General features: G+C 39.5%; 2 protein-coding genes across 6 annotated transcripts; one reads left to right on the forward strand and one right to left on the reverse strand.

Annotated features, from left to right (window-relative positions):
- Positions 1 to 12250: 12250 nt before the first annotated feature.
- UNC5C (unc-5 netrin receptor C) lies at positions 12251 to 382644 on the reverse strand. Of its 5 annotated transcripts, XM_060779208.2 has the most exons (18): positions 381860 to 382643; positions 307206 to 307265; positions 163645 to 163866; positions 134257 to 134400; positions 111402 to 111505; positions 87637 to 87817; positions 83952 to 84119; positions 79875 to 80039; positions 59436 to 59492; positions 54273 to 54464; positions 51553 to 51897; positions 47130 to 47217; positions 41038 to 41206; positions 37309 to 37542; positions 31073 to 31222; positions 30618 to 30782; positions 20362 to 20540; positions 12251 to 18091 (listed from the first exon to the last, which is right to left on the reverse strand). In XM_060779208.2, the coding sequence occupies exons 1-18, from the start codon at positions 381984 to 381986 to the stop codon at positions 17926 to 17928; spliced, it is 2916 nt and encodes a 971-aa protein (XP_060635191.2). In that variant the 5' UTR covers positions 381987 to 382643; the 3' UTR covers positions 12251 to 17925. The 5 variants fall into 5 exon arrangements, with proteins under 5 accessions (XP_060635191.2, XP_060635192.2, XP_060635193.2 ...); XM_060779209.2 differs by lacking the exon at positions 59436 to 59492 and having other exon boundaries at positions 381860 to 382644; XM_060779210.2 differs by lacking the exon at positions 307206 to 307265.
- A 121899-nt stretch (positions 382645 to 504543) lies between these two features.
- On the forward strand, positions 504544 to 524060 carry LOC132765352 (uncharacterized). The gene is made up of 6 exons (XM_067468385.1): positions 504544 to 504643; positions 506122 to 506598; positions 509758 to 509901; positions 510339 to 510395; positions 514372 to 514462; positions 523604 to 524060. Exons 1-6 carry the CDS (start codon positions 504544 to 504546, stop codon positions 523809 to 523811), a joined length of 1077 nt encoding a protein of 358 aa, XP_067324486.1. The 3' UTR covers positions 523812 to 524060.
- Positions 524061 to 576716: the final 52656 nt, after the last annotated feature.

The raw sequence follows: 576716 nt of genomic DNA on the forward strand, positions 1-576716 counted from the left end.
AACAGACAAGATACTTGTCTGCTTCTCCCATCCCATCTTTAATTATCAGGAATTATCCAGGTTCGAGGGTTGCAGCTAAGAAAAAAAAAGGGGGAAATTTCCAGGTACTGTGTAGCCAGTAGAGAATTCCAATCTGTACAGTGACCAAATTATGCCATTAAAAATCATCAACAGGACACCTTCCAAGGTGTGGTTATTAAATTTGCTTCTAATGTTCATTGTTAAAATGGATAACATTTAGACCCATTTGGGAAGACTTAGACTGACACTTGAATGTCAAATGATATAAAAAAATGCCAAGGCTAATACTACTATGGGGTCACAACACTAAAGTTTTATGTATTTGATTTCAAAACGATACTTTAAATGTGCATTTTAATTTATTATAGTGTCCCAAATGCCTCTTCTGATTTTTATTCACCAATGAACATTTCAATTTTACTGCCACTTGTAGAGGAAGAGCTGTAGAAAAACAACATCTGGTTGTTGGCCCTACTGTGGTGGATGGAATAGGACTCAGTAGATGAAACGTTCAGACCTGGATGAGGGTGAACAAATTGAAACTGAATCTAGATAAGGCTGGCGTACAATTGGCCTCGCGTAAGACGAAACTGGGAATAGGGTTGCAACTGGAGCTGGACCGGGTCACATTCCCCCTTAAAACTAAGGTTTGCAATTTGGGGGTGATTCTGGATTCTTCCTTAAACCTCTAAGAACAGGTTTCAGAAGTTACCGGGGTCGCTTTTTTAACTGGTGAACCAACTGTGACTGTTTCTGGAAAAATCTGACCTGGCCACAGTGTTACATACCCTGGTTACATCCCACCTGAACTACTGTAACACACACTACGAGGGGCTGCCCTTGAAAATGGTTCGGAAACTCCATTTCATTCTAAGATCAGCCGCTAGGCTATTGTTATGGAGTGAACATAAGAGAACACACCACTCCACTCCTTAAACAGTTGTACTGGCTCCCTATTAGTTTCTGGGTCCAATTCAAAGTACTGGTGTTGACTTTTAAAGCCATACACGGCATTAGTCCAGATTACTTGAAAGACTGGGTTCCTTGGTATACCCTGGAGAGATCTCTTAGGTCTAATGGGGAATTGTTAGTATCCTCGAACATCTGAAGAGTGCTAGAGAGAGATCCTTTTCAGGAGTGGCTCCCTCCCTTTGGCATGCCCTGCCAGATTATATTAGATCTGTATCCTCTCTACTAACATTTAGAAAGTGCCTTAAAACCTTCCTGTTCAAGGAAACCTTTGGGGAATCATAATTCAGTGAACACAAAATGGCCAGGAAGGCCTATGGGTTAGCATAATTTATTTTATTGAACGTATATTGTCTAATATTTAACTTGTTTTTAACTTTTATATCATATGTTTTGTTGGCTGTAAGCTACTTGGGCCCTTAAGTGGGGAAATATGAGATATTCATTTGTTAAATAAATAAGTTGAGTCTAAGAGGTATGCCGTTTGTTTTTGTTTTTTTGTGCAATCACTTATTTTACTCTTTCATAATTGCATCTAATATAGATTAGAGTTCTTTCAGTATGCATTTTCATGTGTTCTCCTCAGAAAATCTGTCTAGGCATGTTTTCCTTCACCTTTGCAACCCCAAACAAATGAATGCCTTGCAACAATGAGAGAGACCCACTGCTTGCATATTTTCCACACACAACACCATACCACTTTGTCTGCATTCACTTGGCTGAACCCTGTTATTGATTTCTGTGTAAAACAGGCATTTGGTTGAAAGAAAAACACTTGAAAGAGATCAACGACAGGATGTAGGTTATAATGTTGGGGATGCAAAGTTTCATCAGTGGCTTAGGCCTTAAAGGAGCAAAAGACTAACAATATATTGGCAAGAAATCCCTGTGATAGGATCACTTTAAGGTTGCTATAAGGCAGAAATGACTTGAAATCACGCAACAATAACATTCACATTGCGAGTTGATAAAATCCCCTTTTCCCAGTAAAAATGACCAAAGGTCTGGGGACCTTGTCCTATGTGAAGCATCTCACCCTGCAGAAGAGAAGGTTGAGAGACGACATGATAGCTATGTATAACTATTTGAAAGGATGTCATAAGGAAGTGAGAACAGGCTTGTTTTCTGCTGCCAAGACTAGGACTTGGAGTAATATGGGTTGACATTACAGGAAAGGAGAGTCCACCTGAACATTAGGAAGAACTTTGCAGGCTTTTAAAAAGAGGCTGGATGTTCATATGTCAGGGATACTTTGTGCTTTTTTTCTGCATGGCAAGGGGTTGGACAAAATGTCACGGTCCCTTCAACTTTATGATTCTATTTTTTTATTGACATGAGATAATGGAGAAGGTTGTTTTTTATGATCTGGAACAGCCTTTGGACCTGATGGTTAGCAGTTTATCGCACTACTTTGTTATGTGGAAAAATGCTATAAAGAGAATCCACCAATAGAAAGAGTCTCCACCCTCTTGTCAAATCCATCACGTAGTTGCTACATGGGTGCACAACGTTTTCTACTAGATTTCTAGAAGAGAAAGAGCCATCCCGTGAATCTTACAACACCTTTTACTTAACATAGCTGCATGTATCCTTAGCTAAGTAGCAGAACCACTATGGAAACCTGTTAATAAATTGCAAACATGCATATTGGGACACTAGTAAGAGCGTCCACTTCATAGGATTGATGTGCATTCGTGTTTGGCATACATTGCACATTTTGCTAACCCTGCTACATAGTAAAATAACAACAGCCCTCCACGGGCTATGGACATTACAGAATAGACCAATTGTAATTTTCACATACATAAGGCCATTTATGAAGATATTGTTTCCATACACAATTCTGTCAGCATTAATGCCTTTAACCTAAGCGTAGTTTCCTAAATATAAAAAAGAGTCCCATTGATTTTAATGTTGGCTTAGTTGAGATCATTTCCTTTAAAAATATTTTAAAAATATTCCCCTTTTAAAAACAGGCTTTCTAATAAGGAAAGAGTATTTATACAAACATTTTCCAGTGGCAGAAACTCACCAGGCAGAACTCATAAGATTCCTCTATAGCTCTTCCATGCCATCCGGCTGTCTTTGAGAATTGCACTTTGTTATGTAAATTCATTCCCAATAGCCTTTTCTCAGTTGTACCTTTTACCAAGTAAATGTGCTTTCACACTGCTGGCAGGCCTTTCAGTGAAACGCAAGAGACATCATTTTCCATTGCACTCTCTTCCATTTTCCAGCCATATGTAGTGTTTGTCCTATACTACATTGAAATATCACCATGATGTGACATATTTTATTGATGGAAAACTTTTTAGCACTTAGCTGCATTGGATTCCCTTCTTTTGACTGTAGAATGAAAGGTAGTCATGAACTTGGTTGATAAAGCAGCATCTGGTAACTGTGGAACATTTTCCGCTTCAGAATCAACGTCAGAAACTTCATTTCCTCTGCAGTAGATAATTTGTCTTTACGGTTCGCACCCAATACATTTGGCTTTTCAGAGGAGCTCTGTTTTGTGTAATGTCAGAAGATTTTTTTGAACTTTTGCAGGGTTTGTAAGGTTACAGTAGTCTGAGGCCCCAGAGGAGGATAGTGAACATAAAGTATATAGTGCAGCCTGATGGATGGAAGATGTGGTATAGAATGTAATAAGATCCAAAATGACTCAAATTGCGACCCTTGCCCCAAAGCTCTGTGTGAGGTGGCCAGTTCTTTCAGATCTTTAAAGTAGTCTGCTCCTTGCCCTTGAAGTTACATGTCAACATGTGATGGGTTGGGAGGAGCTGTGTGGCCCCTTTGAACTTGCATTAAGCATTGTATAATTCCTATCCAAAGCTAGAAAATTTTGACATAGACCTTCTTCAGAACTTAATATGGTTTAGTCCCAATACCTGATTCAAGCATATTTCTTCTTTCTGCAGCAAAGATACATAGTTTATTGTCTTGTGGTTACTATGAAAGGTAGTAGTTATTCGCCCTTAAAGGGATTGCCAGTGATTCCAGAAAGGCTCAAGTGTTGATGTTAACCTATTTTCTTACCCAAACTTATTTTAAATACCTATGTGTTATGATGAAGGCTCTTAGGTTATCTATATAAATTGAAGAGGGAATATAATCTATTGATTACTCTTTTGTGTTTACATATGATAAAAATGTCTTAGACTTGTACTGCAACCAAGTTGCAATCCTACTCTTTGTACTGGTCTATACTAGGAATTTTGTCCAAGCATATTTCTATCCTGTCTGCAAATTTCAACATGAGACAAAAGTAGGAAGGGTTATCAAAATATCAGCTTGAGAAGCTACAGGTCTGAAATCCTTGGAGATAGCAGTGTTTTGGATTTCAGAGAGGTTTTGTTTTGTTTTTTGTTCTTTTGGTTTTGGAGTACCTTCTTATGTACATAGCCATATGTAAGAGATATTTTGGAGACAGGACTCAAATCTAAATATGAAATTCATTTATGTTTCATGATGCAAACCGGGCGCTACTGTAACATCCCAAGAAGTGAGAGATTCTGCGTATGGGGAGAACAAACAGTGGAAGATATTGAACATTTCTTAATTGACTGTCCAGCATATACTTAACTGCGAGACAGATATTTACTTCCAATATTATCCAACTGCGGGTCCCCCAACATAAATGATATTATGACATCCCTCTTGCAAGGTCAGGAAAGATCCACCATAATCAGAGTAAACCTTTTTATTCTGAAAGCTATTAAGAAAAGAGCAGATTTCCTGAAAGAAGAACCAGGAAAATAAGATTCTGACTATAAATAGGCCAGCTGCTGTCTTCAGCTTTTTGCCTTGTTTTTTACTTGTGTTTTATTTTGAAATTGTCATATGACTGGTCATCTAAATAATAATAATAATAATTATAATAATTATTATTATTATTATTATTATTATTATTATTATTATTATGTTTCAGAAATACCTTATGCACATACTACACATGGAGTATTTCAGATTTCAGGCTTCCAGATAAGGGATACTCAACCTTTTTTTTTGTTGCTTTTTTTCACGTCAGGAGTGACTTGAGAAATTGCAAGTCGCTTCTGGTGTGAGAGAATGGCCAGTGTGCAGGGACGTTGCCGAGGGGACACCAGGATGTTTTTTGATGTTCTTAACATCCGTGTGGGAGGCTTCTCTCATGTCCCCACATGGAGCTGGAGCTGATAGAGGGAGCTTATCCATGCTCTCCCCAGGTTGGATTTGAACTGGCAACCTTCAGGTCAGCAAGCCAACCTTCACGTCATCAGTCCTGCCGGCACAAGGGTTTAACCCACTGTGCCACTGGGGGCTCATTGTTTTTTGGCAACAGTGCATCATTTCAGATTTGCACTGCACATTGAAAACCACATGTATAGTATGTTTTCCCAACTCTGCAAGCCTTTGCATAAATGTGGGCTTTATTTATGCCCTTGCATGTAATCCCATAAATGAACCATTTGTTAACCCTAAGACGGGATTCTGTGGTAAGAAAGGATGTAGGATACTATACAGCCCTGGCGCTCTTTGTTCTGCCTCTTTACCCTGTCCTGTAGCCGGTTACTCAGTAGTCCTGGCATTGCATGACTCACTGATTAAAAGAATGCTATTCTTTCTTATCTTTGTCTGTTCCTGTGCGCAGGATTTCAGTACTGAAATTAACAAAATATTCTGCTGCATAGCTTCTTGGGCCAAAGGAGACTTTACTGGAATCCAAGTGGGAGATTTTGTTGCCTTATTAAATAAAGTTGTTGGGAACCTGGCAGGCCAAAATATACATTCAAACAGTCACAAATGATGTATGAGGGACAACACAAGTTTGAAACCTTCTATATGTGTTTTATCAAGTTATTGTGTGGGGAAGGAGTGGATCATGTTTTGGTAAATGTATGAGTTGTGTAGGGCTACTCCAAAACATCAACAATGAATGGCCCATTTTAATCCGAAGGATGGAAAATGAGAGTGGACAGATTGGTTCAAATGTTGCAATACCATGTGGTCTTACCATGGCTTCGAAAATCCCTTTGCTAAGGTATCCATGGTACATGCTAAAATGATGCAGGCACCGTTTCCATTAGAAATTAAGCTCTTGGTGAGTTTTTGGATGTGGGGTAGATTAAATTGCAATGGTTGGAAAGAAAGGGTGGCCACACCTTTTTTTCTTTAAATAACTTCTCCTCGCTTGATTTTCCCCAATTGGGTTCAGGTTCTGACCTAACCCTTGTTAAGGGATGATGGGAAAGGATAGATAGATTGAATAGTTCCAGGGAGATATAATTCTGGGGGCCCTTCCACACAGTCTTATATCTCAGAATATCAAGGCAGAAAATCCCACATTATCTGAGTGTGGACTCTGATAACCCAGTTCAAAGCAGAGAATGGGAATTTTTGCTTTGATATTCTGGGATATAGGGCTGTGTAAAAGCGCCCTGGGAAAATACTTTCTCCTGTTGCATGGGAAAGAGCCTGTTCTGCAAATGCCACCCACCCTCCCACTTGCATTATTTCTACAAGCATTTAACAATGACACCCAACCCACACATCCCAGATATTAACATATAGTTCGCAGCACCAATGCATCTTATATGTTACTCCTGCTCCAGTGTTTCACTGTGTTTAAGTGAAGACCATGTGAAAAAAGTGGAAGGTCTGTAAAACTGCAATAAGTAAACCAACCTGGGAACAGCATGGCAAAACAATCACTTTTTACTCTTACACACTTTTGATTCAAACAGAACAAAGCAACAGATTCGACTGCAACGAAAAGACTCAGGTGTCTTTCAAGTTTCAAAATTATTTCAAGTTAAGGAGTACAAAAGAATCTGTGTTGTTGGTGACTCCAGAGAGCTGACATGACTGGATAACCAAATGCCTAATTGACTAGTGGGATCAGGAGGCAGGGCAGGGTGGAGGCAGGTGCTGGATTGAAAGAAGTTCACACAAACAGCTCCAGATTTTTCTGTTAGAGGGGACTCCTTTCATGTATGTTCTGGGTCCCACTGATTTAAATGAGTTCTATTCATGTACAACTCAGCACAGAAGTGTGGCCTAAAAAAGCCCTGTAAAAACAGGAGTAATAATACATTGAAATCCTCAAGTCTCATTTTTCCACCAACTTTTAACAGATAGTTCAGTGTTCTGAGTTTAAAGATATTCTAGGGGAAGAAAAAAATATAGTGATAAAAACTGAAATGACCAGCATCTTTTCAGGAAAAAGGTGTCTTTGGCCTCATTATTCCTCTGCAGAACCATTAAATTTGACAGTGTATTAAAGAGGATGGGAAAAGTTTGGCAATTAGGTTTGCTCTCAGGGCCCAGACTTATGAAAGCAGCCTTTTCATGTGTGTGTGTATGAGAGTGTGTGTGAGTAAATGTGTGCTTTCAAGTTGCCTATTGACTTATGGTGACCACATGAATTTCTTAAGGTTTTCTTAAGCAAGGAATACTCAGAGGCGGTTTTGCCAATTCCCTCCTCCAAAATATAGCCTATTGTACCTGATATTCTTGGTGACTCCCAACCAAGTACCAACCAAGTTGGCTTCCAAGGTCAGATGAATCAATTATTTTGGTGTATTTAAGTTATTTTGCATTTGTAAAGGATATTTACAAGTTATTTACACTTATATTCTTCAGGCTCTGATTATTTAGGTTGTCTTGGCCTCTTTTAAAGGTTGGAATTGTTTTGGGGTGTTTTTTAAAAAATTGAGCCCTTGAATTTCTCCGGAATGCATGTATGTAATGGCTGACAACCTGTCAGTTACGGCGTTGTAATTTAAAATTAGACTTTTGTACTTGTTTGCTATTCACATTTACAATCATGGGTACCATAATCATGATCATAAATGACACCCTCGAAGCCACCTTGAAATCCAGCTGGTATGCTATGAAGAATTACATTCTGTGGCTCTGGCAAGTGGAGCATTGAAGGATAATATGCCTAGTCCTTCCTATCAGAAATGTGTCAAAAGAGTTGTGACCGGTCCCCAGGGGTTTTGCATCTTTTTTGCACTCAGGTGATAAATAGCAGAAGGGGACTGGACACATCATTCTTCAGTTCCTTGCTCACTAGCACTGTAGAACTCCATTCCTTGGTACACATCACTGGATTTCAAGGTGGATTGAGTGGATAGATTGGGAGACAGAACGCAGTCTATGTGTCTGATGAAGGTACCTGGTATAAAGTGTTTGGGTTTTATTGAGTAAAAAACTCATAGTTCCTGATTTGCTTCTGATACCTTTGCTCTGAAGTAGTTTTAGGCAGCGGTCTCTCTTTGGTACCAGTAAAGTTAACAAATGCCAGAAATTTCAATATCTACTCTACAATGTATGGCCTGCCATTTTAGTCTGTATGTCTGCCACCTACTTCTAAGAATCTTACACCCTTCTATTTAGCCTAAGGAAAGGTGTTGCACTGACTTTAGCTATGAGATCGCAACTTCATTGTCAAACTGCAAGGAGCTGAAGATAATTCTTACAGGGCCCCTGAGCACTATACTTGTGTGTGTACTTTGTTTGTGGTGAATGGAAGAATTTCACTCCTCCATCTGCATTGGCTCCCTCCAACTACCTGTCTGTTTTCTGTGGTCAGGGAAGGACAAGGAAGACAGACAGATAACAGATAAAGCAGGTGCTTCTTTTTGATCTGCCAGTGTGTCTCAAAGCCTCACCATTGTTTTAGCACACTTGAGGCTTTTGCACTGCCACTTCACAAGCCCTATGATTTCCCCTAGGTCACAGAAAAGTGACACTACTTAAGATGTGAAATTTTAGGCTTATGGAGCTGTGCACATGGTTCTTTGATCTTCTCCCTTGAACATTTTAGGGATCACACAAAGTTAGTAATGCCTGAGCCAATCATCATTGCAAGTTAGTTCAAATCCCCCAGAGGTTTACAGAAATTCACCTGTTCACAGTTCTCATCATCTACGATCTTGGGAATGTAAAGATGGTCTCCGCAGCTCAATAAAAGGACACACACACATTTTTTTGCTTGCTTATAAATATAATTTATAACCTGTTTAAAAATTCTTTCTTACACTTTGTACATGTCAGACTGACAGCATAAATGCAGGCATTTACAAACAGAGGGCAGAAGAAAAAAGGGAGAAGGGGACAGAGGCACACTCTGAACTAGTAAACTACATCTCCACTGTACAGCAATACAAAGAATGCAATGGCTAGCGCTTTGCTCCGTTAGTCTTAGTAATTCATTAGAAAAAGGAATTGCATAGAAGATACAGCAATAAGGGAGATCAAAATCAAACTGAACACTTTCCTGAAATATGATCAGAAATAATAATACTAAAAGAACAATACCTAGGCCCAGCATAAGATCTGAATAATACTTTTATGGTTCAGCTGTGAGATACAAGAAGCTAGGAAACAAGATTCTGCTTCTAAGCTCAGGTTCTTTCCACTCCTCACCCTCCATCCTCACTTTAGCCAGGGGCTGCTGCTGCTGCTTGTGTCTATGCTGAAGCTGGTGTCATGTCCCCTGTTCTCTCCATCCTTTTAGTGATAGATGGAAAAAGCGTTTCTCACTAGAGGAAGTCAAAGACGTAGACGCCATAATATCATCCCCAGGAGAACCTTATTTCTTAGCGATGATTATGTTCAATGCCCTCTCACAGAAAGAGGGGTTAGAGGTTCATGTGTGGTTTGGGATTTATTTTTTCTGAAAGGATGATTTGCAAAGGCCACATAGGGAAAATGAAAGCAAGCACCATGCAGCAGCTTTGCTTTGTATTTTCTTGTTTACTTGGTAGGTTATTTTTTCCCTTCACCTAATCCCCTGGGTTTATATTACCATCGGCTTTTGGAAATAGCCATATGGAGACCACACAGGCTCAGCTGGACAATGCAACAATATTCTTCCTTTCCACTGGCATTGAGATATTCCCCCTTCCCCACTCCTATCACTCTTAAATAAATGGAACTGTCAAAGAAAGTGGCATTTGGCTTCTCAGCCCTGGAAAGAAAACTAAAGTCATTAGATAAGGATGCCCCCTGTAATGTCCATGTCTGGCAAAGCTGGCTCTGCCCCTTGATTTACAGGGAAAGAAAATAATAAAGGAGAGAGGATAAGCATTCATATCTGTGAGCTGTAACCATTGCTAAAACCACAATACACATTTTCACTGACATCATAGAAAATGCTAAATTGCTTCCTCCATGGGAACACATTTGGACCAACTTGCTTCTTTTACAAAGTGCACATGTAAAAGAGTAAACCATTATACCAATCTGGTTTACATTAAATGCTATTTTTGATGTTTTATTTCATTGTCTGTTGTTCAAGTCAGACTGAAGTAAAATCCTTCTTGCTGGTTCCAAGCTGGGGTGATGGTGGAATGGGATAGTGATTGTTTTGTTGCAAACAGGTTGAGTTTCCCTTATCCAAAATGTTTGGGATCAAATGTGTTTTGGATTTTGAATTTTCTTATATTTTGGAATACTTGTATTTGCATATACAGTCAGCCCCCTACATTTGCTGGGGTTAGGAGGTGTAAGGTTCCTGTGGAAGTTTAAAAAACTATGAAAAAAATGCTATTCTTTAATCTGAAGGAACACTTCTCTAGGAATCTCAAGGTTCTCTAGTGGGATCCTATAGTCAACTTTCAATTTTGTGCATGAAACAAGATTTGTGCACATTGAATCTTCAGAAAGTAAAGGTTTCACTATTTCAGTGCTCCGTGTGAACAATTTTGGATTTTCTAATATTTTACATTTCCAAATAAGGGATGCTCAATCTGTAGTAGGTAATCTGAACCACCAAAGTGAGCTCTAGCCATGAGCAGTAGTCAACCATAGTCCCTCATGATTCCGAACGGGGATCAACGCTATTCATCCACCTCAAAAAGACACATCAAACTAGTTTACTGGGATCTTCCAGAGCATCATGAAACTGATGTGGGTATGCATTCAGAAGTGTACATAAAAATCTGTAGCATACGTACCTGGAGGATATTCCTTGCAGAATCACATGAGAACAATGATGTATGAGTGCCTACATTAGAAACCCTTTTGGAAGAATGACAGAAGGTGAGAAAGAGCATTCATCAAGCATGCACATGTTCATCAGTTGAATCATCAAACACACATGCTAATAAACACCTCCTTCTATGGTTCTCTGAGAAAGCATCTAAAAATGAAGTATATGTGTGCCAACATTGATGCCATTCTATATAATCCTTCCACTGGACCAGTTCTTTTCATAGAAAGAACTGGTCCAGATTATCAGTTGAATCCTATTTCCAACACTGTCAATAGGGTAGAGTCCTCTTCCTGCTCTACCATCAACACACCTGAAAGCAGTGAGATAGAACGTCATCAGACAAACCTCACCACTACTAGCTCAACACACTTTTTGACATCTGTCCCTTCAAACAAATTTCCTGACGCAACAGAAGTGGTGTCAGCCTATTCATGAGAACAGCCAAATGTGTGGCACTGGTTGATCATGTTTATTACTTGGTTGGATGTCCATCTCAACAACTCTATATGTGGCATGTCTGAAAAAGGTGAGTAGGCAAGAAAACTTACCCAAGCCAGAAACCAGTATACACTGTCACTGCTACTAGGTTAGGGGAATTGGACCAGAAGAGGTTCTCAGGGGGCAAGACTGAGGAGCATCAAGAGAAAAGGCCATGGCTGCAGCTTCCTTTAATTAGCACCTGACCCTCAAAGTGGCCATTTCCCTCTCTCTAATGGTAGGACTGGTCCTGTGGACTTTTGAAAGGCAACAAGAAGAGAAATTACCTTCAAGCAAGTGACCTGCTTGGCAACATTTAAGTCAAGAGGAAATTGCAGGGAGAGATCTGGTTCCTCATTTAGAGATTCTGATCAAACTGTGGCATGAGAATGAAAGGGAGGGACCCTACAGATGTCTGAAATTTACCCTAATTCTTGAATGTAGAAAAAAATAGTTAGCAGTGCTGTTTTCTACAAAATCCATGTGCCTTTTACATTTACTGCTTGCTCATTTGATTCTATTACAAGCATTCTGGTAATTAATAGAATCAGGATAGCCAGCATTTTAGACATGCTTTCAAGTGTTCAGTTCACTATTCATACTTTCTCTCAGTAACCCCTTGTCTGTCTCTAATTCTACAATTAGACCTCTTTTGTCAAACCAAATACTGGTGGAAAAGCAAGGCTGAAGGCTTGCTTATGGACTCCTTGTGAGTGTTAAGATTTCAGGAGTTCAGGGAAACTGCCTACTTCACTGCTCAGTTTTCTGTTTACTTTTACTATTGACATCCTTTTTAAAAAAAAGCATTGAAAGGATATGGACATTATGCCTTGTCTGATACCATCTTTGAGTTTTTGACTGCTCTGTACAAACAATGGTTCATGAGCACAACAAATGTAAAGGAAGTTGAAAGATGATGACCCAGTTCATAGACATCAACATGAGAAGATTACATCTATTGTATCAGAGTCCATAAAGCCCACCACTAAAGTAATGACAGGTGATTGGATTAAATTACTTAGCGTATCTGTATGTGAGATTGCATTGAACTACAGTGAATGAATGTATATCCCCAGATGCCTAGACAAGAGAATGAAAACATGGGGTAATTTTTATTTGAATGTAAAACTCAACAAAGAGAGAATATTATGTAGGGAAATGAAAGCCTGGCCTTTCTTGGTGTGCCACCAAGAAAGAAAAACCTGTTGTCAGGAATTCCATATTGATCTATGGAGCAACAATATTTTTGTTAAGCCTTGATGATTCCAAATATGATTCAGCAATATGCATATAAAACATGAGTTAAAATATTTTCTATCTAATGAGACTAGCAGTTGCTGTCAAGAAAAGGATATAAGAAGTCATCAAATAAAAGATGCTTCCTCAACATAAGACCTTAAAAATCAAAAACATAAAATGCTTCATTAATAACTTCCTAATCATGTTTATATAGATGAATATGTGTATTCATTTATAGATTCTACTTACACTACTAGCAGCTGACATATCAGAATGATGATCTGCATATAATAGACACACACACACACACACACACAAAAGAATAAACTGATAATGAACAAATTTAGTCATTCCTTTTCAAAATGATGCACTGAAAGAATACGGGAACTGTAGGGACTTAGAGAAAATTGCTGTTTATTTTCAATATGATCTTGGATTGATTCCTTCTGCTCATAAAATATTAAACTCCTCATAAATGCAGTTTCCCAAGACCTGAGCCCCCATGCTTCACTAGCTCTCGGTATGGATATCTTTTAAAAGAATGCAAGAAAAATATAAGAAAGGTTATTGAATGCCAAGATGAAAAACGGTTGACTTGATTTTTAAGCATTTAGATTATGTATGGACTCTGTCACTAGGTGGCAGTGGACTCAAACATTCAAAATCACTATGCTACTTTGATAACTTTCAGTGTTTCCTTTTCTTCTCAAAACTCCTTCTCCAGAACTTCTTGTATGGATTTGGCTTCATGACAAATACAGTTGTTGGGAGGCCATTTTGTACCCCCTTCTAACATACATATGACTCTTTACAGAGAGCTTCCTGTCGAATCTACACCTAAATTTCAGCATGCCTAGACTACAGCAATGTGCTGTTTGTAGTAATATCTTGTAAGGACACATAGAAGCTTGTACTAAGGTACTGGTCCACAATACTGAGGTTCTAGTTTGCCAATACTGAAAGATCAGTATTTCTTGCCAGCTGTTTTCTAAGCAAATTCCAAGGTGCTAGTTTTGACCTTTAAAATCTTGAATAGCCTGGTTTATGAGTCTGTCTTCATGCTAAGAACTAAAGGAGAAACCTTCTTGAGGAAAGCATTACTCACAGTCCAGCTTAACAGGCTGCCAGAATTTCTCCTATACTGTTCCCGAATGGTCAAAATGAAGTCCCTTCAGAATTTGAGTCAATTCCCTCTCATGCTGCCCTTTATTACTACAATATTTTACTAGCTTTACTGTCTTAAATTGCTTTTATCATGAATGTTAGTTACTGCTATTTATTCACAAAAAGGAGGGATAACCCACTTTTTGCAGCCTCCTTCCTGTCTCTTCTAACACCCAACAAGGTTTAATAACCAGAATAGGACAGAATGTGAAACTACGTCATTTCCAGTTTTCTTATGCTCACTAAACTTTTAAAATTATAATTAATACAATTTTCACCATTTCCTTTTGCATTATAAGGATTAAAACTGTAAAAAGCAAAAGACAGATTTTTTTTAAAAAAAGCTGTCAAACAATACATTGTTGTTTTTTTTAAAAAAAGGAAGACTGCTGATGAATGCAAAAAGAAATAAAAAGAAATGTTGAGGCACTAAGTTCCTGAACAGAGCTTGGTAACTTTATGACCAAACAAGATCCTACATAAAAGTGCTCTGCGAGGATATTTCCCATGAGAAACTCCAGTGAGATGCTTTGTTCATGACCAAACTCTTCCTGGCTATCAAACATATAATAATAATAATAATAATAATAATAATAATAATAATAATTATAATTATTATTATTATTTTGTGCCCGCCTCTCCTCACGGCTGGGATCAATCTCTTCCATTTCTTCCCATAGGACATAACTTGCACTACTCCCTTCATCCCAGCTCAGACATGAAGTGGTTGGGGAAGGCTAGGAGCAGCTGAAAAGCACCCAGCTAAGTCTCTCTAGCTCAGTCTTCCTCACTCAGCCTTTTGATCCTGGAAGAACCCTTAAAAGGTTTATTCAGGCTTCAGGGAACCCCTTCATAAAATGTATATTTACCACTCCCTCCCCCCAGAACAATCTTATGTGGAACCCCTACTGATCCTTTGTGGAAACCTAGGGCTTCAGGAAACCTGTTGAGTAACTTTAGTCTGGCTAGAAACACCACAGCAAAGGCATGTTCCCAGTACTATCTGGTGGTCTCAGAGGATGACAATGTCTGCATACTATCGACCCTGTTACTTCTCCTTCCAACTTCACTGCAAAAGGTAAATATTGAGAAGATGGGAGGAATATACTGTTAGTGAATTAGTGAAGTCCGCCTTCTGCATGGGCCACAAAAATCAGGATGCCAAAAATGGTCTCAGCAAAAAAGAATGGGTTAACAATAAATCAGGGGCATGTATGTGTGTCTGCATACATTTTAATTGCTTTAATTGGCATACATTTTAATGGCAGAAGTTGCTAATTTTCAATTTTTCCCATGAGAATCTCTAGGCTTAAGGAGTAGCCAAGCATGCATTTTCCTTCTACCTATATCAGTGGTTCTCAACCTGTGGATCATCAGGTGTTTTAGTCTACAACTCCCAGAAATCCCAGCCAGCTTACCAGCTGTTAGGATTTCTGGGAGTTGAAGGCCAAACATCTGGGGGCTCACAGGTTGAGAACCATTGACCTATAACTTTCCAACACAGCAGCAGTATCACAATGTCTCCTCTCCACAATAGATGAAGCTATATAATTATGATTAAATTGAATAGGCTGCTTCTCAGTTAAAAGCAATCAGCAGAGACATTAGTCATTAATTAGGGACATTACATTGATGAAATCCAACGCTGATTTTAAGAGCAACGTGAAATGTCATCTGATACCAGGGGTTGCTGAATCTGACTTCTGAGGGATACAGTTTGCCTCTGCATAAAAGAGTTGTGCTGGATCCAGGATCACTTGCAAATCCCAATTGCAATATTCCAGACTAAACCTTGACTACTTTTTTAAAAGACCCTGTGTCCACAATGAACTCAGTCAAAACCTTTTGCTTTTGGCTGTTCAAAGGCTGAAGGCCAACTACTTTCCTAACATAGAATGTTTTATGAACGGCTGCTCTGTGTTGAATAAAAAACACAGTCAGTAGGTGAAAAATAAAAGCCTGTGGAAATGTCAAGATGGGGAAAAGGTCAGACAAAATTCACCTTCTCTGTTAACCAATGGCATTTTCACGGCTACCGTTAGAAATGCCGACTGGAGAACCTTCAGAGAAATAAAATCCTGCTTAAGAATGCAAAGTGAAGATGAAAAAACCCTCCAAATATTTCTCAGTCTCATATATGTGTGTGTGTGTGTGTGTGTGTGTGTGTGTGTGTATGTGCTGGCCAGAACAGGTAGGAGACAGGGGAGGCTGAATACATATGCCAAAGTGGGAGGTTGTGATTTATTAAAAAAACAAAAAAGAGACTTTTCCAAGTGCCAAGCAAAGACCTTCCTCATGAGCCACAGTTAATGAACAATCTCCAATTTTTGAACAGGCCACCAACAACATATATCCTATTGCAATTCAGACCATACCCTGCTGCAAACACTTGCTATGCAGTGGTATCCAAGATAGCTGTTATGAATACAGATAACCATATACTACCCTTCTTCAAATGCCTAAGGATACCACTCAAGCAATCTATTAAAAATAGACATTTGCCTCTACTTTCAGAAGTAAATGCAAATATGAAACCCTAGCAATTTCTTCCTTTAGCATAGAAGTATGCAATAATCTGCAGAAAACACTTTTTAATGGTGAAGCATTTTTGTGTCAAGAGCAATCTTTGGAGGGACTCTATCCATGACAGTATTGGCATCCATTATTTCATGAAGTAGAAACATTCATAAGCTCACTAGAAGATGACAAATCCATTCAGGGCTCAGTGACTTGCATGGGACTGTGTTACCTTATGACAAACAGAAAGGAAAGCCAATATGACTACACCTTAGAAAACATGTCTAAATTAAGGATAGATTGATCTGCAACATTCCTTTCATGTGATTATTTTCCCCTGCATGAAATGTTCAATACGTAGGCTGAGCTCCCTTATCACCAAATGCATTCTTATCTATCTGTAATGGCACATGTGTCATAAGGAATGTTCATTACTTGATAGCAAACTATTCCTTAGCTCACTGAAACTGGCTTTAAGGTGAGCTCTGTGGCTAAAACAAAAAGGAAAGAGAATGAAACTTTCATTAGAAAGTGTTAGAGAAGATACTGCTGCCATTGCACAAAGATTATGCTGCAGAAATTTGGTAAGCAAAAAATAATACTACTAATAATAAGAAATATAATATTCCTTGCACTAGATACTATTCAGTAAATACTCATACAAGCAAATTCTTTTTTTTATTCATTTTTTCTTTTGGTTTTGGTAGGGTTTTTGCACCTGCTCAAACCACACCAAATTGCATATCACTCTCACACACATACACACACACAATTTTATGATGGAGGCAGGATATATCATGAGCTTGAAAAAAAACATCCCTGCAGTTTAAGTCACCAAAGGACACAGGCATCCCTGCGGAAGATTGGGAGAGGTACGTGCATTCCTGCTTAGCATCCACATTATCTCCTTGCCAGATGCAAGACTTTGAAACTCTGGCTTAACAACTCAATCTAGAAACAGCATTGTTTTAAGGATTATTTTAAGACACCTAATGGACAGATTTGCAAGCATGAAATGGATCTGCAATGGGTGTTAGGAAATGGTGTATCTGAAAAATAGCCACAACCCTGCTTTATCCACGGCTTGGTCTAGAATGGCTTTTAACAAAAGAAGAACAAGAAGAACAACAACAAGAAGAGCAGGAAAATATATAAAAAGAGAGCCATGGACAGTCATTTCCGTCCCGCTGCCCAGAATTTGATGTAAACAACGTTCATAGAAACTGGGATTGTTAAGAAAGTTTATCCATATATCTGGATAGCAATAAAAAGCGTTTCCTAGGAAACTGTAAAATCCTGTACCAAGCAGTGTACAGCCAAGCTGAGAGGGATGTTAGGCTGAATTATATTATCAAGGTAACAACTTTGCATGAATTCTTTCAAATCCTGTGATAATGTACAAGGAGAATATGCACGTGAGAAGTCAGGATTTTGTGTCTTTTTTCCCTCTGGAATGCCTCTTGTTTGAAAACAAATTAGTTTGGGCGTTCGGTTAGAATAAGTCACAGCTGACATGGTTAACATTCCTTCGTTCTCATTATAAGCTCGCTTTCTCAGTACTTTCCTTCTGCTGACAATGAAACGACTGTCTCATGCCTCCCCATTTCTTCGAGGACTGCGGCCAGCATGCTCAGGTTGCCATCAGGAAAATTCTGGGCTTCCCAAAGGTCTAAGATCACACCGGTGGGGCTTGATTTTGTGGCAAAGTAATTGAGGTACCTGCAGTGGAAGAAAAATAGCTTCAGTTAAGGATAGCGTGTCTCCTCTGAATGAATGCCTGGAGGAGGTAATGGGCTGGATGAGAAAAAACAAATTGAAAATGAATCCAGACAAAACAGACAAGCTTGCCATCAAGGATCCTAATCTGGGGATTGAGATGTGTCAACCAGTCTTGGATGGGACTGCACTCTTACTGAAATGCTAAGTTCGCAAATTAGAAGTGCTGCTGGATTCGTCTCTCCAAATGTCAGCCCAGGTAGCTCCAAAAGTCAGGAATGCTTACTATCAGGTGAAGCTGAAATGCCAGCTGTGCCCCTTCCTAGATTTAGAGGATCTTAAGATGGTAGTGCATGCACTGGTGACCTCAGGGTTGGACTTCTTCAGTACGCTTTACATTGGGCTACTTTTGTACCAAGTTCGGAAACACCAGTTGGTTCAAAATACAGCAGACAGGTTAGTTGAGGAACACCCAGTAGTAAGCATATCACTTCTATCCTAAAATTACTCCACTGGATGCCAATTAACTTCTGGGCAAAGCATATGGTGTTGGTTTTGACCTTTAAAGCCCTACATGATTTGGGCCCAGGTTACCTACAGAATCGCCTCCTCCCATACAATCCATCCCGTACATTGTGGTCCCCTGGAGGGCGTCTGTTCCAGTTCACCAGAATCCAACTGGTGACCATCACCCAGAAGACCTTTTCATCAGCTATGGAATTTAAGACACAAGTGAAGTTCTATCTCTTCTGGCAGGCTTACCCAGACAGTTTTAATGATAAATTTTAAACTTTCCTTCTATATCTAACTTTTTAATATTTTAATATGCATTTCATGAAAATATGTTTTAATATTTGTATTGTATGGAATGATTTTAAATGATAATGTGTTTTGATTATGTGTTTTAGCAATGTTGTAACCCACCTCAAGCCGTGAGGAGAGGCACATAAGAAATAGAATAATAATAATAATAATAATAATAATATAATTATAAAGGTAATGGTTAAGGATGCCGTTCACCTGATCCAACACTATATAAAACATACATGTCACATGCAAGGCCTACGTACCAAATTTGGCGCACCACTTCATTTCATGTGGCCTGTGAGACTTTCAATGCTAGGGCAACATTGTTACATTTATATAGTCTTACACTTACAAAACCTTTTGAACACAACTATAAAGCAGATGTGGCCCTTGTTGAAAATGAGTTTGACACCCCTATTCTAAGATGACGATATACAAAACATTCTCCAACCATTTCCCTGGAAGATGTGAGATTGGACAAAGCTGATCTATGTTGTCAGCACCATTGTCAGTGACTATCTATTGTCAGTGACTATCTATCCAATATGAGGGAACAGAGCAATGACTGGCCAATATTGTCACTTATGGGTGGGTATCACTGAGAAGGGGAAGAAGCAGAGGACACTGTGATACTGTAAGCAAGCAGTTGTTCAGCATGTGTATTGCTGCTGTAATCCTGCAACATGTGGGACTCTTCCCTTCATCTGTGGCACACTGCATGAGTAACATAGCCTAATCCAGAATAGATTATGAGTTGGTGAGCATCCCACTGATTCCATTGTGAAAGGCAGAAGCTGGGCAAAACTGGCTACAACCAACAAATCTCAGCTCATGAATGCTGTGTGTGGTGTATATTTGGTAATAAATGTGAAAACCAGAGACTCATTTATAAAAGTCTTGGAAAGTTTAAAAAAAGAGGGGGGGGGGGCAGAAGCAGATAGGAACGGATTACATCTTGAAAAGAATTGTATAGGAATCCATTTAGAAAGAGAAGAATGCGGAAAATATTTATCAGATATGGGAGCTGAGAGTATAGCAAGTATTCAGTATAAGTGTTATTTGCTATGTGTAATTTTCAACATTTCTGTCTAATTTTTAAATTTTTCATCATTAACTAGGGAGATTGGTTATGATTTATCATACTGAACTCACTCATCAACACATCCATTTATATAGTGGTTGCCTTGTGGCTCAAAAACTAGATCCAGGGAGGAATCCTAAGGGTAAAAGCACTAGGTAGATGATAACAGCCCAAACTGCAGGAGCAATCTGGTTGCGGACCCATCATGTGCATTGTGAGATGTAGTCACCTATCTCTATTTCTTGCACAACCTTGTTTGAGATAAATTTCAATGGAGATGGAACATCAGACATTCCAAAAGGATTGTGTCATGCATAGCTAGAAAATATATTCATGTATGTTATCTACTGCAGAATTGTGTAGTTTGGCCAACAAGCTCACCCACCTGTCCAGTTTTAGTTTATGGGCCAGCATCCGCCAGTCATGACCTCTCGTTTGGGGAGCATCCAGGCTACTGCAAAGCTTCTGACGAATTGGAAGAGGGATACTGAAGGCGCAGGGTCCTACAATAGAGGTGATGGTGTCTGCCGGATCCACAAGTGGATATTCAATGCCAGTAGGTTCCTGCATAATACAGAAAAATGTGGGGAAAATAGAAACAGTATTATTAGAGGAAAGAAAACAATTCATTTATGTTTTAGAGCAAGATGAATAAAATAGAAAGTAGAAAGGCAAAAGTAGAAAGGCATTCTATTTTTTCATAAATTAATAAAATATAATGTCCCTTATGGTGAACCAATCTTTGTGCATTGTCTATTACAAGAGGATGTTTCAAAGCCTTATAGAAAAGTATTTTCTAGCCAGAAATACCTTTCACTGGGACAGAGGGAATGTGGCCTACAACAAGATTAGAGCTGCCTTACTGTGTTTCCTTTCCTGCAAAGGGATAATGCCTCTAGCAACACTAGAATGACTGTCATGATTATTGAGTATGGAACTGCCAGATACCACAACCCTCTATCAAGCTATTAAATGTGTATGTGTATGAGAGAAAGAAAGGAGATGAAGAAGAGAGTAGACTAGTAAAAGTGTTTCACAACTATTATGTGATGTTCAGGAGTCCTTCACCCAATATCGTTATGAATGAGGTTCATGGTGATACTGAATGGACTCCCCAAATCTGCAAAAATGATAGTAAATAGGAGAGCCTGTGCAACTGATTACAAAAAAAGGAGAGTGCCACCATTAGAAAAACAGAAGCAATACAGGAGCACATAGCCATTAGCAAAAGAGCAGGTAAAAGATCTCCATGAAGATACATCCTAGGATCATCTGTACATTAATCATATGGTCTGCCATTGTACTACCATGTTCACAGATAAAAAACTAAGACAATGTGTGACAGCCTTGTCAAAGGAATGTGTTTAAACAACAAGAAGGCAAAACATATTGCAGAAACACTACTATTTTTAAGTAAGGAAACCCTGGAATTTATGTACCGAGTTAAGGAAAGTTGTGTGTGTGTGTGGGGGGGGGGGGGCGTTATTTGGAACGGGAACAATCCTCTTCTCTCCTTTCTTCTCTGCTAAGCTAGCTGGCTACAAACACTGCACTTTGAAATCAGTTTGAAGAAACAGAAGTAAGCTGAGGATGAAAGGAGGTAAGTAGGAAAAGAAAGAAACTGGGATATTTTAAAAGTGGTAGAGAAAGCAGGATACTAGAGGATTAACTGGGATCCTTTTCACACAGCTGAAAAAATCCCACATTTTCTGCTTTAAATTGGAATATATGGCAGTGTGGGCAAAGATAACGCAGTTCAAAGCGGATATTGAGGGATTTTCTGCCTTGATATTTTGGTTTTATTGCTGTGTGGAAGGGCCCTATGTGGGACTTTCTGCCTTGATATTCTGCGATATAGGGCTGTGTGGAAGGGCCCTGGATATCTCCTTGTCAAACCAGAACAATTGGAGGGTATGTACTATATACTTTTCACCCATGACATCTATTTACATGGCATGACCACTAGACTAGTGGCATAGTTTAGACCACTGACTTTTAAATAATGCAACTTTTTGACATACACACTTTGAAAAAGAAAACAAATACACAAACTCCTTACTCAGTAGAAAAAGTAAAATTTACACCTAAGCTAAACACTAGCTAGACTTACAGACTGTGTTTTCTACCAGTTCATTGCTAATCTGCCTTTCTTCCACCAACATCTCTGACAGATAAGTGAGAAATAGCGACCAGCCCAAGATCAGCTTTATGTGTGAATGGGGGCAAGAACCTTGCTCACTCATGCTCTACTATACTTGGGCCTGTTTTCATCCATAAAACCAACTTCTTCAATTTAAGTATTGTCTTTGTCAGTTTCCCTTTTCAAGCTTCCATCCCCTTATTCATCACACATTTACGTCTAATACAGCACTGGAAAGTTGCTTTTTGAAGAGGAAGCAGACCAGCAACTATTAAATGTTTTTATTGCAGAATGTTCAATTCTTTTAAAGAAGAAAGCTTTTCAAATATGCTAAGGCATAACGGCCTATATACTTCATGTTCCCAGATGCCACCTGTCTTCGCTTAAAATCAGAAAGAGCTCTGCAGGTGGCTGCCACCCATGTAAATCCTCAAGTAGAGATTAACATTTTGAAGGAGTCTGTTAAAAAGAGCCCTTTCTGCAAGAAGGAATGTCAAAATGAAAGAGACATTTCAAATTCATGGATAAAGCATATTGGGAAACAGAAAAAGAAAATAATAACAGATCCACATCACTGGGCAACTCTCACATGCAGCATCTCTAATTTGCAGTATTCCAAAATCAATACACGATGCTTAGCCACCCTCATCGATAGAGACAGGGGAATTGAGATCATAAGCTCACATCCACAATACAAAAAAACAACTCTGTAGCAGAACAAACAGCCTGAACTCTGCCTTGATTTTACTCCCCTCCCCTTCCCAAGATCAGCACCTTTCCCCCTACTGTTTTTGGCATGGGATGAAACAATAAGAAACCTTTTCTGTTTTCTTCGAAGAAAATTGGTTGACTAGGGGACTGTCAGAGATAGAAATACATATATTGTTGACACCTGTATTAAAAGCACATACATATCCATAAACAAACAAACAAATATATATGCATACATACTATATATATAGTTCTGACATTTAAAGCTGATGGGAACAATAAAAACATCATTTCGGGCTCTCACCTCTGAAGCAAAAGAACAGAAATTAATTTGGCCATCATACCAGCGGACTGGAAAAGCAAGGCAAATGTTGTCTGTGAACTACTAAAACAATAAAAGGGATCCGCTTTAAATGTCAACTCCTTTATATTTCAACTAGCTGCCTTGATATCCATGACATATCTAGCTCTCTACAATGCATTACCACAAATAAAACCACTTTAAAACTTGCCAAGGTCCTAGGGTATATGCGGCTCTCATCCGCGATAATAGCAAAAAAGAAGTGTGCCCAATTTCAGAATGCCAAGGGTCAGCTCAAAATACTTTGCTGCCTGAAAAGGCATAGCAAACAGCAAGCCTCCCTACAAAGCTTAAGCAGAGGTCCCAAGGCAAACCTGGTTTTCTTTTGCACCTGGAAAAAATCTCATCTCTCTCATAGTAAAATAATATAAATAAATATGCAGGTAATGAATTTATAACACGATTTTTATTATACTTTCCCCCTCCGCACAACATCTCACACATCTACTTGAAATGGTTGCTTCACTCCAACTAGCGATATGGCTGACCCTACTATTAAAAACAGTAATGAAAGTCAGAAATACACAATCTAAATTACTATATATGCAAGAGATGTCAGCAAAAAGTAAAACTTAGAGAAACTTATAACCCTTGCTTCAAAAAATAGATGAGCTTTCCTAAATTCTCAAAGGTCCTGAATGTCCCAAATCCACCCCCCCCCCCTTGCCGCCCTTTATAGCTGTCTTAAATATGATCTTATGAGGTGTAAATGAACAAGGGTGTGCCTTAAGAGTGCAAAATCAGAGGTGAGAACAACATCCTAGGCATAATTCAAGAGCAGATAGAATTTGTTCCTAGAAAGAATTTCCCATAGGACCTTCATGGAGCCTTTATTCGATGGAAGGTAAGAGAATAAAAGTGTGGAGTCCAAAGGCTCTTTTCTTCTCCGTTTCATAGCAGCTATAATAGCAATGAGGAAAGAAATCTGCAGATTTTCTTTGAGCTTTTGCATTGTCTTAGATAAGGTACCCAATTTCTTTCAATTCAGTTAATTTTGACTCAATCCAAAGAAATCTTAGTGTAGCTTACCCACCTGTGCCATACACTCATTTCTGGAGTCTCATGAGACTAGAATGCTGTAAAGCAAAATATATTACTCTCTTACTGAAAGTTGCAGGTACACTGGAGTTCACGAAGTGTTCTCAAAATATTATTTGACTAGGATGAGGGCAAACAATAATGTAATGAGTAGGAAATGTATCAAACAAATCAAACTTGAGAGTCTTGCATCTAAAGGTCCAAGAACTTGCTATGGTGTAAAATACGAACAAGTGAAGTGGAGGGATCTGGGCAGATGACATGTTAAATAAACTGGCAATGTTGAAATGAGAGTTATAGAATAATAAAGTTGGAAGTGACCACATCAGCCATGTAGTCTAACCCCTTGCCATGAGGGAGTTTTTATAAACATCCAGTTCCCAGAGTATAATTGTTTTCATTGGTGACTGTAACGACAGAAAGAAGGCAACCACTCTAGCTTTCCATAATCTGGGTGCAGCCACTAAGAATTACCTTTCTTGCATTGTCAATAGATGTTCTTGTAAGGATATCAGGACATGAGCAATCTCTTAAGAGAAAATATGGTCTTTGTTACTATGTCAAAAAGCTGGTAAGATAGCTAAAACTTAAGTGATATTTTCTTACTCCTTTTTTCCAACCCATTCTGTCAAATTTGCAGGACTAGAAGAAGATAATTTAGGGAGAAGGGCAGACTAGAAAGCAGTAGTTGTTGGTCAGACCAAATTTGATCCAGTTTCCCTACATCGAACCTTAAGACCTGGCATTTCTATTAAGATTATGGAGTCAGTCAATTGCCAACAAAAAGGAGGGTTGTGGGGACAAGAAGAAGCTTTTTAATGCAATGCTGAGCAACTTATGCTCTCCTCATCTTTAACTCTGTCAAGTGCAGCTAAAGCTAATTAATAATGGGAACTGCACTCCCAATACATCTGGAAATCATATGTGGGGCTCTCTAGCTTTAACAACTAGTCTCTTTAGGAAGTGTTGCCTTACCTCACAACCAAGTGCACAACCCTCTTATATTAGTGAATTGCTCTCACTATTGTTGTTGTTGTTATTATTATTATTATTATTATTATTATTATTATTATTATTATTAAAGCAATATGCTTGGATGCTATTGCACTGAAGGAAAACACCTTTGACACTGGTACACCAGTGTTCATGGGTGGATTTAGAAGTATAAAAATCTAATAGCTGTGGCCTTTTGGAAGATTACAAAGGGCAAAGACCACCACATCTTTCCTCTCATGACAGGGCACAACAGCAAGTCAGGCAAATGGAGAGACTGTGCCTTCACCTCTCCATCTTGACAGATATGAAAACGAAGAGTTTATCTGAGGGATTGAAGAGAAGTTAGCAAGGTGATATTTATGGGGGCTGTAAATGAAATTTGGAATTCTTGTCTGGTCTAGACATCCAAGCCAGATAAAATTTTTAAAACTTGTAAATCTTGCTTCTTTTTTGAAGTGTGCTTTTTCTAACCACTGATGTCCATTGTTGACTCTAACTCTGAAGAAAGTTATTGTCATCCTTGCTGCCAGGGAATACACTTGGATATTTTAAATATTTTGTGAGATAAGACAAAAAGTAACTAGGAAATATGTGTGGAAAATGTCAGAAGGTTTGAAGATATGGTTGATAGGAAGGCAAATGGAATTTTTTCTGAAAGAAAAGGCATGATTCAGATACATCCATGGTTCATAATCACAAATATAATAAACCTGTGCATATTCAATAAGTGCACGGAATATAAAAACTAATAATAAAATAAAATAAATCCCCTTTTCTCTTGTACCAGAGCTCATTATATAAGTCAAAATTATCTACATAATACAACTCTGCTAAAGTTAATATCCAGTCACTTTTTTGTTCCTTAGCCAGGTTAAATTTGATATGACTTCAGTGCAACATGTATTGTAATAATTGTTTATAATACTTGTTTTGCCATCTGCCTTTATAGCTATGGCGTCCCCTGTTGAATATATAACTTCAAACCCAATGACCACACAGATGTTATCTCCAATGATGCACATCACAAAATTAAGTAACTTGCAATTGTTATCTCATGGCTCTTCCACAGGGACCAAGAGCCCCACCTCCAATTCACTATTTTCTGTTAACCCAACACATCCAACCATGACTGTTTTAACCTGAAGAAATATTGAATTAATGATGAAATATTGAAATAATGATGTCTACTGTTCTTTATTTTAAACGTAGGTGGCAAGACTTTGTGCATATGTAACACTTATACAACAAGAAAGGACAGATTTAGTCATGTTACAAACAAATTATAATGACTGCATTAATGTGAAAATTAGTTACTGCTTTTGAAACTTTTCCACTGAGATGTTTTAAGAACAGGAAAGATTCAACAATAGGCTTCAGCTGGAAGAACAATAGAATTCAGCAAAATGAGAAAGGGGCAACTCATACTATGCACTGTCACCCCATAGACCCCCAAAACAAGGTCTGGAGGAGTAGGAAACCCTGAAAACCAGGGTTTTGTTTGGAATGGATGCGGGAATGTAAAATACAGTTCCATAAATTCTAACTTTGGAATGCTGGGTTTAGCACAATATAATCAACCGTGTTGACCTATTGTTTTTCCAAAAGGTAGACATCATTGTTATGCAATCGTAGATATATAAATAAACACTGAGATTTTTAAAACCAAGCTGTTTGTTCATAGTTTTCATAAATTTTAGGCATAACCTAGTTTCATACTTTTAACTATCTCTCTATTTTGCTCTATGATGCCAAAATGTCCACACTTAAAAAAAATATACACATATACTACATTCAGAAGCAGCTGCTTTGGGGACTCAATCGTTTAAAAAATGAATTTGTCTTTTCCTCTGTGTGCTCCCCATGTAATAAATTCACTGAAAACACAAACTTCATATATCAGAGAAAGATCTAGGACATGACAGCAGCTGACGTATGACCCAATTGTATGGCTTTCTATGAGATGAGGCGGCCATGGAAAACCTTTCAGATATGCAGTTATGAAGTGTTCAATTCCTATTTGGGTTGTACATTTAAGATAGCTGTGTCCCTTAATACGATTATTTAACACTGGGAGATTATAACAGTCATGAAGGATGTCATGGTGATCTGAATAAATCTGATCACACATGGGCATTTTGAGTGGCTAGTGCAGCCAATTGCTCACATCTTTTCACATGAAGACCACTATCCAATTTGCTAAATTAAAGAAGAAAGATTGGGTCCATAACTTGTTTGTGAGCTTCCTACTGGCATTTGGCTGATTAGGGTGAGGACAAAATAGTGGACTAGATAGGTCATTGGTCTGATCCATCACAGCTCCAGCAATGCTTTCTTTATGTACACAGTTGTAGTTGTTGTGTGCCTACAAGTTGCTTATGACTTATGGCAAGCCTTTTCTTAGTAAGATGACTGAGTGGGGATTCAGACCATGGTCTATAGAGTCGTAGTCCAATGCTCAAACACCCACACTACACTGACTCTCTACAGTAAAATGAAAATTAGGGGAAAAACAAGTATAAAGGTGCATTTAATACATCATGTGCAAAGCAACTCTCCATTTTGATAGCTTCATGTCCTCATGGCAAGTTATCTCATTGGGTTCATGGATAGTGGCATCTGCTATCTAATCAGACATGTCTGATAACAGAGAAAGCCTCAATTTTCTCCATTTACTTATCTCTCCCAGCTATTTTGCTATCTTATTTGTTTATCTAAAATGTCAGTAGCGGCTATCAAAACCTTATCAGCCTTTCTTCTATCCATTCTGTTTGGAGGCTCATCCTGCAGCAGACCCATGAAACAAATAATTCTTTATCCCAGAGCAACTCACTGGAACACTGGTGCCCTCTTTGAGGAATAACTTCTCCACAAAAAAGAGGATTTTCTCCTCCTTTTCCTTTGTTTTTTTCTGTCTGATCCACCTTCTCCTTTGTGCACACAAAATGAAAAGTATTCATCAGAGGGACAGCTCGCTCTTCCCCCTGATCTCCAAAATGGTGTTTCTTCAGTTGTTCCCAGAGTTGTCCGGTTATTGAACTTCATGGACCTGCTGGGTTTGGAAAGTAAAAACACCATCCAAAACCAGCAGGGGTAGAGCTGTGTGGCTCAGAGATATGGCTTATGGAATGAAAACTGCTGGCTGGTTGCTATGAAACCGTGACACCAGGATAATTCCTTATTAACGTCAACTGGGCCTTTGACTGAAGTTCTTTGTAAGTCAAAAAGGATGGTAAAACTCTGAGACACAATGGTGACCACACCACAGGAGGCTTCAGGGAATAGGGAGGAGGTCAAGGAAGCAGCCTGACAGACAACTGATGAAAATGAAGACAAAATCTTTCATTTTGTGTGGTTTTTGCACCGCATGGGAGAAATGGTAACACTTAAAGCACTTTGAAAATAAAATTACAGAGTGACAAAACTAACTCTGTCATAGCTTCAGTTAGGTTCCCATGCAGTCACCAAGTCAAATCCATTGCTCTAAAATCAAATGAGTTCCAAATAAATTTCTTAATATAATTCTGATTTTCCAAAGGAATGGCTGTTAATTGACAAAGGAATGTGTAAAACGACTGTAAAAATCGGCAGCAATTTGAAGTAAGGTTCTCACTGATTGCTCTAGATTGGGATGGCAACCAATTGCACACACATACCCCCCCCCCTTTTAAAAAAAATATGTAACTCAGTCTGGACCAATTGATCAAATGTTTGACACAAATAATTCAACCCTAATTGGTCAAGACTGCCAAACAGCAATTGAGCTGACACTATACCAGCTTTAGATTTGCTTAATCTAAACCACTGCAAGCTAAGAATATTTGAAATTATTTAAAAGCAATCCAAGCCCTGGTCTAACTTTATATCATTGTACTGACTATAGCCCTAGGCTGCAGCCCGGGGGGGGGGGGGGTATTGGATTTGCCATAACTCAGCTTCTCCTTCACTTTGCTCCTTCTTTGACCCTTTTTTACTCTTTTGTGTTGTACTGATTGAAGCAGTTCAACAGAAAAGGATAAAAGAAGCTTCGCTTAATCCCAGCTCTCTATAGCCAGTGTGTTAATGTGTTAATATTGCACTATTGCACTTAATTCCTGTTGATATCAGAGGGGATGTAGCAAGGGTTAACATTTCTCACTGATTTCAACAGGACTTAGTGCTGCTTACTTTGGATCAAACATATTAGAACAACCTACTTGTACTTCTACGCATATACGCATAACAGGTAAAGTAAACTGTGCTATTATAGCTGAATCTTACTTATAAAATTTAATATCCTATATCTCAGTTCAAACAAAACTTCCAGGATGGCTAAATGTGATAGAATCCATAAAAACAAAAGACAACCATATGAAAGAAAAAAAAGGGAATGTGTAATTAAGAAGGTACTAAAAGGATGAACTTGGAAGATAAACTTACTGTGTTATTTAGGTGAAAAGGTTACTTAAATAGAGCATTACCTCTAGAAAGGTCTTTCCCCAAATTGCCACATGCCTTGACTCAAAAAGTGAAGTCATTCTGAGATTATAATTTGAGTATCTAGACTGGTTACATGGGAATGAATGGTCCCAAACAAGATAGGTCTTTGAATACTAAGATCCAATATCAGAACTTCTACTTGGGAGCAAATAGATAGCCCAGTGAAAATTCTTAAGACTGGGCTTGTTTTGTCCAGCAGGTTCCAGCCAACATCTATATACTCAAAGTTGAAGGATAAGCTCCTATCCAACACAATGTGGGTGTTTACTTTGGGATTTGCAAAAGTAGACTCTGAACTCTCCTTCAATACAAGTCTTTAAAAAGAGGTTGGACAGTCATTAAAAAGAGGTTGGACAGTCATTTCTCAGGAGTGCTTTAGCTGTGTTTTCCTACTTGACAGCAGGCTGGCCTAAATGGCCCTTGGTGTTCCTTCCAACTATATGGAAGGATGTGATTTTCCTGTAAAAATAGTAACACCAGCTATATATTATGTGACTTATGGAACAGCAACCTCATGAATTAGGAGACCACAACAGCATACACTGTACTCTGCAATTTCTTCCATTGTTTTTTATATATTCAAAAATATGCCTTATATACCACCCGTCACTTTTAATCCTGTACCCATTACTCTGGCCCGGCCCAGTTTTATTGTGTCTTAGTGTACTGTTTATTGCCTGTTGTTTATATTGCTTTAATTGTTTTTAATTTGCCTTAGGTTTTGTATTGTTGTATTGTGTGTTGAGGCCTTGGCCTTTGTAAGCCGCATCAAGTCCTTCAGGAGATACTAGTGGGGTACAAATAAAGTTTAATAATAATAATAATAATAATAATAATAATAATAATTGTGTAGGTCAGCCTGGAGATTGAAATAATTTCTCCTTCATTCAGTGTTGCAGAGATATTTGAGTCTTCTTACCTCTGATACTGAGCAGTTGAGTTGGAATATCTGTCCCTCTCCTTCAACTTGTCGTATGCAAAGCTTGCACACCAGCTCCAATGTGCTCAGGCTGAATCTTTCCAGAGTGAAGGTACAATGCAGATTTCTTTGACACCCACTCCAAATATGGTAAAAAGGAATTTCCTGGAGAAAAGTGATATCATTTTAAAATAGATATACATCCCTATACATCCCAGTTACCAACATATTTCCAGCAAGTCTCAGCAGGTAATAGCCCCCAAGTTACTAAGTAAATGTAACTAGTGATAAAATAGTGCTGATTAACACATATATAATGTGTAACTATATACTGTTTCATGGCCTTATGTTTAAGGGGTTAAAAAGGATAGGGGATGCTGAATATTTCTTGTCCTTTATTCTTGCAAGCTTCCATTGTGCTTCAGTTGATATTTAGGGCTGTTGCCAAGTTTTACCTGGTATTTTGCCAGTAGTTTGCTCTTCCAGAGGGAGTGGGTGATGTCATGAATGGATAAACGGAGGTTATGAGTGCTTCCCTTAAAATGCAAAGCCTTTGGTTCTTCAAGGAGTTGTCCACCTATTTGCCTCTCCAACTGTAGTACTTCCTGAGTGTAGGAGGAAAAGCATAATGCATTGAATGTAAATGCATACAATATGTGGAAATAAATTTCCCCATTTTTTCCTTGTAAGAACCCAAGTTATTAAATTTTAATTTTCTTTAATTTATTTTATTTTCTCTCAACTTGGACCCAAAGTAACTTACAACCAGGTTAATATAAGGTAGAGTTAAACCTAGCAATAAGAAGGTTAACATACTCTTAAGCAACCCACAGTAGTAAAGTATGTTATAATCAGAATGTATACAATAAGCTTCAAAGCTGAAAGGGTTTTGCATACAAGTCTGATAACCATGTCTAAACCAGTGTCCACTACACTGTGGTAGCACTCCATATAAATCTAGCAATTTACTCTTAAATGGTCCATGAATTGAGCTGTCTGCTATTAAACACATACTTGAAAAACAGCTATTAAGCAACAGCATTACAGGAAGGACATCTGTTCTACAGCCCTATTCCAGAGGAAGGACACAAAGAAAAATCTGTTTCAATACAGAGGAGGATGGGCACAATTGTGTTGTCAATGGAACAAGTAGTATTATATAATAGACTGGTGTACTGCTATGGAGTTTGCTTAATTGCTTGAGAGACTCCAGGTCAAAGCCCCTGCACCCGATCATTGACAATGTGTCATGCTGGATACTGTTCAGCTTGTGGGGTCTTCCAGGAATTCTTATTCTTTGACTTCAAGATAGTTAAACTCATGAAGTTGTCACAAAGTTCATTTGTACGTGCCCTTTATTTAAATGATTTCAGAAGTTCGTCTCATGCTGTTTTTGCTTTCCAGTTACTGGTAATTAGAAATTGTTTTTATGGGGAGAAATTAGACCCTAAAAAGCATCCCAAAGAGTGAATGCATTATAAATAAGGAAGCAGAATTTGGACATAGATGGAACATGTTTCTTTAGAAAGGATATGCTTTAATGGGATTTTAAAAGAAATACATGTAAATGCCAGGTGGTCTTGGCAGTCTCACATATATTCTGAGGATTTTTTAAAAAGATAATAAATATGGTGTAAAGCAGGCCTCTACAACATATGCCCCGTAGGCAGGATTGTGGCCCGCAAAGGCCTTCCCCTGCGACCTGCAGGCGAGTTCAGGATGTTTCCCAGCCTCGCACTGCTTTACTGGGAATGATGCAAGGCTGGGGAGGGATGGGGCATCCTCCTCAGTGCTTGGCCCTGAACAGGCAGACATGCCAAGAGCTGAGGGTCAAGCACCAAGGGGAAACTCAGCCCCCTCCCCAGCCTTACAATGTTCCCATAGGAGCAGCACAAGGATGGGGAAGGGGTGAGGCTTCCCCATCAGCCGAAAAGGAATTCCTCCTGGCTTTCAGGGGGAAAAAATAAAATCTTGGTTTTGGGACCAGGCCTTCGGGCAGCAGACATAATTTGCACTTTAGTGGACACTGACTGGAGTGGCATTGCGGCAGATGACATTGTGATTTTGTTTTATTGTTTTATTTAATGCTATATGTACTGGTTTTAACGACTGTTTATATATTTGATTGTGATTATATTGTTGTAATTGAGATGTAGTGGCCTTGCACCGTTACTAATGTAAGCCGTCGTGAGTCCCCCTTCGGGGGTAGAGAAGAGACAGGGTACAAATAACAGAAATAATAATAATTGTAATAATAATAATAATAATAAGAAGAAGAAGAAGAAGAAGAAGAAGAAGAAGAAGAGGGGTGGCCCGCTGAAAGGCTTTGGGGAAAATCTTGGCCCTTCTAAAGAATCAAGTTGTGCAGGTTTGATGCAAAGAGACAAAATCTGGCAGATGGCTACTACATAGTGCCTTTTCAGTGTTGGCACTCTCTTCATACAACACCCTTCATTGGTGGTTCATCTGGCATTTAGCTTAAAGTCTTTTAGCTAAGATCTAAAGACTGGTTTATTTTACGAACATTACAGGTTGTTCTCTCTTAAGTACTTTTTAGATCTACTGTGATAATGTTAAAGTTTATTCTTGGTTTAAGTGTGCCACTGTTTGTTATTTCCAAGTTAATTTGCATTGTTTAAATATTATATGTGTTAACTGTCCTGAAACACCCATTCATATTAATCACATACTATACTGGTAACATCCATATAACACCACAATCAACCACATATACTATTGGTATGCTATTACGAATGCCCACAGACTAACAAATTGGAATAGGAGCAGATTATTTTAGGAAACATGCACCTCCCTATGAACCTCTTCATTCCTAGAATTAGCCACACAGGTTTAGGGTGTGTGACCCTCAGTTGAATTCATTATGGTCTTAGGCCAGAGGTGTTTGGGGTGGCCTCATCCTTTTGGAAAGTGCTACTTTTTGGATGCCTTGGCTAGTGCCATGGGCTCCCTAGAACTACTCTAAGGCAATAGCTGATGGCCTAAATGGATTTCACTTTGAAAAAAGGTACATGCATAGGTATGTAAAAACAGTCACTCGATATAGGAACACACAAAGAAAGAAAGCAAATATCTGAATTCTAATCATGGTGGTGCTTTTGCTTCAGCAGTGATCCACAGGAGCATCACACTATCCATGTTCATTGCTTATTTAGCCTAAGTGAGGAAGTTAGTGTTTCTCCAAGTAACCTGACATCTGACAAGATCTAAAACTAACATGGTGTCTGCTTTTACACTGTTAGGAGGAAAAGAACATAATTAGAAAGCTTTTAGAATTAAGGTTCTGCCAGTCAATCAGTACGGCATCTTCCATGTACATCTTAATTACCTCATGAAGATGCCTATAAAGCAAGTCAATAGCAATTATTTGATGACTATCAGTGTTAATTATGCCCAAATTATCTGCCAGGGTTGTCTAAACTAAAATTTGTTACATTCCCTTGCATCAGCATACTGATATATATCCTGCACAGATTGTATTCATGCCCATCAGCATCGAGTTTCACTTATATATAATATTTATGATCTTGTTTGTTATGCTGCTACCACAATTTATCATTTATATGGCATTTTAGAGCATTAAATCGATTCACATGCATTGTCTCAGTAACACTAACAACTTCTCTTAATGGGGTGATGTTACTTTTGCTCCTCTATTGAAGAGGAAGGCTGGGGTTGGGAAGTAGTTTGCATGCTTAAGAATACTTTGCAAATTAATTGGCTGTCTAAAAATTTAACAAAGGAGTTCTCAGCTTGAGGAATTTGACCTTTAAGAACTCCAGTATGAGAAGATCCAATCTATCTCTAATGCGCAGACTGAAACTTAAATATTCATATTTCTTTTATGCTTTCCTAAATACTGTGTCATAGTTCTCAGAAACATATCAAATATGTGTGTTTTGATATAATATTGATATTTAAATAAAAAAACATTTCCTTGAGTTTTTAAAGGAATTTTCCATACTTATTTAAATATTTATTTTGCATAGTTTTGTTTACATCATGCAGATGCATGTGAGATTTGAAGGGAATTATGAAAAACTTGAAAAACACGAATTTCATGTTTATACTGTGTATATATATGTAAATATAGGTATTTCCATAAACTTGAAAAACATTAATTTCATGTTTAAACTGTGTATATATATGCAAATTCAGATATTATCAAATCCCCCAAAAATCTGAAAACCAAAATACTTCTGATACAAAGCACTTTGGATATAGCATAACATTAACAGTCCAATCAACATATTGTGGATTGTCTAGTTCAATCCTCTGAGTGCTGCATCAGCATAACCACTGTATACCTATAACCATGTATCTCTTTCATTCATTTTTGTTGGGATTTACGAATATAAGGCTAAGCTTTCTGTGAACGTCAGGCATATCTGTTTCAGCATCTTTAAAACACACAGATTATCAGTTTTAGGAAATATCCAGATGGAATATTCTTCTGAGAGTGCACTGTGTTGATTCAGAACACCCAGAAGGCCTGAATCCCACCCAGCAGTGTTGCCAATCCCCTGCTGTTAACTGTTAGGCCAAATGGCAGACCAAAATCTAGTCAAATTAGCATTGGATGCACCATTTAATAGAGTAACCAACCATCACTGCAGCTGGCACCTCTTTCCCTACTTTCAGATAATGCTATGCTACTAAAATCCAACATGGCGGGCAATGACTTCCCGGAAACATTGTCAGGTATGGGGGCAGAGTGGATGCCTCTTCAGGCATATATGTTATATTACAAATTTGGGTTCTACTTATGAAATACTGAGTGAACTCATTGTATTACAGGACTTGACTAGTCCAATATGGTCCAATGGACCAATGTTTATATAGTTCAGAGTTTGCAAAAGTTATTTTTGTTGTGTTGTGTTGTTTTGTTTTTTTTGTTCAGGTGCCATGCTAGCTGGAAAATCTGGGAGCTGCAAACTTAGGTTCTCACTCCACACAGCAGATAAACAAAGAGGGAATGAAAAAACTTAAAATGTCTTTATGAAATACTGCAATACAGGGACTGAACAAACACAGGTAAGTATCTCAATTTCTAATTTTAAAACTTGGCTTTTGATGGACCTATGATATTCAAGACTCTTACAGCTTTCTGTGTATGTCAATAGGACAGATGCCTCTATTACTAATTCTCAAATGTTTACTTGTGTGAGAAAATTCCTGGGGAGAATGAGATGACACCTACACAGATTATGAAGACCAAGATAGGCAGATAGGAAAATATAATTTATCCTTGGGAGATTCAGACCTTGACATTGCTTAGAACTTAATCCCCTTTTAATGAGTTTGGGATGCAAGCAATAATATTCTGATGAATAAAATGCAGTAATTTTATAGCAGAAGCTGTCAAGACATTGCCCCAAATAAACCCTGTGCAGAGCACAAAGGCTTTGTTGGCTTGCATTCTCTGCCTGGAAGCAAAGAATGGGTTTTTCCTTCAGAAAGTATGAGTTAATATAACACAAACAGCACAAAACTGGTTTAATTCCTTCCACTCTTTGCCACTGCTAAAATAGGCTTTGCAGGTTTTTGGTGGACCACAAAAACCTGCAAAATTGGTTTACTTGCATATACATGCATCATATAACAGTGATTATTTTATATCACCTCCCACCTTGCTTTAACAACCTATATAGCTTACATTCAGTCTGTTCTTTTGAACATTTCTTCACTCTGTGTACATTTTTAATGACTGCAGAATTAGGTTTCTGGTATCTTTGATACAGAATATATAATGTTCCGGGAGGCATAGTGCCAAACAGCATTTAGAAAGGAAATGAACTTGAAATGCACTAAGAAATGCAAACTTCTTCTAGACAGAGTTTATGGATATGTTATGTAAACCTCTTTGCAGTAACCCAGTCTAGAGGCAATTTGCAAGTTAAGAATCAGATACTAGAAATATAGCCCAAAGCCTGATGTTGGGGAGCTAAGCCTCATAACACCAAGATACCACCTATGAAGGAACTATATTTGATCACTGGTTTGTGGATTATTCTGCTGGACACAAGCAGCATCTGTTTTTACAAAAAAAAATTACTCATGGAGTTACTAGGTGATGCATATATTACAATATCCTAATCCATAAGGTATGTGCATAATTAAATATGCATAACAGAATCATGTCTGTCAATACTGAAAGCAACAACTGTGGTTCATTTCCATTGCAAATTGTCAGTGCAAAAACTGCAGACAAAGTCATCTAACAAAGCAATATAGCAGCAGGCGCTTGATTAACAACCCCGGAGCTTCTTTTATCATTATCAACTATTTACAAAGAGGCATTTATATGTTTTGCATCTCTGGTGACCTGGCATGAAGCATTAAAAATACATGAATCACCAATGAAATTCTTGCACACCTTATGGCCTTTTAATAATGCAGAAATATTGGAATCAAGGTTATGATGTAGGTAAAAGAGAAAAAAAAGGAACACCAGAAAAAGAATTAGCCTACTGTGCATAGAAAGTAAAGCAAATTATGTAAATATTTAGCTCAACCTTCTCTTTTTCCTGCCTCATTATAAAAGAGTATACAGTATGTCCATCCTAACTCAACACAAAGTCTAAAAATATACAATACAAGCCATGTTTTGTTTTAAAAAAAAGTGTAAGAAAGGAAAGAGATAACAGATTTTAAAGAAAAAAATATAAATTACCTTAAGAGCATCCTGGGTGTCATCTAGACAGTAGACACGGATGTTATATTCCAAAGATGAGCAGATCAGTGGCCCAAAGATGGCCAGCTTAAGACGCTTTGCAGCTGCTTTGGTGATTGATTGCCCGACCAAGGCGTAGGTGCTAAGAGTTTCTGTCAGGATATGGCAGGCCTCTGGATCCAACTGGATGTAGCATGGGGTAGTGAAGTTTTCTTCTCCAACTACTACCACATCCTAAAATGGGGGTGGGCAGGGGTTTAGGAGTCAACAACATAGGGCAATGTTAGTGGTTTGGAACCATCCAGGTTTTAGGTTTTAATTATTCCCTGATCAAAGATGATACAGTGGTGGGCATTTCAGAAAGCAGATGGTAGAAAGGACAGTATATGAGACTAGTCAGAGGCATCACCATCGGGTTTACTTTATCTTCTTATTGAAAACATATTTGTGGTGAACCTATCATTGCAAAATTCAAGTTCAATAAATGTATTGCTTTTCAAGACAAAGTTTACATTAAAGTTGGGAATCATTTGGCTCTCCATTTCTCACTATTGTCTATGTTGATTTTTGGGAAGTTTGGTGTTGCAGATTAACCGTATCTGAAGAGATACATAATATCTATGTCTGGATTGAAGGGGAAAGTGCAAAGGCATATTTTCAGTGTAGGACTTTGCAAATAAGTGTTGTCCATTTTATTCACAAAGGCCTTTTAGAAGAGTTTCCCAGGTCATTACCCTACTTTTTGTTCACTTAGGATGGCTTCATCATGCTACTATATAATTATCCATCTTTTTCAAAATAACCTTTAAATTGATTTATTTATTTACTTACTCTATTTGTATCCTGCCTTAATCTACTCCAAAAGGGACTCAAGGTGGCTTTACGTATGGCAATTATTCAATGCCTTTGAACAACAAACAGTTAAAATACATTAAGTTAAAGATTTAAAATTAAAATTAAATGCACATTACAATCACTATTAAAAATCACACCATCCACAATTGTAATCCAGGGCCATTACAAAAGTCCATAGCTATTATTACACTGTAGTTAATCTCCAAAAGCTTGATCCCAGAGCCAGGTTTTCACTTTTCAAATCCTCTGTATTTATAAAATAAAAAATGAACAAAAATCAAGAGCATGATCCGAATCCTCGTGTATTCATTCACGGAGCTCCCTTTGTTTCCCACAAGGACATTGATCTGCACATTTGGGAAGATGTTCTGCTCTTGGTGCTACATGAAGTATATCACTGTGATATACTTCTATATCACAGTGAAAGAGTTGCAATTCCAACCAATAATCTTTGTTCCCACATGACTGTTTCAATATTTACCATAAAAAGGAATGTAAGCATGAAAGCTATAGGATAAGCTGATTAATGTTCTGCTAAAAGCATAATATACTAATACAAATAAATTATTGTTAATGGCTATATTTTTTTGTTTAATGTTGCATACATACAAAGGATGTCTTGCATATCTGGCAAAAAAGAACTGAACAGTGCACCATTTCCTATTCTAAATGTCATTTTTGTAAAACACAAAGCCCTGATGAATTCATGAAAAAACTTCTCTCCGTTGCCTCCAAGTAAGAAAGTTGGCAATACTAATGATATGAATTAACTACTGGATTTAATGCATTCCTAGCATGGGAACATATTCAAGACTCTTAGCTGAGGTCAGGGTGATGTTGCACATTGCAAAGGTAGCACCATCTTTCCTAAGGGGCAGGGAGAAAGGTATTATCTGCAATGCTGCTTCCACCAACCCCTGCTGTCCAAACCCTGAAGCATTTGTGCTGGCACTCATAAGATTGATTTGCCTCCAGCAATGCAAACATCTGTTCAATGAAGGGAAAGAAGCATAGTGATCTGTTCCAAAATGAAATGAGAGGATAAACAGAAGGATCAACAAGAAGTTTGGTGAACTTCTGCAAACTACATGCATAATGCCAGAAACCAATTTAGGACCTGCACTGTTCTGTGAATATGCCTATTAAGGACTGCAACCAAGAGAATCCCACAAACAATATGACTACAATATTTGGAACCCCTTCCATACAGCTCCTATATTACAAAATCTAATACCATATTATCTGCTGATCCCAGATTATCTGGGAGTGGAGGGATATATAATCCCGTTTAAAGCAGATAACCTGGGATTAGATCCTGGGATATAGGGTAGCGAAGTAGGGGCCTGATTTGTGCCCAAAAAACAGTAAAATGAAACAACGACATTAAATAATGGCTTTTCCTATCTTCTATGGGTTAGCTAGACAGTAAACTCCCTGTTGCATTCAGGAAACCAAAAGTAAGGACCCACGGTAAACATCTTCAAAAGGAGGAATCAGTGGATCCAAGTTTAACTTTATCAACAGGCTTTAAGAAAGACTAGAAATACTGCATACAAACTAGTACAGCAGAAATCATGAACTTGCATAATTGAACTTTGCATAAAATAGCTATCTGGACAAGGGATGGTGCCAGACTTCAGGACACCCTCAGATTCTGATGTTGTTACTCTTCTTTCCTACCTGCACTAGCCAGAAAGTGAAAATAACCTTGAGAACTAGTGTATGACGACACCAAAGAAAGTCTTCTTATCAAAGAAGAAAAACAAATCAAAACACAGATGATTCCTGCAAAACATAGATGATTCCAAGATGTAGGTGTAGTACAACCATCCCTCCACATTTGCGGATTTAACAGTTGCAGAATGTATTATTCATGGATTTAATTAATAAAACTTCTCTAGGTTGTCCAGCACAACTTTGTGGCCAACTTTAATTCAAACTTTGATTGGAGGAGGTAGCAATTCCTAGAGAGGTGTTCTACCAGGGTAGAAAAAAACCCAACATTTAAAAAAATCATATTTTTTTCATTTGCATGGGAGTCCTGTGCCCCTAACCTCAGTGAATTATAGGGCTAACTGTACAAGTTTATATGAAAACAATCTAGTACACTATTCATTACAAAACAAACCTAGTTAGATGAATTTGAGAATAATTAAGTGGGTGAATGTGCTCCAGTTCACTAATTTCCAGAGCTATTCATGTCCTAAACTAGATTGCAGAATACCTGGAAGGGTATTTTTCATTCTAGTTTTATGATATGAATTGATCTGTCCTAACCTGTCTTAGCTGTGAGATGTATGTCCAGTGGTAGGTATGAGTAAACTTATCACTAAATAGCTGCAAGTATTTCCACACTCAGCACCCTTCCACACAGCTGTATAAAATCCATACTGAACCGTATTATATGGCAGTGTGGAGTCAGATAATCCAGTTCAAAGCAAATGTTGTGGATTATCTGCTTTGATATTCTGGATTATATGGCTGTGTGGAAGGGCCTTCAGAGTATAGTCAAAATACTATTGTTCCTCTTTAGCTTGTATTGCCAATTTCTGGCATGTTTAGATGTCTCTTAAGTGGCCTCTTTTAATTTTTTTTTACTTTCAATGCTATTTTATAACGTATTGTTGAAGGCTTTCACGGCCGGAATCACTGGGTTGTTGTAGGTTTTTTCGGGCTATATAGCCATGGTCTAGAGGCATTCTCTGAGGATGCTTGCCATAGATGCAGGTGAAACGTCAGGAGAGAATGCCTCTAGACCATGGCCATATAGCCCGAAAAAACCTACAACAACCCATCTATTTTATAATTTTGATAATTAACTAAAAAGTCCTATTCTTCCAGCTAATCTATTACAGTGAAGATCTGTAGTCTTACCTCCCATTGCCCCTGGGCTGTTTGGTTCTTCAGCTGGATTTTCCAGTCTTCAGTGTTTGGTTCTGCACAATGGTGCATTGTTAGAATGACAGGCCGAGTCAGCAATGCTCCTGGAGGTCCACAGCTTACTACAGGCGTCAAAAGGGTTTGACTGTCTTCCACTGGGGGCCTGGCAGGGTTATAGGACAGAAAATCCATATGCATCAGATTATAATAAGGACTTTTATACAGATGAAATACATGGTTATTGCAATCAATGGAAAGTTTGGTACTAAAGTAAGACCTCTTATCTACAGGGGATATGTTCCTGACTGGGCTGAAACTGTGGATATGGCTGAACACCATTACATTACTTGACTTCTCCCAGCATACTGCACATTTGAATTAGAAGACCCAGAGATTACTAGAGAGATATCTTCTCTAAGAATTTGCTAGTCCTCCACTTCAATACTACGGTAAAATTCAAGTGAATGGAATTGCTTGGAGGATTTAATGAATTCCTTGGGAGACCATTTTCCCTTGAGCCCAGATAAGAGAATCTATGGACATGCTGCTGATCTTGTCAAAAAAGGAAGAGCAGGCTGATGGCTTCATGATGCATGGTTTTTTCTTTATTGACACCTCCATTATGGAACTCTTTTCCAAAGAAAGTAATGTGGAATGTGGGGAAAGCATCAAAAGTATTTTTTTACTGTTTGCAAAGTTTCCTTTTTTATTTGTGTCCCATGTTTTTTATGGAGGAGCCTTCATAGAGCTTAAGGACTTGTTTCTTTGTCACAAAGTTGCTCTACTGTTTACATTAGGGATATTCTCATAGACATGAAGGAATAATTGTCCCACTGCTAAAATATTCATCCAAAAGGTCTATTCACAGTTTGCACTTATCTAGTGCACAATTAATTTCTGCAAAAAAAATATATGCATTTTTGTATAGATTAAGTTCCAAATTGAGAAGGTCCTCAACCATCCAGCATTCTCTTCCTCTTGTTATCTGGCACTTAAGAAACAGACTTTTCATCTATCAATATTTTGAATATTCTTTTCATCCTCTTATCATTCTTCTCAATATTATAAAAACACACCCCCACCACTTCCAGACTAGATATGTTGTTCAGTCTATGCCCACAACCCTCAGCTATAATGAAACATCATGAGCCAGTCCTCCTTACTCCTTCCTCCCTGTCTATCTGTGAATTTCACTGAAACCAAAAATGGCATTCCCTTCAGGTCAGAGATTATATAAAGGCATGTGGACTGTGAGCTATAATAGCCTACCTACAACCTAGAAAATGGGAATGGATGCTTTTAATTACTCGTTTAGAGAAATCTTTGTCTACAAAAAGTAAACTGTGTTTACAGTAGTTTAACTTACATCATATCTCTGAAAGAAACCAGGGATCTGTAGTTTATATAAGGTTTTAAAATATACCATTAAGTGATAACATTCACTCTTCTCTCTAAGAGAACATTTTTCAGATTTCCCTAGAGGGTAGCAAGATAATCACTTTAGGTTTGTGGAGTACAGATTTCATTAAAGCAATTATGTTTGCTCTCTCTGTCACTCTGTCTACCATTTGGGTTGCAAAAAAATTGAAATTTGCTTTTTTTTTCTTTTTTGACTGACATGCAGTTTTAATAACTATGCTCCAAGAAAGTAAAGTGAAAGAATACAGAGTGAGAAAAGGGAGATGAATAACTCGCAGGAGCAGATGGTAACCCTTCCAGTCATGCTAAGTGAGGATTTTGCAAATCTAAGATTTTGTTGTCTTCCTACTGCTATTTTATGCGATAAAAATGTTTTGCATTTTACAAATTAAGATCAAGTCTGTCTCAAACATCCCATACCTGTCTGCTTTTTTCTCCTACATAGAACTTTCCTACTCTTTTTATCATTTTCATTTCCTCCTCTTTCAATTTTAGAAAAGGTGAAAGGAAGCAAAACAAAATGTAGCGCAGTTTTGTTTCCTATTGTAAATATACTAAATAGGGTAATCTTCATACATTTTTACTAAGGGCAAAGAGGCTTACCAATGTAATATTTACCAGTCAACCACAATGAGCCTCTCTATTTTATAACCACTGTCTAATTCTTTTGTCCAGCAAGGAGAGGCAATAAGGTTATAGTCGCACGGCGGCTACCCAGACTTTGGAATGCCTTCCTTAAGGAGGCTAGGATGTCCCCTTCATGTTTTCCTCTTATTAGCATGTGTTTTCTGTTCTGTTCTATTTTCTGTTCAGACGGGCTTTTAGGAACTAACTGTAACAAGTGGGCCCTTGGTATCTACTGGAGTTTGGTTCCAGGTCCATGGATGCTAAAACTGTGCTCAGGTTTCATTATGAACAATGGCATAGTAAAATGGTATCCCTAAGGGTATGTAAAATAATGAAATGAAGGTTTACTTTTGGGAATTTTAAAAACATTTTCAAGCCATGGATGGTTGAATTCATGGATACAAATTTGTGGATACAGGGGGCTTTTTATATAGGTTTTACTGTTGCGTCTATATGCATTTTAATCTGTATTTTAATTGTGTTGAAAGTTTGGACTAGGCCCAACATGGCCACATTCTCCCACTTCCATGGAAATCACCAGTTTTCACTACAAAAATAACTTGGGGGAGGGATAGCATGAACAAAATTATGGCAAAATCAAACTGTTATGTAAGAAAGAACACAAAGATGTAATTGCTGCAATGAAAACTGTTGTTTCTTTATTAAACAATGTTGGAACAACTTATCACCATAAAGTGATGTTAATCATTTAATTTTAATGTACTGTTACTAACATACATAGTAATTAAGAAAAGTCTCTCCACTATTATATGTAAGCATTATAATTAAGATGAGATTCATTCAAGAACATTTATTTGAAGTGACTAAGAGAAAATCAATGCCTATGTTTTCAAATACTTCCTTAGGACAATGGACCTAACTAATGTAAGACCGCAAAGAGTCCTTAAACTGGCTTTCTTTAATAAATTATCCTCCAAGGTTTTGGATGACAATTCCGTTCATCATGAACAGTCATCAGAGATTATGGGAGCTGTAGCTGAAAAATGCATCGTGTTGGAGAAAGCTGCCCTAAATCATGGTGAACTTGCAGGAATGTCCTTGCCACTAGTGAGTCTTCTTTGGTAGCAATGAGGAAAGAGTGTGCGACAGCCTGGGAGCAATGCCAGCCTTCCATATGGACTGTTAGGATTCCCAAGTTGATGGCTAATAGTAACACTTTCAGCAACACCCTCATGCTTTTAGATATAATCGAAGGAAATGCTCTGACACCCACAACCTTTACCCAGCAGAAAGAGTGGCTTTATCGAGCCACAGAGTGAACATTGTCAAACTCAAGCAGTAGCAGAAAGACAAGAGAAGGGATCTAGGGAGATCAGAAGGAGAGAAAAATGTTTTTGGAATGTGGAGGTGGGAAAACAAGGAGCTGGCACGTAGGACTCTGAGGAATAACACTTTTCGGCTTTTAGTCTGTGCTATTAACAGTTGCCATGTCATATTCTGAAGCAGGCCCAAGGGACTGCAGGTCTGCAGCAAGTGAGCTTTTTGTTCATGCCTCTGATGCTCACAGCATAATCCTTATGCCTGTTTACTTTATGCTCAGCCCTAAACAGGCATAGTTAAGTTTAAATCTCATTGAATTCAGTGAGCTTCATTTTCAAATAGCTGTGGTTAATGCTGGAGTTCTGTATTTACTTTTGTACAGTACAGTACAACCCTTGACTCTCTGGGATCAGTATCTGCAATTTCATTTATCAATATCCAACAAAATATGTTCCCTCTAGACATTTTCTAGGTCTTCCAACACAGAGCTATGGTATTCTTGGGCTGCATGCCCTTCCTTTCAATATGGTTTGCTATTATGTGCAATTTTTAATATCCACGAGAAGTCTGGAAATTAATATCCCATGGATACAAGGTTTGTACTGTAATGCAAAATCTCAATGGTAAAGTCCACTTAGCAATTTAGTTCTCAAACCATTGCCTCAACTAGAGATTCTTTCTGTTGGTTTTGGCTTGAAGAATCTACGGTCATGCTAAACTAGCCCTGATTTAGGGTTCCATGACACTGATCCACCATGTGCTGGGCTTTTAAGCCCAATATAGTTATTTGACAATTTTAAATCATATCACAGCATAATGAAAATCATGCTCACTGCAATGTCAACCCACTGCTAGTGGTTGTAGTAAAATGGTAGCAGTGACCTTTAGAGATGACTTAAGAAACCAACAAAATGATTACTAAGAAGATTAAGAAAAACCCAGACATGTGCTTATTGGGTTCGTTTCAGGAGAGAATTAACAAAGAAGATGTAGAAATTTATATGGCAGCGAGAATCATTATAGAGAAATCTTTGAAAGGGGGGGGGGGTACTTATTGAGAATTGGAGAAAAAATAGTAGAGTATATTCAAATGGGCAAAATCTCTAATGGCATAAGGGGAGGAAACAATGAAGAATTTACTAGAAAATGGAGACTGACCTTTGGGTATTGAAAAAAGAAAATAATATAGAATTTGAAATAGCCAAGGGGGGGTTTATTAATGATAAGGACAGATTTTTGTTAGATACTAGTTCCCTATGGTGTGGTGCTGGAAGTCATGGGTGGTGGTTCATGGGTGGGAATGGGGAGGTGGCGGGACAGGGGAAATAATACTTGCATTTCGTTGTTGAATCTTGAAGATTGTATATTTCTTTTTTTTCTCATAAATCACAATAAAATTATACAACAAAAAGTAAAATGGTAGAGATTAGGCTTGGGCAGTTTCGTTCGTTAATTTCGTAATTCGTTATTAATTCGTATTTAAATTAGCTTACGATCCAATATTGAGCCATGCAGGAATAGTGTGAGGAGTAAATTAGATTTGAAACAATTTTTTCAATTTATTTCGTAATTATTTCATAATTCTTTCATAATTATTTTCGCATGTCTGGTGCAAGTTTTATAGTTGTTGTTTGTTTTATCACACCAACAGTCAACAACAGAGGGAGAGGGAAGCTTCAGAAGTTCCCCCTGTCCCATTTGGAGGTTTTTTTAGCATATTGCGCAATTGCGTCCGCCATTAACAAATCGATTCGTAATTATACGAAATTTCGTAAATTTTGAAATTTTTAAAAGGAAAATTTCGGAATTCTTTTAAAAAACGAAACACGATGGATCCCTAAAAACGAAATGAGTTTAGAAACAAATTTTTCCATTGTTACCCAGGCCTAGTAGAGATGGTGTAACTAGTTATAGCAAAAAGATATTAAATACTTAGTCTGATGGACATCATATGATGAGATATGGATCTTCCCCTTCAACTGTAAAGATCCAACTGGACATGAAATCATAGAAACTTAAAGGACACCTAATCAGAGGAAAGAGGTTCAGGAAAGGGGAATTATGGGTGAGGACTACAGGAAGGTCTTTCTGACCATAACCTAATTTGCCACAAATTCTCAGCTACGTGCATTTATCTTAGCTAAGGTAAGTTATTTTAGAAGAAAAGCATTTGGTCAGAAGTCACTGGAAGGAAAGATAGGAGTGGTGTCTAAAACACCTCACCTCTGCTGCTAAAGAGTACAAAAATCCCTTTTGGGATGGTGTACAGAGGGCTATTGTGTTGTGTCCCAAAATATCCCACATGTTGCTAGTGTCAAGCCCCATAAGGGCTGATGCTGCTTTATCTTGTCAGAGGGAAGAATAAGTTTCGCATTTCACATGGTTGCAGCTCAGAGTGCAACATTTCAAGGTGTTAGTGACGGCAATTTACACATCGCATAGCAGTAATATTTTATGCAGTATTTAATTTTTTTAGTGTTCACTTTTACATGAATCAATTAAATTGCATCTAAGTAAGAAAAGCAAAGTGATTGTTAACACCATAATTTAATATCCATATTCCAAACTCAAACATCATATGGGAAAAGAGCTATCGTTAAATGTCTCCACCTGCACCTGCATCCCATTCCTCTTCTGACTCTGCTTCAACACCTCAGCAGCATTTCAACCTTGCTGCACACACAGAGAGACACACACACTTTGCTTTCTCCCAGCAATTAGTGCTAGAGCAAATGCTTTGTAAGCAGAACTTCTCTTACCTCATGTTCTCCTTGCGGTGAACTGTCACATACATTTCATACACTCTCCCCTGGGGAACGGCTCCAGCAGGAATCAGCAAACTTACTCCTGCAAAACAAAAACAACAGTAAGGCAGAAGCAGAGAAAAGACTGCAAAACAGAAGCAAGCTAGAAGCCTGTAAAGATGCAGCTAAGCATACCAACATCTCACTCAAACCATATAATGTGCCTCCTCCTGCTCCTGGTGTTTAAGCCTGGCAATTCATTACTTACCAGAGCCTCCTGGCCTTCTCTTCTACATTTTCCCCAACCTGTTTGTCTTATTTAAGGAACAAGCAAATGGCTGCTCTGCTCCTTTTATTGTACAAATTGTGGGAGAGTGGCAAAATTGTATTTCCTTTTCTATACAACATTGAGAGTTAACATAGTGTTGTGGTTTGAGCATCACTCTGGAGACAAGGGTTCAAATACCTGCTCAGCCATGGAAACCCACGGAGTGTCTTTGGCCTTACTAAGTCACTCTCTTTCAGCCTCAGAGGAAGGTAAAAACAAATTTGCTTTTAACAAACTTTGCTAAGAAAGCCCACAATAATGTGTCATTAGTCAGAAACAGCTTGAAGACATGCTACAGCAATAATTCTAAATAGCAGTAATTGGATTGTTTCTCTTTTCATTTCTTACTTAAAGAAACCGAGTAAGGGACCAGAATTGTACTATGAAATAGTAAGTACCCCTCACCCTTATCAACCCTAGCACAAAGATTGTACTATGTGTGTTGTACTATTATTACTATAACTCTAGATACCAGAATTCATATCTTCAATTATCCATGGAGACCCACTGGATGTCCTTGGACAAGTCACACTCTCTTGACCTCTGAGGCAGGCAAAGGAAAACCTCCACTGAACCAGACTTGCCAAGGAAGCCCAGAAGTAAGTTCTTCATAGGGTCACTATAAGTCATACATGACAACAATAGAGAGGGAGGGTTATGCTTCGTTCATATGATCTGAGAATTAGGATACAACACAGATTACAACTGTGAAAAAAAGGGAGCCAGCCATGGAAGTAAAGTATATTTTCTGCATGTACTAAGGCTGGAATAACAGAGATTAAAAATTAAGAATGCACTTAACTAGATCTAGAGGCTATATTCTCTAGAGAGGGGCTTTTGGAGAGATATATGAAATTGCTTCTGAGAGGATGGAACGGGAAATATTCATTCTACACAATTTACCAAGTTAACCTATCTTAGAAAGCATGCCTCTTCGGGGTGCCAATATGTCAGCCTTCCACAACTGGAGTCTAGTCAGGCAAGGACAATCATGCCCCAACTGGGTGTACCATGTTGGGGATATATTGCATGATACACTTGCATTGTAATGTTCTCTGTAACTATAATTGGCAATTCTCTCTTTCTCTCTCTCTTTCTCTCTGTGGTGCATGTGAGAGAGAATGTGAATGAGTGGGTCCACATGGCTGGCACTAGCATTAGATAGGAATAAAATTCTAGGAGTCACAGAAAGGATTCTATTTTGTTTTTTGTTTTTACTTAGTTCTTTTTGTGTTTGTCCTGCCACAGGTAATCAAAGGTCTTTGAGGATTTTCCATTCTATATTTCAAAATAATTTAGCAGGTTTCTGCTACAAAGTCACAGCATCAGATTTAACTAACTAAGGTTGGATGGGCCCAACCAAATGACAATTCCACATTGTCAACTGTACATTTTACTGAGATTCCTATAAATTATAGTACCTCGTGTAAAAAGAAACCAAATGGCTGAATTTAATTGTGTACCATGCTGTGGAGGGAATTTCTCCAGGTGATGTGGAATGTTGTTTGGGGTGGCCTGGTGTTTGTTTTGAGGAGCTTACCTGCAGTTAATGCATTAATAATTGCTGTGATCATTAAGCATTTATGTGTTTTGTGCAAAAACAAGACTAGCAACTGATGATGTACCTTGAAGAAGAGCATTTCCTGTCAATGGAGATTTGCGATATTGGGTTTCATAACTCATGTTTTGTGTTACTGGGTCAAATAAACTATTAAGGCTATTCATAGAGCATTTTGTTAGACAAAGAAATAAAGTGCTGGACACCACATCAGTTTTAAAAAAATGACAGAGTAATAACTGCAAGATCAACACTCATTTTTCCCTACTGCGAAGGTAAAAAAATAACATTCAATCATATTCAGTACACTTTGTGCCAATTTTGGTTCTTTGTTTGTGTGTTATTTCAATATGTGGTGGGTGGGTGGTTCTTATTTGCTGTTCTCATTCAGGTAGAAAAGTGCCAGACCAGTCACGTATATGTGCAGCTTGCATCATGACTTCACATCTTGATTTAAGACATGTGGGAATTCCCAGAGGTGCAGATATAAGAGCATATCTTGGTTGTCTTCATGCAATTTGGTTGCTTGCCTTGGGATGCAATCCCTTCCACCAAATGGAGTTGTTTTAGAACAGTATGAACATGCTTCATGGATCAGAGGGCTATTTTATGTGATCTCTTTGTAGACTCCAGTGGCACAGTGAAAATGGCATTTTGAGTGACCTGAACTAACTTTTCAACATTACAGAGGATAGTTTGGGCTGGTTGTTGAGTTCTTTTACTGGCTCTTCGTTGCTGGTTTGAGGGGCAAAATGGGTCAACTGAAGTCAATTTATTTATTTATTTATTTATTACTAGTACTTTTACCCCGCCCTTCTCAACCCCCGGAGGGGGACTCAGGGCGGCTTACAAAGAAGGCAGAATTCGATGCCTATACATAATAATACATAGTATACAAAAATATAAAAACAATATACAAAATGTAATTAAAACGATTATCACAATAAAACATCAACAACTGGTACCTAGGACATTGTATAAACATCATATAAAAACATCATATAAAAGTCATTCTTATAATCAGCGTTTCGTTTCCAGAGTTCCACATGACCAATCCGTTAGTCAATTTCCTAGCCATCAATGGAGTTCTTCTTTATTTACCCACTTGTCCAAATGCCTGGTCCCAGATCCATGTTTTTAGTTTTTTCCTGAAAGAAAGGAGCGTAGTTGCAGATCTGATTTCCCCGGGGAGAGAATTCCATAGGCGGGGGGCCACCACCGAGAAGGCCCTGCTCCCCGTCCCCGCCAATCTCACCTGTGATAGAGGCGGGATCGAGAGCAGGACCTCCCCAGAAGATCTTAGGCTCCTGGGTGGGACGTAGAGGGAGATCCGTTTGGACTGGGCCGGAGCCGTATAGGGTTTTATAGGTCAAAACCAGCACCTTGAATTGTCAATGCTTGGCAGATAAGTTGGGAGCAAATCTTTTCAGCTATTTGTTTCTATTAAAAATGTCCATATGGAGAGAACATGGAAGGGTTGCAGTAGGAATAAAGGCCAAAAGAGAAATACTAAAGAGAAATGGTTTCATGTGACCCATAGGCCACCCAATTTCTTCCCCAGCTTTAAAACATAAAGTACATCTTCCAGTTGTCCCAATTATGCAAAATGAGGCCTGATTACTCCTCTGCTGTCCTAAGTTCTTAGTGGCTTCTAATAGTACCTATTTTCTGTCTGCTCCTCCTACTTTCTCCCTTTGTCCTTAGAGTAAAGTGGAAAAGTCTTTTGCACTGAATTAACCCAATAGGGGAGAAAGGAGAGGAGATGGAAATATTGCCTCTTCCAGTAGACTCAAGAGCAAAAGTTTCCTAGTTTGTCTATTCTTCCTCATTAATAACTATTCCCATCTTGACCATTCTATCAGCAGTGAGTCCTGATTCCCCCCCCTCCCCAAATGCTGGAGGGTATGCCCACAGAAAGGGTTATTATCATTTTTAAAAGATCTTTGTGTTTCTTCTATTTTTTCCTGAACACCCAACACTGCATAATTGCTTTTTAAATAAATACACCAAAAACTCCAAAGAGTTAAATGCCAAGAATTCAGTGTTTTGCAGTGGAATCTAGGGCAAGGAAAAGAAAAAAAATCTGTTACATCCTAAACATGTTTCTTTCTCAGCACACTTATAAGAAGCAAATTGGAATTTGGAACAACTGATTTGTTTTCTAAATAATTTGTCCCTTTTATGTCAAGGCAGTAAAGGATTCTGCCTTGAAGCTGGGCATTTTCTTTTTCTCACCCTTTCTCTTTTGGTGCTACATGAAAGAAAAGGTCAAGGGTTCCTAATCCCACTACACAAGAAAGTTGGGAGGTCTAATGCATCTGCAGGCAATGACTCAGAACTTTGTAATTTTCTGCTAAGGAAGGCCAGGGCTTTGGGGAAAGAATATGTGTAATACTTGGGTAAACCCAAATGGGAGAAAAGCTATTCTTCAGTCTAAACATAGAAGATATACATTTCCAAAAATGACCTACATTTTTCTGCTTTTTTAAAACTGAGAAAATAATAGAAGACTTTTTTTGGAAATAGCAAAAGATGTGTGCATAAATGTTTACCTGAATTAGGAACAATCAGATGGCCACCAAGGGAGTTGAAGGTGCCAAAAGCTGTGCATGATGGATCTGTCTGTCGTGCAAGACTCTGGTTTTTTATGTTTAATGCTTCATTCTCCAGCAAGGACTGAGTGATCTGTGGGGAGAGTTTGGATGAAAAGTCGGAGAGCTCGTCCTGTGGAGTAACTGAACCTGAATTGTTGTAGACCTTGATCTTCAAGTTGGGCAGTGGATCAAGAATTGGAGAGTTGGTCATTGGAATTTTATCAGAAACGTCATGCAAGGCATAGACGGGCCCTCTGTACATGGCTGCAGCCGAGGTGAGGTCCGGAGGCACAGCTAGGAGATCTGCATTCCAAGCAAAAAGATGTCAAATAAAAAATATTTAGCATAAGCTATATTCTTTACCATTTAAAACATCATTTAGGATAAAAGAAAAATGTAGTGATCTAAATGACAGCTGAAAGTCAGAAAAAAAGAAAGGACCTGTTTTGCTTGTCATGTCTGATGTGAAGGGATTTCAGAGTCTTTGCTACATTGTTTTACTCATCCTAAATAAAAGAGTGGTTCCTAAATTTTGGGTTTTCAGATGTTTTGGACTCCCAGAAGCTCCATTTCTAGAAGTAGCAAAGTTTGAGAATCGCTGACCTAAAGGCACCAGACCCCATGTCATCATGAAAGCTAGTTAGGATCAGCCTTGGTTAATTCTTGGATGGAAAAACAACAATTACCAGATGCTAAAGGCGATATTTCAGAGGAGGGAACTGGCAAAACTACCTCTGAGTATTTATGCCTAAGAAAAGGCTGAAGTACCCATAATCCTCAAAATGTGCTAAGTCCTCAACTTCCATCATCCTTGACCATTGACTATGCCAGGTGATGGGAGCAGAAGTCCAATAATGTCTGGAGAGTTTTCCATCCTTGTTCGAATGAAGTGGACTACTAAAGCTATTTTGTAATGTCAAATTATATAAATCAAGAAAAAGAAACATTTCATCCACAAACAAATCAAAATAATGAAGAATCCCTTTCTGATATGTTTATTAAAACAACAACAAATTCTGCATACATACAAAACTACAGAAGGCATGAGATGAGACCCTTCTACAAGTTTAATGTATGATGCATTTTATTATTTTTAAAAAAAATAATAATAATATTTACGTACAAATATAATAATAACCCTGAAGTTCAGTACTGAAAGAATCTCATGAATTACAGTTTGAACTTTCAGATTTAGACACTAAAGTTTGCAAACTTACCTCTCCTGCACAACTATCAAAATGGGTTTTTATGCCTAAAATAACTAAAATGTAAAGTGTGAAAGTCCTAGTCTTTGCCATGAATATTTGCTTACTTTCTCTCTGGATCCAAATTGCTCTTCCACAGACATTTAAATCCATTTTTTAAAATAGCTAAAGTTGCAGAGCTTTTGCTATGTTGGCATTTTGTCATGTTATATGTTATCTGTATAGCACAAAAATATATACACTAGCAAGTTTAAATAACAACTACAACAGAGCAATAAGTCACAACTGGGCTGCAAAAGTGATGGGCAGAGCACAACAATTAACACTTAATCATGACAGCTGCAGTCAAATACAAGTGCTCTATAGAATAAATTTTTCTTTGGCATTTTTTGCAAAATGCTGACTGCAGAACATCAATCTGTGCGATCAAAGGAAAGAGAAAAAGAAAACACAGAATTGTAAACAACTATGAAATCATATATTTTATCATTCCTATTCAGAGCTGAATTGTTGCCTGTGGCATATCCTTGAATGCCTTCTGCAGGAGTGATTTTAATGAATTCTTGGCAAGCAAATTGCAGCTTTGCTAATCTTTTGCATTGGACAAAACTATGAGTGTATTTTCCTTCAAATTGATGTAACTTTAATTTCCAAAATAGTGCTTCATTTTTAAATGCATCCCTAAAGTCTGTTTTGGATCATATAGTCCTTCTTGGTTTCTATGCCTTCATTTTCTGATGGATCGGAGCCACAAACATTGAATAGATACCTGAAGGGTCACTTTATGCAATCAGTAAAATCATGTCCTATTCATTTATCATTTTATCACAAACATATAGAAACATATATTGAACAAACATAATTCACTTGAACCTGAAAAGGTCAATTTGTTTGCTTGTTTGGTTAGTTGCACACTGCAAGTCACTTCTGGTGTGAAAGAATCAACCATCTACAAAGATGTTGCCTAGAGGACACCTGGATGTGTTACCATCTTGCGGGGAGTGTTCTCTTATGAATGGTTTGTCTCAGGGGAGTGTGCTTGCTCCATCAATGGTCAACATTTACACAAATGACCAGACAATGCCAGAAAGGACAGAGAGTTTCATCTATGCTGATAATCTTGCCATCATCGCTCAAGCAGGGAGCTTTGAAATGGGGCTACAAAGTAGAGTCTACGACATAAGAGTGTGAAGAAGAGCAAACCACAGACTACTTACTACAATGCAGTCTGAGCCCTGTCACATGCACAATGGAGGACCTTCTTACAGCGACACCAGAGGCACTCCAAGTGGCCAGCTTCTGGTCAAAGGAAATTTAATATAATGCCAAGTTTTAACTTTGATTGTGATTTCTTTTTAATACATTATAACTGTATTCTCAATTTGCTTCTGACATGATAAATAAATACCTGAACCTGTGGGTGTTTCTGTATAGCATCTTCTTGAATTTGGTCAGTGTTGAACAGAAACTAACCTTGCCTTGCAGCTTTGATATTAACAGGTTGAAAACCACCATTTAGTGCTGAGGAATCTATAATGTCTGACTCAAAATCCCGATGGTTCTTCCGGTAGATGAACAGTGCAACGATTACTGAAATAGCCAGGCACACAATGACAGCTATCACAATGCCAACATAAAGAGCGACATCATCTGAGTCAGGAGCAGCTAGAAAAAAGAAAGCACAAAGTTATCAGGAATTTTCAGAAGTATATAATATTAATATCAGTTCCTACAAAATGCAAAATGTTCTTGTAGCCCCTTAGACTAAGGGTGCTGTAGGATTAATACAGCTTGATATGATTTTAATCACCATAGCTCAGTGCTGTGGAAACATAAGTATAGTTTTACAAGACCTGTAGCCTTCTCTGCCAAAGAGTGTTGATTCCACCAAACTACAGCTTCCATGATTCCAAAGCATTGAGTTATGACACTTAAGTTGGCATCAAGCTGCATTAATTCTACAGTGAGGATGCACCCTGAAATACTGAGGTTGTTAGCATAAGCATTTATAGACAAAAACTACTTCCTGAAATGCATCAAATAAAGTGCTTATAACAGATTGTGTGTGTGAATATCCATAGTAATGGAAATTGGTGGTTATGGATATGGAGTGATATGGAATGACTAGTTCACTAGTTCACTTTTAAAGATGGCAATTAAGAGACAAATACAGGAGGGAAGATGTTGCCAAAGGGCAAGATGAGTAGATAACCATATGAATAGTGGAAGGGGTTATTGGGATGTACTGTGATGCTCCCTGGGAACCAAAAAGAAGATGTGATAAACTGGCCAAGGGACCACTCATGAAGTTGGGGTGCTAATTAGTGTTGTAATACCTGTGGTCTCTGTTAAACCCACTGTTACTGGACTGGAGTTTATAGATATATTCCACTTATTCTCTTTCCAATCTTCCTTTGTAGTTTTTTGTTGGTTTTTTTGTTCAGGGATGGTTGTTCTGAGTTCAGAGATGAAATACCCAGGCAGATTGAGGTGTTCTGCAATAATTTTTGTGTATTCCCACTCCTAATGTCTGATTTATGTCCATTTCTCATCTGCCTCAGAGACCACATTGTTCGGCCAGTTTAGATATTCTGAAAGGCGGAGCTATTAGGGATCAAGATAGAATGGAATAAGGCCCAATTTTTCACTCAGAAATTCGAAAATAAAGAGGAATATAAGGAAAGTGAGGAAATAATAAAACATATGATAGAGGGAATTAAAGCCTCAGTGGCCCTGGGCTGGAAAGACCACAAGAAATGGGATACAAAAACCTGGTACAAATATTTAGCAGATTACCTTCTTCAAGATTATATTAGCGAAAGGAAAAGTTACTATATGACGGGTCAAAGCAAAAAGACATGGAAAGCAAAATGGAAGAGTCTCATATATAGAATAAAGGGGAAAGATAAATATACGGTGTTGAACAAAACTATTCTCATGATTGAACAATTGTAATAAACACAGCTAAAGTATCTATTTGTTCCCGGGGGGGGGGGGGGGAGGGGGTGTGTGCTGGTGGCGGGATTGGGGAAAAAACTGGTATTTTGAATGTTATTTTCAAAGATGGAATGTTTCTATGTATTATACAATAGTAATTTTGAATGTTATTTTCAAAGATGGAATGTTTCTATGTATTATACAATAGTAATAATAAAATTAAAAATAATAATAATAATAATAATAAAAGATATTCTGAAAGGCATTGTTGTCAGAAGATGGTATATATCACATTAGAGAATGACCAAGTGAAGACACCTCTAATATTGAGTGTGATGTGAATAGGTCCTGTGATGGCATTTCTGATGTATATGTGTGGACAAAGTTGGCATTTGGATTTGCTGCAAGGTCTCGTACTCATTTCTGCACCCCTGTTGTGTGCCCTTCTGAAGGTAAGTAATTATTTGATATTGGGAAACTGTCTGACACCAAGCGCATTTGAGAGAGCAATATTACTGTCCGAATAGGTGAAAGTTAATCTACTTGAGAAATGTCATTATAGGTCCTAATCACATAACTCACAATTGTGACTATCAATGTGTGTAGGGTGTATATATCATAAACAAACAAACAAATGCAAGGGCAATCTTGTCTGCTCTATATTTGGGATACCGTAATCATTTTTGTGACCGTAATCAATCAGTAGCTCCTTTTTGGATTTTGGTAACATAAATCACAAGGAAAAGTAGCTTTGGAGTTGAAAGCTCCCAATTCTGGTGTGCTAAAGTTATAACTGGCTATTATAATCCTTGTAACAGGCTGGAAGCCCTTGGGATCTGTCATAGTGTAACACATTTTTTTTAAAAAAATATTTTTTGCCTGAACATCATCGTTACTCCCAATAAAAAGTAAAAAAAAAAATGTCCAGCTCATGTTATTTGAAAGCAATTTTGAAGTAAAGTCCTCTGTATCTATGCTACTCATAGTTGTGGCTCCTAAACCACTGCAAACCTTTCAACATTTTATAGAAAAAAGGACACATATAACTAAGCAACATCAGAGTGTTGTCAAGATGGCAAACATTATTAACAGGAAAGATTACACAAGCTAAAAGGGCGATAGAAGTTTGCTTTTTCATGGGCCTATTGGGAATGTCACCAGTCTGCTAGTCGTCTTTCCCATCCCATACTAGGCCAATTGAGTAAAAACTGTTCTATACTTTGAACTCCGTTTCCAGCATTGGAGGAAGCTGAGGACATGAGTAGAATGTGGGAAGATGAGAGAGAAATTGGGACATTTTTAAGCCAGCTGAAAAAGTAGGATAGCAGAGGATTAGTTAGGACTGTCCATGCCACAATGGGAGAGTGGAGGGTATGCCATTGCTGGTCCCTCCCTGGGTCATTAGCTATCAAACACTGACAGGTTTCCAGGGGAAAGAAAGAAGCAATTGCAGCCAGTAGGCTAGTTCCTGGAGCAATTGAGAGGAGGGGGTGTGTGCCAGACCCCCCAAAACAATCCTCTACCTCCATATGCAAATAGACAGAATTCAAGAAGTCTGCCATCTCTCAAGCAAGGAAACTCTACAGCAACTGAGCAAGAACATAAGCAAAGCTAAGTAATGTTTCTTTCCCTTTGAATGTAGTCTGACAGACACAATCCAGCCAGCCTGGATTGAAGATAAACAAAAGAAGTGGCATCAACAACACAAAGTGAAATGTCAACATGCTTTGAATAACTTACTAGACTTGAGCCTTGAGATGAAGTAAGAGTTATATTCACGCAAAAGAGAACTAGGGGATGGTCTCCCTTTTGCTTTCTGTGCCTGACCATGAATTGAGTCCAGTGTTAAAAGCACTTTCCCAAATACCTTGGCCTCTGAAGCAAGATATGTGACAACCTTTGAAAGGATCATTTTTTATCCTTTGTGTCCTTATTTTTTATTTAGCCTTCTTTTTCCAGGACAAAGATACAATAAAACACATCCCAATAAAAAAAACACGATACATTTCACAAACACTAAATCAATTGTACTGTTGGAAGTGCAATTTAAAGACCACACTAATAATAAATACGTAAAATTATAACTACATCTATTTTAAAAGTCCAACACATTAATTTTACTATCTTTAGATGTTTCCTCACTTTAGTTTTTGCAGCATAAAAGTCCTTCCTTAAAGGAAATCCAGGCCACATATTATATCAAATGCTCATTTTTGAGCTCTCTTAGGATGTTTTGTTATTCTGGCATTTTCATTCAGTAATTTTGATTCTATAACAAAGTAATATTAAGTCCACTGTAAGATGCTTTTAACTTTTGCATTTCCTTTGGTCTTTACCAATGGGCATCATAAATCAAACAGTACAAGTATACAAACAAATAATGCACAGAAACATATTTTGAAGGTCCAAAGCGCTTCACATGAACTCTTATTCTTACTTGGGGAACCAAAACTCTTTCAGATGTTTTGAATTACAGTTTTCATAATCCCCCACCATTAAACATGCTAGTAGGGTCTTTCATGATCTGGAGTCCAAAATATTTCAGAGGGACAGAAGCCCTAGTCCAGTGTTGTCCAACCATTGGTACTTCTGGTATTTGGAACTCCAACTCCCAGCAGCCCTGGCCAACATGTCCAATAGTCAGGAATTCTGGGAAATGAAGTCCAAAACACCTGGAAGACCAAAGGTTTGACACCACTGCCAAAGTCTTTCAAGAATTCCATTAAATAGGCCAAATATAAGTATTTCCATATTCCAGATCTTAAACTGAGAAATGTGAGCTTTCCCATTCAACCTTTTCTACCTTATTCACTTAGTTCTATCTGTTCTCTGGTTTCAGCAGAGACTAGAATTCTATAAAATCTCACAAGCAAGACAGGGTTTTCTGTAGTTCTCCTGTGGGAACAGGGCCAACTTGAGAGACTTTGTGCTGTCTGCTTGTAACACATCTCCTTCACTAATCCCAGTGTAATACTTAATGCCACTCTTCTCCCTGCTGCCATCTCCCTGGATATCCTTCCAAAAGGTTTGATTACGTGATGTGAAACTTGATGCAGACTTTTGGTGTTAGAAAAAGAAATCCTATCATTATTATTTTTAAGCAGGCTGAGATTAGACAATGTAAATATATCAGTATCTTTTTTTTTACTTTCTGCCTACAGAGAGCATTAAAAATCCTAATCTTTTCAATGTTTTGTTCTCCACTTTCTTTAATTCCCAGTGGTGCAGCTAAAAACAGAGAGAAGTCCAAAAGGGAACGATCAAGTTCAATCTACTCTGCAGTAATGAAATTTATAGGCTCCATTTTGCTATTTATTGTATTCTACCTGTCAGTCAGTGGATATCTCATAGGAAGATGGAAGCAAAATAAACCAGGAAACTAGTTCATCTTGCTCTCTTCCCTTTCCGCAACCAAACCAAAAATCTGCAATCATTTTGTGTTTCCAAGTTTCCTACTTTGGCTGAGGATCTAAATACCCTAGTCTTCTGTAGTTCTTAGTTTCGCCTGGTTTCCTGACTATCCCCTCTTTTGGCCCATTATCTACACCATTTCCCTTATAGGCAATTTCATTAAAGCAAGCAAAGAACAACTCCCTCTGAATGCAGAACTTCTCTTCTCAGTGCACATAGAACTAGACAGAAAGTAAATCTTGGACCAGGAAATTAGCATCCAAGAACATAATATCAAACAGGACTTACAAGAAAATCCATATTCATTCTGTGTTCTCTGTTCAGTTGATATAGGGTAAATGAAACCTTTAAAAGAAAAAAAAAGATGGGAACAAAATCAAATTAATGAAGGGAGCTTTAAAAAAACATACACACATACATGAAGAATGGTTTAATTTAAAAGGAGAAAAAAAGAAAGCGAAACAAAACCTATGGTACTTAAAAATTCTGATTCAGCACAGTATTATAATTTTGCATCTCCTGTCTGCTCAGGAGTCTCACTAAGAATTAATAAGTAGGCAGATTGAATTTCAGAGCCAAAAATCGGTCTCGAGTCACTAACTTTGGAGTGCTTAAAGTCTTTCTTTTATTGAGCATAAACTCTAATGGATCTAATTTATTTCAGACATCAAGGGTCATTAGCATATGGAAAGTCTTCTTCCCTCCAATCTTTACCATATGCTTTAATTCCCAGGACGTGTTCGGCAAGGCTCTAAACAGGAGGATTTTTTTATTTAATTATAGTAGCTAGCTGTTGGACTAATAGAACAGAAAAGGGTTTGGCGTCATTGGTCAGAGGTTAAATGCCCATTTACCGAGAGCTCAACCCATGCAAAAGGCTTATTGCCCCACCTTCCCTTTCTCCTAGATTTCTGGGGGAATGGTTTTAACCTTCTCTTTAATAGAAATCCAATAGGAATTCTCTAGGGAGCAAGCAATTTGCCAGAGAGTTGAAAATGGAATGTGTTCTATTTGAGATCATTAGAAAATCAATAGGAGCCTTGAGATCATAGAGTAATTTATTTTAGATTGTGAAGGCTTTGCACAATATTGACAAAATCATAACACGATTCGCATTTTTTATTTTAGAGACAGAAATAAAAGAGACTTTGTTCCTGATTTCCAGTGATAATGCAGTGTATTAGCTCATTTAGTAACTCATGTGATGCAGAAAACATCTGTTTCTTTGGTTTATGCCAATAGAGAGACATGCTTGCTTGAAAAAGAGCTGTCACTCAGCACATCTGCACTTACTTCCAAATAATAATTTATGCATCTGGGGAAGCAGAAGAATAGAAGCTGACCCACTGGATCAAGAACACTGCCTGAAATGAATTTCACCCTCTTATGCTTGAATGAATTGTATCTGGGCAAACAACAACAGTGATGAGTGGTTGTCATTGAAGGTCAATGAACATGGACAGGTGAAAAATGGAATACTGGTTCTGTATACAACTCAAAAATGAAATGACAAAGCAATGAAATGATGAAACAATAAATAAGAAGCTGTGGATGTTTGTGCAACACAAAGAAATGGCAGAAGACCTCTTTTATCTTACAACTGAAAGATTTTTACCCTCTCAGCCTTTATACTCTCCTTAATTATTGTTTTCATGAGTCCCCTGAAGTTGTGTGGAGTCCTATAATCCCACCAGACAGGGCAATTTTCTGTTATATGCTGATTGCTCTCCCCTTTTGCCACAGAGCTCATTACACACCGCACATCTTCTAGCCTGGTTCCATGGTGAAACTAGAGAGCAAGTGGCATATGCCACCATCATGCCAGCACAGGAGGCTTCCTGTGTTGCCTTTGAAACAATGGAGAAGAAGCCAGGTGCTGGACACTTCCCCAATGGGATGAAGCCAGCTGTAAGTCAGGGTTCTCCATGCTGGGAGCCCATGGATTCACCATGATATGTGGTGAATCCATATGCCAATGTGATAAGGTCCTTAGTAGGAGAATGGAGGAAATAGGAGAAAAGTAGAACCTGCTTGGCTCATATGGAAATGCATTTCCTTGTGAGACCTTTCCTTCAGAGAGTCTTTGGTGGGAAGAGACTGAGAGGTCCAGGAAATTCCCCTGGAGCATGTTATTTGGGAAAACATGTGCCTGATGGGCAGAGTTTGGGGTGCAGAAATATGCCAGAATCCTGTTGCCATTTATACTGCTGTAACCTTATTTACCCCAACATTATTTTTTTCATAGATGTTGATCAAATTATTATCTAGTATCTCCTTGGACAATACCACTGATGCAGGTACACAAGGGCACCAAATAGTTCCTAGATGCAGCTCTATTCCCTGGGAGCTGACTAGTTGGGGGCAGAAGCAGCCAGGCACCATCACTTTTGCCCTTGCCGAGCTAAGAAAGAAGGAATAGACTTCACTCTTGTTCATCAAGGACAGCACCTGCTCTTCTCCCTTCTCCTATTTCCTCTATCAAGAGCAATAGATAGGCCCTGAACTAGAGGGCAAAGCAAGCATTCACCTCAGCCACCACCATTTTTCTCACACAACAATATACACAGTAAGATCTGCCACTCATTTCTTTTTTTTTCTCCCTTTCCTTCCAATACATGAACACAAATACAGCCTTCCTGCCACTCAGACTATACAGTTGCATTAGCATCACAGTTTTATCTCTATTCAGAGAGGCATAGCTGCATCTCTATCCCATTATGTCAGACTTCCCAACTGGAAAGAGCAGAGGAACTCACTGATTAATATTTTCTTCTCCTTTTCCGAGAGCCAAGTATGTTGGCTGGGGCAGGAACACAATTCATATAGAAAGTTTTGGCACTTTGTGATGAATCAGCCAGCTCTCCACCTAAATTGTATTTTTACAGCTCAGCAAACTGCTTTATGGTGAGTTGGGAGAGCATGATTGCAATAGAAAGGCTAATACATGAAGAGGGTCATCACTATGTGTTACCTTCTCCACCACAAGCTCCTACACTTTGGGAGGAAAGAGTATGTTTTAGCAATGGTGGAAGCATATTTTGGTGGTGATAGGGGGTTTCCACAGGAAAGGAAGGAAAGATTTGCAGGCAGCCTACATATTGCAGGCATGTGGACTGCCTTTGGGAAGTGGCTATTTTCAATTGTCATAGTCACATATGTGATTTTGAACCACTCAGAAGTAATTAGTCAAGGAGAGATCACACAATGCAAGTACTTGTGCGATGGGACTGTGAGACAGGGGAACGAAAGCACAAACTACTGTCAGTACTGGCAACTACAGCTTTGTAGCATGGAATGATTAGTACAAATGCTAACCAAAACATCAGTTTATGGAGTTCGTGCATAACACAGATGTTTTCTGGGATCGAAAATGTTCAAAAATGTGAATCTGCATCTTCTACATAAACATTCCTGAGGATGGAGGGGGTGCTCACTTTAAATCAAAGACTTTACACCTTTCTGAAATGCCTTTTAATTCTGATTTTTAATAGGCTAGGGAGTGGCAAGGAAAATATTTGCGGGACACAGGCAATTAGCAATTGATGTCTGTTTCTTCACATGATGTAAGCTGGCCACTTCTTTAGAAAGTTGTTTCCCCCGCCATTCTTGTCTATCTGATCTTTCTTATAATAAGAAAGGACATTTTCTTCAGATAATGAGGCAAATCTGCTGAGATTAGTACCTGTAATAATGAAAAATGACTTTCCTCCCAGCTTCAAAGTGAGAGCAAAGCAAAGCAGGGATTTGTTCTCCTTCCTTGATCTATTTTGCTCCTAGTATCAGCACTGCTGCATGGTAAGTACCTGAGGGACTTCAACTATCTCTACCATATTTCTTTGCTAGGGTAAATGTATAAAAAAGTGCCTCCGAATTTGACTCTACAATAGTTGCAGGCACGGCTAAAGGGTGCCTTGAGCAGCTGGTGTCATAGTCAGTAACTTGCTTTGAAACAAAAAAAGTAATTTAAGATGCCTCGAGTGGCTTTTGATGAAACAACCAAAATATTTTCAAAGGTTCTAGTGGTGTTTGTTAACTCCTTGTGTGTTTACTGCAAAAGGAGTTACACTGGCATTAGTTCAACACTTAGGTATGTTCTTGCATTTAAATGAACATTTCACAACATTCAGAGTGATGGGAATTAATTATTCCTGTTTTTGAGGAGAAAAACTAGGGCAAACTTAGATTTTAGGCTTTGTTGAAACTTCAGTTACCATTTATTCCTCACCCTCCTGATACTGACTTTAAAAAAACCCATTTCCTCAGTATCAACACTTTTCCTCCTTCCTATTTCAAACTTTGTAATGTTAGTTACATCTACAATTACTGAAATAATCTGGAGCTGTTCTGGATGCAGTACATGAAAACCCTGAAATCCCTTTGGTGTCTAGATGGCTAGCAAGGATGAGAGTGTTTTGGGGCCCTGCCATTGTTTCACCAACCAAAAATAGCTACCTGGCAGAGCCTTGTTGGTGACACTGCTTCAGCAAGGCACACAGCCAGCAAGGCTCTTCTTGGGAGCTGTTTCTAAACAGTGAAACAATTCTGGGTCTGTTTGAGGTGTGCTCACTGGATGGTCCATATTCAGAATAAATTATGGTTCTCTTCTTGCACTGGTTTAATAATTAGAAGCAGTGATTCTGCCACAAAGCCATGTGTACTCCTCACAGCAGTTGCAAGGTGAGGCTGTTTTATTTGGCCCATATAGACATGACTCCTGGAAGCTTGTAAAGAAGTATCACAATGAACAAAGAATAGAAGGGGGATAGTTTTGTTGTGTGCATGTCAGTTGCAAAGATACCTCATGACTAGTTTGGCTCTTGTACATGGCCCATAATCTTATGGGGGGCGGGGCTGAACTCCTCCTTGATGAGACCACGTTGGTGCCTTCAAGATGAACAAAAATAGGACCAAGATACAGCAGTGAAATCTGGTCAGGGGGAAAAATTGAACATATTGCCACTATTTAAAAAGGATAGTGAAAAGTAAGGGTATACCACTATCCTCACAACCACAAGGATTACACATATGCAAGTGAGAAAAACTCTTGAAGGAGGGACACAGCTAGAGTGGGACCACTCCATGTTGCTGACTGTACCTCCCAGCATTTGTGGCCTAAGGTCCCTTTCAAATAATTATAATTCTACTTTAAATGCTATGATAACATCCTCTGTAATCCTAGGATCTGCACTTGATTGTGAGGTATTTTGAACATTCAGCCAGAGAGCTCTAGTGGCTCATTAAACTTTTTATCATTTCATGGTGGGAAAAAGCCCTTGTGCTCTTGGCAGCTGCACTCTGATACCATCTGTAGAGTGGTATTCCCACCTGTGATATAAACGAAGTGAAACAAAACTCCACTCTGTTGTAAAGAGAAACAGGCAAGGAAGTATTGTTGCTGGATAGTAAATTTTATGAGCCTATTACAAGATTGGTGCAAAAGGGCAAATATATTTTGGTAATTTTGTTCAAGCCTATGTTTTGGTTACTACTGTAACATTTGCTCTTTTAGTGTGTTTTCATCATTCCTATTCATTGAAAAGGAAATTCAGGGGCTTTCTTGTTACCAGTAATTCTAGCATTTACTATCCAGAGCTTGTCTACACTGATGAAAACTTTCTGCTTAGCACAGTATTTTTCTGGTTCATATTGGCCCTGCAGTGATCCTGTTAATACCACACATCATGGTGAGATTGCAATAACCAGCTACACATTTTCCCCTGCTGAACACGTTGTTATATGGTGGTCCACATTTCCAATCCTTCACATTATTTTTGGCACCAGGGCCATGGACGTTCCACTCCCCCCCCCCCCCCAAGCCACCCGTTATGCATGTGAATAAAGTTCTGTTACCCAAAGGTGGGCTAATAATGACACAGACCTACTTTAAAAATGAAATTTAACCAGGGAAAGAACCATTTTTTTGGCAGGAATGCTTAGCTCCCACCAACCAGTTTTGCCCACCATTAGCTCCTCCGCAAAAAGTTAGAAGAGAGATTGTGAAAGGAAAACAGGAAATGTAATTTAGAACTGCAATAAACTGCAGCTGGCTTCCAAAATTAGTAATATTGTAGTAAACAACATTTAATTGGATTTTTAGGAATGGATGAATATTTTGATGTAGTTTTCTTTTGACAAAAACCGAATCCTGTTGAAAATTTGGCCAAGTCTGAACAAACTCGATTGATTTTTCACTTAATACCTCCATCGTAAATTAATTTTCTTACACAGCTTGCTATATACAATACAATACTGCACTGTAGACTTTGGTTTTTTAAAAAACTGTATTTCTTTGATCTTTCAACTGTATAATCTTGTACTGGATTTTCCCATAGTGTATTCAGTGAGTTGCCCAGATAAGTAGGTATAGAAATGCAGTATAAGACACACGCACACGCACGCACACACATACATATCCTTTTTTGTCTGAAAACTGCCAAAGAAGATTGTGGAACTGAAGTATTGATTTACTGTACCATTTAAATATTGAAGCAAGGCATAGGCATGCAGGATGATATACTAAGGAAAGGAATTTCTGGGGAGACTTTACTTATAGGCAGAAAAATTCCCTCTTCTCTGTGGGCTACAGGAAAGCAAAAATATATAATGCTTTCAAAGTAACTCCTGGTGGTTCTTTTATTAACATGCTATATTAAGTTTCTGTTAGATTTATGTGCCATGCATGGTAACAACTGCTGTTCATTTTAAGAGTTTGTCTTGGGGACCAGAGCCTCAAGTAGGTAATCTTTTATTTAGAGTAGTCAAATTTCAATAAATCAACTTAAAGTATGCTAGACCCGTCTGCTTCCTTTAGCGTATTCTGCACTTTTTCTCCCATACTTCATGCTATTCACAGTAGGATAGTGATAGTTGCATATCTCAAACACTGTAAAGGCTAAAAAACAAAACAAAAACAAAACAAAAACTTAGGTTGTAATTGGTCTATTTTAAATGTTTTGTTCTTCCATTTAGCCAGTGATCAGATTTATATTTATGTACTAAATTCAAACTTATTTGCACATGTAAATAGATTTTGTCCTTCCCTTAAAAAAGAATTTGGCTCTCTCTCAGCAAGTTTCCATTTCACAGTGGGTACCACATTTACACATTGTTTGTGTATATGTGTATCCAATCCAGATAAGGTCACTAGGTATTTAAGTTTGGATGGGGTACCAAAGAAAAAGAAAAAGAACCTAATGCAAGTCTAACAAATTATGTCCATTGAATAGCATTATTTGTCTTTCCCTCCAAAGATCTCCAATTGTTTTCAGACCCTCTCACCATTCTGAGACCATAAAAAGGAAATGATATTTAACAATTAGTCAAAACTATTCCCTGAATTTTACTCTCTCCTGTCTTTAATATTAAAAGAATAATAGTTACATTTTGTTTTTAAGTAAGACTGTTTATGAAATGGATGGATGCTTAGGCTTGGCAGGATGTGATCCTAATAGTGCCTCACATTGTTTCCTCTACTGATCACAGGAGATTTGGTTCTCATAGAATCATTGAGTTGGAAGAGACCTCGTGGGCCATCCAGTCCAAACCCCTGCCAAGAAGTAGGAAAATTGCATCCAAACCATCCCTGACAGATGGCCATCCAGCCTCTGTTGAAAAGCCTCCAAATAAGGAGCCTCCACCACACTCTGGGGCAGAGAGTTCCACCGCTGAACAGCTCTCACAGTAAGGAAGTTCTTCCTCATTTTCAGGTGGAATCTCCTTTCCTGTAGTTTGAAGCCATTGTTCCGTGTCCTAGTCTCCAGGGCAGCAGAAAACAAGCTTGTTCCCCCCTCCCTATGACTTCCTCTCACATATTTATACATGGCTATCATGTCTCCTCTCAGCCTCCTCTTCTGCAGGCTAAACATTCCCAGCTCTTTAAGCCGCTCCTCATAGGATCATTTTATTTGCCCTCCTCTGGACACCATCTCCCTTCAACTGTGGTGCCCAGAACTGGACAGAGTATTCCAGGTGTGGTCTGACCAAGGCAGAATAGAGGGGTAGCATGACTTCCCTAGATCTAAACACTAGACTCCTATATATGCAGGTCAAAATCCCATTGACTTTTTTAGCCACCGTGTCACATTGTTGGCTCATGCTTAACTTGTTGTCCATGAGGACTCCAAGATCTTTTTTACATGTACTGCTGTCAAGCCAGCATGTGTCCCCCATTCTGTATCTTTGCATTTCATTTTTTTCTGCATAAGTGGAGTATTTTGCATTTGTCCCTATTGAACTTCATTTTGTTAGTTTTGCTCCATCTCTCTAATTTGTTAAGATCATTTTGAATTTTGCTCCTGTCTTTTGGAGTATTGGCTATCCCTCCCAATTTGGTGTCATCTGCAAACTTGATCATGCCTTCTAACCCTTCATCTAAGTCATTAATAAAGATGTTTAACAGGACCGGGCCCAGGGTGGAACTCTGCAGAACTTCTGCATGACTTAGCCAGAGGATGTGGATGATGGTTCATCTGAAGAATCAGAATAAAGTGGTAGTATTGTTGCATGTGTCCCTCTTTTGCCCATGAAGCAATCAACTCCAAAAAGGCCTTTATGACAGTCCCAGTTCTATCCTGCTGACAAGCAGATAGGACAGTGGTGACCTCCCACACTTTTCTCCTGCTCACAAGTCTTCACAGTATACCTCTGAGTATTTGGATGCAGATAACATATGATGTTGTCTTTGGCTGAGTCAGGGTTCATCCACACCTACCAAAAAATCTGTTTTAAAGAGCTCTGGGCCTGCTTCAATGTACCTGGAGAATGTCCTCGGAAACATTTGGCAATCCACATGGCCAGCTAGTCTAAGGGCATTTGTGGACACATGGTTCAATGCCCAATGTGACATCACAAAAATACAATATTGCCAACAAGCCTGTAGGAGAAAACTACTTGCTCATGGGAAAGTTTTGATAGCAGATTGGGCCAGAACGATTCCTATCCAGCTATCTATACTCCTGAATCTGCAGAATTACACTGGATCTTCAAGAAAGCTCTGAAATAAATATTGAGATCTGCCATTGAGGATTAATTGCGGGATGCAGTGGTTATATTACTAAACCAACTGTGTGTCATAGCAACTGAGCAGTGAGTCAACTTTTCTTGTCTACATGGCCTCAGAGTACTGGTTTATCTAACTCAGTATGTGCCAACTCTGCTCTCCTCCTCCTCCCATCTAGATGCCAAAACTCTTCGACTGTTATTCACAATATATCTGTTAATGCTCCTGAAATGAATCATTATTTCACAATAAATAACACAAAGTGTATCTTTCCTGCAGTGACATAATATGAGAACATCATCTGTCCAAGAATATGTTTTCACTTTGGGAGAAAGAAATATTCCATTTGCTGTCAGAGTCAAATCAAAACAAGATTTATGTTTAGTGTTTGGCCAGTTTGCTTTTATTGTCAAATTATTGGCTGTTGTCTGGAGCATCCGCTTAATGATGTCATAGGGGAGGAGTGACATCAGCTATCCTATAGCTGTATCATAATCATTTGTCTTCTTTATGAAGTCCTAATTACTGCCAGTTACTGAGTGGGCAATCAGAATTGATTTTGAGGTATTGTTATTCATTGATCCAGGCTTTTCCTGAGGGAACAGGTTAAGTGGATATTGCATTTCTTTCATGCAAAAGGAATATTTATGAGAGTCCATATATAAATCAAAATTGTATACAGTTATGCATATAATGTCCCTTCAAAATCAATAAGTGGCACCTTCTGAATCTCTGCCCTCATTTTCAACTCAGGTAATGCTACGTTTTGCTCAAGGGTCACATCAAATCATACTTCAATTTGTTCTTCAGACAATTGATTTCAAACTTTTTAAAGAATTACTTATTGCACTTTTTGTGATGACACAGCTGAAAAGCAACAAAAGACCTAGACTGATCAATTTTTTGTAATATAAATGCAAGTTAAATGTTTGTGTGTGAATGTAAGAAGCTAGCATGGTAACATCTATACTGTAGGATTGATGAAGTTCAGCACCACTTTAAGCACAATGCTATGGAATTTTGGCAGTTGCTAAGACTATTTGGCAGAAAGTAAGGTTGCTTACCTGTAATCATGTTTCTTCTAGTGGTAACTGTGAAATTCACACCTGTGGTATTTCCCTGCGTCCACGCAGCTGACTCGGATCTTTCTTGAAAGCTTTTCCTAATTAGGGACTCCAGCCCCGCCCATCTACTCCTAATAAAGCCAGGCAGCGGGGCTTGGAGCCTTAATTCCGTACCGCGAAAGACAGTCGGAGATAAAAGGCATGACAGAATGTGGGGAGGATGGGCGGGTTGTGTGAATTTCACAGTTACCACTAGAAGAAACATGATTACAGGTAAGCAACCTTACTTTCTTCTGCGTGGTACTGTGAAATCCACACCTGTGGTAGACTAGCGAGCAGTCCCACGGATGGCGGGTGTCATGCTAGTGCAGAAAAAAGTACTGCTCTCCCAAAAGCCGTCTCCTTCTTGGCAGCTAAATCCAATTTATAATGGGAGACAAAAGTATGCGGTGTTGACCATATGGCCACTCGACAGATATCATGCAGAGGCACACTGTGCAAAAAAACCATGGAGGGTGCCAATGCTCTAGTGGAATGAGCATGGATCTGAACAGGTAAGTCCAGTCCTGCCATTTCGCAAACTAGCCAGATAGCTGCAACTATCCAGGCCGCCACCTCTGGGTAGAAACAGGAAGGCCCACAGTATCCCTACAGTACTCAACAAAAAGTCGTAGGGACTTCCGTAATGGAGCTGTGCGGTGGACATAAAAAGCAAGAGCCCTCCGCACATCAAGAAGGTGCAAAGACTGCTCCAGGGGAGTAGAAGGATTTGGAAATAAGGTTGGAAGGACAATGTCCTGAGACATATGAAACTATGATGCTGCCTTAGGTAAGAAGGAAATGTCTGTGCCCAGCATGACATCCTTATGAAATTTCAGGTAAGGACTATCGACTCAAGAGCCATAAGCTCGCTAGCGCGACAAGCAAAAGTAATAGGCACTAAAAATGCCGTTTTCCATGATAGATGGAACATGTCAGAAGTGACCATTGGCTCAAATGGTGGTTTCGTAAGGGCGAAAAGAACAACCTCCAACCTCCAAGGGGGGCACAGGCCTACTTGGGGCCAGAAATTTCTAAAGCCTTGCAGAAATCTCTTTACAAAAGGATCGGATAAAGGAGAGGGAAGAGAATGCTCACTTCTAAACGAATCTATATTTGCCAGATTGACCTTCAAGAATGATAATGAGAGTCCTGAATCTGACAGAGAGATCAAAAAATCCAGGAGGGAAGTGGAAGCAGACAGAGGCTGAACCCCTTGCTTTTGTGAAAAAATGCAAAAATGACACCACTTACAAATGTAACAATGTTTAGTGGCAGGGCTCAGGGCAAGGTCCAAAATGCCCTTTACTGGTTGAGAGAGGGCTGAGGCTGGAGCTGCCACGCCGTCAACCGGAACTGAGTGACCTGGGAGTACGGGACTGGGCTGTTGCTCATAGCCAGCAAGTCTGGTCTGAGTGGCAACTGAATGTAACAGCTGCCTGCAAGTTGGAGCAGAATGACAAACCATGGCTGGCAGGGCCACCATGGCGTGATGAGAATGCAATCTACCTGCTCTGCTTGAAGACGAGAGACCACGCTGGACAGCACTGGCAATAGTGGAAAGATGTACAGGTGGGTGGATGTCCAATCCAGGAGGAAGGCATCTCCCAACAGCCTGTCTGGTGGAGGCAAGACGTGCTCCAAAGACAAACAAGTCCAGAAGGGGAGTGTGCCATCTGACAAAGAGTTCCCATGCCTGGGAAGGATGAAGGGACCATTAGTGGTCAGTATAAACTGTCTGACTGAGGGAGCCAGCAAGAGAGTTCTTGATGAATGGCACTGATGGTTATGGTATACCAGTCCCCGATTCTGATGATGAGGGCAAGCAAATCACAATCGTGGTGGTGGTAGTAAGGTGGACAATACTGTCCATGAGCAAATGAGAGATAAGGTGCAGTGCCATTTGTACTGCGAGTAACTCCAAATAGTTGATGTGCTCCATGCCCTCTATGGCCGCCTAAGGACCATGGATGGTGTGACCCTTGAGGTGAGTGTCGGTTGCTAACATCGCCCACACAGAGATTGGAGCGATGAGTCCACTAGTTGAGAGACCTGTGGATGGCTAGAGGGACAATGACACATTCATTGGGCTCATCCTGCATGGGATGAAGTGCCCGAAGAAACCAATTCTGGAGAGGCCGAAGGTGCAAACAGGAGAAAAGAGTGGCAGCTGTGGTGAATGCCATGTGTCCCAAAAAGCACTGGACATCCTTGGCATGGATGTATGGCTTCTGCCAGACTCAAAGAGCTAATGAATGCAGATTCAGAAACCTGTCTTCTAGCAAGTAGGCTCTTGCATGCCAAGAGTCCAATACAGGCCCCATGAATTGGTTGTTTGGATAGGCTGAAGAGATTTTACCTTGTTGATAAAAAGACCAAGCGTCTGCTATAAAGAGAGTAAAGTGAATGTTCCTCTGTAGATACTCACAGGACTGTGCACCAGCAACCAGCCATAAATATAGGGGGAAACTACTACCCCGTGCACCCAGGGATGAGCCGGCATACAGCCATCTCCTTAGTAACACCTGTGGAGCTGTGGAGATACCAGAATGAAGAACTTGAAATGAAAAAACTTGACTGCTAGTAAAAAGTGACAAAAATCTACCGTCTTGTGGTCTAATACCACATGAAAAAAGGCATCCTTCAAATCAATGCTACTGAACCATGTCTTGCTGGATAACAGAGGGAGGATGGTTGGTAATGACAATACCTGAAATTTGCAATATGCAATATATGCATAAAATCCTGAAAGGTCCAAACCTGGCCAAAGCCCACTGCCTTTATTGGAAACCAAAAAACAGCTGGGGAAAAGGAAAAAGAAGGAAACATAGAAAGATGTAAAGAAGCTACTGCTCCTTTGAAACAAGTAATTACCTCCTGCTATAACACAGGAGGAGGAGTGGCCCGTAGAGTCCCTACTGGGGACAGTTTGAAAAATTCAATTGCATAAACATGCTCTGTAATCTCCAACACCCATGAGTGAGAAGAGATCTAATGCCATGCATCTAAAAATGATGAGGTGGAGCTCCAAAAACTGGAGCTGAAGGGTTGGAGGCTATTAAAGAAGAGAAAATGCATGCGAAAAAACTATTGGCCCTGATCTTCTTCTTTCTCTTTAGTTTGTTGTCACCCCTGGATAATTAAGCTGAGGGGCTGGCCACCACAATCTAGGCTAGATTGTGGTAAAAAGCCAAACTTAGAAGCAGGCTATGTTCTGCCATGGGCAGTTATCCTGCCATTGCTCTGCCTACTTTGGAGAGGGTAGAGGATCTACACATGCTGGTGGATGGCTGCTGCAACAGCAGCAAACACCTTAGTACTGTATCGGTGCTGTGCTTAGCCGTAGCGTTGTGATGAGAAGCTAAGGTGAGATACTACTGACAGAAAGCCCTTGGGATCTGTTGATGTTGTAGGGGAAGAAGATCCAAAGAAGGTGCTGAGCTACCTGAGAGGCTGCCAGACAAGCATGGCAATGAATCATGCAAGTAAGTAGGCTAGCAGTGGGGTGGATCTTCTTATCACAGTGGATTAAACAACTTTGACCACAATAAAGTTCAGTTTAGTAGGCTTAACTAACCACTCTGCTGAAAAGGTGCGTATGCAGTAAAGTGCAGTTACAAACTTAGAAATTCCAGACACAGATACAGGAGTTGCCCTTTGTTTTTCTCAAAGCTTAAGCGAATATGGAAGTGCTGGGAGAACTGGGAGAACTGTACTTGGAGCTTGTTTCTGCTGTTGCTCAACTGAGAAAAGCAGATCCTCTAAGCAATCAAGGAGAAAAAATTAGGTAACACATCCCCTAAGGAAGCTGGGATGGAAAAGTCCTCCTCAAGAGTAGGAGAAATCTGCTACTCATAGGAGTCAGAATCTACATCAGACTCATTGACTGGTTGCAGCTGAAGGAAGCACCAGAATGAGCTTAGGAAAAAGTTTTAATAAACTCCTGAAAACCAAAAGAAGGGACTCCAAATCCTTGAAAAGGAAAGGAGGGTGCAGTTTGCCTATGCAAAAGAGTAGCAACCTACCTGTTGAGGCATGGGCCAAGTGGAGATGGGGCCCAAAAGACACAGTACTTACATTCTGAGCCGTCACTGAAGCTCCCAGGCAGCATGACGCAGAGGGAGGATAGTAGCCCGAAGGCCCCTCCAAGGAGTTATATTCCATGGGCTTAGACCCAAAGCCTTGGCAGCCATCACTCACACAGGTGGCGTGGCTGCCTTGAGCCTCCCCTCCCCTGAGGGGGGCAAAAGCATGGCAGGAATTGTTGCAACCCGAAGGCCCCTCCAAGGCGTTATATGCCATGGGCGTGGAGGCAAAGCCTTGGCTAGCCATCACCCACACAGGTGGCATGGCTGCCTTGAGCCTCCCCTCCCCTGAGGGGGGGCAAAAACATGGCAGGAATTGTTGCAACCCAAAGGCCCCTCCAAGGCGTTATATGCCATGGGCGTGGAGGCAAGCCTTGGCTAGCCATCACTCACACAGGTGGCGTGGCTGCCTTGAGCCTCCCCTCCCCTGAGGGGGGCAAAAGCATGGCAGGGATCGTTGCAGCGTCCACTGCCTGCTGGGGTAAATGGGGCAGAGAAAGCACGGGCAGTGAGAGCAAGCTGTCCTTAAAAAACAGAGACAGCTGAGAGGCGTGGCTGCAACCCAAAACAAAGTTATTGGTACAAAGCCACAGTGGCAGTTTGTTGCCACAAGCTCTACCAGTTCCTGGGTCTGGAAGGGGTGGTAGGCTGGTAAAAATCTTCTTCCCTCCTGCTTTCTGAGCGAGGGGAACAGAAGAAAAAGAAGGTAAGTCACTGCCCATTGCCAAAGGCAAAAAAGCCTGCACCTCAGAGGACACGGCTTTTTTTTTTTTTTTTAGAGGGAGGGAGTGGGTTTGTCCTCCCACTAGCCTAAATAGGATAAACAAAGGTCCCAGAACAAAAGTTGGAATTGCTGTCTGTTAGAGTAGTCAAACTGGAGTCCTTGAGTCAAACCAATAGTTGTTTTAGGAGAGAACACCGAGTTGTTGCTGCTTTCGCGGACAAAAGGAATTAAGGCTCCAAGCCCCGCTGCCTGGCTTTATTAGGAGTAGATGGGCGGGGCTGGAGTCCCTAATTAGGAAAAGCTTTCAAGAAAGATCCGAGTCAGCTGCGTGGACACAGGGAAATACCACAGGTGTGGATTTCACAGTACCACGCAGAAGAAAAGACTAAAAACTTTCCAAAGCTTTAACTTCTGTGATTCCATAGCATAGCTCTTGCAGTTAAAGTGGTGTCAAACTGCATTAATTCCACAATGTAGATGTACCTCACGAAGCCATATAATCTATTTCCAAACAATGATCAGTCGCAGGCTTCTAAAAGTAACATGTGTTAAAGAGACAGGAGAAGAACAGTTTCCAAAAGCAGGGCTTGCCCTTCCAGTAAGCAGGTGAAGCAACTGCTCTAGGTGGCAAATACTGGGCACAAAAGTATCATTTCCCTCTTCTTTCCCATAGCTGTTCTCTGGTGTCACCTGTTATGAAGATTTGATTGTGAATCCATCTGACTACTATACATCGAGTGGGACATCTATATTACTAGTGTATACAGAAAATATATGAAGAAATTCATGGAGAAATTCATGAAGAAATTGATGAATGGCCCCTTTAAGAAATAAAACAGTGAAGAATTATATCCTTACTATTGGCCACCATTTAGTGGGAAGATGAGATCCAAGATTATCAATTATATAAATAATATCAGTATATGGCTGCAATTAATGAGAACATATTTACTCTACAACTTTCAGTTTTCCCTGTCATACTGGGTGGAAATAATGGAATTGTAGTCCAAAAATAACTTTTCCAAGTTCTAAATGAGATATCATTTGTATTCAGGAGAGACCATGTGCTCAAATAACTATGAATTTAACAGTATGATCTGAAAGTATTGTACAATTACACCTGTATCTATTCTGGAAAAAAGCTAGCATTTAGAGATATGTGTGCCACATTATGTGAATATGTAATGTGTATCAGAAGAGTACCTTTGTGCTTTGGAAATGTGAGAAGTTTAAAATATTAACAGCATGAATCTATAATCAATTTATATTGTAAGCAGAAAAGTACAGAGCACAGCAGATGCAGAGGTAAATAAATGAACTCTTCTGGATGGCAGCTGCCCAGATTTTAATGTGCCTTACAAAACAATACTGCTGAGACTCAATTAAAGCCATTACAATAATTAGTAAATTACTGTAAGGAAACTAGCTTAAAGATGTTATGAGCTGTGGACCCCTGTAATAATGGCAGTTCTAAATTTTTAGTACAGCTAGTTTTCTTTTCCAGTTCAGGCTCTTTTTCCTTCTATGAAGGCATGGTGGCTTAATGACTATTCATCCTTTCACATTGGGGAGGAAATACTAACTGCAGAATGAAAGAGTATGTGTACTGGCAAGATCATTAGCTTGAATAAATGTGACAGCTGAGCTGCACCAGAAATACCACAGTTAGCGGTAAGCACAAACTGCATGTTGGGGTGAAAAATACTGTAATTACAAAGGATGAGGTGGGGAGTGAGACACAACGGAGGCGTCTCAGTTTTTATCTTCAAAGAAATCGATAGCAGTTCAGACTGCTACTTTACACAGGAGTAGAGCTAGGTGTATGAAAGAGCTTATTGATTTGCCTGAGTGATGTTATTGTAGTGAATAATGGACTGGAAGAGAAAAAGGCTTGTAAATGCAAAGCAATCTTTTCCAGGATATCTGTATTTATTTATCTAGCTACCTCTTGTTGGTTGCATGTGTGAGAGAAGGACACTGCCTGTTTGAGTATTCTTGTGCTTGTTTATTCAGGCTGGCTTAGAATATCATTTTCCAGTTACTGGTATTTTGCTGGACAAAGTTACCCAATGATTTTAACTCAGCCCTTTCAGCTTGCAAAGTATGTCTTTAACCTTTTAAACTATCTTCCCAAGCGTAAGAAAATGAAATTATTGTTTAACATGAATGTCTCAGTGTTACATTTTAGCTCCTGCTGTATAAATCCAGGGCATGTGTGGGTATACAGCTGAAAGCACCTGGATTAGTCTATGTGGTCATGTACTTACAAATCATTTTTGACTTATGGTGTCCCTATGGTTAACCTATCATGTTGTTTTCTTGGCAAGATTTGTTCAAAGGGGGCTTGCTATGGTCTTCATCTAGAACTTGCCAACAGCTGAATGGCTATTCAGAGCTTGGTTTCCTAGAATTCAACTCCAGTGTTCCAACTGTACTGGCCTCTCTACCTCCTTCAAATGTATGGACATTTGTGAAATGGCAATAATCTGCAATTGAAATGGACATGCTACCAAGCACCACAAAGTGTCCGCCTTTACCACACCAGCTTGTTGTCTTGCAGCAACTATGTTACAGAAGCAAATGGAAACATATAATTATTGAAACATTCACTATCATGCTTCTCTGATTGGACTATGGTATTGCTTTGGCAAAACTTAGTTCCACGATCTTCTGCATCTCTTTGCTAAACCCCCTTCCTTTTGCAATTGCTCAATTATGAACAAGAAAAGAGAGAGAAAGAAAAAAAAATGAAAGAAAAGAAAAATGGAGGAAAATCAATCTCAACCTGCCTAGGAATAGTAAGAGGGAGAGGGAGAGAGAATGATAATTATGCCCATTCATGCCACATGACTGCCAGAAGATCAGAATTGCAGTAGAAGGAACCCATTGCAACACTGGAACAGAGCAATGTTTGGAGCTTTTTTGAGCCATTTCCATCAATACAAACAGATGATCCAATAATCATTGAAATGCAAAACAGCAATGGGAGAGGTGCAGTGTTGATTAATAAGTACAGCCAAACAGACTATTATCCTACTGAAATTGTGATTAAGTAGGCTTGTGTAAAGTCCTCAGTTCAACTGTGTAAAATGTGTATTATGAATTCCGCAGCCACCAGAGAGTCAATGCATTGTCTTTAGCAAGTTACTTTAAGATTTTTAAGCCACAAGGAAGGGATTAAAAACAAGCAAACAAATGATCAGCAAGAGAGATATTGGGAGAAGTCATACTGAAGCCAAAAGCAAGAATGAGGTAGGCAAAAGAGAATGCCTTGGCAGGAAAAATTGCCTAAGCAAGCAGAACTAAGTAGAACCAGGTGCTCCATTTCCTCACAAAAAAGGAACTAAGTATAAACAAGAAAAGATGGAGGAAAACAACATATTCACATTGAGGAGGGTCTGTTTTTAGAGCAAGGAATGTAGTCAGAGAGACTACATTCTGATATTGTGTAGTGCAGCTAACATGTCTCTTCTGTGACCCCATCCACTTGATATCTGATACTACTGGAAAGAGGAGGAAACTGGGTTCTTGGGAGACTCTGGTATAATTAGTGTTACTAGAGTGGGAACTGGACAGAATTATTTAAAAGTTGTGTAGAAGAGAGAATTTTAGCTTGTCATATAACAAAGTAACAAGCAGCACATGTTGATAACCTGTTCCACACAGCCATTAAAGGTACAGAGGCCCTGTCCAGTTTTCACTCTGGCTCCTCGAGACATGGTGCTTTGCTTCACCAAAGTGATAGCAGGTAGATTTGATCTGATGTGCCTTGCAGATGTTTTCCTCTTTGAAGGTGGAGGGAGGGATGGGACGATAAGCAAACCTTGACTTGATCCAAACCAGTAGGGAGGAGCTGATCACTAGAATTACAGTAATTGGTACTTTAGGGGAGAGTGACCATATAATGGTCTCACTCATGATTGTATGATGATTCATCATACATAAAATCTGGCTAATCAAGATGAACCATGAATTTCAGGAAAGCTGATTTTATTGAGCACAGAGAGATAGCCCATAAAACCCTTATTAGGATTTTGTTCCTGATAGTGGGACACATGAAGTCACTGCTGACACTGTTCTGCTGTCTGAAATGGGAGATTCCCCTGCCATATGGGAGGGCTTAACATGAATAAAAGTTTGTCAAGCTGTCATAACCTAATTTGGCTGTTCATACTGTCTTGTTTCTTTATTACTAGGTGTAATTAGGGTTGTTATGCTCTTTTTGTTTCTTATTTGTAAACACATATGAGGGACCCAACTCTGATAGAGCTGGGCAGTAGGCCTTCAGCTTTTGGTCCCTTTTGTGTAAATCTCAAATTTATGTAATCTGCACCATAAAAACCCCAGTAACTCTAATAAAATATCATTGCCATGATAAGCTAAAGATGTAATATGTGTTAGAGGTAGTACTTAGTCTAGCTTTGAGCAGCACCAGATTGCAGAAATGAATTTCACCAGACCACAACAACTTCATTTTGAGGAAAAGGAATCAAATCAGGAGTGCTGGGTTTTGCACATTTTCAAAGTGGGAGAGAGAAAAAGAGCCAGTCCAACAGATCCGTAGCCATAAAGTATGGCTGATGAATCTTTCTAGCAGGACTGCATCACAGAGCAAGACTACAAAGTTTACTAGTAAATGCACCCTTGAAGTATACAGACATTATTAAAGAGAAGCTAAGAAGGTCAGCATGAAACTATATACTTTTCCACCACTATTTGTTTGGTGTGTACATGTGTGTATCCTGAAATAGAGAGATTATCACTTCATGTTCGCTTGGAGACAGAACAGGTATTAAATTCAACAATCCCCTTTTTTGCAGCATCTACAATACATAATAGTAATAATAATGGAATACCTATAGGGCAGTTATGATTCCAAACCATAATACTATGCAGTCTCTCCCAAAATTACTACCTAAATGGTTTTCCTTTTTCAAATGCACAAGGAATGCACATGCCCGACTAAATATAATCTGGTAATATAAAACATAATATGCTTGAAATGGCATAAATGTCTTTTTCCTGATAATTTATCATAATGACTCATTCAAATGAGTGGAGTTATATGTACATTAGCTCTTCTACCTCCAAGACATACTTTGGAACATACTTATTTTTATGCAGTGTTTCTAAAGTCTTTCAAAAGTCTTTTTGCTTTGCTCTCTAAGAAGCTATTGAAATACAAACTGTTTTACAAGATAGCTGCCAATAATGTAAGGGAATATTGTTACTTCCTGCTATGTAATTTGAATTTTCATATTTCTGAGGTGCTCAAGGTACCACCTCAAAGTCTCTGAAAATTATAATTTGTAAGAAAATTATATATATATATATATATATATATATATATATATATATAGCACATATATAATGTAAACAAATTTGCAAATGGATGTATAAATGGGATGAAACTGACTCATCAATTAACACATGCAAAACTGGCACAAATAGAAATATTCTGGTCTGTGCATATCTACCCAAGGCAAGTATCTAATGGCATTTCCAGGCCATTTTTTTAGTGCAGTGGCACTCAAGATTCACAGGTTCCATGGAAACTTTTTCAGATCTCATAAACATTTCAGAATTCCACTTCTAGATGGGGGAAATTAATGGATGTAGCAAATCAGTGTAAGTGGCACAATTAAAATGAGTTATTTGCTATGCAAAACCCAATGCAAATTTTCCTGTCATTTGAAGGGAATATCACCTTCTGTATCCAGAGTTTTTCTTTGTTTTGTTTTTGGCGGGGGTGACTATATTCTTGCCCTCTCCCAAATCCCAATGTCAGCAGAGCAGCATTAAGGTAGTTCCACTTACTCTGCATACAAAGCCCATCTGTGCAGTTCTTAGACTGCAGAACAAGACCATCGCAGTCCTTGCCACCATTCTTTGGGGCTGGTGATGTGCATTCCCTTCTCCGCCAGTGGGTACATTCAGTTCCACATGTAGACCATTTACTCCAAGCTGTCCACCTTCCATCCACTGTAACCAAAAATAAATAAATAAAGACAAAATGGTGAGTGGAGGGAAGGGGAGATTAAAATAAAGATAAGATGTGAATTTGTTGTGTTTGAAGAGTTGTAAACTATCAAAGACCTCAAATACTTTCCCCAGGGCTCAATCTTTTCCCTTTTCTCTAATGCTATTTCACACCTACACAAAACAGCTGGGAGAGGTTACCCAGAGTTTTCCGATCACAGATCACTGGTATGCTGATGACACCCAGCTTTACTTCCAAGTCAACTGTCCCTGTGCTAAACTGATGCCTGGCAGTTATAATAGACTGGATTGGGCAAACAGACTGAATCTTAATTCAGAAAAGACAGAGGTGCTCTTGATCAATCAAAAGACAGATCTGGAAACAGAGACGCAGCCGTTCTTAAATGAGATTACCCTCCTCCATTACCACCACCCAACATGTAGGTTTGCAATTTCAGGAAACTTCTGGATTCAGTCCTGACCCTGGAAACCCAAGGTTTAGTAGTGACCAAGGTAGTGTAGTTAAAGCTGGCTGTCAACTGTACCCATTCCTGGAAATGTTGGATATGGCCATGTTGTACATGCCTTAGTTACGTCATCCTGTTTGGATTACTGTGATGTGCTCTATGTGAGACTGCCTTTGAAAAGTACTCAGTAATGTCATTTGGCCCAAATTGTTGTGGTCCATTTGTTAACTGGGGTTGGCTACTCTACTGCCTACCAGTCCATTTTTGGGCAGAACTCAAAATGCTGGTTATGACCTATAAAGCCCTATATGGCTTTGAAGGACCATATTTCCCTTTATGGACCAATTATTAGATAACCTAGAGAGGAATATTGATGGGAACTAAGATGAAGGCCTTCTACTTTGCTTCTGCGGAGGCAGGTAAAACATTTCTGTTCTGTTGGGCTGTTAATGCTGTGTGGTGCTTTCTGAAGGATTTAAAGGGGGCTTTGTTCATATTAAGTAGAATAGTTGAATTTAGAAACTGTATAATTGTTTTAATTGTATATTTATACTTTTACTCTATTTCTTTTTATTGTTATAATCTGTATTATTTTAGTATGTTGTTAGGTGCCATAAATTCCATTATGAGTAGAAAGGCAGGATAATAATAATAATAATAATAATAATAATAATAATAATAATAATATCTTGCTATTCAAAACAGACTAGATGGATAAAAAATTATCTCTACTTTAGCTAGGAAAGAAAAGACCTCAGCAATACCAAAGGATGACACTTCTGGTCACACTAATTTATGGGCCACTTGCCTAGTTCAAGAAACAGCCTGAATTTTTGGAATGCAGTGCTGTGATGAAGCCTCAGGAGGAATTCTTGGCAGTTCTGTCTCCAAGGGACAAAAATCAAATTCCATGCTGAGAGTTGCCAGTCTATGTACAACTGCAATGCCAACTATGAATACCCAGGAGACACTCTGGACTTCAATCCTGACATCATTGAATTCATTGAGGGAAGGATCAGGGGAATGCTGTACCCTCCTGTCATTTCAAAGTGTTTCTTGACTTTAACAAATGCTTGCAGCAAGCAGAAAAAGGATGCTGAATAGCAAACTGCGGGACTAACATCTTCATTAGAGTTTGCAGTGATAGTTTAACAATTTAGAGTTAATGTGAATTACATTGGTCTATATCCAGTTGTTAGTCCCAGCTAGAGTAGATTCACTGAATAAATAAGTTAAACCTATTCTGTTATTCTAATTGGAAGTAACAGTAGGATTCAGGCCATAATACTACACAATCTTCATTTACATTGAACTCAAATACTCAATTTGGTTCAGTAAACATGAGAACCAATTAGAAGTGGAAATATCCATGTTTTCTCTGCATAACTGTGGCCCTCCAGGTGTGGTTCTCCAACTCCACGTTCTTCCAGACATGGCCCAAAATGGGGGCCCTGTTGGACTTTTACCTGAGGTGTTTAAATTACACCTCAGGTAAAAGAGGATTCATTCATGACAAAGCAGGAAAACCCTGCTTTGTTCTGAATTATTTAGACACCCCAGTAGATCCAGGCCTTCCTGAAAGGCCCAGATTTAATGTCTGTCCCCATAGCCCAATTCGCTTCTTCAGTCTTGAGAAGCAAAGAGGGAACCCACCCTCTCTCCAACTCCCCCCCCCCCACCCCCAGAAGCCCTTGAAATAAGAAGAAACAGGGTGCCTGGCACATAGAAATGCTGTGCCAGTTTTTTTTGGCCTCTCCCTGTCTTCTGGCGCATCATTTCTAAGTGCTAGGAGCCCTCATGCTGCCTGATAAATTTATACTTATTTTAAGGGCTTTGAGGGTGGGTTTGGTGGCCCCATGCCGTGCTGGTATGGGGACACCAACCAGGAAAGCCCAGTTGTTTTGGACAGGGCACATTGAGACTTAAACTCACTTCAGAGTGGGTTACTTTAAGCCGCTCTGAAGTGGGTTTAAGCCCTGTCTGGAAGCACCATCCCAGAATCCGTAGCCAGCTTATCCAAGGATGAAGAATACTGGAAGTTGAAGTCCAAAACACCTGGAGGGCCTCAGGTTGTGCAGGCCTGCTGTACTGTGCTGGGAAAATGCTCTATATATTAGCTTAGAAGTCATCCATTCCACCACAATGGAAAACCCAAAGCTACATTTAAAGTTTCAGGAGCCTTCTTAAGACTTCACTATGTCATCAGGAGAGTGAAAAATTGTAGCACTCTATTCCACGCTTTCATGTGCTTTTATATCATGTAACATATCTAAAGTATCACATTCCCTCAAGTTATTTTTTAATTATGGCAACCTTAAGCCAAATCTATCATGGGGATTTCATGGTAAGATTTGTTCTTTTCCCTCTTCTGAAACTGAGAGAGTATGGCTTGCCTCAGATCACCCAGTGGAGTTCCACAGTTGAGTTGGGATTTGAACACCAATCTCCAGAGTCATAGTCCAATGCTCTAAACACTACACAACAGCAAGGATGACACTCTATTAGGTGAATAGGCAAGTTGAATGCCGGGTCAGTCCAAAACATAATCTCACTCAGTCACAATTTAATTGTGGATGAAAGGGCTGACTAAGGGAGCTTGGATGAATGTCTTTCTGTAATTCTGCTGTAATTCTGAGTACTGAGTCCCTTTCTATATAAAGCTTCTTCTTCTTTTTTTTTTTTTGGAGGTCGGGGGGCAGGGAGAAAGTTCCTCAGTCTTAATTTTCTTCCTCCTTTGTACAGTTGGACATTTTTTTAGCACCATCAACACTGGGAGGATGGTGGTTGGGATAGGAAAAGGAACAGATTCGGTGATGAGAATCCCAAAATTGTTTTAGAGCAGCTTTCTGCAACTGAAAGCTTCCAAATGTTAGAAAACAATGCTTCATAAACCATCACTTGTGAGGAGCCAGAAGTTATGATTTTTTTTCTAGTGTCAAAGACCAGTATTGCACTTGTGTGCATTGACTATAATTGTTTCATTCTGTCTGGAAACTCTCCAGGGTCTACAAGTTGATAGCTCGTAGACTTTCATCCAAATGCTTCAGGCCATATTTTTTAACTTTACTAACCCTTGCTTCCCCCAATTAACTGAGCTTACTAATATGTATTTGGCTCTGTATGATTCTTCATACTTAAATTCCATCTTATTTCCAGAGATTTCAACAGATCTGAGGTTTAAGTCTCTTAAGATGTTGAGCTTTGAAATGTTACGTAAATGCTCAGAATTACAGAGGATTGAGACGATGGGAAAGGTTTAATGCCACAATAGGAATTAATTTCACTGCTATTTGGGATATTTATATAACACAAGGCATTTATTTGTCAGTGGAGAAGGGGGGGGGGGGACAGAGAGCAAAGAAAGAATTCATATCTAAAAAGGTTTATTTTTGAAAAATAAGATAGCAACCAAATGCAGGCAAATAGATCATCAAAATGTGTAATATACCTGGACATAGGGTGGTACATGCTATTTTCTGTAAATTTTGGCCTTCACAGAAGGAACCCCCATTGAGTGGAGCAGGGTTGGTGCAGGTTCTTGTACGCTTCTGAGAACCTTTTCCACAACGGCTGTTACAAACTGACCATTCAGTCCAAGTTGACCATCCTCCATTGACTGAGAAGTGAAAGAAACAAAGATACTTAAGTAAGAACAGTCAATTAAGCAAGCATTGGCATCTTACTGATATACCATATATACTCATGTATAACTTGACCTCAGGGCAGGTTTGGGGACCAAATTATGGATTTTTATGTGACCTGTGAATAAGTTGAGAGTTATTCCACAGAGAGGGGAAGGCACTAATGCCACTGCCACCATTTCCCCACTGAGGCTGTTGAAAAGGCCAGAAGCGATTCTGGATGATGTATTGGGGATCACTAGGTCTTTCTTTTGCTTTTTGCCATTCTACTCAGAGAAGGGGATATATATATATATATATATATATATATATATATATATATATATATATATAAAAGGGTTAAGGTACAGCAGTTACACTGATCAATGGATAAATTGGTTCATGCTCTTGGGGTTGATTTTTTTTATTAAAATTTTCTAGAGTATAAGGTAGCGCAGTGGGTTAAACCACTGAGCTGCTGAACTTGTTGACCAAATGGTCGGCAGATCAAATCTGGGAAGTGGGGTAAGCTCCAATTGTTAGCCCCAGCTTTTGCCAACTTAGCAGTTTGAAAACATGCTAATGTGAGTAGATCAATAGGTACAGCTTTTGTGGAAAGGTAACAGTGCTCCATGCAGTCATGCTGGCCACATGACTTTGGAGATGTTTACAGAAAGCACCGGCTCTTTGGCTTAGAAATTGAGATGAGCACTATCCCCCAGAGTCAGATACAACTAGACTTAATGTCAGCAGAAACCTTCACCTTTACTACAGGGTCATGCTTTTATGGTTTCATACACTGTTGGATTTTCCTGCTAGCCTCTCCAATAAAGCAAATGTAAACATTCAAATATTGCTGATGCTTAATCACTATACTTAACTGTATTCATGAATTGGCATTTTACTTAAGCTCTTCTCCACTGTATGCCATGCAATTTCCTTCTCGATTTCCCACTGACAGCTAAACTATTCAGTAAAGTGTATATATTTCAGGCAACTATCCAGCCGATCTTAAATTCTCACAACAGAATGTTTATTTTTATTTCAGTTGGTACATGCAACAGAGACAGGTAAGAATGGATTCTAAAGAAATGAATATAAGTATACAAATGAGCAAGAAGGTAGCAAGATTTTGGCCTTCCAGATATTCTAGCCTACAACTTCTATCATTCCTTCTGCATAATCAATAATAAAAGATTTGTAGGAAGCATCATTCAGAATATCTGGAGGTCCAAAGTTTTCACCATCTCTTTCTTAGTAGATGTATTAACTTTGTTATCTTAATTACCCTTTGTTGTGTATCACATTATCAAATTATGTAGCTTTCCCTTCTCTTTTATTGCTATTTGCTTCATGTATGGCTTGTAGCATGCTTGAAGTAGGCTTGCTTATTCATATTGAAATGCAGACTTGTCCACATTGCTCTGGAACATAAGGCATCCTTCCAGCTTGCACAGATGGGCTACACCATTACTATGAGCAAGGCTATTTATTGTACTGATGGAAATTCACAAAACAAATAAGCAAATATTGTACTTGCCATGTGACAAAAGCCTACTGAGAACCCTGAAGGCTGGCCTGTCTTAGCCTATAGGCAGTCAACAGCAGAAATTAATGTGTTCACACATGGACAAAGAAGCCTCCAGCTTCCTTTCTCTCGGTTGTTTATCTCATTGCATCTCTTTCCTTAGCAGTTAATTTTCCACCCGGCTTCCAACTCCTAAGGAGCCCTCAGATTTCTCAGTTGCCAAGGTGCTCCCATATGGTGAGTATAATGTGCACTTCAGTTCTAATTTTATGCTGGATAAATGCATCCAGGATGCTTATTCCCGCTGCATGTTTTAAAGCCTTGGCAAGTGAAACAAAGTTTAAGTCATGGGTAGGTTCCTGAGGGCCTGACGCTCCACAGGCACAAGAAGAATTAGACATTGAACATGAGTATAATTTATTAAGCATCATAATTTATTCAGTGAAAGTAAAATCAAACATATTATTTATTTTCATGTTCTATGTTCTATTCCAGAGTCCCTTGCCAATGTTTTAACTGAAACAGGTCCTGTTAAATATATAGTATTTTTTTGTGCAACTCAACAGATGAACTGTTGTGTCATTCTCTTTTTGGAATGGTTGTCTTTCCTCCTTTTCTTTTAAAAATATAGTGCTAAATTTTTAATACACATTAAAATTGGTGCTAGAAAGCTTGTACAAGTTCCTAACTCTCTCCACATTCCTCACATTGGTTCAGCAAAGGACAATGCATTTTCAGTACCTAGTCAAGCATTGAGAAAAGAATGGGGAGAAAGAGGGAGAAGAAGGTAAATTTGCTCATGTTCATGTATGCCTTGTTCTTTCAGTCTGAATTGCACAGTGCTTATTTATGGTAGCATTATATAAAAAATACTGCCATGTTGTTACATGTCTCTGTTGCATCAGGTCTATTCAACCAATTTCCTATATAAAATGGAATTGAAGTTCCTCATTATGATTTCGCTGAAGCAACTGCTTACATTTAAACAAAAGGATACTCTGGCTTTGAAAGGAAGGTGAAAGCCCCATCAGTTTTGTAATTAAACTAATGACAATAAAATACTCCTAAAACATTAGCTATTATGTTATAAAAGCAAGACCGTATTATCACAATTATTATTACCTTAATAGACAATAAAAGTCATCTTATGCACTGCTCCAGTCACATGTAACACACCAGGAGACTTGTCTATGTTGGCTTGAAGCTCCACACAGGAGAGATTAATACATATAGATGCTTGATAAATGGACCCACAGAACTATATGAAAATTTTAATATTATTGGCACTTGCAAACAAAAATAATGTTTTGAAATAGAGAGGGGGGCTGTAAACACACATAAATAGAGTTATGGCCCTTTGCTTTAGGGAACAAAAGAATATCCAAAACTACTTGATGAATAATTAAAAATGCTATTTCTTGAGTCTCTGACAAGAAAAATCATTGATTGATAAGAATCTTTGCAGTTTAAGTCTTGTTTTGCACAAAAAATGATGCATTTCTGTGTGTAGGAAACAGTGCTTCCTGCAAATAAATGTTCTTCTCTGCACAACATACCATATGTAAAATTTGTGCAGAACAAGGCTCCAATGACAAAATCTTCTCCCAAATGAATTGGTGTAGAAATACTATTTTCAGTCCTAGAGAGAAAATGCCAAAAAACCCTCCAAAATAAACCCCCCATGTCTATCTTGAGTAGAATATGTTCCCAACAGCAATCTAAAAACTGTGAAGTTTTGAAGACTTTCTTAATGAAAACACTTGCTAAAAATACCAGTGTCTTTTTTTTGAGAATAAAATTACTTTGTTAGAGGTCTAAATGATGGATATATAGATTTTAGAGGGCATTCACACAACTAGGTGCATATTCATCTTGTAGGGTCCTGAAGAAAAATGGCAGTCTGGATGGTAAAATTGCATATAGGACATTTGGCAGATATTTCATGTGGCAGTTTAATGAACATGAGGCTGAACTATTTTTCTTACCATATACAATGACAGCAGCTGTTGTACTTTTCCTCTTTGCCACAATGTTTTTGGCAACACAAGTATAATTGGCTGTGTCAGAGAGACGTGCCTGCTTTATAATCAAGTTGTGGTCTATAGTAATGTAAAAATTCCGGTCTTCTACAGGATCAATCACTTCTTCATTTTTCAGCCATTCAACCTGTTAAGAGTTACAAATAAAATTAGGAGTTATCACTAAAACAGCCAAGGCATTTTTGTTGCAGAAAGACCATGGTGGGAATCCATTAAGCCAAGTTACAGTGGCCATAACTCCTGACTATGACAATTTGTGAAGAAAACCGTATGGCACATGATTATTTTCTCAGTGGGATGTTTTAATGTATGGAGACATCCTTTCTACCCATTCATGTGCCATCCTTACTGAGTACAAATGTATCCTGGCAGCCAATCTATGATTCCTACTGGAGAGTGAGGTATTCTTATGTATATGTGAGTGTGAGTGTGTGATGACCTCATGTGTAAGTCAAGGAAAGGCTTGGTCCGAAATTATGGATTTTAATATGACTCATGGATACAACTAGGATCATTATGTAGAGAGGGGAAAGCACTAGTGCTGATTCAGTGAGCTAGTTATCCCCAGTTGCTGTCACCACCATTTTCTCACCCAGGCATTCAAAACCGCCTTTCTTCACTCTGTTCAGAAAAAGGATTCCTTTTTTTATTAAAATCTTATTAAAGAAAGAAGACAAAAGATATTTGAATAGAGTGATGAAAGGAGAGAAATAATATGTTTGGGAAGAACCTAAAGGTAGTTTCTCCTCCTACCCTACTCTTTCCACCACAACCCCACTTCTGACCTTCTTGAATGCTTAAGTGAGACAATGGTGATCGAAGGAGCACTGAGAGAGAGCAGAGGGGTCAGTGAGTCTTTTTAGGTTCTCCTAAAATGGGCCAAGTTCTTACCTTTCACCACTCAATTGATGGGATTGTCCCACCCCTCTATATATACAGTATATACAGTATATGAGTGAAAGTACAGTACTTACATAAACTTGTGAATCAGTTAACCCAGGTTTTGAGGCCAATGTTTTTACTAAAATTCCTAGACTCATACATATAGTAATTTATTCATCTTTGTGAATCTATATTTATATCTACGTGCATATGTATCAGCAACATCTAGCCCTTGCAATTCTGAGAACTTCTGCATATGAGATGAGACAAGTTTCTTGGTGATCCTTGAGATGACTATTTCAAGCACTACATTGCATTTCCTGTCCTACTAAACCATTCTTTTCATTTGCTTCCCTCCTGAATCTGCTTCCTATCCTTTGTTTGCTTTGGAATTTCTGCTCCCTTATCCAGAAAACTGTGACTGTAAGGCTCTTGGGGTAAGGATATTTCATTCCTGCTATTTATAAACCATCATGCATATACATGTATTAAAATGACAAAATAAATACATTGGAGTCATTTGTGATGAGGCAAGTTAATGATGCAAAGGCTTAAAATGTAGTTTTGTACGCACAGGTTTCTCTCATTCAAATATTACACACAAAACATTTTGTAAGACAAAATGTGTATAGAAGCAAAAAAGAACATGTGTGAGCTACCCTTGGGTATATGTATATAGATCTTACAATCTGCGCATTATCCAGAGTCACATTTACAGGAAATTTATAGCTTCATGTATTATTCACTTATTTCATGTTTAAACAGTTTATAGAGAAACAGAGGGAAACAGTTAAGGATCTAAATATATGCTTTCTAGCCACACAATCCTCCATTCATTTCTCCTTTAAAAGAAGCACCTCATTCTCCCAGAGCTGCCTGAGGTAAGTTAGTCTAACGTAACTTGGCTGAACATTGAGTAGCTTATTTGCTTTTTAACTAAGCATGCTTTGGAGGCCCAAGAGTGATCAAAGCAGTGCCTTCATGTCACAGAACGTTAGAATGAATGCCCCACACTTTAATCTAGTAAAAAACAGGGTGGGGGACACAAAATATTCCTTGCACCCAGTCCGTTCTCACTACTAAGAAAGACCTGGTTTGTCCTGACAAAGATCCTTGTTAACTCTAAACCATTTGAACATCTGCCCAAGGGCACTGGAAGCCAAATAAATTTGGTTGATATTATTTCAGTCTTATAGAAGTGACTATGATCAGTCATCCGAGCAATTGAGCTCTTCCTGTTAGGTTAGCATAAAGCTTGGTTCATTTTTAGTAGATCCAGAAAAGTAGCCATTCCTAAATGATAGGAGTCTGGCCAGTTATTCCATTTTAGCATGTAAAATATTTTGGTGATAAATATGCAACATTTTCTACTCAGTCCATGCTATCTTATCATTCAGTATCTTATCATTTGATTAGCTTTAGCCAAATTTGTAACTTATCTTCAGTGGTTGCTATTGTGCTATTGAGCGGGTGTGAGGTTATAGCAAAAGTTCTGCTTGTGATCATCTTTTTGACATGTGCAATCACTAAGAAAGGAATATTCATTCATGAATCAACTCTTGGGTTTCTCTAAGTCTCGTGTTAGGGCAATCAATAATGAAAGGTCAGGCACAGAGCTGGCTTCTGTGTTGATATCTGGCTGCACTTATTCAGTACATGTCAGGAACATATTGCTATGCATTCATCACCCTAATCCTTTCCTGTTGGTCGTAGTGCAAACAACACACAATCTGTACTGGTTGTATAGTGGAAGCAACAGTCATAGGTGTTGTTCTTTCACTACTGATTACATTTGTTTTCACTTTGCACTGCTTCCCTGCACAGCCATCAAGCTTATAACAAAACTAACTAAAATTATTTTAAAGCCAGTGCAAGTTTTTGAGATATCCAGAACTTTTAATTAGGAAAACTGTTAGATAAAACAAGGCAGAAAGAGAAGGGAGAAGTCTATATTTTATGCACCCTCTTTCTAAACACAAAATAACAATAATACACTGTTTTTTTAATCTCCCAAAGGGGACTCAAAGCAACTCAACATAAAAGCATTAGTACACAACTTAAAATATACGAATACACAAAGATTATAACAGAATTAAATATAAACAATATTAAAAATACACAGTTAAAATGCAGAGTAATGTACTAATACTTGTCTGGATTACTAAAATGTTATAAAAGTGATGCAAATATGGGGAGGGGGGTGCAATTTCTTCCAGAATTCATCAATGTATAAAGTAGATGATGGAGAAAAAATGACAATTCCAAAATTACCACTGGGCTTTATCACATCAGACTGGTGTTTCTCTACAACACCAGCGATGCAGGGAATAGAAATATGACAGAGGAATTGTAGACTTCCACAGTAATGGAAGGTAGGAAAAGTGGCAGGAGGATGCATGTGGCATTTTATGATAACTACCAGCAACAGATGTTCTCCTGCTGCAGTTTCAGTTTGTGGCTGAATAGGTGTTAAATAAATGCCAGGGTTCTGTATGCTGGGAAGCACAGTTAATGACTTCTTTTCATCTCCACCAATTAGTGGACTGAATATTATCTTCTTCCAAAGCACAGAAACTTATAATTTTACTGGCACAGAGAAACATGACAGTTCCTACAGCAGCATAGCTAGATATTACATTTGGGTAGTACACAACATTAAAGTCATTTGCATCTGATTGTAAGTATCAGCTAGCACTTGATCTAAGTGGTGCACTTACTATGTTGCACCCTTTCCTTTTGGAAGTGTCCCATTGCCCTTGGTGAAAATAGATTATATATAGCACACGTATATCTGACCACTAGCAAACCTGGGTCTTCTGCAAGGAGACAGGTGATATATCCATTAAATATATTAATTTAAATTAAATATATTAGATAAAGAAATTAGTTGACGATTAAGAAAAAAAATCTTAGCTTGCTTCATTAATTGGCTCTAGCAACAAATGATAAAGACTGAAAAAAATATTTGCATACTTCAGTTGCTGCAGAGATAATACCAACGTGAACATCATACTCCTGGGAGATTAGCATCAACTCTAAATACAACAAAGTACACTGTGAAACACTAGGTCTACAAAAAGCACAGTGTGACATTTATTAATCCAGACAACATATAAGAAGCCAATTGTGATGAAGAATTTAGTGTACATTACAGAGCAGAGAACAAATTAAGGTCTTGGAAAAAGAATAATTTGCTCTTATTGCTGGCTGAAAAAACTATCTCTCTCTCTCTCTCTCTCCCCCCCCCCTTTTTTTTTTATCAAACCATTAAAACAACCTGCTAAAGTAGATTGGATAGTGCAGCAGCTGAGAAAATTTTAATATGAATATCCTGAAATAGAAAATTATCATGCCCCCCTCAGTTTAAATTGGCTGGAGAGGAGAAAGTAAACGAGAGTATAGAGATAAGGATACTAGAACTTGGACAGAAAAGAAATGGAAAAAGCAAGTATCTTTATGGCAACCATATAAAATCATGACAAAGACAGTGCAAAACTGTTTTTGGTTCTGAAACCTCTATAATCCACAGTAATACACTGTATTGTACACACGAAACATGGGTTTGCACAATTATTTTTTCATACTATACTCTCCTACTTCAATAAAATAAAACAAATAATAATAAAAAATTACAGAAATTCCTTTTTCTCATACAGTAGGGAGACTAAACTTTGAAATTATGAATTAGAAAGTACATATTTTATTTCTATAAGTACCTATACTTCTTAAATGAATCTCGCAAAACAGCTGTTTTCCCCTTTCCCCATAAAGTCAACATCTTGCAATGTCTTTAGAGCAGTGCTAATAATGTCTTCCAAAATGCAGCATCCACTTGCAGAGAATGAAAATCCAAACCATTTGCCAATGTTTTATGTGTGTAATTTATCACAAAAGACAGGATATTGCATTTTAAGCTCCTTGGGGCTTTGACCCAAACCACTGGATCTACTTGCAGAGTCTTTTAAAAATGAATCAGTTATAATGTCATTGGTAATAGTAATATAAGGTGTACAAGAAATGCTCCAGATAGAAAAAGTGCATTGCAATTATCTCAGGAGCATGGAAAGCTGGTCGCAATAAAAACAGTTTCATTTATAAAAAGCCCACAATGTCAACATTTTAGGACTCCCTATTAATACTAGATTTCTATGTTTTGTGCTTCCTTATATTAACCACCCTTATGCCATAGTCAAATTGTGGAAAAGAAAAATACTCATTTATTTATTAGTAGTTTTGTCTAATCTTTCTCTTAAAGCATACTTGGCTCTCTCCAGTTTCTCTGATCAACCATGCTATGACCTAGGTTGTCTGATATACAAGATCACCTTTCCTGTAAAAATTGTTTCTCATACAATCTAAGACTTAGAAGGAACCACAAAGACAATTCTAATCTAACCTTTACCATGTAGAAATACACAAACAAGGGACTCCTAAAAACTGTCAGTCCAATGTCTGTTTATTTATTTACAAGCACAGTAATAACAAGTTACATGTCCAGTAAAGGTAAAGGTTTCCCCTGATATTAAGTTGAGTCACGTCCAAATCTGGGGAGTGGTGCTCATCTCAGTTTTGATGGCATTGTCCGAAGATGCCTCCAAGGTCATGTGGCCAGCATGACTTCATGGAGCGCTGTTACCTGCCCACTTAAGCTGAGTCTATTGATCTACTCATATTTGCATGTTTTTGAACTGCTAGATTGGCAGAAACTGGGCCTAACAGTGGGAGCTCACCCTGCTCTCTGAATTTGAACCACCAGCCTTTTGATCAGCAAGTTCAGCGGTTTAACCAACTGTGCCACCTTACATGTCCAGTAGTCATCTTAAAAGATTTACTATTTTAATATATAAATTTTATTAAGTTTCCAAATAACATTTAAAGTGGGGGAACAATTGTTTGATATAGAAAAATGAGAAAGTACAGGGAGGAGGAGCAAAAAAAAAAAAGGGGGGGATCCATCTAGTCTCTTATACTTCTCATGCCAACTTTCTCTTTCTGTATTCTCTCTTCTTTCTTTTTAAATTCTAGAGGGATTGGGATATAACATCAAAAGAGTGAGAACAATTTTCGGATAGGAAAGTTTGAAAAAGAGATAGGGGAATGGATAGTGAAGGTAATTGATGTCCAAGATAATATAGGGATTCCAAAAAAGAAAAGGTGGGGAAAAATAGTATGGGGGAACACCAAAAAAAAAAAAAGAAAAGAAAGAAAGAAAGAAAGAAAGAAAGAAAGAAAGAAAAGTTGACTTCCTTTCTATTCGTTGGTGGTTGTATGAGCATGCTAATTGGCCTCTTTAAGGGGCTCTGTATGGCATTGTACTGTGCATCCCTGTGTCATCGAATCTTCTTGAGAGTCTTGGTGTTCTCATATTATTATGTCAAACTTTAGTTCCTTAAAGTAGTTTTTGACCGAATCCCAATTTTATGTTGTTTTTTTTTTTTTGGGATTCCTTGGTTTGGAGTGATCCAACAAGTAAGCTTGTCCATATTCATTATCTCTAGGACTTTCTTAAGCCAGTCTTCTTCTTTTTTTGGAGTTTCTTTCTGTCTCCAAGTTTTGGCAAAAGTGATTCTTGCCACTGTGACTAGATAATTAAAAAGTATCTCTTTATCCTTATCTTCTATCAAGTCTAACATACCTAGTAAATAATACTCCGGTTCTTTCGTTATTTTGATCTTTATTATCTTTTGTACGTCTGTGTGGATTTCCGACCAAAGTTTACTTTTTGAGCTGCAAGAGACATTTTAATAGATATCTCCATATCCACATATTCTGTATCAATGAATTCAACCACCTGTGGCTTGAAAATATCTATTTTTAAAATTCCACCCCCCCCCCCAATAAAAATTAATGTTGCCATTTTTATATAAGAGGCATAATTTTAATACACCTTTGTAAGTAATAGAACTTGATCATCCACTGATTTTGGTATCACAGAGGATCCTGAAACAAATCCTAGATCAAACCAAGGATCTACTGTAATGGTAAATGCAAGGGTAAACTTATGATATCCTGGATTCCATGAAGTTTAATTTTTACTGTCCTTTTTATTAGACCACACTTGGCCAAAACTGTGGATCCTGACTCCAAATGAGGTTTCCTCATGACAAATGTGACAACAGTTAGAGGTTTTTGAATGCCATCCATTTACACAAATCTGTTAGTCACAACGTGCAGTCCTTATAGTAGACTCTGCAGAAAATACTCCAGCTGTACTCCACAAAAAGGAAAATCGGCCTGTTTAGCAAGATTTGCAAATGCTCACTTATTATCATTAAATGTTTGATATTATACCTATGTTCTGTACCTATATATGTGAAGTCATGTAAAAATTTATTGGCGGAAAGGGTTCACAAGTAGAAAAAGTTGGAGAAGCCCTGATCTAAATGATCAGATGAACATTAATTGCAGGAAGCCAAGTATCAATTTATTTTGCATCAAAGCACCACAGCAAAATAAACCACAATAAAGTTGGACCTAAATCTTATTTAATTGGCAAATTGTGTGGAAGGTGCTGATCAAAATAGAATCAGCATATTTCGCATGGATACCATATCAAAAGTAGTCATGTCTAACGTAAGTAGTAGGGCCACACAGCACACATCACAATGTAGAGTTATTCCTATCCTCTCCCACAATACAGATTGTGACCAGATTTGACACACTTAGTAATTACATTTCCAGTTTAGATTGGATCCCGTGTTTTTAATATTACCATTTTGGGTATGGGAAAGGACTCTTACAACTTTAAGCCTGAACAGATTGAGAAGCAAGAACCATAGCACTTCATGAAGCTAGGTGAAGGTACCTGTTTGCCCTTATATTTCAACTTTGAACTTTCAGTTATGTTGTTTTCTTCCAAACATGCCTCTTGCCTCTCCTTTGGGAAGTAAGGTAAGAGGGCATGGAGGTGCCAGTGACAAAAACAGAGCTTGGCCCCTTTTTTGCTTCCCTCTCAGTTCTGTTGACTAGGGAGGCAAGAGACAAAAACACGGAGAAGACATTTCTAGCTATGTCTTTAAAGTAGACTTCAGAGAGATTCTGTTACTCATTATATTTGAAAGATATGCTTATTGCACTATCAAAAAAGTTTTCCTTATTATATGTTATTTTTGAGAAAAACTATTTCAGTATAAATAAGAAAATTGCATATAACATGACAAAAATACAGAAAGCCTTTGAAAATATCCCTGTAGATAAAGTAGAAAAAAAGTTCTTAATTGCACCAGATAACCTTTGCTTTTTGCCAAGCCAAAAACCCCTTTCTTAGGAAGACAACACTGAATTTTTCAAGAAGTTTCTATACTGCCACACCTACTGAAGTAAACTATAGTCCCAATAAAAGTGTTTTACCTCTGCTGGAGATATAAACTTCTGAGTTAGGTCCTAGTAAAATGCTCAGTTAAAAGGCATATTTACAACCTGCATTTAACACTTAACAAATTTCCCAACTCCTTATAGGGGGCCTTATTTCTGAGGTTGGATCCCACCATTTAGGAACTGATGACACACATGAAAAAATATTAACCCTGAACAACATTCTCACCGTAGTACATACCTAAAAATCTCCCTGCATCATTCTTCCAGTAAGGCATGTAAAGGAGAAAAATTGCTTGGTAATTCCTACCATCTCCATCTCTTATTCTTCTAATGCATTTGCAAATTGTTTTCAAAATTGTGCATTCATAATGAAGAAATGGATAATCCAACATGGCAGTAACTAGAGTGCTTTGCAACTTGCTTTTCTTCTCCTCTCCAAGTTATTCTCCCTGGTGGGAGACAGATGTGTTGTCTCTAATTATTTGCTGATTGGCATCAAGAGATATATTAACATAATTGGCACATTTGTTGTAATTAACAGAGGGAACCTGCCACATGCCACCCAACATGAAATGTGAGACCAACAGCCAACCGCAAGAGAGGAAGGCCTACAGTTGTCAGAAGGACACTCTCTTACCATCCTAATTCGATTCTTCTTTCTTTGGGATGTTGTAAGCAACACTTTAATGTTAAAATAATTAATTACATGTACAAAAGGGAGAACACAGAGCCAATCTTTGTTGTTTCTGATTTAATATGGTCTTGAATTATTGCTACAGTATTTGGCAAACTAATAAATTAGATTAATAAACTCAAAAGGCATTTCAAATTATTAGTTAGCATATATATAATTGTGAATCTTTTTTTAAAAAATGCAAGTATCTAACAAAAACATGGATAGCAATACTGACTTAGCAGTACTGCTCTGCTCATTCAGAAAATGCTTTTAAACACATTAGGTGTGCTTTGACTTGACCCATGTGTATCCCATAAAAATAAGAATCCTATTTTAATTGCTTTGCTTTCCACATTTATTTGATGCTGGCAGTGCTGTGGGAAATATTTTAGAGGACAGAACTGGCAAAACTACGTGTGAGTATTCCTTTCACAACCCTATGAAATTCATGGTGGCTTGAAAGCACATAACACATGTGATTTCTTTTCTCAAGAATAGCTACAGGTTGGTTTGTATCCTTCCTGTTACTAGGTTAACATCACAGTCAAGAGGTAGCTGAATGATTGGAGGAGGACTTTTCATACTAAGTGGCTTATTTCAGCATGCTAAAATAAACCAGTTATTCGTAAGATGCTATTTAATTCCTTCATTCTCCTCCCTCTTCAGTTTTACATGGAGTGCCAAACAACATAGGCAACATAGGATATCATTCATGAAACCATACAATTTTAAATAACAGATGTAGAGAATATGAGTCAGACTGGCATCCATTTTCCATTTTCCAGCAGTACTGCTGCTTAAACCATATGGAATATTGCTGCTGCATCCAAATTAACTTCATATGGACATTTTAGCATGATTTTCTATGGGTGCGCTAAGGAAGACTGGTATATGGCATATATTCTGTATCTCATAAACTAGAGCTGATGGGGAAATTGGTGCAATTTTTGGAATCAGCAGGTTAAATATACCCAGAAATAGGGCTAACATTTGAGGCACCAAAATGTGTGATGGTAAGTGTAATATATTGTTATATAGTGAAATTGTATTTGTTTTTGTAATATGTGAAAAATAAATCAATTTAAAGTAGAAATTTCTTGAATAGGAAGCAGAGATGGGAAAATAACCAAGGATATCTCATTTTCAGGGTTATACAGGCTAAGAGTAAATGGGGAAAATAGAAAGGTTAAATGAGTTTAAAACATAATGGAAAGCTGGAATGATGGAAGAAGAGAAGAAGGTAAGTCAAACTGGATCAAGATCAAAGAAGAGCAAGAGGCGCAAGGCACATGAGAAAACGAGGAGAAAGATTGAAAAGATAGGAAAAAAATGGAGTGAAGAAGCAGAAGAGCATTGGGGAGGACATGGAAAAGGTGAGATAGAGCCAGCTGGGTTCAGGGACAAAATGTGCAGGTTGGCACTCTGCCCACACAGTCATCTGTAGCCCCATTTTATGACTAAGTTTCCATTTGAAAATTTCCCTTCATATATCCACTAAGCACCTCACTTTTCTGTATAACCTCTTCTGTAACCTATTGCTGTACCTTCCAGAAGATGTACCCCCTACACACCACACAGCTCTGCAAGTGACAATGCCACTTCCATAACCAATCAGTATTCACAGCCACCTCTTCCTTCAAATCTCTGGTCTCTGTATAAAAGCTTTCCTTTTCTGAACAGAATACAAAATGCTGCCAGGTTGACAAAAGTGCCTGCATGGAAATGCATACACACAGGAGTTCCAATTAAGGGATAACGGCAGTGAAAACAGGAGCCACTCTCATCAAACAAAGCAAACAGCAGTTATATTAACAATCAATTAGATGCAGCAGCCACCTGATGCTGCATATTTGGATAAATCCCAGGCTGCTCTGAGCTTTCTGCCCAGACAATGCCAGCTGAGCAGAATTTGTGTCATGCTCATTCTGGCTTGGCAAGCAAACGTAATCACTTTGACTACCCCTCCTCCTCCACTCCCCTTGCATCTAACTCGATCTAAGCAGGTACAATAGTAGTTTTTAAGCCCAACTGGGTCACCAAACTTTACAGCTGATGCTCTCCAATTAAACTCTTAGGGAGAACCACCCCCCTTTATAATTAGAGAAGCAATTATCCTCTTGTTGAATGTGCAGCAAATCACAAATTCCAATGCAAAACTTCATTTAGCTGCTTATGGCATATTAACTAATCTTACATCTCACTGATGTTTTGATCTATAGCCTTATTGCAAGGAGTTAATTTGATGCAGCTGCCTCACTCTGAGACTATTTCTCACTCCCAAGGAGACTGGTTCATCTTTGAAAGAGTAAAAGTGATGAGAAAAGGGATTAATTTCACTAATAACTCTGCTGGGTTACTCTGGGACAATCTCAGGATGTACCCTAAGGGGGAAATGTTGACATTTAAGAAATATTGGTTTTTAAAAATTAGGATTTAAAAAAGATGGAAATAAAACTAAGTTCTACTGTAATCTTGCTTTACGCAATCCATCTCCACCGCATACAACATTGCTATGGAACAACATGCTTTACACAAAAGTTGAAAGCTTGGCCAGAAAAATTTCCAAATTCTAGCCTACAAACACAAGCACAAGGGATTCCAGTGCAGTTGAACTGTGTTATTTTATCACTGGACTTGTTCTTCATTGTAAATTATCAATGAAAATGTTTGTTTCAGATTTGAAAATGTGGTGGAGAACATACCCACAGGATGTTCACAGACAGTGTTAAATGGTAAAGGTGAAGGTTTTCCCTGACATTAAGTCTAGTGTCTGACTCTGGGCAGTGGTGCTCATCTCCATTTCTAGGCTGAAGAGCCGATGTTGTCCGTAGACACCTCTGTGGTCATGTGGCCAGCATGACTGAACTGCAGAAGCAGTGCCTATTGATCTACTAATATTTGCATGTTTTCCAACTGCTTGGTTAGAAGAAGCTGGCCCTGACAGTGTGAGCTCACCCTGCTCTTCGGATTTGAGCCGCCAACCTTTTGGTCAGCAAGTTCAGTAGCTCAGTGGTTTAACCCGCTGCACCACCAGTCTTAGATAAGTTATTTTCCACCAGTGCTATCATCACGGCTAACTAAAAATGGTTAAGTTTTAAGTTAGCAGTGATGATAGCAATGGTGGAAAATAACTTATCTAACACTGGTGGTGCAGCGGGTTAAACCACTGAGCTACTGAACAATGAGTCAAATTCATGTTCCAGAAAAATAAGGAAAGTGATGCTGATTATATACATTCAAATATGAACAATAGATTAGCTTCATACAACAGTAAAAGCAAACTTACATTGTTTGCAACCTGGAGTAGATTCTATATAATTTCAGTATATTATGGAGTATACACATGGCTCATGTTTCATCCAAACAACCAAATGTTCCATTGAAAAAGAGACAGAAAATAGAAGATGAGACAACAATAACTTGAAATCCAATAAGACAAAAAGTAAATGAAAGACAAAACATGTACTACTTGTATTCTAGGATATATCTTAGCCCCCATGAATTTCATTGTTCCTGAAGTGCAAGAAGTTTTATTTTCTTTCAAATGAGATTAAATTACTGTCAATCAAAGTACATCACCTCTGCTTTGCTGTATCATGGTTTGTTAGGGTAGAACATAATGGATTTTGGTTCTACTGTTATATTGGTCAAGCAAACAAAGTATTCTCATGGAGGTAAAATCAGTAGATTTGTTTGGATATCCTCCTCCCTGCCCTGCATGTTGTGTCCAGCAATTTCTTTGGTAATGGGAGGAGGAAACCTGTGTGTGGAAAGTGGCTGAAATTTAGGAATGTTATTCACAACTCTGCAAGTGATAAAGTTGTGGAATGTCTACATTTTAGGTTGAGTTCTATAGGGATTCTGCAACCACATATGTCTCTTACAGATTAAAATGTTGCATTGCAGTACAGGATCATAACCTTTAGGTATGATGTTGTAAATTAACCATTCAGTAAGTTTTACACTTTCTTGAATATTACAATATAATTTAAATGAAAATCTGAATTTAAATATTTCTTTTGAGACAAAATACATAGCTGAGCAGAGAACAACAAATAAACTTCTTTTCTTTTCTTTTTACTTAGAGTAACTTGAAGTACTGTTAATAGTACCTACCTAACTGTATATTGTTTATATTATACAGCTGGACTTGAAAGTCATGGCCAGAGATGGCTATCTGATATCCAACAGTTGCTTCTTGTGGTATTAAATACATATTAAAATAAAAGTGTTCAAACAAATTAGTGAAATTCTAAACAAAGAACATATTCAGCTCCAAATTAAAATAATCACATAAGCCTTCAACAGACCAAGTTATCTTTCATCACTCCACTTTTTCTTCTTCAAAACTTTATCTTGCCATTTACAGCTAGTGGCAGCAATAAAACCAAACATTAAGGTATTCATACTCATTTATGTTTAGTCCTTTGTTCTTTTAATAGCATTGGAAGGAGTCTACACAGTAGCTCTATTAAGCTAATCTACTATCTGGGTGTTTGATCTCCCTCCTGACTAAAAAGAAAAGAAAAGAGCTCTTTGGAATAACTATTGCCTACATGACTCTTGGACTTACCAAGTGTTAATTGGTGTCTGCCCCGACAACAGTACAAATAGCTTTCACAGCCAATTAGCTGGCAGTCATCAATCTTTTATGCTTGACAAAGTGAAAGTATGTGGCATGGTCTGGAAGAACACCAGATATTAGCACGCCAGCTCCTGACTTATAATTATTCTATAGTGTGTTAGAGAAACATTGCATGCTAGGAGGACTCAAGCTTGCCCACAAGGGATGGTCTCCAACCCACAAGCTTTCCTACCAAATCACAGATTGTGGGGTTAGGGACCAGACCTCAATGATTATGTGGTTGCAGAAATATGCCACATAAAAGAGCCATTGGCCTCTTTGTTATCATTTTATATGTTTCTGAGATGAACTCTATATTCACAATATTTTGATAGGAACACTTATACTGTATATTATGTGATAATCTCTAACACTAACTGAAGAAAAAAATCCAGGCCTGCAAACATTTAATGGGAAATGACAAAATAAAATCAAAACCCTGCTCTTGACTCTGTCTGCGTCACAAATGCGTTTAGCGGGGACGAGAGACAGGGCCTTCTCAGTAGTGGCCCCTCGGCTATGGAGCACTCTTCCTAGAGACATAAGATCAGCTCCCTCCCTTTTGACCTTCCAAAGAAAAAAGTCAAAACCTGGCTGTTCGAGCAGGCATTTGAAAAGGTAGTGTAACAGACATATGATTATGGAACAATTGGATTATGAGATTGGATTATGTTTTATCTAGGAAACGAATTTATTTGTTTTTTATAATTGTTATGGTTTTACTTGATATTAATGTTCTTAATTGTTTTAATGTTTTTACGATGTTGATGGCATTGGATTGTTGCCTTGTGAACCACCTCAAGTCACCTGCAGGCGGAGAGGGGCGGTATACAAATTTAGCAAATAAATAAATAAATAAAACCCAAAATGTAACAAATTCACTATTCTTAGTTACATGTAGGCTAAAACAGAAGGGGACTCCTTGCTTGCAAATTATACTTCATGTGCTTGCTTCGGAAGCACATATACTAAAATTAGAGTAAATTGTACTTCATTCATCAGCTACACAAAATTCATATTTGACTTTTGGCAATGCAAGAGACTATTTCCCAATGAGAAACTATGTCTAATACAAAATGCAGACATATATTGAATGAACCAATCCATCTTAATCCTAAGAAAGGCCCTTTTCTTAGATGAAAATAATATTTTACAATACTGCAATCTAATTGTTCTTACAGCAAGTCTTACATATCTTTAGTATATACTGTAACAGAAGGCAAGAGTTCTGAGCCACGTTGTGCAACTAGCGTAGTGTAGGGTTCCAGCTATCATACTTTTGCCGAGAACCCTTTTAATTCCATCTAAACACATTAATGTGTGAGGTGTACTGACAAAAATTAAGAAGCTAACAATCTCCCTCCTAGATCTTTTGTCTGAGATATACCATATATAGATTGTTGATGGGAGAATAAGTTGAAGAGTATACAAGATAAGAAAGACTTAATGTGCTGGCATGGCAGTGACAGGAGATTTAAATTTCTTTTTCTTTTTCTTACAAATTAATAGTTTGTATTAATTTATTTAAGCCATGCTTTTTGTAATCTGGTAGCTTCCTCAGGTTGCAGTCATAGGGCCAGCAACCTGGCAATCACCGTTAGAGTATTTAGATCTGCCCCTTTTCCCAGGGTTTTGGAGGCAAAGGAGGACCTTTGTTCAGTCTCACTGTTTGAAGCCTAACAGCAGGACGTGTGGGATTCTCTTTCCCACCTGCACAAAAGCTTCACTTCTCACAGCTCTGCTAGGGGAGTAAAGGGATAGTTCCACAGCTTTTGCTGGGGGAATACAGCCAGCCTTTGCTGGGGCAACAGGACTGTTCCTACAGCCTTCGTGGAGTAATCTAAAGGACACTTTTCAGCTTGGCAGACCTACAGCAGCCTTGTCTGGTAAGGGACCACTCAGGCTATCCATAAAGCAGCTTGGAGCCAGGAGTAGGGGCCTCATGCCAACAAGGTAAAGAAAGATTGCCCAGGGAGGGGTAAGAAGATTTCCCTAAGGAAGAAAGGAACAGTTCACCACCAGTTGCCTGCCCTTGGTGGCAGATTGAGGAAGCTACCGGTTTTCCAAGGTTATAAAGCATTTAATTCATTTGTTTGAAGATTTAAGCCCAAATAAAGAACTTTGTTGAACTTATTTTGAGCCTCAATAGAACTTTGTGTTGGGAAATCTAAGGGGCCCTTCAGCTGAGGCACCCTGGCGTTCCGTTGGGCATACAGAAGGTACGTCCTGTAAACAGACATTATTTCAGGCCCAGCATGCAACAGCACACTTAACATTGAACAATTTCAAAGTCATAATTGCCAGCCATCTATAGAGAAGGACCAAGATATTCACAAAATGTGAGCTCAAATGAGCTCAGATTTATCAATGGTATTACCATGCAATTAATAAAATATGTAAATACAGTTAGTACTTGTTAAAGACATAATCATATTAACCTAAACTATACGTACATAGGAGGTCAGGAGAGAAAGCACTTCATATTGGAGAAATATTATCATAAAGGTCAGATGTTATTACTGAAGGTCAGAACTTTTTAAAGGTCAGATGTTATTAATATTATTTTAATATGGTTATGAGATACCAGTAAATCTGCTTCTAATAATTTTGGGCTAAATGAAACCATATGGATTAGAATAATGAAACACGTTTATAATTCGTGGATAAATGCAGAAATCCTCTTGGCTTCTTGGATATATATATATATATATATATATATATATATATATATGCTGCCCTCAATCATTGAGCAGTTATGAAATTTGACAAATTATGTTAATGAATAAATTAACTTTAAAAATGTGTGGGAAGGGGAAAATCAATCCCATTGCCTGAAAAATCATAGCCATTTATAGTATGTTAGAATATGATCTGGTCTGGAGAAAATTAATGACAATTTAGTCAATTCAAGATGTTTCTGGCTGCCTAAATGTCCATCTCTATCAAATAGCTTGTATGGAAGTACAGTATAGAATTTCTGCACCCAAGATTTATTTTGTATTTTCTGGTTCTGCTTCCCAGTCATGTTTATTGGGAACAAGATTCTCAGTAGCTGCTCTTAGAATTCCTTTCCCAGAAATGCTAGGATGGCTTCCTCCTTGTTGCCCTCTAACTAGCAATTGTAGACACTCTTTTGTTCCAACATGGTTTAAAAATAGACTGAAATGGGCTTCAATTGTTCACTGCCTTGTTGATTTTTATCTTTTATATTTCATGAATGTTAAAGTTTTCATTCTACATAATATTTAATTGAATTTTAAAATAACCTTTAGTTCCTCTCTCTCTCTCTCTCTCTCTCTCTCTCTCTCTCTCTCTCTCTCATTCTTTTGTATCTTTATTGTTATTGTGTTCCTTCATTGTGCTTCTCACTGGCTCAGTGGGGATTTGTATCCTGGTTCCTAGAATCATAGTTTAATATTCAAAACACTGTACCACAGTTGAATCCTATATCATCTTAAAACAGGGGTGGGAAATCTTGGAAGACTTGTGGGCCGATTTTCCACTCCTAAGACTCGTCAACAAGTCACAGCAAACTCAAATACACAAATAGCCTTTTTCATTTACTTCAAAGGCAAAGACACCAGGGGGATGAGAGTCTTGGTATGAGCGAGGATCCTGATTTCTAGAACACAATTCTTGTGAAGTCTTGGCTCTGCCTTTTCTTCTCCGCCAGTTCCCCCTGTTTATAGGTTTTCCCAATAGTGTAGATACCTTCCTTTGTATTAGTTTTTGGGTGGAGTATAAAACCTCCCTATAGACCAACCTTAGTTGGTCTATTCCAATTGCCTGTACAGAGCTCTCTTGCTAGACTCCTCACTTTTTCTGCAGCAGAGCTACAGTGACCAGAGGCTTGGGCATTGCCTGGTAATCCTACGCCCAAACAACCCAAAACAGGTATCCTTAGCACCTGCATTCAGCCAGTATTCATATATCAGCATCCCAGAGACAATGTAAGCTTTTGACCAGCTTAAGCTTCACAAGAAAGAAAACTTAAGACAGTTTATGAGCACTAGCTTATTAACCATTACTTTGCACCAGAAGCAGGAGACTTTCAAAAACTCCAGAGTGATGACTGCAACCAGCAAAATCTCCTTTTGTAATGTATTGTTTTAAGCTATCTTACAATAGTCCCAAGTGGACTTAACCCTTTATTAATGTTCTTTTCAGTAAACTCATTTTGATTATCTTTTCACCTTGCCTAAAGTGCCTCTGTCTGTTAAGGGTCTTAATCTTAACAGAAGGTATACAGATAGTCCCCAAGTAAAGCCAGACACTATAGTTTTTCCCAAAGACTTGGGCGTGCCATCACAATTCTCTATATTTTAGCAACAATAAGAAGTATTGAAGGCTGAAAAAGCAGTGAAGGCTACAGAGTTGTAATCCAATGCTCAAACCACTACATCATGCTGGCTCTCATAATCTGAACTTGTATTGAGCAAAACGTAGGATGAAATAATGATGATGATTCACAGAATACACATGATAAAAGTATGACCTTCATTTTGTATTCATCATGCCACTTCTCTGTCCCCCACGCCACCCAGAATATGTCCAGGATGTCAATGAATTCTATTTTTACATTTCTTTGGACAGAGCTAGCTCTTAAAACACTGGGAGGTATGATCTGTATTATATGCATAATACTGTACATAGGCAATCATGAGTAATCTCACTTCCTAGCGAAGGTAATGAAGTCTCTAAGTACTGCCATGCATCTGCGATATGACGTGCCTGTTACAAATAATCTTGTCTCCTCGCAACAGCTGGCTGGTAAGATGTTCAGAGGCAAAGAAGCTGATAAATTCTCCTTGAGAACAGCAAACCGATGAATACTACAGCTATCAGAAATCTGGTTTATGGGGGAAAAAAAACCAAACCATCTCTCTAATAAATTATTAATCCTATCCCACACCAGAAAATAAAACAGCAAAGGAAGAAATGGGGAAATAAAATAAGGTTAATTGTACACTGTTTTACTCCCTGTTGTTTTCAGGCAGTTTTGCAGAGCTTGGATTCCAAGCTATGGCTACAGATAACACACAGAGTGTTGGGAGACATAGGCAACTAAAATGAGTGACAGGCCCCTTGTTATTAAACAATGGCATCCTTAAGTAAGCTGGAAAGATTTTTGCCTCTGACAGACAGAGAGGGAGTATTATGAAGTTTGTGTCTTTGTGTGGAGAGGGAATTAAGCATCATTAGCGATCAAGTTTTCTGCTGATCAGCAAAAGTGTATTTCCCCATTCTGTAAGCTCTTTATCATGGAAGAGTTCTGTCACTGAGACACATTCTTCAAATATATCTTTAGTACAAATTGCTGATATATACCTAGTTTGTAAAAATATGAAGGTAAGCAATTGTATGTGGGACTCAATAACTCAAATGTATTATGGCAGTTATTTCCCAAGTTAGTGGTATTTTGTGTATGAACAGCACAGCTCAAAGGCCAAAATCAGAAGGTCAAATTTGATTTTCATTGGTAGACATATTCAGACTTTCTCGAATGCCTCTTCCTGCTCCAGCTCCCTGTGGCACCAAAAACCAGTTCCAAAAACACCACTCTCCCCCAAATTAGATTTCTAAGTGTGCACAGGGTACATTATGGCAAAAATAACAAGAGCCAGGAGGCTCTGTGCCTGGATCATGATGAAAGTTTTAAATACCTCCCAAAATTAAGACAAAGTGAATTATTTATTTATTTATTTATTTATTTGGTACACTTGTATACCGCTAATATCTCAGCCTATGCGGCGACTCATTGCGGTTTACAACATATTTAAAATACAATATTCACTTTAAAAATATAAAATAAGATATAAAAATACATACATATACATACATAGTATTGGGCCACCAATACAGACCGGACATCTCATAGTTAAAGTCATAATCCAATTCGTTATCCTTGATTGCTAGTCCATGATCAAAACATCATCACATCGGAATTAGTTGAAAACTTGCTCGAACATCCAAGTTTTCAGTTTTTTCCAAAATGCCATTAGCGAGGTGGCTGATCTTATTTCAGTAGGGAGGGCGTTCCAAAGCCGGGGGGCCACCACAGAAAAGGCCCTATCTCTCGTTCCCGCAAGCCGCACTTGTGAAGCAGGCGGGATGGAGAGAAGAGCTTCTCCTGAAGATCTTAGGGTCCTGGTGGGCTGATAGGCCGAGATACGTTCGGATAGGTATGTAGGGCCAGAACCGTTTAGGGCTTTAAAGGTCAAAACCAGCACTTTGAATTGGGCTCGGTAGCTAATCAGTAGCCAGTGGAGCTGGTACAGCAGAGGAGTTGTATGCTCCCTGCGCCCTGCTCCTGTTAATACCATGGCTGCCACCCGTTGGACTAATTGGAGCTTCCGGGCCGTCTTCAAAGGCAACCCCACGTAGAGAGCGTTGCAGTAGTCAAGGCGGGATGTAACCAGAGCGTGGACTACCATGGCCAAGTCAGACTTCCCAAGGTACGGTCGCAGTTGGCGCACGAGTCTTAACTGTGCGAATGCTCCCCTGGTCACCGCCGAAACCTGGGGATCCAGGCTCAGCGATGAGTCCAGGATCACACCCAAACTGCGAACCTGTGTCTTCAGGGGGAGTGTGACCCCGTCTAACACAGGCTGTAACCCTATACCCTGTTCGGCCCTGCGACTGACCAGGAGTACCTCTGTCTTGTCTGGATTCAATTTCAATTTGTTCGCCCCCATCCAGACCATCACAGCGGCCAAGCACCGGTTCAGGACCTTGACAGCCTCCTTAGTAGCGGGTGGGAAGGAGTGACAGAGCTGGACATCATCTGCGTACAGATGACACCGCACCCCGAAACTCCGGATGATCTCGCCCAGATCCTGTGCTAGTTAAGGTTTGTACTCAAATTAGAAATATTTCAGTAGCACATTTCAAAATCCCTCTGCCAGAATGACTACTGGTCACTGACTACGCTAACCGGGAAATGTAGTCCAAAAAATTAACTTTTCCAATTTTCAGTTTTGGATACACTTACAGTGAATTCTTCCCCAGTAATCATCAGAACTTTGCTTCAGTCTATCTTAATAGTCTATTCATTTTAGTTCTATTTATTTCAAAGACTCAGGTAGAAATACACCTTAGTGAACAAAACAGATATGTTCCTGGGAATTACTTCTTTAAGAGAAAATTTGGTACTAGAACAAGATAAAACAAAACATGGAAAGAATAGAAATAGATTCCTATACCACAAAAATATTTTTCAGAATATTTTGAAATCCAAAACCAACATTATGCACATGTGAAATGAGCAGCCTTGAATCCCTCAAGGAAAAAGGCAGGGTATAAATAAAATAAAACTTATTATTTTATTGACACAAAAACACAGTATGTCACAGCAAATGAGATCTATATGCTAGATTTCGTATCACAAAATCTTAAATCGAACACTTCCCAAGTGTCTAGGATTGTGTGATGTATTTTCTAATGATACGCACAGATCTAAGTAAGATGGCCTTTTGCAGTTGACAGATTATTATTATTATTATTATTATTATTATTATTATTATTATTATTCTATGGTATTCTGGCAGAAGTTGACCAAAGTCATATTCAAGGACCTAGCTATGCAATAAAGGTTTTATCTCTATGCATTTTCTATCTCCTCCAGCACAATTCTCTGGTATGCTTCTGTCAGAAGTAGCTCATTATCTGTGGTTTCACATTTCTGCAGTAAATCCAGAAGTATACTCTTTGAAGATAGAAGATGATACTGTACATGCTTGACATGATATGCAACCCTTCTGGTGTACTGAGAATATGTTTATCAGGATGTCTTACACAGTGCCTTAATGTGCAGTTGGACTCATGGAGTTGTGATGTTTGTTGCATAATGGGGCTGATTGTACAACGGACATGCTGCTAACTCTGGTAGTGTAATGGCCCAAGACATGTAGCTACATCTCTTGTCCCCTCCTGAGAATACAAACATTGCCCCATAGAGCAATTCCCCCTGATGTGTTGTAAGTTGTTTTATGATTATGTAAATATCTAACAGGATACCAAGTACACTATTTTGCAGCAAGTGCCAAAAGTTAAGTTTTGATCTCATCAGACCAGAGAACCTATTCTTACATATTTGCTATGCCTCCCACATACATTTTTGCAAACTCCAAAAAACTTTTAAATGAGTTTCTTTTAGCAACGACTATCTTCTCACCACTCTTATATACAGTCCAGCTTTGTGAGGTGATAGCAATTCTGCCAGCAACATGCAGGTTTTCTTGCACCTGCACAGTAATGAGTTCCATGTGCAGCAATACCAAAGAAATCCATTTAAGTTACAGGGTGCAACTCAGCAAAAGGTGGAAAAGTAAAAGGAAGTTGACAATATCTCAAGGACTGCATGTTCATCCTTGTATCTTGCTCAACACAAGCACCCCAGTTTTCTATCAGCAGTCAGAGAAAGAAGCCTCCATTATTGTCCCTCTATTCTGTGTTGGTAAGACCTCACCTGGAATAATGTATTCAATTCTGGTCACCACAACTTAAGGAGAGATATTGACAAACTGGAATGTGTCCAGAGGAGAAAACAAAAATAATCTAAGGTCTGGAGATCATGCCTTTGAGAAGTGGCTTAAAGGGCTAACTATGTTTACTTGGCATAAGGGAAGGTTGAGAGAAGGCAAGATAACCATATATAAATATTTGAAAGTATATCATAAGAAAGAGGGAGCAGACTTATTTTCTGCTACCCTGGAGACTAGGGATCGGAGCAATGAGTTCGAATTATAGGAAAGAAGATTCCACCTGAATGTTAGAAAGTACTTCCCGAATGTAAGAGCTGTTCAACAGTGAAACTCACAGCCGCAGAATGCGGTACAGGCTCTTTTTTGGAGGCTTTCAAACAGAGGCCGGATTTCCATCTGTTGGGATGCTCTGATTGTGTTTTTCCTGCATGGCATGGTCAATTCTATAATTCTATTATTCTAATTTCCATTAAATGAGACAAAAAGCAATAGTATAAATAGTAAGGTTGTGTACGGATTCATTTTCAAAAAGGGTTTTCGGCTGGTTAAGCGGGCTCTGCCACCATTTTTTTTTGGTCGCAACCGAAAACTGGCTGCCGAAGAGTGGTTTCTTTCAGTTTCTTTTGGCTACACGTAGAAGGCAGGGAGGGAGACAGCTGCTAGAAGGGAAATGATCCCAGAAAGGGTGGTTATTAAGCCTGTTGCCTTAAACCCAAGTCTTCTTGAAAGATAGAAAGGAAAGGATTCCAGGAAGGAGTTTTTCTTAAGCCCTTGCCTTAAACCCAAGTCTCCTAGAAAGGCAGAAGGGCAGAAAGGGTAGAACGATGGAAAGGGGAGCCTCATACATTCCACATTGCTGCCAATAACTGGATTTTCCTGGATCTTTTGGTTGCCAAGCTGAAAACGGCTTTTTCCCATTAGTGGATTTCAGGAGGCTCTGGAAAACAGATCCGGGTACCCACCAAAATTCGGATTGTGGTGCAGCTGAATTGCACAACCTTAATAAATAGTGTAATCATCGTGAATAGAGGTGCATTTTTTCATTTTCCACAGGTGGACTTGCTCTGAACAAATACTGCCCCCACTTCTGCTTGGTAGGGTCACTTTCATATGGAAAATGACAGAATAACCTCCCCATGTGTTTTAACTGCTATCAAATAAAACAGGCATTGAACATTAAAAACCAGATTATTCTTCCTTTGTTCTATCTTTGTATCAGATCTCAGCATGCACATTCTTGTAGCTATGGAGCTTGAATGATGCACCATATGCACAGTCATAGTAAAACAAAGCAGTTTTGAGAGGAAAATATGACATCTCTTTTAAATTATGTATGTGAATGCTTGTTGTTTTCACTGCTAGCATGTAGGAAAGGGTGGGGATGGTTGGGTGGGAAGTAGCGCAGATGCATTAATAAATTCTAACTGGAGTTCTCTCTGAGAGATAACAGAATTTTTCTGTGCTCTTGGTTTCTTATAAAAGGAACGAAACTGAACTGCCTGTAGCTCTGCCTAGTGGGCCATTCTAATTGACTCTGAAGTCATTAATCAGTTCCCAATCAATCTATGCTACCAAGAGCAGGCAGTTAGATCTCCATTACTACCCATTTATCATGCCATTGCCTAATTCACTGCACCATTAGCCACAGATTAGACCTCAGTTAGGATAACTGTGTCAGCTCTCCCCCCACCCTACACCATTTCCTCTTTTAAAGAGTGCTGTCACTCACCTCTGCCACTGGGATTCCTTCAGGTGGGCGACACTGAAGTAGGACTTCCTGTTCCAAAGACACTTCTTTTCCAAGTGGCTCCTGCTCAAATGTCTTCCGTAAGTCTGGAATGAAAAAACAGAATGTATTTTGTGAAGGTGTTTGTGATAACCAGGGCTGGGGTTTCATCAGAACTTATAAAAAATACTCCAGCCTAATTTATACTTCCAAAACGACCATGTGGACTGGACCACAGTTTTACTTCAGACTGTTATTTTCTGAATTTTGCAGTATTCCTGGCAGCTCAAGAATTACCTGTGAATAAAGGCCTATTAGTCTCCATTCTATTTGTAAGAATGAAGCTTTAGGGGAAAAGATGAGGTATAAATATGAAAGCAATAAAAAGTAATAGAATATGATAGGGAGAGGTTGCATGCAAAATGTGTATATTAGAGACAGTTCACTGTGGGAAGAATATATTAGAGAAAGCTGAGTACCAAATACACAGGGAAAGCTGTAAATGAAAATAAATATGAATTTGTGTGTTAAAAAATGCAGACTGAGGCAGAAATTGGGCAGAACAAATTTATGAGAGTATATGTGAAATTCATGACTTGGAATGCACTATTCCATTTACTCTTACTTAAAGTACCAGAAATAAAATGTCCACTGTTGTGACAGATGTGGTACAAATGCAGAAATGATGTGGGGTCTTTGTCCTTGGCATATAACATCTCTTATTTTCCAAATGGGTTACTAAAGGGGAAAGGGAAGTATTACTCCTTGCTGTAAATTTCTAGGCAATGAAAGCCGGACTATCGAAGGCAGGGTTTTGCCGTCACTGCTATAGTCAAATCATCCCTCACAGGGATCTTTGCCAGGTATCTTTTATGAGAGAGAGTGAAGACTAAGGGGAACATAAAATACTGTGACTGCCTGGACTCAACTTGGGGTCTATTTCTGGTCGCTAAAGTAACAGAATCTTGACAACTCACTTTTTGTAGATATAAATTAACCTGAAATGCAGAGAACTTGTTGCAATGTACAATTCCTTATTTCCCAGGAGACAGCCAGCATAGTATACTGGTTTGAGCACAGGACTTATGATTCTGGAAACCAGGGTTCAAATCTCTACTCATCCATGTAATCTCACTGGGTGACCCTGGGCAAATCATACTTTCAGAGGTTTATATGATGACAAATCAAATATTGGAATACTTGTCCCTCTAATTTGTTTTTGAAATGTAATTGGAAACAATTTCTTAGCCAGATAAGAAGTCACTGGAGAGTGCTTCCCAGATCAGCTGCTGAAATGGCACAATGCCATTTTGCTTTATTGGCTTGATTCCATAATGCACTGAATGAGGTTGCTGGGTACACAGCACTATTAACAAATAGATGACCTAATGCCTTAGTATAATTAAATTACTTTTATCAACTGCGTTCAGTGAGAAACCACAGGAAAGCTGAAGCAGTGTAGAATCTACTTAGGTTCTTTATAAAATACTGTTTTGAAAAGGAAATTAAACTGCAGACACATAAATTGCAAGATTCATATCAACTTAAGAAGTGCAATCTAATAGAGGCCAGAGATAATATGGTCCTTCTGAAGTTCTCTCTTTTTTTTACTCTTTTAAACCTATCACCAACTACAGTTATGCCTCCATATTTGTGAGTTAAGCAGTCACAGATTTGATTATTTATAGATTATTGTAATTACCTCCACTTCCATTGTTGTCTTTATATGCTCCTGAGACATGTGCTTTGTCTAGGCATTTCTAGGTCCTCTGGTGCATTTCCACCAGAATTTGTCCATAGAATCATGCTGGAGTACCTAAAAGACTTATTGAAGTGTGTTCTCGCATAAATATATATTAGCAAGCATATATTTGTATTTTTCCTCCTATCACAGAGATCTTGTACTCCTAACCTCTATGAATATTGAGGACTGCCTCTACAATCCTACAGTTCTTAGTATCAATATTACTAGTTGAATGTAATGGTTCCCTTTTAATTTTACTTTGTTTTACTTAACTCTACTTATAAAATCTATTTCCATTTTTTTATCTGTTAGGCCAACATGGCTCCTGAACATTTCTTCAAAGCGGACCTTGGTCTTTGCCTTGGCCTTACTCTCCTCTGCTGGCATTTTCTTATTTCTCAAATATAATTCAACATACTACACATGTATTCATCCAGATTCTTCATTCTGCACAAAGAGCACTGAGTGCATGCTAGGGACCTCCTATTTTCATATTTGACATACGCAAAAATGGTTTTGACTAGCATTCTAACCTGAGCTATTTTCAGCAAAGTAGAAGGTGGATTCACTAAATGAAATGACTGCTTTTCTATTAGGGCTGGGCGGTTTCGTTTCGTTAATTCGTAATTCGTTAAAAATTCGTTATTTTTTTGTTAACGAAGCGATAACGAACCATTCTGGAGCAGCTTAAAAACGAAACGAATTTTTCAATTTGTTTCGTAAATGCTTCGTATTTCGTTATGTGTTCGTTTCGTTATTGGTTTGAGGTCGTTTTGTTATTATTTCCGCATGTCTGGAGCAAGTTTTATAGTTGTTTTTTGTTTAATTAGTGAAAAAAAATATAATATCACACCAACAGTCAACAACAGAGGGAGAGGGAAGCTTCAGAAGTTCCCCCTGTCCCATTTGGAGGTTTTTTAGTGTATTGCGCGGTCACGTCCGCCATTAACGAATCGATTCGTTATTGTTTCGTTATTGTTTTGTAATTTTTTTACCATTTACGAAATTTCATAAATATCGAACTTTTTTTAAAAAAAAAATTCGGAATTTTTTTAAATATCGAAACGCAAAAAACCCCAAAAAACGAATCGATTTTAGAAACAAATTTTTCCGTTGTTACCCAGGCCTATTTTCTATGGGTCTCAAATTGAAGAATGATTGTATTCAAGGACACTTTTGGAAGGCTGGCACAACCGTGAGACAAGATAGGCAACTGTATCACAGGGCTGTATTTGAGAAAGCATGCAAAATAGTATTGTTTTCCCCATTATAAACATTCTGTCCCCCATTAAACTGTCCTCAAATTTCTAGAATTGCAAAGAGATGCACTGCAAATCTCTCATACCCAGAGCACTTATATTTACTGCATTAACATTCTCTTGCAAACTTTGTTTGCTCCTTTTCTTCAAATGCCTAAATTGTATTTCTAAATGCACAAGTGAAGTTTATGTTACTGTAATGCTAGAAATTTGAGAAGGAAGATTTCATGGTAGTGGAAGGGAGAATTCTTATTGTGCCTCAACACCTTCATCTCCCTAAAGCTATACTGCTGAATTAAGAGATTGCTTCTAAAAACTGAGGAGTAGCAGTGCTGACCTCCCATCCTTCACATCTGCAGATTCTATCCACTTCATAACACAAGGACATTTTCAAGACACTTCCTTCTCAGAGCCTCACACCACCCATCACACGTCATGTGACTTCTGGCAGAGGAACTGCACCAACTGAGGTGGAAGCATCCTTGGACGCTTCCCTTCAAGTGATGAGGGGAAGCATCGCTGCACTGGAGAGATGCGTGGGGCAACAAGAGTTGCCCCCTTGCACCAACCATTTGCTACACTTGTTGGCAAAACAGTACCCAGAGGGTGGGGTCCCTCATATAAGGTCAATATGCATTCACCCTCTTGCTTACTTGTTTGAGACCTGGGGGATATCTGTCTGTTTTACTAAGTTGCTTTTCCCTCAGGCACAGCACAGATAATATCTGTTAGGATAGAACTTGACTAAGGTTGCTATATTCCACTACCTGCTATCCTGGCATATGATTTGATTTTTTTAATTCAGAAAATTAGCTTTGAATTGTAATAATGCAAATAATGTACATTAATTGTTGCATTTTTAATTTTTCCTTCAGGTTTCAACCATTACGCTTTTACTTTTTTTTTTTTTTTTGCAATTACTGTACAGGTAATCCCCAACTTACAAACAAGATAGGTTCTGTTGATTTGTTCTTAAGTTGCATGAATGGTAAGTTGGAACAGATAAAATTTAAAGTGTAACTCCTATCTATCTGTCTGTCTGTCTCTCTGTCTGTCTATCTATCTATTTATCTCTGGTGTTTGTTTTGTGTCTGTGCCTCTATTCAGAAGATTTAACCTCACTTTCTGTCCCTTTCTACGCTGCCAGTCACACTTCTTATTCTTCCTTCCTCCACATACCTTGGAACCCGCACAGTGCATCCCATTATCCTTCCCTTGTTTCTTGCATTCTGCTGCTCAAGTATTTCACTCTTTCCTTTTGCTCCCTCACCTAACCTTTATTCTCTTTGCAACTCACTCTTTCCTTGCTTCTTGAGTCTCTTGCTTGCTCACATTGGTGGAGTTTCTTCCTCCATCTCCTTTTCCTATATTACCTCATGCCCTCACAATGCATCCGGCCCTTTCTTCTGGCACTCTAGATGAAAATTCAAAGCAACCCTAGTTTTGACTCAATACAAGTAGAGTAGCAACCCCTTCAGGCTAATTGCACGAGCTCTCTCTCTCTCTCAATCTCTCTCTCTCTCTCTCTCTCTCTCTCTCTATATATATATATATATATATGCATGTATTATTCTACTCCTATAAGGTGATGCTACATTGCAGCATTTGTGAGCAGGTACAAGGAAGAGCAATGAGCAAAATGCTCGATGACAGACCTGTATATGGCACACAGCTCACCCTGAACTCTGTAAATTAACTTGATGCCCTTGAGTGGGGTAGAAATTACTATGAAATAAATTTAAGTGGCAGTCCAATTAGTAAAAAATAATTTTACTATGAAGTAAAATTTAAGTGGCAGTTCAATGGATTGCTATACTGGAAGAGTAGTGATGGTGGTCATTACCATGTAGCAAGATGTACCATGAGTCAGAGCTGCATTGCCTCTGTATAATCTACAGTTTTATAAAAGCAAATATTACTACAGCAGACTCTTCTATTAAACTGATGTAGCAAGTTACCCAATATGGCAAAAATAGTGTCGAGATAATAAACCACAAGTATTCAAGGTTACTGCAGTAAACGGAGCAGTAGTGTATGAAGAGCAGATAATAATGCAAGCTTGTTCCTTGGAGCTTGGTTTTACTTTTCCCTATCTACCTGCTGAAGCATTAATTTAGACCTGATGTTAATACACCAACCTTTTAAATCATGATGCTCTGGGCTCATAACACATTTTGTTTATGAAAGCACAATTTTGCTGGCAGCTTCATTAACTTGTAAGGCTGATAATTTGTTTTTGTTGCTTCCCAACAATCTAAATCCTGTTCATTATAAAGAAAGGGGGGGGGAGGCAACTGCAGATGGACACAGATAAAATCCTTTTCCCACCGATATCTCAGAGGAATTTAATAATTCCAAATCTTCTCCACCCTCCTTACATTACAGCAACCTGCTGCAACCCTAAAAAAAAAATACCATTACATTCAACTGAGTCAATGATGTACAAACTAAAACTACCCTTCACTACAAACCCTGACATAATAGTCTGTAATTTCTTAAAATAGCCATTAGAGACTATCAAGTAAATAATGCCCTTTAAGAAAAAGGAGGAAAAAAAATCTGTGTGCTTACAAAGCAATGGATGTCCTAGACACCACTTACTTCCTTATGTGTTCTGACAGCTAGACTCCACCAAGATATTTCTGAACCAGGAACATGCTATTTAGCTACGCACTGTTTGCCAGGCATCAGATACATTCATGCCAAGAAACATACTAGCCTATGTACTCATTTCAGAAATGCCACATAAAAAAGAAAAAGAAAAGAAAAGAAAGATTGGAATCAGTAAATAAATCAGAGGTACTAAAAATAATGGTTTATATGAAACAATATTTTGCTCATGTGCTTGGCTCCACTCTTTTCTCAAGATTATAACTACTACATTTTCCAAGCATTCAAAGTAATGTTATTTGGTCAAATACATGTATTGTATAGATGTTAGGTAGTATTGTACTAGTCCCTGTATAGATAGATAGATTTGTTTTTATGAATATGTAAATTTAAAATAATAAAATATATACAGAAATAAAAAGTCATTACATAGTAAGAATAAAAAAGTAATGTTATTGTTGTGCTGAGTTCATTTGTGTGTCTTTAACACAATGAGTGACAAGTGATATGATATTCTCTCTTTAAGTCTGTTGACTGTTTCATTAAGTTGTGTTATATATTTATACATTTCTTGGGAACCTATTCATTCTCCTACTGCATAGTTTCAAATACACCAACTTCCAGAGCGGTTGACAGATGCAAGAAAAATTGGCTTCTTACATTCAGATTACGGTTGAAAGGAAAAAATAAAGCCCCTTGATGACACTGGGGCCTATGTTTATAGCTGCAAAAAGAAAGGTATATAAGCCCCCAAAGAAAGGGTAAAGTAAAAGTAGCTGCACTTCTAAGAGTGCAGAGCTGCAGGTGGCAATTTTACTGTAAGTTTCTATGAATACAATTTTTGTACTTGAAATCCCTAGGCCACAGTGAGATTTTACTCTCTTTAATAAACAACTCAAATAAAGTCATGACTTGAGTTTAAAGCATAATAACAGTCAAGTTATGGACTTCATGTACTGTTCAATTATCCTGTACTAATATGTTCTTCTCCAAGGCTTTAGCAAATGCTCTTCCATTAGCTGACATAAAGAACATCCAGACACACATCATATAGAAATGTAATATCTGTTCATAAGTAAAAAAAAGAAGAAGAAGAAGAAGAAGAAAAAGTCAGTGAAGGATGTTGGCTCATGATTTAAGTGTTTTCTTTTACTTGATGTCCCTCAGAACTTCCACCTTCCCTAGCCATCACGACAATTGATGGTTGTTGTTGTTCACCCATATTAAAGATGCCAGTCTGAGGTTGATTGTGGTAACATCTACTATCTAATCAGACAGGCCGATTTGCCCGCCATATGCTGCTTCCCCTCCATTTTCGGCACAGAGCCCTTCACACGATGCGCAGGCATTTCCAGTCAGGCTCCATCCCACCTTCCCAGCAATGGGGGGAAGTCAGGCGGTGATGTTCCCCCTCATGGGATGAGAGGCAAGGTAAGATGGGCAATGCGGGGCATGGAGCGACAGCTTCTCCACACACTCCAGCAGGAGCCCATGGATTCTCCCCAGTGTGAAGTGAATGCATGGACCTTTTTGATCAGGTTCCTAAAGTTAAAGGCACCATTGCATACTGGAAGTAGATTTGTTTAGTCCAAGCTAGATTGTGAAGGAGCCCAATATTTTGTAAGGATATAATTTTAGCACATTTATAGAATATTTATTGGGTGAATAACAGGGAGCCCCCCGGTGGCACAGTGGGTTAAAGCACTGAGCTGCTGAGCTTGTTGATCGAAAGGTCGCAGGTTCGATTCCGGGGAGCGGCGTGAGCTTCCGCTGTCAGCCCTAGCTTCTGCCAACCTAGCAGTTTGAAAACATGCAAATGTGAGTAGATCAATAGGTACCGCTCCGGCGGGAAGGTAACGGCGCTCCATGCAGTCATGCTGGCCACATGACCTTAGAGGTGTCTACGGACAACGCTGGCTCTTCGGCTTAGAAAAGGAGATGAGCACCACACCCCAGAGTCAGACATGACTGGACTTAATGTCAGGGGACTACCTTTACCTACCTAACAGGGATCAGCTCTATATATTTTTTTAAATAAAGACAGGGCATTGCATTGATTTTCTTCACTTTCTAATACTTAAAACATTGAATGGGTTTGATATTTAATGATTAAAAATATTGCATTTTTGTTCATGCTACATTTCTATATACCCTTTCATTTTTTAAACTACTCCTTAAGGAATTCCCTTTGTGTGAAATTACCATTTAATCTCCTCTTGTTCTTTTGCTGGACTTTGCTATGATGGAAGTGGTTTGAGGATAAAACTTAAGGGATATCTTTTGTCATGTTCTGTGAAATATGATAAGAGGCAGGTGAGGTGCCTTCAAGGCAGTGCTAATGCAAGAATGACTAATGAATAGGCATGAAAAACAGACACTTGTCAGCTAGGAATTAAATGTAAACCAGGAACATACTGAACAATGCTGTATTACTGTCAAAAAAGATGGATTTCTGCCCTTGGTAGACCTTAAAGACCCCCTATTTTCCTCTCACGCTCTTCTCAATAGTTTTAACTAGTACTTTCTCTCTAAAACAAACATGGTAAGAGCCTAAAGAAAACAAAAGAGGCTTTTATATGATTTTTTCTTTGACTCAAACTTTGATTTAAGGCAAACTGATGGTGCTTTAGCACTTCTGCACACATTTGTTTTAAAGAAAATACCTTTTAAAGACCCCGAAGAATCATTCACTAAAACTTTCTTCAGATATTTGCAAATACATGTAGAACGGAGTCAAGATTTCACATTAGTGCAACTGGTACTTTAAAATCTTTATTCACAGGGTATTTTAAGCATTGGTTTCTTTTTGAGACATATAAAAATATTATTTTTCATCAACAATTCAAGTCCATTAATAAAATGAGCATAATTCTATTGAATTCTTCAACTACAAACCCAAAATAGAGATCTGGTCTTCTGAGATCTTCAGGAGATGCCCTTCTCTCAGTCCCACCTCCATCTCAAACTCAGTTGGTTGGAAGGAGACAGCGAGCCTTCTTGGTGGCTGCCCTTTGACTCTGAAACTCCCTGCCCAGGGAAGCCACAATGGCTTTCTGTTTGCTGTCCTTCCAGCAGGCTAAAATCTTTTTATTCAGGCAGGCTTTTAAAGATGGTGTTTAAGACCATCAAGGGCTGCTGTGATTTTGTGATGCGATTTTATATGATTTTATGGTTTTAACCTGGATTATTTTAATATTAATGTTGTTTAATACTGTTTTAATATTTGTATATTTATATATTTTAAGTTGCACTGAAAGGCTTTTAGTTGTGAGCTGCTTTGAGTCTCTGTATGGATAAACAAAATAAATAAATAAATACACAAGGTTTGTGAGTAGAAAGATATGGACACCAATGCATCACACATACAAAGAATCAGGGAATACACATTCATGTCTCTATCTCCTTTTTCTGAGAGCTGATACTTTTTATTAATTTAGAATTGAACAATAATGCCCTCTAAAGACTCAACATCTTCCTGCTTCTCTCCCCTTTACAGGAGTTCATAGGCAAAAACAGACATATGTTTGCCCTAGAGCAGTGGTTTTCAACCTGAGGGTCCTCAAGTGTTTTGGCCTACAACTCCCAGAAATCCCAGCCAGTTTACTAGCTGTTAGGATTTCTGGGAGTTGAAGGCCAGAACATCTGGAGACCCACAGGTTGAAAACCACTGCCCTAGAGGAAGTTAAAATATAAAATAGGCAGTGTGGAAAGTGGAAGTGAAGGTGTGAGACAAACACAAATCAGAATGATAATGGAAAAATGATTTGCCACATCTTTAAAATTGGCCACTTCAATTTAGATTGATTGTGCAGCTGGGCACTAAATTGGGAAGTATGCAGGTATCACAAGTGGCAGTGTGTCACATTGAGTAAGAGTTCAATGATGAAGGAGTAAGCGTCATAGTGAAGGAAGATTATGCAAGCTTTCCAATACAGATGGAGTATGCCTTTATGTGAAATGCCTGAGTCCAGAATTGTTTTTGGCTTTTGGGGTGTTTTTGGTGGGAATATCTTTATTTGTATATACAAACACCATGAGACATTCTGGAGATGGGACCCAAGTCTAAAAATGAACATTATTATATTGCATATACATCTTAAACACATAGCCTGAAAATAAGTTATGCAATATTTTTTAAAATATTTCTACACAAAACAGAGTTTGTGTACACTGAACGATCTGAAACCAAGGGTGTCACTATCTTAGCAACCCATGAGGAGATTTTTGGATTTGGGGGTATTTTGGAATTCTAGATAAGGAACGTTGAACTTGTACTCAAATTTGAGGTTTGTTCTGTTCAGCTTTGCTGTGTAAAGAGTTCACGACTCAAAACTTCATTGTTACAAAGATATCTCTGTGGTTAATTGTAGACACTTCCACTTCTCTTACTAGCTCCATTTCTTACTACTTTCAAAATCAATTGCCTTGAATGCCTGAGGAACAATGTCAGAGCTGTACAATGGATGATTCCACCTCACAGGAGATAACAACCTTGGGCTTATATAGCAAGGCAAGACATAAATCAGTTTAAACAATACAGTAAAGCTTCAGCATCTTTTAAATACTGGACATCAAAGGTAAAACTTTGTTACAAGCATTCCAATCCAACACAGATTGCATTTTATACATGATTTTATGTGGGGAGTCTCTAAAGGACATCTTTATAGTGATTGATGCATCTTTTCCATCTGGCTAAATTTTGGGAGAACAATTTATCTCAACTATACTTCATGCACTTACACTAGTTTTTCATCTGATTAAAAAGATTTGAGTAGGACCCTTAAGGAACAATATGTAATCTGCTCTTTAAACATTATATCAATTTTATACGATTATACTTGCCACAGTTGCATCCTATGGAATCCTGGGATTTGTAATCTTGTGAGACAAAAGACATCTGTGGAAGAGAAATGCCTAAAATACATCCCATAGGATGGAGCCAAGACAAAGTGGCATTGGAGTCTGATAACTGTATAGTATGAAATAGAAACATCTTTGCAGCTGATCGAATAAATTAAAATATTGTGAGCAGAGGTCTAACTTTCAGAAAACAATATTCTTCATGTTAAGAAAAAGGTATGGCTCCAATATGCACAGCCTCATATGATTAAAATTAAAGTGTGGGTAGATGCATATGCATCTCACCAAACTGTAATCTTCTGTAATATTTATAAACATATAGACATTATTTATATAAACTTTTATTGTTGGTATGTTATATACAGGCAGTCCCAAGTTATGAACATGATAGGTGTTATGAAGTTGAATTTGTATGTAAGTTGGAACAGGTACATTTTTAAGTGTAACTCCGTCCAATATATATATATTGTGTGTGTGTGTGTGAGAGAGAGAGAGCGAGAGAGAGAGAGAGCACAAGCGAGTGAGCTTTGGATACCACACAGGAGAGTGAACTGCCCTGTAGAGTTCGTTGTGCTGTCTGTGCCCCTGTTCAGAAGATTTCATTTTGTGATTATTGGATTATGAAAAAAAAATGTGAATGGTTGTGGAAACAAGGATGGGTGATAAGGCTCCAGTTGAGACACTTTTCCCCCATGATAACTCTTTCAGGAGTGAATTTCCCTTCCTAGAGGTAGATTTCTCTTACTTCCTGTCATCTCACTCCTGTTTGTAATTTTGAACCATTTATAAATTGAGGGCTGTCTGTAGTTGATACACTAAAGAAATCAAAGGAGAAAGGCTAGGAAGGAACTAGTTTCCCCCATAAATACTCCTCTTACCTTTTTGCAAACCTTGACATAACTTATCACCAAGAAATAAAATGAAGTGAAGAAGTAATAGTTCTTTCTCTGCCCTTCCAAATATGAAAGTAACACTAAATTACCTAGTAGCTATAATTTAGTGAGGGATAGAACTGCTACTATTTTGTTTTAGGGAAATGGTTATTCTGGATAGTGATAGAAGAACATCTCATGGTCAAATGTTCTCCTGCCTCTTGCTGAGTTTGCAAAGGTCTGAGGCTAACATTGTGTTATAACAGTTTGAGTAGTAGATTATGACTCTGGTGTTGTAAAAAATAACTTGCTTGGCCATGGAAACTCACTGGGCGATGTTGGGCAAATCACACACTTTCAGCACCAGAAAACCCTGTGATAGGATTGTCATAGGACCTTAAGTCAGAAATGACTGTTACGTATACAATGACGATGACAAAACCATGGGTAACAGCAATACATAGCTTTTTTTGAGCAATGTGCTTTGGAGTCAGGCTGTTTTAGGTACTGAGGTAGTAACATGATTAAAGAGTGGGTTTTGTACCATAGACTGAGGATTTATGCTATACAGACTTTTAAAAAAGAATCCAACAAAATTTAATGATCCCTAAAAATGTGGAAGCAAAGAACCATGTTCTAAAAACTGCAACAACAGTAATAAAATAACTTTAAAACATTTTGTTTTTGTGTTTGTCTTATAAGACCTTAGACCTTGAATTCCTAATCTTTACCTGTGCAACCCTATGATGGAAATTCAAAGGGTAAAATTCTAACGACAGCTCTATTGCTTGATATTTCTTCCAGTACCATCTTGTTTATTTTCAAATAAGCAGAGATTCTATTTTCATTTTTAATGGAAACCTCATTATGGAGACAAAATGTATTTAGGTTCCATTATTCATGTTAAATAAATTGCTCAGTTGTTTCCAAGGTAATTGTACAATATTTTCCAAATTCTTCCTAGTTAAGATAAGTTGCATAAATTGGAATTTGCTAACAGACAGAGAATCATCAAATACAAAGTCTATACCTGAAGGTAAATCTTTGTGGTAGAGTTTATTATTAAGCCCATACCTTCAGATAAGATCATGAATCCTTCCCAGCTTTCTATTCACCCCCCCCCCCCTCTTTAATGTTCTCTTGAGGGAAAAAAGTGTGCTGTCATTGCTTCAGTTCACTGAATTGATCATTCTCTACTGGTATCTTTAGCTGTAATCATACAGCTCAACAGAGACAACGTCATGACCAGATATTTAAAAAGAAATACCTTACTTCTGTGATTTATCAAGTATGTCAAATTCAGACTGAAGAAACACTGCAGAGGCTAAATAAATATTCATAACTCAGCAAAGATATAACTTGGGTTAAATAAGACACTCCATATTAACTGAAGACTTCTTGTTAATTCATTTGGTTTTGAGTAAACATTCTATACAATCTATATAAATAATTAAAATAATAGATAACAAGATTTTCAACTTACAACCATCTGACTCAAAGGGGAAAGATGTTAAGAACCAACCCTGTATGTATGTTGAAAGCAAATTAGAAACAGGCATTTTCAGCAGAATCTGATAGCATTACCTGGAACCCAGAGCACTCAATATTTTTGACAGTTGATTCAGTGGTATATTAATATACAACATGTTTTTACTTCTATTCAATTCCTACAGATGCTGACAGTGTGAGAATTCCTAACTCATCTGTTCTGATAGTGTTTATTTTAAAAGTTTGAGTGGTAGCCCCATGGTTCTTATAAAATGTAGTTTTAAGGGGAAGGACTACAATTGAAGATGGGAAGCTGTCCAGTAGCAACAGTCACAAAGCTGTCCAAACTCGCTGTAAAAAACAAAACCAGGTAGTACTGACTGTTCTGAGTGGTTAGCAAGAATGGAACAATTTCCAGATCCAGATAATAGCATGTTTAATGTACTGCTTTGGTGACAAACATTTGACAGCTCAAAGAACAACATCCTGTAAAAAGCAGTTTTAATCTCTACTGGAGTTTTCGTTTTGAAATGTAAATACTCAGCAGTAACATTGTTGCATGCAAGAAGACTTTTCTTCATGTCAGGGTAGATTACCCTGAGCATTTTCTATTTTTTTCCAATTTTTGAGCTTTTATTTCAAGTTTTGCAGAAAACATATCTTATGCAAAACAAGAATAATATGGGGTGGGGTGTGTGTGTGTAACCCAAATATTGTTTTTCAAATATTTGTTTTATTCCTTCTGTTGATAAAATATTGTGGTGGTTGACTCTTTAAAAATGAAGTATCTTGAGATATTGACAGTTCCTCTTTTGTTTTCTCAAGAATGGGAACATTTCTAATTGTTTATTCCAATGGGAACAGACTCACTTATACAAGGGAATATATGAAAGTGTTGACTCTACCAAAGGGCCTTTTGATTGTGGATAGCTACTCCAGTTGGGTCTAATAACTGAAAATAGGTCTTTGGTTGCAAGCAAGAGATAACTGAATTTTGACAACTCTGCTTTCATGACAGATAGTAAATAACTCCTACAACTTAGGCATGATTATTGTGCAACAGTACTCCATGATCAACTATCCATTACATTGTACATGGGTGCCTTTATATGTATTCCTGGACACTTCTTACAACTTTCAGAACGCAGGGAGTTCAGAAGTCATATTAGACTTCATCCTCTCCACTAATTTTATCTCACTGATGATGCTATAGTCCTTTACTATGCCGCAACACAATATTTTGTCTATTCATCGTGTTTTGTCTTATCGGCACTGTCACCATTATTTAAGATGTGGATGTGAAAATAAACTTCAGAAACCATAATGTATGAGCATCGGACTCTAAAAGAAAAACATCAGCAGAACAGTGACTGTTAATAATGAATGTGTAATTGTTATTTTTGGCTTTCGGGTTTTTTTTATATATAAATGCCTTTTCCATGAACAGAGGGCTAATCAATCAGAAAACCTCTGTGCTTTTCACTACCACATTCATCCTATCTGTGAAAAGTGTACTATCTATGAGTGGAAGCTACTATTAGAATTTCTTTTTTATTAAAACAAACTTGTGGAAAAGTGAGATTTTTCAGATAACTCTACTGAAAAAGATGCTTTTAAATCAAGTCCAGTAACAACAAATCATTAGGTGATATTGAATTCTTCCTTTAAAAGGCATTTATTGAGTTATTCTTCATTTGCTTTCTAGATGATCCATAAAGATGTATTTATCTATCTTCAAGGTATTTCAAAAGCACTATTTATTTGACAGAATTCTAAAATTATGTTGCTCATTTTCACAACCCAAAAAACATTTGCTTTTAATATTTGAAGTGAAGAAGGGATTGAAACTTGAACAAATATAATCTATGGGGAATGTACATACAGTATAGTTGTGTAGTTCTGTATGAAAAGCATAATAAACTAAGATGTGGAAAAAGGGCAAAAACAATGAGCCATAAAATCCAACTTCTTTTGCTTCCACTGACACTTGCACAGACACCTACAAGAAGATTTTGCCTCTTTCTAAAGAATAGTTTATTTATTATTTATTTATTTGCTTTATTTCTATACCGCATTTTTCAGCCTAAATTAGTTCTTAAATTAATTCTTTAAAAGACACAGAATAATCTGTAAAGAATAAGAATAATCTGGCTAAAGATGTTACTGAAATATGGGTTAATTTTAAAAAATAGATATGGCCAGGATTTTCTCCTCTAATTGCCACTGGCTACAATATGCTCCAGGTCTGAAGCACTTCAAGCAGTTATTATTAACATTTTAGGTCCTAAATAATTTTTGACCTTTGTGTTTGAAGACCAGTCTTTGCTTCTATATGTCTCTCTGTAGACTGACATTTACTGCAAGGGCCCTCCTACATACCCCATCAGTGGAAGAAATAGATTGTGTGGGGATATGGGGGAGGTCTTTGGGGCCTGATTATTTCAGTCAAATCTGCACATACCCATGGCTTTAACCTGTTTCAATCCGCTATGTATTTCATCTGTTTGAATTATCTTTTATTGTACACATTTTGAATTACTTTAAATTGTGTATCACATCTGAGAGCTCGTGTTGGAGTTTATAATAGGAATATTACAATAATCAACCAATGTCTTTGTGGATTTCTAACAGTCACAGCAATGCCGGTACAATGAAATTGTTGATGTGTCTCTCTCCAGAACCTAGAAGCTTCGTAATCAATGTAACAACCTCTGCAGGTTACATACATACAATCTCCCATGGCACATTATCTTCAATGCCTGGATCTAAGGAACAACTCCTGAGGAGTAGGCATCTTATTAATACCTCACATAAATATTTGAGACCCTTGTTACTTTCCACCCCATTTATGTTGTGACAAATTCTACATTTTAACTGATTGCATTGTTATATATTTTCTGCCTAGCCCTGTAATTTTTAAAACAAATATACATTTATGTTCAATTGAGTATTTCCCTTCATATGTTCAGATTAGATTTTCCTAGTTCTGTAAGATTTATGGTAGAAAAGGGATGTTGAAGGAATGTGAGTAGGTGACTTAATGGAGACTGGAAAAAGTCTCCATTAAAGAATACACATTAATTGTATCAACTCAAGAAATAGACATTATGGTGGTTTAAAATGGAGAGGAAAGTGACTCTTTCTTCTACATCTGCTGCAAAGCACTAATTATGTTGTAGTGGCACAGTGCAACTTGTGTAGAAATGGCTAGAACTGGCCATTAAGAGAAGCAATGGATGCAAGCCGAGTCCTTTATGCTTTTCTTTCCTCTCAGCAACTATAACTGCCTTCATTTAATGCACTTATTAAAAATGAAAAATCTCAACTTATGAGATAGAGAACAAGAGGAGTGTGCTTTCCCCCTCTCACTTCTTTGTGCTGCACACAATATTAACTGCGCTCTCCATCTGATATGCTCTAAAGCAGTTCCATTAATTTCTGTAGTGTTATTCTGGGGCAAAAAGACTAAGGGGTATGTGGCAGCTCTTGAAAAATAAAACATTCACTTTATACATTGAGAAATACTGGCTTTCTTCATATAGTTCTATTCACTAGTCAGGACTGAACTACTTCTGTGAGGAGTAGGGATACAATTTTTCAGTAATTTCACTCCCTGAGGATGTGACAAATAAGTGCAGAAATTTTCTTCAACAACAACACAGTTTTGAAGTTTATTTACAGACAATATTTATCTCTGCAAAATTCTCACACTACATTTTTGCACAGCAAATAGAATTTTCAAAACTGGGAAAACTAATTTTGCACAGAATATTACCTTTTGTACAAAAAAAAAAATTGTTTCCTGCACATAAAATGGTGTGTCAATGAAAAAAAAAACTCTTTTTTTTTTTACATAGAAAACATTTTAATGTGGGAAACAATTTTTTGGTGTGAGAAAATGCAGAGAATAGAAAACATTTTAATGTAGGAAACATTTTTTTTGGTGTGAAAAAATGCAGGTAATGTTGTGCAGAATAAATTACCCCTCTATTCTGCTTTGGCCCCCTCTATTCTGCTTTGGTTAGACCACATCTGGAATATTGTGTCCAATTCTGGGCACCACAATTCAAGAGAGATATTGACAAGCTGGAATGTGTCCAGAGGAGGGCGACTAAAATGATCAAGGGTCTGGAGAACAAGCCCTATGAGGAGCGGCTTAGGGAACTGGGCATGTTTAGCCTGAAGAAGAGAAGGCTGAGAGGAGATATGATAGCCATGTATAAATATGTGAGAGGAACCCACAGGGAGGAGGGAGCTAGCTTGTTTTCTGCTTCCTTGGAGACTAGGACACGGAACAATGGCTTCAAACTACAAGAAAGGAGATTCCATCTGAACATTAGGAAGAACTTCCTGACTGTGAGAGCCGTTCAGCAGTGGAACTCTCTGCCCCGGAGTGTGGTGGAGGCTCCTTCTTTGGAAGCTTTTAAACAGAGGCTGGATGGCCATCTGTCAGGGGTGATTTGAATGCAATATTCCTGCTTCTTGGCAGGGGGTTGGACTGGATGGCCCATGAGGTCTCTTCCAACTCTTTGATTCTATGATTCTATGATTCTATGATTCTATGAAATCCAGGATTCAGCATCTCATAGTTTCCAAAACCTTGAGAAACATGTTTTTCAAGCATTTTTGAATATTTTTCAACATTCTTTCCATTAGTCATCATAACCAAAGAAAAGTGGTCTTGCCTTCCTTCCTTGGTCTTTTGAATATCCTGAAAATTTGTTCTGTGGGGAAGAGAAATATTTTGAAATAGGTGTTTGCATGGAACCAGAGTTAAAAGCAAAAAAAGGATGAGTAAAACTTTTTTGTCATGCTAGCAAGTGCTGATGCAACTCTAGATTTAAGTTTTTATGCAATATTTTCTTCTTTACTGCCAATATATCTCTGATACATGACATTTTGACTGCAAGTCATAGAAACTGGTCTGGTTGTTATCTGAAAATGTACTTTTCCAAACCCCAAATGCGTCACAAGCTTCTTAATAAACATGGATCACATTAGGTGGGGGAACCTGCCTAAGGCCACACACTGAAACCATTACTCACTTGAGCCAGGTATCTGAATGCTTCATTTACTGCATCAATTTATATATTTAATTTAGTTAATGGTTGAACTAAACATCTAATAAACTCAAAAATGGCATTTCCCAAAGATGAGAATTTTCCCTGAGGTCCATTCCACCTGCATTATGGCAGATAGCTGTGCAAGCCAAAGTCCATGAAGCAGACCTTCCCAAGCACTCCAATGCAGATAATGGAGATTCACATTTCCAAACATTAAAGTTGTACTAACATCACACTTCAGAATTGCATAGTCATTTCCTCCAAGTTTTCAGTTTGTAGACTGACTAATACTGTATGCTTTACACTGGCACAACAATTTCTGGCTACTGCCATTTTTAATCATTTTCGTATTTGCTGTTCAGTGAAACAGAAGCAGCTCTTATTCTGAGCTAGACCATTGGCCTATACAGATTAGTATTCTCAATTCTGATTTATTTATTATTTATTTCCTATATTTATATCCCGCCCTTCTCACCTCTGGGGGGTGGGGGCTCAGGGTGGCAGTGACTCTCTAAAATTTACAGATGTAATTCTTACTTGTAGCTCTCCTTGAAGAAAGAAACATGTAATTTTCTTCCACTGCACTGAAGACTATTTCACAACTCAGGACTATTTTAAGCAAAATTGACATGTGTTTGTTTTGTACAGAAAATTTTATTTTCCAAGCAGGAAAAATAATTTTAAAATGAGTCTGATACCTACATAATTTTGTTTGTCATGCATCTGCTAGTTAGCCCTTGTGTTTGGGGAAATAATAAAAACATTCAATAAATTATTAAAATAGATATGATATTTATAGTGTTTACCTCCACAAAATGGGAACACAACTGGACTGCAAGTCACTGTAACTGGACAGTCAATCTCCCTTTTATGCTGAACAGCAAAAGTTGTTTGTTTGTGTTTTCACTGTCTAAAACATTTACACAACTTTAAATGGCAATTGCCAGCAAGCAGCTGCCAAATCCAACCCATCAGTTTAATTGCTAATTATTAGTGTGGGTTCAAAGAAAATATTTTCTTTAAAAATGCAGAAGGGCTATTAAGCATCTGTAACATTTGTAGTTTTAAACTAGAGACTTAACTAAGGGAAAATGCACCAGAATTTACTGTAAGTAGTATTCACCATTAACTAAACTTATTTTTTTCCTGCTGGTGCCATGAAATTATGACTGAGAAAGACTCAAGAGACAGCGAAAAAGCCAATGCACCAACCAAGCAAAATTTGATCAATGAATTTAAACAAAAATCACAAATGGAAAACAGAGTAAAAATAACAGAAATATCAGATATCATTGTCATTTTCTATTTAAAGTCTCCTACTTGAAGTATTCCAATAGTTTCTATAGTATTTTATGGAAAATGTATGCATCCCAGTAAAACATTTTTATTGAGGAACCAGCTGTCCCCTGCCACGCGTTGCTGTGGCCCAGTCTGTTGATCTGAAAAATAGAGTAACGAGGAAGTGTTGGTTTCTTATATATGTAGTTTCTTTATGCTTATGGGTAAACAGTATTTCTTGCTGTTTCTTTGTCAGTGTTGATGTGGAGAGTTTCTGTTTTGCCCACCCTGAGACATGCAAGATATCATTGTCCTTCTTTAAGGGTCCCTTTCAAATCTATGATACTATATCTCTCTGTGTGTGAATCATATCTATCTACCTATATCTATATCTATGGCTGGATGGCTCTGTGTGGGAAGTTTGCCCCAATTCTGTCGTTCGTGGAGTTCAGATTGCTCTTTGATTGTAGGTGAACTGTGAATCCCAGTGACTACAACTCCCAAATGTCAAGGTCTATTTCCCCCAAATGCCATCTTGGGCATATTGAGTGCTTGTGCCAAGTTTGATCCAGATCCATCATTGTTTGAGTCCACATTGTTCTCTGGATGTAGGTGAACTACAACTTCCAAACTCAAGGTCAATGCCCTTCCAGTATTTTCTGTTGGTCATGGGATTTCTGTGTGCCAAGTTTGGTTCAATTCCATCGTTGATGGAATTCAGAATGCTCTTTGATTGTAGGTAAACTATAAATCCCAGCAACTACAATTCCCAAATGACAAAATCATAATTTTTTGACTGATGGTCACTCCTTGTGTTGTGAGACGGGTTTTTTTTGCCAAATGTGGTGTGATTTCATTCATTAGTTCTTTTGTTTTCAAGGTACTCATTATGCACAGAGCATTTTTAGATAGATAGCTAGATAGCTAGATAGCTAGATAGCTAGATAGCTAGATAGCTAGATAGCTAGATAGATAGACAGACAAATTCATTTTTACTCAAAATGAAATATTTCATTAACCTGGTAGGCTGGCTTCTAGTGGGCATTCACCAAATGCTTTTCTGATCTGGTTTGACTAAGATAAAAATGTTCTCAAAAATGTACAAAACAAAACAAAACAAAAACCCCTGCCTCAATGTGTCTTGCTTCCACTGTAAGTCAGGGTAAACTCATTTCAGTCTACATATGGCTGGAATGAGAATCTGCAAAGTAAATACTGCATTAGGAAACACCTCGCTTTTGAGATTAATGAAAATTAAATATTTGTATAATAAAGTTAGATAGCTGTGTTTCTAAGAATTGCTCACCCTGAGTTCTTTTAAGAAAGCAGTGAAGTATAGATATGAAAGCAGAAGAAAGAATTCATTATTATTATGAATGTCAATCAGGTAAATATAGCATTAAATACTTTATTCCCTCTTTAATTAAGGCAAACTTAGCCACATATATTCTCTATTCATACTGGTAAAAAGTGAAATGGAATAGTTACACAGATCTCATCTACCACCATGAGATTCCATTTATCCTGTCAAAAGGTTTATTTAGGTAAAATAACTGTTTGTTTGACTGCAGACAATTTCTCTGGATTAAAGGCCATTACTAGCAGTGCACTTCAGATTTGACAGATTAATGGATCCACATGGTACAGCTCTTAAGTTCAAGTGTCTGTCAAGAGAAATAAATATCCAACTTTGAATTGTGAAGTTTGAGAGGAAAAAACCCAATTTACTTCAATTTCTTCTGCAGTGCCCAAAGAAATACTAACAATGGACTTCAGAATCCAACCAATTATCACAGGTTTCTGTTAGAGACATTTAGAAAATGAATACAGAAAAGCTAAGTAATGCACCTGAAAGGCAATAGTAATAGTAGCCAGAGTCTGAAAAGTTACGTTTTTGGATTACAACTTCCAAAATTTCCCAGTTTGCATTAAGAAGTTATCCAAAATTAATTTTCCCATGCTTTTCACATTTTCATAGAAAAGAATTGGAGCACATGTTACCGAGCTGCTTTAGTTGTGGTCAAGATTGGAAAGAAATATTGATGAGTAGAAACACATAAGACAGGAGATGCTGCAGCAGTTTGTATTTACCAGAGTCTTCAGGAAACAGTAAGACTCTGTCCTCTCCACTCCCCAAACTTCTTTTGAACTTAAGAGCTCAGTTTGCAACAATTAAAGTAAGTTAAGGGTAAAGAGAGAAAGTGATAAGAGGACACGGAAACTGGGACACTTTAAAAACAGTTGAAAAAACCAAACTGGGACAGATGGAGAGGGTATGTTTTTAAGCTAGATGAAGCTAAATTAATGCATTGCTATCACAAGCTCCGGTTATAGCTATGTTTATACAGCAATCTGTTTTTGATAGGCAATAATGACAAGGTTCTATTAAGGCCTATCCAAGACAATTTGTTGCCTGAAGGACATAAGATTTATTTTTGGAAACCACTTGGGGTCCCTTTGAGTATGGGAGAAAGGTGGCATATGTATAAATTAAAAAATAAAATAAAAAATAAGTAAAATAAATGAATAAGATGGCATTTCCTCCGGTTCCATTTCTCTACACCAGTAGTTCTCAATCTATTGGTCCTCTAGTTATGTTGGGCTTCAACTCCCAGAAATCCCAGCCAATTTACCAGCTGTAAAGAATTGTGAGAGCTGAAGTCCAAAACACCTGGAGGACCAAAGGTTGAGAAACATTGATCTACATCAATGTTTCTCAACTTAGGGTCCCCAGATGTTTTTGGCCTCCAACTCCCAGAAATCCCAGCCAGTTTGAGAACCAGTGGCCTACACAGATAAGCTGATATGAAATCTAATTTCACTACACTGTCAACAACAGCAAGTGCATCTGAACTGAAGTTGGTAAGCAAACTTAAGATACTGGGCAAGGATAGCTATATGAAGTCAGGGTGAATGGTAGCAGGAAGGATACTGCTATTGACTCATCCTCCAGTTTCAGAGGTAACTGGCTCACTCTGCCTAATGACAGAGCCAATCTTGTGAATAATAAAAGTAGTACAATGTGGAGTTTCATCTAGATTTTCAACATCCACCTTACTAAGAAGCCTTAATTTCTGAACTGAACTGGAGTTTAAGCGGAATGACACTTAGGCACCAGGAGTTATTATTATTATTATTATTATTATTATTATTGCTCAAATTACTTGGTACATTTAATGGAACAATTATAATAAGATTCTGCTACTAACAACCTTTACTTCTCATAACTACTTCAGAAACCATTTTAAAAAATCAAATAATACAGCAAAAAAACTCCACAAGTAGCCTTTTTTTCTTAACCTCAGTACATGACTGTACAGCTTCTGAAGGAATCTTCAAGAGAAAAAAAGATATATTGGAGCAGGGTAAACATGTTTAAAATAAGTCCATTTGATACAATCAATTTTCTTTCACACTTTCTCATTGTTGAGGATATACACAATTTAGGAAACAGACTAAGCATGAAATTCTGGGTTAAGGTTAACCAGTACAGATCTCTACATGGCTGAAGAAGTATGCAAAGAGTGCTTGCACAACATTATCCTTGTGATACAAAACTCCAAGAAGTCATATTCAAAGGTAAGCACTGATATTTGGTACTGCTGACTTTGGTGGCAGATTATTATTCAAACAGAGTAAGAGTCATGCAGATATCATAAAAATATACTAAAATAAAATACTTACATGCAATACGAACATAAGCTTTTCTGCTCTTAGTAGTGCCAGCTGAGCTCCAGGCAACACACTGACACCAGTAATCTTCAGGGCCAAAGAGTTCTTCAACTTGCTGGCGTGAAATCTCAATGCTTACTTCTCGGACAATCAGTCCTACAAAAACACAACCAATACTTTCATGTTTATTTCAGAACTTGGAGAAGCCATGCCAATGTCAAATGCAATAAATAAAAATCAGAAGACTTGCAAGAGTAATTGAGTCCTGTAACTTCAGCAAGACTACAAGTCTGATCTCATGCATCAAATGTCAATGATTCATATAACACAACACATGTGGATAATAAAAGAACAGGGGATCCATGAAATGACTAGGGAGGAAGGGGAATTATTCCTCTTTGGCATGACACTTCTATTTATCCTGTGAGGGGCCTGAATTTACTACACCAGTGTAAATATTCACAGCCTTGACTTTTAGTATATTTTGCTCAAAGTCCCTGTCTCCTCACACCTATTCCTTGTGTCTAGGTTTTGTTTTTGTTTTTTTGTTTTTGTCGTGTCAGGAGCGACTTGAGAAACTGCAAGTCACTTCTGGTGTGAGAAAACTGGCTGTCTGCAAGGACGTTGCCCAGGGGACGCCCGGATAATTTGAGGTTTGTGGGGACATGAGAGAAGCCTCCCACAAAGATGATAAAACATCAAATCATCCGGGCATCCCCTGGGCGTCTAGGGTTGAAAAACTTAAGAAAGTGTCAAGTATTTACTTTCTGTGCATCTTTTGAAAATGTGAAACTGCACTTCTCCCAAGAATCTAAAACATATCTTATTTCTATTTAGACGTCCCACTGCATTCTGGCTCAATACTATGGAATCATGGAAGCTGAAGTTTTACAAGGTCTTTAGCCTTCTCTGCTATAGAGTGTTGATACCTCAGGATTCCATAGCGTTGAGGTATGGCAGTTAAAGTGGCGTAAAATTGCATTAATTCTACATTACACCTCATGTTAGATAACTCTAAAACATTAAAAAGAGGTTAAAATTTACTCCCATATACATTTTGCCAAAAAACAACCCAAATTCTGTGTGTAGACTCACAGTAACTTCAAAGTGATGTTACTAGAACTTTATGCTACTTTCATTATTAAATATATGTATATTTTAAAAATGCATCTAAATTACACTGTTTGGACAGGCAAATACAATGATTATATATTATGCCCATTTTTCCAGTCTGAACTAACGGAACAGAGGTCTGTGATGTGTATGTAGATGAATTACAATCCTCTGACAGCAAACTGAATTCATCTCTGCACAGCTGTTTCCTCTCTGCCTGTCCTATGCAAGGTCATATTGTTAGCACAAGTATCCCTAATTGCTATTTGTGTTCTACAGCTGAAATCAGCCAAATCCTTTATTTTTGCCTCCAGTCTCAAAGAGGTTTCAGTGAGGTTATCAGCAATTAATTATTGTTTCCCTACAGTTGCATGCAGCCACTTATGAGGAGGATGTATGCCAATTCTATTAACAACAACAAACAAAAATCTCAGTATAATATTAGAAAACCTAAAATACATGAATACTACTGTTCAAACTGGTAGCTGGGGAAATGTGTTGATTTGAAACCTTTTTCGTACTTAGAGGGTTGTTATTATTTTAATATTATTAGTTTCATTTTCCTTGACATTTTGCACATATTAAATTAGGAACTGTTGTGAACTCCACATACTAGTATTTAACTCTGAAATGAACAAACCAAGATGGGGAGAGATTATATATTGGTTGGGGGGAGGGGAGGGTCGCCAGCATGCCTTCCTTTATTTGCCTTCTATCTGAATTCTAGCAAGAGGTCAAGGGATTTCCTCTGTCCAGTTTCTAGCATGGGGAAACAAACTAATCAATTTAAAGTATTGGCAGAAGCTACATAAGGAAAACAATTTAGCCTTAACCTGGCAAGGTGGAAGATGTTCCTCCCAATCCAATTTGTAAATTAGATCTTTTACATGCCTGCGTACTTTTAAGAAGATTCTAAAGCAAATCCACCCGTTTAAGGCTATGCATCAGGAAGAGCCTTTATATCTTTTCTTTTTAACTGTGTCTACCAATCAGGATTGAGATCAGAGCAAAACTGGATTGAGATCACAGCAAAACTGGGATGAAGGGGAGATGAGAAGGATATTCAGAGACTGTTTCTATCTAAGGTAGCCAGAAAGGGTCAAATCCATTTCTTTTCATTGCATTCCAAACATATGCAAAGTTTTGAACATTTGATGCCACGTGTACTTATAACACAGAGCTTGTGAATCTATACATCTTTGTTTCACTCTTTGACTCAACCCAGGGCCCAAAATGCATGAGCTCGTGCACTTTTACCTGAGGTGTTCAAACGGCGCCTCAGGTAAAAGGGAATTAATTTGGGACAAACAGGAAAATCCTGCTTAGTCCCGAATTAATTAGGTACTGGATTAGACCCAGGTCTCCCTAAGGACCTGAGTCTAATCCAGTATGTGCCGTGTGTGGACTGTCCTCTTGGAAGTCCTGGGACTTCTGAGGGGGCAATCTTCACACCTCTCTTGTGTTTTCCAGGATGAATCAGCTAGGAAAACCCTGAGGGCTGTAAACCTCTCCCCCAAACTCATTTTAAAACCCATTTAAAAATAAAACTGCTTAATTGGCCACCTTTCCCTCTTCACCGGAGCTCTCCTGGTACATAGAAATGATATGCCAGTAGAAGAAAAATTGCCCTTGCCCCACCCTCTTTCCCCTGGTGTGTCATTTCGACATACCAGGAGAGCTCTGGAGAAGAGTGACTAGAGGCCAGGTATGTTATTTTATGTTTTAAGGGGTTTAGAGGGAGGGCATATGGGTGTATCCATACCCTCCCAGAAGGTTCCAGGAGGGCATCTAGACACCCAGTGGCAAAAGTGTAGGTTTTTCAGACTGGTGGGGGACAAAAGTCCACCCTGACCTGGGTTGTCTTTCCCTATGTGGAACCAGCCTGACCTTCCAAAAACCAGCAGAGGTCCTGTTGAGCACAATAGGGGTTTCTTGAATCAAGAACTAACTCCTATTTCCTGAGAGTAAGCCTTTTTGTATTTAATCTGTATATCATTACACCGTGTGCTTTCAATCCTATACCCACTTCAGTGGGACTTATCTATGAGTCGACCTGTATTGGATTGTGCCACGAAGAAAAAGAAAACAAACTCTACATGTAAGCCATCTAATCTTTTTGGTGGTTCCTAAGGGCATGTAATAAGTATTTATATTCTTTACAGATGTAGCTAGAGAGGGGGAAACATAGCTGCAGTGAATTCCACTGCCATGTGAGTGATAACAACTGGACTGATGTGATGGGGAGACTTATGTGTTTTGTTTTTGCAATTCCAAGAGGAGCAAAACTGGAACAAGAACAATACATTTTGGAGGTGAGACAGAGATTCGGTGTATTTTGATTGTATTTTGATTATATTTCGAGTAGTAGTTCTGCCTAAGTGAATCTTTACCTGTTTGCACAGACCTAGCAGCAAAAGTATGATAGCTGGGACCCTATGCTATGCTAGTTGCGCAACGCGGCTCAGAATGAATGAAGGGAAGATGTGTGCAAGACAATGGAGAGAGTGAGAGATGCAGGTCTGACAGGATAGCAGTGAAGTAATTTAATTCAGGTGGGAGAGGATAAGGGTGAAGTAATATAAGACTTATTTAATGCTAATGATAAACAACGGCTTACGAAGATGGTAAACAGGGTAGAAATGTTGCCTCTCTCCATTTCTGGTGAACAATGTTGCCATGACTCTGAGCCAGCTGTGTCTCTCACTCGCTGCACTGTCTCGTGCATGTGTTCCCCTCATTAATTCAGACCCGCGTTATGCAATCAACGTAGGGTCCCAGCTATCATACTTTTGGATATGCAATCTTTGAAAAATAACAGCAAAACATTTTGATTCATTGAAAATAACTGCAGTAAGACTCTAGTCATATAAATCCAAGAATGACCGTGTTAACTAATGGACTTTGTTTTAATGCTCAGGGGTTGCAGTTTATGATTATTTGTTCAAGACAATGTTTTACCTTGATAGTTTTTTGCCTGGTTCATAATTTTACAAACTCCAAACAGCTCCGGGTGCTCCCAACTGCTTCAGAATTACTCTGACACTAGTACCCATATGTATGGTGGGTTCTCCTCAACTAAAAACCTTCAAGCAAAGTTTGGGCCTACTAGGATGTTTTCTTTATTGTTAAGCAAGGAGTTAGATATAGAGCCTAGAAGATTATTTCCAATTCTATGATTCCATAACCATAGGTATTCTTAAAACTTCATATAGTGCTGTCTATCAATAGTTAGGCATTTGCTAAGAAACGCACATGGCTAAAGTCTGCTGTCTGTATGCCTGTTTAAGCAATCAACAGATGTATTTCCAAAAGCTGTCAGTACATTATGAAGAGTGAACTCTAAATGGCATGTTAATGTTTTAGAATGCTCTGTAAACCTGTTAATGATATGCGCTACAAATGTTATATATAATATGCTGACAAGTCTCAGCTTGTCTCTGCTTACATCAATAAACCTGGCTTACAATTATGATGATAATAATAAATATTAAAATACACAGAACAAAGAAACATAAGACACAAGTGTAAAATTTGTGATTAAACCTGGCTGGGTAGGCCTGACAGAAGAAATAGGTTTTTAGTCGGATTTTAAATTCTGACAGTTCATTTAGCTGTCAAATTTATTCTGGCAAGTTGTTCCACTGTCTTGGGGTGGCTGATAAAAAGGTCTTTTGGGTGATGGTTGCAAGATGGGTTCTGGCAGGCTGGAACAGCTGCCCCCCCCCCCCCCCCCAGAGGACCTCAGTGTTCAGGGCAGATTGTACTGAAAAAGGTGATCTTGTAGTTAACCTGGGCCCAAACTATGTAGGGCTTTAAAAAGTCAAAACCAACACTTTGTGCTATGCCTGGAAATTAATTGGCAGCCAGTGGAGTGATTTTAACATATGTATAATATGCTAATTCCTGGATGTCCCTGTAACCAATCTGGCTGCTGTATTTTGAATGAACTGCAGTTTTCGAATGTGGTACAAAGGTAGCCCAATGTAAAGTGCATTGCAGAAGTCCAACCTCGAGGTTACCTACATGTGCAGTGGTAATCTCCAAATCTAGGAAGGGACACAGCTGGTGTATTAGCCAAAGCTTATAATAAATACTCCTGACCATCGCATCTACCTGGGCTGATATATGGAGAGACGGATCCAGGAGCACTACCATGCTGCGAACACAGTCTTTCGGGGAGAGCGTAACCATATCCAGAACTGGTTGACATCCTTCCATTTCTAGATTAGGACCCTTGATGTCTAGATTCAGTTTTATTGTTTCTCCTCATCCAGCCCATTACCTCCTCCAGGCATTCATTCATAGGCTGTTTCAGAAGACATGGAGAAATATATTTGGGTGTCATCGGCATAATGACCCATGCCTATAGATGATTTCTCCCAGCAGTTTCATGTAAATATGAAAAAGCATTAGGGATAGAATGACACCTTGTGAGATGCCACATAACAGCATCACCATCTGAGGGGCATGACTAGAACCACTACAGCATGGTGCCTCCAATTCCCAAACTCTTCAGGTGTTCCAGATGGATATCATGATCTAGAAACACCAACAGAGACCCACACTTCTTGTCAGTGCTCAGACCAAGATCATTTACTATGGAAGTCTCAACTCTGTATCCTGCTCTGAAACTTATATGAAAGGAGTCAAGGAAGTGTGCATTATCCAAGACTGTCTGGAATTGCAGGGCAATTGCCTTTTCAATCACTTTGCCCAAAAGTGTCATTGGCTTCTGCTCCAATGACAGTATCTAAGTCAGCTCATATATGAGAAATTTTATCTGTAAAATGGTTGCTAAAAGCATCACAGTGAGCCACTGAAAGTTCTAATAATGGGTTTGGAGGGGAGGGTACCTGGATTAAGCCTCTCGCCACTCTGAGCAGCTCAACTGGATGTGAATCTGCAATGCAATGCATGCAGAGATTAAAATTTCCTTCCCTGTGTATATTACCACCTTACTGGAACAGAGGTGCCCTCTATATAATGTCTTGTTTCATGAAAGTCAGGTTTTTCACCATCTGTGCTCTAGTTATAACCCTTCCCATTCCATTTCTCTGAGGGTCTCTGTATACCAGGAAACCTGATCTGTAATGGGTCTGAGACAACATTTGGGAGTGATTGTGTCAATAGTCCTGATTAGATTCCGATTCCATATATTGACCAGAGATTCAACAGGATCATAGGTGATGCCAGCTATAGAACCCCTCAAGACCTCCTGGAATCTCAGAGGATACATTAAGCTTTGAGGATGGGCCATTTTAACAGGTTCTCCAACCCTGCAGGGGTAGTTGTAGCTATTATACTAGCTCTGATCAGAAAATGAACTGTACATGATAACTCAAAGGTGTTCATCACCTCCGCACACAGATCCGTATGATCTGAGCTGAAAATCTCATCAAGAATATGACCTGCTGAATGCATCGGTTCAGAAACCAATTGGAATTGTAATGGGTTGCACCTGACAAACGGTCCTCCAGTGGTATGTTGAAGTCACCCAGAAGTATAAGTCTAAATAACTCTAACAACTCCTATGAGACCAGTTCCATGAGCTCAGCCAGGGAGTATGTTAGGCAGCAAGGTGGACGATACATTAACATAATCTCCAGTCTATCTCTGGTTTTCAAGTATATATAGTCAATGTGATTCAGCTCTCTAACAGGTAATCTGGTCAAGTTAAGATGGTATTTATAGACCACACCATCCTCGTTCCCCCAGCCTACTTTCCCTTAACTGCACACTGACACAGTACCCAGCTGGGGGGCCTGAACCCAGGTTGGAGCACTATTATTTCCCAGCCAAGTTTTAGTGAAGCATGCCAGGTTAGTTCCTTAATCTTTGAGAAGAGAATTGATTATTTTAGTCTTAATTTTCACTGACCTCGCAGTGTTTAAGAGCAAGGTGAGGTTTTGTGGGTGGTCTGGCTAACTCTCCAGGTTCCCCAGGCTGGCAGGATGACTAGAAGGTGAGATAGGCATTAAACACTTTTCTTTCCTTCTTCTATAAGAGCCCTGCTGTCATTGCTATATCTCCCTCTGCCCTGTATGATGTATTAGCTATACATATATATGCATTTTGTTACCCCTGAAACAGTTGTGTGCTTTAGAAAAAATAATTTATGAAGTTAAATATGTCTCGTTAGATCAAATTAGTAGATATCTAAACTAGCATTTAAGAGCAGCAAAAGGGATGTTTCTTAATTCTTGTGTTAACCTTCCTAAACAAAATCTTGAAATCACTAATAACAAGACACCATTTGAAATTTCAAAGAACTGCATAAGTATATGATGTGATATAGTGGACTATACAGAAAAAGTATAATTTATGTGATATCATACCAGATGATCCCAAATGCCACAGAAGATGAATTAAATCTTAAGACAGAGAAATTTTGTGTTGTATCCAAACATTTCTTCCAATTAGTTATACACTACATTTTCTATATCTATGGATATTACATTCCTGAACTTACGGTGGAAATAGGAAACCTATTGAAAAGAAATTTCCTAAAATGTATCCGCTTTAGAAATTTGCCAATACAAATATATGATAACTTATGCTGGAACCATACCATAAAACTGCCTGGAGGACATAGAAAATTCCCAAAGACGTATTTTAATGGATGTGAGTAGATGAAATGATGAGTACCCACAGGTATGGGGAATTGTACCATACAATGCTGGATTAGTTATGAGGAAATGTTGTTGCCTATTTTGATCCATGTTTATTTCTATTCACATATTCATTCATCGGGAACAGAAATATCTTTGGACAGTTCACTACTTCTATATGCTGACTAAGTACAGCACTGAGCAATTAAATGGGGTTGTTATGAAGAGGATATGAAACTGAGTAGTCTTGCACACCAGGAGATCAGCTAAGACAGGGGGAAAGTTTAAAATGAGTTAATTATTTCATCTAGTTGCTGGCAAAGGAGAATCAGAATCATCCATCCATTTATAGACACAAAATCTGCAAACTGAATAACTGCCAGTAACCTCTGAGAAAAACCCAGGAAATTGCAAATTTGCATACATTAATATATTTGCATAAATTCAAACACCAGGGCGAGAAGCATGTGCTTTCCATTTAAAGTTATGTCATAACAAACTTAATTGTAGGGGAATAATTGCATGAGTTTGCAAAGACCAGAAAGCTCAAAAAGTGCTGCATGCTGTAATTAAAAATGGGTAATGCAATGCCTTGTGCTTTCATTTAGGGCCCTGCTTCTATTGGTCTAAATACCCTAAAGGCACCAGAATCCGTCTGATCTTGGAAACAAAACATGGTTGGCTCTGATTAGTACTTGGATAGGAGACCACCAATGAATACCTGATGCCGTGAATTATGTTTCAGATGAAGGAACTGACAAAAACACTTCTGAGTATTCCTTGAGTAAGAAAACTGAAATTAATGGGGCTGTCATAAACAAACAGGCAACCTGAAGGTACATACATGTGAACTGCTTCTACTACTTGCCATGGTGAACAGGAAGAATACAAAATATTGTTCTGCCTATGGAAAGACTAAAGTTCCTAGGTTCTGTTCCTTAGTTTCTCCAGGAAAGGATGAAAAAGATTCTTATCTAAAATATGGAAAGCTGATCCTATAAATAAGGCTTGTGTCTGTGTGTTTGTTTGTGCACATGCATGCTAAGAAAATTCCACACTAGCTTCATATCTATAATAATTTTTAAAAATTATCTGAGCTACTGATGCTGTCCTGTTGGCTGTCGATTCTGGTGAATTAAACAACAAAGAATTAATCAACAAAGATAGATATCTACAGAAAAAATCCAACCATCACCCAGGTCAAATAAGAAGCACCATTAAAGCCTTGTCAGACCGTGCAAAAAGAATCTGTGAACCCCCCCTCCTTCAAGATGAACTGAACCACCTCAACTGGGTTCTACAGGCCAATGGATACTTCACCTAAGACATCAGAAGAGCTGCAAGACTGAGAACAAGCCACGAGAGTCAAGACAAAGATCCACCCAGAGGAAAAGTGTTCTTGCCATACATCAAGGGAACCACTGACTGCATAGGGAAGCTGATGAGGAAACACAACATACAAACAATCTACAAACCCACCAAGAAAATCCAACAAATGCTACGTCCAGCAAAGGACAAGAGGGATCCTCTCACCTCTGCAGGAGTCTACCGTATACCATGCAGCTGTGGACAAGTCTACATAGGGACCACCAAACGCAGCGCCCAAACAAGAATCCAGGAACATGAAAGGCACTGCAGACTACTCCAACCAGAGAAATCAGCCATAGCAGAGCACCTGATGAACCAACCTGGACACAGCATTTTATTTGAGAACACAGAAATGCTGGACCACTCTCACAACCACCATGTCAGACTACACAGAGAAGCCATTGAAATCCACAAGCATGTGGACAACTTCAACAGAACGGAGGAAACCATGAAAATGAACAAAATCTGGCTACCAGTATTAAAAAAAACTCTAAAATTACAACAGCACAACAACAGAGAGGAAACAAACAAGGACATCTAATCACCTCTCCACAAAGGTTTGCTCCAGGCTCTGTCAGGCCATTATATGCTAATCGAGGTGGTCAGTTGAAACATTCACACCTAGCTCCAGCGGACAAGAGTCCTTTGCCCCACTCTGGTCATTCCACAGATATATAAACCCTTTTTCCTAGTTCCAACAGACCTCACTACCTCTGAGGATGCTTGCCATAGATGCAGGCGAAACGTCAGGAGAGAATGCCTCTAGACCATGGCCATATAGCCCCAAAAACCTACAACAACCCAACAAAGAATGCCTTCTAAACCTGAACCTACATGAATTTTCTGGATGTGCTTCCACTATATGAAGCATGAGTGAAAAAACACAAAAAGTTGTGTTTGAAGCGTTCCTACAAGTTCAGTGAAAACTCTTCCTCAAAATTACTGGAATTTTGGAGCCCCTGGTGGTGCAATGGGTTGAACCCTTGTGCCAGCAGGACTGAAGGTTCAAATCCGAGGAGAGCACGGATGAGCTCCCTCTGTCAGCTCCAGCTCTCCATGCAGGGATATGAGGGAAGCCTCCCACAAGGATGGTAAAACATCAAAACATCCAGGCGTCCCCTGGGCAATGTCCTTGGAGACAGCCAATTCGCTCGTGACACACACACACCAAAAAAAAATGCTGGGATTTTGAGGAAGGCATTCAAATATTCTCCAGTTCCACTTTATGCAACATTCTGATGACTGCTCAAGCACATGAGAGAAAAAAAGGAAGCACCAACCTATTCATTTAATTAGACATTTAAGCAGCAGTGGTGGATGGAGTATTCATTATTGTATACTCCTTCAAAGTAAATGCACAGATAGAGCAATGGAGCCCAATGAAAAATGAAAAAACACAACCATCCTGCTTCATACCTTTGACTAGCATTCAGGAACATGGTTTAAAAAATACTCCAAAAATTTACTTGTACTAAAGCTGTTAAGCAGGTATGTTTAATCAAAGCATTGACAGTTCTTTCCTTAACCACATTTGCCATTGGTAGAAAATATTTGCATGTATGTAGAGTATAATTATCCAGTATTTTTTAAAGCAGTAAACCAAATTATTATTTTTAATCACTGTGGTCTTCTCCACATACTTTATACTACAACTCTCAGGATTTCTGACAATTGGTCATGCTGTGTAGAGGTCATGCACAATGCAATACAAAATTACTAGAGGACACTAGGTTGAAGGAATATCATCAGTAAATGGCACTGTTTTATCTTGTCTCTTGGAGCCTCTTTTGCTACCCCCTGTGTGTTTGCAACCCTCTTTTGCCTCCCTGCTGCTCTTCCTCCTTAATTGTTTACCCCTGAATCGAGAAAATCTTTAAATAATTTAGTTTTAAATGTAAAATATAAAGATGGCATTTCATTTGGACACTACTGCATTGTTAATTCTGCTTTATTTCTTTTTATTATTATCTCCTTTCTCTTGCTTTGCCTTCTTTTAAAAGATTGTTATAAAAGTGAGGAAGAACTGTCCTTTTTCTACAGTGACCTTGTTCCGATGACTGCTTCTCAGATTGCTTCTATGCATGCATTTTAGATGCCAGTTTCTCTCATGTTTGTGGCCAAATGGTCAGACAAAATCCTGGCATTTTGGTGGAGTGGCAGCTATATATCCTTCCGGGTCAATCGAGATTGACCTGGGGGGGAGGTGTCTCACCATCAGCCTCCAGCACCATTTACCCTTAAAACCTACCACAGAGGTTTGCCTCCATATGCAGGCTGTTAGTAGAAAGCTCTTGTTATGTCATTATGATATGGCCTAAGCTTTAGAGAGGAGAGGAAGAAAATCCCTCAAAGGCAGGCCTTTATGGTGGGCTTTAGTGGTATATGGGAGGAGGAGAGGGGAGGGTGGCACTTACACCCCTCTCCCCAGCTACTGGAGCTTGAGGAAGCAAGATGGGTCAGGGGATTGACCTTCAAGATCACGGATGGAGACCCTGACAGTCATTTATTATTATTTATTTACAGCTTTTATATTCCGCCCTTCTCACCCCGCAGGGGACTCAGGGCGGATTACAGTGTACACATATATGGCAAACATTCAATGCCAATTTTTGACATACAACATATACAGACAGACGGAGGCTATTTCACTTTTTTTTCCTGGCTGCCAGGGGAGCTGTCGCTTTCATCGTCCATCTGTGACACTGATGAAGTACTTCCACATTCCCCGCATGCTTTTGCTGAAGTCTTTATGGCTTCATAAATTTAGCCACCCCACACTTTAAGGTGGTACCTTACTTTCCTACTTGACAGATGCAACTGAATTTCGGGTTGCAAAGGTCGACAACGGGCTACACAATTGGTTGGAAACCCACTCCAACCCGGGCTGGCTTCGAACCCATGACCTTTTGATCAGAGTGATCTTAATGCAGCTGACACTCAGCCAGCTGCGCCACAATCCCGGTGCAGTTCCCACAGAGCCCATACTTGGGAAGGGCCATTCCTTCCTGAAAAGTCTGCACTTTTCCAGATATTTTGGCAAGTGTGTGGCAAGTGTACTGAGAACAGTTAGAATGGTCACACTTTTTTACCATTTTATTATTACTGTTACTATTATTAATTGTTGAATTGTTTGTATTTTGTATTGCTTGTCAATTGATTTGGGCATCTAATTGTGCCTCCACTGTAAGCCGCCCTGAGTCCCCCCCGGGGTGAGAAGGGAGGGGTATAAGTAAGTGAAATAAATAAATATTACTGCAAGTAGAATGATACAAATCTCAATAACAATCCCACAATAGAACAATCAAATAAAGATCTTCCACTTACACTTTATCTCTATTTGATGTGTCCTATTTTCTTAACCTTACCAATTCTACACGTATCTCCCACTTGTGTCCAGTAGTTTTTCTCTCCTCCCTCCCTCCCCCCTCCTCCTACTCTACATTTGTATTCTCAATTCAAGTGTTATTATAATTGATCAATTGTGAAGAGAGTATGATTCAATTTTTTATATTTCCTTTTACTCTAGCTATCAAAATTCCCCATTTCGAATCCCCATTCTTCTTGAAACGGCCTGTTGTGTATTTAATTCTCCTTTCGAAAATGTAATCCTGGAGCATGAAGTCTGCTAACTATTCACACCATTTTTAATTCCCATTTTCTCTGCTCTTTCCAACCCAGAGCTACAGTTGCTTGGGCAGCTTCTATCATATCTTTTGTGATATCAGCCCATTCATTAATGCTGTCCTTACCATCTATTTTCTGGGTAAAAAATGTCTTTTATTCAGCTCTACTTTTTGCCCTATTAATTCTTTTTTATTTACTATTCTAAAGCCTTTCACTGTGTGGATCATAATAAATTGTGGCAAGTTCTTGGTGGTATGGGGATACCGAGTCACCTTGTCTGTCTCCTGAGGAATCTGTATAACAACCAAGTAGCAACAGTAAGAACAGATCATGGAACAACAGACTGGCTCAATATTGGGAAAGGAGTATGGCAGGGCTATATACTATCACCTGACCTATTCAACTTGCATGCAGAACACATTATGTTTGGCTTGACGAATCCAAGACTGGAGTTAAAATTGCTGGAAGAAACATTAACAACCTTAGATATGCAGATGATACCACTTTGATGGCTGAAAGCAAGTCGGAGCCAGGAGCTTTCTTACCAAGATGAAAGAAGAAAGTGCAAAAGCTGGGTTGCAGTTAAACATTAAAAAAAAACAAAAAAACAAGATGATGGCAACCGGACTGATTGATAACTGGCAAACAGAGGGAGAAAATGTGGAGGCTGTGACAGACTTTGTATTTCTAGGTGTGAAGATTACTGCAGACGCAGACTGCACCCAGGAAATCAAAAGATATTTACTTCCTGGGAGGAGGGCAATGACTAATCTTGATAAAATAGTTAGGAGTAGAGACATCATACTGGCAACAAAGACCCACATAGTTAAAGCAATGATATTCCCTGTATCAACCTATGGATGTGAGAGCTGGACCATAAGGAAGGCTGAGCAAAGGAAGACAGACGCTTTTGCACTGTGGTGTTGGAGGAAAATTCTGAGAGTGCCTTGGACTGCAAGAAGATCAAACAAGTCCATACTCCAGGAAATAAAGCCCAGTTGCTCACTGGAGGAGAAGATATTAGAGGCAAAGATGAAGTATTTCGACCACAGGAAAGCTTGGATAAGATAATGATGCTGGGGAAAATTGAAGGAAAAAGGAAGAGGGGCCGACCAAGGGCAGGATGGATGGATGTTATCCTTGAAGTGACTGGCTTGACTTTGAAGGAGCTGGGGGTGGCAACAGCTGACAGAGAGGTCTGGCATGGACTGGTGCATGAGGTCACAAAGAGTTAGAAGTGACAGAATGAATAAACAACAAAAACAACATTCTTCCATCTCTTTCATTATTTTATATTTTTTGTGTCTTACTGCAGTCCCACCACATGTGCATAAAAGAACCAATTTCACCACTTAGAACATGTCTGGATGTAGATTTTGTACATGTCTGGATGTACAAAATCTACATCCAGACATCTTTCCTTCCCTGCCTCTACTGCCTAAACCTTGCCTGTCAGTTCAGTGTGTGTTGTTCATTCGTTCAGTCATTTCCAACTCTTCGTGACTTCATGGACCAATCCACGCCAGAGCTCCCTGTCGGTCGTCACCACCCCCAGCTCCTTCAAGGTCAATCCAGTCACTTCAAGGATGCCATCCATCCATCTTGCCCTTGGTCGGCCCCTCTTCCTTTTTCCTTCTTTCCCCCTCAGCATAATTGGTTTCTCTAAGCTTTCCTTTCTTCTCATGATGTGGCCAAAGTACTTCATCTTGGCTTCTACTATTCTTCCCTCCAATGAGCAGTCAGGCTTTATTTCTTGAAGTATGGACTTGTTGGATCTGTTCGGTGTGTAGGGTTCCACAAATTTAGAAATATAGCTACAGAATTGTTTATCTCCTGGGGCTCTTGTGTACCCGCATTGCTACCTGTTCAGATGATAAAGTTTGGACATAGGTGGAGAAGGAACAAAGACACTTATAGGTGTTCAATCCTATTTATGTAGATGCTATGGCATCACTATGTGCCAACGGATTAGGTTTATGTAGCCTACTTTTAATGATGTGACTCAGCCCTGGCTTGACCTTCTTGTAATTTGAGAGAGAAAAATATAAAAGCTTATTACTTTAAGGAAACGAATGTGTTTTTGATATTTAAAAGAGCTATCCTAATTTTTTTGAAAGAAACTTATCCAGAGTCTTCTAGAACACAGACCTCAGACAGCCATAAAGGCTTTCTGTTCAAATACTTCAAAGCATATATTCTGCAGCGTTTGCTATTCAAAAATTAATAAATAGGTTGAAAGCAAATAGGCTCCAGATGTAAAAAGAGAGAAAAATGTTGCTCAGGGAAAAAGAAAATGCTGTCTGCATCTAAAGTGGAGGCTGATTATTGTACACCGGCATCTGCCTCCAACACAACAAATTTTCCTATACTTATCAGCTGAGATCTTGAAGATGTTTCTTAGAGGCGGAAATTAACTTGAAACATGTTCAGATGCCCATGGATACTTTTTACAAGACCTTGGCCTTAACTGGTTAGAAGCAACATTGTTACATGTGAAGGAATTTCCTTCCTTCTCAGCACAAAAGGTGCAGTGAAGTTACATTTAAAAAGTAGTGATATGAGTGGAAAGTGTTAGTAAATGTTTAAAGGGCATTTTAGATATTTTGTAAATATTTTGATAGGCCATTTAACTTCTTGCCCTTCTTTTCTTCATGATGGAAAAAAATGGAATGAAAAATCATGGAAAAGTAACCAGTAATGGGGCTGTTTTGAGTTTTCTAGGCTGTATGGCCATGTTCTAGAAGCATTCTTTCCTGATGTTTTGCCTGTATTTATGCCAGGCATCCTCAGGCAAGTAGGGTTTATATAGTTGTGGATGTCCAGGGTGAGAGAAAGAACTCTTGTCTGTTTGAGGCAGGTGTGAATATTGCAACTGGTCACCTTGATTAGCATTTAATGGCCTTACAGCTTCAAGGTCTGGCTGCTTACTGCCTGGGGGAATCCTTTGTTGGGAGGTTATTAGCTGGCCCTGATTATTTCTTGTCTGGAATGCCTCTATTTTTGATTTACTGTTTATTTACTGTTTTTATTTTAGAGGGTCTTTTTTAATACTGGTAGCCAGATTTTGCTCATTTTCATGGTTTCCTCCTTTCTGTTGAAATTGTCCACATGCTTCTGGATTTCAGTAGCTTCCCTACATGTTTCTTCATCAGCTTCTCTAACCAGTAATGCAATGAAATACCTTTTAAACATTACATTGGCCAACACACATTTTGGTGCCTCAAATGTTAGCCATGTTTCTGTGTATAATTGACTTGTTGATTCCTTAAATGGTACCAGTTTTTCCTATCAGCTCTAGTTTTTGAGATGCAGAACATACGCTATTTACCAGTCACCATCTGTTCACTCATAGAAAACCATGATAATCATATCTAAGAAACTAGAGCTGATGTGGTCTATCCAGTGCAATTTTCGGAAGCAGCACCCCAATTACTCCCAATCTCAGGCCTAATAACTAAGACACCAAGAAAAAAAATCTGTTGGGCTGTGCTAAACTTGTAAAAGCAACATATTACTTTTCAAAGCTATACCAAACTCTGCAAGTGACTTTCCCTTAAAAAATAGCTTTCCAACTAAAGGTAAAGAACTAGTCTGATGTAGCTAATGTGCCCGGTTTTATACATTCAATGAAGTGGCATCCGGAGTCGAGAGCATGAGTCAGGAAGTCCCTGATTCAACTCAAGCCTTGGCTCCATTAAGTAGCTTTAGGCAAGACTTTATTTGACTGCCTCAGCCATTCCAGCTGCAACAGTAGTTTGAAGATACTGACTCATCTTTAAAAGGATGGCTAAATAATATATATGGAAACACTTTAAACATTCTAACAGTGTCATCCTAGAGTCATCTACAAAGAAATAAGCCCCAGAAGGTTCAACAGGGTTTACTCTCGGGCAAGTGTGCCGACAACTGCAGCCAGCTCTGGGAATACATTTTCCTGGCACTGTAAGATGCTCAAATGAGAACATCTGGGATATTTCAGGGATTTTATAGCTGTAGCAGAAAATGGGGTTTGTGGCAGAATGCAGTGTGCATCATCAAAGCTTTGGGACAATTGTGAGATGATTTCTTTAGGAAGGGGGCTGACACTGAAAATACCTGAGTGTTCAGGTATTTTCAGTGACTTTATAAAAAGAGATGCGAGTGTATGAGTCCTAAAACCTCTAAATCTAAACAACTATAGAATGACCTGCCAGAAGATATCTGACAGCTAAACCAGCTGTCAGAATTTAAAATGCATCTGAAGACTCATCTCTTCTGACAGGCCTATCCAGTCAAGATTTAATCATGACTTTTGATTTCCATTCTCTTGTGACTATATGTCGATTTTGTATCTGTGTTCGGTGCAAGTTTTTTTTGTTTTTATCTATGTAATTTATTTCATATTTTTATATTTATGTTTTTGACTTTGTTCTACCCTACCTTGAGCTATCAGGCAAGACAAGTAACAAATAAAATCTATTATTATTATTATTATTATTATTATTATTATTATTATTATTATAAACCAGCATTTTATCCAACTCTGATATGTGGCATTGCATATGATCCATAAGTATTTCACTTTTATTTGAGACAAAGGGAGCCAGCATAGTGTAATGAGGTGGACTTGAACACTAGAGACCAGGGTTTTCATCCCCACTCAGTCATGGAAACCTACCTCAGGCAAGTCATACCCTTTCTGCCTCAGAGAAAGGCAAACCCCTGTGAACAAATATTAGCAAGAAAATACTGTGATAGGTTCACCTTAAGGTCACTATGGCTCAAAAATGATTAAAAAGCACACAGCAACCATGCTGCTTTCTGCAGCAAATAACCACGTGCAAATTTTGTGCAGAGTAAGTCCAAACTGAACAGATCTTCAACAGCACAGGATTATGCTTGCAACCAATTGCCAGATATTCTACAGCTGGTGTAATAGTATGAAATATGAGTAGAGGTATGCAAGAAGACCCATGTTATCTATGTAATGTATTGCTCTTTGCAAGAACATAAAGTTAATGCTTGAATTATTATGACCACATAATCAAAAATTTCTATAATTTATATTTCTGTTGGAAACAATGAGGGCAGTAGTAGTAGTAATTGGTTGTGTCTGAGAGTGTTATGTGACTAGTCTGTCTGGCAAGTCCACTGACCTTGCAGATTACTATAAAAGTTGTCATGCTGTGGTGAAGATGGCCGCAAAACTTATAAATTGCACCAAAGCGGAACAGCACTGTTTGTGGGCAGAAGGTGTGCCAGGAGCACAAATTAATCTACACATGTGTGCTCAATATTAGGGTAAAAATTCCTTCTCATAGAGTTATCTTTGAGAGGATTGAAATGTTTTAAAATAGTCATACTAGTGTGACAGATGCAGAGCACTCTGAATGCCCAGTAATAGCCATATCAGATTTTAAGGTGATGATAATGCAAAAGCAGCGGTGCATCAGTGGCTCAACCAAAAACATTTTTGGCTGATGTCATTAAAAAGATTCTATGGTGCTGTGAAAATGCTTTGCAAAGGAAGATGACTATGTTGAAAAATTGTATAATTTGTTTTTGGAATTCTCAATAAATAGAGTTTTTAAAAGTGTGGAGATATTTTGAAGACCCCTCGTATTAATTTTATACAGACCTAAGTTCTGAAGTGGTGCTTTCCACGTAAAAATACTCCATTCTGGTGAAAAAAACAATAGACCGGGCATTAAGATAACATTAGATGCATAGTTATCTGGATGCAATACCAATGCCACATGCTCTATGCACATGACTATGGCCTAGCTTGCCAATAATTCCCAAAACAGTTAGAGACTCCAGTTCAGGAGTACAAATAGTTGTGTGACAAGCTGTCTGAGCTGCTTGCTGCTCTCTGTCATTCTTTTTTTTTTTTTACTGTAACTTTTGGAGATCCCTCAGTAATGCTTTGAAGGACTGGAACCGGAAGAAAAGTGCATGAGGAGGAAAGGTCCAACCAGAAAAATATGGTACAAGCACTGGTAATAGTTATGTTGACACTTGACAGAAGCCCTAAGGTGTTTATTCCTTTCTGGGGGGGGGGGGGGGGAAGTGTTTCCAAATGGCAGAGAAAGAAGATGGTTGGAAAGGGTGGAAAGGTAACTTAGAAAAAAAAACCCAAGTCTGTCTAAGATTTAATATCTTCCATAAATTTCACAGTCTGCATACTCTTGCATTGCTGGTTCAGTGCATTTACATGCTTTTCCCTCTCTAATGATCTGGGCCTTTGGTGTACATTCACTCCTCACTGCTCTCTTGCAAACTGAACTACTTTGAGGTACTTTAGAGCTGGAAGATGAATCTCAATGAGCGAAGAGAAAGCAAAATGGTTGTTTAGTACTGCTTAGAAGACGCTGGGGAAGTCAGATTGTGGTGAAATCACTACCACCGCTACTGGGACATTTGAGACCTTAAGATAATTTCGCAAAATAAACAGAGTTATTTCATTCTAGTGTAATTAAAGAGTGAAGATTCAAACCAATGTGATTTTGAACATAAATGGTGTTCTTCCTCTTTAAAAAAAATTATGCTACACACATTTGCAGACACTGTTTGATGGAAAGTGCCTTATTCCCATGCTCTTGGAACCATGTCACAGTTCAGTGACTGTTAGAAACATTGTGGGAATAAGTAAAACCAGCAAAATGACACAAGGGGTCACTAGGGAGCTTTATTTGTTTGCTTTTATTTCACAAAGTGCAAAACAGCAAGGCAAGGGTAGATATCTAAAATTGCAATTGCTGTCCTTTCTCTTCTGCTGTCAGTTAGGGATCATATTTCAGAGTTAACTTCAAATCTTGACTTTTAATTTTTTTTTTTAAAAAAAAGAACAAGGGTAGAAAGCAGCCACTTGCAAATAGCCCCTCCCCAGCTCTTTTCCAGGGAACTGTCAAGTAAAGTCACTTTCTTCAGACAGGCAGGGGCTTAGGGAAAGAATGCCTTCTCCCACATTTCAAACACATTCACATCTTAGAGTGTCCAGAAGTATTTAATCCCCCTCATGACTACAAAGGGGCAACATCTCTTGAAAGGAAATGAATGTGTTTGATATCTTCTGAAATTATTGACCCAAACGCATGGAAGAAAATATTGTTTGCCTACAAATCTCATGGTTGCCTGCACATTTCATTGACTTCATCGGGGTATAAAACTCGACTTCTGTGTTTTATTACCTTTAGGAAGCATCAGCAGTTCTGTTGATTACTTATAGAGTCAGTGGAGGTCAGTGCAGTCAGTGGAGAAGAGTAGGAAGGACATTTTAGTCCTGTTTCCAAGTGGAGTGATGGCAGTTTGGTGGAAAAATCCTGAAGAGAATAGCCAGCTTTGTTCCCAATTATTCATTATGACAGGCCTGTCAATTCCATGCCTGTTATACTTGCAACTAGCCTTGGGGTGGACCAGTTTGTAGGTGGTCCAATCTTTCCTTTATTTTGTAGAGGATGTTAATTTTCATATAGCAGTTCAGTACACATGCCATATCTACAGGACTAGCATCTGCAGTTTTATTTATTTTAGGCATTTTAAGGTCCTCCAGTGCATCAATGGTATTCCATCAGGGACTACTAGTTACTTCGAGGTTGGAGTAGGAAAGAGACCCAAAGAGATCTGTCAGTCCAAATTGAAAATACTGGGTTATATCAGCCAGTAGCCTGACTCAATATAAGTCAGCTTTCTATGTTCCTATGATAAACTCCATTCTATAATGGCCAGCAAGAAGGGTGTAAAGAAACCAGAAGAGGATCCTGAAAGACACTTAAAATGACAGCATATTAAATGTCAAACATGATAAAGGAAAGAAAGTGCAAGGATATATTTTATATAGAGTCAAAAAAGCTGCATTCCATATTTTATGGTTATGATCTTACAGGGGAATGATCATACTGTTGTGAAATATAGCTATCCATTGACAAGACAAATGGGAGCTATATTCTGCTCCATGTATACTGCAGTTTTGAATATCTTTGTCTAGCAGTTGGCATTATTACTCATGCAGGACTTCTCCCATTAAGTCTCTCCTTCTGTCTATGGGAACAGATGTATTTAAGGTTTCAGAACAAGATGTTTCAAATGTTATCACTTTGACAGATTTAAACTCAGCTGATTTAAAACACATAAGGTACACACTGATGTACTTATCTGATCATCTTGAAACTGAAGAGTCTCTGGTTGGTTACAGTTACATTCAGTACAGATCTACTTTTTTAACAGTTTTTTTGTAAACCTGTCAGACTGATCCAGTCATCTAGCTTAGTCACACTAATTCTTCAAATAAAATACCTTCTTAATCATGACCAGCAGGTTGTGGGGTTTTTATTTATCCACTAGCCGTCCACCTGCCACTCGTTGCTGTGACCCAGTCTGGTGATTTGGAAAAGTAAAAGAGGGCTTTGGTTATGTTTTCTTGCCCTGGCGAAGGGCAAGGATTGACTGTACCTGCATTCTCTAATAGAGCTGGAGTGTCATTTTGGGGGGCAGTAAATATAATCTATATAAATAAAAATGTAATGTTCATTTGTGGGATTAATAGAACTCAAAAACCACTGGATGAATTGACACAAAATTTGGATACTATACACCTATCAGGCCAACGAGTGACCATCACTCAAAAAATGATTTTGTCATTTGGGCGTTATAGTTGCTGGGATTTATAGTTCATGTACAATCAAAGAGCATTCTGAACTCCACCAATGATGGAATTGAACCAAACTTGGCACACAAAACTCCCGTGGGCAGAAAATACTGGAAGGGTTTGGTGGACACTGACCTTGAGTTTTGAAGTTAGAGTTTACCTACACCCAGAGACCGACCGCTGTGGTCTCAAAACAATTAAGGATCTAGACAAAAATTGGCAAGAATACTCCATATGCCCAAATATGAACACAGAAGGAGTTTGGGGAAAATAGACCTTGACATTTGGGAGTTATAGTTGCTGGGATTTATAGTTCATCTACAATCAAAGAGCATTCTGAACCCCACCAACGATAGAATTGGACCAAACTTTCCACATAGAACCCCCATGACCAACTGAAAATATTGCGTTTTCTGGTGGTCTCTGACAACCCTTCTGACACCCCTTCTGACACCCCACCCCCCAAGGGTCCCGACCCCCAGGATGAGAAATGCTTTCCTTGATTTAACTCTACTGGGAGGAGGCTGATAACCATGCAGTGGGTGGCTTTCCAAGTTTCTCTCGCAATTGGCAGGGGGAATGCTAGCTAGCTAGCATACAGAGTCTATCAACAGGTGTAGGTTTAAGACATCCTGTGATTATTCTAAATGTCTCATTTAGTGCTATATTCACCTGCTCCACGGGGAAGATTTATGCCAGACAGGGTGGGCATACTCAGCAGTTGAGTAAGACAAGGCAAGGGCTGATGTTCTAATTACTTTTGGGTCTGTACTCTATGCACTATTAGTAAGTTTCTGCAGGATTTTACTGCATGCAGCTACTTTGTGCTTTGTGTTTGCACAGAATTTCCTAAATGTTAATGTTTGGTCTAAGGTGACGCTGAGATACTTAGGATGGGAACAGTGTTCAAGCTCTTGGTCTTCCCAATAACCTTCAGTTTCCTGTTGGCTTCACAATTACATAGATGTAAAGCACATACTTGTGTCTTGGCAGAATTAGGCTTCAGGTGGCTATCTTTGTAGCAACTGGAGATATCTTTCAGGACATTAGTAATTCCATTGTACAGGACATATGTTTTTTTTTCCATGTCAGAAGCAACTTGAGAAACTGCAAGTCGCTTCTGGTGTGAGATAATTGGCCGTCTGCAAGGACATTGCCCAGGGGACGCCCAGATGTTTTGATGTTTTACCATCCTTATGGGAGGCTTCTCTCATGTCCCCACATGGGGAGCTGGAGCTGACAGAGGGAGCTCACCTGTGCTCTCCCTGGATTTGAACCTGTGATCTTTTGGTCTTCAGTCCTGCCGGCACAAGGGTTTTACCCATGGCACCACCGGAGGCTCCTAGGACATATGGTGATAAGTTTGACAATCAGGATTGTCAAACTGAAGCTGCTAAACACCAGTCACAAAAAAGAACAATTCCTTGAAAAAGCATCATGAGAAGCAACTTGCTTCAGATGGTACTATTAAGCTGTGAATCAGTGACTGAATGATGCAACAGGGTTTCTAAAGGCTCTTACAGGGAGGTGTGCCATTTGGGGTCTACTTCCAGTCAAAGAATGTCTTGACAACTCAGTTACTACGGAAGTAAAAATATCTAAGTATTACAAAGGCAAGCATCGTCACACATATCATGAAAGCTGGTATAAGAGCCTACTTTCATCACTTATTTTTCCTTTCCTTTTGTACTGTGTCCATTACACTGAGTCTTTGGGGAAACAATCTTATATTGCAATATCTATACAATTCTTACAGAATATCAACCACTACAAATGTAACAATAACTACCCAAAATGATTTCTGGAAAGGTAATCTAAAAACTGAACAGCCTCTCTAGTTGTTTTAAATAGCAAGATGGGCTCAATCATTTGAGGATACAAGGTGTTATTAATCTGTTAATTTATACCAATTTCCAGTGATCATATGGAATGTAATCTAGAGCACGGTTTCTTAAATTCTTACACTAGTGATCCCTGACAAATTTTTACATGCCCCTGTTATACAGGTATATAAAATAGGCATAAATACCAAATATATACTGTTAATAAATCACCATTTACAAGGGCTTGCCAAGGCTGTTTTTCGTTTTTATGAAGTACAGCTGAATCATCTTCTGCAGAGTCCACTATAACACTGCACAACAGATTTATGTAAATGTCTAAAACAGCCACTAGATGATGTTCAGAAAACTTCTGCTATTGACATTTTTGGGACCCTAACATTAAGCTGAGGGCATCCCATTTGTGGTCAGGACCCACAGTTTAAGAAACAGTGATCTAGATGAAAGGCACTGCAGACTACTTCAACCAGAGAAATCAGCCATAGCAGAGCACCTGATGAACCAACCTGGACACAGCATTTTATTTGAGAACACAGAAACGCTGGACCACTCTCTCAACCACCATGTCAGACTACAGAGAAGCCATTGAAATACACAAGCATGTGGACAATTTCAACAGAAAGGAGGAAACCATGAAAATGAACAAAATCTGGCTACCAGTATTAAAAAAAACTCTAAAATTGATACAGCACAACAACAGAGAGGAAGCAGGCAGGGGCATCTTATTACCTCTCAACAAAAGTTTGCCCCAGGCACAGTCAGGCCATTGTATGCTAATCAAGGCGGTCAGCTGAAACATTCACACCTAGTTCCAGCAGAGAAGAGTCCTTTGCCCCACCCTGGTCATTCCACAGATATATAAACCCTTTTGCCTAGTTCCAACAGACCTCACTACCTCTGAGGATGCTTGCCATAGATGCAGGCGAAACGTCAGGAGAGAATGCCTCTAGACCATGACCATGGCCAAAAAACCTACAACAACCCAGTGATCTAGATGTTCTAGAGTACCATCACAGCTGCATGGTTTCACGTTTACTGTCATAACAACATTCTATGAAATAGTAGAACTTGCTATTTAGAAAGGCATATTTGGGATTTTCAACTGTAATGCACCATAAAATGCTAATCCCAGGATTCCATAGGTAGTCAGTTAATGTGGAATCACAGTTTTATAATTGTGTAGAGTGAAATGGCCTGGTATGCAACTCTGTATTAATAAATCTGGTCATACTTTGCTGATCTGTTTTAATATTTGTTCTGCACAAAACTTATACTGGTAATAACTTTCTGTGCTCTATCAGCAAGTAGGTATAAGATTCTTCCTGTTAAAAATAATTGAGCCTCTGTGGACCTGCATTTCCATTATTCTCAATGGAAACTGGGATAACTAACCCTCAGCCTTGTCACTTAAAGCAGGGATAGAATATACACCGAACAGCTCTATTTATCACTGAGGAAAGTACATTTTCACCAAGAAAGAAAAAAAAAAGTAGAAAAGATGTACTACCGAATGTACCAATTTCATATGACTTGGCCCTTCCAGCATTTCCGAGTTCATGAACATGTAATCCTTCACAGCCCTTAAAGGCTTTCTCTCTCTTTCTCCTTCTTATCTCTTTACATTTTACAATCCCAGATAAGTTGCTATGCCAAGTATGTTCAACATTGCACCTTTATTTCACATCTCTGGTCCTCCGTCTCCCTAATCTCTGACTAACACCTGCCTTTTAGGGCAGAATGTGTGATCAGACTTTTCCACTCCATGTGTGCATTTTGCTACTTGCTTGTCTTATTTTCCTTGTCACTGCTTACTATCTGGGGGCTTAGAAGAAAATCTGCTTCTAAGATGGCATTTCAGGAACAACTTAAGATGGGCTTTGCTTCCTGTTATTTGAATGCTGCTGCAGCTATAGCAACAGGAGGGAGAAATGGAACTCCATCTCCCATCTCTGGTTAACAGCTAACATCAGGCTGGATGGCTGTTTACAAGCCTGCTTATTAAGAATTTAAGTATCATTGGGAAAAATAAATAAAACAGCATCCACAGGCCGCCTTAAATGTTACATAATCTTGATTTATTTTCTGCCTTTCACATGCAGCACAGACAAAAAGATTGTAATTTCACAATGCTTTCATATACAGCACAAACAAAAAGGCTGTAATTGCACAGCTATATTACATGGGGAAAATGATTTGGACTGCTTAAAGAGAGATGTTTACAGTAAGAACTGGGATTCCTATAGACGAGGGAATGAACTTGTGCTTTTTTTGGCTGGAACATCTCAGTAAGCCATATGATTTGACTAGGGAACTACTGATACTTTCTAAGGACAAAAAGTTTTGTTAAAAAAGTTATATTAATACTTCTAATTTCTTGTGGATTTAGCATTTTCTGAAATACGCAAAGCTGTCAGTGAAATGAAAACACATGACAGGAAGGGCATACAACATTTGCCTTGTCTGGTGTCAAGAATATGTTTTTGTGGCTGGAATTTAGTTCATCAGACACATGTAGACATCTATGCAGATATTCAGTTAGACATGTCAATTAGGTACGCTCTCTGGCTGAAGACTGACAGCTCATCTACAATGCTCTTCTTTTTATTGTATTTGACATGCTTTGGAGAAGAGGTTGAAATGAAATAAAATGGTTTTATTCTTTTTCAAAGAAGTCATGAATTTCTGAAATCTGGCCCAATGCAAGACTCAGCTACTTAGTTTTTCAGTGGAAAATGTTTGATATTTTTCATAGAGGACTCACTAAAGAATCATACATTGAAGTACCACCTGTATTTGTTGTCATCCTATAATTATTAACATTTGTTCTTTTGTTCCTTTTGTTTTGGGCCGGAGCACAAAACAGGACCCCCCCCCCCCCCCCCCCCCAATGAAAATTAGCCTGAAATGAAAGAAAGCAGGAGCAGGTATTGTTTCCTTGCCTGCTTTTCGCAAGCACAGTTTAATCTTTTTTTTAATCCTTAGCAAACAAAAATTAAAGTCTCATTTATTCTCCTCTTCCAGGAGGCTAGCACTCTTCCTTGTCTGAAAGTGGGGAGACTACTGAAAATGCCTTGGAGAGTGTGTGGCTCCTTCTTAGCTCTTGGGGCAGCCATCTTGGGTCATTTGTTGTTGCTTCTGCAGTGCTGCCTCCATCTCTCATGCGAGGAAGGCACCCCCTCCAGCCCCCCTCCTCTTCTTCCTTCACACCTCTTACTCTAGAGCAGTGCTTCTCAACCTTGGATCCCCAGATATTTTTGGCCTACAACTCCCAGAAATCCCAGCCAGTGTTCCAGCTGTTAGGATTTCTGGGAATTGTAGGCCAAAAACATTTGGGGACCCCAGGTTGAAAACCACTGCTCTAGAGTAAGCCAGACAGCAGCAGCAATGACCCAAGGAATCAGTGGTAGCTCCAAGATCAGAGGAGGAGGGTAATAAATCTAAGGAGGAAGAGGAGAAGGGATGGAGGTGACTTCCTTTCATGAGAGATGGAGGAGGAGGAGGAGGGTGCCAAGCACAGCAGCAATAGCAGCAAGCAAGGACCCAAGGTGGCAACTTCAAAACAAACCATGCCATTGCCAAAAATGATGGGAAGGAGAGCTGAATTCTCTCCTCCCCCCCCCCCCCAATTGCCACTAGTTAAAGAAGAAGCAAGTGGGGCTGAGCATTGGGCGATGTGTGTGGAACATCATTTGGCAGGAAGAATGGTGCCCTGCCTGCCTTCTTCCTTCTGCTGCTCCTGGAGAAGTTAGAAGGTGGGGCCAGTGGAGGAAAAGAGGTAATGTTTTTAGGGAGATTTTATTTATAGAAACAAAAAAAATTCCTAAAAATCAGGGGATGATCCAAACACTTTAAAACTTGGTGGGCTAAGGATTATATATGTGCCCTCCATGTGTGGCAATTTTCACCCATCTAGCCCTAAAACTGAGGAAAAGGGGAGCCTGGAAAAGCTGCCCATTTTGACCAATGGTCTGAATTTTTTTTTTTGGACCTGGAACAAAAATGTTCATTCCCATTTTCGGGAGAGGCACTCAAAAATGAAAGCAGGGCATTATGAATGAAACAAACAGAAATGGATAGTGATTCTATAAAAATGCACAAGACTACTGTATATGGTTGTGTGTTTGTTTGTTTGTTTTTTAATTGATTAAATGCCATAATACGCCTGGGGTCTTATCATGCTATATTGGCATCAACTTGAACTGGGTACTTGACCATTTCCATTATATTGTGATTTTTTTCTCATGTATATTTGCCGAATAATAAAAGTATTACTTCTAAGGGCAGTATTGATTTTTTTCCCATCAAACTGATTTCACAAGTGGTCCCACTATAACATCTCACCATTTTCTTAAGCTAATATTATGTGCACCCCTGCATTGTTAAGGCTGTATGTTTGGGAAGTGCATGCAAATAAATATGCTGAAGGAAATAAAACCTAAGAGATTTACAAGTCTTCTAGCAGAATTTTTTTTTTTGGGGGGGGGGGGGGTAATTAGTCCAAGTAGTGGTGAAATTCTTATGAAAGAAACCCCCCTGCTTAGCACTGAGTGATTTTTCATTGCTGTCAAACTGCACTAAGATCTGCCTCTCTATCTTACTTGTGTCTCGGTGTATTGATTACTAATCTTTCAAAACAAGAGAAATCGCATCATTGGCACAAATATGTCTATAGCTCATGGGATATTTGGTAGGCGTCTTAGACTGCAAACTGATTTCCACTCACCTTTGCATTAAATGTGGTTAATGAAAACCCTGTAAAATTGTTACTGTGTACATGTACTTGTCATGCATTAAATCAACAAATGTAAACCTGGACCAAACCTGTGTAGACCTTTATAGCACTACTTTATTGTATATGTGGGAAGGTCGCAATTAGTATGCCAGGTCTCATGCCTTTGGTTGATTTCCTCATGGCTTGGTCAATTATCTGATTTTTACCTCAATAACAACAGATGAAAGAGAGAACTATGAATTTTATTTGGAAAAGAGGATTGAATGGCAATGCATACCTGGACAAATGTAGAATGGTACTCTTTTGATTACTTTCATCTTCAGAGGCCAGGGGACTATGCATGTGGCCCAAGGAACCAAAATGCATCATGTGATGGGGGTTAGCCATATATTGTTTAAGGACTGGCCACTCCCTCATGTGTCTTTTTGGATCATTTTTGGATCCTTGCAGTGTGCCCCACCCTTACACCCTCAGTGCAGTGTGAATTTTCTGGTTGTTTTGGAGCTAGATAGGAATATTCTCTTAGAATCATAGAGTTGGAAGAGACCTCATGGGCTATCCAGTCCAACCCCCTGCCAAGAAGCAAGAAAATTGTATTCAAAGCACCCCAGACAGATGGCCATCCAGCCTCTGTTTAAAAGCCTCCAAAGAAGGAGCCTCTACCACACTTTGGGGCAGAGAGTTCCACTGCTGAACAGCTCTCACAGTCAGGAAGTTCTTCCTAATGTTCAGGTGGAATCTCCTTTCTTGTAGTTTGAAGCCACTGTTCTGTGTCCTAGTCTCCAGGGCAGCGGAAAACAAGCTTGCTCCCTCCTCCCTATGACTTCCTCTCACATACTTATACATAGCTATCATGTATCCTCTTAGCCTTCTAAGCTATCCATTTTGGTGATGGGTAGGTCTCTGGAATGGCTTCTACAGTTTCTGGTACCTGGTGAGATGCAAAGGGGGTTGACTCTTGAGACTAACATTTATAATGCTCTCATTTATAATGCCATGGGACTTGTTCTGAGTTTCCAGGAAGTGAATGGCAGGGGAGCAACCCAACTATTGAATTTATCTCCTCTTGTGTTTGGTTCAAGGGAAGGATGAGGAGGGTAGTCTGAGGTTGACACCTGGCCTCAGTTGGGCCTGCATTTCATTGCCCCCCCCCCCATCCTTTCTCCTTTCACACCCAATTCATTCAAATAGGTCAAATAAAGTGGCCCCTTTTAGACCAACTTTCTATTCTATAGTTGGCCATCAAAAGAGTATTTTCCTAGAGTATACTTATGATCAAGATGCACAATGAAGCAATGAGATAACTGATTTTTTTTAAAAAAAAAAAACCCTGAAAAAGAAACAATGTTGCTTCACCCACTCCCACAGATTTTATATTTATTTTCTCATTTGCAGCTGAGTAAGCAGAAATGCCATAATGTAGTGCTCTTTAAAATAGTCTACCCAGCACAGTCATTAATATATTTCCTTGAAACAACAACAGCTTACCAGATGTTTCATCAACTCTTTCATCTACCACATGGTCCTTTTGGTGAACCCATTCACTGTTGCATTTGAAGTAGATCTGGGTAGCTGGGCTAGCTTTACAGTAAAGGTTCACAGGCTTGTTCTTCACAATGTAGGCTTCTTCAGGCTCAATGAGGAAATGTGGAAGGGGCTCTGGAGGATCAGAAGGAAAGCTTTCTGGGAGCTCATGAAAAAAGTCATCATCTGTAAGAAAGAAAACAAAGGGAAACATTAATGAACAGTTAATAACCCTAAAATTTAATCCGATCTAGATAAATGATGTTAAGCTTTTATTTCAAGGGACTATAAATGACATAACTACAATAGAGACTCTAATCCTTATATAAATAACAGCAATCATTAGAAGATTACTCTATGAAGGCTTCAAATAAATCTTTTGTGAAATTTGGCAAATTTAAGAAAGCTTTGCTGCGTTAATGGCTGTCTATTTATATAACACATGCAAAATTACAACAAAATAAGCAAAGAGGCCAATTTATTTTCCCAACAGCACGATTTACTGGCTACCAATTATAAAAAATATTGGAAGCAACAAAATATTGGAAGCTACACTGGACTTGTAGCTTATTGGTATCGCAAAATTTTCTAGATAATTATTCTTTTTAGATCTAGCAACACTGATTTAACTTTAGTAATGATAAGCAAGGATTTGCATTGTTGTATTAAGCTGTTTAACATTGTTCCAAGCACTCATTCTCTTTTCACAGTATGGTTCATCAGTAGAAAGAGTGATAAATGTTAGTATGTTACTACTGTGGGATACGACAGCTGATTAAGTACAATCTGGTCCTATATCATCGTAAATCAAAATCTACAAGGCATTAAAACTAAGTAAGTATTGACCATCTCATTCAATAGGATGAATACAATATTCTGATTCAAGTTCCCAATCAATAGTACCTTTTAATCTTTGTATATATACAGAATATTTCTATATGAGTTTATAGAACCATTTCAATGAAATGCTAACATGTATCCTTGGCTGCAACCTCATACTTAGAAAATTAATTCTCATCAATCTCTTTCACAAGTTTCATACATGTATGTTCAAGTTTGTTATGCTTCAAATCTCCAAGATGCTGAATGCTACCAGATGATAACAACAGGACACCTGCATGTGGAGACCTTGGAGAAAAATCACAATGTGAATGCTTTTGCAAGGAGATGTAGAAGGTTCTTCATTAGAAGTCATTTCTAATGCAGAGCAATGAAATGTGTCCAATTGTAAGGAGCCTTTGAAGAAGTGGGACAGGTCTCTGTGAACTAGGACTATAGCCACATAACTCAGCAGGGATGATTGAGGAAGAAGCATCTTTAGAAAAAAATAATCTGATCTTCTAAGGCCAGAGGTCTATCATTATCATTTATTTAACTTGATCCATATTTATGAAAAAAATGCTGTTACTGTATTCATGATTATTTCCTAAATTTTGATATTTCTTTTTCATTTTTACTTCCAGAACAGTCTGAGTTTGATGTGGTTAGGTAGGGAACAGAATAGGATGGAGTCACATACATGACCAGATTGAGAGTACTGTATATGTATATTTGTAGATATATATGGTGTATATGTGATGGATATCCATTTTCATAAATACTACCACCTACTATGGCTACAACTCATTTCAATTCCATGTATAGATATCTCTTTTAATGCTCTGAAAATCATATTTGTATAACTAACAGTCTTGTTCTATGTTCTAATAACAACTGTTGGGCTTTTTTCTTGGTATGTTAAAAATGAATGAAGTAAGTTTTACACAGAGGAACCAGCAAAGCCGATGGAAATGAACTGAATTTCCAGGCAAGCTTGTTGTTAGAATCTGTGAAACACAGACATTAATTCTGCTTTTTAAAGAGGGGAAATTATCGCACTTCACTTGCATAAGCTCTTTGCATTGACTTTAAACTCTTCTTGTCGATATGCAGGAACATTTGAGATACCCAAGACAAACCTTTCTCACAATGGTAAAAGGATGAGGGAGCAGTAACTATTGACAGATCTATCAGTAAGAGGCTGACAATCCTGAAGGCCTTATTCAATCTCTTCTTTTCTGCCTCTGAAGCAGTTATCGTTATACGCAGTGACGGACGCCGGTGATGATCAATAAAGCGCCACAGAATATCAAACTAAAAATACTGCAGAAAGTTAGCTCTCCTCATCACGTCAGTCTTCGTGAAGATTAAATGTCAGACAACTACCTTTCTTTACCCTAGATATACCTATATTTTCCTCTGTCCAGAATTACAAAGGATATGAAAGAGTTTTCCTGCAGCCACAGCTCTTGTAGAAAGACAGATAAAGAACAAACAATTATAGATGAAAGGGATTGGATAGATTGCTACCATGATATCTATCTTCATAGCTAGAATTACACCATGTCTTTATTGGACATGGGTAAATTGAGAGGTTTGTGGTTTCATGGACCTCCACTGCAACACAACCTATATTAGAAGAATACAAACCTTTCTAAAGTCATTTAAAGGCACAGTCTTTAACCATTTATAAAACCAAGGCTAGTTTCTTAAATGGATTCTAATGAACACAAATGCAAGAGTCAAGACCACTGTAGCCAAAGTCAAGCACAGGAAAAATTGGATAAACAATTAAAAATAAATATTGTTTTTATTGAATAAAACCTACACAAAATAAAAACTGAATGAAGCATACAACAACAAAAGTACTAAAAAGATGACACACAAAACAACCGAATGGATGCAAACACAAACCACCAAAATATAGGAAACAACAATTAACAAAATAAATGGGGAGTGACTTTCAGTGATCCCTCCTGCAGTTATATTTTAACTCCTACACACCCGCACTCTTTCTACTTTGTTTAGAAAATATACCTTATCTATATATTGAACTGATATTACCTAACAAAACCATCAATCATCACATCAAATCATTTTTTGTCATAAAGTTAGTCAAATAACTTTACCGGGCACAATTCAAGGTGCTGGCATTAGCCTACAAAGCCCTAAACGGTTCCGGCCCCACCTACCTCTCCGAACGCATCTCCTCCTATGAACCGACACGGACATTAAGATCGTCCGGGGAGGCCCTGCTCTCGGTTCCGCCTGCGTCACAGGCACGGTTGGCGGGAACGAGAGACAGGGCCTTCTCGGTGGTGGCCCCTCGGTTATGGAATGCCCTACCAAGCGACATCAGACAGGCCCCTTCGTTGCTGGCATTTAGGAAGAAGCTCAAAACCTGGCTTTTTGAGCAAGCGTTTGGCTAATCAGCGCAATTGTACACAGAATGACGGTAAACTGAACATAGGAACGGTATAAGGATACGAGACTGGATCTTGGTTGCGATCGAGGCACTGTATGAATGGTTGTGTGTTTGTTATTGGGTATGCTGTGTTTTAATTGTTATTGTTGTGGTAATTAATATTGTGTAAACCGCATTGAGTCACCTATTATAGGTTGAGAAACGCGGTATAGAAATAAAGCAAATAAATAAATAAATAAATAAATAAATATGACTAATTAATTATTTTAAATCAAAATAGCGCCTGTTATGGATGTCAAAAGGAAACATTAGAATGTGGACTGGTCGTCACATATGTACATGCACAAAAAAGTCAGAAATGAATCAGAGGACACATTTATTTCTTCTTCTATCATTTAATTGCAAATCAGCCATTTTGATTCACAGCTCCCAATACATGTATTGATAGTGCTCATCATCATACTATCCAGGTAGTACCCTCAAGTTGGTCTCTAGTGACCAGAGTGCCGTTTTTTCTAATTCATGATACATTGAGTTATGGCAAGGGCCCTTGTCTTAAAGGATGATCCCCCCCCCCCCCCAGACAGATCCTCTACTGTGATTTACTACAAAACTCAGCTGATTTTGCCAAGTCACACAGAACAATTAGGCAGTACATATTATATGCCTCTCCCAAACATCTGAAGAAACTATCGGGACGTTTCCCAATTTAAAAATAATCAAATTTAATTCAAATTCCCTGCCACTGTTTAGTATGGGTGGCTTCAATATATCATAATATTCATTATTCTTCAAAATAATTATCCAGTTTCTGCTTCCGCCCTGTTCAGTTCCCACCACTCTATTTGCTTGTTGAAATAGCCTTTCAGTCAGATTTAATTAACCAATGTTGTGATTGAAGTAATATAAACTGTGTGCTCCAACAGGACCAATAAAAACCAACCTACTAATAAGTCTTCGGTTGCCTTACGCATGCTTCTAGACACACTTTGGACCTTGTTTTCTGTACAGGATGGGATGATGGTAATCATGGTTTGGGGAAACTGGTTACAGTTCCGTTGTCATGGACTGATCATTACTTGGTCAGGTTTAGACTCACCAGGACTCCAAACCTCTGGGCCTTCAACTTCCAGAAATCCTAACAGCTGGAAAACTGGTTGGGATTTCTGGGAGTTGTAGGCCAAAACACCTGGGGACCCACAGGTTGAGAACCACTACTCTAGATGGTTCAAGTCTAGGCTATTTGGCCAATTGCTTCCCCTTGTACAAACCTGTCTTCACCCTGAGATTTTCAGGAGAGGTCTTTCTCTCGGTTCTACCTCCATCTTAAGCTTGCTTGGTGGGAACAAGAGAGAAGGCCTTGGTGGCTGTCCCTTGACTCTGGAACCTTTTTATTCAGGCAGGCTTTTAAAGATAAAGAGGTTTAAGATCATCAAGGGCTGCAGTGATTTTGTGATGTGATTATATATGTTTTTAAGGTTTTAATATTGTTTTAATATTAATGTTGTTCAATACTGTTTCAATATTTGCATATTTTACGTTGTACAGAACTGCTTTTAATTGTGAGCCGCTTTGAGTCTCTGTATGGAGAGAAAAAGCAGAATACAAATAAACAAAATAAATAAAAATACATAAACCTGAGCAGACACAATTACTTATTATTATCTACTGAAATTTTCCATTGGCAGGAGAACTGAATGTACACTAATATCCCTAAAAACATGCAAAGCCCCTTTTACAAACCTGAATGTTATTTTTTTCTAGGTAGCATCTTTCTTGTGACCTTGAAAAGCTGCAACCCTACATAGTTATGATTCTGCACAAAATCTACCCATCTGACCTTTGAGGTCTCTTAGACTACATCTGCAAATGTTTGCAGTCGTCACCTCAGCAGGCAGTCAAACTTAATGGCAACTCTCTTTCTAAAGGTGTTTGATGACTACTTTTTCTGTTCAGAGAAATATTTTTTACAAAAAGTATTGCCCTTTGTCGTTTCCAGAATACAATGTCAGTGGCCTCCTTCAAAACAATCAATAAAATTTTCACATTTGGTGAACCTTTTAAACTCTGAACTTCCAAAGTATGAAACAATTCCTCAGTTATCACAGGTGCAGCTAAAGCAAGTCACCTTGCACCTTTTCCAAGTATTTAAAGTTATGCTCTGTTGTCCTGTGCCAACACACCAGGATTCCATTTAATAGGTTCCAGGACTTTTTTAAAAAGAAGTTACATGCACCCTAGAAATCATTTATATCCCCAGTGACCACATGGAAGGACAAAGGATGACATGTCATGCCTCTGCTTCTTCAGATACACGCATTTACTCTGAATATAACCAACTGGGTTAATTCTGTATGACAATTCTGCATGGGTCAAAGTCTGGAGCATCATATAATGGAATAAGCATAAGGGTCTAAAATGGGGCAGGAGAAAATTACCACATTTCCAAGACAGTGATGTAATAGATATGATCAGAATCAAAAGGAGGTCCCCATTAATACCTGATGATCAGTGTCTAAAGGTGCCCAATTGGACCACTTGGATATTCCCTCCAACTGTCCCAGTTTGGCAGGGACTGTCCCAATTAATCCTCTATCATTTCAGATTTTCACCTGCTTTAGAAATATTCCAATTTTTCTCTCCTTCTTGCTGTCCTCAGTTTTCTTCAATTGTCAAAGTGCAAAGGAGTGGGACAGATGATGGAATCATGCTCTTCCCAGTAGGCTATGGCAAAAGCAAACTGACACAGCCTCTTCTAACTCGTGATTAACAAGCTCATTAACAACTTTTGGCATCTTGATCACACTCTGATGTTATTTGGTGACATGTATCCCATATCTATGAACATCTATGAAATGTTGGAGGGTATGTTTGCATCTATTTAGTTATTATTTTTATTACATGTGTATCCTGCAGTTAACCATAAAAAGAAAAGCCATGTCCATCCACATATTTTATACTGGGACATTCTCATCCATTTTGCAGGCTTTATATTTTTCTTCATTCAACAAGATAATAATTTTGTGTAAGAGAATGTTTAACAATGAAAAGATGATTGGATTTTGCTATATCCTACAAAAGGAGAGACAGACAGAGAACTCAAGCCATCAGATGCCATATTTTCATCTCTATCAGCATTCTAGGCCTTTAGCTACACATCTGCTGCACACCCCTAAGAAGTAATAGGCAAGCCTTATCAGATGGATGAAATCACTGCGGTAAATGTAGTTTGAGCTTTTCTAAATTCCCAGATGAGATTAGATTTTTTTTGCAACTGGAACACACAATGTTATTTCCTTCTCTCACAGACAGACAAATTGTATCTTTACAAGTCCCATTCCTGTATACATGCTAGATAGACACCTATATTTGGGCACTAGGGAGAGGAATTGCAATTTGATGTCCTCAAACACAGTGAAAACATACATGCCTTTCTCTCTGGTGCTATGGGATAGCGACGCAATAATCCCACATGCATTGGGACATTTCTCTGAATTAAGGCTCAGAGAATATAGATGAAGTGATTGTTGTGTGCATGCATAAAATGCCTATCATTCAATAAAACAAGACACAAAACCAATAGCTTCTCTATTTTTACTGACCAATACCTGTAAAGATGAATGAACTATTCAATCATTAACCATGTTTGTGATATTTTTCACTTGCAAAGACCATACATGGGGGAAAGTCTGTAAGTAATTCATTCCCATTCCTTATGATCATGATTTAAGTAATTTAAAAGGATGATGATGATGATGATGATGATGATGACGATGACAGGCCATGCTATTCCGGACCTTATATTGCTATGGAGGAAGAAGATTTCAGAATTGTGGTTGGGACAAAACCTGAATGCAGATCAAGTCTACTTTATTTGGAACTCCGAAATCCTAAATCCTAAAATTGTCCAATCAGGTGGCTGAGAGAGTGATGCCTTTGCTATCTGGTAGCTTAATAAACTTTTTTTGATGCACAAAATTATTAAAAGTATTTTTTATAAAACGACTTTTATGTTATGTGTATAAGGTATATAGGAAGCATACAATAATTTTGCGTCTAAACTTGGGTCCCAACTGCAAGATATCTCATTATGTATAAGTAAAAATAGCAATTTTTTTTTTGGGGGGGGGGGCAGGATCCAAGATACAGAATATTTCTGATCCCAAACATTTCATATAAGGACTACTTGACTTATATTACATTCTCTGTTTCCTAAGCATATTGTGAATATGGAGACTTATTCCTAGGATTTTCCAGACCTTCAGTTTAGTCTAAACGCCATAACAATAGTATGACAATGGAATCCCTTACTTAGCACCAGTTTAAATCAGAGGCATTCCGAAATGAAACTTTCTAAAGGAATATGTTTGATCCTTCAAATCAGTGTTCTCTCTACATGGTTCTTTAACCTTCTTCTGTAAAAATAATCAAATTCATTTACAGATGAACAAAACAAAATCCAAACCAATCCTGACCTTTGTCACACCAACAATGTCCTTGAATTTCAAAGCCAAAGTCACAGTCCAATGTTGCTTTCCTGCCTGGATCAAATACTAAGTGCAGACACATTCAGGAGAATTCTCCAAAGCAATCACAGAAGCTGAATGAGCACAGTTATTAGCGCCTTTCTGGAAAATGTCACATTTTTTTTAGTTTTATGAAATAAAGCACAAAACTAAGCTGATGTTGTTTGTAGCTCTATGCCACCTGGACATCTAGGTGATTATGAGCCAAACTGTTTCAATTCATATAATTTTTTATGTAAAAGGCAAAATTTGAAAACAATTTAGCCCTGCAAATTGGAAAGTGTTTAAAAATGTATTGTGAATGCATGGTTGAGATCTGTAGTCCTTTGTTTTCTTCCAAGTTTTAGCATCCTACCAGAATATGCTCGAAAAAGAATATGCTCCTCGTCTGAAGACATTGGAGGTGTCAATATTATCAAGAGAAACAAATAAAAAACCACTAGTCATGCTATGAACATTAAACACAAATATATTGAAAACTGAGAATATAATATACCGCCCTGAGTTGCCTTCGGGCAGAAATGGGCGGGATAGAAATAATGTAAATAAATAAATAAATAAATAATACTTTTTAGGCATATCACTTTTTATTTTGAAATATGTTTAAAGGTAGTTATTGCCATAGCAGATAAATCAGTTTTATTATTTGTTACTAATTAGCAATTTAATTGACTAATTTTAATATTTATTTATTAGTTTATCACCAGCCATTGTTGTACTGCATTTGAAAAGAGTTTACTATTGTGCTTCGTAAAGGTAACAGAAAAAAAAATGTACATGTGCTATTATTGCGCAGCATTAGGTACAATGGAAGGCCACACTGAAATACATGATTTTTTCTTCACCATTTAGTGAAATTACCCCTATAACTAGAAAAATAATTAAAAGCTAGCTAGATGCACCACCTACCTAATATTCCCTATATAAGAAAAATCTAAGAAATTCATGCAATTTCCATAAATTTCTTAAATTCAAGGTACACACACAACAAAAAAGCAAACTGTTCTTCTTAAAGCACAGTGTGACGTGGCTAGTTATACATAACTTATTTCAAAGATTACTGCTTACTAAGTTGGTACACACAAGCTCTAAGAAGAGAAAAAATACCGTATTCTTTACATCCCTCTACTAATCCTTACGTTGCCAGCTACAGATCAAGAGAGCATTTTCCTCAAGCTCTTTTAGCTATCTTGGTTTCAAAGTCTAGAGATGAAATTATGCTGTCATATATATGAAGATTATCTCTTTGCCGAAATCTAAAGTAAATTTTCTCAAATAGAATTTACTTTGGAATGCTTCAGGAGCAATTCACAATGAATAGCTGCCAAGATTATTCCATTCATTCACATTTGGACTCTCATCATTCATGAAATCACTCACAATGTATTACAACAAAGGCAGCTGGAGTTAATGGCATTTTAGGGATCTATGTTTCATTTCTAAAATGTTGCAGTTAAAGGTTTTCCTGGAACAACAAATCCTGTTTTGTGTGAAATTAACAGCAGGTGCTTCTTTGGACCGACAGCTTTATTAGATAGTTTTGGTTCTGCTTTTTCCCCAAAGAAAAATGCTAGTTATTTTATGGATAGAAGTGGGGTTTTTTGAACGAGTCATTCCTTGGTGCACTGTCAATGGAGATAGGCAAATATATGGCAAGTATATCTTGGAAAATGCAAACAAAATGCATGGTTACAATTATGTGTGATGCTCATGCAGTAAGTTTTTAACTTTATGTTAAAGGTAAAGGTTTCCCCTTGATATTAAGTCTACTTGAATCCAACTTTGGAGGGTGGTGCTCATCTCCATTTCTAAGTCGAAGAACCAGTCTTGACGGTAGATGCCTCCAAGGTCATGTGGCTGGCATGACTACATGGAGCATCGTTACCTTCACGCTGAAGTGGTACATATTGATCTACTCACATTTATATGTTTTCGAACTTCTAGTTTGGCAGAAGCCGGGGGTAACGATGGGAGCCCACTCCACAGATTCGAAATACTGACCTTCCAGTCAGTAAGTTCTGTAGCTCAGCGGTTTAACCACAGCCCCTGTGTTTAGTGTAAGGGTTTTTTTTTCCTGCCTTGTTATTATTGCAGGCCTTGCTGCATACCCTCTAATATTTCGCATATGAAAACTAGGCATGTGAGGCCAAGAAACGTGAGAGTGAGATCAAGACAGCAAAAGTTCTTAATAAAGAAGTACACTCAAGCTAAGACAGGCTGCAGCCATTTGCTTGTGCCTAAGCTCAGTGGGAAGAACAAGGTTCTTGGATGGTATGACATTACTTTTATTTGCATTGTTTTACTAATACTGTTTTATTAGTATTCCTCTAGTGAAGAAGAGAATTCTTCAATGGTCTAAGTAGTAATATTCCATTTAATGTCTATGATTGTGTGGCATTATTGATATAACACATAAACAGGCTGACAATCTGAATGGTGGCAGCAGTCTCCCTGGAGCAGAACTCATACTTTACCCTCTCCATGGAATGACCATTGACTTATCCATCGGTCCTATCAAAATCCATAATTTTGGCATCAAAACCTGTCCTTGACATATACAACAAGACGATTTGACCTATACATGAATATACAGTACAGTACAGTCTTGCTTATCCAACATAAACGGGCCAGCAGAACGTTGGATAAGCAAAAATGTTGGATAATAAGGAGGGATTAAGGAAAAGCATATTAAAGGACAAATTACATTATGGTTTTACAAATTAAGCACCAAAACATCATGTTTTTCAACAAATTGACAGAAAAAGCAGTTCAATACATGGTAACATTATGTAGTAATTGCTGTATTGATGAATTTAACACCAAAACATCACAATGTATTGAAACAACTGTGGATCCGGGCAGAAGGCAGACTATGTTGGATAATACAGTGTTGGATGAGCAAGGGTTGGATAAGTGAGACTCTACTGTATACGGTAATACATTTGTACATAAAATCTATTTATACATACTTCCTCAATCCACTGCATACTCTTTCAGCTAAATAAATCATGATTTCTTTGAACTGTGCTTCTCTTTTGTTTTTTGTTTTTCGATTTTACTCTGCCATAGTAATCATTTCCCACACTATGGTCCATCCAAGTTTTTCTTCTAATTTGCATCCCACACCATGCCCTTCAACTGTCTTGATCTGGCAGGGGCAGTCTGCATTAATACTCTATCATCACACTTTTAAATTAGATGTACCTAGCCAAACAACATTTTATGACACATTTTTTGCAAGGATGACATAGCTTTGGCAAAAGAAAATATCTGCCTGCTCACATTGCATGCTTAGTTCAGATTGCCAGTTCTCTTTGGGTGCTTATAAGACACTTCTGATGCTAGGGTAGCAATTTAGTTAAAACTCTGCCCATATTGAGTGGGTTTGGCTCAGATTATAAAAAGCACCTCATTTGAAAAGAAAGCTTTCCATGTCTATTTAAGCTGGGGTGGGTGGGGGGGAGTGCTATGGAAACTTCCTTCTAATTATTACAAGCCTTTTCGTGGTTATTCTTTTGTGCTGTCACAATTTCTTTTCATTTGTTTAAAACTAATGAAATATTTAAGCTCTAAAAGAAATGGGTCACAAATTGAGCAAGAAACTTTATCTGTACATCTTTTTTCATGCAACAAAAGCACTGTCTTTAGTTTATAAGAGCTCCAAGTGTGAGCTCCGGGCACTTTATCTAATTAAGAAACTGACACTAGTCAAACTAGATGTGCTCTTGATGGCAGGTTATGAGCAGTTTGGAATCATTAATATATGGTGTTCACTTTACTTGAGTAACTGAATGTTGGATTTGGAGTGCCAACAACTTGGCAAAGGCATGCGGGGTCAGAAGATAAGATCTCATCTTTTCCATTTGCTCATAAAGCTTAAATGCATTATTCCATTTAGCTTTAGATTGTTTTTTTTAAAAAAAATCAGACTGATCTCTAAGCAGCCTTAGCTTGTGAACCACCTGCAACACATGAACACAAGAAACATTTCAGCCCCCCACTGCCATTAGTAACTCAAATGGTTGACATGGGGTCAGAGAATTATTGCACCTCTAAGCAGCATCATTTCCTTCATAGTGTAAGGCTTCATTTTTCTTTGACACATTAGTCTTGAAACAGCTCCAGGCTCTTGACCCTCCTTTAACCTTGGTAACTAATTAAAGATGGACAAGGCTTAGGCTAAAATAGTTTTTGTTGAACCTATTCATTCATCAGCCCCCTAAAGGCACGCTTTGGCACTTAGGGGAAAGGCTGAAATTCAGTCTCTAGAGCCAAGTAGGGGAAACCCACCAGATCAATGGGACTTTGATAACTCAACACTTACATAAATTCCAATGATTTGAGGGTTCTGGTCTATTGGTGTCTAAAAACTAGATTTAGGCTGCTGTGTAGCATATCTGCGTGAAGATGAAAGGTGATGTAAGAACTCAACAGACTGAAGTGCAACATTTCTCATGAGTATGGTACTGTTAATGATGATGGTGCTACATGTAATACTACAATGTAGTTTAACACTCTAAATGCCAGGAGAAAGTTACTGATAAATATTCTTAAACATAAACTCAAAAATTTTATTTTATTTCATTCTTTACAGTCAGAAATAAGGTTACTCCCCTTGATATCATCTATAAACACAAAACTCTGAAAAATGTAAGTTTTTAAAATAAAATAAAATAAATGCAACATTAAGTCGATTCATTATTATTATTTTATTTCTACAAGGAAACATAACATTTGCTCAGACAAGATATATTTTCCAGAATATGAATCCTGCTCATGTTAAACATGATATCCGATAGAAAAATAGTAGACTACCTGGGGACCATTTTCAAATGAGATCAATAACTGAGACACCATGCCACTCTGTCAATGTTCCTCCTGACTGGCCAAAATTAAAGCAGTGTCCAAAGTATTTGCTTTGTCCATGAAATTATAATAAAATTTAGTGGGAATTAGAAGGCAAGCAATTATCTTTTAGCACAACCCACTATGTTCCATAACCATATAAATAAATAAAAACAATAAAGATATTTTTATAAACCTATGTAAGTTTTTCTTTTTTCTGCAGAAGATTGCAAAAAATTAAATATGCTATTAGACTGGGGTAATTGCATCTTCTCTTCAGGGCATGTTTTTCCCTGAGTCTCTAAAGAGACGACAACTTATTTTCGTTCAGTTTTATATACCAGGTAGCAGACATAATTCTAGAGAAGAGAATACAAAAGGCAGTCTGTTCAAAATTGCACACTAAGTGTCTTTTTATAATTAAAGTAGCTTAGTTATAAATGCATGCTTCTTCTGTCCAAATGCTACTTTTTAGATGCCAAAGCATTTCTTTAATTCCCAGGATTCTGATGGTATGCAGTATCTAGTTCACCTACTGCCAATTGTGCAATACTCATAAATCCTTCTCTTTGTGACTGATTTATTGCTGCACATGTCTCAATTGCATTAGAAGTCCATTACTGACATTCTGAAGAGTCTAGTAAAACCCCCACATCTTACTATTAAATTAGGCAGATGGATGATCACGCAAGTTGTTAGCTCCAACTCAATATTAGACATCCCATTAGAAATGCAGTGCAAAACAGGACCAACAAGCACACTACAGTGTCCAGTACAAAACCTGGAGACTTAGTTTTCAGGGCTGCACCTCAGAATCCCTTGGGCCATGTTGGCTGAAAAATTCTTGGAGTTGCAGTCCAAAAAAGTAACTTTTCCAATCTTTGGCCCAATATTAAACAGTAATGCTGTTGCGTGTGCATTTTAAAGCTATGGTTTCAAGTATGCTCCATTGAAATCAAAGAAAATTAGACTCCAATTCTGCAACAGTTATCTAGAAATAAGCTTCACTGAACTCTGTCTGTAGATATGGCATCTTCTTGTACATAGTGCACCATGATACTAAAACATGAGTGATATAAATACATATAACATTCCAGTCTATTTTGTTTCTTCATAGAGTGTTCAAATATACTAGTGCTCAAAAACATTTCATGACTGACCCTCCTTTTTGTAGAGCAGATTCATCAATCTAGGAGGATATTATAACACATATCTTTCTGCCTTGTATATTCTGTTTTTAAAAGCTCTGCTTCTTCCCAGCCACCAACAGATTCAGCAAAACAATCCGGAATACAACTAGTGCATTGATATAAACACTCTCTGGCTTCTCCAAACCTTCCAAATTCAATGGATTAATTTGAAGGCTCACAGTGGGGCAGTACAACTCCATCTGGCTCTTATGACTTACAGAAACAGTCTACAGCCAGAAAGCTAATAGTTCACATAATTGCTGTAATGTATGGCAGTATCTGGTTACATAGTGCCATGTTTTGCCCCCTTGTAGTAACTAATTTTGTTGACTTTCCTACAAAAACCTTGTTGATTTGCTAGTCTCCCTTTCCATTCCCTTGCTACCACAAAGTGATTTCATTTAAAGGAAGTCATCAAAGTCAAGAAAGTGATCCACCTCTCAGGCCTTGCATTCTCCTCTGTACACAAAAGTTGTACTCAAATTCTTACACAGTTTGAGACTTTTTGTGTGTGTGTGGCTGACATCAAAGCTAATACCAAAGAGAACCTGTGGTGAGGGGTATAACACATTCTCTCTAAAAGGAGGCACATGTAGGATATCATGGTCTTTACATATATTAGAAAAATGCTTCTGAAAAAAACACTGGCTTGTTAATCTCTGGAGAGTTTCAACAATGCTAAAAGAAAATATACACCATTCTCTTCTAGATGCTGGCCCCCTCCCCAAATAAATTTCTTTCTTAGGATGCTTTCAAAACATGCACAGAAATCCTTTCAGCATCATACAAAAATCACCTGAATTAACACTGCTTGCCTAATGCCTTTACCACTAGGGCTGGGCAGTTTCGTTTCGTTAATTCGTAATTCGTTAATAATTCGTTAATTTTTTCAATTACAAAACGATAACGAACCATTCTGGAGCAATTATTAAAAAAACAAATTTTCAAAAACGTTTTGTAAATGCTTCGTATTTCGATATTGTATTCGTTTCGTTATTGTTTTGAGGTCGTTTCGTTATTATTTCCGCATGTCTGGGCCAGTTTTATGGTTTAATTAGTGAAAAAAAATTATAATATCACACCAACAGTCAACAACAGAGGGAGAGAGAAGCTTCAGAAGGTTTTGGAGGTTTTTTAGCGTATTTCGCGGTCGCGTCCGCCATTAACGAATCGATCCGTTATTGTTTCGGAAATCGATTCGTTAATTTTTTACCATTTATGAAATTTTGTAAATATCGAACTTTTTAAAAGGAAAATTTTGTAATTATTTTAAATATCGAAACAAAAAAAAAACCCAAATACAAATCGATTTTAGAAACAATTTTTTCCGTTGTTACCCAGGCCTATTTACCACTACTTAAGGAAACAAACCTCTTTGTATACAGATGGGTAAAATCAGTTCATTATAAAATACATATTCTGCTCTGCAATCCAATGTTCAAATATAAATAGTTTACTGGACAGTGAATTAAAGTTCTGTGTGAAAATGTATAAATTGACCTCGTGTATAAGTCAAAGGCAGGTTCTGGGACCAAACTTATGGATTACAATATGACCCATGGGTAAGTTCGAGGGTCATTATGTGGAGATGGGAAAGCATCAATGCCAATTAAGGGGCCAACTGCCCCTGGGAGCCATCCCCATTTCCTTATTTGGGCATTGAAAAAGATCAGAAGCAGAACCATGACAGACAGAGAAAAGGAGGTCAGAGCTTTATTCAGGTTCTCCCAGAATGGATTAACCTCTTGCCTTCTGCTACTCTACTCACATAAGGGAATGGTTCCTTTCTTGAGAAGTGTTTAGATACAGTACTTACATTCATCTGTGGAAAGCTATGCAAATGTTTTGGGGGTTTTTTTTCTAAAAAAACAAACCCTTCTAGACTTATACAAGTATATAGGGCATATTATTATAATTATTATAATTATTATTATTATTATTATTATTATTACCACCACCACCCTAGGTTGCATAAATCTTATCCACATATTTCTTAGTACCAAAGTGTAGCTCCATCATCCAATGACTTTTCATCTCCTTTACAAAATGTGTGTTCGAATTTGTACTAGAATTGTATTGGTGCACCATAGTAGTACTGTACTCCACAGCACACACTTTTATCTGTTGTGCTGTGAGGGAAGGCAGGCAGCTTATTCATTTTAGAAGATGGCTGTGAGTTTCAAACAGCTTGTTTCTATAATGCCAGTTTTCTCAAGGGTCTTCAGATCTAAAAGCAATCTGGAGATGGCTTGCAAAACTACTGCTATACTCATGTATATGTTGACCTCATGTCAAGGGCAGCTATTGGAGACAAAATTATGGTTTTTCATAAATCAAGTCATTCTGCAGAGAAGACAGAACCAATGCCTCCTCAGGGGGCCAGCCACTCCTGGCTACTGCTGCCACTTCCCCACCTCTCACTACCCCTTCTAGGCCATGTCTCCCTGTTGGAGAGAAAAGTGTGGTATAAATAAACATAAACATAATAATAAACTAGACTCCTTGAACTGGTTGAATGTTATCACCACATGGGAAGTTCTGCTGGGACGATAAAGTAACCAGAATAACATGTGACTCCAGTAAGCAACCAATATGACAGCATGGGCTAATTTTAGTCTGAGATGTGAGTCCAGTTTGAATGTTCAATCAATAGTCAAGCTTTTGATTAAGCATGTGGACTATTTCTCTAAGAAGCATAAAGATAACGCCAGTTAAGCCAGACTCATTCAGCAAATTTGTAATTTGCAACTAACGGAGCAAAGCAATGTTATATCAAATTTCAGCAAGTTTAAGATAAAAGGTCACACTGAATGGCTACATGGACCTTGAGGAGGAGATGGCTTGAGGGAACATATACAAGTTTAATTTTAAGTAACTGAACAAGAAGATTTTCTACTCAAAAGGTCATTTTTCTTGATCCGCTTTTCTTTTCAAAACCCCTTCATCTTTAGTGGTAAAATCACAGCATAACTAAATCACTACCTAACTTTAAAAGAGTCAATTCTCTTAGCTTTATTCCCTTAGTAATATCCAAAGAAATTGCATTCAGAAATGCATTTTCTTTTTCCACTTTTGCAGGGGTTAGGGAGGCAAAAGTGGAAAAACTGTCAATACATCCAATGGGGAATGAGGTGTCATCACTGTGATCCCAAGGAACTGGGGAGGTAAATCTGGTTCACACACTACTTCTCATACCCTGTGGATCAAAGCATCTTCTCCTTTTCCTTCATGGTGTGTGCATCTTCTGCCTCGACAAAAGAAGGAAGAGGGGGACAGGTAACACATGGCAAACAGGAAGAGGAGGAAGCAGAACCTTGTGGATTTGATTCCTCCTCCTTTTCTCTGTTCCCCTGGGACCTCTCCTTTGTCCGAGCAGAACAGAAATTCTTGGTACACAGGAAGAAGAGCCAGATCTGTCATAGAAGTGCTTCCTCTTACTTGTGTGCCACCTCTCAAACAACCTCTTGCTCAGCAACTTTGCAAGGCAGCACATTTCAAACTTGTGTATAATTAACCCACTAAAGTGGAGAGACATGAATGTGCATGTGAAGTATTCATATTTTCCATATATATATATTCTCACAAGATATTTCCACATCTCTGGCTCTTGAGTCTGAGACATCAAGAGGTATTACTGTGATGATTTCAGCTCAATTCATATGAGACATAAAGGTGTGGATAAGGATGATTACTCCAATTTGTCTTGTTAGACTTGAATATGCATTGGTTTGGGGGGGGGGTGTGGGTTGCAGAGAGATGGGGTATAGGGTGTGAGTTCCTGCTTGATCATGAAAGCTACTGGGTGGTCTTGGACAAGTCACACACCTCAGAGGAAATCAATGGCACACCTCATCTGAACAAATCTCACCATGAAAATCTTGTGATAGAGTAATCTTAGAACTGCCATATTTGAAGGCATACAATAACAAGAAATTGCATTACACGTCATAAATTAAATTCTGTGGTTGACAGAACTGTATCTGATTAGGTACCATTTTAAAAATCATGTCCAGCTGAATTTGTTTGGTTGAATTTGATTGTGGCATATTAAATCAGGCACAGAATTTGAAACTACCATGAGTATCCCTCATTTTCCAAATGAGGTTAACGTGGAAAGATCAGAAGTTCTATTGCTACTCTTCTAATGGAAGTTGGTCCATCTGAATAAAAGAAGTTTCGATCTTATCTGTTTTGTATCTGAAAAATCCTAATAGGTACCTGAAATAGACACCACTGAGAACCTGGTGAGGAAGGACTATTAGGAAATATGCAGTAGCTGTATGAACAATGAGTTGCTCCACATGACAGTTCATTTCTGGAGAGCTAAGAAGATTAATGTCTTCACCTGCCACTCATGCATTACTGTCGCCAGCTATAAAGAGATGAAATGTCCTTATGTTCAGCAGGTGCTCTTAACTGCTCAAGTGGGGAAGGCTTGTGAAATAGGTGCTCTGCTTAACCCCAAAGTCATGGAAAATAATGTTTAATTACAAAAAACATGAACGCAGAGTTAAAATTTCTATTTAAATCCTTTCTATGAGAAGCCCATATACAAAAGCCCACATCCACTTCTCTTCCTTAGCAAGTGCTCTATGCAGTCATCATCAATGACCTTATGCTACATGAATTTTCCCAATACATTTTATGTAGTCATCTAATGTCTGGTGTTCTCATATTCTATATTCTATAGACCAACATTCATATCTTCCCCCAGGATGCCAAGGTCTACATCTTTGTGAAACTACTTTGACACAAAGAAAGGATGGAAATATGCTATTTTCTCTCTCTTCATGTTTAGTACCTCATTCTCCATTGTTTAAATTCCAAGGCCTATATACTACCTCTTCCTTCCCACTACAATACTAAAACCCAGTCAAGACTGATTCTACATTATCATGCCCTCCTGGTTATGTTAGTTAGCCATGCCTATAATACCTTGGTTCTGTGGTATGAGCTTATTGTCAACTGCCTGAGGATACACATAGATAGAGTTGGTGACCGACACAGGTTTTATAATCCAGGTGCTACTAATACATGCAAAAATTCTGCCAAGTCAAAATCATTGTTATTATACTGGAGGTGGAAACAGTGATTGTGGCACGTACTTGTTGATGATACCCTAGATTAGGAAAATCATCCACATGAATCTCTGACACAAAATTTATGCTTGTATTTTAACTGCGAGGCAAAGAGATTTTCTCAATGGTCTTGTAAGGTTTAAAAATATGAGAAGTATTTAGGATCTATTACTTGGTTCATGAGAGTTGTGATTAAACTCCTGATTATTAAATGTTTTAGCTCTGTAATAGGTATTTCATCATGCTTATGTTTACAACTATGCTTCAGACTAAAAACCAGTTTATGATCGATTTAATAAATATAATAAAGAAATGAGCTGCTTAAACTGACTCTTTCAGCACAAGAAGATTGAACATCATAAACATAGTTCCCTTGTTGCCAAAATACATAACTGGTCAGGTGTCCTTTTGGGCAGTAATGTGAACAAATAGGCACCCATTAAAATGCTTCAGTTCAAATATTAAGTCTAGATGTACTTTCCATTAATACAAAAGGGTGTGTGTGTGGGGGGGGGGGGAGTAATAACATCAGAATAATAAAATTGTGATTGAAAATAGATGTGAAAATAAAATATTTAATTTGGATACCCAATAACCACAGTTACTGATAATAATTACAGCGGTTATAGTCATAGAAGTTAAAATAGAACCAGCTGGAAAAACAACAACAACAACAACAACAACAACAACAACAACAACAACTTCCCTTGTCCAGTTTTAGCACAATTTTCCATACAGAAATAAATGTGCAGATTGGGTAATGAAACTCATCTTGCATTAAATATTAACTTACTGCCAACTCTCCCATTCCTTTCCTGTCAATAACAGATATGTTTCTGAAGCAATAACATATGCATGGCTCACTGTACTTTTATTCTGATATAAGTACAATTCAGGACATGACACTAAAAATAAAAGAAAGATCATGAAAAGGTAGTTATATATAGTGCAGGTACTTCTTCATCACTATTAGCAAAACCGTGCATACATGTCTGCCTATTGGTTAAAATAGTGGTAATACTACATATAATAAACTGGTAATACTACGTATCAAGCATTCCTAAGATAATGACACAATACGTCACAAACATTCTGTTGAAGGAGTTTCTGAAATACAGTTTGTCTGGTTTGATGTTAATCACATGTTGCATACAATTATCTGAATAGGCCACTAAAATTATAACATCATTTTTCAATATAGTTGAATACTACTAGTAGAAATAGCTAATCAGCAAGGAATTTGGAGCCCCCAGTGAGCTAAACCCTTGTGTTAGCAGGATTGTTGACTGATAGGTCAGCGGTTCAAATCCTGGGAGAGCAGGTTGAGCTCCCTCTGTCAGCTCCAGCTTCCCATGTGGGGACATGAGAGAAGCCTCTCACATGGATGGTAAAACATAAAACATCCGGGCGTTCCCGGATTCTTGTCACTCCTGACATGAAAAAAAGCAAGGATTTTGATCTCTAAAACAACCATCCAGGGAAGATGTCATTGAGTTGTTTGATTGCTGGCTCATCTATTCACATGCCAAAATATCAATAGATGAGTCAGCAATCAAGCATGGCAATTAAAGACACGGTAAGCAAATGTTAACCACCCCTTCAAATACTTGATCAGAGCAGAAAGAAATGGTGTAATGAGGGCGATATCATCATTATTTCAATTTGGATATATGCATGGAGCAAGTAATCTAACTTTCAAAATGACAATTTTAAAACCAGAGGGGTTTTATATTCTTTCTAATTAGCCTGACAAAATACATTTCCTCTTAGCAGGTGCTAACACCCACAACGTTGCAACAAAAGATCAACCAGCTCTTGACTCCAAGTGGTTGTCCAGAGCACATCCTTGATGCCAGATGAATTATTTCTCTCAGAGTTCCTCTGGCACATATACAATTGAATATTAGCAACTCTTTTGCTCTGTCTCAAAATATCGAGGACTAATTCACCTGAAATGCACTCTAGGAAGCATCTGCAATATAAATTGCTCTATTCAGTTCCTTTTACAATGGTGTCTAAAAAAGATAAAAACTCACCTCTCAGATCACCAATAAACATCTTTACTAAGACTACACTGAGACTGACCTGTAGTTTGCTGAGTTCCTTTGAAATTGGATCATTAGTACCTTATTAACGCCAGCCACCACTGAGCAATTAGTCATTCATTGATATGCTTCAGCTGCAGTTCAGTTTAGGCCACAGCTCAAAAATTAACCTCAGCTTCATGTGGTGCATCCATTGCCAGCAATGGCTATTCCCATGCATGAAAGTTCTATTACCAAGAGCAAATACTAAGCACCAGTGAAATGGAGGTGGAATTTTTATGCAGGAATAGCAAAAGGAAAAGTTGAAGAGCCAATGAGCAACTTTAAGCTATCATGCTTGTGGAGATGAACAAATTTGGATCAAGGACTTAAATACTGAGAGCTGGGTTTCACCCAAACTGACCTCATGTCTTCTAATACATGATTTAATATCCACCTACCTGCCATCTATTTATTTTTGTAATTCAAAGAAGAGGATTCCTTCCTAAAAATCTTAAAACTCTGACCCAGGTTTGATCTGAAATGGTGCCTCATCTGTCCATCTGTTGGGGGTGCTTTGATTTTCCTGCTTCTTCACAGGGGGTTGGACTGGATGGCCCATGAGGTCTCTTCCAACTCAATGATTCTATGATCTTTGGAATTGTCCTCCCACTGAAGCTCAGGAGTTACCAATACTGTACTCAATTTGGAATTGGACTGCAACATATTTTCCTATGCATTTTAAAACAGAATAATGGTTTCAGCTTAGCATGTTCTTTCTACATCTGATTTTTTAAATTATTACAGTGCTGTTTTATGTTTTCAGAAGTCTACTTTGCATATCACCATGCTTTCACTTTAGCAAATTGCCTTGTCTCCCTTGAAGATAGTGTATCTTTGGTGTTGAGGAATGTATCTCTTTTTCACACAAGTAAAGACTTTTCTGTTCTGACAGGCATTTGATGTGTGACTATATAGGGATCATCTTATACTATGAACAAAATATTCCTAATTGTTGTGACAATGTGCATGTTTTAATGATGGATGCTTTCATCTGATTTATTTAATTTTATTTAATCTTGTTTTAACTTGTGTATCTTGTGGATTTTAACAATGTCTTTTTAAATTGTTGCAAATTGTTTTGAGTCCTGAGCTGGGAAAATAGTGGGACTAAAACAACAATAACAACAATCAGTAGTGCTATCTTTTATTGCCTTTGTCTATATGTTTGATGTTCCATCACTTGGTGGAGAGTATTATAAAGATTGTTGTTGTTCTTATTTTGCATTGAAAAGGCTCAGTGAGCTTTTTGGAACTGTATTTCTGCTCTATAAGATGTGTGCAATGCATACTTTAATGTTATGGAATTCTTTATGTTTAAACTGTTAGATCCCTTGGGCAACTAGTCGGGTGGGATTTATTTATTTACACTTATTTACAACAAGTAAATGAGAAGAATCGGAGAAACAATAAATATAGAGAAGCTGAAAAAGCCCAACTGCCATATCTCTTTTTTAAAAATAGTTCTCAACTTGTGTATCCACTCCCATTTTTGAATGTTTGCAGGATGAGTCCCACATAAGATATCACACTTTCAATGACTGAAGCAGTACTATTCTACTTGAACATTTTACAATTGATTAGCTGCTTAGTACAAAACCTACTATAGTTACTTCCTTTAACAATCCACACACATAATCGTATCAGACTCTACTGACTAACGTCTGTTGTTTAATGCTAATTTTCTAGAGCTCACTAAGAGAAATTGCTATTGACTGCTTTCATTAGGCAACTATTGACCCTGCTCCATTGGAGCATCTTGGAGAAGAAATTCTCTAACTGCATCCATATATCATCTTTTGAACATCAAGGTGCAACAGTCATGCTGAAGGATATGGTTTATTTAATCCAAAATTAAAATTTTATAGGCTACATTACCTAAAGTAAATTGCTTAATATATTTAGGAGAACAGCTGCTTTTATAAAGCTGCTTTGAATGTTACTGAGACTACTCTAGGGAGTGTCCTTGCAAGTCATTCCTGCAAGGTAAACCCAGTAGAAGAGAGAGTTGCACGCACCTCCATTTGCAAGTAGGCAAGTGAATGTGAACTCACTTTCATGTTTGTTTCATCTTTCGAAGAATGCATGAATCTGACAACAAACATCATTCCTATCATAAAAGGTCCCCTCTAGGATTATTATTTATACTGTACCAATTCTTACTAAGGTGAGAACAGAAGAAAGCATTTTCAATTTTATACAGCATCTCTCTCACGCACACTCCAGAAGAAGCTAGGCAAAATAAATAAAAAAAATATGAAACATTTTCTGTACTAATGGTAGTTGAATCCGGCCCCCTCTCCCTAAGTGAAATGGAATAAGGATTCTGTCTCTTATTCTGCTCTATGAAGTCAATAAAACCATGTGAGCAAGTGGTAGCTCAGCAGACATTATTGGACTATAAGTCCCATCATCCTTCATTACTCCAATGCTATTTAGGGCTGATGAAAAATGTAGTCTCATTAGATCTAGAGGTCCATTTAGTTCAGTGTTTCCCAACCTGAAGGTTGGGACCTCTTGGGGGGGGGGGGTCATGAGAAGCATGTTAGAGGGATTGCCAAAGACAATTAGAAAACCCTTTTTTTCTGTTGAACATGAGGGTTCTGTGTGGAAAGTTAGGTCCAATTCTATTGTTGGTGGGGTTCAGAATGCTCTTTGATTGTAGGTGAACTATAAATCTCAGCAAATACAACTCCCAAATGTCAAGGTCTATTTTACCCAAACTCCACCAGTGTTCTCATTTGGGCATATTGAGTATCCGTGCCAAGTTTGGTCTAGATCCATCATTGTTTGAGTTTACAGTGCTCCCTAGACGTAGGTGAACTACAAAATTCAAGGTCAATGCCCACCAAACCCTTCCAGTATTTTCTGTTGGTCATGGGAGTTCTGTGTGCCAAGTTTGGTTCAATCCATTGTTGGTGGAGTTCAGAATACTCTTTGATTGTAGGTGAACTATAAATCTCAGCAACTACAACTCCGAAATGACAAAATCAATCACCCCCACCCCCCCACCCCACCAATATTCACATTTGGGCGTATCGGGTATTTGTGCCAAATTTGGTCCAGTCAATCAAAATGCATCCTGCATATCAAATATTTACATTAAGATTCATAACAGTAGCAAAATTACTGTTATGAAGTAGCAACAAAAAAATTATGGTTAGGGGTCACCACAACATGAGGAACTGTATTAAGCGGTCTCAGCATTCGGAGGTTGAGAACCACTGATTTAGACTTTTGGATCGAGAGATGGGAAACCTAGTTCAAATCTTTTTCTGGATGGCTTCAGTTTGTAATAGTATCTCTCAACCTACATTAACTCATATAATTATCCTCTTGGTGAACTTATGAATACTAGTGCTAGAAAAATATATTTGTAGTTTTATATTTTCCAGTTTCACCCTCCCAAAGGCATTGGCATTTACCTTATGCAAGCCATTCTGTTTCTTTGCGTCGTTTTGTTGTTTGATAATTGCATGTAAGAGCAAGTCTGCAATTCTACAGAGCTATTTGCAGTTGCACAAAGGAAGAAATGCTCTCTTAGCCCGGAGGTGTCTTTGAACTTGAAGCCACTTGCTTGACTTCAGAAACCTCTGGAGCTTGCCTCTGGAGTATTTCCAGCAGTGGCTTTAGAAACCACAAAAGCCCCCTCCAACAGTATGTATAGTTTTACATCCAAGTAGTCATACCACTTCACAGAACTATATATTATTCATTCATTTATCACAAAAGATTAAAAGATAATGTGTCAATTCCCATTATTTACTGGCTTGCCCACACAAAATTTCAAGTTCCATCTGCATTTGAACTTGGCCAAGCGACAGATGTCATTCTCAGTGCTGGTCTCATGGGGGATATATTTTCTGTTTTCTCTTCAGGTAAACAGTAATATCAGATAAGTGGTGGTATCAGGTACTGTGTAGCATGACTGTCCCCTATATTCAGCTATAAAATGCACAAATGATAGTTTGGAAGAAACCACAGTAGCTGTCATTCATCAATCACTTGTATCCTAAAAGCTTTGCACAATGTTATTTTAAAATCAGAGAAGCCCCAACACATAAGATCAATTTTGCTGGAAATTGCTGTAAGTCAAGCAGTTTCAGGGCTATATATTATTTAAATAGCATTTAATTGTCACAACTATGTGACAGAGAAAACGTGTGATGGCATACCATCCTCACTTCAGACTCAAAAAACTAGGGTTTGGATTGACAAGCAATCTCACATGTATGAGAAATTTTGATTTGAAGGTTAGTGTTGAAGGATCACATTGTGACTATATTCATATAATCATGACTTAGCTTAATAAACTAACTACTTTATCACACTAGAGAATGAATCCATTTTAAATCCAGTTTCTGCCTCATGCAGAATTCTGGGGCTTGTAGCTTAGTGATGCTGTTAAAGGTAAACTACAAACCGCAGAAATTTGCAGGAGGCAACAACCGGATTTAAAGTGGATTTATTCTCTAGTGCGATTAAGTCCTTATTAGATAGGAACAAATGTTTTGGAATGCATCGCCAGCCTTTCCCCTCTCTTTGAACCAGGAGTAAAGAAACTGGGAAGTCCTCTACTGAATAGGTAAAGGTAAAGGTTTTCCCCTGACATTAAGTCCAGTTGTGTCCAACTCTGGGGGTTGGTGCTCATCTAAAATTCTATGCGCAGCGCCACTGTTGTCCGTAGACAAATCCAAGGTCATGTGGCTGGCATGACTGCAAGGAGCGCTATTATCTTCCAGCCAGAGTGGTATCTATTGATCTACTCACATTTGCATGTTTCCATGCAAATGTGTTAGCTGGGGCTAACAGTGGGAGCTCATGCCACTCTCCAGATTTGAACCTGTGACTTTTGAGTATGCCTTATCCAAAGTGCATATCAAAGATATTTGATTTGGTGTTGTTTTTATTTTTTTAGATTTTGAAAGTCTTGTATTTGCATACACACACTCACACACACCATGAAATATCTTGGAGATAAGACCCATCTAAAAAAATAATAATTTATGTGTCAGATAAACGTTTACATATAGTCCAAAGATACTTGTGTATAACATGTTTAATAATCCTGTGCATGAAACAAAACAAGCTCTCAGAAAGCAAAGGCATCACTATCTCAGCAAGTTCAGATTTTGAAGTATGGTATTTCAGACTTTGGAATTCCAGATAAGGAATGTTCAACCTATATTTTAGTCAATTAAACAAATGCAATTATAACATACTGTTTTTTAAAAAGACTCAGGTTTAAGCAAATGAGTAGCAAACAAAATGCTTGCCACATAGCAGGTATCCATTTTCTCCCTCTGGAAGGCTAGTAAGTACGGGAAGGTAAGCAGAGTAGAAAAAGAAGGACTTTTGTGGCATGGTGTTGGCAGATTTGCCCAGTATATATTGGCTTATGCTTCAATTGGTGAGCTGAGACAGAAGGTCATCCTGGGGATTGTTCTTTGTGCAAAGGGTTTACATCAAAGTTCAGCCTACAGGCTGTATCTGTATATATAAGCCAGCATCTGCCAACACTGATAATGATTTTCAAAGTAAGGTTCTCTACTGAATGATCTGCACATTCTGTCTGAGTAACAAAACAACAACAAAAAACCACCCTATTAGTAATTTTCTTGCAACTGCCATCACACCTGGGAGCTGGATAGTGTGTAATATAAATGATCTGAAACATTTACTTGCATCAAACACACTTATCTCTCCTGCCACTACCACTGCTGCCTGTTAGGCATATAAAAGCTACCCAGCTGGGAAAAATCTGGGAAATAAACACACTTGCAAACCATCTCGTTTATTCACACTCATCCTTTTAGGAAAAAAACCTGGCAGATATTTACTCCCTTGTTCCATTCAGTAATAAAACACTTTATTTCTATAGAGTGCATGTGACCTTTACAGCAAAAATGATATTAGTATTGTCTTTCCTCTTTGTTTTGTACTCATTGGGAAGAGAGAGAAAACCCAGAAGCTATTCAATATTCTTTAAGGCAAGGTAGAAAAAAATATTTATTTTTTTTTTACATGAGAGGGGGACAGAAATTGTTTTCAACTTGCATATCTTTTCATTGCATTCAAGTATTCTAGAGGAACTGTTATCAACGTTTAGCACCAAATGGACATCACCCTAATGGAATCACCACAACTTGTGGTAGTTCCAGCATACCAGTAGTAGTATCATAAATTTAGAATTGTGGTCCTTTATGTCCCATCCTTTGAAGCAGTAGAAACCCAAGAGAGAGCTTTCTCAGCCACAACACCCCTTCTGATGGTAAAAACAGCGCCTTGATTTTAATGCTATGTGAAATCCAGTCATTCACTACTTGGTACCACCCACAGAATTATAGCAATTCTATGGACTTCTGAGATTTGTAGTTTGTTGTAGCACTAGAACTTTCTGGCAGAAATGGGCAAATATTTCACTAAATTACAAATTCCAGAATTCCATAGTACTGGGCCATGGCAGTTAATGTATTATCAAAATGCAGTGAGTACAGCCCTAGTGAAACCAACCTAGTTCTAGTTTTGTTTTGTTTAAGTTATTAACTAGTTTAACCGAGAAGGCTCTCTATCTCATCCCTACTAGCTGGTCTTGAGATGAAGGTGGGACTGAGAGAAGGACATCTCCTGAAGATCTCAGGCCTAAAACCAGATTGAAATTGATCTAAATAATCTGTTTCATCCAGAAATCACTGGAGTTGGGAGGCCCCCACACACTCCAGAATGTTTCTCAGAAATGGAAGGTTGGGCAGTGGCTGATAGTTGTTCAGGGATGGGTTTTTAAATATAAGCCTCACAACTGCCTCCTTTAGGCAACTTGGAACTTTGCCTTGTTCCATAGAGACACTGACCACCACCTTCACCCACTCTGCCATGTTCCCTCTGGCCTGTTTTATCAGCCAGGAAGGACAAGTATCTAGAATACATGTGGTAGCTTTCACTTCTCCAAGGATCTTGTTCATATCTTTAGGCTGCACCAACTGAAAGGTATACATCAACACTGGACAAGAAGGAGTCAAAGTTAGAAAGTTACACCCATCAATAACAGCATCCAAGTCGGAATGGATCTGAGCGACTTTATCTGCACAGTGAGCTGCTGAGTAGTCAGGGATTTCTCATTGAGGAATAGTATGTAATAGCCCTCTTACCACTTGAAACAGCTCAGCTGCACAGTTCTTTGTAGATGCAATGGTGGCAGAAAGGAACAATATCTCTGCTGCCTCTATTGCCATGGATTAGGCTTTCAAATATGCTCTGTCAGATTTTCTTTGAATTGACTCTCAATATTGCTCTCTTGCTTCATTGCCGCCAACTCCTTGGAAAACAATGGAGGGTACATTCAGAAGTGCTTCTGTCCACTGCCCTGGCCATTTCCCCATTCCAGAGGTCAGCCAGAGCTTCAACAGAATTGTCTGTACAGGCGACGGGAAAATCCCCAAGAGCTGCCAGGAATCCATCCAGACCCATGAGCCTCCTGGGGTAAACGATTTTAATTGGTCCCCCACCCCTGTGTAGTTTTGGAGTCTCAGAAGTTTAAACCTGAACAAGTAGTGATCAGTCAATGACAATGGGACTGTGACAAGTTCTTCCACACCACTCTATTATCCCATCCTGCACACAAAACAAGGTCCAAAGTGTGTCTCACAGCATGGGTAGGGCAAGACACCATCTGGGACAGATCTATAGTTGTCATGGAGGCCATGAAGTCCTGAGCCTCTCTCGACAGGGCAGTCTCAGCATGGATATTCTTCTGGTTCTGAATAGGAACCCACGGAACATTGTATACAGCCTGAGATACCTGACTATCATGTGAAAGAGAAAATATTCCCCTTTCTCCTTCTCCCCCCCTCCCCAAACAATACTTGTACAGTACAGCGTACCATCTACATTGTAGATTAGCTACTCAATTTTTGCTGTCTTCTAGTTCCTTAGAGGTGACAAACAACTCTCATTTCAACTCCACATTTAACATGACGGAGTGCGATTTCTCTCTGTATGTGGCCTTTTCTAACTACTCCACTATAATGGAATATTGCAAACATGTACTTTTTGCCTGCCAACATGCCCTAGGATTCACTGTCCTCTAGGTCCTGTCATTTGGGACCAAGCTAGATGACAAAGGATAGCAAGGGAGTGGAGAGGTTAGAACAAACTCTGCCTATATTCATTGAACACCCTTGAATATAATTAAAGATTTAAAAATAAGTCTAAAAACATGTCCTACAGGGAGCTGGCTCTGTTACTGACTTGGATATTTAGAATATCCAAAGCATTTTTCTCCCCTTAGGCACTGTGGTGAATGTATATTTTAGAAGGATGACATTAGAATGCCTGACCCCATTCTTAAACTTAATCCATTAGAGCAGAAAAAACATTAGTTTCAGTCAGGCAGCACTACAGCTCAATGTTAGGTTAGATTTCAGAGATTGGAACGTGAATGAATAATTAGCTATTGCTCTTAATGGCCCCAGGCCAACGCCAGGTAATATTTTCAGAATCCAAAACATAGGTCACCCTTTCCTTACTTACATAAACACAGTTGGCTTCATGCCAAATCAATTCCAATAAGTACTCAGGGTAGTTGCAAATGTGGAGTTTTCAAAGTGGTACCAAGTTTATATTCATTTCTCAAAGGAAATCTATGGTAAGGATAGCTTTAGAAATATAGTCTTTACACAGCCTGGTCTTGCATGTTAGGATCTAGGAAACCGCATACTACTACACTGTTCTATTGCTCTATCCATTGTAAAGGTGGGAAATTGCCAGAGTGCAAGAACCAAATCCAGTCATGTCTCATGTAATCACACATACATCTATAGCAAGCTAAAGCAGTTCTCTACAGTTTGTCTAAAGTGGTGACTGGAAGTAACATGACATCACTTGTTGTCATTAGACTGAAAGGGATTGCAGAGGAAAAAGAACGTAATAGTGGGATAGTAAACTACTGTGACGTCTCTCTGTGTGTCTGAGTATGTGTTTTCACGTGTTTCTATGGTGCTTTGTAAGACTTTGAATGCTTTGGATTCTGCAGTTGCCTAATACAGTTTCAATCTTACTTATATATGCTGTTAACAATGTGAAATATGTATATGTGCTTTAATTGCATTTTTGCCATTTACATTCTTGTCGAGGAAAGCAAAGATAGAAATAAAGAGGTAGATGGATGTTTTGATGCATTTGAAGTTTTCCGCATGATTTGGAGACAAACATTGTTCACCTTTGGTGCAGCAGAGCATTAGGAGATTGTGGGAGACATCAGAGGCCAGAAAGCCCATTACCAAAGGAACAGAATGAACCTTCAGAGAAGACTACTTAATCAAAGTGTTGCTTGGTCTATAGAAACAGCTACCAGCATATTAATGTTGCGTTTTTGCACCAGAAGGTATCCCAGACAAGACTGACTTCAATGTGCCTGAGATCCACACTGCACCACATAGTACCCCTTCATCATTCTCCCTTCCAAAATGAGAATGGTGATAGATGTGGAAGGTAAAGAAGGGTAACCCCTTTAGTTCATGCGGGTAACACCACTCCTTTCTGCAGAAAAGAAGTCCCTTGTTCAAAAGGAATACACTGTACTTACACAAGACATTGGGCCCCTTCTTCATGAAATCACTCTTTTGAAAGAGTGATCAAAGCAGCTGGTAGAATGATCCATGCTGAGACACCTGATGCTTCCCCTCAAGGAATCTTGAGCATTTAAATAGTCTACTTAACATGCCTGGTTTATTTCCTCTTGGGCCATTTTCAATTAACACATCTGTAAGGTTTTGGATCCACCTGTTACCTTGTCATAAACTAGAACTATCCGGAATACTTCAGTAACAAACAAAAATGGGACTGCACATCAGGACTCACACTACTTGATATAGAAGATCTACATCTTCAGTTCTGTGTGTACTGCTATTGCTTTTAAGGGTGTCTTTAAGAGTATAATGAACCATGTTTATAAAGAAAAGTATAGCAATTTTATAATGTTCTTGAAATGTTAATTTCAATGGGACTCATTCCAGGGAGAAGACTGCTGAGCAATACCCAGCCTATTCAATTCTACAGAACTAATAACACATCTATAAAAACTGTGCTTCAGCTGTGAAGACTAGGATTGGGATGAAATTTCATTGGACTTGACAGTCTTGATGAAAGTCACATTTTCACACCTCTTGAGACTTGTCGCCAGAAAGTGAACACCTTACATCAAGCACTTGCACATTTGTAAAGCTTATGAAGTGTTCCCAAGAAATAAAGTGAGCAGAAAACAATATGCATATCTTAAAATGTGAATTGCCAATTTTTTCAGGATTGAAAAATATGTGCACTAACACACATGAAGGACTGAAGTTAAGAGAGGGAAAGAAAGTTGCATAAATGAGCCAAGTTGTATTAATTAATCACAAAAAAATGAATTGATACCATTTACAAATCTAAGGACATTAAGCTAAGATGGAAAGAAAATGCAGCTGAAAGTCAGAGAAATGAAACAGTAATTTCTGAGAAATCATATAATCCAGTTAAATAATTCTCTATTTAAAAATACAGATTGAACAAACTACTTCAGAACATTAAAGGAATGATAATGGTAACTGAACACCTAAACACTGCAGTGTATTTCATTTCAATTAAACAGTAATTTAATTTCACTTCAACAAGTAATTTCTCATTCAACATCAATACAACCTTCTCTCTTCTTCTAATAAGGGCACTCAGCACTGTTTAATTGTATTTCTCTGTTTTTCAAACCATGTTAACCTGATTCTCCAACTGAAATATATACCTTTACAGTTGGAAATACAAATCTGAAATACTTTGGGAACGACTGACTGCAGGTAGATGTTGAGGAGAAAGATAGTTAAGAAGAAAGGAAAAATGGAAGGAAGGAAAGAGATTACTCACTACGAAACTTAAAACCTTCTCGGGAGACCCTGATCTTCAAGTTCATTTGAGCCTTAACAAACTTTACATTTCAAATCATATCTTGCAGGACAAGTGATGGGATTACACAGCTAAATCCATAAGCATTGATTTTGTCTCAGTCACAGATGCACAGTGTGCAGTATTGGAAAATCCGCTAAGAAGATAAGGTTATGACATACAGTAAATAGCATGCAGCTACAGTTTAGATAAACCTGACTATATCTGAGTTTCACATCATCTGGAAAATACAAATGCAACTGCAAGAATATGGAGATTTTTCTTAAAATAATGGTACAGAACATTTATTATCTCAGTCATGGCATTATTGACAAAGACTTGAAGGCTTTGCTGTGTATATCTTTCAACATCTTTCAGCATCACTTCATCCATGCTCAAGCTTTTAGAGATAGGGAGAGAGAAGGAGGGAGGAAGATTTCTCCATAATTCCTGGCAGACATTTGGTAAGTCCAGTATTACATTATCAGTAAAGCCATGGCTCATTCTTACCAATATTTTCCCCCTGAATTCACTCAGGCTTTAATCAGCTTCAAGCTTTCCTTGTGGAAAGCAAGTATTCATTTCTTGAATAATGTCAAGTGAAAATAAGTCAATAGCAAATAAGCACTTCAGAGTGACTGTAATCCTACTATGGTATATGTACGAAACAGTGAAATGCATTATCAGGAAATAGTTTGGAAGACAAACACAGATATTATGAGTCCGCATAGTCTGCAGATGAGGTGGATAAAACTGTTTCCAGGCTATTATAACTTCAACTGAAAAATAATATATTTATTTAGTTTTCTATTATTTGTATTTTATAAAAAAGTTGTATACAAAATGCAAGATTTTGTTAGACCACTGAGAACAAACTATGAAATTAACACCACCAACAAAATAAATCAACAAAAAGTCAACTTAAACTTTGTTTAGAAAAGAAAAAGTCTGTCTTTGAATAGACAATAAGAAAAGGGCAATGATCATCTGAGGGAGAAACTGCAAAACACTTGATCCTTAGCAGAACTCTCACTTGCTGATCTTCATTATTAGTGTTACAATGCTGAAAACTCTTCCACTTCAATAGATCCCTGAACAACAAAGGGCAATTTACGAAATTCGGTACAGTCACTAGATTCTCTATTCTCAAGAAAGAGGCAGGTTCTGGGAACATTAGTCAAGCCCAGAAACTACATTATATGGGGTCCAGCATTTTCTATGAAACATTTCTTTACTTGGACCTGTCCAAGAATGAACATTTTGAATAAACTTTCATGATGTATCTGCACAAAACTGAAACAGACTAAATTGTTACAATATCCCTAGTAGCCATGTTGACATATTTTGCACTAACTGCATGATCCTTACCTAATTTACACATCTCCTTACATAATTTACATATCTCTATGGCTTGGAGTAAATTATTACCAGGTATATGTTCTGCTATTTAAATAGCAATGCATGGAAGTGGAAGAAGACAACAGAATAGGAAGGACAAGAGACCTCTTCCAGAAAATTAGAAACATTGGAGGTAAATTTCAGGCAAAAATTGGTATGATAAGAAACAAAGATGGCAGGGACCTAACAGAAGCTGAAGAGATCAAGAGAAGGTGGCGAGACTATACAGAAGATCTGTATAGGAAGGATAATAATATTGAGGATAGTTTTGACGGTGTGGTGAATGAATTAGAACCAGACATCCTGAGGAGTGAGGTTGAATGGGCCTTAAGAAGCATTGCTAACAACAAGGCAGCAGGAGACGACGGGATCCCAGCTGAACTGTTTAAAATCTTAAAAGATGATGCTGTCAAGGTGATGCATGCCATTTGCCAGCAAATATGGAAAACACAAGAATGGCCATCAGACTGGAAAAAAATCAACTTATATCCCCATACCAAAAAAGGGAAATGCAAAAGGCTGCTCAAACTTCCGTACAGTAGCCCTTATTTCTCATGCCAGTAAGGTAATGCTCAAGATCCTGCAAGGAAGACTCCAGCAATACATGGAGCGAGAGTTGCCAGATGTTCAAGCTGGGTTTAGAAAAGGCAGAGGAACGAGAGACCAAATTGCCAATATCCGCTGGATAATGGAGAAAGGCAGGGAGTTTCAGAAAAACATCTACTTCTGCTTCATTGACTATTCTAAAGCCTTTGACTGTGTGGATCATAATAAATTGTGGCAAGTTCTTGGTGGGATGGGCATCCCAAGCCACCTTGTCTCTCTCCTGAGGAATCTGTACAAGGACCAAGTCGCCACAGTAAGAACTGACCACGGAACAACAGACTGGTTCAAGATTGGGAAAGGCGTACGGCAAGGCTGCATCCTCTCACCCAACCTTTTTAACTTGTATGCAGAACACATCATGCGATGTGTGGGGCTGGATGAATGCAAAGCTGGGGTGAAAATTGCTGGAAGAAACATTAACAACCTCAGATATGCAGATGACACCACTCTGATGGCCGAAAGTGAGGAGGAGCTGAGGAGCCTTCTAATCAAGGTGAAAGAAGAAAGCGCAAAAGCCGGGTTGCAGCTAAACGTCAAAAAAACCAAGATTATGGCAACAAGAATGATTGACAACTGGAAAATAGAGGGAGAAACCGTGGAGGCCGTGACAGACTTTGTATTTCTAGGTGCAAAGATTACTGCAGATGCAGACTGTGGCCAGGAAATCAGAAGACGCTTACTTCTTGGGAGGAGAGCAATGTCCAATCTCGATAAAATAGTAAAGAGTAGAGACATCAGATTGGCAACAAAGATCCGCCTAGTCAAAGCCATGGTATTCCCTGTAGTCACCTACGGATGTGAGAGCTGGACCTTAGGGAAGGCTGAGCGAAGGAAGATCGATGCTTTTGAGCTGTGGTGTTGGAGGAAAGTTCTGAGAGTGCCTTGGACTGCGAGAAGATCTAACCAGTCCATACTCCAGGAAATAAAGCCCGACTGCTCACTGGAGGGAAAGATACTAGAGACAAAGTTGAAGTACTTTGGTCACATCATGAGGAGACAGGAAAGCCTAGAGAAGACAATGATGCTGGGGAAAGTGGAAGGCAAAAGGAAGAGGGGCCGACCAAGGACAAGATGGATGGATGGCATCCTTGAAGTGACTGGACTGACCTTGAAGGAGTTGGGGGTGGTAACGGCCGACAGGGAGCTCTGGCGTGGGCTGGTCCATGAGGTCACGAAGAGTCGGAGACGACTGAACGAATGAACAACAACAACAACATATGTTCTGCTTCAAAAATCTTTTACACAGATCAGTATTTGTTTAGAATAGAAAAATCATAGCTAAGCTATTCTGAACAGCAGTAGCAGCAAAAACAACAACACCCCTAACCCTATTGTTTTAATTGGGGTTTTTGGTAACATAAATGTTAATTCTACATAAAATACTTGTAATTAGGATGATTTATAAAGGTTTAAATTCAAAATCACAAGTGCAATGCAAAAAAGGTATAACATAATATTAGAAGTTTGAACAAGCTGACTATCACATATAATGTTCAAGATAGGTTCCTAGTTTTTAGACATACAGAAATGGATAAGTAAATGCCATACATGAATAAAGGAAAGGTACACTGCTGATGCCTAGGCTCAAATTCCTAGGGACTCCACATCTGTGCTCTTAATTATTTGGGTGAAAAAGATTCATAGTTAGTAACTAAATAGTAAGCATCAGTTTTATTAAAGAATTGTGCATTGAGAAAAAAATTATATATTTTCACACAGAGATTATGGAGTTAGAGAAATCATGAAATGTTTAAACCCTGAAGTAGAACAGTGGTTCTCAACCTGTGAGTCCCCAGATGTTTTGGCCTACAATTCCCAGAAATCCAACCAGTTTACCAGCTGTTAGGATTTCTGGGAGCTGAAGACCAAAATGCCTGGGGACCCACAGGTTGAGAACCACTGATGTAGAAGAATAGGGCATTTTAGTGGCCCAGAGTAACATTTTATTACAGAACACACAGAATGGGGCCTACAAACTTAGATATTCTGTGACACTAGAACAGTTGTGAAAAATATCACCCAACTTCTGTTATTTGTCATATACAGGTGGTTTTATTTCCTCCACCCCAAACAATAAACTCATCAAATACAAAAAACTGAATTCAATAAAGACTAATAAAAACATAAATTTTCCAGCAAACCATGATGCAGCAAAGTAGAAGCAATCTGACTTCACTGTGATTAGGTTGGCTATATTTCGAGGGAGCCAAGAGTAAAATGTTCAGGATATTTTAGAAGATATCCAACAACTCACTAAATGCATTTTCCTGATACATGATAATTCATTTGGTACACTAATTGAACATTACTCTTTTAATCTGAATTTATTCATAAGATGCTGTTATACTAATTATGGAATAAACATATGTTCCCCATTCTTCATAATCAGAAGGAGCAGGACATGGAACATGGTTCTTTTGTTTAACAAAAGATCTGCATATATACCTAGATAATTCTGTTGTCAAATCATATAACCCCTCCCCCCCAAAAAGATCTAAAGTTTGCCAAGGTCCCCACAATAAATATATTATTATTATTTAACTTCCTCAAACTTTTGCTGATTTACAGCAGTGGAGATTGTGGATGGACCGGTGGTAACTTCTCCCCCACAAAAACTCCATCATTCCAACCCTTTAATAAAATATATCTATTTTTCCTGACTTCTGCCTAACTTATATCTGTCTATATACTGTGTCAATTTCTTTTATATGAAATGTATAAACTTCCTTTAAAATGTAGCAAAATCAGCACAGAGACATTCAGCTCTTTGTAACTCTGCTAAATTTTTCACTCTCCCTACCTTTTTTATTATCAAATATGACCAATGATTTCTTTCAGGAAGTCCCAGAAAACTTGCCTAATTTCATCTTTTATGCAGCAGGATATGATTAAGACTACACATAAAGCTAAACCTTCAATCTGGCTATAAAACTGACATTTCTAGGGTTAACGTTTTAACTGCACAAAGCTTAGAAGTACTGTATCTCTCTTTAACCAAAATCCTTTGGCCATAGCAAAAAAAGGTCACTGTCTTGTCTGATTGGAAAATGATTCCCCTATTTAGCCCCTGCTTTATCAATGCTTGACTGCATGTAAAACTGAGAGTGAGATGCTTCCCCAGGGTGCACTGTTCTTGATAGGTTAGCTGTCAAACGCTCCATTGTCCAAATTACACCACTATTGCAGATTTCCTGCTAAGAAACAATTTACTGCAGCACTGTGCCATCCATCTTTTGGGCCATCTTTTTCCAGTGAGTTTTTCAAGTATCAGAAGCTGATTGACTTCCTGGAAATATATGAACCCTTTTGTGATACTCTTGCTATTTGTTTTCCAAAAATTCCATTTGCTTTGTAATTGGCAGGTTGTGATAATAGGGAAAAGATGAAGCAAATCTTTGCTTGTCATTTAAAGCACATGGCTAAAATTAAGCTATTATTTAATAAGATCAGACAAACAATGCATTAATTGAAAAATAAGCTTTACTATGAAATAGTCTTTAAAAACCCTACAACTTCATCATGACATGCTCCTTTTTCTTACAATTTTAGTAAGACTCTACAATAATTTTAGAAAGGTTCTAACAATAGTGTCTTTCTTTCCAGATAATATGATAAGCATCACATTTAAGTTCAGTCACTCTATTGATTTTTTTTAAAAAAAAACTCCTGACAGAAATAAAATTGGTGCAAATGAGCAGTATGGCAGACATTTTAATCTTCTACAGTGTCTTTCAGTACATGTTCTCTGTCAAGAGTACAGTCACATCTTAACCCACATTGTGACATAAATCAGACAGAAAGTAACAAACAGTTGAGGTCAACCATGGTTCTCCCATATGCAAAAACTGGTAACTAAGGGTGCATCTGCACTATAGAATGAAGATAATTTGACACCACTCCAACTGCTATGGTTCAGTGTTATGGAATCCTGGGAGTTGTAGCTTGGTGAGAGACCAGCACTCTTTGGCTAAAATAGGCTAAAAGTACCTTGTAACACTACAACTCCCATCAGCCATGGCAGCTAATGTGGTGTCAAACTGTATTCATTCTACAATGTAGATACATACTTAGTTTCCATAATAGTCACATATGGACCATTTGGAGGCCAAATGCTAGTTTAAAGGAATATGGATGTCTCATGCTAATAATCAAACAATCACAAAAATGATCATTATCAACAACAAAAAATAAAGCTGGGCCACCTCAGTAGCCATGCAGCAACATAATATATTACATTTCAGGGTAACTATTATAAATTCATTTATCATAGCAGAAGCGAAATGAAGGTACAGCTTTAATGTATTTAAAAAACACAACGTTGAACAAACTTGGCATTATGCTAAATGTCCTGTGACTGGTAGCTGGCCACTTGGGAGTCTTCTGGTGTGCTATGAGAGAAACCTCCCCGCAGGACTGCAACATATCCGGGCATCCACTGGGCAACGTCTTTGTAGACAGCTGATTCTCTCACACCAGAAGCGACCAGAGGCAACTTGTAACATGCAAACTATTATGTATTGCTGATACATAAGAGGCTGCCTTATTCTAATTTAGACTGTGGTCAATGTAGAACAGTTCTGACTGGTGTGGCAGTGGCTCTGTAGAACGCACATAAATGCATTTCATAATTTGACAAAGTTCTCTCCTAGCAGTAAACTGGAGATCTCTGGCATTTCTGGTGGTCTCGCATTGAACAAGTAACCAGGTCTGACCCTGCTTAGCTTCTGAAACCAGTCAAGTTCCAGTAAGTTCATTACAGGATTCTGTGTCAAATTATGAAATACATTTATGTGTGTTCTTTTAATATAAGAAGCCAAACCTAAGGGACTGGGAACCTGCAATTGTTTGTTTGTGTGTGTGTGTGTGTATCCAGCGGTTGAGCACACCTTTCATAACTCATATGATAACTTGGCTATATTGCAGAATAAAATGGTGTAAGAAACCAATCTCATGTTTCAGAAAGATTTAAATGGCACATTTGATATTTTCCTTTAATGATAAGTTTGAAAAGCAGTTTCTGCTTCCATGAAAAGTGAACTAGTAATCACTACAAAAGTCAGAATGATTTTCTGTTTTCCATTACCCTTTCATCTACGAGCACCTGCTCTTACAGGTATCTAAATTTACAAGTGTGTTTATCTTAAATATGCTTTTCTTTTGTTATTTCATTTCATCTTTCTCACCGTAACAGCAGTTCATATTTCTTGTTAACTATGCTACATGTATCTTTGCCATTCGAAACCGCTTTGTTATTTGATCAAAATAAACAAAATGAATATGAAGCTGCCTCACACAGTTCTGGGCTAAATTTGTGATTTTCTAAAGGAACAACACATGCTTTTCTGCCAAGGGAGCTTCTACACAGACAATATAATGCAGTTTGGAGGTGAATTAAATCTAAAAAAAATTGCTGAGCAGATTCTACATAAACACCCTCGGAAACTAGGACTGAGACAGTGGACGAAGTATCCACTGATTGTGGATCTGGACTGAACCCAGGAATCACAGTCTCTGCAACTAGGTAGCCTCTTGAACATGCGAGTTTTTTCTTACCCAGTCTACTGAGATGTACTGATGCGCATAGCTATGTCCGTTCAGGATCTTTGCTAGTCCATGACAGAGCACAGGAAATGAGAACAAAGGGGCAGAAAGTGAATGTTCCCATGGTTTGCTCTTCTGGGGAGTAATTGTTTTTTTAATGTGCTTCAGCTCTAGCAGTGACTTGACAACTGCTCCACATTTTTTCAGTCTCTGATTCAAGCCCTGCATGAGATATATTCTTGTCTGCTACAGAATATCATCTGGTTTATTTAAGACTTTCTGCTGAGCTTTTAAATGCACCCTTTTTGGCTTGATCTGTGTACATTTTGTGGATCTTGAGCTGACCAAACTCTAATTTAAAACAGAATTTAAAAAAACAAAACAGTCACTTATGTAAATATGCACAAACATCCATGTTAAGATGATGTAATTCAATACATAGGTTTAATTCTTCACCATTCTTTTTGTCCAGCTGTACAAAAACTGCTGTTATTCTGTTTGTTGCCTTCAACATTCCATTAAATAATTCTGTGTACAGTTCTCATTCTGTTTATTTGAAAATAGGTCAGCCACAATGAGTTGTTTTCAATATGAGTGTGATTGCTTACCCATTGAATATGAATTATTGTTCAGGCTGGTACAAATGTGAAGTTTCGCTACACTGCTCTGTTTATCTACTTAACTGTATTATAATCATTGCCTGCAGTAGTTCATGTATTTTTCATGGAAGTCAACCACTTAGGTTGGAAGGTCCCAAGATCTATAATAGAGAGATGATTTAAGGTAGTGTCTCTGTGTGTGCATGCATGTGTGTGTGTCATAGAGAGAGAGTGTGATTCAAGATGAGATAATAATGTAATATGCATATAGCATTGCATCTATCTTGATAATTATTCATTTACTGGCAACAACCTATGTTCTTGGGGCTGTTTTCAAATATGCCTGGGAATATATTAGCATATTTAAAAACAACTGAAGCCCCAACAGATCTCACAAGCAAAACAAACACAGTAGATCAGTCAATATAGTGTTAAAATGTTAAAACATCATACTGTTAAGAATTAAAGATGGCACACTAATAGTAAGCAAAGATAAAAGTTGAAATCAAGGACTTAATATTTGCCAAGTGATCAGACAGTCCACGTGAGGATGCATACTACTGAGAAGGCTTTTCTCCTTATAGACACCCACTACCCCATTGTGCAAAGTGGCACCCTGAGAAAATGCTATTTATGATATAAAGGTTGGCATCATATTGGGAGTTCTAACTCATGTATGCCCATTTAATCAGTTATTGAATGGTGAGACACACAAGTAAATCCAGTTGTTTCAAGGGCTCTTCTTTTGTTGGGACTAAGAAAAGGATTTATGCCATATTTCGGGGGTTTTTTCAGCAGGAGGGCAATCATCCATAACTTTTGTTGTCTCTATACTGTTCTTTGGATACAGGGCAGACTATCATTTTAAATGGTATTACAGACATTTCATTATTATTCAACTGTGAGTTACAGTATAGGAGAATATGTCCTTGCCTTTGAGAGGGTAGTGAACAAAGTAAACAGAGAAAAGGACCACAAGTGGCAACATATCCAAGGTCCACTAAGGTCTGGCGCCACCAATTTGGTGAATGGAGTTGTTGCAGATCTCTCAATGACTTTGGAAATGATTAAGAATGTATAGTTTTAATTATAACAGCAGTGTATGTACCAGGTTTAAGGAACCAAGACCTCCTTTATTACAAAAAGTTACTCACCTCAAAACATTTTCCTTCATATGCAGCATGAAGGTTCAAAGTTGAAGATGTGTAATGGTGCCCCCCCCCCCCAATCTACTGCATTCACTGTCGCCTCGTTAAACAACTTCTCCGTACTGAGAACTTTCCTACAGAATTAATTTAAGCATGTTCTGACAAGTCTTTCCAAGCTGGTGAATCAAAAGAGGTCTTTTTGATGCAGCAAGCGGTAGACTCTTTTAAGGAAAAGTATAGCTGTGTTAGCAGTACTCATTCTAATACTTATTCACTTAGTGGACTTAGCAGCTTTACTGCTGCATTCATGATAAATGTAAATGTACCAAATGATTTTTGATATTGCACTTCCCTACAGGAATTTTCAGTATTGATTCAGATGTGTTCTGTAGTTCCTCCTCCCTGTTTCTGGACACTATGATATTGTAAGAATACAATCAGAAATTCTTTTAGAACTACTGAGTGGGTGCAAAATGAACCTTTGCATTTAGGAAAGCAAAATGTAACAGATTAACCTTGTTCCCAAATAAATTTCTGAGCGAGTCAATTATTATTTCCAGAAAATTACACTTATCCCTTAAATGTGCACTGTGTATATATAAGCTGCTAACCTTCTACCTAAAGTGATAAATCTTAGAACCCACTAAGAGAGGGGGACACAGAAATCGTCTAAATACAATGTAAATATCACCTACGGCAGATAATTGAAATCAACACCTTCAATTAGTTATGTCTTGATTCTTATCAATTTAACTGGACATGGCAGGGTTCAAATGTTTAGGAAGCTCATCAGGCAGGGGGAATTTAACATCTAGGATGCTTTCACTCTATCTAATGGATGGAGCTCCATGCCAGCTATCACGTGATGTCGTGTGACTTTCGGAGAAGGTGGACGATTTCGCCACAACATGGGAGGCATTGGAGCCAGCATGAGGTCTCGCTGGGAGGGCAACACTTCATCCCTGTGATGGGGAAAGCAACAGCAAGAGGGCACTGTGTGCAGGGTGGCCAATTTGACCCGCTACCCCACTTCTGTTTTGGCAAAGACATGTGAAACATTCCACTTCATCTGGTTGTATTGATGAGGCCCTCTGATTATATCATTCAAAATCTGAGAATATGTATTTGCATGTTAACTGGACCAATACAAGTAGTTTAATTTGTTTGCTATGTGTTTAAGAAATTAAGAAATTATTGTATGTACTAATGAAGGATAGACTTGGGTTTATTTAATTGCTTATATATAACTCCAGTCTTCTTCCAGTCCTGATATGTAGGGTGAAGATGCAAAAACACAGAGATAAGATTAAAATACAAACAACTCATAAGATTCTAAAAAAAACGAATAAATTAGTACAATGGGTTTTCCTCTTTTAATTTCATTAGATTGTTATACATCAAATAAGGTCATGTACTGGAGACATTTCATTCACTGCAGATCTACAGAAGTTCAGACCAGGCATCAACTAACATTCTGCAGCTGGGAAAGGACACAAAAGCAACATTATATTTTCTGCTGGCCAAATTCCAGCTGTATCAAGGCAGAGGTGAACACATTTTAAAACTATGGGGAAGCAAGGAAATTCAATGCTATATCCTTTAGGTCATGATCTTGGAGAGATTCCCTGTCACCCACACCAGCTTTAACTCCTTTTCTGTGTACAAAGAAATACAAGAGAGGGATGACACTCCTCCAGCAGATTTTTCCATGCTCTAATAGCTCTACTTTATGGCCAATGCAGGAGCACAGCAGCTTTACTTTCTCTCAGCACTCAATTAGCAACCCTAAGAAAAGCCACTGAAATCACCACAAGCAAATTCTTGAGGCTTCACAAACAGCATATAGTTTTCCACGAAAACGCTATTACACCTGCACACTTCAGCTGGGTCATGCTTGAATAATCACTTCATAGAGAACAGACTGTTAAAGATGATGGCACCCAAAATACAGAATAAGGCACAAGAAGCAGCAAAGCAGTTAAGTGGTATACTAGAATAAGAGCAGCTCAGAAACAGCAGGCCTTCCCTCCTCCTCACAGCGTCAGGGACCAAATTCACACATCTATTTTTGAAGTCCCAAAATTTTCACCTACAAACATGATGCTTTCATTGTCACACAGGGAGACATTTCTGTGAAACAGCCCCCGTGTGAAAAACTGAAGCTGACATGCTTCAGAAAGACTGTCTTTTCTTATATAACAGATTTTGAAAAAGTTTTTCAGATTTCTTTTATCAGACAAAAGCCATACTATGTAAAAATGGTAATGTATATGGGAGGTTTTTACCTACCTTAAAAAGAAATGTCTATTTAAAAAAATTCACACTTCTACTCTGCTCTTTCTACAAAATAGAAAAGCAGAAAGGGTTATTTTTGGTTTATTTTCACAATGTCCTTTTTAGGAAGGTTAAGGGTCCTATATCCCAGAATATCAAGGCAGATAATCCCACAATATCTGCTTTGAACTGGGTTATCTGCCTCGATATTCTGGGATATAGGGATGTGTGGAAGGGCCCTGGGAAACACAGTAACTAGATTAAGTTTAACATAGTGAGATTCATGATTCTGAGGGAGTAACTCAAGCTCAGATATAGGTTGAGTATCCTTTATCTGAAATGCTTAGGACCAAAAGGGTTCCATATTTGGGATCATTTTGAGATTTTTGACTTCATCAGACAGGGTTGAATTTGGCAGCATATACTGGTTCCTCTCCAGTTTAGCCACAGAGCCCACCAGCTCCCATCCCATTCAGCTTCTTCTGGTGGGACTTGTGGCTAAACTAAAATGAAACTGGTGTATGCCACTGCAGCGGTAACATGGGAGGCCTTCTGTGTTGCATTAGCAACAATGGCGGGGGGGGGGGGGAGATGGGCAGCAGATGCTTCCCTTGCAGGATGGAGTTAAGTGTAAGTTGGGCAATGCATGGCATGGGTGACAGGTTTTCCCTGCCAGGCACCACTGGATTCTCCATAATCCATGGTGATTTCGGTGGCCAATGTGATAAGATCATTAGAATACTTGCATATACATATGATACCTTGGAAATCTAAACATAAAATCGCTGTACACTTCATATAGAGCTTCACATAGCCTGGAAATAAATGTATACAGCATATTTTAAATAATTTATTACATGAACCAAAATTTGTGTATATTGAATAAAAAAGCAGTGGTGTCACTATCTCAACCACCCATGTGACCAATTTAGATTGTGAAGCATTTTGGATTTGATAATTCCAGATAAGGAATGCTATCCTTATAAAGTCCTCTATCTGAAGTCCGTTACTTCTCCATTTATTTCTCTAATGTCCAAGAAGCACTTTCCCTGACCATGCTCTGACTTACAAGAAGCACTGTTTGACTATCAAACAAAAAGTGGGTGCTAGAAATAATATCTTAAGAAAGCTGACTGGCACAACTCTAGGGATCACAACCAGATGCAGTGAAGACATTTGCCCTTGAACTTTGCTACTCTGCTGCTGAGTATGCATGCCCAATATGGAATACATCTCACCACGTTAAAACAGTGGATGTGGCTTTTAATGAGACATGCCACATTATCACAGGATGCCTATGCCCTATACCACTGGAGAAATTATACTGTTTAGCTGGTATTGCACCACCTGATATTTGCTGGGAAGTAGCAGCCAGCAAAGAAAGGACCAGGGTACGGACATCTCCGGCCCATTCTCTGTTTGGATATCAGCCAGCATCCCAATGTCTTAAATCAAGAAACAGCTTCCTGTAGTCCTAAGATCTAAAGCGTTACTCGCAGGAATGCCTCATCAAATGAGAGGACAAAAATGGCTGATAAAAACCTGGAATCTGATATGAGATGAGAAACTCCCTCCTGGGCACACAGAAGTCTGGGCAACTTGGAAGGAGCTGAACACACTGCACTCTTGCACCATGAGATGCAGAGCCAATCTTAAGAAATGGGGCTATAAAGTGGAGTCCACCACATGTGAGTGTGGAGAAGAGCAAACAACAAACCACTTAACACAGTGCAGTCTGCACCCTGCCACATGCACAATGGAGGACCTTCTTACAACGACACAAGAGGCACTTGATGTGGCCAGGTTCTGGTGTTTTATATATTATAACTGTATTCTCAGTTTGCTTCTGATACAATAAATAAAGTTAATTTCTCGAATAAGTCAGATACATACACAATGATCAGGGAGATGCATTACAAATCCTTTAGACTGAACTGTGACATTCATACATCTCAGTATTCACAGACTGAATAAGTAAATCTGTAAAAGAGAAGACTGAGTCCCCCCCCTCGAGGGTTGAGAAGGGCGGGGTAGAAGTACGAGAAATAAATAAATAAATAACACTATAGGTATACTACTCTATATGCACAGACTGTTACAAATCCAGGAATTCCAGTCACTGCATCTGAAAAGTCCAAATGCACCTACATTTGTTCATAGATCAGACCCATAATTCCAAATCAGTTACAGAGCCTACAAAACTCTCTCAGATTAAAATATATTCAATACAATTACTGTTCCACAAGCATTTTCAGGTCACTTCAGTTGGCCTTTTATCAACAAGATGTTTCATTAAATAATACAAACTAAAAGCGTATGGTGACCCATAAATACATGCTCATGTATGCTTTCTGATAGTAAAATCTCTTATTGTGATAATCATAGGTAGTAACTAAATGGATCTTTATTACTCCAGAATGATCAACCACCACCCTTTTCACATTGGCTGTCAAAATGTCCTTGGACTTGCTGATATAAATTACAGGGAAAACACAGACCATTAGTATCTTAAATTAATAGTCTAACAAAAGTCTTTTTGAAGACGGCGTTTTCTGTTCTGCAAGTGATGATCACTTAGCTATTCAGGCAGGTATGCTTGGGATAATTGGTTTGGGTGTCTTACTTCTGATCTGATTTCTATTGGCAATTATGTGATCTGAAAGTGCTTCCCAAAATGGACCCCCCCCCCCCCCAATTTGAAAAGTAAATACAGAAAAGCCAATAATCAGAACCTGCACATTTCTAATTGCAGAAACATGTTGTGCAGATATATATTTTCTTCCCCGTAGCACTTGTTTATTTCAATTTCAGGATACAAAGAGAAGCTTTATTTTGTTTTATATGGACAGCTGTTATATAAATTACAAAAGGATTTTATAGGCTACACGAAGTGATTTTCATGCAATCTGCTTCCTTAAAGATAAGTTAACTAAAGTTCTTTTCTCTAGGCCTGGAGGCTTGCAGGCAGAATTGTGAATTTAAACAAGATTAAAGTTATGATAATGGTCTCCCATTATCAAATCTGTTGCTGGCTAGTTACACAGAAGGAGGAAAGCTGCAGTGTGCCTTCACTGATTTCTTTCATCTTTAAATATGCATTAAATATGCTGTTTGTCCTTTTATTTAGTGAGATAATAATGATATGGTGGAACAAATGTATTGTGTGATGCTGAAACTCTCTTCCCTGTTTATTGAAGTAGTGTACAACATATTCCTAGCATTTAAATTAGCGACGAAAGTAAATAGCTCATTTATAATACTTCTTGACCCTAACAGGCTGTGCATGCATTTACATCTATAGGGAAAAAAATGAGCTCCTTGAATTTTTAAAAAACCCTCTCTTAATCCTTAAATGCAATCCCACTTTTAAACAGAGATTAGTGTGTTGGAATTTTGAGATCTAAGTTCTAATTTTCACTCATCCATAAAACTCATTGGGACTTTTGGGTGAACTACTTAAGGTTTGATGGACTTCATAGGGTGGCTGTACAGATAAAGTAGACATGCATACCACTGGTTTAACTGGATGAAAATCAATATACAGAGGTAATGCATTAAGAAATAATTTCTTCCAGGAGGCAGAAGTCATTCTAGATAGCAACAGAAGACGTTAGACTATAATGTATGTAGATGGTTAAAATGAAGTGTGGTGCAGTCGTTTGAGTGTTGGACTAGAATTCTGGGAATAAAGGGTCTGAATTCCCATTCAGTCATAGAACCCACTGGGTGACCTTGGAGTAGTCACACTCTTTCAAAGGAAGACAATGTCAAACCTCCCAGAACAAGTATTACCAAGAACACATGACTCTTAATTTACCCATCCCTCCCTATAACATAATAGTATTAATCTTTTCTGGACCTTGAACAGACTAATTAAAAATGGCATTGCTATGATTTGGAATTTGGCTGAATCAATCATGCAACCCTAGTTCACAATGAACTAAAATTCACATAATGCTAAGTTTGTTGACTCCTGTGGTTTCCCACACTATATCTAGTTGAGAAGTAGAAATGCACTGTCCCACACTAACATCTGTTCAATAAACCAGAAATCTACACTCTACAAATGGGGAACAAGACTGAAATGTCAGGAAGCTGGAATTGGACTGCTGATTCATCTTCTGAACCCCCTTTCCTGATAACTCTGATACTATCCTGCTCCCTGACTGAGGAACTAGCTGCATGAATATTTTTCATCTAAGTAAAGAACCTGTTTTGCTCTGGCTTTGAGAAGTCTGGACAAAATAAAGTGAGATGCTGGCTGAAGATGCACTCATTCAGGGAGCAAGCTTACTCCAAGTTTGCCTTTTCTCACCAGGAAAATTGTGAATGGATTAAAACAGACCTTGCCAACAGTTGGAGGACCTCTTTTTGACCTGGCAGCTCTGAGGGTTGGACTGGGGAGACCTAGTTGTCTCAATGTGGCCTCTGGGTCACAGGTTACCTATGCCTTGCTGTTTAACAGTGTTTTAATTTACGCTTTTAGCCCCACCACTTCACAAGCCATCTTTACAGCGCAATAAAGAAAAACATTTCAACCAGAACAGACACATAAATGAGTCTAAATGAGTCACAGTTCTCCTACCATACAGTGTTTTTTGTGTCAATCAGCAGAAGAACACAGAGCCAGTTTTAGTAATATCGTCTTGTATTGTTTACACTTCAGCTATGCAATGCTTACTATACCTATATGTGGAAAAGTGAAGGTTTTCACCACAACAAAACAGATTCTTAAGTTTTTTTAACCTGGAAAAGGACATAAATATGTAATGAAAATGTCTAAACAGGAAATATCCTTCTGTCATTATCCACCCTTTTTCCATTCTTGCCAGGCTGTGAAAATAACTCTCCTGTTTTGACTGAAAGCAGACAAATTCTGTTATAAGGTAAAGAATTAAAAAGCAACTACATTGTGCTAGCAAAACCACACACACACAGAGTTGTGTGCTTATACAACAACAAAAATAATTGATCTAACTTTGCTATAAAGAAGTGGCAATGGAAACCATAAAAGAATAAATATGTATTATTTCTCGAACAACAACAAAAAAGACATAACCTCACCCTCCAGTATTCTCAGCACCTAAAACAACAGGCTGTGAAAATGGTATCATTAAAAAATAACAAGCACAGCCTCACTAGGGGATAGGTCAGGGCAAACCAAATAAAAAATTCTTCAATCATTGCTCAAGTAGGTCAACTAGAATTAATTCAGAGGGCAAACATTCAAATTGAGCCTGCTGCTTCCCAGCCCCCCAACCTGTGCCAGGCACACGCCGCTGATACTTTGACACGACCCAAGGAGAAAGCTTGACATAACCCATTATTTGATTTGAAGAAAGAACCCAGGATGCGATCCTGGTGACTTCCTCTACACATCCTTATAAACGGAGCGAACAAAACCATTTGAAGTCCATGAAGTGCTGTTTCATTCCCATATGAAGGAATTCTCTTTGATATCTCCACATTCAAACCATTTCATTCTACTTCGCCTACAAATTATAACAATGGGTTCTACATTGTGCACCTATTCATGTAAAACTCTGATGCAAAAGTACAGGCAGTCCCTAAATTACAAACAAGATAGGCTCTGTAGATTTGTTCTTAAGTGGAATTTGTACGTAAGTTGAAACAGGTACATTTTTAAAGTGTAACTCCAACTAAATACATATCTTTTAGCTTTGGATAGCATAGGGAAGGGTTAATATCCCTGTGGTGTTTGTTTTGATACCTGTGCCCCTCTTCAGAAGACTTCACCTCACTTTCTGTCTCCCTGATAATTGGATTTTGAATCATTTGGCTTGTTATGGAAACAAGGATTGGCGAGAAAACTTCAGTTGGGACATCTTTTTCCCATGATTACTCTTTCAGGAGTTAACTTCCCTTCTGATTTCTCGAACTTCCTGTTGTCTGACCTCCATTCTTAACTATGAGTATTTTGTAAGTTGGATGTTTGTAACTCAGGGACTGCCTGTATATCCCCCTTTTTGCTCTTTCTTTCTTGGCAATGTGGAAAAGGTCAGCTTTGTTTAGAAGCCAAGTACAACCCACTTGCTCAGGAACTGTGTTGCATAAAGGAGAAATTTGTTGTTAGAGAGAAAGGTGCAAAAGAAGCTTCTTTTGGTTCTTTATTCTCCATATTTCATGCCACCATATTCAGCAAGGGCCCAAAGTGACTGTCATATTTGCTTGTTGCCCAGAATTATCACAATTAATGCTGCAAGAGCCAGCAAAATCTATCTATTACTATTAAAACCATGAAAAAAGTGATTTTGTTATTGGTTAAAATGTTTTATCACCATCTTTCTGAATCTGTTCCAGGATTTAGACTGAATTTTAAAGGGACTATCCAAATAGGTTCAGCACCATTTATAGTTCACATACAGTGGGGACTAGGACCACGGTGGTTCAGCAGGTTAAAGCGCTAAGCTGAAGAACTTGCTGACCAGAAGGTTGATGGTTCAAATTTGCAGGACAGGGTGAGTTCCCATTGTTAGCCCTAGCTTCTGCCAACCTAGTAGTTCGAAAACATGTAAATGTGAGATCAATAGGTACCACTTTGGCAGGAAGGTAACGATATTCCATGCAGACATGCCAGCCACATGACCTAGGAGGTGTCTACAGACAATGCCGACTCTTCAGTTTTGAAATGGAGATGAGCACAACCCTGCAGAGTTGGACTTGAGTAGACTTCATGTCAAGGGGAAACGTTTACCTTTACAGTTCAGACTAAAACCCAGAATAGATCCCTGTTCTGCTGACATGACAGCTGTTAGCTATTGGTAGAAGTCTTTGTTTAGTTAAATTGTCACACAGTTAGGAAATGATTAGTTTAAGTAGTAGTTTGTTAGATCCATGTCCTTCTACAACTTTAGCTCTCCAAGGAGGACGATAAAGATGACAATTTATCCCCTGCCATCTTCACCCAATAGCTGTTACTTTGCAAATTATATTTATTTGGAGAAGGCAGAACATAAATTTAATAAGTACAGATAAAGATGGAAAAGATTAATATAGTCTGGGCAAGTGTAGTGTGTGGATTTTCTGGTCTACGATCCTCCAATGACCGTGGACTCCCAAAAATATCACAACCAAGCATAAGTAGAAGTAGCTGGAACTCCATTTCTTTGCAAAAGAAACCCTCAATGCTTTCTTAATAAGTGGAAGAGTGCAGGGAACCTGCAACCTATTTTAAAAAGTAAACATCATTTCTGGAGACTTCCAGGAGAAGGAATGTATCCTCTGCTTTTGGATGGAAGAAAGAAAGTTGGAGGGAATCTAGAAGAGTTAAGGATTTCACGAACATCCTTGAGGCCACAGCATCCCTTTGGTCATACTTTCCTCACCGTTGATTTAACAAGATATGACTGCAACACAAAGATATGATCTGGAAGAATGAGTTATACTGTACATAAAAGCTCAGAACAACAAGTACAACTAACTATTATTGTTGTTGCATGCCTGCAAATCATTTCCATTTATGGCAATCCTATGACAAACCTACGGATTTCTAGGCAAGATCTGTTCAGAAGGGGTTTTCCTCTGAGGTGAAGGTAGTGCAATTTGTCCAAGGCCAATCAGTGGATTGCCACTGCTGAGAGGGGTTGAACTCTAGTATCAGAAAGTTCTAGTCCAGCACTCAAACTATTACACTAATCTGGCTCTATATATCTCTATTATATTGAACATGAAGTTATACAGGTCGATACTAAAGCTAGAATGAAAGAACATAATTTATACCCAATTTACATCTGTATGTCTAGTTTTTACAACTTTTTTATGTTTTCGGTTTAGCCTGGACTTTTTAACTGCAGTATTCTGTTATTCAAATGTGCATTCAGGGTTTCTGTACATATCAACTATTCAAGCTTTCAATTCATAAAGCTTGTCCTTAGCTGCAGAGGTCACTTGTTTTGCATAGTACATCACTTAATAGAAAGGTACTTCTGATGTACCTGCACAGCATTAATTCCTTTTAATAGCTTTCAGCTTTTTTGTACACTGCGAGGCTGGTAGATTACTAGCTGTGCTTACAAGACATACTTCTTTTGTTGTAATGCAATTTATAAATTACATTAAAGCACACATATCTCTCTTTCTTCCTGGTAAAACAGTCCCCATCCTCCCTCCCAAAGTGGGAGAAGACAAACATTACAGATCAGTGACAAGATCAGCCAGCATGGAGAATAATATGTACTTAACAGGCAGAACCTGGAGGTGTAGTGGTTTGAGTGTTGGAGTAGGACACTGGGAGACAGGATTCAAATCCCACTCACCCACTGAAACCTACTGGGTGACATTTTCTGAGCTTCAAATGAAGGCAAAGAGAAACCCCTTCTAACCATATTCTGCCAAGAAAACACAATGATAACTTTACCTTAAAGTTGCCAGAACTTGAAAATAACTTGAAGGCACACAGCAACAAGAACTATTTGGTAAATAAAATATCTGTAGGCTCCAATCAGAATGCTACAATTCGCAGGGTAGAGAAGAGGCAACAGTAGTATCAGGAACAGGCGAAGAGGACAATGACAAGAAGAATGAAAAGGAGGAGAAAGGGACAAGGAAATAATGCCCCCTTCTACTACAAGTAATATCTGGTCAGAAAAGATTAACTCTAGAGGGAGTAGGGTTGCAAGAGCTTTCCATGTGACCTCTCTAATGTAACAGCTGTTGCAGTTAAGTCATCCCTTTCCCATTGACCTAACAAAGCTAATTACTCCTATCTCTGGAAAGAGGAGGAGGAAAAATCCACAAGCCACTGGTATAATAATGATGTAGTGCTTTCTTGACACTTATTATATAGATTTGTAGAGTGGCAGTCAGCTTTCTAAATTCTGCCAAGACAGAAACTGGCCAACTAAACTTACAAGGAAAAAAATACAACCAAATTTCACACAGGCAGCTGTCACAGTACAAGAGAACAATAAATGTGTGAAACCAACCAACTAGCTGGAATCTCTATAGCATGAAAATTCATGAGCCAACATACAATGGGGTCGTTCTTTTGGCACAGTGTGCTTGTGGACACTTTGTTCCAGATTCTTGGGGGAGAAGAATCATATGCTATTTCAGTTGCAACGGCAATAACATATTATCCAAGGACCCCAAGAATAAGTCCACAATTGTTTGAGCAATGCTAGCACAGTGTTAGTCTCTATTAATGGTATACTAGATGTAAGAAGGAGATGGAGGAATACTGGTTAAGGCAGGATGGATGATGAAAAAAGTTAAAATAATATCTAGCTTTTAAAAAATGCAACTACAGATGAGAAAAAGGACAGAAAAAAGAAAATAGCAACGGTGCCATGTGTGAATAGAAAATTGGTCCAAATTGGACCCAATTCTTTCCTAAAAGCCATGGGGTTGCTCCAGAGTTTCAGGCAAACTCCAGATTATCCTTTGGCATTTCTTAATGTGGTGCTAAACACCTAGTTTACCCCACAATATCTTCCAGAAATGCAGGAACATTGTGGGGACAACCGGGATCAAACCAATAGTGAGTATGGGTTCTATTGCCCATTTAGATGAGCCATTGGTAACTAATCCCAGATGGGAGTTGGCTCACTGAATTAACTTCTGAGTGGTAAATTGAGCCAAAGGGGTTATTTTATCTTGTTTAACATCTGAAATTAGATCCATATTTTAATGTGTCTGCTTACTCTTTTAATAACGTAGAATCCTTTCTCACTTGCACATACAGCTGTGTTTCCATAGGAAAGGACTCTTATTAAAATGTGCAGGCATTGAAGAATTACAAGGATGTCTTATCACACAATGAGATCCCACCTAACAAAGGTAAATGTGCAACTCAAGGGTGTGCCACTCCACAGGAGGCATTTTTCTCTTCCCTGGACCTATTTGGTAGGCTACATCAGGAGTTTCAGCACAACCAAACCAAAGAGATGTAATGTCATTCTTGGCTGCAATTTTGGCTGATTTTCAGTCAAATATCCTCCCTCTCTCTCTCTCTCTCGTTTGTGTTGCAATTTTGGGGAGGTTTAGGGGGGGCTGATGGGTTACAATACTGCATTTTAAGGCAGGTTTTGCATATTTGGGAACAAAAACTTCCCCACAATTAAAACAAAAAATTGGGGGGTGGGACTGGGGATTGCGCTTAGGGGTCCAAAAGGCTGTACACAGCCCATGGGTTTTACTTTGCTTATCCCAGGTGTCACTTAAAGTCTATTCACTCAAAATGTTTCAGTATCTTCAGCAAGAACCTAGGAAAATGATGGAATTATACTTTGTTAGTATCTCCAGGTAATAATGACAGACATCAGAAGAGCAATTCAAATATCTAGTTCTTGTCTTGAGGGAACAGAAGCTATTATATTTTAAATAAGCCTTTCTGTGCAAGGTATACAAATCTTTTTATTGTACTGTTGCTAAGATTATTTTAGAAAACATTATCCCTAGCTCTCATTTACATTTAAGTGCAGTTTTTACTGTAATTGATTGTATTCCTCTCACACTTCATAATTTCATGTGGATGAGGTCTATTTGGGATTCGTAGAAGTGGTCTTTTTATTGTGCCCTTGGGCTGCAATTTTCCAACAGGAATTGTCTAAATGTCGTTTTTCCTTCCTTTTCCTATATAAATGCTTTTCTCTATTAGCAGCAAGCTCAGTCCCACAAGGCAAAAAAAGAATCTGTACTGATGAACTTACATAAGTGGAGACAAAGACCCCTGTGTCTAGAATCAAACTTTTTCTCTCACTCAAGCCAGTTTCATGGCTAATCACAGGAAGCTATTTTCCACCACTCCGAATGAGGAAAATGTCTTTCCTCACTGAGTTATTTATGTTATACGTCTCATGATTATAAAACTGGAAATGATCGAATTTAGGACTGACCAGGACGTCAGGAAGTGCAATCCTTAATGGGAGTCTGTTCTGTCAATACTGAACCCTAGTTTCACTGTGATATAAATTTGACATGAATGAGGGCACCATAGCTCCTGCAGACTTCTAGCACTCTTTCTATACAGCCACATTTATCTCAAATAATAAACTACTGTAGTTATCATTTGCTAGGGTTGTCCTATTAGTCCAACTGCTTAGGCAAACGAAAACTGGTTTGCTGAGCTGCAAGTACTCCAAACCCAACATCCTCACTTGTTGATCTCTTTAAAAACCAGGATTGTAAAGCCTCTAGATTTTGTATTGTCAAGGGCTTTCATGGTCAGAATCACTAGGTTGTTGTGTGTTTTCCTGGCTGTTTTCCGGCAGAAGCATTCTCTCCTGACATTTCACCTGCATTTATAGTAGGCATACTAAGAAGTTGTGGGGCCTGACTTCACAATCTCTGAGGATGTAGGTGAAACATCAGGAGAGAATGCTTCTGGAACATGGCCATACAGCCTGGAAAACTCACAACAACCTCTACACTTTTTTTTGCTTGTGGATAATATAAACAAGCATCCAAGATCTTGAATTTAGTTCAAATACTTTCCATTTTGCTGTTCTAGTACAAAAAGAAAAAAAAACCAAGCAGGAATGACTGGGATGCACACATCAGAGTGTAGTTCATTCATGGTTTGCGGGTATTTCCCAGTATCTTGATTTACTGCTCTGGGCAAATGCAGGTATTAAGATATCTGGACTGCCACACAGTGTTCATGTAGGTTTCAAAGGTTGCATTGGAAGAAATGTTACAATTGTCTTTGTCATTGTTTTTTGTTTTTTTAGAAAGAAGCTACAGTATAATCCATTGCATTGCTTTTTGTATGTTACAAATGATGTAGCCCTGAAAGATTTTACAGCATTGATTTCAAATTGCACACAAACAAAGCATTTGGACTCCATTTTAATGAGGTAAGGTTTAGCCACCATTCCTTTTGTGAAATGCATTTTCCCCCCTTTATTACTTAATTGGAAGCAACTATTTCAGCAGCCTGTCCTATTTCTGCCAAAGACTTTTCTAAATGTGGATGAGGGAGCAAAAGAAGGTGCAGAGCAGTTCTGATGGAAAGCTGGTTTACAGCTAATTAGAGGAAATCACAGTGGGATTAAAACGGCAGCTTATAAAATGGGAATGTTAAGAGCATTTTGCTGACATGCATGGTTCACTGAATCATATAGAATCAGATAAGATATATTGTCCAATCAAAGCCCAAATCATAAAATGCTTGTTTCATATCTAGTTCACAGCACAAAGTAGGTATATGACGTATCTGTATTCCATTAGGATTTGCTGCTTTGAAACATAGATAAAAAAAATAAGGAGCTCACATGACAGGTCTACATCCCTTAACAAATTAAGCAGCAGTGTGAAGCACAGCAACTTTGCAGTGGCAATAAATTATTGTTCCAAATACAAGTGATGCATTTCCCACTTAACTTTTTTGTTGTTTATTTGTTTAGTCGCTTCCAACTCTTCTCGACCTCATGGACCAGCCCACACCAGAGTTCACTGTCGGCCATCACCACCCCCAGCTCTTTCAAGGTCAAGCCAGTCACTTCAAGGATACCATCTTGCCCTCTTCCTTTTTCCTTCCTTTTTCCCAGTGTCATTATCTTCTCCAAGCTTTCCTGTCTTCTCATTATGTGGCCAAAGAACTTCATATTTGCCTCTAATATCCTTCCCTCCAGTGAGCATATTTCCTGGAGTATGGACTTTTTACCACTAAATTTACTTAAAGGAAGAAACACAGGTCTAACGGTCCTTCTGGTTCAGCCCAGATACATTTTGAAGAAACTATGAACCATGGAAAGAAGTAACCAGAAAGAAAGAAAACTATATGAGCTGATGCACACTCAATGCATAATTATACTACAAAGTCTGAAGTATCTTACTTACTGAGGTAAGTTCTGGGTCCTATGGGGCCAACTATGATTGAATATAATGAAGATAAGGACAAGCACCCTCAGAACAAATGTTGCCAAGAAAACCACATGACTTGAAGGCACACAACAACAACAATAACAATCAGAAGTTGAATGGCTAGCTTTCAGGAGTGCTTTAGGCTGTGTATTGCTGCATAGTAGGAGTTGACAAGCCACCCTCAAACAGTGTGCCTCCAGCTGTTTGGGCTTCCAACTCCTAGAATTCCTAATGACTGAACAAGCTGGCTAGAGCTTCTGGGAGTTGTAGGCCCAAACAGTTGGAGGGCCAGAGTTTAAGGATGCCTGGGCTACAGTCAGAGGCGGCCCTAGGTAATTTTCAATGATAAGCAAACAGTATTTTGGCACCCCCCCCCCCCAAAAAAAAATCAATCACTGATATATATGTTCTGTTCATCGTGGGAGTTCTGTGTGCCATATTTGGTTCAGTTCCATCACTGGTGGAGTTCAGAATGCTCTTTGATTGTAGGTGAACTATACATCCCAGTAACGACAACTCACATATGTCAAGGTCTATTTTTCCCCAAGAGCACCTCAAGAGCACCCCTGGGCAAAATCAACTTTACTGCAAATGCTTACTTTGCGTAATGGGTTGAGCCGCCCCTGGCTACAGTATATGTTCCTTGTAGCCACTTCTAACTCCATGATTTGACCATTCTTTGGGGTTGGGTCTTACTGCAGATGTATTGAGGTTGGCAGTGGGGCTCAATCTATTGTGTTGTCCCACAAAACCCCAATAATAATGGCAGCCTCTCTGTGATGCTAAACATACTTGACTGAAACGCCACTGTAGCTGCTTTAGTTTTAATAAATTTGCACAGTAGATCTGGGAGAGAAAAATCTGTAAATAGTAAAAACCTTTGTTAATAAGGTTAAGGCAATCTTCCATATGAATGAGAAGGGTTGTTGTGTTTGCGGTCATGGCCCTGGGAAACAATAACTGAGAGTTTCTTAAAAAGACGATTTGCACCTGATTCTGTCAAAGCAATTTTGAACAGGCCGCAAGCAGGTATTGTCCTTGAAAGAAAGACTGCAAAGAGGAAAACTGCTCCAAACATCCTCATTTCATATTTCTATGAACATCATCACGAGGCTGTTTTGACATAACACCTCTTTGGTTTGCCAAATGTTGCAAAAATAAGTTTCTGAAGAAATACAACTTCACTTCCCTTGTACTTTTACAACTGTGTAAATGTTTAATTACTCACAGAAAAAGACACAGTAGAGTAACTCAATACGCATGCTTGCATGTGCACACAAAGACACACATTGCAGCAACAGATGGTATTTTTCAGACTTTACTAAGTCTTGGGGGTAGGGAATCTATTTCTTAGAAGCTATGCCACTAAACAGAATATTCAAGTCATAGTTAAATGCAGATCTTACATAATGGCTGTCAGCACTGTAACCATTTTTAAAGAAATTGGTGATCTCATCTCCTTTTTATAGAAAAAAGGTCCCTGCTAACCTTAACTCTTGATATTTTTGGCTTTTGCAAAATATATCAAAAGCAATTGAAAGATGATTGTTTTTTTAATTTTTTAAAAAACAGAAACAAGTATACGTGATTCCAAGCATGATCAGAATCCTACTGCTTTGTATTATGAAGTGCAATCATCTGAAGGAGTACAGGGACAGAAAAAAATCTGATTACATGAATCACCTTGTCATATACAAGATAAAGAATTTAAAGTACAGACAGTCGCTGGGTTACAAACAGGATAGCTTATGTAGATTAAGATTGTTCTTAATTTGCTTTTGTATTTAGGTTGGAACAGGTACACTTTATAAGTGCAACTCTAGCCATTTTTCTTTTAGTTTTGGACAGCGTAGGGAAGGCTTAACACCCCTGTGAGGTTAGTTTTGCTGCCTGTGCAGGAGATTTCACTTCACTTTCTGTATCTTTAGAAACTGGGTTTCTAAAATTTTGGGCTGTCATGGGAACAAGGATTGGTTGATAAAGGTTCAGTGGAGATGCCTTTTCCCCATGGCAACTCTTAAAGGAGTGAATTTCCCTTCCGAGGGGTAGATTTATCTCACTTTGTTGTCTCACTCCCATTTGTAACTAGGAGTCATTGTAAGTCAGATGTTTGTAACTCAGGGGCTGCCTGTACCTCTTTCCCAAAGACCTTTAATGCAATTGGAGAGGATCTTTGAGGGGAAAAATATGGAATGAAGGTAGTTTTTATTTCCTAAACTCTTTAGACTTCCTCTTCTACCACCTCCTGGTTATGTGTTTTCACAAATATAAATGTAAAAGCCAGATCATTTTATCTAAAAATCTGGTTCATCTTTATATTGTACAATCAAGAATTTACAGAGGAAGGAGCCAATCTTTATCCTAATTGGTATAGTTTGTAGTGTCTTTTTATGCTGTACTGCCCTGTGGTGGAGAGAACAAACACTAAATCAGCCTGCTTTTCCTTATATAGTAACTTATATAGTAACTTTTTTCAGTGGTATGCATACATATACATTTGTTATTGTTGCTGTGCTTTCAACTTGTTTGAGACTCACAGCATTCCTAAGGTGAATCTATTATGGGTTTTTTCTGGGGCTGAGAGTGTGCGACTTGCCCAGTGGCCAAGCAAGACATCAAACCCTGGTCTCCAGAGCAGGAGTCCAACACTCAAATTACTACACTGACTCTCTAAAAATATTGATGCTTTAAAGTATTAATTTTAACATACATTTTCTCATTGCCATGTGTCTTGCAGTCATGTCTGACTCATGGAGACACTAATAATAATAATAATAATAATAATAATAATAATTATTATTATTATTATTATTATTATTATTATTATTATACCACGCCAACCATCTCCCCAAGGGGACTCAGGACAACTTACAAGGGACAAGCCCGAAAATTACAAATAGAACACAACCAATTAAAAGCATCAGATAAAATATAAAAACAATCACAATTGTAAACAACATCAAAACAATATGGCTAAGAAAAAGAACATAGCTTAGGTTCAGGCTCAATGAGTGCAATTCATCCTGAAGGGAGTGCAAGGAAAGTGCAACAATCAAGTGGACAGGGTGGAATAGTGTCATCAAAAGTGTTGAGGTGAACAATAAGAGGGCCGACTTAAAGTGCTGAACTTAAAGTAGGGACAGGAAAAATGACTGGTGGACTGCTTAATCAAAAGCGCACCGGAACATTCAGGTTTTTAGTTGTGAACCTATCACGTTTTCTGGGCAAGGGTTTGCCATAGCCCTCCTCTGAGGCTTGTGATGTGACCAAGGATTTCCATGGCTGACTGGAGATTCATACAATGGTCTCCTGGAGTAATAGTCTAATGCTCAAGCCATGACAATGCACTAGTGCATTCTTCATGGTCTTCTTTAAATCAGGTTAACTAAATATCCATCTGCATCACATATGTCTGCACTTAAATTCAAAGATTAGAATTGATGGTACTAAATGTTCTGCATCAGATGCATATGGACCATAAATAGAGGAAATACCAAATTGCTCCCAGAATAGTTTTATTTATCAGGCTTCCATATAATTAATGTTTGCAAAACCGCACACATCCAAAAACAGTACCATATTATTATAACATAATGAAATGCTGAGCTAGGAAAATATTAAAGAGAAAGATGCATCTGCTTATTTAATACAACAGTGGTGTGTAAAACCACAAAGACTTGCAAATGAGAAATGTGCAAAGAGATTTGTTGGTACATGGTATACTTACAGAAATAAAACAAATAGGGAAAATGCTTATAGTTAAGAATACATGAGATGGATGATGACTATTTCAAGCAGCTTAAATGAAAACACTTAAAAGAAATACTGACTCTGGATTTTCCTAAAAGGCTGCTATTTTGGTAGTTTGCTTTTGCTTCAGCAAAGTAGGATAATTAAAATGAAAAAGGAATCACATAGCATGTTGCATAAGAAACTGTTTTGAGTGTGGAGGGGAGAATTAAAGCAAATGCTACATATGTGGTTTTCCATTTTTCACATCCTGAAATTGGTTGTTACTTGCTTTATGTATAATCTGTCTGGAATAAAACTACCATGAGTAGTATTCTTATACCCATTCCCATCTGCATTAAAAAGGACTTCCTTTTCTGTCTACAGTTGTAATTAAGGAGCACAGCCCTTACTCAGAATAAGCTTTGCCTGCCCCCTTACATGTCATCATGTAGTCCTGGTGATCAAACATGGTCATATTAGTAATGAGTGAAAATCATTTCAGGCAAAAAGCACCCCTAACTCACTCAATATGAAATAATATTTAATCCAGCTTGCAAAATAAAACTATGGGAGATCCCTGAAACAACCTTACCCTAAAAAAGTGTCAAGGAATGATAGGGTGTTCCTTCCAGTTGAAATGCAGCCAGTGGGAGACTCCACAAGAACCCCAAATTGTTAAGTCAAGTCCTCTGGGCCCTGAGCCATTGCAACTACTTCTGTATATGTAGTTTGGAAGTTCTACTTTTTCTTAGGACTTTCTAAACACTAAGAATCCATTGAGGGTACAATTTATGATCAGAGATCATCTTCTGGACTCAAGAACCAGGATATGCCTGGAGAAAACACCCAAAAACACATGGGATAGGAGCTGTCAAATTTATCCAGGTTGAATCACTTCAGTGATGTTGAGTAAGAAGCATCCTGCTACCAAGCATCAATATCTCTCTTCCAAAATCTTGTTTTATGAGCCTGGTGCGGTAATTTTTTAAAGTCAGGTTTCCTCTCAAGTGGTGTCATATTGAAGATCAGATGCTTGAGTCGACTGTAGAGTAGTGGGATTTGAGGAGAAAGTCAAGTATCCCATAATATTTCCCCCCAATATTTTTTCTTTTAAAAATGGAGTGGGCAGGGACTACACTGGCTCGTGCGAGAAATCTGAAAGCTGATAATTTTGGTAAAACTGGCCATAAAAGACAACAACTGTATAAAATCCACATTGAACTGGATTATATGGCAGGGTAGACTCAGATAATCCAGTTCAAAGCAGATATTATGGATTATCTGTCTTGATATTCTGGAGAAAAATGATTGCATATTTTAGTCTGGAAAAGGCAGAGTAAAAATCCATCAATAAAAATGATTTTTGAAAATAGGAAAAAAGGAAACAGAGAGATGAGAAACAGGTGGCCTGTGAAATTTGCAGTTAGGAATTATAACTTTGTTGCTTTTGAAGTCTCGAAGACACAATGATTGACACATCCGCTAATAGGGTAAAAGTGTTAAGAACCTCATCCCCAAATAATGTGCTTTCTTTGTTCTATAAGACTATGATTTCTTTTCCTGCTTTCCCCTCTGTGTTTGAGTAAAGAAAATGGCAATGTGGTAATAGGAGATGGAAATAAATTTGGAAATAAGTCTAATAATAATTCAGCACAATGGAAGTTGAAGAGGACCAGATTGATAGAATGGAAATATACTGAAGACAGCAAAGAAGGAGTCGAAATACAGCTCTATAACCTTCAGCTACAACAGGGTCGAGCCTGAGGCACAGAAGGAGAGCACTTACTGAATATGTCTAAGGGCATCAGATACACTCCAAACATTAAGCAGATGACAGTTGCCCGCTAGGAGGTTGAACCAGTGTTCAAAAGAATCCTTTCCTTTTTGTCCTATCCTCCTTTTAACTAATACACAGCATCAAAAGCCCGCAATAAGTCGGCCGTCATGTGCCTCCAGGTTAAAGAACGCAAGATCAGCCACTTGGGTTCTGCAGTTGATTCCCTGCGGACTGTCCTAATGGTCTGAGGGCACTGAAATAATGTAATTTGTCAGGAAAGGGACAAATGCTGTAATAACAATGTTCACCTAACTCAAGCAACAGTTCAGTTTAATTGTTCCTGCAAGACACCCGAGCCGAAGTTAAAGGCTTGGGAAACAGGGATATAGAAAATATGTTATTTGCCCATCTTTATTGAAAATTTCAGGAAACCAAATGTTGTGATCCCCCAGAGGCCAAGTGACAGAGAAGATTAATACATCTCAGTGCCAATGACAGATCTAAGTTAGAAATATGTGGCTTATTTTGATTCTTCTCTGCTTTCACGTCTTTATTAGAAAAAGAGGATTTATGACCTTTTTCAAAGAAAAAAGGGAAGGAAACTTTGAACTGTACAAAATCTGGGTCAGGAACAAGATGAGCAAGGAGATTAAAAGTTAGGTCCTACTCTAAATGGAAAGAATGTCTCAGTTTCATGATATTTACTTCACACAAACCCTTGCAAAGTAACTGAAGGTTCAAGTAAACTCTCTTAAGTCATTAAAAGATACAATAAAAAGTGGCCCAGATTACATGTGCTATAGAAAGACTGCCATAGAAAACGTTGGATAAGTTTGACCACATAGAATTGGCAGATGTATAGAACTGGCACTGAGAACTGGGGAGCCCTGGGCCTTGAGTGCTCCAGTTGGAGGTCAGCTGTGACCAGCAGTGCTGCAGAATTTGAAGAGGCACGAATGGAGGGCAAAAGAGAGAATAGTGCCAAGAGGAAGGTGCATCAAGCCAACCCCGACCAGGACTGCCTTCCACCTGGAAATCGAAACCCTCACTGTGGGAGAAAATGCAGATCAAGAATATGGCTCCACAGTCACCTACGGATTCACCGCCAGGATACTACACTTGGAGCACCATCATCCTCGGACTACGAGGGATCGCCTAAGTAAGTAAGTAAGTAAGGCATATGTTATGTTTCCAGATTCAGATTCCAGATAATATTAATCCAAATCTCAGTTCTAGCCCAACACTCAAACTACTACACCAATTTATCTCTTGCCAAAACAATATGTTTTCCATTTAAATAACTAAGTTTATTATAATAATAATGCCAAAACCCATTGAAATGTTCTGGGTATAGATTAATGAAATAATCAGGGGTCATGAAAGAGAGTTTCCCATTAAATTGGGTCCTAATACCCATGTCTCATTCCACTGTTTGTAACTGGTAATAGAAAGCTAAGGCATAAAAAGGCAACCAAAACTTCCTTTGGACAGAAAGGCTTAGTTCTTACAGCAAAACTGAAGGAGGTTGAAGAGGAATTATACACCATATAATGACTATTTAAGATATGCTTTCAGTGATCTTTTAGGACATGTATGCACACAATTCAATTTTGTGACTAATCCTCACCCACTGCTCATATACATACGACATGTAGATCTACTTATAGATGGAGGTCTACTGAAGATGTAGTTCTGTACTACAAACAGACACAATATACTTTTTGAGGACTGGTGACCTTATTTGCTATGGTATTCCAGTGCCTTATCTGCTTTGGAGAGTTCATTGTCTATTATGGTACTCCAGTTGTGAAACATCCTCCTCTTTGGAGCTCAACTGGCAACAATATTGGCATCAAATATTATTCATTCTGCTGCCAAAATACAGCTTTAATTAAAGCCTGTAGAGACTAAATATATTAGAATATATTAAAATATGGGATGTGATTTATTTTAATAAGTAAATACAGTAACTATTGTTGCTATGTGCCTTCTAGTTGTATGTCTTTCTTCTATAGACAAAATCAGAAAATGGTAATAAGAGGAAAGCCGATTTCTGTAGTAGGCCAATACATTTATGTGTGGAAATGAATCTGGCTCCAACATTATTGCTTAACCTATAATAGCTTAAGCAATTATACACAGGCCCCAAAGTGCAGGGCCTGTCGGGCTTTTAACGGAGGCATCCAAATGATGCCTCTGGGAAAAGCGAATAAATTTGGGACAAAACAGATACATCCTGCTTTGTCCCAAATTAATTGAACACCCCATTAGACCTGGGCCTTCCTGAAACCCGCTTCATCGTGGATTTTTCCTGTGTGGAAGCGCCCTAAGAGAAGAGCTGTATCTTCACTGTACTTCACTGTGAGATTTTATTCATCACATCAAACTGTCTGCATGAACATACTTCTCATATGCTGTATTACATACCAGTGTTTATGTATCAGTCGGTCTTGCTTTTTTCTCTTTTTATAGACGTCCAGAATTGTATCAAGCTGGCTATTATTAACACTTTTATTGAGCTGAGGTTTTGTATTATTCACAGAAACCGATCAGTCTACTGATTAAGACAGAATGTGATTTTCTATCTTCATTTTTTCGGTGGAGAGATGTATATAAATGGGAATGAAGCCTTTGTGAGCATCATGATGTACTAAAGATATTTTGGTGACCAAAGCAATTTAATGGATTGTATGGCAGCGTGAAGATAAAATTAATTGGGTCTCCCTTCATGGTATCTGTCCCAAATGCGGCTAAAATAGATTTCTGCTTTCTGTGTGAACTGAGGAAATGTCGTTTTCATGACATCCTCATCTCCCGTCTTTTCTCTTCAGCCTCTATTTTGTGCTATGCCCTTTTTTTTGCTTCAAAAACTCTTTTTCATGTTTTCCCCCTCTATTCACACTTTAGTAGGATTAGTTTAATATTTTCTGAAAAAATTAGCAGTCCGGTCCCCGAAGATGCCAAAGCTTTTATTTAGCTAAGAACATCACCCGAGCAATATAAAAACAAACTTGGAAAGAGGTGACCAAAATCTTCCATCCTTAAGTTGCAGATTTTATGGCCCATGAACAGCATATTTGGTCTTTAAAATGTATGCAATCTTGAAAGGCAAAACAGTAGAAGAAAACAGCAAGCAAATACATGATAAAGGCTGTTGGGGTGGTTTGGAGAATACTGATATAAATGCATTTCCCATAAGAAATCCATATTTGGGGATTGGATTTAAGGTTGGGAACATAATGTTAGGGTGGCAGAAAGAGTTTCCTAGCCAATACTCTTGGTGCTAAGGTCTATTGAAAGCAGAGGGACAGAATGGGGTATGGGGAAGGGGCAAAGGAGAATCCCAGAAATTTGAACAGAGGCACCTTCCACTAACTGAGTGTGCATCTACACTGTAGAGTTAATGCAATTTGACACCACTTTAACTGCCATGGTTCAATGTTAAAGAATCCTGCTAACTAATGTTTACCATCTGTCTTGTTGAGTTGCCTACAATAATTGCATTAGACAAATGTTTTTAGATATATATATATTTATTATTGATTTCTTTTTATAGGTTATTGTTTCACATATGTATATTGTTTTGTATGGTCTTTTATATATTGTAAGCCACTTTTGTTTCCGTTTAGGGAGAAAAGCAGAATATAAAGATTTATTATTATTATTATTATTATTATTATTATTATTAGTTTTTCTAATGATGTATCACCAACTTACAACTACCATGAGCCTATAGCATTGAGCCATGCAGTTATACTGCTGTCAAACTGTATAAATTCTATAGTGTGGATTCACACAGTGTCCAATTCATATAAAGTTCACTCACTTTGGGATCCTTTCCTGGCTACACCAAAATCCACCTCATTTAACAGGATCCCAATTCTGCATATGTCCTCCCCCTCCCCCCCACTCTTCGACAACCACCACGATCTACTTAAATCTCCATAAAATTATACATGTTCTCTCTCAAGGAAAATATCCACCCAGACCTTTTTCATTAAATTAGTGCTGCTGAACAGCAGCTCTGCCTTAACCATGCTAACTAAGTGGCTTGGGGAAAAATTCTTTAAAAATTCAATTTTAATGCCCATTTTTGAAAAAAGTCTTACTAAAAAAACCCTTCCATTTTATACTTTTTCCAGTTTGCAGATGGCATTTATAGATCTCAAATTGTGAAAGTATTTATTTGCAATACTTGGATGAAGAATTTTAATGGCAATGTCTGCATCTGTTTATCTGTTTTATTCTAGGTTCATAATTCTCCTTTCAAGCTTGAATGAGGTAATCTTGCTCACCGTTCAGCAAACTCTGCAATGTGAAAGGGTTTTTAGTTGTGGCGGAGCGGGGGGGGGGGGGGGGAGAGATTTTAATGAAATGGAAACTGATTAGAAAGTAAACAACTGCAGTCTGAAATATGCCTTTGGATCGTGGCATAATGTATGGGAGCAGAGTGTATTTATAGTCTACTGAGGTCTGTCTTATAGTCCAATAACAGGGACATCATTTACTAAACAAACACCAGCTGCCCATATATCTTTGACACCTGACTATTTTGTTTGAGCACAGAAAGCTTCATCAAACACAGCCTTCTATTATGGCGGAGAAGTAAAGCTTTTAGTGCTAATAATAAAAATAAATGAATGACCAAGCCTAAGATTTATTCCAAATGGTGCAGGGATCTTTCTTGTTTGGATCTTGAACAAGTTTTGGAGCACACAACCAGGATTCTCTGCCAAATTGTTCTGATGTGTGGCAATACTTCCTTCCTAATACAGATATGATATACCACTGGAGTAGAGCGTGGCCATTGCAGAAATGACTAGGGATTGCAGGAATGAGTAGGGAAACCTTCCAAATAATTTCTTGTTCTGAGAAATGTAAGGAGAGTACTGAGAGCAGAATAAATGTAAGTGTATTCAGCATTAAGTTTCACCTCTCAGTGTTTCTCAGCCTTCCTAATACTGCAATCCCTCATGTTGTGGTGACCTACAATCATAAATTTATTTTTGTTTCTATTTCATAACTGCAATTTTGCTACTGTTATGAATCGTAATGTTAATATCTGATATGCAGGATGTATTTTCATTCACTGGACCAAATTTGGAACAAATACCCGATACGCTCTCATTTGAATACTGGTGGGGTTGAGGGGATTTTGTCATTTGGGAGTTGAGGTTGCTGGGATTTATAGTTAACCTACAATCAAAGAGCATTCTGAACTCCTCCAACAATGGAATTGAACCAAACTTAATGCATAGAACTCCCATGACCAACAGAAAATCCTAGAAGGGTCTGGTGGGCATTGACCTTGAGCTGGGGAGTTGTAGTTCATCTACATCCAGGGAGCACCGTGGACTCAAATAATGACAGATCTGGACCAAACTTGGCACAAATACTCAATAAGCCCAAATGTGAAAACAGATGGAGTTTGGGGAAAATAGACCTTGACATTTGGGAGTTGTAATTGCTGGCATTTATAGTTCACCTACAATCAAAGAGCATTCTGAACCCCACCAACGAGAGAAATAGACCAAACCTCCCACACAGAATCTCCATGACCAACAGAAAATAGTATATTTTCTGATTATCTTTGGTGACCCCTCTGACACCCACTCACAAACCCTCCAGGAGTCCTGACCCCCAGGTTGAGAAACACTGACCTAGATGTAGGTATGAGATTCATTCAGAAAGACATACTTCCCCCAAAGACAGGGTGCATCTACACTGCTGAAATATAGCAGTTTTATATAATTTAAACTGCTCAGTGCTATGGAATCATGGGAGTTGAGGCTCTACAAGTTGTTAACCTTCTCTGCCAAAGGATTTTGGTGCATCAGCAAACTGCAAACCCCTGAATTCCGTAATAGCTAAAGCAGTGTCATCCTGCATTAAATCTAGAGTGTAGATAGGGGTTCCGCTTAGCACTCAACATATATAACTGCTGGAAAAAAAATAATCTTCTTTGAATTTCTCTAATCCCTTAGTAAAGGCAACCATCACTACATCATGTGGCAAAGAATTCCATATGTTAAATATGTTTTATGTACAGAGTACTTTTCATCAGTGTACATGTGAAGGGTGTGTGTGAGAGAGAAAGAGAGTTTACATTCTTGAACACATCACTTTATTTGGAATCGCTACAGTCAATGTAAAAAGGCCACTCACATTTCTTTTCCAATCTAAAGATCCCCTCCCCTTCTTTTTGTACTCAAGTTATTTATGTCTGGATTTCTGTAGCACAGATGAGAGTGGATAATCCCTCCGAGTAGCTGAAAAGCCAATGCACCAGAGGTCAGGAATAATGGAATTACCGCATTTGAGGCAATGGAGACAGCTGAAGGGAAGGCTTCTCTTGTTTCACATGGACTGTGCTCCCTCACTAAATTTGATGTAATCTAGTTATTATCAAAAGACGTCAGGGGAAATGGAAGCAATGTGAGGCTGCTTAATTTTTGTAACAAAGTAACAATTACTTCCTAGCTTTGTACCTTTAGACATTTTTTCAAAAGTACAGAACTGGATCTGATAAAACTGTATCAATATCCAGTCTCTGTGTAAGTATTTATAACAATAGTATGTTATTTATAATTGTGAACAGAGCATGGCACAGATATTTCTCATAATATTAAAGGAAGAGAGCATTTGAAAAAAATAGAATGTGATTTGTGTATAATTGCGAAGAAGTATGCCAACAAACGGGAAAGAAGTCAATGAAAAGCTGCATAGGTGATAAAGAACAGCTGGGATATCACATGCTTAACTGGAAAAAAGAAGAAGGAAAAAAGAATAATGTGATATTATGTGGTCATTATATTTTAACACACTAGAATGAGGGAAGGTAAGAGGAGTAATAAAAATGGAATATATATTATGAGCAACTGGAAAAAAGGCATTCCATAAAAGCAAGCTTGGTCAATTGATTATGACAAGGTCAGGTTGAGTATGCTATAAGATGGGCCCACTAGGACTACATGTCCCTCTGGGAAAACAATATTCGTCACATTAAATTCTGGTTATGGATGCAGCTACACTGTTGAATTAGTGAAGTTTGACAGCACTTTAACTGCTAAGGCTGAAGGTGTGGAATGCTGGGATTTGTAGTTTGGTGAGACATCAAGACTCTTTGGTAGAGATGGCTAAAGACCTTATAAAACTACAACCCCCATTAGTCCATAACACTAAGCCCAGGAAATTAATGTGGTATCAAACTGCATTAAAACTACAATGTTGATGCACCCATGTTTTTCTGCTTCAGCACCATGTAAACTGGAAGGGCTTTTAGAAGGTTTAGAAAAGGGGGATCACTACTTATCATGATCTGTGAATATCTGTTAATATTTTGCATATACTAACTTGGAATGTGCACAAAATATGGAAGCTTGGTGACTGTTTGCTGGGAATGCATCCAAACAAACAAACTGCTTTGCTATAAACATGGCAAGGTTCTTGCATTCCTAAACAGAAGACTGTTTCGGAAAGCTCCATGTGGCATAGCTATCTGACAGTATAATTAGGAGCCAATGCTATATATATACATTCTGTAGACCACAAACTATGGAAATGTCCTGTCCTGCAGACAGTAAATAAAAAAGACATTAGATGTCTATTTTATAACCCATTAGTGGGATCATTACCTTGATCTTAAAGACATACTGAAAATCAATGATGAATAGTACTGTGGTATGTTTTAGAGAAGATCACTCACAAAATATAGCTTTCTTTGTCTTTTGTATACATCGCTTTAGATCCAACTTTATCAATGCAAATTGTTAGTTAACAGTTATGTTGTGGTATGAGCATCATTATCATTACTGACTACTATGTTCCTGCAAATCTAGGAAAACCTTTCCTGGAACAAAACAAAGTTAGTTAAATCTATTAATTTAATTTATACTGCATGTGTTTTTTTTTTCAGGAAAAGATTCAATGACGCTTACAACATGTATTAAAACATAGTATAGCTAAAAACCTAAGAAGAAAACAAAGAAGATACCCTCAATACCCTAAAGTAGTGGCACCAGATCCCATCTGATCTTGGAAACTAATCAGAGTCAGTCCTGGTAAAAAGCCTGGTAATTTTCAGATATTTTGAGTTACCAAGTAAAGCATTCCCAGGCAGAGTGGCTATGATGGCAGGGGATGTTAGGAGATGTAGTCCATCCAACAATGTCTGGAGACCACCAGGTTGGAGGAGACTGTTATATTATTTGTGCTTTCTCCCTGTTTTAACTGGAAATGATTACACCACATATCTGCAAAACGTTGAAAGGACAAAGACCCTGTAGGCACAGGGGCTTTGACAGGTTTGTTTATTTTTAGTCTTCCTTTTCTGCTCTTTCTGAAAATGCTCAGTTGTTATATCTAAAGTCAAACTGAAGCCAAGAGTGCTAGGCATTTTAAAAGCACTCAGACTGAAAGATTGACACATCTAGTGACTGAGTAGAATGCTTAGTTTTTATATGCCTTTAGGCCCAAACAGATTTACTTTCATGTGGTTGTCTGGCACTTATAAACTCCCAACAAAGTGGACTTTCTTCCTTCAGATCCTCTCCCTCCACTCCTCTCTCGCAAAACCTAACATTACTTTTAGTTACTGGAAAAGTTTTGTCTGAGAGTTTAGTGCCAAAAGATCTGAAATAGTCATTTACCTGTTGTCATAACACCATGAAATCTATAGTTTTCTTGTCAGCTCTCAAGTACTTTCTAACAGCATGTTTAGCGATATTGGGCCACTCCTGTGGTTTGCAAGATGTGTTCCCAGAAATATATAGCATTATTTAGGTGTTTATAGAGGGTTTGGCAATGAGCAGGACAGAAGCAATCAGTAAGCTTCTCATGAAGGCAGGTTGTCCAACACTACAAAATGTCTCCTACATGCAGTTGCAGAGATTTTTAAAATATGTTCAGGAGTAACCATGCTGGCCATTAAGCAAATCCACAAAAAAGTGATGCCTTTCTTGGTCAACTAAAATACATCATGCAAACCTTTGAAGCTCCACTGGCTTCTTCACCAGGCAAACACTGTTAATAATCTTACAAGATAAGAAAGGTGATGGCAGAAGAGTCACAGGCCTACATTTTGTATCAGATGTTGTTTCTGTTGCCTTTCAGTTGTTCTGGAGGGATCTTAATGCAGGCAATAGCCACTCCTCTACTTGGCCATAGGGACAAAGTCAATACAAGTAACTTTCCTTGAGGCTCAGGACACCAGCAATGTGTTTTGCTAACAAATAACAAAGCAAGTAGAAACTTTTTCTTGCCCATGCTTGCATTCTAGGTTCACAGTAATTTTTTCATTCTTATCCTTTAAATATAGGCTTCCATTCAGAAATGATTATTTTTTTCTTACCGCCAATCTGAACTGATATAACTCTGTATTGGCCAACTCATTTTGCTGTTGCTGAATTTTTATATGTTTCTAACCTGCTGCATTTTTCTAAAAGATACAGGAACAGAAAAAAAGACCTCTGGATTGCTCAAACACTGTATATTTTTATAAGAAAGGAGACTTCCTGAAATAGGGGGAAAAAACCCTCATGCTTAATTTTAAAGCATAAATTGATAATAGATTAGTATGTCTCATAACCAATGGAAGAGTGTTGCTAACTATGTGCATTCCCTTAGTGTCTAATTGATAGCTCAGTCCCAATTACTGAGAGTCTCTAATTGTTTAGGCCTAGACCAGTTTTTTTATTGTTCCTACAAGATTACCAGCCCCTAATATTTATTGCAAGTACCATAATTATACTACTCAAGAGCAAAGAATTAATGAACACAGTACTTAAAGAAAAATAGTAACTCAGATTGGAATATTTTATCTCTTCTCACCATATTAATGTGTATAAGTTGAATTTTTTAAAATAAAAAAACAATTTTGTTAGAAAACAGGAGAGTGCCCTCTGAGGCATTACTAGAAAATAAATAGTTGGAAAAACAGGAGAGGACTAGGTTATGGCTACTAAAATTCCTTGGGTTTTGAAAAGGGCAGGTAAACAGAAAAGTAGTGTGGTATTGATAGGATTCTTGAAATAAGTAGGGTATGGTAGAAGGAAAAAGCAACCTACATCACTCTTTGGGGATAATAGATATCTGGGTGCATTTTGTATATGTGTAAGTGTGTGTATTACAGCTTTATATTGTCTTCTGAGGCCGTGCAGAAAAGGGAGAGATGTGATGTGCAACTGAATTAGAACAACAAACCAAACAAAATTATTATTATAACATTCTCCATTCTTCATCTCCCCCACCCTCTCTCCCTCTTTTTCTTTGCCTGCCCCAGAGTGTAGTGGATGCTCCTTCTTTGAAGGTTTTTGGCCATCTGTAGGCTGGATGGCCATCTGTAGAGGGTGCTTTGAATGTGATTTTCCTGCTTCTTGGTCCTACAAGAGGTCTCTTCCAACTCAATGATTCTATTCACTTCATCATACTAGACATAAAAAATCCACTTAAAATCCGTTTTCTGCCACCTGCAGAATTCTGGGGTTTGTAGTGTAGTGATGCTGTTAAAGGTTCCTCCCTAAACTACAAACCTCATAATTCTGCAGGAAGCGGAAACCGGATTTTAAGTGGATTTCTCTCTCTAGTATGATGTTACTTCATGATTCTATGATTCTACGCACATGTATGTAATTTTGTTTTTAAAAAATCTGCACCAATACATGCCAGTTTATTTCAATCCAAATATTAAGCATTTCTTTCCCGAACTCAGCAAAAAACATCACTCTCTAGTTCTGAATAAAGTTAAACAAGCCTCATACGTTTCTTTATAATTCAGAGCTACACAGAATGATAGCTACATTATAAAGGGCTGCTATAACCCTTCCCCCTTTCCCCATTAACTTGCATCTGGCAGCAGGTGTTGAGCGGCTGCAAGCTGCTGGTCTTAAAAGGAGGTGTAAAGAATGCTATATAGCATGCTCCTCCAGGCACATCCAGAGGCAGTTTGCATCTTCATATGTCTGGTGGAAATACAACATCTCAGAGCACCTCTGGTCAAAGACTATTGCAGCCCCTGCCTCCTGCTTCCATAATATACATAAAGCACCTACTTGACCCTGTAAATGCATAATATGCTCTATTATGCTACAGCCTGGGCCATTATAAATGCATGCAATGAAATAACTATATATGCGAAGCATTTTGCACCCTAGAAATATGATATGGTTTAACTCAGGTGACCACCATATATTCCATGAAGTTATTCTTGACTGAATTGGTACAAATCATAGATTTGCATAAGAAGGCATAGCTGTGCAAGAGTTAAGCAATGAAAAGATAACTCCTGTCCATCTCCAGTTTCTCATTTTCTCATCTTTATATTGTTTTTTCCACTTCATTTCTGCATCCATTTTTGATGTTATAAATATCCACAGTGGGTGTAGTTTTTGTACCATTTTTTGCTAAATATATGTATTTTAGCAAGCAGTTTTCCATAATATAATACTGCCTGCTCCTTTGTTCAATAACATCAATTTTCCTGCACTCTGTAAGCATTGCTGATATGCACCTTTCCTTAAATTATGCTTTTTTGTACAAACATTTTCGTTCAACTACATACATTTGATCTGCATATTCATTCGGAAAATGTAAACTTAGTATTTATTTATTTGTTTAATTAAATTTTTTATACACCACCCTTCTCACCTGAGGGGACTCACGGCATCTCACAACATAGGCACAATTTGATGCTTTGAACACACATCAACATAAAAATGACGTATACATTAAAATCACATAATTAAAACATATCAATTCAAACAATTAGTTAGAATCAAAATGTGAATTCTCATCAAAATGTGAATTCAATAAAATCACCATCCTTAAAACCAAATACTGTTTTTTTTGTTTTTTTTTTCTAGCTGCTTCAGAAATTAAAACTGAATTGACACACACAGCCAGATTTCTAGGTGCATGATATAAGTAATGATATGTGATAGCATGATTCCTGTTGTGGACCCAGTGGATAAATACAGTTCATGACAGACACCTTCTCAGTCTATTAACTTCCTCCTGTGTAACACAGCTCTGCTTCTTACAAAATACATCCTCTATAGAAATGTCATAGGTTCTCCAGATGATTCTATGGTATGCTTCTGCCAAAAGGTACTATAGAGGTGCATTGGAGGATCAAGCAAACTCATAGGAAAAATATCTTCTAGGTCCTTAAGTGATAACATCTAGCAGAAGTCATTCATTTAAACATGATTGATGACTTCCTTTTTCCATGGTTAAGTTCAGAAACATATCTCCATGGATATGGGAGTTATGCTAGTTTCTAATCTAGGAGAGTGAAATGCTTTGCAGATAGTTTCTGCAGAACCTAACATAAGATAATTTCAAGAATGTTTTAAGAACACTTGAGAGGTACTGCTGGGTCATATCACAGTTCTATGTAGTACAGCATCCTGCTTCCCACAGTGTGCAATCAAATAGCTGTAAGAAGCCCACAAGCAGGATATGAGCCCCATAGTAGGGATACTCCTTCTATTCATGTGCAGCTGATGCTCAGCAGCATGCTGCCTCTGATCCTGGGGATAACATATAGCCCTAATAACAAGCACACATTGATAGTGATATCCTCTATGGATCTATATCATCTGCTTTTAAAGTTGTCTATCTTGATGGCCATCATCACATATTTTAGAAATACATTCTGTAGTTTTAATGATACACCATGGGCCTGAGGTGCATGCCCTGAATCTCCTACTGCTTAGTTTAATTGGATGACCCAAGGTTATGATCAGACATAATTTTATGAATTTTTATTATGTCATCACAAATTGCGCTTAGTACCTAAACCTAAAATCCCCAACAGATACTTCCTTGTAAAGAACTTTCATTTTGGTTACCTTTTTTGTACTTTTAAAACTTTATAACATCCATTTGTTATGTGATGGACCTTATTCCAAATGAAATCACACTGTGTTTTTAGGCCTAAACATATTTTTATCTATTTTATTCATTAATTCGTTTAACTGTATTTCACTTATCGCCTGAAGTGGGGCATCAGGTGGCTTACAATAAGAATCAGCTAATAACAACATTTACAATTAAAATAGTTTGGTTAAAACAACAGATTTAAAATGGTATATTTTTAAAGCATATAAAAATAAAAATAAAAGACTCATAGCATAAGAAGGGTCCTTTCTCACTGAAAGCTTACTTGAACAAAAAAGGTCACAAATACAAAATCAGATATCAAATTTTTAAATTAGAATGCAAATACAATTTTAAAAGGCATTTCAAAGCTAAAAAGTGAAATTTTGGTAGTGCGTTGTGCCTTCAAGTTGCTTTTGACTTATCACAATGTATGTGTAACTCACCCAAGGTCATTTTGTGGATTTCCATGATTGAGCGCGGACTCAAACCTTGCTCTTCAGTCTTATAGTCCAATACTAAAACTACTATACCATGTTGGCTCTCAATAAGTGATGGGCAAAGAACAAAATGATAATGCTACTGTAATTCCTTGGTCCATGTCAACAACTAAAATATCCCTACTGTTCTTAAAGAAATTATGGGCATAACAATATTCCAATTCCCACACCAAAAACACTGCTTTACTCTTACCAATACAAAAATCATTAAACATCTTTGTCTTATCTGCTTGCCACTGTCTTCTGCTCACTTATATGATGGGGCTATAAATATATACCCATGGTGTAGTGATTACAGTACAGGTCTGGCCACTAGGAGATTCAAGTTCTGATCCCCATCACAAACATTCTCATGGGATTGGCCTTGGGTAAGTCACACATTCTCTGTCTGATGTAACTATAGAGGCTGTTGTGAGGATAAATACATGGGAGAACCATGTGTTTCATACACACTGGAAGAATGAAAAGATAAAAAATCAAAAACCAAATAAATCATGGAATAAATAACAAATTCTGTTAGTTAAAAACAGAAGGTCTGAATTCCATGTTAGTTCCAGTTGAAGCAGATGTACTGAATCAATTGGATTTATCTATGTTCTGACTCACCATTCATCAATTGATTCAATGGCTTTACTATAGTTGGGAATAACCAATAAGATTCAGGTAAAGTACAACCCTAACAGTAGTGGACTATACTTAGACTGTAAGAATATCATAGAATATTTATTTATTTATTTATTTACTTAGCATATTTCTATCTTGCCCTTCTCACCCCAAGGGAGACTCAGAGTGTCTTACATCTTGGCACAAGATATATAGTACTAGAGTATCAGGAGAAACCCACAAACATTTCAGGGGGGAGGTTACGGAGTATGGATAAGTGAAACCATGGAAATCGAGTCCATGGATAAGGAGACTTATTGTATTGTATTATAATCTATTCTCAGCAGTCTGACATTTCACCACAATACTTGCAGAATTTGAAATTTGGGCATGTATGACATCCTTATATTAATGAAAGATGTATATGTATTAGAGATAAGTAGCTAATTTTATCATCATTATAATCACTAGCACTACTACCACTATAGTGATAGGTGTATATTATTCATGTGGCCATCACTCTTTAGAAAAATAATTTAGTTTAGCAGTTCTCAGAAAAAGTTTAAAAGGCATTCCCAAAAGGCAAAAACAGCTAAAAAACAGGGAAATGTGATCAAAAAATGAGAACAGCCTCTGGTAAACTGGGACAGATGTAGAATACTGGCATTTAGGAAAAAACTAAAAACCTGGATGTTTGAGCAAGTCTTCAATTGACCTTCGTCGTGATGTTCTATCTGACCATGGATTAGCAATCAAGACAACGAATTGGATGACGATTTTAACTATGAGATGTCCCGATCTGTATTGGTGGCCCAATACTGCGTATGTTTTTTGTATGTATTCTTAATTTTAATTTTTATATGCTCAATTGAATTGTATTTTTTAACATTGTATATTTTAACATGTTGTAAACCGCAATGAGTCGCCGCACAGGCTGAGATATTAGCGGTATACAAGCATACCAAATAAATAAAAATAAATAAATAAATAAATACTGACTGACTGAAAGATCAGTGTTTTGCATGGACTTTACTACAGAAAATCTGAATAACATGTTTTGACACCAAAAAAGCATCTCCTAATAACAGTACATATTTAACAACAGCCAACATTACACGCAAGTGTAGCTGGTGCCATGATAACAACGTAAAACAGAAATAAGTTCAGGACCTCTGCTGGCAACAACAACCTTCAGAGGCACCTTCTTAGCTGAACACCAAGGAGATTTGTAACCAAAACACTGAGTGCAAAGACTGCCACATATGAAATATTAATCCCCTTGATTGCCTACATTTGCATCGTAATAAAAGAAAGTTCATCCTCTTGGCCTGCTCTGGCCCCAATTAAGGATTCCATTACTGTACCTGAGATTTGGGGGGGAAAGGAATAGGTTGCAGAAGTATTTCCCTCTGGAAATGGCAACATTAATGGAGCTTATCACTACCATCATTAATTTAATCAGAAAAACCTTGAGGCACAAGGCTGCTGCAATCTGTTAAGAAAACAGTTTCCCAAAATGAAAGCAATTGTAATTTCAATTAGGTCCAAGCTTTCCTTGCTTATTTTTAAAGCTCTTTTCATTTTAACCTTCATCTTGACCCTTTTCTTTTCATAGCCCTTACTAGTCTTTTCTATTTTCTTTTTAACTAGGTGCCTGGCAACCCCTTTAAAGAATGCAGCTTGATAAATTCTAACATAAATAATCAAATAAATAAATTCTAATGAAGCATCTGACAAAGTTGCATCTGCCTTCTGGAGTTCTTTGTGGGTGGAATGTACACGAAGAAGTACGCAACAGAAAGTAAATGGAATAATCTGATATTATTTCCAAACATCTCATTTTTCCCATTTATATATTCTACTGCTGAATATACAAATGAATTGGATGTTTTTTTCCTTAACATGACACTTTATCACATGCCCTGGCTAGCAGACAAACTTCAGAGCTCAATTTAAAGTGTTTAATTTAACTTTTGAAAGCTCTTAATGACTTTAAACTAGATTACCTAAAGTATCAAGCCTTGGCATATATAACTACCTGGACCCTAAGATTGTCTTCAAAGGCCCTGCTCCACGTGTCCCAACCAAGCACTTTCTTTGAAGTGGCACTTCTTTTCATCTTTCTAATGCTAAGTGAAAGCTTTTTAGTTCACACAGGCTTTTTACATTTTTTATGGTTTATTCATGCCTTTTTTCTCTGTTAAAAAGGATGTTTTTGAGGTGCACTCAGCTATACCTACTACATTCGAAGTACTCTACTGTATTGCATTGTAGTATCTGTCAACCTATATGATGATAGAGAGTCAAACAAGATGGTAAACACACAAGTCCATTAATTGGCCTGTTGCTATCTCATTGTCTTTTCATCCATTTAAGGTCCTTATATATAATGCCTACTGAAATAAATATTCCAGACTATTCCTAAAGCTAAAATAGAAGCTAAAGGCATCATGAAAAGGACAGAACCTCTCCGTGATCAGAGTCTCATAATGGAGCTTTGGCCACCAATGAATCTGAGACAAATATCCTTCTGCAAAGGCCTTTGTGATATCTTTGAGTCCACTCATTCAGCGTAAAGGTCAAGTGGATAAAAGCCATCAATACTATTCACAGACAAAGCTTCTATAGTTTACTGCCTTGTGTGCAGGCCATCCACTAGAAATCTATTATCTGCTATTCACTTCCTACACCACCCCAATCCTTAGCTCTAAGTCTTCCTGTAATAGTTCTTCTCTTTCATGGACTTCACTCTCTGCCTTTTGTAACGGCCACATGTAAGACATTTGAAAGCTTTCTCCTCCATGTGCAGGGTGATCTAAGCCATGGCAGCTGGCAAGAAATCCTTTTCTGTTAGGGATGGTGAAAAGAAGTTTTACATCTGAAATCCTCTCTTTTAGTTTGTAGAATCCATATTAATGAGAAGAATATAATGACAGTAAAAGAATCTGAGCCAGCTCTTATTAAAGCAGCCTCCTGGAATATTTCACCCCATCCAGACTGCCGTTTTTAAAATGTGCAGACATGTTAGCAATTGTTTAATTGTAAACTGAGCTTTATTGTTTAGATCTGTTTGGCGTGCCTGGACATTATCAACATGGAAAGGTCGTTTCTGCCACAAACCTGTCTTTAGTGGAAATAAATTTCTTAGCCATGATTTAATCCAGATCAAGGAAACAAACAAAAAGGAAACTAAATCCCGTTGGTCATGGAGATAAGAGCTCTTTGATGAAGATTGTATACTCCCATTGTATACCCTCCCCCCTTGAAGAAACTGGAGAAAATACTATTATTCTTAGTACAGTACAGCAAATGTATATCCCATTCAACAGAAGGGTAAACACAAGCATCAATCTTCACTCGCTGAGAATTATATTCAGAAGTGGTTAGCTTTATCCCTTAACTGTTTCCCTAGGTTGCCGCTTCTCCCATTAGTATGAATCATCATTTTGTCATATGAATCAATATATATCATGCATACTCAATATATGCACACATTTTACAAATTTATTTCAATTCAAATCATGGGTGAAAAAGTCATGTAAAAAAAGAATTGTCTCTCCATCTGCCTTGATAGGAGATAAGAAATCTGTAGTTTTCAGGATGATTCTGGACTCAAATTTCTATCAAATTGAGGGAGAATATTCAGGTCAGAATTATGAGAAATTCACTCCAACATATCCTCCATTTTTAACTGAACATAAAAGAGAACTGAGAATTTTGCTATATTACTCTGACAAATAATACTACAGATTGCAGGATAGCTCAGATATTGTACTATCTTGTAAGATCACATCTGTTCAGCTGAAATTCTAAAGTGAAGGATCTTTATTATATGTTGATTGTTCCTGCTAGAATGTGACTGCAGATTTCCATCAGTATAGTATGGTCATTGCCTGGATCAGCATGAGGCACAATATTTCACAAAAAAGAAACATAGTGAGATCTGTCTGAAAGTACAGTTTTGAAGTTCAAAAGAAGAAGTAATCCCCTGTTAAACATTTATTTCAGAGTGTATTCTTTTTAGGTTCTATGACAAACACAAGTCATTTTGATATAGCAATCTATACACTGTATGCAGGCATGTAGCTGGGGGAGGGGGGGCTTGAGGGGCTTCAGCCCCCCCCCCCCCCCCCCCGAAATTCTCATGGTGGTTCGCGACAAGGCCTTACTGGTGCATTATTTAAACTGTTATGTTTATTCATATCATGATCTGATCACCATACTCAATATATCCCATATGCATGGAGGTATTGGGGCAACTATACAAAAGGTTTGCTTGGGTAGACCCTCTTTCACTCAGACTCAGCCCGCCCCCCTCCCAATAAACTCACCCCCCCCCACCCCGAATCGAAATCCTGGCTACGGGCCTGACTGTATGTAGTTTTCTGTGGGCAGAATTTGGTCTCCTGCCCACATAAGAAATGCATTCATGATGAAATTACAAATGCTGCTGGACTAAATCTTATTTGAATTTCCTTCGCACTATTTGACACTTAGAAAAGCAGACCTCATATGTGGTTACATCCACTACATATTTCTACTGAAACAGGATCAAATTTACAATGACATTGCATAAGTCAATTTAATGTCTCTTTAGTATTTCGTCCATTTTTCTTCTGTTTTTTTGTCATGGGAAATACTTCCATACCTCAAAAATGTTGCAGTAAAAGAACCCATTGTAATTAAGATGTCAAGATTAACTGCATTTATAATTCAGTAGTATGTGCAAAAGAGAAAGCAGGCCCTTTCTGTTGGCTTCCCTGCAGTTTGTTATTTGAAAAAATAAAAATCAATTCAAAGATCCTGACTTTATTTCTTGTGAGACATATTGTGGAATCTATTTTTCCCACTCAGAGTAACTGTCTGTATAAGGGCTTTGCCAGTATCCCCCACTTTGGACTTGGAAGCTGCATTCTCCTGAGCTGTCAAACCACATCACAGCAAATTTGTCCACTTGTCCAGAAATATATAGAGGCAGGTCTCAGTCAGCAGACATATTTTTCTCATTCCCAATCTTCACCATGTCCCTTCAGTAAAAACTATTACTTATTTCCACTTGCTAGAATCCTATTCCACTTTATTGCTAGAGGGGCAGCAAACCATTTTTCCCCCTTGCTGTAGTAAGAAAAAAAGACATTTAGCCAGCAGGATAGAAATCTCAACATTTATGCATATAAAACATAGTGTTAGGGAATAAAGCTTTTAATTATTAAAATTGGCATCACAGTGGCTGCAGCTGGGCTTAGCATTCTTGATTAAAAGTAACAAACGGTAGGATTAACACAGCTGTGGTATGATCTATCATAGAAGTTGTCTTGTGCAACATATCCCAATTTAAGAGAATATTATGCAGAAAAACTCAGCTCATGGACTCTGGCTGCTTCTACATAGCCATTTAATATAGAGCGTAATGTTGATTTACGACATCCAGTTTGTTCCAGAGTGCCTGCACAAGCACCCCAGGAACTATCTGAAAGATCAAAGAGAGTCCACAAAGTTCCACTAGATCTCCTGATCCAGATTGAGTCCCTCTGTCAAAACCCAGGATTTCCCCCCTTACCTCCTTGTGAACAACTTTCCCAGCACTTGCTTTACAGCTCCTCAACGCAAGGCAATAAATTCAAGTGTGAATGCTCAGTTGTCAGGGGGAGACTTCATTTTTCTTTGGCCTGGCTATGCAGCTGCTTTCTTATTCCATCTGCTTTCTCATTGCCATTTACATTAGCATTCAATATTTGGCACTCACCCCTTCTTGTGCTTTACTCATACACAGGTAGCATTCTGTGGATTTTCTGGCAATATTCAGGATTTCTGGTGAGTTTTTTATCATACTGTTGCAGTCTGGATGAGAGTTGGAAGTCTCATGGGGGAGGGGACATTTTATGGACATCCATACCTTCAAGCCAGATTTTATTGACTGTGCAGCTACATCTAGGATCCTTGTGAAGAAAGCTAGCTAATTCATGCTAGCATTTTAGGAAATACAATGGAAGCCTAAAAGCTATAGGTAATAAACCAAACTACCTCAAACTGATAATCTGATCTAATTTCTGGTGTTCAGGCTAGCTACTATTAGAGCTGCCACTTTTTCAGAAGCAGCAGGCAAAAAGAAAATCAAGGGCTTATATGACCAATTTTATGTAAAGAACATGCTATTCAGACACCTGGGAAAACACCTTATTCAAAACCATTGAAAAAATTGCTTTAGCCTGTAGAAGGCTATTGCTGTAGTTTCTAGTGTAGTCTTAAAATCTGCTTAGGAGAGTGAGCAAAGCCTCTAGAACAGTGGTTCTCAACCTGTAGGTCTCCAGATGTTTTGGCCTTCAACTCCCAGAAATATTAACATCTGGTAAACTGGCTGGGATTTTTGGGAGTTGTAGGCCCAAACACCTGTGAATCCACAGGTTGAGAACCACTGCTCTAGAAGGTGTAGACAGGAAGAATAGCCACTAGCACAACAATGGGTTTATGATGCTAAGTACAATCCAGACTTATCCTGCTTGTCTACATAAGACCAAAAACCCAGAAAAGACTAGAAGTTGCTTCTGAGTGTCCACACATCGACCAGGTACTTCTAGTCCTTAAAGCAAGGTAAATTGGGTTGACCCAGTTAGCTCAGTGTTTAGGAAAGTTGGAGAATATTCTGGGATTTTGGTAAAATAGCAGAGCAGTCCCACAAATTGGGAAGAGTATGGTCAGCAGATTTGCTCCAATGCAAACTGACTTGTAAGGTCAGTTGACAGCACATCTGGGCTAGAAAATAGTTTCTAGGGAGGAAGTGCTATTAACTGTCATCCACCATGCCCTCCAACATTTCACAGATCAACATTAGGACATATTTGGCCTAGCAAATGTAATCAAGATGGCAAGTTATTAATCAGGAAGAACACATAAGGTAGGAGAGGATGCAGCAGCCTGGTTTTGCATGAGTCCTCAGGGATGGGCAGATTCCATCACGTCCTCTGTTCTCCCTCCACTGATAGTTACCAGGCCTTCTTATTTGTGATAGGTTGATTTCAATATTTATTGAACTTTGAACGACTAAACATTTCTAGAACACATAACTTTGATCTATGAATTAATTATGGAATTTCATAAATAATGGCAGCAGAAAAACAACATCGAGTAATTGTAGTGGTAGCACCTATGGGCTATTCCATATGCAACTACAGTTAAAATAGAAAATAACCCTGCTTAAAACACTTTTATTTAAAGCTGTATTTTTGCTTAATTTTCATACATATTGCCCATCTGGATTCAAGTGCAACATTAAATGAAATTAAAAAAAAATCTCTAAATTTTTCACAGGCAGTTGTATGGCACCATGCATTTAAAAGTGTGTGGAAAAGAAAATGAGCTCTTTCTGCTCCTCAGTTTTTTTTTCATACATTCAATGCAGCAGTTGCATTTTGAAAAGTTTCCATGAAGACATGAGATCATTACTTTCAATTAAGCCTGTCAGCCTGCTTAAGAAAACTGAAATGTCTGTCAGCATTTTCTTTATGAACTTCTTTTTCTTCCATGGTTATGTAACCAAGTCTGCTTAGCCTCATGCCCAAAACTGTTTAGATATAGCTCGTTATCCACCTACATGGAAATGTGAATTTTAATGCATGCATGAAAAAGTGACTGGTGGAACTAGACAGTGGGAGTTTTAGATTCAACAAAATCAGAAAATATGTGGAAGGTGACCTTGAAACAATTAGCACATAATGTACTAAATGATTTGGTGCCCAAAGCCTGAAGCTATTTTGGCAAGAATTATACACATGTGCAAGTATGTTCAAGATGTGTTAGAACTAGTGAAATGTTCAGATTGCACATGAAGGAATTGAAGTATGAATGTCAATGCTTGGAACCATGGGAATAACCATATTATGATTGTAATCATGAATATGAAAGGCCTTCGGCTGTGGAATCATTGTAGCCTTATGTGAATGGAGCTGTTGGTATTCATTGTTCCAGGACCCAATCCCCATGGTTGCCAAAAGTCTGTGGAGGCTCAAGTTATATTATATACAACAGTGACATGAAATTGAATCCCTTATAGAAAATGGCAATACTCAAGGTTTGATTTTTGATTTTTTTGTCATCGTTTCCCCACCAAAGTTGTTAATGCTTGAATCAGTGGATTCAGAATCAGTAGATACGGAGGGCTTAACTGTATGCCAAAATTGGAAATATCCCATCCACCTTCACTTTCTTTGCTGCTTTGGAATAGAAGTCTGTCCAGTTAAGATTTCTGCAAAATGACAGCACCACTAAAATCTGGCTAGAAAACTTACATTTGAGGCAAACCTCACCCTCAAGCCTTATAGCAAGACTTTGCGGAACTACTGGTGTAAGAATAAGCATAAAATATTCTATGTTGATATCTTCTTCTTCTGGTGTGAGAGAATTGGCTGTCTACCAAGACACTGACCAGGGGACACCCAAATGTGTTACAATCCTGTGGGAAGGCTCTCTCAAAAAAGTACACACTATCCCAGGGCAACCATATTACGGCGTTTCCTTGGCAGTATTTGTTCAGAGGTGGTTCATTCTTTTCTTTCTCTGAGGCTGAGAGACTATAGTTCCCACCAAGATCACCTAGGGCTTCATGGCCAAGTGGGACTTTGAACAGTGATCTTCCAGTTTACCGGCCCAACACTTAATCACCATGCTGATTCTCAGTACACTATTTGAGGAACTGTAAAAACTTGAGGATAATTACATTTCAATTCAGGTCTTATTAAGAACATGCAAACTAGAGTGATTCATATTAGTATGAGAATTAAATCATCCCTAGTCTGACCTCCTAAATTTATAGCACCAGTGAAATCATCCTCTGACTGTATATAGTTTATACTTCAGAGGCTCAGGGGCTATACTTAGAAGAGACTGGCTGCTGATGCATAGCAAATCTGTCACCAATCAGTTTCCATAATTTTCAAAATTAGAGGATCTTAAGAGTTCAAGAATTGTTTGGAAAGCGAAAGCCATACTGAACTTTGCAACATGGAACTAGCACATGTCCATTTTCTATATTGAGGACTACAGAGACCAATGGATCGACAGACAGACAGACAGACACAGACAGAAAGAGGCATTTGCACACAGAGATAGTGTTGTCATTATCATAAAGTACAAATTTCCTCTGTAAATCAATGGACCAGGCAATCTGAAACAATTCTCTGTAGCAGAAGTATAATTAGCTTTCCTGTCCCACTTCATTTAGCAATGAAGTTGATAAAGGTGGATATAATCATTGGAATGCTATTCTGTCATACTAACTCAGTCATCATGATAAGATCTAAAGCAAAGCCACATGATACGGCATTGGAAGCAATTGGGACATCCTGAACAATGTTGCTAAATTGTTTTCCAACCTCAAAATAAATAAAAATAGAATGGCAGGATCCTTATCAGGAGCTAAGACTTTAGTGTGATTAATTCCACCATTTAGCCATAGTTTATTTAAGTGTTAGAGATAAGAGCTAGCTCACTTGTCTCCATGACTCCATTAATAATCTGAGCAGGTTTCATTTAGCATAATATTACTGAAGGCTCTGTTCTATCAGTTACTAACTCTATGACAATCTATTCTCCACTGAATGGAAACAAAAACAAAGCAGCTTTGTTGTAGGAAGCAAAAAATTATTATCCCCTTACCCTCTTTTAACCAGAGAACTCAGTAGTTTCTCTGTCAGTGCTGTAGGAAACCAATAGATCTATCTTGCCAGCCAGGGAGGTCTTTGTCCTTCTGCATTATTTAAGAAATTGTATTTATAAATATTATGAAAATTGGCTAGGGAGTATGGTGCTCTTTAAAAATTCTTTGTGATATCACACACTCAAAACAAATATAAATTTTATTTTTACAAAAAAAATCTTCTTGCTGAATATTCACCTATTTTCTAATGAACTTTAAATCCATTATGCTACCATTTGATAGATACAAATTATGTTCATGCAGCTAAAACTCCAATTTTCATGCCAAATTTCACCTTACCTCCTAAATTCTATGCACCAAGAGAACCCGGGCTACCGAGTGATACATATATTCATTAAGCAAAATAAAATAAATTACTGATGAAGTACTTTGGCCACATAATGAGAAGACAGGAAGCTTGGAGAAGATAATGATGCTGGGGAAAATGGAAGGAAAAAGGAAGAGGAGCCAATCAAATTCAAGATGGATGAATGGTTGGTATCCATGAAGTGACTGGCTTAACCTTGAAATAGCTGTTGGTGGTGACGGCCAACAGGGAGCTCTGGCATGGGCTGGTCCGTGAGGTCATGAAGAGTCGGAAGCGACTGACCAAATAAACAACAATAAACTGGTCTATTCTGAGGTTACTATTTCCAATGGAATGGAAAGCTATTAATGTCTGTTCTTTGGGCTAGGGATATATTACAAAAGGAAGAGCTTGTCTTCTGATGAGAGATCTAGAAAACCACATTGCAGGCAAGTTACAGTATGCATACGGTTATGAATGAAGCTTGTTGGCCAACGCCTTTCCTGATGATTTATTATAGTAAGATTTCTGTGAAACACTGATTACTCAGTGTTGCTGGTTGTCTTGCCCAGTTCACTGAACAATAGATTATACTATTTATAATGGAGCTCCAGTTTATACACAACAATCTGCTTTCTAACTCTCTTCTTAATAACTGTATTTCTGTAAGGGCTTGTGGAGACATGTCAAATGGTACAGGGCTCCTGCAAAGGCTAGCAATGCCCATTAAATGATCTGGGTCCCTCTCTTCACTTAGGACCTTATCACATAGAGGAGGTCCAGCATTGAAATTCACCAGCCTCTGTGGTGAATTGGGGCAGCAGTGGGAAAATCCTGGTGCCCTAGATGGCAGTTGACAATAATAATAATAATAATAATAATAATAATAATAATAATAATAATCAACTTTATTTGTACCCCGCTACCATCTCCCCAAAGGACTCAATGCGGCTTACATGAGGCCAAGCCCAAAATACATCAAACACAACATCAATAAACAATCAATAAAATACAAATCATATAAATCACATGAACAAAAAATAATAAACAATCAATAGTGACATAGAAACATTTTAAAAATGGCCGGGCCAAATGTAATAGATTAAAATTGAAAATATGCTGATGTGAACAAAGTAAAATATAACTGGGATAGGATTTTTCAGAGAGAAATGAGGGAACGCAGTCAATCTAAGTCAGTATTAAAGTGCATTATGAGGGCATGTTGCTGGGAAGGCACACTGAAACATCCACATTTTCAGGCTCCTCCTAAAGACTGTGAACTTTGGGGCATGTCTAATGTCCCTGGGAAGTGAGTTTCAGAGTTGGGGGGCCACCACTAGAAGGCCCTCTCCCTCGTCCCCACCAATCACGCCTGCGAAGGAGGTGGGAGTTTGAGCAGGGCCTCTCCAAATGATCAAAGAGATTGTGTGGGTTCGTACAAAGAAATGCAGTCACAGAGGTAGGCGGGTCCCAAACCGTTTAGGGCTTTGTAGGTAAGAACCTGCACCTTGAATTGGGACTGGAAAATGAACGGCAGCCAGTGGAGCTCCTTAAACAGGAGGGTTGACCACTCTCTGTAAGAAGCACCAGTTAGCAACCTGGCTGCCACCCATTGTACCAATTGAAATTTCCGGGCCATTTTCAAGGGCAGCCCCACGTAGAGTGCATTACAGTAATCCAATCTAGAGGTGACTAAGGCATGGACCACCCTAGCCAGATCCGACTTCACGAGGTACGGTTGCAGCTGGCGCATGAATCTTAATTGTGCGAAAGCCCTCCCGGCCACCACCGATGCCTGAGCTTCAAACGTAAGTAATGAATCCAGGAGGACACCCAGACTAAGGACCTGAGACTTCAGGGGGAGTGCAACCCCGTCCAGCACAGGTTGCCACCCTATACCCCGATCTGGCTTATGATCGACCAGGAGGACCTCTGTCTTGTCGGGATTGATCTTCAGCTTGTTCCTCCTCATCCAGACAGCCACAGTGGCCAGGCACTCATCCAGTACATGAGGGACTTCCTTGGAGTTAGGTGGAAAGGAGTCGTAGAGTTGCACATCATCTGCATAGAGATGGCACCCAACTCCAAAACTCCAGGTGACCTCTCCCAGCAGTTTCATGTAGATGTTGAAAAGCATGGGAGACAGAATGGAACCTTGCAGGACCCCACAGGTCAAAGGCCAGGGGTCCCCCAGCTTCACCATCTGGGAGTGACCCTCCAGGAAGGACCGGAGCCATGACAGAACCGTGATTCCAAGGCCCATCCCGGAGAGTCGTCCCAGAAGGATACCATGATTGATGGTATCGAAAGCCACTGAGATATCCAAGAGAACCAGCAGGGTCACACTCCCCCTGTCCAACTCCTACGGAGGTAATCCACCAAGGCAACCAAAGCCGTCTCAGTACTGTGACCAGGCCTGAAACCAGACTGTGACTGGTCCAGGTAGTTGATCTCATCGAGGAAAACTTGGAGCTGAAAGGTGACCACCTGCTCCAGCGTCGCCACAGAGTTTAATCCTGTGGTAGGAGTGCAGCATCCTACCATGCTGCCATCCCAGTTCACCGATGGAGCCCCACCAGAAGCCAGCCTACATCATTTGGTGGGCAGTGTGGGGTTCCATGAGTTAACAGGGGCAGAAGAATCCTGGGGTGCTTTTTTTCCACATGTGATGAGGTCGCCACATCAGTATTGCATTCTGGGCACTTGCTCTCAATTGGAGCTGAGCAGTGAATTTGTTCCCATACAAACAGAATGGGCAAAATTATTCTGTATGCCAGATTTCAGAACTGGATCTGAACAGACACAACTATACTATACTATATAAATTCAAACATCAGATCAATTCCATTTTTTTCAGTTATTTTCTTTAGAAATCTTGGTTTCAGTAGCAAAGTATCATGTTTTGAACTGTAGTGAGTGACCTTGGATGCCAAGAAAGGTACAGCTGAAGTATTTTATATAAAATAAAATTTACTTTCTGTAGATGTTTTGAGAAGTGTGACATGTCTACAAAGCATAAAGGCCACATGGCTGGCAAGTAGCATGAATATTTCACGCCAGTATATGCATCTTTAGAATATGTTGTAGGTCTTGATATTTCTGTAAGTAAGCAGACCTTGATTAAACAGGGCGAACAAACCATGCCTTCCATGATGTAGATTAGACTGAGCAACAAGATGTTAAAAAGATCCTTCAGTCTCTCATTATGGAATGCTATTCAATAATACACTATCACTCCTAAAGCACTACAAGTACGTAAGCCTCCATTATGCATTTGCCACAAAACAAGATGAATAACTCTGGAAGATACACATCAGTCAGCGCTAAATATCCCCATGTCAAGCTAAGCCCCATTTCCATCCTTCATGTCCTCTCAGTAAACAGGCTGTTAGGCAGCACATTCTTCTTTGGGAATTGTAAGCTCATGTAATACATATAAAGAATCAAGCTACCTCTAAGATTTACATGAGGAAGAGGAGATAAAGAGCAGAAAGAATTGCTATCATAGAAAACTCTCTTTTCTCATTTGAATTTTACAATTAAAAGCATGTTCTAAGCGAGAATTTTATTCATGACTCAAATGAACATTTGGAAAAGGACACTGGAAGACTTGTAATCCTAGTTATGAATCTTGTGTAGACAAAGAAGGGCATGGTAGGTGAAGGAAACCTGCTTCCCACATGTCTCAATCAGCTCAGACAAGCTCCACGACCTCAACATTGACCTATGTATAAAGCAGACTGCATTCTCATGACATACAGAAATTCTAACATCACCCTAACTACAGAGATCAATTTACTTCACTGCTACTTGTCCAAAAATCAAGTGAGAAGAGTTCACTCATGGTTGTTTGTGTTATCAAAAATATTAATCTTTACCTTATATTGATACTTTTTAGAAATTTGAAAGGCTGGAGCCTAAACACGGTTTGCAGACTGCAAAAGGTACACGCCTCTGAAGGTTAGCACAAGGCTGACACTCAGAAAGACTGCAGAGCTATTCTGTGAACTCCTGCCAGAACTGTGGCAACCACTGCCAACTACTGAGTTTGATAGCTTGTTTTACTCTGACAGCCAGCTAAAGGAGTCTAGTAAAAGCTACCTTTCTTAGGTATTACGTATCACCTATCGTTTGGCAGTCAGAAGTGTTAAAACCTATTAACATGATGCATTCTCCTTGAATGAATGTATTCATTTGTTTTAAAATGATGTCACAGGTTTAAGTGTATTCCCTCTGACTGTGAATTTAACCAAGTACTCAGTCCCCTTTTATGAAAGACAAACATAAATGGTTTTGGTATCCTATAAACAAACTATATTTATGTTGCATATAGGAAAAAAAGAATGTAATCCTAGTGGAAATCAACATTTCTTTAGTGCTAGCAATGTACAAAGAATGGGATCCAAAAAATGGGAGAAGTGGAGAAATTTACATGTAGAATGGGAGGCTTTGTTTTTTGCTGCCCCACACACCAAAGTAGAATTTTTCCATAGAAAGTTGGAAATACGGTAACACTGGTTATAGATTAATAGAAAATGTTGTGCTTCAACTAAAGTATTGCTCTTGTACAACCAATGAAAGTACTGAGACAGAGAAATCTCTGGCCCATCCCCTGTTCGGATATCAGCCAATGCCTTAAATCAAGAAATAGTTTCCTAAGATCTACAGAGATAGTCACAGGATCACCTCAGAAAGCGAGAATCCAAAAGTGGCAGGCTAAAACCCAGAATCTCTATCAGTGACTGATACCAAATGAGAGACTCCCTCCTGGGCACACAGAAGACTGGGCAACTTGGAAGGCACTGAACCATGAGATGCAGAGCCCACCTTAAGAAATGGGGCCACAAAGTGGAGTCTACGACATGTGAGTGTGGAGAATAAAAAAACACAGACCACCTATTACAATGCAGTTTGAGCCCTGCCACATGCACAATGGAGGACCTTCTTATACCAACACCAGAGGCACTCCAAGTAGCCAGCTACTGATCAAAGGACATCTAGTATAATGCCAAGTTCATAAATTTTGTGTTTTTTAAAAATACATTAAAACTGTACCCTTGGTCTGCTTCTGATATGATAAATAAATAAAATAACCAAAGAAAAAATGTAAAGCAAGAAGGAGTACTGATGTGTGTGCATCCCCCCCCCCCCCCCCCAATTCTCACTATAAGACAGACTGTAGCAGTCTGGAAAAACAAAATTTTGCCACTCTCTTTGCCAGTTCCTCAAGCAAACTTGGAAACCTACAGAATCCCCCAAAGTGAGAATGAATATTTCTCTGTCTAACAAGCTTTTGTGTGGCTGACTTTGAGTTCTGCCCTTGAACTCCACTTATATGCTGAGTGCCAGCTTCGGCGCTCTCAGCACCTGCACAGTGGTCCACTTTGCTGTCACATCCTAATTAAAAAATCATTGCTCTCAGTAATGTTTACTGCCATGAAGGAAACTGAACCACGAGGCAAATTGAGGTAGGGCAGAGCCAAAGGAAAATAATTTAGCCTAGCCTTCGTGCTGTCAGCCAGAGTCTGGAAGAAAATATATGAAGGCATTCTAAAAGAGAAAGAGAAAAATATCTTATTTCTGTATTGATTGTGAAATGAAATTACCCCCCACAATCACATACATGCATAAGCCTGATTTTCTTCAGAGCTACAAAACAAATTCTGGAATGATTTCACCTTCCTGTTGACTATTTACTCCTGTGACCAATCAACACCTATTTAGTCCTGTGATCGATATTTATATTAAAATCTGGACCCAACCAATGAAATATGAAGTCAAATGGAAAGGAATGTCTTCCGTAGGCTCCTTCCCATTATTTCCCAACACACTCTGCCTTCTGCCTTGTCTGCCGGAGCTCTTTGATGCCATTAACGTTTAGCTGGGTCTACCACCCCAGTGCAGAACTGTCCCCCAAGTGAAAACCCCAGTGATCTGGGATGGAAACAAGGCTTCAATTTACCAAGTCCATTATCACCCTGGACGTGTAGAATGATAATGGAAGTGACAGAGGTGCAGCTGAAAATTGGCTTTTAATATTTTATGTGATAAAGCGGGGGACTAGAAATCTCACACTGCTCTACAGGGGAAAATGGGGGTGGCATACATCTCTCTATTTTGGATTTGTTCTCTCTTCCATAGGTATCTTTGAATGTAACTACTTCAAAAACAAAATTTAAAAGATGGCATCAAAATAGAGCTTTTTATTACTTCCCTTTCAGGAGTTTTAAAAGAAAATAATGGAATGAAATAACCCTGCAACACAACCGAAGCATTATCATCCCGGTGTGTGGCACTGCTGTAAAGATGGAAAGGAATATACTGAAAACACACGTGCCACAATGTTCCCATATTTCTATTTGTGTGTTCAATCTGGAGACAGGCTAGAATGTTTGCCCTGAAGCAGCAATTTCAAATTGCTTTCATTAAAACAATCCTTCCCCCCTCGTTCTGTTGTTGTATGTTTCCTACCTGTTCCATTTCATCTTGGTGATATAATGCTTGCAAATTAAACCTTTATAACAAGACAAAAAGCACTCCCCGAAAAACTATTAATCAAGGTTGTCAGGCATCTGTTGCTATGTAATGGGGAAGAGAAAACAACAATTTAAAAATTAAAATGCTTTTTGTATTCCTTTTAAGTGATTGCTTATGCTTACACAAACAGAAAATCAGCTGTCTGGCCCTCTGCCTAGCCTTTGCCCACAGACTTGTGCATCACTCTTCTACTTACTTCAAGGAATCACATGATTTCTTGCATTTGTTTCACATTCTTCCATCTGCTATCTCACCAGGGCACTGAGAGGGATATGTGACCTTCATAATGTGTTTTTACTACTTTCTTATCTTTCCTTTGTACAACAGCTTTTCTAACAACTTACTTGGGAAAGATAAAAAAGGTTCCGTTGAAACCTATTTTGGTTTTAGTGTCTGACCCTGAATACTGGGTTATTATCTCTCTAGTGCTTTTCTTTGCTCAAGGTATATTCACAACATTTGAATTCTAGGATATCTTGATTTGTTCAGAGAACATGAGTTCATTATGGTTGGTTCAAAGATTTTGAGAGAGAGAGAGAAAACCCATTTGTAACATGGAAGGTAATGCTGCCTTTGTGGTCAGCCATGTTTGTTTTTAATAGAAGTAAGCAGCTCTGTTATAGGATAATGGAAGAGACAACACTTTTTCAACAGCATCTGTCCTGTTAGTAGGGTTGCCTCCACCTCCTTGCATCAGGTGTCATATAAAATTTCAGCAAAGTCCAATATCTGCCACATTGTGAAGAAAGCACCACTTTTCTCCTTTAGAATCTCTTCTCCATTAACATGCAGCACTGAAATGTAATAACTGTCAAAGTTTCAATGATAAATATGTTCCATGGTTCATACACTGCAAGTCAAATTGCTATACTTGATCTAGGTTTTTAAGGTGGGCGCAATTAGCTCCTCGAAGAATTACAATTTTGAAAGTTCACTGGGTTGGATTATGCCTGCTGCATTTAACATGTGACAGTCTCCTTGCCAACAAAATAAAATGAAATGAAATAACATAAAATAATTCTTTGAATTTGTAATGCTTACCAAGATTGTTTCAAGGTCACTGGGAAGCTACACAGTTATTCAGACATGAAATTTGTTCTCAGGTGGTGTAGGAAGGATGTGCAGATACTGAGGAATGCTTTTGCTAGGTTTAACATTGTAGATGACTCTATGATTGACAGTGCAATCCAATATACAGCAGAGGAATTCCATAATGTGGACATTCTACATCTGTTGCCATTTTCCCACTAGTCTTTACTATCCTCAAGCAATGGGGACAGGGTGGGGGCAGTGAAAGCCGCATGAGACACAGTTATTCAGTTTTTAACCATAGAGGTAACTTGTTATCATGCATTGTCATATTTCTTAGAGAAAGGGTTCCTCTCAAAATGCTGCACTGTAACATCCCAGGCCAAAGCAATGCCAAATCCCAAGCTGAAGTTCGAATGTTTCAATGCCTCAAACATTAAAGGAAGACCTGTGGTCTCCCCCAATTCATTCCCAACCAAATGGATAAGAGAGTTAAGAAGATAAAATCCAGCCCCCTTTATCCAATCCAATTCACTAAATGCAAAGAAAATATCTTTTCTCATGAAACAAACAGGGAAAATGAGTAAAAAAAAAAAAGAATCATGATCATATTGGAACAAAGGAAACCATTCCCTTATAGGTGAGAGATAAAACAAAGATCAGCTTGTTGGAAGCAGTGGAAGAGCAATGTGAACTGTTACAAACCAAAATCAAAACTACTGGGGGGGGGGAGGGGAGAAGAGCATTTCCTCATCATTACAGTGAGCTTGAAATCTGACCCCACAAGATAGCCCATAAGACAGGTAACTTCAAACTGTGGTTTTCAAGCTGTTTGAACCTTCAGCTCCCTGAATTCCTAACCATTGAACAACCTGGCTAGGGCTTCTGGGAGTTCAAGGCCAAAAAAGTTGGAGGGCCACAGTTTGAGGATGTCTGCCATAAGGCATTGCCAACTGGGAAAAGAAAACCCTGCTGGCAGAGTATGCCTGAGGAAAAGTTGAAAGAGAAAACAATGGTGGGAAGCTGACCCCCCCCCCCCCCCATTAAAAAACAGCAGCAGTGACAACAGAAGCCCAACTAACATCAGACAAAGGGCTGACCAAAATGTAAAAGAAAAAAGGGAGAAAGACTTTATATATACTAATTATATTTTGAGCACCAAAGGAAGCTGGGGCTGCCATGGAATAACACATGGCAGTCACCCATTGGCACACATCAAAGGGGCCTCTCTTCTCCCTCCTGGGTAACATAATGTTTCCTGTTTAGTTGGAGAATGGAGGGGAGAAATATCACATCAAATTTGTTGCCGAAAAGACATAGCAGACTTCCTCTTCCTGAGAAGGTACAAAATGTACGACTATTCAAGTAGTACCTGAAAGCATCTAGTAAAACTGTACGCATGATACTGCCAACCTCCTTAGTTCCAGTGGATGAGTAATTTGGAAGCATTTTAGATTCAGAAATAAATGGCTGGTTAATCTTAACTACCAGATGTTCCAGTATTGTTAATTTTTTTAATGAAAGAAACAAAATATGTGGATGTTGTCATCTGAGTTTTTAGTCCCCGGTTTATCCTTAGCTTTATCTGAATGGGAGCTATGAGTTTCCTCCTTGGTGTTCTTTTCAAGCTTTCTGATTGATATCCCTTTAAAAACTTCCATGACATTGGGTCTTTTTTTATTCTGCCAGAAGCTGTGTACTGGCTGGCACTGAGAACAGTTTGTGTGGAATGGAAAACAGAAGAGATGGGGAATATATGGAAAGGTATATTTTTAAAAGTGGATGAATTTTGAACTTTTATTGGAATGGATTTTCCTTTGAGTCCTAACACATTACATTCATACATCTCTGACAGGCACAATTGGTGCTTGTCAGAATGCACGTATGGTGTTCCTTCACTTGAATAAACTGCTTCATCCATCCTAATGGAAATGCATATGTATGCACACATTTTTTCTGAGTAAGCAGATTTGTTTTGCTCTACTAGAATGAAAGGGGGGGGGGACCCATACCAGTAGTCGGTAGACACATCACAATACTTGTGTTGATTTAGATGGAAGGAAGTAACTTCAAAATTACATTCAAATCATTTCAGTAAGTGGAATCCACATTACCCTTTTACCAAAGGAAAGCAACTTTACATTCATCAAAGCCCATTGGAGGTAGTTATGTATTGGAGAAAGGAGGTGGTATTTAGCTATGGTAATTCATCCAAATCTTCCAGTACTGTTCCTCAAGATTGACCTAAGGCATTTTGGTGCTGAAACAAGGGACAAGATAGTTGCCTTCTCTCTTTGTATGATTTTGCTTTCAGTGTCTTCTCTTCTCTCTCCATTTGTCTTCTCCCCTACATAACAGCTCTGTCCTTCACGAGAGACTGGGAAATTCTAAATAAATGGCCAAGTGGATACTCTTGCCCCCAACCCCAACCAACATTAGAGGCAGTTACTTATGTTGGGAAATCCCACCAGCACAGAAATACTGCTTCTTGCCATTGTGCATGATCCCCATTTGGAAGATGTGACCTTCACTTGATTATTGCATGAGTAGAGGGAATGTCAAACTAGTAAGGTAAATTTTGCAGGAAGTTTAACTCAACAGGTCTTGGTCTTATGTGATGAAAGTATATGTTATAGAAACATCATCAACAATCATTCCTGAAAACACATCTCTTTTCTGGCAAAACAAAAAATGAACATTTGTTTAAATTCAACTTGTTTTTAAGCATTATAGCCAAGTTGAAGTGAATATCCAAAAATTACATGCTTTCTGTGGAACAGACCCACAGGGAAGGTGAAATGCTACATTCTCCCTCTGCAGCAAGTATATAAAAAGTGAGCTGCCATGAAAATGCAGTTCTTTGACATAGCACAGAAATACAACTCTCTAGCCCATTCTACAAACATCAGTGAGGTCAATAACATTTGGAGACTTCTTTTAAAGCTGCAAAAACATCATGCATATTCTTTCTGTGTAAAGGGAAGGGATGAGAAAATGACTAGATTAAAGTCAGAGGGCAATTTTTTTACGCTCGTCTTTTTTGCTCATTAGTTATATTTTCAAAACCAGTTAAGGATACACTGTTTTGCCAGATGCGCATTACCAAAGTCCCTTGGTGCTTGCTGGGTTTTTTTAAAAGATATGTTATATGAATGCATGGGAGCATTCATCATATATATTGTACATTTTTTTTAAAAAAAATCTGGAGCCATCCATGTTCAAGCCTGAGAAAACACAAGTCTCTCTCCTTGGACTTAGTCTGTACTTTTCAAAGGCAGATTTGTATTTCGTGGAAGGTGCCCCTCCCCCATATTTTTTTGCTAAATCTTATCAGACAGACAGCTTCTGCTATCAAAGAAATGCTGTTGCAATATCCACAATCCTCATCACCCCTGTCACTCTTCATTTGGGTGCGAGAGGCAGATGAGATTCCTCTCTCATGGCAACTGAAGGAGGGAACAAGCAAGCTAGAAGAAAACTGCCTAGAGGAATCTTTGGCCTGCACACACATTTCCAATTCACCTGCATTTAATGTTGTTAATATTTTAGCAGCTGTGGTAGCAGGGTCAAACTGAAATCTTGTTCTCTCTGTGTCATTCTGAAATACCAGCCATAGATTTTCAGTTGCATTTTTCTACTTTGCATCTGTCCTTTTAAAATAATAATAAATGAACCTCTAAACAAACACAAGAATAAATGAGAGTGTACATAAAGAGCCTTAGTCTTCAATCTTACTAATTTCAATGAAAATTTTGCATTACAAATTAAATACGATTCTTTACAGTATTTTTGCTTTCAGATATGGCCTTCAGACTTTTTTTCCAAGAAAAAGTGGGTTGCCTTTACCCTACTTATCATACAATAGAAAAAACTCACAATAAGGGAGACATAGTTTTAAAAGGGAATTTTCATGGATGTTTGAAAATCCTATGTGCCTGCTTTTGCAGAGGGCCTTTGTTTGCAAAAATGCTGATTTGTAGAGAAAGAGCTGCCAAGGACTACTTTGGACAGAAAGTATTCCCTAATACTCTCTTAATTTCCTAGCCGCTTGAAGTACCGACTTATAGTTACTTTCCAACTGTGTGTTCATGGCCCGAGAACAATAAGCTATAGCTGTGTCATTGTTAAGATCCCACGTGTGCCTTCATGCCTGTCAGTCATAAAGAGCCAATGGATATCTGTATAGGCTTAGACCAATGAGATAAGTGATTATTGCAGACCAATGAGAATGTGTTCTCAGTTTTCTGTGAAAGTGATAAAAAAGCCTTGGAACCGCATTCCAAGTTGCGGCAAAGCTTTTTCATGCACTTCTGTATGCATCTTGCAATTATTGCTAGGCCCTCAATAAATCCTTTGTAGAAAGAACCCACCTTATGGCTTCCTCCCTGTGCTGCTGCCTGGGCCTTTGAGAGAAATCCTAAGCTTTTGCATTTGGAGTGCTGGTGAGCCCGTGCCCCTACATCTGTGCCCCTTCAAGACAAGAAACCTGGAACTAGGGTGCATCTATATTGTATAATCAATGTAGTGTGGTACCACTTTAACTGCCATCAATCAATGATATGGTATCATGAGAGCTGTAATTTTGCAAGATCTTTAGTCTTTTTTGACAAAGAGTTCTGGTGTTTTATCAAACTCCTTATGGAGAGAAAAAGCAGGGTATAAATAATCATAATGACAATCACAACAATAATACACATCCCAGAATTCCTTAGAATTGAGCCATGGCAGTTAAATTGATGTGAAACTGCATTCATTCTACAGTGTAGATACCCTAAGACTGTATTAAAATTGATATAAGAGGATGGGATTCATTCTATACAGTTTTTAAAGTATGTTCCAAAAAACTTTGGAGTTCCTTGGATATCAGCATGGCACATTAGGAATGGTAGAAAATGACTGCTTGCTAGACCACTCAGCCATCATTTATCATCCTTCTCTGCAATGTACAGCTTCAAATGAGCAATGGAAATGGTCCAGGAATGGTCAATTGATGCAAGCTAACATGCAAAGAAGGCCTGGTCTATGGGGCCAGTGACCCTACACCACAGTTCTTTATCCAGATCCCAGTAAATTTTTCTGCAAACATGTAAAAGAAAATCCATAGCTTATTTTCTACTTTATAAAGGATTGTACATATCTGCATAGAAGTAACTACTCTAGTAACTTGCATTTAAACAAGGAAATGTTCTTACATACTTCCACATTACAACAGAGAAGTATTGTATATGTGTTTAATCAACAATCTTATATTCACCAGGAAGCAACTGAACTCAGTAAAGATGTGTAGAAAAGGTTACTGGATCTTGTCATTCTTTTCCTTTTAAAAGTGTGAAACAAAAATTACTTATTCCTCATTGCACACACACTGCTGAAATGAATATTCTACTTCCTAGGCCTTCTCCTGTCATATTCTCATCAATGGAAAGGTATACACGAAGGTCAGTCATACCACAAAGTTTCCACCCCTGCTTTACTATGGCAAGACAAGGGCAGAAATGAACTCTTCAGTGATCATGGGGAAACATTTCAGTCTGTTTTATAAGACTGAGCATAAGAAAGCAATGACAACATACTAAATCTAATGTTATTCCTAAGCAGAGTAGACTTACTGAAATTAATAGAATGCATTAGTCAACCATTACATCACTTCAATTGATTTCAGTAGTTCTATAATTGGGACAAACATTGACATTAGCACAAGAAGTGCTCTATATTCTGTTATTGTTCATTTAGTCTTGAATATTGTTACTATGTTTCTGCAGGCACATACAAATGCTTTTAAAGTCCTCATAATCTTCCAGTTACTAGGTCTCCCACTCACAACTCCATACCCTCCTTACAAAATCAGTGAAAATGGTACTCCTAAGTTTGTCATATTTAATTCTACATATTCCCTTAAAGCTGATTCAGTAGGACAGCCAACATCTATGAGGTAATTAAAAGATTTAGGCCATGTCCACACCATCAGCTTGATCCGTAAGTAGTGCAAAGCATTATGATCCAGACTGACTCTGGATTGACTGTGAGTACAGGCACATGCACATGCACCGGGCTGAACCATCAGTGCCTGGATTGGTATCCAGATGAACCGTGTGCTGTTGCGCGCTGGGCCTATGACAATGTCTGTTTACAGGACGTGCTTTCTGTATGCCCAATGGGACGCCGGGGTGCCTCAGCTAAAGGGTCCCATAGGTTTCCCAACACAAAGTTCTGTAGAGGCTCAAAATAAGTCCAACAAAGTTCTTTATTAAGGCTTAAATCTTCAAACAAATGAATAAAATGCCATATAATCTTGAAAAACTGGTAGCTTTCTCGATCTGCCGACAAAGGACAGGCAACTGCTTGATAAACTGTTCCTATCTTCTTTAGGGAAACCTTCCAACCAGGCATGTAGCTGGGGGGGGGGGGGGGCTTGAGGGGCTTCAGCCCCCCCCCCCCAAATTCTCATGGTGGTTTGCAAAAAGGCCTTACTGGTGCATTATTTAAACTGTTATGTTTATTCATATCATGATCTGATCACCATACTCAATATATCCCATATGCATGGGGGTATTGGGGTAATGATACAAAAGGTTTGCTAGGCTAGACCCTCTTTCACTCAGACTCAGCCCCCCCCCCCAAAACTCAGCCCCCCCAAACCCCCCCTGAAAAAAATTCACCCCCCCCCCCCCCCCGAAACGAAATCCTGGCTACGGGCCTGCTTCCAACCCCTCCTTGGGCAATCTTTCTTTACCCTGCTGGTGTGAGGCCCCAACTCCTGGATCCAAGCTGTGTTATGAATAGCCCGAGTGGTCCCTTACCAGGCAATGGTTGCTGCAGATCTGCCAAGCTGGTGTCCTTTTAGTTTCTCCATGAAGGCTGTAGGAACTATTTCTTTTGCCCAGCAAAGGCTGGTTGCATTCCTCCAGCAAAGCTGTGGAACTGTCACTTTACTCCCCAGCAAAGCTGTAGAGGTTTTCCTTTTCCCCCAGCAAAAGCTGGCTGTAGATCTATTTCTTTAACCCCAGCAGAACTGTAAGAAGTGAAGCTTTTTACAGGTGGGACAGAGAAAAGCCCACCTACTGTAAGGCTCCAAACTGTGAGACTAAACTAAAAGTTCCCTTTTCCCTCCAAACCTGGGGAAAGGGGCAGATCTAAAGGCTCTAATGATGATTGATAGGTTGTTGGCCCTATAATTGCAACCTGGGGAAAGCTACCCAATTGCAAAATGGAAGGCCCAAATGAATTCAAACGAACTAACAGTGCAAGAAAAGAAATTCAAATCTCCTGGTACAGCCGTGCCAGCACAAACTGAGATTGCATTGGTGCCACTGGGCAGTCTTTTTGTCCATGTATTGTCATGATTGCTCCTTACGGGTCACAGGGCTCATGTGAGATTCTGTGTGTTGCCTGTCACATCTGCTGAGGCTCTAATAGGGCACCCATCTAATCAACAAGGAGTGGGCATAGGTGACACATCTTTCTTGATGATCATGCAAGCACCCCATTCTGAGCTCAACAGATGGGACCATGAAGGCAGTTATGCGATGGGTTCTCCATAACCAGCAAAGACCATGGTAGTGACATGAGGGTAACCAATCCCTTCTCTGCTCCGCTCTGCTGGAAAAGAGTGATGTGCATTTGCAAAGGATCAGCCACAAACGGACCTGACCTAGCTGTTCATATGGCCACAATATCCAAGGATAACATAGAGCAGGCATGGGCAAACTTCAGCCCTCCCGCAGTTCTAAACAACTAGTAAGCTGGCTGGGATTTCCTGGAGTTGAAGTCCAAAATACCTACAGGGTTGAAGTTTGCCCATGCCTGCCCTAGAGTTTCTTGCAAACCACAGAGCAGGCCTGCACAACCTACAGCCCTCCAGCTGTTTTGGCCTTCAACTCCCAGAATTCCTGGCCATTGGACGAGCTAGCAAGGGCTTCTGGGAGCTGGAGGCCAAAACAGCTGAGGGCCGAAGGTTGTGTAAACCTGCTCTAGAGTATTCCCCAATTATGCTTAGTATGGAGCAAATTCAGATTAAGGGGGTGAACTCTAGATACTTACTGGAAATCACTATGAATCATAAAAGCTGTCAGTACTGGATTCTGGTAACTATGGTTATTGTTTGTTTGTTTTTTGTTTTTTTTTACTAGAGTGATAAATCCTTATTAAAGGTTTTAATGGTTTAGTCCTCATTGAAGTTAGTATACACGAGAGAGCAACTTTTGACACTTTAGGATGTGTGTGCAATTTAGGCATTACATAAATGCATATATACACTCTTATGAAGGGATTAACAAAGCATATAATAAACAGTTATGCATCACTTCTTCCTGGAGATGCATTGACTTTAATCCTGCCTACTCTGTCCTTACGGAATCAGACTTACTGCTAAAATTGAAAAAGAAATAATAGCTATAGATTAAGAAAGTGTTTTCTGTCACATTTGACTTGAATAAGCTTTATTGAGAGACTTGTTTGATTTGATTTGAACAAATACCTAGTCATAATGCAATGTAGACCATATAATCTTTAGAGTATAAATAGTCAAGACTGTAATAGTGAGAAACCCTGAAATATAAAATTAGTGATTTGCAGAAAGAAGTATTCTCTTTTCTCTACGCTGTGGGGAGCATTACAAGTAAAGGGGACTCCTTCATGTTTTATAAACCAAAGAGGAATCCTTCCATATTACAATTCCCAGTTGCTAAGGTAGGTTAGCAGACATTCCCAGTTTTTATATTCGTTATTTGCAAAGGTCAGTGCTCATGTCTTACTGGTAGATAAGTGTAGTTAGGGAAATTAAATGATCGTTATATTTCTTTTCCCCTTTCCAAAGAGCTGTGATCTCTTTTATTAAAATTTCAAGGCAAAATGGAGAGATGTTGGGTTGCTATATCAAAAGTGCACTGCCCCTGTCAGTTGACCCACAAGAAACAATATGGGGTAGCACAGCAGGTGTGATCAGTGAACTATTTAGCCTTATCAAATAGAAACACTAACTTGTAGATGTAACCACCAAAATGCTCAAGGGGATTATTCTGTGTTATCTTCCTCTTCTTGTGATCGCATGACTGGCACTGTCAGCAGTCTCATTGTTTTTTCCTTTCTCTCAACCATTTCCCCAGGTGAGGCAGGAAAATATAAATTTGAGGACTGAACTATGACTCTGGAGAACAAGGTTTCAAAACCCTCATCAGCTACAGTCACCCGCAAGGTGATTTTATGGAAGTCATACTCTCCAAGCATCAAAGAAAGGAAATGATAAACACTTTGGGACAATTATTCTCAAGGAAAAAACCTGAAGATAGGTTCACCATTAAGTTGGAGAAGACTTGATATCAAATGTCAAAACTGATCCTAAAACAGGGATTAGAATTGCAGTCATTGTCAAAGGCTTTTACGTCTGGAATCACTGGGGTGTTCTGTGACTTCTGGGCTGTATGGCTGTATTGTAGCAGCATTTTCTTCTGAAGTTTTGCCTGCACCTGAAGATGCCAGCCACAGATGGATGTAAACATCAGGAGAAAATGCTGCTAGAATATGGCTATACAGTGTGGTAACCACACAACACCCCAATTAGGCAGTCATTTGGACATTATTACCTGCACCTTCCAGCATTTCACAGAATTGGCCATGCCAGCTGGAGCTGTAATTCAACAAGGTCTGGCTGACTACACAATTCCCATTCCTGTCCTAAAAGAACTGCAGTGAAATATGTTGCACAGATTTTGACGTAACCTATTGTAACACGATACAACATTTTTTAATATAGTCTTCCAAGAATCACAATAAAGAAGGAGTGTGGAACTGTGAGGGGATATTTGTTGCAATTTTCCAACCACAACCCCTCCAGCCACATCTCTACCAGTACATCTCAGAGTATTGGTGTTCTTTTGGTTCTGCTCAAAATGGCAACAGAAGTGTCATTACACCATTTTCTGATGCCATTTTAATGAGAACTGGAGGGAAAGGAAGATCTGACAGCAGAAAAGGGGTTTTAGATGTGCTGGCAACACTAAGGAGGGTTTGCTCTCTGTGTCTTCAATTTCTCTAGGTCCAGAGTGCTAATATAGTTGAACAGGGATGGGAATTAGGTGATCTACAAAATGCTGTTGTTGGGTTGCAATTCCTCAAATTCCTCACCATGGTTTTATACTGTTTAGGGATAATCGAAGTTGCTGTCCAGCATTTCATCCGGCATTGTGGAGCTAAATAGCAGGACGCCTGCTATTTAGCTCCACAAAAGTAGACAGATCACCTTAGTCTAGGTAGCTTGGCAGCACATAAATGATTAACCTGGGTTGAACCATCCTGTGTCATAGGACTAAGGAAATCCAGCATGATGTAACACAATTCCAATGTATTTGTATCCATGTGCAAGCGCTAAATTCCAAACTTCACTAGCCCACAGAGTTAAACTTTGTCATTTAAGACTTTATTTCATTACAAAAACAGGTGCACACATTGGCAAACTGTTGCAGCCAAGGCTGTTAACCAAACTCTCAATTTTCTTTACAGTACATTTGGATTTCCATACGGGAATCATAAGACACACACATACACACACATACGGGGGGGGGGGGGGAAGCAACAGGACTTTCACTACATTTGAAAAGTTGGATGGAGTATGTGGAAAACAAGATTCAAGTGAAGCTAACATAGTAGAGTGTTATAAGCTTCTTATGATAATATATTTATTGGTATCTGCCTCTTGTTCTCATGTATTATTTTTCCTATCCCTGTCCTGTGGGTTACTTAGCCACCTATCAAATTCAGGGCAATGGAGCAGACTTAAAAAGTTCTGAAGTTCAAATGTAATGCCATAAGAGGGGTGTTAAATAATGGAAGAGAACCAGACTCTTCACACAAAGATGTACCAGTTGTTGGATTAAAAAAAAATCCACAAAAGCAGAAGCCACAAAAATGGCAGAACAGTTTCAGCAGGGTGTCAGGAAATGCATTACTTACTACTAAGTGGCACAGTTCCAAATGAAATTTGTATGGGTCAGCTGTAGGTTAAGCTAACAAAAACAATAAAAAATTAAAATTGAACAATTACAAAGCCCGAAAGCACTCAGGAGACAGAGTGATGGGTGGTTTCTCATACAGACGGAAGGATCAATCCCAGCCCTTCTCCCTGGAGCTGATCTTTCAAACCGTGAAGTAAATTGTAGCTGTATTTTCAAAGACAGCATGAGAAGCTCCTATGAATGGCATTTTGCCAAATCATCAGAGCTCAGAATTGTCAAAGATGTGGATGTTCACCAGTAAAGACCGTTTAATTTTATGTTTACAGACATTTCTTTCAATGACCTCCCAAGTACCATGTTCTCTCTGCCTCTTTTTTCTCTACACTCTTTGTTCCTGGGTTTGTATGAGTCTGAGCAAATCATCATCACCACCACCACCATCACAGCAGCCCCAGGTGGAGCAATGGGTTAAACCCTCATGTCAGCAGAACTGAAGACTGACAGGTCAGAGGTTTAAATCTGGGGAGAGTGTGAATGATCTCCCTCTATCAGCCCCAGCTCCCCATGTGGGGACATGGGAGAAGCCTCCTGTAAAGACGGTAAACCATCAAAACATCTGGGTGCCCCTGGGCAACATCCTTGCAGACGGCCAATCCTCTCACACCAGAAGCAACTTGCAGTTTCTCAAGTCGCTCCTGACACGGGAAAAAAAATCACAGATGTAAAAATTTAAACAAAATCCACACAAAGAAACATGAAGGTCCCAAAAGAAACATCGACACTAATAACTACCTCCATGATAAAGAAAAAGAGGAAACAGCAATGCTAAGATCGTGTAAGGCAGCTGTGGTAATTCTGATTCTCCAGTTATCTGTGTGACTGCATAGTCAATGAAAAGAGATTATGGGCGTTTCAACCCAAGACAACTGAAAAAGCCACATGTTGAACACCCTTGATGTAAAACAGCAGAAATTCTAACATAGTAATGTATAGGCAATAAAAGTGACTGGTCTGCAAATAGGTTCATTAAGCTGCCAGTTAACAGAGGTGGGGATCAAGAGCTGTATTTCCCTGACAGGTGTGAAAGGGACCCTTCTCTAGCCATTCACTTGGCTTATGAACTGGCAAAGGAAAAGAAAGCACAGGTTTATTAGTCTAGGTGGTATCCATATACTTGCCTGAATGCAGTTACTAGCCATGTGTGGCTACCACATTAGTGCTTAAATACAAGACTGCTCTGAAATGCTATAAAGTATTGATTGATATCTGGAATGTGGAATGTATAGACTCAGAAATGTATCTGGATCACCGTGTGTTTTCCTCCAAAATAAGCAGCTCACAGCTGGTTTAACACAGTGTTGGGCATGGCAAATTGAAAAGTCTGTAGTGGCTGCATATAACCTCTAAGTGTTTATTGTATACAGAAAGTATTTGTCCAAATGTATTTGGAAAGAATGATTACAAAGATGTTTCCAAAGACTTCCATGATGTTGGAAACATATTGTTAGGAATATGTATTGTATACTGTATATAAAATATATTATATTATAAATATATATTATATAAAATGCAATGCCAAAACAATCCATAACTAAGAACACTCAAATCTTTCTTAATTAAACCTTGAAAATAAAACAGTGAAGATAAAGGTAAAGGGAAGTACTTTTTGAAGAAGTAAACACTTTGTCCTAGAAAAGTCATGAAAAATTGTGGTCCTGGAAATAATCTAAAACCAGGCCTTTGGAAAAAGCTTACAAATCCAGTGGAGACCACAGCAATGTATTTCTCTCCTAGCTTATCAAATGTCCCACATTCTGACCCAAGACACAATAGCTTGTCACCGAGATTCCAAGAAATCATTTGTTACTGTGACACTTCTCATTTAAGATCGACTTGTACAAGCCTGAAGATTCCCATGGGATCATGTGTAATTGTCCTCATCTTTTCTGATATTGTACTAGATGTCCTCTATTGTAACACATGTGTACAGTTGGTGCACTTAATTTGTCCATATTTATAGCCCAAGCAATATTAGAATTTTATATTAATATTAGAGATCTCTTAACTACAAGCTCAATATAAGATTATTATTTGTATTAAGGTTTATATTAAAGCCAATGTTAAAAGCTAGCCATATGTTTTTCTTTCACCAAATTCTTTGAAGAAGGAGATGAAGTTGTTCTCTCTGAGTATGTATATGTTTTACTTCTTGTAATGAAAGTCTACTGAAACGGAATATAATGAATATTCATCTTCATATCACTAGGCAATGTATTCCATTATTTTTCCAGTTTCTCAATACTGACACCACAAAGAAAAAGAAAATTTAAAAACTGCATTTACCTTCATTTATTTTGTATTTTTGAAACCTGCAAGAGTTGAACAGACCCAACAATGTAAAAAAAAAAATAGGCATACATAACTTATCCTCTTTCCTGAAGAACATTTTTCTTCTTTCCTGCTATGTTGATAATTCTCCTAAAGCAGTTCTGAATATTTATTATGTGATTAACTCAGCTTTACAAAAAAAAATCCTAAATTGCTGAAACATGTATTTATTTTAAGATCAAGCTGATATTTCAATAGAATAAAACACAAAGGACTATAATATTGTTTACAAAATAATGTAACAGAATAAAAACAACAACTCCATGTGTATGTAGCAAACAAAACCTTTCCTAGAAGGATATAAATCCCTTCTGAGTTTCCGAGTGAAAACTAGTAGCTAAAATATGCTAAAGGCATCATGTCCTGTTTGATTGTATAGGCTAAACAAGGTAAAAACTTGTTAGTACTTGGACAAGAAACAAGAAATTAATTCCAAGTGCTGTAGGCTATACTTAGAAGGAAGCCACCCCTAAGTATCCCTTGCCTTAAAGAAATCCTACTGAATCAATGGGGTTCCGAAAAGTCAATAAGCTACTTGAAGGCCAATACACAAAAAAGTTTCATGACAAAAGATTAAGGTGCCAGGACACTTCTGCTCCCCAACCTGCAATAAATCTAATGCGACTGGTCATATTTTAACACAAAATATCACTTTCTTAGACCACTCCCAGGACATTCTGTTACTGTGCTTATGATGGCAAAATCCTTCAGCATTTCCTTTCATTTCCCTCTGACCTCACTGTGTTCAATCACCCCAACACAAAATACACAATTCTGTTGTTTTAGCTTTTGTGAACAGTATTGCAGTTCTTTGTGTTTCATTCTGCTGTTGTATGTACTTTAAGTTGTATGTACAGTATACCTATATCTATTTCCATGTGAATATAACATTTCGTGTAACTGATCAAGTTGATGATATTCTGTGATGCTTCATGACAGCAAAAATACCTATTAGTATTAATAAAAGCGAAGTTATGTTTCTTTTTTCTTCCATAGAGGTCAACATGGCTACCTATTGGCAACATCAATTTTAGTTTTCAAAAGTACTCTTAAAATTATATAGATACACACACACACACACACATATTCAGATACACGTATTTCGTATCATCTCATACCTAGGAATTTTATTAATACTAAAGCACTGTCTATTTTTGAGCAGGGTAATGTAAACATGAATTTGCCTTTCAATCACTTTTCTAGGTTAATGACACTGAATAATAGCACATTAGCAAAGTGTCATTCCAGACACCAGTCAGGCATGCCAAACAGAAAATCTGACAATCATTTCAGATTCATTTTCCGTGAACAGAAACACTGTTAGGGATTATTAACTGGCACATCTGCACACAGTGCAATGTGGAGCATAGGGGCTCAATTACAAGCAGCAATCTCTCTCATTAATATAATTTATAAGGATATTTGGCTTGTTCGAGGGTTGTAAAACTTTTTTATATAAAAAAATGTGGTCTTGCTTAATACTATCCTAGCTTATTTGCATTAATGGTTTCAAGTGCTTAGTAATGTGGAGGTGCAACAAAATTGCTCCACCCCACTTGAGGTTGAAATTGCCTTTTTTTATGAAGTCAGTACACACTCCCTTGTATCTGCTTAACAGTATTGACTTTTTCAATAAATGCATATAACTTATGTGTACTGAATTTGTAACTATTACTTGACAGGCTTGTCAAACATACCCAGTACTTGTCAAACACAGTTCCAAAGAGAAATGCTTTTCTAGATTTAAATGTTTCATGTGGAAGATATGATTTGGATTGGTAACATGGCTTGTGGGAAAGAGAAGGTTAATTCTTTCGACATGCAATGGGTCTAAACTGGTGCACGCTTACTTTAGTACGCAAATAGATCACATACTGATGACTTCAGGAGCACAACTAGGTTCTCTACGTGTTCTGGGATAGGTTTCTTAATATTATTTATGCTGTGATCTATTTCCGATTCAGGTTAACCCACTTTCTTTGTCAATGATCTGCAGATGTTCAAAGAATAGGTCTTTAGAGATTATCCTTTTACATTTGCCTTATTCATCTCTTTTCCTATAATAGCTTTGTTTGGCACTTCATTCTTTGGAACATTCCTATGTGTTATCAAAATGTGATGACATGTTATATTTACTATTCGTCATAGTATCCTAGTGGACTAGCTATGTGAAATGGGAACAGAAGACAATATGCTATGATGAATCTGCTCCTATCTACAGATCTATAGAATGGTACCGGGGAATTCTTGTTCAACACAGAGGCCATAGAAATCTATCCTATCTTCTGGACTCTCTAATATCTAATATAACAAGACATGGGAAAGATTGTTCTTTGCTATGATGCCCAGTTGTAGAAGAGCTCTACTTAGAGGTCTAATGCTTCCAATACTGGCTTCATTCTGTCACCATAAACACATCATCCAAACCTGCACATGTGCACAATTTAACATTGTTTTAAGTGGGTTGTAAATTGTCTTTTTAAACTTCTTCCACTGTTAAACATGTGTTTAGTCTGTTTATTTTTTAACAGTTTTAAATTTGTTTTGTAATAGCTTTACTGCACATCACTCTTGAGTTCCCATTCTTTAGGGTGGTTTATAAATAAACAATAACAGAGAATTGCTATAGTCAGATATACTGGTATGTCAGAGCCTAGCTATTAAATTAAGGTTATGATGCTATTGATTCTGATATAGTTGACCAAGCTGGAATCTTTCTGATGGATGTCTGAATAGGAACATCTTCATTGCCTATTACACTCCAGCCCCTGTTCCATGAAATTTAGAACTTTTCTCAGAGACAGAAAATGTCATGCTGAGTGCATTTCCAATTCTGTTGACCAAGCTGTGCGAGTTGGTCCCTTTCAGTAGGTCTCATTCATTGGATGGGCCACCTGTAGTGATTTTTTTCCTCTAGGCAATACAGCACATTCTTCCAAGGTTCTGCCAAAATCTTAATAGCTTATGCTGCCATTGCTTCAGCACACCCAGCAGAGGCCTCTTCATGGTGGCTGCCAACAGCTTGTGGGCTGATTAATCACCCGTGCTGGGCACTGAAGTAAATTGGTAAATTTGTTGTGCTCCACAGAACAAGGCCAACAATTTCTCCCCACGCTTTTCACTTTATCTATATCATTATGAGCCATGCGACTAACAGGTGTGCCTTCACATACTTTTCATTCAGAAGTACAACAACTTATTTCCAGCTGTTCTGGGCAGAAAAGTAAGTAAATAGGCAAAAATCAATTTCAACTATTTGTTACCTGGACATATGTTTCAGTATTCATGTTTAAATAATGGTGGGCTAAGTTGTAAAACACAAATATTAACAAAATAAAAAAGCAAACAGATATTTATTTGAATTCATGACTTTTTCAACTAATTCTTGAGGAATAATACACAATTTGTATGAGTTGTAGAAAATAATATGTGAAAGCAAAATCTTTTTTGGAAAAATACATATGATAGGGAATAATTACAATGTGCAGTATAAGCCTTTTTTCCTTTTGGTGTTGTTTTTGTAAGAAAGGTTAATATACATTTGGAGGTAGGATGCAATTCTTTGTTTTTGCAAAATTTTCATTAATGCATGCAAAAATACAGGGGGGCCAATTGTCTCCACTGTAAGTTTTAAATATTGTAGTTTATGGGCACTGTAGAGTTTGTGTAAAATATTGGATGACAAGTGAATGTTGTTTCCGTTTCTTCAGGAAAGGTGATGGATTAGGATTTATAAATACCAGGCTCAATTCCTCAGTTTGCCAGTAAATTCACATAAGATTCTAAATAGCTTGAATAAATTTCTTATATAAGTTCGATCAGGTATTACATTTTAAAGATGTTTATTTCAAGATGCATGTTGCAATATCTATGCAACTGTCAACTTAAAATATACACTATGGGCTTCTGTACACAAGTTCCAAAACCTGAAGTGGCCAAGAAGTCACTCCTGCTTGTCTTCATGATGTCCAGAGACTTCTTGACCTTATTGCAGGGTAAACTGGTTCACTTTGGTTTAGTACAGTCAAAGAATGATACAGACTCCAGAGAAGCCCTATGTTTTGGGAACAGAACAGGGAAAAAGGATAGATTGTGCCCATGTTATCCTTATTACCATTACTGGGTGGCCATAGAGTTCCAGGAGAACTCCTGGACATCATGGATATCCTGTGTTGACATGAGCAGAAGTGCCCACTCAACTAGGAAGAAAGATAGGGAATTGTCCCTCCTTCTCCCTGGTAAGTTGGAGCCCCCTGCTTGTGTCACCAGAGCATGCCTGAGATGGTCGGATCTGTCCTCAAGCTCTGTGGCCATTCAGCAGCTGGGATAGCAATAGGGAAGGGAAGATGATGGGCCAACAGAGTTAAACTGGTTTTGACCTGTCAGTACCATGTAGACTTCACACGGCTACCACTGTATAGACCAGTGGTTCTCAACCTGTGGATCCCCAGATGTTTTCGCCTTCAACTCCCACAAATCCAACAGCTGATAAACTGGCTGGGACTTCTGGGAGTTGTAGGCCAAAACACCCGGGGACCCACAAGCTGGGAACCACTGGTATAGAATGTAGCCACTTCTGGGGCTTGTCCGTCGTATATGGCTCCAGACCAGCTGTGGATTAAGCAGCCAATGTAGATACGTTCTATATTGGCCCTTTTCATAATGAAACAGGCAGAATTCCTCAAATTTACGACTACAATTTATGACTACAAGATGTAGCACCATGATATACATTACTATAGAGCAGTGTGGGGCCCCTGACAATTTGTCCACTCTTAAATAACAGAACTTCACATTTATTAGTAAAATAATGGTAATAGAAAGGAAATTGTTAAATCAACAAGAAAATTGGATTGTCAAAATAAAATCCCATTTCTAAATTTGTTAGATCATTTTCATTATAAGCCTTACAGTCCATATTTAAGATGATTCTAGCAAGTTTACAGCAATAAACATATAGCAGAATAAAATATAAAGTTAGTTTGAAATGGTTACCAGTCATTAAATAGCCAAGATCCCACTACTGCCAAACTTTGCTGTTGGTGCTGACACACAGAGAGACATAGTCACAAATTGGTTAGAGATTTGTTAATTTCCATCTCATTCAATATTACATTTAATCTAAACATTAATTTTGTATCACTCCAAATGTTTTTTTTTTTAAAAAAAAATATCCATTCAAGACACTACTGTATTCATTGCGCTGTCCCAAAAGACTGGTGCTCCGTCGACTGTACTTTAGCTACTGTGAATAAACTGGGATTATAAAACATGCAGTGAAAGCATGCTATACACACATGTGGATAAAAGCAGAAGGATTTCAGGCAACTTTGAATAGCTTGGTTTTTCGAAAGCCTTCCCTGTGCTCTGAAACTTTCATTGCCCCATTGGGCTTAGAGTGCCTGCTTGTTTTGGAGGAGACTTTGCTGAGAGAACGTCTCATGGCCATGATGATTTCATGCCTCATTACTATTATCCTGATGCAAATCATTGAAATAGGTTTTGAGGGCCAAAAGTCCAATGCATATGTCGAGACTATTTGCATTTCAGGAAGTAGGGAAAAAAGACTGTGAATAAGAGTCAGTGATAAAAGTATTTCGCATCTTATTTTTGTTTTAAGAGAAAATTAATTAAGACATTGTATACTTTTCTAGATGTTCTTAATGTTTACCAATTAGTTCTTTAAAGGGCAGCTGTTTTTTTTTTTCTAAAACAGAGTCAAAACAATTGCTCTGTGAGATGCATGAACTGAAACATGAGGCTCATTTATGCATTTACTGTTCATGGTCTAGTTTCATGCTAATAGTAACCTAATTATTCAGAAGATAATGCTTCATAGTTTTTTTTATTTGTACTTTATAGCCAATTCCATGTTTATGTCATTCTTAAAACATTTCAAAACTTAGTCACTTCTAAATAATTGCTCATATTCTTTTCCAGCAAAATACCCCAAGAGAGCTTCCAATCAACATGCACTGACGTAACACTCAAAAACATTTTTTTCAGTACTAGAACTGCATCATACACTTTGAGATCACTCGCTGGATCACCCAGTGTCTCATCGGGGCCTAAAGACCACAAACTTAAACAGAAACCATCACTTCCACATATTCCTCTGGTATCATTACTCTCCAAACTCATTTATAGAATCGTGAAAATGTAAACTTTTCCATTTTCTTCACTTGGAACTAGATTCTTTAAACTTTGAAACCCAGCTTTGCTACCTTTAACAACATGAAGTGTGCCTATAATCAAGAACAACACAGAGAGGAGAATATTGGTTAATCTTAACTACAGCCAATAACAGCCCATGGAAGACCAATCTGAAAAATATTTTATACTTAAACAAAGAACAAAAGCAATCAGAAGATACAAGAAGTAAGTCACAGGTCTGGCAGCTATTAGTCATTTTCTAGCCTCCCTTTATCCAGGCATCCCATGCTTCTCAAAGAAATGATAAATCCACAGTGTCTATTTTTATTTGTGTATGCAAAGTAATGACAAATACTAAACAATAGTACACTAAATTCCACAGGAATAAAAACTGCCTCCAGCTCATGCCAGCAAACTTAATAAAACTGCAGTTGTGATAGAGGGGCATTGTTGTGCTAAGTGTCTGCTCAAAGGCTTTTGAATTACATCCAGCACTTTTGCCACTTTTCTGCCATCATGCACCATACAGCAGCTGTAGGTTCCCTCCCTTTGCCTCAGACAAGAATAGATGGTTTTCATATGGCCACAATGGAATCTGCTGCCACATCAGTGGGGAGCAGTAGCAGTTCCCACATGCCAACTGTTGCTCTTGCATTGCAAACAACAGTCTTTTACTGCTTTTCTTTCATGAGCTCCTGCTGACATCCAATGTCCAGGCATCTACTCTTGCATACTAGGACAATCAGTTGCAACCAGTTTTGACTGCTTTCGAGCACAATAAGTCATCAGTCTTACAGCTAGAAAAATAACTCACCCCAGAACCTATCTTCTCTTGTGTGTCCTTTGACCTCCTGTTGAGCAACCCCAAAAAGGCTGCTTAATGTTTTCGTCAGCTCATTTTGTTTAGTGACTATCAAAATCAAATCAACAGCTCTCTCCTAGTGTCTTTTCCTTTTCTTTTCCAGGTTGTTTCTCTTTGTCTTTTAAATCCTCAGTTCATTTAGCACAACAGGAGTTTCTGGCTGATTTATAACAGGCTTCAAAAGACAGCTGCTCCACACACACCAGGGCCAAATCCTAATTCTAAGAGGTTCTCTTTGGGAATACTGATAATACAGTGGTGACTATGGCAACATTAGTCTGCAAAAGTTTATGCGGAACATTTTCTCAAAAGAGACAGTTACCGCAAAGGTCCAGGAATATATTTTCTTTCTTATTTTCACTATAATGTTATTGTCAAGCACTTAAGCACCTAAACATATTTTGCCTGCCTTACCAATTCCATTCGAAGTTCCACCATTCCAGAAATTAATTAGTTGTATATCCTTCATTTCAACTTTGCATTATATTGTCAGAGCCTGTTCCCTAACCAAATCTAAACTTCACATTCTCTATCATTTTCAAGTATATGTGATGTACATTTGTCATGAAATATTCTACATATCCAGAAGAGATGTTTAAAAATAGGCTATGAAGACTGAAACACAAAGGGATACAACTCATGAAGGATGAAGATTGAACACAACAATGATGAATCAGAGCTTCACAAAGCTCTGAGAAGTTTGCAGTGAAAATGATTTCTAATGAGTGTATTTACACCGAGGATTGTGGATCAACAGATTGATTTGGAGTGCTTTTATTGTTGTTTTCTTTGTGGCAACAGATTTTTCTTCTTCAATGTCATTACATTATTCCATGATGGGACTGTCTAAACTTATAGACCACTCCCAGACAACCTCCCCGACCACACACACACTAAACAGCAGCCTCACAGACAAGCAAAAGTATAATTGATGCAGTCCATGGAATAACCCAAAGGATGTAGAATTAATGCAGTTTGATGCCACATTAATGTACATGGTTCAATGTTACAGAATTCTAGGAATTTTAGTTTGGTGATGCACAAGCATTCTTTGGTAGAAAAGGCTATAAAAGTCTTATAACTCTCAGAATTCCATAGCATTGAGTCATCGCAGTTAAAGTGGTGTTATTACATTAATTCCAGAGTGTAGATCAGGGGTCCTCAAACTAAGGCCCGGGGGCCAGATGCGGCCCTCCAAGGTCATTTACCCGGCCCTCGCTCAGGATCTACCTAAATCTGAAATTACTTGAAAGCACAAAACAACAACATTCCTATCTCAAAAGCAGGCCCACACTTCCCATTGAAATACTAATAAGTTTATATTTGTTAAAATTGTTCATCATTTTAATTATTCTATTGTTTTAAAGTGTATTTTGCACTACAAATAAGATACGTGCAGTGTGCATAGAAATTCATTCATTTTTTTTCAAATTATAATCCGGCCCTCCAACAGTTTGAGGGACTGTGACCTGGCCCTCTGTTTAAAAAGTTTGAGTACCTCTGGTGTGGATGATTCAAAGAGCACAATTCTAACTGGTCCAAATGGCTAAGGTCCAGCTGAATCGATATTAAGCCATCCAGAAATGAGCTCACTCCAAATCCCTCCTAATATAGGGAAGTCAGAAATTAACAGAACCAACTGGTTCATGGCCCAACTTTGTGCCAGTAGTGTGGTTGTGATCCTGGGATCAAAGAAATTAGGGTATGTCATAATCAGCCCCCCCTCTACTTCACAGCTACATTTTTGCTCTTCTGTTCACAGACCTTAAGCAGCAGAGTCATTCTGTTAGAAGACTGTGATGTCAACAAATCTCTAAGAGAAGAAGGTTCTGCAGAAAAGAGGACATTACTGTTGGTAGAATAGCTACACCCAGAGTAATATTTGATGTAGGACTGCATTTGCAAGAGAGCCACATTTCACCCACACAAGATGATACTACTTGTTTAACTATTTCTTTTAATGTGCCCCCTTGCATATGATGTTCAGTGTTAACAGGTGACAGAAGGAATATGTCAGCCGGTAAACAAGATCAATCCACTTTAAACCATTTTCCTGTGTTGACCTGACATTTTAGAGTGCAGTAGTCTTAAAACAGCTGCTGTTTGAAATATCTGTCATTTGTAATTCGATCTCCCTTCTTACTATTACAGACATTTTATGATGTAGTATTTATACTGCAATTTAAATTCAGCACACTGTCTTATTAGTGAAGTGCCTCTGATGACAATTCCCATGGAAAGAAGTGGAAATTCATTAACTGTCAGCTACTAACCCACATTAGAGTTGTTCTGAATAAAGAATTTTCATGATTAATTTAATGTTTTCTATTAATGTTTAAAACCTCTTTTGAAAAAGCTGTGTACTTTACACACACATACACAATATTGTTATCATATTTATGTAAATGTGAAATTTTATATCTGCATGTGATTTGCATATTAATACAATTTATCTTCCTATTCATTTTTTTAAAAAAACATACTAATTCACATTATTATTCATTTCCTAGATTTATGCATTAAAATGGCTCATGAGGACATAAAGTGGACTGTTTAACACATAACACATAACTATCAGTACATTTCCTAAGCCCATGAAACACCTAATGTACCATATGTAATATCAGTTTTATCTTACAAAGTACAGTTCTCTTGTGATACATCAGTGTGCAGAGGACATCTACCACATGCTTTTGAAATTAGAAGGGATCAAATGAGGGCAAACAGAGCTTTAAACAGAAATGACCTAGGCCTGCCTTTGATATCTATTGATCTCTGATGCTAAGAAGAATTTGAATGTACTATCTACATCTTGGTAGAAGGACAATATGGTTAATCCTTATCAAAAAGACTCAATCATAATGTGTAATGAAATATTTTGGCATTTAGACATCTTCCCTCTTAATAATGCAATATCTAGAAAACATTGGGCACACTTCTATGTTTTTTTAACACTTAAACCATTAAGGATTTCCAGAGTTAGGTACAGTAAGTCCAGCTACACACCGAAGACCCCCCTCCCCATCTATCTATTTACACACACACACACACACACACACACACACACATACTGATTCAATGAAAGTGGAAATATAACAAAGATGGTTGCTTTAGGATTCCACTGATACAGCTAGCAGAAATGATATAATACTATGAATTAATTTTATATGAAGGTCCATAAGCTTGGCTCCACATCTAAAGCCAACATAGGAAATGAGATAGAAACTAGAATATGATATGTGCATATATCTATCTCATACTAACTTTCCTACCTCCCGTTCAGAAACAGATTTACTCTTGTTTCCAGGATATATAACATTTGGGGTTGAAGTCTCAACACCTTAAAATAATTTATTTAATGTGCAATATCTTCATTGACTCTTAGGTTATTTTCCTGAATAAAGGAATCTAGTCTGTCTGCACTTGATAATTATTTTCATGTAAGGGTGGTTTTGCTTATCTGTTTTTAGAGAGACTGAATATTCTTTCCCTTATGCCTTTTCAATTTTTACTGAGCTGTAGTTTACCTACAGCTCAACATTTTTGGTCACCTGTTGTATGCAAAAGTACTTCCTAGCATGCTGATAAATATCAACATTCACTTTAAGAATATCTTAAGCCTTAGATTTTCAGAAAAAATGTATTACTTGAAGATAAATATGGGGCTTTATCCTTCATATATATATATATGTGTGTGTGTGTATGTATGTATATGTATGCACACACACACACAAACAATTAGGTTAAAATGCAAATACTCCTTGCGGAGCTTCATCACAACATGAAGGTATTTCTAGTCTGAGCACATTATCATTCATAGATCTTTATCACTTTTTTATATGTCAGTACATATTTGAAATGCAGCTTCTTACAAAATGCAGTTCAGACATTTTACCAACAAACTCAGTATTGTAGCACATTCGTCTACATTTGCTTTAAACAGTTTGTTCCCATTGAACTATCTGTCAGCAAGGATTCCTAACTGCTGTAAGCTCAAATTTCAACTGGAATATGATGGATCTTATGATGTTTATTGAATTTCCATTCAAATGGATTAGGAGGATGCTTTTTCCTCGCTCAGTTGCCCAAAAGGTCTAAAGGGCCCCTATGTCTTTCAAACTGGTCCCTATATTTTAAAGCATTTCCTTATCTGTTCCCCATCCAATAATATCTTAAAATGTATCTCCCAAATGAGAAGATTTTAAGTGAATGAAAATGCCCCAATCTGGCTTCCTGCCCAAGCTTCCCAACACTTTTATATGGTATTTTCTCCTGGAGATGCTAGGTTTGAGAAACCAAAAGGGCTGTGGGACTTCACAGATGGCTTCCCTTGGAGAGTGGTTCTGTGTCACTTTCTCCTTATCTTGTTCACATTGTTATCTTGCTCACATTAATCGTACTGGCTAGTTTCCCAGACATTCTTTAGCAAAACAGATTTCTATCCTGACTATTACACAGACAAGTACCTTTTGGGCTTTTGATTTCTAACATACTGGGCATAAAATGACAAATTATTGGCAAAACATAATGGATTTCTCATGACTACTCAACTATGAGACCGGAATAGATGGATGGAGATAATATACACAACAGAAAATAAAGTTAATTTTGGAAGCATTTCAGGGGGAAAATAGGTGCATAAAACTTTAGGTGTATTTTATATTAAGGCACCAAATACTTTTATCTCTGATACACCCCTGGTTTATGTGGATACAGTGAAAAGCATGATATTTTAGATAAGCACTAATGAGACAGATACAATTATACAGTTAGTCTTAAATGGTTATTGATTTTTTGCCTTTAAACTGATTGTGTCCAAGACTGTAATATGAGATTTCCATATTAACAATTACATCAGATTTAAAGAGAGCAAATTAAATGTGTTTATTTGAAAAAATGTAGACCTCAAAACACTTAGTGAATGGAAGTTCAAGCAGCAGACTACTACAAGACCACTGTGAATTAAGTGATTTAAGAATACCTGACTAACAAATAAAGCCTGTTCAAATATGAAATGTCTAATAAAAAGTACCCATCATACTCAGTGACTATAAATTCTCTAAATGCAAATTAAGCATGCCTCTCACTCTCTAAACAAACCAAAAAATATCAAGAAGATGAAACCCATCACAACTGACCATTTAGCTCAGTGAAATTGAATTCAATTGTGAATACAATTTATTCAACAAGAGAGAAAGGACTGCCCCATGTCTTCCTCTTTTTTAAGATCTCAGGGGAAAGCATTAGTGAAGACTGACAGCACTGCTTAGTGCTTTAGGCAATTTCTTTTGTTTATTAGTAAGCCCAAATGTATTACCAGTCTTATCACAGACCTACATCTGACCCCAAATAAACTGAGAAGACTTTGAAGTAGGATGCCTGATAATACCTGTGTTATAAAAGCACAACAGGGAAGTATATTTCCATAGGTGTCCTGTCCCCACTAGTGTCAGGGTCAGATTTAATTCAGTCCAGGGCTTGAATGTGCTGTCATGCACAATTAAAAATGTCCAGGAGAAGTGGCAATGGTAGAGTCACAATATTTGTATCAAATGTTTCTGTTGTAGTTCAGTAGTTCTGGAGGGATCAATACAGGAAAAGCCATCATTATAAAGCAATAGTTATTCTGCTGCTAATGGAGCTGAAATGTTATTGCATGATTTTTTGTATTACCCTTTATCCCTATTCCTGTATGGCCAAAAGGGGGAGTAGTCTTTGCTTGCATCGAGATCCTTCCAGAACACTGAACTAGAACAAAACAACATATGATATGAAATATAGGTCTGTGACTCTAAAATTGCCACTCTTTTTCTCCTGTATGATTTCTAAAAACATCTTTGCCTGATGTAGAAGACAATGGAGCTTTTGAAAGCTTGCATGCTGCATTTTGTACATTTCAGTTGACCATGGAATTGGCTCCTCAAATTGTTGTTTATAATTCCCAAATTCCTGAAACTAATAAAAAAAATCTCAGCTTCACTCTCATCTATGTATGCATTCACTGGAGATGTAAAGCTATACCAGGAAATTTTAAAAGAAATGTGGGAAAACTGTTCTTTTAAATTTTAATGAGAACTTCTAGTATAGTGTTGTAATCTGATTATATTTCCCACTTCCAAGTTTTCTAATAAGATGCTCATTTCAAATAAGAAGGATTGATTTGACTGTGTGATCCTGTCCAGCATGGTGCTGGACTAGATGGCCATTGTGGTCTCCTTCAACACTTTGATTAATAACTTATTGAGAAATAGAAATTTTGAAAGCAAACATTTGTATGAAAAATATATCTGGAAGCAGAAAAGATTGGACTTCTAGTCGGCAACATCTGTCATTCAAAGTGAAATAGGGATGATTGGGCAATCTCTATGCACTGATTGGTAGAAGCATACACATGAGTACTCTGTGTGTCTGTGTGTGTGTGTGTGTTTACAACCTCCTTAATATAGGCCCAGTTAGAATGGCTTGCCTTCAGAATGATAGGACTAGTGGATTCTTGCATACTCTAGCATATTTTCTTGCTAATTAAAGTCGACCCTTATATCCACAGATTTTGTATTCATGGATTCAACTATCCACGGCTTGGAATTTAAAAAAATACCAAAAGCAAGACTTTCATGTAAGGGACATCATTTTACTATGTCATGGTGTATAATGGGACTTGCACAACCCATGCATAAGAAGTCCTTGAGCCAAACCCCAGCATTACCAAGGGCCTGCTGTACATGTAGAATAAGGCAGTGATTGGGATAGTTAACATGCTTCTCCTGAGCAAGCTATTTTTCATTTCCTGTGCCTACATAAAATCCTGCTGTAGCAGAAGACAACTTCAAGTCAGATGGAAGAGTATTTGCACAAAATCTGGCTGAACACATGTTACAGTTAATTAATGTGTTTACTCTGTAGTGATGATGATGGCAGAAAAGAATTCAAGGGGGTAGTCCATGGTCATTTACAGAAGGTAGAGGAGAAAGAACTAACTGAATTCTTAATTGTATCTTTTGGCCAATTTGCAAGACATTTTAATTGCTCATTCCCACTAGAATTTGGATTGTGTAGCTGATCCAAAGCAGATGGCCATGTCTAATGTTCCATTTGCCAAATATAATCAACATATTTCAGTTTTTGAGGACTGAGTATGGATGGTCTACCTGCTTCTGTTCATCTAACTACATGTGTACTCTTCTTCTTGCCATCCTGGATTTGTACCAGCTATAGTAGGGAGTATAACCGCATCTCTGCAGAATTCTTCTGCATCTCAGAAATTTTCAGTACATAGCTTAAGAAACATGCAAGACACCGGAAGGAAGTACTGGAATTAGAAGTGGAAATTAATACCATCTTTTTCAAGGCAACTGAATCAATAGCACAGAACCTGAAAACTGGATAGTTGGGCATTGTACAAATCGTTAATATGATGCTCTTTGTACAAATCTTTAACACAACCAAAATATACAGATTTTGAAATCTGAAACCTATCTTGAAGAATACCTTGAAGTCATACTTCATTTGCTTTGAACTCATTATGTTTAGCTTTCTTTTTCTACTTTAGTTAGTACCATAACGAAAAGAAAAATGAATCTTATAGAATGCTTAATCTGCATCCTATCTCTTTCTGTTTGTCTGAACACAGTTTGAGAATGTCAGCTGTTTTTAAAAATAAATCAGGCACAGCATAAAATGGGGTATTTCAGCAGCACTGGAAACAATTACACAAAATCATTCAATTTCTGTAACCAAGCATGCAACACAAGAGGATTTTTCTCCCTCCAGTTGCTGGCTCCAACTTCAACACAAGGCACAGAATGGGACTCTTTAAGAGACGTCAGTCTTTGTTTATCTAAGAGCAGCAGTGTGCCATTGCAAAAATAGCAATCTTGCTTAACTTGCCAAATGGGTTGGACCACAAAATGGGTGCTTTGGTAGTTCCAGTATTCAAGGAATTTCCTAATGTAAGTATCAGGAAACATACTTGGCATTTTGACAGAAACAGAAGTGACTGCATCCATTCATTTACTACAAAATGGATAAGCTAGTAAAAGAGAAGCCAAGCAGTGCCCAGAAGTTTTAATCACAAATAAAATATTACATGCATATTGCTAATTCAAAATAATAAAATTGCAAAACATTTTAATAAAGTTTTCCCAGAAAATTAACCTAAACAGAACAGCCTGTGCAGTTGACTTCTAAAATAGCTAATCATGTGACAATCATTAGGATTCTGATTACTCTTGCATTTAAAAAAAATCATTACCCTGATCTTCAAGCTGTTATAGCTATTAGAGGTGGTCTGTTCTCAGCTAATGGTAGAATGAGCAAACCCTATCACTCAGAAATGGTGCTCAGAGTTCTCTGGCATAAAATTATCACACACAAAGCTCAGCAGAAAGCGCTATATTCAAATAACCATAGCACCCTACATTAGTAGGTCTTAAATTATTAACATAGCTTTGTTTTTTATGCGATTAATTATTAAAAGTTCAATGCTTGTCAACATATTCATCACAGTACCAAGAGATTAGAGTTGTCTTCTCCACTGTATTATCTGCCTTCTACGCAGTGACCTTTGAGCCATATTTCATGGCTTCAGGATGTTTGCCGTTTTGGCATGTCTTACTTAGCAGTGAGCAAAAAATGAGCAGTGATTTTTGTAAGACACTTCCGCATTTAACAGATTGAGCCAAATGCTGACCTGACGAATCTGATAAGCAATGCATACAGCAATTAGAGTAGTATGCCTGTAGCATATTATTAGCATAATAGTATAGAATTAAGGTAAAAGTTTGTAACATTAAATGGATATGCATTGAAGTTGGTAATACTGTTTGTGGTTGCACTGGATTCAGTATGCATTCTGCTCAGAGGAATACAAGTCTCCTTAAACCAACAAGCAAAACCAAGTAAGAGCAGTATTGTTTACGTACTTTGAGTTTTGTGATAGAACTCCATGCTAGAACAGTTATACAACATTCAGTTGTCAATACAACAATGAGAATTAGCTAAAATGGGAACACTTTGACAACTGTGTCATCTCTCCTGAAAGAGCTGCCTCATGCCCAATAGTGTCACTGAATTATCTACAAAGTAACTGAGAATTTACTCATATTGTCCCATTTGGATAGATTTCATTAATTGTCACATGATTTTCACTGTGTAATTCCCTCATTAGTTGAGTCATACCTCTGACAAAATTAGGAACTTTCCCCTTTGCAATATTATTAGGGTGAAATAAAGGTGTTTTGTTTTGCACCATTGGGTTATTATTCTGGAGACCAGGATTTGAATCCTGCTCGGCCATGCAAATCTTGGGCAAGTCATACACTTCCAGCATCAGAAAAAGGCAATGGTATACTCCCTGTGAATAAATATTGCAGGGAAAATTCCAATGATCAATTCCCCTTAGAGCAGTGGTTTTCAATCTGTGGGTCCCCAGGTGTTTTGGGCGACAACTTTGAGAAACCCCAGACAATTTACCAGCTGTTATGATTTCTATGAGCTGAAGGCTGGGGACCCGCAAGTTGAGAACCGCTGCCTTAGAGTCACCATAAGCTGGAAACAATTTGAAGGAACACAACAGCAATTGGTCTGTGCCAATTATCAACTGTTTTGGGATGTAATTACTCCTGTGACATTAACGATCTTAGATATGCAGATGATACAACTTTGATGACTGAAAGTGAGGAGGAGCTGAAGAGCCTTCTAATCAAGGTGAAAGAAGAAAGTGCAAAAGCTGGGTTGTAGTTAAACATAAAAAAACCCAAGATCATGGCAACCAGAATGATTGATAACTGGTAAATAGAGGGAAACAATGTTGAGGCTGTGACAGATTTTGTATTTCTAGGTGCAAAGATTACTGTAGACTGCAGCCAGGAGATCAGAAGACGCTTACTTCTTGGGAGGACAGCAATGACCAATCTCGATAAAATAGGGAAGAGAAGAGACATCACACTGGCAATGAAGATCTGCATAGTAAAAGCAATGATATTCCCCATAGTAACCTATGGATGTGAGAGCTGGACCATAGGGAAGGCTTGGCAAAGGAAGATAGATGCTTTTGAACTGTGGTTTTGGAGGAAAGTTCTGAGAGTGCCTTGGACTGCCAGAAGATCCAACCAGTCCATACTCCAGGAAATAAAGCCCAACTGCTCATTAGAGGGAAGGATATTAGTGGCAAAGATTAAGTATTTTGACCACATAATGGGAAGACAAGAAAGCTTAGAGAAGACTATTATCCTAGGGAAAATGGAAGGAAAAAGGAAGAGAGGCCGACCAAGGGTAAGATGGATGGATATTATCCTTGAAGTGACTGGCTTGACCTTGAAGGAGCTGGGGGTGGTGACGGCTGACAGGGAGCTCTGGCGTGGGCTGGTCCATGAGGTCACGAAGAGTCAAAAGCGACTGAACGAATGAACACAACTCCTGTGACTGGTAAAGGAAAGACAAAGGAGCAGTAATTAGAGAAAAAAGATTGCACCAAAACAGCAAATACACAGAGAAAACAATATAATCAGATAGAATACAAAAGAGGAATACTCACAAAAAGTACGTATTTTAAGAGAGGAGGAAGGATGTTGCTATTCTGACTTGCATATTCACAGAAAGTGGCTTTGAGGCAGAGGAGAAATCACTATTCTGACTTGAAAATCAAAAGTGAAGAATAATTGATAGACTTCTAATTATAATTCTGGCAGTAGAAACAAAGTACAGGGTGTTGTTATTAATTAGCTCCAGGAAAGAAAAATAAATGAGTATATGATCAGGAGTATAATTGGACTTGCTTATATTTTAAGAATCTCTGCTGCAACTTACACCATTTCCAGAAACCTCTTGGCTTTAGCAAGTCATGAATCCATTAACTCTACCTTAAAGTTTGCAAATCAATGTCATTTAGACCTGCAGGTCAGCGCTGGTACTCGTAAACATCCTCCCGTCTAAGTGATATCTATATTGTATTCTACCTTCATTTACATTTCATCTGCAGCTTTCTTTTAAACATTTGATTTGGCATTTGCAAAGAAATAACTCACAGCAGGAGGCACATTTCAGGATGATATAACATAAATTATGTACTCAACATTCACTGGGAAACTTTATCAAGTATCCAAGAGTGTGTGACCTGCATTTATTTTAAAATGTTCTGGAATAGTGATGATTCCCAGGCAGTTTGAAGGAGGTTCAATTAAAATGTTAATTCTCTCTAGTTTGCCCCAGTTTCCCTTTTTGTCAAAGAAAGGACAGCACAGTGATGAGCAGATGAATATCTAAGCACAATGTTTTAATTTCCTTTCATATTTCCACACTGTAAAGAACGACAAAAATAATTATTCATCATTTACTTCTTCCCCATGGAGATGCACAACACTCCTTAGTCATGGAGTTTCCAGCATGTTGATGAAGGTAGTCAACCCATATGATATTAAGTACCAGCTATGCCTGATACAAATATATTCTACTGGCACTCAATGCAAGGAGATTGTGTGTCTCTGTGTCTAAAATCCTTTCTTTTTTAATTGTATTTTTCTTCTTATGGAACATTACTATACCATGTAATTGTCTAGAATGCAAATAAAACTAACACAATTTTAGATCATGGAAACTTTGGCATGAAATATAAAGTAATGTTTGAGTTAATTTGTTTGATATTTCCTATAATAAAAACCTTTTATTTTTAAGAGTAACACGATAATGGGATGCTTTATTTAAAGTAATAGGAAACAGTTCCAATTACATTGTGTCCTCTGAAGCCGTACAATTCAATTGTCCACTTCTGACAAAATATGGTTTTTCTGGGCATTTCTCTAGGTCCTCCAGCACAAATCTATAGTAGTCTTAGACATGCGTTCCTTTATTTCAATACAGTTTGCTATTATCCATGGATTTCTGCATTCATGCAAAGGCCAGGAAGATATGTACTAATACTGGCCTCTAATGTTCTCCACCAAATTGTTAAATGACTTTGACTGATGACAACACTACGAATGAGAAACCTTTGAATCACTCTGTCATCAGTAACTCTATTCAGGTCTTGCAATCTCAGGGTTGCTTAACTGGAATCATTTTGTTGTTCTGATATGAAAATTTAAAGAAAACATTTTTTATGATCAGGAAGAGTAAGAGTACACTCACCCAAACTGGTCCTGTTGACTACTCCCTCTTATCGAAAAACTATTTAACATATATTTTTCTTAGCCATGTTTAATATATAGCAATGTCATATTGCTTCAGGTAGGATTATATTTTATCCTTATTTAACATTTATAATTTATAATAGAATAACTAAAACATCACCATATAACAAATGACTTCCTTACTTTCTTCAACAGTGTAACAGGAGTCCAGTGTTTGGTGATCTTTTGGCACGAGTCGCCCCAGGGCTGAGAGCGGCGGTTAATAAATGCACCAAATAAATAAATAAATAAATAAATAAATCTCACAAAAACATTCTGTCTATAAAATGCAATTTTTCTTAATAATTACAATGGATTTAACACTCCTTAACTGAATTATGAGACTGATTTGATTATGATTTTTTTTTTTTTGCCCATCAGCCAGTTCAGAAACATTGCAAAAATTCATTCTGGAATATGTTGGTCTAGTTAGCATTGTACCTCAGAGTGCTTTTATTCAGAACTGTAACACATTATTTATTGAGATGACAAGGATAAAACAGTATTCCTTTTGCAAAATAATATAGACTGGCAATCGTGGTTTCTATAAAGTGCAAAAAGTAACATTTATTTCATACTTCTAAAATGATTTCAGGGTATTTGGGGGCACTTTGTGCCATATTTTAGTTGTATGTACGTTTTATAAAGGGAACAAATTTTAAAAAGAGTTCCTCATAGAGCAATGCATAACGTTATTTAATGCCAGCCTGGGGACAATAAAATCATGAGTAACCACCTAACGTTTTAAAAAATGTCCAAGCTCTCTCTGTGTGTATGTATGTAGGTATACACACACACACACACAGAGAGAGATTGGAATAACAGACAATTGAAGCTGTATTTGTAGACTAAACAGCTAATTATCAGAAGCAAAGTCTAGTTATTCTGTAGGAAGGGTGGGGGGAGATAATTTGGCCATTGGTTCAATTTTTACGAATCCCTATTGATGTGATGCTTGCAGAAGCTTGGTAGCAGTTAAAGTCACTCACAAGGAAAACTTTCTCTAATGCCAGGTTACTACTATTAATTTATTATATTTGGTGGGAACCAAGGGTACAGTTTAAAAAACTTGGCATTATATTAAATGTCCTTTGACCAGTAGCTGGTCACATGGAGTACTTCTGGTGTTTCTATAAGAAGGTCCTCCATTGTGCATGTGGCAGGGCTCAGACTGCATTGTAATAGATGGTAAGTACTAGTAAGTAGTCTGTGGTTTGCTCTTCTCCACACTCGCATGTCATGGACTCCAATTTGTGGCCCCATTTCTTAAGGTTGGCTCTGCATCTCATTGTGCCAGAGCACAGTCTGTTCAGTGCTTTCCAAATCGCCCAGTCTTCTGTGTGCCTGGGGGGGGGGGGGGGGGGTTTCTCATTTGGTATCAGCCATAGATTGAGGTGACCAGGTTACTACTATACAGCAAAGTTATGAATGAAGAAACCTCCTCAACTCTTGAAAGTTTCTCCATCCAGACTTCAGATCCTCCAGTCTAAGCCAGTTCATTTATCAGGCTCTTTTCCATGCAGGGCCCCAGATGTATTCATTCCTCAACCTTGCTTATGAAACTCATGGCATGGAGGTGTTCCAGTGTCTTGAACTCACCAGTCACTGATCCATGACAATCTAATCATAATTTAATGTAGCAATGTGAATCATTGATTTGTTTCTCACAAATAAACACAGGAAACTTTGGAGAAGGATGAGACAATGATTTTTTTTTTTTTGCTTTTTCTATTAATTCCAATATGCTTTTCACAGGGATTTTATTTGGGAAAAAAGTCTATAAAAATAGCTTTGAGATATTGTTTACCAGCACTGACAATTTACTCTGATAAGTTTAAGAGGAGCATTCTCTATCAGATATAAGAGATTTTGGGACAGAATAATTTTAGTCTATGAAGAGCTAATAATGTGTGTCACTTCTAGGAGATATCAATGTGAGACAGACTAAGCATAACAAATCTCTCTTCATAGCTATGTAATTAATAAGATAACTTTCAAGCACAGTGAAATCTTGTTTAAAAATGATCTCTCAGTCTTTCTGTTGTCTTGATATCCTGGCATCTCTTCCTCCTGGGGTCTCCTCCCATCTAGTCTACGTAGTAACTTCTCCCCATGTTAGTTAGTGTACCTTATTAGTTTAATGAAAGCATTAAAATAGATGATTTGATCAATAGGATAACTACATGTTGGAAGTGCATGAAAGTCCAACATCAGCATCCAGGCAGACCAAAAATGGACTGCTACCAGGATTATGTTATTATCAACAGTCTAATAGCTAAAAATACGGTTTCTGGAAGACTTTCACACAGCAAAAAGAAAATTACTGCAATTGCCTGTTGCTTCATTTGAGGAAACAATGAATGAAGAATTATGGCCCTGCTACTTGCTAAACACATTTGAGGGATGCAATGAAGTAAAAGAGCTTCTGCAACTGTTTAGTTAAACAAAGTCCTTTGTCAGCATTTGTCTATAAAATGCATCCCGTTACATTGGAAGAGAGATCTGTAGCTTTGCCTCTGAGTGTCAAGGCCTGGACACTTGTCACTGTTTCTGAAGGAAAAAGCACTGCCTTGGAAATTGTGTGCATATAATTTTTCATTTATTACTCTTGGGTTTTTTTTAATAAAAATGTGAATTACATATTATGTACAACTGCAGGAGAGAAGTAATGTATGATGCTCGACCTTGTGAGACAGAAATAACTTTTAGTTGTTTTTTTTTTCAAAACACCACTGTGCAGAAATTGCTGAGCAATGCAACAAATGCTCAAGCTTCTGCCCTCCTCCTCCCTGTGTCATGACTGGATGTCCCAAAGAGTGGCCAGTGCATAGAATCATAGAATCATAGAATCAAAGAGTTGGAAGAGACCTCATGGGCCATCCAGTCCAACCCCCTGCCAAGAAGCAGGAATATTGCATTCAAATCACCCCTGACAGATGGCCATCCAGCCTCTGTTTAAAAGCTTCCAAAGAAGGAGCCCCCACCACACTCCGGGGCAGAGAGTTCTACTGCTGAACGGCTCTCACAGTCAGGAAGTTCTTCCTCATGTTCAGATGGAATCTCCTCTCTTGTAGTTTGAAGCCATTGTTCCGCGTCCTAGTCTCCAGGGAAGCAGAAAACAAGCTTGCTCCCTCCTCCCTGTGGCTTCCTCTCACATATTTATACATGGCTATCATATCCCCTCTCAGCCTTCTCTTCTTCAGGCTAAACATGCCCAGCTCCTTAAGCCGCTCCTCATAGGGCTTGTTCTCCAGACCTTTTATCATTTTAGTCGCTCTCCTCTGGACACATTCCAGCATGACTGATAGCTGGTTTTTTTGTTTTGTTTTGCCCAAAATGCCTATATTTAAAGAGCAGGTAATGATGTGATCAAACATGCTCTCCTAGCCAGACTAGTCAGAAAGAGAGAAATGTACACTTCTCATTGGCTAGATGGGTCATACAATGAGGATGCTAGCTGGTAGACATAAGGTAAATTATAAAAAACACAATTTGTCTCTCCTATACAAGTTGTCTGGTACCCACATGCATATGGGTTTTCTTCCTTTTTGCTTTTTTGTAATCCTAAAATATACATCATTTTTATCTAAGAAACATTTGGTCTGTTTGCTATCCTTGAAGCTTCTGAAGCTATGTATTCTCATCTGGGATGACAAGCTCACCAAGGATTTCCCCTTGTAAAATAAGTATCGAAACATCACCAGGGCTCACTTGCTAAGGATTTGTCCCTACATCTCAGGTTCTGATCCTAAAATCTCAAGAGTTTGGAAGAGTCCTAAGTTGGCTATCTTAGGCAGGCATGATAACAGTGCAGTCCTCTACATCAGGACTGCACAGCTGGATGATTCCAGGCTACCCATCCATCAAGGATATCTGTTTTCTTTTGTAGTTGCTCTCATACAAAGCGAGAAAGACTCATCTTCACTTTGTGTCACCATGTTGATCTTTTCCTATCACCATTTTGAGAGTAGTTACAGAAGAAAACAGGTATCTGGGTAGTATGGTTTTGTATCTCATTTGTGAGGAATATTTCATGTTTTATTGCATATGGGGAGTCTGAATGCCTGCAAAGTTCACACCCCTAGGTTATGAGCTGTCTTGACCCATAAACAAAGAGAATGAAAATAGCAAATGATACGAACCGAGACATGACTACATAAGAACATAAGAAGATCTCTGCTCAATCACCCTCCACTGGACTCATTCCAGCTTGTCAACATCTCCCTTCAATTGCAGTGCCCAGAATTGGATGCAGTATTCCAGGTGAGGTCTGACCAAGGCAAAATAGAGAGGTAGTTTGACTTCCCTAGATCTGGACACTATACTCCTATTTATGGAGGCCAAAATCCTATTGGCTTTTAAAGCTGCTGCTTCGCATTGTTGGCTCATGTCTAACGTGTTGATGAAGACTCCAAGTTCTTTTTCACACATACTGCTGTCAAGCCAGGCACCCCCCCCTCCCCATTCTGTATCTTTGCATTTCATTTTTTTCTGCCTAAGTGGAGTATCTTGCACTTGTTAACATGCTATTTCTCACAACTTCCAATCAGAAGGTTATGAGAAGTTCACAAGGGTAATAGCCCCCTCTTGTTGCTGTTTTACCAAGTGTTATTCAAGAGCTATTTTGGTTCATTTCTTTAGGTAGTATACAGATATTATAGCTAGCAGACATCAATAGATTTACCCCCCCCCCCCCCATGAAAAGATTATTTCCTTTTCAAGCCATCTATGTTGGTGGCTATCACATTTTAAGGAAGTCAGCTTCATAGGTCAACAATGAATTTTTTCTTCTCAATTTTCTTTTTTTCAGTTGCACTGAATGGCCCTAGGTTCATACCACAGATGAAAGAAAATCCTTTCTAGCATAGTCTTACCATGATTCTCCTTACACTACCTCAGCTAAAAAGTTCAGCTAAAGATTCAGCTAAAAAGTTCAGATGTAGTCTCGTGGGGAAGTCTTTGAAAGACTCTTTTGAAGTCAGAGACCAAAGTTGATCTTCAGTTTTTGAAAGTAACTTTGACAAGTGTCATCTGGAAGTATGGGCTCCTCAGGAAGATAATAGAATCATAGAGTTGGAATAAATTGCATGGGCCATCTAAGCCAAAACCCCTACCATGCAGGAAAAACACAATCAAATTACACCTAGCAGATGTCCATCTTTTCAAATATTTATACATGGTGATCATGTCTCCTCTCAACCTTCTCTTCTGCAAGCTAAACATGCTTAATTCTTGAAACTGCTCCTAATAGGGCATGGTCTCCAGACATTTGATCATTTTAGTTGCCCTCCTCTGGACACATCCCAGCTTGTCAATATCTCTCTTGAACTGTGGTGCCCAGAATTGGTGAGGCCTGATCAAAGCAGAATAGAGAGGCAGCATGACTTTCCATGATCTATATGCTATACTGCTTTTGATGTCACCCAAGATGCTATTGGCTTTTTTAGTTGCTGCATCACATTGTTCGCTCATGTTCAACTTGTTGTCTACTAAGTCTCCAAGATCTTTTTCACATGCACTGTTGCTGAGCTGGGCATCACTCATCCTGTAATTGTGCATCTTGTTTTTTTCTGCCTAAGTGTAGTATCTTACATTTCTTCTTTGTTGAAATTCATTTTGTTATTTTAGGTTAAGGTTATTATGAATTCTGATCCTGAGTCATGAGTTTATGTAAAAAGCAGACACTGGGACAAATAATGGAGGAATGCCTGGCATTCTGAAAAATAATGGTGGATGAAGTAGGTATATGTTCCAAAACTGCCATCTTAATTCCCTTAGAATGCTTTTGGCTTCCATCAAAAGAAAAGAACAGAATGTTCACGGTTACCTTGTATCCCAGAATTATAGCCTGTAGTACTCTCTCTCTCTCTCTCTCTCTCTCTCTCTCTCTCTCTATATATATATATATAGAGAGAGAGAGAGAGAGAGAGAGAGAGAGAGAGGAGCCAGTGTGAGCTCAACACCAACAGAAACTCCTGTCATTTGCAAAGGAGAAAATTTAGATCTGGCTAAATAGAAGGAGCTGGGAAGATTCTAATTAGTGAGATTAGCTGATTAGACAGCATTTCTTTGTTTACTCTTAAACCATCTGAAGTAATAATCAGCTCTGTACGTTTCTAAAGTGTACTAACAGTCCATTAAAACTTGAAATGTCTGTGTTCTTTCCCAATACTTTCTCAATGGAATGATTCTACGGTTCATTCTGCTGATTTACACTTTTGTTTTAGGTCAGTTCTATTACTAATCTATGTGGAATGCTGCCTATTAAACCCTTCTTCATTTAGTAGAAAGTGCCACTGAAGCAATGGGATTTGAATAGATGGTGCTGCTTTAGCAATTCCTCATGCTGCCATTTTGTACCATATTAAGCAATAAAAATAATTTTGTAGTGTAGTTTAAAAAAAAACCAAAAATATCTGCATTTATATTACGTACAAGTGAGTTTTAAAAATGGAAGAAACAATGGTCTCTAAGTATATTTTTTTCTATCCTACATAGGTCAACGGTAAAAAAAGATTTTGTTGTTTATTCATTCAGTCATTTCCAACTCTTCATGACCTCATGGGCCGGCCCACATTAGCGTTCCCTGTCAGCCATGGCCACCCCCAGCTCCTTCAAAGTCAATCCAGTCAGATTATACGTAATCAATTTTCACACATTTAATTTATTTATTTGCTTTACTTCTATACCGCCTTTCTCAGCCGAATGGCGACATTTAAGTGAAATCAGAAGTTGTTTCAATTTAGATTTTGTATCATTTTCTCTCCCATAATGGAGACAGAGCAATAGGGGCTGTATGGAATATTCTGTTGTTCTTGACAACACAAACAACAACATTTTTTAAAGAAAATCCTTTTCCCCAATCGCTCCAGAGTTTCTTCAAAACCATGAACTAGAAACATGATCATAAAAGGGAGCTGGAGGGGGATTAATTCTCAGAGGTCTGAAGAAAGATTCAGCCATGAACATTTTTTTAAAATGCTTTATTTTTAATCTTATTAAAAATATAAAATAATCTATCATAGCTTTGTACTTTTCATTAAAGATACAAACAAGAGTTTTAAAAATGTTTATGGCTCTATTCAAATGTAAAGCCAAGAGAATCTCAGGGTTTTTTAAAAAAAGGCTGTAACACAATACATGACCAACTAAAAGAGAAACTCCGAGAAAAATAAACAAATCAAATATCAGATAACATTAATAGTCCTTCTTACCTTCAACTACTAAATAAAACATTTAAGCTCTCTTAAAATGGCATTGTTCAAAGAAATCCAGTTAATAATTTAGAAGAAAATAACATTCATGTGGTCTTTGCTGAACTGCATCTGCTAAAACGGAAGATACTTTAGATAAACTTTACATTTTACTGTCTTCCAGCTGTTTTCAACTGAGATGTCAAATTTATAGAGCTAGTGTAGTAACTGGTTTGAGAGTTCAACTAGGACTTTGGGGGACAAGGATGCAAATTCCCACTCAGCTATGGAAAGTCAGAGGGGGTGCATCTACACTGTAGAATTAATGCAGCTTAACGCCAGTTTAGATGACATGGGTCAATGTCATGGAAGCATGGGAGTCATAGTTTAGTGAGGCACCAGGACTATTTGGCAGACTTAATAAAATTACAACTCCTAAGATTCCATAGCAGTGAGCCATGGCACATAAAATGATATCAAGCTGCAATAATTCCATAATGTAGACATGTTCTCGGTGAGCTTGTTCAATCTCCCACCCACATTGCAGAATTATAACAGTTTGATGCTACTTTAGCTGTGATAGTTCCATCCTATGAAATGCTGAGATTTATATTTTGTTACAGTATCATAGCATTCTGGCAGATAAGTGTAATTATGTCATCAAATAATGGTTAAAGGGGTGTCTGACCTGTAACAAAGACAGACTCAAAAACTAGGAGGCTTTCATTTCCTTGCAAGGGCTATAAAAGAAAAGTTTGGTGAAAGGTTAATATATATTGTTATAGTTGCACTTAGTAATAATATGCCAAATTTCCCCTTGCATGACTTCAGAATATAGTTTAAACAGAATCAGGCTGCAATAATTAATATTTTCAGAAATAGGTGGGATTAATATCCATGTCAAATTAACATGCACACTATCAAACAACAACAACAATAATGGCTTACATTAAAAGTAGATGTAAAACCATTTAAAATACATATAAAAGTGTTTAAAACCACCACAAAATAATATAGTACAATAGGCCCAAGTACCTATAACTACCTGCTCTTTCTGCATTCCCCTCTAGCTCTTGGATGCACTAACATCACATATGTACAGAATATATACAACTACATAATTGAAAGCAAAGGGACTTGTGGCATTATCTGGAAATAGTTGGAGATAAGTGTCCAAGCTTTCTAGTCACATCACATACATACATAAAGCTTTCTTGTTCTTTAGTGATATTTGCCTAGAGATTTGTCTCTGAATGTTAGGATCATGAACAGTGCAGTGATTTCAGGTGTCCTCCTGAGTCATGCAGTTATGCCAACCACATGATCTTGGAGGCGTCTATCAACAATGCTGGCTCTTCCACTTAGAAATGGAGATGACCACCACTCCCCAGAGTTGGACACGACTAGACATAATGTCAAGGGGAAACCTTTATCTTTTACCTGAGACCAGGCTTGTGGGAACTAGTATCTACCTGTCTTACCTCAAAGAATCATCTAGCAGAAGTACTTATACTTCAGACCTTAATGACACACATAGTCCTAAACCACAAAGGCCCTTAATGATCAAGACCAGTATTTTAAATCAGGCCTTACAATTACATGGAAGCAAGTGTAGTTGACACTGTAGCAATAACATCATCATAATGTCCAATGCCATTTCACAATATACCAATCTAACTGCAGTTTCCAATTGGCCTTCAAAGACAGCCTCTCATATTGTGAATTATTGGAAGCTAGCTGAACATGAATTGCTAAGAGCATGGGTTCCCCTGCTCTCTACTGTGTTCAGAGGCTGTCAAATGAACACTCTTCTTTGGAACCCATTGTTTTACTCAATTGAAGTACATTTAATAATCTTTCAAAACAATCATATTAATTTAATATCCTGCCTATTTATTAATATATGGTACTCAACTCCTGTGCATCTTTACTTGCCTGTAAATTCTACTGAGTCCAATGAAGCCCAGTTCAATGTAGTAGGTATGTTCAGGACTACTGCCTTATGCACACGAAGAGAACCACTAACATTCTTACAAACATAGGCAACTTTCATGCTGTTGTTTCCAGTTGGGGCACAATTTGATCTTGTACATTAACAATTTCCACCTTTATCATTTATTATTTTTAGTTTTATGTCTCTGTCCATCATATGTCCATTTACGTATATTTGCTCAGTGGTTCTATCAGCTATAGAAACTAGAAATACCTGAAGTATATTTTTCTCTGATAATCTGAAATCCGGCTGCAGCTCCATAAACTTCTATTATTACTTGATTTGAACTGCTGTATTGGAAAATATGGATTCAGCACAGGAACCTTGCTACAACGTGCCCTAGAATACTTTAGTGTTGTTACATTTTTATTAAGTAACTGATTGGAAATTGTGATCATGCGGTGAATTACTGAGTCAACCGAAGAAACTTTAAAAAGAGGGGACTCCAAATAATGATGCACAACCTGCTTGAAAGCTAACAAATAGATACAACAGAGTCCTAAAAGGTCAAAACCTCTATTCCCCATGGAAAACTTAAAACTTACAAGAGACTTAAATCAAATTGAAGGCCCTGTCAAAATTGCTTTCAGAAAGGAAATGCAACAAGGGACAGAGTTCTTGAAGGAAGATTATGTATACAGGCAATCCCTCAAGTTATGGACAAGATGGGTTCTGTAGGTTTATTCTTAAGTTGAATTTGTCTGTGAGTGGGAACAACTACATTTTTTAAGTCTAACTCCTGCCGTATACATACATACATACATACATACATACATAGCTTTGGATAGCATAGGAAAGAGTGAATACCCCTGTGGTGTTTGTTTTGCTGTCTGTGCCCCTGATCAGATTTTATCTCCCTTTCTGTCCATGTGATTGAATTTTGAGAATTTGTAAACAAGGATAGGTGATAAAACTTCAGTTAAGACACCTTTCCCCCATGGTAACTCTTTCAGGAGTGAATTTTCCTTCTGAGGGGTAGATTTTTCTCACTTCCTATTGTAACTATGAGTCATTTGTAAGTTGGATGTTTTTTAACTTGGGGACCACCTGTACTTTGTTCTGTGGATTATGATTATTGAGTGTTGTCACTATTTGAGAAAAGAGATAATGTGATATTAAAAGCAAATAATTTCTGCTTGTGTATGTGTGTGTGTGGCAAAGGGTGGGAAGCAATGACAAAGAACAGCCCTTTGATTCTGCCTGCTGTCACTTTATCTTCTATTTTGGGAGTGTGCTGGCCAACACCCTGGGGCATCTGTCACACAGGGCTCCTGTGCCTTTCTGATTCCCAACCTCAGGCCAGGAAGTATGTCGAAGGCCAGTAAACCACTCAGTGCTTGACTCTTCTTCATAAATAATTCCTCTAGGCCACTGAGGAAGACTAGAAGCAGCTCTCAGCTTCATTATGGTTACTTGAGAGCACTCTCCAGCCCCGCATCTGTTCAGGCAGCTTATTCCTCTGTGGGAAACTGTAGCGGCCCATTGGGAGTGGTGAGAGAAAGCAGGCAGCCGAGACTCTTCTCCTTGCCTGGAATCCTCACTCCTGTGCAATCAATCACAGCAGAAAGGTCAACAGACAGCTTTCAAATAACTGATCCATTTAACTACTGACATTGATCTGGGCTGGAGAAGTAGAGATGGTGGAGAGGGGAGAGGAAACACAAGGCGAAGAGGCAAAAGGGAAGGCAGCGAAGGAAGAATATGTCGATCAATCAGTGGATAGCTAAAGATCTCCTCCAGTTTAGAAGGAAGACTCAAAAAGGTACTCCCACAAGTATTTAATTCTTAACTTGTTAAATTAAGGACAGGCTTTATTCTCTTGCCTTTGCCTCAATGATAAGACAGAGACATACACATGCAAAAGGACACAGTTAAAGATAAAAAGAAGGCAAGATGACGAGTTTGAAGGCAAATATTTCCAATCTTACAACATCAGAACAACACTTTTCCCAAATGACCAGATATATAATTGATATAGTCCTCTTATGTTTTATAGAGTGTGTACAAGCGAGAGCAGTCTTTAGAAGAACCTACACGTAGTATTTTTATATACATACCTTACATTGGAAATACAATTCTGTTATCTCGGAGGTGACAGAGGAATCTACTCATGTCAATACAGAGACATGGTAGATTTCTCCAGAGGCATTTTCCAGATCAGGAGTTAAGGAAGAGAAGAATCAAGCAAATACTTCTATGGGGAAATGTCCCAGTCAAATTGGCTTCTTTCTTTTAACCTGCGACTAGTAAATTGTTGCAGCACTCCAGTTGCTTTGGTAGATTATTATTTGGCAGGGATATGTAAAGACTGCTTCTCAAAAGTAGATGGCTCCAAAGCCAAAAGAGGGTATGTCTACCCCTTGTTTTCTCTTTCTATCCCTCTGTCTTTCTTTCTGCCATTTTTTCCTCGCTGTCCCCAAGGATGAATAGTTTGCTCTTGCCAGAGGTTAGAATCAATCACTTGCAGAGAGCTTTTGAACATTAAAGCCAGTATGTACAGGGAGAAAGAAAAACTGAAACTAAATTTTTATAAATGACTTGACTGCTGGAATAGAGGGCAAGCTTATCAAATTTGCAGATAATGCCAAATTAGGAGGGATACATAATGCCCCAGAGGATAGGAAGGGGATTCAAAATGACTTTTACAAATTAGAGAGCTGGGCCAAAATAACAATGATTTACAACAGGGAGAAATATAAGGTGCTACACTTAAACAGAAAAAAAATGAAATGCACAGAAATATGACGAGGGACACCTGAATTGACAACTGTACATGTGAAAGGGATCTAGGAGTCTTAATAGGCACAAGCTGGTCAGCTGTAAACAGTGTAATTTGACAGCTGAAACAGCCAATGCAATTCCAGTCTTTATCAATAAGAATATAACATCCAGATTAAGGAAAGTAACACCCCTACTCTAATTTGCTTTCATCAGACTCATCTGGAATATTGTCTCCACTTCTGGGCACCAGAGAAGCTGGGATGTGCCCAGATAAGAGTGAGCAAAATGTTAAAGGGTTTGCAAACCATGAGGATGGGACTAGGCTTCTGGGTATGTATAGCCTGGAGAACAGAAGATTAAGAGGTGACATTATAGCAATATTTAAATATTGTCGAAGGCTTTCATGGCCGGAATCACTCAGTTCTTGTGGGTTTTTTCGGGCTATATGGCCATGTTCTAGAGGCATTTCTCCTGACGTTTCGCCTGCATCTATGGCAGGCTTCCTCAGAGGTCTGCTGGAGCTGGGGAAAAAAGGGGTTTATATATCTGTGGACTGACCAGGGTGGGACAAAAGGCTTTTGTAAGTTGGGCTAGGTGTGAATCTTTTCAACTGACCACCTTGATTAGCATACAATGGGCTGACAGTGCCTGGAGCAAAGTTTTTTCCCCTTTTTTCCCCAGCTCCAGCAGACCTCTGAGGAAGCCTGCCATAGATGCAGGCGAAACGTCAGGAGAAATGCCTCTAGAACAAGGCCATATAGCCCGAAAAAACCCACAAGAACTGAATATTTAAATATTTGAAGGGATGTCAAATTGAAGAGGGAACTTGTTTTCAGTAGCACCAAAGACTAAGACATGGAGCAATGGATTTAAATTAGAGAAAAAGAAATTCCACTGAAACATTAGGAAGAACACACTGATGGTAAGAGCTGTTTCACAGTGTAATTTGATAGCATGGCATGTGTTGTAGTATCCTCTGGTTTTTAAGTAGAGGCTGTATGACCATCTGTCAGGAGTGCTTGAATGGCAGGGGACTGGACTGGATGGCTGTTGTATCCTCTTTAAATTTTATGGTTCTACAACTCTACAATGATTAGAAAGCTGCAACTAGCCTGCATACTTTAGGGTTTGCTAGCCATTTTTTTTCTAAAGGTCTACCGAAGCCATAATGTTTATATATAAGAAGATCTATTGTCTCGAAGTTTATTACAAAATCAGTATTAATGATACAAATACTATTTTTCTTATTTATTAGTCTGAATGCATATCCCTGAACACAATTGAATTGTGCCTTTATATTAACACACACAGAGTAGTCTACTGTTTACAGGCTCTCTTTTTAAAAATGAGCACATAAACCAGTTCAGTAGGTTCAAGAAGAAAAGCCCATCAGTCTCACGTGATGAATTCATACTACAAGTCTTTTCTTATAAGAATTAGATGTGCAAGTAGGAAGCAGTAGATTCACACATACTCCACTAAATATGTTATCACAAAGCCAGAAAAGGCAGGGCTCCTGATAAATATGAAGGCATATCATTTCTCTTCTGATCTTCATCAAGCAAGATGGGTTTATGTTCATCCTCTGTTGCTGTGCCTTCAATTAGTTGCATCACAAGATTTGTTCATAGGAGGTTTGTGCCATTGCTTTCTTCTGAGACTGAGAAAATGTGACTTGTGCAAGGTCACCCAATAGGTTTCATAGCCTAGTAGGAATTTAAATTCTGGTATCTAGAGTCCTGATACAACACACAGATCACTATGCCACACTTGTTTTAGCTCTTCTTAGTGATGTGGAAATTTCTCAGTTTTGAATTTACTGGGTTTCTCCCAAATCCTACTGCTTTTCTTTCTGTGCAAAATGGGCACATGCCTCTCTTTTCCTATTGTCATGCACCAATGAGCCGTCTTCCCCAGAGTTTATTAAATATTGACAGAATTGCGGAAAAGGTTGCTCATTCTTCCCCCAAAAACCCTGGGGTTGGATGTGTGATTTGGGCTTAGGACAAAGTTTAGGGTTGGGTATTTTCTCCACGTCAGAGTAGGGAAAGGGTTATAGAAGCAGATCACATTCCACACAGTTCTACTGAAGCCATCTATTGTAAAGGCTATCTCTTTTCATGGGGCCACTTACATTCTAATTATTAGGCCTGCTACAAATCTACTTAAGGAAGAGGGTTAGCACTGATCTGACCTTACACCTCCTTGAATGAAAATAATATATGGCCACTTAAATATGCTAGACTGTCTAAGAATCAGGGCGGGTGAAGTTCCTAGAAATAATGGTTCTGATCAGCCAGACATTCCAACATGGAGTATATCTCAATAAAAATGAGCCAACAAAAGAAAATGCCTTCAAATAGTTATCCCATGCATAATAAGTGAAAGCCTATGTATGTTTATGTAACGGTGCCAGGAGAAGTGGTATTACGTTAAGGGTGGAGAGAGGAATAGAATTAGAATTGGATATCAACAACAGGATTAAATGGTAAAGTATATCTAGTATGGAGAATCCTGTTTAGAAGATAATCTTTTTTTTTCTACAAAAGGAAGAATATTAAAGTAAATAACTGAAAGAAACCCAAAAAGCGTTAAGCTTTCTTGTATAACAGATGGGTAATGCAATCTGGTGAACCACATACATTTGCTTTCTGCATGTACTGTTTTTAAAAGGCTACTAGGGAATTCTATTTTAACTCTCACATTGATAAACATGTGCACTACAGATATACCACCACCACATTTAATACACAGAAACCTAGCACATAACTAGGTAGACATCAAGTTACAAAATATGAAATACAAACAGATATATCATTGCTAATTTAGAAAGTACTTATAATTTTGCTCCATGCAGTGATTTCTGATTCTACACAGAAATCCCATACAGTGATTTCTGATTCTACACAGTAGTAAAGCCCATTCTCCCATATATGCTTCCCTTATCCATGGATTCAATATACTGCAGTGGGAAGGGAGGATATTTTTTGGAACAGGGATAAAGTGTTTGTGGGTCACTCTAAGTCAGGGGTGTTGAAACTTTTTAACCTGAAGGCTAGTTCATGGCCCTTCAGCCTGTTGGGAGACCAGACTATAGTTTGAAAAAAAAAGCATGAACACATTCTGATGCACGCTGCATGTGTCTTATTTGTGGTGTAAAAAACCCTGTGAAAGAATAATATATAAAAAGTATAACAATTTTAACCAGCATAAATGTACCAGTCTTTCAATGGGAAGAATTAGGCCTGCTTTTGGCTGATTAGAGTCAAGTTAATCAGGATTATTGTTGCTGTGTGCCTTCAAGTCATTTCAGACAATGGCATATGCTTCCTCAGCGTTTGATGGAGTCCCCTGAGGAGGTTTTTCAGCAGAGGGGGGCATGGCCACTTGTAGGGAGGGCTTTGATTGCCAGAAAGGAGAGTTCTAGTTGCTGTCTGGCTCACCCTCCCTTTTCTTTTCAAGAGAGGAGCTGCAGCAAAGGGCAACCTTTTGGAAAATGGGGAGCAGTGATGTGGGATGTAGATAGGGCAGAGAAGGAAAGGAGGGAGGGAGGGAAGCCAGGGAGGAGCTGGGCCTTCAGGGCCCACCTTTCTCAACCATTAAGCAGCAGCAGCAGAAGCAGCAGCAAGCACTTGGGGCAAGCAGGGCAATTTGGGAGACTTCCTTTGCAAAGAAAGAAAGAAAAAGTTGAGGGGGGAAGAGAGAGAGAAACAAGGGGCCACTGGGACAGGATGCCCAAGGCCAGAGCCATCCAAGAAGAAGGTACCACTTAGTTGGGGAGAAGGGATGAAGAGGCCTCTTTCTCTCCTCTCGAGGAGCCCACCTTTTCTGGGTCCGATTCCCAAGAAGGAATGAACAAACAAACAAAAAGTGGAAGGAAGTCAAGAATAGGAGGGAGGGAGGGAGGGAGGGAGGGAGGGAGGGAGGGACGCTAGGAGAGAGAGAGAGCTGGTAGAAATTTGAACAGAGGCTGCAATGGGCCCTGGGCCAGACTTCGGACATGTTTGCTCTAGGTTCTTCAGTCAGATTCTATGGTAGGGTTCTAGCTAAAGTACAATCTGCCCCGAACACTGATGTCCTGTGGGGGGCGTCTACTCTAGCCCGCCGAAACCTGACTGGCAACCGTCACTCAGAGGACCTTTTCATCAGCTGCCCCAAAACTGTGGAACAACCTGCAAGAGGAGATTCAACAGCTAGATCAGCTGTTGAAATTTAAGACAAGATGGAAGACTTATTTCTTCTGGCAGGCCTACCTAGTCAATTTTAAGTCGTGAATTTTAATCTGCATTTTATCAGTAGATTTTAATTTGTATTTTAACTTTGTGTATTATGTTGTATGTCTTTTAATAGTGTTTTATCTCTTGTTTCAATTATGTTGTATCCCACCTTTAGCTGCAGGGATAGGCGAGTAATAAATTTATTATTATTATTACTACTACTACTACTACTACTACTACTATTCATAGTCAAAATATAGTGCTCACTGTTATTCATAGTTTCGGATATCCATAGTGGATCTTGAAATGTATCCCTCATTCATATGGGGTTGTAATGTACAGTTAACAAAGGCTCCCGAGCTGTTTTTGAACCTGCCTTGGAGCAACAGAACTTTTAACATTACTACTAATTAATAAAAAAACATCAAGTGTGGCTAATTTTGTGATCAGAGGATGACAAAGGGCCCATCTATAGGGATGCACTGCCTGCATCTGTTCTGGTTTAGCCCCAATGGATGGTCAGCCTTATCTTTTTTTGTCATTTGTCATCATGGAGCTCCAAGAATCATTTAGCTAGTACCAGCTACCTTTGCTGATGGGAATTCCCCCTTCCTTTCACAAGCACCAGCAAAGACACCCAACAACAACAAGGAACTCTCTGGAGTTTTGTGACTGCTACCACAGTGACAAATGACACAAAAAGTAAATGCCATCCCACTTTTCCCCAAATGAGCTTGTGGCATTGACCCAGTTGTTCACATCAATTCTGAAGTGTGGGGCTACTCTCAATTTCCCAACTTCTGATAATGTGGGGTAAAATCAGTATAACCAGTTTTCTCCTGTTGGGGGCTGGATGTCCCTGAATATTGTGTGGATGCCAGCCAAATGTGTAGCATGTGGCCCATGTAGATATGCCCAAAGTTATTAGCTTACAGAGACAAAATGCTGAAAAATTTCAACTATTCCATTCTTGCTGTCTCAAGAAGGAGAGAGGCTTATTTCTCAATATACCTTGTACACTTTGGTAAACACTTCAAATTTGATTGCAGATCTTTTCTAAATTAAAGCCATTCAATGATTCTGCCAATTCTTGGTTTTATGGAAAAGGTAGTTTTTCTCAATGTCAGGCTGTTTAACTGATCAAGCCTCGCAGATCCATTATGCTACCATTGTTTTTGAGAGTGTTATTCTAAAAAGAGACTATTTACCCTCTTAATGCTAAATTTTAGCATCATTTTTACTGGATTGAGGGCTGGTAGTCATAAATAAAGATGAAATTAAATTATGGAAAAGAGTAATACATGGATGTGGACAATGTAATATGAAATAGAACCCCAACTTTTAGTGAAATAATATTAATCACCTTTTCAAATGTCGTTAATAAAGCCAAATATCACTGTCGTGAGAGGCTACTTCTAATACCTACAGATATAGATAATATATCATCTCGGCTCCCATTAACACAGATTATTCATTTAGCTAATAGAAAGGAGAGTGTATTCTTCAATTTTTGTTCATTTAAGTGGCCTCCAAATTTGGAAATTCTGATGCAATTATTACTTACATATATCACCAATACGAACATATTCTTCAGAGGGTAGCACTCTAGCATAATCCTTCCCATCTGAAAAAAATGAGTAAAATACCAAATAACTTGGCTTGTTGTGGGAATCTAACAAGAGTGTAGGGAACAGGGTCTTAGGTTAGGACTCAGAGAGATCAGGTTTTAAATATCTGCTTAACTATGAAGTCCTAGAGTGGGAGGAGCACTTTAAACCAATATTGAATGATGTGGTATCTACTTAAAGCATACACTGGTAAAAAGAATGAGAAATATTATTTGGTTTTTGTTAATCTAACCACAACTTTGGACTTAGTGGCATAAGATCAGTTATGAAGCAAACTGTTATATATCAAAACTGATCAAAAATCCAATTCCGGTTATAAACCAGGAACCTGTAACATCCAAACTTGCCCAAAGTACACTTAAATACTTTTTATAATATTTTCATGGCATAGATCAGTGAAATGGTTCAGAAAACAAAATGTTATGGATCCACCCCAACCCCGAACCATCCACTTCAGGTACTGTTGCATTACTATAGTTCCATGCCACGATTGCTTCCTTCATAAGTACAGTAGAGTCTCGCTTATCCAACATAAACAGGCAAGCAGAACATTGGATAAGCAAAATAATAATAAAGAGGGATTAAGGAAAAGCCTATTAAACATCAAATTATGTTTTGATTTTACAAATATAGCATCAAAACATCATGTTTTACAAGAAATCGACAGAAAAAGCAGTTCAGTACACAGTAACTTTATGTAGTAATTACTGAATTTACGAATTTAGCACCAAAACATCGTAATGTATTGAAACAGCTGTGGATCCGGGTGGGATAATACAGATTGTTTGATAAGTGAAGATTGGATAAGCGAGGCTCTACTGTAGGATTAAAGAGAAAATGAAACCTAAATGATAAGATCAGCAATTAGAGGAAATGGGGCCAACCAAGAGCAAGATGGATGGATGGTATCCTTGAAGTGACTAGCTTGACTCTGAAGGAACTGGGGGTGGTGATGGCCAATAAGGAGTTTTGGTGTGGGCTGGTCCATGAGGTCACAAAGACTCAAAAGCAACTGAACGAATAAACAACAACAATATTATATATATTTATCTATCTCCACATAACACACATGTATTTTAAAACAGTTGTGGGTGCCCCCGAATCAGGCTGAACCCAGTACTGGTGTACAAATGGCACTGAGCTACTCTTGGATTCCTAAGTCATAAACTTTTTTCCCCATAGTGGAGGTAATTATCTAGTGGCACTAATAACTGAATTTTTTATAAGCAAAGGTCATTGCCCACTTTTCACATGAGCTTACTTTTAAGTTGCCTATGATCAAATTCTTTGGAAGTGATGTTTAAAAGAACTCTTTTGTGTTTCCCTTAGGGCACACCAGCTGCAACATTATAAGTTACAGTCAGGTTTCCTTCTATTCCAGCTTGAATAAATAAGGTGTTAATCATGGACTATTTAAAGCTAAACCAGATGCTTGACAGGCCCTCCTCAAAATGTTCACTTGAATGGCTATCCTCACATAGCTAATGTAAGATGTATTCTTTTCATATTACTGTACAATCTATCAATGGAATCCCTTTATGCATCTGAGTGTGAAACATGAAAGAAGCCAGAATACTTGGAAAAGGCTCCTAATTGAATGAGGATATTTTTAGTGCAAATCTTGATACTTTTCATAATGAAACACTGTTATGAGTTAGGCACAAAAGACAACTTTCATATGGTTGCAGTTTCAAATGATATCTACTTACCTGGATACTTAATTCTTCCAATACCAACTTGGCTAATTCCTATCTCCGAGGTATATTATCCACTAACAGTATTACCACCCATTAAACCAGTGGTTCTCAACCTGTGGGTCCCCTGGTGTTTTGGTTTACAACTCCCAGAAATCCCAGGCAGTTTACCAGCTGTTAGGATTTCTGGGTGTTGAAGGCCAAAACATCTGGGGACCCACAGGTTGAGAACCACTGCATTAAACCAAAGACAAGCAACTGCATTTATGGCATTGAATGTTTGCCACTGTTGTTTTTGTTTTCTGTAAGCTGTCCTGAGTTCCTCTAGTACAGTGGTTCTCAACCTGTGGGTCCCTAGGTATTTTGGCCCACAACTCCCAGAAATCCCAGCCAGTTTACCAGCAGTTAGGATTTATGGGAGTTGAAAGCCAAAATATCTGGGGACCCACTGGTTGAGCACCACTGCTCTAGGGAGAGAGGGTGGGTTAGAAATACAATTTTATTATATTATTATTGTACATGAGACCTAGGAGTAATTTTTTCTATACCTCCTAATAAGCCACCACAGCACATACCCAACAATCTTGAAGCCATGTCACATCAATTGCCCTTTTCTTAGTAAAGCTTCTGCTTTAATCAGTGTCCTTAGACACACATTTTGTTCAGGATGCTTTATTTTTTTAATAAAAAAAACCTGTATTGTTGGTATTTGTTTATGAAAAAATGTATTATTTATAGAACTTAATTCTTTACAAAAGCAACTGTAAAATAAGGATCGGCTATGTCCTCTTAATATCTTTCTCTTGCATTGGAAGTCATTTGTAGCAATCAATTTTAGCCTGCATGAATAGTATAAAAGCTGAGGTAGGCTATAAGTATGTTGTGCTGTTTGTCTGCTCTAGAAAGAATAGGACCTTAATGAATCAGCTTCCCTGGGGTATTCTTGCTACCTCGCACCATTTTGCTCCTTTGTGAGAGTTGCTTCGGGGATACAACCCATCCCACTCAGGGGGCAAGTGAGAATGATTAGTGGGTTAGTTCGATACGGCAGGAAAAATAATAGCAATTCAATGAGTAATTATCAAATTGTTAAAACATGTTTGACCTTACGACTATAATGCTTCAGAAGTTAAAATCCCTTTTGATCCATAATACTGTTTGTTGGATTCCACTCCAGGGACGTTATCCGAAAAGCAGTAAGAGCTGGTCTTTAGGATAATAGTTTAGGTATTATTTATACTGCAACAGCTAAAACGGCTTGATATAATTAAGCCCTTTCACTGAAGTTGGCATTTTATTTTATGTTATTTAACTGCTGCTGGACCTTGAATTAACAGCATGTTTCTAGCAAATGAATAGCTAGAAGAAAAACATGGAACAGTGTTCTTTAATCAAATTAAGGCTGTCATTTAACCAGATGGGAAGTTGCTTATTTAGTTTACCAGCTATTTCTTTACATCAAAATACAATCCTAGTACACGACAGTTGTTTGATCTTAATCCTTCCCTGAAGGAACATAGCCTGCTTGTCTTTTATTAGATCAACCATATTAAGGGCACTAGCTTTCAACAATTTCTAAAATTTTGTGCATTCAGATTTAGACATCCACACAGATATAGATGTGGATCACTGTTACATGCTTGTTCCAGACAATGTTATTCTGTTTATCACTATGTTCATGACTAATCCCATCCGAATATTCTTATTTCATGCCCACCTATGGAGATCAGCTTTACAAACAGCTTAGTTCTCAAATGATCAATACAAACTAGGATCCATTAAAATTCCATTGCTGAAAGGAGGGGGAGAACTGGACTTGGAGGACATATGCCACAAAGGCTGTATCCTTAAAGTTCAGCTCTGAAACTCTCTTAGAATAAAGAGCATCAAATTTCTGCCCAATCTGCTGAACTATCAGCTGCATGCTATATAACAGGCATGGGCAAACCTTCTGACTAAGGGGGGCGCATGCTAGCACTCCCTGCTAGGAGGACTGGCTGCCCGGTGATGGAAGGGAGGAAGGGAGGGAGGGAGGGAAGGAGGAAGGAAAGAGAGAAGGAAGGAAAGACAAAAGGGAAAGAAGGAAGGATGAAAAGGATGGAGGAAGGAAAAAGAGAAAGAAGGAAGGAAGGGAAGACAAAAGGGAAGGAAGGAGAAAGAGGGAGAGGAGGAAAGAAGGAAGGACGAAAGGGTGGAAGGGAAGGATGGAAGGAGAAAGAAGGAGGTAATGAAGAAGGAAAAAGAAGGAAGGAAAGACAAAATGGAGGGAGAGAAGGATGAATGGATGGATGGAAGAAAGGAAGGAAGGAAGGGAGAGAGGGAAGGATAAAGGAAAGAGGGAAGGAAGGCAAGGCAAAAAGAAAGGAAGGAAGGAGAAAGAGGAAGAGAGGGAAGGAATGAAGGATGGAAGGGTGGAAGGGAAGGATGGAAGAAGAAAGAGGGAGGTAAGGAGGAAGGAGGGAAAGAAGGAAGGAAAGATAAAAAGGGAAGGAAGGGTGGAAGGGAAGGAGGAAGGAAAGAGGGAAGGAAAGACAAAAGGGAAGGAGGAAGTGAAGAGAGAAGGAAGGGAGAAAGAGGGAAGGAAGGGAAGGATAAAGGAAAGAGAGAAGGAAAGACAAAAGGGAAGGAAGGAGAAAAGAGAGAGGGAAGGAAGAAGGGGGGGAGAAAGAAGGAGGTGAGGGAGGGAAAGAGGAAAGGAAAGAGAAGAAGGATGAAAGGGTGGAAGGGAAGGAGAAAGAAGGATGGCAGGAGTAAGGAAGGATAAGATGATGAGAGAGGAGGCCCTGAGAAAAAAGCCCAAGGGGCCACATCTGGCCCCCGGGCCTGGGTTTGCCCATACCTCCTATATATAATCTCTTAGTAGGCAGGACAACCATTAACTGGTAGAGGTTTTAAAAATATCCCCTTGAATTAAAATTATTTTGTTTTCAGTGGTCACATACATGCTTCTTATGGGGTTCTACCATGCATTTCATGAGAGAACTTCTCACACTATGAGACTTCCTTTCATCTCATATGCACTCCTTATATTTATTCACTCCCATCTGCATTTCCTATGTTGGGGGACAAGAGAAGGTAAGGGGAATCGGGTCTGTCAGGTGGTGAGTGGACACAGTTGGAGACAATCTGTAAACTGTGCATCAGAGTGACAGGAAGAAAAGTGAGCCAGACAGAGACCACCAGAAACACTCACTATTGCATACCTCTGTTTGCAATCCTTCTTTCAGGCATTCCGCTCTGAAGCTGTTTTGAATTACAAGGCTGACACTGCCTTTGAAAAGGTTCTTAGGGTGATGAATATCCTCTTACCTCTTTTTTGTCATTATTCTTATTATTTTTGAGACATATTCTCATAAGGCCCTCTACTGCTGATAGAAATGTCTGTAGTACAACCTGTGGCCTCAGATAAACATCCAGACCCATGTGAACAAATCTGTAACACTGACGCCTGTTTCTGTTTTTCAAGACCTGCACTTATAATCTATCCAGCTCTGCTCCCTTTTAAAATAAAGCACATCAAAATATTATTTGTCTGTTTTTGTTTGTAATGTACCTTCCTGTAAGGAGTTCAAGATGGATTCATAAAGTTTTTAGCCCTCTCTCACAAAGAGTGCTGGTGCTTCCAACAAACTACAACACTCATGATTCCATAGCACTGAGTCATGGCAATTAAAGTGGTGTCAAACTGCATTAAGTCTACAATATAGATGAATCAACAGCTGACAGTTTGACTGCATTTCTTTGGACCAACTGAAGTATCTGAACATTCCTTAGACACAGCTCCATACAGAGCATCTAACAGTAATCTAAAGGAGATGCAGCAAGACTTGTGTGTCACTAGATCAGACATCTTCGGGAACACAGAGATGTTATTATGATGTTACATGTACATAACAACACAGCACACACTCACATTAATTATTATTATTATGTTTGTTTATTTATTTATTGAATTGGGACCAGAAAATGAATGGCAGCCAATGGAGCTGGGGCTACGTGGGGCTGCCCGTTTTCAAGGGCAGCCCCACGTAGAGCGCATTACAGTTTTCACTAAGAGTTTTTTTTTAATCCACAGCTACACATTTCTTTCATGGGGTAATGGTAATGTGATTAACAATGATGGAGAATACATATTGTTTTTAAGGAAAAATAATTAGTTTTGTTTTTGCCATGTTAAGTTTTAGGTGATAATGAAGCATTTAGGTTAAGATAACTGAAAGATATGTATGCTGTAATATTATGTTAGATATCAGAAAAGAGTTCGCAAGATGATCAGGGCTGTTGATAGCCAGGGATTTAAGATATCTCTAATTCATGGAGTCACCATAAGTCAAAGTCAACTTGATGACAAATAACAAGAAAAACAATAATTTTACAATTATTTTTTCAGTAGGAAATGCATCAAATTGTTTATCATAACTAATGTGGGCATTTAAATTGTAATGTAAAGCTGAATATAATTTCCCATCTCATTATGAAAATGGCGAATATGATTTTAGCAAAACTAAGCCCACATTTAAGTAGAGAGAGTGAAATTATTGATATCACTCGCATCTTTAGTGCATGGAGGGATCAAATACTTTGAAGAGAACACAATTGTTGCATTGTTGATGACATATCTGGGCCAGACATCACAGCTTTATGGCATCTACTTGACTCATTTAATAATGCAGTTGACTAATGAATAATGAATAGTATATATTCTGCCGATAATATGGCTCATTACAAATATGATTATTAGACAACCAAGTCTATGCTGTTGAAATCCTGCTGAGTTCACGTGGGCAGAAAGATTACCAGGTCAAATATCATTCTAATCTGCCACCAAGTATGTTTGGGGAAAACCACTCCTTGTCTTAAAGGAAACACTAGCATTTATTTCCTCCTCCTCAATTCTACTTCCCCATCGGTAGCAACCATACAATCCTCCAGAAAGAGTTGGGCAGCGATGGTGAATAATGTGGGTCTAAAATAATTTAGAGGGCCACGTGTTGTCCACCCATGTTTTATACTATGAATACTTTTACCAAAACAGTCTGACTTGAGATTTAAAAATAAAAATCTGTATCTGGATGGGATGCAGCAGAATTGAAATGAGCAGAAATAAATATAGCTACTTTGATGGGATGCAAGCCTCTTGTTTCTGTTGCACAGAGGGTAGTAAACTACAAAAGCTTAAAGCTTCAGAGTGAAATAGAGAGTGTTTGAGGGTCTAAAGAAGGCTATAGAGGGAAATGAGTATTCCTTAATGGTTTAAAACAGATACAGACAGAAATGTCATTTCTTATGTCACGGGAGAAAAATGGTCTTTGAAGGCATTGGCCTTGCATGGCAGCAGGACAAAAGACAAATATGAATATAGGTTTGTTGGAAGAAGCAAGGAATACAAATGCTTAGAAAATATGTTGTTATTCAAGGCATTGAGGTTACACTTTATCTAGACGACAGGCTTCAAGTTTGCTCAGCTATTTTTATACGGAGTATTGCTGACTTGTAACCATTGTGGCACAGAAGTCTATGTGTGTTTGTGTTTTAAAATGGGAGACAACTAAAAAAGTCCAATTTATCACTCATCAGAAAAATCAATTTAATAACACCTAAGATGGATTTTCTTTAAGATATAACAGATAAAGAAATAGAAGTTTGGGGGTAATGACAGAGATTTAAAGGTGGCAGAGGTATATTTTCCAATAATTAGGAAATTAAGGAAAAAGATTGTGGAGTATATAACGGTCTTTGTGTCAAAACAAAATAGATAAAGTAAGAGCCAGGTGTGTTTATGGGAGGATTAAATGATCACAAGTGTGAAAACTCAAGAATGGTGAAATGAAACTATTATCCATTTAGAGCAGTGGTTCCCAACCTTTTTTTGACCAGGGACCACTCTCCAACATTAGTACTAAAAGGTTTATGAATTGGTTTTTGGTCAACTTTGGATTTGTTTTGGTTATTTGGGGTGCTGGTTCAGAAAATTGCATTGATCACATCAGCTCTAGTCACCAGCTGCTCGCCCACAGAAAACTATATTTAATAATCTAGAGCTGTGGATCTTATTTTAGGTCTTGCAGCACACCAGTGGGATGTGACCCATGGGTTGGGAACCACTGATTTAGAGAGATTTACTTCAAGTAGTCATGATGCTTTTTTCTGGCTTTTGATTACACTTTTATCATGGTACCCTGAGAAGCAAATAAGAGACATGACATAAAAAATGATTTATTCAGAGCCACATTTTATTAATTAGAATGTAACAGAATCTACAAAGTTGGAAACCAACAGGGGAGAATGTAATGTTATAGGTAATATGCTTGAATAAACCACTAGAATCACTGAGGACTGGATGAGGGAATTGAAGATGCAAGCACTGCCTCCAGATCCACACTAATATGATGGATAGGGATCTTTCATGTCACCTGTCAGTTCTCAGTGAGGAAGGTTGATTCCAAAATTTATTTCCTATCCCACCTATGAGTCCTATCCAACCCATGAGTTCAAGCCTAATGAAGCATAGCTTAAAGGTGTGTGGGGGTGTTCACCAGCCTCAGCCTGCAATACAGATTTAGCTACTTTGCCCATCATGACTAATAGCAATAATCATGACAACCACAATATAAATCAGAAAAACAGAATTATCCAAACCAATGTAAGAACTCATACAATCAATTATGATCAAACCAATCTAACAAATTGAACCAACACTTGCCCAAAGACTACTTCCTTCCACTACATCTTCCTTCCATTACATTCAGTACATCCATCACTTCTGCCCTCCACACACAGAGGATAATTTTTTGGAGAGGAAAGTGTCTTTCATCTGTGAAGGTTTTACCTGCAGTCAGAAATGTTGATTTTTTTTTTTTTTAGTATTCCTGAAACCATGAAGAGCCTTCATGATTAATGAAACCCTCCTCCTCAAAAGGTGTCTCCTCCATGAAAATAGCAATGACAGATAATGTATTATCTGTCTTCACTTCTTTTCACAGCTTTAGAATTTCTGAATTGTGTTCAGCTGGTTATGGAATCAATAGAGTTTCTTCCTGGAAGAAAGATCAGTATCCTCTTTTACACTGAGCATCATTACACTGGATAATGAAGCTCAGTTAAAAAAAAGTGTGTTTAGTTACACTGTGATTTGTTAGTGAGCTTGATTTTATTTGAAAATCTGGTGGCCTCCCACTAATGGAACAATTTCCATCCAAACGACAGATTAGCTCTGCCATTTTCAACTCATAGCACCTCTGCTCAAAATCTGCTGTGGTGTAGTGGGAAAACTGAAGGAAAAAGTGGGAGACAAAAATAATTCTGTTTATGAAACACTGCATTTATCTCAGCAGTCTCCATTTTAATTTTAAAAGTCACTAATTTATAGATTTGAGAGCTTGTGCACCACTGTAGGATATCAATAATGTCATGGTCTGCAGAAATATAACACTGTGTCATTACTGCTAGACTCTTTCTTATTTTATTTCTGAAATTTAGAGCTTTTATATACTTTCTTCTTTTATCAGATATTTTATTTGTTTAACTGTGTTGTGATCATTATGTTAATGTGAAGGAAAAGCTATAAAGCTTTTTGAATAACCAAGAAGTTTGATATGATGATGCTTCTCTGTCTGGTAGTCCTTCAAAATAATATTGGTCTGTCACAAGGGCAAGGACTACAGTATATTGAAAAGTAAAAGCAGATTGATCTCTCTGCCTGTCCATCTGCAGGCAGAAGTGTTTCTAAATATACTCTACGCATTACCTAAATCCTTAAATAAATAACATCACTTTGAGTGTACACCTTAGGAATTGCTCTTGGGAACCTTCTTGCTACATCTTCCTTTTGGAATCTGGGTTGGCAAAGCCTGTTCATTTACCAATCTCCTGGTGTTTTTTTAAAAATTGTGTTTTCCCCCAAAGGGAAAACCTTTCTCTTCATTTTCACACCAGCAGATATTGAAATACAACAATTTATATGGGTGTCTTTTATCCCAATTGTTCTTGGAAAGAATAAAAATTCAAACAAACATAAATGCTATTTATATAGCACAAGCATGACACTTTGAACCATTGCAGAAGTAGGAGGGGCAGAAAAAAAGTATCAAAATTGCAAATTATTTATGATGAGTTAAGAGAATATGGAGCATGAAAATTTCACTGTATTTGACAGCACTTGTTAAAAAGCAAAGTGACAAATTCATAAAATAAGACAATGTAATTAAATGTGAGAGTATTTTGGATCTTGCCTGAAATCTCACCTCTTTTTCAATGTTGCTGCAGCTGCTATTACTTTGTTAAGTAGTAATGAAGGTCAAACAATGGAAATGTTCTAAGAGGAAAGAATATATTCTAAGTCTTTATGTTTATGCTATCTTCTTGTTGTTCATTCGTTTAGTCGTCTCCGACTCTTCATGACCTCATGGACCAGCCCACGCCAGAGCTCCCTGTCGGCCGTCACCACCCCCAGCTCCTTCAAGGTCAGTCCAGTCACTTCAAGGATGCCATCCATCCATCTTGCCCTTGGTCGGCCCCTCTTCCTTTTGCCTTCTACTTTCCCCAGCATAATTGTCTTCTCTAGGCTTTGCTGTCTCCTCATGATGTGGCCAAAGTACTTCAACTTTGTCTCTAGTATCCTTCCCTCCAATGAGCAGTCGGGTTTTATTTCCTGGAGGATGGACTGGTTGGATCTTCTCGCAGTCCAAGGCACTCTCAGAACTTTCCTCCAACACCACAGTTCAAAAGCATCTATCTTCCTTCGCTCAGCCTTCCCTAAGGTCCAGCTCTCACATCCGTAGGTTACTACAGAGAATACCATGGCTTTGACTAGGCGGATCTTTGTTGCCAGTCTGATGTCTCTGGTCTTTACTATTTTATCGAGACTGGACATTGCTCTCCTCCCAAGAAGTAAGTGTCTTCTGATTTCCTGGCCACAGTCTGCATCTGCAGTAATCTTTGTGCCTAGAAATACAAAGTCTGTCATGGCCTCCACATTTTCTCCCTCTATTTTCCAGTTGTCAATCATTCTTGTTGCCATAATCTTGGTTTTTTTTTTTTATGTTTAGCTGCAACCCAGCTTTTGCGCTTTCTTCTTTCACCTTGATTTGAAGGCTCCTCAGCTCCTCCTCGCTTTTGGCCATCAGAGTGGTGTCATCTGCATATCTGAGGTTGTTAATGTTTCTTCCAGCAATTTTCACCCCAGCTTTGCATTCATCAAGCCCCGCACATCGCATGATGTGTTCTGCATACAAGTTAAAAAGGTTGGGTGAGAGTATGCAGCCTTGCCGTATGCCTTTCCCAATCTTGAACCAGTCTGTTGTTCCGTGGTCAGTTCTTACTGTTGCTACTTGGTCCTTGTACAGATTCCTCAGGAGAGAGACAAGGTGGCTTGGTATGCCCATCCCACCAAGAACTTGCCACAATTTATTATGATCCACACAGTCAAAGGCTTTAGGATAGTCAATGGAGCAGAAATAGATGTTTTTCTGAAACTCCTTGCCTTTCTCCATTATCCAGCGGATATTGGCAATCTGGTCTCTCGTTCCTCTGCCTTTTCTAAACCCAGCTTGAACATCTGGCAACTCTCGCTCCATGTATTGCTGGAGTCTTCCTTGCAGGATCTTGAGCATTACCTTACTGGCATGAGAAATAAGGGCCACTGTATGGAAGTTTGAGCAGTCTTTCGCATTTCCCTTTTTTGGTATGGGGATATAAGTTGATTTTTTCCAGTCTACGCTGTTGTTGTTGTATCTGAAGAATATATTACTCTGCCAACTGCTATCTCCATGTCATTGTTCCGTCAATCTTACCAGCTAGGAGACAGACACTGGTATTTTTTTCAGAATACTTCTCTTTCTTGCCTTCTTCTTCTTCAATATTAACCAGGAAAATGAAGTTACATCAAATGACAGCTAATATATTATAATATCTATTATATATAATAATATATAATAATACATTTTAATTATATTTTTATAATAAAATTATAGAAATAGTTTATAACTCACCCCACAATAAACCTGCAATTCCTCTATTTCCCTATTCACTGGACTTTAGTAGATTATTAGTTTATTTTGTTTTTGTTCTCTTGTGTTGGCTACTAATATATCAGGCTTAGCTTTTTTCCTTTAGGAAGGAAAACACACACACACACACTGTTCATTTAAGTGCTCCTTTATAGAGTTCACTTCATAACAGCAGCATTCCAAAGAGAACTGGGATGAATTTTAAGCATCACTGGGACTCTGGGTTTATATACAGGTCATCTTTCAACACGCTGATTTTGTTTTAATACTTAAAGGTCAACAGCTAGAGAGAACAAATAAATTGAGAAAAAGGCAACTCCTCTCAAGCCTGTGATTATAGTATAATGGGCTACTACTACTTCTTCAAGCAGCAGCATCAAATATCAAGAAGACAGGAAGAAAAGCCAGAGACAAAACACCTCCCTAATGTGGAAAGCAAAAAAAAAAGCCTTGGAGCCAACTGTGACAACAATTTGTTCAGCACAAGTTAACTTTTCCTTTTAAAATATTGATGTAATACGCTACAAATGTACAAATACTGATGTGAAGCATACACTGAAAACACGTAGAAAAGGAACTGATGGCCCCCCAAAATAAATATACAAAAGTGATATTTGAACAGCATTGTGCTATGTACCATATATACTCACAGATAAGTCTAGGGCAAAATTATGCTATAACCATGGGGGGCATGTAACAAATAAAATTTTTCTTCACTTTTTAAAAATGCATAGAGGGAACATGTTTATGATGAGCTCAAGAGAAGAGGTAAAGGTAAAGGTTTTCCCTGACATTAAGTCCAGTCGTGTCTGACTCTGGAGGTTGGTGCTCATCTGCATTTCTTAGACGAACAGCCGAAGTTGTCCAGAGACACCTCCAAGGTCATGTGGCTGGCATGACTGCATGGAGCACCGTTACCTTCCCGCCAAAGCCTTACCTATTGATCTACTCACATTTGCATGTTTTTGAACTGCTAGGTTGGCAGAAGCTGGGACTAACAGTGGGAGTTTATGCCACTCCCTAGATTCGAACCTGCAACCTTTCAGTAAGCAAGATCAGCAGCTCAGTGATTTAACCTACTGTGCCACCAGGGGCTCCAATGAGAAGAAGTGGGTCTGTTTATTTGTGGAGTTACAATGGGAGGGGGGAAATTGTAAACTGCATCCTTAATTTATAAAATTTTCCTAACTTTCCATATCTCTATAGATATAGAGATAGGGAAATGTACTTGAATGAGGAAAAGTGCTGAGAATGCAGCCTGAAATAAAGGGGGAAGAGTTGGGAACCAACCTACTTCTATTAGGGATTTAGCAAGGATGCAGTGACAAAAGGAAGAGGTGAGAGGCAACTTTCAGCATGGTAGGCATTGAAAGCAACTTTCCCATTCCACTTCCCTCCTTGCCCAAACTGGAGCAAGGAAGGGAGCCCTCCTCCCCTCCACTTTCTTTTTTGGCCTAAGTGGCCTTCAGCAACAATGTAGGGGAGCCCAAAGAATGCAACCTTCACCAAGGTTTGAAGAGTAAGACCCTATTAAAAATGGCTACCACAGTCCCCCTGTGGAAAAGCAAAAAGTTGTCACTGTTCCACATCAAGTAAACAAATTAAATATTAATCTTCTAATTTAATAATCTTCTTCATCATCTTCCTCCTCCTTTTCCTTCCCCTCAAAAATATAACACAAACATTCACATTTTACCTGCAACCACAAGCCATGGAAGCATTACTATTATATGAAAGAGACATCTGAACAACTCCTGTGAAGAACTGCTAATGCTAATGGCTTTTCATAAAATGGTTGTCTAGATTTTGCAACAGGACAAATCCTGCCTCTGAAAGCAGACCCACAGCTTCTCACTCTAAGCTTAAGTCAAAACACTCTTTTCACTAAATCAGTTCACTAAATCTTCACAAAACAATTCTCACTGGTCTTTCCCACATTATAGATTTCATAACACCTTTTATATTAATCATGGTCATCCTTCAGAAAACCAGTGTGATGAATCAATCCATTTCTCAGGTGGCATTCTTTATAGTAATTGCACACTCCTCCTTCGCAGTAAATTTCACTGAGTCCAATAAGAGCCCCTGGTGACGCAGCAGGTTAAATCACTGAGCTGCTGAACTTGCTGACTGAAAGGTTGGTGGTTTGAATCTGGGGAGCGGAGTGAGCTTCCACTGTTAACCCCAGCTTCTGTCAACCTAGCAGTTCAAAAAAGTGCAAATGTGAGTAGATCAATAGGAACCACTCCAGCTAGAAGGTAACAGCACTCCATGTAGTCATGCCAGCCACATGACTTTGGGGGTGTCTAAGACAACAACAACAAACTTTATTTATATACCGCCCTATCTCCCCGAGGGGGACTCAGGACGATTTCCAAGTAACATCACCAAAACATACAGAGTTAACAGCATGACATAAAATTAACAAAACGACATAAGCATAAAATTATCACAATAACACATATATATTAAAAATAATCCTGCCTGTTCAGAGCAATTAAAAGGTCGGGCCAAGGCTTATGCAAACTCAAAAATATAAGGGGACTGGAATAAAGTACAATGCTATAACAGGCTAACAACAATAGCAGGTATGGGTCTGTGGCTGCTCATTTCCAGGACCTATTAGAGGGATGACTGGAGTAATAGGTAGGAAGTATAAGGCCATATTCAACAATGTTTGGGGCTGAGCTAGAACTGGTCATTCTCAAAGGCTTGTTGAAACCACCAGGTCTTCCAGGTCTTACAAAAGGAGGGGAGGGATGGGGCCTGTCTTATTTCCTTCTTAGAGTTCGCACCAGCTCATAGAAGGAGATGCAATTGTGCAGAGAGGTGGGGCTTGAATCGTTTAGGGCTTTATAGGTCATGACCTGAGCCTTGAATTTGGCTCGGCAACTTATCAGCAGCCAATGAACTGTTTTAATAGGGCTGTTTTATACTCCCTAAAGTTTGCTCCAGTAAGGAGCCTGGCTGCTGCCTGTTGTACCAGTTGAAACTTCCGGGCCGTCTTCAAGGACAGCCCCATGTAGAGTGCATTGCAGTAGTCCAGTCTGGATGTAACACAATGCCAACTCTTTGGCTTAGAAATGGAGATGATCATCACCCCCCAGAGTCAGACACAACTAAACTTAATGTCAAGGGGGAAACCTTTACCTTTACCAATTGTGTTACACATAAGTGTCTGACTGTACAGTTAGAGTATGAATATCTAAAATTTGGCTTGGGCCCTCTTATTTTTAAAAAAATTGCAACAGAGACAGCTATGTAGCGTGCTGAATAGCTTGGAATCCCCACACCCGCCCATCGCTGCCCAGGTCCAATTTCCTTTGAGGATCCATCCAATTTTACAAATGGTATGAGGAAAAGTGGGGGGGGGGGGAGAAATAACCAGCAAAAAAATGGTAACCTCCCCCTCCCATAAAATGGACTATCCTTCTCAGTCTATACCCCTTTTTGGAGTCCACCTGAATAAGGGAACAGTACCAAAAAAACAGCATCAAAGAGGGATTACAGGCTTTTGGCAATGCATACTATATAAAGCTAAGTGTGCACTGCTTGTGTTGAAAAAAACTTAAGAGAATCAATGTCCCTGTGTAATTCTGGAATGGAATCAATGTGCCAAGAACATGGAAGGTACAAAGAGCAAATGTCGTTTGCCATGTTCATTTGTTCATGGCCTAAATGACCAATAAACATGACTGTATGTATGCATGTATGTATGTGTGTATGTATGTGTATATAGATACTCTTTATATACCATGTGTGTCCATATGTGTGCACGTGTTTGTGTGGTGTGTGTGTGTGAGAGAGTCTATGTGTGTATAAAGACAGTCTGCTGTGAAGGCAATCATCAAACTGTGGATGTATACTACAATACATGTCTATGTGCATGTTGTAAGATTTATAGCATGCCTTACCATGTGTATCATTTGACATTCTCTCTTTTGTTCTTACTGTACCTGTAGTTCAAGCAGAAAATACAGAGGGCAGAAAATCAATCTTATTTACACTAACATTAAATAAAAGAGTTTGCCCTTAGAAACTAAACCAAGCACATGATATTTGCTTCAATAAACAATATATCAGCTTCCTTGCAACAAAAATATTACCACCACGGACAGGGGATCAAGGTTAAACTGCAGAAAGAACAGGCAGAGTTCTCCACTTCCAACCTCTAACCTTAAATGTGTGTACCAAAAAGTGGGAGAACTCCTCATTTCCTGAGTAGAATAGTTGCTTCATATTGAGAATGTGATTCTTTTAAAAAAATTGATAAAATAGCTTATTTAACTTGAAGCTCATTCTATAAGCCAACAGAACAAGCTCCCCCCACCTCACTCTACAAATGGACCAGTTTCCTTCGACAGCCTTGTCTTTATGAGCAAGCAGTCATGGAAGAGATCCTAGAAAAATAAATTGTGGAAACATTTCAGTAACTAAACTGGGACTTTGCAGGATTTTTCAAAGAGCTCATTGTAGTCGCCTGTTCTGGTCATCAAAGATTCCAATTCAGACTGAGAAGCTGTGCTGGCAGCAGAGTTAGCACACAGGTTTAGGAATGTGCTCCTTAATTGTACGCAGTGTCTCACAAACATTTTTCCTTCCTATCACAATATTTCAAACAAGTAAAATGAGCAGATAGGTGGCTGTTTAGTAGATGCTACCAAGATTACAGCAACCCTTTATCTATATTTCTGAGAGGTAAACATCATCAAAATTACTACTACCTTGTCATGGCAAAAATTATGCACAGTCTTTTTAAAATAAGGTTACCCAACATTAAGTGATTCAAAATTATTAATATATACTCACATTATACTACATAGAGGAACTTTATAAGCAAGAGGATTAGGAAAGAAGTTTTAATAAACAGCAGTAAATTTTGTTTCTACAGATGTATGGCATTTTTGATTGGTACATATGAAGTATTCACAGTCTCCTTTGCACTGTCTACTGCAAAGCACAGTGTCCTGGCAATTTATTGTGGCTCAAAAGTGAGCACCTAGATAGCACCAGACCCTGGGTTGCAGTTCTGCAGCTGGAAAAAAATCCAACCTTGTCCTCCTGGATCTTCAATGAGTTCAGGAGGAGAAAATCAGCCCTCTTCCTTCACCTATGAAATGTATAGCACTGCTGCTTGATCATCTTCCTAGCCTGAAGGCATCTGGGACAGCATGCTTCAGGATCTTTGAAAGATGTCTCTGGTGCTGACAAGGAGATGCTGTGTTATGCAACATATGCTAGATGTAGGATCATGGCCACTCTCTTGCAAATGGTAGAGCAACGTATCTAACTGTGCTTTTTAAAAATTATTGCATTCATCTCCCATACAAGAAAAGTAATGCTCAAATTTTCAGAACAAAGACTTTTACCTATAGAGAGTGAGAAATTTCAGATGTCCAAATTAGATTCAAAAAAGGAAGAGGCATTAGGGATCATATTGCAAACATATGTTGCATAGTGGGATACATCAATGAACTTCAATGCTTTACAGATTCATGCAAAATCTCTGATTGTGCAAATCATGAAGTCACCTTAAAAGAAATGTGCATGTCACAATAACTGACTGTCCTATACTGAGGACAAAAGCCCACTTTAAGCCTGCATTGTGTCATATGTTTGATTTATAAACAGAACTAGATAAGATTCGGAAGAAGGCAAGAGGACACAACATTAAGAATTTCAGATATGTAGATGACACCATATTACTAGGAGAAAATGGCAAAGACTTGAAATGACTACTGAGGAAAGTCAAAGATGATGACATAAAGACTTGGATTGTCATCAAAATGAAGACTGTAGTCAAGAACCCAGAAGGAGATTAGGTCTTAGGAAGCCAGATATGAAGGAACTAGATAAGATATTCTGTTGCAAAGATATAGTATTGAATACCAAAGTCATAATTATCCATGCCATAATTTCTCCAATTTTCTATGTATGTTGGTGCAAGTTGAAAAGTGAATAAATCTGATGGGAAAGGAATATATATATTTGAAGTATTGTGCTGGAATAAAGTTCTAAAGAAAACATGGACTTCCCAAATGACCAATAAATGGGGGAAATCAAGCCTGAGCCCTCTGTAGAAGCCAAAATGTCCCAACTGGGAGTTGTAACGGGATTCACTAGAAAATATGATAATGCTTGGTGTAGTGCAATGCAAAAGGGAAAAAACTACAAAGACTGTATTCCGGGTGAATTGAATGTGAAAATCACCTTCCAAAGTTTGCAGGACCTGACAAATGATGTTGATCACAGAGTGTTTTGGGAGGTATCTCATACATAGGGTCTTCAAAACATTGATGACAATCAAAACCACAAGTTTCGGATGCTGGGAAAGATTTCAGTCACCACAAAATTTCATTGCACAACAGTAAAAAGTCTTCAGCTACTTTTGTGTGTACATGTTAAAATTCTTATTTATCTTCCACTAATCAATACTTAGCCACATTGACTACATCTTGTCCAACACTCTATAGTCACCTTAAGTGAGTGATGATTATATAAAACTACAAGTGAAATGACGACCCTGATGAAACTTTAATTTCATTAAGCACAAAATTGACTTTAAAAAGAAAGACAGGATGAATAGTCTTTAAGCATCCTTACTGCAATAATGTGAGAAGAGCTTCCATTGATTTCAAACTCTGGTGACCACTAAAGTATAATTTTACAAGCATAGAGGCAAAAATTGGAAAAGAGCAAGGGCAGGTCAGCTGCAAACAAACTTCTAAGCACTTTAGAGACACATTAAAGAAAGGGAAGAATACACAGAGGACTCCTCCAGCTTCCTGTGAGTAGGTAATGATACATCTGTCACTAAATAAGGCTGCTATAAGGTATGGTGGCTCTGGCATCAATTTTGGGTGTCAGTTCTTTTTTGCAATTTGATAGAAAATGCACTGCATTTTAATGTCATTTACTGTTTGACTAATACAATGGGCTCTCCATATTCGCTGGGTTTAGGGGCACAGGACCTCCATAAAAGTGGGAAAATTGTGAATTTAAAAAAACCCTTTTTTTTTACGTGATATAACACTTCTCTAGAAGTAATGCTGAAGAACCTACAAATGTCTAGGAAAGATTTCTCTCTAGGAATCTCTCATCTAGCATAACTTATGGTCAACCTCACATTGGGAAATCTAGTGGTTCCTAGATAGAATACACTAATCAAATCCATGGATAAGCAATTTTGCAAATGCCAAAAACTGCAAATGTTAAATGTGAAGAGGCATGCACTTTCCACATTCTCAGAAGTCCCTCTTCTGGCTCGGAAGGGCGGACCCAAGAGTTGAATCTCTCTGAAGAATAGCTTTATTTGCCAGACAAAACAATTTATTTATTTACTATATATATACATACCGTCACTCTCAGCCTGCAAGTGACAAATGATGCAGTTATGCTCTAGGCATGAAAAGACTGATGCGCCCCCAAAATGGAGTTGTAATCTTTTATTGTTTTACAGAAATCCAAAAAGTGCATTTGATTGGTGTTAATACATTGTCCATTCAATTGGTCTATGCTTACCTAATACATTTCTGATGGACTCTCTATTACTAAGCAAGCAGGGAGGTATAGAACAACAGAAACTGGAATTAATTGGAAAGTTCATATCTTTCTCGCTGGGAAGGTTCAGCCGGCATTGGCTTATCTTCTGGTTACAAGTTACAGCAAGAATGCTGTGTGAAAGAATAGGAGGTCTGGCATGAAGGCAACTCCTTAAACTGTGGTGGCAGCTTATTCTCCAAGCTGTAATATTGTCTGTTTACCTTCTACAGATGGGACCTATAGTCCTATATTGCAAATTAAAATTTTATAAAACTACGTTTCCTTCAACTGTATTCCATAAAAGCATACAGATCAATCCCTCTTTTATGGCAAACAACTGTCAAAATGACAAAAGTAATTGAAGGGCAGTTAAAAATATGATGAAGACCTCCTTGAGGAAATGGCTGAAATTGGCCTTCATGTCCTTGCGAATCATAGGATTAAGGATTTCTGGTAATTATCTATGTCTTTTCTTAGATAGTTAAAAGAGGTTGTAGCTAAATTAGTAGTGCATATATTTTCCCTTTCCCTACATATCATGGCACAACTGAACTTCAGAAGATGTAAAAATGCAGTCAGGCTAGAAATTAAAAATTAAATTAATTTTTTTAAAAAATTGGAACTTTTAGAAATACATATATGATCTTAATGTAAAATACTGTGAAACACAAATGTCTGGTTCTATGTAAAATAAGGAAACCATGAGAGAGATCTTTGCACTTTTTCATCCTCAAGTGCCACTAGAGGGTGTTGTTACTACAATCTTTTACCTTCACTGTGTCCTTTTGCTTCCTTTAATTTCTCCCTTATGCATGCAAGGGGATGAATTTAGGCAATCAAATCATACACTTTCAGTGCACTGTATACATATATTTGTAGGATCCATCATCAATTTCCATCTCTCCCCCCTCTCTCTCTCATTTCTTTTTAATTTCTTTTCCTTCCTAGGTAAATGAATGTATCAAGGTCCAAGCATATTTATGAACAGTTATCTGGGATTGAGAATGTTAAGCAGGAGCAAGAGAGGGGCAGAGTTTTTATTCTGATTTTTTTTAAAAATCATGTGACTCAATACAGGAGCTAATTTAGACAGCCTTAACAATGAATGACAAACAACTGCTTTCAGGAGGATATTAAAATTCTCAGGTATGTTAAACAGAATCAAGTCTGCAGGCCCCAAATTCGATATAATGTAGTCTCAGAAGCAGACTTAGCATTTCCATAACTCAATTTGCCTCCTCTGCGACAGAGATATATGGCATTGATATGCAAAGAAGAAAAGTGGCTGTGTTGGTGTCAGGGACAATCAGGGTCCCCACTTGTGTGCCCATTAGCTGAGTGATTTGGAAGTGCTGCAATGGTTGAGTCATCCCCTTGGGGAGATTAAAGAAAAAGGACACAGATACTCTGTCTGGGGATATTGATTGAGACAGGCTAGTAGCTAGGATACTTTTTCAGTGACAAAGAAGTTAATGATTTAGTGATTCATAGCACAGAAGCTGCCTCAACAACCTTTGGTAATTGTTTGCAATGCAGACAGCACCACATGATATGACCTTGTCAAATTAGCAAAAGACTATAATAATGCCATAGCTATAGTTACCTTACTGGCAAATTCAGAGAGTAAAAAATGCAAGTGCACACCCCTTCTCTCCCTCTTGATGAATCCTCTCCTTTCACAGAAAATATTTTTCTAACCATTTTGAACATGAGAAGTTAAATTTCAGGGCAGATTCATTTTCACTCACCTTGTAGTATACTAAAAAACTTTCCAACAATACTAACAGTACCATTCACCAATTCCTCCTGCTTTTCCTCACTACTGAACGAGACAAATTGCTGGGACTGCATTTTCTTCTTGTCTTTCTTAGAACTAATAGAAGTCACTGGGTCAGTAAAGTAGTGCATAAAATTACTGAATGAGCAGTAACACCTCGTACCAGGCCAAACTGTATATCCCTCCCTCACAGCTAAGCATAAAACGCAGCAAAGTGAATAAGGATTGAAATGAAGTCTCAGCAGGAGTCCAAAATAGATTCAGCTGGAGGATAACAAGCCTCCGGGGACTGTTAATGGGCTACAGAATGTTGCCTTGTGGAGCTAGATCTGTTTTCTGTTTTGTTTTCAAATAACATTTCACATTTATAATAGCCAAGAATGTATGTGTTATCAGGATTAATATACTAGTGGCTTGCTACAAACCATTTGGCCAGTATATTGACTTGATTATTGGGATTGCTCTCAGTGATTACTTTGATCTGAATGATTCCATATGTACTTTTGGCCCCACTAAATAACCCACTAGCTATGTTAATGTCTTCAAAATATGTTCTCTGAACAAGGGGAAAGAGTGGGAGTGCACATATTGCCCTTGCATCTGACCTCTACCCAGCAAACAGAAGATGCTGATGAGACTATGCATGTGCATGCACATACTTCCCAGTGTAATTGTGATTCCTGATTACACATGCATCCCATTCATACTTTCTTCTAAGATACTAAATGGGTGTGGGCAGAATGTGCAGCCATCCAGATGTGAGACTGCAACATTGGTTAGCACAGACAATAATGAGGAAATTTGCAGCATAACAATATCTAGAAGGCTATAGTACAGTGGTTCCCAACCTGTGGTCCATGGACCATGAGTGGCCTGGAAGTCCACTGTTACTATACCATTGCAACAAAAGTGACTGGTCTCGCAAAAACTCTTATAGTGCCAAAGCGTATTAAATATGGTTTTCTCTGGGCGAGCAGATGGCAACTACTGGATGACATACGTTCTGTATCAGAAACTAGAGCTGATGTGATCTATCCAGTGCAATTTTTTGAATCAGCACCCCAAAAAACCAAACTGAATCTAAAGTTGACCAGAAACTGATTCGTAACCCTTTTGGTACTAATGTTGAAGAGTAGTCCTTGCTATAGTATGTGCAAACACTGAGAAATTCTGAACAGGGACAATAGGCGTGTTTCAAGATGTGAAACAAGACTGCTATGTTATATAATGTATGTGCTACAGAACTCATTGGCTGTCAAACAGCATGATGGTTATGTCCACACAATATTACATTTAACAGAGATATCACATACAATTGGGAGCCCCCGGTGGCACAGTGGGTTAAAGCACTGAGCTGCTGAGCTTGTTGATCGAAAGGTCGCAGGTTCGATTCCGGGGAGCGGCGTGAGCTTCCGCTGTCAGCCCTAGCTCCTGCCAACCTGGCAGTTCGAAAACATGCAAATGTGAGTAGATCAATAGGTACCGCTCCGGCGGGAAGGTAACAACGCTCCATGCAGTCATGTCGGCCACATGACCTTGGAGGTGTCTACGGACAACGCTGGCTCTTCAGCTTAGAAATGGAGATGAGCACCACACCCCAGAGTCAGACATGACTGGACTTAATGTCAGGGGACTACCTTTACCTTTTTATCACATACAATTAGTTCTCCATATCTGTGGATTCTACATTCATGGATACAACTCTTTATTAAAAATAAAATAAAAATCTAACAGGTAAACCTTGATTTTTTGCTACTATATATATGGGGCAACATTTTAGTATGCTTTTGAATATACAGTAATTGAACTTGATCATCTGGGAAGTTATATATTTGTAATTGAAAGGCAAAGATAGAAAAAGGGAAATCATCTTACTCAATTATGTACAAATGGCAAAAATTATCTAACTTCTTTCTCCATCTTCTAAACAAAGTACAATCCAGAAAGAATATTCCACAGTCTTGCAGTCTAAGATACAAGGGAGTGTGAGGTCAAGGATGGACCCAGGCAAGAAGACAGAACTGATACAGAAATGGATGTATGGTAGGCCTGGGCGGTTTCGTTCGTTAATTTTGTAATTCGTTAAATATTTGTTATTTTTAGCAATTACAAAATGAATACAAAACATATTTTCAAACCCGGAAGTGTTTTTAAATATCGAAACGGCATCCTCCATCTTTTTTAGGGGCTTCCGCCCGTTTCGGAAATGATGTTTTAGGGATGGAGGATGCTGGGTGCGCTGGGAGCCAATCCTGCACTCCCAAGCACCGTAGCTGATTGTGATTGGGCGGGCTGCCCTTTAAAAGCGGCTCCGCGTGGCCGCATTGCTCATTGCTGGGGAAGGCAAGGAGACGGGAGGTTCGGGAGGGAGGCTTGGCTTGCATTCATTCATTGCTTGCATTCATTCATTCCCTGGGCGGGGAGCAGCCGGGAGGCATTGCAGTTCGCTCCACAACAGGGCAAGCATTTTTAAATATTTCTGAAAAATATCTTTCCTTTAATCTTAAAAAAATTCAAAAGATATTCTAAAAAAAGAAAAGACCCTTGTGTGCCTGTGTGTGTGAGTTTGTCCCTGTCCTGTGGCTGTGTTCGCTCCACAACAGGGCAAGCATTGTTAATTTTCCATTTTTAAATATTTCTGAAAAATATCTTTCTTTTATTCTTCAAAAAATTCAAAAAATATTCTAAAAAAAGAAAAGACCCTTGTGTGCCTGTGTGTGTGAGTTTGTCCCTGTCCTGTGGCTGTGTTCGCTCCACAACAGGGCAGGCATTGTTAATTTTCCATTTTTAAATATTTCTGAAAAATATCTTTCTTTTATTCTTCAAAAAATTCAAAAAATATTCTAAAAAAAGAAAAGACCCTTGTGTGCCTGTGTGCGCGCGTTTGTCCCTGTCCTGTGGCTGTGTTCGCTCCACAACAGGGCAAGCATTGTTAATTTTCCATTTTTAAATATTTCAAAGAATATTTATAAATAAATATTTCAAAAAAATTCAAAAAATATTCTAAAAACGAAATTAACGAAATTAACGAAATTTCGTAAATACTGAACTTTTTCAAAGGAAAGTTTTGTAATTATTTTAAATATCGAAACGCCAAAAAACCCCAAATACAAATCGATTTTAGAAACAAATTTTTGCGTTGTTACCCAGGCCTAATGTATGGAGGGAGGGTAAAAGACAATGACAGACATTGGGGAGAAATATAGCAGAACAGAATGGCATGCAGAGGAAAAGAAGAAGCCGGTACAAAACTGTCAAACGGGTGGGAAGAAAATACGTAAAGGATAAAGAAGAGAAAACTGGAGCGTTCTTTCAGTGCATAAATTTTAGACAGTTTTTAGACAAACTCATTTAGGATTAAGCTATTAATGGCTATCATATATGAATATCATATACTTTTATATACTTCCACCACTATATCACTGTGTACCTGTTGGTATAAAAATAACAGGGGAAAAAGACATTTATTCTTGTCTGAGGGCTTCCCACAGGCATCTAACCAGCCACCATGGAAACTGAATACTGCACTGGAACCAATCCAGTATAGCTGTTCTAATATTTGTGTTTGCCTAAGTAGTCACTCTTCCAAGCTTATGATTGGGGAATCTGTACTGACACAGAAAAGTTTGTTCTTCTATCTCAATGGAATGGGCATGAAGGAAACAGAGAAACTCTGTGTGCATTGATCACAAACACAAACATAAAAACATAGAAGCAATGGGAGGAAAGCATATGTGAGAACACAGCACAGCATTTTGTTGAAGCCCCCACCTTTTTCTTTTAATTCATCCCTATACTGAATAAAGCCTTTCATGCTCCTGCTACCATCATCACAAGTCCTCTTCCTGCCCTCCTTTCAAAAACACAAGTTTCTGATGCAAGGGTTCACACAACCACAGGGGTTTTTTTTCCATGTCAGGAGTGACTTCAAAACTACAAGTCGCTTCTGGTGTGAGAGAATTGGCTGTCTGCAAGGACGTTACCAAGGGGACACCTGGATGTTTTACCATCTGGTGGGAGGCTTCTCTCATGCCTCCACATGGAAACCTGGAGCTAACAGATGGGAGCTCACTCCGTCTTATGGATTCAAACCGGTGACTTTCAGATCAGCAGTTCAGCTGGCACAAGGGTTTAATCCACTGCACCACTGTGACTCCAAACAATCACAGGTGATGGTGTTGATGTAGTCATACACAGTACCATCTACTAGCACCGTAAGTGTGGGCATTATAGTTACAAAATTTTCCATTTCAAGGGACATTGCTGTGCATGCTTGTGTATCATTACTGTATTATTTAAATATAGTATAATCTTGAACTTTCTCCTGAAATCACTTAGCCCAACAAACCTTAGCTTGAAATGCAGGTTTTACAGGAACCTGAAATTTTGAGGATATAATGAATCCATCTGTCTCATCTAGACTTTGAGATGAGGCAGATGGGGGAAATGTAGGGAAAAGAGAGGCAGTATGAATTGGAGCACTCACAATCATAAATCATGATTTGAAAAGCCAACACAAACTGATCTGCAACAGGATTGGATCATGATTGGTTTTATCTTCCTAATGCTGATACAGTTTTCTTTTTCTTTTTCTACAATATCAATAAAAAAATAAAACTCTCAATTAAAGGAAAGTCCATAAATGAAACTTTAGTGATACATTAGCAATTACAATCTCTGTAAAAGGGGCATGTTTTTGCAGTGCAATGCATGTAAATCATATTGAGCAGTATGCATCTAAAGGAAAGTGACAGATGACTGTAACTGCCATTAAACCTTTATCGCATCCCAGCCATGTAATACAATTAGATGGCAAGAAACAACTAATGTGTATCGCTCTAGTGGGAAAATGGAGGAAATATTGGATTTCCTCACTTAATCTATTTATATCTTGCAGTGGGGGCATTAGTTAGATTAAAGCTGGAGACACTGCCCCCATTCAGTATGCTAAATAGTGTTTGTCACTCATTGTGTTATACAACAGTAATAGCTGTAGAAGCCATGCACATTACAATCATATTGAATTAGCTGGAGATGTAGTACTTAACATCTTTTGGTCCCTGCATGCTGTCTTATTGCATACACTTAAACTTTATTTTCTTATAAATAAAAAGGCAAAGGAAGCAAAACTTTACAAGTTTTTAATAATAAACATTATTTTCAAGAAATGAGTACAATGGTATAGCTATATGCTTCTGGCAGTTTAATAATAGTAAGCTACATGACTGTTTTATTAATGTGAATAATGTCTGAACTTCAACTGCTACTATGTTCGAATCTCACAATCAGAACATAGTAGCAAATAATCACAATGGCATGTGAGCAGCCACACACGCACACACAAAATGCCAAAAAGCCTGGTGGGAACTCAGCTATTACAGAAAGGAGATTTGTAATGAAACACCTTTTGCAGTACACTAGACTTTTGAGCTCATGTATAACACCAAGTTTGAAGAAACCTCTAGAACAGGCATGGGCAAACTAAGGCCCAGGAGACAGATTCGCCCCCCTGGGCACTTACCTCAGGCCCTCCATTTTCCCTGTCCGCTTGGCATAAGGACATGGCAGCCCACCAGGGGAGGAAGGCATGCAGTTCCTAAGAGCACTCTGGAGGGCTCTCAGCCACCACGTGTCCCGCCTTCTTTCCGGCATATGGATGGTGCAAGCAGTCCCATCCTTATGCTGGGAGGATGGCCCAAGGAAGGCACACAGTAGTTTGGAGCCCTACAAAATGTTCTCAAATGTCACCTATCTCACCCTCCTCCTGGCATAATACCAAGAGGATAGCCCAAAGATTGGGGGAGGAGGATTGGATCAGTCACCGCATGTCTCATTTTCTTCCTGGCATAAGGATGGGGTGAGCAGGCCCAATTCTTGTGCCAGGAAGACAACCTGAGGATGCCCGATCACTCTCCCAGACCCTCCCCCCTTCCTGCCCATTCCACCCAGTGCATGCCCAGCCACCCTCTTGGTCCAACCCAGCCCAGCCCTCCCAGCCCTCCCAATGTGGCCCCAAGGCAAAAAAGTTTGCCCATGTCTGTTCTAGAAGCACCAAGTGTTTACAACAAGGCACACTGAGTGCTAAAGTTTTCCTTGGAATGCAGCACTTCACTTGCTAGTTTGCTTTAGTCTCCTAATAGTTTGCTTCACTCTCCTGAGACCCAAATTTCTCTCATCTTCAAGCTTGGTGAGAAATATTTAAACCCTTCTTAGTATTGGATTAAAAAGCTGTCTTACAGAAGGTTAGATCTTATGTGTAGAAGCTTCCTAGGCCCTCAACGGAAGCCTCCCCAGTCATTTAGTAGTTGCTGTTAACTGGAGATGCCAGAGACCTGAGACGAAAATAGGTGAAGAGAAATATGGTAGCAGAAGGGTGAATACCAGTTCATATTTGCCTGTCTGATTATGAGTAAGCAATTTAGGATACATAGTGCAATTTGCTTTTACTGCTGTAATAAACATAGTATTTAATTTTGACATTGAGAGGTTGTCAAAATTATTTCATAGAGTGGATCAGCTCTACTGATTTCAGCATTCTTCACTATCATTATTCTTGGATTATTTGCACTCTTCTGCCCCCATTCAACATCTTTAGTTAGACTGCTATATTCTATTGTTGAATGTATATTGTAAAAATGTGTATCTTCTCATTATTTTGGTACCACAGTGAACCACTTGCCTCTGGCAAGAAATGTACTTGTGTCTTGAATAAGGATAACTTCAACTGCCAGTATTCTTTGATCAGTAATGCCCAGTGTGATACAGGCGAGTGACACTGTCCCTGTGCTTCAGTCTCCAAAAAGTAAGAAAAACAACAACTAAAATAAAAAACGGGTGATGTACAATAATGATTGTATTTTAAATAGTTTCTTGTTCAATAGCTTAAGTTTTTATTTGGGTTTTAGCTGTAGTTTGTTTTGATCTATGTTAAAATCTGGAAAGCCACCACTGTTTAGTGGTTTGGACATTGGACTATGACTCTGGAGATCAGAATTCAACTTACGATTGGGTGACCCTAGGGAAGCCACATTCTCTCAACCTCAGAGGAAGACAAAAGCTAGATCTACACTGCCCTATATCCCAGAATCTGATTCTAAATTGTCTGCTTTGAAGTGAGTTATATGAGGCCCCTGCTACACAGCTGTATGAAATCCACATTATTTTCTTTGAACTGGATAATATGGCAGTGTAGACTAAAGTAATCCAGTTCAAATCAGATAATGCGGATTTTCTGCTTTGATAATATGGATTATCTGGCAGTGTAGAAGGGGCCTGAGTCTACACCTCCCGATAATATGGGATAAAGAGATTATCTGGGATCAGATCTTGGGATACAGGGCAGTGCTCGTAGATCCAGCCAAAGGCAACGACCAATCTCAACAAATTTTCCCAAGAAAACACCATTATTGATTCACTTTAGGGTCTCCATAAATTGGAAGTAACTTGAAGGCATACAACAACAGTGTTAAAGACTGTCTCAGGTCTTTTATGATGTTGCCATCACGAATATTGCTGATTTTTTCCAAATGCATTCTTTAACAGAGACAGTACCAAACCTTTAAAAAAAATCAGGGGAATATGATTTATAGAAATTCTTTATCCTTTAAGGAAAAAGGTCCATAAAAAATCTGTTGTTATTTTAGCTCATGTGACAATTGTGCAAAGGGTTCCAACAAACAGGCACCCTTGGACTGCATAAGAGGCAAATACTGTGATAAGGACCCAGCTAGAAATGGAAAGAAACACTGCAAAAGGTTGGATTCAGGTAACTTCATTTTGTGAGTTAGCCTGCTCCAACCAGTTAAAGAGGAGCTTTGGAAAATAACTGGGCAGAAATGTGGCACCATGCTGCTGATATGTAAGACATTATAAAATGATGCTGAAATCATGAAACAAATCATGAAACAAAAAACACCAACAACTTAACTATATATATATATATATATATATATATATATATATATATATATATAAAACAATGATTAAAAATATCTTCTACCCTTGTTTAAACTCTCTGCTGATTCTAATCAGAACAAATTTCCATCCATTTACAGAGCATATTAATTCCTACTCTGGAAAATACGTATCTATATAGAACAGATTTTCCAATCTTTTTTGCCCATTTACATGGTTACTGACATTTCAGCATCCAAAATGATTGGTGTTGACAATTATATTCTGAGAAAGCATATGAGGAAATAGGTTTAGCCTACAAAAGCTTATGCTACCAACTTTGGTCTCTCAGAACGTCTGTAGGTAAAGGTAAATATTTCCCCTTGACATTAAGTCTAGTTGAGTCCAACTCTGGCAGGGTGGTGCTCATCTCCATTTCTAAGCCAAAGAGCTGGCATTGTCTGTAGATGCTTCCTAAGTCATGTGACTGGCAATTATTGCTTATCTGTAAAGCATCTTGAGTCCCCTTTAGGGTAGAGAAAGGTGGGATATAAATATAGCAAATAAATAAATAAATAAATAAATAACTGACTGCATGAAGCATCCTTATCTTCCTGCCAATGTGGTACCTATTGATCTACTCACATTTGCATGTTTTCAAACTGCTAGGTTGGCAGAAGCTGTGGCTAACAATGGGAGCTCACCTTTCAACCAGAAAGTTCTGTAGCTTAGAATGCATGTACACTTTAGAAGTAATGCCATTTGAAACCACCTTAGACTGCTTTGGTGCAATGCTATGGAATCATGGGAGTTGTAGTTTTACAAGGTCTTTAGTCTTCTCTGTCAAAGAGTACTGGTGCCTCACTTTTAAACACAACTCAGAGGAATCCATAACACTGAGTAGTTAAAACAGTGTCAAACGACATTAATTCTAAAATTCATATGCACTCTTAATGTGCCATAAGATCCCTTTCCAATATGTTAAACTATTCCGTACAGATACAGACGCAAAATATACTCAGTTAAATATAATTCAGTCTTTTTTTAGGTTCAGATAAATCCACTCCCATCTACTAGCATGGTTTTCTATGAATTCCACACAGTGCATCCTGGAAGTTTGAGGGGCGGGTGTTTATGAAGGTCTGACATCTGGTGCAAGACTATATCAAATCTATATTGTGGTCACACATTCCTGGCCAACAAACATCTCATGCCACTTCCACAGTTCATTTTGCAATTGACTGTTTTTGTGGTTGTCAGTATTTATTTACTTTGGTCTTGTGGGGGAAAGAATGAAAAGTGATTTCATCAGATATATTTAATTCCTTTCGTATGTTTCCAATATATCCAAACAACTTCCTGAGCATACTGTATCTGACCATCCGTGCAAAATGTGTTTTTGTTGGGATTATTCAAAACCTGTATTTTGCATTAGTTTATTCCAAATAATACAATTCATTTCAATTTGTATGTAGGATTGAAAATACAACTGCATGATGTATATCCTTGACCCATGGGGTTTTCTCTACTCACATTTATTTATTTTATCTTATTTATTTATCTATTCATTTTGAACATTTATACCCTGTCCTTCTCACCCCCGAGGGGGAGGGGGCACTCAGGATGTCTCAGGAAGCATTAATTAAAACAGTAAATTAAACAAAAACATCAATTTTAAAGTTGACAAATCCAAGTTCAAATCCAAATTCACATCTGAAGTCATAGTCCACTGTCTGTCAAATAAATAATTTGCATTATTGCGGTGTCTGCTGATCGAATGCTTGGTCCCACAACCATGAATTAAGCTTTTTCCTAAAGGATAGGAGAGAGGTGGCTGTCAGGGATGCTTTGAATGTGATTTTCCTGCTATTTGGCAGGGGGTTGGACTGGATGACCCATGAGGTCTCTTCCAACCCAATGATACTATGATTAAGAGTGTGTTCCACAGATGGGGTGCCACCATCGAGAAGGCCCTGTCTCTCATTCCCACCAGTCGTGCTTGCAAGGGTGGCAGGAACAAGAGCAGGGCCTCCCCCGATGATCTTAAATTCCGCGGTGGATCATAGAGGGAGATACATTCAGACAAGTAACTTGGGCCGGAACTGTATCGCACTTTATAGGCCAAAGCCAGCACTTTGAATTGTGCTCACTCCAGCACTGAACAGGGTAAGACTAGTTTTATCTAGACCACATTCTTATCTCCAATCAATGACAAGAACTAACATTTCCTTATTTAGCCTACAGTGCAAGGAACATCCATTCTTATATTCTCATACATTGTCATTGACAATTTTGATTTTTAAAGTATCATTTCTTCATACAGAGGTACCTTTAAAATACAATTTTAACAAACATTCCACTTATTTCTATTCAAGGCAGCAAAATAGAGTTGCATGTGGATTAAGTCAGTTATAGATGTAGTTGGTAGAAAAGCACATCCATGGGCACATTTTTTGCTAATATGCTTTTTTTGCTCCACAAATAGCAGAGACACATGTTGAGATGCACAAGGGAGCTTGCATCTCTGCTCAGACTCATTACTTGCTATAACCAAGCAGCCTGCAAATAGAGCAGGATTAATGGCTACATTCCTACCAAAAGGGGATAAAATAATATTAAAAGGATTTTTAAATGTTTTTTTTTTAAAGTCACTGAATTTGTTCTCATTTCATTATAAGCTGTAAACTGTATTTGGACAAGTAACTGAACTACATTTTTGAAGTCAAGCTCTCTCTCACACACACATGGGGGGGGGGGGGGGAGAGAAAAAGAATTATTTTCATTAGTTGGATCCAAGACTTAACAACATCTGGAAGAGGTTAGCAACAGCATTTAATGTCAGTCTCAAAGACTATTATATCTACACTGATAGCTGATTTACTTAAAAGCGGGGAAAGTCAACAGAGATATGTTATCCAACTTAACCCTGCACTTCTTATTTAAACACTGATAAAATGCCAGAGAGGCTCACATCCTGGCAGATTTCGAGAATGGTGGCTGTTTAATCTCATTTCAATTTGGCCTTCAAACATCACTAAAGGGAGAGTTCTGGGCATCTTCTCTCTTAATGCATTTTCCATATCATAATGACACAAGCCCCTGATGGCCAAATTAAGGAAAATATAAACAAGCACATAATGGTACTAAGTTTTTCTTTTCAAATAAAATATGGTGTTCTAAATATTGACATAAACAAGGGCTTCAACTGAGACATGTATGACTAAGTTAACTGAATCCTCTTTAACCCTCTTTTCAGCTTAGACTATCATGGGATTATAGGAATTGCATTCTAAAGACACTTCAAGGGATATCGTTGGTAAACATAGTGATCTAATTAAATCAGAAGCATTGCTAGAAATAATATATCTTCTCTTAGAACTGGCTTCTGTTAATGGTTAAAATGTCAGAACAGGGAATGGCAAGAACCCTAAACTTGGATCTACGTAAGGCCACAAAAATGCTCTTGTGAACTTGGCCAGTCACTCTGTCAGCCTAGCATGGTTTTGTGCGAATAAAACAAGAAAAGGGAAAACCCTGTAAGTCATCATATGTCCCTTGAAAGTAGGGTTGTGTGTTCATTTTCTACCTATGACAACCCCAAGGCAAACTTTATCACAGGGTGCTCTTGGCAGGATTTGTTCAAAAAGGATTTGTCTTTGCTTTCTGCTGAGACTGAAGTTGTGATACAGTAGATACTTATAACCACCGAACCCACATCCACGGTTTCAGTTATTTATGCTTGGGTAGGAATAGTCCTTCTAGGAATTTGAAAGGTTTTTGCAGTGATTCTATAATATGATTCCCCCAGAAGTTACTACAGAGCCACCCACTATTGATGTTGAGGTCCTCCAAGGTGAGTCTAAGGAATGTTGGGAACAGATGTCAGGTAATTTAATGGGATTTGGTCATGTCTATGGTTTCTGGTAATCATGTTCTGGCTAGGAACATATCCCCTATGGACATGGAGGACATACTATATTAAAATAACATCCTGGAAGTAAATAAAAATGGAATAAAATGTAAGATTAAAAGAAAGAATGGGATTCAATGGATGGCTTCTCATTTTTGTTATGTGCCTTCTAATTGATTGGGTCTTATGATAACCCTATAATGAGGATTTTGGCAGATTTATTCAGGGAAGGTTTGTCATTGCTACCTTCTAAAACTTAGAGCAGACTTTCTCAACCTTTGCTCCTCCAGATGTTTTGGACTTCAGCTCCCACAATTTTTAACAGCTAGTAAACTGACTGGGATTTCTGAGAGATCCAAAACATCTGAAGGAGCAGAGTTTGAGAAACACTGACTTAGGCCACTTCCACACACCTGTATAAAATCCACACTGAGCTGGGATATATGGCAGTGTGAACTCAGGTAACCCAGTTCAAAGCAAATATTGTGGATTATCTGCCTTGATATTCTAGGTTATATGGCTTTGTAGAAGGGTTCTATATCCTAGGATCAGATCCTAAATTATCTGCTTTAGATTAGAATATATGAATTTCCACTGCCAGATAGTCTGGGATAAACAGATAATCTGGGATCAGATCCTGGGATATAGGGGCAGTGTGGAAGGAGCCAAAGATTCCTTCCACACAGCCCTATAAAACCCACATTGAATTGGATTATATGATAGTGTGGGCTCAGATAACCTAGATCAAAGCAGATATTGGTATCTGCCTTGATATTCTGGGCTATATAGCTGTGTGGAAGTGTCCTAAGAGAATGTAATTTGCCAAGGGTCATCCAGTAGGTTAACATTGCTGAGCACAGATTCACACTCTGATCTCCAATGCCCTAGTCCAATATTGAAACTGCTACACCACATTGACTCTTGATGAACCCTACAGGCCAGTGGTTCTCAACCTGTGGGTCCCCAGGTGTTTTGGCCTACTCCCAGAAATCCCAGCCAGTTTACCAGATGTTAAGATTTCTGGGAATTGAAGGCCAAAACATCAGGGGATCCACAAGTTGAGGACCACTGCTATAGGCATTTAGCAGTTCTAAACCATTCGATATTTGTTTTCTAGAAATAGATTCTGAGTTAATGTGCAAACAACGAAGAGTTAAATTCAAATGCTGCCCCATTCTCATGCACACTTGGACTGTTCAGTTTGCTTTAAACTCATCTTCCAAAGGTCAAGCAGACTTCCTTCTCTAGCAAATCCTTGCATGGAATCAGAGAACCATTTTCCTTCCAAGTGGTTTCTTTTATCTTTGCCTTTCTTGCTGTCATGCAGAAAACACACTTCTGAAGATTTCAAATTAGCCTGCACTATCTTGTATAACACCCCATAACACAAATTCGATCTGTGTTTTTGTCAATTCTTCCGCTGTTTTATGCACAAGCTCTGGCAGTTCCCTCACATCTCTGCAGGAATTCACATTTTAAAAGAAAGCAGAATGTAAAGAGGGAGATGTTCAATGGACACAGAATGTTATTATTTCCCTTTCCACCAATCCCTACATGACTATTAAGGAAAACACTCTGCATACACACACTAAGAAGATGCATGCAGCTAACATTTGCTCATTTTGGTGAAATGGATACATAGAAGCAATATTTTGGGCATAGTGAATATACTCACGGGAAGTACATTTGCTGTAATTGCAGCCATTATTCATGCAGCAATATGTATATACACATGTTGATACTAAAAGAACTGCTCAGATGGATTTCGGTCTTCACAAATGTCCTACGCATGCACATGAACTTAGCATATTGCAAATTAACATCAGTTTTCACACTTCTGTCAAAATGTATGGCATTTATGCTCCACAATACTGAAGTTGGGTGATAGCACTCCTCCTTTTTCTTTTTAAGCTCTTGAAAGCTTGTTTCCACAACTATGTTTTAATACATTATTAATATACAATTGATTGACTAATCCACTATTTTCCAATACCTCACAAAATAAAAGCATTTCGTCTATCATACTTTCCTTCCTCACATTCAGATCACTGAAAAGCTCTCCAATATTTTCCACGTGATTTCAGGTTTTCTACCCAGTGTCTCTTAACATATGGTGGATACTGGATTTACTCAAATATAATGCTCATCTTTTTTGACTGAATTACCTTTCCAAAATTAGGGTGTGCATTAGATTTTGGTAATATGGTAAATACCTTTTTGGGTTTCAGAGTTTTGAAAATTGGGGTGCACATTAGATTCAATGGTGCACTAGACTCAAGTAATTATGGGTAATTTACAACTTCAAGGAGAAATGGTTGGTGCCATCTCTCCTTACCTTCAGGAAAAAGCTAAAATCATGGTTTTGGGACCACGATTGGGACCAGGCATTTGGACAGCGGGCTTAGTAGCAATTGTAATTGATGTATGTGAACTAATAATGGACAGGCTTTGGACTTAAGTCCCTGAATGCAGAACCTAACTTGGATGCAGCAATATTATTGTTAATAATATTTTATTGCCTATTTATATTTAATGTTTTAATCAATGCTTTAATTGTGTTCTATTGCTATGTTTCTGCGATGGCATCAAATTGTTGCCCAGTGAAAGCCACCCTGAGTCCCCCCTCGGGGATTGAGAAGGGTGAGGTACAAATGTTTGAAATAAATAAATAAATAAATAAATTCAAGCAAGTTACTTTTTTGGCTTCCAGAGCACTTGCAGAATTATACAATTGCACACAGCTTTCTTCTCCTTTTCAGGTAGATGAATTCCAGGGAATAAGTGCCCAACATTTGTCCCTGTATATTTAGCATAGCAAACATCAGCCCCAAAATGAGTTTGAAAGGGAAGAAAAATCAATTTCCAATTCTACAATCTACTTTTTTGGTTAAAAAATGTATGGGGGTTGGGAAGGGAATGCCAATTCCTGCAGGAAATTCTTTCCATGTGAGTTATTTTTGTGGGGACAGGATTCCATGAGCTGCACAAATTAGTTTGAGACACAACCCTACTCTACATGATCCAATTTCCTGAGATTTCACCACCACTCTCATCCACCATATATACTTATGTATAAGTCAACCTCGTGTATAAGATTTTGAAGGGTCATTGCGTGGAGAGAGGCAACACCAATGTTGCCTCAGGGAACCAGCTGCTCCTGGATGCCACCACCACCACTTCTCCAACCAAACATTTTAAAAAGCCAGAAACAGCGCCAATGTGGAAAAAGAAGAGGGGGTTCTTTTAAAGGAGGGATGGAGTTCTTGCCTTTTGCAACTCTACTCAGAGAATGAGGTTGTTTTCTTATATGAGAGTTAAGGCACAGTACAGATATTAACCCACAGATCAGTTGGATCCAGGTATTTGGGTTGATTTTTGATACCAAAAAAATCCAGATTGAACAAATAGGGTATCTTATGAAAAGCTTCTTACCCCCAAATTGATAATGATATTTTCTTACAGAGTCAGGCTTTATATTTATTGCAAGTTCTTAAACTGGCATGTCACAGCATTGGAAGAGACCACAAGGGCCACCCACTCCATTTCCCTACCATGCAGGAATACATAGTCAAAGCACTCCTCATTTATGACAATCCAGTATCTGCTTAAAAGGACAAACCACAGTGGAAGTAAAATTTGTCCTCATAGACCCCTTCTACAGTGCCATATAATCAACATTAGCAAGGCAGATAATCCATTTGATCTGCTTTGAACTTGATTATCTGAGGGCCCTTCCACACCGCTGAATAAAATCCTACATTATCTGCTTTGAACTGGATTATGTAGCAGTGTGAACTCAGATAACCCGGTTCAAAGTAGATACTGTAGGATTTTCTGCCTTGATATTCGGATTATATGACTGTCGAAGGCCCCCACTATACACGGCCATATAATCCACTCCCAAGCAGATCATATGGATTTTATATGGCAGTGTAGAAGGGGCTATATTAGCAATGGAAGGGGGAAAGTGAGTGATTACCTTAAGTTCATGTATTTAACACTACAGTCATGTGTGCCAAAAGAAACCACTGGTGCTTCCATCGCTGTATTTATATGCTTGTCATATCACATGGATCCTTACTTTAGTTATGGTTACTTTGCAGAATGCTCTGTGCGATAATAAACAGAATGTGGTAGAACTTGAAACCTTGGGTTTTTTAAAAACTTTTTTATATTAGCCAGAAACTGGAAACTGCTGAAATTATTACTTCATAAAGTTTGGAAGAAAGCATAAATCATCTATGCGGATGCCACACCAAATCATTTGAGATTATTTCTTTCTGTTCATGTGCAGCAGCATAAGTAATTTGTGGCCAGCCATATCCTAAAGGCTCAGAATGAAAAGAAAAACCTTTGCAGATAGTAAGGACTAAAAAGGGATAGTTGAATAGCAAGAGAATCTTCAGGAACCTAAAATGAACAGCAGCATTTTGATTGCAGGGCTAGCAATGAAAGAAAGTCCCAGGGCTCAGAGAAAAATATGTTGCAGAAAACCTATAATCTTGAGGCAGCAACTTACAATTACTAACACTTGCCTAACTATGTCTAGGATCTGTATCCTTTAATTCCACAGATGTATGCCATGTGAGCAAGAGAGGAATTTCCCCATGGTTAGAAACAGAGGCTGGTCATTATCTTTTAAGAGAACTTGTCATTAAAAGACAAAAACATTCAGAGTTTATGGATCTGAAAGCTGAAACTCATGAAAAACCACAGAGAAAGGTTTTGAGTGAACAAGAAGTACCACTAGAGAAATCCCTGATCGAAGTAGGCATATCCCACATAACACTTCAAGATAGTTTGAAAGAAAGCCTTAATAGCAATTCATTAAAGATCTAGCATACACAAACATTGCAAGAAAAGTGTACAGAACTCACACATTTTTAAAAAGAACATGTTTTAAAAAAAGCTATAAAAAGAAAATGCTAACAAAACACATGATGTAAAACTTGCTGCCTTTAGCCACACTTCTGCATATTTGTCTGAGCCTGAAAAAGTTACTTCTTTGGGTTTACGACCTGCAGACCTTCATAGAAAGTGGCCATGAAAAATTGTCTCAAATACTGAGTAGTCTTATGTTATGTTGTTTCAATCAAGATCAGCCAAAATGCCTTATTTATTTATTTACAGTATTTATTAGGGCTGGGCGGTTTCGTTTCGTTAATTCGTAATTCGTTAAAAATTTGTTATTTTTTTTATAACGAAGCGATAACGAACCATTCTGGAGCAACTTAAAAACGAAACGAATTTTTAAATTCGTTTAGTAAATGCTTCGGATTTGTTATGTATTCGTTTCGTTATCGGTATGAGGTCGTTTTGTTATTATTTCCGCATGTCTGGGGCAAGTTTTATAGTTGTTTTTTGTTTAATTAGTGAAAAAATTATAATATCACACCAACAGTCAACAACAGAGGGAGAGGGAAGCTTCAGAAGTTCCCCCTGTCCCATTTGGAGGTTTTTTAGCGTATTGCGCGGTCGCGTCCGCCATTAACGAATCAATTCGTTATTTTTTCGTATTTGTTTCGTTAATGTTTCGTAATTTTTTTAACATTTACGAAATTTCGTAAATATCGAACTTTTTAAAAGAAAAAATTCGGAATTCTTTTAAATATCGAAACGCAAAACCCCCCAAAAAACGAATCGATTTTAGAAACAAATTTTTCCGTTGTTACCCAGGCCTAGTATTTATATTCCGCCCTTCTCACCCTGAAGGGGAATCAGAGTGGATCACAGAACACATAAATGGCAAACATTCAATGCCGTTATACAATGACAAGATAGATAACTGTACATAGAAAGAGGTATAGGCTTTCCCATCTTTGGCATCTTGGAGGCTGTGCTCAGTTCGGGCCATGGGTTGGGGGTCTGTCGCTCCATCCTCCCTGCTGAAGAGCTTCGTTTGTAAACTTCCTCTTTTGATTGAATCACCGGCATTTTTCTGCCATTTCTTTATGGGTGCCTTAATACCTCTCCTCTTTTAAAGCAGTATCTACTTATCTACTCACATTTGTTTTCAATCTGCTAAGTAGGTAGAAGCTGAGTGTAAAGGCCAAGTGCTCACCCTGACCCGGGTTTCGAACGGTCAACATTTCGATTGACAAGATTTACTGTAGCTAGCAGTTAGCTTGCTGTGCTCAAGCCTGGCCCTCCTTATCCAAACTGTAATCAGATACAGAAATGACTATTCATTTCCCCTATTGAAATGATCTGATATTCTGTCAATGTAAGCAAAACACTTATATTGTATGGCAAGAGATTACTTTGTTTAATCAAGTTCAATTGGTTTTCCAGTATAACTATCTATTCTTTGCTTGGAAGGTATGATAGCCAGCACATTATGAGTCAATGCAAATATGCAGCATGTAACCATGGTTAATATATGATCCATGGTTTTCCATCAGCTGACAAAACAGCCCTGGAAATCATGGTCTTGATACCAATTGATAAATCCAACTGGAGTAGGCTCATTGAACCAAGAAAGACTTCATAAACCAATACTTCTGGAAATGCAATTGATTTTAACAACTGGTTGTAGACTCGTGCTTCTAAACTTTAGTTTTACATGGCCTATATGAATTAGCTAACTGTTCTTATGTATGAAGCGCCTGATTTTTAAGGCTCCTGCATCACAGAATTGGAAATTCTGAGAAAAAAAATGGATTAACCTTTGATTTCAGCTCTAAATTGTTACTATATCAGACATGGTTTGTTTTACTTATGATACATGTATTTTGCCTTTTCTGGTTTTAAAGTCATTAAGGCTCTTCCAAACAGGTTCAATTAGATTTGATTAAATTCAATCAGAACACTAACAACAACAAAACATAGCAGAACACAGCATATTAAAACAGCAATAATTGAGAACATTAAGAACATGAGCGAAAATCAAATAAAAGAAACTTTAAATACCATTAATAAGTTGAGTGAATAAGATCTGGTCCTAAAACAAATCAATAAAAGTACCAAATGAACAGTTCAGTAGAGATGGCTTAACTATTTTGCACATCAGTACTAGAAAGGATCTTTCTCTGGAAGTTATTCTTGAAACAAACTTTTATTTCTTTAACATGTTTTTGCCTGGCATTACATTTATCTTTGTTTTTATACACTTGTCTATTTCTAAATGTTTACACAGGAGATGATCTCTTGTTATTCTTCTTTGGCAACTTAGTATTTACCAAAGGCTGAAGTGAACCAAAATAATCCATAAACAGGTATGGATTAACTTCATCTCAAGCTAAAACAATATAGATTAAAAAAACTATCTAAAACTGTCTTTGGAAAAAAACAAACCTGTCTTTGAAAAACCTATTATGTACTAAATGTTCTCTGCTAGCTTCTCATTTTGCTTGCCCACCAAATGTCTAATGAAATGCTATGTAGATATTTCAGATTCCTTTCTGTGGAGACGTCATGGGTTTCTGGCGTACTCGTGCCATCAATGAGATAATGTGACTAAAATCACATACAAGGAGTTATTCCAGAAAGGAATTGCAAGCATATTTCATTTCATAAACCTTGGACAGCGGAACTCCTTTTAACATAATATTTTTATGCTCATTCAGCACCTCTTAGGGCCCTTCCACATAGCCCTATATCCCAGAATATCAAGGCAGAAAATCCCACATTATCTGAGTGTGGACTGAGATAACCCAGTACAAAGCAGATATTGTGGGATTTTCTGCCTTGATATTTTGGGATATAGGGCTGTGTGGAAGGGCCCCGAGCTTCCTTGTTTAGGTAGAGGGGTGTTTTTTAGCAGCAGCATAAAAAAAATGATGAAAGAAGGTTGGAGAAATACACATCTTTGACTTTGCACAGGAGTCAGTGTGGAGTAACTGATGGGATAAAACTTGAGTTAGAAGAGAATGTGATTCGTCTGTCCTATCATAACCATGCATGGCTCCCTAGGGTAAAGGTAGTCCCCTGACATTAAGTCCAGTGATGTCTGACTCTGGGGTGTGGTGCTCATCTCCATTTCTAAGCTGAAGAGCCAGCGTTGTCTGTAGACACCTCCAAGGTCATGTGGCCGGCATGACTGCATGGAGCACCGTTACCTTCCCACCGGAGTGGTACCTATTGATCTACTCACATTTGCATGTTTTCAAACTGCTAGGTTGGCAGAAGCTAGGGTTGACAGCGGAAGCTCACGCCGCTACCCGGAATTGAACCCGTGACCTTTCGATCAACAAGCTCAGCAGCTCAGTGCTTTAACCCACTGCGCCAACAGGGGCTCCCTACAATAGGCAATATGAACAGCAGCTGTCCATATTGAACATGCATGTATACCCAAACACAGAGAAAATGTGAAACCAGATAAGCCTGTCTTGCCAAGTGCTTCTCAGTTTGTTAAAGAAGCATAGATTTATAAATCAAAATGGAAATCACAAGGAAAGAGGAGTTGTCTGAATAAAAAGAATACTTTTAAGATGAATTTTGGAAAACCTTTCAGGTGGCTCTAAGGTTTTCGCTTATATGCACAAGGCTTCCCTGACTTCTCTGTTTCATTTCACGTGTACATAAAGTTTCTTTGGATTTGAAAAACCTGTTGAAACACATCAAACTTCTCTTGTTTTTAGTGATGTAGAAACTGATCCCTATTCTTTTTCACTTCTGCCTCTCGTACCATATTTTCTGTTAAAGAAGTCATGCCCAATAACATATATGCTTTGTTAAGTTATGTATTTATTATCTAGCATGGATAATATCAGAGCAGAAACTGGAAGTATGACAGTATTAATTACTCCAGAGTGTTTGACATGAATCAGTCTCAACAACATCTGTTATAATATACTAACACTTGTTACAAACTTCAGCCTGCATTCCTGAATACATATTCTACTGAAATAAATTGAAAGTAATTAGATGGATAATACAATTAAGATCATTATGTTCATATTTTGCATATGCCCCATCTACCAGGTTTGCTACACTGAAATAGAGCAGAAACATATTAAATCAAATTTATCAGACTGTAAGGCCTACAGTTATGAGTGTTTTCTTTTACAAAAGAGATTTGAGGATTAAACTGATTCATTGTAAATTTATATCAAAATACCCTAGAGATAAACTGTATTTATTTTGCTTACTCTTCAAAATATATGACATTGAAATACTGGTTTGCTAATCTTTCCAAAGTCTTCCGTATATTAACCTCCAAGCAGATAAAAAATGCAGCTTCCCTCAATAAAGAAAACAACTCTAGTTTCTCAGCTTAATCCTTTCTTCTAAGAAGAAGCAATCTTCAAAAATCCTTTAGTCATCAATTCAACAAACCTATACATATGTCAAAAGATGCAAGAAAATCTAAGCAACTGAATAAGCTGCCTTTCAAACATGGCCTTGTGTATTAAAATATTTAAATTTCTGACATTTAGTGTAATCTTACACATGTCTAGTCAGACATAAATTCTGCAGCATTTCATTGGGCTTACTCTCAGGTAAATGTTTTTAGGAAACCAACATTAACTAATTTAGAATGTGAAACTCCTCTTCACTTGATTCATTTAAGTTTGATATGAATCAGTCCCAACAACATCTGTTATAATATACTAACAGTGTTTAGAAACCACCAGAGAAAGAGACTCCACCACACTTTGAATTTCCATAAATCTCTGAAAAAATGTGAGATATATCAAGTCTGCATTGAGTCACAGCATGTACTTGGCAGGCTAAGTTTGGTGAAATACAAGGAAAAGCAGTATAGCCATAATTTGCAGACTACACCAATGTGGCATACTAAATAATAGAAACATTTCTCATTTTAGAGTATGTTGATTGTCTGTATTTTTATTTAAAAATTCAGCATCATGGAAATAAGTTTTAGTTTTCAATGATTTTTTCCTCTTTGGATTTAATAATTGGTGTTGCCTGGGTAGTTTCTACAGTTACAAACAAGTGCTGTTCTTTTAGATAAAAACTCTCATAATTTTAGTTTAGTTTTTTTTTAAACTAAAATTAGAAGCTAAGTAGCTTGGGGTTTTTTGTAGAGCAGTTTCTCAAACTGTGCTCTTTCAGGTGTTTTAGACTAGTGGTTCTCAACCTGTAGGTCCCTGGGTGTTATGGCCTAAAATTCTTAGAAATCATTGCCAGTTTACCAGCTGTTAGGATTTCTGGAAGTTGTAGGCCAAAACATCTTGGGACTCATAGGCTGAGAACCACTGTTTTCGACAAATCCTAACAGCTGAAGTCCAAAACACCTGTAGGACCACAGTTTGAGAAATACTGGTTTTATGATGATGACGGTGGTGTTGATGGTGATGATGGTGGTGGTCATATATAAATTCCATGAGTAATTGGTTCAGCTTACTTCAGTATTAATTGGAAATATGATAATTTGGAGGCACACAACTATATTTTCCCCAAACCTATTCAAACTTATTTGACTTCTCATCGCAAAACATTCTATCACTTGCTTCTTCACTTCTGTACACTACACACTTTTTTGTTTTTTTGCTTTTCTATATTCTGGTTTCCTTTGACGGTATTCCCCCCCCCCCCCCAAAGCAATATTTGTCTTTTCAAACCTCTCTCCAGCATTCCATTATGAGCACCTGCCACTGATAATTACAGGCCTGTCTCCTAACCACTTCCTCTGGTTGATGTCAAAACAAGACAGATTCCATCACTTGATAAGAAACAACAACCAGCAAAGAGACCACAGCACACAAACCCCTGTGGTACTTATCTAGCTTTGTGTTTATTGAGTTCTTAACCAACATGAGCCATTGAAATAGTGTTCATTCTTTTGCTCAGTGCCTGAATAATACCCCTTTTTGATATCTTCAAAAACAGCCTCTGAATCAAATGAAACTATTAAATGTATAGTATTCTGTTTCCCTAAAGTTAATACTTATTTTGCTTAGAAAGTCAACATGCCTTCAAACCACAGGTTCATTTCTTTCAAAACATTGTAAGCAATATTTAGGCGGAATTAAAAAGAACGTTGTATTCACCATGTAATTTGCATTGGGAAATGCTTTCCTTGGTAACTATCAAAACTGAGAGTAAGTTGTTTCTATATTATTATGTGAATAAGTAGTGGTAAGTGGGAATTCAAACTCGGGTCTCCAGAGCCATAATCCAATGCTCAAACTGTTACATCCCTTTGGCTCTCATTTATATTCCTAGCACTTAACAATCAAATGTAAATATGATGCTAGTACTATGGGGAAGTCAGTTTAACACCTTTACATGCCCAGGCTGCTGTTGTATGCAGACTTAACAAGCTTGGTAATCTATGTTAACTGAATGGAACTTATTTCTAACAAAATGTGCATTAATTTAGAACCACATGCGGTATTGAACTCAATTTTTTATCAAATCTCTTAAAGGACACAGATTCACCCACTTCTCTGTCTCTCTGCCACACTCCCTCTTTTAACTTCACATTCATTTCTTCTATAGTTGTTCAGTCAATTTCTCCCCGATTTGGGCTTCCCATGCTGTGCTACAGATGAGCATTTGAAAGCTGATGTGGTTGCCTATGGAGAGGGCATGATGCTTCACAGCCTCTGCAATTCTCAATAGCAGGGAAGAAGTATGTAATACTATGTATTCCCTGAACTGTCTATGCAAAGGATCACTTTCCAATCTTCATAGATTGGGAAGTGGGGTAAGAAGGCAAGAACGTTCCCAAATTTTCAAATGTCCAAAATTTTAGTTCAGTTTCACAAACTTAGACCTGGAATGCAAGTCTGGAGTCCTAAACATGGTGATGGGGAATACTAAAATGCATGTACTTAGAAATATATTTAAGACCAGACTAAAATACCTCTGTGATACTTTTAATTTTCTTATTAAAATAGACAATAACAGCAAAGAAAAAAACTAAAAACAGTACAAAGTAAGAATAAATGCCATCTAAATCATGAAAAATGGTTCATTCTACATTCTGTGAAAGTAAATCAGAAGATCTGTTTCTCGTATTCAGTTGGAAAATATTTTTTGATCATAAAGTACCTTTGGTAGTCTAGAAAGAGATAACAAAGATATATGCCATTTATTTTTAATTGTTCAAAGTGGTTTTTTAATGTTACAGCCCTAGCAGTGGGTTGCTAAAAGCTTCCTAAGAAAAACTTTGCAAACTGAGCCCTCTTGAAAGTATTTATAAAACGTTGACATACTTGCCATTAAATGCATATTGCCCAGTAATTGCTGTTCTGAACACATGTCTTTTATTTTGGTCCTTTTAAGTAGGATGAGATCTTGTAAAGATACAGGAGGATTATATTCATGACTGTTTAGTGGTACTCAAGAATCTCCCTGTTAATGTTAGAATTTCTAGCTAATGTGACTTGCTGCAGCTTTTGCTTGTTTTCTCTCTCTTTGAAATTGTATTCCCAAAGCAATGGCAATATTTCTAAGGCCTAATAACCTATGACAAGATTCTGTTGTGAAAAGCTCTACTGGGGGAAAAACATTTTGGTTGATACAAAAAAGGTGGTCTGGGTCACTTATACTGAAAATAGCATATATTCCAGCACAAGCTGAGGAAATAATAATAGCAGCTATGCTATCCAGTAAGTAGTAGGTGCAACCAAACAAGAAACGGATGGGAGACAGGAATTCTTGGAAAATAATCCCCCTAATTATCACATAGTCTGATGCTGAATCTACAATTACCCAAATAATTCAGGGTGAATTGTTCCAGAACTGCTCCAATGGAACCAGAATAATCCTTGGAGCCCTTTTAGCATCCAGATAGCTGGTTGGGCCAAGAGCATACTGAGGCTACTACTGTCACCACTGTAATGATGATTGAGGTAGCTCCCTCGCAGAAGCTTCCTGCTGATTCTGCTTCTGCTGGTCACATGCCTGGCAACCAGTCATGATCTTGTTGGAAGCAATGTAGCTAGCAAGCTTCTGCAAGGAAAGTGCTTCTTGCTACTGGTGGGTCTAATGAATGTGTGAACACTGGGTTGGGCCAGATCCAACCTGATCCAGTGGTCCACATCTCCAAAACACTAGGATCACTCCAGAAGTGCCAGAAAACTCTTGAATAAATCCTGTTCCCCCTTGCACCAGATTAATGGCTAAATGCAATGCTTCTGTGAATTACCCATGTAGACTCTCCACAACAGTTGCAAGGTGAGTCCACTTACTTTGGACCATGTACAAATATGTTTACACTCTTCTATAGATCTGTGCTCTACTTTACCATATTCCTGAGCAACTGAAGATGTTTGGACATCTTGTTAAAAGGGGAAATGCCCCCTCAGCATTAAATTGAAAACCATTGGTGGTAAAATGCCACTTGGTCTGTATACAACCATTGTGCTTGCTTGACAGAAAGCATTAAATATATTGTGCTGTTATGTATAATAAGGCAAAACCCCATACTAGGTTTTCCCCTCTGTATTCACTTTTGTCTCACTTGTCCAAAAGAATTATATCCCTTGAACAGACTAAAATGAATTAGAGAAATGCTATGGTAGGTTAAATGATTTTTGCAGTCTAAGTTATACTTCTCCTTATCTTGGGATAAACAACCCAGTAACTCAATCCACCTTTTACTTATATGCATGTCAAAGAAAAGACCCTCCCCCATGAAATTACAGCCTCTTGACTGATGTTTCTTTTTTCCCCTCTAAGGATAAATGATTTTTCCAACTTACTGAGAAGTAACCTGAAGCAACACATTAGTCTTAGCACTATAAAGTGCCAGGGTTGGCATGTACATTGATGTGGGGTTAGTGGGGGACTGAATCTTTAGAAAGAAATATAATGGACATCTTGGGATTATAATCAGGACTTGAAAGCCTTTGCATCATATTTAGAAACTGAATTCTGCATTTGCAGCAGAATCAGAAAAAAATTAAAATAACTGAAAATGTGCTAGATATAAAAAAACACAGATAGGAAGTGTGGCTGCATGGAAGACTGATCTTGCAATTTCTCATCACTAAAGTTGAGAAATCATAATTGTACTGAGATGTGAAAAAGATTGTTCCAATAACAGTATGTTTCTGTTTGTGACTGTGAAAGCAGTTTGGTGTGATAAAAGTAGCATGCAACCTTTTCTTCTGTGGGCTTTTTCAACAAATTGTCAACCATGGAAGAAAAGCCATAAGGGGAGAGTTTAGGTTGGAAAAAATGACAGAGATATGTTTAAATGACAGTTGTACATATCAGTGTTTATTTAGACATCTGTAAAAGGATATAAGTAAAATGAACTACAATTACAATAATATCCTATGAGGAAACATCCTAATTAAAAATGTAGGACAAATGAGGTTGCTGCAGCAGTACCAAAATGAAATGTATCACAGTGAATGACACTGTTATATACTCTAATGTGTGACCAGTGCAAAGTATCAATTAACTGTTGTCCCTATAGAGGTACATGAGAGGCATGACTGAAGAAATTGAATTAACTAGGACCACATTTGTTAATTAACATTACCCTGAATCTGTTTTGTTTTTGTTTTTTTGAGGGGGGCGGGGATCTGAACTTGTGCAGAAAATCAAGCCATGAGGAGAGGCAAATAAGAAATAAATTGTTGTCATTGCTGCTGCTGTTGTTGTTAATGGGAAACAAGCCTGAATATACACCTGGGAAAATCTATACAAATGCTCACTTTTTCTCTAGACTCACAAAAAAGAGTTAATATTCCTTATAAGCCTCAAACCAGTGTTTTAGAATTTCAAGTTCATAAAGAAAGAAGGACCAGAAGGAGACCTCCTGTCCCATGAATCTCAAAGCCCTGAACTGCAAACTTCAGGAATCATCATGCTCCTTAAATATTAGCTAAATTACACATGATCTGTTGTTGTTGTTGTGTACCTTCAAGTAATTTCTGACTTACAATGAGTTTTCTGGGGTTGCAATTGTGTGACTTACCCAAGGTCACTCATTGGGTTTTTTGGTTGAGTAGGGGATTGATCCCTGGTCTCAAGAGTTGTAGTTTAAGACTCAAACTCAAGACTGGAATCAAGTGTTGTTGAACTATAGTTCTTTGCATTCCTCATCATGACCACCTTCCACCTGGAAATCTATGTTATCAATGTGAAAGATCATTTAAATTTAGAATAGGTCTTCAGTTATTTACAGATCAACCACCAAGACTCTACCTCTGGAAGACAATCATACTCAGCTATGAGTGATCATCCATGAACCATCCATACAATGACTAGGGCTGATGAGTGTTCCACTCCAACAACATCTGGAGACTAGCAAAATTCCCACAATGTACCCAGAGATCAACTCTATTAAGATAAAACTTAAAGAGATTAAAACTTGCCTTAAAACTGCTATCTCTCACTATATGTAATACAGAACAGGCAAAAAGACCCTCACTTCAAAAGAAAGAGAGCCAAAAAGTTTCTATTCAGAACCTAAGCAACCAGAAACGTCTATAACGATCTAAAGGGCAAAGGGCAGGTAAAATCAAGTTATAAGACCTTGCTCACTCTGTCCATCATCACCTTGAGGACTCAAGAGTGAACACGGCTCTTTTGTCCTTGTCTGCAACGTATGCCTGGCAACTGGAGGTTTCTGGCAGGTGATCATTCTTTTTAATGTATTACCAAGCAGCAATGTTGTGGGAGTTGGGAAAACAGGGAGAAGAGGCATTCACCAAAAATATTTAAAAGTTATGAAGCTTGAAAAAAGAATGAAGAAAAATGATGTTGCTGCAGTTTGGAGGAATGAGGAAACAAGGGTCTCAGAAATGATTTTTTATAGTGAAAAATACAAGCTTAAATGCCATCATATGTTCTTTTCTTTAATATTAAACTTGACAAAAAAAGCAAGGGAGGAGGAAATGGAACAAAGCAAAGGCTGCTCCACAGTCTTCATTAGACCTCAAAACTTTATGAGCAGGAAGTTTCCAGTGCAAACAGTCCACCTCTGTGTAAGATCCAGTGTTTTCCAATAATTCCCTTTAAAAGCTTGAAAGGAATGGGGTCATTCTAAATGGATATGTATGGGGTGGTGAGCATCCATCTATGTGCAAATAAGTCAATTAGGAATTTAAATACACACTTACTACATAGACATAGCCTTTTGTAAAGAGCATGCCTCCGATCATCTGAAAACTCTACACTTGTTAATCCTTGCACAGGCTTTTGCTAATGGACTAATAAAAGAAGAGGGTGGAAGAGGAAGGTCAGATTGATACTTCATTGTATTTACAAGTATGACAGTGGAGTGATTAATTGTTGCTCTCTTTCTATTTGAGCTTGCACATTGGCTTACCAAACAAACCGCCGTGCCCTCAACAGCATTACAGTAACAGCACAATAGCCATTTTCACAAGATGCTTTAAAATAACAACTTATCAAAATGGGGTTGGATGCCAATGGCATTTGCGCATTAAGCCTGTTTGTACTTGAGACGCCTCTGATCCCTAGGTTAAAGGCCTGTGGTTTGCTGTCTGGTTTTCAGGATGAACAGCAAAAACTTTGAAAAGACTGCATTATTTTTCACGGCACTCATTTATCATAGTTATTTTCTTCATTTCAGTTATGTAACACATGTTTCAAAATATATTTCTCTAAATAACAACTTCTTTAGTTGCCCTGGATATTAAAGACTGGGAAAATGCAGCATTTTAGGTTGGTTGAACAGAGTCCTCATATATGCACATCATGTGATATGAAGGATTTCACACCCTCAGCTATTATTACTATTTATTTTTAAATGCATCTATAAACATGCCTCCATTTAAGAACGCTTCTAATAACATGATGTATTAGAATTCAGTTTATTTCTCCTTCAACAAGAAATTTCCCTACTAGCCTTTTCCTTCTTGAATTTAAGTTCTACTATACTAACATTTCTCAACCTGGGGGTCAGGACCCCTGGAGGGGTCATGAGGGGAATTTCAGGGGGTTGTCAAAGACCATCAGAAAACACAGTATTTTCTGTTGGTCATGGGGGTTCTGTGCGGGAAGTTTGGTCCAATTCTTTTGTTTGTGGGGTTCAGAATGCTCTTTGATTGTAGGTGAACTATAAATCCCAGCAAGTACCTCTCCCAAATGTCAAGGTCTATTTTCCACAAACTCCACCAGTGTTCACATTTGGGCATATTGAGTATCTGTGCCAAGTTCCATCATTGTTTGAGTCCACAGCACTCTCTAGATTTAGGTGAACTATAACTCCAAAACTCAAAGTCAATGCCCACCAAACACTTCCGGTATTTTTTTGTTGGTCATGGGAGTTAGGAGTCGTCGACAGGCTGAGAAAGGTAGTATACAAATACAGTAAATAAATAAATTATGTGTGCCAAGTTTGGTTCAATTCCATCGTTGGTGGAATTCAGAATGCTCTTTGATTAGATTAACTATAAATCACAGCAATTACAACTCCCAAATGACAAAATCATAACAGTAGCAAAATTACAGTTGTGACAACAACAAAAATAATTTATGGTTGGGGGTCACCACTACATGAGGAACTGTATTAAGGGGTCGCAGCATAAAGAAGGTTGAGAACCACTGTACTATACAATAATCATGAATACCTAACATATGACCTGGATGCTATTAGTGGCATGGATATAGTGACAAAATGTTCATGTCTTGAAATAAAATTAAAATTTGTTGTATCTAGTCTGGTCCTATAAGGAGAGTTCTGTATTTCAGGAAGCAATTATACCTATGATCATTACCAAACTGCAGAAAACTAGTATTGGGTGTGCATGATACTATACAAATAATCTTTAATATGGAGGGAACCACATGACCCCAAAAACATTCACACACATTTCCATCTCCATAGTCATAAGGCATCAAGCAAATCATAAAATTATGGCTAAGGTCTTTATGCATTTTTGAAAAGTTCTTTTTAGAAATTTTTGTTATGTCCCTAGCAATTTAGGTCATATTAGACTGCATTAACTCTCAAATCTTTCATGTTCTATGTATACCTTCTCTTTACTTTAGTAGGATTAGAAGTAGTTTTCTTTTTTACCTCTACCTCTGCCTGATTACATTTGATTTTCTATAGTGCACGTTATTTTAGGAAAATCACAGGCATCTCATTTGTGCATTATGTGAAAAATTCCAATGTACATTTAGTTGACATTGCATCAGCTGCTGTTTAAACTAGGCTTAGCTAATGGACTTTTAATGTCAATGGGGTTATATTAAGTGAATGGCTATTAGCAGGAATAGTCCATTTCCATCTTTGTACAAAAGAAAAAGCTCTCATCCTCAAGTGTGTGTGTGTGTGTGTGTGTGTGTGTGTGTGAGAGAGAGAGAGAGAGAGAGAGAGAAAGTTTAAAAAATTCCTTCATTTGATTTAATGACTGTCACTGAATACAAAACAAAGCTGAAGTTTCTGGAATCTGCTGTTATCTCTAGAACTAACTCATTAACCTCTGTCTAACCTTACAATTGTCAAAATGAACATTTTACTGGCAGCCATAAGTTTAGTAAATTTATAGAAGGTAAAAGTCCAAGAGACCTCACAAAACATCACTCCAAAAAGCAGTGTCACCCAGATCTTAACCATATGGTTCATTTGCTGAGAAAAACTATCATTTATCTCTTCCCACACAGAACTCAAGTTATGTTCCAACCATAGTTTAAATTAATCTGTATGGGAAACTTCAACAATTAAAGCAAATTACTTAGACTTAACTCATCTGTGAGAAATACCAGATGAGAAGTTTCTGGCATACCACTCATCAGTAATTTGAAATCATTTTATCCTGTGATTTCTTACAAATGCAAATTTAAGACTTTGTTTCACTTGGAGACTTTATACTAGCAAAAGTCCTTAAGAGAAAATAAACACTTTCAAAAACCAAAAATGTAGAAAGTTCCATCGAGGCAAGATCTATGCACTATACAAAGGTATGTTAAGATTAAATTTAGCCTGAAAAAAAATAAGGACCTTTGGGATAATATTGCAGGACAAAGATACAAAGCAGATACAGTTCTGTTATTAATATATACTACAAAAGTGATAATAACAGTAGCTAGCCACACACATCATAGAGCAGCTTTTTTTTTTTTTTTTTTTTTTTTTGGACCGGGGACCACTTAACCAGCAACCACTCTCCAATATTAATAGCAAAAGAGTTATGAATCATTTTTTTTTTTGGTCAACTTTAGATTTGGTTTAGTTATTTTTACTGCTGATTCAGAAAATTGCATCGAATACACCACATCAGCTCTAGTTTCTGACACATAACATATGCCATGTAGTATTCGCCATCTGCTCAGCCACAGAAAACCATATTTAATAACCCTCAGTACCAGGGGCCCTCCAAGGTCATTTACCCGGCCCTCGCTCAGGGTCAACCTAAGTCTGAAACGACTTGAAAACACACAACAACAAGGACAACAATCCTATCTCATGAGTCAAACGCAGGCCCACACTTCCCATTGAGATACTAATAAGTTTATATTTTTGTTCTTCATTTTAATTATTGTATTGTTTTAAAGTTATTTTTGCACTACAAATAAGATATGTGGTATGCATAGGAATTCATTCTTTTTTTTTCAAATTATAATCCGGCCCTCCAACAGTTTGAGGAACTGTGACCTGGCCCTCTGTTTAAAATGTTTGTGGGCCCCTGCTCAGTACTATAAGAGGGTTCCATGAGACCAGTTGCTCCCCTTGCTACAGTGTAGTAACGGTAAGGCCTCAGACCATATTTTCGCTCTTGTGGACCACTGGTGGTCCATGGACCACAGGTTGCGAACCACTGTCATAGAGCAAGCACTATTGCTGAAACTATACCATTATGCCACATCAAATTTGAATTGTCTTCTCTAAGCTGTTCTTTCTTCTCATGATGTGGCAAAAGTACTTCATCTTTGCCTCTACTATCCTTCCCTCCAATGAACAGTCGGGCTTTATTTCCTGAAGTATGAACTGGCTGGATCTTCTGGCGGTCCAAGGCACTCTCAGAACTTTCCTCCAACGCCACAGTTCAAAAGCATCTATCTTCCTTCGCTCAGCCTTCCCTAAGGTCCAGCTCTCACATCCGTAGGTGACTATGGGGAATACCATTGCTTTGACTATGTGGATCTTTGTTGCCAGTGTGACGTCTCTACTCTTCACTATTTTATCGAGATTGGACATTGCTTTCCTCCCAAGAAGTATGCGTCTCCTGATTTCCTGGATACAGTCTGCGTCTGCAGTAATCTTTGCACCTAGAAATACTAAGTCTGTCACTGCCTCCACATTTTCTCCCTCTATTTCCCAGTTATCAATCATTCTTGTTACCATAATCTTGGTTTTTATTTTTTTTTATGCTTAGCTGCAACCCAGCTTTTGCGCTTCCTTCTTTCACCTTGATTAGAAGACTCCTTAGCTCCTCCTCGCTTTCGGCCATCAAAGTGGTATCATCTGTGTATCTAAGGTTGTTAATGTTTCTTCCAGCAATTTTTACCCAGCCTTGCATTTGTCAAGCCCCGCACATCGCATGATGTGTTCTGCATACAAGTTGAATAGATTGGGTGAGAGTATACAACCCTGCTGTATGCCTTTCCCAATCTTGAACCAGTCTGTTGTTTCATGGTCAGTTCTTACTGTTGCTACTTGGTCCTTATACAGATTCCTCAGGAGAGAGACATGGTGATTTGGTATGCCCATACCACCAAGAACTTGTCACAATTTATTATGATCCACACAGTCAAAGGCTTTATAATAGTCAATAAAACAGAAATATATGTTTTTCTGAAATATATATACAGAAAATCTGTTTTTCCTCAGATATAGTGACAGTGGTGGCCATGCCTATTATTTATTTATTTATTTATTTATTTGCAGTATTTCTATTCCACCCTTCTCACCCCGCAGGGGACTCAGGGTGGATTACAATGTACATATACATGGCAAACATTCAATGCCATAGACACACAACATATATAGACAGACAGTCAGAGGCTTTTTAACATTCCCACTTTTTCATGAGGATATTCTGGCCACCAGGGGAGCTGTCGCTTCACCTTCCATCCGTGACACCAATGAAGTACTTCCTCATTCCCTGCATGCTTGCTGGAGATTTTTATGGCCTCATAAATTAGTTAAATTAGCCCCCCCACATAAGTGGTACCTAAATTTCCTACTTGACAGATGCAACTGTCTTTCGGGCTGCAAAGGTCGACAACAAGCTACACAAATTAGTCGGAAGCTCACTCCGACCCGGTCAGTAGTGATCTTAGTGATCTTAATGCAGCTGACTCCCAGTCCCGGTGCCTAGATGAGTGCATCAGGAAGCATTGCGCTAAGTCCAATCTGAAGTCTTGTTTTACTATTATAAGCATTGCTCTTGTTAATAAACATAAAAATGTATATTATAATTGTTTACAAGTAAACCACTTCCATTTCACATCTGTATGTAACACAATCTGTGATCAAAAATCTGAAAAAAAATCATAACCCTTGAAATAAAATCTTTAAAATGTTCTCCATTTTCTTGCATTTAAAACAATATATTCAATAAGAGAAAAATAACTTCTTTTAAAAATATGATTTCCCTATGGAAAAACTATAAAAATGAAGCAAATATTTCCTTAAGTATATCAAGTACAATTAGTATTCTCAGACTATTAAGTGCCTACACCCAAGAGAGAAAGGAAAATAAATCCAAGCCTAGCCTGTTCTCACAGGATTTGCTGATAATCCACATAGCTTAACATTTCAACCTCTCGGCAATAAACCCACTTTGCTTTGTGAAAGATGACTGAAAGGAGTAATCAGCTACCGCCAGGCAAACTTCACTGATTTCTTCACTTTTAAGACACATATTCTAAGCATTTTCTAAGAATAATGTAGCATGACAAATCTCAAGTATAGAGGCAAAATTTCATTTGGAAAGTATTTGTATGAATAGCTCTCAGTATCATTCACAGCATGTTCCAAGCAGTAAAATGGGGAAATCTGTTAGTTTTGCTTTCTGCCATATTTGGACTTTGAAAAAAAATCTTTCTACTTTTAATATGAAGGAACTTATACATTTTGGTAAACCCTGATTTAAAGTACAAACTGAATATAAAATCATCACCTATTTGCACTAGGAAAAATAAAAGAGATATAATTGTTTCCAGCATATGTTGGTGGCTGTTGTGTGCCTTTAAGTAACTTCCAACCTATGGCAAAGCTAAGTTAAAGCTATCACAGGGTTCTCTTGGTGAGATTTCTTTGGAAGGGGTTTGCCATTCCCTTCCGGTGAAACAACTGTATTATATGATTTGTATATTATTATTATTATTATTATTATTTTATTATTATTATTATTTGATACATAACAAGAGTAGTACACAGAAAACAAGATCACTTTGCTGGCTTTTGTATTTGATCATACGTTGGACACTTCCCAAGTGTCTAGGACTATGTGATGTACTGGTGAATATTGTTTGCAGATCCGAGTAGGGTGGCCTTTTCCAGCTGACAGATGGTAATTTTGTCAGTATCGATTGTTTAAAATGTAGGCCAAGGTTTTTAGGCACTGCACCCAGTGTGCCAATCACCACTGGGACCACCTTTACTGGCTTGTGCCAGAGTCTTTGCAGTTCTTTCTTTAAATCCTCATATCTGTGTCAGCTTTTCCACTTGCCTCTTGTCAATCCTGCTGTTGCCTGGGACTGCAACCTCAACAATCCATACCTGTTTTTTTTGTCCCCCCGTGTCCCCCCCCCCAACAATTTTGGAGTATTGTGCTCCAAAATTCTGTTAGTCTGAATTCGGAAGTCCCAGAATAGTTTGACATTTTCATTTTCAGTAACTTTTTCAGGTTTGTGATCCCATCAGTTCTTTGTTGCAGGCAAATGGCATTTGTGGCACAAGTTCCAATGGATCATCTGAGCAATGGTGTTATGCTTCTGCTTGCAGCTGGTCTGCGCAATCTTCTTACAGCAGCCCCAGGCATGTAGCCGGGGGGGAGGGGGGGCTTAGGGGGCTTCAGCCCGCCCCGAAATTCTCAGGGTGGTCCGCGAGAAGGCCTTACTGGTACATTATTTAAACTGTTATGTTTATTCATATCATGATCTGATCACCATGCTCAATATATCCCATATGCATGGGGGTATTGGGGTAACGATACAAAAGGTTTGCTAGGGTAAACCCTCTTTCTCTCAGACTCAGCCCCCCCCCCTCCCCGAATCAAACTCAGCTCCCCCCAAAACAAAATCCTGGCTACGGGCTTGAGCAGCTCCATCATTTCGTCTGCTTCCTTGCAGAATCTACACTTGGAATCTGTTGTTGACATTTCAACTCTGGCTTTAATGGCATTGGTTCTAATGGCTTGTCCTTGGACTGCAAGAATCAGGCCCTCAATCTCCTTTTTCAAAGTTCTATTTGTGAGCCAGTGTTCCATGTTTTTTTCCTTTTCAAATTTGTTCTCAATTTTCCCAGGAACTATCCCTGGAGACCCTTCTTTTGCCAGTTTTCTCTTCTGCTCTGCATTGTATTTTTACGGTATTCCCTCTTTGTCTTTTGCCCTTTGAGTAGTTTTCTACTATTGACTTCCATCAATGTTGGTTCTTGACTACCCTTCACAGAATATACCAGTACATCTTTCTCTTTCTCTTCTTCTATCATTTGTTTCAATTGCAGAAGCCCCCTGTTTCCTGGTTTCCTGGACAGGTTAATTATTATTATTATTATTATTATTATTATTATTATTATTATTATTATTTGTTTATGTGCATATATGTAAGCATTGCTGGATTAAGTAAGTAAATAATCAGGAGATACATGTAAGCATCTATAAATCATAAACTCTTGTGATAGGCAGGAGCTTTGACTGAATTATGTCCTGACTATGAGGATTCTGTTGCCTTTTAAAATTTAATTTCTTCCTGCCCAGATTTGCATGATGGAACAAACAGCTCTAACCTGAATGATTAGTGTCAAACCGAGATAAATGGGACTTTACAGAATACATCTCTTCCATACATATTGCCTCTAGCACTTTTTCCTGTATATCATTAATAAAAAAATATGCAGATAAAACATGATAAATAGAAGGGAAGACATTTGTACTACCACATCCACTGAAGGTGTGGGAGAAATTGGCATTCAAAGGCTGAACACTAAAAAGATGTAAGGAGGACACAATTTGCAGGAATGGTGCTGGAAGAAACAGAATAGAAGAATAATGACGAGAGGGGGCATGTGTCATAATGAGAACTGTATAGAGGATCCAACATAGAGATAAGTTATATACTGAGATTAGAATCTGGGCTAATGTTCCTGACACAATTTTTGCAAATTGGATTTATTAAACAGGCCCCTTTTTTGAATAATGAAATACTGCTTTATCCTTAGGCTTTAATTACCTTGTTCCCCCAGACATCTTCGCTGATGGATGCAGCATGAAATGAGTACTGAAAAAAAAGTTGAACTTCATCAAGAAGACTGATATATATTTAAAATATAGGCTCACTTTTGTACTACTCTGCATGAAAAATCTGTCAAAGACAAAAAAGAAGCCCATTTTGAAAACTAGCAATCTGTTGACATTCCCTTAAAAGTATTTGATATTTAGGCAATGTGGGGATGCCTTTGAAAACTGTTTGGAAGCTTCAAGTAGTCCAATGGGCAGCAGACAGGGTTCTTACTGGAGTGGGGTACAGGAACCACACAACCCCCCCTGGCTGCATCAGCTCCACTGACTGCCAGTCTACTACCAAGCACAATTGAAAGTGCTGGCTTTAGCAGTTCTGGTCCAGCTTACCTGTCTGAATGTATCTCCTTCTATGAACCATCTCGGGGCTTAAGATCATCTGGGGAGGCCCTGTTCTCGATCCTACCCCCATTGCAGGTGCTACAGGTGGGGATGAGATATGTGGCCTTCTCAATGGTGGCCCCTAGACTATGGAACTCCCTCCTCAGTGAAAGTAGATCAGCTCCCTCCCTCCTGACCTTCAGAAAGAAAATGAAGACATGGATGTGGGACCAAGCCTTGGAGAATAATCCTCTATGGAACTGATGAATGTAATGGCTCTTGGAATATCCCTTTGGATTGGGTAGTTTTTAATTAATTAAGATTGATATGTTTTAATTAATTGGTTTTGATGTATATGCTTGTTTTATTCTATGTATATATGGCATCGAATTGTGCCTTCTTTGTGAGCTGCCTTGAGTCCCCCTCAGGATGAGAAGAGCGGGAATTAAATGCACTAAATAAATAAATAAAATAAATGATAAATAGAGCTACAGGCAGAACTTCATTATGAACTAACAATACAAATACATAGTAAATACAGTGTTGTCACTTGCCTACCATTGTGTCAGCTATATTGAAATATCGCAGAGAAACCATGAGAATTGCTATTCACATAACCCCAATACCTAGAAACATCTAGAATTAAAATCTACATTGAAATTAAGTCTCTCCAGAACTAGGTCACTACAAAAAATCCACCTAGGTTTGAAACTTCACGGCATAAATGGGAGTTCATTTTTTAATTCAATTCCACCTACACTTTCAAGAAATTAATGACAAAATGTTGCAAATTAAGTCTGTGCTTGGAAAGAACTTACAACCCAGAGGCTTAATAGCATTTCCTTAACATTGTCTGTTTAACAATATTATGATAGAATGGGCTCAAGCGAAGTCTGTACTTGAGACTGGGAACTCTATGGAACACTGCAATAAATCACTTACTGCATTAGTGTTCTTTTTTGAGTCCTTGAAAGCAGTTACTCTTCAGTCTATAACAACACACTGAGAACACAAGGAAAAGAGCTGCCTTTTTCTTTTATTCCTTCCACCTGATTGCTGGCTTATCCTTTAAAAGCTCACACAATTTCATCACAGAAGGCAGAAGCTAAAGGCAAGAAACATCTAAGGAAAATGATGGGTAATGCAAATGTTGTTTTTTAGGCTCCAATGTCAAGACTACTGCTTGCTAAACTTGAACATCTCCACTGGGTGGCTAACAACTACATGCTCTACAAAGTGAAGTATGTCTTTCTCTTGGTGAAAGTACATGGAGTTATAAAATAAATATTACTTATTAATCTGAAGTTTTCAGAATTACTGCACTCAGGCTCAAGGTTTTCTTTAGAAACTGGTAAGTAACAACATACTGATATAAAAGAAGCTAAAAAGATAGTTCAACGTATTTAAAAGGAATATTTCAACTATAATAATATATTTTCTACTTCTTCTTGACTAGGCACTTTATCCACCATTCATGTTTGCAGTGTTTGGTGGAAAAATACAACTACCAGCCCTGGAAAATTTAGTTAATTTTACATTAAGCAGGATATATGTGTGACTTCTTGCATGAATAATCAAAGATGAATGTAAAGAAAGTAAAAATGGAGAACATGAAAAAAGTATGTCATAAATTCAGTGTTTTTTCTTCACATTTCTATCCTTTGTTCAAAGCATGCAGAAAGGTGTTTGTCTCATATATATATATACAGGCCCGTAGCGAGGGGGGGGGGGGTTTAGGGGTTCAAACCCCCCCCCCCCGAAATTTTTCAGGTTAAAAAAAATAAACATGGTTTACTCATTAATTTTAACAGGTTTACTAATGAATTTGGTTAACTGGTTAACTTCCCCGCCCTCCATAGACCAGCACCCGGTGCGCCTCTGCTGCTGCCATCTCCGCCTCTCCTTTCCCCTCTCTCTCTTCTCTGAAGCAGCGCGGGGAGGGGCGTCCCTCCAGCTAGCCAATCGCCTTCGGCCTTGCGCCCCTTCCCAGCCTGATTGACAGGAGCAGGCGAAGAAGGCAGAGCCGGCCAAGGAGAGCCTGTCTCTTAAAGGGAACGCTCGTGATTCAATACATTTATTGTCTAGGGGCACCCTTAGAAAGGCATATATAAAGGGAACGCTCGTGATTCAATATATATATATATTGAATCACGAGTGTTCCCTTTATATATGCCTTTCTAAGGGTGCCCCTAGACTTGTAGAATTGCTGCAGCTTGACATCCCTTTAAACTGAGCATTATGGGAGTTGTAGTTTTGCAAGGTCTTCAGCATGCACCACACTACAACTTACCAGAATTCCATAGCGTTATTTATTTATCGTGCTAGGGAACCGAACAGTTGTGTTACATTTTTTACAGAACAAACAAACAAACATACATACATACAAAAGACAGAGTTTGCAAGTTTGGTACTTGATTAAATGTCCTTTGACCAGTAGCTGGCCACTTGGAGTGCTTCTGGTTTTGCCACAAGGAGGTCCTCCATTGTGTATGTGGCAGGGCCCAGGTTGCATTGCAGCAGGTGGTTTGTAGTTTGCTCTTCTCCACACTCGCATGTTGTGGATTCCACTTTGTAGCCCCATTTCTGAAGGATGGCTCTGCATCTCATGGTGCCAGAGCGCAGTCTATTCAGCGCCTTCCAAATCACCCAGTCCTCTGTGTGCCCAGGGGAGAGTCTCTCATTTGGTATCAGCCATCGATTGAGGTTCTGGGTTTGAGCTTGCCAGGTTTGGACTCTCGCTTGCTGAGGTGTTCCAGCGACTGTCTCTGTAGATCTTAGAAAACTATTTCTATATTTAAGTCGTTGACGTGCTGGCTGACACCCAAACAAGGGATGAGCTGGAGATGTCTCTGCCTTGGTCCTTTCACTATTGGCTGCCACTTCCCGGCGGATGTCAGGTGGTGCAATACCGGCTAAGCAGTGTAATTTCTCCAGTGGTTTAGGGTGCAGACACCCCATGATAATGGGGCATGTCTCATTAAGGGCCACATCCACTGTTTTAGTGTGGTGAGATGTGTTCCACACTGGGCATGCGTACTCAGCAGCAGAGTAGCACAGTGCAAGGGCAGATGTCTTCACTATATCTGGTTGTGATCCCCAGGTTGTGCCAGTCAGCTTTCGTATGATGTTGTTTCTAGCACCCACTTTTTGCTTGATGTTCAGGCAGTGCTTCTTGTAGGTAAGAGCACGGTCCAGAGTGACTCCCATGTACTTGGGTGTGCTGCAATGCTCCAGTGGGATTCCTTCCCAGGTGATCCTCAGAGCTCGGGATGCTTGTCTGTTTTTTGACATGGAAGGCACATGTCTGTGTTTTACATGGGTTGGGGATCAGTTGGTTTTCCCTGTAATAGGCAGTTAGAGCACCTAGAGCTTCGGAGAGCTTGTGTTCAACCATCTCAAAGCTCCCTGCTTGAGCAGTAATGGCACGATCATCAGCATAGATGAAACTTTCTGTCCCTTCTGGCATTGGCTTTTCCCCATGCTAAGTCTATGAGACGCAAAAATTAAGAGTCCCTCCCTGCAAGCACTATCTCAAGCAAATATTGACAATTTATTCACACTGTCATTACTTGCAGCAATAGCCGATGTAGCAAAGCAACCATGTTGGGGGGGGGGGTGTTGAATGCTCTCACTAAGGAGGCCAGACTTGGTGGAGGTGGTTGACAGGGGCGGAGCTGCAGGCTATTGAAGGCTGTTCTGCCCCCCCCCCCCGCTGTGCTCTTTGCTTCAGCATGACCTAAGAGGCAAGTTTCAACTCTCCCCCCCCAAATTTTTAACCCCCCCCCGAAAATTTCAAAACTCCCCCCCCCCCCCCCAAATGTTCAACCCTCCCCGAAATTTTTTTCTGGCTACGGCCCTGTATATATATATATATATATATATATATATATATCCATCCATCCATCCATCCATCCATCCATCCATCCATCCATCCATCATTCATCTTTCCCCTCATGTATTTATTTTTGGAAGCATTTTTCCTAATTTTATGCAGATTTTCCCATTTAAGAAACTGAGCGATGGCAACAGAACTTCGGTCTTTCTTGGATGAAAAAGATTACCAATCATGTTATGGACAGAGACAGTCTTGGTTTCCTTGATGCCTGACCTAAATGAGGAAGTGGACAAAGGAAGAGAGTCCCTATTGGTCTTCCTGGATCTTTCAACAGCATCTGATAGCATGCTCTATGACAGTGGTTCTCAACCTGGGGTCCCCAGATGTTTTTGGCCTACAACTCCCAGAAATCCTAACAGCTGATAAACTAGCTGGGATTTCTGGGAGCTGTAGGTCAAAAACATCTGGGGACCCCAGGTTGAAAACCACTGACCATGGCAACTTTCTCATTTGTCTGGCTAATTTGGATCTTAAGGGCACTGCTTTGCAGTGGTTCCAGTCAACCTTGACTGGATGTTCCCAAAGGGTGTTGCTGGAGGTCTGTTCTTTATCCTTTTGACAATTAGTCAGTGAAATCCCTCTATACTTTTGAAGATCTACATGAAGCCAATGGGAGATGTTCTTTGCAGCTTGTCACTAAGAAACCCATTCTGGTATTGGCTCACAGCTTGTTCTGGACAGCATTTCTCCCCCTCTGAAATGTCAAGTTTGTAGATTTTGAACTCGGTGCTGCTTCTATACATCTCTATTGCTATAGTGACAAGAGTGTATTTTCCCAACTTTGGTTGTGTGCTAGCTGTGCCCTTTCTTGGAATAGCAGATAGGGACACTGGTTCATCTTGAATTTACTTCTTGTTTAAAGCGCAGTAATATGCTCTGCAACATGCGAATGTGTTTAGATGCTCCAGGTAGTGCAAAATAGGTGTGCATTTTAGAGATTATATCACTGGTGCCACAAGAACAATATTTGGCTTACAAGTTGCTTCTGAGCACAATTAAAGGTCAAGAACTCTGAAAAGCCTGTCAGATATTTGAGATCTTCAGGGGGAGCCTGGTTGCGTGTCCCAAATCTCATAAAATAAGTTTGTTGGGTGCATCTAACAGGGCTTTTCCTGTAGTGGTACCTCAACTATTGAACTCTCTACCTAAAAAGGTGAAGTTGGCCCCATTAGTTTTCAACTTCCAGATAAAACAGGGCAATTCTCTATGTCATTCAGTATTTGAAACTGTAATTGTAGCTGCTTCAAAACTAGATTCTAGTATTGTTTTTAGATTGCTTTGACAAGTTTTCAAGGAGTATTTCAATGTATTTAAAATTGGGTATATTTGTTTGACTTTTATTGTTTTACTTGGTTTTACTTATTCATTGCCCTGGGAGAGCTTGTTATCTGGGAGATAATGCAGAAATACTTTAAATAAAATAAGTCCTGTCCCTGACCAGTTTAGTGTCGAAAATATTTAACAACAGAGTTCAGGTTCTGATTTCAGTCCAACAATATCTTGAAGACTCAAAATGACTCAGAAAGCACCACATATCTTCAGCCACTATTAATAACAATCCCTACATACAGAATGTTATGGTCTGTTATATATGACAGCATTTGCACTTGATTAATGTCCAAACATGGCCCATTAACTTGGATGTTCCTGACATTTTTTGCTCATATCATACAAATCTGAGGGTATTTTTTTGTAGTTCAACCATTGTAGAATTGTCTTGTTTTAGAAGTTTTTCTTTCAGTTTTATTTTCCTCCTAACATTAAAAACACTCAAGTAGAATAAAAATAAAAACTGTTTTCTACTGCAGAAATTCCCATACTAAAGAAGCTAAACATCAAATTCTGTTTGTTAACTATCACCTAATAAAATGTGTAAAAGAGGAAAGAGAGAAGGAAACATGAATTCTTGTAGACAAACCAATGCACAAGTAATATGAAATTATGTTTATTTGCTCTTCTCTTTCATCCTTGCATATGCCACAAAGGGTCTGAAAGTATTTTCCTGTGAAAGTTCTAAAGCAGTCACAATATACCACAATTCTTTAATTCCCGAATTTCTTAAGTCAAATTAGTTCTGTCATTTTCCCACTAAACATAGGCTGTATCCATATTGCAGTTTGACATCACATTACCTGCCACAGCTCAATGATGTGAAATTCTGGATTTGTAGTTTTGTGCAAAATTTACCCTTCTCCGATAGTGACTCCCGCCTATCACTGTATCTTATTTAGTTTGCAAGGAACAGCTCTGATGATATGCTGTGGATACTGGGGTAGTGAAATCAAAGTAAGAGAGGCACACCGTTAGAGAATCCATCAAGTACACGTGAATTCAATTTAAAAGAGTGTTACAAACTGGCTTATAGAAAGGTCTACTCAGCACATCTTTTACAAATATACAAATAGTTATATTCAACATATCAAACAGTACAGGCTCACTGATGCATCAAGATAATTAAGTCCTTATTTTTCTACAACCTCCTGCTCTCTCTTTTATTTTCTATTTTGGCAACAGGCTTCATTTAGGTGCTTAATTAAAAAGCATATCCCCAGAAGGTTAGCATATTCACATATTATATTTCACTTTTTCCACACCAAGCATTTTCAAACTGCTGCTGTTGCTAATACAGTGCATCAGGGTAAATATCTGCACATATGGCTCTTTTTATTCTACTCTTTGAGAATTATCACTTTAATTTAATTATAGGCTCTTGTGGGGTTTTTTTTAGATTGACAATACAGTCTGGTTGCACATAGACACATGGAACAAATGAGACAATATCTGTATAATATGCATAACCTTTGACCTCTACTTTTAAACCCAAGCCTTCCACCACCATCTTCAACATATAAATCTGGCAGTATTGTGTGTATCACCAAGGAAACTACATGTTTAACCACAAGGAGAACTGCTGCAGTATCAAAAATCAGAACAATTTTGAATGGGTAATGAAAAATGCAGCACTTAAATGTTCAAAAATTAGATCCTAACAAACTAGCTGATGATAACCTAAGCAAGAAAGTTGGTCAGCAGTGGCATAAGGTTTATTTCAAACAAGAAGTGGAGGTAATCTGGAAGTCATCTGAATTCCGAACTGACAACACTTCATTTATTAAGAAAGTGGTTGATAGTTCTAGAGTTTAGAATGACTAACAGAATTGTCTTTGCAAAAATATGTACTATAAATCATGCTTTGACATGCATATTTACTAGAAAGTTAGACCAATATGAACATGGATGGCCAAACAAGTTCAAATTTTGCTATAGTGAAGTAAGTCACTGACTATCCTTTCCCAAATTCCCTCCAAGGAGTCAGATTGGATTCCCAAGTTAGTTGTGCTTTAGTTCCATTAAATCAGTGGTTCCTAACCTTTTTTTGACCAGAGACCACTTTCACCAGATCCCATTCTCCAACATTAGTACCAAAAAGGATATGAATCAGTTTTTGGTCAACTTTAGATTCAGTTTGGGGTGCTAATTCAGAAAATTGCAATGGATAGACCACATCAGTTCTAGTTTCTGATACAGAATGTATGCCATGGTCAGCGACAGGGAAGGAGTGGCAGGTAACATGAAAGGACCAAAAATAAATAAAAATAAAAATATAAAGAGGATGGAGGCTCGCGTACCAGATTTTCGTCAACACAGCCCACTGGTAGTCCGCAGGCCACAAATTAACAACCAATGTATTAAATCAATGAACTACAGTAAATTGTCATGTCCAATGTTCTACATTGAGACAAACTTCATATCCGCTCTAAATTATTTTGTTCATTCAAAAAGGTTTGACAGTACTCTGTAAGATCTTGAACTGGCTGGCCCTTGTGAAGTCTTCCAACTCTATGATTCTTATTTTCAGCACTGCCATAGATATCCACTATAATGCAATCTCTGAACTTACAAAGAGAATGTGGCCACAGAGACCTGAAAAAGAACTCATACCACATATTGCACTGTTGCTGATCTAACTATGGCTGCCACTGCACCCAGCTAGATTTTAATCCAACCTCTTATGGAATTACATGAGCAATGACAAGAGGCTAAGTCTTCACAATGCTGGATCCTGTTCTCAACAGCAGAATACTGTTGAACAGCTCCTGCCAGCAGGACGTTATCCGAAATGTTTAGGTGGAATCTCTTTTTCTGCAAGTTGAATTCATTGTGCAACATTCTGATCGCTGACATTTCAGTAAACAAGCCTGTCCACATTCCTTTCACATTTTTAAACATGGTTATCATGTTCCCACTTAACCTTTCTTCTCCAGGTGAAACATATCCAGCTCCTTAAGCCATTCCTCAGGGGACATGCTTCCAGGCCTTTTACTATTTAGGCTGCCATCCTCTGGACATTTTCCAGTTTGTCATCTTAAATAGGAGTAGTCATCCAGTTGCTTTTTCAAATGCAAAATCAGTTGCTCTGATAGGTTACTGGTTGCATGAAAAAAATTCAAAGTTGTTATAGCTGAGTTGACACTTCTTCTGAGTCCACACTTTCTAGAACTGTGGCATGTAGATATTGTCCTATACACATTCAGACTGCTTAACTCTGTTTCTGTGAAGGGTTGAATCCTAGCACATTTCCATTTAGGCTCCAAACAAGTTTAACCATAAATGTGGAATCCTAGTTGGATCTACTTTTATTTTTAAAGTAGTGTGTTTTCTATGTACAATAGTACCTTTTTGTGTATTATTGTAAACACCTAAATGCTACATTTTTTGGTGAAATTCCAATATTAAACAGAGTATGAGTACACATGTACTTAGAAAATAATAGTAAAATGACTTGAGTGTTGTTTTTGTTCATTTGTATGACCCAATAGCTAAAACCTATGAAACCTTAATATCCAATGTCTCTTAACTGTAACACTTAACAATATTCCATTAGAAACATCATAAAACATCATGACAACTTGGGGGGGATCAAATATGGCACAGTTTAAGATATTAATATAAATATTAGTAACACAATGAAAAGTTCTATTTTTCTTGTTAATTATAAATGTAGTTTTTTTCCCCTAATGCTTGATCATGAATGGTTTCTTCTTATGTTCAGCAGCACAAGTTGCTAGGGAAAAGGACTAAAAAGAAGTACATCCATTACTCAATTAGTGAATTTATTTTCCAAGATGTACTAGAGGAAAGAAAAAGAAAGTGGGCTCCAGAATTGCCCAAGGCATCCATGCCCTACTTCAAAAGATCAAGAAAAGCAGGGCAAAATGCTTGGTAATTATGAAACCATGTTATTAGAAGCAAATAAAATTAAAACCATGCTATTCTCTCTCTTTTTCTTTCTCTGCGCACATGCACTAGCATGCATTTTTTTAAAGGAATGCTTAAAGTAAAAGAAATGATTTTTTAAAATAATTTGGTACACATTTTATTTGGTTTTGATTCTGCAAAAGCAAAACCAGGTTTGAAACTGTATTCCTCTCAGAAGACTAGGTAATTATTTGCTTACAACCATGTTACAGTAATCTCTGCACAAATATATGCCTAAGGTAGGATGAAAGATGTCAACTCACAAGCAAAGATTTTCGTTTAGGCTGGAGAAATGGAGGAATTCAATGCAAGTGTGGAGGAGGTTTCCTTTGAGAGTCCCTCTGTGTTCAAGAAACATACCTAAGCACTGGCAGTAGAGTCTCTATGGGTACATATAAACATAAGATCCAATAATGTAGTGTGGACTCTGACATACTGACAGGATAGGTTTTACCATCATGGCTGTAATCAAGCGCAATACATTCAGTGAACATCACCAAAGGCAACATATGATGGGACAGGTAAGATCACAACTATTACTGATATTATTTTTTCAAAGGGTGTATTTGTAAAGCTAGCACATCTTTATGGTTGAATAAAATGGTCATATGTCTTAGTGTTTCCTAAACTAGCACTTGCTCTCAACACTTTGACTTTCTGCAACAGGCAAGCATAAAACAGAAATCTCGGAAATTAGCATTTAGTCTTCAACACTCCCCACTCACCCCCAGTAAAAGATGCAATGGCTGTTTTGTCTCTGCAATAATGTTCATACATATACATGTATTTAGCATTGCAAACTTTGCTATTTCCAAAGTGTGCTACAGTTCCTCTAGGTAAGCCAAGTTTGTTCCTTCTCCCATTTATTACACAGTGTTAGTTAAAATCAGTACACAAATGTGCTGTTAATGATCATCATACTGTTGTGAACAAAGGAAATAGAATGAAAACCAAGAAAGGACATTTAAAATAGTAAAAATGTCAACCTAACACCATACAGGTGTTTCACTCACATGAAGCCAGCAGGAATTATTCCATATCTAGACAACCTAACTGAGATTACCTTGCCTATAGAGCATACACAGCATCAATAATACTCACACAGCCATAAATCATGTCTACAGTGGTAACATAAAGAAAAAACAAGCATTACTTGGGGTTGCTTCCTTATGTGATTTTAGACCCTCTTTAAGTAAGTGAAACTACCCTGCTTCATCCACATTATTTTAAGGGTTTCAAGATAATGTTGTCCTCCTTTCACTTGTCAATGTTTTCCCACTGTTTCTTGCATCTGATAAGTAGCACTAGGAGTCTTCCAACTGGGAGCACCTTTAAAGGTGTTGCCTAATTAGGAACAACTCACTATAACTAAGCCCAGATGTACTACAAAACTTTGAAAACTTTAAACATCTCAACTTACGTCATAGAGAGCTCTCTTGTCAACATATGACTGCCCAGGGTCTTCTGCAACACAGCACTGTATACATAAGGATTCACTAATTGGGGGCATGGGCAGGGTTTAATACAGTAGTAGTATAAGAAGAGAAGAAAAATAGACAATTCAGATTATTCACCCCTGAAAACCAACAAACCAAGGCAAACATTGGAATGAACAAATCACAGAAATTTGTAACATGGCATCTTCCATGATTATGACAACTATTACTGTGTTTTGCTTTGTTGTTGACAGTAATCAATTAAAACTTCACTTTTAAGTACAAATCCCCTCTCCAACTCAAGCCACTGAAATAATGGAAACAGCTGCAGCAGACCACAGATTCCAGAGAGGGAGCCATTTTGCAATCTTTGGTCTCTCTTACTTGGATTGATGCAACTCCAATCCAGAACACAATGAGATCATTCTGACTTTCTGCTTCCCATACAATAATATTAAAGGCACTTGATTAAGGTATATGAATAAGAGCAAGTAAACAATCAACATACACAATACTAAGAACTTCTCCTATTATTCCTGGTAATCAACCAATACCTATAAGAATGCTTTGAAAGGTAGCTTTTTTACACTACTTTGGAAAGAATGAAAAGTTCAGATACATCTGTCTTGTAGTATTGATAGTATCCCTCTTTAAGTAAAATAATGTTGGTGAAATATGTATTTTCTTCTTGGTATACTATATAGAGTTTGTCCAATGTTGGTTCCTATAAACAGGGGAAGGAAAGATGAAGTGTCCATTTGGAAGAAAATTCTGTCCATTTGGAAGAAAATCTTTGGTGCTCACACTAAAGATTCTCATAAAGATCCAGTTTTTCTTGGGTGCTCTGTAGAAACTCAGAATAGTAGTCAATCAGAACTAGTCAATTGAAGAAGTGGGTGAAAGAATCTCAACAACATTATTAGGGATAGCAGCCTACTGAAGCTGGTGCACTACACAATCTTTCTCAGTTGTGGGGTGGAATAAATGTGTTACTTCTGATCTCCCTGCCACACCCCACAGTTCCCATTCCTCACAGTAACAGTAAAAACAGGTCATTCAGTTTGTTTACTGAAACTGCTCCTCTTTGCAATATACAGTATAGCAATCATCACACAAATGAGACTTCTTTCCACTGTTTATTATTGAGTCAAATGGTGTGTGGCAAAGGAAAGTTCAAGAAAGCCATTACTGGTGGAGTCCTGAAAAGCACATGTCTGGTAATGTAGAAACCAAGGCAAATCTAATATTGAGATTTGATGTTATATGCAAGAACAGCCAGAGAATGTAGCAACACATCAACCAAGAAGCAAAAAGAGACAAGCACAGAACTATTTCTGAGGAAGCTATTTTACTGTTATCTTCAAGAGACAATGAAAACTATAAATGGGCATTCTGTATAGACACACAGATACATAAAGGTATATTATATTTCAAATAGATACAAAAGAAGGAGTCTAGCAAGAAAAGAGTAATTCAGTAAAACTCTCAGCTTAGCCAAGCAAAGCCAAAGAAAAAAGACCAGCTCTCTAGGCACTGAGACTGTCAAGAGATTATGAATATACAAACAAGCACTAGTAATCCAAATAATTGTCCCATTCACAATGTCTCCGCCACTTTCCCTACAGTTCCAATACTAATCATATTATCTCCACATTGGATTGATTTTATTGAATTGCTTCCCAGTTAACCTTTTTTTTATTTGTTTATGAGATAAATACAGGGAGTTCAGCAGATCAGCAAATATTTGACATGAATTGGAAAGGCCCTATAAACTTCCCATCTGAATTCATTCAGCAGGTATACAAAGAACCTTTTTTCAAGCAGCTCTGGAATATATCAGTAAACCATTTTTGAAAAGTTAGACCTAAAAAAATCACCCCTCTGCTGGTGCCTGGTGGTATTAATTCTTCAGACTTAACAGGCTTGAAAGGAAGTTCAGCTTTAGTGTGTTTTCACTTGATTCTAAGTGTTTGGTCCAAACAATGAGCCTGGCAATACAACAAAAGATCTTCCAGCTCAATCTGCTCAAAAGTAAATCCAGTTCCCTTTCACACAGCTGAATATAATCCCACGTTTTTGGCTTTGAACTGGACTATATGGCAGTGTGGACTCAGATAACCCAGTTCAAAGCAGATATTGTGGGATTTTCTGGGTTATATGGCTGTGTGGAAGGGTCCTCCTTTAATCTCAGTGGTGTGACTACCAAGACACGAAAGGTAGTATTGCAATCTTAGGCAAAACCACGCACTTTGTAAGTCATTTTTCAGTATAGGAACACAAGAGGGTACTGTATCTCATGATATTTCTACTTATGCTGTAGACACAGGTTAACAGACTTCAAATGAGATCCATGAGTCACTCAAATTCCTTTGCCCCAAAGATTTCAGCGAGGATTCACACATCTAATGGTTGTGTTTTTAATAGCATTATTTGGCTATCAACATTTGTGAAGAGGGGAAGTCCTGCAAATAAGGAATGCATACTAAAGAGTCTCTTGTTCCTGGATTTCTATTAAGACATTGAGAGCTCTTCCATATAACATAGAAAATCCCACAATATCTACTTTGAACTGGGTTATCTGAGTCCACACTCAGATAATGTGGGTTTGTCTGCCTTGATCTTCTGGGATATAGGGCTGTGTCGAAATGCCCTGGGCTGCTTGGAGTAGAAAACTGAAATGGTGGGATTTTCACTGTGAAGTTCTTCTTTTGCAACTAAAACAAACAGGTTGGGATGGGGGGTTAAAGTGAGGTTACCCAGCCTGTGTATCCCCATAGAGCTCCCTCCGAAGGGCATTCCTGCCACGTGATGATGCCCCCTGGGTTTGATCTGTCTCTCTCCTTTTCTACCATCCTTCAAGGCTGCCAAGACCTGTCATGGGAAGCAGCTGCCTGGCTTTGGTTCTTGCTTAGTGTTGCCTCTATCACACCAACAGTGAACTCCCTGAAGCCTTTCTCCTAGAAGTCAAAATCAGGAGGGGTTGAGCCATGAACTCCAAAGGCATTATGTAGATACCTCGCCTTGTGGCATCTGAAGGAGGTGCGACAATTAGTTTGGGAGGTGGGATATTTGGAAACTCAAGGTGTATATGAATTAGACCTCAAGGGAAAGGCATACATAGATGCACCAATTGAGGGTATGGGTTAGGAGGTAGGCTTGTGTTTTTAAAAGGATGGAAAAACAGATATATGAAGGAGATTCCACCTGAACATTAGGAAGAACTTCCTGACTGTGAGAGCTGTTTTGCAGTGAAGAAGAGGAGGCTGAGAGGAGACATGATGACAATGTGAGGGAAAGTCATAGGGAGGAGGGAAAAAGCTTGTTTTCTGCTGCCCTGGAGACTAGGATGAGGAACAATGGCTTCAAACTACAGGAAAGGAGATTCCACCTGAACATTTGGATGAACTTCCTGACTGTGAGAGCTGTTCAGCAGTGGAACTCTCTGCCCCTGGAGTGTGGTGGAGGCTCCTTCTTTGGAGGCTTTTAAGCAGAGGTTGGATAGCCATCTGTCAGGGGTGCTTTGAATGTGATTTTCCTGCTTCTTGGCAGGGGGTTGGACTAGATGGCCCACAAGGTCTCATCCAACTCTATGAGTCTATGAAGATATGGAGTCTGGGGGTGCCACCATCATAGGGCAAACCAGGTGCATCCAACATTGGGTTGTTGTGAATTTTCCGGGCTGTATGGCCATGTTCCAGAAGCATTCTCTCCTGATGTTTCACCTGCACCTATGGCAGGCATCCTCAGAAGTTGTGAGGTCCTCTGAGGATGCTTGCCATAGATGCAGGCGAAACGTCAGGAGAGAATGCTTCTGGAACATGGCCTCCAGGGGCAGAGGGTTGTGAGGTCCTCTGAGGATGCCTACCATAGATGCAGGCGGAACGTCAGGAGAAAATGCTTCTGGAACATGGCCATACAGCCCGGAAAACTCACAGCAACCCAATGATTCTGGCAATGAAAGCCTTCTACGATGCATCCAGCATTGCCCAGAACCCCATGAAGGCTCAGGTTGGGATGAATGGCAGGAGGGCTAAGCAAAAGGAGGGATGGCAGGAGGGACTAAGGGAGAGGGAGCCACAACCCGCTCGACTCCAGCGATACTAAAACCTGAGGCAATGCCCTCAGTCCTTGCCTTTCCCTTTTCCTCCTGGAAGCTGCTTTCCTTTGCCTTCCTAGCGATTGTGGCTCCGCAAAGCTTTGCAGCCCGAAAAAAGAAGGCAAACCTCGCCATCTCAGCTTGGATTCCCTCCCTTCTCTAAGAGCAAAACTGTTTCGCCTCCTCCTAGAATGAAAACATCCCCCTCTCTCGTTCTCTGTGCTGTTCGGCAAGTTTCTCCTCTCTCTGCTGAAGGTTGGGAAAGGAAGTGCGGGAGAAATTGGGGAATCAATGCCTTAACATAAAACCCCTTCCGTTTTTTCCTCCAGGAAGCCAAGACTGAGATTGGCTTGCCTTTAAGGCGGGCGGGTTCTTAACGCCAAGTCGGGCCAGGGCCCTTTTCAAACTTTTGCTTCTGGGCTGGAAGGTTCTGCTCTGAAGGCTCCCTCGGTGCCTGGCAGATACGCCTCATGGAGATCGATTAGTATCAGGATCTCCAAAGGAAAGCACGGTTGCCTGCCTGCCAAGAGCTGCCTCCCTGGATGGAAGGGTCTTCCTCGGGGAGGCGGGTCTCCTTAAACCGAAGACCTTCCTCTTGGGCAGCCTGGAGACCCCAAGTTGCGACAGGCAAGGGCTAGTCGGGGCTTGGGATTTCCAAGCACCCGAGGAAGGGGACCAAGCCTGGGAGAAGAAGCTTGTGTTACAATCTCTGTCTCATAAAAAGCATCTCACACTCCAGGCGAACACACCGATGTACTTTCCGACGCTGGCGAAAAGGGCGTGATCAAGAAACACAACCACCATCCTTGTGACTGGGCTGCTGTGAGTTTTCCGGGCTGTCTGGCCATGTTCGAGAAGCATTCTCTCCTGACGTTTGTCCCACATCTTTGGCAGGCACCCTCAGAGGTTGTGAGGGCCAATCAGGGCCAGTGTGTGTGTGTGTGTATTTCACGAACGACTTGAGAAACTGCAAGTCGCTTCTGGTATGAGAGAATTGGCCGTCTGCAAAGACGTGGCCGAAGTTTACCATTCTTGTGGAAGGCTTGGTAGCTAACACCTCCCAACAAAGGATTCCTCCAGGTAGGGAATAGCCAGGCTTTGAAGCTGCAAGGCCATTAAATGCTAATCCAGCTGGCCAATTGCGACATTCACTGGGTCCTTCCACACAGCCCTATATCCCAGAATATCAGGGTAGAAAATCTCACAATATCTATTCAGCAGTGGAACTCTCTGCCCCGGGGTGTGGTGGAGGCTCCTTCTTTGGAAGCTTTTAAAAAGAGGCTGGATGGCCATTTGTCGGGAATGCTTTGAATGCAATTTTCCTGCTTCTTGGCAGGGGGTTGGACTGGATGGCCCATGAGGTCTCTTCAACTCTATGATTTTATTATTCTATCTGCTTTGAACTGGATTATCTGAGTCCACACTCTGGTAATGTGGGCTTTTCTCCCTTGATATTCTGGGATATAGGGCTCTGTGGAAAGGCCCAAAGTTGCCTCAGGCAGACAAGAGTTCTTTCTCCCACCCTGAATATTATTGCACAGGTATATAAACGCCACTTGCCTCGTTTCTCTGAGGCTGCCTGCCATAGATGTGGGCGAAAGGTCAGGAGAGAATACTTCTGGAGCATAGCCAATCAGCATGGAAAACTCACAGCAACCCAGGACCCTTCCACACAGCCCTATATTCCAGAACATCAAGGCAGAAAATCCCACAATATCCGCTTTGAATGGAGTTATCTGAGCCCACACTCAAGATAATGTGGGATTTTCTGCCTTGATTTTCTGCCTTGATATAGGACTGTGTGGAAGGGCCCAGTGAACGTTGCAGCTGGCCAGCTTGATTAGCATTTAATGGCCTTGCAGCTTCAAAGCCTGGCTATTCCCTATTTGGGGGAATCCTTTGTTGGGAGGTATTAGCTACCAAGCCTTCCACAAGGATGGTAAACTTGGGCCACGTCCTTGCAGACCGCCAATTCTCTCACACCAGAAGCGACTTGCAGTTTCTCAAGTCGTTCCTGACATACACACACACACAAACTGCCCGGGGGAATCCTTTGTTGGGAGGTGCCTTCGACAACGCATCCTTGTGTTCCTATTATTATTATTACTCGCCAAGTGAGTCCTGAGGACCCGGAGGAAAAGGCGGAATCAATCAACATGATAACCACCATTCTTACTACTTTTATGATGACTATTATGAGGACTATTCGCTGGGTCAATGACTTCGGCTACTGCCCGCAATGGGACTTCTTTCCCCGGGCAAAGAAGCCTTTCCCAGCCTCGCTCTCCTCTCCAGCTTACCAGCTTCTCCTCTCTCTCTCTCTCTCTCCACCTCCACGGGAGCCTTTGCCCGGCTTGGAGGGCAGACAGGGCTATCTCCAACAGACAGACAGACAGACAGACAGATAGAGAAGGCCACTGGGAGCTGCTCCCTTGCTCCGAAGCAGGCTTACCTTGAGCAGCGGCGGATCCGGGGCTGCTGGCGCCCAGGATGGCTAAGGCGGGCAGCACCACCATCTGCAGCAAGTATCCCAGTCCCAGTCCGTAGCGGGCAGCGGCGGCGTCCAGCCCTTTCCCCATGGTGGGAGGAATGGGAACGGGGAAGCCACCGAGAGCCCTCTTCGCCCCACGGAGTCAAGGGTCCCGCGACTTTCCTGAGAGGAGAGTCCCCGGGGAAAGTCCGCGAGAGGTGGAGAGAGACGGATTGGAGGCTCCTCAAGCCCCCACTCGGGCCAGACTTGGGCCAAAGGGGTGTGGAAGCCGCTGCTCCGAGTGCCTTCCCTCCTTCCCTTCCAGCCTCTCTTCTTCAGCCGCCTTGGCTCGGGCGGTAGACCCAGCTGGGGCTTCTCCTCCTCCTCCTCCTTGGCTCCTGCTGCTGCTGCTGCTTCTTCCTCCTCCTCCTCAGAAGCGAGAAAGACGGGCTCCAGGCGGCGGCGAGGGGACCAGGAATGGTCATTTCATAATCCGGCCCCGAAGAAGTCTGAAGGAGATGGAGGTGGCACGAGCTGGGGCTGAGACGGAGAAAGAGGAGGAGGAAGAGCGGGGAGGAGGAGGAGGAGGAGGAGAGGAGCCACCGGCAGCATCCTCCCTGAACTCCAGCTGCTGAGAGAGAGAGAGAGAGGAGGCGGCGCGCTGCCTCCCCTCCGCCTTTTGCCTCCACGAAGGTTGTCCAGTCCGCGAGCTGCAAAGCGGAGCCCGGCGAAGGCACTCGCTGCAGGAACCAATGGAGCCGGGCTTCTCCAAAACCGAGGATGGATTCGCGGAGCGGACTGGCTCCTCCCTGTGGCCGCTCGAGGAGGAGGAGGAGGAGGAGGGCAGCCACCCGACTAGGGACCCCCGCCGCCGCCCTCCAGCATCCTTCCTCTTCCCACCTTACCCGCAGAACTAGTAAAAGGGAGACCGGGATCGCCTCCTTCCAATCCGTTGCGGCTAAATACCTGTAAAAGTAGTATTCAGAATTACAGTGTTGAAGGAAATGCATGCTCCTCCTGAGCAGCCAATGAAATGTGGTTGAACATGAGGCATGGGCAAACTTGGGTCCTCCAGGTGTTTTGGATTTCAACTCCCACATTTCCTAACAGCCGATTGGCTGGGAGTTGAAGTCCAAAACATCAGGAGGGCCCAAGTTTGCCCATGCCTCATGTTCAGCCATGTTTAGGTTTCCTATGAGGCGGGTGAGGTGGTAATCCTGACTACCACCTCACCCGCCTCACAGGAAACCTGCTACAAAACAGGAGCTTTTTTTATTGTCAAAGGATTTCATGGCCGGAATCACAGGGTTGTTGTAGGTTTTTCCGGGCTATATGGCCATGTTCTGGAGGCAAGACGGCCTGCATCTATGGCAAGCATCCTCAGAGGTAGTGAGGTCCTCACTACCTCTGTGGATGCTTGCCATAGATGCAGGCGAAACGTCAGGAGAAAAATTGCCTCCAGAACATGGCCATATAGCCCGGAAAAACCTACAACAACCCAGGAGCTTTTTTGTTGAGTTCCAGGGCCAGAGAAGCAGATGGCAGAAACAGAAGAACGGCCTGCCTCAGGGGAGTGTGCTTGCTCCATCCATGTTCAACATCTACACAAATGACCAGCCACTGCCAGAAGGGACAGAGAGTTTCATCTATGCTGATGATCATGCCATTACTGCTCAAGCAGGGAGCTTTGAGATGGTAGAACAGAAGCTTTCTGAAGCTCTAAGTGCTCTTACTGCCTACTACAGGGGAAACCAGCTGATCCCCAACCCATCTAAAACACAGACATGTGCCTTTCATATCAAGAACAGAGAAGCATCCCAAGCTCTGAAGATCACCTGGGAAGGAATCCTACTGGAGCATTGCAGCATGCCCAAATACGTGGGAGTCACTCTGGGCCGTGCTCTGACCTACAAGAGGCACTGCCTGAACATCAAGCAAAAAGTGGGCGCTGGAAACAATATCATACGAAAGCTGACTGGCACCACCTGGGGATCACAACCAGACACAGTGAAGACATCTGCCCTTGCGCTATGCTACTCTGTTGCTGAGTATGCATGCCCAGTGTGGAACACATCTCACCATGCTAAAACGGTGGATATGGCTCTTAATGAGACATGCCGCATTATCACAGGGTGTCTGCACCCTACACCACTGGAGAAATCACACTGTCTAGCCAGTATTGCACCACCTGACATCCGCCAGGAAGTAGCAGCCAATAGTGAAAGGACCAAGGCAGTGACATCTCCAGCCCATCCCTTGTTTGGGTATCAGCCAGCACGTCAACGACTTAAATCAAGAAATAGTTTTCTAAGATCTACGGAGACACTCGCTGGAACACCCCAGCAAGCGAGAGTCCAAAAGTGGCAGGTTCAAACCCAGAACCTCAATCAATGGCTGATACCAAATGAGAGACTGCCCCCTGGGCACACAGGAGATTGGGCGACTTGGAAGGCACTCAACAGACTGCGCTCTGGCCCCACGAGATGCAGAGCCAACCTCAAGAAATGGGGCCACAAAGTGGAATCCTCGACATGTGAGTGCAGAGAGGAGCAAACCACTGACCACCTGCTGCAATGCAACCTGAGCCCTGCCACATGCACAATGGAGGACCTCCTTGCAACAACACATGAGGCACTCCAAGTGGCCAGATACTGGTCAAAGGACATTTAATCAACTACCAAACTTGCAAATTCTGTGTTTTGTCTGTTTGTTTTGTTCTGTTAGAAATGTAATACAATTGACTGGTTGCCCTGACATGACAAATAAATAGGCTATATGGCCATGTTCTAGAAGCATTCTTTCCTCAGGATGCTTGTCATAGATGCAGGCGAAATGTCAGGAGAGAATGCTCCTAGAACATGGCCACATAGCCCGAAAAACCTACAACAACCCAGTGATTCCAGACATGAAAGCCTTCGACAATACAAAGATAAAGTTGTTGTTGTTGTTGTTGACACAAAAGCACAGTATGTCACAGCAAACGAGATCTCTATGCTGGATTTCGTATCAAAAAATCACAAATTGAACACTTCCCAAGTGTCTAGGACTGTGTGATGTATTTTCGAATGATGAGCGCAGATCCAAGTAAGGTGGCCTTTTGCAGTTGACAGATCATGATTTTGTCGCTGTTTATTGTTTCCAAATGCTGGCTGAGATCTTTTGACACGGCACCCAGTGTGCCGATGACCACTGGGACCACCTGTACTGGTTATTATTATTATTATTATTATTGTTGTTGTTGTTGTTATTATTATTATTATTATTATTATTATTATTATTATTATTTGAAACACAACGAGATGAGTCCACAGCAGACAAGATCACTCTGCTGTCTGTTGTATTGTATCACACGTCGGACACTTCCCAAGTGTCTAGGACTGTGTGATGTATTGCCGAATGATGCATGCAGATCCCAATAAGGTAGCCTTCTGCAGCTGGCAGATGGTAATTTTGTCAGCAACGATTGTGTTTAAGTACAGGCCATGGTCTTTAGGCACTGCACCCAGTGTGCCGATGACCACTGGGACCACCTTTACTGGCTTGTGCCAGAGTCTTTGCAGTTTGATCTTTAAATCCTCATATCGTGTCAGCTTTTCCAGTTATTCCTCTTAAATCCTGCTGTCACCTGGGATTGCAACATCGAAGATCCATCCTTTGTTTTTTAACATGATCATGAGGTCAGGAGCATTGTGCTCCAAAACTCTATCAGTCTGAATTCGGAAGTCCCAAAGTAGTTTGATGTGTTCATTTTCTCTCATTTTTTCAGGCTTGTGATCCCACCAGTTCTTTGTCATAGGCAGATGGTATTTGTGGTATTATTATTATTATTATTATTATTATTATTATTATTATCATCCACAATCCTGAAACCCAAAATATTCCAAAATTTGGATGGCTGAGAAAGTGACATCCTTGCTTTTCAAAACAAAAAAGTCTAATAAATAACACATGTTGACCATCTCTCAGCTAAGTGCTTATGACCAGAAGTGTTTTGGAGTACTACTACTACTACTACTACTACTAGTAATAATAATAATAATAATAATAATAATAATAATAATAATAATAATAATAATAATAATGTTGTCCCAGTGGTGATCAGCACACTGGGTGCAGTGCCTAAAGACCTTGCCCTGCACTTATGCTGGCAAAATTACCATCTGGCAGCTGCAAAAGGCCACCCTACTTGGATTTGCATGCATTATTATATCACCCAGCCCTAGACACTTGGGAAATGTCCAAGGTGTGATAAAATACAAAAGCCAGCATAGTGATCTTGTTTGCTGTGTACTAATCTTATGTATCAAATAATAATAATAACTTTATTCTTATATCCGATCACCATCTCCCCAAAGGAACTCAGGAGGCTTACAGTCGGGACCTAGCCCCATAATAACAGAGTTAACCAAATAAAAACACATTTTAAAAGGCTGATCAACCTATAACAAACTGATTAAATGATTAAAACAATAAAGTATTAGAAACTTTACAATAAAACGAAACCAATCTCAATATCCAAAACTGGGGCTGCAGCACGTACTCAATTTAGGTGGGGGCTGGGCATGTGTTCAATCTGAGAGTTCACTGGGCTTGAATAATCATAAACAAGGACCTAATCATTGCAAATGCACATTGGAATATCCATGTTTTAAGATTCCTATAGAAGATAGACAGAGTGGGTGGTAGCCTAATCTCCCTGGGAAGAGAGTTCCAGAGACGGGGGGCCACCACCAAGAAGGCCTTCTCTTTCATCCCCCATGACGGTGGCGGGAGCAACAGAAGGGCCTCCCCGGAAGATTTCGGGTCCATGCCAGTTCATAGGGGAAAATGCAGTCGCGAAGATAGGCAGGACCCAAACCATTTAGGGCTTTATAGGTGATGACTTGCACTTTGAATTGGGCCCAGATACTTATCAGCAACCAGCGGAGCTATTTTAATAGGGCTGTCGTCCACTCCCTTTAATTAGCTCCCCTTAGCCTGGCTGCTGACCTTTGCACCAGTTGCAGTTTCTGGGCCATCTTCAAAGGCAGCCCCATGTAAAGTGTGTTGCAGTAATCCAGTCTGGATATAACTAAGATGTGGATTCCTCCACTGCTCCAAGATTTTGGAATACATGTATTTGCAGATAGGTTCTTGTGGGTTTTTTCAGGCTATATGGCCATGTTCTAGAGGCATTTTTCCTGACGTTTCGCCTGCATCTGTGGCAAGCATCCTCAGAGGCAGGATGAGGAAGCTTGCCATAGTTGCAGGTGAAACGTCAGGAAAAAAGTCCTCTAGAACATGGCCATATAGCCTGAAAAAACCCACAAGAACCTGGTGATTCCAGCCATATTTGCAGATAGTTCATGATAATATCTTGGAAGTAGGGCCCAAATCTACACAGAGCATTACTTTATGTTTCAGAGATACCTCCTACACATAGATTAAAGTTTATTTTATACAGTTACAAAAAATGTTTTGCACAGGAAAAAAAGTTCATGTGCATTGAACCATCAGAAAACAAAGGTGTCGCTAACACAGCCACCCAGGTGAATGATTTTGGAATTCTGGATGCTGAACCTGTCATAATAATAAGCTGATAATATCCTGACTTAATGACAGCAAATTAAAGTTATTTTCATCTGAAGCATGCAAAAAACAACCAAACAGTATTACAACAGAGTCAAACTATTAACTATAGGTCTCCTGCTTTATTCATGCACACTTAAACACCCCTGCTAAAGAGTATGCATCAAGGGATGCCTGGCTTGACAGCAGTATGTGTGAAAAAGGTCTTGCAGCCCTCATGGACAACAAGTCAAACATGAGTCAACAATGTGATGCGGCAGCTTAAAAAGCCAATGGGATTTTGGCCTGCATATATAGGAGTATAGTGTCTAGGTCCAGGGAAGTCATGCCATCTCTCTATTCTGCCTTGGTCAGACCACACCTGGAATCCAATTCTGGGTACCACAATTGATTGTGAGGTATTATGCAGGACCTCACAATCAAAGCACACACATGCACTCACACATCTCAGATGGCCACCTAGCCTCTGTCCAACCCGGGCAGAATTTGGTTCATTACATGCGGGATAGAAAACCCATACCCATTTTGTTTCTGAGATGCTCTCCCTTTGATCTGCTGCCAAAAAAGTTAGTGCCCTTTGAGTTTCCAAGGCCAAAGCATTCCACAAATGGTTGCCAGAGCAAACAAGGCACTCTTTGGTGTTCTCCTGCAACACATTATTGAAGCCTCTTCCACACAGCTGAATAAAATTCCATATTATCTTCTTTGAACTGGAATATATGGCAGTGTGGACTCAAATATTCCAGTTGCAATAAGATACTGTGGGATTTTCTGCCTTGATATTTTGGGTTATATGACTTTGTGGAAGGGCCCTCCAATTGTAGATGTTAGGAAGCTGTTTCTTGATTTAAGGCATTGGCATGCTGGCTGATATCCGAACAGAGGATGGGCTGAAGATGTCAATGCCTTGATCCTTTCATTGCTGGCTGCAACTTCCTGGCAGATGTCAGGTAGTGCGATACCAGCTAAACAGTATAATTTCTCCACTGGGGCGTAGACATCCTGTGATAATGATGCATGTCTCATTAAGACATCCACTGTTTTAATGTGGTGAGATGTTTTCCACACTGGGCATGCGTATTCAGCAGCAGAGTAGCACAGCAGAAGGGCTGATGTCTTCATTGTATCTGGTTGTGATCCCAGGTTGTGCCAGTCACCTTTCTTACAATCATCATATTTGGTGACAATAACTATCACACAATCTGTGCACAATCCGTTGTGACTTGCCACCTCCCCATGACAAATTTGACTCTTCCTATTGGTGGGCAAACCCATTAATAGCCCCTGATTGTGCTGCAGTAGTCATTTACCTTGTTTGATGAGCACAGAAGTTATGACATGGGGCAGAATTGTTCAATCTCTCCCACTCCTCCTTGCTGTAATGTATTGATTCCAAGGTTTTATTTTAACTGTTTTAAAAGTTTCTTTTTCTAAAAAAAAAAAATCTAGAGTAGCAGAACTATAGGGAGTAGGTGGATGTGGTGGGCACAGAGTTATATCGATAGCCAGAAGTTTGGTCACAAGACTACAGATTACTGAAGCATTGCTGTTGCACAACAAACGGAGGTGGGATAGTGACTGTCACCATGCCAGCAAGTTGTTGCTATCCCCGATTGCATAAATGATGCATAATAGTACCATCACATGATAAAGACACATTATTATTTTTCTGGTTCTTAATATAAGAGGCTCACATGAGTATCAAGTCCTGAAAGGAATATCTTTTTTTCTAGAATTCAGTCAACTGGGACCTACATTAAGTGGAAATTAAAGAGGGAAGAAATTGAATAAAAACCATTTAGTGCTATTCTGTATATATTGATTGTTCCTCACATGACTACTAAAGGCACCTAGTAGAAAACAAGCCATTCTGCCATCAAACTACACCTTACAACAAACAATGCAGGAATGGTAAATACTATAGGCAAGTATGTGCTGGAAACAAATATCAAGATATTCAGAGAACCTGCCTCAACAATACATGATGATGTTTCCATGCTGTTTAAATAATGTATCACATTGCTTCCAGTGAAGTAAAATAAAAAATGCCACAATAAAATACGAGGGAACTGACTTTATATGTGGTCTGGCAGAATGTAATTCAAAAAGTTTTTCTCTCTGCTGTTTTGTGGGGTGTGTTTTTTAGAATAAAGAAAACCTCTGAAATGGTTCAACCATTTACCTGCTTTTTATTCTCTTCCTGCCTTTAGGCTGAACCGATTTAGTTGCATTTAATTTAGCGGGAGTCCATTGATGCCTACCTAGATCAAGCTGTATCTCTACACCTGCAAGCTATTTTTGCTCATGAAGTTTATACTCCTAGGAGGCAGGCAGCAGGGTGGGTGGTGCAATGCTGGGTTCCTGGATCAAAGCCAGAGGGTTTAGTAAAACTCCAGGTATACGTGGATCAGAATTGTAATGAACTGTGCCTAGGACGCCAGGGAACTGAATCTATGGATGAATCTACACTGTAGAATTAATGGAGTTTGACACTAGTTTAACTGCAGTGGCTGGATCCTATGAAATAATGGGAGTTGTTGTATTACAAAGCTTTTCACCTTCTCTGCCAAAGCTGCTGGTGCCTCACCAAACACAGCATTGAGCTATTGTAGTTAAAGTGGTGTCAAACTGCATTAATTCTACAGTGTAGATGCAATCTTGTGTCCAAAAAACAAACAGTTGCATTGTGTCAACAACTTAAGGTCTTACATGGATGCACAAGACACATATTCACATTTTTGCAAACATTTATATACATTGATTTACACTTGCATATATTCATGGGGAGACTGCCATGAAGATCAGATGGAGCAAATATTGGACCCAAAAAAACCTGAAGTGGACTCCTGATCAATTGGAATGGAAGGAATGGACTCAGCAAGGCTCCACTGTCCTGTTCTGCGCCAAACCTGAATTAAAAATGACCTTTCCAGTTTGAATGAAAGTTTGGCACTTGTGGAGGAGATACTCATAAGACAGTCAGTACATTGTCACTGGAAAGGCCTCTGTCAGCGATTAAGACACTGACAAGATGTGAGAAAATGGTTCCCAAGACATCATACACATGAGCTATTTAGGGACCAGTCAAATAAGCCTATAAGCAGTCATTATGCTTAGGTTTGCCCAAGCTGTGGTTGGGCTTGTCCAAGCTGTGGGGGTACTAAGGCAAAATAAAACACATGACTGGTTAGGTCTTGAGGTTATCTGATAAAGCCAGCCACCACTCCTCCCACATTGCAGAATTCCAAACATAGATTTAAATCAAATCTAGAAAGACTTTTCAAAAGAGTATGACCCAAACCCAGAGTCATGAGGAAAGTCAAATTGAAGCAAGGTCGATAAAGCCAATGAGACTGTCTAGAACAGTGGTTCTCAGCCTGTGGGTCCCCAGGTGTTTTGGCCTACAAATCCAAGAAATTCCAGTCAGTTCACCAGCTATTAGGATTTCTGGGAGTTGAAGGCCAAAATATCTGGGGACAGGTTGAGAACTGCTTGTCTAGAACAAGATTAATCTGTCAGCAGGTTAGAAATGTTAGAAGCACATTCCTAACAATTCAGTTAAACAGACTATAAGAATTGTATTGCTCTAGCAGTGGTCATAGAGAATACAATTATGCTGGGGAAAATGGAAGGAAAAAGGAAGACGGGCTGACCAAGGGCAAGATGGATGGATGGCATCCTTGAAGTGATTGGATTGACCTTGAAGGAGCTGGGGGTGGTGATGGCCAACAAGGAGCTCTGGCATGGGCTTGTCCATGAGGTCACAAAGAGTCGGAAACAATTAAACGAATGAACAACAAAGCAGTGGTCACTACAAATGAAGAATCTGCTCTTTCAGAATCCAATATTGACCCAACTAAAAACAATTAAACATGCCCTTGCGTCTTCTTACTTTTTAGAGGTGTTCTGAAGGATTTTCTACTTTCCCCTAAGGGCCTTATTCTTCTGTACCGAAGTCAGAAACATTATCAACGAGGGGCCTTCAGTACCTTCTGCTCCCAATGCTCAACCTCCAGGATTGGAAGGAAGTTTGACCTCCTGATCTAGAAATTAGATCTGCTCTGCCATCTGGTCATTACAGTAGTATAGCCTTTATTCACCAAATAATAATAATGTATGAACATTGACATCACTGCCTTTTTAGTTTTGAATGTATAATACAAATACAAATTATTTCTTTACACGCATCCCCTGCACCCCGAGGAAGGTTGTAAAAGGGAAGAATACTAGTACTGTGCTGTTCACATAATGTGAATATCCTCTATTACTATTTGATCCATCTACACCCCCATATTATGCCTTTGGGGGAATCAAAATGGTCCTTAGGTATTTCTAAGAAATGCAGCATTACTTGGGAGGAAGCATAATTGAATTCATTTGTTCTGAGTCCTCATGGACAAGATCTGACTATATATGTTTACTTATTAAAGTAGTATGCTGTTCACAACTCAGTTTTTCACAGGGGAGTATATGTTATGAAATTTGCACAATCAAATTATTCATAAGACTCACAACAACTATCTGTATCACATTTTCCATGATACAATGTAATATTTTCAGTGTTTAGAAAATATATTTGCAACAGAACCACAAGGAAAGAGCTAGTGATATATTCCAGCATTTTTACAAAATTAATATGTTTCTCTACTAGGAGGCAGTTAGTTTTTTTGTGCAATCGAATTGGGAACTAGAATGTTGAACAGAGAGTAGCTTAGACATTTAAAAATAGTAGTTTCTGGTAAAGACAATTATGACATCCAGTTCTGCCCTCCCTTTCATTATGTACCAATATGGGGACAGGTGAGAGTCAGCACATAACTAGAACAATGGGGATAGACACAATTGCCCTCTGGATGTTGTGGACTATGAGACCTGACTAGCAATACTAATGGGGAAAACCAGAGTTTAACTCCAAAACATCTGTATTGTTCCATGTTCCTTAAGTCTCTAGATTCAATATTGAAAAATATAATCTCTCTATATAAATGCTCTGTTCCTTTTGAGTGACATCATAACTCAAAATCTTCTGGACGAATTGCTGCCAACTTTGGCCAAAGACACCAACTAACCCAAGGAGTGACCATCACTAAAAAAAAAAAATCTATTTTGTCATTTGGGGATTGTAATTGCTAGGATTTATAGTTCACCCACTATCAAAAAGCATTCTGAACTCCAGCAACAATGGAATTGAACCAGACTTGGTACGCAGGACTCCCATGACCAACAGTAAACACTGGAAGGGTTTGGTGGGCATTGACCTTCATTTTTAACAATGAAGGTTCTAGGCCAAACTTGGCATGAATACTCTTTATGACCAAATATGAACACAGATGGGGTTTGGGGAAAATAGACCTTGACATTTGGGAGTTGTAGTTACTGGGATTTACAGTTCACCTACAACCAAAGAACATTCAGAACTCCACCAATGATAGAATTGGGACAAACTTCCCACACAGAACCCCCACGACTAACAGAAAATACTGTGTTTTCTGGTGGTCTTTAGTGACCCTTCTGACATCCCCTTGTGATCCTCCCAGGGGTCTTGACCTCCAGGTTGAGAAATGCTGCCTTAAGGCCATCCAGTCCAACTCCCTTCACCAGGGCAAGAAAACATAATCAAAGCCTTCCTGACAAAAAGCCATCCAGCCATAGATATAGATAGATAGATAGATAGATAGATAGATAGATAGATAGATAGATATGATTCACGCACACACGTGTATGTATATATATGTGTGTGTGTATGTGTGTGTATCTCATAGATTTGAAGGGGGCCCCAAAAGAAGGATAATTATATGTTGCATGTTTCAGAGTAGGCAAACCAGACAATCTCGACATCAACACGGATAAAGAAACAACAAGAAATACTGTTTACCCACAAGCATAAAGAAATTACATATATTAGAAACCAACACGTTCTCATTACTTTATTTTCCAGATCACCAGACTGGGCCATAGCAACTCATGGCAGGGGATGGCTAGTAATAATATAAGAATTGTACCTTTTGTCTTGTGTCATAAAGTGAGCCGCAATTGAAAGTAACCCTATGAATGAGAGACCTCCAAGAGGAGCCATTATTAATAGATCTGTTCAGGTCTTGTAAACTCAGAGCTGAGGCTTTCTCAATAACCAATATACTTGTAGTGTGATCTTCCTCTTTTCTGACTACTTTCAACTTCATCAAATGTTTTCCTGTGTTCCACTGAGTCCTGTTTCATGATGTGTGCAAAATATCAGTGTAGTCATTTCGGCTTCTAGTGAGAGTTCAGGCTCAATTTGTTTTTAAGCCATTTATTTCCCATGCTGGCAGCTAATGGAATTGTTAGTACTATCCTCCAGTATGACATTTCCCCCCTTAAAAACATAATGTTCACAAAATAATAGCAGCATATTTTGTTAGGATTCTGATTTTTAAAGTAAAGGGATGCTATAAGCACAGGTCAAAGAGAAAATTCAACTTCACCCCTGGAAAGCAAAATAGTTGTATCAATGGCATGTAGAAAGTGTTCAGTGTTTGTAGGTAAGCTGGGATGAGTGACAGGTAGTTCACATGCATTTGTCAAGGTCCAATATGTTACCTTGGACACATAATTAAAGTCATACTCATACTATGCATCATGCTTGCCAATTGCTTTTTCTGCATTTCACCTTGCCACCTCTTTTGTCCTAATTCCTGTACATCCTCTTTTTACATCCTTCTTGTCTTGTACTAAAGGGATCCACTCTTGCACCACAACTGACTGAAATTCACGCAACCACCTGAAACTCCCAACATTACCATACTGCGTATTGCTGATATGAGATCACACTAGTTTCTCAGCATGAACCAAAGACAGGAGTACAATCAAATATGGCCAGAAACAATGACATTGTCTGCATGTGCATGTGAAGAGAGAGAAAGAAAGACTAAGCTCCCCGTCATGTCAGTATTACTTATTAATTAGAATATTTATAGTCTGCCTTCTATTCAAAGATCCTAGAGTGCTCTGCAATCAGACCAACCTGGTAAATTTAAAATGTTGTAAATGAAATAATTTTAAAGGGCTAAATATATTCAACAATTTAACAAGTTTAAAAGACAAACATTTCAAACATTTTCAAATGATTTAAAACCATAAAGGCACCAAATCCTATCTGATCTTTGAAGTTAAGCAGGGTCAACCCTAGTTAGTACTTGAATGGGAGAACACTAATTAATATCAAATGCTGTAGGCTTTATTTCAGAGGAAGAAGCTGACAAAACCCACCCAAGTGTAAAGGTGCACCCACGCACTAGAATCAATGCAGTTCACTTTGACTGTCGTGGCTTAATGCTATGGAAACCAAGGGTTTGTCATTTGGAAAGGCACCAGCTAAAGCCTAAGATCTAGTAAAACTACAGCTCTTATGATTCCATAGCATTGAGCCACGACACTTAAAGGAGTGTGAGACTGCATTAGTTCTACTGTGTAGATCAGTGTTTCTCAACCTGTGGGTCACGACCTCTGGGGGGTCATGAGGGGGTGTCAGAAGGGTCTCCAATGACTGTCAGAAAACACAGTATTTTCTGTTAGTCATGGGGGTTCTGTGTGGGAAATTTGGCCCAATTCTATCGTTGGTGGGGTTCAAGGGGCTCTTGGATTGGAAGTGATCTATAAATTCCAGCAAATACAACTCCCAAATGTCAAGGTCTATTTTCCCCAAACTCCACCAAATTTGGTCCAGTGAATGAAAATACATCCTGCATATCAGATATTTACATGATAATTCATCACAGTAGCAAAATTACAGTTCTGAAGTAGCAATGAAAATAATGTTATGGTTGGGGGTCACCACAACATGAGGAACTGTATTAAGGAGTTGCGACATTAGGAAGTTGAGAAACACTGGTGTAGATGCTCCTTAAGAAACTTCTATGAAATTCATGGAAGCATTGTAAGTTGACAATAACTTAAACACACATAGGCACATATATGTAAGGGTAAATGAAAAACCACTTACATCTCAAAAGTTTCAGTGAACAAGAATATTTCCATTTGCTGGCATAATGGTATTCTATCCAATCCAAGAGAGAATAGAATTATTCCATAAAAAGAGTGCCACAGAACTGAAGGTCCTCTTCCATGTCCTACAACAAAATATTTCTATGACTGATTTGACACAAGTATGTATATCACATAACTTTTTATATGGCTCTAAGAAAAAACATACTACAAACTCCATGAGCACACAGACTAAAGGACCTGTATTTTTATATGTGCATTGTGTGTGAGAGAAATACAGGGTTAGTCAAAATGAATAGGCCAATAAGAAAATTAATTTTAAACGAATGTATGTTTATTGTAACCAAACTACAGCTACGTATCGACAGATAAATTATCAAAGTTTTGTCTCACCTTCAGAGATGTTCAATATGGGCGCCCCGTGTGACACGGCAGACGTCCAAGCGATAGTCCAGTTCATTCCACATCCGTTGCAGCACATCCGACGTAATGGCATCGAATGCAGCACATATGCGCTGTTTTAAGTCGTCCAAGGTCAGCGGTAATGGAGGTCGGAACACAGTGTCTTTCACATACCCCCAGAGAGAAAAGTCGCATGGTGTGAGGTCGGGGGACCTGGGGAGCCACAGGAGGAATGGAAGATCAGTCACTCCAGCACGGCCAATCCAACGTCTGGGAAGGTGTTCGTTGAGGTACTCGCGTACACTGTTGTGCCAATGCGGAGGGGCACCGTCCTGTTGGAATACGAAATCGGGCACTTTCTCTTCTAACTGTGGCATCAACCATTCAGACAACATGTCAGCGTACACTATGCCTGTTACGGTTTTCTCCGCGAAAAAGAATGGGCCAAACACGTGACGGTTGGTTATTGCACAGAAAACGTTTACCTTCGGCGAATCCCTTACATGTTCCAATACGGCATGAGGATTTTCAGATCCCCAAAAGCGGAGATTATGCCTATTGACCTTCCCGCACAGGTGAAACGTTGCCTCGTCACTGAAGACCAGTCTGTTGGCAAAGCCTTCCTCCTCTAGTCTTCGCTGCATTGATTCGCAAAAATCGTGTCGTTTCGAATAGTCACCTTTTTTCAAAGCCTGCACCATTTGCAATTTATACGGCTTGAACTGCAAACGTCTGCGTAACACGCGCCACACAGTTTTTTGCGGAACGTTCAATTCCATGGCAACACGATTTGTCGACTTCTGGGGACTTTGTTGAAAGGATGCACGAATGGATTCCACTGTGTCTTCGGAGACACGCGGTCGTCCTGTGGTTTTACCCTTGCATAAGCAGCCCTCAAATTGCTTTACCCACCTCGCAATGGAATGTCGATGAGGTGGTTCCTTGCCATACTTGGCTCGAAATTCTCGCTGGACCGTAATTACTGACATTGTTTTAGCAAATGTCATCACACAAAACGCCTTCTCTTTGCCTGATTCCGCCATTTTGAAAACAGTGACTCCTAGCGATGCCTAGCGGCATTAACGTACATGTGTGTTGCTCAAAAAAAACTTTGATAGTTTATCTGTCGCTACGTAGCTGTGGTTTGGTTACAGTAAACATACATTCGGCTACAATTAATTTTCTTATTGGCCTATTCATTTTGACTAACCCTGTATTATGAGAAAGAGAAATAGACAATTTGTTACTCCCTCTTCATTCAGATACACTGTCATGGGATAAAATATATCCATGAAGAGGTATCTATTTACAGTGCTTTGCTGGATCACATAGTTTAGATCTCCCCAACCAGTAGCTATATTCCCCCCAAACCACCTTTCCAAATTCTGAGTAAAAGCAGTTCAACAGAGTTTCACATTGTCCTGGAATATATCTCACTTCTGTCAGTCCCAATCAAATCTTAGAGATTTTGTGAAGTTTTCTTTTGCTTCTTTAGGACTTCGAGTGAATGAATATGCATAAAGTCAACTAGAATGACAGAAAGAGCATGGGCCAGATGGGCCAGATGGCTCCGGGCAAAATTTGACTTGATCTGACATAGGGTATTTCCTTGGGGGTCTTGATAAGCCACTTTCCATCTCTGAAATGTGTTTGTGAGCAAGTGATAATAGATGCTAGGCAGAGGATGAGCAAGGCTTGAGTAATGTGTAGTGGGATGTGAAGCCATCATTGCTCTGCATGACGCTAATGATGATAACAGGAAGCGCTGACCAAATAGGTTGTCCTCTTGGGAAGAGCTCCATGTGAATCACATAATGGAATGTACAAGTGTTTACTTTGCTTATGCCAGAGTGTTCAAGTATCTTATTTCAATTTTCTAATACAATCAGCCCTCCAAATCCACAAATTCTGTATCCACTTCTTGAAGACGTCTTTGACAATCCAAAAAGCCAACCTTGATTTTGCCAATTATATAAGAGACATCATTTGATTACAATGCTGTTTATAATAGTACTTCAGCATCAATAGATGCTTGTATTCTTGGGGTGGTCTTGGAATGAAACCCAGCAGATACCAAGAACCCACTTCATATACTATTAGTGTTTGATGAAGAATCTTAAAGTGAAATAAAAAAGAGTGGCTATCTTTGGTACTGAGGTCTTTAAAGCAGTAATACTCAGAGTGGTGCACCAAGCAATTGACTGCCAAGAATTTGGCATAAAGAAACATTTGTAATCTGCTATCAGTCCCTGGCACATTTAAGAAGGTTGACAGATTTCCTCATAAATAGCTTGAGCAGGACTGCTTTGAAGAGAGAACATTACCGACCTTGTTCTTTAGTGAAACCTCTTCTGGGAAGGGAATGGGAAAACAGGGTGGCTGGGGCAGATCAGTGGTGGAGCACCTAAGCTCAGAGGTGGCCCTAGGTAATTTTCAACGGTAAGCAAACAGTATTTTGCCCCCCCCCCCACAATCATTGATATATATTTTCTGTTCGTCATGGGAGTTCTGTGTGCCATATTTGGTTCAATTCCATCGTTGGTGGAGTTCAGAATGCTCTTTGATTGTAGGTGAACTATACATCTCAGTAACTACAACTCGCATATGTCAAGGTCTATTTTCCCCCAAGAGCGCCTCAAGAGCACCCCTGGGCAAAATCAACTATACTGCGAATGCTTACTTTGCATAATGGGTTGAGCCGCCCCTGCCTAAGGTCATGGGATGAATGCAGCTCTCAATCCATGAGGGTCTTGTGTGGCCTTCTAGACCTCACCATGTTCCATTCACACACACACACACCCCGCCACCACCCCAACATTTCAAATGGCTAAATGTTTCCTAGAAGGGATAGTTTGAAATTCTTGTAAAACATTCTTACTGGTGTTAAAAAGATCAGAGTAAAACATGATGCATGTTTGCTACCATTCCTTTGCCTTAGCTGGTAATTAATACATTTCTGGCCTCTGAAGTAAAACAATGAAGACATGTCCCTCATACCTATGGAACAATCTATGTCAGCTGTCTCAAACATAAATACGCTCTCTGAATGTATTTAATGACTACACCCTAGCCAGCATGAGTTGCAGTTCAGCATGTTACCAGAACGTCACCAGGTTGGGATGTTGGAAGCAAAAGGCATCCATCAATGCATTTGACAGCTAAATGGTGAGAGGGAAACACTGACCAATACTTCCCAGTATTTTCCTTAATATATTTTCTTAAACCAATATAGATAGCAAAATTTAGGTTTTCTGCTGCTCTCTTGCCTGTTGAAGTCTCTGGCTCCCATTGCAAGACCAAAAACAGTTAGTTTTGTCTCATCTCCACTGATGACTGTGAGATATAGGAGTTAGCTTTGGACACTCTTTTAATTAAGTATGGTTTAATTATTTTGTTTATCTCTCTGTGTGTCCTTGGATGGGCTTCCTGAGACAATAAACATAAGCTTTCCACTTTGTATGAGCTGATTACACTGTCCTACTATAACTTATTCGGCAATAGTTAGGCAACATGATAGTGGATTTCCCATGCATGACTGGACCTCCCCTCCTCAGTAACACCCAGAAACAAGTATTTCCCATTTCTTGAATTTTATATGAGTGTCCACTTATTTAAATTGACTTTATTAACACAATTCTGAAATTTTTAGCAGTCCAAAAGTTACAGATAACAATGAAAATGAAAAGGTGTACAGATGTTAATGTTCTGAATTTTTTTTAAAAAAAAAATCATGTCCTTGGGACAACTCTCACAGTTCCTTTATTTCCCTCAGAAGCTGGCCTTTTGTCCTTGCTGAAATGCCTTGTGTTAGACTCTTTGGAGGATCTTATTCTCTCTTATGAACCAGCATGTGCTTTGCGATCTGCTGGGTAGCCTTTCTTTCATTTTTACCACCTTCACAGGTACATCTGGTGGAAGCATGGGAGAGGGCTTTCTCAGTGGTTGCCCCAGACTTCAGAATGCCTTTTCCAGAAATGTTAGACTGGTGCCCTCCTTTATTTTCACAGACAAGTAAAGACTTCTTTAGACAGACATTTCAGGATTGTTTTGTGGCCCATCCCATCAAATGATGTGCTGGGGTTGGCTTCCCAGATCTTTGAAACTCTTGGTCATCCTCTTCTGGACATGTGCTTTGATTTTTAATCCGGCTTTAATTTTTTTATTGTTTAATGTAATGTTAACATTTGTGTTTTGTGGACATTTAACAATATGTTTTAAAAAAACATGTTGTATGGCACTTTGAGTTCTGAACTAGGAAAAGGTGGAATCAAAATCAACATCATCATCTTCAGGCCTGCTCTAATGGAGGCTAGAAGGGAAGGGGCAATTGATATGTTTTCAGCTAGGAGCTTATGATTTAACTTTATATTCCCTCCATATTTTTCTCTCAACCATGAAAAAACAGCAAGGTTTTTATGAGAAAAAATATCGAATATTTTTATGTGAGTATGATTTAATATACCTACTTAGGAGTTCAAGAAAAAATTACTTTCATGGTATACAATTCCTGGAATCCCTCAGTTAGCACCATTATTGGAAAAAGTAAAAAGAGAAACCTCCTAAAGAAGCAAAAGAGAACAGAGACACTAGAACATGTAAAAAAAAAGTTAACAGAAACCAAGGCTGCAATCCTTATATTGATGAAAATGGCAAAATTCCAATTAACTTTCCTGAGGAAGATTAAGGAAAAGAAACCATAAAGATAAACAAGCCACAAAGAAGGAGACCTTTGTACTTCTCTAACTCTATTACAAATATGAAACAGAAACAGAGTTTGAACATTTTACTTTGCTGACCTGTAACTCCCAGAATTCCAGAGTTAAGCTATGGAAAGAACTAATACGAAATGTGACCCTTGTGTAGTCACTAATGGTTTTTTTCCCCCTGGTTCTAACATTTGAGATAGTTTGTAAAAACTGGCCAGTTTTCCAACAGGGGATAGGCTTGCTGTATTTGTCATTAACTCTACATTATGGATTAGAAATGGAAGAAGCTGGTCATTTTCAATGAGAGAATCAGTAGGTTGTGGACTCAAACCAAGGTCAATAAAAGGGCCCCTCTTTTCAAATATGCTGTTTAGGAGACCAGGTCTTTTGTTTATTTATCTGTTTGCTGCCTATAACATCTAGCAGCCAAAGAGTTATATATACATAGACAGAGAACATACAGCTGTCTTTGACACAGAGCCTTCCTTTGCTTTTGGGCTTCACGCCTTCTGATAAGTACAGATCCTGGCTCAGCAGTTTGGCACGCTTGGTTCGGAAACATATGGCATGTGACAGGCTGGAGTTGGACAACATTTCCTTGGCCCATAGAATGATTCTGATTCATTGTTTTTCATTAGAAGATAACTGAACATGGGTCCATGGTGCATGCATGCTAAAGATGAAGCAAATTCTTTAGGCATAACATGATACTGAACAAGGGGTTCCTTAGCAATGCAGTCAAAAGATGTGGAACCAGTCTTTACTGATTGATAAATACATACACAATTTTTATTGGCAATTTTATTATTTATTGCTGTTTCCAAACTTACACACACACAGAGGATATAGTAGAGAAAGAAATATATAAATATATATAAAATATAAAATGTAGCTTTATTTACGCATTACCTGTTCATAATCAAACACAGACTCTAATGGAGAAGGGACAAGGAAGATAGAAAAATGGCTGCAGATTAGAGGAAGAGAAGGCATGGCAAAAGTGAACAGGTAGTTTCCATGCTAACAATTTAGAGCAGAGGTGGGACCCATCAGCTCAAAGCATTGATCCAAAATACATCTATTTTCCTCTTGAGACCCTCTCAATATGCCACCTTACCATTTTATGAGGTACTGGAGAGGAAAACGGGTCTTTGTGACTACTATAGGGTTCTGGCTTGTTCATCGTGTGCAAAAATTTGCATATATTTTCATGTATTTGGGGTGTGTTTGTCTGGTTGGGGGCAAAATTTGCCTCAAAATCACAGGAAACTTTTTTTTAAATGAGGAGTTGGAGGTTCTGCGGGACTTGTGGGAAGCTTTAGGAGCATTTCCAGCCACCACATGCAACCTGCATGCTACGTTGTTTCCACCCAAAATGTATGTAATGATAGCTGAACATTTTGGTATTGCAAGCATATATGTCCTAAATAACCTCTGTTCGGCAATGATAGGGAACCAGGAAACATAATGGCCAGTTCCTCATTAATGATGTACAGGTTGAACACACTTTCTTATTTGGAATAGTCTAAAATACAAAAATATCAACATGAGTGGCTATTAATTACCTTCAGGCTGTGTGCATAAGGTTCATATGAAACATAAATGAATGCTGTGCTTATAATTGGGTCCCATCTCCCAGATATCTCATTATGTACATGTATGAACATACAGTATTCCAAAGCAGAAATCAAACAAAACCTGAAATCCAAAACTCTTTTGGCCCCAAGCATTTTGGATTAGGGATACTTAACCTGGGCTCTTTGTTATGAGTGAATTTGCAATAATTGTTGCTTGCCGTCCTTCCTGGTGAATTTATTTATTTACCATATTTATATTTCGCTTTTCTCAGCCCGAAGGTGACTCAAGGTGGTTGAAAGCCAGGAGTATCCAAGAGATTTTCCTGGATGACACTCCTTTTTTTTACAGATAGAGAACCTGACTGGACTGTCAGAATAAAATTGTCAGGGAGCAAGCATATCCATATGTGAATACATCAAAGCAGTTTAGGGATCTGGTGGATTAGGAAATTATATTGGTGTGATGTCACACAAGACAGGGAGAGATGACTGGTAAACTCAGGGGGCATGGTCTCCACTTCTGCTACTTTGGTTTTCCTACCTGAGGCATTTACCTGACACTTGGTTTAATGATGGGGCATTTATTACTGTCTTTCTTGATTACTTTTTTTTTAAAAAAAAAAAATCTAGCAACTAGTTATTTCCTTGCCTTACTATGCTGGTTGGATTTGATATGTTGCCTGATCCACCCAACAAAGGAGCCCCCAGTGGCGCAATGCGTTAAACCCTTGTACAGACAGGACTGCTGACCAAAAGCTCAGTGGTTCGAATCCGGGGAGTGGGGTGAGCTCCCGTTTGTCAGCTCCAGCTTCTCATGCAGGGACATGAGAGTAGCCTCCCACAGGATGGTTAAAACATCCGGGCATCCCCTGGTCAACATACTTGCAGATGGCCAATTCTCTCACACCAAAAGCAACTTGCAGTTTCTCATATCACTCCTGACACACAAAAAAAAGCTCTTTAAGAAAACCCAATCTATCAAATGTAAAGCCTTGCTGAAAGTGGAGAGGATAATTTTGCATAACCAAATAATATGTTTGCAAAAAACATTTTGTGTACCTGTATTAGGGTTCACTGCCATGCCCCAGGTTCTGTTATACCACCTGTAGTTTATTATGAATCCTTGGGGTTATGACATAGTGGAAGAACAGGTGTAACACATACCTAGCACGTCTGCAACTCAACACAGTGTGCTGCTATATGCTGCAGTGCCTGTTCACAGCTGGAATAAGCAATTCCATTCAGCATTTGCTTCAATGCTACTTTTAATATCTGCTAAGGAAAGGCAAGTCATCCCAGCTGGCTGACATTCAGTAGAGAGATAATATTTATTCAACCATTTTAATATACATTTATCCATCAGAATTCACTTTTATTGGGAATTGGAAATTTTTACCATTAAGAAAATTCCATTTCCTGAGCAATGTGTATGGAATAAAATCACTGAAGCTCCATCCTATACATGTTTCTGCAGAAGTAAGCATCACTGGGCTCTTCTTCCTAGACACATACTTATAAACAATGCCTTGCTGTATGAGGTATGACCAAGTGGATAGATATTGTTACTTTCTCCTCTGTCTTTGCAACAATTTAAGGACAAAATCAGCTCCTCTTTAATAGTGAACTCTGCACTGTGCTTTTTGTGAACCTTAAGGTACACCAGAGGACGTAGTACGAAGTGAATACGTGTTTTCACATACAAGTTCCTTCCCATTACTGGAGCTCTATGGTTACTTTAAGCAAAGATACCTCTTACCTATGAATTATAAATCAACAGAGAGCAGGCTATTAATATTTGACTCCCAATTCTGAAAAATTAACACCATCAAGATCATGAGGTAAGAACTGCCCTCACCATTAGGTCAAAGAAAAGAAAACTCTGGTCTCTAGGCCTAAGGGAGCTTCCAGTCAGCACTAAATCACGGGTTTTAAACAGGGGCAAAAAATCCCGGGACTTCAGAAGAGGTCCACATACAGACCTGTTGGTCCTGGGATTTCTGATTGATGCTTTGTTGAGAAATTTAGAGGTTACTAAAATAGCCCTCTCAGGATTTATGCTGGAAACTTGGGCAGTTTTTTTTAAAACAAAAACAAAAAACGTCAAGATGCGGATATATGGAGAATCACTGCAGCAAATTACTGCAAAAGTTCAGTTCTTTGTCCTGGTCAGAGAAACTGTGCCCTATAGATATTTCATAATGTATCTGCCATACAAACAAAATTTTTGGGGTAGGACCATTTCTGCCCAAATCAGCACTGCGCAATCAAACAGGAAGACACACTTTCAAGCCAGGAGCAGAACTTTGTCATTATTGACACTTTAGAGCCTGGCTGCCTGGCCATCTGTCCAAACAGATTTGGTTGTATATTTGTGGCATCAAACAACAGGGTACTGTTCCTGGGGTATACATGGCTGTTCCTGATTGCTCTTCTTGTGAAAATATGTACAACATTGACTAGGGAGCTACAACTTTGTCCTGGCCAGAGAAAATGTGCCCGCCGCACATTGCATGAAGTTTCTGGCAGAAAAACAAAGTTTTTGCCTTCTCCTCAAGTGTCACCTTCTTTTTAGAAATTGACCAATCAGGAACAAACATTTAAAACCCAGGAACAAACCCAGACAAAAATAGTGTGATTTCTTAGTGCAGGGACATACAGACATGGGAAGATCTGCATATCTGTGTCAAAACCGTGATATTCCCACACCTGGAAATCTTGCAGTTTTTTGCCTTTTGTAGAGATTGCTTCCGTGTTTACAGGGAATGGTATCTGGCCACCCTTGTGTTTGCTGCAAAAGTTCCTGGGTTAAAGGTACTGTCTGGAGGGGCCCAAAGATGGCCCTTGCAGAGTTGCAATCTGTCTTGCTGAAGACTTCCATTGACTGCCACACCAATTGTTAAATCCTGTTTTCTCTTCACAAACTGAAAGCAAAAGGAGGGGAACTCCAAGTTTTGATAAGAGAATAGAGATAAAACCTGGGATGCATATATCTGAAATGGAATTCCTTCTCTTAACTCAAATGAGACTTGGGATGATTATATTTTACTGTAAATAGTTTTCTTATATTATGCTAAGAAAAACCCACACATTCTTGTCTGCTACTTTCTGAAAGTAGTTTATAAATATCTGAAATACTTTAAAAATAAAGCAATTCCAATATAAAGCACTTACAATATGTCATTCCAAATACTGATGTGTTTATGAAATCCTATGTGATCTTTTGCGATGCAAAAAGTGCATTGTGCTGAAATCTTAGTGTGTTTATTTGGAAGTACCTGACTTTTGGTGTGTTCCATGGGGTTTACACTCAATGCACTGGGATTGTTGTCAGTCATCTCTTGTTTACTCACTGTCATGCATTCATGTTCATCATTTTATGGGTCATTTCCTATTTTACTATATATAGTACAGGTTGAGCATCCATTATCCTGAATTCCAAAATCCAAAAATACGCCAGAATCCAAAATCATCCACATTGGTGGCTGAGATAGTGACCCTTTATTTTCTAATAGTTTATTTCATGCCTCAAAATATTAAAATATTGTATAAAATTACCTCCAGGTTATGTGTGTAAAGTGCATGAAACATAAATAAATTTCATGTTCAGTTTTTGGTCCTATCTCCAAGATATCTCATTATGTACGTGTATGCAAATATAGGTATTCCAAAATCTGGAAAAAATTGATACAGCAGTGCAGAGGCATTTTTCTTTAGAATATGTAGATTTCAACTTTTCCAAGTATGGATAAAAAAGAATGGGGCATGCTGCCATGCTTTCCCGGGATCTTATTAACTTTCCATATGCAACAAACATCACAGAAAGCATCTGTTCTCACGTTCTACTCCTTGTTCTCTCTGCTGTCTACAATTGTTTCAGAGAGATACAAAAGTTAAAAACATAAAAACAGAGTGTGAACCCCTGTTTCCTCCCTGAGATCAATTTTATATTGAACAACATAATCATTTTTACTTGCTAGAAAAAGGAAAACAGGGAGGGGACCAACCTAGTCTCCTGCAGAAAAGAAATTCCAGAGGATTAAAGCAGCAACTGAGAAAGCTCTCTCCAGGGCACATCTAGACACAGCAGATATAGTGCACACCCTCCTGCATTTCCCTCTGGGGCATCCAAATGATGCCTCAGGAGAAAACTAATGCTTTTGAGGCAAAGTAGAAAAACCCTGCTTTGTTCTGAAATAATTTGTCCGCTGGAAAGATCTGGCTCTTTCAGAAGACCCGGGTGTTTGCATCTGTGTCTGCTGTGTAGATGGGACTGGGGGTCAAGCCGCATGATCCCCAGTCCCATCTACACATCTATCTTGGGTTTCTTGGACTTCTGGAGCCCAAGAAACCTGAGACAGCCCCCCCCCTTCCCAACCCTTCCCCCAGGAAAAACCTTTAAAACAGAAAATAACTTACCCGGCCTCCATTCCCCCTTCTCCATAGCTCTCCTGGTATGTGGAAATGACATGCCAGGAGAAGGGGGGGGGCAGGGGGAGAATTGCTCCTGCCCCCCTTCTCTTGTCATGTCATTTCTATGTACCAGGAGAACTCCAGAGAAGAAAGAAGGGCAGGTAAGTAAGTTGTTTTCTGTTTTAAATACTTTTCTGGGGTGGAATGTTGGGTGGAGATGCCTGGACTTCATGATCTGGGTTAAATTGCTGCCTGGAACTGCCCCCAGATGGTGATGGTAGCAGGACTAAAGGAAAGCTTTCCCCTGTAGATCTTAGGGTTCTGGCAGGTTCACATGGGGAGATACAGTCTTTCAAATAGTCTCTAAACCATATAGCACTTTGGAATGTGTCTGGAAACAAATCAGTAGCCAGTGTAGCTGTTTTAATAAGGAAGTTATATTGTTCCTATAGTTGACCATGGTCATCATTCTGGACCAGCTGTAGTTTCCTAACAGTTTCCAACAGCATCCCTACGTAGAGTGCATCACATTAGTCCAAACAGGATGTAAAGGCATGTGTCACTATGGCCAAATCTGATCTCCAGTCTACCCCACTGCCCATCCCATAGCTCTGCTGTGGCAACTCTTTTGGATTCTCAGCAGCTAAGTACTTTGTCTTTTGATGAATATCAAGTTTGCTCCAGTTAACATTTAGGTCTACATTGCTACTTCTAAGACTCCAGCTTGATGAAGTCTTTGAAAAAGTAATTATCTTTTTGCGAGCTGTACAAACATCACAGCAGGTTATCTCCCTCTAATTCTGTACTATATAATGGACACATCTCCATCTTGTTTACATGCAAAGGTGGTGCATACCAACTCAGTGTATATGACTGGGACTGACATTCTCGCTGAAGGATGATAGCTAATCATACCACGACATGCTGCTAAATGTGCAAATTACTTTCATTGACAAAAAGGAAGCTGTGTCTAAGGAGATACTGGATAATTTGACAGTCTTGTTGGTTTTTTGCGGGAGGGAGAAACATTGATGGCTTACTCATGTATTTCAGCATTTGCTTGATACAGGCGCTGACAAAAGTGACAGCCTTTACATATTTAAAATTTACATAAATATATATTTATCACAGACATAAAGATACAGTGGGCCCTTAGTATCTGCTTCTAGGAATCTCTATGGATATCAAAATCTGTGTATGCTCAAGTGCCAGTATATACAATGGTGTAGTAAAATGGTGTCTCCTATATAAAATGATAGAATCAAGATTTGTTTGTTGGATTTTAAAAAGATATTTTCAGGCTATGGATAGTTGAATCCATGGAAACAGAGAGCCAACTGTATTTGGGATTGACTGATTCAATAGCAGAGATATCAACACTGCATTTGAACATATCCTAGACACCTATATTGTCTAAATTTATATTATTTATTTATTAGCAAGTCTAAATAAACCAAAGGCAGCAGATTATGTCTAATCTTGGAAGCCAAGCAAGTTCATCCCTGGTTAGTACTTGGATGGGAGACTGCAAAAAAAATGAGATGCTGTAGGCTACATTTCAGCTGAAAGAACTGCCAAAATAACCTCAAAGCAACTTTACCAGCAAAGCTTTGCTGTGGAGCAGTCTGGAGCTGTTTCTGATCGGCAAAACAGCAGTGTGTCTTTTTAACATGTGGGCACTGGTGGATTGCCCTGAATCCAGTCTGATTCAGCTGTCCCCACATTAAAAAACACTAGGACCACTCAAAAGTTTTTTGGGAGCTCTGGAATAACTTACAGTTCTTCCTGTGCTGGATTAATGACTAGAAGCAGTGCTTCCACTGTGAACCTTGCCATATGTTGTATGGACCGCGCATAGTAGGTCTGAAGTGAGTTTTATTTGGCCCAAGTAAACATGACCTTTTACCTCCTTTTGGAAAGGAAATTATAATGATGTGTCAAGCCAAGCCATTTCCATCAAACCCACCCCCTCCCCACTGCTTTGAAAACTCATAAAAAACTGAAAGCCTTGAAAAAATATATATATTTCCATCAGAATGGAAGTTAATACCTTTTTATATATCAACACCATTTTTATGCATTAACCCTTCAGATGTGTTTATGTTCACTATAAAATGTGCACATCTCATGCTGCATTGATATAAATTACGCTTTAATCAACCTGCTAAGTACCTGCTTACTCAGGAAGTGAACACATATTTGCATATAAATCCCCTGTCTATTTATAACATCATTTATTTAGGATGGCCACTCTGGAAGCAGTTCAGAAACAAATACATGGCAGCTTAAATTGGCAGAAACTTCAAAGCATAATTCTCCCTTTCTATATAGAATTTTCTATTTTGCAGAGATTATGTAGAGTTGAAGTGATTTCTATCTTTCTAAGAACTCATAGAAATATCCAGAGGGGGCAAATAAAGCTCACAGGATTTTCCAGCCAGCAGATTAGGGGTATCTGGGAGCTGTACTTCAACAGGTCATCAGTAGATTAAATACAACTTTCAAACCTATGAAGCGCTCAGTGTACTCTACTTTCTATCCTTATGATTTCTGGAACATCTGTATGGATGTCTTGTATCTTCATTGCATCTTCATCATCATTGCAAATCATTGCACTCTCCAAGAAAATTTCCTCACTGCTGTTATTATTGTAAATTGGTGATTGTAGAACTGGCCCAGATATTATTCAAACATAAAATGCTTCATCTTTGGGCAGCTTGAAGATCGCATTGCAATCTTACCTTACTGTAACACTGCATTGTCAAGTGAGACAGAAACTTTCCACTTGGGCACATCTACACATATCATTTAATGCAGGTTCAATCTAGCTTCAAAGTTCTATTGATATGTGTTCTGGCAGGAAGAGCTGGAAGTGGAGGAGGGAGGAATATTCTCCAGGCTGTCAAGCTACAGATCCTGCAGATTCTGGAACTGGTTTGAGGCCTCTATACAGTGAAACCACTTCCTTCTGTGCTGATTTTACTCTGGATTGTCAATGCCCTCTAACTTATTTGCCACAACACCAGCTTTTTACAAAGGAACTGGACAGGTATTCCAAACCATAGAATTAATGCATTTTGACACCACTTTAACTGCCATGGCTCAATGTTGTGGAATCCTGGGATTTGTCATTTGGTTAGCTACCAGCACGCTTTGGCAGAGAAGGCTAAAAACCTTGTAAAATGACAACTCCCATGATGCCACAGCATAGAACCATAGCAATTAAAGTGGCATCAAAATACATTTGTTCTCCAGTGTAGCCAGCCACAACTCTTTTGGACTGTAGTTTCTAGTGACTACATGGCCCCATGCCACCTATGCCACCAATCATGTGAATATTTATGTTTTGATGCTCTAGTAGCAGAGATAACAGTAACAAACCAGACTGACTGAATTCTCCCTTCTACAGTCATGTTATATCAGTCATTTCATCAGGCTACTGAAGAGGATGAGATTGAAAACAAAATCATTCCATTTGCTGAGTTATCCTATCCATTTCATTTTCATTCTAGTTGGTCATTATAGTTATGTTGTTGCATTTAGAAATTATATCTACGACTATTTTTTTCCTCTTTCATGATCAATAAATCTGTAGGCATGGTAGTATTGTTTCTATTATTTTTTTGTAAGTCACCTGAGGATATATTTTCAGTAAAAGAAAAATGTTCCCAGAATATGCATACACAAATAAACTAGGGAATAAAACATCATAAGCTAAGGGGAAGAAGAAAAAGGTTGGTGGATCAAACTGGCCTACATATGGCAAACCTCATGACAATACTATTTCTGGATTCTACATTTTCAGAAAGTGAGTGGAAGTCATGTACTTAACTATCCCAGAACTAAAAATAAAATAGATTACTTGATAAAAATGATTTCATAAGAGGCATCTAAGTCAGAACCTTGCATTTTGCAGTGAGCTACCCAATTTGTAGTCTTGTATGGTATATCCAGTGGCATGTATTAAAAAAGGTGGAAATGGAATAAAATGCCTCCCCCCTCCCATGATTGGCATAATCACTTATGCTATCTTCCTGATTTTTGCATGAAAATTGCATTCTTTCTACTGAGCTTTAGTCCTGTCTCCCATATAGTTTGTGTGCATATGTAATCCACACTTACCTCTTAAGCATGTTGGGGGGGGGGGGGGCTTCTCCTAGTTAAAGCATATTCCTCTTGTGCTTTATTTACCATTAAAAATAAACTTCTGGGAAGCTTAGGAGTGTATTGCCACTGATAAACAAAGTAAGCGGGTAGTTTACACCTTGTTTTAGAGCAGTGGTTCTCAATCTGTGGTCTGCAGACCACCAGTGGTCCACAAGAACGAAAATATGATCTATGGCCTCACCATTACTACATTGTTGCCTCAATACTATGTGGCATCGAGAGTGACTGGTTTCACAAAACCGTCTTATAGTGCTGAGGCAATGGGAATGTTGGGAGGGGAGAGGCTGACTACCCACAAAAGATTACTACTACCATATCATCTCTAGGTTATTAAATATGGTTTTCTTCGGGCAAACAGATGGCGACTATTGGATGGCATATGCTCTGTATCGGAAACTAGATCTGATGAGGTCTATCCAATGTAATTTTTTGAATCAGCACCCCAAATAGCAAAGCCAAATCTAAAGTTGACCAAAGACTGATTTGTAAGCCATTTGGTACTAATGTTGGAGAGCAGTCCCTGGTCTAAGTGTTCCCTGGTCAAGTGTTCCCTGGTCTAAGTGGTGCCTGGTCAAAAAAAGTTGGGAACCTTTTAAGAGGAAAAACTGTTCTTTTTTCTTCACCTATTTCCCCATGTTAGCAGCAGCAGATCTGGGACATAAAAATGGCCAGAAGGGTTGTGTGCATATTTTGGATTTTGTGTTGCACACTCAATTTCTAGCTTGAATGAAAGAAAAAGTTTGTATTATTATTTTTATACCCTACTTTCCCTTCAAAATTGAGACTCAAGGTTGCTTACAAATTTGAGCACAATGTTAGATAAATACAGCAACCACTGACCTTAAAATAGAAGTAACCTACTAACATTTTAAAGAAATTTAAACCATACAAACTAGAAATGTATTTATTTATTTCAAACCCGGTTTTTTATATCCTGTCCTTAAGGCATTGTAATGTATGAGAGTCTCTTACGGGATTCAGTGTGTGCGAGTTGGGTCTGGCCCAACATGAATGGGGATGTGGGTGCAGACAACTTTTGAGACCCACCGGGTAACAGTGGAAGATGCCTGGGTCTTATGTCTATGGGGTTTCTTTCCTGTCATCCCAACCATGTTTAGCAACAGCCCAGAGTACTGGGAGCATCTATCAACAGCTGTGTTAGTCACTTTCTGCATCTAGAACCATGTGTTTAGGCCAACCCTATTCACAACTATAACCAATAAAGTTATGCCCGTCTTTTCCCAATACAGTTGTGCCCTTCTTTTGTCAGCCTCCCCTGTGAACATGCAAATGACTGTATTTCTGATACTGATTAAATCAGGAGTTTTAGCACTATATGGGAATTTGGAGCTATAACTGATGAATGTTGTATATATTTACTTGGAAATAGACTCGCTGATTTCAGTGAGAGCTGTTTGTCCATAAGTATGCATTAGAAAGTAGACTTTCCATCTAATTCTTTATGTGTTTACTCAGAAGTAAACCACAAACATTAATTACTCCTTACTCCCATGTCAGTTTAGGAATATAACTTGTTCTCATCCTTCACAGCATATGTAAGTTATTTATTTATGAAAAAATATTGCAAAATTCAGGTGGTTATTGGCAAAGTGGTATCTAAGCATAACTGTCTTGAATCTTTCATTTCTTGCTCCAGGGAGCTGGAGGTTATCAGCATCTGTCTAGACTGTTATGCCTTTAATTTGAAGTTTATATTTTGCTTTATATTGTTTCAGTTTTCAGTAACATACGAGAATCTAATATCAAATAAATGACTGTATAATGGATGGTCCTTTCGGTGCGATAGCACACAATGTCTCCCATTATTAGAAGTCTCAGACATCCTATGTTCAAGGATTATTAAGTAGCTTACACTGAATTTCTTAGTTCATTTCATACCATATGCAGTCATAAATTAGTTGATGGTAATCTGTTAATAAAAACTTAATATTCTACATTATCCTCCATAAAGACATCCACAGTTTCGAAAATAAAACTATTCTTACAGTTTTTAAGATGCTGATGAGATGTTAGACAGATTAGAATCTTCACTTTTAAAGCAGGCTGTGGTGTGTGTTCTTATTCACAATGAAAGGACGGTCTAATATTAAAATACAGTAGTGAAGTCATATTCCTCTTAAAGAACTTCATTATTCTGTCTACATGCAGCATAACAAATAGACTTCATAAATATAAATAAAGGATCACATTGTTGAGTCTGAATAGTTTATTTCAGCTCTGTTGCATTCTTCTAACAGGTAGGGCTTGATAAGTCACTACACTTAGTATGTTACAGAGCACAGTTCCCTCAAAATAGTGCTGCATTCACTACCAGGATGAGATGCTTTTAACCTCCTCTGGTTTTGTACTCACCACCAGCAAGCATTCAAAGGACCACAGCAAAAGAGATATAATGGCTTGTAAGAAGCTGGTGTCTACCTGATGCAAAGAGTAGCTGCTTTATTTTAGGAGTGGGGAAGGCTCAGTGGATGTCAAAGCTTCTTCCATATAAAGAACAAAAATCGAAAGTTATGGAGCTGTTGGTTAGCTCAATTAGAACCTAAAATATATTAATCTTTCTACTCTCTCTCCACATGTCCTGCTTCTTGGTTCTTATGACTTCTTAGGGCTGCCAGATCACAATAGTGCAGTGGTGGTAGAAAGAAACCATAACGGATATTTCCCCCTTTCTATGGAAATGTATTTGTAGTTCTAGATCCTTATGAAATGAGTTCCATGCCTATTCATTTTCTTTCTGCCAACAGCACATATGACTGCCTTACCTATGCCCCATGTGACATAGCTATCTGATCCCTCTATTTCTTTATCATTTATGGTTGTTTCACGTCCCTTGACTCTGCTTTAGCTAATTTGCATCATGAGCAGAAGTCATCCAAACATGTTTCCTTCTACTTAGGACAAATATCTAGTCTATTCTGACATTGGTATTATACCATCTTATTTCAGTTTCTTGTCTGTTTCTTAATTATCCATGCATATTTGTTCCTAGAACCATTGGGATGTTTGTAAACAAAGAAAAAAGAGCACCAGCTTTATTTTATGTAAGGTTTTATGGACTGAAGCCACTTCATCAGATGCATAGATTGTTATCTTGGTAACTAGACACATGGTACACATGTTTCTGTGGGAGGGAGATTTAATCAGTGGGGTTAGAGAGAATAGGGATGCAAAAAGTACAAACATTGATTAGTATCTTGACAGTCATCTTGAAGTAATTGCTGTTGTACACAGTTCAAACAAAATAACATATTTTAATTCATCAGTCTCACAGAATCTTTAGAGTTTGAAGGGACCTCAAGGACCTTCTATTCCAACCTCCTGCCATGCAACTTAAGTATTCCTGAAAGATGCCTATCCAATCTTAGTTCAAATACCTCTAAAGAGGGAGAGCCCTTTATGCTCTGAGACATTTTTTCCACTGTCAAACAACTCCTATAGTTTAAAAAAGTCTTCCTAATGTTTAGTTGGAATCTCTTTTCTTGTTTGTGTTCTAGCTTCTGGGGCAGCAGAAATATTGCTCCATTTTGTATATACTACCTGTCGTACCTCTGCAAGAACCCTTGTTGTTTCCTCTATTTCAGTCTCTTTTTAGTTAGAGGGAATTAGCATTTTGTGTATAGTTTTGTGGGGGGGGGGGCAGTCTAGCTAGCCCCCTTTCATTTAAGCTGCGTTCTCCCTGTCCCTTTAAGAATCTTCCGAGGACTGTGCTACTTAGATTCAGGAGGAGAAAGGGGTTGAAGCCTTTATCACTTATTAATTCCTTGTTGACTGTCTAAACGTTGTCCATCTGTTCGCTGTGCAGCCAGTACAACTTCCAAGCAGTTAGATAGCATGGGAGCAGAACAGCAACCCTTGAGATATTTAAAGATAGCTATCATGTGACCTCTCTGTCTTATTTCTTATTAGCAAAACATATTCAGCTCCATAAGAAGCAGCCAACAGAACCCTTGGATTTGCAGTTTAGCAGGAGATAGCCTTCCCAAACTATTAACCCAAGGATTATTTAGAATTTTTCCATGGGAGTTAAAGTATCATCACAGTGCTGTGATTGTGTAGGGCCCAAGATGCCATATGCATAAATGCAGAAAGGAAATGTAGTTCAATGCACAAAGGAAAATTGTATATGTATCCTTTCTCTTGAAATATCTGTCTTGGAGAAAGACTTCCTCTCTGTTATCTCTTTTGCAATGCTATGCAATGCAAAAGAGGAAACAAATAGGACCAAACCACTATCAATGGCATGTGGTATGTGCCTGAGGCAAGGTGATTTGGGCAAGTAATGTGTCATAATGCAGAGATATTAATGTGTTCATATACAATACATATTTTCACTGGGAAGAAAAAAGCTGTAATCCATATAACTTCCACATAGCACATACAGTATTTTTGTGTGTCTCATTCCATTTGCAAGAAGGCAGAAACATCTCATCCCTGGCGAGTGAAGTAGTATAAAAAAAGAAAGCAGATAAGAATTCTGAGTTATTTCTTTATAATTTCATAAAGGCATTGTTGTTATGGCTGCCAAGTTAACTGCAACTTATGCTGATCCCATGAATAATACACTAAAAGATCTTGTTACTCACTGTTCAGGTTTTGTAAACCCATGACAGTGGCTTCCTTTATTGAGTCAATCCAACTGTAATATAGGAGTTTATCACATGAGGCTGGCAAATTGCAATTGAGGATGACAACAGTATCTTTGCCTTTGCTGTATCACATGATGGCAGTTGTTTCCCACTGCTGTTCCAGTGGAAAACAGCCTAGAAAGTGTTTCTTTTACAAACACAAATAACCCATTATTAACCATAAAGAAACAGCTCCCAATAGTTTCTCCATGGGTTTCTCCATTGGGAGAGTGGTGGGATGACCAAGGAAAATATCCTGTATCTTGTTGTAATTACAATTTTCAAGTCTCATGGGATAACTCAGTTGTATTAATATTTTCATACTCATGTTTCTTGAGATTTATTGTCTCAATTACTGCCCCGGGTGGCGCAGTGGGTTAAACCACTGAGCTGCTGAACTTGCTGACTGAAAGGTTCGAATCCTGGGCATGGGGTACGCTCCTGCTATTAGGCTCAGCTTTTGCCAACCTACAGTTCAAAAACATGCAAATGTACCATTACCTTCTGCTGGCCACATGACCTTGGAGGTGTCTACAGACAACGCCAGCTCTTTGGCCTAGAAATGGAGATGAGCACCACCCCTCAGAGTCCATTTCAATGTCAGGGGAAACCTTTCCCTTTCCCTATTGCCTGTTCTTATAAATCATATTTTCTCATGATACACCTAAAATGAAATTACTTAGATATTTTAACTGCTACTGAGAGTGGCCCATTCATTTTTCTTTCTGAGGATTCATGGTATCTGTAAAACTATCCCCCAATGCCATGTTTCAAATGGGTTGGTTTTTCCTTCATCAGAATTCTTCACTTAGCAATTTTTACATCTGTGCCATGGTGCAGATAATTCTGAGTTTGGTATTCAACAATAAATTTGCACACTTGAGGGTCTTCACTGAAATTGAGGAAGGGAAAAAAAAGTAAATAACTCATATTGCACATACAGTTGATATCATTAAATAAAGCAAGGAACTTAAATCATGGCAGTGTTTGTTTATCCTCACACAAACAACTAGAGAAAGAAGGGTGTAGGGTTGACTAGGTAGTCTATTTGAAGAATTTTCCCTCATTATTTTTTTCATTTGAAATAGTAGATGATTTCAAACTGTTCATCTCAGTGACATCCTGATCTCGTTTTCTTGTCAGCTTCAGGCAACTCACTAAGCTATCTTGAAGCTGAGGAGGATTAAAAATAAAGATGCTTCTGAAAAAGGTTTGACGCTGGAGGTGAAGCTTGCTATTGGTGAATGCCCAAACTTTGTCTCATGAGCCTGTCATTTTGTCATTATTTTATTATTTATTAAAATGTATGCATTGCCTATATCAAAGATGTCAGGGCAGCTGTCAAAGGGCATTAAAACAACTTACACAATTTACAATGATAAGATAATTACATAAACTAAATGCATCCTAAACTGCAACAGACAGCTAAAAAAAGATTTAAAATGATTTTTTTTAATTTAAAGTTATGTACATCATATTTGGGATGGGCACAAAGGCTCTGATGAACAACCAAGTTTTAATGTAGTGCCTCAGTGACATGAATGCTGGTGCCAATGAGGCTTCCATGACTGAGACTCCATGGTTGAAAAGACCCTCTCCCATGTCCCAACAAATGGTATTGATTTCATTGGTTGGACATGGAGAAAGGTTTCCACTCCCAAATCATAATCCTCAGGCAGGTATATATGTGGAGTAGTGTTCCTTCAAATATATCCTCAAGTCTCAAGCCATTTAGATGTCTTCACAAACATGCTTAGTTGATTTTTAAAGACTAGGGTGATGTACTGTCTATCTGGAACTCCAATCAGCAGTCAAGCAGCTTCCATTTTGCACTAGTTGTGGCTTCTGAGTCTTTTTCAAGGACAGCTCACATAGAGCACATTAAAGTTGTCTAACCATTTGTGATATCAGGTATCTAAAATAATTAATCAATGCTACTTAAAGTTGACATTTTCACTTTGTTGTGCTCCAATATATACTGACTGGTGGTCAAGCCTTTCCAGTATTTGACTTAATAGTGCTCTGGGCGAGATTTCTACAGGATGAACATTAAACTCAAGTTTTCTATCTGGTGCCTGACAGTTGTTTGAAGACACAGTAAACACAGATTCAGCTGTAGATAAGAGCCATTAGCTGGTGTTTATAAGATACTATCAGCCTGTTCAAATGGCTGGTTGGCCTCTGTGGTAAACAGGATGTAAGACTAAGATAGACTTTGGTTGCAATAGAGTTTTTATGTTTTTATAATGACATGCCACACAAATGGGGCCCTCCAAGTGATATCAATCTATGTATGCTTCAATTGTGATAATTGTTTTTTTGCATGAAGGTTATCACTTGAAGCATAAGTTGTTTATATGAGTCTTGAAGTTGCCTCTTGAATTATGTTGACCCAATCAATTTTTCATAGGGTTTTCTTCAAGACAGTTTTCTAGTTCCTTTCTCTTAAATATAACCCACAGAACCTAATGTTTATTGGTGGTATCCCATCTAAGTACTACCCAAGCCTGACCCTGTTTAGCTTCCAAAAACTAGAGAGGATTTGGTTCTTAAGGTCACATGAGTAATAGAATTTTTAAAAAATCAGTGTGAGCAATGAGATAGCAGACAACTGTGACATGGAGAGCTTTTGCAATACACAGTTATAGCACTATGATTCCCCTAACTACCAGCTATATTCTCTGGGATCTTAGACTGTGTGGTTTAGGATGGGAGATTCTGAATTCTCTGCCAGGGAGCTCTGGTGCCTCTCCAGAATATAGAGCCCATGATAATAGTTGGTGTCTACAGTATCTGGAATACTTTGCTAGGAAGCTATTCCAGATACACCATTGGGAGTTCACACCTACTGGTCTAGATGCACCTTGAAGTCTTTTTGGAGTCCAGGCAGCCGGCTGGGCCAACAGCTCATGAACAACAGTACCCTGCCTTCCTGGGGACTCCTGCCTCTGTTTTGTTGGCTTAACTCAGCTCCCTTGCAGTGTCCTGCTGGTGATGTTGCTTCTTGTGAAGTAACAACATAGAATCATAGAATCTTGTGAGCCTCCAGTCCAATCCCCTGCCAAGAAGCAGGATAATTGCATTCAAAGCACCCCTGACAGATGGCATTTAGCCTCTATTTAAAAGCCCCCAAAGAGTGAGCCTCCACCACACTCTGGTGCAGAGAGTTCCACTGCTGAACAGCTGAACAGAATAGGACTCTACGGTCACCTAAGTACCCACTCCCAGGACACCGAACTTGGAGGGCAATCTTACTCGGACAACGAGGGATCACCTAAGTAAGTAAGTGAACAGCTCTCACAGTTAGGAAGTTCTTCCTAATATTTAGATGGAATCTCCTTTCCTGTACTTGAAGCCATTGTTCTGCATCCAAGACTCCAGAGCAGAAGAAAACAAGCTTGCATCCTCCTCCCTATGACTTCCCCTCAGAGGGTACTAGGCCATCAACAGAAAGTGGTGTTGCAAGCAAAACTCTGCCGGGGGGGGGGGGGGAGGCTGTTTGGAGCAGCTTCTGGTTGGCAAAACAGTGGTGGATCTTTTTGACATGTGGACACCAGATTGCCCCAGATCCAGCCTGATGTAGCTGTCTACAAAGCAAAAGCACTGGGGTTACTTCAGAGGTTTTTGGATGCTCAGGAGTCACTTGTGGTTCTTCTTATGCAGGATTAAGAGTTGGAAGTAGGCTTCTTCTATGAACCAGACATGTATTGTGTGGACTGCTTGCGGCAGTTGCAAGATTAGTTTGTTTTATTTGGTCCATGTAGACAAAGGGTCAGTTGTATAACTGTATTGTATGAAAGACCCCTGGGAGAGAAAAAGAAAATGAAGAACAGATTGCCTGACTGTGTACTGGCACTATGAGGCATTTCATCATTCCTGGAAGTACAGCTTTTGAATGTCTAGCTCCTAGCAATGACATCACATCATTGAAAGATAGTAATTAATCCATATTGCTATACACTGCTTTACCTTTGGGAATGCTATCCCAGCACAAAGCTACTCTACTGTTTTAAATACCTCATAGACAGGTTGGCTATCTGAGAAATATTTAAGGAGCATATTTCTAGCTAGGCTCATCTCTAAAATCAATACAGATAAAAGACATTTACTGCATTGTGCTATTACATTTCCAGACCTCTGATATTAACATTTTGACAGTAATAATGTTGTGAGCTCTTAGACCTTAACTGAATTTAAAAGAGGGTATGTCTGCAGAATTAAACCTTAAGCATGTGTGCAGAATATTTTAAGCATTAGGCAAGTTTATCTTTAAAAACAAAAATTGTAACATGCAGTGATGGGAAGTCCTGGAAACCAAAGGAAAAAATGGACACCACAATTTCCTTTTTTGTTTTTAAAGAGAAACCAGAGTGGAAAAATAGAGGACCTATCTCATTTCTCAATTTTTTTCTGCTTTGAAAAAAGGGCTTATCCATCTCTGTTTAACAGGTGGTATCACAAACATGACAGTACACATTGAGCTTCTCTTATGCAGAAATCTAAAATGTTTCAAAAGCTGAAACTTTTTGCCACCAATCTCCCACTTCTTCTTTTGGGGAAAGGAAGCTAGCCTGTCAAGGAGCCCTGACAGGGGAAAGTGATGAGAATGGGGCAAATTCTGCTTACATTTGTTGCATTTTCTTCATTCTACTAAAAAGAAGATGCTGCTAATCATCATTAATATTTCGTAGAGATGATGACTGCATTGGTGATGATGATGATAATGGCAATGGGTCAAAATAGGAATCACATGGCCCTCCGGAGTGTTATTGAGTTGAAAGTCTCAGATGCCTTAATTAGCATAGCCAATAGTTAGGGATTTTGAGAGATGTAGAATCATAGAATCAAAGAGTTGGAAGAGACCTCATGGGCCATCCAGTCCAACCCCCTGCCAAGAAGCAGGAATATTGCATTCAAATCACCCCTGACAGATGGCCATCCAGCCTCTGTTTAAAAGCTTCCAAAGAAGGAGTCTCCACCACACTCCGGAGCAGAGAGTTCCACTGCTGAATGGCTCTCACAGTCAGGAAGTTCTTCCTCATGTTCAGATGGAATCTCCTCTCTTGTAGTTTGAAGCCATTGTTCTGCGTCCTAGTCTCCAGGGAAGCAGTAAACAAGCTTGCTCCCTCCTCCTCCCTGTGGCTTCCTCTCACATATTTATACATGGCTATCATATCCCCTCTCAGTCTTCTCTTCTTCAGGCTAAACATGCCCAGCTCCTTAAGCCGCTCCTCATAGGGCTTGTTCTCCAGACCCTTGATCATTTTAGTCGCCCTCCTCTGGACACATTCCAGCTTGTCAATATCTCTCTTGAATTGTGGTGCCCAGAACTGGACACAATATTCCAGGTGTGGTCTAACCAAAGCAGAATAGAGGAGTAGCATTACTTCCCTGGACCTAGACACTATGCTCCTATTGATGCAGGCCAAAATCCCATTGGCTTTTTTTGCCGCCACATCACATTGTTGGCTCATGTTTAATTTGTTGTCCATGAGGACTCCAAGATCTTTTTCATACGTACTGCTCTCAAGCCAGGCATCCCCCATTCTGTATCTTTGCATTTCGTTTTTCCTGCCAAAGTGGAGTATCTTGCATTTGTCACTGTTGAACTTCATTTTGTTAGTTTTGGCCCATCTCTCTAATCTGTCAAGATCGTTTTGAATCCTGCTCCTGTCTTCTGGAGTATTGGCTATCCCTCCCAATTTGGTGTCGTCTGCAAACTTCATGATCCTGCCTTCTAACCCTTCATCTAAGTCATTAATAAAGATGTTGAACAGGACCGGGCTCAGGACGGAACCCTGCGGCACTCCGCTTGTCACTTCTTTCCAGGATGAAGAGGAAGCATTGGTGAGCACCCTCTAGGTTTGTCCATTTAACCAATTACTGATCCACCTCACCGTAGTTTTGTCTAGCCCATATTGGACTAGTTTTCTTGCCAGAAGGCCGTGGGGGACCTTGTCAAAGAAGGCCTTACTGAAATCCAGGTACGCTACATCCACGGCATTTCCCGCATCTACCCAGGTTGTAACTCTATCGAAAAAAGAGATCAGATTAGTCTGGCATGACTTGTTTTTGATAAATCCATGTTGACTATTAGCGATGACCGCATTGTAAGAGTCTAATAACACATTTACATCTCATGAGCCATCTTATGAACACCAAAGGCAATCCTACCTGTTGCACGTCTATTCAGAAGCAACCCGAACAACAGCAGTTCTCAACCTGTGGGTCCCCAGGTGTTTTAGCCTACAACTCCCAAAAATCCAAGCCAGTTTACCAGCTGTAAGGATTTCTGGAAGTTGAAGGCCAAAACATCTGAAGACCCACAGGTTGAGAACCACTGCCCTACAAGGTTAATAGGGTTTATAGATCACAGGTATGGTTTCCTGTTTTTCTTTGGTATCTGGAGTGAAGGACAGTATAATGAAAGAGAACTAGGGAAAGAGAAGGAAAGTGATGACTGTAGCTAGGAGAAGTGAAGCTACAAGGACAAAAGGAGGAATGAAAAAAGGGGAAGACTATAAATCTAGCCAGCAATGGGGAGAAGGAGAAAGAGGATGGGAGGGAAGGGATTAGAGAAAAGGGAGAAGACAAGTGCAACTGAGAGCCCATCCAGACAAGGTCTAAAATGTGTGAGTTCTTGTGCTTTTACTGGAGGGCATTTGAAGATGCAAGGTGGTACCCACCCCCTTTTCAACTCTCCCTCAAAAGCCCTAAAAACTGTTAAAAACACACAGAGCCGCATTAGACCTCCCTGCATGCCTCCTGGAACATACCAATGACATGCCAGGAAGAGGGTGGGGGAGGGGGAATCACTCCTCCCCACCACCTGCCTGCCTGCCTCTTAAAGAAAGCAGAGGAAAGGATTAGGTGTGATGGGGATAGAAAAATCTTCTGTTTAATTTCAAAACAGGGCGTGGTGAATCTTAAGGGAAAACCAACAATTAACTTCATTTTACTTATCCCATGGGATGAAGTCCATACTCTTCAGCATTTCAGAGATGAAAGCTGAGACATATGTAGTCAAACAACATCAAATTGAACAGATTATTAATGAGGGAAAACAGACAAGTTAAGAAATTTGCTTTTGCCTGAGTCTATGGGTAGAACAAGATTATTCTCTCCTATCCTATACCTTTAACAGAAACTACTTTTTCACTTTGAACTCAGTGTGCAGCAACCGAAGTAAATTGAAAACCAAAAAGTAGGGAGGGACAGGGAGGAGGAAGGAAACTCTGAAAAAGTGGGATATTTGGATAATCAGAACTCCCCCTGCCAAATTGTGATGGTTTGATGGTAAGGAAAGGGCTTATTCATTTAGCACTCCTAGGCATTTCTTCTCTTGGCCATAGGATAATGGTCACAGTGGCTAGTTGTAAAAGTAAAAAATGGCAGACCCAGCCACTACATAGTCAGATCCATTCCCAGCTGGATGAGCCATCTGCTCAGAGATAGAAAGTTACAAGTGGACAATTACATCAGGAATGAGGAATCGGTGTCTAAATGTCAAGATACATCAAAACTGTAGGCATATATCCACTCCACTATTTGTTGTCAAAGCTTTTTACAGCCGGAATCACTGGGTTGCTGTGAATGTTTTGGGCTGTATGGCTATGTTGCTACTGGAACATGGCCATGATATACCCCAAAAACTCACATCAACCCACTCCTCTATTTGTGGGAGATTGCAGTCTGGATTGTGTACATTAGTCTAAGTGGAATGTTCAGCATGTTGTCATGAGTTTATGTTTGACAATCTTCTAGTTCTTTAATTGTCTGGTTGTATGAAAACCCAAAGACTTTCTAAGTGCTGTGATCCCATGAAGCGAAAGCACCATTGAACAAGAATGCAATGACATTGTTCTTGGTGAGTAAAAAACATACCCTTGAAGCTGAGATGTGGATTAATGAAAATTCTAGCTCTCTGGGTAATCATACAGACTGTATCACCATGATTATACCAGCAATATATTCACTGCTTTGCATATGACATATATTAAATGCTCTTTGTTCAACAGTGTTGAATTTGTTTTAGTTAAAAGGGACAAATGATATGTCCCTTCAATAATAGTCCTTTGTCATCTTAATGCATATTCTGGACTCCTAGAGGCTATGAAAACGTTTTACAATCTGTGTGAAAATAAACAAAAGAACACAACAATATGCAGGGTTGTGTAATCCATTATGTTTGCTTTTTTTTACAATATCTGTTAGTTATGATGTTGCCATAGGCTAAAGGCAATGATCTCAACTGATGTCTGGAAGTCAGTTTACAACTTCTGGGTCATTTCCAAACAACAGCAACTGTCTTTTCCCCATTACATTCAGTCCATTGCTTGTGATTAGTCTCTATTCCAAGTTGACCCATCCTGTTCTAGAATTGTCTCTGTTTTAGAGTCTGTTTTCCTTCATGAGCTAAAATGTTCTCTGCTGTAAATAAGATTTTATCATTAAAGCAAACAATTGGGGTAGCAGAAGGGAGAGTCAAGTGATCATACCAATTGTCCTCACATGTTTCCAGTCTATCTGAAATGACAGAGCCTATTAGAGTTAAAAGAATTCTGCTCTTGCTGCAGTCCTTGTCTATGGCTCACTCAATTTCATTTTAAAAGGCTCTCAGATCTAACAGTGCAAGGGGAAACTAGAATAACAAAATTGAGGGAAAACAATCTAAGCCTAATTCTAACTCTTAGCTCCTCTAGAGTACACCCAATGAATAATTGGAACTTACATAGGTGTTAACTTCTCATGTTAGTTCAATAGCTATACTTTAATTAGAATTAATGCCTTACTTTCAACTCAAATCACACATGTCTTTGTTAAACATAGAACAAGGCCTGGTGCATGAATACTGACTGGGAGTAACTACCCCTTAATCATAGATCCATATCATGGTGATCCACTACTATAAGGATGTAGACACTATGCACAAATAACGTAATGGTGTCAGAGTTAGCATGGATTTTCTGATATAGTCCATACCTTTCTGGGTCCATGTCTATGCATTGTACATGTCTATGTACTGAAGCAATGTGGGACACAAATAAGGAAACTATACTTAGGGTTGTCATACACAACTTTCTTCAGAGAAACAGATTGACTTATTCAGCTTTCTTTCTCCTATTTGACTTTTGCTCACAACATACGTACTAAGGAGCATATCTAAGCTAGTTTATCCATGCTCCCATTCAGTGGCCTAAGTAATGCTATATGTTCTAACTAGACTAAGGACCTCATCACATATGGTTTTGGTTCTATCCTAGAATGCTTCCACGAGGTAACCAGGACAGAACCCACCAGAGCCCATCACATGTTGCAGGGCTACTTCCAGTGTGACTCCATCCTGGAAGCATCCTAGGATGGAGCCCTGAGAACACAGGAGGCTTCCTATGATCTCATTTGGTAAGCCAGGGAAAGTGTGGGGGTAAGCTGGGCAGCAACGGTTTCCCTGTGGGAAACTGTTGATCTGGATGATGCAGGATGTGGGAAAATGGTTTCCCCTGCTGCCCACCAGATTTGCCCTGCTGCCCCACAAATGACTGTCCAGCTATTCCCCAGCTTGAGGACCTCAATGTGATAAAGTCCTGAATCAATAGAATTTACCTATGGGTTGACTCAGCATTTAACAATTGATTGAATGGGCCTTCTCTCTAAAGGAAACTAGGCCACCCTTTTTGAAAAAGGTTTATACATTTTACCCTAGCTCTTGGCTCCTTTATGGACTAGAAACATTCTCTTTCTCTCTCTTTTTAAAAAAGTTTTGAACCCATGATAGATGATAATTCAAACCAGAACTAGAAAGTTATGTCTTCAATCTGTGTGAAACCAAGTGAACTTGTGATATGGCAATCCTGGCTTCACTCTATCCAGAACAGAAGAAGAATCTGACTACTATGGCTACTTCTACATTCGTATGGCTGGTAGGGTCAGCTTTCATAGGAGAGGTATTTCCACCACAACTACAGTCTGTGTGTATGTGCATGGGGAGTGGGGTTATGTATGCCTTATCCATATAAATATGTCTCAGGACCTCATCACTTGGAGCACTAAAAACAATAATACGAAAGCTGACTGGCACAACCTGGGGATCACAACCAGACACAGTGAAGACATCTGCCCTTGTGCTATGCTACTCTGCTGCTGAGTATGCATGCCCAGTGTGGGACACATTTCACCACACTAAAACAGTGGATGTGGCTCTTAATGAGACATGCCGCATTATCACAGGGTGTCTGTGCCCTACACCACTGGAGAAATTACACTGCTTAGCCGGTATTGCACCACCTGACATCTGCCGGGAAGTAGCAGCCAATAGTAAAAGGACCAAGGCAGTGACATCTCCAGCTCATCCCTTGTTTTGGTACCAGCCAGCACATCAACGACTTAAATAAAGAAATAGTTTTCTTAGATCTACAGAGACACTCGCTGGAACACCTCAGCAAGTGAGAGTTCAAAAGTGGCAGGCTCAAACCCAGCATCTCAATCTGTGGGTGATACCAGATGAGAGACTCCCCCCTGGGCACACAGAAGACTGGGCGACTTGGAAGGCGCTGAACAGACTGCGCTCTGGCACCACGAGATGCAGAGCCAATCTTAAGAAATGGGGCTACAAAGTTGAATCCACGACATGCGAGTGCGGAGAAGAGCAAACCACTGACCACCTGTTGCAATGCAACCTGAGCCCTGCTACATGCACAAGGGAGGACCTTCTTGCGGCAACGCCAGAGGCACTCCAAGTGGCCAGATACTGGTCAAAGGACATTTAATCAATTACCAAGTTTGCAAAATTTGTGGGTTTTTTTAATCTGTTTGTTTGTTTTGTTCTGTTAGAAATGTAATACAATGTTCTGGTTGTGGATGACACAATAAATAAATAAATAAATCACATGGAGGTCCAGAAGCCTGGGGACAGCAAGGGAAACTGTGGGGCAGCAGCATCCCACAACACTTCCGTGCGGTCCCTGGCTTTCTTGCATGCTGTCTCTGGCTACTTCAATGAGGAGATGGGTAGTCACCCAACTCCTTGGTGCTACCTCTCAGAGTGCAGCTGGTACAGAGACCAATAGAGCCCCGCCAGAAGTAACCCTGCAACATTTGATGGGTTCTGGCAGACTCTGTCCCAGCAGTGTGCCAACAGCATGCTAAGACAGGGAAAATCACCCATCTGATGAGGTCATCAGTCCTGAATTTGGGGGGCCTTAGTTGTCAGATGATAATTTTTATGGGTATACTTATTCTTTTCAACTGATGTCTTTAATTCATAGCTGAATATATTTTTGTTGACTCCTAGTGGTATCAGAGTATTACTAAAATAATATGTGAAATGTATGTCCAATATGGCAATATGCTATACAAATTGTTATCTAACTTCTGTTTAAAACACAGCCATCTCACTAACTAAAAACAAGCATATTTTTTCTATGTGATCCATTTAATTTATATTCTTATATTGAACAGAAATAATTTCCACTGATGAGTTTTTAATTAGTTGCAATGTGGCATCAGCACCTGAAACATTAACACCACATGCCTTCAACACACTCTGCCACACCTGTTGACATTTACGTTCCAAGAAATGCTATAAACAAGATAAAATTTGAAGACAAGGAATTATATATTGTAAGGGAATTTAAAGTGTCAGGAAAACAGATTTGCATTCAACAAGTGCAATTAAAAAAATTTAAGACTCTCTGAAGTAGTGATGTTAGAGACACAATCTGCCACTCCTGTTGGTCCACCATTGGGACTGCCATCTCAATTCAACTAATGGATTGCAAGTCTTGGACCCGGATACTCAATTCAATAGCAGACTGTTGTGATTTATGCAAAGTTATAATGTTGGCATAAGCCAGGAGCTTTCTCATGTATAACATTGCTCTTAGCTTTTAAGGTATCCCTCATGGCTATTCTGAAACCACTCTGAGAAATCCTTGTATGAAGTTGCTATTCTTCCACAGATGCCATCCAGGAAGAATCAAGAAAACACAATTTATTATTCAGTAAACCAGCTGTAGTGGTACTCCAGAGGCTTAATGTTGAACCAGTGTAATCTTGTAGTCAATGTCCTGTGATCTGTGATCGTTTGAAGTTTAATCTATGGGATTTTTATTTTATTTATTGCAGCATCATATTTGTTCTTTTGCCGTCTTCTTTTCTGTCCACAGAGGAAGACTGTATGTTTCTCTCCTTGATTGTTATCAAAGCATGGCCTGTTTGCTTAGGCAGGAAAACTTTGTAAAGAATATTCAGTGTAGTACTGTGCATTGAACAGAGAAAGCCTGATAATGTTCTTCTCTAATTTCCACAGGAGGAAATAGTGGAATAATAATAATAATAATAATAATAATAATAATAATAATCTTTTAAATATACCAACCTATCTCCCCAAAGGGACTCAGAAGTGACACTGTTCAAACTCACAACCCTGAGGATACTTGCCATAGATGCAAATGAAATGTCAGGAGAGAATGCTTCTAGAACAACAGCCCATTGTTCAAACTATTTGGAGGAAAGTAAGGGTCTAACTAGACCATGGCTGGAGAAATCTTTGGCCTTCCCATGTTTCTGGTCACATCATATCTTCTGTTACATAACCATTAAAGCTGCAGGAGCGTCTCCAGTTTTCACTTTGGTAATCCTACCTCTGTCCTCCAATCATCGACAGGAACAAGGTTTATTTAGGATAGTAGTGGGCAACTGTGATCCTCCAGATATTTTTGGGCCACAATTGCCCTTTCCTCTCATTGGATATGCTGCCTAAGGCTGATGGGAGTTTCCTTAATTGTCTACCTCAGATTTAGAACAATGTTGCCTATTGTGTTGAAAGACTGCTTTTTTCCTTTCCAACTTATTAAGCATTTAGCAATTTCCAAAACCTGCTGTTACAACCAGAGAATATGTCGGTCTTTGAGGCTAATTTATGTCATGTTTGGAGGATTGAAATGTGATAATAGCAGTTAAAATCTGATTTGTTTCTTCTTTCTTGTATTCAATTTGAGTTTGCATTTGAGCTAAGAGCATCTTGGTAACTGGGAATATTTACTTCATGTATTTATTGAGAACAGATGGAAGGAATTTACCGAGTTTGCAGCAACAAGCAACCTTGATCATATCTATGATATATCTATGTGGAAAACATGAGCAAAATGTTCTTATATGGGCATGTATTTTAAAATGTTTGATTTTTAATGGAGGCAATGAAATTGTATGTGTGTTTCTTATTTATTTATGATTAACAGGGAGCATTGTTGGACAGGAAATAGTATAGTTCTAAAAAATTTAAACAGATGGATAGATAGACAGACAGATGATAGTTTTTTTGATGTTTTAGATGGACTGTTTCTTCTTTCCTTTAGAACAGCAATAGCTATTATAAGTAGGGTTCTTTTGAAGATATCCAGAGCCCACATCAGTCACTCAGATGCAAAATAGTTGGCTTTCTTTTGGTCTATTCCCATGCTATCTGAGTGGGACAATAACTATGTGAATCACCTGGATAACTATGACACAATGCAGTGAAGATACTGCTGAATAGGTTGGACAGACATATTCACAGTCAGCATAGTGTAACATGAAATGGACAGAAGATAGGTTAATGTCTAAAGGTCGATCTTGGAGACTCTGCAGTAGATCAGTAAGCTTCCAACTTGCAGTGGTTCAACATTAGCTGTCTTACAAGTGTGTCAAATTTCATCCTGATAGCCAGAAATATTTCCCAATTCTCTGTTTTGGTTCTGTTTTGGCCTTCCAGTATTTTGTTTTGGAATTTTGTATCTACAAATCACTGCATTTTTGTGGATTTTTGACAAATTATGAATTGACTGCCAGAATTTTGCACACCTCTAGTATTTGCTAAATTTTCTCCCCAGTGTCTCTTACATCTACATCTTTTATAAGGCTGCAGTTTATACTGGCAGTTCCTTACATTATGAAACCCTCAATATAAAGTTTCCATTGTATAATGCTACAGAAAGTAGATTATTTGTTTATTAATTGTACTTTATCCCTTGTTGTTAGAAGGCTTTCTCTAACACTGTTTCTCATTCTCTTCTATAGTCACACACCTGAGCTAAAAGCAAGAATAATGCTGGCTCAGGAGCTGAATTATTACCTTAGAACCTATAATAAACTAGAAATGTGGGGAGTGGGAGGAAGGAGGACATATTAGTGTGTTTGAACAAAAGGCACTTTCCCATTCAGTCCATCATGTTGAAGTTAGATAGGTCAGGAGACCCTTCAATGTGGTATACAAATATTTCCATAAAATATGAAACTTCATGATGAATTCACAAAGCCTCCTCTAAATTCCTCAAGAGTTTTCATCCTATAAATATTTAAAAGAAATCTCTCTCCGGTACATAAACACTCACTCTGTCTCTTGTTTGGGTTTATCAGCACGAAAGAAATCAGCAAAGATGGGGGTTGGAAGCGTGGGAGAATCCTTTTCCTTTGTTCAGATGTTATTTAGCATATCCCTGGATACCGTGAAAGTTTTTCTGCTAATAGTCCTTTTCAGTCAGACTTTTTTATACTCTATCATGTTTCGGGGGAAAAAAATCTGCAGAGATGAAATCAATCTCTTAATTTCAGCAAATGGGAAATGTGTCTAATTAAAATCTCATCAGTGTAAAAATGCATCGAGTTCCTTGTACACATCCAAAGTATATAGTAAAAAACATCTCTTTCCTATAGTTTTTGCGACTTCAATTGGGAATGTGTTGTCTGCATAATTACATGGTGCTTCCCTCAATTAAGTAACTTCATTTTCTTTTCTTTTTTAAAAAAGCACCAAACCTTGGTGCATTCCACAATGACACCATCTCTTCCAATTTGCTGGTTTCTTAGCAGTAGAATACCATATGCCCTCCAGCATTTCCCTGGTGAAATTGGGGACATGTTTGCCTAGGAAATATCAGAGTGTGGCTAAGACAGAAAAGGATATTAACAAGGAAGAACAGAAAAGTGAGAGCCTGCAACCATGTTTTTTTTTCCTGGAATCTTTAAGGAAAGGCAAGGTTTTATGCCCCTCTCCTCTTTCTGTCTATGTGGAGCTTCCTTTGAAGATAGTTCGGAAATTTCAAATGGTCCAAAAATCAGCAGCCAGGTTACTAACTGGAGTGTCTTTCAGAGAGAGAACCACTCCCATATTGTGGCAGCTCCACTGGTTGCCAGTTTGCTTCTCGCCACAGAATATATTGCTCAACAAAGACTAGCTGGTCCACCCCTCCAGAAGACTCTAGGTGAATTGCTCACCTCAAAAGTTGAGCTTTTTGTGATAATTTGAACCCAACCACCTGAACGAAGGCTCTTGCGAGTCGAAACCGGTCGTAGGTTGGAGTCAATTCATGTGACTACTGGAGTCTACTCATATGGAATAAAGAACAGGACATTTACTCACACGAAGACTGTGTTTTATATTTCAAGAGAAGACCAGTTGTTTCTACTTAATGTGAATGTGCCAGTCCTTTTTTTTTGATATGTGTATGTGTAATATATACATTTAGTTAATTTGGTTGTTTTCATATTGCCACAAGCAGTGGATTTTGGTCTCCACAGTGTCAGGGGAACCCATTTTTCTTTTCTTGTATTGTTTTTGTAGTCAGGCATTGAATGTTTCCCTTTTATGTTTGGAATCCGCCCTGAGTCCCTTCAGGGACATACAGCAGAATATAAATAAAGACTATTATTCAATTCAATTTTGCGCAATTAAAGTAAGCCAAAGACAAAGGGGGAAAGTGCAAAGAGGTGAGAGAAACTGTGACATTTAAAAAGTAGTGGGAAAAGTGTGATGATATTTTTTCCTAATCAGAACAGTTGGAAGTTATGATTTCCCATGAGAGGAATTCTCTTCTCAAAGTTGTCTCATTAGAGGAAAAGTTGGAGACAATATTCAACAATCCCTCTTTCCTTCTGCAGCTCCCTTTGTCTCCAGAATAGGTACTCTAGATTACAGGAACCTGCAAACAGCATTGCCTAACAGGGAAAGGGGGAATGTGCTAAAATTGCCTCTTGCCTCTTGCTTCACAACATAGTTGGGTAACTTTAGTAGCACCAAGGGACAGGTTTCTTCTTCTACACCCCCCATGGACTGCTACAAATTCTTTAAAAAAAACAACAACCAAGAACAAACATTTGATTGCTTTTAATTTGAGAAACTGGAGAATTTTTAAGTGCTGCAGACAGGGGCTTATTACAACCTATCCAAAAGGTAAAATGCTGCTCTTGGCTGTTTCTGTGAAAGATAATTCACTCCTTCCCCCTTCTCCACCCTTCTTCCATTCACCTTCTCCTTTTTTTCCTCTTCTATAAGGCAGAGAGTCCTAGGGCTACATTTGGCCTATATCTGTTCAGGCAGGAGCCTCCATATCTCACTGAAAATAGAAGGAACTCTTCTTCAAGAAAAGGGAACAATCTGAGTCCAATTTGTTCTCTTCCTCTGAGTAGAATCTGTTTTGGCTACTGCTGCACCTCTGAGCTGAAACCAGCTGTGGCTCTTATCTTCCTTATCAGTGGGGTTATAATCTCCTCTTTCATCAACATTTTAAAGAGCTACCCAAAATACTAAACTTTGTCTCCAAAATATGTTCAGTACCTTGCGGAGCTTCTTTAAAGTTTAGGCTCAGAATGGATTCACTGGATCATGGACAAAGGAACCATCCGCTGTCACCTGTTATGGTGTTTTCAAGTACAACAGTCCATAAATACTCCATGTTCATTGCATGGATACAGGAAAAATGCCCACCTTCTTACCATTCTTTATGTTTAAATTTTTAAAATGCATTTTTCTGAGAAACTGGAATGGATGTAAAATGAAGAGATGTGTTCCATTCCCTTTCATCAGGATGTATGTTTGGAATCCACCCTGAGTCCCTTCGGGGACATAGAGCAGAATATAAATAAAGACTATGTTGTCTGGGCTTGGCCCAATGTAAGCCGCACCGAGTCCCCACCGGGGAGATGGTGGCGGGGTATAAATAAAGATGATGATGATGATGATGATGATGATTATCTACTGAGCTCCACATAATGATTCTGATTGCCTTAAGCATTGACTGGGCAAAATGGCAATAAAAATTGTACCTGTGTGCCTTCAAGTTACCTTTTGGCAGCTTCATGAATTCCATAGGGTTTCCTTTTGCAAAGAATACTCAGATATGGTTTACTAATTCTTTCTCTAAAATACCACACCTGGTATTCACTGGTGGTCTCCCAGCCAAGTATTATCCAGAGCTGACTCTGTTTACCTTCCACGATCAAGAAGGATTTCAAATTATGTAAAAATAGAAGGCTTTCCAAATGCAAGTAAAGAAAGCATTTAAAACAAGCCCAACTCTAAACTAACAATACAGCATAGATACTCTATATTTTTGTAGCTGTAAACCTCTTTCCACTCATCCTGGATGTAATTTTTTAAAAAGTGTGTTATGCGAATTGGAAGGCTGTGAAGCATGTCGAATTGACAGCCCATGAGATTGAAGTTCTGTTTATTCACAGACTAGGTCTTGTAGAAACTCTCCTGCATTTCTCTGCCAGAATGCCTTTATCCAAATGAATAAGGTGAGATGCCCTGAGCAGTTGGCATGTCCTCTTCCACCCTAGTCCTTTCTGCTGAGACTAAAAGCCAGGTTGCCACACATGGGAAGATGAACCCCCTTTGCTATGAACCCTTGTAACGAAAGTTAATTGCCAGCCACAGAAGATGACATGGGGAGTACAAAAGGAGGGCTGCATGAGTGTGGAAGAGACTTCAGAGTAAATCCTTGGTTTAGCAAAGGTTCTCAAAATGTCAGCATTTAATTTATAGCAGGCTGTAGTTGTTTACCGATTCCTTCGAATAGGGCTTGACTCTAATTTGGAAATGATTTTCTCTCAGAGAGTTCACCTGCTGTCCTCCTCTGACTAGATCACAGGAAGTGAGCAAAGTAGGTTTGTTTTTTGTATGTGTACTTTTTTTTTGTCTTTTAGCTGTTTTATAAAAGTCAGGCTCTAAGGAGACTCCAACTATGTTGTCGAGGTCTGAGAGCTGTTGAGAAGCCCTCTTCTGTGTTTTATCAGTCAGGAGAAGATGCTGTGGGAAGATAGGGGCAACGACTGTTTTTCTGTGGTACTCTTGTCATTTAATACCTTCACTGCAGAGCCCCTTCTTGTGGCCAATTTGGTGGCAAGTGAAAGCATGCTTGTTTATCAACATGTTTGGGGCTAGGAAACATATTCAGAAATAGTTTTGTTGCTAAATAAAACAAAATCCACAAAAGGTGTTGCCTGCATTGGCCAACCAAAACACACAAAGCACTTCATGCAAGGTTTAAAAGCTCTTCTAGCTTTTTCATTAGGCAGAGAATTCATAAAGGAGAAAATATACTTAATGTGATAGAGTCACAGGCACACATTTTGTATCAGATCTTGCTTCTGTTGCTGTTCAGTTAGTCTGGAGGGATCTCGGTGCAGGCAGAGACCACTCACCATTTAAGTTTCTGTCTTTTGTGAAGCCACAAGCCAGAGAGCACTGTATTTCTCAAGTCTCCATGCTTCTATATCTGGAAAAAAACATTTCAGTGCTGTATAAATAAAACTCAGTCAATTATAGCACTAAAGTTTTTTTTTACCTTTGCTTGAAATAGAAACCTCAAAGAGTTAAGTGCCAGTCCCTTAACCCTCTCTTGTTTAGGATTGCTCTTAGTAACAAAATCAGGTATTTTCAAATCCAGGAAACATATTCAGAAGCAATAAAATAAAACAAAATCCACCAAAAAAGCCCTTAGATCTAAGCAAATTTACACAAATCTGAACTGAATTGGTTTTAATCTGATACACACACACACACACTTTAAATCTTTTCTGTTTCTCACTGCTTTAAATAGGTCACATTTATTGTATGCTGCCCTGTTATTTTCAGAGAAAGGATAAAATATTAGTATTTACACAAATAAATAATAATTGATGATTTCCCGTGTCCAAGTATGATTGCCTTCCAAGTGTAGAGTCCTGGTGGTGGGTCCGTAGGTGACTGTAGAGACTAATTTTTTTAACCTGCATGTTCTTTTGCAGTGAGGACATTGGTTACCAGGTGGAAGGTGTTCCCAGTCAGGGTTGGCTTGATGTGTTTTCCTCTTGACACATTTCTCCCTTTTGCCCTCCATTTGTGCCTCTTCGAATTCCTCAGCACTATTGGTAACAACTGACCTCCAGTTAGAACGTTTGAGGGATAGGGCTTTTCAGTTCTCGGTACTAATGCTACAGTTTTTAAGGTTAGATTTAAGCCCATCTTTAAATCTCTTTTCTTGTCCACCAGTATTCAGTTTTCTGTTCTTGAGCTGATTCCATGTTAAACGGGTCACTTTGGGAACCACTGCTGTCCAAGACATCATGTCATCCATGGAGGAGCTGTAGAATGTTCAGGACATTCGATTTTTTGGAGGATGGTCCAGAAAACACTATGATTCACTGTGTTCAATGCTTTTGCAAAGTCTATGAATGCCATGTACAGAAGTCGATTTTGTTCCCTGCATTTTTCTTGGAGCTAGATTTTTTATTCTTCAGAAATTCTGTTCCATCTGGTGAATGTAGAGAGTGTATGCCATGATTTCTTGGGCCGTATATGATCTTTGTGGCATTAAAAATCTTTGTGCATCATGGACATCTGCAAAGTGTTGAAGTTCTTGCGCCTTTTTTGTCCACCAGATGTTCTTGAGTTCTCTGGTCCTTCTTTGAACCTCTGCTTTTGCCCTGATAGAACTTTTTCTTAGCAGGACAGTCGGTGTCTCTCTGCCAGATTTGAAAGGCTTTCATTATCTTATCAATTAACTGTTGGATGTCATTATCATTTTCATCAAACCAGTCATAATATTTATTAGTTTGGTATCCAGTGGTTTCTTCATAGGCTGTGATGATGGAGGTCTTCAGTTTGTTCCAATGTTTCTCAACATTTTCAGGTTGTTCTATGGGTAGATGATCCTTGAGTGTTGTTTGGAGAAGGGCTTGTTTAGAGGGCCCTTGAAGGGCTTGGGTGTTCAATTTAAACCTTATTTTTTACCTTAGAGTCTGTGTTTGAGGGTGATCTTGATGGCCATCGTGGATTGAATTAACATGTGGTCTGTCCAGCAGTCATCAGCATCTCTCATGGCTCTTGTGAGAAGCACATCACAGCAGTCTCTGGCACCTATAATTACATCGTCTAAGAGGTGCCAATGCTTTGACTGGGAGTAATTCCATGATGTCTTAAGTTTGTTTTTCTGGTAGAAGAGTGTGTTTGTGATGATAGGATTGTGTTCTTCACATTTGGTGAGAAGCAGGATGCCATTCAGGTTGTTGCTTCGAACCCCATATTTTTCCATGGTCCCTGGACACAGATTGTAGTCTTGTCCACCTTCACATTAAAATCACCCAGGAGGATTATTTTGTCCTTCTTAGGTATCTTTCACAGGTCAGCTGACAGTAAAATATTTCCTTGATATTTTTGTGAGCATCTAGTGTTGGTGCATAGGCACTTATGATAGTTGCCTGTTGCCTTTTGGCAAAGTTACTTCAAAGGGTTGAGAGTTGTTTTTTAATGCCAATGGATGCTTTGGACAGATGCTTCACTAGGTCATTTCTGATAGCAAAGCCGACTCTGTGTATTCTTCATTCTTTTTCAGGCACTCCCTTCCAGAAGAAGGCATAGCCTCCTTTTTTTTCTTCAGTTGTCCCCCTCCTGCTCTCCAGATCTCTTGAACTGCTGTTATGTCAGTGTTAAAGCATCTCAGCTCCCTTGCAAAAAATAGCAGTCCTGCGTTCAGGGCATTCACTGTCTATGTTGTCCAACAATGTCTGTACATTCCATGTTCCGAAGTTGATTTTTCTTTTTTGGCCACACAGTGGTGACCTCTCTGTATGTGGCAATCCAGTCAGGGATAAGAGAGGCAGACCATGTTTCGGGCACCTTTTCTAGCCCCATCCCTGGAAGGGGTGAGCAGAGTAGATCCTAAAAAGAACTACTCAATTGCCTCAGACCTTCAGGTAGAATGACTGAATCCATATCTACTATTAATGTGCCAGTCTACTATTCATGTGCCAGATTTCACAGTCCTGCCCCCGTCACCACTCACTGGTCGCCATGGGACTTTTGTTGGTTTTGTTTTATTTTTCTTAGAAGAAGCCTGTGTATGAATTTGATTTATGTGTGGAGATCAGTGCACAGCTGATCAACAGTCTTCACAGAATGAGAATCCCATCCAGTGGCATGATTAATATGACGACAGTGGCTTCTTGTCTGTTGCAGCCTTCTTCTGCCTTCACAGCCATTGTAAGGTGTTCCCTGTTATCATTTGCCTGTTCTGCCATTGAGGTCTTCAGATTGTGCTTAATCTGATTCCTCCCCTGCAGTCCTGCCACTCAGGGGGACTACCCTGGGAGCACATAACTCCATTGGTTTCACTCATAGGTTCATTGGAACACACAAGCCTCCTCACCACAACAAAGTGACAATCTATCGAGAGGGAATATATAATGCAGAGATGACAGAAGATGTACTTATGCACATGTTTGATCAGGCTTGATTATTCTCCATAAGAGCATATACTTCCACTCACACTGAGAAACTAGTCATCTTGGTCAGAAGTGAGCAATTTTAACAGGAAGCATGAATTCTAACCATTAATGAGAACTTGCAGCTTGTGTCTTTTTGGATGGAAATCACTGTTGCTCTCATCCTAGATAAGGGGTGTTCAGAACATGCATATAGTCAAAGTATAAAGTAGCCTGGACTACACTGCTCTTTTCCCTTTGTCTGCTTTCCTTCTACTCCTAGGGTCCAAATATTGTATGCATGCATAAGTGTACATAGGCACCCCTTCCGTGATTGATCAAGATCAGTAAGAGTCAGTTTAAGTTTGACCAGAAGGAGGGTCAATCTTCCCTTTGAAAGTGTTTGAAAAAAATCAGTGCAGATAATTCACTTAAGTAGTGATATGAGTGCTGAAGGTCCTCCTCATGGTCAGAAGAACATGTCAGAAGATCTTGGAGTAAAAATAAAGTATATTAGAAGAATTAGTGAAAGTGCTACTCTATGCTCTCCCAAAATCAGGAGATTTGCCAGGGTAAGTCCCAATTAATCCTCTGTTATCCCATAATTTCAGATGCTTTTAAAATGTCCTTTCTCCTCCTTCATTCTCCTCCCATTGTCTCCCTTTGACCTGAGCTAACTTCAGTAGCTCCCAACTCAACTCACAGACTCAACTCACAGAACAGACATTAGAAGGACAGATTTCTCCTTGAGCGGCATGATGGCGGACGTAGCAAGCTCGGGTTGTCTGCCGTGAGCTTGCCCCCTTTGAAGCCTCCGGGTGAGTGTTACTCCCCCTGCCCAGTGGATGTAAACAGGGCAGCTGAGACCTTAGACTAGTGCCTCCTCGGGGGGCCCCCCCAGAAGTCATAAGGCAGAGGCAAGAAGTGGGAATTCCTGGCCAAGGCAAGGAAAGGCCAAGGCCAGAACTAGAACGCCGGTCGCTATTTTTTAACCCACCCCACCTGAGAAGAAAGAATGAAAAGAGAGAAAAGAGATGGTCTGAGCTATAAATGAATAAGAGATAACAGGGGGAAAACAAGAAAAGACAAAGTGAGAAGACGAAGGAAGGCAAAAGTGAAACAGCAAAACGGCAAACGGGAAACGCCCGGAGAGGAAGAGAGAAAGAGAGAGTCGGAGACAGGAAGAAAGAAAGCAAGGAGAGGAGAAGAGAAGTGAGAGGAAAGGAGTGAACACACAGAGTAGACGGGCAAGAGCCTAGCAGTGTGGGGAAGGGAAGAGGACCAAAAAAAAGCAGCTACCTCCTCGCTCCGTCCTCCACGGCCTCGTGGCTGGTTTGCAGGGCAGTGGCGGCGGCGCCCCCCGAACGGCTCGGCCGGCCTCGGTGCACTCCTTGCTCCTTGCTCACGCGCTTGCTACTGGTGGGTCTTCTGCTTTGACCAGCCCCCCGGCAGCCTCCCCTCTCCTCTCCTCCACCCCCCCCCCGGCGTCGCACCCCATTCTCCACTGCTGTGCCCCATCTCGCGACTCGGCGTCCTCGCCCCTCGAAGACTGAACAAGAACTGAGAAAAAGAGGGGGAACAAGGAAGCGCGCAGAGGAAATCTCGCGAGAAAACGCGAGACAAGGAAGCAACGCGAGAAAGGGACAGACCAACATAAACAAACAAGCTGAGAAGAGGGAACAGAAGAGAGAATAGAGGACAAGAAGGCAAGATAGCGACAACTGAGCAAAACATAAGGTACACATTAACTTTAAGTTAAAGAACTGAACATAACGAACTGAATATAAGCAAATAATAAGTAAAGGAAAACCCAGCCGACAAGAAGGCGAAGTGGGTGAGGGGGGAGAGGAAGAGAGAGGCCACAGGGAGAGCAAAAGAGAACCAAGGAGAGTGAGAGTGAGAAGAAAGGTATAAAGGTATAAAGGCATAAAGAAGCATAGAAAGGAATGCAAAACATCTAGAGTACCCAGGAAAGACTCAATGACCTAAAATTGACAAGAAGACAACAAAAAGGACTAAGGAGGACCCAACAGAGATGTCTGCCCAAAAAAAACAGGAAAGAGACAGGGACAAAGAGAAAGACAAAAAGATGAGCAACAAGAAGGACACACCACCAGAAGAACCAAATATTAAAGATGTGCTGGCAGAAATAACCAAATTACATTTAGTGATACAGAACATCCAAACCAAACAAGACACCCAGAATGCAGCGTTGAAAGAAGAATTAAAAGAGATGAAGAAAGATCTAAAAGAATCACAAGACTCACAAAACGCAACTCTAAAAGAAGAACTTAAAGAGATGAAGAAAGACCTAAAAGAAGAACTACACATTGCTCTCAAGAGGGAGATGAACGAGACGAGAGAAGATATAAGCAGACTGAAACAAGAGAACAATGAACTCAAAAAAGAGAATGAGAACTTCAAAGAGCAACAACTTGACTTAAGAAAGAAACTAAAAACAATGGAAGGGGAAATCTCCTCACTAACACTTCATAAAGAAACACAAGAATTCAGAGAAAAAGAACATCAATTAAGATTCCGCAACATAATAGAAGAGGATAATGAAAATATCCGAGAAATAATAATGGAACTAATATTGCCCCTATGCAAGACCACGCCAGATATAACAGGTAACCACTTGGACCGGGTCCTGAGGATAAATTCCAACTATGCGAAGAAGAATAAAGCCCCACGTGACGTCTTGGTCTTCTTTACAAAGAAAGCAACAAGGGATGCAATCCTCAGAGAGAACGCAAAATCCCCAATAATGTACAAGGGAAATAAAATCGCGATCCTCAAAGAAACACCAATAACAGTACTAGAAAGAAGAAGGAAATATCGCTTCCTGACAGATGAACTGAATAGAAGGAATGTCCGATTTAGATGGGAGAAAACAGAGGGAGTGATGGTCACCTGGAACAACACCAAACACTGGCTCACCACAGAAGACAAAGCTAAAAATTTTTGGGAGAAAATACTACAAAACGAACCGCTGGTAAATCCAGTGGAAGAGGCCAGAGAAGCCCCCACAACTCCATGGACAGAAAGAGGAAGTAGCGAGAATGACAGCACCGAAGACAATTCCCCATTGGGTGCAAACCAGACCAAAAAGAAGAGAAAAAGACCGAGAAAGAAATCCCCGAGACATCTCACCCTGACCCTGGAGACTGAGAAGACCACCCATATGACGGAAAATAAGGTAATAATAAATGGTTATTATGGATCAAAGAATTAAGATAGTGTCCCAGAATGTAAATGGAATGAACTCCCCGAGGAAAAGGAAAAGAGTGTGGCACCAACTTAAAAAAGAAAGATGTGAGATAATTTGTCTCCAAGAGACCCACATCATGCAAAAACATGTCACACACTTAGAACAAAATAGCTTAGGAAAACTATTCCAAGCATCCTGCTTAGAAAAGAAAAGAGGGCTAGCAACTTATGTTAATAATAAACTATCTTCCAAATTAGCATTCAAGGACGGGGAGGGGAGAATACTAGGGGTAACAGTCGAAATGAAGGGACGAACCATCTTAATATGTAATATATATGCCCCAAACGGCGGGAAAGTCCAATTCTGCCAAAAGCTAAAAAATTTTATACTAAAAACAAACCATGATGATTTGATGATAATAGGAGACTTTAATGGAGTGATAGACATCTATAAGGATAAAACCAAAAAAAGGGGAAGAAGTTCTCCCCGACAATCAGGAGTACTCCCGAAAACATGTCTCCAAATTTTAGAGGAATTCGAATTGATAGATATCTGGAGAGCCCAACATAAAGATGATATCGATTATACCTTCTTTTCGAACCGTCACCAAATATGGTCACGGATAGACATGGCCTGGTGTTCCAAATCACTGACAACCAGAATTAGTAAATCAAAAATTCTTCCAATCCTAACCTCTGACCATGCACCAATAATGGTAGCAATTCAAGAATCCAAGACACCAGAAACAACAGGAGCATGGAAATTAAAAGACCACCTAGTGAAAGGGGAAGAAAATTTAAAAAGATACAAAGACTTAATTAAAGAATTCTTTATGATTAATAACGAGAAAGATACCCCATTAGAAATAATATGGGACGCCTCGAAAGCTTATTTAAGAGGCTTCTTCATAGAACACTCGTCCAGAATAAACAAAAAGAAAAGAGAGGAGCAAGATAAACTAAAGAAGGAATTAGAACAAAAGGAAAAAATACTTAAACTAAATCCAACAAATAAAAAACTACAATATCAAATCACAGTGGTAAGGAAACAGTTAACAACCCTAAATCTAGAAGAAATGGAAAAGAAATTAAAGTATGTCCGACAGGACTACTTTGAAAATGCGAATAAAGTAAGCAGGTGGCTGGCTAGAAAACTGGCAAGCAAAAAGCAGTCCCGCATAATAGCGCGCATAGAAGAAGAGGGAAAGACCTACAACCAAACTTCAGAGATAATAGATCAATTCACAAAATTCTACAAAAAATTATACTCAGAAGATAATATCCCAAAAGAAAAGGTTATGCAGTTTTTAGGCAAGCAAAAAATAACAAAGATAACAGAAGCCCAAAGGGAGATGATAAACAAGGAGATATCTAAGGAAGAGATCAAGAGAACAATTAAAAATCTACCCCTTAACAAAGCGCCAGGACCTGACGGCTTTACGGCCGCTTATTATAAAGCCTTCATAGATGAACTAATAACCCCACTCCAAAAAATAATGAACAAAGTGATGGAGGAAGGAAAAATCCCAGAGACATGGAAGCATGCCAATGTGACGCTGATTCCAAAAAGCAACACCGATAATACCCAAATCCAAAATTATAGACCGATATCACTTCTGAACCTAGATTACAAAATCTTTACCACCATACTAGGAAATAGATTAAAGGAAATTCTAAGAGTAAGAATAGAAGAAGAACAGAAAGGTTTCCTTCCAAAGCGCCAATTGAAAGATAATATACGTACAATAATAGACTCAATAGAATATTATGAGAAGAGAATACAAAAAGAGGTGGCATTTCTTTTCCTCGACGCCGAGAAGGCGTTCGATAACGTCAATTGGTTTTTCTTTAAGGAAATTCTAAAAGAAATGGACACCGGATACAACTTCATTACAGCAATAGAGGCGCTATATTTCGAACAATATGCAAGCCTAGTTATAAACGGGCAATCATCAAAAAGGTTCAGAATTGAAAAAGGCACCAGACAGGGGTGTCCCCTATCCCCCCTAATATTCATCCTAACTCTGGAAATACTATTGAACAACATAAGAAGGAATGATGAACTAAAAGGCTTAAAGATAGGAAAACACTCTTTTAAGATCCGAGCCTTCGCAGACGATATCGTCTGTATTATAGAAGACCCAGTGAAGACCATAAATAAATGGTGGCAAGAAATTGATCTCTATGGAGAAGTCGCGGGCTTCAAAATAAATAGAACAAAAACCCAAATGCTTACTAAAAACATTTCTAAACAGAAAGAGGAAGAACTACAAAAGAGAACAAAGATTAAAATAGTGAAAAAAGTGAAATATCTAGGGATCATACTAACAACAAAAAACATCCAATTATATAAAAACAACTATGAGCAAAAATGGTCCCAAATCAGAGTAAAACTAAAGAAATGGGAAGCACTAAACCTCTCCCTGATGGGGAGAGTGGCAGCGATCCAAATGTGCATCCTACCAGACATACTTCACTTATTCCAGTCACTCCCAATAGTAAAAACAACGGCGCCATTTAAAATCTGGCACAAGGACATTACAAATTTCATATGGAAGAGAGGGAGACATAGAATAAGTTTTGTGAACATGTGTGATAGCAAGAAAAGAGGAGGCCTCGCATTGCCAAATCTGCAATTATACCATGACGCTGCGGCCATGTGCTGGATAAAGGACTGGATAAGTCTTAAGGAAAGGAACCTTCTAGCCCTAGAAGGTTTCGATTTAATGCAAGGATGGCATAACTACCTGTGGAGGGGAAAGGCGAAGGGAGAGAGCAACTTTAAAAACCATTTTGTACGTGACCCTTTACTAAAAATCTGGGAAAGATATAGAACAAAACTTTACCAAAAAACTCCGTTATGGTTTTCACCTAACGAGGCAAGTCAAATTAGGGGAGTCCCGAGGGAAGACTGGCTAACGTACAAGGATATACTAAAGAGCTCACCGTCAGGTCCCACACCTAAATCCCAAGAAGAACTAAAAGCACTTGACCCCAATATCTCATGGTTCCAATACCATCAGATTAAAGAAAGCTACAACTTAGATAGAAAACTGGGATTTGAAACCGAAGACACCATTTGCGAGAAAATTCTAAAAACAGACAGAAAACACATTAGGAAAACATATCAACAGCTACTCTCCTGGGAAACAGAAAAGGATCAAATTAAGGACAATATGGTCAAATGGGCAAAAGACATCGGTCGCCCAGTCAGACTCGAGGAATGGGAGGAAATATGGTCAAGAAAACTAAAATTCACATATGCAAATGAAATCAAAGAAAATTGGTATAAGCTTTTCTACAGGTGGTACCTGACACCGGAACAAATTGCGAAATTCAACAAGGGGAAAACAGAGGGGAAATGTTGGAAGTGTCAGAGAACCAGTGGAAATTTTAGGCATATGTGGTGGGGTTGCAAGAAGGTAAAAACCTTCTGGCGCCAGATACACAAGGAAACAGGAAAAATCCTCCACATAAAATTCAAACTAAAACCGGAATACTATCTATTGGGTATTTTAGACTTTAAACTAGAGCACAATGAAAACAAAATTTTTTTCTATCTCTCTACAGCGGCCAGAATAAAACTGGCGCAACTATGGAAAACTAATGAAACACCAACATTAGAACATTGGATCATGAAAGTGTATGACCTGATGAATATGGATTTATTGACTCAAAGACTCTCTAAGGATAATGACAAGAGGAAAAATACGAACTGGGACAGTTTCCTGAAGTATTTTAAGAATAGAAAGGCCTAAAAGTTAAAAATGTTCAATGTTGTTTAAAAAAGACGAAGACATGGACTAATGTTCGAGTTACAAAGAAAATTTATACATACCAAATGCACAGACCAATCCGGAAGCTCTTATTCCCCTGTCACACCAACTATCCCCCCCCATTCCCCACACCCCCCCGCCCCCCTCACGGGATGAAAGAAGAGACGAATGCCACCAGAATGGATGAATGATACTAGGAGCGATTGCGTGAAGGAGTGAATGCACCCAAATACCCCCCTCCCCCCCCCTCCCCTCCCGCTTTTTCCTCCCCACTCCCAAGATCTTTTTTATATGTATGTTTAAAAGCTTAATAAAAATATTAAAAAAAAAAAAAAGAAGGACAGATTTTTCCCTTCCCAGTAGCCTCTAACAAAACCAAATTGTTGCAGCATCTTCCTCATTTGTAACTTTTGCTATCTTCATTTGTGAAATGTTTGAGGGTATGCAATTTTCCTGCTCTTTGAATCATTATTTTTGCTGTGGATATGGAAATCCCCAAACCTAAAAGCATGTAGCTGAGTTTATCTGTCCTTAAACTGAATGAGGAAGGGTAATCTAATTCAATGATCTGAAGGATAACACATGTTTTATATGGTTACTCTAATTTTGTAGTCTCCTGATGTTTTGAATGGTGTAGGTTTACAGGAGCCCCCTCTTCTTAGCTGGTGTCATACCAGAAAGAATTATTTCCTGAAACTGTGATTCAAAAACATAGATTTATTACTTATATTTATTCACACAAATTGTTCCTTTTCATATTTATTCTGTTCTGGCAGAGCTAAAAGTATGGGTTTTACATTGAATTTATTATAGTACCTCTAAATTTAAACTGTGATCTGTTTGCTATTTTTTCTCCTTTGTGTGTAGATGGTGAAATCAATGTTTATTGATAACCTAATTCTGCCATGTCTATATATAACCTTTTATTCTCTAAGTCTTTGCACATTCTGAAATATGGAACACACACACAATTTAGAGACTGTCAGAAACATGGGTTGGAATCCTTTCATCCTCCCCCATCCCTTTTCTCTTACAATCCAGGTCTTTCAGTCAGAGATAGAGTTGGAAACTCATTAAATGATTAGAGTATAATGTCTGTGTTGCTTTCCCACAAACAATTGCACTCAAAGAGACTCATGATAAAGAGAGAAAAGCATACAACAGGAAAACCTAATCATTCATGGGTTGAATCTTGGGAACATTCTGGGATGTAACTATGAAGAGAGAGTAAAAAAGGGCATTGTTCTCCAGTAAGAATTTGTTCCTCAAAAAATCCTCCAGTTTTCTTCATATTTATAGTTTTGTGGAGAGTGAGGCATTGAAAACTCTTCACATTTTTATTCTGTGTGTTTTCCTTTCTTTAGCAACTTTGCCCAACCCTTTTCCTTAGTTGTCTGAATTGTATTTCTAAATGCTCAACTTAAGTTTTAAGTTACTGCAATGCTATAAATATTGGGACTTAATGACAATTTTATTTTGGGAGACACAGTGTTTAATAATAATAATAATAATAATAATAATAATAATAATAATAATAATAATAATGTATTTAGTTTACTCTCTCATCCCATAGCTATATTTCAGAGATGTCCTTTCCTTGAACCTGCTGTTTCCACACCATATGCTACTACACAGAGCTTTCAAAGCCTCTCTATAACTTTTGTTTCCTTGCATCCCAATTGCCTTTAGATGTTTGGAGACCTTTCTGGAACAGTTAAAAGCATGGAAAATGAAAGCAGTAGAAGGATAGTCAAGAACTCTCTTCATCCTTAAAAATGACAGAATGTGATGGGTCAATAGTTTTTTGTGACAGGTCCTTTGTTTGAGGCAGAGGCATTCTGGATTCAAAGAACAACAAGATATCAGCATCCCAACAAACCAGAAAGAGTTCCAGGCACCATTCTGCTCCATCACTTTCTGAAGATTTATTACACATTTTTGCATATTGCCTGAGATCTTATCACTGAATTATTCACAGCTAAAAGTACAAGTTGATGCTCTGAGTTCCTGATATTCAAGGTGTCATAAAGAGCTTTCCAAATGGTACATTTAATCTGTGATGGCTCATTCCTGATGTTGATTAGCAGCCTTTAATGTTTGGAGCATCATGGGCCTCCCCTTAGAATTACAGGCAGTCTTCGAGGTACAAACATATGACTTACAAACAACTCACAGTTAAAAATGGGGGTGAGACAACAGGAAGTGAGAGAAACCCAACCCATTTTTAAGTCTCCACCTACAGTTTCTTTACATGATACACTTTCCCCTACCCACAATGAAGTCCATGCCCCACCGCTCCCCTGTCTCGGACTCCTTCCATTACAAATATATCTTTTACCTCTTATCTCACCCAGGGTTTTTAATGTTTTTAGCATTTTTAGCATTTTATGTTGTTCGTCTGGCCCACCCTTTGTGACTGCTTTTATTATGTTCTTGCACTGTTTATTTTATTTTGATGCATTATGTATTTGTTGTATTTATTTTCTATTATGTTACATATTATTTTGTTGTATTTTGTCTTGGCTCAGCTTCATGTTAGCTGCCCCAAGTCCCCATTGGGGAGATGGTGGCAGGGTATAAATAAAGATTATTATTATTATTATTATTATTATTATTATTATTATTATTAAATCTACTCCTCTGAAAGGAAATTCACTCCTGGAAAAAAGGTGTTTCTACTGAAGCTTTATCACCAATCCTTTTTTTACACAAAAATCCAATTATCACAGGGACAGAAAGTGAGGTGACATCTTTGCACAGAGAGCAAAACAAACACCACAGGGTCTCTATGTTATCCAAAGTTCTCCCCCTCTCTCTCTTTCTCTACACACATACACACACACATGACTAGAGTTACATTTAAAAATTTACCTGTTTCAACCTACAAAAAAATCAACTTAAAAATAAACGAACTTAAGAACAAACCAGGAAAATGTGCATATTCCACAAAGAAACAGGAAGTAAATTAAGAGGTTCTTTCTTTGGTGTGTGTGTGAATCATGGACATCTTGAAATGCATACAGAAATACCACAGGACTCAATGAATCCCTGATGTGGGGAATCTCCGCAGTGGTTCCCAGTCTTTGGTTCTCTGGATATTTTGGATTTCAACTGTTTTTTTTTTGTTTTTTTTGTATTATACTCTTAAAAATATAACTAAAGTGTGGGATTGTTAGCCGCCTTGAGTCCCCATGGGGGAAAAGTGGGGTATAAAGTAAGTAAATAAATAAACAAACTCCCAGGACAAACTACAAAAGCACAAATTCAGTGTAAATCTTATGAACTCCAGAGAGAAGTATATTAATATCCCAAATTCTTCACCTGGTATTTTATCTTAATGTACACTTGTACATATTTGATAACAACAACCAGGGAAGCAATAAGCACACTGATAATATATATTGAGTCTGATGCTCCTATAGTCCCTTTAAGTTCAATCCACAGGGAAGATCTGCTACAAAGTGCCCCATAAATGAATGTGTGCTCTTGTTCAGCTCTCACTCATTTTAATGCGAATGTAGCTTGGCTGTAGGGGAGAGACAAACATTCAGCATTTCTGAACATGCTTTTAAAATATAAATAGCTGCTGAAGCTAATGGAATATGAAAGTATGGTTTTTACTGTATTTATAATCGCTGTATATTGCATCGATGTACTGTGATTTACAAAAGAACCAGTAGGAGGAGTTTTTTCCCAGGACAGTGAGGTAGAGAAATGCAAAGAAGAAAGCAAGTGAAGAGCTCAATAGCTGCACTATTTCTATTGGGTGGATAGATGTGGGGAGACACATCTGCTTTCATAGTTTCCAATGGGAAAAATACTTGGTTCAAAGAAAACACCATACTCTCGATTTTGTGGTGGCAAGGCCACTGGAATATATTCTATTTCTGTGGTTAAATAGATATGTAAGACCAATGCTCTGTAATTGATGTAAACAGACTTTGAAAGTTACATTTTTTTCTTGCAGAAAACCTAAAGGAAATTTGTTGTTTTTTGTCTTATTGACAAATGTTTGTTGTTTTATAGGAGCATCAGACTCAATATATATTATCAGTGTGCTTATCGCTTCCCTGGTTGTTGTCTACTTCTCTACCTTTCTAAACTCCTATAGCATATAATTTTCCTAAACTGAGACTATTACCTTAAACATTATTACAAAGCATGGATTGCTTGTAAACTAATAACCAACCAAACATTTGCTCATAAATGACATTATGGATAACTGTAACTGTGGATTTTTTTTCACACCAACCTGCTGTGCTGAAATTGTTGAGTTAATATTGTTACTGAAACCCAGGACCCCCCAAAAACCCCAAACACATGGCCAAGGAAGATATCATAAAGGGTCCCACTGGCTAAAGTCTGAAAATGATCCCAACCCCCCAAGACAGTCTGGCCGACATCCAAAGGCAACCTTTGCTCCAGATACATAGTTGCACAGGAGCAAATGCATTACTTTTTAGGGCAGCTGGTATAATCACTCATTGACCACTTTCTGGCCAACAATAAACCCATACACCCAACTATGGATTAATCTCTGGCCAGCCAGAAAGGTCACAGAATCACCCAATGTCCCACTTTTCTCTCTCTCTGAGAACCCATCCAGGTGTGTCAACAATCAATACCCATTGTTTCCCTATCTTGGACCCATTGTCAGACCCTGACTAGTAGGATTAAAAGCCTTCAATACTCATCAGCTCTGAACCCTGCCCACATTTCTTTCCCCACATGCCCACAGAAGGCAGACTCAGAAAATGTCCACAAGCTTCAAATGGACCAATAAAAGTTTATTAACATTCCCACTAGACCAGGAAATGAATCAGTGGCAGATGGCACACCTCTACCAATCAGTGCACAGATTGTGACTTTCATCAAACAGCACACAGAGTGGCAAAAGTCAATTGTTTGAATAGCTGTCAGGTCTCTATAAAAGTGTTTGACTTTATGTTTGATTTGAGAGTGAAGACTCTCCGACATACACTTTTGGCTAAAGTGAACAAAGCCTCTGAACCTTGCCTTTCACCCGATCCTGTTTTATTTGATCCTTCAAAGCCTAGATATCCTGGGATCCTGAACCTGTGATTCTTGCGGAACTGAAATCACACATCAGTATAGAAAATGGATACTCAAATTGTTAAGTAACTTTGATTTTGTACTTCTCTTCCATAGTGTGATTGGAATAGTTTTCCAATTGGTAGTCCCACAATCAGACTTCTGCTTACCCTTGTAACCCTTCCTTTCTGCATTATTCTCTATACAACATACATTGTGATTCAATTTTATTTATTTTAATACAATTGTGCAATTTTATCATTTTTTTAAAAAAAATGCAAAGATATATGTAAAATAAATGCAAAGCAACCACCTTTGGAGTAGCAAGGGGGAGGGAGGAGGAGAAGAGGATAATCCTGTCCACTTATGTCATGTTACAGCATGCTGGCACAGAAATCGAAAGGAAGATAGTGGGACTTAGCAAGATGCGGCACTATAGATGAGTTTATCCTGTAACCAACTAGGAATGACAGGGAATGAGACAAACCAGTAGCAGAACTGTGTGATAGGGACTGTCACCAAATGTGACAGTTCAGTTGCAATGCTGGTTTGTCTGCCTCATGTGGTAAAGTCCTGTATTGGAGACATTTAAAACTCGGAATGCACCAAAGTGCTTGTTCTTTAGATGCTCAGTTGCCCCCTGAAACACTTGCCAGCAAGAAGCTAAATCATCCCGTCAAAATGGTAAAAGAAAAAGAGCACAGCTGCTGATGCTGTTTGGATATTGTCCCAGTGTCAATTAGTCTTGGTTTCAAGTGGTTTATGGCTCACTCCTTCTCAGACAGGTGGAAGGAATCATGGTTGTTTTAAGTGTCCTGCATGTGCAGCCGCATCATAATTCGCTTCGAGTGTTCTCTCTCAAAGTGGTGGTTATCTGTCGCTGAATCCAACATTTTGTTTTCTAAACTTAGTCCTAGTACTCTACAACTCAGAAAAATATTCTTTCTTAATAGGCAGGTTAAGGCAAGGCTCTACTCTCATGTTAGCACTATTCCTACTCAAGAGCCCAGTTTCATCTTTTTGATAATAATTCATCTTGTTACTCAGAGTAATTATTAGTGGACACTCTACAGACTGCTACAGAACACACACACACACACACACACACATACACTTTCATAGTTCTAGTGAAGTCATGAAGACAGGTGGTGTTGGCGAATGATGAATGTCTCTATTTTGAAAAGAAAGAGGAAAAGTAAACTGGTTCTTTTGGTTGGACCATCATTTATGGATGTATTGAAAGCCAGTTTGTTATAATGGTTTGAGTGTTGGACATCAACTCTGATAGATCAGAGTTCAATCCTTGCTCAGCCATAGTGACCCATTGGCTGATCTTGGGCAAATCACACACACTCAGCTTTTCCTGAATAAATCCTTCTCTGAACAAATCATGGCAAGAAAACCTTAGAAGTTGACTTGAGGACACATTACAACAAGAAATCTGATCTTGGCAGATTCCTGTGCCATATAATGAGATATGCATTTCTTGGACCAATATGAAAAGTGGAATTATCTATTTATCAGTTTCTGTATTTCTCTGAATGCTTCAGTTTAAAGCATCAACATTTCAATGCTGTCATTTACAATGTCAGGAAAATAACCAGACAATATCTGCAGCATCTATAAAACATGCACATGATTTGTTAGGTACCAGGCAAAGTGTCCCAGTAGTCTTCATTGTGAACACCTCTAAACTTAATGAGATGAATGAGGACATGTAGTGGCAGTAGCAATTGATGGAGGTGGAGTTCCAGCCTCCCAGAACTCCTCCATGTCAGTGCTGGGTATGAGCACACCACAGTTGAGATCAGCTTCACTATTCTTAATGCCCCAACATTACGCATTGATCAATGGCCAAGGGATACAGTTTGCCCTCACTAGTTATTGCATATAGAATGCTCTCCTGGAGGGCAGGGATGATATCTAGGCCCAATATTACCATGCACAATATATTTATCTGCTTCAAAGTAGTTAACTGAGTTGACTGACATATTTTTAAATATCAGGCCATGCCTATTGATTATCCTAATAATTCATCCTTCAGAGAGCTATTGTTTAATAATATATATCTGCACTGAGAAGTGAAAACCTCAGAGAAGTACAAAATCTGAAAAATCTGAAAAATGAATGTGTTCCCATCTGCTTCGAGAGCATGTAAGTTTGGAAGGTGCCAATCATGTCAATTTGCTTCATGATTCATGAATCTCAAACTCCTTGTGCCACCTTGAGTTCCAGCTTTGGGGAAAATGTGGGATATAAATAAAGTAATGGAATGGAAATGTCTTTGCTATTAAGATAAATCCTGCAATGAAAACTGCTCTCAGAGAAAACCACCTTGTATTTGCGCAGTTGACCACAAAGGACTAGTTCTGACATTTTTTGTTTGCTTATGTGTAGTTCCTCACAAAATGCACACAGATCTTCTCAAGGGTAGTACTTGATTTAAGTGATGATAACTAGATGATGATGACAATGATGATAATGCATGCTTCCTGACAATTAAATGAGTGTATGCGCATTTTAGCATATTAATATATTCATACAATTGGATATAATTCTCACTGCTATTGTTTTATCCTGTATAGTATAGGATTTGTAGTTTCATTATATATTTAGACTTCTCTGCCAAGCAGTTATAGTTCTCCTCTGGATTCCATAAGAAGCAGCTGTAGCAATTAAAGTAGTATTAAAGTGCTATGATAGTGTAATGTGAAAGTGGCAATTTAGGAAATCACTTTAGATTATCCAACATTGAAGATCATCTTCCATTTTAAGTCCAAAAATTACTAATATAAAAAGGATCACATCCTCCCTTTAGCATTTTGAGTCCATATACACAATGCATTTCACGTGCACAGACACTTCAGATCTGACAGCTGTATACATATTTTTGTTTGGATAATCATACAGGTGTGGTATTATGCTTGCAAAGGAGTGCTTGCACTTTGTCAAATTCTAAGTGTTTATACTGGAGCAGTTGTTTTAATAGGGATCAATCAGGCCTGTTTTCCATAGCATATGAAAGCTAGTATGCTGTACTTGCCAGAAAATGACAGGTAAGAGGTTGGGTCATAAATGGAAACTGGAACCAGACCCAAAAGAGCATTTAGTTCTGAGTATTTGCAATTAATCAAAAAGCTAAAATGTATGCAATGTATTCATACATTGATTTATGAAAACATTATGATAAATAAATTGGCAACTGTGTTTGCTGCTAATTCAGACACTGAATAACAGTCAGGCTAAACTATCATTTTCAAAGTGCCATTTTCTGCACTGTATGTTAAACCAAGTATTTTACTCAGAATGGAAAAAAAAGAGTCCTAAATCAATTATTATTCTTGTACTCAAGACAAATGTTCCTCCCAGAATTCTTATTTGTTCAAAATGTGTTTAAGATCTATAATGCATAGTTGCTGAAAGACAAATATGTAATTATAAATCTGTGGAGTTTAAAACAAAATACTTTCAGGTTGTTTTAAGACAGTGTATACAAGATTTGGTACTGCCTCATTGTTCAGGGAGAGGCCATTAGACAGAGAAGGATAGTCCATTTTATGGGGGGAAGGGGGGGCTGACGGAGTGAAACAATTTCCCTGTTTATCTGTTATTCTCCCTACCCATGTTGTTCTTGTAGAAACAATTCTTATTTATAAAATGAAAAGTAGGGAGGGGGAATAACCAGAGAAAATGGGGGAAATGATTTTCCTCCTTCAACTCCTCCCCCTCCCGCCCCCAAAGGACTATCCTTATCTATCTAGTGCCCCCTTTTGGCCTCTGTCTGGATAATGGAAAAGTACCCAAGATTTTTACTATGTTGCTTTACTAGCTAGGAATTGCATTAAGACAAATGTTTTTTTCTTTTCTCTCCATGGATACAGGAGAAATGGCTGGAGAGGAGGGATGAGTTCATAAGAATAGTCTGGAAAGAATTACTTTTACACTAAAGGACTCATGATTCACCCATTTTTGGTATCAGAAAGATCATTCACCCCCCCCCCCCCCCGACACCAGGCAAGTGAGAGGAATAATATTTGTACCAAGAGCAAACATTGATTTACTCTTTTGGATCGTCATCCCCTAAATTTCCCAACCAACATGACCACTAGCAAAGCTTGGCTGGGATATTTTGGAAGCTACAGTCCAAACGTTTTTTGATCTCTAGTAGATATTTGACTTTTATGATCTCTAACTAGTAGATATTACCCTAACACACTCTGCCACTTTCTTTGGGGGGGGGGAGAAGGGGTCTAACGGCCTATTAATGGAACTAGCCCCAAATTATCTGTCATGCCCTAATGGGGAAATTGAATCATGGGTGAATGCTAGAATGCCAGGAACTTGTTGCTGTTCAGTAGTGGGATACACATACATACATAGAAAGAGACAGAGAGGGAGAGAGAGAAGGAGGAAAGACAAACAGAGAAAGAGACATTAAGGCTGCATCTACACTAGGCATGAGCTAACTTCTGCCCACCAAGTATTTTGGACTTCAATTTCCACAATCCCTAACCACTGGTAAGTTGGCTGAGATTTCTGGGAGTAGAGGACCAAAGTTTGCTCATGCCTGATCTACACTATAGAATGGTTTGATACCATTTGAACTGTCATGGTTCAAAATTATGGAATCATGGGAAATATAGCTTTACAAGGCCTTTATCCTTCTCTACCCAAGAGTTCTGATGCCTCAACAAACTACAAATCCTAGGATTCATAGCATTGCACCATGATAGTTAAAGTGGTGTCAAATTGCATAAATCCTATAATGTAGATGCATCTTGAGCATGCAAATGGAAATTTCAAATATTCCAATTCCAAAATTTTGTGCAGAATGAGAGTTAATATCTGGAAAACAATCTTTAAAGACCTTTTCACTCCGTTCACTGATCTCAGAACCATTTCACTTTGGTGGAATGACCTTCCCGTTTAGATGCACAACTGTATAACTTTGTATTCAGCCTTTAAAAAGAGAGCGCTCTACCCAAGCAGAAGATGATGCTAAACTCTTTTCAGCAGCAAATAGCCACTTTTTGATTAGGCAAACAGTGGTTTTTCCTTTTCCTGGAAGACTGGCTTTCTTCCCTGAACTCATGCCAAGGTAGTTCAACTTGCAGTGATAGGTACTGGCACCAACAATGCAAGGTCCCATTTGTCTGAACCTGGGGCTCTTCTGGGATTTGGGAAGGCAAATACTGAACAGGCAGCCAGTGAATTTTCTTACCTCCTTCATACCTCTTGCTTCTTTATATATTCATGACCATGGTGCCACCAATTTGTGCAACAATAGAAATACTTCAAAGAAAAAAAAGGCTAGAAAATAGACAGAAACGGCTTTGCTTTGCTCAAAAATAAGGGAAACGCATGGATGACAGATGTTTATACATTTTTTCCAATGCATTTTATCCATAGTGTTTAATATGTACTTTGGCTAACCTTACTGTGGGAACATTGAAATGGGGGTGAGCATAGCCTTTTCTCATACAAAAGGGAGACGTTAATTGGCTGTGTTCACTGAAGAGCTATGGGCTCGGCTGCAGTTCCATGCTAGTGAATGGAAGAGTTACAAAGACAAATGAGCTTGTCCTCAGAATAGGGAAAAATTTGCAGACTCTGGAAGGGAGTCAAGGCTGTGTTTGTAAAAGTGACAGTAGTACTAAGTAAGGAAGAAGTTGAAATGCAAATTTGAGAAACCCTTAGCAACCCTACATTTTTACAAAATTATTGCAATTATTTTCAGCCAGACTTGCTCTTCCTTTAAAGATGTGTTGAGGGCAAGGAGTTAAAATTAGGCACAAGTCTTATCTTCCAGCAAAAACGGCTTCCTGACAACAGATTTATCTCCTGGTGGCTCATGTTATAGATCTGCCAATAACTTAATCTTTTGCCTAAACTGCGCTGTTGGTAAACTCTGCCAGCAAGTGGTGCCAGGGGATAGTGGAGAAGGGATAAAATGGGAAATAAGTTTATTATTATTATTATTATTATTATTATTATTATTATTATTATTATTCATATAATTTCATTTATGTTTCAGCAGTTTCCGAAAATTGAAGTTCTAGGTTACTTACAGAATAAAAAAAAACAGCCAGATCCAAAACATGGAGAGAAAAAAACCAGCAATAAGTACAACTTCAAGGGGGGGGGGGGAATCAAAGAATGTATGAAATTAAAACCATTTAAAAGTGCCTTATAAGATAGAAAATTTGAAAACATGACCATAACATTAAAATTCAGTTGCAATCAATTCCTAAAGGTTGGAACAGAAGATTTTCACTTGGTACCATGAGGAGAACAAGCAGGCAGTCATCCTAGTCTCCAACCTTGTCACATGACTGCTGGAGTTGCTCCGCTTCGTTGGTGAGAATGGGGAACCCAGCACCCCACATCCTGCATCACCCAGCTCCAGCTGAGGGTGATTACATGGGGGAAGTGTGTAGCATTCATGGAGTATGGGGCTTCCCCCTGTTGAGTCATGGTGGCAGCATGTGCTGGCTCTGCCCTCCTTCACTCACAGAGCTGCACCGGTGTCATTTGATGAGAGTTAGTGGGCTAAACCAGTGTGTGCTGCCAATTTTAGTCACATGTGAAGAAGTCCTTTATCTGTCTCATGTTCCTCCAAGGTCTGGGAGCAGCCACCAAAAAGTTCCTCTCTCTTGTGCCCATCAAACATAACTACAAAGGTAGTAGGACAGAGAGAAAGGCTTCTCCTACAGATGTTAGAGTTTGGATATAGTAAGACACAGTCCATCAGATCACAAAAGGATTGAGTTGGAAGAGACCACAAGAACCATCTACTCCAACCCCCCGACATGCAAGAACATACAATCAAAGCACTCCTCGCAGATGCCAAATATTCTGGAACAGAGCATCATGAGGGCTTATAGGTCATGACTAGCACTTTGAATCATAGAATCATAGAGTTGGAAGAGACCTCATGGGCCATCCAGTCCAACCCCCCTGCCAAGAAGCAGGAATATTGCATTTAAATCACCCCTGACAGATGGCCATCTAGCCTCTGTTCAAAAGCTTCCAAAGAAGGAGTCTCCACCACACTCCGGGGCAGAGAGTTCCACTGCTGAACGGCTCTCACAGTCAGTAAGTTCTTCCTCATGTTCAGATGGAATCTCCTTTCTTGTAGTTTGAAGCCATTGTTCCTTGTCCTAATCTCCATGGAAGCAGTAAACAAGCTTGCTCCCTCCTTTCTGTGGCTTCCTCTCATATATTTATACATGGCTGTCATATCTCCTCTCATCCTTCTCTTCTTCAGGCCCAGCTGAAACATGCCCAGCTCCTTAAGCTGCTCCTCATAGGGCTTGTTCTCCAGACCCTTGATCATTTTAGTCACCCTCCTCTGGACACATTCCAGCTTGTCAATATCTCTCTTGAATTGTGGTGCCCAGAATTGGACACAATATTCCAGGTGTGGTCTAACCAAAGAGGAATAGAGGGGTAGCATTACTTCCCTAGATCTAGACACTAACTCCTATTGATGCAGGCCAAAATCCCATTGGCCTTTTTGCCGCCACATCACATTGTTGGCTCATGTTTAACTTGTCATGATCGTTTTGAATCCTGCTCCTGTCCTCTGGAGTATTGGCTATCCCTCCCAATTTGGTGTTGTCTGCAAACTTGATAATCATGCCTTCTAGCCCTTCATTTAAGTCATTAATAAAGATGTTGAACAGGACCGGGCCCAGGACGGAACCCTGCGGCACTCCACTCGTCACTTCTTTCCAGGATGAAGAGGAAGCATTGGTGAGCACCCTCTGGGTTTGTCCATTTAACCAATTGCTGATCCACCTCACCGTAGTTTTGCCTAGCCCACATTGGATTAGTTTGTTTGCCAGAAGGTCATGGGGGACCTTGTCAAAGACCTTACTGAAATCCAGGTACGCTACATCCACGGCATTCCCCTCATCTTTCCAGCTTGTAACTCTATCGAAAAAAGAGATCAGATTAGTCTGGCATGACTTGTTTTTGATAAATCTATGTTGACTATTAGCGATAACCGCATTTGTTTCTAAGTGCTTGCAGACCACTTCCTTGACAATCTTTTCCAGAATCTTGCCCGGTATCGACGTGAGGCTGACCGGACGGTAATTGTTTGGGTCATCCTTTTTTTCCTTCTTGAAGATTGGGACCACATTGGCTCTCCTCCAGTCTGTTGGAACTTCTCCCTAGAAGTGCAATGGCAGCTGATGAAGCTGTTGCAGCAAGTAAGTTGCATGCTCCCAGTAGCCAACCCCATTTATCAGAAGCTTTTGAGCACTCTTCCATGATAGTAATCGAGTCCAAGTCAGATTTAAGCCTCTTCCAGCCTAGGAAGACATCTCAAAGGCCATTCCTAAGGCATTTTCAACCCCCACAGGCACAAATGGATTTTGAATCAGCTATGTTTTAGCAGGCCTAGGGGAATCAAAAGATGATGAAGACACTTTGTTTCCTAAAAGCTCACTGAACTCATGAATGAACCACCCAAAGAATCAACATAAATGGAAGTTTTTCACTTCTGAAGGCATCACATAGGGCTTACAATTGACCATTTCAACTATGCTTTCTGTCTTGAAATTACAGTCCCTTTCAAGTGAGTAACAGTTGAGTAACTAAACAACAGATAAAGCTGTTAACTGCTTATGCACTCTGAGGGTCACATCTACAAACCCAGTGTAGGCTAATAAGGCCAATGACAATCAGTTTTCTACATTGTCGATTGAGCAGGTCAAGCTGAAAGGCTTCACTACGCTCAGAGGGGTTTACACATATTTCAAGCAACTCCAGAACAAATCACCTTTTGTGCTCTTCTCTTCACAGAATCTCAGCCTTCAGCCTCAGATTGAACAGCTGATAGATTTCTGAGTGTTGACTGCATGTGAAAGTTAGCTGCAACTCTTGTTCTGTTTTTCATCACACTCACTGCAGTTCTCATTTTGTATTTTCATTAAAATTCAGTGCAAAGTACCACCTCTTTCAGCGGTTTTTGAAAAATATTGCATTCATCCACACTTAAAAAAGACACATTCCTATTGCACTTAGTAGGTCATGGGTCAGTTTATTACATGGAGATAACAACACATTTTGGCATCCCACAGATATATATGAATGAGAAATTTAAAGAATCTTCAAAATAGTCTGGTTTAACAGCCCCCCCCCCCCTTTGCATTTAGCATATATAGAAAAGAATGGTACACTTCCATACATCAGATCTAAACTCTATAGTAAGATGGACACCACTCAGGCCCTTTCAACAAAGTTTTATAAAATCCACATTGAACTGGACTATATGGCAGTGTGGACTCAGATAACCCAGTTCAAAGCAGATATTGTGGGATTTTCTGCCTTGATATTCTGAGTTATATGGCTCTGTGGAATGGCCCTCAGTTCATTAAAATCATAGTTGGAAGGGACCATAAGGGCCATCTAGTTTAAATAACATAAAATAGAATATTTCATCTGCAAAGATTTGTTTTCCTTGAGTAAGATGTGCAAATGCTTCCTGAAATTTGGGGATACAGTTTTCAAGATGTCACTGTGGGAAGGTTCTTTCTCTTGTTAATTTTCAGTTAAAAGACCATCTGGGGTTCATTGACAAACACCGTTGAACAAGTCAGTGAGGCTAGAGAACTTCAACTGAGCACTATTCAGTTTGATTGAGGTCAGCGTAGGACAGGCAAAAGGAGCCTTTGGTATAATTTTGTCTACTGTTGGGTATGTAGATGTTGACACATCTGTTGTGTGGTTGAATAAAAAATGGAACTCTAGTTTCAGCTTGAAAATCCTTTCTCTGTAACACAAATGACAGAACATTTCACTTTGAATTATGTGAAAGTGGTAATAAGTTGCCTACAATGAATAATGGAGCTATAGTAGTAATAATGTTTTAATACCAGAAATGGACTTGGTCACATCTTTTGATTGTGATCATTTTTCTTGGTATCTGTCTTTTGATGATCCATCAAATTCAAAAGTTAAATAAATGGGTCAAAGAGCAAATGCAGTTGGAATTCTTCCTAGGGTGTATTTATTTACATTACATTACATTCACTTTAACTGTCATGGTTCAATGAATCATGGGACCTGTAGTTTTGTCTTCTATGCCAAAGAGTGCTGGGGATTCACCAGACAAAAAATCCCAAGACTGCATTGAGCCATGGCAGTTAAATTGGTGTCAAACTACATTGATTTTACAATCTAGACTCAGCCCTACATGTGAAAATGACTATAGACTGCAATTGTTGTACTTTGGATATATCATAAGAAGATGTGACTCATTAGAAAAGATGTGGTTGACAACAGGAGAATAGGAAGGCTGCATTACAGGTGGATAGACTCAATCAGGGAGGCCATGGTCCTGAGTCTGCAACACCAAAGCAAGATTGTTGGAACAGGGCAGCTTGGTGGTCTCTCATTCAGAAGATCACCATAAGCTGAAGATGACTTGATGGGCAATTAAAAACAATCATTAAATCAGATTAATTGGGGAAAAAAGATCCTTTGTTCATGGGATGCCATTTTAAGTTTTGTCCAAGTTGACAACAAGCAATTGCCATTTGTGTACCAGCAGCTGCTTGACAGCAAGAAATGGAGGAAAATGTCTGATCAAAATTCTGAGACAGAGGTATGAATGAACTCTCTTCACTTATTTAAATCCTTGCAATTAAGGTCCTAATCTACACTTCCCTGGAACTAGCAAATGAATTGCCCCCCTCCAAGTTGCAGTCTGGGTTTTTAAGATATCTATATGAATATTATTTAGTTTCTCTGTGCAATTGCCAGAGGCCATGAGGGTTAATAAAATGTATCATTGAAAACAGATTAAAGTTTTATATTTTAAATGCAATGAAAGGAAAATGGTTTCAGACACATGCAAACACTCTCAGAGCTATATCCCTCAAGAAATAGTTCCCCTCATCTTTCATCCTGCCTTACTTGGATTACAAACTTCTGTGAACTCCCTCTGACAACAAAAGACCAGACTCTGCTATATACATTATTACAATCCAGTGTAATTGCAGCTGAGACAGTATATCTTAGAAATGTACATCTTTGAGTTCTTCATCCTTGCAGGGAAGAATGATCCATCCTGCTCTCCCTTCTATCCACCTTGAAGACCTGCACACCCCTTCCCTTCCCTTCACCCGCTGCCCCTCCCATCCCTTTCCATTCCACCAACTCTCTTGACAAAGTTGAAAAGAAGAACTTCATCCAACTTTACAGGGCCTGTTGGACAGGCGAGAAGGAGGAGGCCTCCTCTCTTCAGACACTTGGAAGCCCAATTGGCCAGCATATACTGTATTTGAGGAAAGAGAGGCTTAGTCAATTTAACTAATTCAAATAGGACAAGGTTAACTTGACATCATTATGGCTAAGTATGATTGCATTCGAGTATTGGTGATCAATTCGTCAATGACTGTGAAGATTTATTCTGGATCCACATGGTATTTCACATTGAGGAAAGGCAGTCACAACAAGAGTTTGCTTCAAAATTCATAGCACTGTTGGTAGCAGCTCATCTCTGGTTACAATGCTTAAGTACCAGAATTTTCCAGTTCTTGTATTCATGTTATCTTAACCAACTTCTTTACTCCCCCATGGGTTCCTGCTCCAAATTGCTCCCCATCCTAATCAGTATGCTTCACATCCCTGTCTCCCACCCAGACCCTGTGAATGCACACAAAAAGTACATATTCCACTTGTTAACACACGCCTCCACCCCTAACATATAGGGGCAGCAAGGTGAAAAATAAAAATAAAAGACCAGCAGATTGCCTGAAATGAAGGATCCCTTTCAGGTATTCAAATATGTGAATGTCTACATATATAACTTGAACTAAAAAAGTTAACACCACACTTTCTGGATGAGGATGCCATGGTAAACCCCTTTGGGAACCTTTCCACCTTGAACTTGGCTCACCTCCCACTTTATACAGATATGGAATGTTAGTTTGAAAGGATTGGGTGTATTTCAGAATCCTTTCTAACACTTGATTATTTGGATATGTGGTTACTACATATGTAGTAATCCACAATCCTGCCCCAACGTTCAACCACCCTACCCCAATTCTATCCCAATTTGGAATTCAGGGCACAAGTGTAAAAAAAACCCAGGGTTCCCCAAGATGTGGTTTTAATTCAAATCTAGGGGGTACTGGAGGAATATTATGTGTTCGAATAGGACAGGGATTGAGGTAAGGGTGAATTATTCTGCAAGGATGAATATTTAAATATTTGAAAGGGTGTCATAAAGGAGCAGGCCCTGGAGACTAGGACTTGGAGCAATGAGTTCAAATTACAGAAAGGGAGATTATACGTGAACATTAGGAAGAACTTCTTGACCCTAAAAGCTGTTCAATAGTGGAACTCACTGCCTTCGAATGTGATGGAAACTTCTTCATTGGAGGCTTTTAAATAGAGGGTGGATGACCATCTGTTGGAGGTGCTTTAAGTGTTCTTTTCCTGTACAGGAGGAGTTTGGGCTGGATGGCCTTTGTGATCTCTTCCAACTCTATGATCCTGTGATTCTAAGTATGGATTCAGCCTTTCGGATAACCTTGCCCTGAGCTGTTGAGACCTTTGTGGGTCAAAAGAAACCCCTTGAATTGAGCTCAGAAAAAAGTTGGAAGTTAGTACAAGTTGTTGATCTATGGCTTTTGAGTGCAGCTATCTTTCCGATTTGTGCTCCTATAACACAGCAAACATCTCAATTTCACTAGTGTAATTCCAGATGAGATGACTGAGTAGACTACAATTATTTTACATTTTAGACAAATAGTTATCATGCAAAATGAAAATCAATCTTAGCATGTATTGCATGACCTAGTTTCTCAGTTTTCTTTTCTTTTTTTGTCTCACTTGTTTGCTGTGCTTGTGGTTATGCTAATGGCAGCATTTTTATTTTCCCTCTCTTATACACATATCACATGCAGCGAGAAAGCTTAATATTATTAAGTATGACTGATTGATCAATCACTGCAAGGTTTATGAATCTATTGTGAATTAATACAATGGCTAACACCAGACCTTAAATACAGAAGTGCTGTGTACTCTTAAAACATATATTTTTTCGGTCACTGCCTACAATGTGAAAGAGCAAAGTTGAGAGGATTTGGGGCTTTACACTGTAAATAATCCTCATTTAAATATTAACATGAGCTCTAAATTTAAGAAAATAGGCCACTGTTGGTTTATATTGACATTTCTCTGCCTGTTTAAATAATCAGTGTCAAGATTATCTAAACATTTGTATTGACTCATCTCAATCAATTTCACAAGTATTAGAATGCTATTTCTCTCCTAATCTTTAGGGTGGGAGTGCATTACACTCAATTATAATGGTTAGATCATGTTAATATTTCTGAAAAGAACTTCTTCAAATTGACTGAAATAACTTCAGAGGTGAAATTTAAATAGATGTTTTTAAAAGGTTATCTGGTAGTGATGTTTGTAAAAATGGTACCACTCTTCTAGGTCATAATGACTGGAAAACTCTACCTTGATTGGCAGGGTTATGAGTGGATGTAGCTGTAGAGTAGCAGAGTTCCAAAGAGGCATCATTTTTCATCTATATGATATCATTGTATCTTACGTATTGAAGATAAAACATGCATTTGGTGTTATTTCTATGGGCCATTATTTTTAATTCAAATGTTACAATGTCAGTGCTCTATTCAGACCACTAGATTCCAGTCCATTAAATGCATGGGATGCAATCATTTAGTAAAGGTGTGGGGGAAAAGGAACTAGGAACTTCATACTGGTCTTTTAATTCCCTTGATTAATGTCAGAGTTTGACAATATTGAGAGATGAAAGGCTACCACATATTGATCCTAATCCTCCTTATAATAGCTGGTGCAAAAAACCATTATGGCATTATTACAATCAATAGCTTGAATCAATTTGTCAATTCTAATCAGAGTAGTTATTCTATCATTGTGATTTATCGTGAAATGGTCGTGCCATTCAAAAATCGATATATTCTGATGGGTATATTCCAGTTGGGATTAACCAATAAAATTTAAGGCATTTTTCCCAATGACTGTTTCATTTTTTTCAGTATTATGTATGGGAGGTGGAGGAGAAGAGAAATACTGAATAGAACAGCTTCAAGACATATTAATTTATTACAAACTAGCTGCCCCCTGCCACACGTTGCTGTGGCCCAGTCTGTGTTTATGTGTTTGTGTGTGTGTGTGTGTGTGTGTATGTATGTGTATGTATGTATTTTTGTATATGTGTATATATTTGTGTATATGTGTATATATTTGTATATATGTGTGTGTTTGCATATATCATAGAATCAAAGAGTTGGAAGAGACCTCATGGGCCATCCAGTCCAACCCCCTGCCAAGAAGCAGGAATATTGCATTCAAATCACCCCTGACAGATGGCCATCCAGCCTCTGCTTAAAAGCTTCCAAAGAAGGAGCCTCCACCACACTCCGGGGCAGAGAGTTCCACTGCTGAACGGCTCTCACAGTCAGGAAGTTCTTCCTAATGTTCAGATGGAATCTCCTCTCTTGTAGTTTGAAGCCATTGTTCCGCGTCCTAGTCTCCAAGGAAGCAGAAAACAAGCTTGCTCCCTCCTCCCTGTGGCTTCCTCTCACATATTTATACATGGCTATCATATCTCCTCTCAGCCTTCTCTTATTCAGGCTAAACATGCCCAGTTCCCTAAGCCGCTCCTCATAGGGCTTCTTCTCCAGACCCTTGATCATTTTAGTCGCGCTCCTCTGGACACATTCCAGCTTGTCAATATCTCTCTTGAACTGTGGCGCCCAGAATTGGACACAATATTCCAGATGTGGTCTAACCAAAGGAGAATAGAGGGGTAGCATTACCTCCTTAGATCTAGACACTATGCTCCTATTGATGCAGGCCAAAATCCCATTGGCTTTTTTTGCCACCACATCACATTGTTGGCTCATGTTTAACTTGTTGTCCACGAGGACTCCAAGATCTGTAGTTTTGTGCATGCGTTGTAATGTATTTTTTATTTTCTAGCTTTTTATGTCCCTTCTGTGGTGTTTTTCAGAGTTTTTATGAGGGATGGTCACTAGTTGGCCTGATAGGTGTATTGTGTCCAAATTTGGTGTCAATGCATCCAGTGATTTTTGAGTTATGTTAATCCCACAAATGAACATTACATTTTTATTTGTATAGATTCATAATGATGGAATATGGACTATTAAGTGCTATGCATTCACGATAACATCTAGTTAGTCTCTGAGACACTTGAGTATTTTATTTATTTTGTTGTTTTAAGCAATGAGCTGATACATCAAGCCTTCTTGAAGATAAGAAATTGCCCACCTACTTTGCAATTTCAGAGTGCAGATTAACTGCATTGAACATCATTATATGGTAGTGTAGTCTCATATCATCTAGTTCAATACAGTTAATCTGCTTTCTGAAACTGCATTATATGGCAGTGTAGATAAGGCCTAAGGACTTCTTCACCCTATTGGGGTGTGCCATTGCCTGATGAAAGGGAAGGTGCACGAGGCTGCTCATGGCACCCCATGTGCCCTCCCCACTTCCTCCATCAAATGGTGAGGATGGAACAGAGTGCATTAGCAACCTGTTCCTGTCCCCATCAAATGGCAGAAAGGGTGGCAATATGTGGTAAGCCACGTTGCCCAACTACCCTTTCTGTCATCATATGGCAAAAGGGGAGGAAATTGTGGGTAGGTGTATTGGAGCTACTCAAACTACACTATCCTCCCTGTAGTGGTGGAGAAAGTGCCTTTCAGTGCTTCCCCTTCACTTTGGAAGGACTGTGGGCATGTGTTGTGTGATGCTCCATATGAAGAGGTCCCTTGTTAGACCCTTGGGCACTGTAGATCAGTATTATCTATACAAAATGGAGATGTTTCAGATTTCAGGCATGTGTTTTCCCTAACCCAGTAGCTGCCGCTTTAATAGTTAAATGGGAACATTATATACAAAAAATAAAAGTGGGGAATGCTCAGTGAAATCCAGGAAGACCAAGGAGACATGCCTCAGGATTCATTGGTCAAAAGTATCTTCACATGTTTGTTGTGGGGAACAAGAACACTGCGAGCTTTCAATTGCCATCACTACACATAATGCAAGATTACTGTAAGGCTGTTGCCCAGCTGAACAATTTAAAACATCAGCATGGCTGCATCCAGTGACTGGTTAGACAGTGAGGAGAAATGGCAGCTGTTTCTTTTAAAAGGACTCTGCTCACAAGTTGTGGAAGTGAATGAAAAGGTATCAATGAACAACAGGAACCAGGCAATGTCTTCTTATCTGTGTTCGGCCATTGAGCTCTTATTTTGCTGAAGTGAGTAACTTCTGAGCTTGTTTTCCTACTGTGGAACCATCTCCCTTCAGACATATTACCCAGAACTTCCAATTGTCATCTTAGGAGTAAAAAGACCTGCCTGTAAAGTCTCTAGCTTGCAGTGAAGTCTTGTCCTTGTATAGGGAGTTATTTCCAGAAGGAAAGGCAAAGTTTTAATTAATCTTAGTTGTTGGGATCTGTTTCAGATTCTTACCAAAAATAATTCAGATTTCACATACTTGTTCTCTATGTATTTTTGTGAGCAAAGAATGGCAAAAGCTCTTTTTACCATCCCCTGCTGACAGTGTTCAGTGTATTCCAATCTGATTGATAGAAGCATACAAAATTAAATACATACTTTTAGGAGTTTACCATGAAAAGAAGAATAGACTGTGGATAAACACAAATTCACATCAGAAATGGCATGATCCTATACACCAACTCTATGGCTCATCTTTTTAAGTAGGATTTTCTTTGAATACTAAATAAAGCAGAGTCAAAGGTAGGGTTAGGTGAGCAATACTGAGGAGACATGACAGTCTCATCACTGCAACTTCATAAAACAACCCCCTGCTACTCCATGAGAGATGAGTGTGCTGAGTAAGTTAAGATGAGCTGGTATATAGTGCAACAAAGAAGATAGAGAGCAAGTTTAATGCTTCCACAGTTCCACTTAAGTGCTGTATTGAGTAGTACGTTGAAGACTGCAGTGTGGATGGTTCAACTGAGAAGAAGAAGAAAAACAAAAGTCAAAGCAATTTACAAATCTCTCATTCTTCTTGAGTGGTTGCTTTCATACATTTTGTACTGGACTGCCATTGACCTTGAAATAAAAGGGAAAAGCTATAGTCTCAGCAAAGTATATATCCTATTTTTATCTTGTGGAGTGATTTCTATGCATATTTCTACAAATTGACATTTGTCACAGTAACAATAGTTATGCTTCATCTTGCTCCTCCTGAAGTACTTCAAAGAAAGTAAATTATTCCCGAGCACATGGAAATGTGTGCTAACCTCAGACTTCATTTTGGATCTTGATTTAGTGATTCAGAAAGTAGCCAGGTTTGCCTTGAACAATTCAGAGACCCTTGAATTTAAATTCAAATGTTTGGAACTGCTAGTGAATATCAGCAGAACTCACCCAATGAAGCCAACACCCCCCCTCCCCTTCCCCAAGATCAGTGCCTCAGGTCTACTCCAGAGCAGCGGGGTTGAAGGGAGGGGAAAGCCCAATATGCCCAGAGTTTTTCCCCCCTAAGGTTTTCTTTTTTAAAAAATGGAATGGGAGGGAACTGTACTTACTCATGTGATAAATCTGAAAATTGATGATTTCGAGGGAAAAGGCAAGAAAGACCAACACATGATAAGGAATGACAAACAGAACAAGGTGCTTTGTAATGCCACAGGACTAAACGCCATGGTAATATGATGCTCTAACCCCCCACCCCAGGGGATAAAAGTCCATAGACTAATTGAGTCTTCCTCTATCTTCCAGTATCTAGTGTCATCCTTCTGAGATCTCAGCAGTTGATGCAATCCTTCAGGCTCTGGCTATGGTGACATAACCAGACATTTCTCAAATCCACTCATGCTCTCTACCAGCTAAATGACCATAGATAGGAGTGGACTGGATCACTGGGGAGGGTGTTTAGTCTTTTCAGTATTTCTCGTGTCAGGGCAGCCAGTCAATTATATTACATTTCTAACAGAACAAAGCAAACAAACAGACAAAATACAAAATTTGTGAGTTTGGTAGTTGATTAAATGTCCTTTGACCAGTATCTGGCCACTTGGAGTGCTTCTGGTGTTGCTGCAAGAAGGTCCTCCATTGTGCATGTGGTGTTGCTGCAAGAAGGTCCTCCATTGTGCATGTGGCAGGGCTCAGGTTGCATTGCAGTAGGTGGTCAGTGTTTGCTCCTCTCCACACTCGCATGTTGAGGATTCCACTTTGTGGCCCCATTTCTGAAGGTTGGCTCTGCATCTTGTGGTGCCAGAGTGCAGTCTGTTCAGCGCCTTCCGAGTCACCCAGTCCTCTGTGTGCCCAGGGGGGAGTCTCTCATTTGGTATCAGTCATTGGTTGAGGTTCTGGGTTTGAGCCTGCCACTTTTGGACTCTCACTTGCTGAGAAGCAACCAGCATGCAAGCAAGTCTTTTCAGTGAATTATAGTGAATATCACCTTCCACCATTACAAAAAATGGATTTAAACAGCTGTATGATGGATTTATGCCTGCATATCCCACTAACAGTGGTGGTCTAGGCTTGCCAGCTTTTTGTTTTCATTTTTCTCTTGAAAACAAAATAAAAAGAGAACTGCCAATGTTTTATTTCCTGATAGAACTAGATGAAATCTGCAATGAAGAATTGATTTACTTATTAATAAAAGGTAACAAATTTCAGAAGGATGGGTGCAAAGAGTTTTGCGTAAGAACCTTTGGACTAGACTTTCAAGAAGAAGAAGGATTGATCTACCTGGATTTGGGGGTGGGGGTAGCATACACAAATTGTGGTAAAATACAGGAGAGAGTTATCCTTTGTTTTTTAAAAACCCGGGCAATTCAGAAGAATAGACAGAGTTCTGAGTATAATAAAATTGGTCCAATACATGTGTGGGGGTGAGTTGGTGATTTGCTTTCCTTTAACTCTCCCCATAATTTACAGGCAATTGGTATTCAAATATTGTATGTCAAAGATTTTTTCCCAGCTGGAAAAATAAACTATAAATTTTCTGAACGATAGATGCAGGGTTAGGGCATTATTCCAATGAATGAACAAGAGTTCCAGGCTTTTTATTTTGTTTGTTCATCAGTTGACAACAAAGTGGGTTAGGATATAAATAAAGTATTAAGTGCCATGAAATTTTTAGAGATGGAGTACCCAAAGCGGGGACACTTGGGCATTTGGGGGCAGTTGGGGTGGCAAGAGAGTGTGATTAGGGTGTGAAGAGCAAGGGATGGTGAGCAAGGGATGGCAAGCGGGGGGACAGTAGGGGGTGAGCAGGGGATGGTTGATGGGCAGCCAGCAAGCAAGGGTGAGGGTGAGGGTGAGGGTGATGGTGGGCAGGGATAGGGTGGCAGTCGAGTGAGCGAGGAAGGCAGTCAGTTGGTGGGCAGCAGGCAAGCAGTGGGTGATAAGTGAGTAAAGGGGGTGGGCAATGGGTGGGTGATGAGCAAACAGCGGATGAGTGGTAAGTGAGCAAGGGGATGGGCAAGTGATGGTGGGCAACTGCTCACGTGCCAGGAGGAAGGGCACAACATGTCCCTTTTGGCACATGTGCCATAGGTTTGCCACCAATGATATAGGATATGTGTGGAGCAGTGGTTCTCAACCTTTCTAATGTCGTGGCCTGTGACACCTAAATACAGTTCCTCATGTTGTGGTGACCCCCAACCATCTTTTTGTTGCTACGTCATAACTGTACTGTTATGAATTGTAATGTAAATATCTGATACGCAGGATGTATTTCCATTGTAACAAATTGAACATAATTAAAGCATAGTGATTAATGATAAAAACAATATGTTTGGGGGAGTATGGACAATGGATGAAGGGATTTGAATTACCATCAACCGATTCAGCTCTGACTTCCACAGCCCAATGAGACCCCCACATATTACAGACCTGGACCAAACTTGGCAAACAGAACTCCCATGACAACGAGAGCTGCCTGGAGAGGCCTGGGAGAAGAGGCCATGTGCTCTTCCAGAAAAAGAGCCTGGCTGTGTGCCTCCTTGCACCTGAAGGGGCTTCCCTCTCACCTAGTGGGCAGGGCCTGTGCTTCTCCATTAGCGGGCTGTGCTTCCACCCCTCAGGCCTCCCTCTCCCTCTCTCTAGCTGTCCATGTTTGTCTTTCTCCTGCACGTGTGGCGAGGCCTCCTGGCTCCAAGCGGCTGCCTTCCCTTCCTGGCTGGAGGATCCAAGAAGAGTGAGTGGGGAAGGAGGCCCTGGGAGCATGCACGAATGGGCTGTGGTCCTTCCACCGGCCGCTAGGTGCATGCTCCCTGCACGAGGCTGGTTGCCAACACTGGAGCGTGTCCCTCTCCTGGCATTGCCAAGCCCACGGGGAAGAGGACCTGGGAGCACGTATCTAGGGACCATGCTCCATCGGCCCCTGGGTGTGCACTCACCATGTTTATGTGTCTGTTTTTGGACATTATAGTTTGTAAAGCCTGCAGTGATGAAGGGCTGAAAAACCAATAGAAGAAGTTATCCTATGCACCAGATATGCACCAGCGAGGCGAGCCCTTGGCTGGGTCGCAGGCTTGCTGGAAGGCGGGGCCGCGGCCCAGCTGAGGGAAGCTTCGCGCGACGTGAGCCCTCGACTGGGTAGCGGCCTTGCCAGAAGGTGGGACCGAGGCCCTGCTGAGGGAAGCTTTGCGCAATGCGAGACTTCAGCTGGGTCACGGCATTGGGGGTGAGGCCTAACAAGGAGGCCTTGCAACCCCTCCAAAATGACCAAACGATCCCCCTGGGTGTCGCGAACCCCCAGGTTGAGAACCGCTGGTGTGGAGCATACTGCAAGAGAAGCAAAAAGACTTGAACATTAGCTTTTTCCAGGTAACATTACACTTCTCTCTCCCTCCCCACTCGTTCTATGCTAGCATTTTTCTTATTTGAGAGGTTGGAAAGAAAGGCATCAGCTTTCAAGACATATTGCTTGTCTCTCTGTGTCTCTTCAAAACCAGATTGATGAATAGTCTAAAGTATTCAGAGTTAGATTCAGTCTGCTTCAAAGGACTCTCACTGAAATTCAGGTGTCTTCCAGAAAAATCTGTCTAAATATGGACTGTGTGGTTTAATTTGCATTGAAGCTTGCAAGAAAACGTTTTTCATTCCTGTTCTCCAGGAAAGGAAAAACCTTATTCTCTATCCCTGCAAAGCCCCTATAGAGGATCATGCAATGCAACAATTAGAGTATTGGATTAAGAAGCATTTCACATCATCACTCGGTCTTGGATCTCACTGACTCAATTTCTTCCCTCCCAAGCTTTCCTCATCCCATTATTGGGAAAATGAAATTATGCATTGAATTACTTGAAAGAATACTGGGCCCAAGAAAAATACATGATAGGGCACTCTGTCTCAATATCCAATCTTCCCTGTATTTTGCACTGTAACACCCATCATTCCTGGATTTATCCCATGTTTACTGGGAGGGATGGAAATAGTCATGAAAATATCAGGAAGGCAGCAAGCTGGAGAAAGTTGGGCTTTTTGGATAACTCTTATAACTGATTATATTCAGATTTTTCTTTTTCCTTTTAAAAAAATATTTTATTGGAGAAATAAAAAGGTCATTTTGACAATGTTTAAAAAGAGGAAAAAGGGGTAGGTATAATAACTGTTTAAAAAGGAAAAGGAAAGGAAAGAGAAAAAAGAAATTGGTGGGGTTAAAAAGAGTGGGTAGGTAGAGAGAAGAAAAAGCAAAAGAAAAAATGACTTCTAATGTACTCTACGGGTATTTTCATTATCCTTTTCCCAGGTTGTTATATTTCTGCTCTCCCCTCTTCATGCCACTCTCCTCTGGAGAACATTTTTTTTAAAAAAATATTCCATATCTCCATATCTTTTCCCTTTCTTCTAACCTTATCGTATGACCAATGTTTACGGCCCATTTTACCATACAATCCTTAATTTGTTCTTCTGTTGCCTATTCCAGTAATTTTCCATATAATTTTATTATAATTACTATTTTGTGTGCTTATACCCCGCCCTTCTCAACCCCCGAGGGGGGACTCAGGGCGGCTTACAAAAGGCACATCTTGGTGCCTGCACAAATACAATAACATGTAAAAACCAGCAATTAAATGGTCAACAATTAAAACACTTAAAAACAACAATATATCACACAATCAATAGCCAATCTCAGACACAGTGTTCACCAACTCAGAGTTCATATTTCGTTCCACCTTGTCCAACTCTTGTCCATCGTTCCAGTCCCTTATTCATCTGCCAGAGTGCCCAAACGCCTGGTCCCACATCCACGTCTTTAATTTCTTTCTGAATGAAAGGAGGGATGTTGCTGATCTGATCTCCCCGGGGAGAGAATTCCATAGGTGAGGGGCCACCACTGAGAAGGCCCTGCTCCTTGTCCCCGCCAATCTCACTTGTGACAGAGGTGGGGTCGAGAGCAGGGCCTCCCCAGAGGATCTCAGACTCCGAGGTGGAACGTAAAGGGAGATGCGTTCGGACAGATACGCTGGGCTGGAATCGTATAGGGTTTTGTAGGTCAAAACCAGCACTTTGAATTGTGCTCGGAACTGGATCAGCAGCCAGTGGAGCTGACATAACAGGGGGGTGGTATGCTCCCTGTATGACGCTCCGGTGAGCAATCTGGCTGCCTCCCGCTGGACTAATTGAAGTTTCCGAACAGTCTTCAAAGGCAACCCCACGTAGAGTGCGTTGCAGTAATCTTTCCGGGATTTAACAAGAGCGTGGACCATTTTGTTATTGATCTCTTCTCTGTGCTCATTATTTTGTCCCAGAAGGTGTATATGTCTATAAATCCTAATTTCTTGTCTTTGTTATAACATTCTCTTATTTGTCCATACTGGAACCAGGATATGTTGTGTTTCAGGAATCATGTCTCTGTGTTGTTTCTTTAGTAATTGTGTTTCAATAATCATTTCTCTGTGTTGTTTCTTTAGTAATTGTCTGTATGTAAGCTATTTATTTTGTCCAAGTTCTCTTCTATGGAGAGCTCCTAATGGGGAAATCCATAGTGGTGTTTTTGTATATAATCTGTTTTTATATTTTTCCCCATTTTTTTAATCAAAGCCGATCTACTAGAATGATTTCCGAAATTTTTCTCAATTTTTGTTTTTCCATGCTACAAATATGCATGCCAATTCTATTTAGATTTATCTTTGCTTTCAGGTTTTAACATGAGAAATCAGTAGTGTATCAACACTGGTGGTTCCAGAAGGGGGTGTTCATACAGAGAAAGCTGCACTGGTAATACAAAGAGAAGGTTGATTCCATATGAACATCTCCTTTGCTGGCTCTAGACATTTGCTTGTACAGTATTTGCTTAAGAATTAGATCTGTTAGAATTAATGATAGGCCAAGTAAAATGCCTCCAGGACTGGGTTACTTGTAAACATGCTCAGTATAAGAGCTGTGACCCATGGGGAGAGGCGTTATTATTATTATTATTATTATTATTATTATTATTATTATTATTAGAAGAAGAAAAAGAAGAAGAAGAAGAAGAATTTCTTAACTGTTAGCTGTTCACAATCCAGTGTCTTCTCTGAAAAGTTTTCCAAGGTTTATTACACACTTAGAAGATGTTTACTGCCTTTTAAATGTAAAATTATCGTACCAATTATCCAAGCTTTGTTATGCTGCCTTGAATAGAAATGCTGAACTGAGACCTGTTTAGAGTACATATATAATTAAAATGAATTAAAATGTGATTAGATGGGATATTAAGTCTTGATAGTAGGTTTATAATTTTCTGCAAAAGGCAATAAAGACAATTGGATCACAAACACATTCACACATCTTGAAGCTTAGTGTGTTCTAATATTTATTAACCAAACGGTATGGGGTTTACTATGCAATATAAATGTAAAGCATATAAACAAAGCATCTGAACTTATGTGAATCATTTTTATTTAAATGTACTGTATATATTGTGCCTAAGATCCTATTATTCCAGTGTAGCCTAGCTGAAAATAGTGGGGTTATCTCTGAGTAATGTATTCGCAATTTGGCTCCTTTTTTGGGATCCAATTCAATCTGGAATAGATAAAGTGAAGGGTTTTTTGTCTGTCTACATGAACATATTAATATCCTAGTGAGGCATGATCAGAAATAAAGCAGTTTGAATCAATCTAAAGTAATATAAAACAGTATAAGAAACAACTAATAGCAGTTCATTTATGATAATGTTGGTACCTAATGAATGTGACAAGATGGAGCAAAAGTTCTGCCATTGTGATTTCAAATAATGTGTCCTGTTGGGTTTCCATACAAAATTGAAAAGTATGTTTACATGATCATTTCTGACACAAAAAGCAATTTTGGAAGCATATGTTTTGACAAACCTAGCAGGAACATTTTTCAGAAATTTCCACGTACATCCAAAGTGACAATGAGAGGGAAATGCATAATGTAGCAGAAGAAATCTGTATAATGTGTGAAGGTAAGAGAAAATAAATTGCACTTGTTTGAACTGAGAACTCGAGACTGTCTGTTTCTTTGTAATATGTTTTTTGTAAATTGTTACATCACCATAAACGTTCTGGGATATACTGAATTGAAATTGTGATATTTCTTAACCATGTTGGATCTTCACCTGTGTCATGATGCAATGCACCAACCTGACATAACACTACAGATCACCAATCGAGCTTGTTGTCTGTGATGCATCATGCTCATAATATAATTTCAGAACCCACACATCAAGAGAAAGAAGGCTGCCATTGGTAGAAAAACAAAATGCCTTCACTAGCACAGGAGTGATATGAATTAACCCTCTAATGGTACAGCATGGTAGTGGAACATTCTACAAATATAACTTATGCTGACAAGAAAATGGAATAACCTTTACCGTTCCTGAAGTTACAGTTGGGTTATCAACCACAGTCAGAGTAATACTGTGGGGAAAAATATGTAATAATGGTGTTTGAGTTCTCGTCTTGGTTTTAGTGCCTCACCATGCACCAGTGGTATCAGAGTGTACTTTATCACACAGCATCCGTTAAATGATGTTCCACTTGATGCAGCCCCCTCATGCTATGAATACATTAAAATGAAAGCAAAAACGACATTTAGGGCAGTCTGAAGAACAGCATCAACCTCTCCAAATAAATTCCCACAGCCAAGTTTTCTGAACAGACTGCAGTGAAATCGATTCTGATGCTTTCACATGAGACAGTATAGAAGTATGCACTCAGGACAAATAGCTGCCACTTTTAAAGTCTACATGGCTTTTTAAGTTCAAGGTAGAATCTATCAGCCTGAAAATGGGAGTGTATGAGGAGGTACTTGGGGAGCTGACGGGAGAGGGAAAGTCAGACTTGAAGGAAAATAAAACCAAACCTGTGATGTCATGCATGGTTGACAGAGTGTTCTCACTCATGGAGATCTGGGATTTAAATTTCAAATTAGAAATGATCCTCTAGTACTCCGAATTCTTAAAATAATGTTTTCTGAGCAAGGAAGAAAAAGTAAACACTGCATTACCATGGAGATAGTTTGTGAAGCATAGCATACTGGCATGATCACCCTCCTTTTAGTGAGAAATTGCTTAGGTTCTTTGTTTTCTTTTGGAAGAAGATTACTGGAGAGTTATTGGAATTTTATAATATTTCAGTTTATGAGGATGGTTGAAATACTCTGGTGAGTAAAAACTCACTGTTCCCACATCAGATTTCCAAGGAGATGGCCAACACTTTAATATGCTTATAAAGCTGGAAAACCTATATCTCTCTCCCTAACTTTCTCTTGCTGTGTTCATCTTTAGTTGAAAACTGCAACTAGTCTTTTGTTTCTTTCAACCACTGGCACCTGGATTATTGTGTCCTAAGCTAAAGTGATAGAAAATTGTGACTATTCTATTGAAAGATTATCAAAAGGATTGAGGTTCAAGAAGCTATTCAGATTCCATCATGATATATCACCTAAAAAAAGATGGACCCAACTTGACTTTGTCAGCATATTTTGACCAGCTTCTGGTTTATCAACTCCCTTTTTTCTATGCCAGGGTTGACTTGAGAAACTGCAGGTTGCCTCTTGTGTGAGAGAATAAGCCATCTGTAAGAACGTTGCCCAGGGGATTCCCGGTTGTTTGATGTTTTTACCCTCCTTGTGGGATGCTTCTTTTGTGTCCCTGCATGGGGGGCTGGAGCTGACAGTGGGAGCTCAAGTCACTCTCCCCAGATTAGAACCACTGACCTGTTGGTCAGCAATCCTGCTGGCACAAAGGTTTAACTCCCTGCAAATACATTTATGTGTTTGGGTGCATACTCCAGTTTCCAATAAAATGGTTCTAATTTTTCCTTCATTATCATTCACTTATGTATGAATCCCTCTGAAAGAAATGGTAAAGCTTTCCCCCCTAAGCAAACCTCAGTGTGAGAAATTAATACAGTGACCCTTTGGAATCTGCTGTAGTTTGGCTCCAAGACATTCCCATGAATATCAAAATCCATGGTTAAGCAAGCCCCATTATATACAATGGCATAATAACATGCTGTCTGTTGTATAAAATTGTAAAAACAAGTTATTCTTTTGAGATTAAAAAGATATTTTCAAGCTGTGGATCACTGAATCCACAGAAACTGTGAATACAGAGGGCCAACTGTCTAATAATGTTACTAGTAAACATTACCACAATGCTTGGTAATCTTTTAAAAATATATTATATTTTGGCTAGTTAGTGTTCAATAAGCTCTGGCTCTCCTAATTAATCCACTGTTACCCCTGGTTTTCAGTTGCTTTTAAAAAGTCTTGATTTCTCTCTCTCCTCTTCTCACTTTGCCCCTCTGTCCTCAGATGATTTCCCTTGTTGCAAGCAGAATCCAAATGTTGGCCATCTCAATAGACTCAGGCAAAAGTGCTGCAATTTCTCATAGGCATATCTACACTGACCACCTGGAGCTGGTCCAGGGTGATGAATTAACCAAATTTGTGGGATAATATGAATTCTGGCCCAGTGTATAGCCATGATCCTTTCCTACCATGGTGGCAATATCTGCAAGACCTGAGAAGTTCAAGTGATAAACATGTATCTTGGAAGTTTCCTATTCATAGAATCACCATAAATCCAAGTTAACTTGATGGCAAATTATAATAACAGAGATATATGTCAAGAAAGCAACACCTTTTCCAATAATTCTAGCAGATGTGGAGAAGGAGAAAGTCTCACTTGATGATAAAAATCCTGGAAAAATGAAGAAGTTGTATTTATTGTTTGAATAGGGCAGAAACTTTGGACATAGTGAAATAGCTGGCAGGAAGAGCATTTTAACCACACTTCAACCAGCACATAGTGCCATAGCTAGGTGTTATTTGCCCCTTGACTAGCTGGTGTTTAAATACCTTTGCTTCAAGCATTGAGGCAATGCTCCTGCACCATCAACTATGCTGGACTGGCCATGTTGTCCGAATGCCTGATTACTGTCTCCCAAAGCAGTTACTATCGTCCCAAATCAAGAATGGGAAATGTAACATGGACAGGAAAAGAGATTTAAAGATGGGCTTAAAGCCAACCCTAAAAACTGTGGCATAGACTCCGAGAACTGGGAAGCCCTGGCCCTTGAGCACCGTAACTGGAGAGAAGCTGTGAGCAGCAGTGCTGCAGAATTTGGAGGGAGAAACGGGCCAAGAGGAAGGTGCATCAAGCCAACCCTGATCAGGACCAACTTCCACCTGGAAACTAATGTTCTCACTGCGGGAGAACTTGCGGATCAATAATAGGGCTCCACCGCCAAGACTTGGAGGACCATCATCCTTGCGCTACGAGGGATTGCCTAAGTGTTTAAATACCACCTAGCCATGGTGAGTTGCATTTAGAAATATCCATGTACAGTAGGTGATCAAACTCTGCTTTGAATAAAGAAAACTTGCAGTTATTAGTCAGCCTCTGCCCATGCAAAGTAGGGCCAGAGATGAAAGAAAAATCTACTATATCTCTGTATTCCTCAAGGGTATGAGAAGAAAATATAAAAACAGTCTTGTTTCTTTGGAATCTAACTAAACATCTAAAGTGCAAATGTAAAAAAAATAACTGGACAACATTTTCATATTTCATTTGGGAATAGAAATTTGAGAAGAGAGTTTTCCTACCTGTTTCAAAATAAAACAGATTGCTAGGTCATCACTCTGGACAATGGTCAGGAGCTCTTTATTTTCAAAGCACATGTGGGAAGAATAACTTCTATTTAAACCTACAGTGGGGAATTTTAGGTTAAAAGAGAACCTAATTACCTATTTGGATTGAGTCCAGGACACTGAGGTTAAGTTAACATTGCTTTTCTTGGAAGAATGCCAGTGAAATACTAATGACCACAAGTGCTGGGCTATTCAGAATTTTTGTTTTGCAGTCCAGAAGCTTCAAGTTGAAGGCCTTGCCTGGGTATGTACTGGTGTGGAAAAATCAATGAATTACAAAGAAGTCACCTTCTTTCCCAATTCAACTTGGTAGAATTTGGGTGTCATCTATGCACACTTGAAGGCATACTTCTTAGAGCAAACTATTTTTGATCATTAAATTACATTTTTCTTCTGATATAAATCAGATTATACCATTTATAAATGAAACCAGTAACAAAATGTTGGAGTCTGGGGTCTGTTTGTTTAGTAATCCAACTACCCAGCTGTGTCCTTCTCCTTAATAAGCCATTCCATTACAATCTGCATGTTTTGTCCCAACACATACACAGCATTCTATTGCCAGTTGATTGGGTATCTTTCACTTTCCCCCTTTAAGATTATCCTTACTTGAGTTTATTGTATTTATGTTGTGCAACATACTTGAGCATGTTGATGAATCCATCTTCTGTAGGGTGTTGCTATTTGGACTACAAAAAGTCAGCACACAGATATAATGAGTCAGTCTACCATTGGTATCTATGATCTGAATTCTGTGCAAACATGCTTAAGAGCATCTCTCCATGGCTGAGAATCCACCAAGCCAAACATGTTTCACACTCTCAGGTGCATGAAAATGCATATTGGGAATGGGAAGGAATGGTTAGAAACTGAAATGTTTTGTGTGATGGGGCAGCCTTTCTCAATTTTATATACCTGATTGGGCATCAAATATATCTGATTACTGATCTGACAAGTCTCATGGTATTTGGCCTGCTGCAAAACAATAGGAAAGCAGATATCTAAAACATTTTTAAATGCATACTTTTACAAAACATTGGTACTGACACACATAAAAACTGATACGTCTTTTCATCTTCTTTGCCTTTTGTATATTATAGAATCGAGGTAGGCAGAATATTACATTTTCTTTGGCTATTCAAATCTCTGCTTATTAATTAATTTATGTGCTTTGGACATATGTCTTGATCACACCTTAAAGTTTTTTAAAGTTGACTTTCTCTGAAACAACCCATACTAGTACAGATTAGTTCAGGTAATATTTTTCCCAGTAGGCCTCACACAATGCTTTGGATAGGAATTGCCTTCTATGAATTGTCGATTCATGCTTTACAAGATGTTCTCATTTGCACAGGAAACCATCAGTCCTCCATTTTATGTCAATAAATATATTTTTTTTCTGTAGGAGCCAACCATCCACACTTTCTCTTTTTTTATTTGGTTTTCAGAGTTGCCATTCTATTGACATCAGCGCAGCTCATAATTTGTGCTGGTATAATAGAAGTTGCATACAATATATGGATGTTGTGAGCAGCACAAATTTAATCCTGTGGTGCAAACAGAATCCTCTTTCCCTTCTGTGCTTGTCATGTTCTTGGAACTCCTCATTGTGTTACCATTGTATAGACCTTCCCTCTCCCCCCACTTCCTTCCCAAGTTATTTTTATTCCTACCTGTAATACTGCTAGAACACAATTGCTCTGTTCTTCATGGCACAGCAGAGCAGCTTGTATTATCAGATGAAAAGGAAACAATGATCACATCACACCAACCCAGCTCGCTGTATTGCAAATCCCTATACAAAACTGATTGGATTCAAATTGGTTCTATTTGGGTTTTATTGTTACTACAAACCCAGGTCTAAGTGCTGCTAAAGTCAATGGGAAAACTGTTGGTCTTAATGGACTGCAGATTGAATGGATCTTGCCTGTATTTGGTACCTCCGCCTTGTGTTTGTATTTTTCTCCATTATATTTTCTATTAGCATTTACCCCTAGAGAGATTTCATTTTATTGCTGTTTAAACCACTGTGCGGGAAAATGATGGGTACAATTTCAGAGCAAATCTATGCAGCAAGCACACCTTCCAACTATTCCAGTGTGGCAGGGGATAATACAAGTTTCTCTTTTGCCATCCCACATTTTCAACTGCTTTTAAGATGTCCTGGTTTCTCCTTCCCCCTCCTAGTTTCCTCCTTTGTGTTTGGCTTGCTTCAGTTGCTTCAAACTGACTTCAAGTACAAGCATAGTTTTGACACAATCAATTCACAATAGGAGGAAGGGAGATGTGAGAGTATAGTCTTGTCCTTCTCAATAAGATCAGACAAAAGCAAACTGCTTTAACCTTTCCTCACTTGCACATCCTTCCACATTAATAACTTTTGCCTTTTTGACCATACTCTGATGTTGCTTGACTAGGTGTCCTGCTGTTTACCTGAGAAATGTTGGAGGGTATTTACAAGTGGAAACTACTTTGTCACTACATTCAAAAACACAACAGTTCTTTGCAGACCAAGAGAATGCTAATTGCTTCTCCCACATCGATATGCTCAAAATTGTCAATATTCTAACAAAAGATCAAATGCAAGATTCTTTACAGGGAGTGCATAATAAATTTATAAAAGTTTAACTCTTTCATGAATATTTATGTGTGTAGGCCCATCCTATGCAAGTAGTTACTGTGATGTTAAGTAACTTGTGAAATAGTTTTTGTTCTTACATTGTAAACTGGTTCTATGGTATAAGCTGGTAAGTAAGGTTTGCTTTGCAAGATAGAGTGGCAGGTATAGAATGCTAGATGGAGAGAATTTGTGAATGAGTAAGTATAGAGTTGGAAGAGACCACAAGGGCCATCTGGTCCCATAGTTTGACATGCAGAAATACACAATCAAAGCACTCTTGTTAGATGGCCATCCAGCCTCTATTACACACTACGCAATTCTAGTGTCATGTTAGCCTTTTATTGTTATGGTTTCATCCTATGGAATTCTTGAGTTTGTAGTTTTTGAAGGCACTAAATAAAGCTCTCCGACTGAGAATAATAAATACTCCTTCCTAAACTCCAAATGTCATGATTCCATAGGTGTTGCCATAGCAGTTTAAGTGGAATCTTAAAACTAAAACTTTGTAAGTATGAAAAGTCCCTTGATAATTCAGTATGATGTACATTCATCTACTTTGGTATTGCAGACTTAATAATGTGGAAACTTTTCTGTCTATGTTTTCCATTCAGTAGAAATCCCCATTGTTTTCAGCAGGTTATGACTGTAGCCGCTTTTTGCCAATTTCAGGGATATAAACCCATTTCTTAGGTAGGAATGAATAATTTTAGCATTTTATCCATCTTGCAAGAAAACTGCAGTTTTTTTAAGGATTATGTGCACTTATGAACTTACCCAAACAAAACAAATCAAAAGAACTTCACATAGGAAACCATGTTTTCTGGATGTTTGATTCTGGACAGCAAATGCCCTTTTTTGTATAAAAACTATATGTGTTGGCTTTTTTGTGCAGAATAAATTCCAAATGTTGAAGATACTAGTCTATCCAGGATTCCATGTATCCTCTGTCATTTGATTATTTTCAGATATTTTCCATTCCTTCTAAAACATAGCATGTTACCTCTGCATAAAAATCTGCTTTAAGTGAACAGTACCATTATGTTAGGCTGAATTGCTCTAGCAATAAAATGTCCTAGGTGTTACTTGTGACTTGTGATATTAAGCTGCCCCACTGGCCCTCACATCTAATTCTGATCTTTTACAGTATAGCTTCATGCACTAATCATAAATCAAGTGCTGTGCAGAAATGAGCAGTAACCTAATACTCCCTGCTTGAAAGCTCACAACCCTGGGTGTCGGCAAAATATATTTTGATGCACTAACAGGCTCGAACTTAAGTTGGCTCTGAATAGCAATGAGAGATGTAGTGTTACAAAATGCATGTGCTCAGATCAGGCATCCCATGCAAATAAGTGCTATATTACCAATATAAACTCTTATACATTAGAAGCTGCCTTCTACCAAGCCAAATCCCTGGACCATCACTGAATGCTTGTCTAGTGTCCACTGACTGACATCTGCTCTGTGGTAGGGTTTTTGATAGTTTTTTAGTGTTTGCCTCTTTTAACTATACTCCCCACTTCTTCCTGAAAAAAAAACCCTCTGTTACTGAGCTACAGTTTATCAGAAATCAAAACTTACATAGGCTGATATATTTTGAAGAAGACTGCAAAAACATCAACATAATTAAAGATGTTCCATAACTTGGCCGAGTGATTAATCAATTTGAGAGTATAGTCAAGAAATCAGAATAAGACTAGGACTTGGTGGGACAGCTATGAAAGAAATAGACAAAATTCTCAAGTGCAAACTGAATACCAAAGTCAAGATTGCCCATAGCATTGTACTTCCAATTTCTTTATATATATAGGTATTCTGGAAAGAGAAGAACATTGACAGGAGCTGAATCAATTCATTGGAAATGGCTGGAGGAGAGTTCTGCAGATACCACAGAATGGAAAGCAACAGCAGCAACAACAATAACAATTCAAGCATGAACTCTTCCGAATAGCTAAGACGACTACACTGAGATTGTCATACTTTGGACATATCATAAAAAGACACCATTTATTAGAAAAAGAATGATATCTGCAGTATGGATGGCAGTAGGAAAAGAAGGAAAATGTTGTGGAAACCAGGTGGATAGACTCAGTCAGGAAAGCCATAGCTTGAAGCTTGCAAGATCTGATCCAGGATGTTGATAATTTTATTTATTTATTTAATTTTCTGCATTTGTAATCTGCCCTTCACACCCCCGGGCCTTACAGCTTGACTTGGAAGTAAAATGACTGTGAAGTGGTATTAGACTACATTGATTCTACAGTGTAAATGCACCCTTATAGATGGCAATAGGACTATTCCAATCTAGATTTTTACTGTATAGAGTTCTGAAATCTTTTGATATACAGGCAGTCCCCAAGTTACAAACATCTGACTTACAAAAGCTCACAGTTAAGAACAGGGGTGAGACAACAGTAAATGAGAGAAATCTACCCCTTGAAAGGGAAATTCACTCCATCTCATGAGAAAAATGTGCCCCCACTGAAGCTTTACCACCAGTCTTGGTTTCCACAACAATCCATTTTTTTCAAAATTTAATTATTGCAGGAACAGAGTGAAGTGAAATTTTCTGAACAGGGACACAGTTAGCAAAACAAATGGGTGCTTACCTCAGGCCCTCCTTATTTTCCTTGTCCTCTTGGCATAAGGACATGGTGGTCCACCACATTCTTATACCAAAAAGATATGGGAGGAAGGCACGCAGGAGCTGAGAGGCCTTTGGAGTGCTCTCAGCCACCATGTGTCTCGTCCTCCTCTCGGAATAAGGATGGTGCAAGCGGCCTCATCCTTATACCAGGAGGATGACTCAAGGAAGGCACGTGGTGGCTGAGAGCCCTCTGGAGCACTCTCGGCCACTGCCTGCCCCACCCTTTCCTAGCCGTACCCAACCAGCATGTGCCTACCCCCTCCCCTGGCCCGGCCCTCCTGACTAGGCCTGCAATGCAGCCCCATGGCAAAAAAAAAAATGCCCATGCCTGTTAGATAGATAGATAGATAGATAGATAGATAGATAGATAGATAGATATAGATAGATAGAGATATGACTGGAGTTATACTTAAAATGTTCATGTTCTGATTTACAAACACATTCAGCTTATGAACAAACATACAGAACCTATCTTGAGGACTGCCTGTACTATAGAACATTAATTTTAAATAAATAACTAAATGCATACATAGATATACCTTACTACTGGGGCCCATTCCAATGAGATGGCTTCCAGTATTTTTGACGAAACTAGACCTTTACTACCAAACTCACTGAATGAAGTACTATATTGGTTTTAAATGATATAGTCTCTGTGATGAAGTTAAAGTAGCACTGCTTTTCCATTATGATCAATCATATTTAGCAACAGTCTTCCTGTTCCCACTCATTTTTAATTAAATGAAGAGTAAATGTGTTTAAGGGCATCTAGTTTCTCTTAGACCGAAACATTAATAAAGCGTTATGGCCTTTGGTTAACATTCCAGTTGAGGACATTCTCATAAGCTTTCCATTGATCATTCTTGGAGCAATATGGGCACCTTCAAGGAGACTGGGTATTCTGCGCACATACACTTTGGCATAATGTCCTAGTCATTGTGTCTTTAAATGCAATTCTTCAGGCCATCACTCCTTTTTCCATTTGGTAAAGAAAATGCAACACAGTGTTCACTCAGCCACATAGCAACATCTTCCCTAGATCCAGACAGAATAATTACACAATTCTGCATCTATTTGGATTTACAGAGACATGTAGAAGTATCAAGTGCAATGCAAATGCAGAAATGCAGCAAATTTGCCTGAGGATACTGAATATACCCTATTGTTACTTGCAAACTCAATTACTTAAGCATGGATGTATGTGCATGTAGAGTGCAGTCACTCTCAACAAGCATTCTTATTCAGGTTCCCTCGCTTTTTTGACATACAACCACAGTAAGAATGAGAGATCATTTTATTTGGTCCATTTAAAAAAGTGAACCAATCCAATTTACATATCCCACCATGGGAACCAGCACACAAGAATTGATTTGACCCAGCAGGATTCTCCTTAGGTTATTATGACTGCAGATTTTGGGCATGACAATAATGACAGGCATTGGTGTTTCAAATGGTATCTTGAGATTTTTGATAGTGAGATCTCTAATCAGCTACTGTGGAACCTGAGTATTCCCTACATTGCTGAAAGCCACCAACGTAATTCAGAAAGAAAGGTGAGCAATAGTTCTTTCTAAACTATTGTCTAACAGAGATTTGCACCGTACATGCACCCATTTAGTGGTTTCACTTCTCCATATATTATATCCACTTGAAACTGGAACACCTTACAACCCACCCACCCCATGTCAAATTCGAAACCTGCATAATTTTCTCCAGTTCCTTGTTTGTACTGAAGCTCCTCCAGGGCAGGTGCAATTAATTTATGATTATTATCATTATCCTCTGAACTGTAGCTGAGCTTCCTACGCTCCCACCCATTCTCAATGACTCTGACATTTTAATCTCACGAGCAAGTCTTATAATAATGCTGGATGCTTCCAACTCATCATATAGGATCCCTCCCCCTTGAAACTGCCAGACAAAGATTCTGAAGGTGGGGGGAACTGTAATTGATGCCAGTAGAGAAATAAGATGTTTTCACGAAGCTGATGTTTCAGGCACTGAGAAATAGCTTTTTTTGAACAAGCTGTCTCTTCTAAGTGCTTGCGATAGTCATCAAAATCATTGTTAGACTCTTGCAAAGAGTAATTAGGCATATACTGGAAGTAAAGCATTTGGCAACTTATTATTTCACTAGCAGAATGTCATTTTGATAGGTGGAGTCTGTGCAGAGAGACAACTTGCATGATGCGGTGACCACTGGGGAATATGGTGTACACAATACTTCCCAATCAGAAATAAGCAAAGTGGGGCCTTGCAGATATTATAGGACTGTAATTCCCAGCTATCCCCACCATAGATTATGCTTGACAAGGCTGATAAGAGCTGCAGTCCAGTATCAATCACCCAGAGGGCTACATGTTGTTTATTCCTGTCCACCAAAATCTCCACTGAAGAATCATGACTATTGAATTAATATGTCTGTTTGTCTGGTACATTTTCATTTACACTGAATCACAGCAGTTCACATGCACTACCTCTGGACAAGTCTGGGTGGTAAGGAAGCCTAGCAGAATGCTAAATGTTGCAAATGAATTTAGGCTGAAGATGAGACCAGTGTGTACTTTCCAGCTTTTTCTCCTTTTCCTATAAATGTCACCATTGCTATTCTACATGTGAAAAGAATAACTCCAAATAAGTAATGAATACATATGCAATATTTGGAGCTTATTAGTGAGTATAACATTGGTTTCTTCACTAGAAATGAATTAGAATATTGGGACCCATCCATTTTTGTTTTCCAGTACCAAGAGATAAAATCATTATGAGGAATACTACTGCCTCTCAATAGCTCAGCAAGCTGAAAACATCACACTTTCTTTTAAACCTTCCATACCTCATCCTCCAATTCACCAAGAGTTTGTAAGTGCCCACGGAAATCTATGGTACACCACTTTCTTTTTCACTTATTTTATTTTCTGGGTGGTTGCTTGAAGGATGTGCAACTGGGCTGGCTGGAATCAATTTTTTTAAAGCCAAAGGTGATGAAACATCTTAGCCTGGTACATCAATCTGTTTTGTACATATCTGAAACAGGATAACAGGCAGAGAGAATAAGAATAGCTTCAGTGTTTATGACTAAGCCACTGCTTTGCTGCACGACTGAGCCCCTGAGGGAAACAGCCTGGATGGTTGATTTCAATTGCTAGTTTGCCTATGGCCAGAATCAAAGTAACTCAAAGTTGTGAATATCTGCTGTTTCCCCCTGAGGTTATATTTGTTGTTCACTATATGCAACAAAAAGGACCCCCAGCACAATCTATGGAGGCCTGTGTTTACTCAACAGGAATCTATGAGTTTGTGGAGGGCTCATTTAGCTGGAATATGCATAGATATGGAAACAAGTACTCCTGGTATACTTGGTAATTTCATGTGGACTAAATATAGATAGACACTGAGGTTCCGTCTGCACAGGTTATATCCCAGTTCCTCCCTGGATTGAGGTCTACACCCACCCCGACCCCTGGGCTTTCTTGGGGGGGGGGGGGGGGTTAGTTACATGTTCTCTGAGGTCAAGCAGAGGTTGGACCTTTAAAAGACAACCTATGTGGTTTCAAATTCAATGAATTGAATGATATTAAAGCTTTATAATCATGGATCCTGAAGCAAAACCCCGAATTTTTCCAAAATTGTTTTGATGCCTGGGTTAAATGATGGCGCAAATGTGTACAAGTTGATGGTAACTATGTTGAATGGTAGATTTGTGTAGAGGATAGTTCGGGCTATGATCAGTAGCACTTCTGCATGTATATGTTCACGCAGGAGACAAAACATTTTGACCCACCCTCATATTATCTAGCTGGGATTGTCTCTGGCCTGACTTACCTGAGAACATGCTGGTGGGTCATTTTACATCTTGACCCATCATTGGCTATATCTTGTATGTATGAAGACATATTGACAGAGCTTGAGAATGTTATCATTTGGATGAAAACTTCTAAAGTCTCAGTCAGAATGGCCCTTCTCATATTGAATGAAGATTCTGAGCGTTTTAGTCCAGTATTTAACAAGAGCTCAGACCCATGGAAAGCTTGGGAGATTTTATGGGTTTTTACTGTTATTCAAGGTCAACCTGAACTATTAATTTGAAGGACAGGAGCAAAGGCCCCTCTTTTCTTGTAGGGCAATGCAATAAATTTCAACAAAGACAATGTAAGATACTACACTTAGGTGGAAAAAAATGAAATGCAAAGACACAGAGTGGGTGATGCCTGGCACGACAACAGTCCAATTGAAAAAATATCTTGGAGTCTTAGTGGACAACAAGTTGAACATGAGCCAACAGTGTGATGCAGCAGCTAAAAAAGCTAATGGGATTTTGGGCTGCATCAAAAAGAGTCTTGTATCTAGATTGAGGGAAATCATGGTGCCTCTCTATTCGGCTTTGGTTAGACCTCACCTGGAATACTGTGTCCAATTTTGGGCACCACAGTTCAAAAGTGTCTAGAGGAGAGCAACTCAAATGATCAAAGTTCTGGAGACCATGCCATATGAAGGGTGTCTTAGAGCTGGGTATGTTTAGCCTGCAAAAGAGAAGGTTGAGAGGAGAGATGATAGCCATATATAAATATGTGAAAGGATGTCATAAGGAAGAGGGAGCAGGCTTGTTTTCTCTTGCCCTGGAAACTAGAACTAAGAGCAATGGGTTCAAATTACAGGAAAGGAGATTCCACCTGAACATTAGGAAGAACTTCCTGATTGTAAGAACTGTTCTGCACTGGAACTCTCTGCTTTGGAGGAAGCTCCTTCCTTGGACACTTTCAAACAGAGGCTGGATAGCCATATGTTGGGGATACTTTGATTGTGCTTTTCCTGCACAGCAGGGGATTGGACTAGAAGGCCCATGTGGTCTCTTCCAATTCTATGATCCTATGATTCTATGAATTGTTATCATTTGCTCTTCTGTGTCAGTGACTAGAAATAAGATTAGAATGTACCCATAACTCCAAATATTACTTCATGTATGTAAAATGATGATAAATCACTCCTCTCTACTCCTGCCCCAAGTAATCTATCTTCTGATGTGGGAGAATGAAGCAAACAAACTGTGGAAGTTTTCTTGCCATCTTACTTCAGTAAGACTTGTAGTAAATTAGTGACATGGGATGTGAAATACCCCTTTCACTGTGTTTTTAAAAATGTATGGATAAAATTAGTACCTTTGTCAGTTATGCATATAGAAAATTGACAATGATTTTATATTTTTTTCAGTATGCAAGTGAACAACAAGCGTTGAGCTCTGTTTGTTATACTTCTTTCTCAAATTGCTATTTTAATGAAGGGGTGGAAAACATCGCTCAAGGAAGATGAAACGACATGGATTGTCCTTGGCAACTCAAGAAATATCACTTCTGCAAGACTTAAACTTCACTAGCTCTTCCCTCATCATTGTATTAATGTCATTGATGAACAGTCTAATCAAAACACTGATCAAAATGTCAACTTAGCATTAAGATTTCAACAATAATTTCATAAAAAGTTAAATATCACAAAAAGCAAGGGGTAAAAAACAAAAGTTTCAATAAAATCATACCTCTCTAGAGTAAAATGGGTTTTTGACAACATGTTCTACTAATATGTAAGTGCTGTTAATTGATATGTGTCACAAATCCCATAAAAAGAGTTGCAAGACTTCAAAGGTTTGCTGGTCTCAGTCCTTTGGTACCTTTCCTGAAAATAGATTTCATCTATTTCAGTATTACTTAGGCTCATTCACACAGGCTTGATTTATTTTCATTTATATTGAAGGGTGATTCACACAGAAATCTCAAAATGAGCTTCCAGTTTGATCACTATGGATGCTGTCATTTCTGACCATTGCTATAGTCACCTTTGGAGATATTCCTTCTCATTCTCAATACCAGCATTATTCATAAACTAAGCTTGTGAAAGCATGGCATTTTGTAATAGTAAAGAAAAGTCAGGTCCTTTCAGAAGAAAAAGTTGCTGCAGAAACCAGATACTGGTTGAGCACGTACAAACTGCTGGGCACTTAACTGTGAAGCTGCTTCAGTTTGAAAAGAGACTGTAAAAGACACTGGTGATTATAGCTATTGGCAGATGGACTTTAGATACCTCATGTGGACATTCTCATGGTGGTCAAGAATACTTTAGGCCCAGCTCTCAGGGCTCTTCTACACGGGGCCAAATAAACATTACCTGCCCAAACAGAGCACCAACACTCCTCCTTTTTAGTGAGGGGGTGGCCAGACACCCAACTGTGCTGAACCAATGTTGGCATGTGTGGGCATGGTCACCCAAACCCCTGCTCTTCCTGGAACCTATTCTCAATTTAAAAGTTGAGAAACAAGTGCCAGGGAGGGGAGGATGGCACTGCCATCCCACCTCTGCAGGCTGCCTGGGCAGAATGTCTGTGGGGACTGCCCGTGAAAGGTCTGTGTCTTTCCAGCTGTTTTTAAAACATGGAATAAACCTGGATTTCCAAGTTTATTCGAGGTTAAATCTTTTGGATGCCTCAGGAGAATGAGGCCCCTACACTTCATTAAATGGCAATGTAGATGGTACCTCAGTTTTATGCACATTATTAAATCATTCCCCCACCCATCAGTTATTCAGAAGTTATTTGAACACCTGTAGAAAAGAAACAAATATTGAATAAAACCCTTAACAGATCGGTGAATAAAGGTAAGCAGTAATCTCAATGGAAGCTAGAAAAGTCATGTAAAAGTCATTCTTTATTCCTATTTTATGTTCCTACATCCAACCAGTCCATCCTCCAGGAAATAAAGCCCGACTGCTCATTGGAGGGAAGGATACTAGAGACAAAGTTGAAGTACTTTTGCCACATCATGAGGAGACAGCAAAGCCTAGAGAAGACAATTATGCTGGGGAAAGTGGAAGGTAAAAGGAAGAGGGGCTGACCAAGGGCAAGATGGATGGATGGCATCCTTGAAGTGACTGAACTGACCTTGAAGGAGCTGGGGGTGGTGACAGCCGACAGGGAGCTCTGGTGTGGGCTGGTCCATGAGGTCACGAAGAGTCAGAGACGACTGAACGAATGAACAACAACAACCTCCCCATTGCATTTTGGATTGTCTTCCTGTCCAGACTAACTTCAACAAAAGTTTCCTTTGCTCTTGGTATGTATATCGAACTGCATCTACACTACAGAATTATAGCAGTTTGACATCACATTACCTGACTTAGTGTTATGGAATTCTGACTTCTAAATTCTGTCAGACAGCTCTGGTGCCACAAATTACAAATCCCAGGATTCCATAGGATGTCCACAAACCACGCACGCCTCTTCTATTAAGCCTGAAACAGTGTGTTTAAAAAACTCACCAGAAAGTCTGGAATTAGTCAAGATGTGCTGTTGCCTATCAGAGTGTATCCTATGCAGCCCTCAAAACCGGGACAGTAAAATGCAGAGCACTTGTCAGGACACCCCTAGCAATGAAGCACTTTAAGTAATGCCAAAACACAGCTGGCCTGAATGTAATTATTTCACCTGAGAGGGAAACCACATAATTCCCATAGGAATTGTATTAATTTCCTCGCCCTGCTAAGATCCAACACTGATTCTGAATGGTCATGGCAATACTTATCAGTTCATCTCAGTATAGTGGGTAAGAAAAAAAATCCAGGGTTCTGTTCTGATCTGCAATCAGCAGATATCGTGGCTACCATTCTAGCTTAGAACTTGTTCCTGAGATGTTTGTTTAGGCGCTCTGCAGCACAACTGATTCCTTTTAATCCACTGGTTAACTCAGACTTGGTGCCTAAATCCTTAGGTAAGTAGTGACTTACAAATCCTAGCTTTTGCCGATATGACATTGAAATTGAACATGACATGGGCAAGAAGAAGTGGTTCCCAAGATCTTGAGTGTATGAATTATGCAAATAGAGGCCAAATGGCCATTTGTGGGAAGTGCTGTGATTGTGTATTCCTGTATGGCATTGGGTTGGAATTGATGGTCCTTGTGCTCTCTTCTGACTTTGTGATACCCAGATTGCCATGTATGTCCATCACCGCTCTCTCCTCTTTGCTTCACCTGGTAAATGGTGTGTGTGTGTGTGGGGGGGGGGACTATTCAGAACACTGAATGCCCAGCAATTTTGTGACGCTATGAGAGATGTAGGGCCACTGATAGGGATGGGATGTGGATGATATTCTTTTTCTGGTCCTGAATGCAATGCCATTTTACCACTCCTAGTATGGGCCTTCCATGAGGACAAATCTCCCACTCCCTAATACGAAAGTATCCTGTCTATTCATAAATTGGACATGGGAATTTCTATTCTTTCTGTAGCTGCCTCCTCACAAATTTGTGATAACTGGATTTCTTGGTTGTCAACACTGTACAGGTCAGCAGTACATGTTCAAAATCAGGGAATCTGAGAAAGTTTTGAGTATGGCAGGCTGCTACAGTTTAAGATAGCCCCATTTAAGGACAAACTATTTAGCAGGACATTTCAAAGGGGAAAAAGGTTAGCATGTGGACAATTTCAACAGAAAGGAGGAAACCATGAAAATGAACAAAATCTGGCTACCAGTATTAAAAAACTCAAATCACAACAGCAAAACAACAGAGAGGAAACAATCAGGGACATCTAATCACCTCTCAACAAAAGATTGCCCCAGGCACTAACAAGCCACACCAAACAACTGCCAGGCCATCAAATGCTAATCAGAGTGGTCAGTTGAAACATTCACATCTAGCTCCAACAGACAGGAGTTCTTTGTCCCACCCTGGTCATTCCACAGATATATAAACCCTTTTTCCTAGTTCCAACAGACCTCACTACCTCTGAGGATGCTTGCCATAGATGCAGGCGAAACGTCAGGAGAAAATGCCTCTAGACCATGGCCATATAGCCCAAAAAAAACCTACAATAACCCAGGGAGAATATGTGCTGTGCAACCACAAAATGGCAGCCAATGGAAGGTTAAGCAAATATTCTAAGTTCTTCCTATCTAGCCTGAGCACCAGCACTACAAGGTTATTTTGTACACTCTTTTCATTGAGTTCCCAGTGTTCTGTACGGGGAATTTAACTGCCAACAATTTTAACATTCTATATCGTTAATTGGCAGGAAGGAATAGCCTCTTTCAATTTATTAAAAATATTAAAGTCCTCCACCTGCAAGCAGTTACTTTAACTGGTAGCATGGAGAATTTTATAGACCTGTTATAAACCAATCTGAAAATATGGGTTTATAATGGAAAGAAGGAGAAATCTTTAATTGGTGGAGCATTATTGAGCTCCATTACTATCCTGAGCCCATCCATGGGGTAAGAATTCCCTATACAGTTCTGCTGACTACACACCTGCTCTCAGGCAAATGAACCCTGCACAAAATGTCAAAGAATTTCTTTTAACTTAATGGTGTTTAATCTCTTTTGTCTTCCTGGCCTCCATGTATGACTTTACTACACAAGTTCTACACATATATATTTAGGAATGATAAAATATGAGCAAAAACTGTTGGCTAGGAAGTATTTTTCGCTGATGTATTAATTCATTTCATCTCATATGTGGTACCACCATCAAGGCTAACTAGATTTTATGAGAAGAGTCACTGAAGTGAAAATCAAGGCAATGAATCGTTTAATATGAACTAATGAAGACCAGATATAAAAGGCTTTAGTAACTGGTTTGGTGCTTTAATTGTCAAGCTGATGTAAATTCTGAGCACTCTGAAGGAAAAGCTGTGGGACCTCAGAGGAGAAAGTAGATTCACTTCACAATAATTAGTTTTAATTAAATAGCCATATAAACAGCACTGGCTTGTGTATTTTGAGTGAAAAAGGAAGAGTTTTTCAAGGTAAAAATAAATTGCATTTGCAAAAGGTTAGACACAGGGTGAAGACCGCCATCATGTTTGCATTGGAAAACATTTCTGTTTTGCTTATCAAAACCAAGAACCTAATTAATGTTTCCCCATCCCTAAGAAATAAACCGATCCTGTGAGGATGGAATGAAAGGATAAATACAGTGTACTGAACTTATTCTGTGCAGAATCCAAATATGTTGGCTGCTGAATGTATTTTGATCTTAGAGACTTATTGCATTTGGTTGCATTTGGTGGATTTCTGCTTAATCCTTGAAAGGAAACATTATAAAGGCAAAATATCATCATCATCATCATCATCATCATCATCATTGTTTATTTGTATACTGCTCTATCTCCTACAGGGGACTCAGGGCGGTTTCCAGCATAGGTAAAGCATTACAATTACCGACACAAAAACATACAAAATAATCATTATAAAACATAGACTTAATACTATATAACAGTCCTACATATTTAAAATTAAAAACCAATTTAGTACTAATTTCCATCGGGCAAGTTCAGTTTCCAATGGCCAGAATTCCAGAGTGGCCCTTGACAACTACGAGAGGGCTGGGTTAGTACAACAAAGTAGACTGGGTAAAGTGCAAACATGGTCCTGCCTGATGGACAGGGTGGGACCTGGAGCTATTTCTTTCCAAGGCCTGCTGCACAGCTCTAAGAGGGCTGTAGTTACTATTAAAAATATCACTAACGTGACAAAACAGTTTAGGAGCACAAACTAGCCTTTAAATGGCCAGTTGGACCTTCTAGGTTGTATATTTGGCCATTGTTTTTTTTTGCTAGCAGTGGATTCTGAGAAGTTGGAAAGTGTCTACTGGATTCTGGGGCTCCTATTAGTATCCTGATATTACATTCTCTAGTCCAAACAATTCTCATCCTAGTTTAGGGTCTGCTAATGCAAAGACACTAGATTGGCATGTTGAGAATTCATCCAATTAGAATATTCTATTGTCTTTGAAGCAGGAAATAAGTGCCAAGAGATAGTATTGTATAGTGGTTTGATTATTTGATTATGACTCATGACTCTGTAAAGCAGGGTGCAAATTCCCACTGGGCCATGGAAACCAACTGGGTAGCCTTGGGCAAGTCATACTCTTTCAGACAAAAAGCAAATGTAAACATTTTCTGAACAAATCTTGCCAATAAAACCCCATGAGTTGGAAATGGCTTCAAGGCACACAACAACCAAGTACAAACCTCAGTTTCCAATGTTTATGTGAGCTAAATAGTCATAGAGTGAATAGTCAAAATATATGGGATTTGTCACTAATTCAAGAAAAGCAGCACTAATCAGACAAACTGATTCTTAAAACGAAGAGGGATTTTGTGTGTGTATATATGTGGAAAATCCTAGCTGGGCCTGAAAAACACATTTCACAGTTAATTTCTCCTTTGGGGGTTTGATAGCCTCGTGGTAATCCTACCAGAGGGCAAGAGTTACATTACCTAGCTGCTTACATAAATGACTCAGTCCATCAGATAGCAATATCTGAATTGGAAGAGATTTGTTTGCTTATATTGCGAACTTATGGTATATGTATTGGAATTTTACCATCTCTACAACTGCTGGTTCATGAATGTCTTCTGAGTAAATTTTAGCTTTATCAGGTGGTATTTTTCTGCTTTTGAGGGAGAGGTATTGTTTTGTTATCTCCCATCACTATTTCCCTTTCTACACACACACCATCCCTGTTGTATTATGTGTTATAATATGCAAAGAAGAAACATAATGATATATACTGGAGCTATTCCAATCAGCAGTTGACCAAAATAGCACAAAGTATAGTATATAGTCTTAGGGACTGATCCAGGGACCACATTTATTCTCAAATATTCAACTGAAAATAAAAGCCAGAAATTGCAATAAATCTTCTAGTTGTGCAAAACCTTAAAAAAATCTTGAAAAGGCATGAAGCACCCTGCAACCTTTTCAAAAATAGAAGGGCCAGTTCTGTTCCTTTTCTCTCTCCTTTTTTTTCCAGCCATGCCTCTTAGGGGGCCTGAGCTGGATGCAGCCATGTTAAAACAGCCTTCAGAGGTCAAATGGTTTAAGCTCTAGAGTCTACTATAATACGTCTCGTGAGTTTGCCTTGGTTCTGACACACTCTGACATATACATTTTTCTATAACATAGGTGCACCTTTTGCATTACATTCATGGTCACCAGTTGAGGAATGTAATGTCAAGTGTTAAGCGAGATGTGCATGACAACACAGACACAATCCTAAAGAGAGTTTGATTTTGTGTCTTGTTTATGCAGTTTTTTGGTTGATACTGGTTCATCCACCCGTACCCCCCCCCCCCAATGTATTTTGCTGTGCAGAACCCACTGTAGCCCATAAGGTCTAGGAAATCATGAATGACTCCAGAAATTTAAGATGAAAACCATATTTTTATACCTCTCTGGCATACCTTTGGGCCAAAGAGCCCTCATGGCAGCTCAAAGAAAGGTAATACAAATGCTAAATAAAAAATCCAATAAAGTACTGTAAGTCTAGCCCAAGATTCTGGTATCTAGGGTATGGGAGCAAATGAAATCTTTTGCTCAGTCAAGGTGCATAATATGCAATGTCAGCCAAAATATTTTAATATCAAGGCAAAAAATTTCCAGTGGTAATAGTAGCAGTAGCAATAAACTACATTACTTATTTATTGCTCTTTCATGTCACCTAGCTAAGGGTGGACCTACATATACTCTTTAATTCAAGGTTGGCTTGGAGTAGCACTGGCCCAGCCTCAGGGGAAGCTCCACTATCTATCTCCATCCCATAGCAGTAGCAGAGCAGAGTCCAAACTATCCATGGATGCAGGCATGTAGCTCCCCCCCCCCCCCCCTGAAATTCTCATGGTGGTCTGAGAAAAGGCCTTACTGGTACATTATTTAAACTGTTATGTTTATTCATATCATGATCTGATCACCATGATCATCAATATATCTCATATGCATGGGGGTATTGGGGTAACAATACAAAAGGTTTGCTAGGGTAGATCCTCTTTCAATCAGAGTCAGCCTCCCCCCCCCCCCCCCCGGCCCCAATCAAAATCCTGGCTATGAGCCTGCATGGATGTGAAACCAGTTTGGCTTTACTAGATTGTCACCTTACTTTGTTATCTCCTTCACTGCTGCAGGACCACAATAGAGTTCAAGCAGAGTTCCTAACCATTGCTGGGTGCCTTGCTGACATCAGCAAAGATAACCAATTCCTGGAGTCAATTGACTAGGGAGAAAGATCCTTCCCCCCATTCCTTGGTTGTGTGGGTACCTTAGCTGATGCAAGCAAAGGCATCCAGAGATGGAAAGAGCTCTCTAAAGCTTCGTGGCTTTCTCTGGGTCAAGATGAAACAGCTCTGAAATGTTCTCTTTTCCCTGTTCCATTGAACAATGTGCCATTTTAGTGCCTTTGCTCTCCCCATTGTTTTTTTTCCAGATTAGAGCCAGTCTAATTGTCCACACTCATCCTGAAGTGTGGAGCTGCCCTGGAGTTTTGATGGGTAGTTTGGTCTAAAACCCTAAATTTTGAATCCTAGGATTCCAAAGAACAGAATAATGGTAATTAAAGTAGAAGAATGGCACTATAATACTTTGGTATGAATGGGAGTCTGGTCATCATTTGTTACCAAACTATTGACTTACATCTAATGCTGGTACTGTGGGTTGCTTTTTGTAAAATTTTGTCCTTTTGGCAACTGATTGTTTGTATTTTGATATATACTGGGTTGGAGAATGTATCATGACAGGGCAGAAACTGTGGCCCTTTAATTATTTTGGCATCTAATTCCCAGAAGCTCTAGCCAGTAGCCAGCTTGTTTAATAGGCAGGAATTCTGGGAGTTGGAGGCCCAAACAGCTGGAGAGTTGCAGTATGATGATGCCTGCTATGGAGTTTTGCGGAAGCCCCAGAGTATCCAGCAACTTTTGTCAATACAGTTCAAGCCTGCGTTAAGTGGCCTTGGCCCAAATTGCCCCCATATCAGCTCCCTTGGTGGTTAGTTTCATCTGCCTCATGCTGTGTCTGACACTCACCAGTTGTACAGTGGTTTATATAAGAGGATCAAATAGAGTGTATATGTATGCAAACTGGATCATCATGGAATCTGATTGGTACTGAGTGACCCTCCCTTATTCAGATTTCAAAATCCAAAACCTCTGAAACCAAAACTTCTATGTGGCTAACAGAAATATATGAGACCTGTGGTTTCTGATGGTACACAAAGTCATGCACAAAAATATTTAACATATTATATAAAATTAATCTCAGGCTATCAGAAGATGTTTACTTCTTGGGAGGAGAGCAATGACCAATCTCGATAAAATCGTAAAGAGTAGAGACATCACACTGGCAACAAAGATCCGCATAGTTAAAGCAATGGTATTCAATGGTAACCTATGGGTGCTAGAGCTGGACCATAAAGAACGCTGAGTGAAGGAAGATAGACGCTTTTGAACTGTGGTGCTGGAGGAAATTCTGAGAGTGACTTGGACTGCAAGAAGAATTCTGAGAGTGCCTTGGACCCAAACCAGTCCATGCTCCAGGAAATAAAGCCTGACTGCTCACTGGAGGGAAGGATATTAAAGGCAAAGATGAAGTACTTTGACCATATAATGAGAAGACAAAAAAGCTTGGAGAAGATAATGTTGCTGGGGAAAATGGAAGGAAAAAGGAAGGGGCAAGATGGATGGATGGTATCCTTGAAGTGACTGGCTTGACTTTGAAGTAGCTGGGGGTGGCCACAGCTGACAGGGAGCTCTGGTGTGGGCTGGTCAATGAAGTCACGAAGTCAGAAGTGACTGAGAGAATAAACAAATGCAATCAATGTGCCTATGTAACATAAATGAATTTCATGTTTAGACTTGGTCTTATCTCCAAGAAATCTCATGATGTACATATATGCAAATATAAAACTCTTTTGGTTCCAAGCATTTTGAATAAGGGACATCCAACCTTTATTTTGTGGAACTAGATCAAACAAAGTATAGTTTGGCTTGTGAAAGATTAGGTCTCCCTTGACATTCTTTTCTCACCACATGATGGCAATTTTATACAGAATTTCTTTTGGGGAAATGTACAAGCAATAAGTAATTTTCTTGGCAGTATAGCATTCTCAGAGGCTTTTTCTCCCTTTAAAGGGGGTGAAATAAGAAAGTGTGAAATGAATGTTCCTAGCCTTTCATGCAATTTTTTTACAAAAGGGACCTGCTTGTTTCCAAACAGTACCTGCACATGTTTTCAGTTTTCAAATAATCTGTTATTCATCCTTTTGTATGCCAAGCACCATCATCCATAATTATAGTAATAATGTTTACCCCATTTGGATAGCTCTGCCTCTTGGAAGCAGTGTATATTATTAACCCTTCATGCCAGCTCAGCAATGCAAACTGGTTGAGCAATTGGAGTGGGCCAGTGTAGCAACTGGAGTGGGCCAGCGCGTATAATGAGCTAATGGGAGATTTAAAAAAATACATGAGTCAAAAGCTTTTGGCTCCACATTTAAAACCCACTTAGACAACTCGCCCCATGCAGCACTTACTGCTGTGTACCTGTTCGTGTTCCTTTTCAAGTTTCTAAACCCCGCTTTCGTCTTTTCTTTTCTGTACAAGCACATTTTGTACTTCGTTTCATCATGCACCATGCTAGAATTGTTTCCCATCTTATATTTCAAAGCAATAGTTATTTCAATGCTCTACTAAAGCAAGGTTCTTCTTACTGGTACCTGTCCCTGTACTTCAAAGTACAACTGCTTTTGCTTCTTGCAGTTCAAAGACTGGTTACTTAGTGTGTTTTTTTTAAAAAATACATCAGAAGGTTTGATTTATTTCAGTGCTAGGCAAGTTGTACTGCTGGTAGTGAAAAACTTCATTTATTCAAAATCATGTTTAACATTAGCTGTTTTGAGGCTTCCCATTATTTTGATCATCTTGTACATCCGTCTAATCTTTGCAGAATTTATGCCCAAGGTCCTTGTCATTCTTTAATCTAATATTAGACATAGGTGTTTTTTTAAAGCCCCAACTGCTTTTAAGCATATTCACTTTTTTAAACAGGCTGTTGATCTGAATGTCACTTTCTGGAAATTATATGACTTTCAGTTCAGTCTGCCAAGGAGTCTACTGATACAAGGAAGTGGAATGACTACCAGGTTGGAAGGCTTTGAAGAGATTAGATAAATTCTGGGGGAATATGGCCATCAGCAGCGACTAATGATATCTGTCTGTCAGTCAGTCAGACAGTCAGTCAATCAGTCCACCATCCATCCATCCATCCATCCATCCTCCCATCTTCCGCAGCCACAGGCAACATACTTCGGAATACTAGCGGTGGCATTGGTTGCCCACTGTGTGAACAGAATGCTTATGTCTGATCCAACACAACTTTGATTATGTTGAGATGATGGAGTCTATTACTCCTCAGTTTCATAGGACTGCAATGACCGTGACAGGGTTAAGAAACTTGAAAGAAAAGCAGTTTTTGTGGTTTCCTACTGAAAGAAATACAGCCATTTTAATTGTTGAATTATTTTGCACAAGCTTTGTGCCATTCCACACTACACTTCCAGAATTCTTTACATCAGCTAGAGATAAGTAGGGACGCTTTAGTGGAGTAGTGGGACCTTCATTATTGAACAATGTTTCTTTTCCACTGATAGCTGCTTTTGAGTGATGAGTAAAAAAAGTTTCAAATAAATAAGTAGATAAATCTCTGATGTTTGTTTGGGTCTCAAATGCTAATTAAGAAATAACTGGGCAAATTTAATTGTACCATCAGGTCATAACATTGAAAGTGTGAGACATGGGCTGGAAATGTCTTTCCAGCATAAGAGAATGTCATTTGTACCATTACTGCAACAGCACAATTCAGCATTTGGCAGGCGATGTAAACGATACTTTTGTCATGATTTAGCAGTAAATAGCTTTTTTTTTGTCATGTCAGGAGCGACTTGAGGAACTGCAAGTTGCTTCTGGTGTGAGAGAACTGGCAGTCTGTGAGGATGTTGCCCAGGGAACACCCAGATGTTTTGATGTTTTACCATCCTTGTTGGAGGAACTCTCATGTCCCCGCATGAGGAGCTGGAGCTGATAGAGGGAGCTCATCCGCACTCTCCCCAGATTTGAACCTGCAACCTGTTGGTCTTCAGTCCTGCCGGCACAGGGGTTTAACCCACTGCACCACCGTAAATAGCTGAATACATCCACAATCAGGCTTCTTATCTATTTGCTGAAATGGTTCTGAAAGCAGGCCCTTAACTAATTCTCGTTAGCTCTGTATCAAATACAGTTGTCTCCCCACATTTATGGTTTTGGCTTTTGCAAATTTGATTATTCACAGATTTGATTTAAAATGTTCTCTCTAGAATCTCTAGGATCTCAAGAGCGCCTCTTTGGTCAACTCCCTCCAGGTATGGTGGAGGACCTAGACATTTCTAGAGAGAACACATATCTAGGAATCTCTAGATCTCCAATGCATGTTATAGTCAGCTTTCAGCAAAATGTGACCATAGAGTAATGTTAGAAGATCTAGACATCCCCAGAGGGATATTTTCTCAGATAAAAAATCAGCAATTTCTTTGTTTGCAGTTTTTCACTTTCATGGGGATCCTCTGCCCCTAACCACAGCTGGAGAGCAAACTGTATTGCAAATCTGCTGAACTAAATAGAATAGAATATTTTTATTATCTTTGTACATTATACAATGAAATTAAATGCTTTCCCCTGCACGCATCACAAGAACAACATACCCATTCATCCACACTCCAACCACCACTGCACAGCCCCCAATGCCACATCAATGTGAAATCACAGAGTTCCATATAGTTACAGCTCTAGAATAAAAGCTAGCTCCCAGTCTGTTTGTCCTTCTCTTTGTCATCCTGTACTGTCTGCCAGATAGCAATAATTCTAATAAAGAACATGCCAGGTGAGATGGGTCATTAAGAATGTTCTGACTTTTCTTAAGGCTGCGGGACTTATAAAGTTCTTCCAAAGAGAGGAGAGGGCAACCAATGATTCTCTATGCAGTAGTAGTGACTTTTTGGAATGTCTTCCTATCTGCCACTGTGCAGTTACCAAACCATGCACAGATGCAGTAGGTTAGGACACTCTCTATAGCACAGCAGTAGAAAGTCACCAGCAGTTTTCCATTCAGTTGTTGGTTCCTATAACTCTCTGATAGTATAATCTCTGCTGGGCTCCTTTACCCAATGCTTCTGTATAAATGCCCCAGGTCAAATCCTCTTTAACAGTGACACCCATGAACTTTAAACTGGCCACCCGCTCCACTTGGTCTCTGTGATGAAGTGTGAATTTTAACCTACAGTTATGTATAATTATAGATAGGTTTTTAAAAGGGTGAGTATTTAAAATAGCATAACTGGGGGGGGGGGGGGGATAGCCAGCTCAGCTCAGCTCAGCTCACTCTGAGCTAGGTTGCCATGGAAAAAGGGATGGAGCCAACTGCCACTTGGCAGGGCAGGCATTTTAAAACAGTCAGTCTGTAGTCTGAGAACTGCAGGAAAGGCTGGTTCTACAGTGTTGAGAATCAGGGAAGTAGTCTATAGTTAAAGAACTACAGGGAAAGGCTGGTTCTACTGTGTCGAGAACCAGGAAGGTTTAGGCTTTTAGCCTATGTGGTTTAGATAGGTTAAGTTGACTTATTTAGATTAATAGTTAGTGTATGAGCAAAAAAAGGGGGGGGGGGGGAACCCAGCAAGCATCTTTACTGCAACAGAAATAACATAGGGAAAGAATAAGCTGGTACCTGAAGTGAACTGTTAAGGAAAGAAACTCAGTTTGAAGATAAATAAGTTTAAAACCTGTCTAGTGAAAGGAACAGTCCTCTCAAGAGTTGTTTTATGAAATGTTATAAATGTAACATCTAAAGAAATATGCCTCTAGGAGTTAAGAAACATTGAAACCATTAAGATTCTTCTATACCTCAATAAACTTGTTACAGTTTCTCTTAAAGCCAAGTCTCTGTTTCGAATACTTTCAAGTCAAGCCGCGCTACACATTAAAGAAAGCCCAAGAAAATATTATAAGCCATTAGCTGTGTTATCAATTTTATAAATCCATGACAAATAATAGGAGACCCTGATAAATCAGTGATGGCGCTACTGCTTTTGGTGTAGTCTTTACAAAGTGGTAGTGTCGTTACAAAGTGGTGGCATCGTTGCAGTCCCTATTAATGACCAAGGGCTGGGTTTCTGTAGATGTTTGAGGTCACCTAGACCCTTTATAGCAGGGGTCCTCAAACTTTTTAAATGGGGGGCCGGATTACTGTCCCCTAGACCGTTGGAGGGCCGGACTAGAGTTTTTTTTTTTTTAAAAAAAATGATGACCAAATTCCTATGCACACTGCATATGTCCTATTTTGCTACTGTTATGAATTGTAATGTAAATATCTGATATGCATGATGTATTTTTATCGTTACAATCTGAACATAAAGCATGGTTTTAGCATTTCTGGAGATAAAATAGTTCCAATTAAAATGAGGAAAGCATTCTATTTTGTCTTTTTGAAAGTGGTTTTTGAAATATGTAAGCATGAGTCCCCTTTCAGGGGGAGAAGGGCAGGGTATAAATATAGGAAATAAATCTATATAAATAAAAATGTAATGTTCGTTTGTGGGATTAACAGAACTCAAAAACCACTGGATATCTAACAACCCAATGTATGTCCTTCACTCAAAAAAAATTGATTTTGTCATTTGGGAGTTGTAGTTGCTGGGATTTATAGTTTACCTATAATCAAAGAACATTCTGAACCCCATCAACGATGAAATTGAACCAAACATAGCACACAGTTCTCCCATGACCAACAGAAAATACTGGAAGGGTTTGGTGAGCACTGACCTTGAGTTTGGGAGTTGCAGTTCACCTACATCCAGAGATCACTGTGGACTCAAACAAGGATGGATCTGGACCAAACTTGGCACTGATACTCAATATGCCCAAATGTGAACACTGGTGGCATTTGGGGGTTGTATTTGCTGGGATTTATAGTTCACCTGCAATCAAAGAGCACTCTAAACTCCACCAATGATGGAATTGAACCAGTCTTGGTACACAGAACTCCCATGAACAACAGAAAATACTGGAAGGGTTTGGTGGGCATTGACCTTGAGTTTTGGAGTTGTAGTTCACCTGCCTCCATAAATCACTGTGGATTCAATGAAAGATCTGGTCCAAACTTGGCACGAATATTCCATATGCCCAAATGTGAACACTGGTGGAGTATGGGGGAAATAGAATCTTGACATTTGCGAGTTGTAGTTGCTGGGATTTGTAGTTCACCTACAATCACAGAGCATTCTGAACCTCATCAACAATAGATTTGGGCCAAACCTTTCCAGAGCAGCGCGGGAGGGAGAAGCCTGTGGAGGGAGAAGCACTCTCTGGTCTCCCACGGAGAACAGAGAGCGCAGCAGAGTGGACGCCATTCATTCCTCTGTAACAGACGATGCTTGCTTCCATGGCCCGGAAGTCTGGCCACGCCCACCCGGCACCACCTCCACCGTTTGCGCATGCCTTCCTTGCCACCAGGGATCGTCTGTGGTAGAGCAATGGCGCCCGCTCTGCTGCGCTTCTCCCTCCACAGGCTTCTCCTTCCACACGGGATGGAGAAGACTGTGGAGGGAGAAGCGCAGCAGAGCGGGCGCCATTCCTTTGTAACAGACGATCCCTGGTGGTGCGAATGGTGGAGGCGGCGCCGGGTGGGCGTTTCCAAGCGATGCTTGCTTCCCTGGCCCGGAAGCCTGGCCACGCCCACCCGGCGCCGCCTCCACCATTCGCGCCACCGGGGATCGTCTGTTACAGAGGAATGGCGCCCGCTCTGCTGCGCTTCTCCCTCCACAGGCTTCTCCATCCCGTGTGGAAGGAGAAGTCTGTGGAGGGAGAAGTGCAGCAGAGCAGACGCCATTGGCGGCGGCGGCGAGGGGCTTTGGACACGCCCCGTAGCGAGGGGCTTTGGACAGGCCAGGACAGGCCGCGCGGGCCAGATATAGGCCCTTGGCGGGCCGCATACGGCCCGCGGGCCGTAGTTTGGGGACCCCTGCTTTATAGTTTTACATCAGCTTATGCCCTAAAACTTTGCTCCGTTTCTGTGTGGCATAACAATGCTTCTGCTGCTTTCCTAAAGAGAAAAGGAGGGAGAGGAAACCATTTCAAGTGAAATCAGTACTCATTCTGCTGGATTTCTTTTTTTTCCCCTCCAGAGAAATACATTTTAGTCATGGGAGTGGAGCTGTTAATGGTTGAGGAAATAGCACTTCAGCTTAGAGTTTCTCTGAGCATTACTTGGTCTGTCACCCGAGTACTCTCTTGGGTGAAAATTATTATTCTGTTGACTCTGAGGAATGAGTGTTTCCAAAGGCAGCCCACACAGATTACTTACCTCTTTTGAGTGAAAAGCAGAAGTATTGAAGCTTCTCTTAAAGTCTAGGAATGTATTTCAATGCAAATATATATGTCTACTGTGTGTAGGAGAGTCTCTCTGTGTGAGAGCGTGTATGTGCACACACTTCTCTCACACACTTCCCTTGCTCCTCTTCCTTTTTCTATGTAACTCTGCTTTCATCCTCCCACTCCCACCCTCTTATGAACGCTGTGAATGCTGAGATATGTCTGCCTCGATATCATTCACACTTTGTTCTATAATTGCTTAATAGCAGTTCTGCTCTATGCAGCAACGAGTACTGGAGAAATTATAAGGCAGTGTTAAAATGATACATAATGCTAAAAGTTACTTGGGAGTTATATTCAGAATGTTTGAAAATCCATGTTCAAATGTCTTCTCAGGCATGAAAGTTGGTGGTTGTGTGTACCAGTCATCATGTTAATTTAGAAATTGAAAAAGGATGCCAATCATACCTCAAAAGACACCCATACTCTTCTAACTGGGAACATTTCCTTCTTCCATGATATAATTTCTTTGTCAAGGCTGTATGGCATGGGAATTTAAATTATAATTTTGTTTTTTCTACAACATCCCTTCTCTGACGCAAAGGTTGAGATCCTGCACGGGGAGACATACACCTATCACCTATCTATGTCACTGCAGCTATGTCTCCAATGCTTTACCACCAGGCATGTAGCCGGGAGGGGGGGACTTATGGGACTTCACCCCCCCCCCCCAAATTCTCATGGTGGTTTGCGAAAAGGCCTTACTGGTGCATTATTTAAACTGTTCCCAGTCATATCATGATCTGATCGCCATACTCAATATATCGCATATGCATGGGGATATTGGGGTAACAATACAAAAGGTTTGCTAGGGTAGACCCTCTTTCACTCAGACTCAGCCCCCCCCCCCCGAAACTCAGGCCCCCCCGACCCCCCCTGAAAAAAACTCACCCCCCCCCCCCCCCGAATCGAAATCCTGGCTACGGGCCTGTTTACCACAAAACACACCTTGTAAAAACCATTTCTGTGTTGTTGGAGAGTGGGAGATGATTGGTGGGACACTCAGTTATTTTCCAGTAACTGTGCATGCTGTGAAGGCATTTATGAAAGCCTTTGGCATCCTTGGGTGTTGTTCAGCACATCCAGGTATAGGCCTTGAGTACTATTTTGGGAGAAAAGTAAAACAATCAATAATTCAAGCCAAGATTCCAATTCCTGCTCAGCCATGGAAACCCACTGGGCATGTGACCCTGGGCAAGTCATACTCTCTCAGGCTCTGAGGAAAGTGAAAGGCAAACCTCCTCTGAACAAATATTGCCAAGAAAACCCATGAACTGAAGTCATCCAACATCAACATCATAATTTACAACAACAGTTTGACAAGTTTTCTATTTAATTTGGGGTGTCTGAGTGTTTGGAAGTGTCCCTGATAGTGTTGAAAAACGGGACTGGAGGAGGCATGGATAGAACCAATGTATTCATCTTGATGGGGATATTGATCCTATAGGCACCACTGTATCCTACAGAGATTATTTCATTTTATTTAGGTATCCTTAGCGAACTAGAAATCATTGGGGTCAGGGTGTGCACTCGTCCAATGACCTTTGACTTATTTGTGGGTCGTATCAAAACCTATAATTCTGGTTCCAAAACTTCCCTTTGACTACATGAGTATATAGGACTAGCGGTCCCCTGCCACGCATTGCTGTGGCCCAGTCTGTTGATCTGGAAAATAAAGTAATGAGAAAGTGTTGGTTTCTAATATGTGTAATGTCTTTATGCTTGTGGGTAAACAGTATTTCTTGCTGTTTCTTTGTCAGTGTTGATGTGGAGATTGTCTGGTTTGCCCACCCTGGAACATGCAACATATCATAGTCCTTCTTTAAGGGTCTCTTTCAAATCTATGATACTATATCTGTGTGTGTGCAAATCATATATATCGATCTATCTCTATGGCTGGATGGCTCTTTGTCAGGAGGACTGTGATTACGTTTTCTTGCCCTGATGAAAGGAGTTGGATTGGATGGCTTTAAGTATTTTCTGTTGGTCATGAGGGTTCAGTGTGGGAAGTTTGCCCCAATTCTGTAATTTGTGGGGTTCATTCAGAATGGTCTTTGATTGGAGGTGAACTATAAATCCCAGTAACTACAGCTCCCAAATGTCAAGGTCTATTTTCCCCAAACTCCATCTGTGTTCATATTTGGGCATATTGAGTGCTTGTGCCAAGTTTGGTCCAGATCCATCATTGTTTGAGTCCACAGTGCTCTCTGGATGTAGGTGAACTACAACTCCCAAACCTTCTAGCTTTTTCTGTTGGTCATGGGAGTCCTGTGTGCCAAGTTTGGTTCAATTCCATCATTGATGGAGTTCAGAATGGTCTTTGATTGTAGGTGAACTATAAATCCCAGCAACTACAACTCTCAAATGACAAAATCATAATGTTTTGAGTGATGGTCACTCCTTGTGTTGTGAGACGTTTAGTTGCCAAATTTGGTGTGATTATGTTCATTGGTTCTTTTGTTTTTAAGGTACTCATTACGCACAGAGCATTTTTATATACATACACATGTTTTGTATACAAATTGCAGACACGTTACACATTGTTGTTGTCTTATTCCCCGCAGCATCGGGAGGAGAGAGTTTCCTCATCAAAAATGCCCGTCTGGGGAAGTGCATCCACGTCTTCCCTCACGCGGTGGACCAAGTGGGCCTTTCCGAATGCAAGCCCCATTCGTTCCACCATCAGTGGGGCTGGGATCTGGCCAGGCGGGCCGTGGTCAGCCTCGCAACCAAGCAATGCCTGTCCGTCTCCCACTTGGAAGAGTTTGCCTTGGCACAGCTGGGGGTCTGTGGAGGAGAGGGGCCACCCCAGGACTGGACCTGCAGCCAAAAGGGACACCTCACCCTCCAAGGCTCTGGCCTCCACCTCACCACCAAACCTGGCGGGCACAAGGCCTTCCTGGCCAAAGAGAAGGACAAGTTCAGCAGGTGGAAGACGCTCACCGACGAGATCATCTGTGCTGTGGAGCCAGCGGTGACGGATCTTGGATTTGGAGATCCAGTGGAGGAGTCCCTAGACCCCCTGGACGGGGTCCCGGAAAGTATATTTCCATTTTAATCATATAGAATCATAGAAGATACCCCAAGGACCATCCAATCCAAGACCCTTCTGTCATACAGGAAGACCCAATCCAAACACCCCTAACAAATGGCCATCCAGCCTCTGCTTAAAAACCTCCAGAGATGGAAACACCATCAGACTCCCAGTCAGTAGCATATCCCACTGTTAAACAGCATTTACTGACACAAGGTTCTTCCTAATGTTGAAGTAGAATCTCTCTTCTTGCAGTTTGAACCCATTGATCCATTGTGTCCGAGTTTCTAGTGCACAGAACACAAGCTAGCTCCCTCCTCAATGTGACCTCACAGAATCATAGGGTTGGAAAAGACTACAAAGAACCTCCAATCCAACCCCTTTCAGACATATAGGAACATGCAATTCAAGCACCTGCAATAGAGAAGGAGACTCCATCGGACTTAGAGGAAATATATCCCACTGGCACACAGCACTTGCTGTCAGGAGGTTCTTCCTAATGAAGAAAATACTCTAGAACTAGGACTTCCCTCAATCTAGACCAGCGTTTCTCAACCTGGGAGTCAGGACCCCTGGGGGGTCATAAGGGGATGTCAGAGGGGTCACCAAAGACCATCAAAAAACAGAGTATCTTCTGTGTATTGTCGAAGGCTTTCATGGCCGGAATCACTGGGTTGTTGTAGGTTTTTTCGGGCTATATGGCCATGGTCTAGAGGCATTCTCTCCTGACATTTCCCTTGCATCTATGGCAAGCATCCATCACTACCTCTGAGGATGCTTGCCATAGATACAGGTGAAACGTTTAGGAGAGAATGCCTCTAGACCATGGCCATATAACCCGAAAAAACCTACAACAACCCAGAGTATTTTCTGTTGGTCGTGGGGGTTGTGTGTGGGAAGTTTGGCCCAATTCTACCATTGGTGGGGTTCACAATGCTCTGATTGTGGGTGAACTATAAATCCCAGCAACTACAACTCCATATGTCAAGGTCTATTTCCCCCAAACTCCACCAGTGTGCACATTTGGGCATATTGAGTATTTGGTCCTGAACCATCATTGTTTGAGTCCACAGTGTTCTCTGGATGTTGGTGAACTACAACTCCCAAACTCAAGTTCAATGCTCACCAAACCCCATGACCAACAGAAAATACTGGAAGGGTTTGGTGGGCATTGAACTTGAGTTCTATGTGCCAAGTTTGGTTCTATTCCATCCTTGGTGGAGTTCAGAATGCTCTTTGATTGTAGGTGAACTAGAAATCCCAGCAACTACAACTTCCAAATGTCCAGGTCTATTTCCCCCAAACTCTACCAGTGTTCACATTTGGGCATATTGAGTATTTGGTCCTGAACCATCATTGTTTGGGTACACAGTGTTCTCTGGATGTTGGTGAACTACAATTCCCAAACTCAAGTTCAATGCCCAACAAACCCCATGACCAACAGAAAATACTGGAAGGGTTTGGTGGGCGTTGAACTTGAGTTCTGTGTGCCAAGTTTGGTTCTATTCCATCGTTGGTGGAGTTCAGAATGCTCTTTGATTGTAGGTGAACTATAAATCCCAGTAACTACAACTCCCAAATGACAAAATCCACCCCCCCCTCCCCAACCCCACCAGTATTCAAATTTGGACATATCAAGTATTTGTGCCAAATTTGGTTCAGTAAATGAAAATACATCCTGCATATCAGATATTTACATTATGATTCATAACAGGAGCAAAATTACAGATATGAAGTAGCAATGAAAATAATTTTATGGTTGGGAGTCACCACAACATGGGGAACTGTATTAAGGGGTCGCGGCTCTAGGAAGGTTAAGAAACACTGATCTGGAAACTACTCTCATATGGAAACAGCCTAGAATTGCATTGACTTTTTGAGCTGTTGTGTCACACTCTTGACTCATGTTCAGCTTATGGTCTATTAGATCCATTTTGCATGGACTGTTTCCAAGCCAGGTGTCACCCATCCTATATGTTTCTCCCAGGCCATTTACAATACAGATTACACCAGAAGACAATACAATCTTCATATCTGCAGGGGATACGTTGCCAGATTTCTCATTGCTTTGCGAACCCACAGATAATAACAATCCCTTTTGCAATGAAGGACATGAGGCTTTAGAATTCCATGGCTAGATGGAGTCACACTGGAGAACCTAGAAAATATATACAAAGGGCACACAAATTAAACCCCAGGTAAGGAACCCATGGATATGGTAGTTGTGCTGTCGCATGCTGGGCCTGTGCATCAGACTGTAGACAGGATATAAATTCTGTGTGCCCAACGGGACGCCGGGGCTGCCTCAGATTAAAGGCCCTTGGATTTCCTTAAAACAGAGTCTTTAGATTGCTTAAAGGTTCAACAAAGTTCTTTATTAATGAAAACAAACAGGTACTTTAAGGCTTTCTTAACAGTCTATTGTCTCTCTCTCTCAATCTTGTCCACGGGGAACAACTATCTTCACAACTGTAATTTAACTAATGGGGAAATCCTTAACTTTTAATCTGGGCGGTCTGTCTTTGCCTCTGTTGGCGTGGAGCCCCTGCAGCCAGTACCTGGCTTCCACGAGTGACCCTTACCAAGCAGAGCTTTGTAGACTTCTAGGGGAAAAGGAGTTCAGATTTCAGTGATGGCTGACTTCATTAATAAAGAAGTCCTTCAGCAAAGGACTGTAAGGCTGTATGATCCTCGGCCAAGCTGTGGGCTGTATAACCCCGGCCAAGCTGTGGGCTGTATATCTCCCCAGCCAAGCCGTAGAAGACGAAGCTTTCTACAGGAGCTCTTGGTATTATGTCCTGCGTGGAAAGCTTCTCTGTGTGGACTGAACCCAAACTGGCTCCTATTCCCTTCAAAACCCAAAAAGGGGGCGGGACCAGGGAACCTAACTATAATTGACAGGTGGCTTGCCCTATGATTGCAGCCAAAAAAGCCACCTATCTGCAGAGTCCCTGAAACTTAGGACTACAACAAACATTCAATGCAAAGCAAACAAAACTGGAACTCCTGGTACAGTTGTACCTGCACAGTAGTTGTACTGCATAGTTAAACCAGCCAGAATGGCCACGTCATTTCTCTACTTAGATGTTCACTGAGGCACTGATCCCTGCAGCTTTCATATCCAGAAGAAATGTTGATGACCACCTCTTGGCATCTTTTTTCCTAGGTAAATCTACAGCTTCTTTTGAGCTTCGCATGACCTTTCCCGTCAAGGCCACCACTGTCCCTCTGGCCACCATTTGGGAAGATTTATCTAACACCACCAGCACTTTTCCAAAAAATGAAGATGGGGGCTTTGCAGAAGATCAAGGTGAGTATTGCAAACAGAGCTGTAACCAAAGCAGCAGAAGGAGAACTTTACGGGCCAAGGAGTACTGCCAATATTTAGACAGAGATGAACCAAACTCCCAGTTTGTGTTAAACAATTTAATTAAATCAGCACTTACTTTCTGGCTGTCTCAGTCCCGCCACTTTCGATTGCGAAAGTGGCGGCACTGAGAGCAGGTCCCCGCCAGAACATCTTAACAGCCTTGATGGTTCATAGGGGAGAATACATTTATAATATACTATTATTATATTTGTTTATACTTTGTTTACTTCTCCTAAACAAGATTATTAAATGATACCAAAAGGAACTCAATTTTGAAACCCAGGGGCATGAGTGCCAACAAAGATTGTTCAAACAGAGATACCTTCTTTTGCTCCATGTCATTTCATCTCATTCTCCATATTTTATTTCTTCACCAGAAAGATACACCCACCACAAAAAGCATCCAAAGAAAGCTACAGGCTCCCGACATCCAGGTAGGGTGGAATCCAGAAAAGACGTGGGAAACAGAATGGATACTCAAGGCAAACAAATATTTCTGGAATTCACTACCAGAGAATATGGTGATGGTTATTGGTGTAGGTGAAAGGCATTGAAACAGCACCAGATCGTGTCTGATCTCGGAAGCTAAGCGGGGCCAGCCCTGGTTAGGGCCTGGATGAGAAATTGCCAATGAATGCCAGGCACTCCTAGGCTATCTTTCAGAGGAAGGAACTGGAAAAACCTCCTCTGAGTCTTCCTTGCTTCCAAAAAGCCTATGAAATACCTCAGGTTGTTATGAATAACTTTCCCACATTGGAAAAGAGTAACCCACTTCGGGCACCAATTATGTCATGTGTGACTTTTCAATAACTTTCAAGCATAGGTTCTTTTTATTGCAATTTCCAGTGTGAGGGTATATCATATTACAGAAAACATTTAGACATACAGACATACAGGTTCTATGCAACTACATCGGATTTACAATTACATGGCTAACAAACAGGCAAAGGGGAATTACATTTTCACTCAACATTCACACACATGTGCATGCATTCATCCTCATGCACCCAAATATTTTCCCTCCTTGGAGAAGCACCTGTTAGGCCAGACCCTGATTTCCTGCAGCCTGCCAGCGCATAGTTCCATAACACCAAAACTTCAAAACACCGAAAGGCCAAAATTTCTTCCCTTAGTGCAATGCCAAGGGCCAGATCTCAGTTTCCCATACAGCAGAATCTGACTCCCTGCACAAAATCTAAGACTCTAGAACAGTTCTCAACCTGGGGTGCCCAGATGTTTTTGGCCTACAACTCCCAGAAATCCCAGCCAGTCTACCAGCTGTTAGGACTTCTGGGAGTTGAAGGCCAAAAACATCTGGGGACCCCAGGTTGAGAACCACTGCTCTAGAAGCACTTCTTCCTCTTCCCTTGAAAAAGAAGCCCCAAAGTGACCAGACTGCTCCCATGCAAATCTGCCACTCTCCATAAGTGCACTATCTCCTTCCCATGGAGCAGATAATAGCGGGTGGAACAGACTCCACAGGTCTGCCACATTTTGACCATTATTACATTGGATCTTTTATATGAATATTCTGCTGATGTAGTTCCAAAGTTGTAAATTAATGATAGATGTTTTCCATCCTGGATCCATCTCAGTTTCCTGGCCAGATGTTGCTCTCTTCTTGATTGGTGTTGACAAACACAAGACTTGTGTTGACTTCCTTCTTAACATTGTAAACATTTCTGTTATCACTGTCCCAATTCTTACCAGAGTTTACTTTTCAGCTCTTATTAGCAACTTTTAATAACAGTCCAGCAAGCAGGTAGTTAGTCATTGCAGGCAGAGGCGGCCCTAGGTAATTTTCAATGGTTAGCAAACAGTATTTGGTGCCCCCACCACCACCACCAACCAATCACTGATATATATTTTCTGTTCGTCATGGGAGTTCTGTGTGCCATATTTGGTTCAGTTCCATCATTGGTGGAGTTCAAAATGCTCTTTGATTGTAGGTGAACTATACATCCCAGTAACTACAACTCGCATATGTCAAGGTCTATTTTCCCCCAAGAGCGCCCCTGGGCAAAATCAACTATACTGCAAATGCTTACTTTGCATAATGGTTTGAGCCGCCCCTGATTGCAGGCCTTAATATTATACTGGTGTCTCCAGAATTATTAGTTCCATCCATACATCATTCCACTCTTCCATTCATTCCCACACATCATATTAAATCCACATTTATAAAATCTGCACATTAATCTTTTGTGACAGGGTTACCATAAATTGACAGGGGATTTGAAGGTATACCTAAGGACAATGCTGCCCTACAGATATTCTTTGATGGCATTCTCCATCCTTCATCATTATTGGCTGTACTGCCTAAGTATATAGGGAGTTGCAATACTAAAATATTATCTGAATTCTGTTATGATTCCCACAAACTGGCACACATATTTCTAGGAGTAATTTCCATCGGACTGAATGGGCCATACATCTGAGTAGATATGTAAATGCCTTGATTGCAAGAGAATTGATTACAAGCCCAGATAATGTCAGCATCTTGTTGTTTGTCCTTCATATCTCTCAGCTTCCAGCTGTCATGACTAATAACACCATGTAACACATTTTTTGTTACTGGATTATAAATGTCATTTCTTAATTGGTTCTATCATAAAAACATGGGGAAAATTTATTAAACCGCAAAAACATTCTGCACCACATTTTGCTCTAGTTTTTTTCAGAGTCTCAACCACTTTAACGTACTTTATGGCAGTCTGTCACATTGCCAATGCTCTGCCAATATTTAGGCAGAGATGAACCAAACTCCTAGTTTGTGTTAAACAATTTAATTAAATCAGCTCTTATTTCTGGCTGTTTTAATAGTCCAAAACATAAAACATAAAGATAGCACTCAGCCACAGAATATAAAACAAAACTGTCAGCAAACACTATTGCAGGTTCAAGATAACACCATAGTCAAAGGTCCAGTCCAGTGGTCAAATGCCGAGAGTTCAAGGGATCAATAGTCTATACCAGTGTTTCTCAACCTGGGGGTCGGGACCCCTAAGGGGGTCGCGAGGGGGTGTCAGAGGGGTCGCCAAAGACCATAGGAAAACACAGTATTTTCTAATGGTCATGGGGATTCCATGTGGGAAGTTTGAGCCAATTCTATCATTGGTGGAGTTCACAATGTTATTTGATTGTAATGAACTATAAATCCCAGCAACTACAACTCCCAAATTACAAAATCAATCCTCCCCCAACCCCACATGGCATGCATCACCAGCAAACCCCCAACCCCACTAGCATTCAAATTTGGGTGTATTGGGTATTTGCGCCCAGTTTGGTCCAGTGAATGAAAATGCATCCTGTATATCAGATATTTACATTATGTATTGTCGAAGGCTTTCATGGCTGGAATCCTCTGAGGATGTTTGCCATAGATGCAGGCGAAACGTCAGGAGAAATGCCTCTAGAACATGGCCCTGTAGCCCGAAAAAACCCACAAGAACCTATTTACATTATGATTTATAACAGTAGTAAAATTACTGTTATGAAGTAGCAATGAAAACAATATTATGGTTGGGGGTCACCACAACATGAGGGACTGTATTAAGGGGTCACGGCATTAGGAAGGTTGAGAACCATTGGTCTATACCATAGTCAGAAGCCAGTCCAGAGATTCAAGTTTCCAGGGTTCCAAAGGTTCAGGAGACAGGTCAGGATACCGAAAATCCAGAAACCTGGGGAAAAACCAGCAGCATCTACCACCAAAATAACACAAATACTTTTTCTCCCTAAGATCAGTCCCAAGGCTAGCTCATTATATCCAGAAACACTCAGCTGCAACCCATCTCTTGCATACCTCCACCCTTAATTGCTTTCACCCCTGAACTCTTACTTACAGATTACTCAACCCTTTAGAACTAAGACTTACATTAACCCTTCCTTCACCAACTGCTAGGCCTGCCACCACCAACCACCATCAACTGCAGAACATGATACATGACACAGCCACAAAAACAAAGTTTCTGGAGTAGTACAACTACTTTCAAAGTAAGCACTGCACAATCAAACAGGAAATAACACTTTCAAACCAGGAACAGATTTTTTAAAGAATTGTTACACAGTGTAATCATTAATATATTTCTCCCCTTCTTGAATTTGTGTTGTGGTTTTCAAAGCCACCTGGGTTGGTGCCAGCCACCATATGTCATAGCAGTGAGTTCCACAGTTTAATTATAGAATGCACAAAAAGTCCTTATTGATCATTCCAAATTTGCTAGCTATCACTGGGATGCAAATAGCTAGATATTGACATGTCTGTAAAGACATTGGGCTGCAGAATGCACTTTGGGGCAGTGAAGCAAGGCTTTTGATGGAGGGAAACTGCTTAGATCAAGGAGTTGAAGGAAATAGAAGCAGTTGAAGAGGGAAAAATGGGCTGAAATATACAATTCTGTTTTTCAGGTACCAACTGGAAGATAGTCATGCTTGTCCTCAGTCCAGTGGCTTTTATCCTGGGATTGGTCATTCTCCTGCTCAACATCCACTACAACAGGTAAGTGGACTTGATGCAGTATTAACGTAAATAGAACGCCATCAGGGAGGGAAACTAGACAGCCTAATACAGTGTTGCTCAACCTTCCCAATGCCATGACCCCTTGATATAGTTCCCCATGTGGTGGTGACCCCAAACCATAAAATTATTTTCGTTGCTACTGTTATGAATCGTAATGTAAATATCTGATATGCAGGATGTATTTTCATTCACTGGACCAAATTTGGCACAAATTTCCGATATGCCCAAATTTGAATACTAGTGGGGTTGGGGGGCAATGATTTTTTCATTAGGGAGTTGTAGTTGCTGGAATATATAGTTCACCTATAATCAAAGAGTATTCTGAACTCCAACAATGATGGAATTGAACCAATCTTGGCACACAGAACTCCCCTGACCAACAGAAAATACTGGAAGGTTTGGTGGGCATTGACCTTAAGTTTGGGAGTTGTAGTTCACCTCCATCCAGAGACTCAAGCTAGGATGGATCTGGACCAAACTTGGCACGAATACTCAATATGCCCAAATGTGGACACTGGTGGAGTGGGGAAAATGTGGACATTGGGGAAAATAACATTTGAGGAGTGTCATTTCTGGGATTTATAGTTCACCTACAATCAAAGAGCATTCTGAACCCCACCAACGATAGAATTGGGCCAAACTTCCCACACAGAACCCCCATGACCAACAAAAAATACTGTGTTTTCTGATGGTCTTTGGCGACCCCTCTGACACCCCCTCATGACCCCCTCAAGGGTCCCGACCCCCAGGTTGAGAAACACTGTCCTAATGGAATACTATTTATGGGAAGCTCCTGCGCATTCTTTGTCTGGAATTGCTCCCAAGGCACCACTCACGACCAGAAGTACAGTTGTTTTCTTTTCCCCAAAGTGACCAAATCTCATAGTGTTGTAGATCAGCCTGAGGCTGATGGGTTCACTGATTATTTAGAGAGGATTGTGGGATTTCCTGGAGCATGAAGTGATGAAGGTTCAAGTCAGGGAAATGATGGTTCTCTCTATGAGAAACCTGACTCTGAAAGTGCAGGGTTTCAAGGTCAGTCAGAGGAGTCAGAAACTGCAACATTAGACAAGGAGTAGAGGAAAGAGCTAAGTAATATGGAAGGCTCCCAGGGAAAAACACCTGGAGCTATAGAGATCAACAAAAGTCTTTGTTTACAGATCAGAGCAGAAAATAGGCAGCATCGGTCAGCGCGATTACATGGGAAAGTTGTGAAAAATATTCATGGGAAATGGAATGATTTCATGGGTGTCTATTAACTAGCAAATTGTTTTCCTAAGGATTAGTTCAGGCAATGTAGCATTCTAGTGAGAAGCTAGGCCTGAGTTCTCTGTTTCTTGTTTCAATTCAAGCTTTTGTTTTGGATTTAAGTATCCTGGAAGTTTTCTATGATCCTTGTTTTTGTATTCTTTATTATTATTAATTATTATTATCATTATTATTATTATACTTTATTTGTACCCTGCTAGCATCTCCCGAAGGACTCGATGCGGCTTACAAAGGCCAAGGCCTCAACAACACAATAGCATAGCAATACAATTCAAAGCAAATCAAAAACATTAAAGCAATAACAGTAAAAACAACAAAACAATGCAGCATAACACAATAAAAACAGGGCCAGGCCAAGTAATGGGTACAGATTAAAAAGTGCTGGTGTGACAGGTGATCAATTGGATTTCAAGGAAGTACAGTGTGCAGAGAATCTTAAAGTTCTGATAAAGTACTTCTGGGACTCTAATAAAGTGCTTACTGGAGTTTTCCTATTCTGGGAAGGCACATCAGAATAGCCAGGTCTTCAAGTTCTTCCTAAAGACTGCCAACGTGGGTGTTAGTCTAATGTCTTTGGGGAGGGTGTTCCAAAGTCGGGGGGCAACCACAGAGAAGGCCCTGTCCCTCGTCCCCACCAAATGCGCCTGAGACGCAGGTGGGATCGCGAGCAGGGCCTCTCCAGATGAACGAAGGGAGCGCGTGGGTTCATAAACGGAGATGCGATCATGCAGGTAGGCAGGTCCCAAACCGTTTAGGCCTTTGTAGATAAGCACCTGCACCTTGAATTGGGTTCGGTAGTTAAACGGCAGCCAGTGGAGCTCCTTGAACAGGAGGGTTAACCTCTCTCTGTAAGGAGCGCCAGTTAACATCCTGGCCGTTGAACCAGTTGGAATTTCCGAGCCGTTTTCAAGGGCAGCCCCACATAGAGCGCATTACAGTAATCCAATCTAGAGGTGACCAAGGCATGGACCACCTCGGCCAAATCAACCTTTGCGAGGTATGGTCGCAGCCGGCACACGAGTCTTAGTTGTGCAAAAGCCCTCCCGGACACTGCCGACACCTGAGCCTCAAGCGTAAGTGATGAATCCAAGAGGACCTCCGAGCTGCGGACCTGTAACTTCAGGGGGAGTGTAACCCCGTCCAGCACAGGTTGCCATCCTATACCCCGATCCAGTTTACCATTGACCAGGAGGACCTCTGTCTTGTCGGGATTGATTTTCAGCTTGTTCTTCCTCATCCAGATAGCCACAGTGGCCAGACACTCGTCCAGCACTCGAAGGGCCTCCTTGGAATTAGGTGGAAATGAGTAGTAGAGTTGTGTGTCATCTGCATAGGGTACAAAGTGATTAAGGTTCAAGTCAGGGAAATGATGGTTCTTTCTGTGAGAAACCTGACTTGGAGGATAGTCCAGGGCTTCAAGGTCAGCTAGAGGAGCCAGAAACTGCAACATTAGACAAGGAGTAGAGCAAAGAGCTCAGTGATATAGAAGGCTCCCAGGGAAAAACACCTGGAGCTACAGAGATCAACAAAAGTCTTTGTTTACAGAGCAGAGCAGAAAATAGGCAGCGTCGGTCAGCGTGATTACATGGGAAAGTTGTGGAAAATATTAATGAGAAATGGAATGAGTTCATGGGTGTCTATTAAATAGCAAATTGTTTTCCTAAGGATTAGTTCAGGCAACGTAGCGTTCGAGTGAGAAGCTAGGCCCGAGTTCTCTGTTTCTTGTTTCAATTCAAGCTTTTGTTTTGGATTTAAATATCCTGGAAGTTTTCTATGATCCTTGTTTTTGTATTCTTGCTCAAGTATACCTTTTTTCTTGTGGACTGAAGCTGTACTTGTGATTTTTTGTCTATTCCTGGACTGTGTACCTTTGGATCTGTATGATACATTTGGAATACTGTTTTCACTGTTTGGTTGTCACTGTTGTTGCTAAACCTTTTTTTGGATTATACATCTTTTTTCTTTAGTCCTGATTTTGCTTATACTTTTTATGTTTTTTAAAACTGCTTGCTTATATTCTGAATTCTTGTGTGATGTTGTGGTCAGGTGTTTCCAGGCAACATATAGCTTTCCAAAGAAGGGAATCCCAGAGCTTTGGGCAGCCACTGAGGTCCCTTCAACACTGTCATATAAAGTCCAGATTATTTGTTTTGAACTGGATTATAAGGAAGTCTAGGCTCATATAATTCTGGGGTGTTGTGTGAATTTGGGGCTGTGTGGCCAATGTGTTCTAGCATCATTTTCTCCTGATGTTTCGCCTGCATATGTGGCTAGTAACCTCAGAGGATCTGATGATACTCCTTTTCCAAGGATGCTCTGCTAATATTAGCAATTATTAAATATTATTAATAATCATATCTTTTATATTATTCATATATAGTAATTATTAATTCGAGGAGCCCCCGGTGGCACAGTGGGTGAAAGCACTGAGCTGCTGAACTTGTTGACTGAAAGGTCAAAAGGTTCAAATCCGGGGAGCAGCGTGAGCACCCACTGTTAGCCCCAGCTTCTGCCAACCTAGCAGTTCGAAAACATGCAAATGTGAGTAGATCAATAGGTACTGCTCCGGCAGGAGGGTAACGGGGCTCCTTGCAGCGATGCCGGCCACATTACCTTGGAGGTGTCTATGGACAACGCCGGCTCTTCAACTTAGAAATGGAGATGAGCACCACACCCCAGAGTCGGACACGACTGGACTTAATATCAGGGGGAAACCTTTACCTATCTAATTATTAATTATTAATATTATTAATATATATATATATATATATATATATATATATATATATATATGTGATATTAATTCAGTTTTAATGTTTGTATATTTGCAGATTTTAAACAGTATTGATATGGGTTGTTGTAGTTTTTTTCGGGCTATATGGCCATGGTCTAGAGCAGTGGTTCTCAACGTATTGTCGAAAGCTTTCATGGCTGGAATCACTAGGTTCTTGTAGGTTTTTTCAGGCTATAGGGCCATGTTCTAGAGGCATTTCTCCTGACGTTTCGCCTGCATCTATGGCAAGCATGCTCAGAGGTAGTGAGGTCTGTTGGAAATAGGAAAATGGGTTTATATATCTGTGGAATGGCTGGGGTGGGGCAAAGAGCTCTCTGCTGAAGCTAGGTGTGAATGTTTCAGCTGACCACCTTCATTAGCATTTGAAGGCCTGGCTGAGCCTGGGAAGATCCCCTGTTGAGAGGTGTTAAGATGTGCCTGGTTGTTTCCTCTCTGCTGTTTTGTTGTTGTAATTTTAGAGTTTTTTAATACTGGTAGCCAGATTTTGTTCATTTTCATGGTCTCCTCCTTTCTGTGGTTCTCAACGTTCCTAATACCACGATACCCTTAATACAGTTCCTCATGTTGTGGTGACCCCCAGCCATTAAATTATTTTCATTGCAATTTCATAATTGTAATTTTGCTCCTGTTATGAATCGTTAGGGAAATATTTGATATGTAGGATGTATTCTCACTCACTGGACCAAATTCGGCACAAATACCCAATATGCCCAAATTTGAATACTGGTGGGGTTGGGATGGGATGATTGATTTTGTCATTTGGGAGTTGTAGTTGCTGGGATTTATAGTTCACCTATATTCAAAGAGGATTCTGAACTCTACCAACGGTGGAATTGGACCAAACTTGGCACACAGATCTCCCATGGCCAACAGAAAATACTGGAAGGGTTTGGTGGGCGTTGACCTTGAGTTTTGGAGTTGTAGTTCACCTACATCCAGAGAGCATTCTGAACTCCACCAATGATGGAATTGAACCAAACCTGGCACTCCAATGACAAATAGAGAATATTGGAAGGTTTTGATGGGCATTGACCTTGAGTTTGGGAGTTGTAGTTCAAATACATCCAGAGAGCATTGTGGACTCAAACAATGATGGATCTGAACCAAACTTGGCACAAATACCCCATATGTCCAAATATGAACACAGATGGAGTTTGGAGGAAATAGACCTTGACATTTGGACATTGCAGTTGCTGGGATTTATAGTTCACCTACAACCAAAGAGCATTCTGAAGCCCACCAACGATAGAATTAGGCCAAACTTCCCACATAGAACTCCCATGACCAACAGAAAATACTGTCTGCGGTGGTCTTTGGTGACCCCTCTGACACCCCCTCACGACCCCTCTAGGGGTCCCGACCCCCAGGTTGAGAACCACTGGTCTAGAGGCATTCTCTCCTGACGTTTCGCCTGCATCTATGGCAAGCATCCTCAGAGGTAGTGAGGTCTGTTGGAACGAGGAAAAATGGGTTTATATATCTGTGGAATGACCAGGGTGGGACAAAGGACTCTTGTCTGCTGGAGCTGGGTGTGAATGTTTCAACTGACCACCTTGATTAGCATATGACCACCTTGATTAGCAACCTTGATATGACCACCTTGATGACCAACTGACCACCTTGATTAGCAGTTTCCAGCGAGCTTAAAGCAAGCTATTATAAAACCGCTGTTGAAGAAACCATCACTGGATCCCACTCAATTTGACAACTATCGGCCAGTTTCCAATCTCCCCTACTTGGGCAAAGTCATGGAACGTGTGGTGGCAACACAACTCCAGGGGTTTCTGGTAGACACTGATTATCTTGATCCGGCACAGTCTGGCTTTAGGCCGGGACATGGAACTGAGACAGCCCTGGTCGCCTTGGTAGATGATCTGCGCAGGGAACTAGACAGGGGGAGTGTGTCCCTGTTGGTTCTGCTGGACCTCTCAGCGGCCTTCGATACCGTCGATCACGGTATCCTTCTGGGCCGCCTCATGGACATGGGGCTCGGAGGCACTGCTTTGCGGTGGCTCCGATCCTTCCTTGAGGGACGGACCCAGAAGGTGTTATTGGGTGACACCTGTTCGGCCCCACAACCGTTGTTGTGTGGAGTCCCACAGGGTTCAATCCTGTCCCCGATGTTATTTAACATCTACATGAAGCCGTTGGGAGAGATCATTCGGAGTTTCGGACTAAGATGCTATCTCTATGCAGATGACGTCCAAATCTGTCACTCCTTCTCACCTGTCACCAAGGAGGCTGTCCAGACCTTGAACCGGTGTTTAGCCGCTGTGTCGGACTGGATGAGAGCTAACAAATTGAAATTGAATCCAGACAAGACAGAGGTCCTACTGGTCAGTCGGAAGGCCGAACAGGGTATAGGGTTACAGCCTGTGTTAGACGGGGTTACACTCCCCCTGAAGACACAGGTTCGCAGCTTGGGAGTGATCCTGGACTCACCGCTGAGCCTGGAACCCCAGGTCTCAGCGGTGGCCGGGAGAGCTTTCGCACAATTAAAACTTGTGCGCCAGCTGCGCCCGTACCTTGGGAAGTCGGATCTGGCCACGGTGGTCCACGCTCTTGTCACATCCCGGCTGGATTACTGCAACGCACTCTACGTGGGGTTGCCATTAAAGACTGCTCGGAAACTACAACTAGTCCAGCGAGAAGCAGCCAGGTTGCTCACCGGAGCGACGTACAGGGAGCACACCACCCCCCTGTTACGTCAGCTCCACTGGCTGCCAATCCAATTCCGAGCAGAATTTAAAGTGCTGGTCTTGACCTATAAAACCCTATACGGTTCCGGCCCAGTGTATTTGTCCGAACGGATCTCCCTCTACATCCCACCTCGAAGTTTAAGATCTTCTGGGGAGGCCCTGCTCTCGACCCCGCCAGTCTCTCAAGCGAGGCTGGCGGGGACGAGGAGCAGGGCCTTCTCAGTGGCGGCCCCCCGCCTGTGGAACTCACTCCCTGGGGAGATTAGATCGGCGACCTCCCTCCTAACATTTAGGAAAAAACTAAAGACCTGGATGTGGGACCAAGCTTTTGGTCACTCTGACAATTAAATCAAGGACCTGGGAATAGACAAGACAAACGGAATAGAACGGACTTATGGACTCTGATATATGGACCCTGACATGAGATTGTTTTAGGTTTTAGGATTTTATTATGTACTGATGTTTTAATTTAAGTGTTGAATTGTTATTTTTTGTATTACTTGTTATGTGTTCGGGCATCTAATTGTGCCCTCCCCTGTAAGCCGCCCTGAGTCCCCCCCGGGGTGAGAAGGGCGGGGTATAAGTGAATGAAATAAATAAATAAATAATAAATAATGGCCCGACAGTGCCTGGAGCAAACTTTTGTTGAGAGGTGATACGCTTTTAATGTAAGCTGCTTGAAATCTCCTTGTGGAGAGAAAAAGCTGGAGTATAAACATAAACAGGAGCCCCCGGGGGCGCAGTGGGTTAAAGCACTGAGCTGCTGAGCTTGTTGATCGAAAGATCGCAGGTTCGATTCCGGGGAGCGGCATGAGCTTCCGCTGTCAGCCCTAGCTTCTGCCAACCTAGCAGTTCGAAAACATGCAAATGTGAGTAGATCAATAGGTACCGCTCCGGCGGTAAGGTAACGGCGCTCCATGCAGCCATGCCACATGACCTTGGAGGTGTCTACGGACAACGCTGGCTCTTCGGCTTAGAAATGGAGATGAGCACCACACCCCAGAGTCAGACACGACTGGATTTAATATCAGGGGAAAACCTTTACCTACCTAATTTATATATATATGATATTAAATTCAGTTTTAATGTTTGTATATTTGCAGATTTTAAATAGTATTGATATGGGTTGTTGTAGGTTTTTTGGGCTATATGGCCATGGTCTAGAGGCATTCTCTCCTGACGTTTCGCCTGCATCTATGGCAAGCATCCTCAGAGGTAGTGAGGTCTGTTGGAACGAGGAAAAAGGGTTTATATATCTGTGGAATGACCAGGGTGGGACAAAGGACTTTTGCCTGCTGGAGCTAGGTGTGAATGTTTCAACTGACCACCTTGATTAGCATATAATGGCCTGACAGTGCCTGGAGCAATCTTTTGTTGAGAGGTGATACACTTATAATGTAAGTTGCTTGGAGTCTCCTTGTGGAGAGAAAAAGCTGGAGTATAAACATAACAGGAGCCCCCGGGGGCGCAGTGGGTTAAAGCACTGAGCTTGTTGATCGAAAGATCGCAGGTTCGATTCCGGGGAGCGGCATAAGCTTCCGCTGTCAGCCCTAGCTTCTGCCAACCTAGCAGTTCGAAAACATGCAAATGTGAGTAGATCAATAGGTACCGCTCCGGCGGTAAGGTAACGGCGCTCCATGCAGTCATGCCGGCCACATGACCTTGGAGGTGTCTACGGACAACGCTGGCTCTTCGGCTTAGAAATGGAGATGAGCACCACACCCCAGAGTCAGACACGACTGGATTTAATATCAGGGGAAAACCTTTACCCACCTAATTTTTATATATATGATATTAAATTCAGTTTTAATGTTTGTATATTTGCATATTTTAAATAGTATTGATATGGGTTGTTGTAGGTTTTTTTCGGGCTATATGGCCATGGTCTAGAGGCATTCTCTCCTGACGTTTCGCCTGCATCTATGGCAAGCATCCTCAGAGGTAGTGAGGTCTGTTGGAACTAGGAAAAAGGGTTTATATATCTGTGGAATGACCACAAAGGGGACAAAGGGCTCGTGTCTGTTGGAGCTAGGTGTGAATGTTTGAACTGACCACGTTGATTAGCATATAATGGCCTGACAGTGCCTGGAGCAAACTTTTGTTGAGAAGTGATATGCTTTTAATGTAAGCTGCTTGGAGACTCCTTGTGGAGAGAAAAAGCTGGAGTATAAACATAACAACAACAGCAACAACAGGAAATCTTTCACACAGATCAGGAGTTTGGGCTGATTAATCTATGCCTTGGTGTCATCAAACGCATATGTTTCAATGTGCAAATGCTCATGTACCATACTGGGTAACCTCATTCTGGATTTCAGAGCACATCACCTTGAAAATGTCTTTTTATTCCCACTTTAGGAAGAAGAAGAGGATGCTGTCTGTTCTGAAGAGCTGTCAGGTGAGGCAGGAGGAGGGCCTGTCCTTACCTGGGACACCTGCCTCCAGCCCTAAGGTGAAGGTGGCCCCAGCGTCCCCTTCTCCGCTGAAACACGGGGAGATTCTGATCGAATGGAAAGACGGGACCATCACCCCTCTCTTTGACAGCACCAGCGAGCAGAGATGCTAAATGGGACTTGAGCTGAAGACGTTGCTGCTAAGAAGAGCTCATTTGCACAGGATGCCTTGTTCCTGCCTTAATTTAGAGCTGGCACGGGTCAGCTTGGGCCCTCCCTCCAGGTGTTTTGGACTTCAACTCCCACAATTCCTAACAGCCGCTCTCAACTATGCTTTACCACCTGGCTATCACTAACCAAATGCCTTCATTCAAATGCTGCTTGTGTTAAAACAAATAAAATACTCAGTGTGGATAATACAACTGTTTCTCAGACTGGCCATTGCAAATTTACATAGACCACTTCAATAAAGGTTTGCATTTGTAGAATCATAGAATCATAGAATCATAGAATCAAAGAGTTGGAAGAGACCTCCTGGGCCATCCAGTCCAACCCCATTCTGCCAAGAAGCAGGAATATTGCATTCAAATCACCCCTGACAAATGGCCATCCAGCCTCTGCTTAAAAGCTTCCAAAGAAGGAGCCTCCACCACACTCCGGGGCAGAGAGTTCCACTGCTGAACGGCTCTCACAGTCAGGAAGTTCTTCCTCATGTTCAGATGGAAACTCCTCTCTTGTAGTTTGAAGCCATTGCTCCATTGCGTCCTAGTCTCCAGGGAAGCAGAAAACAAGCTTGCTCCCTCCTCCCTGTGGCTTCCTCTCACATATTTATACATGGCTATCATATCTCCTCTCAGCCTTCTCTTCTTCAGGCTAAACATGCCCAGTTCCCTGAGCCGCTCCTCATAGGGCTTGTTCTCCAGACCCTTGATCATTTTAGTCGCCCTCCTCTGGACACATTCCAGCTTGTCAATATCTCTCTTGACTTGTGGTGCCCAGAATTGGACACAATATTCCAGATGTGGTCTAACCAAAGCAGAATAGAGCATGGGGAGCATGACTTCCCTAGATCTAGACACTATGCTCCTATTGATGCAGGCCAAAATCCCATTGGCTTTTTTTGCCACCACATCACATTCCTGGCTCATGTTTAACTTGTTGTCCACGAGGACTCCAAGATCTTTTTCACACGTACTGCTCTCGAGCCAGGCATTGTCCCCCATTCTGTATCTTTGCATTTCATTTTTTCTGCCAAAGTGGAGTATCTTGCATTTGTCACTGTTGAACTTCATTTTTTTTAGTTTTGGCCCATCTCTCTAATCTGTCAAGATCGTTTTGAATTCTGCTCCTGTCCTCTGGAGTATTGGTTATCCCTCCTAATTTGGTGTCGTCTGCAAACTTGATGATCATGCCTTCTAGCCCTTCATCTAAGTCATTAATAAAGATGTTGAACAGGACCGCTCGTCACTTCTTTCCAAGATGAAGAGGAAGCATTGGTGAGCACCTTCTGTGTTCGTCCACTTAACCAATTACAGATCCACCTCACCGTAGTTTTGCCTAGCCCACATTGGACTAGTTTCCTTGCCAGAAGGTCATGGGGGACCTTGTCAAAGAAGGCCTTCCTGAAATCCAGGTACGCTCCATCCACGGCATTCCCCGCATCTACCCAGCTTGTAGCTCTATCGAAGAAAGAGATCAGATTAGTCTGGCATGACTTGTTTTGTCTCCTGGTCCCAAAAGTGCTGAGCTGTTCACTGCAGTTTTAGTCCGGATTTCAGCTGGTTAACCAAGGTGAAGAGGCATACTTGGGTTGCAGACAGCAATTTGGGGAACTTAGCTATTCTACATTGCCATATACCGTATTTATTTATTTATTTATTTATTTGCGACATTTATATGCCGCCCTTCTCACCCCGAAGGGAACTCAAGGCAGCTCACAGAATTAGCAAATTTGCTGCTATCTATATAAATAAAAAATGTAATGTTCGTTTGTGGTATTAACAGAACTCAAAAACCACTGGACAAAAATATCGTGTATTTAAGGGGTTTTAAAGCCCATTGTGCTGGGGTTTTTTATTATTATTTTTACGGGTGATGAACACTCATTGGACTGTTAGGTCTATTGTGTCAAAATTTGGTGTCAATTCGTCCAATGGTTTCTGAGTTACATTAATCACACAAATGAACAGGCTAGAAGGCATGATCATCAAGTTTGCAGACGACACCAAATTGGGAGGGATAGCCAATAGTCCAGAGGACAGGAGCAGGATTCAAAACGATCTTGACAGATTAGAGAGATGGGCCAAAACTAACAAAATGAAGTTCAACAGTGACAAATGCAAGATACTCCACTTTGGCAGAAAAAATGAAATGCAAAGATACAGAATGGGGGACAATGCCTGGCTCGAGAGCAGTACGTGTGAAAAAGATCTTGGAGTCCTCGTGGACAACAAGTTAAACATGAGCCAGGAATGTGATGTGGTGGCAAAAAAAGCCAATGGGATTTTGGCCTGCATCAATAGGAGCATAGTGTCTAGATCTAGGGAAGTCATGCTCCCCATGCTCTATTCTGCTCTGGTTAGACCACATCTGGAATATTGTGTCCAATTCTGGGCACCAAAATTCAAGAGAGATATTGACAAGCTGGAATGTGTCCAGAGGAGGGCGACTAATATGATGAAGGGTCTGGAGAACAAGCCCTATGAGGAGCGGCTTAGGGAACTGGGCATGTTTAGCCTGAAGAAGAGAAGGCTGAGAGGAGATATGATAGCCATGTATAAATATGTGAGAGGAAGCCACAGGGAGGAGGGAGCAAGCTTGTTTTCTGCTTCCTTGGAGACTAGGACGGAATGGAACAATGGCTTCAAACTGCAAGAGAGGAGATTCCATCTGAACATTAGGAAGAACTTCCTGACTGTGAGAGCCGTTCAGCAGTGGAACTCTCTGCCCCAGAGTGTGGTGGAGGCTCCTTCTTTGGAAACTTTTAAGCAGAGGCTGGATGGCCATCTGTCAGGGGTGATTTGAATGCAATATTCCTGCTTCTTGTCAGAATGGGGTTGGACTGGATGGCCCATGAGGTCTCTTCCAACTCTTTGATTCTATGATTCTATTTTTATTTATATAGACTAGCCATCCCCTGCCACACGTTGCTGTGGCCCAGTCTGTGTATATGTGTTTTGTGTGTGTATATATGTGTATATGTGTGTTTATTTCTGTCTATGTGTACATATGTGTGTTTGTGTATATATATGTGGTTTTGCACATGGGTTGTAATGTTTTGGGGTTCTTGTTTTTTTTGCTTTTTAAGTCTCTTCCACTGTGTTTTTCAGTGTTTTTATGGGTGATGGTCACTCATTGGCCTGATAGGTGTCTTGCGTCCAAATTTGGTGTCAATTCGTCCAGTGGTTTCTGAGTTCTGTTAATCCCACAAATGAATGTTACATTTTTATTTATATAGAAGACTAGCCATCCCCTGCCACGTGTTGCTGTGGCCCACATGGGGGTTCTGTGTGGGAGGTTTGGCCCAATTCTATCGTTGGTGGGGTTCCGAATGCTCTTTGATTGTAGTGAACTATAAATCCCAGCAACTACAACTCCCAAATGTCAAGAGTCTATTTTCTCCAAACTCCACCAGTGTTCACATTTGGGCATATTGAGTATTCATGTAGAGTTTGGTCCAGATCCATCATTGTTTGAGTCCACAGTGCACTCTGGATGTAGGTGAACTACAACTCCCAAACTCAAGGTCAATGACCACCAAACCCTTCCAGTATTTTCTGTTGGTCATGGGAGTTCTGTGTGCCAAATTTGGTTCAATTCCATTGTTGGTGGAGTTCAGAATGCTCTTTGATTGTAGGTGAACTATAAATCCCAGCAACTACAACTCCCAAATGACAAAATCAATTTTTTGAGTGAAGGACATAAATTGGGTGGTTAGGTGTCTTGTGTTCAAATTTGGTGTCAATTCGTCCAGTGGTTTTTGAGTTCTGTGAATCCCACAAATGAACATGACATTTTTATTCATATAGATAGTGATGCCTTCAGACCCATCACTGCTCAGAGGGTCATTGAGGTTTCTCTTGACCCATGGCTGCTGCCCAAAGGAGACCAGGAGATCTTTATGAAGTCTGGTGATGTCATCTGACCCATCACTGCTCAGAGGATCATTGAGGTTTCTCCTGACCCACGGCTGCTACCCAAGGGAGACCTGGAGACCTTTATGAAGTCTGGTGATGTCATCTGACCCATCACTGCTCAGAGGAGAGGACCTTTATGAAGTCCTGATGTTTCTTCTGACCTATGGCTGCTGCCCAAAGGAGACCTGGAGATCTTTATGAAGTCTGGTGATGTCATCTGACCCATCACTGCTCAGAGGAGAGGACCTTTATGAAGTCCTGATGTTTCTTCTGACCTATGGCTGCTGCCCAAAGGAGACCTGGAGATCTTTATGAAGTCTGGTGATGTCATCTGACCCATCACTGCTCAGAGGAGAGGACCTTTATGAAGCCCTGATGTTTCTTCTGACCTATGGCTGCTGCCCAAAGGAGACCTGGAGATCTTTATGAAGTCTGGTGATGTCATCTGACCCATCACTGCTCAGAAGATAGGACCTTTATGAAGTCCTGATGTTTGTTCTGACCTATGGCTGCTGTCCCAAGGGGACCTGGAGACCTTTATGATGTGAGCAGGACTCCTCCCAAGGCTTGGCACCGGCCTCTCCAGCCAGCATTGGCAAAGGACCCAAGGTGGCAATGTCACCTTGGGTTTGCTGATGACGATGGAAGAGGCAATGCTAGACATTGATTATTCCATTGAGCTTGGATATCTTTTCATTCTGGTAATCTATGCATTAGCTGTCTGCCTGATTTGGTATCTCCTGAGAGAGATCATTCCATTATGGCAGGATCTGTGGCAAAGATCCAACAGAAGCCTTTCTGCCTGCCTTGGAATTGTGTTCCAGCTTTGGCCCTTTGGAGAACGGGTGAGTAGTACTTTGGCCTCTCCAAGTGGCCCAAAAAGGCAATGGCTGAGCACCAAGGAACTCAGTGTTCTGTCCATCTGGATAGACCTGTGCCATCAATTGGGGGGGGGGGGGGGATCAATACTCATTACTAAATTTTGTGTGTGGGGCGGGGGGGGGGGGAGTGAATCATTTCTAAATTGTTTCCAAAATATCGTAAGAGCTGTGAGTCCAGAGCTATAAGTTTCAGGGCACATTTGGTCAAGTAAACAGTATAAACACGACCCTGGTGATAAAGGGATTATTATTATTATTATTATTAATATTATTATTATTATTATTACATATACAAAAGAGATGATATGATCAAGCCTGGGAGATGGCTGGAGGGATATTTGGCTCAGAGATCTCCCTTCTCAGAAGCTTCTCTTAATAGAGGGCACTGGGGAAAACAAATACCTTCACCGTACACTCAATTTTAGATTTTCTACATTTAGGAATGAATACAACACACAATGAATACAAGTTACATAAAAATATCATTTAGGACATTTTATTAAAAGGTTTAGTTCTGACTTTGGGAGACAGGTGCTGCCGGGTCCTCCCAGAACCTCCAGCGGCTTTGGAACAGCGGCATTTCGACAGAGTAGAAAAGGCTTAAACAGAAAAAGAAAATCATATATTAGATATGCAGATGATACCACTTTGATGGCCAAAGCAGGGAGGAGCGGAGGACCCTTCCCACCAAGGTAAAAGAAGAAAGTGCAAAAGCTGGGTTGCATTAAACATCAAAAAAACCCCAAGATGATGGCAACCAGGCTGATTGAGAAGTGGCAAATAGAAGGAGAAAACGTGGAAGAAGTGACAGACTTTGTATTTCTAAGTGCGAAGATGAGTGCAGACGCAGACTGCAGCCGGGAAGTCAGAAGGCGCTTCCTTCTTGGGAGGAGAGCAAGGACCAACCTTGAGAAAATAGTGAAGAGTAGAGACATCCCACTGGCAACGAAGATCCGCAGAGTCAAAGCCATGGTCTTCCCTGTAGTCACCTACGGATGTGAGAGCTGGACCTTAGGGAAGGCTGAGCGAAGGAAGAGAGACGCTTTTGAACTGTGGTGCTGGAAGAACATTCTGAGAGTGCCTTGGAAAGCGAGAAGATCCAACCAGTCCATCCTCCAGGAAATAAAGCCTGACTGCTCATTGGAGGGAAGGATAGTAGAGGCCAAGATGAACTACGTTGGCCACATCATGAGGAGACAGGAAAGCTTGGAGAAGACAATGATGTTGGGGAAAATGGAAGGGAAAAGGAAGAGGGGCCAACCAAGGGCAAGATGGATGGATGGCATCCTTGAAGTGACTGCCTTGACTTTGAAGGAGATAGGGACGGTGTTTTATATCATTCCTATGGTTGGGGGCCTGACTTCTTGATAACCGGGTCTTGCCCTTCCCAAGGCACTCACGAAAAGAAGCCCTTCTGTGATTGGCTGCAATGTAACTCGGGATGTCTCTTCCTTTCTGCTTTCCTCTTGGCAGGTCTCTGGAAGGCGCAGAGAGGGGCCGCAGGAGACAGCAGCGCAGCCAGGAAGAGGTAAAGCGCCTTCTGCCCCAAAAGTCTAGAGGACTCGTGGTTTCCTAGGGCTGTTTGCTTCCAAAGGTTTGGGTTCTCCTCCATAGGATTTGGATTCCCCCTCTCATAGAATCATAGAATCAAAGAGTTGGAGGAGACCTCATGGGCCATCCAGTCCAACCCCATTCTGCCAAGAAGCAGGAATATTGCATTCAAATCACTCTGGGCCATTTTAGGGGATGTTTTTGTAAGGGAGTAATTTCTAATTTGGGGAGTATTTTGCTTTCCTCCAGAAAGCACAGTCCATTTTAACTCTTTCAGATTTGAGTAATATCTCCTCTCTGGGATTCTCTTAGGTCCTCTGGCACAGATGTGTCACGAATGTTGTTGTGGAGGAGCCAGAGATTCATCGGGAGGACAGATTAGCCAAGCCCTAAACGGTTCCGGCCCAGCTTACCTGTCCGAACGAATCTCCCCTTATGACCCATCTAGGACCCTAAGATCATCTGGGGAGGCCCTGCTCTCGCTCCCACCTCCATCTCAGATGCATTTGGTGGGAGCGAGAGAGAAAGCCTTCTCAGTGGTGGCCCCTTGGCTATGGAACGCCCTTCCTGAGGACATTAGATCGCCCCCCTTCCTCTTAACATTTCACAAAAAGGTTAAAACCTGGCTTTTTGGGCAGGTATTTGCAAACGCAATGTAACCCAGGTATGATAGACCACGGAACGACTGAGGATGTGATGGAATAGTGATTTCAGTAAGGAGACGCTAAGGATGTATGTTTTCATTGACTCCTATTTTATATGCTAATGTTTTAATAGTATAATTTTATATGTTGGAGGGCATCGAATTGTGCCGAACGTCCACTGCCTTGAGTCACCCTCGGGCTGAGAAAGGCGGTATAGAAATACGGTAAATCTCTATAAATAGAAATGTCATGTTCGTTTGTGGTATTCACAGAACTCAAAAACCACTGGACGAATTGACACCAAATTTGTACACAAGACACCTAACAACCCAATGTATGTCTTTCACTCAAAAAATTGATTTTGTTATTTGGGAGTTGTAGTTGCTGGGATTTATAGTTCACTTACAATCAAAGAGCATTCTGAACCCCACCAATAATGGAATTGAACCAAACTTGGCGCACAGTTCTCCCATGACCAACAGAAAATACTGGAAGGGTTTGGTGGGCACTGTCCTTTGGTTTCGGAGTTGTAGTTCATCTACACCCAGAGATCACTGTGGACTCAAACAATGATGGATCTGGACCAAACTCTACACGAATACTCAACATGCCCAAATGTGAACACTGGTGGAGTTTGGGGGAAATAGAATCTGGACATTTGGGGGTTGTAGTTGCTGGGATTTATAGTTCACCTACAATCAAAGAGCATTCTGAACCCCACCAACGATAGAATTGGGCCATAGCAACGCGTGGCAGGGGACGGCTAGTGAATAAATAAGTAAACAAGCCCTCCAACATGACTCCATGGTCCGCTGATGCCAGGCGTTGATTAGTGATAGGGTTGTGCTGGAGGACCAAGAGAGGAAGAGGAAGAGCTGGTGCCAGAGAGGAGGCACTGCTTTTGTCATATTCACTTGGGATATACAGGAGTGGGATCTTCACTTGTGGGAAAGGAATAGAAAGGCAAATGCTTCCTGGTGTGATTTCTGGGTTGCATCTCTTTCCATCCTGTCTTCTCCTTCCTCGTGCCTTTGCAGGGAGAAGACACGGGGCCTCCCATGAAAGGTCTTCTGTTTCCAGCACGGAATCTTCTTGGTCAGATCTCTCCGAGTTCTCCTTCAGCAGCTCAGAGTATAGCAGCACAGAATCCGTCCGGGTCAGCAGAAGGCGCAAGAAGACGGCACTGAGGAAGCAGAGAAGGGATCGGTCAAGGCTAAGGTCCGAGCGTGTCCTGTGCACACAGTGCGGACGCACCAAGACCCAGCAGGACCTCTTTGCAGCCAGGCCTATTCCCTTCTTGGAGGAGGAGGAGGTGGCCACACTCGAGTCCCACTGCATGGTCAAGAGGACACAGCGCCTGATGGGACTGCCCTCAACCCTCCTCAGATCCCTCGGGACCTTCATGCCTCCTGCTCCAGACCCTGTTTCCCGGAGGACCCGGAAGGAAAGACAACTATCATTGAAGGTTAAGCCTCCTTCCTTTCTGGCAAAGGAAATCATGGACGAACTGGAGCAGCACTTGAAGAAGATGATCGTGCAGAAGTCTTGGCGGCTGCCCAGAAGTGTCCAAGAGGCCGTCCGGCTCTTTGAGTCCAGGGAGGAGAAGGCTCCTTTGACCATCTCTGTTCAGGACAGAAGGGGAAGACCAACCATCAGACCTGGAACCTTGGACTCCAACACCACTCAGGCTTATAGAGGACACCTCCAAACCCAGACGGTGGAGACATCCATCTGGATGAGACAAGAGGACCTCCTTGTGCAGAGCGATGAAGGACAGAGTCACCTGTCCCTTCCCAGGCTGATTCCCCCCGGTCAGACCTACCTTCAGCAGAGGACCAGCCTGTCCGTGATCCTTCGGGGCAAAGGGGATGTTGTGGAGATGAACATCAAGTGCAAACGCCTTCACTTCCTGTGGGGTCTCTCCACCATCCAGATGCAGTCCCTGGCCAAGATGGTGCCCGGGCCCCCTTCTCTGCCAGCTGCATGGCCCTCCCCAGCACCTGTCCACCTTGAGTTTGGCCGTGTCGAGGCCTCCTTCATAGCCCTCAAAGATAGGCAGGGTCTGGAGGCCCATGTCCTCAGGAAGAGGCTCCAGCACATGTGGGGACAGCCTCCCCTTGTTCAAAGGTCTCTGAAGAGGCTCCTGTTGCCTGTCCCGGCATCACCACACCGCTTGGCCCTCACGGCCACCGCCCAGTGTGAAATGCAGGTGAGCATTACCATAACTGACATGACTTTCATCCAGCGGGATGTGACGGGACACCTTGAGATCCACCTCAGGAGGAAGATCATAGAGAGGGCTTGGGGCCGACCCAGGAGGGTTTTGGAGGCCCTGAAGATGTTCTCCATCTCTCCTCCACCCATGGAAAGATCTAGAGAGGATGGAAGGAGACTTGTGTTACTTCGGCAAGACTCCATGGAGAAGAAGATGCCTTCCACAACAATGCAGAGATTTTCTAAGAAGTCTGATTCCCCTTCAAGGAAACTCTGGGAAAGGAAGAGACTCCAGGTCCACGTGGCCAAGAAAGCGGTGGAGATCCAGCTGGGCAGAGTTCCTCTGGCGGCACAGCAACCTTGTGAAGGGGCCCCTAGGGCGCTCCCCAAAGGCATTCCTCCTGGAAGGAGGCCTCTGCAGCCAAGGGCCCAGGAGCTTCTCTTTGTGGATAGAACCTCTCTAGATCGCATCCAGCTGAACATTGTGCACAAAGAGGTGGCCTACCGATGGGGGCTGCCCACCATGTACCACAAGTCCCTTGCCCAGTTGTTCCAGGGGGCTGCCTTCCCAGCGACATTTGGCACCCTCGTTCGCAGAAGGCAGGGCAGGTCCAGCTTCACTGCCCAAGAGACCCCCTTCATCGAGGGGGAATCCCGGAATCTTCTGGAGCGGCATGTGAGGAGCAAGGCCCTCCAACACATGTGGGGCCTCCCAGGGCTGGTCCAGAGATCTCTCCGGCGCCTCCTCCCAGACACTGGCCGTATCCGCCCCCAGAAGACCAAATCCAGGGAACGGGTGGATGTTCGCCTGACTGAACTCTCCTTCATCAGCAAGGAAACTCAAGCCTTGCTGGAGAAAAATGTGGGCCAAAGGGTCATCCACCAGCAGTGGGGGTTGCCCACAAGGGTCCTCAATTCACTCCGACTGCTGTTCCCAGAAACTGGAAGACGCATCTTCCTTGAAGGAAGGAGGAGGGAGACACATTGGGAGCCTGGCTTTGGTGGCATTCGTCCACAGCCTTGGGCTTTAGATGCCATAGGTGCCAAACAAGACAAAAGGAACCCCAAGATAGATGGGGAGGCAGCCTTGCATCAGACGTGGTACTGCCACAGACCCAGGGAGGCAGTCGTGGTGACCCTGAGGGGCCACTTGACCAAGAAGTCTCTGGAAATCCAGCTGGGATCTTTCCCGCTCATCTTCACCATCTCCTGGCAATGCTCCTTGTTGGCCCTGAGGAGGCCTCTTCCAAAGCCCATCCGTCCTGGGGTGAGGCCACTGGAACCCAGTATCCCCTCCCGCTTGTTCGGCCTACAGGAAATGGGCCGGATTGAATTGAATGTACGGTGCAGACGCCTGGCTTCCCTCTGGGGACTGGGGACAAAGTATGTCCAGGCCATTGCTGGGATGGAGGCACCCAGGATGCCCTCTGCTCCACTCCGGACAAGAGGAGTCCTCCTTGAATTTGAAGGAACAGAAATACCCTTCCTACAGAGGACCTCCAAGGAGATTCTAGAACAGCATGTGAGGAAGAAGAGGGTCCAGCACGAGTGGGGGCTTCCGTCCCTTGTGCAGAGATCCCTCCAGGGCTTTATGGAGGAAACCCCCTCATTGCCTCATGGTACTAGGACCTTGACTCAGATCTCTGTGACGTCACAGGAGCTGCTTTTCCTTCCAAAGCGGGTCTCCCACCACCTGGAGGTCCATCTCCAGAAAATGAAGTTGCAGCGCCAGTGGGGTCTACCCCAGAGGATCCTCGAATCTGCCAAAGCCTTCTGCCCTCTTTCTTCCCCAGGAAGGACTCCAATTCCTCAGAGGGTCAAGAGAAAGGAGTCGGCGAAGGCAGTGTCCCATCTCAAAGAAGAGAAGATGGACCATGGAAGGTGGATGCTGGAAAACAAGAAGTCCCTGCAAAGCCAAAGTAGTGTGCATGAGCACTTGAGGAGAAGTCCTCTTGAGACCCATCTGAAGAAGAAGGCTCTGGATGTTGAATTCCAGTCTTGGAAATCTCCTGAGTCTCCAAGGCAAAGCCCTCTCCCAAAGCCTGTCTTGGTGTCTTCAGAACGAAGACCGAGAAGGTCTTCCATATATTCTGTGAAACAGGAAGCTCTGATGAAGATCCAGCTGAACATCAAGCAAAAGCACCTCTCCTCCCTTTGGGGGCTTCCCACTGTATACATAGAGTCCCTGAAAGAGATGTTTGGAGGAGATCCAGAGTGGCCTCGAAGGACCATTGACATAAGAGCATCATCCAGGGCATCCGTATATCAAAAGGAATGGAGAGCATACTCCACAATCTCGGAAGGAACAGGCCTTGAGCCCTCTAAGAGAGGGCCAGCTTTCATTCCAAGAAAGGCCCTGGATCTTTTGGAAATGCATGTCCAGCGTAAGAAGCTGCAACATCAGTGGGGTTTACCAGCCACTGTTCAAAAGTCCCTTCGTGCATTAGCTCCAGCTCCAGCTTCTTCAGAATCTGAAAGGTCTTTTCTGAGACCGGGCCAAGCCACCCCATCCCCTTGGGGTGAAGTAACATGGAGGACAAGTGCATCTGAGAACATGCCCTTCGATCTTGAGATGACAAGGACCCTGGAGTCTCATGTGAGGAGCCGGACCGCATCACACAGGTGGAACCTTCCTTCACGAGTGCAGGACTACCTGAAGGCCTTTCTGCCTCCTGCCTCATTCTCCCGAGATGAAGGGGGCACTGCTCGATCCCAGCTCCCCCAGTCCCTTGACCAGTCCAGGATAGGAGCCACTGCAAAGCCAAAGGAGTCCGTCCGGCAAAGGGAGCCACGAGCAACTGCTCAACCCAGCCTTGGAGGGGTAATCTTCTCTTGTCCTGAGGAGAAGCCCTCTTTCCTCACAGAAGAAGCCTGGAACCTTCTGGAATTCCATGTTGTGCGCAAGAAGATACAGCATGCCTGGGCCCTACCATCCTGTGTGGTGAGGTCCCTGCGTCATTTTGCTCCATTTCCACATCCTCCAGAGAGGGAGGCAAAAGAAAGCATGAGCAAAACAAGGCCATGGAAGAGGACAGAAGTGAAAGCCATCCTCCAGAACTATGTTTCTCTCAGCCCCAAGAGGAAGGACTTCTTGGAAGCTCATGTGAGCAGCATGGTTGCAAAACACAGATGGGAGACTCCGAGGCAGATGCAGAGGTCAACAAAGGGGTTTACGCCTCTCAGACCCCCTTCCAGACCCAAGTCCAAATCTTTCCAAGTGGCAACAGATGATTCCCAAACAGAAGGTGAGCAGGAATGCACACCAAGAAAGGCCAAGTCCAAGAGGAGGTCACAGAGGAAGCAAGATGCCTCCCCTGAAAAGACAAGACCCGTAAGTGATAAAGGACCTGCTTCCTTCAGGCCTGAGGCAAACCTGCCTTTCTTGACAGACAAGGCTCAGGATTTTCTGGAGTTCCACATTCAACGCAAGAGAATCCAACACACCTGGGGTCTTCCCTCCAAGGTGATGGAGTCCATGCGTATCTTCTCCCCATGTCTTCTCAAGGAGAAGAAATACACAGGACAGAGTGTGGCCAAGACACACTCACAAGAGAGAGGAGAAGTGGAGATTGTGCCTCCGAGTCTCCCTTTCCTCAGCTCTAAAGCACAGGAGCACTTGAGTGCCCACTTGAGGCATATGATTGCGGAGCACAGGTGGGGCCTCCCAGAACGGGCTCAGAAGTCCCTGAAGGCGTTTCAGTCTCCGAGAGCCCCTTCTCAATCTAGGATTGATCCGACACAGCCTCCCTTTTATTGTCAGTGTAAGTCCGCCCTGAAGGCTGAGGATGGCTTCCAGTGTAGAGATCACCAAAAAGAAGCACCGCAAGAGAAACTCCACCATAAACGGCAGCCGGCAAGAGCTTCTTCTGGACAGGCTGAAGGAAGAGCTTCCTCAAATGCCAGGGTGAAGTTTCCATTTTTGACAGACAAGGCTTGGAACCTTCTGGAGTTCCACATTGTACACAAGAGAATCCAACACACCTGGGGTCTTCCCTCCAAGGTGATGGAGTCCATGCGTATCTTCTCCCCATGTCTTCTCAAGGAGAAGAAATACACAGGACAGAGTGTGGCCAAGACACACTCACAGCAGAGAGGAGAAGTGGAGATTGTGCCTCAGAGTCTCCCTTTCCTCAGCTCTAACGCACAAGTGCGTTTGAGTGCCCACCTGACCCATACGATTGCGGAGCACAGGTGGGGCCTCCCAGAACGGGCTCAGAAGTCCCTGAAGGCGTTTCAGTTTCCGAGAGCCCCTTCTCGATCTGGGATTGATCCAACACAGCCTCCCTTTTATTGCCAGTGTAAGTCCGTCCAGAGGGCTGAGGATGGCTTCCAGTGTAGAGATCACCAAAAAGAAGCACCGCAAGAGAAACTCCACCATAAAAGGCAGCCGGCAAGAGCTTCTTCTGGACATGTTGAAGGAAGAGCTTCCTCAACTGCCAGGGTGAAGTTTCCATTTTTGACAGACAAGGCTTGGAACCTTCTGGAGTTCCACATTGTACACAAGAGAATCCAACACGCCTGGGGTCTTCCCTCCAAGGTGATGGAGTCCATGCGTATCTTCTCCCCATGTCTTCTCAAGGAGAAGAAATACTCAGGACAGAGTGTGGCCAAGACACACTCACAAGAGAGAGGAGAAGTGGAGATTGTGCCTCAGAGTCTCCCTTTCCTCAGCTCTAAAGCAGAGGAGCACTTGAGTGCCCACTTGAGGCATACGATTGCGGAGCACCGGTGGGGCCTCCCAGAACGGACTCAGAAGTCCCTGAAGGCGTTTCAGTCTCTAAGTGTTCCTCCTCAAACTAGGATTGATCCGCCACAGCCACTCTTTCATTGCCAGTCTAAGTCCACCCAGAGGGCTGAGGATGGCTTCCAGTCTAAAGGTGCAGAAGAACTGCAAGAGAAAGTCCAGCATGAAAAGCAGCCGACAATGGCTGTTTCTGGACACGTTGAAAGTAGAGTGTCCTCAAATATTGGGGTGAAGACTCCATTTTTCAGCACCGAGACCTGGAACCTTCTGGAGTTCCACATTCAACGCAAGAGAATCCAACACACCTGGGGTCTTCCCTCCAAGGTGATGGAGTCCATGCGTATCTTCTCCCCATGTCTTCTCAAGGAGAAGAAATACACAGGACAGAGTGTGGCCAAGACACACTCACAGCAGAGAGGAGAAGTGGAGATTGTGCCTCAGAGTCTCCCTTTCCTCAGCTCTAACGCACAAGTGCGTTTGAGTGCCCACCTGACCCATACGATTGCGGAGCACAGGTGGGGCCTCCCAGAACGGGCTCAGAAGTCCCTGAAGGCGTTTCAGTTTCCGAGAGCCCCTTCTCGATCTGGGATTGATCCAACACAGCCTCCCTTTTATTGCCAGTGTAAGTCCGTCCAGAGGGCTGAGGATGGCTTCCAGTGTAGAGATCACCAAAAAGAAGCACCGCAAGAGAAACTCCACCATAAAAGGCAGCCGGCAAGAGCTTCTTCTGGACATGTTGAAGGAAGAGCTTCCTCAACTGCCAGGGTGAAGTTTCCATTTTTGACAGACAAGGCTTGGAACCTTCTGGAGTTCCACATTGTACACAAGAGAATCCAACACGCCTGGGGTCTTCCCTCCAAGGTGATGGAGTCCATGCGTATCTTCTCCCCATGTCTTCTCAAGGAGAAGAAATACTCAGGACAGAGTGTGGCCAAGACACACTCACAAGAGAGAGGAGAAGTGGAGATTGTGCCTCAGAGTCTCCCTTTCCTCAGCTCTAAAGCAGAGGAGCACTTGAGTGCCCACTTGAGGCATACGATTGCGGAGCACCGGTGGGGCCTCCCAGAACGGACTCAGAAGTCCCTGAAGGCGTTTCAGTCTCTAAGTGTTCCTCCTCAAACTAGGATTGATCCGCCACAGCCACTCTTTCATTGCCAGTCTAAGTCCACCCAGAGGGCTGAGGATGGCTTCCAGTCTAAAGGTGCAGAAGAACTGCAAGAGAAAGTCCAGCATGAAAAGCAGCCGACAATGGCTGTTTCTGGACACGTTGAAAGTAGAGTGTCCTCAAATATTGGGGTGAAGACTCCATTTTTCAGCACCGAGACCTGGAACCTTCTGGAGTTCCACATTCAACGCAAGAGAATCCAACACACCTGGGGTCTTCCCTCCAAAGTGATGGAGTCCATGCGTATCTTCTCCCCATGTCTTCTCAAGGAGAAGAAATACACAGGACAGAGTGTGGCCAAGACACACTCACAGCAGAGAGGAGAAGTGGAGATTGTGCCTCAGAGTCTCCCTTTCCTCAGCTCTAACGCACAAGTGCGTTTGAGTGCCCACCTGACCCATACGATTGCGGAGCACAGGTGGGGCCTCCCAGAACGGGCTCAGAAGTCCCTGAAGGCGTTTCAGTTTCCGAGAGCCCCTTCTCGATCTGGGATTGATCCAACACAGCCTCCCTTTTATTGCCAGTGTAAGTCCGTCCAGAGGGCTGAGGATGGCTTCCAGTGTAGAGATCACCAAAAAGAAGCACCGCAAGAGAAACTCCACCATAAAAGGCAGCCGGCAAGAGCTTCTTCTGGACATGTTGAAGGAAGAGCTTCCTCAACTGCCAGGGTGAAGTTTCCATTTTTGACAGACAAGGCTTGGAACCTTCTGGAGTTCCACATTGTACACAAGAGAATCCAACACGCCTGGGGTCTTCCCTCCAAGGTGATGGAGTCCATGCGTATCTTCTCCCCATGTCTTCTCAAGGAGAAGAAATACTCAGGACAGAGTGTGGCCAAGACACACTCACAAGAGAGAGGAGAAGTGGAGATTGTGCCTCAGAGTCTCCCTTTCCTCAGCTCTAAAGCAGAGGAGCACTTGAGTGCCCACTTGAGGCATACGATTGCGGAGCACCGGTGGGGCCTCCCAGAACGGACTCAGAAGTCCCTGAAGGCGTTTCAGTCTCTAAGTGTTCCTCCTCAAACTAGGATTGATCCGCCACAGCCACTCTTTCATTGCCAGTCTAAGTCCACCCAGAGGGCTGAGGATGGCTTCCAGTCTAAAGGTGCAGAAGAACTGCAAGAGAAAGTCCAGCATGAAAAGCAGCCGACAATGGCTGTTTCTGGACACGTTGAAAGTAGAGTGTCCTCAAATATTGGGGTGAAGACTCCATTTTTCAGCACCGAGACCTGGAACCTTCTGGAGTTCCACATTCAACGCAAGAGAATCCAACACACCTGGGGTCTTCCCTCCAAAGTGATGGAGTCCATGCGTATCTTCTCCCCATGTCTTCTCAAGGAGAAGAAATACACAGGACAGAGTGTGGCCAAGACACACTCACAGCAGAGAGGAGAAGTGGAGATTGTGCCTCAGAGTCTCCCTTTCCTCAGCTCTAACGCACAAGTGCGTTTGAGTGCCCACCTGACCCATACGATTGCGGAGCACAGGTGGGGCCTCCCAGAACGGGCTCAGAAGTCCCTGAAGGCGTTTCAGTTTCCGAGAGCCCCTTCTCGATCTGGGATTGATCCAACACAGCCTCCCTTTTATTGCCAGTGTAAGTCCGTCCAGAGGGCTGAGGATGGCTTCCAGTGTAGAGATCACCAAAAAGAAGCACCGCAAGAGAAACTCCACCATAAAAGGCAGCCGGCAAGAGCTTCTTCTGGACATGTTGAAGGAAGAGCTTCCTCAACTGCCAGGGTGAAGTTTCCATTTTTGACAGACAAGGCTTGGAACCTTCTGGAGTTCCACATTGTACACAAGAGAATCCAACACGCCTGGGGTCTTCCCTCCAAGGTGATGGAGTCCATGCGTATCTTCTCCCCATGTCTTCTCAAGGAGAAGAAATACACAGGACAGAGTGTGGCCAAGACACACTCACAAGAGAGAGGAGAAGTGGAGATTGTGCCTCAGAGTCTCCCTTTCCTCAGCTCTAAAGCAGAGGAGCACTTGAGTGCCCACCTGAGGCATACGATTGCAGAGCACCGGTGGGGCCTCCCAGAACGGGCTCAGAAGTCCCTGAAGGCGTTTCAGTCTCTAAGAGTTCCTCCCCAAACTAGGATTGATCCTCCACAGCCTCCCTTTCATTGCCAGTCTAAGTCCACCCAGAGGGCTGAGGATGGCTTCCAGTCTAAAGGTGCAGAAGCACTGCAAGAGAATGTCCACCATGAAAGGCAGCCAGCAATGACTGTTTCTGGACACATTGAAAGTAGAGTGTCCTCAAATATTGGGGTGAAGATTCCATTTTTCAGCACAGAGACCTGGAACCTTCTGGAGTTCCACATTCTTCACAAGCGAATCCAACACACCTGGGGTCTTCCTTCCAAGGTGACGCAGTCCTTGCGTATGTTCTCCCCATTTCTCCTCAAGGAGAAGGAATCCGCAGAACAAGGTGTGACTAAGACGCACACACAAGAGAAAGAAGATGTACGGGTAATGATCCCGAGTCTCCCTTTCCTCTGCTCTGATACACAAGCGCACCTGAATGCCCACCTGAGCCGTAAGGTTGCGGAGCACAAGTGGGGCCTCCCAAAACGGGCTCAGCAGTCCCTGCGTGCTTTTGCCCCACTTCCTCCCCAACCGCAAGGAAGCGACAAAGCTAGAAGAGCACCACAAGCTCCTTCCGGGAGCGTAGTGGCATCGGGAAAGAGGAGTGTCCAGGTGCCAGGAACAGTGGAGGACTTTCTTATCCCATCTTGCCTCCTACGTTATTTGAATGCAGAAATGCAGGAGAGCCTGAAAGAGCATGTGAAGAAGTGGGTCATGGAATACAAGTGGGTGCTTCCCAAGCAGGTTCAAGCCTTGTTGGAGGCCATGCGTTCACCTCCTCATCCGAAATCCCACACTGAAGGAAGACAGCTCCAAGAGGAATCCCGCCAACGGCACGGCATTTCCTCCCCTTCCAAGAGAAAGGGAGATTCCCGGCCCCTTGTCCAATCCAGAAAAGGAGCCACTGCGAAGCAAAAGGAGACCACCCGGCAAAGGACACCGGGAACAACTGCACAACGTGGTCCCGGAGGGGTGGCCTTCCCTTGTCCTGGGAAGAAGCCCTCTTTCCTCACGGAAGAAGCCTGGAACCGTCTGGAATTCCACGTTGTGCGCAAGAGAATGCAACATGCATGGGGTCTTCCCGCCAAGGTGATACAATCCTTGTGTGTGTTCTCCCCATTTCTTCTCAAGAAGAAAGAACACATAGGACAGAATGTGGCCAAGGCGCACTCCCAGGAGAGAGGAGATGTGAAGATCTCGACTTCAAGCCTCCCTTTCATTTGCGCTGAAGCACAAACACGCCTGAATTCCCACCTGAGCCGTAAGATTGCGGAGCACAAGTGGGGTCTCCCAGAACGGGCTCAGAAGTCCCTGAAGGCATTCCAGCCTCCAAAAACACCAACCACTCAAGAAGATGATGCAGAACTAGCTTGTACTAGTGCTAATACTGATTATGAACAAGGTTCTGCAGTGTCAGAGACTTCATTTCCAATAGATGCAGAAAAGGAATGGAGCTCCAGTCCAGAAGAACAAAGCATCCACCAGAAAGATGTGCTGGATGAAATAGGCCAGGAGAGAAGAGAGCCTGCTTGGCTTGATGCTGAAGAGCCCTGCTTCTCTTCTGGCTCTGAAAAAGGAAGCCGGGGATCAAGAGTTAGTTGGGAGGACGAGAAAAATATCTCCAAACTAAGCGAACCCCAGGAGAACTCGAATTTCCATCCCAGGAGAACCTGCCAAGGGCATTCTAGGATTTCATCCCGATCCCAGAAGTATGACGGCAGTTCATCTGGGATGCAACCCATCTCCCTGGGTGTAAAAAATAAACCGCAGTATTCTCTTTCGTCTCTTGAAGCCCTTTGGGTGTCAGTCCAGGGCAGCGCATCAACAATTGAGGACAAGGTTGAGTGGAGTACTGCTTCCACTTTTCTACCATTGAAGCATTGCAAACACTCTTACTCCCTGTCCTCTCTTGAAGCCCTTTGGCTCAAAGTCCAAGACAGCACATCGGAGAGCACAATGATGAACTTTGCGGAGAAGAAAGAATCCATCTCTTGGTTTTCCAAGAGGTCAGGAAGGAGCAACAGAAAGCCCTTTCAAGCCCAACAGGACACTGATTTTGATCACCGAGACCTTGCCCTCCTGCCCCCTCCTCATTTTGAGACTCAGTCTTCCTATGAGGATCTCGTAGGGAGGAACTACCGGAGGGCAAGGAGTGAGAAGCGAGACCAAGCAAGTGCCCGGCAAAGGCAAAGGCGAGGGAGCAGACGCCGGTGGAGCCGAGCTAGGGGGAAGGCATTCTCCTGCCAAATCCGGGGAGACATCACCACCACTTTGGAGGCAGGGCCACCAGCATCTCCTCCAGCCGGAAAAAGAGTGTCCTGCGAATCCGTTGGAGAGAGGCAGCCTTCCAAGCCTCCCAAAGATCCAGAGGGACATGAAGTCTCCACCCAAGAAGGCACCCAAGCTTCAGAGAGAGGTAAGGAGGCCTCCTTTGAAGGATCTGGAAACCTCTCTGCTCTTCCCCTGCCTCTCTGCTTCTGAAATCAAGCTCACTGGAACTCTGTCTCTCTGCCACGATCCCTTGACGGATCCCTGTTGATTATTGTCCCACTTTCCTTTTTTACAGAGACTCACACGCAGGTGGTCCTGGCACAAGAAGAAGAGAAAGATGAAGCACCTGGTCAGGCCTTTCATTTCTTTGCTTACGTATATATCTTCTTGACCTCTTGGGTATTACATCCGTCTCGCTTGACTGGAGGTGTCATTCGAGTCTGGCTTTTCTAGGCACTGAGTGTTTTTAGCTCCTCAGTTGCCCATGCTACCAGCCACGTGTCTTGGAAATGATTTTTCCTGGCATGTAGCGCCACCTTATTTACTTACTTACTTACTTAGGCGATCCCTCGTCGGCCGAGTAGGATACTCTTCCAGGATCAGAATTCTTGTGAGTCTGTAGGTGGCTGAGGAGCCCTCTTCTTGATCTGCACGTTCTTCCGCAGTGAGGGCATCTGTTTCCAGGTGGAAGGCGGTCCCGGTCAGGGTTGGCTTGACGTGCCTTCCTCTTGGCATGTTTCTCTCTTTCACCCTCCATTCATGCCTCTTCAAATTCTGCAGCACTGCTGGTCACAGCTGACCTCCAGCTGCAGCGCTCAAGGGCCAGGGCTTCCCAGTTCTCAGTGTCTATGCCAGAGTTTTTAAGGTTGGCTTTGAGCCCATCTTTCAATCTCTTTTCCTGTCCACCAACATTCCGTTTTCCGTTCTTGAGTTCAGAGTAGAGCAACTGCTTTGGGAGACGGTGGTCGGGCATCTGGACAACATGGCCGGTCCAGCGGAGTTGATGGCAGAGGAGCATCACTTCAGTGCTGGTGGTTTTGCTTTTTCCAGCACGCTGATGTTTGTCCGCCTGTCTTCCCAAGAGATTTGCAGGATTTTCTGGAGGCAGCACTGATGTAACCGTTCCAGTAGTTGAATGTGACGTCTGTAGACAGTCCACGTTTTGCAGGCATATAGCAGGGTTGGGAGGAGAATAGCTTTATAAACAAGCCCCTTGGTCTCCCTTCGGATGTCCTGGTCCTCAAACACTCTCTGCTTCATTCAGAAAGATGCTGCACTCGCAGAGCTCAAGCGGTGTTGTATTTCGGTGTCGATGTTGACTTTGGTAGAGAGGTGGCTGCCAAGGGAGCAGAAATGGTCAACATTATCTAATGTTACACCATTAGACTGTATCTCTGGCATTGGAGAGGGATTGGCTGGTGACTGATGGAAGAGCACTTTGGTTTTCTCGATGTTCAATGACAGGCTTCTGCAAAGGTGTTTAGAGTGACTTGTAGATCTTCTTCTGAATGCGCACAGATGACGTTGCCGTCAGCATACTGGAGTTCTATAACAGTTGTTGTTGTAACCTTGGTTTTGGCTTTCAGTCTGCTGAGGTTGAATAGCTTGCCATCTGTCCGAGAGATGATTTCCACTCCGGTGGGAAGCTTCCCATCAACAAGGTGAAGAATCATAGCGATGAAGATAGAGAATAAAGTTGGGGCAATAACACATCATCCCTGTTTGACACCCGATTCCACCTTAAATGGGTCACTTTGGGAACTGCTGCTGTCCAGGACTGTTGCCATCATGTCATCAATCAAGTAACAGAACAGTCTGGAGGGAGAATATCTGAATTCAGCCGAGATACGAAAACTGTAGGAGATTGGGAGGCATTCTCTCCTGACGTTTCAGTTGAAACATTCACACCTAGCTCCAGCAGACAAGAGTCCTTTGTCCCACCCTGGTCATTCCACAGATGTATAAACCCTTTTTCCCAGTTCCAACAGACCTCACTACCTCTGAGGATGCTTGCCATAGATGCAGGCGAAACGTCAGGAGAGAATGCCTCTAGGCCATGGTCATACAGCCTGAAAAAACCTACAACAACCCTCTGTTGTTTCTTGCTTTTAATTTTTGTTTTCTTTTTTCTGCTTTGTTTTTTTTCTATTTTGTTCCTTTTTTGTGTTTAAATTCATGTATTTTAATTATTGTTAAAATCTTTTTTTTTTCCAAAACAAAACCTCAAATAGATGAATTGGTGAGAAACGAAGACGGTGAAGACGGGACACATAGCGGAAGAGGAGGAGGAAAGATGGGGGGGAACGAGGAGGAAGAGGTGCCCCTCCGTCCAAGGGAAGAGCAACATGATGGACCCCCTTTGTCTTGTGGGGAGGAAAACAAGCGAGATCTCCGTGAATCCATCTTCATCCCAGCTCCCATCCACAAACAAGTGGCCGTCATTGCCTCCGCCCTGGTGAAAAAACTCAATTTTGAGGAACGACTGAAGATATTTGAAAAATACCGGGAATTTGTACGTGCGGAGGGCATCGAACCTCGAAAAGCGGAGTGCCACCCTCCACTCGCACTCAGCCTGAATCCCAAGGAAGACAAAGCCTCCACCAGTGATGCGGATAATGAGAAAAAGAAAGCCAACTGTGCCCAGAAGAGGAAGAGCAACTGGTGGTTTGGCCTGAAGAGCAAAAGAATAACTGGTGTTTAACCTTTCAAGATTTATTTCCAAATTTTAGTTCAATTTAGTTTGTAATTACACATTTATTTATACAACAATAAAGATAACCTTAAAACTCTTGAGGAGTATGGGTGTCCTTTTGTGACTATATTTATCCGAAATGTATTTACTTGTGTTAATTTATTTCAAAGTTTTATTTCAAAGTTTTCTATACCGAGCTTCTCACCTCATTAGAGGGACTCAGCCCGGTTTCCAACCATAAAACACATACAATTGGTAAAACATCAAAGTACATAATTACAATCAAACACTGGAAAAGCACATAAATTCAAAAACTACGGTGGTCAGTCGTCATACTAAAATCGAATATACACCGTCTTCCATCCAGAACGTTGTCTCATTCTTCGAAAGCCTGTCTCCACAACCACGTCTTCACCTGTTTCCTGATGTCAGGATTGTTGGGGCGGTTCTGACCTCAGGCGGGAGAGAGTTCCAGAGTTGCGGGGCCACCACCGAGAAGGTCCTGTCCCTCGTCCCCACCAGACGCGCTTGCGAGGCCGGTGAGACCGAGAGCAGGGCCCCTCCAGAAGATCTTAATAATCTTGATGGTTCATAGGGTAATCTTGATGGTTAATTGCACTCAGGATGGATTTGTTGGCTTTCATCATCATCATCATCATGATATTTAATTACTTATTAATCGCCCTCCATCCGAGAATGCTCTAGGCAATTTACAGCTAAGTTGTAAAAGATAAAATACATACATACAGAAATTAAAAATTCACAGAGATCGAATGCTCTAGTCAAAAGCCAGTTGTCTTAAGTGCTAGACATTTCCTTCTCTCCAGAAGCCATTCAAAGTCCCTGTTCCCTCCCTGGATTGGTCACAAAGTCGGTCCAGCCGGGATCTGGGTCTTCATTGGCTGGAATCTCTTCACGACACCAATGGCGCTGACGTCAGTCTTTGGAGAACAGGCTTTGCTGACCTTTCCCTTCATCCCATCTGGGTCTTATTTGGGAAACGGACACTCCGGGCCCCAAACCTGTGGTTCTTGTGGTAGATGAAACCACTTAAAAACATTAGAATGGGTTCTGTAGGAATGAGTGTTTTGATAACAACGCTGGCTTAGTAGGAGCCATAATGGGCTTGTCAAGAGCAACACTCCCAAACTAAGTTTAGATATTTTCAGAAGAGGGAATTTCCACAAGCGTTCCTTGTTCTTTTTCACCAGGCAACCTCATACAGGAGGAAACATACATTAACTCAAAGCATTGGAAGAGTCCATAAAGGCCATCTAGTCCAAACTCCAGGCCATGAGTTCTCCACCGAGATTGGAAGACTGCTTTCTGAAAGCAATTTCTCCCATGGAAAGCTGAGCTGAGCTGGTCTGGGGGGTTGTGGGTAATTCAAAGTGTGTGTTTTGTGTACTTGAGACAGGTGAGTGCTGGCCTGGGAGGGATGGAACTAAGGAGGCCCTGACCGAGGCCACCTGTGCCAGCTTGTCATGGAGCAATCCATGGTAGAAAAGGAGATGCCACCTAAACATTAGCAAGAACTTCTTGCTGGTTAGAGTCATTCAGTGGTGGAATCATCTGCTGTCTGGGCATCCAATGGAGACTCCTTTGAAACAGACTGGACAGTCATCTGCCTGGAGGGTTTTGCTTGTGGCCAAATGGGGTTGGACTGGATGGCCCTGAAGGTCCTTCCACTTCTAAGATTCAGTGGAGGACTGAATCTTCTCTGGAACTGAGTGTGAATGACACAGTCATTCCATGATTCTAAATCTCTTTTGCTCACTAGTCTTAGTACTCTGGATGCTTTCTTCAAAGTTCGGACTGAAACTTGAAGCAGTTTCTCTTCACTCACTCACATGGGTGATACCATGTTCCTGTCCATGGTATAACGCATCAAGGCTTTCATAGAATCATAGAATCATAGAATCAAAGAGTTGGAAGAGACCTCATGGGCCATCCAGTCCAACCCCATTCTGCCAAGAAGCAGCAATATTGCATTCAAATCACCCCTGACAGATGGCCATCCAGCCTCTGTTTCAAAGCTTCCAAAGAAGGAGCCTCCACCACACTCCCTCCGGGGCAGAGAGTTCCACTGCTGAACGGCTCTCACAGTCAGGAAGTTCTTCCTCATGTTCAGATGGAATCTCCTCTCTTGTAGTTTGAAGCCATTGTTCCATTGCGTCCTAGTCTCCAGGGAAGCAGAAAACAAGCTTGCTCCCTCCTCCTCCCTGTGGCTTCCTCTCACATATTTATACATGGCTATTGTGCTGGTACAGCTGTACCAGGAGCTCCATTTCTGTTTGCTTTTGCATTTAATGTTTATTGCAGTCCTAAGTTTCAGGGACCCTGCAGATAGGTGGCTTCTTTTGGCTGCAATCATAGGGCAAGCCACCTGTCAATAATAGTTAGGTTCCCTGGTCCCACCCCTTTTTGAGTTTTGGAGGGAACAGGAGCCATTTTGAGTTAGTTCTCACAGAGAAGCCTTTCGCACAGGACATAGAACGAAGTGGCTCCTGTAGAAAAGCTTCGTCTTTTACAGCTTGGCCGGGGTCATACAGCCCTATGGCTTGGCCAGGAGACATACAGCCACGGCTTGGCTGAGGGTCTCCAGCCGGCCACCACAGCAACCTGAACTCACGGAAGCCAGACGCAGTTGGTACCGGGTGCGGGGGCTCCACGTCCACAGAGGCAAGTACAGACTGCCCAGATTAGAAACTAGGATTTCCCCTTTAGTTAATTATAGTTAAGAAGATAGTGCCTGTTCCCTGCGGACAAGTTTGAGAGAACTGATACTTTAAAGCTCTACAATTTCTGTTTGTTTTCATCAATAAAGAACTTTGTTGGATTTACTTTAAGCAATCTAAAGACTCTGTTTGGGGGAATCTAAGGGCCTTTAATCTGAGGCAGCCCCGGCGTCCCGTTGGGCACAGAGAATTTATGTCCTGTCTACAGTCTAATGCACAGGCCCAGCGTGCGACAGCACAGCTATCATATCTCCTCTCAGCCTTCTCTTCTTCAGGCTAAACATGCCCAGCTCCTTAAGCTGCTCCTCATAGGGCTTGTTCTCCAGACCCCTGATCATTTTAGTCGCTCTCCTCTGGACACATTCCAGCTTGTCAATATCAGCAGTCACAATGTTGTCACCTGCTTTCTGCTTGCTCTTCCACTTCTTTGTCAATGGCATGTGTTGGGGCACTCTCCCGTGTCCCTCTATTATTCAGGAGCTCCCCAAAAAACCTTCAGAGTTTTGGGTTCAATTCAATGACGAAAGCAGTCAATCATTGCAACAAGTGTATTGGATCCATTTATTTACTTACTTACTTACTTACTTGATTTGTAGACCGCTCTTCTCAACCCTTTGGCGACTCAGAGCGGTTCACAACAACCGTTTCCATAAACACAGTGCAAAATTATTGGACATTTAAAGCAATAGTAAACAAGTAATTAAACATCAGACATCAAACATCAATATAACAAATCTTTACTTACTTACTTACTTACTTTACTTACTTAGGCGATCCCTCGTTGGACGAGTAAGATGGTCTTCCGTGATGGGTTTCCTTGTGGATTTGTAGGTGGCTGAGGAGCCCTCTTCTTGATCTGCATCTTCTCCCACAGTGAGGGCATCGGTTTCTAGGTGGAAGGCGGTCCTGGTTGGGGTTGGCTTGACAAGCCTTCCTCCTGGCATGTTTCTCTCTTTCACCCTCCATTCATGCCTCCTCAAATTCTGCAGCACTGCTGGTGAAAGCTGACCTCCAGCTGGAGTGCTCAAGGGCCAGGGCTTCCCAGTTCTCAGTGTCTATGCCACAGTTTTTAAGGTTGGCTTTGAGCCCATCTTTCAATCTCTTTTCCTGCCCACCAACATTCCATTTTCCGTTCTTAAGTTCAGAGTAGAGTAACTCCTTTGGGAGACAGTGGTCGGGCATCCGGACAACGTGGCCGGTCCAGCGGAGTTGATGGCGGAGGAACATCGCTTCAATGCTGGTGGTCTTTGCTTCTTCTAGCACGCTGATGTTTGTCTGCTTGTCTTCCCAGGAGATTTGCAGGATTTTCCGGAGGCAGCGCTGATGGAATCGTTCCAGGAGTTGCATGTGACGTCTGTAGACAGTCCACGTTTCACAGGTGTAGAGCAGGGTTGGGAGGACAATAGCTTTATAGACAAGCCCCTTGGTCTCCCTATGGATGTCCTGGTCCTCAAACACTCTCTGCTTCATTCGGGAAAATGCTGCACTCACAGAGCTCAGGCGGTGTTGTATTTCGGTGTCGATGTTGACTTTGGTGGAGAGGTGGCTGCCAAGGGAGCGGAAATGGTCAACATTTTCTAATGCTACACCATTATGCTGTATCTCTGGCATTGGGGAGGGGGTGGCTGGTGACTGCTGGAACAGCACTTTGGTTTTCTCGATGTTCAGTGACAGGCCAAGCTTCGTGTATGCTTCTGCGAAGGTGTTTAGAGTGGCTTGTAGATCTTCTTCTGAATGTGCACAGATGACATTGTCATCAGCATACTGGAGTTCTCTAACAGATGTTGTTGTAACCTTGGTTTTGGCTTTCAGTCTGCTGAGGTTAAACAGCTTGCCGTCTGTCCGATAGATGATTTCCACTCCGGTGGGAAGCTTCCTGCCAACAAGGTGAAGTATCATAGCGATGAAAATATAACAAATCCATCACGTCTCATCGATAGAATCAGAATCCAGGCTCATTATCTTTATTCCGTGTTCCAACAATCGATTACACTGCCTAGTCGAATGCCTGTTCGAAAAGCCAGGTCTTCACTTTCTTCCGGAATGCCAACAGGGAGGGGGCCGATCTGAATTCTGTAGAAAGGGCGTTCCGCAGCCGAGGGGCCACCACTGAGAAGGCCCTGTCTCTCGTCCCCACCAGGCGTGCTTGTGAAGCTGGCGGGATCGAGAGAAGGGCCTCCCCAGACGATCTGAATGTCCTAACTGGTTCATAGGAGGAGATGCGTTCGGACAGGTAGGTCGGGCCAGAGCCGTTTAGGGCTTTCAAGGCTAAAGCCAGCACTTTGAATGGTGCCCGGTAGCAGACTGGCAGGCAGTGGAGCTGGCGCAACAGAGGAGTGGTATGCTCCCTGAGTGCCGCTCCTGTGAGCATCCTGGCTGCCCACCGTTGGACCATTTGGAGCTTCTGAGCAGTCTTCAGAGGCAACCTCACGAAGTCACCTTGCTGGGTGGAAAGTGCCACAGGCTGGGAATTTCCTATTTTCGCTAGCTCTAGCCCAGGCATGGGCAAACTTCGGCCCTCTGGGTGTTTTGGACTTCAACTCCCACAATCCCTAACAGCCTATGTTTCCCCTGCATCTATGGCAGGCATCCTCAGAGGTTCTGAGAGAGAGATGCAGGCAAAACGTCCGGAGAGAATGCTTCTAGAAGATGGCCATACAGCCCAAAAAACCTACAACAACCCAATGTAAAAATGAAGTAAACAAACAATAGCCAAGCAGAAGACACAGAAAAATTAAAACAAAGCCTATTAAGTACAACACAAGAGGTGTCACCCATAAGTCAAATAAAATACAATAGAATAAACAATACTTACACAATACTATCATTGAAACATCCCAACCACTGTCCTAGTTGTTGTTGTTGTTTATTCGTTCAGTCGCTTCCGACTCTTTGTGACCACATGGACCAGCCCACGCCAGAGCTCCCTGTTGGCTGTGGCCACCCCCACTTCCTTCACCCCCAGTTCCTTATTATTATTATTATTATTATTATTATTATTATTATTATTGTGTTATTTGCCAGTTATCAATCAGTCTGGTTGCCTTAATCTTGATGTGCTGGTACGGCTGTACTAGGAGCTCCAATTTCATTTGCTTTGTATTCAATGTTCGCTTGCAGTCCAAGGTCCCTGGGTTTCTGCAGTTAGGTGGCTTCCTTTGGCTGCAGTCATAGGGCAAGTCACCTGTCCATCATCGTTAAGTTTTGGTTCCGCCCCTTGCTCAGGGCAATTGGGAAGGGAAGGGCGCCATTTTTAGTTAGTCTCAACAAGGAAAGCTAATGTACAGGACGTGTGCAAGCTTCCCCTGTACAAAAGCTTCAACCCTTAAGACTTTCCAGGGGAGAACAGTCTTAAGAGCACCCAAAGATTTCCAGGGAAGCAGTCCTAAAACTTTGAGGAATTTCGGAGGGTGAACAGTTCGGAAGACCAAAGAACTCCAGCTGGAGAATATTTAAGCCTTTACTGGTAGGTCCACTCGGTGCTTCGAGACGCAGTTCGACCCGGTAGCGGAGCCCACATCTGCGACACTGATGAAGTACTTCCGCATTCCCCGCATGCTTTGCTGGAGTGCTTTCTGCTGGAGTCTTTTTTTATGGCCTCATAAATTAGTTAATTAGCCTCCCCACATGTAGTTGGTACCTAATTTTCCTACTTGACAGATGCAACTGTCTTTCGGGTTGCCAAGGTTGATAACAAGCTACACAAAATTGGCCGGAAGCTCACTCTGACCCGGGCTGGCTTCGAACTCATGACCTTCTGCTCAGAGTGATCTTAATGCAGCTGACTCCAAACCAGCTGCCCCACAGTCCCAGTGCTTACACACTTCTTACATAGGAAAGGAAAACTAGGAATTAAAAGAATTGCTGCACCACAATCCCGGTGTATGTGTGTGTGTGTGTGTATGTATATATCTATCTATATCTATATCTATATATATATATATACACACACACAGATACACTCATATACATATACACATGCACACATACATACACATACGTATATATATACTCAAGCACACACAAATATACACACATATACATCTGCATACACACACATATATACATATACACATGCACACATACATATATACATATATAAACACAAAAATGCATATAGACAAGCACACAAATATACACAATACACACAATGTTCAGCAGTGGAACTCTGCCCCAGAGTGTGGTGGAGGCTCCTTCTTTGGAAGCTTTGAAACAGAGGCTGGACGGCCATCTGTCAGGGGTGCTTTGAATGCGATTTTCCTGCTTCCTGGCAGAATGGGGTTGGACTGGATGGCCCATGAGGTCTCTTCCAACTCTAGGATTCTATGATTGTACATATAAACACACAAATATATACACACATATATACACATCTACACACACACATATATACATCCATACATACACACGCAAACACACATATACACAGATACACAAATATGCACACATACACACACACACACACAAAATACATATATACAGATGGGGCCACAGCAACGTGTGGCAGGGGACGGCTAGTCATCATAAAAATAATATAATAATGATAATAATAATAATAATAATAATAATAATAATAATATTAAAACAGTTCATTAAAATAGTAAATTAGTCACGCCAGTTCAAACCAAACCCAAGTCGGGGGATTAAATCAATGTCGCAGTCTTGTGGGGCTGGTGGGGTGCTGAAAGTTGTGCAAAACAAGGTGGCAGGGGAGGGAACGAAGAGCCTGCCGCCTCCCCCCACCTTCCCCTTTGTACCACTGAACTATGGTCACTCTGTAGGCATCGAAGCCAAAACATCATTATGTATATTATTCAGAACTTTTAAAAGGGAAAGTTATCATCCTGAGATTCACCTTAGTTGGCTAAAAATCCCAGAAGGCAAATAACTAAACAGAATGTTACGATAAGTTATCAAATATTTCCAGGTGTTCATACACTAAAAAATGTTAAGAGGTGATTTTTTTTTGTGGACCGAGCTGCAGCGTGTTCTCTCATGAATAAGTGGTTTCAGGCATCAGTCCAAAATTGATTTTACACTGGGGAAAATTTGGTGAAATGTATTCCTTAATTATTTTTCTACAGAACTGATTATTTGCTTTATGGAAAGGCTTTTAACTTAAATGGGGCTTTAACTTAAAGATTGGGAAGGGCTATCAGAAAGCTTTTCTTGTAGAGAAGTCAAGTCCAAAAAGTCAATGGGGAAATAATCCCTTACTGATGGCAGTAACAACTTCTGATACAATCTAGCAATCATAAAATATATACTGAGAAGCAGCTTAGTGTAAGTTAAGTTTACATTGCTGTCCCTCTCCTTTATACAAACGCTCTACCTCTTACCTGTTTGCATTGCTTCATTGAAAGAGAGGATATTTAAACTTCTGAAACAGTGTTTCTCAAACTTTGGTCTCCCAGGTGTTTTGAACTTTAACTCCTACAATGCCTGATCATTGGCCAAGGCAGCTGAGGTTTCTTGGAACTGAAGTCGAAATCATCTGAAAAACTAGAGAGTTTGGTGATCACTGTTCTAAAAGAGACCAACAATATAGAAGAAAAGTCAATAGGAACATACATGCAATGTGCTCATATTATCTAACTTGAAACTCATGTTGGTATGTAGTACCATCCTGTCATTTAGGAAGAAATCAAAGTCGTGGTTCTGGGACCAGGCTTTTGGACAACAGACATAGATAGCACTTTGGACATGAAATTGGATATGGAATTGACTGGAATGATGATATGGCTATTAATACTGTTTTTTTTACTATTTTAATGAATGTTTTACTTATTTTTTAATTGCTATTATGTTGTTCTGTTATATGTAGTGGCATCCAATTGCTGCTAAATGTAAGCCATCCTGAGCCCTCCTATGGGAGTTGAGAAGGAACAGGATAGAAATACCAGAAATAAATAAATAAATAAATAAAGGTAAAGGCTTCCCCTAGACATTAAGTCTAGTTGAGTCCAACTCTGGGGGGTGGTGCTCATCTCCGTTTCTAAGCCGAAGAGCCGGCGTTGTCCGTAGATGCCTCCTAGGTCATGTGGCCAGCATGGAGTGCTGTTACCTTCCTGCTGGAGCAGTACCTATTCTACTCACATTTGCATGTTTTTGAACTGCTAGGTTGGCAGAAGCTGGGGCTAACAACAGGAGCTCACCCTGCTCCCTGGATTTGAACCATCAATCTTTCAGTCAGCAAGGTTTAACCCACTGTACCAGCGGGGGCTCTATCCATGGTATGTACTACTGCAGAATATAACATATAGCTCCAATGTCAGAGGGGCAGTGACTTTACCATGGAGCTTTATTCCAAACTTTTCAGGACACACCAAAGTATTGGATCCTGCCCTCAAATAGGTTAACCACCTTGAACATCCTCTTTAACTTTTGAATTAAAAACTTGTAGCAGATTAACCCACTCACACTGGAGACTCTAGCCTCCACTGATCACTTTCTTGGATCTCTAAGGGATATCTGTGTGGTCCTGTTTACAATAGTTATTACAGCTTTTGCATCACAATTTAATTTTAATCAAGCATAACCAGTTGTTGGGTTGTTGTCATTTTGGAAAAGACAATCAGATCTTTTGCTGAAATATCTTCAATAGTTTGTAATAACACTAACCCCTCACCCAATAAATTAAACTATCCATCACATGAGATGATAGTATTGCTTATACAAGAGTCCCTCATAAAAACTAGACATAATTAAGAGATAAACTGATAAATGAATCATACATCCTTCCCAAAATTATTGTGATTGGAAGTACAATTGGCTTTCCACATCCATGGATTTATAGATTCCAAGGCTGTAAAATATGTATTATTTTAAACCCAAACGGACTTGAGCATCCATGGATTTTGATATCCCTGGGGGATCCTGAAATCCTGATGGAACAGGTCTATTATAAAATAAAAGATAGGCCCAGTAAAAGCTTCCCCGCATTGGAAGTGAGTGGCTTTTCCTCCATCTTCCTCGTCACCCTGTTCTGGTCTTTTCCTTCAGTGGAGCACCTCAGTAGAAATGTTTCATGTTTCCTCTCTATTTCCCCAAATCAGTAATGAAGCCTGGGCAGAATCCAGGTTGTTCAATGTGCTTTGAAAGGTTCCTGCTTTGCCATGGATTTTTCCTTTTTACTGAGGAAGGAAAAGAAATGAGCTGGGTTTGCACTTTTTCCTGGAAAATATCCATTTCAAACCTTCTGAGAGTGGGATGAAGCATTTCTTGCCTTAGAAACCTATACATTTTCAAGGGTAGCAATGAACATTAATGGCTACAAATCATCCAAAAACATTTTGAAAAATGTGCATGACTAAAAATGTGTACATACTTGAACAGACATGCTTTAGTAACTGGGGAAAAGTGTGTAGAATCCATATATTAAGGGAGAAAATGCAAACACAGATGTGCAATTGTCTTGTTGAAATTCACACACATTTATTTGTGGGGAGAAAAAAAAACTCACAATATGGAAGTGGGATAAGCTGAGAATACTGGTATGAGTCAGAAAAAAGCAACAAAAGCCAAACTGACAGATTTTATTATCACTTTCTTAATCTCTCCAAAGCAACCTGCTTCTGTTCTGGATCTGGGATGTATTTGTATCCAGTAAATACCCTGATGAGAAACCCAAGGAAAGAAGATTAGTTTTATGCCTCATATCAAAACACCTTTACTACATCTGTCACCCAGCTCGCAGGCCTTCTCTGCTCCAAGAAAAAAATCGAGAGCTTATGTATGCCAAACCCTTATCGTTTGCTAATTTCAAATTAATGTAAATTTATTGCAATTCTAACCTGTCAGTCCTGCATGACACATCACTTGGGTTTATAGCACTTGAATAGTTATGCTTATGACCATCTTGGACTGAAGAGTGAAATCATATTGCAGTGCCATATCAAAAAATATGTTCTGACATGAATCTCAAGTTCACATGTGGATTTACTCCGGAGATACTTTATTTAGGCAGCCATATCTAAGGATATTATGGCACAAGACTCTAAAAATGGGTCTTAGTGTTGCAAATCTTTCTTGCTTTGAGCTGGGGCTTGATAGGATAGCCACTCTTATCTGTTAGTTAGGTGCTTGAAGAAACCTGCAAGCAGTTTTAGGTTACTGCAGCGGCTGTGATAGAACTCCTTTCAATCCATTCATTGACCCTCTTGAGAAAGAAAGTGAGATTATGTCATTCTCAGAGGTTATTAAATAGGATACACAGATGTAATTGGACACCCAGAGTCCAATTACTTGTCCATCAACCTCCAAGCCACTCCCTGGCAGCTTTTAATTTTCTTTCTAGATTACCAGCACCACTTTTTGGATTTGTGTTTTTCTGACTTTCGTCTATCTACAACTTATGGCTCCGTTTTCCTTCTTGCTGGCTTTATTTATCTGAACTTACTAAAAACCTGTGCATTGGTTAATTAATATTTTATTGGTTTTCCTTTCATCCTGTTGGAGACCCTGTGACTGACCTGAGTTATCCTGGGTCACTTTTTGACTGGAGCACAAAAGAAATGGAAAAAGAAACATTTGGATCATGTGAGTAGGAGCCTGGTGGGGGTGGGGGCTCCTGTTGATGAGTCCTCTCTGTTTTGGACAGAGGCAAAGCTACACTGTTTAGAAGTGATGAAAGTTGCAGTTCAACAGTAATTGAAAGCTACATATCTGTTTAAGGGGAGTCATAGACAGATATATTTTGATATATTGTCCAGAAAGTTCATTGTAACACAATATATAAAGCAAAATACTCAGGAAAATTCTTTCATGTCTATCAAATCCATTAAAACTCATTTGAACTAAAATCACTAAAACCCAACATGCAAAATTGAAATTGCAAACACAGCCAAAGTCCAGCAAAAGCCTAAAGTGCTATAATAAAAAAAATTCATGAGATTCAAAGAGTATGCAATTTATAATTTCCAATGGTCTATGATCTCAGGATATAAAAGCTGGTGAGCAGCAACAACTGCAATAGGAATACTATATGAAGGTTTTTATTGAAGATTTGAATCTTTTCGTCAAGAGGGAACTTAGGTCCACAGTCCCTTTAGGAATCTCTTCTGAGTCTTCATTGATCTAATTTTCTGCTGAAACCATTCTGGAAGAATTTTCATATATAATAGTTAGATTATTGGACAAAGCTTTATGAACAGATAGCTTACTAAATTTTCCAAGCCTACATGTTATACTTTAATATTCCCAGGGAATATTATATTCTATGCTTGCATCTTGACCCACTTGTAATCACTATAGTGTTATATATGTTACATTATACTATGGTATTGGTCAGTCAATGAAGCTAAGTGGTACAGATGTGCATCCAGCAAAAGCACTAGTGTGAACAGATGACATATACATTTGCAAGAGGCACCAGATGCTGTAGTGGCTCATAAGGAAGTTTGCTTCTGCCTCGATGTGTCAGTGCATAAGGGATTGAGACCTGATATCCTTATTATAGTACACTGTAAGACAGTAGCATATGGAGTTGCTACTTCAACACCATGCAGATGAGCCCTGTTGGACCATTTGGTTTAGTCTGGGAAACTAGAAATACTAAGGGAGGAGCCATGTCTGAAACACTTGCTTCAGAGATAGTGAGAGCTGAAAAAGAATTGTAACAGCAAGATTTGATTCCTCAATTATTTTTGTTTAGGCTATGGAAATTTCAGTTAGCATTTAAGAAGGATAGATGAGCAAATCATTGGCAATTGGGATTAGGTTATTTGTATATTTTATTTCATAAATATAAAAACATAATAATAATAATAATAATAATAATAATAATAATAATTCTTTATTTATATCCCACTTTTCTCCCAAAAAAAGGACCCAAAGCAGCTGCCAACATATCAAAAACAGTATAAAATTAGCAGCAGTTAAACACATATATAAAACCAAAACATCAATAAAATGGAACTACTAGACTTTGTGTTTTGAACTCTTCGAGAAAACATTAGAAGGAATGCTATGAGACTGATTCCTTGATCTTTGAGAGATACCACTCTTGCAGTGTTTCATACAAGTGTGGGCAGATTGCAGCTATGGGGATTCATGTGGTCCATAACCTTCCAAACCCTCATGAAAGTCTCTCTTTGTTGCCACAAAGGATGTGATTGCCTTTTTGAAGGCCCAGATGTGACACTTCACTTCCAGATACCTCTCCCCACATATATTAATAACAAAAATACCTGATTTTCAAAGGTAGGAATTGACCCCTGGTCACTTTTAGTCATTTATAGTAGGCAGTGTAGCCCTCCGATGAATTCAAGTATTTTCAGGTTGGCCAAATGTACTCACTACATGACTGCATGGAACTAACAAAGCCTATTCAACTTCTGATGCTTTGAGATGCACTTCAGTAAGAGCACAAAAGCTACCAAAATACCATGAAGATAATTTATTTCATCTGATGCTGGAGGCTAAAGTTGGGCTTGCTTAATACTTGGAAGGGAGACCTTGAGGGAATACTGGGTTCTGTATGCTATGTTCAGCAGAGATAAGGCGAATTATTTTAAAGTACTCCAAGTCCAAGACAACCCAATGAAATGCAGGGATTTGTCATATGTTAGCAGGGAGTTTGAAGGTGCTACTTTACTTTTACTTTATGGTCTCAAGACCATAGCAAGAGCTCTGCCAGATGAGCTGAGAAGCGCTTCCAGACATGGCTTAAGTAAAGACTATTGCTTATTCCAGTAACCGGTATAACCATTCAGCAAATGAGTGATGCTAAAAAAAAAGGCTTTCACTATTATAAATGACCTATACAACCTTTTAATGCTTATTGAAAAATAACTATCACTTAGGACACCAGCTGCATTCAGAAATGAAATGAAAACCGGTAGCTTTCCAGGAAATCGGCATTTAAGCCACTGCTGTCTGAATTTGTTCCCACTATATACCAACAGTCATCCTTTTGATCTTCTGAAAGGTTTTTCATGTGTGTTTTAGGTCACAATTCTCCAGAGATTATAGAATCATAGAATCATAGATCGGCATTAGCAAGTATTCATAATGAACAAGTTGTCAAATCAAATGAATTTTCCTGTTTAATAAACTTAAGTTTTCCTTATATCAAATTAATAAAGTTCCTATTACTCTTTCTGAATTGAACAGGAACTTCTGACAGTGGGAGGACATTTTTAATTTGACAATTAGCCCAAGTTTCTAAGAATTTAGAAAAATGTATATAATTCAATTCAAATCAAATCTAATATTTAAAATAACAAGTAAGATGTAAAAATACTTACAAGTGAATGGTGGGAATTGCAAAGAGTCAGGAGTGTGGGGCATAGCTTGAGTTCAATTTCCTGTTTCATTAGAGGATCACACAGGGATTACAATATGTTTTTGTCTCTATCCCTTCCTCATCTTCATTTTAATAATTCACTAGCAAAGTTTCCTGCATTACTGAAGAGTTTCTAATGATAATCATAATATGTTTGTTGGAGTATGTTTAGGTGATGTCATAGTATGTTTAGGAGGACAGCCAAGTAGACCTATGCTTTTCTGATTGTGAATAATTGAATGCTGTTGCATTATGGGATTTCAGGAAAAGTGACAAATTTATCAAAAAACCCAGAAAAGGAAGGTGGAAAATACAATCATATAATTAAGAATTATACAAGCAAGATTGGATAATTTTCCAATATGAATTCAAAATAGTCATCCTAATGGCTTCCGATTGCTCATCAACAGCAGTTTCAAGCCCAGACAAGGAATGAAGGACCCAATTCTTCCACTCTTGCTCCCTCCCTTTGCCCAATGTCGGATCCTTCCTTGCAAGCCCAGAATGCAGGGGGCTGGGTTGCAAGGAGGAGACTGTAAATGAGACTGGCAGCAGCAGCAGCCTCCTTAAGAGCAGGTAAGGAAGGAAACAAAATTGGGGGGATTGTATATTTATTTAATTCCTTACCTGCTCTTGTGGTAAGGAATGAAGCCCTGTTCATAGACTGGATTGCAAGGAGGAGGAAACAGTTGAAGCTCTCAGGAAGTGAAGACGGGGGCCAGGGATAGCTCCATCATCATTTCCTCCTCATGAGAGGCAATGGAAGGGAGCACTTGAGTGCTCTCACCTCCCTTTAGCTGGGTCAGGGGAGAGGAACACTCTAAGCCTGAGTGCTAACAGGAACCAGGGCTCTGGGATGAAGGAGAAAGGGAGGGCTATCAGGATTATACCTGCAGGGCCACTTCCTCAGCAGTCACCGACTTGGGTTTTTTGGGAAATTCCCCAATGGACCACTTTGCGGACCATCTGTGGTCTACAGACCACTGGTTGGGAACCACTGACTTAAAGTAACCATTTTAGTGGTAACATTTTGCCAGTAGAAAGCCATTCAGGTTAGCATGTAATCCCTTCCCTGCTTTTAAAAAAGAAATGAAAATAGCTCTTGGAATGCAAGCATTACGTCTTGAAATAGAAATGCGGGTATTCTCCAAGGAGATCTGCAGGGGGGCTTGAAACAGATTCACTTGATGGCAGTTCTATAAACATCCCTTGCTGTTTAACCTATGCTCTTTTAAACCTCTAACAATTTCTCCTACTTCATTTTTAAAAAGGTGAACATTTTATTCATGTTTAATCATTTACGTTGGCGCATGCTGTAAATTTTAAGTGTCTGAATAAATACATAGTGATATATTTTTCAACAGATTCCATATAAATATAGAAATGCACTTGGCCAGATTTGCCCAGCTCAAAAATATTAACATAGTTATGGTAATGGTCCAATAGACACAACATTAAAATTTGGTCCACACATATTTACATCAGAGAATGACATAAAAAAGAGAAATTCTTGTGAACAGATTCATGTTGTCCAGGGATTGCTTGATTTGAATCTCAAGCACCCACCTTTGCTCCTATCCTTTCCTCTGCCCCCCAAGGACTCAGCAAATGTGCAGCTATTTTAGTGTATTTTCTCTCAAAATAAGCATTTTGAAAAGCAGCTGAGCCCAGAGCAATGTCAGACAGAATATTTGGGAAAGCTGGAAACCAATGAGATAACTGCATTTCAATTTGCAGTTGAAATGGGGATCAGATCAGTTTATACTTGGATTTGCAAAGATCACATTCCTGAAGCATAGTTAGATATATTACAAATAAAGCACTACATTTCTCTCATCCCAAAATTCTTCTCTTGACTCACCTCAGAATATGAAATCACATAGCTGGAATGGTCCTTATGGACCACAGAAGCCCCATCTGCACTGACTATTTAATGGAGTTCAAAACTAGTTTCAAACTGTGGCAGCCAGACAACAAACACCCAAAAAAGAAAGCTTTCAATTCCTGCATGACTTGTTTCCCAATTTGGGGTTGGGTGTCATCTGATCCCTCATCCACTCCATTTTCCTGAGGTTGAAGATTACTTTCTTTTTGTGAGAAGACCGAGGCAAAGAAGGCATTAAGTAGTTTTGCCTTTTCCCTATCCCCTGTCAGCATTGCCCCATCTTCTCCTCGAAGGGGCCCTATCACTTCCTTGTTCTTCTTTTTTCTACTGACATAAGAAAAGAAGCCCTTTTTATTGTTTTTAATGTCCTTGGCAAACCTGAGCTCGTTTTGTGCTTTAGCCTTGCAGACCTTTTCCCTACAGGAGTCGGCTATTTGTTTGAATTCTTCTTTGGTGATGTCTCCCTTTTTCCACTTCTTGTGCATGTATCTTTTGAGTCTTAGCACAGTTAGAAGTACTTTGGACATCCATTCTGGCTTCTTTCCACTTTTCCTATTTTTCCTCTTTGTTGGCACTGCTTGCAATTGCGCCTTGAGTATTTCACTCTTGAAAAACTCCCATCCATCCGTAACTTCTTTGTCTTTTAGTATCTGTGTCCACGAAATGATGCTTAGTATTTCCTTTATTTTTCGGAAGTCAGCTCTCCTAAAGTCCAAAATGCAGGTTTGCCTTGTCTTAGTTTTGGCCTTCCTTTGTACCTCAAACTGCAGGAGCACATGGTCACTTGCCCCTAAGGAACTGAACACTTCAACTGCATCGATCAGGTCCTCTGCATTTCTTAGGATCAGATCGAGAGTAGCCGACCCCCGTTACCTCTTCTGCCTTCTGGACCATGAAATTGTCTGCAAAGCATGCGAGGAATTTGTTGGACTTTGTACTCTTGGCTGATGTATAATCACTGTCCGGGCCTCAAATTTATTCCAGAATTTCCTATATAATAATCTGCACAGCAAAATCACTTTCTTCAATAGTATTTAATACTAGTGTGGAACTACATTAAATGGTAAGTAGATGGTTCATAATAAAATACACAGAACAAAGAGTGAAAAAAGATGCAAGTTTAAAATTCATTATTAAAACTGGATGGGTAGGCCTGCCAGAAGAGATAGGTCTTCAGATGTGTTCTAAATTCTGACTGTTCATTTAGCTGTTGAAGCCCTTCCAGCAGGTCATTTCACAATCTTAGGGTGGTCGATGAAAAAGTCCTTTGGGTGGCAGTTGCCAGTCAGGTTCTGGCAGGCTGGAATAGCCGCTCCCAGAGGACCTAAGTGTTTGGGGCAGATTGTGCGGAATTTATGTCTTCTAACCTGAATTATAATCATGTAAAGATGAATTGTGATGTTTCAAAATGTTTTCATTATCAAGAGAAGGGCAGAGAAGTAGGTACATCTCTTGGACTATTGTGCAAATGACCAATACACCCTGATATGCACTGCATATCACAGTGGGACTCACGGCTCATTAGGACATGTTGTTCATTATGTATTGCTCTGTTAAACCCTCTGTTTAGCCCTGAAGCACCATTGTGCATGGAACCCATAACTCAGTGAGATATTTTGTTCCATGCCCTGTTGTGCATCATTGCCATTCACTAACTGTGTTGTCAAATGGAAGATTTGTTCTTGTGAATCCAGATATAATGAGCACACTGGTAATTGAGGGATGCAGGAAAAAATTAAAAATTACAATAAAGCAAATAAAGATGTAAACAGAAAACAAGACATACAATATCCAGTTTGGCCAATATATGCAGCACAGTAACCAACCTATGCCTGCATCGAGGTTCTTCTACAAACAAGACAAATTTTCTCCCTCTTGTGCATTGGCTAACTGTCCCGTGTCTGCAAGAATGTTTTCCCTATACCAATATACCATACCAGCTGTGTAGCTCATAAAGTTTCATATAATGGCCTTTAAGGAAAAATCTTAGTTCACATTTGGAACTGCAACTGCTACAAAAGCTACAAAAGCTGTGTTTACGAAAGACAATAAAGTAAGCCAGAAACCTAATTTAAAACCTGAAAAACAGTATTTTTAGAATTTTTAAATAAAATAAAATAAGAAAATCATAGTCAGATCAGTGTATTGCTGTGGTATTCAAAATCATTGCAAGCTTCACTTTCATAGATTTGGAAAAGAAATCCTTTGAACAATCCACAGAATTTCCTCTAGCTAACTTTGCCAGAGGATTCTGTGATATATAGTCCTAAAATCTGTCCAAGATGTGTGATTATTATGCATGGATTCCCACACCAACATTACAGTGCAACACTGACAACTGGAATTGAGGAGGTACCTCCTCTCATCCCTGGAATGAGCCCTTCCTCCTCAGGTCACGGGTGAACCGAGAGGTCCATGTGATAATAGTCTAGGTGAGAATTTTTGGAAAAAAATAAGATTTCCTTCACCTATAACCATGCTGAAAGTTTACAATTACGGAGATGAAGCTGAAAGGAGTTTACCTACCACTGCTTTCTAATAGCAAAAAGTAGTATTTTATCTTTCCTGACATTTTATGACATTTTATAACACTTTAGAAAACTATTTTCCCCCTTGTAGCAGTAAATTGAAAAAAATCTCTTACACCTCCAGCCAACCTGTAAGACACTTAGCCTTACTGTGGCTTTGCAGGTTCTAAATATAGCTGGGTGAGAATTCTCAAGGGAGTAATGATCCTTGAGAAATCAGTGAGACAAGTCATTAATTCTAGTGCTAACATTCCTATTTAAAGGTGGCATAGTGAAACTCACATTTGGGTATTGGAATTACTGATACATATGAAATAAAATCCTGTCCCCACCTGTGTGTTGACAATACCCTAATATAGGGATGAGACAGGGGCTGGGGAAAATGAAAGCATTACTTCACCAAATAAAATTTGCGATCTCTCATTAAAAGTTTCATGTAGTCCTCATATTTCTAGCATTGTAGAGAGTGAAACACTGAAAATAATTTCAGCTCGAAGTCTTGTTGTGTTCACATTCTTTTAGTAACTTTACCTGCCCCTTTCCTTTGGACTCCTAAAATGTGTTTCACAATGCCCAGTTGAATTGTTAAGTTTACAACACATGAGAAAATTGGGAAGCCTAAGGAAAATTTGATGATGGGGATTTTTATATGTAGGAGGGCAATATCCACATCCTCCCATTGTAGCTACGCTCCTGAAGTAAATCCAGTCCCAATCACACTGACAGGAAATAAAGGTTATCAGATACCAGATCCATTGTGTAAGAAATAATGTATTTATTTATTTATTTATTTATTTATTATGTTTATTTATATCCCACCTTTTCTCTACATATGAAAACTCAAAGCAGCTCATAATTAAAAATAATATAATACAACTTCAAATATACAAGTATACAAATATTAAAACAGTATTAAACATCATTAATATTTTAAAAAATCAGGTTAAATCCACAAAAGCATATAAAATCATAGCAGTCCCTGACATGATCTTAAAAACCTTCTTCTTTCAATGCCTGTTTGAATAAAAAGGTTTTAGCCTACTGCCGGAAGGACAGCAGGGAGGGGATCATTCTGGCTTCCCTGGGCAGGGAGTTCCAGAGTTGAGGGGCAGCCACTGAGAAGTTCCACTCTCTCATTCCCACCATCCGAGCTTGAGATGGAGGTGGGACTGAGATAAGGGCCTCTCCTGAAGATCTCAGGGCCTGGGCAGGTTCGTACAAGGGGATATGGTCAGCCAAATAGGCAGGACCTGAACCATCTTGGGCTTTAAAGAACATAGCCAGCACATACAGCATAGTCTGTATAGTGTCCGGAAACAGACTGGCATCCAGTGGAGCTACCATCTACCTTGCTTTACTTTATGGTGTGAATTTTCAGCCTTATACAGTAAGCTGGTGTTCAGATAAACAGAAGTGATAAATGTGACTTAACATTATGGGGAAAAATATTGTTTTGTTACTAAAGTTTGGTACACATGATCAGAAAATCCATGCTGTACCTATTAAACATTTGGAAGGTATGGAATGTGGTTGGAGACTTATTAACTTTCATTCTTCACACTGAATTTCAATTTGTAATTCAGATGCACATTGACAACCTCTGCCCCTATTTCAAAGCTCTACTTAATCAATGACTTTCAAGGTAGTTTTCAATCCTTTTAGGTATGGTCATGTCCAAAGCCAGTTGCTGCTGTTCTTACATTTTAATATAAAGTGTGCAGCTTGAAGCTTGTGATCAAAAGTCTGTTCTGGTGTTAACAACATTCTCACATGAATTGCTTTTAAAATTGTGACCTGCTTTCGATGATTTTTTTAAAAAAATAAAAGAAAAGCTGTCCAAAAATATTCTAAATGAATACATTAGTAGTTCCTGCTTTTTAAAATAATGATGTTATGGAAAATACATTTTTTTAAAAAAGTAAATCTAAAGAGGCAAATAAATAGCTGTAAAAACCTAAAACATAGCAACTGAACTCCTAACGACATAAAACATAGCAACCAATTTTTTGTGTATTAAAGGGTGAAGTGGGAATATACACTATGCTACCTTTAAAATATATATTCCTAATTTTTAAAAAAAAAATATAGACATAAAGTTTTAACCATAAAACCCCAGTAAAGTTATTCCCAAGTAAAAAAATAATGTTTCTAATTACTGTCATCCATCATGCGCCATTTTAGTCACTTTACATGATTTTAATTGAAGGATTTGCTGAATTAATAGATTAATTCATGGATTAACTACCGAACTGAGTATATAAATAACACTCTTAATGGTCTGAGCTGGTCTGAGTCCCTCTATGGAGGTAGAGAAGATTGGGATATAAAAGTTTTAAATAAATAAATAAATGGTTTATTAATAACAGATTAAATCTATTTATTTATTTATTTATTTATTTATTTACAGAACGTCTACCCCCTCCCCCTTCTCAGCCCAAAGGCAACTAAATTTATTTAGTACATCATTGTAAATGCATTAGTACTATCGATGGTCCTGCCATATTCTTTATGTGCCAGTAAATACAGCTTCTTTCTGAAAAGCCTTGCTATTCCCAATGATTCAGTGAAGAAATAGCTTTGATAGATCTCTCCAGAAGAATGTGATGATGATAATGATAATGCTCAAGTTGATAGCATTGTTGCTTTTTGTGTGTGTGAGACTGCTGAATGCACTTCTCTATGCACGCACTACCTGTACTAGCATAATTATATCACGAAATAATATCAGCCACAGAGTGCTTGGGACTTCCAGCTCAACAGTGCTGCAGCTTATAACTTTCTGATTTTTATTGAAACAGTTAAAATTAAAATTCTACTTGCCTTGGAACATGGAGGAAAGGAAGAGCTACTTTTAACAATCATGGCTGGAAACCTGTTTCATAGTTATGAATGCACAACCTGGAGTTAAATGCTAATTACTGTTTCATATTCATGGTCCTTACACAGACCCTAGTTTAGGGATGGTGACAGTTCCCCAATCCTCACTTAATAAAAAAAAAGTACTGCTGTGTTCAGCAGGGATCTGTTCCCCTGTTGTTCAGGAAGCAGTTGCTTGCTATTTTCATTCCTCCTGCACATGTGATCTCTGGCTCAAGTAGAAATTGTGACAAATAGAAATTGTGTAGTGCAATATATTACTACTACTATTGTGCTTATATAAACTCACAGACCATACAGAATTCTGGACATTAACTATAATGGTGATGTAGTATTTTTCATGGTACGACCTTGGCACAGTAGCTATAATTACAGCACTAACCTCATATCCACAGAAGCAATGTATGCACAGCTTTACTTATTCATGATTTCAGTTATTTATTTGTTCACTAAGGGCAATTCTGGTCTTTCAGGTAATTTGAAATTAAATTCCCAATATTTCTGATAATTGGCCACTATGACTGAGGATGCTGGAAACTGAAATCCAAAGTTTGCAGTGGAACAAAATTTGAAATATTGTTATTATTGTTATTGTTATTGTTATTATTTATTTATTTCTTGTGTCAGGGCAGCCAGTCAATTATATTACATTTCTAACAGAGCAAAGCAAACAAATAGAGAAAATACAAAATGTGTGAGTTTGGTAGTTGATTAAATGTCCTTTGACCAGTATCTGGCCACTTGGAGTACTTCTGGTGTTGCTGCAAGAAGGTCCTCCATTGTGCATGTGGCAGGGCTCAGGTTGCATTGCAGCAGGTGGTCCGTGGTTTGCTCCTCTCCGCACTCGCATGTCAAGGATTCCACTTTGTAGCCCCATTTCTGAAGGTTGGCTCTGCATCTTGTGGTGCCAGAACGCAGTCTGTTCAGTGCCTTCCAAGTCGCCCAGTCCTCTGTGTGCCCAGGGGGGAGTTTCTCATTTGGTATCAGACATTGGTTGAGGTTCTGGGTTTGAGCCTGCCACTTTTGGACTCTCGCTTTCTGAGGTGTTCCAGCGAGTGTCTCTGTAGATCTTAGAAAACTATGTCTGGATTTAAGTCGTTGGCGTGCTGGCTGATACCCAAACAAGGGATGAGCTGGAGATATCTCTGCCTTGGTCCTTTCACTATTGGCTGCCACTTTCTGGTGGATGTCAGGTGGTGCGATACCGGCTAGGCAGTGTAATTTCTCCAGTGGTGTAGGGCGCAGACACCCTGTGATAATGCGGCATGTCTCATTAAGAGCCACATCCACTGTTTTAGCGTGGTGAGATGTGTTCCACACTGGGCATGCATACTCAGCAGCAGAGTAGCACAGCGCAAGGGCAGATGTCTTCACTGTATCTGGTTGTGATCCCCAGGTTGTGCCAGTCAGCTTTTGTATGATATTGTTTCTAGCACCCACCTTTTGCTTGATGTTCAGGCAATGCTTCTTGTAGGTAAGAGCACGGTCCAGAGTGACTCCCAGGTATTTGGGTGCACTGCAATGCTCCAGTGGGATTCCTTCCCAGGTGATCTTCAGAGCACAGGATGCTTCTCTGTTCTTGAGATGAAAGGCACATGTCTATGTTTTAGATGGGTTGGGGATCAGTTGGTAAGAAGCATTATTATTATTATTATTTTATTATCATGTATGGAATCCTGTGTCACAGACTTAGGATCTTATGTACAAACTAGAGACTTCTTGGGATATTCACTGTTTGTTCTACTGGAAAAAAAAAAGAGTTCACTATTATCTGCAGTTTCACACTTCCATGCAAAGTCCAGGAGCATATCCCTCACAGATATGGGGGTTATAAAGTTATTACTTCTCAAAATGTACTTTCTGAGATTTGGGACTGAAGACATTTAGGACCATGTAAATGTGCTCCTTTCAGTGCTGTGCATGTCTTGCACCCAACTTTTTCAGTTGTTCTACCAGAGTGTCTAGTGGTATATCTGAGATGTTTCTGGTATAGACATGCAATACCTAGCATCATAATGGTCCTTCTATTGAATCTTGCAATTCTATAGTCATTGTGCATCAGGTATATATGATTGTGGCTTAAAACATTGTGGAGAACAACTTTATTTTTGCTCCATCTTTCCCAATAGTGTGTCTAAATGATTTATAGGGCTTAGTTACACAGCCAAAATGCTAAATAATAAATAATTGCAAGAGAAGCATGGTATCTTGAAGAGAGAGAGGGGGAAAAGGTATGCTTTCCGTTGATATTTGAAAGTAGAGGAGGGAGCTGATAAACTAGAAAGTACCAGAAAGGTGCTTGTTGGAAGAAACTGCAGTAGAGAAACTACTTTAGTCATATGTGGCCAGTTCAGTACAGGGACAATAAATACAGCAAAAGGAAAAAACAAGCTAAACATGGAAGAGCTGAAGTAAACAGTAAATGAAGAAGAGGAGATTGGGTATAGATCTATTTTACTCCTTTCCAGACATGGTACATGACAGTGATTATGAGCTTGGAAGAACTTGTGTTTATTAAGAAAGAGGCAGTTACAAGAAAGGTCTTACTATGTACTTATTTGTTTGTTTATTATTTACCCTATTTATAACTCACCATTCTCAACCCCAAAGGGGACTCAATGTAGCTTTACATATAGGCAACTATTCAATGCCTTAACACAACATATAATTAAAATAAACATTTAAATTAAGAATTAAAACTAATGCACATTAAAATATTTTTAAAAATTATATCCACTGTTAAAAACCACACCATCTGCAATTGTAGGCCGGGGCTTTTCCAGTAGTCATTGCACATTATCCCTATCTATTATTGCACTACAATTATTCTCCAAAGGCTTGATCCTAAAGCCATATTTTCACTTTCCTTCTGAAGGCCAGGAGGGAGGGGGGGGCAATCTAATGTCACTGGGGAGAGAGTTCCTCAGCTGAGGGGACACCACTGAGAAGACCCTGTCTCTCATCCCCTTCAGTCACCCCTGCGAAGTAAGTGGGACTGAGAGCAGGGCCTCCCCAGAAGATCTTAACCTACAAGGTGGTTCCTGGGGGGGAGATATGTTCGGACACCTTACTATGATGTAATCTGAAGCACAGATCATACCTGGATGCTTGTTTTGAGAACACTGTCAGATTTCCGTCTGGTTTTCTTATGTATTCATCTGATTTAGTTTGGTGACATAGTGTATTTTTTTATAGGAGTTATTCGTTTAAAAACAAGAAAAGCAGAAGATTTAAGATTGGTAGACGAAAACATGACATTCATTTACAGCCAGAGGTAGAAAATGTGGACATGTCTTCATACAAAACTAAAGATGTGTAAAGGGATAAAAAACTTTATTTGTTCCAGCCCATTTAAATGGTGGGAAAGGGGGATTTCCCTCATATTTTCCCTGTTTTTTTTCCTCCTCCAGGTTTTCACATATCTATATGTTATCCATGGAAATAACAATTTGAACATAAATTTTACATCTGGACTATCTGATAGTGTATGCATTCTACATGATGATAGCACTTTGATAGCAGAGATAGCTTTATAGATATTCAAAAAATATTAAAAGTGATTTTTAAAAATAATATTTCTGGAGTGCCAAGTTGTTTTTTCATGTTAAAAAAGCTGTTTTCTGCACTAACTAACCATGTGTGGAACATGTCCCACGCGGTGAATAATTGTGAATAATCTCCAAAAAAATTGCACTTCTCAAAAACGTCTTTATAGCAAAAAGAACATTGGGTTGTTGTTGGTTTTTTCAGGCTATATGGACATGGTCTAGAGGCATTCTCTCCTGACGTTTCGCCTGCATCTATGGCAAGCATCCTCAGAGGTAGTGAGGTCTGCTGGAACTAGGAAAAAAGGGTTTATATATCTGTGGAATGACCAGGGTGAGACAAAGGACTCTTGTCTGCTGGAGCTAGGTGTGAATGTTTCAACCAACCACCTTGATTAGCATATAATGGCCTGACAGTGCCTAGAGCAAACTTTTGTTGAGAGGTGATTAGATGTCCTTGTTTGTTTCCTCTCTGTTGTTGTGCTGTTGTAATATTAGAGTTTTTTAATACTGGTAGCCAGATTTTGTTCATTTTCATGGTTTCCTCCTTTCTGTTGAAATTGTCCACATGCTTGTGTATTTCAATGGCTTCTCTGTGTAGTCTGACATGGTGGTTGTGAGAGTGGTCCACTCTCAAATAAAATGTTCTCAAATAAAATGCTGTGTCGAGGTTGGTTCATCAGGTGTTCTGCTATGGCTGATTTCTCTGGTTGAAGTAGTCTGCAGTGCCTCTCATGTTCCGTGATTCATGTTTGGGAAAAAGAACATTACTAAAATTACTTTGAGAGAAAAAATAGTGAAGAATTACATCCCTACTTGTTCTAATAACGCTGGTAGTTATATGTGAGCAAGGATGAATAAGGATTGGTATGAAGTTTCTTTTTCTTGATATGTCTGTTGGGAGCTGTATGATGCATCTTCTGGTTCATACTACAATTGGTTCATCACTGAAGGGAGGCATCAGAATTTCTGTCCTATGATCAGTGGTGGATTGTTTGCAGGGTTGGGGCTGAAGCTTTCCTACTCTCTTTAAGTGTTCAAATATGTATATTCAGAGAATGACATCTATTATGCTCCACATAGGGTAGGCGGTAGGAAGAGGACTGCCCTCAAATTATCTGAGTCAGCCCCCTCTGCAATTAAAGCTGGTCATAGCTGACCTGTTCTTTATTAAACATTAATCCTCAACTGCCACTTAGTGCATCAGTGGGCTCAGGATTGGATCTCCTTCTGAACCAGCCAACACTGACCACTCTTAAGCAACGAAGTGGGAGCAACGCAGATTGCACCTTGCTGAAAATGACAATGTTAGTTACAAAACAGGAAAATCTTTGAAACACCAATATGAAAAAGTGCAATTGCTCTGTAGAGTTGTAGACAGTGCCTCAGACATTAACCCTTCCTTTCTACTTGCAACTTTTCAGTAAGGATACCTTTTGGGGGAAGTTACTATAGTGCTGAAGGTTTTAATTTTATATTAGTTGGTAAAATATGGTTCTTAAAATACTTCTCACACAGTTTCTAAACACTCAGTATTAATATTGTTTGCTTGGCACTGAATGCTTAACTTGAGGAATCTGAAGGTTTATCAGCAGCGATACTACACTTCAGAAAATAGAGTGATTTTTTCTATTGAACTACAAACAAACCTAGTTTTGAGGAGACCCTTGAGCAATGTATGTATTTCTTTGTTTCGTTATCATTCAGCATTTACTTACTGCCCACTCAATATAGCCCTTGCTGAAGAATATCAACAAGAGTGATATCTTTTGGTTGGTTATTAAAATAAAACCACTGAAATGTAAACATCAAATATATTAACCTCCACTGCCCCCAAAATTAACTGACTCATAAGGTAAAACCAGTGGTAAAAAAAAGATATAGAGAAAAATATAAGGATTTGTAATTTAAACATTGTGAAATCGACCTGAATATATTCTTTAAATGTAATTAAAAAGTCCAAAAAAGTAAGCTGTTCTTCCCTTGGTGCCAACCATTTGGTGACATCCAAAACACATTAGGAAGCAGCGGTGTCACAAGGGTTAATGTTTCCCAATGTAGCAAAACATAGTTTCACCCCAACGGACATCCTCACGTACTAGACCATGTCACAATATTGTAGGTAAAACCCCAAGCAGTTTGACAAAATTAGCAACTATGAAAAACCACCAGCCATAAAAAATAAGTGCATTTCCTTGTAACACAGGGAGATGAATGATACCACATGGTCTGAAGTGTCATTGTCATTTGGAGTAATAATGACAGTTCTGATCACAGCACATGCAAATTAGGAGTTTCAAAAAGGCTTTTAGCTTTAGGACTACACTGATATATAAGGCTTATGAAAAATGTATTTATGCTTATATCTAAGGAGAGGGATTTTTAAAAATCGAAATACTAAATTTGTGCTGAAACATTGCACAAAATTTTATAGACAGATAGTTTGGTGTTACGCCCATCATAGGCTGTTACCTGGTATGGTTGGATTAAGCTACCTGCTACATGATTATATAATTCTATGACTCTAAATCAGGCATATAGTACTACTGACATAATCTTACATTTGATAAATCTTCACTGATGTATAGCAAATCCCATTTTCTTTCTTTCTTTCTTTGTTTCCGCTCCTCCCCTACTCACACTTTCCACTCTAATTCCTTCCCATTAAAGGTATTTATTGACCCTGCAGAATTATCTGGTTCATGGAAGGCAAGTCAAGAATATAAAGACAATACAAGTAAGTATTTTGCTGCTGTGCTTGCAACAGGTATGCTTTGTACAGTTAAGCTCCTGGAAAAGTATGTCTTTATATTGTAATATAAAGTTAATAATTGATATGAAGTAGTGATAAATCTGAATACTACAGAACGCCTATAAGTAATATTAATGAACTAGACACATATGAATTCTATGGAAAGCAGTGCAAGCCTACTAAAAAGGAAGACTATTAAATTCTTTAGGTCTTACTTCTTGGAAAAGTGCAATTTAAGATCTTTTTAAAAGAAAACAAAGAAGTCCATTATTTATGGATTAACATAATTTGTATGTTTGTTTATGAATTATGGAATCAATAATACTGTGCACTAACAATGTACTGTTGGCATGCAGAGCCTGCAGAATTATTTTTGAGACAAATGTAATTGCTTGCTGAAGCTATCTATAAGAGGGGAAGGATGATGCTGTGAGTCTTGGAGCATCATATTTCCAACTGTTAAGTAACGGGTGACTTTAGCATGTTATTATACGTAACTTTCCAAGCATGTTTGTAATGCTTCAGATAATAGTAGGTAATTTAAAAGTACATATTTGCACATTCAGTTTTGGGAATTTGTAGAGATCAGATTCCTGAAGAATGGAAAATGCACATGAATACAATCTAAGCCTTCGTTATAACATGTAAATTCCATTAGAACAAAATGTATTAATATATGCTTATTAATATGATAAATGTGAGGAAAGGTTTGTCTTTTGCAATGACTCTGGAAAGATCAGTTCCTTTTTTAAGTAGAATTCTTCATAGTATGCATGCATGGCAGGTTTTCTTCTCAGAAACTGGAAGGGATCAAGCTGCTCCATCTATCGGTAAGGAAAAACACTTCCTCTTACACATTCGGCAAAGGAAAGAGATTAGTGGTATGCTTGTCTGGTGTCATATTGTTACAGGCCATTCTTACAATGTAGCATTTTCCTTGCCCATGTCAGTAAATGGTGAAAGACAGGGATAATAACAGGACCAGTTCTATTTGTTTTCTTCTCCCCAGTAATGTATTTATTTACTTTATTTATATACCGCTTTTCTCAGCCCTCAGGCGACTCAAAGAGGTGAACAACATGGGGTCATTGTCCTCATCATAAGAATCTTTCTTTGTTCAGGGTCCATACCTTCCATGGGAAGGGGTACATAAAAAATCCCCACTTGCATGATTTTTCTGATATACCCAGAGCTTCCGAAGTAGGAAAAGGGTACTATTTAAGGGCACTTCCAGACAGTGCCAAAATCCATGTTTTTTGACTGACCTGACAGCAAGTCAACACGCAGACCTGTCAGTCCCGGGGAATGGCCCCTCAACACCTCACAGCCTTCCTTTGTAAAAGATCAAGTTGAAGGGTAGATGGGGGGCATCTGGCACAAGTTTTTTTAAAAAAAAAATCTGTTATGTATTGGACCTCATATACATACATGCAAATATAGTAATCTAAACACAAGCAGATTTGCATGTGTGCATATGAGGCCTGGTGCATAACGGAGTGATTTTTTAAAAAAAAATTCTGTCAGATCTCTCTCTTCTCCCAGTTGTTAATTTAAGTTCCTTTAATATTATAAAGCTTAAAATAAAGTGTTTCAGAGAATTCTAATTGCCTTTCCATTCCACTTCCCTTGATCCACCTGTCCATGGCTTCATGATTTGACAGCCCAATCAGCTGATTGCCCACTTTGGGCTTTTTAAAAGTCTACATATACAAAGGCAAGGGTAGCCCACATTTTGCATGACTTAAGTCTGGCTGAACTCCAGCCGCCTGTTTTTCAACTCCCTTTCTGGCTGCTCATTAAAATTTCCAGGTGTCAGATTGTTTCCAAACCCAAATCTTAAGAGCCCACAGAGAGAGGGAGTAAACCATCATCCCTATGCCCAGCAGAAATATTCTCATGAGAAACTGCACTTTGCACTGGGGCCTCTCTGTCATTGTCTGCAAGAAAATCATTTACCAAACCATCTCCATCTTTCCTCTCAGCCTCGGTACCATCATTTCCCTCATCATTTCTCACAGCATTGCCCACATCAGACACATCATGATTCTGGATCACAAACACAGGCTGATTCTGAACACTGGGATGGATGTAGACAGCTTCCCAGGAGCATCCACAGATGAAAGGCTGTCTGGATCTGCCCCAAGTCAAAGGAGTGAAGCACAGAATCCTGTAAGTATCTTCAGGATACAGGCCTTGGCAAGATTCCACTAAGTGATTGCAGAAGGTAGAGCCTAGCTCATTGGTATGGCCTTTTCAGTGGGAGCAGGGCTTGTCCTCAGTCTCTCCCTGAGTTCTCAACCTTCACAGTCAAGCAGATCATTCACATTAGAGCATTTATCCACTTTAAATCTTGTAACTGCCTCCTGCAAAATTCTGGAGTTTGTAGTTTAGAGAGGGGCCTTTAAACTGCTCAGCCAAAGAGGTCCTGGGCATCACTAAACTACAAACTTCAGAATTTTGCAGGAGGTAACCACAGCATTTAAAGTGGATAAATGCAATAGTTTGATAAGGTTCACTTGGTACTCATGCCTTTCCTTATGACTTTCCTTGAGAGGAGAAAATCTTGTTTTCTGTTACTAGAGATTAGCACATGGAGCAATGGATTCAAATTGTAGGAAAAGAAATTCCACCTAAACATTAGGAAGTATTTCTTGATGGCCTAGGAATGTGATGAAGTCTCTTTCTTTGGAGGTCTTTAAACAGAGGCTGAATGGCCATCTGCCAGAAGTGTTTTGATTGTGTGCTTCTGCATGGCAGAAAATTGGACAGGATGGCCCTGATAGTCTCTTACAACTCTATGACTTTTCAAAGCCCTGAGAAATCATGCCCATGGGAAATATGTGTAGCCCATCTCCTTTCATGTAACATCCATCGTCCAGCCCCGTCCTGAGTTTGCTGGTGTTCTTTTATTTTCCTCCTCACAGAGACCAACAGCTAGTTCTCCTTTCCTTTAGAAGCCAGAGAGTTGGGAACAGCTGAGGCAGATCTGCTCCTCCATACTCCTCCAATGAAAATTTCCCATTTTTTAAGCATTGCAAAAGGTGAAGTTCAGAGATTGATAATTTTTTTCTGCCTTTTTCATTTTTC

This window comes from Anolis sagrei, chromosome 5 (genome assembly GCF_037176765.1).
Source record: "Anolis sagrei isolate rAnoSag1 chromosome 5, rAnoSag1.mat, whole genome shotgun sequence".
NCBI lineage: Eukaryota > Metazoa > Chordata > Lepidosauria > Squamata > Dactyloidae > Anolis > Anolis sagrei.

Coding starts and splice junctions, on each gene's coding strand:
- UNC5C (XM_060779208.2), bottom strand. CDS start 381,986: ATGGGGAAAGGGCTGGACGCCGCCGCTGCCCGCTACGGACTGGGACTG. Junction 134,401..163,644: donor AAGAGTTGATGAAACATCTG/GTAAGCTGTTGT, acceptor GTGTTTTTGTAG/GACTGATTGTCCGAGAAGTA. Junction 30,783..31,072: donor AACTACTGGCAAAATACCAG/GTAAAACTTGGC, acceptor ACTTTTCTCCAG/GAAATTCCTTTTTACCATAT.
- LOC132765352 (XM_067468385.1), top strand. CDS start 504,544: ATGATTGGTGGGACACTCAGTTATTTTCCAGTAACTGTGCATGCTGTG. Junction 506,599..509,757: donor CCTGGACGGGGTCCCGGAAA/GTATATTTCCAT, acceptor CTTTTTTCCTAG/GTAAATCTACAGCTTCTTTT. Junction 510,396..514,371: donor TACAGGCTCCCGACATCCAG/GTAGGGTGGAAT, acceptor TCTGTTTTTCAG/GTACCAACTGGAAGATAGTC.